The sequence below is a fragment of the Monocercomonoides exilis genome, assembly GCF_001643675.1.
Source record: "Monocercomonoides exilis strain PA203 chromosome Unknown scaffold7-2047599, whole genome shotgun sequence".
NCBI classification, from domain to species: Eukaryota; Preaxostyla; order Oxymonadida; family Polymastigidae; genus Monocercomonoides; species Monocercomonoides exilis.
The window spans coordinates 1,454,472-2,000,945 of NW_027150552.1; the positions used below are offsets into that span (position 1 = coordinate 1,454,472).

The 546,474-nt window shown below is 37.5% G+C and overlaps 135 protein-coding genes across 135 annotated transcripts in view; 64 read left to right on the forward strand and 71 right to left on the reverse strand.

Moving 5' to 3' along the window:
• Positions 1-1,098: 1,098 nt before the first annotated feature.
• On the reverse strand, positions 1,099-6,111 carry MONOS_63 (uncharacterized protein; the record flags this gene model as incomplete). Its single annotated transcript, XM_067876522.1, has 1 exon — positions 1,099-6,111. The coding sequence occupies one exon, from the start codon at positions 6,109-6,111 to the stop codon at positions 1,099-1,101; it is 5,013 nt and encodes a 1,670-aa protein (XP_067733508.1).
• A 1,550-nt stretch (positions 6,112-7,661) lies between these two features.
• On the forward strand, positions 7,662-11,100 carry MONOS_64 (uncharacterized protein; the record flags this gene model as incomplete). Its single annotated transcript, XM_067876630.1, has 1 exon — positions 7,662-11,100. One exon carries the CDS (start codon positions 7,662-7,664, stop codon positions 10,974-10,976), a length of 3,315 nt encoding a protein of 1,104 aa, XP_067733509.1. The 3' UTR covers positions 10,977-11,100.
• Positions 11,082-12,032, reverse strand: MONOS_65 (putative ubiquitin-conjugating enzyme E2-18 kDa). Its single transcript, XM_067876738.1, has 5 exons — positions 11,873-12,032; positions 11,678-11,816; positions 11,565-11,628; positions 11,455-11,510; positions 11,082-11,403 (listed from the first exon to the last, which is right to left on the reverse strand). The coding sequence occupies exons 1-5, from the start codon at positions 11,989-11,991 to the stop codon at positions 11,314-11,316; spliced, it is 468 nt and encodes a 155-aa protein (XP_067733510.1). The 5' UTR covers positions 11,992-12,032; the 3' UTR covers positions 11,082-11,313.
• Positions 12,033-12,329: 297 nt separating this feature from the next.
• Positions 12,330-15,619, reverse strand: MONOS_66 (putative Oxysterol-binding protein). The gene is made up of 8 exons (XM_067876839.1): positions 15,518-15,619; positions 15,389-15,469; positions 15,243-15,321; positions 14,659-15,184; positions 14,249-14,422; positions 13,909-14,006; positions 13,027-13,643; positions 12,330-12,819 (listed from the first exon to the last, which is right to left on the reverse strand). The coding sequence occupies exons 1-8, from the start codon at positions 15,597-15,599 to the stop codon at positions 12,593-12,595; spliced, it is 1,884 nt and encodes a 627-aa protein (XP_067733511.1). The 5' UTR covers positions 15,600-15,619; the 3' UTR covers positions 12,330-12,592.
• A 977-nt stretch (positions 15,620-16,596) lies between these two features.
• MONOS_67 (uncharacterized protein) lies at positions 16,597-17,299 on the reverse strand (the record flags this gene model as incomplete). Its single annotated transcript, XM_067876949.1, has 2 exons — positions 16,597-16,971; positions 17,024-17,299. 2 exons carry the CDS (start codon positions 17,297-17,299, stop codon positions 16,597-16,599), a joined length of 651 nt encoding a protein of 216 aa, XP_067733512.1.
• A 3,136-nt stretch (positions 17,300-20,435) lies between these two features.
• MONOS_68 (putative cathepsin B8 cysteine protease) lies at positions 20,436-21,485 on the forward strand. The gene has a single exon (XM_067877062.1). It carries the CDS (start codon positions 20,457-20,459, stop codon positions 21,303-21,305), a length of 849 nt encoding a protein of 282 aa, XP_067733513.1. The 5' UTR covers positions 20,436-20,456; the 3' UTR covers positions 21,306-21,485.
• Positions 21,399-24,165, reverse strand: MONOS_69 (uncharacterized protein; the record flags this gene model as incomplete). The annotated part of the gene is made up of 1 exon (XM_067877174.1): positions 21,399-24,165. The coding sequence occupies one exon, from the start codon at positions 24,163-24,165 to the stop codon at positions 21,550-21,552; it is 2,616 nt and encodes an 871-aa protein (XP_067733514.1). The 3' UTR covers positions 21,399-21,549.
• Positions 24,166-24,884: 719 nt separating this feature from the next.
• MONOS_70 (Tre-2/Bub2/Cdc16 (TBC) F family protein E) lies at positions 24,885-29,676 on the forward strand. The gene is made up of 2 exons (XM_067877290.1): positions 24,885-24,998; positions 25,069-29,676. Exons 1-2 carry the CDS (start codon positions 24,937-24,939, stop codon positions 29,393-29,395), a joined length of 4,389 nt encoding a protein of 1,462 aa, XP_067733515.1. The 5' UTR covers positions 24,885-24,936; the 3' UTR covers positions 29,396-29,676.
• Positions 29,677-29,727: 51 nt separating this feature from the next.
• MONOS_71 (hydroxymethylglutaryl-CoA synthase) lies at positions 29,728-31,903 on the reverse strand (the record flags this gene model as incomplete). The annotated part of the gene is made up of 5 exons (XM_067877399.1): positions 29,728-30,883; positions 31,017-31,202; positions 31,331-31,518; positions 31,604-31,682; positions 31,745-31,903. The coding sequence occupies 5 exons, from the start codon at positions 31,901-31,903 to the stop codon at positions 30,071-30,073; spliced, it is 1,425 nt and encodes a 474-aa protein (XP_067733516.1). The 3' UTR covers positions 29,728-30,070.
• Positions 31,904-33,018: 1,115 nt separating this feature from the next.
• MONOS_72 (uncharacterized protein) lies at positions 33,019-35,071 on the forward strand (the record flags this gene model as incomplete). Its single annotated transcript, XM_067877510.1, has 5 exons — positions 33,019-33,291; positions 33,348-33,407; positions 33,456-33,515; positions 33,582-34,368; positions 34,593-35,071. Exons 1-5 carry the CDS (start codon positions 33,256-33,258, stop codon positions 35,069-35,071), a joined length of 1,422 nt encoding a protein of 473 aa, XP_067733517.1. The 5' UTR covers positions 33,019-33,255.
• Positions 35,072-35,662: 591 nt separating this feature from the next.
• MONOS_73 (putative protein kinase 2) lies at positions 35,663-43,306 on the reverse strand (the record flags this gene model as incomplete). Its single annotated transcript, XM_067877612.1, has 7 exons — positions 35,663-40,720; positions 40,924-41,881; positions 42,129-42,474; positions 42,555-42,657; positions 42,723-42,846; positions 42,915-43,219; positions 43,288-43,306. The coding sequence occupies 7 exons, from the start codon at positions 43,304-43,306 to the stop codon at positions 36,222-36,224; spliced, it is 6,354 nt and encodes a 2,117-aa protein (XP_067733518.1). The 3' UTR covers positions 35,663-36,221.
• Positions 43,307-43,356: 50 nt separating this feature from the next.
• On the reverse strand, positions 43,357-45,859 carry MONOS_74 (putative leucine-zipper-like transcription regulator 1; the record flags this gene model as incomplete). The annotated part of the gene is made up of 8 exons (XM_067877719.1): positions 43,357-43,708; positions 43,834-44,371; positions 44,563-44,856; positions 44,976-45,122; positions 45,187-45,257; positions 45,315-45,396; positions 45,458-45,610; positions 45,679-45,859. 8 exons carry the CDS (start codon positions 45,857-45,859, stop codon positions 43,480-43,482), a joined length of 1,695 nt encoding a protein of 564 aa, XP_067733519.1. The 3' UTR covers positions 43,357-43,479.
• A 105-nt stretch (positions 45,860-45,964) lies between these two features.
• MONOS_75 (putative multifunctional methyltransferase subunit TRM112) lies at positions 45,965-46,940 on the reverse strand. The gene is made up of 4 exons (XM_067877830.1): positions 46,830-46,940; positions 46,651-46,758; positions 46,391-46,592; positions 45,965-46,335 (listed from the first exon to the last, which is right to left on the reverse strand). Exons 1-4 carry the CDS (start codon positions 46,899-46,901, stop codon positions 46,232-46,234), a joined length of 486 nt encoding a protein of 161 aa, XP_067733520.1. The 5' UTR covers positions 46,902-46,940; the 3' UTR covers positions 45,965-46,231.
• Positions 46,941-46,966: 26 nt separating this feature from the next.
• On the forward strand, positions 46,967-47,949 carry MONOS_18567 (putative tRNA intron endonuclease, catalytic C-terminal domain). The gene has a single exon (XM_067871598.1). The coding sequence runs from the start codon at positions 46,993-46,995 to the stop codon at positions 47,863-47,865; it is 873 nt and encodes a 290-aa protein (XP_067733521.1). The 5' UTR covers positions 46,967-46,992; the 3' UTR covers positions 47,866-47,949.
• Positions 47,949-50,426, reverse strand: MONOS_76 (putative Ubiquitin fusion degradation protein 1 A (Ufd1A)). The gene is made up of 5 exons (XM_067877938.1): positions 50,377-50,426; positions 50,141-50,294; positions 49,930-50,087; positions 49,746-49,876; positions 47,949-49,676 (listed from the first exon to the last, which is right to left on the reverse strand). Exons 1-5 carry the CDS (start codon positions 50,377-50,379, stop codon positions 48,119-48,121), a joined length of 2,004 nt encoding a protein of 667 aa, XP_067733522.1. The 5' UTR covers positions 50,380-50,426; the 3' UTR covers positions 47,949-48,118.
• Positions 50,427-50,574: 148 nt separating this feature from the next.
• Positions 50,575-52,354, reverse strand: MONOS_77 (putative Serine/threonine-protein phosphatase PP2A-2 catalytic subunit). The gene is made up of 7 exons (XM_067878045.1): positions 52,198-52,354; positions 51,937-52,089; positions 51,623-51,887; positions 51,517-51,552; positions 51,355-51,422; positions 51,122-51,243; positions 50,575-50,941 (listed from the first exon to the last, which is right to left on the reverse strand). Exons 1-7 carry the CDS (start codon positions 52,345-52,347, stop codon positions 50,812-50,814), a joined length of 924 nt encoding a protein of 307 aa, XP_067733523.1. The 5' UTR covers positions 52,348-52,354; the 3' UTR covers positions 50,575-50,811.
• Positions 52,355-53,201: 847 nt separating this feature from the next.
• Positions 53,202-53,420, reverse strand: MONOS_78 (uncharacterized protein; the record flags this gene model as incomplete). Its single annotated transcript, XM_067878152.1, has 1 exon — positions 53,202-53,420. The coding sequence occupies one exon, from the start codon at positions 53,418-53,420 to the stop codon at positions 53,202-53,204; it is 219 nt and encodes a 72-aa protein (XP_067733524.1).
• Positions 53,421-54,377: 957 nt separating this feature from the next.
• MONOS_79 (uncharacterized protein) lies at positions 54,378-60,782 on the forward strand (the record flags this gene model as incomplete). Its single annotated transcript, XM_067878262.1, has 1 exon — positions 54,378-60,782. The coding sequence occupies one exon, from the start codon at positions 54,378-54,380 to the stop codon at positions 60,780-60,782; it is 6,405 nt and encodes a 2,134-aa protein (XP_067733525.1).
• A 5,333-nt stretch (positions 60,783-66,115) lies between these two features.
• Positions 66,116-69,570, reverse strand: MONOS_4108 (Stromal Membrane Associated Protein A). The gene is made up of 4 exons (XM_067874154.1): positions 69,388-69,570; positions 69,167-69,300; positions 69,014-69,099; positions 66,116-68,947 (listed from the first exon to the last, which is right to left on the reverse strand). The coding sequence occupies exons 1-4, from the start codon at positions 69,488-69,490 to the stop codon at positions 66,562-66,564; spliced, it is 2,709 nt and encodes a 902-aa protein (XP_067733526.1). The 5' UTR covers positions 69,491-69,570; the 3' UTR covers positions 66,116-66,561.
• Positions 69,571-69,576: 6 nt separating this feature from the next.
• Positions 69,577-71,908, reverse strand: MONOS_4107 (uncharacterized protein). Its single transcript, XM_067874153.1, has 2 exons — positions 71,801-71,908; positions 69,577-71,748 (listed from the first exon to the last, which is right to left on the reverse strand). Exons 1-2 carry the CDS (start codon positions 71,863-71,865, stop codon positions 69,645-69,647), a joined length of 2,169 nt encoding a protein of 722 aa, XP_067733527.1. The 5' UTR covers positions 71,866-71,908; the 3' UTR covers positions 69,577-69,644.
• Positions 71,909-72,068: 160 nt separating this feature from the next.
• MONOS_4106 (splicing factor 3B subunit 2) lies at positions 72,069-73,511 on the reverse strand. Its single transcript, XM_067874152.1, has 3 exons — positions 73,473-73,511; positions 72,546-73,407; positions 72,069-72,319 (listed from the first exon to the last, which is right to left on the reverse strand). Coding segments are annotated over exons 1-3 (1,035 nt in total). The 5' UTR covers positions 73,475-73,511; the 3' UTR covers positions 72,069-72,148.
• An 86-nt stretch (positions 73,512-73,597) lies between these two features.
• Positions 73,598-77,606, reverse strand: MONOS_17104 (uncharacterized protein; the record flags this gene model as incomplete). The annotated part of the gene is made up of 1 exon (XM_067869992.1): positions 73,598-77,606. The coding sequence occupies one exon, from the start codon at positions 77,604-77,606 to the stop codon at positions 73,755-73,757; it is 3,852 nt and encodes a 1,283-aa protein (XP_067733529.1). The 3' UTR covers positions 73,598-73,754.
• Positions 77,607-79,408: 1,802 nt separating this feature from the next.
• MONOS_4105 (uncharacterized protein) lies at positions 79,409-82,366 on the forward strand. The gene is made up of 8 exons (XM_067874151.1): positions 79,409-79,627; positions 79,671-79,871; positions 79,924-79,954; positions 80,004-80,107; positions 80,155-80,742; positions 80,930-81,055; positions 81,224-81,343; positions 81,702-82,366. The coding sequence occupies exons 1-8, from the start codon at positions 79,430-79,432 to the stop codon at positions 82,362-82,364; spliced, it is 2,031 nt and encodes a 676-aa protein (XP_067733530.1). The 5' UTR covers positions 79,409-79,429; the 3' UTR covers positions 82,365-82,366.
• A 65-nt stretch (positions 82,367-82,431) lies between these two features.
• On the forward strand, positions 82,432-83,047 carry MONOS_18568 (uncharacterized protein). Its single transcript, XM_067871599.1, has 3 exons — positions 82,432-82,504; positions 82,575-82,711; positions 82,759-83,047. The coding sequence occupies exons 1-3, from the start codon at positions 82,441-82,443 to the stop codon at positions 82,873-82,875; spliced, it is 318 nt and encodes a 105-aa protein (XP_067733531.1). The 5' UTR covers positions 82,432-82,440; the 3' UTR covers positions 82,876-83,047.
• Positions 83,048-85,855: 2,808 nt separating this feature from the next.
• MONOS_4104 (uncharacterized protein) lies at positions 85,856-86,569 on the reverse strand (the record flags this gene model as incomplete). Its single annotated transcript, XM_067874150.1, has 3 exons — positions 85,856-86,043; positions 86,087-86,427; positions 86,490-86,569. 3 exons carry the CDS (start codon positions 86,567-86,569, stop codon positions 85,856-85,858), a joined length of 609 nt encoding a protein of 202 aa, XP_067733532.1.
• Positions 86,570-89,474: 2,905 nt separating this feature from the next.
• Positions 89,475-101,921, reverse strand: MONOS_4103 (uncharacterized protein; the record flags this gene model as incomplete). Its single annotated transcript, XM_067874149.1, has 1 exon — positions 89,475-101,921. The coding sequence occupies one exon, from the start codon at positions 101,919-101,921 to the stop codon at positions 89,475-89,477; it is 12,447 nt and encodes a 4,148-aa protein (XP_067733533.1).
• An 860-nt stretch (positions 101,922-102,781) lies between these two features.
• Positions 102,782-107,414, reverse strand: MONOS_4102 (uncharacterized protein; the record flags this gene model as incomplete). The annotated part of the gene is made up of 6 exons (XM_067874148.1): positions 102,782-105,922; positions 106,050-106,556; positions 106,686-106,879; positions 106,947-107,151; positions 107,207-107,333; positions 107,377-107,414. The coding sequence occupies 6 exons, from the start codon at positions 107,412-107,414 to the stop codon at positions 102,893-102,895; spliced, it is 4,101 nt and encodes a 1,366-aa protein (XP_067733534.1). The 3' UTR covers positions 102,782-102,892.
• A 1,154-nt stretch (positions 107,415-108,568) lies between these two features.
• Positions 108,569-111,850, reverse strand: MONOS_4101 (putative splicing factor, arginine/serine-rich 4/5/6; the record flags this gene model as incomplete). The annotated part of the gene is made up of 3 exons (XM_067874147.1): positions 108,569-111,184; positions 111,239-111,377; positions 111,430-111,850. The coding sequence occupies 3 exons, from the start codon at positions 111,848-111,850 to the stop codon at positions 109,393-109,395; spliced, it is 2,352 nt and encodes a 783-aa protein (XP_067733535.1). The 3' UTR covers positions 108,569-109,392.
• A 5,290-nt stretch (positions 111,851-117,140) lies between these two features.
• On the reverse strand, positions 117,141-122,309 carry MONOS_4100 (uncharacterized protein; the record flags this gene model as incomplete). The annotated part of the gene is made up of 1 exon (XM_067874146.1): positions 117,141-122,309. The coding sequence occupies one exon, from the start codon at positions 122,307-122,309 to the stop codon at positions 117,141-117,143; it is 5,169 nt and encodes a 1,722-aa protein (XP_067733536.1).
• A 46-nt stretch (positions 122,310-122,355) lies between these two features.
• On the forward strand, positions 122,356-123,267 carry MONOS_4099 (uncharacterized protein; the record flags this gene model as incomplete). Its single annotated transcript, XM_067874143.1, has 1 exon — positions 122,356-123,267. One exon carries the CDS (start codon positions 122,356-122,358, stop codon positions 123,265-123,267), a length of 912 nt encoding a protein of 303 aa, XP_067733537.1.
• A 60-nt stretch (positions 123,268-123,327) lies between these two features.
• Positions 123,328-123,852, forward strand: MONOS_4098 (uncharacterized protein; the record flags this gene model as incomplete). Its single annotated transcript, XM_067874142.1, has 1 exon — positions 123,328-123,852. The coding sequence occupies one exon, from the start codon at positions 123,328-123,330 to the stop codon at positions 123,850-123,852; it is 525 nt and encodes a 174-aa protein (XP_067733538.1).
• A 463-nt stretch (positions 123,853-124,315) lies between these two features.
• MONOS_4097 (uncharacterized protein) lies at positions 124,316-124,981 on the reverse strand (the record flags this gene model as incomplete). The annotated part of the gene is made up of 1 exon (XM_067874141.1): positions 124,316-124,981. One exon carries the CDS (start codon positions 124,979-124,981, stop codon positions 124,316-124,318), a length of 666 nt encoding a protein of 221 aa, XP_067733539.1.
• Positions 124,982-125,793: 812 nt separating this feature from the next.
• Positions 125,794-131,551, forward strand: MONOS_4096 (putative casein kinase I delta; the record flags this gene model as incomplete). The annotated part of the gene is made up of 2 exons (XM_067874140.1): positions 125,794-126,101; positions 126,157-131,551. The coding sequence occupies 2 exons, from the start codon at positions 125,794-125,796 to the stop codon at positions 131,549-131,551; spliced, it is 5,703 nt and encodes a 1,900-aa protein (XP_067733540.1).
• Positions 131,552-132,215: 664 nt separating this feature from the next.
• Positions 132,216-134,274, reverse strand: MONOS_4095 (uncharacterized protein). The gene is made up of 6 exons (XM_067874139.1): positions 134,149-134,274; positions 133,491-134,080; positions 133,390-133,427; positions 133,267-133,332; positions 133,182-133,203; positions 132,216-133,080 (listed from the first exon to the last, which is right to left on the reverse strand). The coding sequence occupies exons 1-6, from the start codon at positions 134,203-134,205 to the stop codon at positions 132,780-132,782; spliced, it is 1,074 nt and encodes a 357-aa protein (XP_067733541.1). The 5' UTR covers positions 134,206-134,274; the 3' UTR covers positions 132,216-132,779.
• Positions 134,275-134,414: 140 nt separating this feature from the next.
• On the reverse strand, positions 134,415-136,601 carry MONOS_4094 (chaperonin containing TCP1, group II (cytosolic)). The gene is made up of 7 exons (XM_067874138.1): positions 136,526-136,601; positions 136,381-136,433; positions 136,217-136,280; positions 135,808-136,165; positions 135,579-135,744; positions 135,235-135,491; positions 134,415-135,112 (listed from the first exon to the last, which is right to left on the reverse strand). The coding sequence occupies exons 1-7, from the start codon at positions 136,574-136,576 to the stop codon at positions 134,505-134,507; spliced, it is 1,557 nt and encodes a 518-aa protein (XP_067733542.1). The 5' UTR covers positions 136,577-136,601; the 3' UTR covers positions 134,415-134,504.
• Positions 136,602-136,692: 91 nt separating this feature from the next.
• MONOS_4093 (dynein light chain) lies at positions 136,693-137,981 on the reverse strand. Its single transcript, XM_067874137.1, has 8 exons — positions 137,900-137,981; positions 137,686-137,795; positions 137,566-137,621; positions 137,401-137,516; positions 137,257-137,340; positions 137,136-137,199; positions 137,027-137,080; positions 136,693-136,951 (listed from the first exon to the last, which is right to left on the reverse strand). The coding sequence occupies exons 1-8, from the start codon at positions 137,939-137,941 to the stop codon at positions 136,854-136,856; spliced, it is 624 nt and encodes a 207-aa protein (XP_067733543.1). The 5' UTR covers positions 137,942-137,981; the 3' UTR covers positions 136,693-136,853.
• Positions 137,982-138,163: 182 nt separating this feature from the next.
• Positions 138,164-145,084, forward strand: MONOS_4092 (uncharacterized protein; the record flags this gene model as incomplete). Its single annotated transcript, XM_067874136.1, has 5 exons — positions 138,164-138,238; positions 138,303-139,200; positions 139,368-139,519; positions 139,825-141,631; positions 141,859-145,084. 5 exons carry the CDS (start codon positions 138,164-138,166, stop codon positions 144,987-144,989), a joined length of 6,063 nt encoding a protein of 2,020 aa, XP_067733544.1. The 3' UTR covers positions 144,990-145,084.
• Positions 145,085-145,103: 19 nt separating this feature from the next.
• Positions 145,104-148,064, forward strand: MONOS_4091 (uncharacterized protein). Its single transcript, XM_067874135.1, has 5 exons — positions 145,104-145,221; positions 145,270-145,481; positions 145,536-145,608; positions 145,682-145,873; positions 146,002-148,064. The coding sequence occupies exons 1-5, from the start codon at positions 145,124-145,126 to the stop codon at positions 147,620-147,622; spliced, it is 2,196 nt and encodes a 731-aa protein (XP_067733545.1). The 5' UTR covers positions 145,104-145,123; the 3' UTR covers positions 147,623-148,064.
• A 573-nt stretch (positions 148,065-148,637) lies between these two features.
• Positions 148,638-150,527, forward strand: MONOS_4090 (putative protein phosphatase; the record flags this gene model as incomplete). The annotated part of the gene is made up of 2 exons (XM_067874134.1): positions 148,638-148,664; positions 148,758-150,527. 2 exons carry the CDS (start codon positions 148,638-148,640, stop codon positions 150,381-150,383), a joined length of 1,653 nt encoding a protein of 550 aa, XP_067733546.1. The 3' UTR covers positions 150,384-150,527.
• A 66-nt stretch (positions 150,528-150,593) lies between these two features.
• Positions 150,594-152,614, forward strand: MONOS_4089 (Alanine aminotransferase 1). Its single transcript, XM_067874131.1, has one exon. It carries the CDS (start codon positions 150,609-150,611, stop codon positions 152,145-152,147), a length of 1,539 nt encoding a protein of 512 aa, XP_067733547.1. The 5' UTR covers positions 150,594-150,608; the 3' UTR covers positions 152,148-152,614.
• Positions 152,615-156,441: 3,827 nt separating this feature from the next.
• On the forward strand, positions 156,442-156,765 carry MONOS_4088 (uncharacterized protein; the record flags this gene model as incomplete). Its single annotated transcript, XM_067874130.1, has 1 exon — positions 156,442-156,765. The coding sequence occupies one exon, from the start codon at positions 156,442-156,444 to the stop codon at positions 156,763-156,765; it is 324 nt and encodes a 107-aa protein (XP_067733548.1).
• A 591-nt stretch (positions 156,766-157,356) lies between these two features.
• On the forward strand, positions 157,357-157,890 carry MONOS_17105 (uncharacterized protein; the record flags this gene model as incomplete). The annotated part of the gene is made up of 2 exons (XM_067869993.1): positions 157,357-157,448; positions 157,533-157,890. The coding sequence occupies 2 exons, from the start codon at positions 157,357-157,359 to the stop codon at positions 157,888-157,890; spliced, it is 450 nt and encodes a 149-aa protein (XP_067733549.1).
• A 2,312-nt stretch (positions 157,891-160,202) lies between these two features.
• Positions 160,203-160,761, reverse strand: MONOS_4087 (uncharacterized protein; the record flags this gene model as incomplete). Its single annotated transcript, XM_067874129.1, has 2 exons — positions 160,203-160,572; positions 160,757-160,761. The coding sequence occupies 2 exons, from the start codon at positions 160,759-160,761 to the stop codon at positions 160,203-160,205; spliced, it is 375 nt and encodes a 124-aa protein (XP_067733550.1).
• A 123-nt stretch (positions 160,762-160,884) lies between these two features.
• MONOS_4086 (uncharacterized protein) lies at positions 160,885-162,630 on the forward strand (the record flags this gene model as incomplete). Its single annotated transcript, XM_067874128.1, has 1 exon — positions 160,885-162,630. One exon carries the CDS (start codon positions 160,885-160,887, stop codon positions 162,628-162,630), a length of 1,746 nt encoding a protein of 581 aa, XP_067733551.1.
• A 65-nt stretch (positions 162,631-162,695) lies between these two features.
• MONOS_4085 (putative cathepsin B7 cysteine protease) lies at positions 162,696-163,731 on the reverse strand. Its single transcript, XM_067874127.1, has one exon. The coding sequence runs from the start codon at positions 163,709-163,711 to the stop codon at positions 162,863-162,865; it is 849 nt and encodes a 282-aa protein (XP_067733552.1). The 5' UTR covers positions 163,712-163,731; the 3' UTR covers positions 162,696-162,862.
• Positions 163,732-167,374: 3,643 nt separating this feature from the next.
• On the reverse strand, positions 167,375-169,423 carry MONOS_4084 (putative lipid transport family protein). The gene has a single exon (XM_067874126.1). It carries the CDS (start codon positions 169,400-169,402, stop codon positions 167,732-167,734), a length of 1,671 nt encoding a protein of 556 aa, XP_067733553.1. The 5' UTR covers positions 169,403-169,423; the 3' UTR covers positions 167,375-167,731.
• A 74-nt stretch (positions 169,424-169,497) lies between these two features.
• Positions 169,498-170,837, reverse strand: MONOS_4083 (putative 3-oxo-5-alpha-steroid 4-dehydrogenase 1; the record flags this gene model as incomplete). The annotated part of the gene is made up of 6 exons (XM_067874125.1): positions 169,498-169,837; positions 169,938-170,065; positions 170,119-170,287; positions 170,361-170,472; positions 170,536-170,694; positions 170,746-170,837. 6 exons carry the CDS (start codon positions 170,835-170,837, stop codon positions 169,724-169,726), a joined length of 774 nt encoding a protein of 257 aa, XP_067733554.1. The 3' UTR covers positions 169,498-169,723.
• A 36-nt stretch (positions 170,838-170,873) lies between these two features.
• MONOS_4082 (putative ribosome biogenesis protein BOP1) lies at positions 170,874-173,800 on the reverse strand (the record flags this gene model as incomplete). The annotated part of the gene is made up of 8 exons (XM_067874124.1): positions 170,874-171,410; positions 171,666-171,758; positions 171,923-172,183; positions 172,423-172,668; positions 172,815-173,071; positions 173,156-173,267; positions 173,341-173,587; positions 173,663-173,800. 8 exons carry the CDS (start codon positions 173,798-173,800, stop codon positions 170,974-170,976), a joined length of 1,791 nt encoding a protein of 596 aa, XP_067733555.1. The 3' UTR covers positions 170,874-170,973.
• Positions 173,801-175,018: 1,218 nt separating this feature from the next.
• On the reverse strand, positions 175,019-175,237 carry MONOS_4081 (uncharacterized protein; the record flags this gene model as incomplete). The annotated part of the gene is made up of 1 exon (XM_067874123.1): positions 175,019-175,237. The coding sequence occupies one exon, from the start codon at positions 175,235-175,237 to the stop codon at positions 175,019-175,021; it is 219 nt and encodes a 72-aa protein (XP_067733556.1).
• A 759-nt stretch (positions 175,238-175,996) lies between these two features.
• MONOS_4080 (uncharacterized protein) lies at positions 175,997-183,420 on the forward strand (the record flags this gene model as incomplete). The annotated part of the gene is made up of 3 exons (XM_067874122.1): positions 175,997-176,022; positions 176,098-177,110; positions 177,264-183,420. The coding sequence occupies 3 exons, from the start codon at positions 175,997-175,999 to the stop codon at positions 182,600-182,602; spliced, it is 6,378 nt and encodes a 2,125-aa protein (XP_067733557.1). The 3' UTR covers positions 182,603-183,420.
• Positions 183,421-186,213: 2,793 nt separating this feature from the next.
• MONOS_4079 (uncharacterized protein) lies at positions 186,214-186,822 on the reverse strand (the record flags this gene model as incomplete). Its single annotated transcript, XM_067874121.1, has 1 exon — positions 186,214-186,822. One exon carries the CDS (start codon positions 186,820-186,822, stop codon positions 186,214-186,216), a length of 609 nt encoding a protein of 202 aa, XP_067733558.1.
• Positions 186,823-186,870: 48 nt separating this feature from the next.
• On the reverse strand, positions 186,871-187,308 carry MONOS_4078 (uncharacterized protein; the record flags this gene model as incomplete). Its single annotated transcript, XM_067874120.1, has 1 exon — positions 186,871-187,308. One exon carries the CDS (start codon positions 187,306-187,308, stop codon positions 186,871-186,873), a length of 438 nt encoding a protein of 145 aa, XP_067733559.1.
• A 7,321-nt stretch (positions 187,309-194,629) lies between these two features.
• Positions 194,630-195,154, reverse strand: MONOS_4077 (uncharacterized protein; the record flags this gene model as incomplete). The annotated part of the gene is made up of 1 exon (XM_067874119.1): positions 194,630-195,154. The coding sequence occupies one exon, from the start codon at positions 195,152-195,154 to the stop codon at positions 194,630-194,632; it is 525 nt and encodes a 174-aa protein (XP_067733560.1).
• A 1,927-nt stretch (positions 195,155-197,081) lies between these two features.
• MONOS_17106 (uncharacterized protein) lies at positions 197,082-197,502 on the forward strand (the record flags this gene model as incomplete). Its single annotated transcript, XM_067869994.1, has 2 exons — positions 197,082-197,112; positions 197,333-197,502. 2 exons carry the CDS (start codon positions 197,082-197,084, stop codon positions 197,500-197,502), a joined length of 201 nt encoding a protein of 66 aa, XP_067733561.1.
• A 451-nt stretch (positions 197,503-197,953) lies between these two features.
• Positions 197,954-198,353, forward strand: MONOS_4076 (uncharacterized protein; the record flags this gene model as incomplete). Its single annotated transcript, XM_067874118.1, has 2 exons — positions 197,954-197,958; positions 198,056-198,353. The coding sequence occupies 2 exons, from the start codon at positions 197,954-197,956 to the stop codon at positions 198,351-198,353; spliced, it is 303 nt and encodes a 100-aa protein (XP_067733562.1).
• A 739-nt stretch (positions 198,354-199,092) lies between these two features.
• Positions 199,093-199,776, forward strand: MONOS_4075 (uncharacterized protein; the record flags this gene model as incomplete). The annotated part of the gene is made up of 1 exon (XM_067874117.1): positions 199,093-199,776. One exon carries the CDS (start codon positions 199,093-199,095, stop codon positions 199,774-199,776), a length of 684 nt encoding a protein of 227 aa, XP_067733563.1.
• A 3,886-nt stretch (positions 199,777-203,662) lies between these two features.
• Positions 203,663-204,632, forward strand: MONOS_4074 (uncharacterized protein; the record flags this gene model as incomplete). Its single annotated transcript, XM_067874116.1, has 2 exons — positions 203,663-203,818; positions 203,874-204,632. The coding sequence occupies 2 exons, from the start codon at positions 203,663-203,665 to the stop codon at positions 204,630-204,632; spliced, it is 915 nt and encodes a 304-aa protein (XP_067733564.1).
• Positions 204,633-204,928: 296 nt separating this feature from the next.
• On the reverse strand, positions 204,929-205,216 carry MONOS_4073 (uncharacterized protein; the record flags this gene model as incomplete). Its single annotated transcript, XM_067874115.1, has 1 exon — positions 204,929-205,216. The coding sequence occupies one exon, from the start codon at positions 205,214-205,216 to the stop codon at positions 204,929-204,931; it is 288 nt and encodes a 95-aa protein (XP_067733565.1).
• A 1,899-nt stretch (positions 205,217-207,115) lies between these two features.
• Positions 207,116-207,760, forward strand: MONOS_4072 (uncharacterized protein; the record flags this gene model as incomplete). The annotated part of the gene is made up of 1 exon (XM_067874114.1): positions 207,116-207,760. The coding sequence occupies one exon, from the start codon at positions 207,116-207,118 to the stop codon at positions 207,758-207,760; it is 645 nt and encodes a 214-aa protein (XP_067733566.1).
• Positions 207,761-208,805: 1,045 nt separating this feature from the next.
• Positions 208,806-209,717, reverse strand: MONOS_4071 (uncharacterized protein; the record flags this gene model as incomplete). The annotated part of the gene is made up of 2 exons (XM_067874113.1): positions 208,806-209,058; positions 209,125-209,717. 2 exons carry the CDS (start codon positions 209,715-209,717, stop codon positions 208,806-208,808), a joined length of 846 nt encoding a protein of 281 aa, XP_067733567.1.
• Positions 209,718-209,772: 55 nt separating this feature from the next.
• MONOS_4070 (uncharacterized protein) lies at positions 209,773-214,893 on the forward strand (the record flags this gene model as incomplete). The annotated part of the gene is made up of 1 exon (XM_067874112.1): positions 209,773-214,893. The coding sequence occupies one exon, from the start codon at positions 209,773-209,775 to the stop codon at positions 214,891-214,893; it is 5,121 nt and encodes a 1,706-aa protein (XP_067733568.1).
• Positions 214,894-218,114: 3,221 nt separating this feature from the next.
• On the forward strand, positions 218,115-218,828 carry MONOS_4069 (uncharacterized protein; the record flags this gene model as incomplete). Its single annotated transcript, XM_067874110.1, has 1 exon — positions 218,115-218,828. One exon carries the CDS (start codon positions 218,115-218,117, stop codon positions 218,826-218,828), a length of 714 nt encoding a protein of 237 aa, XP_067733569.1.
• An 11,036-nt stretch (positions 218,829-229,864) lies between these two features.
• On the reverse strand, positions 229,865-230,152 carry MONOS_4068 (uncharacterized protein; the record flags this gene model as incomplete). Its single annotated transcript, XM_067874109.1, has 1 exon — positions 229,865-230,152. The coding sequence occupies one exon, from the start codon at positions 230,150-230,152 to the stop codon at positions 229,865-229,867; it is 288 nt and encodes a 95-aa protein (XP_067733570.1).
• A 309-nt stretch (positions 230,153-230,461) lies between these two features.
• Positions 230,462-230,689, reverse strand: MONOS_4067 (uncharacterized protein; the record flags this gene model as incomplete). Its single annotated transcript, XM_067874108.1, has 1 exon — positions 230,462-230,689. The coding sequence occupies one exon, from the start codon at positions 230,687-230,689 to the stop codon at positions 230,462-230,464; it is 228 nt and encodes a 75-aa protein (XP_067733571.1).
• Positions 230,690-230,976: 287 nt separating this feature from the next.
• On the reverse strand, positions 230,977-232,010 carry MONOS_4066 (uncharacterized protein; the record flags this gene model as incomplete). Its single annotated transcript, XM_067874107.1, has 2 exons — positions 230,977-231,363; positions 231,990-232,010. The coding sequence occupies 2 exons, from the start codon at positions 232,008-232,010 to the stop codon at positions 230,977-230,979; spliced, it is 408 nt and encodes a 135-aa protein (XP_067733572.1).
• Positions 232,011-235,301: 3,291 nt separating this feature from the next.
• MONOS_17107 (uncharacterized protein) lies at positions 235,302-235,670 on the forward strand (the record flags this gene model as incomplete). The annotated part of the gene is made up of 1 exon (XM_067869995.1): positions 235,302-235,670. The coding sequence occupies one exon, from the start codon at positions 235,302-235,304 to the stop codon at positions 235,668-235,670; it is 369 nt and encodes a 122-aa protein (XP_067733573.1).
• A 1,534-nt stretch (positions 235,671-237,204) lies between these two features.
• On the forward strand, positions 237,205-237,825 carry MONOS_1765 (uncharacterized protein; the record flags this gene model as incomplete). Its single annotated transcript, XM_067870589.1, has 1 exon — positions 237,205-237,825. One exon carries the CDS (start codon positions 237,205-237,207, stop codon positions 237,823-237,825), a length of 621 nt encoding a protein of 206 aa, XP_067733574.1.
• A 4,043-nt stretch (positions 237,826-241,868) lies between these two features.
• MONOS_4064 (uncharacterized protein) lies at positions 241,869-262,344 on the forward strand (the record flags this gene model as incomplete). Its single annotated transcript, XM_067874106.1, has 5 exons — positions 241,869-242,006; positions 242,105-248,020; positions 248,289-261,784; positions 261,906-261,986; positions 262,091-262,344. The coding sequence occupies 5 exons, from the start codon at positions 241,869-241,871 to the stop codon at positions 262,128-262,130; spliced, it is 19,671 nt and encodes a 6,556-aa protein (XP_067733575.1). The 3' UTR covers positions 262,131-262,344.
• A 25-nt stretch (positions 262,345-262,369) lies between these two features.
• MONOS_4063 (Rab21a) lies at positions 262,370-263,988 on the forward strand. The gene is made up of 6 exons (XM_067874105.1): positions 262,370-262,415; positions 262,572-262,708; positions 262,796-262,856; positions 262,922-263,087; positions 263,147-263,235; positions 263,379-263,988. Exons 1-6 carry the CDS (start codon positions 262,385-262,387, stop codon positions 263,489-263,491), a joined length of 597 nt encoding a protein of 198 aa, XP_067733576.1. The 5' UTR covers positions 262,370-262,384; the 3' UTR covers positions 263,492-263,988.
• Positions 263,989-264,233: 245 nt separating this feature from the next.
• On the reverse strand, positions 264,234-265,685 carry MONOS_4062 (Rab32A5). Its single transcript, XM_067874104.1, has 4 exons — positions 265,632-265,685; positions 265,372-265,569; positions 265,155-265,313; positions 264,234-265,098 (listed from the first exon to the last, which is right to left on the reverse strand). The coding sequence occupies exons 1-4, from the start codon at positions 265,674-265,676 to the stop codon at positions 264,727-264,729; spliced, it is 774 nt and encodes a 257-aa protein (XP_067733577.1). The 5' UTR covers positions 265,677-265,685; the 3' UTR covers positions 264,234-264,726.
• Positions 265,686-265,842: 157 nt separating this feature from the next.
• Positions 265,843-266,997, reverse strand: MONOS_4061 (uncharacterized protein). Its single transcript, XM_067874103.1, has 4 exons — positions 266,882-266,997; positions 266,779-266,820; positions 266,418-266,712; positions 265,843-266,324 (listed from the first exon to the last, which is right to left on the reverse strand). The coding sequence occupies exons 1-4, from the start codon at positions 266,975-266,977 to the stop codon at positions 266,053-266,055; spliced, it is 705 nt and encodes a 234-aa protein (XP_067733578.1). The 5' UTR covers positions 266,978-266,997; the 3' UTR covers positions 265,843-266,052.
• Positions 266,998-267,061: 64 nt separating this feature from the next.
• MONOS_4060 (putative Nucleoplasmin-like domain) lies at positions 267,062-267,982 on the forward strand (the record flags this gene model as incomplete). Its single annotated transcript, XM_067874102.1, has 2 exons — positions 267,062-267,068; positions 267,187-267,982. 2 exons carry the CDS (start codon positions 267,062-267,064, stop codon positions 267,609-267,611), a joined length of 432 nt encoding a protein of 143 aa, XP_067733579.1. The 3' UTR covers positions 267,612-267,982.
• A 361-nt stretch (positions 267,983-268,343) lies between these two features.
• MONOS_4059 (uncharacterized protein) lies at positions 268,344-269,967 on the forward strand (the record flags this gene model as incomplete). Its single annotated transcript, XM_067874100.1, has 1 exon — positions 268,344-269,967. The coding sequence occupies one exon, from the start codon at positions 268,344-268,346 to the stop codon at positions 269,790-269,792; it is 1,449 nt and encodes a 482-aa protein (XP_067733580.1). The 3' UTR covers positions 269,793-269,967.
• A 214-nt stretch (positions 269,968-270,181) lies between these two features.
• On the forward strand, positions 270,182-274,313 carry MONOS_4058 (putative metal transporter CNNM2). Its single transcript, XM_067874099.1, has 5 exons — positions 270,182-270,377; positions 270,434-270,547; positions 270,636-270,671; positions 270,758-271,191; positions 271,352-274,313. The coding sequence occupies exons 1-5, from the start codon at positions 270,221-270,223 to the stop codon at positions 273,707-273,709; spliced, it is 3,099 nt and encodes a 1,032-aa protein (XP_067733581.1). The 5' UTR covers positions 270,182-270,220; the 3' UTR covers positions 273,710-274,313.
• A 134-nt stretch (positions 274,314-274,447) lies between these two features.
• MONOS_4057 (uncharacterized protein) lies at positions 274,448-276,905 on the forward strand. The gene has a single exon (XM_067874098.1). The coding sequence runs from the start codon at positions 274,609-274,611 to the stop codon at positions 276,157-276,159; it is 1,551 nt and encodes a 516-aa protein (XP_067733582.1). The 5' UTR covers positions 274,448-274,608; the 3' UTR covers positions 276,160-276,905.
• Positions 276,906-279,268: 2,363 nt separating this feature from the next.
• MONOS_4056 (putative DDE superfamily endonuclease) lies at positions 279,269-279,913 on the reverse strand (the record flags this gene model as incomplete). Its single annotated transcript, XM_067874097.1, has 1 exon — positions 279,269-279,913. One exon carries the CDS (start codon positions 279,911-279,913, stop codon positions 279,269-279,271), a length of 645 nt encoding a protein of 214 aa, XP_067733583.1.
• Positions 279,914-282,884: 2,971 nt separating this feature from the next.
• On the reverse strand, positions 282,885-290,737 carry MONOS_4055 (uncharacterized protein; the record flags this gene model as incomplete). The annotated part of the gene is made up of 2 exons (XM_067874096.1): positions 282,885-289,442; positions 290,096-290,737. The coding sequence occupies 2 exons, from the start codon at positions 290,735-290,737 to the stop codon at positions 282,885-282,887; spliced, it is 7,200 nt and encodes a 2,399-aa protein (XP_067733584.1).
• Positions 290,738-292,034: 1,297 nt separating this feature from the next.
• On the reverse strand, positions 292,035-292,664 carry MONOS_4054 (putative Uncharacterized transposase-like protein; the record flags this gene model as incomplete). Its single annotated transcript, XM_067874095.1, has 1 exon — positions 292,035-292,664. One exon carries the CDS (start codon positions 292,662-292,664, stop codon positions 292,035-292,037), a length of 630 nt encoding a protein of 209 aa, XP_067733585.1.
• A 4,172-nt stretch (positions 292,665-296,836) lies between these two features.
• MONOS_17108 (uncharacterized protein) lies at positions 296,837-298,182 on the reverse strand. The gene is made up of 2 exons (XM_067869996.1): positions 297,912-298,182; positions 296,837-297,849 (listed from the first exon to the last, which is right to left on the reverse strand). Exons 1-2 carry the CDS (start codon positions 298,098-298,100, stop codon positions 297,466-297,468), a joined length of 573 nt encoding a protein of 190 aa, XP_067733586.1. The 5' UTR covers positions 298,101-298,182; the 3' UTR covers positions 296,837-297,465.
• A 4,047-nt stretch (positions 298,183-302,229) lies between these two features.
• MONOS_4053 (villin) lies at positions 302,230-305,656 on the forward strand. Its single transcript, XM_067874094.1, has 2 exons — positions 302,230-302,430; positions 302,491-305,656. The coding sequence occupies exons 1-2, from the start codon at positions 302,275-302,277 to the stop codon at positions 304,924-304,926; spliced, it is 2,592 nt and encodes an 863-aa protein (XP_067733587.1). The 5' UTR covers positions 302,230-302,274; the 3' UTR covers positions 304,927-305,656.
• A 1,778-nt stretch (positions 305,657-307,434) lies between these two features.
• MONOS_4052 (uncharacterized protein) lies at positions 307,435-312,057 on the forward strand. The gene has a single exon (XM_067874093.1). It carries the CDS (start codon positions 307,440-307,442, stop codon positions 311,553-311,555), a length of 4,116 nt encoding a protein of 1,371 aa, XP_067733588.1. The 5' UTR covers positions 307,435-307,439; the 3' UTR covers positions 311,556-312,057.
• MONOS_4051 (putative 60S ribosomal protein L35-3) lies at positions 311,794-313,059 on the reverse strand. The gene is made up of 5 exons (XM_067874092.1): positions 312,967-313,059; positions 312,761-312,896; positions 312,609-312,691; positions 312,502-312,539; positions 311,794-312,436 (listed from the first exon to the last, which is right to left on the reverse strand). The coding sequence occupies exons 1-5, from the start codon at positions 312,968-312,970 to the stop codon at positions 312,329-312,331; spliced, it is 369 nt and encodes a 122-aa protein (XP_067733589.1). The 5' UTR covers positions 312,971-313,059; the 3' UTR covers positions 311,794-312,328.
• A 139-nt stretch (positions 313,060-313,198) lies between these two features.
• MONOS_4050 (putative Rpp14/Pop5 family) lies at positions 313,199-313,623 on the forward strand (the record flags this gene model as incomplete). Its single annotated transcript, XM_067874091.1, has 2 exons — positions 313,199-313,355; positions 313,409-313,623. 2 exons carry the CDS (start codon positions 313,199-313,201, stop codon positions 313,621-313,623), a joined length of 372 nt encoding a protein of 123 aa, XP_067733590.1.
• MONOS_4048 (putative BRCA1-associated protein) lies at positions 313,556-316,889 on the reverse strand. Its single transcript, XM_067874089.1, has 10 exons — positions 316,771-316,889; positions 316,593-316,688; positions 316,297-316,513; positions 316,126-316,234; positions 315,439-316,061; positions 314,793-315,267; positions 314,462-314,623; positions 314,214-314,327; positions 313,943-314,006; positions 313,556-313,843 (listed from the first exon to the last, which is right to left on the reverse strand). Exons 1-10 carry the CDS (start codon positions 316,847-316,849, stop codon positions 313,785-313,787), a joined length of 1,998 nt encoding a protein of 665 aa, XP_067733591.1. The 5' UTR covers positions 316,850-316,889; the 3' UTR covers positions 313,556-313,784.
• Positions 316,890-318,143: 1,254 nt separating this feature from the next.
• On the forward strand, positions 318,144-319,149 carry MONOS_17109 (uncharacterized protein; the record flags this gene model as incomplete). The annotated part of the gene is made up of 2 exons (XM_067869997.1): positions 318,144-318,146; positions 318,208-319,149. 2 exons carry the CDS (start codon positions 318,144-318,146, stop codon positions 319,147-319,149), a joined length of 945 nt encoding a protein of 314 aa, XP_067733592.1.
• Positions 319,150-328,217: 9,068 nt separating this feature from the next.
• MONOS_16298 (uncharacterized protein) lies at positions 328,218-329,973 on the forward strand (the record flags this gene model as incomplete). Its single annotated transcript, XM_067869212.1, has 4 exons — positions 328,218-328,410; positions 328,592-328,887; positions 329,047-329,480; positions 329,565-329,973. The coding sequence occupies 4 exons, from the start codon at positions 328,218-328,220 to the stop codon at positions 329,971-329,973; spliced, it is 1,332 nt and encodes a 443-aa protein (XP_067733593.1).
• A 4,568-nt stretch (positions 329,974-334,541) lies between these two features.
• Positions 334,542-335,169, forward strand: MONOS_15971 (uncharacterized protein; the record flags this gene model as incomplete). Its single annotated transcript, XM_067868875.1, has 2 exons — positions 334,542-334,550; positions 334,750-335,169. The coding sequence occupies 2 exons, from the start codon at positions 334,542-334,544 to the stop codon at positions 335,167-335,169; spliced, it is 429 nt and encodes a 142-aa protein (XP_067733594.1).
• A 507-nt stretch (positions 335,170-335,676) lies between these two features.
• Positions 335,677-336,516, forward strand: MONOS_15970 (uncharacterized protein; the record flags this gene model as incomplete). Its single annotated transcript, XM_067868874.1, has 1 exon — positions 335,677-336,516. The coding sequence occupies one exon, from the start codon at positions 335,677-335,679 to the stop codon at positions 336,514-336,516; it is 840 nt and encodes a 279-aa protein (XP_067733595.1).
• A 144-nt stretch (positions 336,517-336,660) lies between these two features.
• Positions 336,661-336,990, forward strand: MONOS_15969 (uncharacterized protein; the record flags this gene model as incomplete). The annotated part of the gene is made up of 1 exon (XM_067868873.1): positions 336,661-336,990. One exon carries the CDS (start codon positions 336,661-336,663, stop codon positions 336,988-336,990), a length of 330 nt encoding a protein of 109 aa, XP_067733596.1.
• A 1,734-nt stretch (positions 336,991-338,724) lies between these two features.
• MONOS_15968 (putative transposase) lies at positions 338,725-339,852 on the forward strand (the record flags this gene model as incomplete). Its single annotated transcript, XM_067868872.1, has 1 exon — positions 338,725-339,852. One exon carries the CDS (start codon positions 338,725-338,727, stop codon positions 339,850-339,852), a length of 1,128 nt encoding a protein of 375 aa, XP_067733597.1.
• Positions 339,853-344,350: 4,498 nt separating this feature from the next.
• On the reverse strand, positions 344,351-349,522 carry MONOS_2008 (uncharacterized protein; the record flags this gene model as incomplete). Its single annotated transcript, XM_067871897.1, has 2 exons — positions 344,351-344,569; positions 345,548-349,522. 2 exons carry the CDS (start codon positions 349,520-349,522, stop codon positions 344,351-344,353), a joined length of 4,194 nt encoding a protein of 1,397 aa, XP_067733598.1.
• Positions 349,523-349,616: 94 nt separating this feature from the next.
• On the forward strand, positions 349,617-350,687 carry MONOS_2009 (uncharacterized protein; the record flags this gene model as incomplete). Its single annotated transcript, XM_067871898.1, has 1 exon — positions 349,617-350,687. The coding sequence occupies one exon, from the start codon at positions 349,617-349,619 to the stop codon at positions 350,685-350,687; it is 1,071 nt and encodes a 356-aa protein (XP_067733599.1).
• Positions 350,688-351,465: 778 nt separating this feature from the next.
• Positions 351,466-352,101, reverse strand: MONOS_2010 (uncharacterized protein; the record flags this gene model as incomplete). Its single annotated transcript, XM_067871900.1, has 1 exon — positions 351,466-352,101. The coding sequence occupies one exon, from the start codon at positions 352,099-352,101 to the stop codon at positions 351,466-351,468; it is 636 nt and encodes a 211-aa protein (XP_067733600.1).
• Positions 352,102-353,678: 1,577 nt separating this feature from the next.
• Positions 353,679-354,265, forward strand: MONOS_17110 (uncharacterized protein; the record flags this gene model as incomplete). Its single annotated transcript, XM_067869999.1, has 2 exons — positions 353,679-353,688; positions 354,000-354,265. The coding sequence occupies 2 exons, from the start codon at positions 353,679-353,681 to the stop codon at positions 354,263-354,265; spliced, it is 276 nt and encodes a 91-aa protein (XP_067733601.1).
• Positions 354,266-354,579: 314 nt separating this feature from the next.
• Positions 354,580-355,863, reverse strand: MONOS_2011 (uncharacterized protein; the record flags this gene model as incomplete). Its single annotated transcript, XM_067871901.1, has 2 exons — positions 355,394-355,863; positions 354,580-355,338 (listed from the first exon to the last, which is right to left on the reverse strand). The coding sequence occupies exons 1-2, from the start codon at positions 355,817-355,819 to the stop codon at positions 354,580-354,582; spliced, it is 1,185 nt and encodes a 394-aa protein (XP_067733602.1). The 5' UTR covers positions 355,820-355,863.
• Positions 355,864-358,597: 2,734 nt separating this feature from the next.
• MONOS_2012 (uncharacterized protein) lies at positions 358,598-360,236 on the reverse strand (the record flags this gene model as incomplete). Its single annotated transcript, XM_067871902.1, has 4 exons — positions 360,162-360,236; positions 359,987-360,014; positions 359,430-359,923; positions 358,598-359,365 (listed from the first exon to the last, which is right to left on the reverse strand). Exons 3-4 carry the CDS (start codon positions 359,841-359,843, stop codon positions 358,598-358,600), a joined length of 1,182 nt encoding a protein of 393 aa, XP_067733603.1. The 5' UTR covers positions 359,844-359,923; positions 359,987-360,014; positions 360,162-360,236.
• A 1,738-nt stretch (positions 360,237-361,974) lies between these two features.
• MONOS_2013 (putative DDE superfamily endonuclease) lies at positions 361,975-362,721 on the reverse strand (the record flags this gene model as incomplete). The annotated part of the gene is made up of 1 exon (XM_067871903.1): positions 361,975-362,721. One exon carries the CDS (start codon positions 362,719-362,721, stop codon positions 361,975-361,977), a length of 747 nt encoding a protein of 248 aa, XP_067733604.1.
• Positions 362,722-365,827: 3,106 nt separating this feature from the next.
• On the forward strand, positions 365,828-372,037 carry MONOS_2014 (uncharacterized protein; the record flags this gene model as incomplete). The annotated part of the gene is made up of 1 exon (XM_067871904.1): positions 365,828-372,037. The coding sequence occupies one exon, from the start codon at positions 365,828-365,830 to the stop codon at positions 372,035-372,037; it is 6,210 nt and encodes a 2,069-aa protein (XP_067733605.1).
• Positions 372,038-372,073: 36 nt separating this feature from the next.
• MONOS_2015 (uncharacterized protein) lies at positions 372,074-377,599 on the forward strand (the record flags this gene model as incomplete). Its single annotated transcript, XM_067871905.1, has 1 exon — positions 372,074-377,599. One exon carries the CDS (start codon positions 372,074-372,076, stop codon positions 376,769-376,771), a length of 4,698 nt encoding a protein of 1,565 aa, XP_067733606.1. The 3' UTR covers positions 376,772-377,599.
• A 3,904-nt stretch (positions 377,600-381,503) lies between these two features.
• MONOS_2016p1 (putative heterogeneous nuclear ribonucleoprotein R) lies at positions 381,504-385,438 on the forward strand (the record flags this gene model as incomplete). Its single annotated transcript, XM_067871906.1, has 5 exons — positions 381,504-381,599; positions 381,663-381,774; positions 381,835-381,931; positions 382,009-382,120; positions 382,202-385,438. 5 exons carry the CDS (start codon positions 381,504-381,506, stop codon positions 385,436-385,438), a joined length of 3,654 nt encoding a protein of 1,217 aa, XP_067733607.1.
• An 809-nt stretch (positions 385,439-386,247) lies between these two features.
• On the forward strand, positions 386,248-390,222 carry MONOS_2016p2 (uncharacterized protein; the record flags this gene model as incomplete). Its single annotated transcript, XM_067871907.1, has 1 exon — positions 386,248-390,222. The coding sequence occupies one exon, from the start codon at positions 386,248-386,250 to the stop codon at positions 390,220-390,222; it is 3,975 nt and encodes a 1,324-aa protein (XP_067733608.1).
• Positions 390,223-391,438: 1,216 nt separating this feature from the next.
• Positions 391,439-395,054, reverse strand: MONOS_2017 (uncharacterized protein). The gene is made up of 12 exons (XM_067871908.1): positions 394,969-395,054; positions 394,805-394,898; positions 394,663-394,751; positions 394,482-394,610; positions 393,317-394,424; positions 393,087-393,205; positions 392,808-392,821; positions 392,683-392,717; positions 392,493-392,564; positions 392,291-392,321; positions 391,912-392,098; positions 391,439-391,798 (listed from the first exon to the last, which is right to left on the reverse strand). The coding sequence occupies exons 1-12, from the start codon at positions 395,023-395,025 to the stop codon at positions 391,691-391,693; spliced, it is 2,043 nt and encodes a 680-aa protein (XP_067733609.1). The 5' UTR covers positions 395,026-395,054; the 3' UTR covers positions 391,439-391,690.
• A 498-nt stretch (positions 395,055-395,552) lies between these two features.
• Positions 395,553-399,629, forward strand: MONOS_2018 (uncharacterized protein; the record flags this gene model as incomplete). The annotated part of the gene is made up of 1 exon (XM_067871909.1): positions 395,553-399,629. One exon carries the CDS (start codon positions 395,553-395,555, stop codon positions 399,627-399,629), a length of 4,077 nt encoding a protein of 1,358 aa, XP_067733610.1.
• A 1,855-nt stretch (positions 399,630-401,484) lies between these two features.
• MONOS_2019 (uncharacterized protein) lies at positions 401,485-403,565 on the forward strand (the record flags this gene model as incomplete). The annotated part of the gene is made up of 1 exon (XM_067871910.1): positions 401,485-403,565. One exon carries the CDS (start codon positions 401,485-401,487, stop codon positions 403,465-403,467), a length of 1,983 nt encoding a protein of 660 aa, XP_067733611.1. The 3' UTR covers positions 403,468-403,565.
• Positions 403,566-403,671: 106 nt separating this feature from the next.
• MONOS_2020 (putative dead box ATP-dependent RNA helicase) lies at positions 403,672-406,937 on the reverse strand (the record flags this gene model as incomplete). The annotated part of the gene is made up of 1 exon (XM_067871912.1): positions 403,672-406,937. One exon carries the CDS (start codon positions 406,935-406,937, stop codon positions 404,295-404,297), a length of 2,643 nt encoding a protein of 880 aa, XP_067733612.1. The 3' UTR covers positions 403,672-404,294.
• Positions 406,938-407,386: 449 nt separating this feature from the next.
• Positions 407,387-414,483, forward strand: MONOS_2021 (putative Pyrophosphatase PpaX; the record flags this gene model as incomplete). Its single annotated transcript, XM_067871913.1, has 14 exons — positions 407,387-407,395; positions 407,537-407,578; positions 407,619-407,625; positions 408,165-408,536; positions 408,760-408,843; positions 408,888-408,976; positions 409,020-409,166; positions 409,260-409,379; positions 409,448-409,590; positions 409,657-409,811; positions 410,300-410,527; positions 410,694-410,866; positions 410,954-411,189; positions 411,370-414,483. The coding sequence occupies 14 exons, from the start codon at positions 407,387-407,389 to the stop codon at positions 413,867-413,869; spliced, it is 4,305 nt and encodes a 1,434-aa protein (XP_067733613.1). The 3' UTR covers positions 413,870-414,483.
• Positions 414,484-417,649: 3,166 nt separating this feature from the next.
• On the reverse strand, positions 417,650-418,808 carry MONOS_2022 (uncharacterized protein; the record flags this gene model as incomplete). Its single annotated transcript, XM_067871914.1, has 2 exons — positions 417,650-418,300; positions 418,419-418,808. The coding sequence occupies 2 exons, from the start codon at positions 418,806-418,808 to the stop codon at positions 417,650-417,652; spliced, it is 1,041 nt and encodes a 346-aa protein (XP_067733614.1).
• A 3,866-nt stretch (positions 418,809-422,674) lies between these two features.
• MONOS_2023 (uncharacterized protein) lies at positions 422,675-433,675 on the reverse strand (the record flags this gene model as incomplete). Its single annotated transcript, XM_067871915.1, has 1 exon — positions 422,675-433,675. One exon carries the CDS (start codon positions 433,673-433,675, stop codon positions 422,675-422,677), a length of 11,001 nt encoding a protein of 3,666 aa, XP_067733615.1.
• Positions 433,676-435,679: 2,004 nt separating this feature from the next.
• MONOS_2024 (putative Ubiquitin fusion degradation protein UFD1) lies at positions 435,680-438,251 on the forward strand (the record flags this gene model as incomplete). Its single annotated transcript, XM_067871916.1, has 1 exon — positions 435,680-438,251. One exon carries the CDS (start codon positions 435,680-435,682, stop codon positions 437,789-437,791), a length of 2,112 nt encoding a protein of 703 aa, XP_067733616.1. The 3' UTR covers positions 437,792-438,251.
• Positions 438,252-438,485: 234 nt separating this feature from the next.
• MONOS_2025 (uncharacterized protein) lies at positions 438,486-439,109 on the reverse strand (the record flags this gene model as incomplete). Its single annotated transcript, XM_067871917.1, has 4 exons — positions 438,486-438,622; positions 438,679-438,775; positions 438,866-438,982; positions 439,065-439,109. The coding sequence occupies 4 exons, from the start codon at positions 439,107-439,109 to the stop codon at positions 438,486-438,488; spliced, it is 396 nt and encodes a 131-aa protein (XP_067733617.1).
• Positions 439,110-439,832: 723 nt separating this feature from the next.
• MONOS_17111 (uncharacterized protein) lies at positions 439,833-440,727 on the reverse strand. Its single transcript, XM_067870000.1, has 3 exons — positions 440,668-440,727; positions 440,285-440,586; positions 439,833-440,196 (listed from the first exon to the last, which is right to left on the reverse strand). The coding sequence occupies exons 1-3, from the start codon at positions 440,698-440,700 to the stop codon at positions 440,004-440,006; spliced, it is 528 nt and encodes a 175-aa protein (XP_067733618.1). The 5' UTR covers positions 440,701-440,727; the 3' UTR covers positions 439,833-440,003.
• A 535-nt stretch (positions 440,728-441,262) lies between these two features.
• Positions 441,263-442,248, reverse strand: MONOS_2026 (putative zinc finger, AN1-type domain 6). Its single transcript, XM_067871918.1, has one exon. The coding sequence runs from the start codon at positions 442,108-442,110 to the stop codon at positions 441,505-441,507; it is 606 nt and encodes a 201-aa protein (XP_067733619.1). The 5' UTR covers positions 442,111-442,248; the 3' UTR covers positions 441,263-441,504.
• Positions 442,249-442,294: 46 nt separating this feature from the next.
• Positions 442,295-444,411, forward strand: MONOS_2027 (putative cell cycle control protein). The gene is made up of 8 exons (XM_067871919.1): positions 442,295-442,350; positions 442,413-442,546; positions 442,625-442,820; positions 442,882-443,036; positions 443,119-443,308; positions 443,618-443,698; positions 443,894-444,018; positions 444,147-444,411. Exons 1-8 carry the CDS (start codon positions 442,314-442,316, stop codon positions 444,168-444,170), a joined length of 942 nt encoding a protein of 313 aa, XP_067733620.1. The 5' UTR covers positions 442,295-442,313; the 3' UTR covers positions 444,171-444,411.
• MONOS_2028 (putative cytosolic heat shock 70 protein) lies at positions 444,405-446,636 on the reverse strand. The gene has a single exon (XM_067871920.1). It carries the CDS (start codon positions 446,588-446,590, stop codon positions 444,575-444,577), a length of 2,016 nt encoding a protein of 671 aa, XP_067733621.1. The 5' UTR covers positions 446,591-446,636; the 3' UTR covers positions 444,405-444,574.
• Positions 446,637-446,729: 93 nt separating this feature from the next.
• On the reverse strand, positions 446,730-450,219 carry MONOS_16758 (uncharacterized protein; the record flags this gene model as incomplete). Its single annotated transcript, XM_067869630.1, has 2 exons — positions 446,730-450,034; positions 450,180-450,219. 2 exons carry the CDS (start codon positions 450,217-450,219, stop codon positions 446,859-446,861), a joined length of 3,216 nt encoding a protein of 1,071 aa, XP_067733622.1. The 3' UTR covers positions 446,730-446,858.
• A 102-nt stretch (positions 450,220-450,321) lies between these two features.
• On the reverse strand, positions 450,322-452,936 carry MONOS_2029 (TOP3A,topoisomerase III alpha; the record flags this gene model as incomplete). The annotated part of the gene is made up of 1 exon (XM_067871921.1): positions 450,322-452,936. Exon 1 carries the CDS (start codon positions 452,920-452,922, stop codon positions 450,322-450,324), a length of 2,601 nt encoding a protein of 866 aa, XP_067733623.1. The 5' UTR covers positions 452,923-452,936.
• Positions 452,937-453,089: 153 nt separating this feature from the next.
• On the reverse strand, positions 453,090-456,685 carry MONOS_2030 (uncharacterized protein; the record flags this gene model as incomplete). The annotated part of the gene is made up of 3 exons (XM_067871923.1): positions 453,090-454,520; positions 454,641-456,200; positions 456,269-456,685. 3 exons carry the CDS (start codon positions 456,683-456,685, stop codon positions 453,090-453,092), a joined length of 3,408 nt encoding a protein of 1,135 aa, XP_067733624.1.
• A 219-nt stretch (positions 456,686-456,904) lies between these two features.
• MONOS_2031 (putative Tubulin-tyrosine ligase family) lies at positions 456,905-466,072 on the reverse strand (the record flags this gene model as incomplete). Its single annotated transcript, XM_067871924.1, has 3 exons — positions 456,905-465,601; positions 465,657-465,845; positions 465,917-466,072. The coding sequence occupies 3 exons, from the start codon at positions 466,070-466,072 to the stop codon at positions 456,905-456,907; spliced, it is 9,042 nt and encodes a 3,013-aa protein (XP_067733625.1).
• Positions 466,073-466,145: 73 nt separating this feature from the next.
• Positions 466,146-467,970, forward strand: MONOS_2032 (uncharacterized protein). The gene has a single exon (XM_067871925.1). It carries the CDS (start codon positions 466,187-466,189, stop codon positions 467,477-467,479), a length of 1,293 nt encoding a protein of 430 aa, XP_067733626.1. The 5' UTR covers positions 466,146-466,186; the 3' UTR covers positions 467,480-467,970.
• A 1,527-nt stretch (positions 467,971-469,497) lies between these two features.
• MONOS_2033 (uncharacterized protein) lies at positions 469,498-474,121 on the reverse strand (the record flags this gene model as incomplete). Its single annotated transcript, XM_067871926.1, has 1 exon — positions 469,498-474,121. One exon carries the CDS (start codon positions 474,119-474,121, stop codon positions 469,640-469,642), a length of 4,482 nt encoding a protein of 1,493 aa, XP_067733627.1. The 3' UTR covers positions 469,498-469,639.
• Positions 474,122-474,728: 607 nt separating this feature from the next.
• Positions 474,729-476,478, forward strand: MONOS_2034 (putative transmembrane protein). The gene is made up of 5 exons (XM_067871927.1): positions 474,729-474,959; positions 475,034-475,065; positions 475,144-475,416; positions 475,473-475,551; positions 475,663-476,478. The coding sequence occupies exons 1-5, from the start codon at positions 474,750-474,752 to the stop codon at positions 475,684-475,686; spliced, it is 618 nt and encodes a 205-aa protein (XP_067733628.1). The 5' UTR covers positions 474,729-474,749; the 3' UTR covers positions 475,687-476,478.
• A 616-nt stretch (positions 476,479-477,094) lies between these two features.
• MONOS_2035 (putative ubiquitin domain-containing protein) lies at positions 477,095-504,005 on the forward strand (the record flags this gene model as incomplete). Its single annotated transcript, XM_067871928.1, has 3 exons — positions 477,095-477,246; positions 477,307-492,094; positions 492,413-504,005. 3 exons carry the CDS (start codon positions 477,095-477,097, stop codon positions 503,636-503,638), a joined length of 26,166 nt encoding a protein of 8,721 aa, XP_067733629.1. The 3' UTR covers positions 503,639-504,005.
• A 2,925-nt stretch (positions 504,006-506,930) lies between these two features.
• MONOS_2036 (uncharacterized protein) lies at positions 506,931-508,439 on the reverse strand (the record flags this gene model as incomplete). The annotated part of the gene is made up of 1 exon (XM_067871929.1): positions 506,931-508,439. One exon carries the CDS (start codon positions 508,437-508,439, stop codon positions 506,931-506,933), a length of 1,509 nt encoding a protein of 502 aa, XP_067733630.1.
• A 718-nt stretch (positions 508,440-509,157) lies between these two features.
• MONOS_2037 (uncharacterized protein) lies at positions 509,158-516,715 on the forward strand. The gene has a single exon (XM_067871930.1). It carries the CDS (start codon positions 509,170-509,172, stop codon positions 516,073-516,075), a length of 6,906 nt encoding a protein of 2,301 aa, XP_067733631.1. The 5' UTR covers positions 509,158-509,169; the 3' UTR covers positions 516,076-516,715.
• Positions 516,716-517,288: 573 nt separating this feature from the next.
• Positions 517,289-524,656, forward strand: MONOS_2038 (putative ATP-dependent DNA helicase PIF1; the record flags this gene model as incomplete). The annotated part of the gene is made up of 2 exons (XM_067871931.1): positions 517,289-517,334; positions 517,417-524,656. The coding sequence occupies 2 exons, from the start codon at positions 517,289-517,291 to the stop codon at positions 524,571-524,573; spliced, it is 7,203 nt and encodes a 2,400-aa protein (XP_067733632.1). The 3' UTR covers positions 524,574-524,656.
• A 614-nt stretch (positions 524,657-525,270) lies between these two features.
• MONOS_2039 (Rab4) lies at positions 525,271-526,435 on the reverse strand (the record flags this gene model as incomplete). The annotated part of the gene is made up of 6 exons (XM_067871932.1): positions 525,271-525,428; positions 525,555-525,650; positions 525,737-525,799; positions 525,880-526,065; positions 526,203-526,307; positions 526,384-526,435. The coding sequence occupies 6 exons, from the start codon at positions 526,433-526,435 to the stop codon at positions 525,271-525,273; spliced, it is 660 nt and encodes a 219-aa protein (XP_067733633.1).
• Positions 526,436-526,571: 136 nt separating this feature from the next.
• On the forward strand, positions 526,572-528,291 carry MONOS_18569 (uncharacterized protein). Its single transcript, XM_067871600.1, has one exon. It carries the CDS (start codon positions 526,589-526,591, stop codon positions 527,885-527,887), a length of 1,299 nt encoding a protein of 432 aa, XP_067733634.1. The 5' UTR covers positions 526,572-526,588; the 3' UTR covers positions 527,888-528,291.
• A 2,369-nt stretch (positions 528,292-530,660) lies between these two features.
• Positions 530,661-531,353, forward strand: MONOS_2040 (uncharacterized protein; the record flags this gene model as incomplete). The annotated part of the gene is made up of 2 exons (XM_067871934.1): positions 530,661-530,664; positions 530,779-531,353. The coding sequence occupies 2 exons, from the start codon at positions 530,661-530,663 to the stop codon at positions 530,985-530,987; spliced, it is 213 nt and encodes a 70-aa protein (XP_067733635.1). The 3' UTR covers positions 530,988-531,353.
• A 75-nt stretch (positions 531,354-531,428) lies between these two features.
• On the reverse strand, positions 531,429-532,764 carry MONOS_17112 (uncharacterized protein). Its single transcript, XM_067870001.1, has 3 exons — positions 532,482-532,764; positions 532,099-532,420; positions 531,429-532,038 (listed from the first exon to the last, which is right to left on the reverse strand). Exons 1-2 carry the CDS (start codon positions 532,558-532,560, stop codon positions 532,116-532,118), a joined length of 384 nt encoding a protein of 127 aa, XP_067733636.1. The 5' UTR covers positions 532,561-532,764; the 3' UTR covers positions 531,429-532,038; positions 532,099-532,115.
• A 151-nt stretch (positions 532,765-532,915) lies between these two features.
• On the forward strand, positions 532,916-537,817 carry MONOS_17113 (uncharacterized protein). Its single transcript, XM_067870002.1, has one exon. The coding sequence runs from the start codon at positions 532,954-532,956 to the stop codon at positions 536,767-536,769; it is 3,816 nt and encodes a 1,271-aa protein (XP_067733637.1). The 5' UTR covers positions 532,916-532,953; the 3' UTR covers positions 536,770-537,817.
• Positions 537,818-539,171: 1,354 nt separating this feature from the next.
• On the reverse strand, positions 539,172-540,410 carry MONOS_16129 (uncharacterized protein; the record flags this gene model as incomplete). The annotated part of the gene is made up of 3 exons (XM_067869043.1): positions 539,172-539,400; positions 539,445-539,641; positions 539,742-540,410. 3 exons carry the CDS (start codon positions 540,408-540,410, stop codon positions 539,172-539,174), a joined length of 1,095 nt encoding a protein of 364 aa, XP_067733638.1.
• Positions 540,411-540,970: 560 nt separating this feature from the next.
• MONOS_16130 (uncharacterized protein) lies at positions 540,971-541,222 on the reverse strand (the record flags this gene model as incomplete). The annotated part of the gene is made up of 1 exon (XM_067869045.1): positions 540,971-541,222. One exon carries the CDS (start codon positions 541,220-541,222, stop codon positions 540,971-540,973), a length of 252 nt encoding a protein of 83 aa, XP_067733639.1.
• Positions 541,223-541,399: 177 nt separating this feature from the next.
• MONOS_16131 (uncharacterized protein) lies at positions 541,400-542,591 on the forward strand (the record flags this gene model as incomplete). The annotated part of the gene is made up of 2 exons (XM_067869046.1): positions 541,400-541,555; positions 541,686-542,591. The coding sequence occupies 2 exons, from the start codon at positions 541,400-541,402 to the stop codon at positions 541,854-541,856; spliced, it is 327 nt and encodes a 108-aa protein (XP_067733640.1). The 3' UTR covers positions 541,857-542,591.
• A 1,179-nt stretch (positions 542,592-543,770) lies between these two features.
• MONOS_16132 (uncharacterized protein) lies at positions 543,771-545,578 on the forward strand. The gene is made up of 4 exons (XM_067869047.1): positions 543,771-543,852; positions 543,967-544,016; positions 544,084-544,580; positions 544,644-545,578. Exons 3-4 carry the CDS (start codon positions 544,143-544,145, stop codon positions 545,409-545,411), a joined length of 1,206 nt encoding a protein of 401 aa, XP_067733641.1. The 5' UTR covers positions 543,771-543,852; positions 543,967-544,016; positions 544,084-544,142; the 3' UTR covers positions 545,412-545,578.
• A 789-nt stretch (positions 545,579-546,367) lies between these two features.
• MONOS_16064 (uncharacterized protein) overlaps positions 546,368-546,474 on the reverse strand; it is a gene marked incomplete at its 5' end in the record, with an annotated part of 6,029 nt that continues 5,922 nt past the window's right edge. Inside the window, one exon of the mRNA XM_067868973.1 lies at positions 546,368-546,474. This exon is cut by the window's right edge and continues 5,922 nt beyond it.

The following is a 546,474-nucleotide window of genomic DNA, read 5'->3' on the forward strand; positions in this document are numbered from 1 at the left end:
GGATTCTGAATAGCAATACAATTCACAGAATCCAATTCACATCTCTTATCTGGATTCAAATAAGAAAAGCGTTGACAATATTTCACATTGACTTTTTTCTGTGAAACATTAAAAAAGGAGCATTCGCTGATTGTGATGGAAGTCAAGGGTGACAGTTGAACAAACGATGTTGATCCTTGAACAAAAGATGAGAATTCTGAATTGTGAACTTCTGCATCAACTTCATCAATTCGGTCCATGCTTTTGGATGGAACTTCAACAAGGCTTGGTGCTGTATTAACGTTCTGTGATAAATGAAGCGAAATATTCCAAAACAGAAGCGAACCACATTCCCCAAAAAACAATCCACGCTTTTCGTCTTTTGAATGATCTAAGAAGCATGAAGACATTTGAAGCGAAGAGTTGGACTTTGAAGAAATCAAATGACATCCCTCTTTCTGCTGAAGTACAAGTTGGTGTATGTAAATTGAAGTATTTATTATATGGAACTCTGATTGGATTTCACAATTGAAGTCGTTCTTCGTCACAATATTTTTCGCAATGTAAAACGAGTGTTTTTCCAAATAAAATTCTCTGACTTTAACATCCGCTTTAAAATTACAGCCATGCACGAATTCTTTTGAAGAGTGTAAAAAATGACGTTCATCTTTGAATTTTTCTTGTGGCATTTGTGCAGTCACAAAAGGAATATTAGAAGATAAAAAAATAACATAAAAGAAAACTGGCATTCAGTTTAATCGATAAAAAAGAAAGAACTGAAAAATTAATTTTGACCCAACATAAATTAATGATGAAAACGGAATAATTACCCAATTTAATATGAACTTATAGATTTCGAAAAAAATGCAAAAACATTAATTTTTATAAGACAAATAGATGAGAAAATCTCACGCAACCTTCGAAAATCTTTTCACAATTCCAAGATCATTTTGAACAACAATGGAAAATCCTGAAAATGACTCATTTAACTCACGTGAAGATACATCTGTGATGGCTTTGATTGAGAAGGATAATGAAGAAAATATTAGTTAAAAATTTAAATATAAATGAATAAAAAGCGATTCGGAAAACAAAAATTAAAATTTTCATAATTATAAATTATTTCCAAACCTTTTTCAGCCTTCGAACAACTGGCTGAGTCTGATTGATTTTCAAAGCTGGATTGTCTTGTTCACTTACTCTAACCACATGCTCTGCATCACTAGCTTTTGAATTCAAGAACGATCGCGATAATTCCTTTTCTTCGCGGACTTCACTCGATAAATTTGCATATTCCTGTTTTGTTGATGAGCTTTCAATTTGATGATGTGCACTTATTCCTGAAGACTGCAGTGAACTCATCATCCGATTTTTCCGCTGAGGTAAATTTTCTGTCAATGACGAAGAATCACCTGCGTTTGTCTTCTTCTTTTTCGCCTTCTTTTTCCGCTGTGCTGGACGATGCTGTATGCTCAGTGTAGATGCCAGAAGCGAAGTAAAGTTACTTTCCATCGGATTTAACTCCTCTGGAATTGCTTCTCCGCCTTCTTCTTTTGTCTCTGCATCCACAGCCCCTGCTCCAGTCCCAGTCCCAGTCCCAGCTACAACCTCAGTTTTATCGTCTTCTGTTCTTTTTTCCTCGCTTTTCGCTGCTTCTTCTTGTTTTCTATCAGATTCGCTCTTTTGCAGCAGCCAGTGGCGATACGGTGTTGGATGAGTGTTCAACAGAGCTGCAGAATTTGACTGACTGCTCAAACTGCCCTGTAACATCACATTTTGCGTTGAGTCTCCGTCTTTCCCTTTCTTCTTGAGAATCGTCGGCGTAAATGTGCACTCACGCATTTCACGTTCCTGCAGCTTTCTCTGCGCAATTTGTGCTTTTTGCTCGTTCTGCCGCTGCAATTCAGCTCCCATGCGATACAAGCGCTCGTGAAATGCTGATATTTTTAATGAAGAAGAAGAAGAGGAAGAAGTCGATGATGTTGATGATGATAGCGATGATTGCAAAGGAGCAGATAATGCTGATGAAGATGAGGAAGAAGAAGAAGAAGCCCTGAAAGAAGAGGTTGGCGTTGAAAGTGGAGCAGATGTTGTTCTGTGTGGAGTTCGTAATGATCGCTCTGTTGGTGATTTCAAATGCTTTCTGTCTTTTCGCTGTGAAAGAGCAGAAGCATCTCTCTTTTGCCTTCTTTCTGTCTTTGGAGAAAGTTTGTCATGCGAAAGAGCGCTTTTATCAGAATATGAGCTTGTTGTCGCTGCTAAGTCAGATGAAGAAGCAGAACCAGAAGAAGAAGCAGATGCAGATGCAGAAGCAGAGAGCGATCTGTGCTGCTCGATCTTCTTCTGCCTCATCTGGTTTCTCTTCACCGTCTGCTGGAACTTCTTCAGTCTTTCTTCCGCGCTGACTGCCGATGCGCCAAACAAAGTCGCCCCGAACGCCTCAGAAGGCTGAAGCGGCGACGTCAGCAGCGCTTTTGTCTCCAGCGGGTTGCGCTCGAACATCGGCGGGATGCGGTCCCAGTTGCTTTCGCGCTCTTTCCTCTTCTTCTCTTCCGCCTTCGCTTGCTGCAGCAGCTCGTCGATGCTCTGGGGCTTGTCTTGTTTTTGGTAGCCCAGCGTTCTTTTGAAGGGGGATTTGGGTGTGGATTCTTTGGTTGATGCGAGAGTGTCTCCAAGTGAAGAAGAAGAAGAGGAGGAGGAGGAAGATGAAGCCGAGAAAGCGGAGGAAGAAGAAGAAGATGCTGAAAGTGAAGCAGACTGCTCCAGCTCATTTTCTTTTTCCTTTTCCTTTTCCTTTTCCTTTTCATTTTCATTTTCCTCTGCATTTTCCTCTGAACCTTCTTTTCCGCTTGTCAAATCACTCGTTTTCGCTTCATCTGCCAAAGCAGCATTCACTTTGTGTCTTCTTGGCCGCATCGCATTTCGCACTTTCTTCTTCAATTTCTCTTTTTCTTCCTCCAACTTCCTTTTTTTCTCCTCCTCTGTCTTTGTCAGAAACTGATGATACAATCTGTTCCCTGCGAATTTCCCGCTGCCTCCTTCAGACCCTGCCCCGTCTGCCCTCCGCCTCTCTTTCATCATCTTCTCGCTTTTCTCGTCTACTTTGGGCTTCGCCTGCTCCGCCAGCTTTTTCATTTCCTGCTCTTTCTCTTTCTTCTGCGCCTCGTTCGCTCTGACCCACGCCTCGTACAGTCGTTTTCCGGCTTCTTCGGATGAGAAATTCCCTTCTTTTGCCTCCTTTTCGATTGCTTTCTTTGTCTTCTTCGTCTCCAGCTGCGGCTGAAACATCTTCTTCCGCTCTTTCTCTTCTTTCTTTTGTTCTTCTTTCGCTCTCTCTTTCTCCTCTTTCATCTTCTGCAGCCACAGCTCATACATCTTCTCTGGTTTTCTGTCAAGTTTCTTCGACTCTGGGTTTATTTGCGGCTTGTTTGTATACAATTTTTTCTCATTCTCTTCCAGCTCTTTTCGTTTGGCTTCTATCTCCTGCTGCAGCTTCTTCTGATAGTCGTTTGTCTTCTGAATGATGCTCGGCGAGTTCTGTGAGATTTTCATGCTTTTCGCATTCAGTGCGGGTTTTGCACTTTGCTTCAATCTGTTTTGCTCTTCTACTTCTTTCTTCCTCCTCAGCTCGTCGATTTGCTCCTTTTTGCGCTCGGCATCGTGGAAAAGGTTCTCAAACGTCGCTTTTTGGCTGCCGTGGCGGAAGAAGACGGTGGAGCTGAACAAAGAACTGGAGAATGGTGAAGAGGATGTAGATGACAATGAAGAAGAAGATGATGATGATGATGAAGGAGAAGAAAGAGCTGCAGATGTTGTTGTGTTGTTAAGATGGCTCCTTCGTGGCGGCGACTGCTCAGCCGCCAGCTTGCGCGCATATGGCGATATGGTTGGCTGGAAAGGCGGTGTAAAATGCTGAAGTGGAAGCGAAGTGAAGCGATACGCTCGGCCAGACGAGGAAATCGAAGAGGAAAGATTGGATGCGCCTTGAGAATGAGTTGATTGCGAAGATGTGTTTGTGAATTCGTTCTGTGTTTTGCTTTGATCCACTGAAGGATCTGCGACTCCATTTTCTTCATCTTCATATGCTTCTTCAACCTCTTCTTCCTCTTCTTCCTCTTCTTCTTCCTCCTCCTCTTCCTCTTCAGACATACTTGTATTTTTTGATCCATCTTGAATTTTCCCATCTATTTGCTGTCTTTGTGCTATTTTGCCATCAAAATCTGCTTCAGAATCACTAAAATGCTGAGAGTCGTCAGCAGGAGGAGTCAAAAGAGGCTCGAAGTTGCTTTCAGAAGGAGAAGATGGAGTGTGAATTGGTGTCTGAGAAGGCAGAGAGGATGTGGAAGGAGAATCAGAGCGACTTGGCAGTGAGTCAGATCCAGAAGATGAAGTTGATTGTGAGAAAGGTTGTGAATTGTCTGGATGATTAGAAGAAGAAGAAGAGGTTTCTGGTGAATTGTTTGGATGAAGTGCAGGAGGTGGTGGAAGCTGAAGGCGAGAAAGAAACAGCGGCAAAGCATCGCTTTGCAGAGGAGGTGGGGTGGAGCGGTTTTGCAACGGCGAAGTGGAAGAGGGAGAAAATGATGAAGTGTCTGCAGGAGAATGAGGGAGCGGCGGAAGTGGAGAAGAAGCAGAAGAAGTGGTGGCAGAAACAGAAGCAGAAGCAGAAGCGGATGAAGTGTAGAAGTGAGAGGGAGGCGATGGAGGAGATAGATCTATCCCCATAAGAGGAGAGAGCATAGAGAAGAACAGCGATCCGTTTGAAGTGTTTGACTTAGTGCCAGCTGAAGCAGCTGGGCTCGAAGGAAGAGAAAATTGTGAATGAGGCGAATTGGAAGCGCGTGATATTGGCGGAGGAGGAGTGGGCAGGGAAGACGGAGTGGCTGATCCTGCCTTCTCAGCCGATGATGAGAAAGAGGCAGAGGAAGATGCAGGTGGTGGAACAGATGGGACGGAAGGTGTTGGCGAAGGGAGATTAGAGCCGGAGTCTGAGGAAGGATAAGGAGGACTGTTGTACGGAGAAAAAGTGAGTGAGGGCGGAGAGACAGGAATCGGAGGGAGCCCAGCAAATGGAGAAGGAGGCGACGTTGGCTCTGATGAAATGGCGATGGAGCCTTCCTCTTCCTCTTCCTCTTCTTCTTCTTCTTCTTCTTCTTCTTCGTATTCCTCTTCGTATTCTGATTCGGACATATCTCCGTTTTCTCCTTCGTTTGGCAAACTCTGCAATCCATCTTTATTATAAGGCTGTTGTGAAAGATCGTGTGAATAAGCTTCATCAACTTCTGTGTTATTGTCACTTTTTCTTGGATTTTCTTGCCCGTTTTCTTCTGCTCCTTTCTCATCTGTTTCTTCCTCTTCCTCCTCCTCCTCTTCTTCCTCCTCTTCCTCAACTTCTTCTTCTTCGATTTCTTCTTCTTCGTTCGCATTATCCTCAACAAAGTTGTTTCTCTGGGCATTCGTTTTGTTTTCTTCATTCAATGAGCTGAAAGCTGTTGTCTTTGATGGAATAAGATCTTCGTCAAATCTGGTTCTTTCATTTCCGGTACTTTGGTTGTTATCTTTATTAAGGATTCCATCTTCTTCTTCCTCTTCCTCTTCCTCCTCTTCTTCTTCCTCTTCCTCTTCCCCTTCTGCGTATTCATTATTTCCATCTTCAACTGCATTGCTGCTGCCTTGTTTCCCTTCAGAAGCATTTTCAGATCTTCTCGATTTTTCTCTATTTCTGTCATCTTCATTATCTTCTTTTGCTGGTGATAAAAGTGCATCACCTGCGAAGCTTTCCGCTGCAGCTGTGAAATTTTTGCTTGAATCTCTTTCGTTTTCTGATTGATTCACTTCTTTCTTGTTGTTTTCATCCTTTTCGTTTTCAGTTTCTTCCTCTTCTTCTGTTTCTGTTTCCTCTTCCCATTCTTCACTTGTCTCATTTTCATTTCCCTTTTCAGATAAAGAAGGTTTGCTTTCATCATTTTTTATTGCATCTATTTCTTCCTTGCTCATTTGGAGATAGTTTAGCAAAGCATTAGCCTTTGATGATATGTCAGCCTCCGAAGAAGTTGAAAGCTCAGTCAAACATGATGTCAATGGTTTCAATCGTTGGGGATCGATTTTTGTTTGGCACACAGCAATTAACATACTTAAAGTTCCATTTTTATACATTACGCTTATTGATGGATTTGTCAAAATATCAGGTAAGTTCGAAAAGTATGGAGTTGACAGAAAAGTATCCACAAATAGTGGATATTGCTGAAATAATGTTATCAATGACGAAAACGAAGAAAAGGAAATATCAGTAGAATTGCTCTAGTAAATATATCAAAAATTACGCAATTTTTATTCAAAAAAATTTGTGAAAACAAAAAAGTTTATACTTTCGCATATTTCAAAAGTAAACTAACGACTACAAATGCAGATTGCTCTAATTTCCCTGTTTTAGCTCGAAATGAAAGAAATGTTAGAATGCCAATGCATGCTTCCTGAACAATAAAAAAATTAGTTGCGAAGAAAATCAAAAATGAAATCACACAGAAAGGTCACTTGGCTGCGTTTCTTTAAACACATTTAAAACTACAACTAGTTCCTCCTTTTCTAAAATGACTTTTTCATGTTCTGATTCTATGTGAACGAAAAACAATTTGATATGAGCGTTTTTATAAAAAATGAAATAATTGCTTGCCAAACTTTTTGTGACCAACAAAAACAGTTGCTGAGCTGCATCATAACGCTCTTGCATCGATCCTTGTTGGATTTGTTTAACTAGAATAGATGCATCCTGCATTGTGGCCAAATTTTATTCGAATGAAATGAAAATACATAAATAATGGATACAATTTTTTTTAAATGTGCGAATGGGGTGCTGTTCTTCCCATGATAATAATGAGATTATTGTGAAAACAGTCGAAAGCGAAGTGGCTATTGATTCAACAAAAAAATCTTCTCGTTTCAGGAATCATCAGCGAAAAGTTCGAATTTTACAAATTTTGTCATTTTTCCGCCAAAAAATAAAGCTAAACTTTGATTCTGAAATGAAAACGCAACAACTCAAATCTTTGATACTTTTTCGCACAAATATAAGCGTGAACAATCAATTGCTATTTTTTAAAGGAATTCTTTTGCGAAATAACTTTTCACTGTCAGTGTGGAGCATAAGTCCATCGGATGAAATACTGCTTGTCAAGAAAAAGCAATCGCTGATAACTATATTTGTAAATGTTGGTGCTTCTCAACGATTTTTCATCAGAGTCAGCGGAAACACCACAATACTAGAATTGAAACAATTTATTGAGGAAACATATCATTATTCAGTAAATGAGCAAGAGCTTACTTTTAATGGATGTGCCCTTTTTAATCATACTACATTATCAAGTGCAAACGTTGTTGATGGAGCAGAACTTGAATTATTTATCTGTGCTTATCGATCTCCTCGATGGTTCGAGCTTCTTCCCCAAAATTTTATACCATGGCAAAACAAGACTCTCTGCTTTACAATTGGGGAAAAATTATCACTCGTCAAAATACCTTTCAATCCATTCTATCCTTTGGAAATATGCCTTGTGCACATCTGTTCTTTGGCTGGTATTGAACTACCGAACTGTCGTATCTTCTTCAATAAAAAGCAACTTCACCTCGAAAAGCTGCTCAAAGACTACAACATTCAAGAAAATTCGATCATTGCTGTTGAAGAGATGGACGATAGCGAAGAAATCGATATGTTCTCGGTTGTTGTACAGATCCCTTCTATTAGAGAGCGCTGCCATCTTGCTTTTCCTGGTGTTAGAAACCCTACGCTGTTAGCTATTCGGGCATCGCTGGAGCGCGAAATTGAGCAGCCGCTGACAGAATACTGCTTCCAGTACGATCAGAGTGTGCTTCTGGACGAGTCAAAAGGGGTGGAGGAGTTTGATATTGAGAACGGGGATGTTATTCTGATGGTGGAGCGGTGTGTGGGCGATGTGATTGTGACTGTGAGCATCCCGTTCAACTTAGTCAGTTGCGAGGATCGGATGGCGCTGCTGGCGGGGCAAGGAGAGAATGCAGTGCAGATTGAGCAGGAAGCTGGTGATGTTTGTGCAAAGAGCAGAAAGGAGGAAGTGAATGACTTGGAATTGCATGCACAAATTGAACTGGGTGGGACGAGGGTGAATGCCAATGAATTTGAAAATGGAAATGAATGTGATGAAAATTTAGGTCTTGAAAGAAAAACAGGCGAAAGGGAAGGAGACGAAGAAGATGGAGAAGATCACAAATCAAAAGAAAGCATCGAAAGAGCTGACGACAAATCAACCGAGCAAGAAATCTCTCAGTTTCAGACGACCACTCAACTCTCTTCCCACTTTTCTCAGCGCTCCACTCCGTATTTCCTTCATATTGGCTTCTCAACCAGTGCCACTCCTATTCATTCACGTACGCCTTCCACAAGAACTGCAAACAATCACTCGATCACTCCACAGCTCAGCATTGCTTCTGTTTCTGGTTATCCTTCTTCTGCTTTTGCTTCTTCTGCCTCTTCCTCTTCTTCCATCACTCCTTCATCATCAATCGCAGAAGGGTCCATTTCATTGACACCTTATCTTCAGCCTTCGTTGTGTGCATCACCTCACCGCCCGTCTTTCATTACGCCCATCCACTTCACATCATCCACACAGCAACGTCAGCAACATCTGCAACATTTGCAGCCAATAAACTCTCCACTTCATTCAAACACTATGTCATCTCCTCTTTTCTCACCATTTCACCCTTCTCCTTCTTCTTCTCCTTTTCCTTCGTTTAGCTGCATCTCTTCGTACGAAATCGAAGCATCTCCCCAACTTCCTTACTTCCATCGTGTTACCCTGCCTTCTCCTGAAGAATCACCATTCAGTTCGCCAAAGCCATTGCTGGATAAAACACAAAACTGGAACAGAACAAAGGGATCTCCGCAGCGCCGCAAAGCCAACAAAAGCGCCTCTGAAAACGACGCCATTTTTGGAGGAGAAGACGGCCAAGCGCAATTCATTCTGAAGCCTTCGATAAAGACAGTGTGCTCCTCTGTGTGCGCCTGCTTCAACGTCGGCCTGACGAGAGAGAAGACGTTCAGCGACCTCCTCCGCTTTGTCCGAGCAGCGTTTCTCAGCAAACAGTGTGCCTGTTCGCCTTTTCTGGTGTATCACAACGGGAAACGGGTGTGTTTGAGTGCAGCTGTCTGTGAGTGTGTGGAGGATTTTGACCAGATTGACTTTGTGAATGCGGATTCGGACGATATTGTTGATCCAGAAATTGCGCTTTCCACGAAGAAGGGCAATGGATTTGATGAGGATAAGAATGAAGAAGAAGAAGATGATGATGAAGAGGAAGAGGAAGAAGAAGAAAGGAATTCGAGAAAAAAAGTTGAAATCGCAGAGTTGAATGAAGGGCAAAGGTTAGCAGGAAATACAATAAGAAATTCAAATCAAACTGTGCTGGCAAACAGAAAGAAGAAAAGCAGTGAACTGAAAAGATTGGAAATGAAATTCAAAAACAGAGCGAAACAGTTCAAAACGACTGATGAAACCATCATTGAAGTGTTTGTGGACCAAAATCGGTCTTTTCTTGTTCCTGTGAAAGGAAGCGATACTTTTGCAACTTTGTTGTCCTCAGCAAATCCTTCCCATCCTTTGTCAAGTAATCTTGCTGCTACCGATCCTTCTTCTGTGTCTATCATTTCTGTTCCATTCACAAACCCAGTTGATTCTTCTGATAAGTCTGTTCAAAGAAAGAGCTGCATTTCAAACATCACAAATACACCAAGTGTAAGAGATCTGAAGGAAAGCATAGCTCTATTGGTTGGAATAGAGACAAATAGCTTTGATGTTCTGGGGTTTGATTCATCATCGTCATCTTCATCTTTGGAAGAGCAGACATATTTGCTATTGGAAGACTCATTTCTGCTTTCAGACATTTTCGAGAACTTTTTTTATGCTGATTGTCTGTCTGCTCTTTCGAGAACATCACAATTATCATCTCAATCAAACACATCACAAACGCCAAATAGTTTACAACAGACTTCATCTTCTCAATCAAGTCACAGTTTGTCTTTATCATCAACTTCTTTCTCAACCTCATCATCATCATCTTCTTCTTCTTCTTCTTCTTCTTCAAATCCATCCAAAAAATTCGAAGATTTACAATTTTCATTTCCTCGAGTTCTTTTGACGCTCCACCGAGACAAAGAGGCCAAGCGTTGTGTGACTGTTGAGCTTCCTTTGTGGATCCAACGACGCACTTGTTCAATCGACCTATCAAATTCTCTAGTAGAAGTGGAATCAGATGGAGAGATGCACATTCTTCTTAGTGGAGATTCGTGTGAGTTATCATCTTCTGCTCAATTTTTGCATGGGTCATCAACTCTATCGTCTTCAACTTCTTCTTCTTCTTCTTCTTCTTCTTCGTTGGATTCTGTTGACTCTCCTTCTCGTAAAGTTCGTTCTCATCACGGTTTTGTTGATCCGCTTCAGACGCCTGTTCGGCAGACTGTTTCGTCTGAACAGAACAAACTTTCTGTTGAGCACGATGAGCTTTTGAATGATCAGGCAGACAGGAAACAGCATGTTACAATTAGCGACTCAGAGGAAAATGCAAAGGACATCACGGAAACTGAAGAAAATGTTGCTAATTCAGAAAATATTGGAGAAGCAGAAAGTGAGAATGATACAAATTCCCCTGGGAACGTATCTTCAGATTCTGATCTTTTGAACTCCAGAGAGGAAAATCTGCTCCAAGCTCAGCCGCAAAACAATTCAAGAGTTGTTCTTTCTCTCTCTCCTTTTGCTTCGCCAGCTGTCATTATGGAAGTTGTGCACAAACTATTCCCTTCACTGCAGTCCACTCTTCTCTCTGTTGTTGGTGCGCCAGGCAAAAAAGAGATTGTAAGCGAGAAGATGCGTAACCCAACAAGACAATCGGAAAGGAAAAGAAGATCAATGATATGGCAATATAACGAATTTGAAGACATGGCAGTGTTAAGAATTGCGAAAGCCAGTTGATCATTTATATGATTTTTTAATAAAAAAGTTGTTCTATAAATATGTTTAATATTTGTTTGTTTTATCTTAACCTTTTTTTTTTAGATATTTTTTTATAATCATTTATGAACACATTCTTGTTTTTTATTGTTCTTTTTAAAATTGTAAAACGAAATGCTTAAATTTGTAATTAAAAAATGATGTCGTGAAGCAAGACACACAAAAGTCAACGCAAAGCTAAGAAAGTTTCAAACAAAAGTAGTAAGCAGATTTTTGCGAAAATTTGAATGTTGAACAAAAAATAATGAATTTCTGAAAGCATAACAACAATCAAAACAAAAAAAGCCAAAATGCAAAATCAAGATTCAAAGACTTCGTCAAATACCCAGGAAGAATATCGAGGATCACCAGAATACATTACATAACTTGAATCATTAAATGGACGTCCCTGTTTTTAATTTAAAAATGTTTAAACGTTCTGAAAAAAAGAATTATTAACCTTGTTTTTTGCTGATGAAAGCATTGTTAAAATTGATAAACATGTTGAAAATACAGCTACAATTAAAGAGAAAAGATTATAATAACAATTTTTGAAAAAGCAAATCAAACTCATTGATGGTTTCCAATAAGAATATAAAACTGATAAACAAATATGCCCATTCGAATATACGTGCTGTTTTCGTATTAAAATTTTAAAGAATTTAATAATAAGATATGCAAACTGGATGCATAGGCACTTCTGGGGGAACAAAAGTGACTTTTGGATTTTCATATGGATATTGAAGAGGAAACCAAAAGCGAAGTCTAAAATTTTCTCCATCGAATATGGAACCCGGTGGTCCGAAAATTCTCACATCAAATCTTTGGGGAAAATACAAACTCAGTTTATTCAACTTGATTAAAAGAAAACAACAAACTGCTGAAGAGATGAAGGCTCCGAAATGGGCTGAATGAAAGGTGATGGCTCTTCAAAAAGATGCTGTATATCTTTCATAATACGCTTTTTTGTTGCATCGCTGTACCCCAAAAGAGTCATATGAAACGATACACAACAAATATTCAATAAATATTTCTTATGGTTTATTTGAAATTCATAATATATTATGGTTATTTATCTTTGGATATTTGTGTTTTCAGAAAAATAGTCTCTAATTCAAATTGTCGAATTTTAATTCAATAGCATATTTGTTTATGTTTATTTATTAATTTTATTTTTATTAACTTGAAGAAAATAAGGTGAGAGTTATGTTTTGGAAAAATTATTATTATTATTTGATAAATCTGCTTTCATTTTGACGGTTATTCAATTTCATAAGTTCCCTTTTTTGAAAATCAAAAGTGTTTCCAAAATGCTTTCACTTACACATGAAAAAATTATTTTTTGTTTGAGCTTTGTTCTAAAAGACATTGTAAATATTGAAAAGAAACTGTTGTGAAAAAGAAAGAATTATCGATATTGACAAAGAGATAACAAGATTACAAAGATATATGTTTTTTTCTTTGCAATAACAAAAGAAAATATTCTTAATTGTATGCATTTTTTTTTAAACATAAATGATCATAACAATTATTTAATTTATTTTCTTTTTATCCATTTGCATCCAACAATTGTAAACGTAAGAAAACTTTCAAAGTTATTACGCTTTTGGTGCTTCCTCCTTCTTTTTGTCGTCCCATTGGTTGTCCCCCACAGACGGAGGAGGAGCAGGAGCAGAAGGGGTGCCGGCAACAGCTTCAGGAGAAGAAGAAGGAGAAGAAGAAGAAGAAGGCAAAGCTTCTGATGTTATTGTGGGTGTTGATGGAGTCATCGACATTGCTGGCCATGGCGAGGGAAGAGTAGAGGGAAGAGCTGGGAAATCAGTAACTGATTGAAAGGAATAATAGAAGAAGAATAAAAATGTTTAAAGAACCGGATTTTATATAATTAATTGAAAGGGAATTAAGGTTAATAAGAGTAAAGTCAATTAAATTTTCAAAAATAATAACAAAACAAATAACACCCAAAAAAATGCAAAGAAAAAAGAAAATTTTTATTTTAATATTTCTCTCCCCCCCCCCCCCCATATCACACCCCAGACATCCACGTCTTTTCCCTTTTCTGTGTGTTTCCCCTTCGAAGGAGGCAACAGCAGCTCTCGCGCGTCAGGGCAGTTGAACGGCGTGATTTCTGGCCATTCTTCCCTCGGAATCTGCTGCGGCACCGTCAGCCCTTTCTTCTTCATTGCCCCCTTCTTCTCGCCTTCCCCTTCTTTCTTGTCTCCTGCTTCTTCTTCTCCCCCTTCTTTCTCCAGCTCCTCCAGAATCTCCGCCTGCGCCTCGTCAAACTCCTTCCCGCTCTCTTCGGCCTCATCCGATTTTTTCTCTCCTGCGTCTTTCTTCCCTTTCTTCTCTGCTTCTTTTCCCTCCTCCTCCTCATCATCCGTCGCTTCCCCCTTTTTCCCTTTCTTCTTCCTCAACTCCTCCCTTCTCTTTATCCTCACCAGCTCTTCATCTCCATCGTCTGGCGCATAGTTGAACTTCCACCTTTGCGTCCTTCTGTCCAAATGGAAGAACCGCTGCCGCCACCCAACGCCGTCTGCCAGCCGTTCTGCTGCCAACTTCCGCTGCCTCTCTTCAATCTCGTGCTTCGCTTCAGAGGCGCCTTCTGTGTTGCGCTGGCGAAGCTCCTTTGTGACGTTGCTCCACACCCTTGGAATTGGAATGAGAAGAAAGAAGATGGAGGGAGAATGTTGGGGTGGATTTTTTTTTTTTTAATTTATGTTTTGTTTTATTTTTTGTGGAAGTTGTAAGAGATTGTGAAAGAAAAAGAGAAAGATAACAGAAATAAGTGAAATAAATGCGAAATTAAAAAAAAAAAGTGTGTACATTATATTTGTTTCAACATGAAAATCACATTTAATAAAGACAACATTTATTCTCAAAAAAAAAAATATGAGCTTTTATTTCTGCATACCTTCTGCTTTCATATGGCTGTTGCATCTGTTCAGGGGCAACGTATCTCTTTGTTTCCTTTGCAGTTGCTTTGTCCCACAAAAGGAATGGTTTTCCATCCTGTGAAAATGAAACAATGAAGATGGAAGAAAAAAGGCAATAATTAAAAATAAAATGTATTTAATAGAGTCAAAATCAATAAATATTATCGAATTCTTTCTTTCTTTTTTTTTTTTTTTTTCATTCAATGACTCACTTTGAAAAATTATTTATAATGTTTTTTTCTATTTCACCTCCTATCTCTCTTCTTTTTTTTCTTTAAAAAAAAAAAAGTAATTCCTTCACACTTTTCTTAAACATACCCCTAATTTTGCTGGTTTTCGCTGGTCAGTCGCATAAAGGTTCTTTGTCCAATCTCCATTAAATGTGATGATTGCCGGATTCTTCTTCTTCTTCTTCTTTGAATCTTCGCCTTCGGATGTATTCAGTTCTGTTATCTCTCCTTCAACTTGATTGTATTTTCGATAAAACATGCTCTGATAACAATTTGGTTTCAAAAAAAAGAAAAGAAAGAAAGAAAGAAAAAGAAAAAGAAAAAAAATAATAAACAGAATAAAGAAAAGAGCATTAATACAATTCATAAAAAAATAAATATACAAAATAAAAATTCAAACAAAGAATATTTTTAAAAATGCATAATCAAAATAAAAGAATATCCATTAAATTATGTATATAAATATAAATAAGCAATGTTGCAACAAATGTGCGATACCTTTTCTCTAAAATTCATTCTTGAAAACAGCTTCAAATCTTCGCATTTACATGTCAATTCACCACAAATCTCAACTGCCAACTTTCCAACAATAATTCCCCTTCCATAAACAGCAGGAAGGGTAATGGAATAATCTTCGAATAATTGCTCATTTGAAGATGAAGATGATGAAGATGCTTCATCTTTTTTCTTTGTTTTTTCAACTTTTAGATGAGCATCTCCTTCAAGTAAGCATACAACAGAATTCCCCAAGAATTTTGTTTTAGTATACAAATTTGCATCTAAATGCCATTTTTGAACTTTGTTTTCAAATCTAAAGGCAGTAATTGGCGGATGATGGCTCACTTGTTCAGCAATATACCATGTTTTCGATCCGTCTTCAGGATGAATCCAAAAGCAACGGAAAACTTCTCCGAGTGTTGGATTGTATGGTTTTTTAACTCCACGGCTTTGTGGGTACCAACCTGCAAATAGCCATGAACTTATCCCTGCCATTTTTTCAACTGGATCATCTTTTTTGAGTGCGCTAAGCATCATAAATATAATAAAACATTAATCTTTCTTTTTTAAAAGAACGACAAAACTCTGAAAGAAGATGCGAATGTATCATAAAATCAGTAAATCTTTCAGTTATAGAGCGGGGCTCCAGTACAAAAGTGGGAACTGTCAAAAAAACAAATTTTGTGAATAATTCACCGATAAAATAATATTCAAACATAAAAGCGCATACGTGAAACTCTTGACAAATCCATTCCGAACTTTAATTGACTTATCATAGCAAGAATAATGCTTCTTGGTTTTTCATCCAAAACTTAAAAAAATGAAATTCAATGTTTCAAATGCACAAAATTATATCAACCTTCTTCTTGGTCTTCAACAAACTCAATTTGAGATTCTGATACTTCGTTTTCCGCTTGTTTTTGTTCAACAACTTCAGACATGATTTTTCAAAAGCAAAAAATAAGGGTTGCGAAATTTTTTTCACAATCAAATTCAATATTTCAAATGATTATCAAATTTCAAAATGTTCAAATAAACAACTTGTTTATTTGTTCAAGCAATTTGAAATACATCAATTCAATGATAATTTTTTACCAAATTTTTCTTCATCTGAAATATTTCATTTGTCAATGTTTTTTTATCAGTAACTTTTAATAAATAAATTTTCTAACAAATTGCGAATATCATCTCCTAATTATTGAAAAATATTCAAGTATCGAATAATTGATAAATTTTTAATGAAAAATAACAAATATTTTTTTATGTCTGAAATGGTGTCATTTTCTTTTTCCATAATCATTTTTTTCCTTCTTGAAACGTTCTTTTCTCACTATTTCCAAACATAGACGTCGCATGCCATCTGACGTGAACATTTTTGGAGTGATGTGACGTGACAGAGAAAAATATTAATTCCTTTGTTTTTTCAATTATTCTTTTGGAAGAAATAAAAATTCTAAAAAAATTTATTGATATTCAATTAATATTTATGAAATTTGATTGAAATGGTCAACATTATTATATTTATATATTTAATGTTCATTTTCAATTATCTCAATGAGCAATGGGTTGTGTCGTGATTTTTTTTTTTTTTTTTTTTGGAGTATTAATACTGCGTATATTATGTCACTGTTTGTCACTGATGTTATTAAAGTCAAATAGTCATTTTAAAAAGAGGTTGTGTTTTTTCATTAAAAAGTGTTTTAAAAAGAAGTTTTCAATTTCACAAAGTCACACAATTATTGTTTGTAAATAATTTTTTAATTTTTATTTATTTTTTTTATTTTTATTTCTTATATATTTGAATTATAAGAGATGGTTTTTCACAAAAATGTGCAGTAACCTGACAAGATGCTTATGAAAACATAAACAGTTGTTGGAGTTTGGCGTCTGAGCGTCAGAAGCGAATGGCTGTTCAGTGGAAGGTGGTGTTCACATTTTCTACGGCTTGGAGCCGGACAGAGCGGCTGGCATGCAGTGCGCTTGAAGTGCTGGCGGAGCATCTGGACAACGAGGAGGAGAAGGCGTGTCATGTGCAAGGTGTCCTCTAATACTTGCAGATGTGAACTGCATTCTGGGAAAGCGGATGAAGATGATATTCGTGGTTGATGAATGTGTGGCGAAGGGGTAGTTCAAAGCCAGAGCGAGATGGATGTGATCCAAAGAAGATGGCGTGTGTGGATGTGTAGAAAGCGGGTGCAACCTGTGTGCAATTTCTTCCCGTGTTGAGCAGTAAGATAGATCAGTGGGGAGAAGATGCTGCTCGAGTTCGAATGGAGGGAGCTGCGCTGTGCTGTTAAAACTTCCTGACACCTGCTGGTGGAAAAAATTGCGGAGAGCGGATTATGAAACACCGTTATGATCATACAAGGCAGATTTCCGAGCGGCAGGGAAACAGGACGATCTGGCAGGAAGTGATTGAGAAGAGCTGAGCAGAAGAGGAGGTGGTGGAGCGGGAGGTGTATTTGAGAAATGAACTTGCTGTTGGAGAATAGGCTGCAGAAAAACGTGAAGAAGGGATGACAGGGGAGGAGAAAGAGGAAGGATGTGAGTTCAATGAGACATCAGCGATTGTACCGAAATGAAAGGGGTAAGGGGTAGGCAGGAGGAAGAATCTGCATGATAGGTGTCGGTGGACAATCATGCTGAATATTTGGATAAGTGCTACGGTGCTGGTTACTGTTTGGTGCTGTGTATGGCAGCGGCTTCTTGTGGAGTCAGGAGAAAACGTGCCAGGACAGAACAGAGAGATATAGGAGTCGGCGTTTCAGTAGATGTGGCCGTATGTGGCAGAGGGGGCAAAGGTTGAAGTTCTGCTGAGTGCACTGCTGTAGGACAAGGTGGCAACAGTGACAGAGCGGAAGAGCAACGCGGAGAGTGAAGGCATTGAAGGTAGAGATGGATAAGAAAGTGGTGAGGAAGCATAGGAGATTCACGATGGCTATGAAAGAAAAGAGGAAGGAGGAAGAGAAGGAGAGGAATTTCATCAAAGCAATGTGATTGAAGGAAGGGATGGAGGAAATGAAAAGAGAAGGGATGAAATGACAGAAGAGGGGAAAGAAAGAAAAGGAAAGAGAATGGGAGGAGAGCGTGGAATGGAAATGGGAATAAGAATGGAAGTGAGAACAAAGATGAGGGAGGGCTGTTAGGAAATTCGCTTCATGTGTGATTATTTTTACACATTCAGTCGGGGACGGAAACTCGAGCCAGGGAGGAAAACCGAGCCACTTTGATTAAAATCTTCAAATAAAGTTTTTTTTGATTATTATGAAGAAGACAAAGCCGTCTTTGGCCGGGCTGTAAGCCACAAATAAAATGCGCTCAACTGAAGACGACACAATCAATGCGCTTTAGGCCCAATACCTTTTGGACTATTCGGAGAGAGAAATTGAGGAGTACAAATTAATTTCACGTGGATAATTTCTTGGAGCAATAAAAGCGAGAGACGAATGAAAAAAAATAAGAAAATGTGGAAGACCGACTTTTTTTCCCATTACAGAAGAGGAAGATTTTGAACAACAAATATTGTCAGAGGTGCTTTAAAGAAAAAATCCTACAAAAAAATTTATCGAGCAAATGGTTTCAATTCATTGTTTTATATTTTTATTTTACTAATTTTTAAATTTTGGCCATCGAATTTCTGTTGAAAAAGCGAAAAGATGATGAAGATATAAAAAAAGTGGACAATCATTGAACCGACAGATTTTTTACCAGACATCCAAAAATAGAACTGGTATAGCCGAAAGCTTCACCAATTGGACATGTTGTGCACACATGCAAAATAGTTTTGAATCCATTTTAAAATTGTTATGATTTGTTCAAACAGCAAAAAGACATCTGCCACAATTAATTTTCAACATCGACGAAACATCAACATCTTTTTTTTAAACACAGCAAGATTACGTAGCATCATCTTCTTCTTCTTATTCATCTTTTATTCTTGAGCCATCCCTTCCATCTTCAACAACCATTTTATTTATGACAAGTGCGGATGGCTGCAGATATATTACTCCAGTGCTGATCCCATTGAAAACAATTCCCAACGAATATGTGACAAAATATTTTCCTTCAGGCATTTTCATTGAAAAATTGTGCATTTTTCATTGATTTTTTGAGATCAAAAAACACGTTGAAAATATATTCATTTTTTGACATTCGTGAAATATTGAAAACCTTTATGTTTTGATTTCAACGATACCTATTTACGAATCTGAAAATATAATTTATTTTGAAATTTGAGAAAGCGAAACAAAGTTATGAGTGAAGCAATTTTTCAATGCCTTGTGCATAAAAAACTGGAAAGTCCATATTTTCCCCCATATAGACTTGAAACAACCTCACATGAGGTTTTTAATTCCAACTGCAAATAAACATCTCACATCAAATCTATTTCTGGAATTATTTAAAAAATATTTTCTAACGGAAATATTGAAAAAAAATAATCAGATTGAAGAAGCATTTCGACATGCAACTCTCATAATGGAAGGAGGAGTTGGCCATTTTCAGGAGGATATAAAGAAAGAATGCAGAGACAGTTTAATTGACTTTATAAAACTTCCATCTTATACATCCCACATCCTCCAACCTAACGATCAATTCATTTTTGCTAATAAAAAGTGTGTTTTTATTTTAAATCAAAGGATTGCGGCATGGTAACTTCAGCATCTGCGAGAAGAGAAGCCTTTGTGAAAGTTCTGAAAAATGGCATACCTGCAGCGAGCTATCCAGAGAAGATATTAGCATCCAGGAGAGAAAGCGGAATGTGGCCAGTGAATAAATAAGGCATACTTAGACACCTTCCAGATTCTCCTCCGGAATGGGCAAAATCCGAAATTGAGTCAAAAAAAGCTTCAGAAAGTGCGTCCTATGGAGCAGTTCACAGAGCTTCTGATGGTCTTGAAAACCTTTTGAAATTAACAACTTTTAATCTTTTTAATTCAACTCAATCTTTCTTCATCATTCTTTTCTTTTTATTCAACTGAATACAGTCGAAACCGGATATAATCACGTTGAATATAATCACATTCGTATATTGTCACATTTTTCGATGCACCGACATTTTTTGCTTGGTTTTCATTCATTTTTCATCGCATATAATCACAGGTCTGAAAATATTTAATCACATTTTTTATTATTATGTGTGATTTTTTCTCTGAAAAATGGATTTTTTTATCAAAAATATCATTTTTGCGCTTTTTCAAAAATGAGCTCAAATAAGTCAAAATAATGTGTATTTGTGACAAAAATTGTTCAAGCAAGTGACAGAAGTATATTTGTGTAAAATTTCCAAAAATAAAATAATCGACACAAAATTCATTATTTCAATAGTTAATTTAAATTTTTTTCTGTGAAAAGCATCATCGTGTATACTCACAATCGGATACAATCACAAAAAGTTGTGGAAAAACAGATGTTATAATGTCCGATTTGGACTGGATGATTCTTTCAGTGTTTTGTTCAACATAATTTTTCTATTTTTTTCACAGAGAAAAAAATTATTTCATCTCTTTTTTTGCATGTAATGCAAGACTCGTTATTATGTGATAATTTAACAAGTTTGGAAAATACAGTAGTTTTTTTTAAAATAAAAATTTGCAGTCTCCAAGTTCTTTTTTCTGGAGTGCAGAATGAAACACTTGTAATATAAGCATTTCGGTTAACCTCTTTGACTCGTCAACAATTTATCAATATTTCCGATAAGCCATCCTCTTTATTATTTTCGAAATCTGAATCAAAATGAGACCATCATTAATATTCACCTGTTATATATATTGGGTGATTAAGATCAATCTTTTTTCGAAATGCTTTATTTTCTAATTGCATCAGTGTTGGCTGAGTCAGTGGTTGATATTGTCAACAACGACCCCTCATCGACTTGGGTTGCTACCGAATATCCACGTGAAATTTTGACGCTTGCGAAGATGACAGCAATGATTTCTCAAATTGGTAACGGATTTGAGGGAGAATGGACCTTTGCCGAAAACGAAAATGCACCAGCTTCCTTTGACTGCAGACAAAAATGGCCAGGCAAAGCAGAGCCAGTTCGAAATCAAGCGTCATGTGGATCTTGCTGGGCTCATGCTGCATCAGAGACCATGGGCTTCAGAATGGGAATTCGAGGATGCTACAAAGGTGTAATGTCTCCTCAGGATCTTGTGTCATGCGAATCAAATAACATGGGGTGCGAAGGTGGATATGCCGATCGAGTTTGGAATTGGATTCAGAAGAAAGGAATCACAACCGAACAATGCCTTCCATATGTTTCTGGCTCAGGACGTGTCCCAACATGCCCATCAAAATGCAAAAATGGATCAAATATTGTGCGCTCATTTGTTTCGTCGTGGGGATCATTCAACTCAAAAACCGTGATGGACGAAGTTGCAAATAATGGACCAGTTTATGCATGCTTTGAAGTGTTTGAAGACTTTTTAAACTACAAGAGTGGAATTTACCAACACAAAACAGGAAAATCCAAAGGATGGCATCATGTTATGTTGATGGGATGGGGAACAGAAAATGGAGTGCCATACTGGCTCCTTCAGAACTCATGGGGATCAGGATGGGGAGAAAAGGGCTTCTTCAGAATTAGAAGAGGAACAAACGATTGCCACATTGATGAAATATTTTATTCTGGACTTCCAAAATGCTAAGATGTTTTAATGATTGTTCAGAAACATATTTATAAATCTGAATTATTTCCTTTTTTGTTTGAAATTGTTGTTCCATATATGGAGAGTGTTACATTTTTATTTATTTTTTATTTTATTTTTTTTTATTCGTCACATTTAGAGAAAAAAAAAAAATAATAAGAATAAATGGAGTTGTAATGATTGCTTTTTTCACTTTTCAGCATTTTTTGCCAATAAAAAATTAATATAACAAGAAACAAACAATTTAATTCGAGCAAATGACATTTTGCTTTTGGTTTAATGCTTTCTCAGTGAATTTTTCTGAGTTAAACTTTCCAGAAAGCTGCAGTTGTTCGCTTTGCGAAGATGCAGCGGAGCAATCTGCTGATAGAGAAGAAGGTGAGCAAGTCTTCAAAGGAGACTCGCTCGCTTGGGCTCGAGGGCCAATTACTGAGATATCTTCATCAACATTGTCATTATTCCCGGATTTGCTCTGGTCCTTCAAGTCACTTGCACCATTTTCTTCATTCTGCTCCAAAATCACCTCCATTTCATCTTCTCCATCTGCCTCACGTGAACTATGGGCATCTTCCCCTTCGTCATCTTCTTCCTCTTTCTCACCGCATTGCTGCATTTGATGCATCTGTTGTTGGTCGCTGGATTTCTCTTCTCTGTTCATTCCTTCAATCCACTTTGCGTTTTGCTGCTCCACTGCTTGCAAGCACGCTCCTTCCATCGAAGTGAAGTATCTTGTCTTCTTCTGCTCGACCCTGCCCTGCCTGCTTTCTGTGCTGTTCCCTCCAAAGCTGTCTTCATTCACCACCTCGTCCTCTTCCAGCAGCATCGAGGGAGTGATGCGAGGACGTGACAGCGTCGGAGCAAGATGAGGAAATCTGGGCCTCTGCAGAAGCGGATTCTGGTTGGACACAGTCTCGAAGAGCGTGGCAGCAGATATGGACTGAGGGAATATCATCGAAGAAATTGAAGAAGAAGAAGAAGAAGAAGAAGAAGAAGAAGAAGAAGAAGAAGAAGAAGAAGGGGAAGAAGAAGAAGAAGAGGAAGAAGAAGATAGCTTCGAATCGAAAGATTCAATATCAGAATTTTGTTTGCTGATTGAAGGCAGATCGGGATTGCTCAGCAGTCGAGCTGTGTCGCTGTCTTCTTGCTCTGAAGAGTTGCTGCTGCTGAAAGACGGAGCTGGCTCAGACGAAGAAGATGCAGCCGAGCCAGAAAAAGAGCTAAAGAGCAAATCCGATGTTGGAAATGCATCACATTTCTCATCCTGTTTGCCTTCATGCGACTCGCTCCATGATTCGTTTTTGCTTGTTCTGCAATCTGTTTGCTGACTATCTGTGGCTGCTGTGTCCGAAGATGTGGGAGAAACAGACTGGAGAATCTCCTGCAGCTTGTGATCTTCTTCCACAGAAAGAGGTGATAACGCGATTCGTCTGTGGCTGAGTGACTGCCCAAGCATTCCAGCAGACTCCACAATGGCAGATGAGAAAGACGTTTCAAGAGCAGAATTGGTGTCTGCCTGCGAAGAGGAGCACAACGAGACTGAAGGGCAACGCATGTGCATTGACGAGCAAGTCGAAGATGCAGATACAGATGCAGATGCTGAGGAGGACACAGAAGAAGAAGAAGATGATGATGATGAAGAAGATGAAGTCATGCAACCTTTTGCTTTTTCGTTTTTGTTTGAAAGACCTGATCTTTCAGGCACTCTTGCTGACTTCACCAGCTTCTTGATGCTCTCCACCAGTGCTTTCTCGTCCACCTCCAATGAAGAGATCACTTTGCCGCTTGCTGCAAGTTCCTCTGGATCTGCACTAACTGCAGCCACTGCTTCGTGTGCAGGCACCTTCCCAAACGAGAACACACTCGTGTCGACCATCCACAGAAGCAGAAGCGATGCAAACAGAAGAAGCAGAAGAACCAGCAGAAACAGAGAAGAAAATGCCAGCGAAGGCGGGCGCAGAGCAGTCGCCACAGAAAACACAGAAAATGCTAAATTAGATGAGGCACGAGCGAACTGCAGATATGCCATAGGCGAATAGTGGCATGTCTCTAATGCGAGCCAGAACATGTTCACATCAATGCCACTCAGACTGAAACCGTAGCACGCATGTGTCAAACAGAATAATATGATTTTGACAACAGGCAATGCAGATGAAGAAGAAGGAGAAGCAAATATTTCCAAGTTTGGAGAAAGAGGCACGTCAGAAGATGTCGATGTGAGAGAGATAATTGAAGTGATACCCAAAGTTGCAGTAGACAAAACTAAATAACCCAAAATTGTTGCTGTGTTTATGAAAAGCGATGTTCGCTTCGAAAACTTGTCAACGAACATCCCAAATAGATATGAGCCCAAAATCGACAGAAGCCCACCAAGTGCAAACCCAATTCCGCTCCACACTTTTCCTTCATCTGGAGACAGCTGTTTTGTAAGAATGTTGACGAGGAATGAGTTCATGCATCGGCACAAGCTCAAAAACAGTACAACACTGTACGAAGATTTCACTTTTGCGATCTTCCAGATCTCGGTGAAATACAACTTTGCACTCATCTTTGGCTTGTTAGACGATTTTGTTGAGACAACCAGCATTAGCGCACATCCGATAATCCCAAAGATAGAAAAAACAGTAACAACAACAATGCTTGAGCATCCAACAGCAAATAGAACTGAGCCAAGCATATTTCCGAAAGGAGCGCTTATGTAGAAAATTGAGTAAAACAACCCTGTCATTTTGCCTCTTGTTTCCGGTTTCGTTGCTGTTTGCATATGACTACTCCATCCAAACCAAAGCATTTGATTTGATATTGCATTTAACGCTACTCCAAAAAATAAAAGTACAAGGGAAGTGGCTGTTGTTTCTTCCATTCCCCTCAAAATAATTAAAACAACCAAAACAAGCACAACAAAAAATAAACTTAAAAAAGACGCTAATCTTAAAGCCACAGAAACACCAATTAGTTGCTGAACCAGAGGAGAAACGAGAGAATAAAGACACAACATTATTCCTTGAAAAGTGTAAATCATTGAAGAATATTTCGGAAAAAGAGATGCCATATTGTTCATTGAAGTTTGTGAAGCTACACTCAAACAGCAAAATGCTAACCCAAGAATAATAATTGAAGTTGTTTCTTTTTGAAGCCAACTTTCCTTTTTCATTGACTCAGCTTGCATTGTAGGTGACTCATGATATTGAGTTTCATCATCTTGAGTCTGCATTTAAATTTAAAATTCACAAAAAGATAAGAAGAATCAGAAAGTGGATTCTTTTAATATGCTCAAAAACTTACGAAGTCAAAATTTATCTGCGAATACAAATGTTGTAGCACAAGTAATTACAAATTGCAAATAAAAAGAAAAGTTTACAGCTTGCATGAAATTAGAAATGCTATTTATATTGCTCTAAAAAATTATCATTTCCCACAAGCGTCCATTTCTTTCTAGCAAATTCAAAAACGTTAATTGTGATAAAAAATTATGCAACAAAACATATTTGTGAAACAATATCGAAAGTATTTTTTTAAATGTTTTTGAAAGAGCAAACAAAATTAAAAACGATAATTAAACAAAAGTAACCTTTATTAATACTTCAAATAACTATTTATTGATTTTTTCTGTGTTCTGTGGTTTATCAATTTCATGAGCATGAACTGCGAGCAGAAAAATATTAAAAGCGAGAAAAATTTATCTGAAATTGCACAGTTATACCATCTTTTATTTGATATTCTTGAAATGTATTTTTAACTTTTGTTTTTGTTTGATACTTTGTAGATACGAATTTGAAGTACTATTTGGTGAACTTGGAGTTCAATGCGGTGAAAAGGCAAGACAAAGAGCAGTTAACTGTGGGCTGAAAGATTGTTTAATTAGGAGCATTTGTTGGAGATTTTTCTTTGGAGCTCTTAGTGGAGAACCAACAGAAGAATGGATTCATCAATTAAATCATTCAAGAAAGCATTATGAAGAATTAAAGCAAAAACTTATTGTTGATCCCCACAAAAGCAATGTTAGTGATCTTGAACACGATAATCCTTTAAGTACCGACGTAGATTCCGCGTGGGGCAAATTTTTTGTAAATAAAAAATACGAAGAACAACTTTCATTGGATTTAACACGTTTATTTCCTGAAGTTCCATTCTTTCATCATCGAGAAGTGATTGAGACAATGAGAACAGTTTTACTGGTTTGGGTTCGCTCTCATCCTGAATTGAAATATATGCAAGGGATGCATGAGATCCTTGGAGGGTTGTACTATGTGTTTGCCCAAAGCAACTGCCGAAGCGAACATCCATTGTCCGAAGCAGAGCTTCTTGCGAGATATCCCTTATCACAAACAGAATCATCGCCAAATACCCAAGCAAAGAGCCCAACGCATATGTACCAACAAAACGAACCAATAGCATTCCGAAGAGGAAGGATAGCTCCAGTTGTGTTGATTGATGCCATCACCGATCCACATTATCTGGAGCACGACCTGTACACCTGTTTCACACTGCTAATTCCCCGACTCAGTCGATGGTACTTTGAGCGGTGGATGCAGCCTGATGTACTGGCACAGAAAGCGAAAGAAAAAGAACTGGCTGAAGCTTCAAAAGCTGGATCTTCTCCAATTCTAGCCCCATCTACTGAAGCTCAGGTGAATGCTGGCCAATCCCCAGTACCTTCGACAAGCCCTGCTCACTCAACCACTTCATCTGTTGCTGCCTCTCCGATATCTTCTTCTGTAATGCAAATATCCAAATCTCCATCTCCCTCACCATCCCCTTCAGCTGCATACACTCATCATTCTGAAAGCAGGCAGTCACCATACACTTCCTCTTCATCCCCTTCGTCTTCCTCCTCTTCTTCTTATTCTCCTCATTCATCCTCACTCCCACAGACCGAGCCGATGCTTGCCTCGTCCTCGCGTGAGGTGATGCGTCTGCTGTCGCTGAAGGACCCTCTGCTGTTCTCCCACCTGAGCAGCCTGGGTGTGGAGCCGCATCTCTTCCTGATGCAGTGGATGCGCCTGCTGTTCCTGCGCGAGTTCGGCCTCGACGACGGACTGCGGCTATGGGACGCGTTGTTTGCGTGCGGCGACTCGCTGCGGCTGATGGAGTGGGTGGCGGTGTCGATGATGCGCTCCATCCGCGGCCAGCTGATGGCGATGGACGACCAGCTGAAGATGTTCCGCGTGCTGAAGGCGTTCCCGCCGGCTGTCGACGTCGACGCCTACGTGCTCGACGGGTACAGGCTCTGCTTCCCGACACGCCCAATGCCCCCGTTCATTTCAATCAGGCAGGAAGAGGCAAAGCCCAAAGAAATGCCAGTTGCATCCCCTTCTCATTTTGCACCAGGCTCTGCCAATTCGTCTGAGGCTTCTCTTGCTGTTCAGATGGGGAGGCGCGATGTGATTGGAGCTGGCGTCGACGAGTCGGTTTTGAAAGAGCTGTCAGTTGGCGGCGGGTGGGGCAGTGTCACTCCCGCGCCTTTCCCTTCGCCGTCGGAGGTGACTTGCTTCACAGAACCTACAACCAACCAGCATCAGCACCCGACAATCAAAACACACCCGCCCATTGTGACGTCTGACGATTACAGGAGACTTGGAGGAGCTTCTCGCTTGCCATATTCTCCTTCGCCTGCTCGCTCACAGTTTCCACAGCAAGCACACCAAAATCCAACTGTTATTGCACCCTCACCACCAACCACTGCTCCACCAACATATTCACCTTCTGCACCAAGCAAGATCGAATCGTTTATCCCTCGTCGTGTCGTCGATGCACCCGCTGGATCTGCGCCTCCTCCAAATACTGCTGCTTCTCATCCACCTCAAATGCATCCACAGGCAATGCCTCCTCCTTATTCACATAACTCCTCTTTTCTCCGATCACCGCAGCCTCCTTTCAATGGCCAGGCTCCCACACAGATGCAATCCAAGCCTCGTCCTATGAATGGAGCTCCGCCAAACATCAGCGGCCAGTTTCAGCGGACAAAGCGCTCTCCTTTCCCCACACGAACCATCTCAGCTTCAACGCTGTCTCAGATGGCTCCGTCCACCATGCTGACTTCTCTTTCCTCTCCGTCTGCATCTCCTGTTGTGCACATGCAGGAGAAGATGACGATGCTCAAACCGGAAACGCTGCCGTTTGAGTCGTCATCATCTTCGCCTGCTGACGATCCATTCTCAAACAACTCTGCCGTTTCTGTGGCGTTTGAAGAGGTGCAAAGGTTGTCTGTTTTGAATGGAGTTGATTTAAAGATACCTACTTTTTGTGCGTTGGAGCGGCAGATTGTGAGGGAGGAGGAAGAAAGAGAGAAATTAAGCCAAAGAGTGATGATGGTGAAGCGAATGTTGATGGGATTGCTGGCAATGTCAGGCGTAGAAAACCAAGGTGAATCTTATGATGAACGTGAAGAAAGTCATGAGAATGAAGAAGAGAATGAAAAAGGAAGCAGAAAAGAAAAGAAAAGAGGAGAAAGAACGAAAGAGAGTTCGAATGAAGCGAAAGCGAAAGCGAAAGAGAGAATGAAAGAATGTGTGGTGCAGCTTCAGAGTGTGGAGGATGTGCTGATGAAGCGGAGCAGGCGGATGATACGTCCGCCTTCATTTGACTTGGTGTGGGATGAAAACGAGGATGACGAAGGAGTCAGCGGAGATAATGAAAAGAATGAGAGAGAAATAAAGAATGTGAATGAATTATCTTTGGAAGCTGAAGAGAAGAAAGAGCAAGCATTGAAGGAAAGCGTAGAAGAAGGGAGCTCTGAAAAGAATGAAGGAGAAGAAGTTAAAAAAGAGGAAGGTGAGGAAACATCTGACAAAAAAGATAGTTGCGAAGATTCTGCAATAAATGCCACAGATCACGTCGTATCAACAAGCATTGACAATAAAACTGCAATTTCCACAAAGCCACCATCATCTAAAACAGAAGACAGTTCCGAAGCTCAAAACATTGCGTCGTCAATCAAGCAGAGTCTTCTAAAGGCGTCTCGGAGGAGATGGAGGGCTGCCTGTTGTGAGCTTCCAGTGCATCTTCAGGTGATCCGCAGACACAAGCGGATGCTCCGAAGACAGCAGAAGAAGCAGCAGAAAGAAGAGGCGAATATTGGAAGATATGAAAGAATGAGTGGTTCAAACGATAGAGAAAGCATCGATTTCTGGGAAGCGATCAAGCGGAAGGAGCTGGACAACGAAAAGAAGAAGGAGAGGATCAGGAAAATTGTGGCGCAGGCAGCCGAGCGAGTGCAGATTCTGAAGCAGAAAGAGCTTGAAAGAGAGAAAAACGGTAAAGAAATGGAGAGTGAGAGAGAATCCTTTGATGAGCAGAAGGAAAGAGAAGCGATTGAAGCAAAGTTGTTTCCGAAGGTGGAAGAGCAAGAAACAACAAGAATGACATCGACCTCTCTTTATTCTGTTGTCAGTGTGCCTTCAAAACAAGCAAGTGCTTCGGAAACATCGAGCTCTCAAACACTGGATGATGTTCATTCACATTTATCTTTGAATTCATCATCATCATCAACAACATCTTCTTCTTCTGGAAGAATTGCCTCGTTCTTTGAATGTGTTGCTGGAGGAATTGAAAAAGAGAAAGAAGAGAGGGAAAAGTCTCCGACCATTTTCGATGTGATTCTTACAAGCAGAAACAAAAGCTATGAAGCGGACGAAGACATTTCAGATGAGAGCAAAGATGAGGATGAAGACGAGGAAGAGGAGGAGCTCAAATCCAAAAATATGGAAAAATCTAAAGGAAACAAAGAAGGAGAAAAGCTTGGAGAAGCAGATCCTTCAGGAAACAATGCTGATTTAAACGCAGAAAAAGACAAACAAACAGCTCCATCATCGCAGCCAACACTGAAAAACAAAAGCCAAAGCGAAGAAGATTACAGCAGCGCCATTCTGGCACACCCTAAAAAGGCTGTTGTTCTATCTTCTCCGCTTCAGCTGTTGGAGTCTGCGATGGAAGAAGACGATCTCAAACACAACACAATCAGTCCTGTGCTGGAGGAAAAGGCACCAGAAGTGTTGAAAGACACAAAGACGTCAGCTTCTGAAGACGAAGAACTATTTCAAAACGATGACAATGATTTTGCTCTTCTTCTTGAGGGAAACAAAACTTCTTGAAATTCTGAAATCTAATGCTGTTCATCTCTGTTGGTATCTCTTTTTGCTAAGATTTGTTGATCGATGAATTTTAGTATTTCTCTATATCTTTTTTATTTAAGTATTCATCGTGTTATACAAAGGTGCAGCTTTTGGTTGTTTGAATAAGATTTTTTGTTTCGGTTTTTTCGTTTCAACCCATTTCACCTTTTTGTAACTTTTCACTTCTTTTCTTGCATTTCATTTGGATTGAGTGTTTCTCCAACGCCTTCAATCAAAAAATATGAAGGGAGTCCTACTGCTTTCTTATAAATGTTTTATCCAGTTTTCATTGGATTTGCCAGGGCCCATTGTTCAAATTGCTTTCTTGTTTCAAAACAGTGCTTCTTTAAAAAGAGTGTTAAATTATAAAAATTCGCTAATACAACAAAATGAGAGGGGCATGAAAGAGAGGAGGTAAATGAACAAAAAGCAGATGTGGTGAATCGCTCATGAAAAGATGAAGACTTTTAAAAAATATGAAAACAAAACATAAATTAAAATGTAAGACAAAACAATTATAAATAAAATCATTCTTATTTCCAACTCAAGACATTCTAAATTTATCACTTTCACTTTGCAAATTCATTCATTCACTAAAAATGAATTTTTGTTCTATTCTCTTTGGATTGTTTTTTTTATTTCTTCAATAAACAATTATTCAGATCCATCGTATTCTTCGTAGATTCGTCTTCTGTCATCAGTGATTTCCTTCAAATAAAACACCCCCTTTGAAAAGTATTTGTTCCAATTTGGTTCAAAACAGACGTTTGCCACATTCGCATCTTGCGAAGTTGTGCTCCACCCAGCTTTGTTGTAATACTTCTCACGTGAAGCCACAGCTGCTTTGAAGTCTGCAAGCTCCATCTCTTTCCTGTTTGCCAGAAGTTCATCGATGTGCGCCATTGACTGCAATAAAGAGTGAATAGTAAATGAATGGTTGCATTCTGGAAATGAATCAATATAATATGAGAGGGAAGGAGTTGATGGTTGAACAGAAGAAGAAGAAGATGATGATGAAGGCAAGTCTGTATTCACTGAACAATGTGAAGCAGATTCTGAAGTTGAGATCGACGGCTTCCCAGACAATCCAGCCTTCTCATTTACACGAATTGTCCACAGGGCGCTGACAAAGCCAGAGCCATATGAATAGCAGAGAACCCTCTTCATCATCCTCTTTTCAAGCTCAAGTTCCTTTTCATCATCATCGCTTGTTCTGCTTTCCTTTGAAGCATCTTCTCTCAGCTTTGTCAGAGAATTCTCAATCTCCATCTGTTTGTGCAGAAGCGAGGCAAGTGCAAAGAATACTGATGCAGTGTATGAATTTCCTGTCTTTTTCGGAAGAAACGCAGATGGCATCACTTTCTCTTCGAATTCTGCGTCTTTCCGTTTCAGCACAGCTCTTGAAGCAACTTTGTATTCGTTGCTTTTTAATGTGTCGCTGAGACTCATTCCATCGCAGCAGGAAAACTGAGGAATATGAAATGTGACAAAATGATTCAGAAAATAAAAAGAATAAGCAAAGCAAAGAATAGTCATTTGCAGTTAAACAAAAAATATCATTTAAACATTTTCAATTGAGATAAATCAAAGAGATTCATACTTCATCCCATTTGAGCTCTTTGCTGAAAGGCATTCCAGAATCAATCGAGTGCCCAGATTGTGTCTGAAGCTGTATTTGAGAGTGCCTCTCCAAGAAAAGCAACCTTGAATAAGCTTTCTTCACCATCCCATGATACGGACTATGGAATAAGAAATGACTGAATTGAGACAAGCTAAAAGGTGGTGGCTAAGAATAGTATTAAAGTTAGATCAAATTAAATTTATGAGTTTGAAGCATGCACAAAATGAAAGAAATACAAAGAAAATATATTTTTTAACTCAAATTGATTAAGAATTTCTGTAAGTGCATCACACCTCTTTTTCACCTATTTTCTTGCAATGCATTCTCAATTCTTGAGTCTTCTGCTGCATGTTCTCGAAGCACAGGTCCAAGCCACGAAGATAACAGTTTAGAGAAAGAGGACCATTCACAACAGGATATTCATGAGAAGAGTCCGGCTTCCAAAAATCAAATTCGTCATCACATGCAAATGATCTTAATCCTTATATAAAATGAAATACCATCAAAAAAATTCAGTTTTTTTGTTTATTTGCAATCGTTTTCTCAAAATATTCCAAACAGCACACTCTCAATAACAAGTGGAGCATTCGGAGTGATTAGCATCGCCGCAGCTCCTGCTCCTCCAGTTGGCTGCGCGGATTCAGACTATTTTGCAATGTTTCAAAGTGAGTTACATTCACATATTCAAAAAGAGAAAAGTTGCATACTGGTCCTCCATACAAAGCAACATCTGTTGCCACTGCAATTGCATAGCCTCCGTGAATTGTAACATGGTCAACAGCGTTAAAAAGTGTTTCTGTTCCTCCGAAGCATGCGTTTGTTGAGTCCAGACCTCTGATATTCGGATTTCCATCAAATAATCTCATCAAAAAAGTTTTTATTGATTTCGAATGATCCACTCCCTGAAATTTTCTTATTAATAAATGCTCCAAAAGAAACTTCATACGCTTTCTGTGCCCACTCCTAAATAATTGATTGCTTTCGGATCCACTTTTGTCTTTTGCAGGAGTCGTTTTGTAACAGTTAATGCAAAAGACACTGCATCTTCTTTTTCATCTGATTTTTGCAACGTTACAAAGGACAAAATGTTTTATTGTTATGGTATTTAATAACAAAAATCAATTGCATGAATCAAGAGAAATTTTATTATTACTTCAAAAAACCTGTAAAGCACATTCGTTCTTGACCTAAACCTTTTGTAAACTTGCCCTTATCTTCGGGCATTATTTCAAATTTCTGCATATCAATACATCGCTGGGGAAAATATAATTCTAGTGCAGAAATTCCAACATTTGGAAAGAATGAATTATCAATCATTTTTTGTTGGGATGGATCAATCAAAATATCACTTAAAGTATTCTCTTCGAATAATCACTTACAGAGAAAAAACATGGTCTCAAGAAGAGTCTATCAAAAATATTGCAAATGAACAACATTTGACTTCTGAATGATTTTTTTGAAATCAAATATTTGTGCAAACAATTATTTATTGCTTCTGAGAACAAAACTGAAATTTTCAAAATTGTTGTAAATTGCATGTTAAGAAATGGATATGCAAAAAAATTCAATGCATACCCTTTTTATGAAAAAAAATTAAGCAAGGAAACAACAACAACAACATCAACAAAAAAAAAAAAAAAAAAAAAAAAAAACCACATATTGAAATGCCAGGAATATTCTCAATCCGTTTCGCAACGAAGAAAAATTATTCGTGGCTTTGATAATGTGTTCAAAAAAGTTATCTTTATTGATCAAAGTAATTATTTGAGTAATTTGATTTTTTTTTGTTTTAAAAATAGAAGGTTTGAAAGGCATTTATTTAATGATTTGAAAGAATTTTTTATTCTTTTATTTTTGTAGTGTTTCTGAATGCTTGTTGGACCCCAAGCTCCTAAATTATCAAAAACATTGAGTATTATATTTTTCGTCCTCATTGGCATTGTTGGAGCCGTTGGACTGTTTTTATTTATTGCCCCTCTTGTGGTCATTATATCTACTCATGATGGAAACTTCATGTTTATCCTTCTTTTGATAGTTGGTGTTGTGTTGTGTCTATTTTGTGCATTGGGTGTATTGTCCATTGTAACAGATTTTGATATATTTCCGAGAATTGTTTGCGTCATTCGCTTCTAACAGTTTAACTAAATTTGCGCTTTGATAGTTTTTCTTTGGTTCACTTATAGCTGCTCTTGTTCTTTTTATCCTATCCACAATCTTCATGTCTGACACTGGCCTTGTAAAATCTATTGTGGATGTTTGCATATGCCTGCAATTACCTTTGCTTTCTAATCATTTGCATCACATTTTTAGGCTTCAAAAAGACAATTTGCTTGCCCCGATGCAAACCCAAAAATCTGTTCTTTCTTGGATGTATGTGGTAATTTTAAATTTGTAATTTGTTTTATTTTTCTGAATTAGCTCGTCGGAGATTTTCTCATAGGGGTTGGGATTGTTGGGTTCGTCTGCAGTTTTATATTCGTATGCTAATAATTTTAAACAAATTTTGAAACTTTCGTTTCATTTGCAAATTCGATTTTTTTAAAGTTAATAACAACAGCAATCGAATTTAAATTGCTTGGGATGAGGCGCGTTGCGACGTCTTCCGTTTTTGTTGGCTCATTTGTATTACTTGTTATTGGGGTTCTGATATTCATTTTGTCAATAGTTCTGATGGGTGCGAAGTTCAAAGCTGTCTCAGCGATTTTGGTGATTATCAGCATTGCTGGGGTTGCAGTGTTTGTTGTGGGGCTGTTCGGTTTATATGGTGTCTACAAAAAGACGATCAAGAAGATCATGTTTTTGCTGGGGATTATTTGGTGTGCTGTTGGGGGTGTGATGCTGATAGTCGGGATCATCGGGTTTGTGATGACCGATACTGCCTCTCGCGTCGTGTCTGATGCCTCCATCAAGCAAATCTGTGGGATCAAAGTGACGCGCCCGGAGAACAAGAGTGCCGAGTTCAGCGAGATGGACCAGACGAAGGCCGATTTGTGCTGCCGATTTTTGTCGCTCAACATGACCGAGGATTTGCGGTGCCTGCCGAGCGAGACACCAGAAAGCGTGTACAACATGTTCAAGACGGTTGTGTCGGGGCTGGTGTTTCCAGTGTGCACGATCGCGTTCTACGTGTCGCTGTTCATCCTGTGGATGGGCTTCTGTGCGTTTGTGATGATGGCGAAAGGGAACGAGTGGCGGATCCAGGACATGCAGGAGGCGATGATGAAGAAGGGAGGGCTTTTGACAGACGAAGACCTGAAGAAGCTGGGCAAGTCGAGAAAGGAGATGCTGGCATACATGCCAACAAGAGGAGGGAAGAGCCTGTATTGCTTTGGTGTGTTGATGTTCAAGTATAGTTTTTTTAAGTTTTGGGAAAAAAATATTCATTTTTTTCAGTTTTCGTATGTTATTGTTAAAAATTTAATACATTCAATAACCAACTTTTTTTACTTTTAACAATTAATTCCTCATTACTTTAATTATTCTTTTATTTGGTATTTCATTCATTCATTCTTTCTTTTTATAAACAAATTATATCATTTCTCCACTTATAAACAGATCATCTTGCTCGTATTGATCCAAAAGCAGAGATTGCACCGCGGCAAAAGTCACCCAGTGCTATTGAGAAGCCTCTTCCAGGACTGAAAAAGAAGCGAAAGAAGAACAAGGACGAAGACAACGATGATGATGACAACGACAATGAAGAAGGAGAGGACAATGAAAATGACGAAGAGAAAGAGGAGGGTGATGATGATGATGATGAGGATGATGGAGATGAATCGAAAGAGAAGAAAGAGAAGAAAGGGAAAAAGGAAAAGAAGGAGAAAAAGGATGAAAAAGATGAGAGTAAAGAAGGCAAAGACAATGAAGCAAATGCAGAAAGTTCATCTTCCAGTGATCAATCTTCATCCTCTTCATCATCATCTTCTTCTTCTTCTTCTTCGGTTGATAATCCATTGGGAGAGAATGCAGAAGAGGAAGAGGACAAAGAACCCAATCCAGCTGCATTTGGAATAGCCGCAATGACATACTTTTAACATTACTGCTGAAAAAAGGAAAAAATGAAGAAAAGAAAAGAAAAGAAACCTTTTCTACTCATTTCCTCTTCATCATCCTCTTCTTCTTCATTGACTTACTCATTTGCATTTTCTGTGAAGATTTTCTAAGAAATAAATTGTTCTTATAAACTTCTATCAACCTTTATTCTGTATTGAGAAACACTTCACTCTGCACTCTTCCTGTTTGCTGCTCTTTTTGAAAAAAACGAAAAAGTTATTTTGAAATTTATTTGTGCCTTTTTTGAATTGGTTGTAATTTGATCTGTTTCTATTTTGTTATAATTCCATCTTTGGTTTGAGCAATTTTTTTTTTTTAAATTCTGTTTTGCTTTGCTTTGCTTTATTTTTTGTTTATGTTTGTATTGATTTTTGAATTTCATTCACGTCAAAATGAATTCAGGGAGATATATTCACATTAACATTTCTCATTGAAGGAATACATAATAAGTGAGTAAATAAATAAATCAACAAATAAAGGATGATAAAAACCTTTACAGAAGATGTGCATCAAAAACAAGGTTCCAATGTCAGATGGAAAAACACGAAATAAAAAAACAAATAATAAATATACAGTTCAGTTCTTCACATATTTGCTTTTAAAACCCATCAATAAACTCAAAGTGCATAGAGCAAAAAATCTCAGTTTTTTTTTGATAATTTTTGTTTATTTATTCATTTTGCAAAAACAAAAACAATAACAACATCAACAATAACAATTTTACGATCTCTCCAAATCTGTTTCCTCAACATGACAACGTTTAAAATAAAATGAAAAATAAAATAAAATAAAATAAATAAATAAATAAAACTTAACAAAACCAAAGAAAATAACAGACAAATCAAACATATTACGGACTCGCAAAAACTCATAAATAAAAACAAACCACTCAGATCCGATCAAAAAGATGAATGATAATCTCTTTAAAATAACAATTTTACTGTACATATTAACATTTTTCAAATTGTTCTCTTGAAAAATAAAATAAAATAAAATAAGAAAAAAAAACATAAGAATTTAAAAGAAAAAAAGTGGAAGAAACAAAAGGAAAACACTAAATGAAATGTAACTAACTGCAAAAACTAGTGCAATTATCTTTCTCTTTCTCCTTGTCATTCTCTCTTCTTCCGTCTAATAAAACGATGCCTGTGTTGGATTCGGGTTGTATCCATCAGCAGGAGGAGGCTGGCGAGTATAAGGTGTTTGCATTGAAGAGCCAGCAGTAGCTGAAGCAGAAGCAGCATTAGCAGCAGCATAGCCCGGATATTGCACAGCCTGTGGAGTGGCAGCAGAAGGCAGAGGCTGCTGCTGGTAAGGCGAGCGGAACGAGGCACCTGGCTGCTGGAATGGCATGCCCTGTGCAGCTGGTGCCATGCGAGGTGGATAAATCTGCGCCTGTGGAAGTTGCGGGTGTTGTTGTGGTGGTGGCATTTGTGATTGCATTTGTGGTTGTTGAGGATTCATCGGATACCCTCCTCCAATCCCTCCTCCACAACCTCCTCCTCTCCCATCCATCTGCTGCATGCCTTGCATCGGGGGATAAGGTTGCTGTCCGCCTGGAACAGGAGCAGCTCCTTGTGCATAAGGCGCAGGAATGCCAGGGGCAGCACGGAACGGCATCTGCTTCGGCATCGTCTGCATCATCTTCGGCTGTGGCTGGAGTGAATTGTATTGCAAAGGCTGTTGTTGTGATTGTGGTTGTTGTTGGAGTTGTTGTGGCTGCTGATGAACTGTCTGCCTCATCGGCATCAGATCTGGACGAGGAGAAGAGATAGGAGTTGAAACAGAGGCAGAACCAGAGCCAGAGCCAGCAACAGAACCAGGTGGAGAAGAAGCTGAAGCAGATGAAGAAGAAGCAGAAGCAGAGCCAGGAGCCCCACGATAACCAGCCAGCGGCTGTGTCGAAGCCAGCGCCACGGGCTGCACATACGACTGGAAGCACGGCGGCTGGTAGGGCTGTGCCATTGACAGCGATCTCCCTCTCTGCGATGCTCCGTCTGTGTTTTCCTGCTGAGTGCTCTGCGGAATGAGCGAATTGGCTCGAGACAGAAGCTGTGAGGCAGCTGCTCCCGCTGCTTCAATAGCGCCGATGACTCCGCCGGAGCTTCTGGGTGCAGGTGAGGTGGAAGAGAATGAAGGGGAAGGGGATGGCTGGGTCTGTGTTGGATGTATTGGTTGCGTTGGTTGTATTGGTTGCATAGATTGCATTTGTTGCATTTGTTGCATAGGAAGTTGTGCATATGGAGGATATTGTTGCATTTGTGGGTTATGTGGCTGCATTTGAGGTTGCATCTGAGGTCGCATACCAGTCATAGCTCCAGCACCAACACCTGTGCCTGTTCCAGAGCCGCTGCCAACAGCAGCAGCAGAAGCATTTGGAATATTCGATACAACACCAGGGCGGTTGATGTATCCATTGTTGAGTGAAGGCATCGACTGAGAGAGCGGTTGCTGGCCAATGGGACGATAGCCAGCAGGGTTTTGGTGCAAGGAGTGGTACATCTGAGGGCCCTGGCCGTATGTGAAGCTGTTTTGGCGGGCAAGCTGCTGAGACTGGGCAGACGCAGGCATTGTGGGCATATTTGACATGTTTTGCAAATTTGACATGTTTTGAATATTTGGCATGTTGGGGTTATTACAGGAAGAATAAGAAGAAGAAGAGGAGGAGGAGGAAGAAGGAGGAATATGAGGAATATGATGAGGAGGTGGAGATGGAGAAGAAGAGGAAGAAGGATATGAATGCTGAGCCATCTGCTGCTGGAAGGAAATGGGTTGCTGCTGTTGATATTGAACAGGACGGGAAGAAGATGGATAATCAGCAGAGGCAGAGATGAAAGCAGCAGCAGAAGAAGAATTGGAAGAAGAAGAAGAAGAAGAAGAAGCAGAAGGGCAAGAAGCAGACAAAGACGGAAGGATTGCCTTGATCTGAGGGCGATGCTGGGCATAATGTTCAGCATAAGCCGAAAACGGCACTTTGTCGCCGCACACGTCGCATTCAATTGTCTCTTCGGTTGCTTCTTCAATGACGACGCCTTCTTCAGTCACCTGAGGGATGGAATTGGGAATTTGGTCTGTTGGAGAAGAAATATTAGAAGAAGAAGAAGAAGAAGAAGAAGAAGAAGAAGAAGAAGAAGAAGAAGAAGAAGAAGAAGAAGAAGTTGAAGGAGGTGACAAAGAAGGAGAAGAGGAAGAGGAAGAGAAAGAAGAAGGTGATGATGACGATGACGATGATGATGGCGATGATGTATTAGCCAATGGATCTGATCCTTCATCTGTGGTTTCGAAGTTCATCTGTCCAGATGGAGACAAGATATTTCTGTGGATTGAACTTTGAGAAGAGGAAAGAGAAGAAGCAGATGAAGTAGAAGGAGAACAAGAAGGAGAAGAAGGAGAACAAGAAGAAGAAGGAGATGGAGAAGAAGAAGATGATGATGAGGAAGGAGGAGAAGAAGAAGAATCAACATTAACAGCATTATTAGAATGTGAAGTGTTCATCTTTCCTTCTTCTGAGTGACTGTCTGCTTGTTCAACAGAACCCAAATGGTCTGTTGATGTTTCAGTGAAGACAGAAGCAGGAATTTGGAGTGCGTTTGAAGAGAGAAGAGAAGAAGAAGAAGAGGAGGAGGAGGAGGAGGAAGATAAAGAAGTAGAAGAAGAAGATGTTGATGATGATGAATTGGTTATTGGATTTGAGGGTGGAGGAGAGAAAGATACAACAGAAGAAGAAGAAGAAGAAGAAGAAGAAGAAGAAGATGATGATGATGATGAAGACGTAGTTATTCCGCCAGCAACAACTGGCGAGCCATCAAAAGAAGGAGCAGGGAGACTGCAGGAGGGGGGAGAAGGGGCTGGAGAGAAGAGGATTCTCAAGTCGTGTGAATAAACAGAATCTTGTGAGTTAAACAGCTCCTGCAGAGCATTGGCAGTTGAGGTTGAAGAAGAAGAAGGGGAAAGAGAAGGGGAAAGAGAAGAAGAAGGAGAAAGAGAAGGAGAAAGAGAATGAGAAGAAGAAAGAGAAGAAGAAACGGATGCGTTGTCAACAGACCCCACAGAGGAAGAAAGCTGAGAAGAGGCAGAGAGAGAAAGAGAATTGGGGTGATGAGGGGTGGGAGGGTTGGAGGAAGGCGAAAGAGGGGTGGAAGGTGTGACGAGGTTGCATTTGGAGTCGTAGAAGGGAGGGGTGAGAGGAGGGGTGAGAGAAGAAGAGGAAGAAGAGGAAGAAGAGGAAGGAGAAGAAGAGGAAGAAGGAGAGGAAGAAGAAAAAATTTCATAACTAGAAGCTTTAGTTCCTTCTTGTTCATTTTCATTATTATTATTACTATTAACAGCTTCTTCTTCTTCATCATCATCCAACAGCAGACCCGGGACAAACTTCCTCAGCTCAGGGCGGTGGGTGACGTAATGCTCAGCATAGCTGGTGAATGGAATGCTGTCACCACAAATATCACACTCAATTGTCTCTTCGCCTTCGGAGCTGCTGTTGGAAGAGGTGGAGGAAGAAATGGAAGAAGAAGGAGAAGAAGAAGGGAGAGAAAGAGGAGGTGTGATAGGGCGTTGAGAAGGGGATAGTGAATTGAATGAAGAAGAAGAAGAAGAAGAAGAAGGTGATGATGATGAATTCGATGAAAGAGGTTGAAGATGAATGGTTGGATTGGGAATAGGTTGCTGTTGTTGAACTGGGTTTGTGAATGCATTTGTGTCTGAGGGAGGTTTATTTACTGAAGAAGAAGAGGAAGAGGAGGAATTAGAAGAATAAGGATAACCAGAAGAAGAAGAAGAAGAAGAAGAAGAAGAAGAAGAAGAAGAAGAAGAAGAATGATTCGCACAATTATAATTACTATTACTGTTCCCACTGTATCTTGCATTCTCTTCCTCTGCCTCCACGTTGTATGGGTCAGAGCCAGGCGGCGGAACAACAAGCGACTGGTTGAGTGAACGTATCATCATCGTCTGCATCAGAAGCATCTTTCGCTCTTCTCTGCTTTCGGATTCGGTCTTTTGGGGAGGTTTTGGTTTGCTTTGATCTTTGTTTTGTTCTTTGTCTTTATCTTTGTAATTTTCTTTGTATATTCCTTTTTCTCTTTCTCTTTCTTTCTCTCTTTCTTCTTCTATTTTTTCGTTTTGTCGTATTTGCTCCTGCAAATATCGTGCAACTTCACTGGCTTTCTCCTCCTTCTCCTTCTCCTTCTCCTTCTCCTTCTCTTTCTCTTTCTCTTTCTCTTTCTCTTTTTCTTTCTCTTTCTCTCTCTCCTTCTCCTTCTCTTTCTCCATCTTCTTCATTTCCTCTCTTTTCTGCTCACTTTGTTCTATTTCTGCTGATTCAATATCGATTTCTTCGACTGACATAAATCCAAACATTTCTTGCGCTTCGCGGCACACTATTGGCTTATTGGCTGGTTGTTCTGTTATTTCTTTATCTTTTTTATTTAATGAAGAAGAAGAGGAGGAGAAAGAAGAAGAAGAAGATGATGATGATGAAGTGGAAGAGGAGGAGGAAGAAGAAGAAGAAGGTGTAGCATTCTTTCTATTAGCCATCTCTATTGAAGGTGGTGGAATGGGCTTTTTCATTTGTTTTGTTTGTGTTTGACTCTGTGGTTGTGCCTGTGAATGAGCCTGTGTTTGATTAGAAGCTGAAAATTGATACAGAAATAAAAATAAGAACAGAAATGTTAAATCAAAATAACAAATAATAATTATTATTATGAATAAAATAAGAATAAACATATAAATAAATTCATAAAAAAGAGATAAATTAAACACAAAACAAACAATGAATGAATAAATAAATAAATAAATAAATAAATAAAAACAAAAATAATATCCAATTTCATACCATTTCCCTTCTTTCCACACACAGGCTTCTGAATCAGATCTTCGTCTGGAATGAATGTCGGCACAATCACAAACTCTGATGTCTGCTCTAATGGATTGATTTCTTCTTTCTCTGCTTCTGCTCTTGCTGCTATTGATGGAACAGCAGAATGACTGAAGCTTGGGAACATTATGTTCGATGATGATGGAGATGATTGAGAAGAAAGAGAAGAGGATGAAGGAGAAGAAGAGAAAGAAGAAGAAGGAGAAGATGATGACGACGGAAATGGCACAACTGGAGCACGATTAACAGCCGCATTCACCGCTGGCTGCATCATTCCTCCGTTCGGCAGGCGGTTGACTGGATGTGAAGGAGGAGCAGCATTTGGGGCAGAGATGCCTCTCATTGCCATTCTGGCAGGCTCTTTGGGGTTTGGATAAGAGCCATGTGGAGGTTGTGGGTAAGCAGAGCGGTTGGGGAGGAAGCGTTGGTTGGATTGTGATAATGAAGAAGGAGAGGAAGAAGAAGGAGAGGAAGAAGAAGGAGAGGAAGAAGAAAATGATGATGATGGTATAGATGCAGAAGGTCCAGAGATCGAAGCATTGTATGATGAAGAAGCCAATGAAGAAGCCAAAGAAGAAGAAGGAGCATGAGGCATTGATGGCTGAGGTGCTGCTTGGCTGTAGGACATCATCGGAGGCAGGTTGATTGCTGGCCTGGCTTCTGCTGACCGAGACTCATTCAATCTGCTGGTTGAGGTTACTTTTGAGGTATCAGAGGAAGAAGAGGCAGAAGAAGAAGAAGAACTAATCTTCCCAGACTCACGAGCAAGCTCTTCTTCTTCCTCTTGTGAGGCGAAAGTATATGGCATTGGAATGATGTGTGTGACTTTCTGGACACCAGGTGTGTCTTTGTTAAGCTCTTCAGCTATCAGTGGGTGATAGAGGAGATCTAAGGCAGAGGGGCGGTCGGTGGGTTCCTGAAAAAAAAAAAAAAAAAAAAAAAAAAAAAAAGAAAAAAAGAGAGAGAGAAAGAGAGAAAAGGAGGAAGAGGGAAGGAAGGAGGGTTTTGTGGGTGATAATTGCGAGTGCGTGAATGAATATATATATGCGATGAAAAATATGGATCGAAAAATATAAATTATAATTCATATTTTTTAATATTTGAACAGAACATTAAACAAAAAATTTCAAAAAAAGAAAAAAAAAATATAATGAAATTCACACCAAGCTCAGCATCGAGATCACCATGTGTCTCACTTCTGGCCTGACGGTGCGGGGAAATGGCAGCTTCAGCATCACCTGCAGCGCCAGGCGCCTTCTAAGCGATCTCTTCCGCCTTCTCTGTACAGTGCTTGATCCCAATGTGGAACCAAGTGTGCAGCCAAGCTCGCTATCATCTCCCGCTCCCCCGTCTGGCAGGTCGCTGTTGGCTTCTTCTTTCTCCTTCATCATCATCATCGCAAAGTGCTGGCGTGCTATTTGGCCGACGCCCTGGGGAAAGGGACGCTGAAGTGTGAGCATCTCGTATGCGATGACTCCCAGTGAGAAAATATCGACCTTGTTTGTATATCTTGAAGGAAAATAAGAGTGTGGAATAAATAAAAAAAATAAAGCATTTCTTGGATTGAAAATAAAAGTTGTGAAGTAAACTCTTCTTTCAGAAAAATTTCTGGGCTTGCATATAAACGTGTACCAACTGTTGTTTTTGTAAGATTTTGTTTCAATCCTAATTGTTTGGAAGTTCCAAAATCCGCTAAATAGAACAAAATAAAACCAAAAATTAGATGATAATTTTCGAAAATTCAAAAAGAAGCAAACTTATTTTAATTTGTTTTTCGTTATAAAACAAAATGTTTTCTGGCTTTAAATCTCGATGCATCAGGCCAACAGAATGCAATCCAGCTACCCCATGTATCATTTGCGCTAAAAAATGTAAAGTTTCCTGTTTTTTCGTTTTTCAACAAATGTTATAAAAAGAAACTTAAAATAATATTTTCCAGTTATTCAAACTGATTCTGAATATGGCTTCCGCAACCTATCTTGACGATCGAGTAATGCGTGACGAAGATCACCACCAGGGCAGTATTCGAGAATTAAGTAAAGTTCTTTTTTTGTTAGAATTTTGTTAATAACATTTACGACAAATGGTGTATTAAATGATTTGTTGAGGATTGCAAGTTCGGCTTCCTGATCATTTCTTAACTTTCCATCTTTCAAAATCATCTTTTTCCAACAGAAAACTTCTCCTGTCTTTTTATGCTTGATTGAAATAACTTCACCAAAAGAACCTCTTCCCAAGACTTTAAGCTGTTGGTCTATAAGAACATTACGTAACAAAAGTGAATGTATATAATAAATTCATAAATAAATTTATAGAGCATACAATCTTTCACGGAAGACATGTTCTCAAATAAAATCTAATATTTAAAATATATTAAGGGCAAATAAAATATTTTTTTTTAAAAAAACAAACATCATTTTTCTAAAATGAAACTAAAAGCTTTCAGACTTACCAAAAGAAGAATAAACACATAGATAACAAGAAGATGAAATGTATAAAATGAAAATTTAACTTTTACAGAAGTCCACCCATCTGTATAGTTTCATCCAGAAGTGCCTTAACATCTGCATCCCGACCTCCAAGCACCTTCCACACAGAATCCAACCCAGTCTCGTCTTTTTCCTCTTCTGTAGCAACAAGACGCCCGAGAACAACAGAATAATGGAGCAGCGCATCTGCCGGAAAATGAGGAAGAATGGAAAGCGAAAACGGCAGCAACGCAACAAAATAGTGGATTGATTTTCTGAAAGTGAAAGTTTAATAAATGTGATTCAAATATTTTGAATAACAACAAGAAAAATAAATAAATAAGTTAATAAACAAATTAACAAATCGCAAATCCAAAATTATTATCAATCTATTCCAAACCTCTCCAGCTGTATCAGCCCGAACTTCTTCGCCACCACCATCGCTTCTCCCAAGTTCTTCAGCTTCGTCAAATCCAAGTTGCTCATCACACGAGCACATATCGTCTTCACACGGATGGAACCACACTCTTCTGCAAAGGCAATCAGAGAGACTGCATCTTCGGCTGTTAAGTTGTCTGTGGGGAGTGTGTCTGTGTTGATGTATGTGACAAGCGCCTCAATGGCTGTGTTGGAGAGGGGAAGTGGCTTTCCAACAGGATTGGAGGAGGAAGGAGAGGAAGAGGAAGAGGAAGAAGAGGAGGAAGAAGATGATGGAAGAGGTTCTGGTGGTTCCTCTGGCGAAGAAGAAGAAGAGGAAGAAGAAGAAGACGAAATGTCAGCAGAAGAAGAAAGAGGAGAAAGATAAGTCAGAAGAGGAGGGAAACGGCCCTTTATGATGGCTCTGTTGACTGGAAATGCCTTTGAACCAGAAGAAACCTGAGCATCACAGCAGCGCTGGAGGGCTCTTTGGATGTCTTCAGCAAGGGTGGATGGAGGAGCTGTGATAGAATATTCAGTTGATATCATTTCAATAAAGAAAGAAAGACATTCATGTGGACACGAAACAGAATAAAGATTAATTTAGGATAATGAGGAATTCGTGGGAAATAAATTGCATAAAATGAATACAAAATTAGAATGAATTAACATCTTATTTGGAAAAAAAAAGAATAATAAAAGAAAAGCACACAAATGATGTATCGCGTCAAGTCATTCAGAGGAGTGTTTCCGTCGTGTCCTCCAAAGATAAACATGTCCCCCTGATATGCCACTGCCCTGTGCTGAATACGAGCCGTGATGGGCGTTCCTTTGATCTTCTCCTCTGCCCACGAATGCAGCGAGAACGAGTAGAAGCACACATCATTCATCTTCCCGCCGGCATTCCCACCAAACACATACATGTTCCCGCCTTGCACCACTGCGCTGTGCCGGTAGCGCGGCTTCGTTGCCTTCAGAATCTTCACTTCTGTCCATTCGTGGTTTCCTGTTTGATGCATTTTTTTTTAATATTTTTATAAAAATATTAATATTAATAATAACAATAATAGTATTAATAATAAAATAGTGTTAAAATTTATCGATCATAAAAATAAATGCACTAACTTAAATTGAATTCCCAAAGATCTCCAAATACTGAATCGCCAAGCCCTCCGAAAACAAACATGGAATGCCGATATCCAACAGCTGTATGCTCATCACGAGGAGGTGGTATGGCTCCGGGAATTTGCACTTGAACCCACTGATTTTTTTCTGTAAATTAATTTTTGGTTTTAGAATTTCTTAAAATTTAAAGAGAATTCAAAAGTAATCAAACCAAAATCCAAGTACCACGTCTCGTTCAAACGATTTTTTCCATCTTCTCCTCCAAATATATACATGCGAGTTCTTAAATATTTGAATTGTATTTACTGGTTCAAAACAAAACAAAACAAAATCTCAAACCCGTAAACAAGAGCAGTGTGACGACGTCTGGCCGAAGGACTTTTTTGCTCTTCTGTTACAATTACTCTCCATGTATGATGTTCTGTTGAATAAGTCAATTTATGTTTTATCAGAATTAGAAAAATTGAATTATTGAAACATACCAAAAGAAAATGCATAAAGATCTGAATAAACAACATTTTGTTGTCCGCTTCCTCCAAAGATAATCATTTCATCTCCATATACAACTGCGCTGTGGCAACTTCGACACGCGGGCGAAGATCCAAGTATTGGCACACGAAGCCATGATTGTGTTTCTATAAAACGTATTAGAATCCAAACAGATATCAATGCAAAATATTCCAAAAGTAAATTTATTGCATACCAAAATCAAATTTGAATATTTCACTAGAAAAGTCATTTCCAAGGTCACCGCCAAAAAGATAAAGATGATGATCATAAACAACAATAGACGAATCTGCAAGGCCTGGAGGCACATCTCCGCGTGGAGGAAGTGTATGAAATGTTTTTGTCTCACTAGTAGTATCTCGAACACGTCCAGACATTTTTTATGAGTAAAAAAAAGTGTTGTAAGATCTAACCCTTCACAAAATGATTGATTATATCGATTCACGATTAACTTTCAAATGATATCCTTGGTTCTCAAAAAATAAGAAGCTATTAATTAAGTGATCTTTTGAAAATGAAGTGCGCGCTATTGATTTAGGCTTATTAATTAAAGATTGTGAAATGATTTTCTTTATTCCTTTTATTTTTCTCATAAAATCGCTCAACTTCAAAAGAAAATATTTCTTGAACCATCATACAATAACAAAGATTGTAATCTTTTAACAACAAACTTTTTTTTCAAATATTTATTCTTTTTGCATTCAAAATAAATGATATTTAATATTATTTTCCATTTGATATCCAATAAATTAATCCATTTTTTTCTCATCATTATCACTTTCTTTTGATTCGCCTTCTTCCTCATCCGCTTCTTCTTTGTCAACTTTCATTCTCTTTGAGCTGTGCTTTATTTCTGCAAAGCATCAATAGTTTTGGAATATATAACAAAGAATAAAATTTTTATATACCTTCTTCATCCATTGGGCGAAGGATCATATTTGGAATAGATCCTCTGATTGGATAGGATCTTGCACATCTTGGGCATATCATTTCACCTTCTTCAATAACAATGCAACACACTGCATAATAAAGTGCTTTGAGAAATTCTTTGTTAGTATGTGGTTCTTTTGGGACTTCAGGAGGTAATACTGGAGAATCTTTAGGAGCAACCTGATGTTTGAAAATAAGTAAAAAGATGAATGAAGAGGATTAGCATTAATAAAAAGACCTCTCGATAAGCAGTAAGAAGAGTTGGATAGTCTATTCTGTCTATCATCCTCACTATAAACGCTTCATCAAACTTTGAATCTTCAACTGAAACCTTTGTTGCAGCAAGCTATAATGCAGGACATTTTATAAACGAAAAAAATACACAAATAAAATAGAAAAAGAAATATGCATGTAAACTGTAAGCGAAGGAGGTTCCTTTTTGCATCTAGGATCGACACATGTTAAAATATTGTGTGTGATAAGCTTCATTATAAAAATAAAAACTGACGAAAGATAAATGAAAATAGGATCAATTATTTAATATTATATGCAGATCAATGAAACAAAAAAGAAAGGTTGAATGACTGTTATCTTAATAAATAAGGATGAACTATACGCATCGCTAAATATTAGAAATTTAGTAGGTTATTTTGGAAAGGTAGTGCAACTTTTCGATGATTTGCCAATGGCGGAAACTCGTTCTTCAAAAAAAATTATTCTTCCTTCAGAAATAAACCCCAAAGATCCGTCTATGTTTTTAAAATTGATGCCAGAAGAAGTTTTATATTTATTAGATGAGAAAAAAATGGTGAAAGTTTTTCAGATGTTTGATAAGTTAACAGTACTTCAATTAAGGCAACTTGTCGATTCTTCAAATCATACAGAGGAAGATTCTTCTTCTATGTCACCTCAAGCATTTTTTTCAATATTCGCTTCTTTAAATATTCGATTTATTTGCAGATACTTTGGATTTCTTTCATTAATAAAGAAAGGATGGATTATTCAAGATGGATTACAATATGGATCGGACTTTGCGTTATACAAAGCTGCTCCAATGGTCGTGCATTCTTCGTATCTTGTGTTTATAAATGAATATCAAAATTCCTCCTTTACAGATGCATTTACTGATTTATCATCGTCTTCTTCAATTTCATGTTCAACTTCACCTGCACCATCGTTATTACAAAGTAATTCATTAAGTTCTTCTCTTTCGTTTCGGTCACTTATTGGATTTTCTCGGGTTGCATCATCAGTAAACAAGGATTTAATCATTTTGTCCGTCTTTTATCACACGCCACTTGTTTCATCTTCATCACCTTCAAGTTCTGAATCTGCTGAGTCATCATTTCTTTCATCAACATCTTTTCAACACCTTAAAGAAAAAGTGAAGATTGATTGCCAAACATATTGCACCAGAGTTGAGAGGTGGATTCCTCAAGAAACCCGAAAGTGATATGAGCATTCTAAACTTAAGTCATTTATGATTTCTTTTTATTTGAAAAATTAATCAATATGGAGCTCACATTATAATTTAAAAAAATATGAATGTGATAAATTGTAATATATTTAACATTGATTTTAATTGAAAGATATTATGCCAAATTGAGAGTGAAATAACGCATTGCGAAAAATATCAATGAAAATTCAAATAAAATGAGAAAGCCAAATAAGTCAAGTGAAAAAAAAAAAACTTGCTTACAACTATTCTATGACCGTTTTGAACGACTTCTGGTTTGTTTCAGAACATGGCCCCCTCCAAGCGATGCCCAGAAATCGTCTGAATTCGATGATGACGATGAAGAAGAAGAGGAGGAAGAAGAAGAAGAAGGAGATGGAGACGATGAAGACGATGGGGTGCTGGACTGTGCCCATGACGGAGTGCTGGATGGCGAAGGCGACTGCTTCGGCGTGGCAGACGAATGAGGTGGTGGTGTTTGCTCCCAAGGAGGAAGCGAAGAGGAAGGCGTGGAAGAAGACGAAGCAGAAGCAGAAGAAGAAGAAGAAGAAGAAGAAGAAGACGATGTCTTTTTGGCAGTACCAAAAATGACAACACCTGTCGGGGGCTCCAGCTTGTCCTCAGGCGTCGTTGATTTTGGCGGCTGTGGCTGGGGTGACTGTTGCTTGCTTGGTGCAGGCGATGGCTTTGACTTATGTGCGGCGGGGGCAAACATTGAAGAAGTAGAAGAAGGAGAAGGAGAAGATGATGATGTTGAAGTTCTACTTCTGGCAGATGGCTTTGATGCCACGTGAGACGCCGAAGAAAATGCAGACGTGCTAAACGGAGTCTTCGAAGCTGAGGAAGAGGAAGGGGAAGAAGAAGTTGAATGAGGATGAGAAGAAGAAGAAGAAGAAGCAGGCGAAGTGATCTTTGTAGTGCTTGTAGGCTTTTGGGGCTTTGAATCGTCGTTCAGTCTGTGTGGGGCAGACTGGATGATTGTGTGTCCTGTCTCGTCTTTCATAATCACCTGGTCGCCGATCTTTGAGATGGGTGTTGTGCCGTCTGAAGAAGAGGAAGAGGAGGAAGAGGAGGAAGAGGAGGAAGAAGAAGCATCAAAAGAAGGAGTGCTTGATGATGAGGGATGGTCATCTCCGTGAGAATGCGCTTTGGATTTTTCAGCTTCCTTTGAAGGATCAGAATTCATAAAGCGGTCGATTTCTTCTGAGCTGAGGACAACTTTCCGCCCGCTCAGAGTTTGATACGTCGGTGCAGACTGCGAACTCGAAGATGAAGAGATCGAAAATGGAGCCTTCGAAGAAGAAGAAGACGATGAGGAGGAGGAGGAGGAGGAAGAAGAAGAAGAAGCAGGTGCAGCAGGCTCGCCGCTCAGGAATGCAGCGACCTCAGCTGCGTCCACTTTCCTCTTCTTCCCAGACAGCGTCTCGAACGTCACAGAGCCGACAACTGGCGGTGGAGAGATGTAAGACCCGCTCGGCGACGGAGACGGGGTGCGCCGCTGGGAAGACGAGCTGCCTGCACTCGGCGCAGGTGGAGGAGACCGCGAAGGGCGGCTGCCGGAGCCCATCGAATATCCGCGGATCGACTCGTGTTCCGGAGGAGGGCTCAGCCTTCGCGATTCGGAGCTCTTTTGAGGGGCTGACGAAGGCAACTCAGCAAATTCTACTTGCAGATCGGCTTCAATGCAGCATATTGCTGAAGACGGCTTCACTTCCACAACGTCTAAGTCGTACGGTTTTTTATTATAGAGAATGCGTATTGTGGATCCAGCCGTAAGCGCAGTGAAAGATCGTAAAGAATATTCCAGTCTTCACATTTATAACAATTATTTAAAAACATCTGAACTTGTAATATCAAAAAAAATTAATATAGCATACACAGCTTTTGGATTTGTGATATCATAAAATGTTCTTGAACGAGGTTGAAACTTGACATATTTCCCAGAAGGCAATCTACATCCTTTAACCTCGATTTTCTGCCCTTCGGCAAGCCCAAGTGATTCCATCATCTTTTTTCAGATAAAAAGTTAAACCAATGATATTAAATGTAAATGTAGCATACCCAAAAAGGCATGTATATTTGATTTTGGCGCGCTGAAAACTCATGAACGCCAGCATGGATTTTTAGTCCAGTAATTCTATTTGTAAGCTCAAACATCAATGGCTTTCTTGGGTCAAGGAGATCCGCTAATTGTTCTAAAACAATTGCTGGTAAAAATACTATTATTTTCAATTTATGTAATAAGCTGCAGCAATATGTTAAAAACAGAAACCTTTTCCCGTTTGTTCCATATCTTGTTTGTCAACCAACGCATAGCAATGTGCAGTATACGTTGCAGAAAAATCTGTTACGCTTCGAAGAGCTGGACGGCGTCCAGCTGCCATCATTCCACTTGCTCCCAGAAGTTGATGAAATAATCCAAAACTCTGTTTTTGTGCAAAATGAAAAATGCAATCATAAAAACATGTAAATGTTCAATTAATAAAACAAAAATTCTGTACATCAAACCATGTTCTTCTTGGATAATTAATCCGAAATGAAAAAAATAAAACAAATTTGGGTGGTCCTTTAATCATTAATAACTTACTAGTTTGAGTTAATTGCTAAAAAACTTTTCTGCTTCACCCGAGAATATAAGATCAGTTTGATAAGCATCGTAGCATCAAATAAAACAAAAATCAAGGATCTTGCTTTCAAAAAATAAACTTAAAAAAAATGTTGTAATTATTAATTCGATTAAAAGCAGGAAAAGGTCTTTAGGACTGGAAAAATGAAAAGTGTGAAGTGAAAAATCAAAATGTTTCCTCAGATTTGAAGTTTTTATATCATATAAAATTAAGTTTCGAGAAGAAGTTGAAAGCATTTCAAAGAAAAGATGAACAGTACAAGCATTATTGACTTGTAGAGATTGAAACACATCTTAAATTAATTGGAGTATTTTTTTTAGAGGAAGTAATCAGGAGTTGCTTTCTTTGCGGGAACTCCACGAGAAGCTTGCGGTGCAGCATCAAATATCTTAAATGACCGTGCAAGAGACTCGTCAAACTCAAGTATGGCAGCGATATTGCCACACCTTAATATGACATATATGAAATAAAATAATGAATAATAAATGTCGTTGATGAAAATATTATTATTATTGTTGTTGTTGTTTTATAATACAAAGGGAAATTGAGAATATTAAATTTTCAAATGATTTTAAACACATAAATGAATAATAACATTTTTTTAAATGAAAGAAAAAAAGACAAACCGATAGCAATAATTTGGAGCCGACCATACAGTCACAAGCGTGTCTCTGAACATATATTTAAATCCCTCCATCACCAATTGATGTGCCCTACAGATTAGCTCCACTTTATTTGTTGAATTGAACTGGAAAAGAATTGAAGCACAATTAGGGGAAAAAAAATGCAATTTTATAACAAATATTTCAAAAGTCGATAATTTTTTAAAAAAATCAATAGATAGGATAAGATAACAAACTTGATCAACAACATTCGCTCCAAACAAAAATCCAGCTCCACGAGGCGATAGACCCCATCCATCAATTTCTAAATAAATAAAATATTTCAAATGAATATTTATTGTCATTTTGTTTATTTATTACGGTTAAATTCGTTCAATAAAAGCGTTCTCAAAACAAACCATCTGGATCCGACCAAAGCAAATCACACATGCTCCCTTTAAAACGACAATTATGAAAGATATAAAATCAATACAAAAATTAGCAAAACAAAAAAAGTATTCAAACCATCATGAGGAACTTCTAATTTTCTATCAATAACACGTATTTGATCAAGAGTTGTTAACGATGGACTTAGCCCTCCATGAACGCAGAAAATACGATCATCAACAAGGGCAGACAAAGAGAGATAATCAAATATCTCTGTGCAATATCTCCAAACATTTACAGATCCATATTTTCGAAGGCATTCATCGTAAAATCCATACACCTGCGTGATCTGCCTAGATTCGTGATTGCCTCGAATTAAAGTGATTCGTTCTGGATAGCGAACCTATTATATTTCAATGAAAATAATTATTAATGAGAAAATGATAAAATACCTTCAATGCAAGCAGCAGGAGAAACGTTTCCACTGAGAAAAATCCTCTGTCGACGAAATCTCCCATGAACAAATAGTTTGTGTCTGGACATTCACCACCAACAATGAACAATTCTTTAAGATCATAAAATTGTCCGTGTATGTCTCCACAAACCTTATTTAAAATAAAATAATAAAAAGAAGTTTCATAAAATCGTGATAATGAAAGTAAAATATATTTTTAGTTTTATAATATCATCAAAAACAAAACATTATCTCACACTGTAACTGGAGCATCAACTTTCTGAACATTAGATTCTTCTATCAAAATTTCTCGAGCTTTTGCGCATAGTGATTTGACTTCGGCTTCACTAAGATACTCGCATCGTTTTAATCGCTCAATTTGAGAATCAAGTTCAGATATTGATTCCATTTATGAAATATAGTTATCACTGATCATGACAATTCTTAAAAACCTTCTGACTGTTGTATTCATGTGATTCAAGTTTATAAATGCAGAAAATAATGAGACAAAAAGAAAATATGATTATCTGTGTTTTCAAAAATTTTTAAGATACATTCAAATAAACATATTAAATATATAAGATAATTATTAATTTGAAAATTGTTCAAAATAAAAATTGAAAGTTAAAAAAAATAACGCGTATTGAGAAGGTGAGCATTTTGATTTAAGAATTATAAAAATACACTAAAGTGGTTGGCTTGGCTCACAAAAAATGTATTTTATATTAATACAGTGTTTGTTTACAGAAATCAAAATTAATGACAAAAAACTTCAAAAACAAATAACAATCATTTTATTGCAATTCAAAGTGAAGATAAAACGCGTAAAAAATAAAAGCTCAATTAATTGATTTTTGTTTTGAAACACGCATTTATATAATAAAGGGCGCAGGAATTTTTTATTTTGAGTTTTTCTTTGCATCCACGTCCATGGTGAGACGCTCCACCAGCGCAAAAGCTGCGTTCAATATTGCTGCATTGCTGTTGCTTTGTGTAAGATGCCTTAATGTTGAAGGTAACGTCAATGCACAAATTCTGCAAAAAAGGAGCGAGGAGATCCGGAACAGCATGTTGAGCAATGCACACGAAAATGCCAAACGTAACAACAATTTTTCTATTCAGAGGGAAACGATTGGGAGCGCAGCTGACAATTGCATCTGCTGTGTTCAAACAAGTCTCAAAATCATCAACAGCTCGTTGTGTGTGAGCCATCTCACCATGGCGCCTCTCCGTGAATGCACACTCCTCACTTCTCACCACCACTCATCCACCACCATTCGCTCCACCACCTGCCAGATCCACTCCCGCCACAACCACAAACACCACCCACTTTTCCTCTCTGCCCACAGCTACCTCGCCCTCACAAACTTCTCTCTCCAAATCCCTCAGCCAGCATTCCTCTCCTTCCCCCTCTTCTCCTTCCCTCCAAATTCCCTCTCTTCCGCTCACTCCCCAATCCCCTCCTTTTTCTCCATCTCCCATTCTTCCTTCTCCTCATTCATCTCCCTCATTCAGCCCTTCCTTTTTTCTCCTTCTTCCATTTCTCCTTCTTCTTCCCTTATTCATCTCCATCTCTCACACACACTCTTCACCAACATCACCGCTGCACCACAATCCACACACACCATTCCTGCCATTCACACACACTCACACAACTCATTCACCGCAACAACCACCACAAACTCAAACACAAACACCCATGCGAACACCCACATAATTCCCTCCTTTTCTCTTCATTTTTCCCTCTCCGTCCACTCATCCATCTTCCTCCACACTCACAACCCCATCGATGGTGCCATTCTCCCCAACCTCAACAGCCCCTCCACTTCTCTCTCTGCCTTCAACTCCTCTTTTCTTCACCAAACACGTTCTTCACCAAATGATCTTATAAAGTGTAATGGATCCGAAGCTCAAAAATTAAAACTAGAAAGAAACTCCTCATTCAATCTGAATAGCTATCTCTTTGAATGGTGTGAATGGGAAAATACAACTGGTGGGTCAAATCATGGAGGTGCACTTTATGTTGTTTGTTCAAATGCTAATCTCACAATTACTTCTTGTTCATTTTCAAAATGCGCAAGCAATGACCATGGTGGAGCGTTATATAGTGAATGGTTGTTAAATGTCAATATCGCAAAATCCAATTTCACAAATTGTTCTGCGGCTCGTGGAGGAGCCGCTTATATCGGGTATCCTCAATCAAATTCTGTTCGTGCATTCTCAGAAAACAGAGTGGAAAGTTGCAAAATAACAAGCAGTATTGGAACCGGTTGGTTTTTTGGACTAAATTATAATCCAACAACTGTTCAATTTCAGTTTTCCAAAAGCAAGTGCATTTCAAATTCTGGTGGAGATTCTGCTGGATCTTTAACACTCAATAATCCTCCTTCTTCGAAGCCAATTCAGTTTTCAATCGTTGAGAATCAGTTTATCAATAACATGTTGAATGCTTCTTCTTCATTTGGAGGTGCTGCCATTTACTGTTATGCAACTTATTCCTGGATGAATGGAATTAAATTCATCACGTTCTGCTTCTTCGATGGCAATACTGCCACAAATGGAAGAGGGAATGATGTGTTCTTCAACGGAAGTGATATCACCCAATCTCCTTTTGAAAATTGTGGCTCAACAACTCCATCAAAAAGAGTATGGAATGCTGGAACAGCTGATAACGCCAATTTCAATGGCTGGCTCCCATTTGTAATGCCAAATAAAATAGTTGCCAACAGCGGATCAGATATTGATGCCTGCGGCGAAGCAAATAAGCCATGTGCTACCATTGAGTATGCCCTCTATGGATTTGGTTTTTTCAAAGAAGCTTCACTTATCCTCCTCCACTCCACATTCACTCCAACTCAGACACTCACTTTCAATGCCCCAAATACAATAATCACCGGAAATGGTACAACTGCCCCCACCATCGCCTCCAGTGGCATTCCCCAACCAACTTCTTCATCCTCTCCCTCATCATCGACATCTTCTTCACCAGATCCATCTGCCTCGTCTGCCCTCTTCCAACAGACCCAGGGCTCCCTCACAGTCTCTGCCCTCGCCATCGCCCACAACTCCACAAACACTATCACCCCCATCCTCTTCCACCTCTCCGATAACTCCCCTTCCCTCAACCTCAACACAACCACCATCACCGGAACAACCTCCATAACAATAAAAACTCCCCTCTTCTTCCTCACTGCTGGCTCCCTCGCCCTCAACCACACAGCAATCACCAGTCTCACCCTCAGCAGCCAGAGCATCTTCCACCTCACCTCCCTCACAAATCCCCTCACCATCAACTCCTCCAACATCACCCACATCACCTCCACAGCCACTCCAGCCAGCTGTGTCCTCTCCTCTGCCACCTCCCCTGCCCTCTCCCTCTCCCTCACCAACTGCACCATGACCAACATCAACTCAGAACAGTTGAACCAACAGACTGCCACCGATGGCGGGTGCATCTCATTCGCCTCATCTGCCTCTGACAATACGTTTTCAGTGAGCAACACCATCTTCTCCAGCTGCTGTGTGAGCGAGGATACAAATTCTGGAGGAAGAGGCGGTGCTCTCATGATCGAGTTCAATGAAGGCTCACAATTGTCAGAATCCTCCTTTTCCGTTACAAATGTGATGTTTTCAGGCAACAAGGCGAGTGTCGGAAGAGATATGTATTTTGTGTGCGAATCATTTGTCGCTTCTGTGAAAGAGCCCTTGTTCGCCTTCATGAAAAGCATCACGCAGAAAGACAACTCGATTGTTGGACATGACAGAACAGAGGAATTCGGAGATTGGGATGTGGACTTGTTCATATTTCTGGACGGATATAAAGCTGACAAGGTGTTTATCGATGGAACATCTGGGATCGAGGTATTGTATTGTGGGATTGAAAAGGTGCCATGCAAGAGTGTGGACTATGGGGCAGGGCATCTGAAGAGAGCACAGAACATAATAGAAGAAATTGTTGTGTGTTCGAAATCGACAGTAGCTGGATGTTTGGATGTGGGAAGAGTGCTTATAAAAGCAAAAACTGAGACAATTGTGGAGATTGAATGCCAAAGAGAAGCGAGTGGGTCCGAAGAATCCATTCTGAAGACAGAATCACTGACAGAAATGGAGTTCATTGGGATTGTTGTTCCATCGAATTTTGAGAGGACAATCACATCAGTGATCGGATCAAGCACTCAAAATGGGGAGTTGCACATGAAGAACTGCATGATGAGTGTGGTTGGAGGGAAGGAAAACACAATTGAATTTTCCTTGATCAAATCGACAGGGAAGATGGTTGAACTGGAGTTTGTGACGATTTCAGAAGTGAAATCATCTGTCTCGCTGTTTTCATTTTCACTTTTCTCATCAAATGTGAATGAAGGAGAAAGTGAAGAAAAATGCAAAGTGAAACTGTTGAATTGTTCAATGGAAGGATGCAGTTTTGCAGAGCGTTCATTTGGTGAATCTCCATTGATGATATCTTCTTCTGTTTTGTTTGAAAACAGCAACTTTTCAAATATTGAGAACACGGGCAGTGGAGAAGGAGGTGTTGCAAGAGTCACATTAATAAATGACGAAGTTTTGGTTATTAAATCAACAAATGCGTCATCTTGTTCGCTTTCATCGAACAATGGAAAAGGAGGGTTTTTGTATTTGGATTGCCAAAATTGTTTGGAAGAAAAGCCTTTTCTTTTGGAAACAGCTTCGTTTATGAACAACAAAGCTTCCATTGGAAAAAACGTGTTCATTTTGGGAAAGGATTTGAATAGTTCTGTGACAAATAATTCATTCAAATTTGATTATTCCTCAATGATAAATGACAGCAATTTGTTTGTTGGAGGCGATAGCTTTCATTCAAACAAAGATTTATTCATGTTCCTCGTTCCATACAGCTCGTTTGAGATATTTATCTCATCGAGTGGATTTGATGTTGCAAGATGTGGAAGTGAAGAAGAGCCATGCAAAACGGTGTGGAAAGGGATGGAAAACATGGAAAAGGGAACTGGAAATAAAACTATTCAGGTTGAAGGATCAACTGTTATTCGAGATTCATTCAGTATGTCCAATTATCAGATCAAAAAGAGTGTGAAGATGGGAGAAGAGAATGTGAAAGCAACTTTGAATTTTGAAAAGGCAATTGGAAGCCAACCGGAATATTTCATGGTAAATGATATTCATCTTGAATTGACAAATATCCAACTGAAACTGTCAACTGGATTTGACAATTCAGCCAAAACAATGATTTCAAACAGAAAAGGTGAGTTGACAATTACTGGATGTTCATTCCATTCAGAAGCGGGAGTGAACAATGGGTTCAATTGCGTATTTGTGGATGCAGTTGGAGGAACTGTAGATGTGAATGATTTGACGATGGAATCATGCAATGTTGGAAACAGCATTTTTGCCATTCACGATGCTGGAGTTTCAGTCCATTTGGTGAATGTTCGAGTGAAATCGTTGAATGAAAGCGGAGGTTGCTTTTTGTCAATCAAGAAATCCGAACCAGGATTGAAGACAAATGAAGGAGAAAATGAAGAATGTGAAAATATTGAGATTGACAATTCATCATTTTCAGGAGTGAAGAGAAGCGATAATGGAGCAAGCATTTTGGAGTCAAAGAGCGATAAAAAGATTTGTTTGGTTGTGAATTCGAGCAACATCACAGAAGACAAAGCAGAAATAAGTGAAAAAGGAGGGGCGATCTTTTTCACATTGGGTGCATCTGGCTCAATGAAGATGGTTTACTCAACAATCAGCCATTGCAGCTGCAACGACAGCACGGGAAGAGGTGGAGGGGTGTTTTTGGCAACAAAGGAAAGAGGAGAATTGTATTTTTCATTTGTGGGGATGAAGTTCAGTGCAAACACAGCAAGTGTGGGGAATGATATTTTCATTGAGTGTTTCAACATCACATCTCAGATCAATGAAATGCAATTTCGGTTTGATCTTCGAGAGAATCATTATTCGCGAATTAATGCAATATATGGAAGAGATTCATGCGATTATTCAAGCGACACTGATCTTATTGATTTTGTGACAATTCATCAGGGTGACACGATCATTGTGAGCAGTGTGAATGGATCGAATGAGAGGCAATGTGGAGCAAGCACACTTCCATGTTATTCAGTTGATTATGGGTTGATGCATCTAACTTCAGATTTCATGAGTGTTATGATTGTTGTTGAAGAGAGTGTGATTGGTGATGAGATTAATCTGAAGGAGATGAGTTTGAGTTCGAAGAGCAGAGAAAATTGTGAAGTTGAAGTGAAATCAGGAATGACAAGAACAAGAGAGGCATTGGTGATGACAACAGGAACAGTTTCATTGGTGAGAGTGAACTTTGTGTTTGATTCAAATTTTGCTTCCACACATGATTCACTGATCTCACCAGAGGGAGGGATTCTTGAAGTGATGAATTGCTTGTTCACAACAAAACAATTGATAGAAGGAGTTAATGCAGAATTTACAAATATTCAATTCCACATAATAAAAATGGCAAAAGGAGAATTACAACTTGATGGATGCTCAATATCAAATCTTATTCTTCAAAAATCTTCAATATATCTATCATCATCACTTCCATCAGTGATTTATTTGTTTGAGATATTCAATTCAACAATTAAAACTTCTCTGATTGATATTAATGAATGCGGGCAATTAACAATCAAGGATTTCAACACAGAAAATATCACAGTTGAAGGAAATGGAGAATCACTGATATCTTGCTTGTCAATGAAAAAGACGATGCAATTGACAAATTGCACAATAGGCGGAGTCGGTTCAAAGACCAAAAAAGGGAAATTGATGAAATTGGAGAATTGTTTGGATGTGAAAACGGATAGTTGCATTTTTGATGGAAGTTTAAAGGAAAGAAATGAGAAGCAGTTGAATATTGAAGAAGAGAAGTGCAGATGGGATGGATCTCTTGTTGATGTTGTGAAGAGTTCTGTTTTGATGAAAGACATAACAATATCGAATTCACCAGAAGGTGGAATAACAATGAGTGGAGGGGAAATGACTGTTAATGAGGGAAGATTTGAGAACAATAATCCATCCATTGAAGGATATCCATCACTGAGAAGGAATATCATCTGTTCAGACTCAGGAACATTGAATGTGATGAGTTTGAAAGGAGGAGATGGATGGAAGGATAATACTTCTTTTTGGATGTTGAATGAAGGATGCAGTTTTGAAGGGATAGCTTCAGAAAGGGATTCATCATTTTTCATTCCTGTATTAGAGAGTGTGGAAGCAAAAGAAGAAACAGATAGAATGAAACTGACATTCAAAGGGATGCTTCTTATTCCATGTAATCTGTCATTCGCAGTTGTGAAGAGGAAAGGAGAAGAGAAAGAGATTGAACATTATGATTTTGATTCAAATGGGTTTTTATCCGAAAGAGAAGTTGAAGGGAGTGTGGCAAAAGATCTCATCAGCAGTTGTGGAAATGAAATAGAGGTGAGTGTTTCTATTTTGTTTGGAAACTCAAATTCTCCATCATCAACCAATTCATTCATTTTGAAGAATGCGAGCATCACTCAGCCAAAAGGAGATGAAAGAATAACTGAAAGTGGGAACGAAGAAAAATCATCATGGGCATTGATTGTGATTGTGATATTTGCAATAATGTTTTTGATTGTTCTGATTGTATCAATTATCTTCATTGTTCGATGGAGGAAGGTGAAGAATGAAGCAGAAGATCTGAGAGAGATTGTGAATGACAACATCAGAAAAGATCCGAAAGCGTTTGAGATGGTGACAATGGAGATGTCTCCTGAGGAGCAGTGGATGAGAGCAGAGAGGGAAGGAGAGAAGAAGAACGAAGAAAGGATCAAGAAGAGGGTCTATGATTCGAATATGGAACATTCAGAGTCATCGGAGCATCTTCTATCTGAGAGTGGATCGACAGAATATATTTTGGGAAGAGATTCAGACAAGATCCCTGATTGGGTGTTGGAGAAGGTTGATGAGAAAGAAGGAGATGATGCTTCAAGAAAGAGATCGCCTTCACCTTCCATTTCATCAACTTGTTCAACTGATTCAGATTCAACTTTTGTTCGTGGAGAAGATCTGTGCCCGACCACCTCATCGATGTCGAATCTGGTGGATGCAATGGCCTGCTCATCGCCTCATGAGAAACTGATTGTGGATCTGCGAGATTCTCTGTTCATGTTGTTGCACGGAAGGAACGAGAAGAAGGAGATGGCGATAGGCACATTGACTGAGAGAGAGCACACAGCTGCACAGGTGTTGTTTTGGGTGGCGAATGGGGCTCTCCATTCATTTGATGAGATGGAAAACCCACTTCAGACATTATCCAGTTTGAGTCCCCACATTGTATTGTTCTCTGAGCACATGGTCATCTGCATTGTCATGCATTCAGACTTCTTGTCTGATGATGATTCGGATTCTTCTTCCATCTCATCTTCAACCATTGCGACATCTGCAAGTGATGATGAAAGTGACTCATTGCCCTCATCTGCGTTTGAGGACGAGGATGACAATTTCAAAAAAGAGTGTCTGAGATGGAAGGCGCCTGAGCTGCTGATGAACAAGAAGAGGGAAGCAACGAAGGAGTCGGTGGCATTCTCGATTGGGATGATGCTGTGGGAGTGCCTGACGCTTCATGTTCCGTTTGGGGAGTATGAGGCAGAAATTGCTGGACAGAAGATTGTGAATGGGGAGCGTCCGAATATTGGGGTTGTTGAGTGCGAGTGGGGAAGAGAGTTTGTGAAGAAGTGTGTGCTGGGGGATTTGACAGAGAGGCCGACGCTGACAGATGTGAAGCGGTGGCTGATTGGGCACTTTCCAGAAGAAGCAATAATTGTGACAGCAACAGATGCAATATTCACCGAAGACTGAATGGGGGCAGTGGATGAAGAAGGATGCGCATGAGGGAATGAAAATTAGATGAGCACGCGAATGCTTTGAACCATGTATTGGAACAGTCAAGAGTTGCAGAAAGCAGTGTTGAAAAGAAGCTGTCACTGTGCATGGAGAAGGGGAAGAGGAAAGAAAATGAAAGGCTGCTGGCTATAAAAAAAAAGAAAAGCATTGCACCACCACAAACACATCAATTTTGATTTTATTTTGGTTGTTGTTGTTGTAATTCACATTTTTGTTTGTATTTTTGTCACCTGTCTGAAATCTGGAAGCCATTTCGAGTTTTCACATCGCCTCTTCATTTTGTTGATGCTTTTGTGATGCTGAGGGTTTCGAATGCCGATCAATCATGAGGAGTTTTCTTGCTAATGAGATGTTCTTTTGATGATTATATTGGCTGTTTGAATCCTTTTGTCACTTTTTGCATCGATATTTGTGATCTCACTTGTCTTTTTGTTTGTTTGATTGATTGTTTCTTCACTATTTTTGCGTTTAATATTTTGTCACATAACAACTGTGTTTTGAGATATGCTTCTTCAAATGTTTTGACAAATTATTTCTCTCGCTCACTTTTTCTTTTCTGAATGGTTGAATTGTTCATATTTTTTTGTTGTTTGTTTTGTTATATTTATATTTTTATTTGTATTTCTGATTTTTATGTGAGTAACTCATTTGTTGTTGTGCCTCACACATTGATTTTTCACAACACTTTTTATAGTCAGCAATGGCCGCTTCATTTTCAGAAGGAAAAGCGATCATTGAAGCAGATAAAACACGACGAACGTGCTTTTTCAATGCTTGAAGAGGGTTCTTCTTTTTTTTTTTCTATCTGAGCATCTCGGATGATTGTTGTCAAAAGAAAAAATAAAGATGAAATGTTTAAATATCTTTTCAATATGGGAACCATCGTTGTGTTTCGAAATAATTCAATTGTCAATAACTTTATGGAATCAACTGGCTCTCTCTTTTGTTCACAAGCATTTTAATTTGAAATTTTTTCATTTTTCATTGACTTTGAAATCATCTTTTTTAATCATTTTATTCGAATCAAAAATTCTTTCTTTTATTAATTTTCTTTCAATGCTTTCAACAATCTCTCAAACATCATCATGTTAGAATTATTCTCATTTGTTTTGAAAAATAAATCTCTCATTCATAGAAATAATAAACTATTTTGGTATTTTATCTATTCATTAGAAATGAAAATTAGTAATTGTCAAACATTATTCTCCTCAAAAAACATCCTCATTTCAAAAAAGATTCATATTTTTTATGTTTTTTTTATTGATTGTTGAACTTTGATTTCTCAAAATAAGCTGCTGATGGAAGCAAAGCACAATGCAACATCAGCTGTTCAACTCCTTCTTTTTCCTTTGTTTAAAGAAAATTAGAGGACGAAGAAGGACAAAACAAAGATAGCTGTAACTTTTCTCGAAAAAATAGAAACTGAAGAACAACTTTAACCAGAAAAATTATGAAAAGGAAGATTCGACAGTTGGGAAAAAAAATGGAAATGTCAAAACTTGAATAAATCGCATCGAACATAAATTACATCGGTCGCAATAACATAATACTGTTCGCGAATAGTTACTAATTATTTCATTCATTTTTCGTCACACAATAACGTTGGAAGTGAATGGTGTAATTGCATTTTTTCGCATTTGTGGTTCTTTTTTTATTTAAAAAAAATCAACATTTTGAACAGAGATCTCTTCTTTTTCATTTTTTCATAAATATTCAGAAATTCTTTTTAAATATTTTCATTGCAATGATTGTAGATTTCAATTTTGAGAAACGAGTATATCAAAGAATTATGCAAAATTTTCAATATAAACTCCATAACTTTTTATTAATTAATCGCTTATCATATTGACTGTGTGAATCAAATCCCACCATCTTTGTAATCAGATGAAACACAATTTTTATTTCAATTCACCAAATGATAAAGCAGACTAAACTGTTTTCAATCGCGTCAAGTTCCTTTCAATTTCATCAGAATATATCCGATTGTGATAATGAGCGATATCACTTTGTTCATTGAAAAAAAGTAATTGATTAGACAAATAATATCTGGTTACACAGAGTTAATGTCAAACTATCAAGCTTTTTTTTGTGCAAAGAATTAAATTCTTGTTTCACTTATTATATCAATAAACCTTCTCAGATTTGTTTATAAAGTGCAATAACATATTTTTTAACATGTACAGTCATCGCAAAAAATACCGGACAAGATCGATTGAACTATAACTGCATGAGGAATAATTCCGACAAATTTCATCAAAATATATCTTATCAATGCAAACTCAATTGATAAACGAGACTTTCAAAATGACTTCATTTGTGCTCAGAGAAAAAATTATTTTTGAAATCTCGGCAAAACTCAAAAACTGCTTTCTCCAAGATTTCAAAAATAATTTTTTTCTGAGCACAAATGAAGCCATTTTGAGAGTTTTGTATATCAAATGAGTTTTCATTGATGAGATATATTTTGAGGGAAATTGTCAGTGTTATTCCTCTTGCAGTTATTGTTAAATCGATCTTGTCCTGTATTTTGTGCGATGTCCGGTATTTTATGCGATAACTGTATTAATTATTCAAAAACATTAAGTTTAGTGACCTCATGCGTATCTCAAAAAATGAACCCATTTTGTTGGTAATTTTTGTTAGCAATCAAATATTCGATATAGGAATGCGTTTTCATTATTTGATAAACATCATGAAAAACAAAATGAAACTAATGTTTAATTTTCGATTACAGTCGAAACCGGATATAATCACGTCGAATATTATCACATTCGCCTATAGTCACATTTTTCGATGCACCGACATTTTTGGCCAATTTTTCATTCATTTTCCATCGCATAAAATCACAGGGCTGAAATTATATTATCACATTTTTTATCGTAATGGGTGATTTTTTCATAGAAAAATTGATTTTTTGATCAAAAATAACAATTTTTCGCTTTTTCAAAAATGTTCTCAAATAAGTCAAAATAATGTGTATTTGTGATAAAAATTGTTCAAGCAAGTGAAAAAAGTGTATTTGTGTAGAATTTCCAAAAAGAAAAAAATCGTCCCAAAATTAATTAATTAACAAATTAATTTTTATTTTTTTCTGTGAAAAGCATTATCGTGTATAATCACAATCGGATATAGTCACAAAAAGTTGTAAAAAAACCGATGTGATTATATCCGGTTAAGACTGTATTGGAAAAATTGGTCTTTGAAAAATTATTTCCTATTTCAAGTTTGAACGGTTTTTTTTTTCATTTCGATTTTTTCCTCTTTTTTCCAACAACTCATCATATCGAAAAGTTTTTAATGTTTAAACCAGATATTAAAAAGATTCATATATCATTTTTTGAAATATGGGTGGTCATCAACAAAAATTTTACTTTTTTTTGTATTCATTCAATTTCAGTATGTGAAAACCCAAAGAAACAATTCAATAACAATATGTGAGTGAAAATTTTCATAATCACAACTATTTATGAGGTGATAATTATCAATTCCAAAAACTTTATGACATTGACATGTTCTTTTTCATTCAAAAGAAAAATGAAAATCAATTGTTTTATTTGCCATTTATTGAGATGAGTTTTTGAAATTATTTAACGTGAAATTTGTGAAAACTTTTAATGCACATCAAAATTTGCTTTTTCAATTTTTTGAAAAGATATATTAATTGGTATTATTTTGAATTTTTTATTTGAAAACAATCACACAGATCCATCCTTCATTATTTTGTGATTTTTCTTTCTTTCTCAACAACAATGCATGCGTGTGATTATTTAAAATAATAAGAATTTTTTTCGGAGTGTTGATTTTTCAATAGTTTTATTTATATGGAGTAGAATTATTCATTCGAAAGAAAAAAGCATGACAAATTTTTGAAATAACGAAGCAAAAGATTGAAATCACTAAAAAAATCATGAAAGAAAAAAGTTTTGACATTTCAGTGCTTCAAATCAATATTCAAAGTTAATTCTCGAACAGAAAATTTTAAATGAAATTATATGGTTTCAAAAACAATGGCCCATATTCATTTATTTTAATTGCAAAACAAAAATATTCTCAAAAAAATATGGGTGATTATTTTTGAAATTATATCAATCTTCGGTGAAGAAAATTTTCTAACGTTGTTTGCATATGGGAGGAGGTTCAGAATTTCAATACGAAAAATTCACAGTTGTTTTATTAATAAATGTCTCAGCGGAAATAAAGTTGAAGATGCCTTTATTGAACCTTTTTTCTTTTCTGTGATCACTTATTGGCATTCAAGTGAATTTTTTGAACCAAAAATAATGAATGATAAAAAATGAATTCAATAATACTCTCCCATATTTATTTCATAAATAAAATGGTTGTTTAAAAAAATGATAAGAGGCTCTTGAAAATGTTACGATGACATTATGTGGCTGATCCTTTTTGAAATCACACTTTCGTTCGAGTTTTGATCAAAATTATAATCTCAATGGGATTTGTGACAAAATGAACTTTAAACTGAAAAAACATTTTGTAAATGATATGGGACAAAAACTTTTTCCCTATGAATTTTCATTAAAATGTCTTGCACTTTTGATAAAATTAATGTGAACAAAATACATGAGAAAATTGGGTTCGTTTATTGAAATGCATATGAGATCACAAAACTTCAGGTTATTATATCAATGATGTTTGCTTTCGGATACAAAAATCAAATTTCTTTTGACATCTGTGGTTGTTTGCTAAAGAAATGAGAGAAACAATAATCTATTTCTTCGTGCAAAAAAAAACTTGAAAACCCGACTTTTCCCCCAAATTAAAAAGCAAAACTAACACTTCAATACAAATCCCATTGAGATTAAAACTTTAATAAAAACTCGAACGAAAGAATGATTTCAAAAAGGATCAGCCATGTTATCTATTCTTGGAAAAATCCAAAATTATAAAGTGTTACGCTCACATGTTAATTAGAATATTTCTCTTTCACAATCTTTTTCATCGAAACAGTTCTTCATCTTTTTTGTTTTTCAATTATTATTTTCTTTGAAAAAATTACAAAACGATGTTGTTATTTTTGTGATTTCAAATATGAAAATGTTTTGAAGAATTTTTTTTTATTTGTTGAAAAGCATATATTTAAACATTTTGGGAAAAGATTGTTTTTTGGAATCAATGCTATTTTGAAGCATAATATATTTGATATTGAATTTGAATACTTTTTGATTTTTACGTGTCAAAAACAAATCTCTCGGAATTATAAAAGAATTTTGCTAAGGACCTGCCATTCATTTTTATTGAAAATTCTGTTATAACAGAAAAATTTAACATTTTTCTTAGCATCACTCACACAATTTTATGTATGTTGATTGATGTGCTATCAGAAATAAATTAATTTCCAAATTAAAAAGAACTGCCAAAAAAAAAAAAAAAAATACACAGTGAAAAAAACAGATTATTATAAGTTGAAAGCAATGGGAAAAATAAAATCAATAATTCTAACATGCATAATTAATGATATTAATAAAAAAAGATGATTTAAGTTAAAGAAAGGAATCAAAGTTAAGAGTGAGTGATATTGCAATTCATCCATAAAACAACTCGTTTCTATCAACGAGTTTACAAAAAGTGAAAGAACAAAGTCGCAAATAATTCTTTTTCTTAAAAAAGATTATAAAACCATTAAAAAAAAAAGTGCTAAAAATTGAAAATAAATAAAATCAAATAAAATCAAATAAAATATAAGAAACAATGCCACAGCAGCAGAGTGCGTATATTAAGAGAAGAGAGAAAGAATTTCCTCACGAGGCGACGAAGACGGAAGAACATCAGAAAGGCGAGATGGAATCGGAGGAATTGAAGTCTGGGACGATGGAGAGAGAAGAAAAGAAGAAGAAGAAGAGGAGGAGGAAGTAGATGAAGATGACGAAGAAGAGGAAGAGGAAGAGGAGGAATGAGAAGCATGATGATTATGCGAAGAACGAGACGAGTGAGAAGAGCGGGAAGAGTGTCTGGAATGATGAGAATCTCTCACAGGAGTTTGAGTAGCAGAGGCAAAAGGAAGAGGCGGAGGAGGGGAAGAAGAAGAAGAAGAAGAAGAAGAATTGTCAAGGGATGTTGACAACACAGCAAAGGAAACAGGAGCAGGAGTTGAGTCAGAATGGATGCTTGGTGACTTGCTTGGATCATCAGAAAAAGAGAAGGAAGAAGAGGAAGAGGAAGAAGAAGATGATGATAGTGCAAATGGAGCAGGGTTCAGCGAAAGAGAGGTGGCAGAAGCGACAGAAGGAGAATGAGAAGGAGACATCGAAAGAGAAGGAGAAGGCGACGGAGAAGGAGAATTACTGCCAAAAGGGAAGGAATACACCGAGGAGGCGCGCGTGTGGACGAAGCCAGCGTCTATCAAAGGCGAATCCTCGTCGGAAGAGCTGTGTTCTGAGTGGTCTGAATGCTCTGAACTCGATCTGTGCTTCTTGCTCTTCTTCTTTCTGTCTTTGTCTTTGTCTTTCTCTCTATCTTTATCTCTTTCTCGATCTCTCTCTTTCTCTTTCTTTCTCTGCCTCTCTTTTTCCTTTTCTCTCTCTCTTCGTCTTCTACTTCGCTCTTCCAGCAGCTGTTCGTCAGGAGCTTGCGGATTGACAGACAAAACAGCTCCGCTTTCTCTCTCTTTCTTTCGATCTCTGTCTCTGTCTCTGTCTCTTTCTTTGTCTTTATCCTTCTCCTTTTCTTTTTCTCTTTCTCTTTCTCTCTTCTCGCTTTCCGCTGTTTTATCCCTGTCCTGTTCTCTTGACGCCTTTCTCACCTTCACATCGTCTTTCCCTCTTTTTGTGCTTCCCTTTGCGCCTCTTCTGCTTCCTTCATCAGTCAACGAATCATCTCCTGTCTCATCCTCACTCACATGGCGTATGCCATCTTCATAGTCATCCACATCATCATCATCGTCATCGTCATCACTACCTCCAGATTCATAAGCTCTATTTCTTATACTTCCTTTCCTTCCCCCATTGCCCTCTGTATCAAACCTCACTTTTCTCACTCTATCCTTGTCTCTCTCCGAATCTCCTATATTCAAGCTGTTCCGGGAGCTGTGGTGGCTTCTTCCTCCTCCTCCTCTGCTGCCTTCCTCTTTCCCTCTCTTCTGCATCGGATGCGGTATTGCAGTCACAGCAGGAGACGACGTGGAAGAAGGAGGCGCCGAAAACAGCTCATCCACAAACGACGCTATTAGCTCAGGCGAAGGAGAGGGTGATGCAAGCGGAGTAGCAACAGATGATAATGAAGAAGAAGAAGTCGATGAAGATGATGAAAACGATGAGGTGGATGTTGACTGCAATAATCTAGGAGATGGCTGAGGAGATGAAGCAGGCGAAGAATGGGGAGACTGATGGGAGGAGGTTACAACAGGCGTGTGGGAAGAGCGCACAGGTGTCTGTGTGGAGGAATAAACAATCAGCCCTGATGAACTCCCAGGGAATGCAGAAGCAGATGATGATGATGATAAGCCCTCTGAATGTGCATCTGGTGTGCTTGAGATGAGAGAGGCAGACGAGGAAGGCGTCAAAAGTGCTCGTGAACCAGACTTTGGTGTCGTTGAGGCTGGCGGCGATGGTGAAGACCTGGCGCACGGGAAATCTGCATCAAAGCTGATGAGAGGAGGAGATTCGGATCTCCGTGACTTTTCGCTTTTTCTCCGCTTCTTGTCTTCTTTCTCTTCTTTCTCACGCCTGTCTTTGTCTTTGTCTTCTCTTGATCGCTTCTCTTCTCGTTCGCGCTGTCTTCGGGCTTCCCGTTCCTTCTCCTTTCGCCTTCTCCGTTCTCTCCATTGCTCTTCTTCGTCTGTTTCGCTCGAAGACACACTGGCATCTCTTTTCTGTTTGGGCTTTTCCCTTTCAGAGCTTGTTTTGCTTGTCGAACTGTCTGAACTGTCATCTTTTCTATCTCTATCTTTTTTCGAATCTTCCTTTCTTTTTTTGCGTTCTAATTCTTTTTCTTCGCATTTCAGTGGTAAACGTTCAAGAGGAGGATCAGTAGATATCAAAGGTTTCAAATAAGGCATAACAGGCAAAAGTGGCAATAAAGAATCATAACATTTAGGAAAAGGAATGTCTCTTCTGACCCAAACACGATCCACGTATTTATGACGAATAAATTCCGTAAGTTTTCTTTAATAATTTCAAAAAATAATTATTATTATTAAAATTAAATCAATTATAAAATGTCAAATAAACCCTGTTTCTTTTGGGCGTACAAAAGGACGAGGAAGAGTTGCTTCCCAGATAGAGTTAGCTCTGTCATTTCCCATGTTCAACATGAACTTTGAAATAAAGAATTAATATAAATTTTTTTCAAAAAATAAATATAAGGATTGCTCAAAATCAAACATCGACTTGCTCTTGACTCCATTGATCCATTTTTGATGATTTAACTTTAGAGTACATTGTTCCTAATCCTCTATGAATCCCTGAGCAGTTGATGCATATAAAAATTCCCAAGTTTGTTGATGTCCACTCGGCACCTGATCCAAATAAAATACGGATAAATTATTGCACATTCAAATGAAAAAAGTCTTTTATGGGGAAAGCAAAAATAACAAAGAATTAACCTCTGGATAGGCAATCAGCACAAAATTGATTTGGAGGTCTTTGCCTTTCTTCTTGAAGAATGGCGATAAGTTGTTCATTTGTCTTCCTTTTTGGTTTACTCATAGTTTATTTATTTAAGATAAAGACTTTGAAATTTTAATGAAATCGTCGTTGGAGTTAGATCTTAACGAAAAAGATAGAATAATGGGGTATATCCAATTAAAGATTTTGTTTGATAAATAAATGTGATATGGAAAAAACAAAGTATTGTAATTTTCTATTTATCCTTTTGTTGTTTTCCCTTTTGTTTGTTTTGTTTCTTTTTATCTTTTTGAGATTTGTTTTTTTGTTGCTTTTTCTTATTACTTTCATTGGAAACAGCTGAATGTGAAGATGACTGCGCAGATGCCGTAGCTTGCTTTTCTTTCTGCTTGTTCTTAGAATTTGGAAGCGAAGGGAAATCCGTCAAAGGAACCGACCCTGGATGAATCAGATGAGCAGCATGCGGCTGCTGCAGGGAAATGGCAGAGTGTGCAGGGTGAGGAGAAGTAGAAGAAGAGAGTGAATGAGAAGACAAAGGTGATATCTGCTGTTGTGGTGAATTAACCGAACGCGAATGAAGCAGCTGCGCAGGCTCCTTCAGCGGCGCCCCCGACAGAATGGGGGCAGTCTGCGCCGTCTGGAAGAGCTCGCCGGAAGACTCAAAGAAAGCCATCTGCGGCGTCGGAAGCATCGCTGCCTGTGTGTTTGTCTTTGCAAGAGCAGCAAGGGCAGGCCCAGTGGGATGAGAAAGATACGCCTGCGAGCCCAGCGGCTGCAGCGGAGGCTGGTGGGCATACGGCACAGCGGCTGGCAGAAGGCCCTGGGACTCGGGCGAAGGAAGAAGCGCTGCAGATGATGAAAGACTACCACCTCCACCACCACCAATAGCAGCAGCAGCAGCAGATGAAGAAGACGAGTAAGTTGCCTTTGCCTTGCCGCTCTGGACAGCACTTTGGTTTTGGGCTTGATGCAGTTGAAATGAAGGAAGAAGCGGCGCGGAGCTGTTTGGAGGGGCAGCTGTGTTTGACAGGCGCGAGGCGAATGGAGCGGGTGTCGGGAGCAGAGGAGAGGCTCCCGGTGAAGGAGGGATCGACAGGACGACAGGCTTTGCAGGCATCGGGCAGGCAGCAGAGAGGTTTCCGCCTGTAGGGGAGACGTGCTCAGGCTGCTGCGAGATGAGCACAGGGGCGCGTGCAAAGGAAGAAGGAGATGGCTGGTTATCGGCATGATTTGGGGCAGAGGATGTGCCGGAATGTGGGGAAAGAGGCGCCGATGGCTCAGAGTTTGTGTAGGATGGTGACTGTGTTTGCGGCTGAAGTAACGAAGATACTGAAGGTGTATGAGTGGATGAAGAAGTTGATGAATCTTGTGGTGTAAAGGATTTAGTGGAGATTTCAGTAACGGATTCAATTCCTTCTGCGCATTCAGATGAGACGCCTGTTTGAATGTGCTCTGGAGAAATTGCATCAGAATGAGGAGAACATTTTTCATTTGCGCTTGTTTGTGAATTGATAAAGTTGCTGCTTTGCATTTCTTGATTTTTGAGTAATTCAGAATCTTTTGGCATTTCTTCACCGCAAACTTCTTTTGAGAGATCTTGCTCTATCTTTTTTGTATCTTTCTTATTCCGCTTGTAAAATGGAACAGGTGTAGCTTTCGGCTTAGAACCCGGATGAGAAGCTTCAAAAATCAAATAGCTTGTAGATTTTTCAGGGAGTTTTTTGATTTGTGAATTTGAAGAACTTTCTTTTTTCTCCTTTTTTGAATGAGAGCCATGAGATCGATGTGGAATATTTGCAATATTCATTTTTGGAACGAATATTCTATCAACAAGTTTCAGTGTTGTGGAAGAGACCTCATTTGATGTTTCTTCTTTCTTCTCAATCGTTTCAACATCTTTTTCTTTCTTCTCTTCAATCGATTGCTGTTTTGTTTCTGAAGATTTAACCGGTAAGTCTTTATTTGAATTTTCTTTAGTTTTATTCGAATCTGTTTGGCGATTTCGCTCATTTAATGAATGGGATGGTTTTGTTTCTTCTGATGATTTCTGAGGCACAGAATCGGTGACTTTTGCGGATTTTGCTTCTTTATGCTTTGATTTCGATTTTGAATTAGAAATCTTTACATTGAGTTTCGGTACGAATACAGATGAATTTATGTTTAATTGTTGAGAGCTTGTTTTTGAAGACTCACTGTGAGTTGACGATTTTGAAGAGGATGACGATTCATGATGATGCTTCTTTGGTGCCTGTATTCCTTGTTGCGCATCAAACCATTCTTGTGCATTTTTAGGCGGTCTGGATGGCTGTTGCTGTTGATATAACCCTGCCATTGATGAACTAAAAATATCGAAAGGATGCAAAATAAATTTTTTATAATAGCTTGTCAAACGTTGGTGGCATTAACATCTCTTCGAATGCCCCGAATGGAAACAGAACTGGCGGGTAAAACGCCATCAAACCCCCGTAAACAAATGTAATTCAATTTGCTATTAGAAATAACGGTTCAAAGGATCATGGTTATCTTTCTTATCAAATAATCATTTTTCCCATTTGATTATTATTACAACTTACTGAACAAAAATGAATGAATGCCCATGAAATTAATTGCTTTTATCAGAATCTTTTTTATCGATTCTTACAAATATTAAAATTTACAGTTTCTTTGGTAATTAATGATATTAAAACATAACTTGAAAAATAAAAACTTAGAAATGGATTATGAAATGAATTGAGAAGATTAAATGGATTCCATGATTTCTTCTTCCATTTCCTCATCTTCACCTTCTTCCTCTTCTTCCTCTTCGTCTTCTTCATCCTCTTCAAATGATCCCCAATGTTTTCTAAGTTCCTGCTTTTCTTCCTCTTCCTCTTCGATATCATAAGGATTTCCATAAATAGGATGGCCGTCCTAAGATTCAAAATTTCATAATGATAATTGTCAAAATATGAATTAATTATTTAAAATATGCGTTTATTACCCTCACAAGAAAATACAAACGTAAAAATAAACTTTTGAAAAAAGAATATCTTTTCAGGCTGACAATGATGGACAACTTTTTCCACACAACAAACATATTATCATCCTCTTTTAATTTATCAGTCTCACTCATGTTTAATGTCATATAGACACACACCTCATCAGTTGGAGGAGTACCCCATCCACCTGGTTGCATTCCGTACTGAGCACCAAGCCTGGCAGGGATCGGAGCATTCACCCCAGGCACTTTCAAATTGGGATAGGACGGAGGTGGGCCATAACGCTGCATATTATAGAGCCACGGTGGGGGCATTCCTGGTCCCATTCCAAGCGCTTGTTTAAGTTCTGCTGACATCACTCCTGGCTTGTATTTTGACGCATTGATCTGATTTTCTTTTCCTTCATAATAAATATCTCCGTGAATTGTAAGATGTTCTGGCTTTGTTTGATACACAAAAAATGCATCATGGAGCATCTTCCAGTCCATTGAAACCTTTCCCATTTTTGGTCTAACTTTCTCACGCTGCTTTTGCTTTCGAGATTTTTTTGCTTCTGCTTCAGCAAGTGCATCTCTCATCTTACTAACTCCAGTTGCCTCAATATAGTCAGGCAAGCGATATAAAGATTTTTCTATTCCAACTTTATTTGCTAGATACTTTCGCTTTTGTATCCAATGGCGCGGAACAGGAACAGTATTCCGATATGATTTAAGATGAACGAGAAGCAACGCTTCATTTGAATTAGCATCATGAAGTTCAACAACCTCTGGATGCTTAACTTGTTGTTTTAATTGAGCAATAGTCATTCTATTTAAAAGTTTTCGTTTTTTCTTTGAAAGAACAGTCCGTTCCAACTCTTCTTCCTCTTCAGTTTTAACTTCTCCAAAATCTTTTTCTGCATCGTTTTGCTCTTCGGAAATAGTCTCCATCTCGCTTTTTGGTCTTATTGCATTGAATTTTGAAAAGATCTCTGCAAATTCTGGATCAACTGATATTTCGTTTTGTTTATCATCAATATCCCTGCGTAAAAAATACATACAAAAAATTTATTTATTAAATAAGAAACTTTAATGTCAAATTCAAACATAGTTCGAAGATAAACAAAAACAAATTAAAAAGTAAGTAATGAAGGGTTTTTGATCGAATAATTTCTTTTTTTACCTATCTTTTCATATATCAAATAAAAATGCATAAACAAATGAACTTAAAGCAATTGATAAAATGCATTTGTTCTTTGATTAATGTTTAACATAAATAAAATCATATCACATGAAAAAAAAAGTTTTAAGAAAGGCGAATCATTTTAAAATTTCAAATTTGCTCACAAAATCTTTTAACTTCAATTTCAGTTAATTCAAGCCTTGTTTTCACCTTTTCCCCTGACCGAGTGGAAGTTGTGAAGGAGCAGCTTTAAAGAGAATGTTTTCTAAAAGTTTCTCTCTTTTGGCATTTCTGTCTCTATTTGCTTGAAAAAGTGAGCTTTTTGAAGATTGCGATGGGGCCCTCTTCAATTTGCCTTGCTCTTTTTGCTGTTTCATCGTCCTTTGCATTTTCAATTCATCTAATTTGGCCTTCCTAATCTTTCTTTCCTCTTCTTCTTTCGACTTCTTCTCCTTCATTCTGAGTGTCTCTATCTTCTTTGATAGCCTTTCGCTCTTCTCTTTCAAAAGCAGCTGTTTCATCTGCAGCCACCGAAACTGCGCAACACCCGCAGCAAACGCGCGCCGGCAGTCGAACGGGCAGAACGGGCAGAGGAACGAGAGAAGGGGAGTTGTTTGAATGCAATACTCGGCTAAAAGGATGAGAGAGCCAGGAATAATCGACTCAGAGCCAGAAGAAGGCGGACAGGCAGGGCGAGAAGAGAACGATGTGATTGAACGGGAAGAGGAAGCTGGCTGTTTTGTGGTTGTTTGGAAGGGCTTGACAGAAGAGCGAAGCTGAGAATACGAAGTTGAGCTGAGCGGTCTTTTTGAAATGGAGGTTGTTAATCCAAGAGGAGGTGGAATGAAAGAACGTGATAACAAATTCGACGATGGAAAAGAAGAAGAAAACGAAGAAGAAGAAGAAGAAGAAAATGATGATGAAGAAGATGTTACAGAATAATTTGGCATCTCGTTCTGCTTCACGCAGTTGTTTAAGAAACCATCGCGCTGCTGACGAGGAAGAGAGAAGAGCTCAGACAATGAAATGACCGGATATCCTTCATTGGGGAAAGAAGAGGCAGAGCTGTGAAGTGAATCAGTCAGTCCTCCAGGGGGAGTTTGAGTGAATGTGACATATGAATGAGAAGAAGAAGGAGAGGATGAAGGAGTTGTTAGTGACGATAACGATGATGGCTGTGAAACAGAAGAGGAAGAGGAAGAGGAGGAAGAAGAAGAGGAAGAAGGTGCTTGTGATGATGTTGGTGGCTGAAGAAGCTGGCGAAGTGGGGTTGCCCCGTCTGAAGTGAGAGACGGAGGAAGATGCGCCAAAATGAAGTCGCTTCTCTGCATCTCGTCGTCCGACTCAGCAAATTCGTCTTTCTCATCAGCAGAAACAGAAGTTCCCTTTGTTTGCTGCGTCGTCCTCAGCTGCTGCTGTTGTTGTTGTTGTGGTGTGCTTGTTCTCTGAAACTGCCTCCGCTCTGCTTCTCTCTGCCTCCTCATCCTTCTCGCCAGCTGCTCCTCTTTCTCTTTCTCTTTGGCCTTTTCTGTCGCACATGCAACACAGAAGGGCGAATGGGTAACGGAAACCTGAGAAAGGCGAAGTGAGGTTAAAAGAGGAGAAGAGTGAGATGGCTGCTGAAGCTGCTGAGTGTTTGACGAGCGAAGTGGAGAAGAGAAGAAGGAAGAAGAGAACAGCATGGGCGAGGCAGTCAGGTTCGACGGAGAAGAAGGAGAAGAAGGAGAAGAAGGCGGTGAAATGGAGAAGGAAAGAGAAGAGGAGACAGATGAATACACAGATGGCCTGACTGTTTGGCGGGTGTTGATTGGAGAGTCGAAGCACACAGACGGAAGAGCAGGTGGTGTTGGAGAGATGAAAGGGTCAGAAGGCGGCTGGTGAATGTGGAAAGGAGAAGGAAATGGCTCATAACTCAGCTGGGAGTATGTTTTGCCACTGAAAGATTGCCCAAAGTCGCTGTGCTTATAGCGAGGCGAGCCTATGGAATGAGGTGGCTGTGGAAGTTCTTCAGATTCTGTAAACTGATCTCCGCCCTTTTTGAGATTTTCTTCACTGTTGGACAATTGATGCTCATCTAAAAATGACTTTTCTGAAGCATTTTCTGTTTCTGCACCTTTTCTTTCATTGCGCTGCATTTGAGGCGCCTCCAACGAATTTTGAAGTAAATTTTGGTTTTTTGAATGATTTTCTTGCGCCATCTGATCAGAAGAAGATTGCTGTCTCTTTTCTGTTTGAGCAGAATCACCAGCATTCTCCTTATCTCCTTCTGCTTTTGCGCTTTCTGCTGCATTCTTCTTCTTCGCAATTCCAGTCACCATTTCCCTTGCTGTGTTAACTTTGCTCTCATTGTTTGAGCCTCTGCCAGTTCGCAGAGTTTCAATGCCTTCCAAAAGAGCCTTCCACTCTTCATCTGGCTCTTCTTCGCTGCTCAATTCTTCTTCGTCTTCATCTTTTTCTTTCTCCTTTCTTTCTCCTTCACTTCCTTCCTTATTTTTCTGTTGAGAAAAGCTTTGTTCGTTTTGAGCTTCGCATTTTTCCAATTTATCTTCAATTTTTCCTCCTTGTGCCTCTTTTTCTGGTATATCCACAATTTTTTCATGTGGAATTGCTTTCAAATGAAGTGGTGATACACTTGCTGGTAAAGGTGAATGGTGAACTTCATGTTGAACATTAACTGTAGAATTTGGCTGTTCTGTTTGTTTTTTCAATGAAAATGAATCATCTTCGCCTTCAAATTCTTCATCTGCAAAACTGCTAACGTCGCTCCAGTCCATATAATCCTCGTCGTCTTCTTCTTCCTTTTCTTCTTTATCGTTGATATCATCTTTTGAGAATTTCTGATCATTTTCACAATTTTTATCCAAAGTTGACCTTCTTTGAAAGCCACCTTTTCTATCAAACCCATTCGCATTTTGTTCTCCCTTGCTTTTTCCTGTCCCGTCTTCATTCCCTTCCACCAACTTCCTCCTCTTCTTCTCAACTTCCCTCATCTCACACAATTTTTCTTCTTTGCCCTGGCACAGCACCTCCTCTTCTGCCACAAACTGAGCTATGCTTGGAAGGATCTGCTGCAGCACCGCCAGCGTCGAAAGCGCAGACAGCGCCAGACTGTCTGTCGCATCCAGCCGGGGAGACGGCGGAGTGTGTGGAGGAGAGCCGATCGAGTACGAGCCATCGGCAAGTGAAGGCATTTCGAGAGAATGCGGAGAAAGCGTTTCTGTGAGTGTGTCAGCGAATGCAGTGTTTGAGATGTCATTGTCGTTTATTTGGTTGATTGAAGGGTCAGATGCAATGGGCGTTGAAGAGGAACGATTTGAAGGCATCTTTTGAGGTTGATTGCTTGAAGAAGACTCATTTTCCATTCCAAGTGCTGTTATTTGAGCTATTCCACTCATCGTTTTGTCCGATTGCTCCAGAGAAGGAGTAACAGAACGGAGTCGTGCAAGTTCGGTGGATGAGAATTCTGTGACAGCATTCGCCCAATCATTGCTCTGACCTTCTCTGTTTCTGCTGCTGCTTCTGTTTGTCTCATTCATTTTTGCTGATCGCAGCTGTTGTTGCTCTTTTCTCGTCATACCACGTTGAGTGCTCCTATTTCTTGATGCTGATCCATAAAGCAGAGACGGAGTATTTCCTGTTGGTGGTGTTGGATTCCGTCGATCTGCGTATGATTCTCTCATTTTGGTTTTCTGATTTTTATTTTCTTGAATCGCTTTCTTCGCATCTGGAGAAATGCCGCGAATGAAACGTTCTTTAGCCTCCGCATTCCATTGGCGGATTTTCTCATTCTTTTGAGCAATGAGCGATTCAGTGCTTTTGTAGTACAAAGGCACAGAGCTCCGTTCGAATAAAGTTTCACTTGTGATTTTTAGTGATGGTGATTTGGATCTCAAAGTTGACGAGCGTATAGTTCGATAATCAGGAGGCTTTTTCGTATCTTTATTTGCTGGAGAATAAGGATTTTTTATGAGAGTTTTAAGTTGATGTATTATTCCCATCCAAGTTTTCATTGGATAGTTATTCAATTCTATTAGAGATGGAGTGAAAGTTCTGATCATGACAAAAACTTTGTAAGCTTTATCCCATAAGTCTCTCGTTATTTCTATAGCTTTAAAACTCGATAAGTTTGATAATCTTTCTTCAATAGATTGCAAAGGCGAAAAAAAGGGGCAACCATCAAATGATACAGAAGAAAGTTTTACATTAAATGAAAGCGAGCGTATTGTTGATTCCAACGAAATAGGATTCCACTAAAGTGCAAAAGAGTTACAGTTAATAAGTTGAATAAATCACTTTTAAAAATAATACATCCAAACCGAAGCGTCCAACGTTTCAAGCAAAGATAACGGAGCAAGAGGTTCTAATGCAGAAATTTTATTTTTCGCACATAAAAGCGCTTGTAGTCTTGTGCATGCAGATAAAGGTTTCAGAGACTTTCAAAAAGATAAACGCGTTAATTGGAAAAATAAATGTCAAGCAAACAGAAATATAATTCTCAGAAATATCCAAAATTTCAAGTCCAGGGCATTGTGAACCAATCGCAGATACATCATTCAATTCACAGCAATTAACATTTAATACCGATAAGTTTTCTGGGAGCCATCCAAGAGAAACTACAAATAAAAAAGAGTAAAATACAAAAATCAATAAGCAAGACACACCTAAAGTTTGTTGAGACAGCGATACATTTAATAATTGTGTTTCTTGATCTTTTTGTCTTGTTGGGCATTTTTCTGTCTCGTTAATACCCTGAGAAAACATTTGAAAAAACTACCCTTATTTAATTTTTTCAATATCAACCCAACATATTCCTTAAAGAGAGATATTTTATTTTTTGCACCGTTTTCGAAAACATAGGTTGAATTTCAATAAATACTATATGTCTCAAAGCGATAAATCTTCAATAAATGCAGAAACAACACAAAACTCTGTTGTACAGCGCGTTACACTTCACAACCCTTCTCCGACAGCTTCTTTTGAGGGGAAATGCCTAAATGATGTCAAAAGACAAATAAATGTTGACGGAAAAGAAATTAATGATGAAAAAGATGAAGATGAAGATGAAGATGAGGGGAATCAGCAATTTCCATGCTGCGTTTATGCACTTTTTTTTTCACTAATCATTTCATTATTTCTTCTACCTCTGATTTGGAGGCACCTTCCATTTACAAAAGTGCATGTACAATTGTTTAATGATGGTAAAGCAGTTGAAAGAGTCTTGTCAAAAGTTTGATTTCAATTTTTTTAATATCTTTTTTGTGAAATTTCAATTTTTCAGAAATATAATTGCTATTTTTGGATAGACAAAACGAGTGCAAGAATAATGAGTAAACGTCTGCGTTAATTTTTATTGTTTTCTATTCATAATTGTTGGTTTACGTTTATATTCAGTTCCGGACTTTTTACAAAAGTTTATGACCCAACCAGGGGACGAACTCATAAAAGAAACAATTGATTTGTGCAACTCAAAACAACCTCCATCTGTTCCAGAAGAACCTTCTTCGAGAAATACCAAACTCGGTAGGTTTGCAGATGATATAGAAAATCGCATTCATGAGAAAGAAGAAGAGAATTTTCAAAAAGAAAAGAAAAACTACGAAAAACTGAAATTGGCTAATCAAAATTGGGAAAGAAACAAAGAAGAAGCTTGCCACATTCTACACGAAATGTACAAGGATTCACAAGCTTTTTCTGATTTCCAGAAGAAGCAACTTTCTTCAGTGGATCCGCCATTTAAAAACGTCAAAATTTTTTAATGTTAAATTATAATTGTTTGTATGATTTTACTTTAAAGGTCTTGTTTGAACATTTTCTTCAAATTTTTTGTTATATTTTCAGATCTCATTTCACATTCTTTTATATTTTGTTTTTTATTTTGAGGATGGCTTTTCCTTTCTATTCCTCGGAAAGCGAAAGATCATCTCTAAGATTTTCTGCGTTTCTATCTCAACATTCTGCGGACGAAACTCGTCATACAGATGAAGATTCTGCTGATTCTTTAAGAAGAAAAAATCGAGAAAACTATCTTGGCCTTCGTCGATATGAAGAAGATAGCTTTTCTGAAACAACAATGATTGATGTATAATAATTTGTTTTGAAAAGATTTATTAACTTATGTGAAGAAAAATTCATTAGTTCAAATTATTCAAAAACTATCAAATTCTGAAGAAGAAATGAGAGAATCTCTAAAACAATTATGCTCCATTGTTTCTACAATGTGTCCAAAGCCAATTCTTAATTCAACAATAAAACTTATGCTTTCCCTAAATCTTCTGGAGCCACTTCAACAATTTTTGAAGCCTACTACCCATACAGATCTTATTGTGTGTTATTTTCACTTAAGCACCAATTTAATCACTATTTATGTCTATCAAGATATTATCATTGCAACTAATCCATAATATTCGTATGATTTATAATTTCATTAAGAATCTTCAAAATTTTGACCAAATTAGTTGCATGTGAAATTTTGAAATTCACAAAGGAAATACTTTATTCTTCGTGCCTGTCATTTTTTCCTGCATTGTTTCAAAGCTCAGTCCCCAAAATTATTGAATTAGTGTGATTTATGAAATTTTCTGTTTTTAGAAATCATTTCTTTTTGAGACATGCAAATGCGTGCATTTTCTTTCTATTTTTTCAACAGATTTCAGAGACTACTGCGTGCAATTTGATCTTGTTGCTCCTGTAATTTCCATCATACAGACATCAAGTCAAGAACTCTTCTTCCCTTCAGCAAGCCAATCATTGATTCCTCAATCATCATCTGTGCTTTGTGCAGGATTGATGGCATTTGAAGGGCTTTCGTCAGTGAGATGGAGAGGCAGAGGAAGTCAATCAGCAGTAGCAACTGCAGCCACTGCTTCTGACAATCCTTCACCAAATGAAGAAGAAATTGATTTGTCATCTTCTCAGCCTTCGCTGAGCGGAATGATGGAAATTGAGCCAGAAGCGTCTTCTTCTTCTGCTCCTCAGCCTTCTACTTCTTCTTCCGAGCCTTCAACCAGCAATGTGAATGAAACATCAGAAGAGCCACATGCAGAGGCAGGCAGTGCTGCAATCAAAGCTGACAAGCTGCTGAACGATTCGATGCCAATGATTCTCTGCCTCACAAGCAGCTCTGATGAAAACATTGTTGTTCACTCTACGGCAGCTGTGTATAAACTCACTTATGACAATTCTGATGCTATCAAAGTGTGAAATTTGCGGGGAATTGAAAAAAAAAAAATTAATTAACAAGGAAACAAAAGAAAGAAGAAGAAAATCAGAAAACTATTTCATTTTCTTTTCTTTTCTTTTCTTTTCTTTCTTTCTTTCTTTCTTTACGATTTATTATTGTTGCAATTCTGTTGATTCTTTTTTGTTTGATAATTCCAATCAGACGTTTTTGGAATGGGAAAATATAAATTCCTTTGCGACGTTGCTCGGAAGCGAGAATCCTCTTATTCAATGGAACACTCTCAGAACACTTGGAAATTGTCTTCAATATTCTGAAACTAATTTAGACGTATGCTGACTTTCTCAAAATGCATATTTTTGATTTTCATTTATTTATTCTTTATTTATTTCTCTATTTTCGTATTGATCTCGCTTTATTATGAATTAAAATAAAATAAAATAAAATAATAATGAATGAAATTTCATTTATAAAAATCATATTGAAAAATTTCTTTAGGCAATTTGGAGATTAAACATTGTTCATTTTCTGAGTCATTTGATTCTGCAGCCCAATCCCCGATTGAGAAAAGAAGCACTTTGGATTTCAGTTACGATTATTCAGTGCGAGCGGAAATATGTTTGCATTTTTCTTGTCTTATATTTTGTTTTGTTTTGTTTTGTTTTGTTTTGTTCCATTGTCAAAACAAATGTTTTATATTTGATCCTTTTATTTTGCTATCTTTCTTTTCAACTTAAATTTTCAAATTTGCATTTTTCTTTTCAAATGATATATTTCCTCCTTTGTTGTTACTCATCTTTTTTTTTTCTTTTATTTTATTTTAATTCACATATTGCATGTGTCTGCTTATATATTTATATTTATATTTATATTTATATTTATATTTATATTTATATTTATATTTATATTTATATTTATATTTATATTTATAAATATGTATATTAAAATACTAAATTAATAAATATTAATATTTTAGATTGCTTCACTTTTCAACAACTCTGTAATCTCATCCATGCTTTCGGTGCTTCCTTCATCGCAGAACGAAAGCCAGAAGGAGATTCTGCTTGCAATTGAGTCCATTGTTAAGACATCCACACTGTGCTTTGTGCGTTTGGTGGAACTTAACTTGGTCGAAGCGCTTGTTCGGTTACTTCCGAATTCGCCAAATCCAATTATTTATTTCATATTAAAAATTTTTAATATGCTTCTTTCTTCTGGGCAGTTCTACAAAGAGTTTATTGTTCAAGAATTTAAATGCAATTTTCGATTTGTCCTTGATACTGCTGCTCAGCTTGGCTTTCTTCATTTTCCTGCAGAAATTCAAGATTCAGACAATTCAAACGATCAATTAAATCAGTTGCTTGCAGTGATTACTTCTTTTATACACTCCCTCCAACCTTCACCTTCTCCGTCAATCAGATCAGCAAATATTGTGGTTCTTCGTATTTGTGCATTAAGAGGAGATGCTTATTTGGGAATTCTTGTTAATCATGAAAATAACAAAATTAGAACAATTGCAGAGGGAATAATGGAAAATTGGTTTAACAACCAAGAGTCATTTGATGAGATGAATGAAAGAAATTTACCAATAACTGTTAACTTTTCTTTTTTAATTGAAAAAAAGCTTTCTGAAGAATAAAATTAATTTCTTTATAAATTCTGTTATATTTTACAAATATTTTTGAAAATTTACTAACTTATATCTCAAGATCAATATGAAGATTTTTGTGACTCTTTTGCCAAACAAGGAAACAGTTGAACACGAATGCGATCCAAATGGTATGTTACATATATTATTTATATAAGTAACTGATATAAACTACTCATATTATTAAAACATACCAAACAGACACTGTTCGTGACTTAAAATGTGCAATTGTTGCGAAACATTTCACTTTATACAAGGCAGAAAATCCAGACTGTGATGAAAATTCACTTCTTATGTTTTTTAAAGATGGAGTTTCTTTTGGGCAGCTTCGGCCAGATGTTTGCAATTGACAGATTTTTATTTATTTGATTATTGTATTCAATAGGAGGTAATTGGAAGTTGTGGAGTTGTTGAAGGTGATACAGTGGTTTTTGACTTCGAAGACTCTTCTATTGAGCTTGAGTTAAAACAACAGAAAGATGAGCGACCTCCAACTGATTAATCTTTTTTTCATCGGCATTTTTTGCGAATATTGTGTTTTTTGTCTTCATAATTATAGAAATAATTTATTGATTATTTTAAAATAATTCTTTTCGTGTTATTTTTAAGTTGCAATATGGAAAAACCATTTCATGGGATATACATTCAACAATAGCATAACTCATCAAATCCATATTTTTATGTAATTGTCTTTTTGCATAATCTTCGCAATACACATTTTTTTTAGTTGTTGCATATGAGTAGGAATTTTATGCTTTGTGAATTTTGTTCCAAGCGATATTCACAAGATTTTTTTCAAATTTTTTCCGTTTTCCAGATTTTTTTCGCACGAGAACGAATGATATATAATGATATGATAGTAGATAAAAATTTTTTTACATAAAATTGATTTTTTTCCCCCATAAATGCAACATTTTTTTTACTCGTATCATTAGATACAATGCAGATTGAATCAAATAATTCAAATTGAAAAAATAATTTATAATTTTGGGGGTCATTTAAAATAACCCCTGTTTATTTGAATTGACTTGCTCATTTTTTTTATTTTCATCCTATTTAGAATTAAATGTTCAAAACATGAAAATAGATAACATTAAATTATTAACATAAAAGATTAATATAAAATACAAAAGTTTTTTATGATTCTCTTTTTGCAAAAATTTTGATCTTTCAATAATCAACTTCGAAAAAATATACAGATATTGCATAAAATACCGGACATCGCACAAAATACCGGACAAGATCCATTTCACAATAACTGCAAGAGTAATAATTCTGATAATTTTCCTCAAAACACAGCTTGTCAATACAAACTCACATGACATACAAGACTTTCAGGACAGCTTCGCTTGAGCTCGGAAAAAATATATATTGAAATCTCGGAGAAAAAGAATTTTGAGTTTCTCCGAGAATTATAAAATAATTTTTTCCGAGCTCAAGCGAAGCTGTCCTGAAAGTCTTGTATGTCATGTGAGTTTGTATTGACAAGCTGTGTTTTGAGGAAAATTATCAGAATTATTACTCTTGCAGTTATTGTGAAATGGATCTTGTCCGGTATTTTGTGCGATGTCCGGTATTTTATGCGATATCTGTAATAATTCGATAATTCGTTTGAAATGCTATTCAAACTAATGTTATCAAATACATGAGTTATATAACGCGAGTAAGTATGGTTTTAACAATTAAAAATTCATTTTTTCCAATATACAAATCATAAATGCTTCTGAAAACTTTTGGTTTATTTCTTCACAATTGCAAACAATTTCTTTAAAAATGAAGCACCAACAACAGCTTTTGTGCCATTTTGATCAGTTCTCATTGGATAATAACTGCTTTTTTCGTTTTTAGCAACAGCAATTTTAAAACAATATTGTTTTTCATTTTTCGCCTTATTGTTGAACAACATTATGAAATATGTCTAAATTTTTTTTAAAAGTTCCGTTTGTTTCATTTTCAAATAAAATTAAATTTTCATATTTCGATCAAATTTCTGTTCCCACTTACCTAATTTTGCTGTAATGAAAACAAAATCTTGACAAGATATTGTTTTCATGACACCGAAATTATGTAAGTGGGAACAGAAATTTGATCGAAATATGAAAATTTAATTTTATTTGAAAATGAAACAAACGGAACTTTTCAAAAAAATTTAGACATATAAACAAGAAAAATATTAAACACTGAATGAAAAATGTGTATATGGTTCTTTTTCAAAATTTCGTTTTTTTATAAAGAACATTTTGTATTATTTAAAAAAAATATTTTTCTATATTTATCTTCTTATAAAACCGATCACACATTCTGTTTTTTATGCTTTCAATACTTGAAACCTTTGGCTTTTATCTGTTTTAATTTTTATCCCTCTTCATCCAAATGATAACTCACAAACTCAATTTCTATATCAATTGTGATTGACATTTATTCTCTTGCATCCCCATCAACGGCTTTCACTCCAGCAAACTCAAAGTCCCATCAACGAATCAATCATCTCTCTCCTCAGCAGATCCGACAAATCCCTCTTTGTCTTCAACACCTCTTTCTTCCAACAAACGCTTTCTTTATCAAATGCTTCCATGATACACGAAGGATCAGAAAATAACAGAGAAAATTCAGGATGATTTTCTTCATTCGGACTGAACAGCAACAAATTTGAATGGTGCATATAGAAAAATACAAATAACGGAAATGATTGGTGTGGAGCGCTAAAAATTATTTTGCGAAAATGCCAATCTCACAATCACGTCTTGTTCATTTTACAATTACTCGACTTGTAATCATGGAGGAGAATTATTTTGCAGATATTTATAAAATTTCAACATCGAAAAATCCAATTTCACAAATAGTTCTGCTTTGAATGGAGGGGCAGCACACATGTTCTATCCGCAATCCAGTTCTGTTTGGGTATTATTTGAAAACAGAGTGGAAAGTTGTTAAATTACAAATTGGTGCGGAACTGGTTGGTATTTCAGACTCGAAAACATGCCATCAAATGCTCAATTCCTGCTCACCAAATGCAAGTGTATCGCAAATTCTGGTGGAGACTCTTCGGGTTCTTAAACGTTCAACTGGCCTCCAAGCAACAAACCAGAATATTTTTTGGTAAATGATTGTCAGTTTATAAATAATAAATTGACATCGTCTTCTTCTTATGGAGGTTCTGCTATGTTTTTCAGAGAAACATATTCTTGGATGAGTTGAACAAAATTAATCTCCTTTTGCTGCTATGATTGTAAAATCGCAACAAATGGCAAAGGCAATGATGTATTTTTCATTGACAATGCAATCACCCAATCTCCATTCGAGAATTGTGGTTCAACAACTCCAACACAAAGGGTATGGAATAATGGAACTGCAGAAAACTCAATGTACAATAGCTGGCTCCCACTTGTAATACCAAACAAAATTGTTGCCAACAGCGGATCAGATGTCGATGCATGTGGAAAAACACAGCAAAACCCATGCGCCACCATTGAGTATGCCCTCTATGGATTTGGTTTTTTCAAAGAAGCTTCACTTATCCTCCTCCACTCCACATTCACTCCCACAAAGACTCTCACATTCCGTGCCCCAAATACAAAAATCACTGGAAATGGCACAACTGCCACCATCATCGCTTCCAGTGGTATTCCCCAACCAACTTCTTCATCCTCTCCCTCATCATCGACATCTTCTTCACCAGATACATCTGCCTTGTCTGCTCTCTTCCAACAAACTCAGGGCTCCCTCACAGTCTCTGCTTTCGCCATCGCACACAACTCCACAAATCAAATCACCCCCATCCTCTTCCACCTCTCCGATAACTCCCCTTCCCTCAACCTCAACACAACCACCATCACCGGAACAACCTCCATGACAATAAAAGCACACCTCTTCTTCCTCACTGCTGGCTCCCTCTCCCTCAACCACACAGCAATCACCAGTCTCGCCCTCAACGGCCAAAGTATCTTCCACCTCACCTCCCTCACAAATCCCCTCACCCTCAACTCCTCCAACATCACCGACATCACCTCCACTGCCACCCCCACCAGCTGTGTCCTCTCCTCTGCCACTTCCCCTTCCCTCTCCCTCTCCCTCGCCAACTGCACCATCACCAACATCAACTCAGCTCCACAAAACCAACAGACTGCCACCAATGGCGGGTGTATCTCATTCGCATCATCTGCCTCCGCCAACACATTTTCGGTGAGTGAATCCATCTTTTCCACCTGCTCTGTGAGCGAAAGTGAAACGAGTGCTTTAGAAATTGAAGAGCTGATAAATATAAAGAAAGAAAAATTCAATGGAAAAAGAAGCAAAGGAGAAAGGAAGAAAAAGTTCTTCTTTGAAAGGAAGTTGGCATTAGAGATTTTACGAGTATGTAATATGAAAATGAAGAGAGAAATGATAACGAAAATCAATAAAATGCGTGAAGTGATGAGAAAGAAAGAGGCTTAATTAAGGAAAAAGAGAAAGATCATTTTGAAATCATGAGATTTCGACAAAAAAAGAATGATCGAAAACATGAAAGGAAATAAGGAAAAATGAAAAAGGAAAAGGAAATATACCTACGATTCTGCAACTACAACATCCAAGTGCAATGTTTATTGTGATTATGGATTCTGCATTATGAAACACGAACACGTAACAAATTTATTTTTCAGAATTTACAGAATATCATAGTTTTCTTTTTAATATTTAAGCAAAAACTCTTAAAATTATCTTCGAAGAGAATCATTCTTCACACAAAACTCAAAACAAACAACAATTTAACTTTATCTGCAAATTATAAATTTAACATTTATTTAATTAAAGCGTGTAAACAAGCTTCCATAGAATTATCAAGGTTTGGTCAATAAGACTGTCAAAAAAGGTTTGATTATTCTTTTATTTCCACTTTATTGTTGTTAATGTTATTTAATTGTTTTTTTTTTCCTTTCCCACAATAATTATTAATTTGAATGATCTTTTCTAATTTGAATTAGGATGATGATTTTATATTTTTGCCCTTTTATTTGAATGAAGTGACCTTAATTCAAATTGACGTAGGTTTATCTATAAAACCTCAATTTATTCAATTTTCCCAACTTAATCTGCATTGTATCTATTCTATGCTGTGTAAACCTTCATATGTTCAACTTTTTAATGGGACTTTTTTTCTTTATTGGCACTTTCTTTGTTTTTGCATGCCAATCATTTAAAAAAAGCTAGATGGACCTCAACACTCGGATGTGTATGTTCATATAACAAATACATAAAATTACGGGTTTATTTTTTAATTTTCTTTTATTTTTCGTAGAGATATTGCATTTTTTTATTTATTTTGAAGTGACTTTTTTCGGCCGAAGAAGCATTTCACAAATTTTTGAAATTCATTTTTAAAAACAACTGGCATTATCCTTTTTATATTCAAAATCTTAAGTTTAACAACTTGTTTTTTCTTTATTTTTTCACATTTCATTTTTTTATCAACATGCGAACACAAATTTGAAAATTTCTTTGTTATTTAAATGAAGAGTTAAAAATAAAAATGTGATATGAAAAATGCACACTCTTATGAAGAAGTGTGAAAAATGTTGAACATTAATATTTTCTATTTTCATCAAACTCATCAAAATGGAATAAGTTTGATCTCAGATCATTCAATGTTGTGACCATTCACCTTTTCAAGATAATAAGAAAATTTCAATGTTCAACCTTTTTCACACTTCTTTATTAAATCGTGTATTTTTCATATCATATTTTTGTTTTTAACGCTTCATTTAAATAACAAAGAAATTTTCAAAATTGTGTTCGCATGTTGATAAAAAATTGAAATGTGAAAAAATCTAGAAAAAACATGTTGTTAAACTTAAGATTTTGAATATAAAAAGGATAATGCCAGTTGTTTTTAAAAATGAATTTCAAAAATTTGTGAAATGCTTCTTCGGCCGAAAAAAGTCACTTCAAAATAAATAAAAAAATGCAATATCTCTACGAAAAATAAAAGAAAATTAAAAAATAAACCCGTAATTTTATGTATTTGTTATATGAACATACACATCCGAGTGTTGAGGTCCATCTAGCTTTTTTTAAATGATTGGCATGCAAAAACAAAGAAAGTGCCAATAAAGAAAAAAAGTCCCATTAAAAAGTTGAACATATTTGAACTGTATTTTTTCTTTCAATTTCAGCATTTGGATCCAATTTTTTTTTCCCCGTTTCAAAACACTTTCAAATGCCCAAAAAATAATAAGCATCAAAATAAAGGCAGTTTTCATTTTGAATTTTGAATTTGAATAAGAAAAACAATGATTCAAGGGTTTCAGGTTTTGTTCAAATCAATGACACCTTTTGAAAGAAAACTCTAATGCATATCATTCCTTAAGTTTTCATTCAAGGTGATATTTGATTCCATATTCTTTTTCAACAAGTTATAAAAACAATTCAATAATTCATGCAAGAGCTTTATTCTTTGGAAGCAAATTTTGTTCTAACTGAACATTTTTGCAACAATATTTCACTCCGTAATTGCTTTTGTTTCGTGAAATGACAATGATAGCAATAAAATATTAATCCATGCAAATTAAAAAGATCCTAGAACATAACATCTATTTCTTAATCTCAATATTTGTGTGCTCTCCAAAACAGTCCCAAAATAAAAGAGGTGTTCAATAATTCTCCACGAAAGTTGTTTCTGAACAAAACCAAAAAATTGAATGGAAAAAAGATATGGAAAGAAGTGCATTTTAAAGGAAACTCATCGCACGACACATCAAACACAAAAACACAAAAATAGATCTGTGCTCAAGGACTCCACACAAATTCCTCTTCTTGTTGTTTACCACAGCTTTGTGATAGCTCATAAATCTCCTCTCAAAAATAAAAACAAAAGATAAATAAAAAAACCTAATTCTTAAATACTAATGATGCGACGATGTTCAATTTGAAACAAAAGTCTGGCTTCAAATTACCCTGTGACCTGCTGGCCAAATCCGTGAGAAAATGATTGCCTCAAGGCAACTTACAGATTAACCAACAAATCACTATTCTCAATCCATTCATCCGTACCATCCTGCGCCAAGTATCCTCCATCTCTTTGGTGTTCTAATCCTGATTTTGGTTTCTCAACAACCACTGCCTCCTTTAAGTGCAGCTTTCCCCACTTTTGCTGAAACTTGCTCTCGAATTGTTTGCCTTGCTGTCATCCTCCTGCTCCTCATCAATTATCGCGTCTGACATCGTGAGTGTGACCTCATTCTTCGAGAAGAACTTGATCAGCTCCTTTTTCACATCGCAAAGCGTTATTCGGTCTCTTCCATGCTGCAGCAAAGCTGCTGCCACCAGCCCTGCCTGCCTGCTCCCCGATATCACACCCATGTTTGGCCTCTCTCCATTCGCAATCTTCTGCCCTGCTGCATCTCCCTCATACTCTTCAAATGGAATTTTCAGAGATAGGCACTCCCACAGCATCATCCCAACTGAAAACACCACTGACTCCTTTGTTGCACTCATCTTCTTATTCATCTGCAGTTCTGGCGCCTTCCACCTCAGACACTCTTTTCTGTAGTATCCATCTTCCTCAAATGCAGATGAGGGTGGTGGGGAATCCTTCCCATTTCTATTCGACGACGAGCAAGCAGACGAAGATGTGATGATGGTGGATGACGATATGGAGGAGGAGGAGGATGAATCATCAGAAAAGCAGTCCGAGTGGAGAGCGATGGCGATTTCCATATGTTCAGAGAACAGGATGATATGAGGGCTCAGATTCGCCAGAGAAGGAAGATAATATTTATCATCCTCAAACGAGTGGAGTGCTCCATGCACCACCCAGAACAGCAGATGTGCCCCTGTCACTTCCCGCTCCATCAGTGACCCAATCGCCATCTCCTTCTTCTCGTTCTTTCCATGAAGCAGCATGAACAGCGAATCCCTCAGATCCACAATCAGTTTCACGTATGGAGACGAACAGCTCATTGCATCCACCAAGTTTGACATCGAAGAGGTGGTCGGGCACAGATCCTCCCCTCGAACAAATGTGGATTCTGTGTCTGACGTATCTGTTGTTGAAGTGGATGAAATAGAAGGTGATGGCGATCTCTTTTGAATCTCTTCCTCCCACTCCTTCTCATCCACTTCCTCCAATACCCATTCTGGAATCTTGTCTGAATCTCTCCCAAGGATGTATTCTGTCGAGCCACTCTCAGATAACAAATGCTCCGATGACTCTGAATGCTCCATATTCGTCTCATACACCCTCTTCTTTATCCTCTCTTCATTCTTCTTCTCTGCCTCCTTCTCTGCTCTTCTCCACTGCTCTTCTGGTGACATTTCCATCGTCACCATTTCAAATGCCTTCGGATCTTTTCTGATGTTATCATTCACAATCTCTTTGTATTTCTTTGCTTCTTCTTTTGACTTTCTCCAACGCACAGCCAGAATAATAGATATAATAAGAACGACTAAAAACAAAACAGCAAAAATGGCAATAGCAATTAAAGCCCACGATGAAGCAGCTTCAATTCCTTCTTTAACAAGGTTTCCATTTCCCCCCATCTGTCCTGTTCTATTCTTCAGAACAAACTGAGTGGTACAGTGCTGTGCTCCCTTCTCTCCAAACGCAATCGTCACTGTTACTTCTGCTTCATTTGGCACTGACACGATTGCAGATGATGATATTGATCCCCTCACTTCCTTCTCTGAGACAAAGTCAGCATCTGAAAATTCATGCCGCTCAACAGCTTCAGCATCCCCAATCCATGTGCTCACTTTGAACGATAACTCGCATGGAATCAGAACACTTCCCAAAAACCGAAGCTCCACAACACTTCCCTTCTCCTTGCTCTTGACTTCCTCTAAAACCGGAATAAACAGAGTTGAACTCCTCTCAGATACTATTCCTTCAACTCTGCATCCTTCATTCAGAAACCAAAGAGAACTATTGTCCTTCATTCCATCTCCTCCCTTCAAACTCTCGATGTTCACCAACCCTTCACCTGAGCAGATGATGTTTCGCCTGACAGATGGAAACTTCACAACGCCTGGATTGTTGTTCAAAAACTCTCCCCTTTCAATTCTCACATCACCTCCAGAAACGGACATTCCTCCATCTTTCGCATTTTTGATAGTTGTGAAAGACATGACAACAGATGAATCCTCAAAATGGACAACTGATCCATTCCACTCACACATTTCTTTTCCCGATGCATTCAATTCAGACTCTCTTTCTCCCTCATCTCCACTGAATGTGCACGACTCCAGCTCCACAGCATTGCTTCTTTCACTTCGCAGCATCTTCCCTTTCTGCTCTCTTGACACACATTTGGCAAACGATATGTTCTGCATGCGCAGACTCCCCAAACAATTCGCAAATAACACTTCTCCCATTCCAGCTGTCATTGTGATATTTTCAATCGAACACACAGAAAACACACATTCACATTTATTCCTTGCATCTTCACTTTCTTTCATTTCATTTTCTCCCTCAAAAGCAAATAATGCCCCACCATCACACATAACATCTCGGCACTCGCTCTTTTCGATTGCCACCATCTCACAATCCTTTGCTGTTATCAACCCCAATGAGCATTCGAGCGAAGTCATCACTAATGATGTGCAGCTCAGCCTCGATTTCTGCTCACATGTAATCATTGGAGACGATGATGAAACATGGCTCAATGTTGCATTCTCCAACTCCAGATAACCCCCTGAGGAAACATACAGCAGCGTTGCATTCATCAAAAACGCATTCTTGTGCTCATTTACCGTTCCGCTGAATGTGCACTTCGTCATTTCTGTTTTCCCTTGGCCACACTCAACAAAGCGGAAATGATTCCTCAGAGACTCCGAATCCACAACAAAAGATATCCCCCGAAAAACAACAGATTCGATGCACAACACCACACACGGACGAGTACTCTCCAAATGTGTGTTCAGCCGAAGATATGCTGCTTTGGTTGTTCTCGATCTTATTGACGCGTCTGTCACATCCAGCTCACCCTTGATGAGCCCTTCCCCAATCACAACAATCTGACTTTCAAAATCGTGTGTGAGGTGGCTAACAGCAAATCCAAGCGATGCACACGGAAGCATCTGCGAGCCACAGTTCCTGCTGTCTTCGCTGGCCACTTCTCTGTCTGAGGTTGTGAATATCGTGTCATTCTGATATATCACAATGAATTCAATCAGGTTCACCGGCTCTCCGCACAGCTCTGTTCGGTCGATCCCATATATCGCATTCAGCCTGTTGTACTTCGATTCCCGCAGATCAAACAGGAACTGTGTCTCGTTGATCTGCTCCTTGATGCTGTAGCACTCCACAAACAGATCTCTTCCGATGTGTGCAATGTTCGAGTCAAACACAATGCTCTTGAACATCATGTCCAGGTCTCCTGCAAACACTGCCCCAACATACGCCCCTCCTCCCCATCCACTTTGAGCCGAGCAGCTGCTCAGTGTGATCGATGTGTCTCTCACATGCAGATATCCTCCTGAGACCATGTGAAAATAGATTGCCCCTCCCTTCGGCGAATTGCTGCTCATGCACATCTCAAACACACTCGCATTAACATCCAATGCTGTTGCACTGCTGCTCATCCCAAGATCAAAAACACATCCATTTCCACCATTATTCGTGATGTTCTTGAATTCGCTTTTGACCAGAGTGATGGCCGATCTTCCATTCCTTTTCTGCACCTCTCCCACTTGTTTGTCTCGTGTCCCAATGATGCTTCCATCTCTCATTTCAACCATCTCTGCTTTGAATCCCTCCATCACACATTCCACATCCACTGCCACTTCAAACAGATACTTTCCAATCGATGAGCTCACCACAGACAGTCTTTTCACAATCACACTTCCTCTCATCACAACTGCAAATGAAATCCCGCTGACTTGGGATGCTGGCACTTTCATGCTGACTCCACAATCAACCATCTCCAGTTCCTCTCCCTCGCTCACAATCACTCCCCCTCTTTCATTCACAAATCCATCTCTCACCACAAATGTGATCCACTCAAACCTCAGTTTCCTTGTGTTTCGCATGCACACATCCACACCCTCATCTCCAGAGCACTCGATGATCAGGCTTGCCGTTGATTGCTCCTCGTTTTCAGCACCAGCTGATTTCACCTCGAAGCCTGACAGAATCCCATCCTCCTCATATCTGCACTCTCCAGACACCACAATCGTTTTCTCATTAGCCTCAGTCAACAAATGCTCAATGCCATATCTCCAGCTCTGACACGGATCTTCGGCACTTCCACACCGCAACAAGTCATATCCTCCTGCTCCCACATGCACTGTGCTGCTTCTGAACTCCACCAGAAACCGAATCAGTGATGTTTCCCCGTGGACTGAATCCGCTCCCATCAGATCGTTATCATCACTTTCCATCTCGCTCAATGAGAGATTGAATGTCTCTGTTGTCACTGTGGTGTTCAGATCCTGGCATCCAACAAACAGATGCTTTCCAATTGCTGCGAGATTTGACAAAAAGAATGTGCCGTTCAACGATATGCACTTGGGCTCTGTCGCTTCACTCCCATCAACAAACATCGCTCCTCCTTTCCCATTCCCTGCCTTGCACTCGCATCCTTCCATCCTGCACCCATCCACTTTTGCACAGTCACTGCTTCCCAGTCTGATGCACATCAGCCCTCCTTCCTTCCCCGTTCTCGATTTCGCTTTTGTGAGTGTGCAGTTTTCTGCTCTCAGCGAGCCTTGAACTGCAAAGGGTGCATGCGAATGCTCTGTCAGTGAGGTGAAAGAACAGTTTTCAACGATAAACCTGCCTCCCATCACTTTCACAATTCCATAATCCGTCAACATTCCACTGCTTTCGCTGATCGAGCAGTGGTTCATCATCAGTTCTGCACTTGTTGAAGAGGAAACAATGATCGCCTGGATTGCAGATATCATTGAAGAGGGTATCTGGAAATTAATCAAGCGAAATTCAGATGCTTTTGAATTCACAAACACACCATCAAACACTCCGTTCTGCAATTCACCTGAAACACGAAGCTCGCATTCTTCTCCTTCAGACAGCGAGGCAACCACAAACGATGACACATCATATCCTCGGTCGATCTCAACCACATTCTGGATGTGCAGCTCCCTCTTCTCTGCTCCCTCCAACGTGTTGCTGTACCCGCTCCAAAAAGAATGGCACGGATATGCTTCCTCACCACAGCCCACCATATCGAATCCTTCACTCGACACAACAACAGTTGAAAGATGTGCCTGAACCAGAAACAGCCTCAGATCCACTGGATCCTCAAACCTGGATACGTCCACTCCCTTCACATCAACAGTGCTCTCATCGCTCCCACTTGTCAACTCAATGCAGAATCTGTCTGAGAGGATGGATGAATTCAGCTCAACACATTCCACAAACATGTCTTTCCCTACAAATGCATTGTTTTCTTTGAATCCAACACCTCTGAACAGGTAGTTGTTGGCATATCCTTCACTCATTGCAACAAACAGGCATCCTCCATATCCTCCTCCAACATCACTCACCCAGCTGCTCATCTGTACGTTTTCTATCCTCAGCTCATTTTCCTCACTCATTTCGCACAACCCAAAACTCCCATTCTTCGTGCTCGCTCCGCACCCTTCAACCACACATCCATCACTCATTGTCAATCCAGATCCCTTGTTCACAGTGACAATACGCCCATTAATCGCATTCACTGCGCTCACATTCACTGCTTTGAACTTCCACTTCGCATGACCTCCACTCACAAACAAGCTCGCCTCTCCTGACGAGATTTGCGAGATTGATGTGTTTCGGCATGAAAACTCTCCTCCCTCACAAAACACAATTCCCCAGCTGCCTCCAAATCCCAATCCAGCAAACTTCACAGAACTCAGCTCAACTGATCCACCGCTCTCTTGCACAACCCACCTTCCAACTTCCTCTCTTCCCTCTCCTTCTTCTCCAAACAAACAATTCACAACTGCACATCTTCCTTGGATGATCAACAAAACCGAACTCAATGAATTCAAGGCTTGCAAAGCAGAAGCTGAAACAACAGAATTGGAAGTTGTTTCTGTTTCTGAAGTCAGCTTGAAATGCAGTCCTCGCAGAGAAAGCACAACTTCTGCATCAGAAACACACAGCTGACCACCTGGCTTAATCTCCAGCTCAGGCTTCGTGTTGTTCGTTCCATCAACTGTGAGTGTCTTGTTCGCATCAATAACCCCTTCCAGAAATGTGTTTCCTGCCAAACGGATTGTTGTGTGCAATTCAATAACAAACTTGAATGCATATTCCACATCTCTGCACGGCATTTCCTCGTGCCCACATCCATTGTTGTTCTGGAACAACCCATTCACAAAAACAATCTCTTCTCCTGCTGGAAACAGCATCACCAATATCGATGAACTGATGACTGCTCCTGAAGTGTCATCATACACCCAGAACCGTTCTTTCTCGTCAGATTCTTTAACTGTCTCTTCCCACAGCTCCAGACGCAGCATCTTTCGTGGCTGGGGGCACACAACATACACATCTTTCCCGATTTCTGCCCTGTTGTCCACAAACTCGTTCTGCTTCATGCTGTACTCCACGCTCACAGCACAAAACTTCAGATACAACCCTCCTCCAAAGCTCTCTTCTCCAGACACCCCATTCCCTTCAAAACAGTTGTCTTCAACATTCAGTGTTCCTCCCGCTTTCACCTCCACGCATCCGCACCCTCCTCTCCCGTTGTTTTCCAAACAGCTCACGTTGTTGAATGTGTTCCCCACTATTTCACATTTCTCTCCTTCTCCCACTTCCCCAACAAATGCTCCTCCATCCCCCGCTTGCCTGCTGATATTCCACACATTCACACACCTCATTTCAACTGCCCCACACTCCACAAATCTGATCATTGCGCAATCAGAAAGAGTTGACATATTCATCCAAGTGTTGCTCACTTTGAATGATGAGCACCTTCCTCCACTCAACACCCCTTCAGACCCAATAGCTGACACATTCTCCAGATTCGCTTCACTCAGCTCCATTTTTGAACCGATGCCGCTTGCTTCCACCAACCCATGACCATCCACACAAACTCCTTTCACAGAAAAGCCCTTCATTGTCAGCTCTCCCCCTTGCACACTCACAAACGAATAGTTCATCTCTCCTGATTCGCTCTTCACAGAGCACTCCTTCAGCTTCAAAGAACATTCTGTGCACTTCAGAAAACATTTTCTGTGAGATGCAAACGACTGCGGCACACAGAACCAAATACACTCAAAACTCGTGTTTTTCTTTGTCTCAATCATGCTGTCTGAGTCTCCTTCCCCACTCTCAATCACTGCTCGATCCCTTTCATCTCCCTGCACCTTTATCGTCATTTCTTGTGCATCAAGCACCAGAGGATTATCGAACACAAAATCTCGAAGAAGCACAATCTCAACATTTGCATCACCAGCTCGCCGTGTGGCTGCATATTTTATTCCCTCACACGGATAATCTTCGAACCCACACAACCGGTAGTTGCATCCCTTCTTCCCCACATACACTCCTCCGATGCTTTGACGGAAAAATACCGCCAGTGGAATCAGCATCTCATTTTCTCCATTTTCCATCCCCATCATATCTTCCAGAATCGGCCTCTCTTCAACAGCCTTCGGAAAGTCAAAATTCAGCGAGTTGACATTCACCACATCTGACAGATTCCCACACATCACAAACATGTTGTTTCCTCCATTTTCTGCCTCGTTCGCATTCTCTTCCTTTCCAAACTGCACATCTTTCAATGCAAAATCCCTCCCTCCATCAATGCATTTCACAACCATCCCTCCACCCACTCCACTCAATAATTCTGATGCATCAGACACGTCACCATTCAGCGCCCTGCATTTTTCTGCAAGTCTTTCTTCACCACTTCCTCCAATTCGAAGAACTGCTGTTCTTGACAGCTCCACAAAACATCCTCCCCCGCTCCCTCCATGAACAGAACAGTTTTCCCAGCGAACTCCATTCAGCACAAGCTCCATCCCATCATCCAACTTCCCAAACAGCCCACATCCACTCACTCCACTTCTCGTCAAGTTGCAGAACGAGCAGTTTCTCATATGCATGCTCTTCCCCATATTGTCGAACAACAATGTCTTGCAAAAATCATCTGCAGCCCCTTCCTCCACAACGGTTGTGTTCTCCACATTCAAGGCTCCTCTCGATGAATATGATATCGTTCCTTCTGATGTTCCTGATCCCTTCACATTCGTCATTGTGCACCCCACGATCTCACAGACACCTTCCTCTGATATCCACACTGCTGAACCAGAATTGAACGTGATATCTCTCATGCTCACACCCCACAAAGTGAGAGTTCCGCCTGTGCACATAAACAACGAGTATGCTGCTGAAAGCGACAACCGAATACTCAAACTGCACGAATCCACCCTCAAACTCCCTTCTCGTGTGAACATCAAAGACAGTCTTCCATCCAGCCCAGAAGGCACAACAATCTTCACCCCTTTGATCAAGCATGTGCTGCTTGTCTCAATCATTCCATCTTGCTTTTTATCTGCATTCTCTCGAACGTCTATCTGCGAGTTGACTGTTGTTCCGTTGAATTCAAATGCGCCTTGAGACAGATTCGCCTCAGAACTCAGTGAAACAGCACTCGTGATCGTTGAGCTCAACCCGTCGGTGTTTGCCCATCGCGTTATGACAAAGTCTATCGTGGCACAGCCATATCCTTCGTATCCACATCGGTCAAAGTCCTTTTTGTTATCTCCCCCAACAATCACTGGAAGAGGTGCTCCCCTCAGATACAAAACCAAGGGGATGGCATATGTGTCGTCTCCTCCTTCATATCCCACAAGCTCATCTTCATTCGTGGTGTCTCTGCAGAACTCAAAAGTGGAATTCGTCACTGATGTTGTGAAGTTCGGTGCTCTCAAAAACACATTGTGACCATGTAAATCTGCATGGCATTCAGCAAACTCCAGAGCCTTCAGCACAAAATCCACTCCACTGTTCTTCACCTCAGCAAATATTCCGCCGCCTAACCCCCCACTCCCAGATGAGTACCGTGCTTCGCTCTTGCTCACCTGCACCAGCGAGCTCTTTCCAACATGAACAATTCCACCGCTCTCCATCGATAGCCACATCGCTCCGCCGTTGCCTTTTGTGCATTTCCCACTCACATTTCCGCCTTCCACATCCACCTCACACCCGGCTCCCACAATTCCATGAATAAAACACCCATCTCCTGTTTCAACTTCCAATCCACTCGTGTTTGTCTCATTCACAAGAACACTTTTGGCTCTGAAAGCAACAATCGCTGGCTGTGTGCTTCCACGTTCACTCTCAAATCTGCTTGTGCTAATTTTTGCAATCGATCCGTTGCTGATCTCAATCAGTCCATGCTCCCCTGTGCAAACAACATCTGTGAAAACTGCTTGAATCATCGATATTTCAGAATTTGAGCCATCACAAGCCAGAAATGGCTGAGCCGAGAAACTCAGTTTCACCACTCCAACATTGCTCAGAAGCGTCTTGCCATCCTTCACACAAACAAAACAGAACGGGATGATCTGCTCATTTGAACATCCTTTCACAGAAGAAGATGTGATTTCCAATGAGCTTCCCTCTCCTTCTTCAACAACAAACACACTTGTCTGCTGCTGCTTCAGGCTCTGCTCCAGAACAAACGCCACCAAGGTGATCTTCACACTGCTCCGAATCTCCACCATCTCATACAGGCGGCTATCGTTTCCAACCATCTTCACCTCCGACTTCCCTTCCACTCCGCTCATGATATACCCTTTTTGTCTATCCAGCCTGAAACACTCTCCCCATGTGTAGCTTTTGTTGAACTGTATCGAGTTGCTGCTGCTTTCTTGCCCAAACCCATAATCCAGCGAACGGCACGGATACTTCACAAATCCACAAGCACTCACATCAAATCCTCCATCCCCAACACTCACTCTCGCTTCTCGTTGTTGAAGATAGAATACAAGTGGGATTGCAATGTTCGGAGTTGCTCCATCTTCGCCTTCGATGTCTTTCTCCCCAAAGTAGTTTGGATAGAATGGAAGATGCTCCTGAATCACACTTGTCTTCAGGCTTGGCGATGCAATGAACAGATGGCTACCCCAGGTGGCGATGTTCCCCTCAAACTGCGGATTCACAATCTCAAAGTCATCCTCTGCATTCTCCAGCTGCAAAAATATCCCTCCTCCTTTGCTCTTTCCCGCACTTCCATCCGGATCAATGCATTGTGCAACACAGTTCATCACTTTCATCACTTTGTTTCCTGAGCTGACGTGTAAGTGGCTTCCTCCTGCTGTTTTCACCCACAGCGCTCCACCGTTTCCATTCATGCATTTGCACTCGCTGATCGTGGTATTCCACAAATCACATGTCTCCCCACTCTGAAGTGTTCTCTCAATAACTGCCCCATTTCCTTCCATTCGATGAATCCTTGTGATGCTTCCGTTTCTCACATCAACGTTTCCTTCCTTCTCCCAAGCAAACAGGCTGCACGTCCCCAAGCACACACCCTCAATGGAACAGCCTTCAAGAATTATCTCTCCCATTTCTGCAACAAAAAACGGCTTGGCAAACGAAGCATCCATTGAATCTGCACAGATTGAACACACCTTCAGATCAATCAGCCCATAAAACCCTTCAACAATGAACAACGACCCATCACGAGATTTCCCTGAAGCATGAACAATCGTCCACCTGTCCAGCTCCAGACTTCCACTTCCAACACTGAATAGACACCCACTTCCAACATTCGATGACACTGTGACATCTGTCACTGCATTGTCTTTTTCAAATTGGATTTCAAGCCCAAATACACTGATATTGCTCTCCACTAATTCTGAACTGCACACCACAATCCCTGTATGTTTGTGGCTCACCCACTGTGTCAAAGCAAATCCAATGGTCTTGCATCTGTTGATGCTTGCTCCACATCCCAAGATATCATTTCCACCAGTTGAATCTATTTGAAGAGGATTGTATATTTCTGGAACATCTGGTAGCCACCCTTGCTTTAGTTCTCCACAATATACCCTACCTGTTGACTCTGATGTCGAATAGGAACAAACAATCCATTCTTTTGCTGCTCTTTCTGTACCATTGCCTTCAATGTAAATGTCATGCCCTTTCTTGTTGAATGAAGTGTTATTCATGAAAAAACAAAACAAAAATGAACATATTGTGTTTCCAATCGTTACAATGTTTACTGCTCCTGCATATGCTGTGCAAGCTTTTGATTCTTTTAACAAGCAATTAGCAAAATGATTTTTCACTCCATTATAAATGTGCAAACAACCGCTCCTTGAATCTGCTCTATTCTTTTCAAATGCACAGTCAATTACATCCAATTTTGAGTGTTTCTCAACGTTTAAGGCTCCACAAATGGAAGAAGAGTTGCAATTTCTAAAATCGCATTTTTTCAAAAATGGATTTGCCATATTAATAATCGAGAATGCTCCACCATGAGGCTCTTTTGGAGGACAATTGCACCAGCAGCTTTCAAAAGTTGTGTTGATAGTGATAATATTTCCCGAGCCAGCACAATAAACAGCTCCTCCTCGTGGGTATGCCTCGCCAGTGTAAGTGATTGAGCAATTCTCAAACAAACAACCCACGAGAGTCAGTGATGCGCTTCCTTTAATACAAATCGCACTTCCGTTGCGTATGGATGATATGCAATTAATGAATGAGCAGCTCTCATATTCAATCATTCCGTTGTCGAATGTGTCGAGAGAACTCGAGAATGTCTTGTCTCTAATCGGATCATGCGATTTCTCGAATGATGTGTTCGTTGCACAAAACTCAATCATGCTCTTTGCTTTTTCAACATTATTGCAAAACACATTGTCGCATTCATTTATTTCGCAATTTGAAATGAAGGACTTCTGAAAGCACACATTTTCTTTACTGACGCCTGTTTCTTTGTGTGCTACATATGAAGTGATGTTGAAAAATGCAACATTGTCAATTGCGGTAAACAGCATTGTTGATGATCCCAGCACAGATAAAAAAGGCATCATCGTCATTGAAGAAAACAACGAATCTTCCAAAAACACTTTTTCTCTCATATTCAGGTGGTTCACATTGCCATTCCAAGTGACAAATGAAGTCACTTCTGTGTTTTCGTATTTCATTAGCAGTGTGATGTTTCGGATTTTAATATCGCATTCATTCATTCGAAAAAGTGTATTGAATGATCTTCTTTCAAAAACAGCCTTTGAATCTTCAATTTGGAGCGACGAATCCGAAGCAGATACACAGAAAGCATGCTTCTCACCCCTGAAGAGCATTAACCTTCTTTCTCGAAGCGTTGAATTTTCCACTCTGAAATGCGTTGATATTGAGGTTTGTTCGAATAATGCATTTCTTTTCTCAAATAAGTCAGGAAAAGCGATGCTTCTTCGAATATTTTCCTCACAAATGTTTTCTTTAAGTAAAATCGAAATTTTATTGGAACGAACATTGCTGATGTCGCTGATATCTTCTTTTTCAATAATCATATCTTTGTTGTTCAATCCCATCTTGATTTGAAGTGAAAACGATGTTACCAATATGAAAAGTGTCAATTGGATAAGTGGCATCCTTCTGCGAAACATTAAAGCTTGTCCAACTTGAAAAACAGAGAAAAGAATATTCAATAAATTTAACTATTAAAATAAGGGTCATCTGGAATTTTTATTGATCTTGATTTTATTTTTGATAAAAAAAAAAAAAATAAATAAATAGAACTTTATTATTTCATGAAGAAAAGTGATGAATAATAGTCGCTGTGCATTTTTCAATGTCATTGACTTCTTTTTAAAAAAAGAGAGTGATTTTAGGCGAGGAGAAAAAAAACTTCCAGTTCAAAATGCTTTTTAATGTTTCAATGTTCGCAATAAAAATAAGAAATAAGAACATTTGGTATATTTTGACGAGAAATTTTTGTTTAATTCTGAAAAAAAAATTGGAAACCCATTTTTGAAGCTTTTTTTTATAAAAATAAAACCCAAACAAGTGATTTGGCTTCGTTTTTTAATAAATATTATGCCCTTATTCATTTGTTATCAATGCATTTATACCAATTACGTCTCAAAAACCTATAAGAAATTATGACAGATAAAATTTATTGGGTTTTTAATAAATTTTTATGAAAAGACGTTATTCTCCGCTTAATTATGAGTTTCAAAAGAATATTTCTATTGAACATATTCGTTGGTATTCAAATGGTCCAGTTTATTTTTTGACAAAATTCTTTTTTTGTGTTTTTTATTTGAAATGTGCATTTTGTTCCCATTCACCTATTTCAATGGGAAAATAAAAAATAAAGAAAAAATTATCATCAACAAAAAGAAAACAAACAATGTTGTTTTTCATAAAGTTATTTTCAATGATTGAACAAATTTTTGAAGAGGAAATAGATCACTCTTTTGAGCCTGGTTTAATTTACGATTTGATGAAATCACAAAGATTGCACAAAAGAAAGTTCGATAATTAGTATTTAAACTGTTCCTTTAATATTTTTTGAATTGTTTTCAAAGTCAATTGAAATAAAAACATGCAAATGATGTGAATAATTGAAGTGACTTTACTTGAAAAGAGGAAGCAAATCTTCCTGTCTTTCTTCATCGAGCATGTTCCACATTTTTGCTAAGTATTCAGCAGGGAAGCATTTTGTAAGCGATCGAAGAAACTCTTGCAGCTTTTCATCTGCTTCTTTTGAAACAAGAGGAGATGAAACGATCTGAACGAGCACTGAAAGCAAGCGCCGGAGCTCTTGTGCAACCAAATCGTCTGCCCTATCAACCGGACTTCCGTCTCTAAGAACCGCCAAGCAACGCTGAGCAACATCAGGCGTCTTTCCAAACACAGCAGTGTCGCTTGCTTGGAGCATCCGCAAAAGCTGGTCGTGGCACCACACAGCTTCATCGACATCGGTGCTGAGAGGAAGGCATTCGTACCACAGGCGCTTCAGCTGGAAGACTTGCGCTGCATCAAGAACAGAGCTCTGCTGACGCATGAAATACTGCAGAACGCGCATCAATACAGCAACCGCATTGTCATAAGCCTCCAGCTGGCTTTCTTCCATGGAGTTAACATTCACCTTTATCCAATGCTTGGCATACTCCAAGGCCTGTTGCAGCACAGGTGCAGACGATGCATTGTTCGCATCTGCAATCCGTCCTAATGCGGTCAAAGCTGCAATACGTGTGTCCGTTTCCTCGACTGCGATTGAGTGGGACGGGTCTGCGTAGTAGAGGAAGTACGGCGCGAATGTTGATATCGATTCCTGTCCCTTATTACCCCCATCCTTAATGCATGCAGTCATCATATACAATGCAAGTGCCCTATCAGCATCATCGTTGAATGGAAGTGGGTTCTCTGGTGTTGGTGTAGCTGCCATCTCAGTGATGATTGGCAGCAAAAGAAGAAACCCGTCACAGAACGCATCGCCATATGTGCGGAAGAGCAAAGTGACGAAGGACAAAACAGAGCCAGACATGCTATTTGTGGACTCGTATTCATCAACATCATCCAGCTCATCCACTCCAACAACATCATCTGCATCGTCTTGAGTTCCTGCTTCTGCATGTTCCACAACTCCAAGGCTTTTCATAAGAAGCTTCTTGTGATAGCGTATCCGAAGAAGCAGCTCCTTCATTCCTTTCGTCAATCCAAGCACATCCAAATGTCCGCTAGCACTTTGTGGAAGCGGAAGAGCTGCCCATGGCGAAGGCGACGGAGGAGCTCCAGCCATCTGAGCCCAAGGCGACATGCATTTGCTCCACTCCGGAGCAGGAGTGGGCGTAAGAAGAGGGGAGACGCTCTCCAGCGCAAAGATTAAGCTGGAAGCAACACTTGTCCTAACCGCAGCCGACATGGAAACTGATGGAAGCTCTCGTGAAGAAGCTACGGGCCCTGAGGCACTTCCTGCAGAAACTTCTGGAGGTGATCGGAGCGAGTCTATCAGCAAAGGCATTGCGCAGTTAGCAAATCGAGTGAACAGAGCAACTGGATGGCAGCCATCAGGAATTGGAGGCAGAGGTGGAAGAGGTGGGAGAGCGCTATCAGCAGCTGTTTGCGGATGACTTTGTGGGTACAACGGATGAAACACATCTTCCGCTGGATTCGCACGCGGAGACACGCAAATGATGCAGTTGGAGACGAGAGATGCAGCAGAATCGATTGAAATAGAGAGAAGTGCTGTTCTTGCCTCTTCCATCACACTCAGCCCAGTTGTAATGCACGGCTCAACATACGGAGCGAAATAGGGACCGACCGAGCGCGCAATGATGGACAATCGCAGCAGAGCATTTTCCCTATCGCTCAGTGCGTTCTCGGCCTCTCCACGCATCTCCACAAGAGAGTCCTGCATGGAAGTTGATTTCCCCTCCATTTGGTCTCCAGGAGTCGAATCACTCGGAGCCCCGATGCTTGTGGCAGTGCTGGCTATCATGTCGATGTCAGCCTCAGTCAGAGCAGCCTTCTTTTGCGCATCTTTCAGGAGAAGCGGCACAGTCAGCGGCAGAAGAGGAGCAAAGCGTCCTCCGAGAAGCGTGGGAAGGCGCGTCCACACAGACTGGATTGAATCCAAACGCTGGTCACTTGAGAAAGCCTTTGATGCTGTTTGAGAATCTGCCGGTGAGGAAGAGGAAGAAGGAGATGAAAGCGCATTGAACATCTTCAGCACTGCTCCTGTGAACTGGGCGATCCATCTTGCAGCTATGGTCTTGCCACAAGAGACGAGGAGAGCAGAGACGCAGTCCACCACAACTCCCTGGTATGTAATGAGATCCTCAGAGTCAGTGGGCAGCACATCCTTCTCCACAACAACCATCATTGCCTGGATCATCTGGTTGACCTGCTCTGCCTGTTGTGCACTCCACTGCTCCAGCAGCTCTTCAGCTGCATCGGCCACTTCAACCAGCGAGCGGACAGCTTCTATGCGCTCTTTTGCCATCTGAGACATACCGACTGAGTACAGAATAGGAATGACAAGAGGCAGCAGTGGCTTCAGATGCGACTTGGGAATGTTTGCTGCTGCCACAGCCAGCAGACGCAATGCAGACATCCTAATTGAAGGAATGGTATTCAGCACAGAGTGTTGCATGATGGACAGCACAGCAGAGACGGCTCGAATGACAAAGGGCTTTTTCTTCACGAATCGCTGAACCGGTGCAGAGAAAAGCGAGTTAAAGAGCTCGAGAATAGCCAGGCCAATTCGAGGATACGCAGCAGCCAGGCCATTCGAAGGAATAACAACAGCGTTAGATGCATCTGCAGATGAAGAAGCAGTTGCAGCAGATGAAGTTTGTGATAGTCCACTTGAAGGTGTCAAAGAAGACGAGGAAGAAGGCGAGGATGTAGCACACAGAACAGCCAGAGTTTCGTCCAAAACTGAGCCAATCTCTTGTTTTGTCAGTTCATCCTTCACTCCTTCCAGTGACGTGGCTATTGCTCTTATTGCCATGTATTGCTCCTTTGGCTGAGCTGAATGCAACGCGGGCTGAAAAACTGCTGGAAAGAAAGGACGGAAATACTGCTCGGCTCTAAATGTTCCGGATATGTCGCTAAAAACCTGCAGCCCCAACGATATTGTATCATCAGGATCCTCATTCTGAAAATAGATGGATTCAAATAAGATGAATTTAAAAAAAAGGAAAAAATGAAAAATGAAAAAAAAGTTAATTTGAATATGAATGATTTATTTTTTGTGTTTTAGGTTCAGATAAATTTTCGCAAACATCTTCGTCTTCCATCCATTGTTTGTCTTCAGCCAGCCGAGCATTCACCAGCAGACGCCATCCGATTGCAACAACCGCCGCAAGCTCCTTCGATCCGCCGAGTCTGATCTTAAACGGCCTTATGAGCGACACCAAGAAGGTTGTGGTGATTGACCGTAGCTCTTTCAAGTTCTCACGGACAGACGCAGGAAGCACCTTCATTTCGCACCCTGGCGTCGCTGCCGCCTGGTCAGACTCTTCGATTGCGTTGCTTGAAACGGTAATAAATCCACCGAGCTTTTCGAGCCAGGAAGAAAGTGTGGCTCTGAAAAAATTGGGAACTTTGTCGGCCAAATCAATTAGCAGCTGCTGTGTTTCAATTGCACCAGAATAATCGCCTTCTGCAAGCAGACTTTCCAGACGCACAAGAACCACAGGGGCCAATTCGCTAATGTGTTTAAGTGTCTTTTTGTCTTGCTTTACTAAAAACAAAAGAACAGTAATTGCACGGATTGCATATCTGTTCATCTATTCAAAAAATGGGAAAAAAACATAGAAATTAAAGATTTTTTGGAGGAAAGAAATATTAGGTGAAAAGTACAAAAGCAATATTGTAATATGTTATATGTTATATGAATTTTAAAAATAAAATCAAACTTTTTTGCTTTGGGTGTCCGTTAAAGCATTTCTGAAGATCTCATATAACTGTGGAATATATTGCAAGAAATGCTTTCCATTAAAATCAATAATTTCCGAAAAAATTAAAATTGCCCCTTCGCGTATTCTTAGTTCGGGGCTCGTTGCCCATTCTCCCAGCGCTTTTACCGTGGCTGTTTTTTCTGATTCACCAACTAAATAAAAAGTCCATTCAAAAATGAAAATCAAAAAAGAAAATTCATTCAAAATCAAATGCACAACCATCAAGCAATAAAGAAAGAAAGTTGGAATAGCAATGAGTTATATGTATGGACACGACTGGATTGAAAGACAGATTGAGAAAAGCAGAGTTTAAAGCAGAATGAAGTGCATTTCGGGTTTGCAGAGAAATTTTGTTGAAAATAGAAAATTTAGGATTTCGTGCAGCCAATTGCCTCCTGAGTTGAGACAAAATAAATTTAACAACCTATATTAATTACATAATAAATGTTTTTCATCATTTCAAAAATAATAAGGCAAACATAGTCTGGTTGTGAAGGTTCAAGAAGTGAAAGCATATACTGAACAAATAGATCTGGATTTGTTGAGGATAGATTCTCCAAAGATGCCGAAGCAGGCTTCCGAAGAGAATCATTTGGAGATAAATTGCTTAAAAGGTATTAAAATGAGAATTAACAAAATCCATTCAAACTTTTCAACAAGAACTCTGCACTGCTCCTTTATTTCCATTTCAAACTTTTCAAAATGGAAAGAAAGAACGTTTCTTTTTATGATCTTTAAAATTATAATTTTTTCTTTAAATGGATTTTTATTTTTGTGATTAGTTCAAGTTTTATTTTTTTGTTCAACAATTATAGTTGTATTGTCTAATTTTTTATAAGAAAGTCAAATTCTGATAAATCAAAATAGAACTGAAAAGCAAAAAAGTGATAAGCTTTTATTTATCATTTTTAAACTGAAAATTATATCAACAAAAATTAGAATCAGAGCGTGAAACACAATTGAGTGAGCAAAACTTAACTTAAACTTCATATTTTTAAACGAAAACAAAAATATTATCTGACAACGTTGATGTGAAAGTTATGAAATGAAGGAATTGTCACGTTTTTGCAAAATATCATCTATCAAAGTTTTTCTTTCATATTTTCATCTTCAATAATAATTAAATCGAATTTAAAAAATCCTTGAAAACTTTCAAAATTATCTGCTATAGTCTTGTAATGTTTTTTTCAAAATATTAGTTTCATTGCATTGAATGCAATCTATTTATTCAGCCACTTCATGAATGTGATCAAAAAGTCGTTACCCATTAGCCTAACAAAAAAAATGAAGTAAAATCCACCATTTTACAATAATAAACAAAGTCGAAATGCTAGGAAGTGACAAGATTTAAATTTCTCTCCATAAGTTGATGAATCTTATGATTATTTCCATGATTTCTAGCAATTCCAACATGAAAAAATAATTGTCAATATAAAATCCAAGTTTAACTAAAGGAAGTGTTAAATGCAAGCTACGTTGATTCCATAACACATCCACCAAGAGATCCAACAAATCTGTAACAAAAAAGAAGTGCCATACAATAAATATCCAAGAAATTTTATCAACCGTCATGAAATACAAACCACTTTCATTTTAATTGCTAAATGCTTTCATAAACATCTCTCAACATTCAACTTCCACACCATAAATCTGAGCAAATGAATATCCAAAATCACCTTTCCTGAATTAGAACACTCCAAAAAAATGAGTTAGCTTTATCAATAACTTGTTTCGAAATCGTGAAACCATGAAACGTACAAGCAATTGTGTTTGAGGTATTAAGCTATTTCCAATAACAGCAATATTTCGAAATAGCGAGAAAAATGTTGAACTTCAAACAACAACATTTATTTTTATTAGCATTGCAAAACAATTCTTAGTGCATTGAGAAAATAAATTTGAATTCAGATTGATAAATGATCTACTGTCAAAATGTAAATGTATTCTGATTAATTTTTGGTATAAATTTATGAATATCTTTCCCAACATATAAAAGAAGCTTTTTCTTTCAATTCATATTGTGAGTGTGCAGGATAAATGAAAACAAAGAAGACACAGAAAATGACAAATAAAATATACGGAAGAACTACTATCCACCTCCAATCCAACAATTGCTCCGAAATTTTAAAAAAAAAAATTATCTATACGTTCCAAATAAGAGTAGGAGGAAGTTCGTTAAATTTTTCTCAAAAAGGAGTGACTTGCTTGTTTCCGATGATTTATTTGATTGTCTGATACCAAGAAAGAATAGGAAACAAGTTGAAAAATATGCAAACACAGAATGAAGCAATTCCGCCAACTATTCGAGTTAGAAAGTATCCTAATATCATTCAAAACTGCTGAATTGCCAAAAATAAAATGTACTCTTTCAAGAAAGAATGATTCCCAAATATGTCAGATGCCAGTTAAATGTATGATTGTGAAAGGTACTGCAAATCATCAAATGATCCAAACTATCGTCGTTTATAACTCTTACCCAGGGAAACTGAATCGATAGCATCTGAATCAAATGTGCAATCAATTAAAACGCAATGAAGAAAAAAAAGAGCTAAGCACCTGTTCAGTGATCCGACAAATAAATAAAATATCATTCTCCATCAAAATTAAAAAATACAGCTCCACCAGCACCCATTCACAAAAGGGGGGAAAAAAACTGAAAACAAAGTTATGCACGATTTGATTGAGGAGGCGTTGCCTTTGCCTGTTGAGTTGCTTGATTAATAAGCGCTTGTTGTGTAAGTTGTTGAGCCTGCTGCTGTGTCTGTTGTGTCTGCGATGCCTGCTGAACCTGTTGTGCCTGTTGTGCCTGTTGTGTTTGCTGTGCTTGTTGAGTTTGCTGTGTCTGTTGCTGTAACTGTTGTTGCTGTTGAAGCTGCTGCTGTGTGGTCAGCAGAGATAAAACCTGTTGAAGAATAGCAGCATTCAGCGTTTGCCCAAGTGGAAGCGCCGTGGCTGCACTAAGTTGCGGCGCTTGTAGCTGCTGGAGTGCGTGATGCTGTTGTAACTGCTGCAGTTGCTGTTGAGCCTGCAGCTGAGGCAAAAGCTGTGCTGCTTGGAGCAGAGTCGACGGGATTTGTGCAACACCTTGAGGAGTCATTATAAGCAACGGATTCGATCCAACAGAAGGCGCAACTGATCCAGGCACTTGTGTTGCTTGTGGAATTTGAAGCTGGAGTTGAGGTTGTGCAGCAACGCCTCCTGATTGTTGGGCTGGCGGCTGGCCAGCGATAGGAACTTGCACCGCTGCAGCTGCCTGTGTCTGTGGTTGTGTTTGTGAAGAGTTAGAAGTGTTAGAAGTGTTTGGCTGAGCAGGATAAGATTCGGATGGCGATGCTGTCTGCGCCAGAGACTGAGATGGAGAAGGGGAAAGCAGTGGCGTTTGAGGTGAGGTGCTGTGCTGGCGAAAATACGGTGAGTGTGAAGACGTGCGTCCAGCTGATGGTGAGCGGGAGTAATATCGCTGACGCATCATCGAGCTCGAGTTTCCAACATGAACAGAATGTGTGCGCGAAGGAGATGGTGAGTGAGAAGCTGCTCTGGAACTAGCTCGCCGCTGCGAATTATAAGGAGACCGCGACCTGTGATAATAGTGTTTGGATCCTTCTTTCCATGAGCTACCGTCGCGGTGCCTGTCCATGCTTCGTCTACTGGCATATTGATCACGTCTTTCTGTACTGTGCCCTTCTCTTCTTGAAGGCTGCTCATACCAGTGCGGACTATGTGACCTCCCGGTACTGCGCCCACGCGCAGCGTTCCGGTGAAGGTTGCCACTTCTTTCCCCGTTCCGGTTCCTACTTCTGCTTCTGTTTCTGCTTCGGGATCTGCTCCTGCTCAGATAGCGATGATAGCTGTGGCTTTGAATCGAAGCATGATTTGTGCTGTGTGTGTAACTTCTGCCTCTGGAGCGACTGCGTGTTCTGCTTCCAGCCCGGCTTCTTACCTGGCTCCTGCTCCTGCCTCGGCTATAACCGTATCTTCGGCTTCTGCTACGCGTTCTGCTTCTGCCGTGTGAATGATGATCCGAATGATAGTGAGAATGATCTGAAGAATGAGAATTTGAAGGATAAGAATTTGAAATAGAAGATGAGGATTTATAAGATGCGTGACTGGATGACTTTGAAGATGTGGCACTATGAGGATTTTGAGAATTGTTTGAAGGTTTTGCTGCTCGTGAAGTTCGTGATGAATCGTATTGACTTGAATAGGCATAATCAACTGTTATCTGATTTCCATAAAACATTGACTCGTTCAAGTCCTGCTTCGTGTGTATAGCATCTTCTAGTTTATAAAATGTTACGTTACAATACGTGTCCCGCATGTCTACACTCACAATTGGTCCAAATTTTGTGAACAATCTCCTCAAAGCACTTGAACTAGTATGAACAGGATCATATCCAACAACAAATAATGTTCTTGACGGAGGCGGTGGAGGGCGTTTCAGTATGTCCATTAATCGCCTATGGCAATTGTTTTCAAATTAATAAAAAATCAAATGCGTTTGATTGTTAAACCTTTTGTATTGATTTTCTCCTTTTGCTCTTTGAACGTAAATACCATCACAATCGGGAACAATCTTCTTTCCATTCATTTCAGCAATTGCTTTTTCATGATCCCCTTTAAAAATAACAAATGCATATCCACGTTTCTTTTCTGAAAAAAATACAATTTGAGTACAAATTGAAATGAACAAAGAAAAGCACACCGACTTTTAAAATTTTTCCATATGGTTCAAAGGCCTTGACAATATCGCTCGTTCGAATTTTCTGTGAAATATTTGCAACGTGAAGTGAAACTGAAGCATCCAGATCACTCAATAAAAGTTTTTGTTCGATGGTGCCTGGAAACACCATGTTTTGCTGAATAGAAGGAACAGTTGCTTCTTTCATTGTTCCTTGCCATGTTCCTTGCGTCTGTGCTCTGGGCTCCTCACTTGTTTGGTCGCTCCAACTGTCTTCGTCGGATTTAATTTCAGTATCCCAGGGAGCATCGTCGGAAAAAGATCCAACAGGAGGAGCTAATTCCTTATTATCTAAATCAAATTTTTCAGATTCTTCTGTTGGTTCATTTGGAACAATTGAAGTTTCTTGCGTTGGCGTGGAAGATCTTGAATGAGACTGTTCCATTTATATATAATGGTCTGCAAAAAATTTAAAAATGAATTGAAAAATAACAACAAAGATAATTATTTCTCTCTCTTAAGATTTAAGCTGAATAATAATGAAAAGAAAAAATGGATAGAAATTCATTATTTATTGTTTTCAAAATTCAATGATATTTAGAAAAAAATGAATTCAATTAATTCATAACTTCATTTCTCAGTTCATTAAATTTATTTTGCGAATATACACCAAAAATTATTCAAAATGAGAATTTTTGCAATCGAATTAATAATTTTGCAAACGAATTGAAAAATATTTCATTCAAGATAATAATTTTTCATTCATATTAATAATTTTTGCGTTCGAAATGAAAAAATTTCAAACGAAATAAAAATTATTGAATTCAAAATGAAAATATCTTATGTTTTCATATGAATAAAAATTTAATGATATTATAAAAATTTTAATCAGAAAATTAAAAATTTCAAAAAAATTTCTTACGAGCAAGAAAATAATGACTGCACAATATTATTTCCGATTCAAAAGCGAAAAACTGATTTTCACAAAATTTCGTGAGAGTGCGAAAAATTTTTTGTTAGGTTTTCAACAATTTTTAATTCGAATGCAAAAATTATTATTTCGTTTGAAAATTTTATTTATTTGTTTGCAAATTTTCCATTTTGAACGCAAAAGTTCTCATTTTGAATAATTTTTGGTGTATAGTTAGTGTTAATAATGGTGGACACTTTCAATAACTGTGGACAGTGGCTTTATCTCAACCACCGTTGACAGTTGCTTTTTGACAATTAACTCAATTATTCCCTCAATGAATATGAACTTATATATCTTTCAAAAATGAATCTTTCTTTATTCCTGGGAGCAAGTTGTAACAATACAGTACGTCTCATAAGTTCATATTCAATGAGGGAATAATTGGGTTAATTGTCAAAATACAACTATCAACGGTTGTTGAGATAATTCAACTGTCCACAGTTATTGAAAGTGTCCACCATTATTAACACTAACTATATATTTTTAATGGAAAAACTTTTAAATAAAACACTTTTTGATATTTTGAGATTATATGTAATAAAGATTTTTAGAGATAGACCGGTGATATGCTGAGCATCAGAAAGTCAATAAAAGCGTCGCATCCCTTCTGATGTGAACATTTTCATAGTGAACATGACGTGACTGAAAAAATTAAAATATTAAATAAAGAAAAATATATTTAAAATAAAATAATAAAAAATAAAAAAATAAAATAAAATAAAAATAAAAATAAAAATAAAATGTTATAAAATAAATTATTAAATAAGTGTCTGAATATATATATATATATAATAATAAATTAAACATAACTCTTAATTAATATTTTCAATTAATTTTGTACATGCACAAAATACGACCGGTAACAAAAGTGATATATGTCACATCTATAATAATAACATTTCATGAACGTGAATTTTTTCATCCGATTGTTTGCGGAAACAGTTAAAAATGTTATTTTCAATTTTGGTGAAATTCAAAAATCCTGTTACAATTTGATTGAAACAAATGTGTTTTTTTGAGGGTTTTTATTTGTTCGCTTTTGAGATAAGTGTTTATGTTATAGTTTTATCCAAAATCAGCTTGTTGGGGTTGAATACAGTTGCATAAATTTCTTTATAATAGAAATTCAAACATTATTTGACGCTGAACAAAAAAAAATGCTCTATTCAAATTATGAACAAGTCGAATTTATTATATTCAAAGCATGTTTAAGTGATTCTTGTCGAATTTCAATTATCAATCTGTTCATTGAGAATATTGTTGAATATATCTAATGCCATTTTTTTAATTTACACCACTTTTTGAGGGAAATGATAATTTGATTAACCAAAAAATAAAAGTTTTTCGCACGAAAGAATAATAAAATTTCTTAATGAAACAGTGAACAATAACGTTTTAATCATCCACATAGATTCTTATTAACGGTCGTATATTGTTCAATTACTCGTAATTATTATTATTATTATTATTATATCAAAAACAATTTGGGAAGTTCTTTTTTTTAATTGGTATGTGAAAATGAGAATAGAATATTTTTCTACAAAAAATCATTTCAACTGAACAAAGTTCTCCATCATGGAGACAAATACTTTCATTTGACTATATTGTCAAAACAGGATTTTATCACTTAAATATAACCACATTTGTCAATAATCAAATTTGACCATGTAAAAACATTTTTAACGCATATTTATTCATTTTTCAATCATATACAATCACAGTGCAAAATATATCAAATTGCATGATATTTTATTTGGTGAAGTTATTTCATTGAAAAATCAAGATATTAAATAAAAAATTCAATTTTTGGTTTTTCGAAATTATTTTTTGATGAGTGTAAATAATGTGTATTTATAACAAAAAATTGATTTCGCAAGAAAAAATTGTGAATTTTTGAAGAATTTTCAAAAACGGAATAATAAACATAACATGATCTCAAAAGGATGCAATTACATAGAGTTTTGCACAACTTTTTGTGGCTATGTCCAATTGGGATTATTATCGATGTGACATTACACAGAAAAAAATAAAAATTTTATAAAAAAATTAATTTTGGGTCGATTTTTTTATTTTTGGATATTCTACGCAAATACACTTTTTTCACTTGCTTGAACAATTTTGATCATGAAAACACATGGGTGATTATTTTTAAAATCATAACTTTTTTCGGGGTGGAGATTTTTCAAACGTTGTTTGTCATTGGGAAGAGACATTGTGTTTGAATTGTTGAATTATCATAATTGTTATCAAAACAATTCTTTAAGCTGAAAGAAAAATGAAGATATCTTTTATAAGCCTTTTCACTTTTCAGTATTCTTTTGTTGATATTCAAGGGTTATTTTCAATCCGAATTTTTTGTAAGAAAAATTACGATATCAAAAATAATCACCCACAATATTTTGACTTATTTAAGCACATTTTTGAAAAAGTGAAAATTTTAATTATTGATCAAAAAAAAAAAAAAAAAAAAAAAAAAAAAAAAAAAAAAAAAAACGATTTTTCATTGAAAAATGAACCCATTATAATTTCAAATGTGATTATTTTTATTACGCACTGTGATTATATGCGATGAAAAATGAATGAAAAATAAGCAAAAAATGTTCTAACACACAAAAAGGTTACCAAAAGAGAATGTGATAATATTCAACGTGCTTGTTTCCGGTTTTGACTGAATTAATTAATTCACATATTTATTTAAGTTAGTGTTTTAAATGGTGGACACTTTCAAAAACAGTGGACAGTGGCATTTTCTTATCAACCGTTGATAGTTGCATTTTGATTAAAAGCCCGACTATTTCATCATTGAATATGAACTTATATGAATTGTTTCAATCACCCATCCAACACAATAAAATATTATAAAAAATGTGTTTTTCTTTATTCTTAGGAGCATGTTGTTTCATTTTTGTTTGGCTTATAAGTTTGAATTCATTGGGGGAATAATAAGGCAAATTGTCAAAAAACAACGATCATCGATTGTTGAGATAAATCCACTGTCAACGGTTATTGGAAGTGTCCACAATTATAAACACCAATTATATAAATTTTCAATTTGAAGCGACATCGCATAGAATCAAAATCGGCTTTTGTCACAAAAAGTTGTGCAAAACTCGATGTGATCATATCCGATTTGGACTGTATCTTCACAAAAGAATATTCACTGTTGGAGATTCAAGTTTGACCATTTCAAAGATTAAGTTCTCATGAATAGAAGAAACACAACAAAATATAGATTCTCTCAAAGAACAAGAGATTTATTTTAATAAACAAATAAAGAAAATATGAAACATGATGGAATTGGAGAGATTGTTGAAAGCATTGAAAGAAAATCAAAGAAAGAGAGAATGCTTGATGAACATCATATGCTGAAAGATGATGATTTCAAAATCAATGAAAAATGAAAAAAGTCCAAACCAAAATGTTTGTGAACAAAAGAGAGAGCCAGTTGATTCCATAAAGTTATTGACAATTGAATAATTTCGAAACACAACGATGGTTTCCATGAAGATAAGAAATTCAGGTACAATCCCCATATGTGGACATAACCCTAAATAGTTATTTTTTGGGTTATTGTTGTCTTTTTAAAAACCCTAAAAACCAAAATAAACCTAATGAAACAGTTTTATATAAACATGAACAAATATTCTTGTTGTTCAGTTGCACTTGTATCAACTCAAACCTAAGATATTTACATTTTAAAGATCACAAAATTGAAAAACATCGAAAAATACTTTTCAAAGAAATTTGAAGGGCTATTTACAATATATTAAGCAGTTCACTAACAAATTTTTAATTCAAAATTATTTTGATTTTCATAGAAAAAAATATTTATTAAGGGTTATGTCCACCTATTGGGAAAGCACCGAAATTCAAATAAATCAACTTATTTTTTTTCTATCAACAACAATCATCCGAGATGTTCAGATAGGAAAAAAAAAGTTGAACCCTCTTTAAGCATTGAAAAATCACGTTCGTCGTGTTTTATCTGCTTCAATGATCGCTTTTCCTTCTGAAAATGAAGCGGCCATTGCTGACTATAAAAAGTGTTGTGAAAAATCAATGTGTGAGGCACAACAACAAATGAGTTACACACATAATAACCAGTAATACAAACAAAAATATTCAAAAACAAGCAAACAAAAAAATATGAACAATTCAACAATTCGAAAAGAAAAAGTGAGTGAAAGAAATTATTTGTCAAAACATTTGAAGAAGCATATCTCAAAACACAGTTGTTATGTGACAAAATATTAAACGCAAAAACAGTGAAGAAACAAAGCAAAACAAAAAACAAAGTGAAATTACAAATATCGATGCAAAAAGTGATAAAAGGATTCAAGCAGCCAATATAATCATCAAAAGAACATCTCATTAGCAAGAACACTCCTCATGATTGATCAGCATTCGAAACCCTCAGCATCACAAAAGCATCAACAAAATGAAGAGGCGATGTGAAAACTCGAAATGGCTTCCAGACTTCAGACAGGTGACAAAAATACAAACAGAAGTGTGAATTACAACAACAACAGCCAAAATAAAATCAAAATTAATGTGTTTGTGGTGGTGTAATGTTTTTCTTTTTTTTATAGCCAGCGGTCTTTCATTTTCTTTCCTCTCCCCTTCTCCATGCACAGTGACAGCTTCTTTTCAACACTGCTTTCTGCAACACCATATTGTTCCAATAGATGGTTCAAAGCATTCGCATGCTCATCTGAATTTCATCCCCTCATGCACACTCTTCTTCATCATGCACTGCCCCCATTCAGTCTTCGGTGAATATTGCATCTGTTGCTGTCACAATTATTGCTTCTTCTGGAAAGTGCCCAATCAGCCACCGCTTCACATCTGTCAGCGTTGGCCTCTCTGTCAAATCCCCCAGCACGCACTTCTTCACAAACTCTCTTCCCCACTCGCACTCAACCACCCCAATATTCGGACGCTCCCCATCCACAATCTTCTGTCCAGCAATTTCTGCCTCATATTCCCCAAACGGAACATGAAGCGTTAGGCATTCCCACAGCATCATCCCAATCGAGAATGCCACCGACTCCTTCGTTGCTTCCCTCTTCTTGTTCATCAGCAGCTCAGGCGCCTTCCATCTCAAACACTCTTTTTTGAAATTGTCATCTTCATCCTCAAAGGCTGATGAAGGCAAAGAATCATCATCTTCGTCATTGTCACTGGCAGATGTGACAACTGTTGATGATGAGATGGATGATGAGTCTGAATCATCGTCAGACGAGAAATCAGAGTGCATCACAATGCAGATCACCATGTGTTCTGAAAACAGCACAATGTGTGGGCTCAGATTGGAAAGAGATTGAAGAGGGTTTTCCATTTCATCAAATGAGTGAAGAGCACCATTTGCCACCCAAAACAACACTTGCGCAGCTGTGTGCTCTCTCTCAGTCAATGTGCCTATCGCCATCTCCTTCTTCTCGTTCCTTCCATGAAGCAGCATGAACAGAGAATCTCGCAGATCCACAATCAATTTCTCATGAGGTGATGAACAGGCCATTGCATCCACCAGATTCGACATTGAAGAGGTGGTTGGGCACAGATCTTCTCCACGAACAAAAGTTGAATCTGAATCAGTTGAACAAGTTGATGAAATGGAAGGTGAAGGCGATCTCTTTCTTGTCTCTTCTTCCTCAACCTTCTCCAACACCCAATCAGGGATCTTGTCTGATTCTCTCCCCAATATATATTCAGTTGATCCGCTTTCAGCCAGCAAATACTCTTCAGACTCTGAATGAACCATCTCTTTTCCATTTATTCTTTTCTTTATGTTTTCTTCGTTCTTTTTCTCTGCCTCCTTCTCTGCTCTCCTCCACTGCGCCTCTGGCGACATTTCCATCGTCACCATCTCAATCAGCTTTGGATCCTTTTTGACTGTGTCGTTCACAATCTCTCTCAGATCTTTATTCTCATTCTTTGCTTTCCTCCATCGAACAATGAATATTATTGAAACAATCAGAACAATCAATAAAATCACAATCAATGTTACAATCACAATCAATGCCCATGATGATTTTCCTTCTTTTCCATTTTCAACTATTCTTTCATCTCCTTTTGGTGGAGTGATGCTCTTATTCTTCAGAATGAATGGCTGTGTTGATGAAGGAGATTCTGCATTCCCAAATAAAACATGCACACTCACCTCAATATCATTTCCACAACTCCTGATGAGATCTTTTGCCACACTCCCTTCAACTTCTCTTTCTGATAAGAATACATTTGAATCAAAATCATGCTTTTCAATCTCTTTCTCATCTCCCTTCCTCTTCACAACTGCGAATGACAGATTGCAAGGAACAAGAAGCATCCCTTTGGATGTCAGTTTCATTCTATCTGTCTCTTCTTTTGCTTCCACACTCTCTAATACAGGAATGAAAAATGATGAATCCCTTTCTGAAACAATCCCTTCAAAACTGCATCCTTCATTCAACATCCAAAGTGAAGTATTTCTTTCCCATCCATCTCCTCCTTTCAAACTTATCACATTCAATGTCCCTGAGTCTGAACAGATGATATTCCTTCTCAATGATGGATATCCTTCAATGGATGGATTATTGTTCTCAAATCTTCCATCATTAACAGTCATTTCCCCTCCACTCATTGTTATTCCACCTTCTGGTGAATTCGATATTGTTATGTCTTTCATCAAAACAGAACTCTTCACAACATCAACAAGAGATCCATCCCATCTGCACATCTCTTCTCCTGTATTTAAATATTCCTCATTTCTTTCCTTTGAATTCCCATCGAAAATGCAACTGTCCATTTTCACATCTGTGCAATTCTCCAATTTCATCAATTTTCCTTTTGCTTCGTTTGAATTTACTCCACTTATTGTGCAATTTGTCAACTGCATCGTCTTTTTCATTGATAAGCAAGATATCAATGATTCTTCATTTCCTTCAACTGAAATATTATCTGTCTTGAAATCTTCAATTGTTAATTGTCCACATTCATTAATATCTATCAGAGAAGTTTTAATTGATGAATTGCAAATCGTTAATGAATCAATCACCGATGGAAGTTGTGATGAAAGAGATAATGCAGATTCATGAAGAATAAGATTTGATATTGAGCATCCATCAAGTTGCAATTCTCCTTTTTCCATATTAATAATGTAAAATGGAACACTCGCAAAAGCTTCATTTCCTTCTTCGTTAGATTGTTTTGAGGTGAATGAGCAATTTATTATCTCAAGAATTCCTCCCTCTGGAGAGATCAGTGATTCATGTGAAGAGATGAAATTTGAATCAAACACAAAATTCACTCTCACCAATGAGACTGTTCCTGTTGTTGTCATCAATGCCTCTCTTGTTCTTGTCATTCCTGATTTCACTTCAGCTTCACAATTTTCTCTGCTCTTCGAACTCAGGCTCATCTCCTTCAGATTTATCTCCCCATCAATCGTACTCTTTTCAACAACGAACATTTGACTTATGAAATCTGAAGTAAGATGCATCAGCCCATAATCAACTGAATAACATGGAAGTGTGCTTGCTCCACATTGCCTCTCATTCGATCCATTCACACTGCTCACAATGATCGTGTCACCCTGATGAATTGTCACAAAATCAATAAGATCAGTGTCGCTTGAATAATCGCATGAATCTCTTCCATATATTGCATTAATTCGCGAATAATGATTCTCTCGAAGATCAAACCGAAATTGCATTTCATTGATCTGAGATGTGATGTTGAAACACTCAATGAAAATATCATTTCCCACTCTTGCTGTGTTTGCACTGAACTTCATTCCCACAAATGTGAAATCCAATTTTCCTCTTTCCTTTGTTGCCAAATAAACTCCTCCTCCTTTTCCATTGGTACAGCTGCATTGACTGACTTCGGACTTAATCATCTTCATTGATCCAGATGCACCCAATGTGAAGAATATTGCACCTCCTTTTTCACTTGTTTCTGCTTTGCCTTCTGTGATGTTACTCGAATTCACAATCAAACAAATCTTTTTCTCACTCTTTGATTCCAAAATGCTTGCTCCATTATCATTTCTCTTCACTCCTGAAAATGATGATTGGTCAATCTCAATATTTACGTATTCTTCACCTCCTTCATTAATCTTCAATCCTGGTTCAGGTTTCTTGATTGACAAAATACATCCTTTGCTTTCATTCAACGATTTCACTCGAACATTCATCAAATGACAAGAAACTCCAATATCATTAAAAACAAAAACACTGTTTCCAACATTGCACGATTCAATCGACAAATCATTCACTTCCATTGTTCCTCTAATTGCATCCACAAATACACAATCAAATCCATTGTTCACTTCTGCCTCTGAATGGAATGAACATCCAGTAATTGTCAACTCACCTTTTCTGTTTGAAATAATTGTTTTGGCTGAGTTGTCAAATCCAGTTGACAGTTTCAGTTGGATATTTGTCAATTCAAGATGAATATCATTTACCATGAAATATTCCGGTTGGCTTCCAATTGCCTTTTCAAAATTCAAAGTTGCTTTCACATTCTCTTCTCCCATCTTCACACTCTTTTTGATCAAATAATCGGAAACATTGAATGAATCTCGAATAATAGTTGATCCTTCAATCTGAATTGTTTTCTTTCCAATTTTCTTTTCCATGTTTTCCATCCCTTTCCACATTGTTTTGCACGGCTCTTCCTCACTTCCACATCTTGCAACATCAAATCCACTCGATGAGATAAAAATCTCAAACGAGCTGTATGGAACGAGGAACATGAACAGATCTTTGTTTGAATGAAACTCATCACTTCCAACAAACAAATTACCATCTTTTATCATGGACAAGTAATTGAAGTGGAATGAATCATTTGTTACAGAACTGTTGAAATCCTTTCCCAAAATGAACATATTCTTTCCAATGGACGCTTTGTTGTTTGCAAGCGAAACGTCTTCCAAAAGAAAAGGATTTTCTTCCAAACAATTTTGACAGTTCAAATACAAGAATCCTCCTTTTCCATTGCCTGATGAAAGCGAACAAGATGATGCATTTGTCGATTTAACAACCAAAACTTCGTCATTTATTAATGTGACTCTTGCAACACCTCCTTCTTCACTGCCCTTGTTCTCAATATTTGAAAAGTTGCTGCTTTCAAACAAAACAGAAGAAGATATCATCAATGGAGATTCACCATATGAGGAACACTCAAAGATGCATCCTTCCATTGAACAATTCAACAGTTTCACTTTGTATTTTTCTTCACTTTCTCCTTCATTAACATTTGATGAGAAAAGTGAAAATGAAAACAACGAGTCAGACGATTTCACTTCTGAAATCGTGACAGAGTCCAGTTCAACCATCTTCCCTGTCGATTTGATCAAGGAAAATTCAATTGTGTTTTCCTTCCCTCCAACCACACTCATCATGCAGTTCTTCATGTGCAACTCCCCATTTTGAGTGCTTGATTCGATCACTGCTGAGATTGCCCTCTCAAAATTCGATGGAACAACAATCCCGATGGACTCCATTTCTGTCAGTGATTCTGTCTTCAGAATGGATTCTTCGGACCCACACGCTTCTCTTTGGCATTCGATTCTTATCATTTCCTCCTCTTTTGCTTTTATATGCACCCCTCCCACATCCAAACATCCAGTTACTGTCGATTTCGAACACACAACAATTTCTTCTTTTATGTTCTGTGCTCTCTTCAGATGCCCTGCCCCATAGTCCACACTCTTGCATGGCACCTTTTCAATCCCACAATACAATACCTCCATCCCAGATGTTCCATCGATAAACACCTTGTCAGCTTTATATCCGTCCAGAAATATGAACAAGTCCACATCCCAATCTCCGAATGCATCTGTTCTGTCATGTCCAACAATCGAGTTGTCTTTCTGAGTGATGTTTCCCATGAAGGCGAACAAAGGCTCTTTCACAGAAGCGACAAGGGATTCGCACACAAAATACATATCTCTTCCGACACTCGCCTTGTTGCCTGAAAACACGATATTAGTGATGGAAAAGGAGGATTCAGATACTTCTGAATCATCCTTGAACTCGATCATGAGAGCACCGCCTCTTCCTCCAGAACTTGTATCCTCGCTCACAGAGCAGCTGGAGAAATTTGTGTCACTCACTGAAAAGGAGTTGGCAGGGGTCAACGATGAGAATGAGATGCATCCGCCATCTGTGGCTGTCTGTTGGTTCAGCTGTGATGAGTTGATGTTGGTGATGGTGCAGTTGGCGAGGGAGAGGGAGAGGGAAGGGGAAGTGGCAGAGGAGAGGACACAGCTGGTGGGGGTGGATGTGGAGGTGATGTCGGTGATGTTGGAGGAGTTGATGGTGAGGGGAGCGGTGAGGGAGGTGAGGTGGAAGATGCTTTGGCTGTTGAGGGCGAGACTGGTGATTGCTGTGTGGTTGAGGGCGAGGGAGCCAGCAGTGAGGAAGAAGAGGGGGGTCGTGATTGATGATGAAGATGAGGTTGTTCCGATGACGGTGGTTGTGTTGAGGTTGAGGGAAGGGGAGTTTTCGGAGAGGTGGAAGAGGATGGGGGTGATAGTGTTTGTGGAGTTGTGGGAGATGGAGAGGGCAGAGACTGTGAGGAAGCCCTGGGTCTGTTGGAAGAGGGCAGAAGAGGCAAATGGATCTGGTGAAGAAGGGGTTGATGATGAAAATGATGAAAATGAAGAAAACGATGAAAACGATGATGTTGATTGTGATGACTGTGAATGTGAGTTTGATGGCTGGGGAATGCCACTGGAGGCGATGATGGTGGCAGTTGTGCCATTTCCAGTGATTTTTGTATTTGGGGCACGGAATGTGAGAGTCTTTGTGGGAGTGAAAGTGGAGAGGAGAAGAGAGAGGGAGGCATCGCTGAAGGGAGCAATGCATCCGAGAGCATACTCCACGGTGGCGCATGAGCTTTGATGTGTTTTGCCGCAGGCATCGACATCACTTCCGCTGTTGCCAACGATTTTGTTCTGGTCGATGATTGGAAGCCAGCTGTTGAAATTGGCGTTATCAGCTGTTTCACAATTCCAGACTCTTTTTGTTAAAGTTGTTGACCCGCAACACTCGAACGGAGATTGGGTGATGCTGTTTCCGCTGAAGAAAACATCATTTCCTCTTCCATTTGTTGCGGAGTTGCCATCGAAAAAGCAAAAAGTGATGAATTTTGTTCCACTCATCCAGGGAAATGTTACTTCAGTAAAAATTCCAGCCCCTCCACGTGTAGAAGACGTACCTGTCAATTTATTGTTTATGAGCTGGCAATCTTCAACCAAAAATTGTTTTGGTTTGTCGCTTGGAGGATATGCAAATGTTAAAGCTCCAACCGAATCACCACCAGAATTTGCGATGCACTTGCATTTTGTAAACAAGAACTTACCACTTGAAGATAAGGTTCCAATTGCCAAATACCAACCGATCCCACACCAATTTGTTATTTTGCAGCTTTCAACTCTGTTTTCTGAAGATATCCAAACTGAATTTGATAATGGAACACCAAGATAAACAGCTCCTCCATGCATTGCCTGGCATTTTGTAAAATTAGATTTTGTGATACTCATATAAAACAATTTTTGAACATACAATGCTCCACCATATCCATTTGTTGAACAATTGTTGAATGAGCATAATTTGGTTGTAAGATTTGCATTATTGCAAACAACAGAAAGAGCACCTCCATCATTTGACCCACCAGTTGTATTTTCCCATTCGCACCATTCAAAGATATAGCTATTCAAATCAGTAAAAGACAATCTACCAGGTTTCGCTCTTTGGGTTTCGGATCCGTTATATTTTACAAGATCATTTGGTGAAGAGCGTGTTTGGTGGAGGAAAGATGTGTTTATTGCAGAAAGAGATGTGAATGGGCTGTTAAGGGAAGGTAGGATAGCTCCATCGATGGGGTTGTGGGTGTGGAGGAAGATGGTTGAATGGACGGAGAGGGAAAAATGAAGAGAAAAGGAGGGAATTATGTGGGTGTTTCTGTGCGTGTTCGTGTTCGTGTTCGTGTTTGTGTTTGTGGTGGTTGTTGTGGTGAATGAGTTGTGTGAGTGTGTGTGAATGGCAGGAATGATGTGTGTGGATTGTGGTGCAGTGGTGATGTTGGTGAAGAATGTGTGTGAGAGATGGAGATGAATAAGGGAAGAAGAAGGAGTAATGGAAGAAGGAGAAAAAATGAAGGGTTGAATGAGGGAGATGAAAGAGGAGAAAGAAGAATGGGAGATGGAGAAGGAGGCGGGGATTGGGGAGTGAGTGGAAGAGAGGGAATTTGGAGGGATGGAGAAGAGGGGGAAGGAGAGGAATGCTGGTTGAGGGATTTGGAGAGAGAAGTTGGTGAGGGCGAGGGAGGCATGGGCAGAGAGGAAAAGTGGGTGGTGTTTGTGATTGTGGTGGGGGTGGATTTGACAGGTGGTTGAGCTGATGGTGGTGGAGCTGATGGTGGTGGATGAGTGGTGGTGAGAAGTGAGGAGTGTGCATCCACAGAGAGGCGCCATGGTGAGATGGCTCGCACACAACGAGCTGTTGATGATTTTGAGACTTGTTTGAACACAGCAGATGCAATTGTCAGCTGCGCTCCCAATCGTTTCCCTCTGAATAGTAAAATTGTTGTTATGCTCGACATTTTCACGTGCATTGCTCAACATGCTGTTCCGGATCTCCTCGCTCCTTTTTTGCAAAATTTGTTCATTGGCATTACCCTCAGCATTAAGGCATCTTACACAAAGCAACAGAAATGCAGCAATATTGAATGCAGCTTTTGCGCTGGTGGAGCGCCTCACCATGGATGTGGATGCAAACAAAAACTCAAAATGAAAAATTCCTGCGCCCTTTATTATATAATTGCCTTTTTTTCTATTTATCGAACATTTAAGATAACTGTAGCAAAATTGTGGAATAACAAATAGAAACTCATATCAGTGATTGTGATTGAACATGTTTTTCTCTACCTTCAAATTTTTCTTTTTTTAAATTTGGAAATGTTTTATTTTATTATAAACTATTTATTTTTCGAATTTAGCACTATCGTTTGAATTATTAAATCACAATGTGATATGAGAACAAACGATTTTTTGATTGGAATTCTTGATTGGATTTTGAAATTTATTTGTTGTTTCAAAAATTCTTTCAGAAAAAAATATATTTGTTCAGAACCTTTTCATCTTTTGTATCTCCTTAACTCTTTCATAATTATTAAAACATGAGATTGAAACTTGAAGAATAAGCCTTTGCGACAATGAAATTTTTGACGAATCGTGTCTGTCGAAAGGAAAAACATGTGTTGAGTGTTATATATATATGAATGTTCAATAAAATTACATATGTGAAAATTTTCATTTTTTGACGTTAACATAAATAATTATAGTTTTTGATCAATATATTTTTCCTGTTTGTTTTTAATAAATTGGATTTAAGTTATAAATATATTTCATGCATCAATAATCTAAAATGACAAACACACACGGAGTAATACATAATAGATTCAAAATAGATACTAGTAGATATCTTGGAAAAGGAAGTTTTGGATGGATTTATCGGGCTTTTGACATGCAAAGAAATTTCAATGTTGCAGTTAAATTTGAAAAACGAAGATCATCTCATAGTTTGCTGGAATCTGAACTTCATCTTCTCGCCCATCTTCAAGGTGGTGTTGGATTTCCTTCTGTCTACTATTTTGGAGAGCATGGAGATTATCATGTTTTGGTTATGGATTTGCTCGGAGCAAATCTTGACGTCTTATTTAATAGGCTTGAAAGGTTAGCTATATCTTTTGTATTTATTGAAAAAAACTTTAATTTTATTTTTTGGAAGATTGTTTTCACCACGAACAGTGTTTCTTTTGGGAATTCAAATGATTCTGCGACTACAATACCTTCACGAAAAAAATTTTATCCACAGAGATATCAAACCAGAAAATTTTGTTGTCGGAACAGGAATCAAGAGGAATATCGTTTATTTAATTGACTATGGATTATCAAAAAGATACTATGACCCCAAAACTTATTCTCATATCCCTTTTCGCACTGGAAAGGATTTAACAGGGACTCCTCGCTATGCTCCAATTAATGCACATCTTGGGGTTGAACTGAGTAGAAAGGATGATTTAGAGTCACTATTTTATGTATTGATATATTTTGCACGGGGATCGCTTCCATGGCAAGGAGTGACAGCAAAAACTGCAGCGCAAAAGTATGCACAGATTGGCCATTATAAAATGAGTTGCCCAGTCGAATTGCTATGCCATAAGCTTCCTGTTGAATTGGCAACGTGCTTGAGTTATGTGCGAGGTCTGTCATTCACAGCCACGCCTGATTATTCGTATCTGTTGGATATGATGTACCGAGGACTTTCATACATCGACAGTGCGTCCTTTCCGTTGCCTGTGCCACATCTGAGGCTGAATGCCCTCTGGGAGCGTGCGCTGAACTTCGGAGAAGCCACTCAAGCTGCATTTGCGCCTGACGACGAAGAGGAAGAACTGAGAACAGACAAAAACAGGAGGAGCCAAGAAGCAAAAGAGCAGACAGAAGAAGGCCACCAGAACATGGACAGATCGGCGCAGGTGAACAATCCAGAGGCGAATGAAAGAGGAGAGAAGAAAGGAGACTGGGCAGAGAAGGAGTGGAAGTACGACAAAGAGCAAACAGAGAAGAAGAAAGCGAACGAAGGCTCTGATCAGCCAACGTCACCACTAGTGTTTGATGCGCTGATGGCTGAGTGGGATCGCCAGCACGGAGAAGACCAGCGGAAGGGGACAGACAGCAGACAGCGGTTGGGCGAAAGCATTCCTCGAGGGATTGACAGATACAAGGAGAAGGAGAAGGAGAAGGAGAGGGAAAGGGAAAGAGAGAGGGAAAGAGAGAAGGAGAGGGAAAAGCACAGAGGAAGCGAGAGGAGGTGGGAGAGAGAGAAGTACCCCAGCGAAGACGAAGACTTTGAAAGCGAAGATGAGACAGAGAGTTCAGAAGCAGGAGAATGGCCAGGGGAAGAGATGGGAGAAGGAAGAGGAAGAGGAAGAGGAGGAAGAGGAGGAGGAGGAGGCGTTGATGCGAAGAGAGGAGAGAGGAAGAAAGCAACATTGCTGGGAGAGCACAGCATCGACAGCAGCAGAGACGTTGGATTCCCTGACAGCAATGCGAACACCGAAAGTGTCACAGGCAGCGGCATCTGCTTCATTGGGAGGAGAGAAGGACAGCGGAAGAAGCAGACAGGACACGGGAACAGTGGAAACATTGGGAACATGGGAAATCAGGGGAACCAGAGCAATCAAGGGAGCCAAGGGCACGGGAAGAAAGCGAAGGGAGAAGGTGAGGCGAACCAAGGGGCAGGAGAAGGGAGCCTTTCGCTCGGGTTTCTGGACACAGCGAGCGACGGGTACGGACAGCGGGGCATGTCGTCGATGCTGGTGATGGGCGGCGAAAGCACACGCGGCGGAATCTTCCCCACAAACGGCGAGTCTCCTTCCTTTATCAACGGCGCCCCTGCTTCCAGCGCTGCCTCGTCGCTGCTGCCGTCTTCGCCCATGCTCGGCACAGACAGCGTCGGCAGCCGCGGAGAAGGAGGAAGGCTTTTCTCGTCGCAACGGATGAAGTCTGCTGCTAATGCTGTGCATCGTGCCACTTCTTCTCTTGTCCCTCCGCAGTTCAAGAGCCTCTTCGCCACCCCGTCTGCCTCTGCCTCCTCATCCCCCTCTTCCTCTTCTGGCTCTGCTTTGCCTTCTTCTTCTGTTGCTGTCTCGTCAGCCTTGCCTGCCTCGTCTGCTTTGCTCACTCCCCTTGGAAGCCCAGCTGTCTCTCAGAAGAACACGCCATACTCCACGCGCCGTGCATCTTCTTCAATGCGGTGCCCGAAGAGAGAGGCAAAGGCACAGGAGCGACTACTGGAGAGAGAAAGAGAAGAGAAGGCAGGAGTCATTCTTGGTGTGAAGTCCCCCTGTTCTCCTATGCATGTGCGTGCGCTGTCTGCTTTTGGAGCACCAGAGGTGAGATTCGGCACAGCCATGTTTGACGACATCCACTCACCTCTTTCAGCTGTCTCGTCGCCTTCCTCTTCCCCTTCCTCTCCAATCGTCTCTGCTGGCACCGGAAGCGCCCCTCTCTCGAAATACGTTCTTGGCGCTCTTTCTTCTCATTTCAATACTTCATCATCATCATCATCTTCTTCTTCTTCTTCCTCTTCCTCTTCCTCCTCTTCCTTCTACAACCAAGGCCTAACTTCACCCCCACTCGATCGCCTCTCCCAGACTGCTCCTCCTTCTGCTGCCCAGTCGTCTATGGCTCCGCTCAATCTCTCATTCGCCCAGCCGCATTGCTCCATCCCTTACTCTTCTATCCCTCTCTCTTCTGCTCCTCACTCAATCTCCAAAAACGTGTCGGGTTTTTCTCCAGCTGTCTTCTCAATGGCGTCTTCCTCTCTCTCTTCGTCGCTGATTAATCCTCTCTTGCCTTCAAATAATCCTTCTTCATCTTCTTCCTCCTCTTCCTCTTCTTCTTCTTCCTCTTCCTCTTCAGCTTCAACTGCTTCTGCTTCAACTTCTCCTTCTGTCTCCCCCAAAATGCCCAGAAACAAACAAAACAGCCAAAACACATCAAAATCACAAGTTGTAAGTGGACTGCAGACATCTTCGCCTTCTTCACTGCATTCCTCTCCTCCAAGAATCTTTTCTCCTGTTCACACAAACATCCCTTCTTCTTCTTATCCCTCTTCTTCTTCCTTTTCCTCCTCTTCTCCTTCTTCAAATGTAACTTCTTCTTCTCAAATGATTTTATCATCATCTTCATCTTCTTCTTCTTCTGCCAATTCTCAACTGCCAAAATCCAAACAGCAACAAACAAAACAGACACCTTCACCAAAACCCAAACGCAATCCAAACAACTTGCCTTCTTTAACATCATCACCTTCTTCTTCATCATCCTCTTCATCCTCCTCATCCTCATCCTCTTCACCTTCATCATCATCATCTTCTTCTTCTTCCTCTTCCTCTTCTTCCTCAAATCAATATTCCAAAGAGAAAATCCCGCAACTTCCATTCAACGAGTTTTCCAAGCAGAAGCTGTGTGGTGTTGTGAATTCTTCTTCTTCTTCTGATTCTCTTCTTCTCTCTCCAAAACAGACATCTTCTCCGCCTTCTGAGAAATCTCTCATTGCAACTGCAACTTCTTCCTCCTCTTCCTCCTCTTCATCTCATCCTATTCATCCTCTTCTCTTTTCTGCCCCTTCTTCTCCCACTCAACCGCTCTCTCCTCGCGAATCGATTCCAAACAACAACTCAAAAATGTCATCATCATCATCATCTTCTTCTTCTTCTTCTTCTCCCTTTTTTTCTTCTTCTTCCTCTTCTTCCACTCAACATTTCGATTCTCCCCTTTCCTTCACAGCACCTCTTTCACACATCAACATCAATCTTCCTCATTCTTCTCATCCTTCTTCTTCTTTCTCTCACACAGCACCTTCCATCAATTGCTTACCCACCTCACTCAACACTTCATCATCATCATCTTCTTCTTCTTCTTCCTCCTCTTCCTCCTCCTCTTCTCCATCATCATCATCTTCTTCTTCTTCCTCTTCATCTTCCTCTTCATCCTCTCCTTCCTCCTCCAATGATCTCTTCCTTCCTTCTCGTCCTCACTCATCGATGGCGGGCACACAGCGCAGAAACCATCAAAAACGCCCTCTTTCTCCCTCTCTTCAACACAACCCCTCACATGCTGTTGAAAGCAATAACTCATTTTCTTCCTCTCCTCTTTTGTTTTCTTCTTCTTCTTCTTCTTCTTCTTCTTCTGCCTCTTCTTCTTCCAATTCATCCAATTCTTCCAATTCCAATTCTTCTTCTACTTTAACCTCTTCTTCTTCTTCTCTTTCTCCTCTTGAAGCACCAAACTATATCCACTCATCACAACCACCCAATATGCATCCATCTTCTTCCTCTTCCTCTTCTGCTTTCTCTCTTTTTGCTGCCCCTTCTTCTCGTCCTTCTTCTTCACTTGGGCAGCTGAGAAGCAGCAAAATCATCACACAAAACGAGAAAACACAGCAATCTGCTTCAAATGCTCCTAATTCATCATCATCATCATCTTCTTCTTCTTCTTCTTCTTCTTCCACAAATGTTGATTCACCATCATCTTCTTCTCCTTCCCCATTCATATCCCCTTCCCCCGTCACCCTCACAACCTCCTCCACTCTCTTCCACCCGCCAACACCTTCTTCTTTTGCTCCTCTGAACAGCACCTCTCCTTCTCTCACTTCTCTCTCCACACTCTCCACCCTCTCCCCTACTCCTTACTCTCGCCCTTCCACTTATGCATACCCTGGTGCATCCAGATCGTCTCGATTGGCTCTTCACCCTGCTTCTAATGCTTCTTCTTCTTCTTCTTCCTCTTCTTCTTCCTCCTCCTCTCCTTTCTCTCCTTCCTTATCCAACCGCTCTTCTCTGAACTTCCGCTCAAACATGCGCCGTTCTCTTGCCTCTTCTCATTTCTCTCTCGCTCAAACAGCTTCTGCTCCTTCCTCCCGCCCGACTTCTCCTGTCCACACCTCCATCGTCTCATTCAACCCGCCTTCTTCTTCTTCTTCTTCTTCTTCTTCCTCCTCCTCCTCCTCCTCTGCTTCTTCTGCAATTGAAGGGCATCTTCATCCACTCTCTCCAAGTATGCAAGGGAGAGAGACATTTGGAGGAGGATCATCGCCTTTGTTTATTGCTTCTTCTTCATCTTCTTCTTCTTCTTCTTCTTCTTCCAATCAACCTCACTCTCATTTTTCCTCTTCTGCTGCTCCTTCCCTCACAACTCCAATTTCTTCTCTATCATCTTCCTCTTCTTCCTCTTCCTCTTCCTCTTCTTCCTCTTCCTCTTCCTCTTCTTCCTCTCCTTCTTCTTCTTCTTCTCGTCCCATCCACACCCGCTCTGTCTCTCTCTCCAATCCTCCTCATCTTCTCCACCGCCTCTTCAACACCCGCGTCGCACCTATCACATTTCAGTCAGATAGCAATGCGCCTTCTTCTTTCTCTCCTTTCTCTTCTTCTTTGGCCTTCCACAGCATTTCTGCTTCTTCTTCTTCTTCTTCTTCTTCCTCCTCCTCCTCTTCCTCCTCCTCTTCTTCTTCTGTTTTTGCTGCTCCTTCTTCTTCTCTTTCTTCTTCTCTTCCTCCTCCTCGCAGCAGCTCGCAGATGCGGCCTTCGTCGCCTTCTGCCACTTCCACGTCTTCATAAATGTGTTTGTGAGGACTTTTGATGTATTTTTGATGAATTAAATGAAACAATGAAACGATATATTAATTAAATAATAATAGAATAGAATAGAATAAAATAAAATAAAATAAAATAAAATAAAAACAATGATAATTAATTATTTTTTCTAATCTTTTCTTTTCTTTGCTAAATAAAGAAAAGCTTTTCTTTTCTATTTTGAAGAGTAACTTCTTTTTTTGTTTGATTAAAAATTGATTATTTTTTTCTTCATTTGCAATTGCTTTGCTTATGTCATCGCTTATGAGCATTGCATTCAATTTTTTTTGTGTGTGTGTCATTTTTCTCACATTTCTTTCTCTTTCTTTCTTTCTTTCCTGTTTTTTTTTTTTTTTTTTTTTTTTTTTTTTTAACGTTGCTTATTTTATCTTTTTTTATATTTCATCTGATATATTTTGTTACTCTCTTTCCAACTATTTATGCAAAGTTTATTTATCTTACACAGTTCTTTATAATTTGACATATAAATTATGTTACTCCTTTTTTTAAACATCTTTTATAGAAGATAGGCAGTTTATTGCTATTTTTATTTATTTTTGTTTTTTTGTTTCTTTATTTCGAAGACTTTTGAAGTCAGCTTTTTTCTATCTCTTTGATGGCAATATGTTTCATACCATGATTAAACATATTTATTGTTATTTTTTTGAACTTATTTCAAATCAATTGTCTTATTCTTTGATTTAGAATAATTATGCTGACAATTGCGAAAACTGTAAAAAGAAGGCTTTTTGGTTTGCAAAAAATGAGGAAGGATGAGAAGCAATCGAAATGCAAGTTACCGAAATTCAAAAGGTAAAACGTAATTAAATGGAATGAATCAAAAACTTAAAAAAGAAAAGAAAAGAAAAGAAAAGAAAAATTTCTTTGGAGTTTAACAAAAACAGCACGTCTACAGTTATTTTCATTTCACAAAAAATGAAATACGAAAAAGCAATTTTTTTGAAAGAGAATTTCGCTAAACAACTTTTAAACGCAAAACTTCAAAAAAGTTCAAACGAAAAAAGAATAAGAGATAAATACGAATCGCTCTTTGAATTTGATTGAATATTTCACACAGAATTTCTCAAGTCCAAAACGATTTCCAACATTCAACACAGCAAAAGAACATAAAAGAAAATGACAGCCCACTTCACTTTATCATTCATCGTTCATTTTCGCTTGTTAAAAAATAAAGTTCTTTCTTTCTTCTTTTTTATTCTTTCATTTTTTCATTCATTCCCCATCGAATCACTTCCTCATCATGATCAGCTTCATTTGTCATGTGTGTTAACGGGCAAAGTGAGAATGATGCTTTCTCATCAGCATACCCAAATGAAGCACCAAATCTGATTTCATCTGCTAAAAACTCTATTGAAAATGGCTGTTTCACATCATCAATAAAGAAATGTGCAATGTGAGGTGTGACATTCATGTTCACTTCGACAGAAATTGTTTTGTGATCTTCCCATCTATCAGCATCACCTATTCGAACACCATCTCCATACACCCATCCACTTTTTTTTTTAAAAAAAAAAAAATATTTATTAATTTAAATCAATACAAAAATAAACGAATTATTTGAAAATAATACATGAAAATACAAAACAAAACAAACAATCCGTAGTATCCAATTGTGCCTAATTAGAGAAAGAAAAACAATAACAAATAATTCACAAATGTAAAAAAGCAATGAAAAATACCTTTTTCGCATCCAATGCACTGCCCAGATTTTAACAGTGGAATTGTATTATCATGCATTCCAAAATCTATTTGAGATAATCAACGATATAAATGAAAAGATGAAAAGACCAATTAACACATACAAAAATATCCGCCTTTTGTGCAAATAATGATAACTTCACTAAAAAAAATAATGAATGTTTGAATTATACAAATTAATCTTCTGTTAAAAGCGAAACAATACCATTTCCAAATTCCACTCTTTACAGATTGGGACAAATAAATGCTGTCGTAGCAACCAGAAGTCTTGTGCACAGCTTCCTTTTTGCATATTTCCCAAATTTTCTCAGACATTGGAAACACTATCAAATGCTGTTGCTCAATGCTAGACTCTTCCGAACTTGATGCCTTTTCCAAACTATTTTGTTCTCTTTCGCAAGCTCTTTTGAGAAGCAAATGAAGGCGAGCTGCTTCGGCAGCAATATCATCAGATTCAGAATTTGTAAGAAGCTGAATGACTTCTAGCAATTCAGATGAATTTGGAAGATGCGCAACAGATTTTATTAGTGAAGCAATAAACTTAAGAATAAGAAGCAAAGATGACTCAGGCAAAGCAGACGATGAGGAACTTTCTGAAATAGATGGAGCAGAGGAGGAAGTTTGTTGTTCTTGTGTTTTTAAAAGAATTGGTAAAAGATTAATGAATGATGTTGTTGAAAAAACTTGAGCCGCATTTGTCGAAGTATTCATCAAAAAAATTGCTTCTGGTAAAACTTCTTGAATTTTAAATGATGAATCATTCAATTTTTCTTTTATAATTTTTATTTTTTCACTCTGAATTGTTAAATAAAAGAAAAAACATTGCTAATGAGCAAAATATATCAATAATGCAAGTTTTTAACAATTTTTTTATCTGCATCAATATCTACAGATAGTATATTCTGTTCTTTTTCTGTCATTTTGGAAAAGTTGCACGCTTTTGGGAAAAAGATTAAAAGTTTCCCATGTTTTCTTTCATTTTCGAAAATTGTAAAGGGTTCATTTTCAAATAATTGTTCATTAGATGGTAATTATTAAATAATTTATTGTTACAAAGAAGAGCTCATTTTTCAAACTTTACACTCCCGATAAAAACTTTTATAGTTCAGAAAAAAATAGTATTAGAAAATAAATTGGTGAATGTTTATTTGAAAGTTGCTATTTAATTCAACTTCATTTTTAAAAACAAAGTGAAAAAAAATAAAGAAATGAAGTGAACTTAAACAGCACCAGGCTTTCCTGCCGCGAGTACATCATCAACAAGAAGTAATTGAGTTGCAATAACAGAAGCTGATAAAACAATCTGTCTCTTGACACACAGGTTATCTAAGATTTCATTAGCTGCTGCATCAATAGGCTGACCTGTCAAAATATCAACACCATATGCTTTCTTCTCTTCTCTCCATTTCTTTTGCAGTCCAACAACTGATTCAAGAGCATCAAATCCACTGTTCTGTGAAATAAGTTTTGGAATAACAAGCAATGCATCTGCCAACACCTGCATTCCCGCAGCTTGTTTTCCGCTCTCTTCTTTAGCTGCCTTTCCGACTTCTTCACTGGCAGCTGCCTCAAACGCACCAGCACCTGGAACAACACATCCATCGACCAAAGCGTTCTTGGCTGCTCTGAGACCATCTCTCAGGGCATCCTTCAGCTGGGCGATGACATGAGGAGTGGAGCCTTTCACAAGAATGGTGCATGAATGAGGATCTTTGCATCCTTCAACAAATGTGTATTTATCTTCTCCCAATGTCTGCTCATAGACATGCTCAGCCCATCCAAGAACAGATTCGTCCATGTCATCAACAGAGTTGACAGACACACCACCTGAACATCGCCATTTCCCATCACATTTTTCAAAAAACATTGAATTAATGCAAACAAATGAACATAACAATTTTTTATGAAAAAAGGATTAATATTTGCAACAAAAAATAAGTTTGACAAACCGCATGCAAGAGCCAAACGTTCCATGTTTCTCTTTTTCGCTCTTCTAAGGCCCACAATGTTCTCTTTTGCGAGTGCATCAAGAGAAATTGGATCAATACCCTTTTGGTTGATTACAATGAATGATTGTCCGGCTGTGCAGACTTTCTTCTTCAACTCAATGATCTTTCTCACATTGTCATCAGTCACTGCACGCTCTGCTTTGACAAGTTGTTCTCTCTGCTCTGGTGTGGAATATGTGTTGGTTGAGTTAATTTCACTGCGGCACGAAAAGGCAACAATAGACATTAATTGTTAATATCAATAACAATAAAAATTCTAAACGAGCAAGAAAATGAATTTAAACCTTTTTTCGTATTCCAATGAAACGTTGCAAATGAGAATAAAGCAGTGCTCGCACTCTCTTGGCATGTCTGGATGACGTGCTCCGTGATCAAGAACCAGACCTCTCACCAAAGATGTCTCAGCAGCCAATTTGTGTTGCATGTGCATAATTTCAACCATATGCAGATCTGGGAAGGGAAAAAAAAGATAAATAAACTTTTAGTGAAGTTAAAATGTAATAAGTTTCACACTTAATTCTTCATTTGGTCTTTTGATGATATTAATTGCTTCAGTTGTAATTTCAGACATTTTTTCTGCAAGTTGTGGAGGAACTTTTGTCATAAATGAAGATTTAACAACACCACTCAACATTTTTCCTTCCTTATCCAATGGAATTTTGATGTCATCAAGTGTCTTAACAGCAATTTCACATCCTTTTCTTATACCATCAACAAGAACACGTGGATGAGTTCCTTCAAGAAGTGATCGTTCTGCACATTTCAAGATTTCAGCATTAAGCAAGCAAACAGATGATGTTCCGTCTCCATATTCATCATCAATAGCTGCAGCGGATCTGGAAATAAGTTGTGCAGTTGGAAGTTGAATTTGCTGAATAAACAATGTCGATATAAAAGCATTTCAAAAGAAAATAATATATACCATTTCACTGAGAAGTGTTGCTCCGTCCTTTGTTATCTTAATTGATCCTGCTCCGCTTACAAGCCTGAAAATTTAAAGAAAAAAATGATAAAAAAGGTGTTTATTACACCATTTACAAAAACAGAAACAATAATTGTCACGATGAAAAGATAACAATATCATACATTTTCATTGTGCCTGTTGGGCCAACATTTGATCTAAGAACTTCTTGAAGTCCCTGCACAAAGATTTAAGAATTAGATAAATATTCAAGGAAATAGCACGTTTGATCGTTAACAAAATTTATTAAAAGCACTAATATCCTCAAACTTTAGCTTGAGTAATGTTCCATGCAAGTGCTTTGTTGATAGAATGAGCCATTTTGTAAAAATTAAATTTTGATTCCAAATTAAGTATAATGAAACACGCAATAATTTCAATTGAAATTGAGTATTTCTTTCATTTTGATTTTTGATTGAAAAATTGAATAAACAAAATAAGAGATATTATGCATTCTTCAGAATAAAAGGAAGAAAATGAAATGAGATGAGTAAAAGTGAAATAAATAATCAACATTTTTAATCAAAGTTATTTATTTCAATAACCAACAAATTTCTTGTATACACAAATAACTCTTCTTAATTTTGTGATGACGTGTTCACTGAGTTGATGAAGGACGTCCAGGGCCAGGAGTTGAAGTTGATTCAGGAGCATCGTCCTTTGCAGATTCATCTGAAGAAGCTCCAATTAAAGCACCTTAAAAAAATAAATCAAATTTCAAAAATTGTAAAAAATAAAACTTCAATTATTTTCGAAAAAAACAATGTAAACCATCTAATTTTTTAACGCCAGGCAATCTCTTTAATAAATCATCCTTGTATGTAGCTAAAAGAAAATAGGTTTTAAAAAAAGTTGAAATAGTTTAAACAAGAAAAAATACCTGGAGAACTGGTTTCAATAGGATTTCCAATAAATGAAACATCATTAAGTTCAGGAAGTTCAGCCTATTTAATTAATTACATTAATGAAATCTCAAATTATAAAATGAAAAAAGTTCAAACCAATTTGTCAATTTCTCCCCAACTTGTAATGTTATTATGACTCATATAAAGGCATTGAAGACGTTTGCAACACAGAACGCCAGCCTAATATTTATAATTAAATAAAAAGATAATCATCATTTATTTACTAAAGCATTTCCATACCACTTTGTCAATTGAATTGTAAGAAATCCAAAGAGAACGAAGAGTATTTGCAACAGGCTCAAGTCCCTCGATTTTTTTGATGAGATTCCTTCCTAGGGACAAAAGCTCCAATTTTTCTGTAAAATAGATAATAAAAGATGATATACGAGTTGAATATTCACACACCCAGTCCTCCAAGGTTAGAAATACGATCAATACGATTAGTAGAAAGGGAAAGAACTCTGTAAAGAACAAAGACATTTATCAGTCCATCAGCATTATTAATACAAAAAAATTAAAATATACTTTACATTGCGCAATGTTGAAAGTGCATTATCCATTTTTTCAATAGGAGGAATTTGATAATAAAGTTTAACTTCTTCCGATTCAGCAGCTGATTGTTGATGCTTCTCTTCCTAATAATTTTTAAAGCACCGTTTATAAATTAAAGAAATGCAAAAACAAAAAAGTGAAAAATTCATTTAAAAAATAACTTATTATTATTAAAAAAGTATCGTACCCATGCTTTGATGGCCGAAGCGATTGTTGTTGGTTTGCTCATGGAATAAAGTTTTTTTCAACCTCCAAATCTGATCAAAAAATGACCATAAACACATAAAAAGGATCTAACCACAATAAGACGATGCAAACATTGTTTGAGCTCTTGCCAGTTGTATCGTTTAAGTCGGCCGATACAGTCGCATCTAAATGGCGTATGATACAATGTGCAGCCCAAGGAGGCATAAAAGGAAACGAATTTTTTGCTTTCTTTTTATCAACGCAAATGCTCGTTATTCGAAATGCAAAAACTTCGAGAACAGCTTCATTCAGGACTTATCAAACGCAAAAAGGATTTGTGGTTTGAATGATTTTTGCGATTTTTTATGAAATTTATATATTGCATTGCTTTTGAATTTTTGAAGAATTTTGAACCAATTGATAAAGAAATACAAAATAAAACGTCAGCTGACTTCATACAAAATTCTCATTTGGGAATGGCTCAATTACAAAAAACAAGAAAGCATTATGAGTCCATACTTCACCTTGCAGAGCCACCTATTTGCCCAGATGGCACAAAACCACCTCCATCTTACATAGTTGCAATGTGCTTTTCACCTGATGCACGATTTCTTCTCACAGTGTCAAGTTCGGGAGGAATTACTATTTTTCCGATGTCCTTGTTTTTTTCTGAAGAAAAGCTTGCTGAAATGCACTCATCTTCAGATCCGTTTTTTAACAATTCTAGTATTGATCCTGTAACAGGCCAACCAATGTCGCATACGAAACCTATAACGATCAATGTTTTGCAAGAACCAGGACTTCCGAATTTGCATATACGGCAAGCTGTTTGGTGGCAATCCAGAAAAGAAGTGCCATTTGCAGTTATAATATCGGAAGAAGGTGCGCTGTATTTTGTGAACTTGAAACGTGGCGAGAAAGTGCGCGTTGACTTTTCCGTGCCTTTGGTTAGGTGCTGCGTTGCAACTGTCTCTAAAAGCGGATGCACAGTTGCAGTGGTTGCGCGGAAGGGGCAAGGGATGTGCTATGTGATGATGGAGGATGGCGATGGGAATCTGCTATTTTCAAAGGAAATCCAGCCACAGCCGAATCAGATGTCGAATGTGGAGCAGCTCTCGTTTCTCTGCCCAATCACATCACCGTATGTGAACGGGATAGGCATTTATGTTCCTCAGCAGTCTCTGTTCACAATCACTGAGGGAAGCGACATGAACGAGAAGAAGTTCAGTTTGCCAGACCCTGGGCACAACATCACACACATCCTTCCGTCTGACCGCTTTCTCTTCTGCGTGAAAACAACTCGTATGCTTTTTGAGTTTTTTGACATTACAGAAATTTTATGATTCCCTTTTATTATTATTATTACAATTGTTACTTGCTTATTATTTTATTTATTTATTTATTTTTCTACCTCCTTTCATTTTTCAATTTTTTTTTTCATTTTCTTTCTCATTCCATTCCCTCTTCAGCCTGCACCCGCTGTTCCCATGTGATGATCATCTCCTCCAACTTGGCCAGCTACTCACGTGAATTGTCTAAATCTCCTGTGTCAATTGCTCTTGATGACCCAAGCGATGTTCACAGGGCAATTCTGCAGTCATTTGTGCTCGATCAGGATGAGGTTAACATTTCTTTTTCACACACACACGTATATTTAATTATTTTGTCAACTGTTTTATGTTTATTTGGTTCTTTGTGTTCTTTGCGATTGAATTCATTTTTTTTTTATTCTTTCAATTCTTTGTTAATATTTCTCTCTCTTTCTCTCTCTTTCTCTCTCTTTCTCTCTCTCTTTCTCTCTCTTTATCTCTCTTAATCTCTCTTTCTCTCTCTCTTTCTCTCTCTTTATCTCTCTTAATCTCTCTTTCTCTCTCTCTTTCTCTTTCTCCTTCTTTCATCCAATCTTCATCCCAATTATATCTTCAGCAAGTCCTTCAGCTCTTCCCTGAGTTCAATGACGAAGTCATCACAACCACTCTTTCTGACCTCAAAAACCGCGAAAGAGCGAACATTGCCTATGGAGTTGCCGGAAAGAGCGGGCAGAGGGGGAAATATCCAACAAATATGAAAACGAAAGGAGAAAAAGGAGGAGGAGTGAAAGGAAGAGGGATGAATAGAAACATGCAGCAGACACCGCACAGAGTGCCTTTAATTTCAAATCCTGTTTTTCCTCCTTCTTCATCATCGTCATCTATTTCTTCTTCTATGAATGATCATAGAATCATTTCAACTTCTTCTTCTTCTTCTTCTTCCACCTCTTCTCGTTCTGCCTCTCCTTCTTCTTCTCCTTCTTCTTCCATTCGCCCCTTGTCCACTCCACCTCAATCATCTCACTCAACAGAAGACAATTCATCATCATCATCATCATCAAACACTTCTTCTTCTTCAACCTCTTCTTCTTCTTCTGACTCAATCATTTCTCCTTCCTCCCCTTCCTCCTCCTCCTCTTCCTCTTCTTCTTCCTCTGCCTTTTCCTCTCCCACCACCTCTGCCATGCAAAGCACCTACTTCTCCACTGCCCAGGGCTCTGCCATCGGCGCCCTTAAATTCCTCCCAAACACATCCAGCCTCGCCCCTTCCCCCGAAGAAGGGATCGAAGACATGGATCTGCCTCCTTCTCGGCCCCCGGGTTATTCTTACTCTCCTCCAAGAAGCGTTATTTTGCCTTCTTCTTCTACTTCTTCTTCTTCTTCCTCGTTTTCTTCTTCTTCTTCTTCTTCTTCTTCTTCTTCTTCTTCTCTTCCTTCTTCTCAGACACAAACAATACATCGTCCATCTGCTTCTTCCATCCTCAGCCCACCTCACGCTCATTCACCTTCACATTCACCTTCTCAATCATCAATATCAATGCTGTCATCATCTTCTTCTTCTTCCTTTTCCTCTTCCTCCTCCCCCCCCTCTTCTTCTTCTTCTTCTTCTTCTTCTTCTTCTTCTCAATCCAAACATCTTCATTCATCTTCAATTTCTTCCGTTCGACAACAACAGCAGCAACAACAGTTTTCTGTCCAGTCTGTGCCAAGAGACAAACATCTTCGCGCTGACTCCTCAAAAGCAGCATCTGACAGCAAATCCCTCTCTTCTTCTTCTATCAGAGGCATTTCACACTCTCATTCTCATACGCCTTCCTCTTCCTCTTTTTCTTCTTTCTCCTCTTTCCCGGCTTCTCCTTCCTCTTCTCGTTCTTCTCCTTCTCTCAGACATTCGCAATACCCTTCCTCTTCTCTTGCAGATGGACTTGTTTCTATCAGCTCCCCAACATATCTTTCATCATCCTCATCTTCTTCTCTCTCTTCCTCTCTCTCCTCTTCCCTCTCCTCTTCCTCTTCCTCTTCCTCTCTCTCAGCCGATGGCGAGTCCTCCTTCAACCCGGAGCTCCTCTTTGCCTCGTGCTACCCGCCTGTTGAGGGCTTCTACATTCTCACTGCCACCACTCTCTACCACGTGCGCCTCTGCTCAGACCCTTCCCGCCTCCTCATCTCCCTCCTCACCTCTTCTCCTCCCCGCATCACCCCAGCTGCCAGGCTGTCTGTTGCCTGCTCACTCAACTTTGAGCTGGCGGCTTCGTTTGCGGCAAATGTGCTGTTTTGCAGTGGAGCGTTTGACGGGGCATTCAGACTGTGGGTGGAAGGAGCAAGAAAATCCCCCCTCTTTCTCGTGCAGAAGATGATCCGGGCTGGCTATTATAACGAGGCCATTGAGACGATTGACTCGATTTGCCCGAATGAGGCGATTTGTATGTGGGATTGGATGGTTTTTTTTGTTTGTGGGGAAGAATGGAAGAGAGAATTTTTGTATTTGTTGGACTTGCTTTTTTATTTTTTTATTCTAATTATTGTGTTTTTAATCAAATTGTGACTGTTAATTGCTTTTTATTCATTGCCATTTATTTATTATTATTTTTTCTATCATTCTTTTTTTTATTATTATTCCTTTTTCTCTCTTTATTTATCATTCCCTCAGCCCTCAACGACCGCTTCCGCTTGGCTGAGCAGTCGATGATGCTTCGTCTCTACCGCCACTGCATCGATCCATCGCCTCACACACTCACTCGCATCACACGGCAGCTCCATGTGCTTCTTTCTCTTGCTGACATCCTCTTTCCTCATCAGAATCCTCTTGCTTCGTTTTCTTCTTCTTCTTCTTCTAGTTCTAATTCTCGCAATTCACTCATTCCCATTTCATCTTCACAATCACAATCGCAATCATCATCTTCTTCTTCTTCTTCTTCTTCTTCTTTTGACTCCACCAATTCCACCAGACACATCAGCCAAACACACATCCCCCGCATCCTCCGCCTCATCATCCACCTCCGTCTCCTTCACCCTCTCCTCCAATGCGCTGCCCCTCATCGCTACCTCCTCTCTGCTGTGTTGTATCTCCTCTCTTCTCTTCTCCCCTCAGACATTCCAGTCGAAGCAGCACGTTGCTGCGTCTCTCTGGGTGCTGATCTGTTTTCTCCCCCGCTTTCTCTCCTTCCGCTTGCCACGAGGGCTTCTTTGATTCAGAGTGTGCCTTCTCTTTCAACAGCCAGAATGGTCGAGACAGCACTCCTGCTTCCTCATTTGAGGAGCAGTGTGTTGGCAGACTTTGCACAGATGGTGGAGCAGAGGCTGGCATCAGCACCAAAGCTGGTGAGGAATGGAGATGTTGTGCAGCTGATGAAAGGGGCAGGAAGTGGAAGAGGAGGAGAGGAGGATGAGGATGAGGATGAAGATGATTTGTATGGTGATTATGATGATGATGATGATGATGATGATGGCTACAATGTGAACAGACGAGGTGCACGTGGAAGAAGAGATGACGAGTCAAACACAGACAGCTACATGAGTGAAATGAGCAACAGCGATGACGATTATGATGATAGCGATGATGATGATTATGAGAATGATTATGCAGATGATTGGTTGAATGAAAGCGAAAGCGCAGACGAAAACGAACGAACGAACACTGAAAATAGCACATTCGCATGGCCCAATTATTCATCGTCATTGCCAACTTCTTCTTCCTCTTCTTCTTTTTCCTCTGGAGCTTTGTCGTTATCTGCCGATCATCCAACAGCCATTCCTTCGATTAGTGGCAGCGATCCTGACTCTTTCTCTCTCTCATCTCTTCCTCCTCCTGCTTTAGACGTGGAGCAGTGTGTTGGTCTTTTGGAGTTGTCTCTGCTGGCAAAGTGCATTCTCTGCAGCCGCTCGCCCCGCAACACCCCTGCCCGCTCCATCCACGCTGCCACACTCCAAGCAGCGCTTTCCTCAGCTGTGCCTGTTGTGCACACATCCACCGTGTTGAGATGGTTGATTGATTGGGGTTGCTTTGAATCAGCAGCATATCTGGCTGTCCTCAGAGGTGATGTGCAGCTGGCGTGTGAGTGCATTTTGAGAGAGGGGAAGGCGAGGTTTGACGCAGGGGAGCCACAGAGCTACCAGAAGAGTGGAGGGTTGGCAGATAGAAAAGGAGGAAGTGATATTGGAGTGAATTTCAATAGGGAAAATACAAACACAACAACAATCGCATCATCATCACCATCATCATCAACTGATGCAAATTTGAGATCTCAATTAATGACTGACGAAGCTAATTCACATTCTCCTCTGTTTCTGCACTCTGTTGCTTTGTTTGTGGCATCTAATGCTCTGCCAATTGTGGTAACAGCCCATCCTGTTTCCATGCAGCGCGCACTGATGGAGCAGATCCTGCTGTTCTTTTCAGTTTATCGTCTTCCCCCAACTCCGCTCGATGAGTTTATTTCTTCCCATCTTTCCTCGTTCCTGCTGTGTCTCCTTTCTCTCCTTGCTGCCCCTCCACCGGGCATCCCTCTTCCGTTCTCTCCTTTTCTTTATGCTCTTATCATTTCTGCTGTGTGTGATGTTGAAGCACGCAGCAGCGATCTGGCAGACATGGTGGAGATTGCACTGGAAATGGATGGACCAGCCAGAAACGCCACTGAATTTGGCGATTGGCCTTGGAAGCAGAAAAGACTTGATGGATTTGAGAGAAGAAAAGAGGCAGATAGTGGTAGTTTGGGTGATGGGCAAAAGTTGAATGCTGGATGGGGGAGTGATTATGAAAGAGGAAGACAAACAAATGAAGCTATATCCAAAGCAGCAGCAGCAAGCAGAAAAACAGAGGAAGAGGCAGAAGAAGCAGAAAGAGAGAAGGAGAGAGAGATTGAGTGGTGGCTCAAAGAAGAAAAGATCAGAAGACAGCGACTGCAAAGATTGGACAGCAGAAGATTTGAGGATCGGTTAATTGTTCTGATGAAGCTGGACTCTTCAGAAAGACATCAATTTGAAGAAAGAGGAAGAGGAGGAAGAGAAGAAAATGAGGATACAGAGAGGTTTGGAATGAGAGAAGGAGGAGAAAGAGGCCGAGGCACTGAGCAGGACGAAGAGAGCTATGAAGCAGACGTAGGTGCATCTACAAGAGAAGGGCAGAAATTGACAAAGCAGAGGAGGAAAGGAGTTGTGTGTCATTTGGGCTTTGACGATGGGTTTGGTGGGAAAGGGAAAGGGAGAGCGATGGTTGGGAAGGAGAAGGGCAGCGGAGACGGACCGCAGCTGCGCGACGGCAGCGGCGAAGAGGCGTTTGGGCAGGTGGCAGACTTTGGGCCGAGCACAGATGCATTCAACTGCGATGCTGACACACAGACAAGAGCATCGAGAGTGTGGGATGTTATCGGATTCAACATCACCCGCGATGCTGATCCGCCTTCGTTTGTACCTCTTCCTTCGCATCTGCTCTCTCCGCGCCAGTCCGCTTCAGTGTCATCACGCATTGCGAATCCGTTGATGCAGTTTCTTTCGACTGATAATAGTTCAAATACAGCGAATTTGCATAATTTGAGTGGAAATTCTTCTTCTACTGCTGCTGCTCAAAGTAAAAAGGATGCAACTCAGACTTTTGCTTTATTTACGTGTGGACATCAGTATCCTTCTTATGTTTTCCATAAAATGGTTGCGCAATTTGTCTCCCAAATGAACTCTTCTCAAACATCAACTCCATTAACAGCAGCTCTTGTTAATCAACTCTACAAACACCAGGCATTCAGATTACCTTGTCCTGCATGCTTATTGAAGCAAATAAGCAGATGAACATATATGTTCAATGATTTTCTATCATTTTTATTGAATATTTTAGATTATTTCTGTTTTATAATTTACTTTTAAGAATAAAATAAAAAATTTTTAATCAAATTGTGGGCCTATTTTTAGTTTTTTTGTGGCAAATGACGGCTTATTTTTTGGCTGTTGTTTTCCTTCAAAGTGTATGGAGTTATACATATTGGGGGGAGACTTATCCTATTGAGTCGTTAACATTAACAGGGTTTGTTCTATAATTTAAAACTTTTTTCTTAAACTTACTGTAAATTAGTGAACATGCTTATTATAGTTCACCTGGGATTTCTGGGATGCTGTATTGGAATTTTCGTGATTATGTCAGATGCACATATGATGAGTGGTGGTGTACTCCGTCGAAATATGCACTTGCATATTTCGTTTCGGGAAGCGAAAGCTATATGTTAAATATTTCACTTCAAGAGAATGTATCTACTCAATCAAGTTTTACTGGGCTTCGCTGGATTTGTGTGAACATGTTTTTTTTTTTTAATACGTTCTCAAAAATTCTTTTTTTCTCAGTTGGATGGAGAGAAGATTTTCTTTATGTTGACCTTATTTGTTCAGCAACAACAACTCAAACATTTGTTAAAACGTATGTATTTTGTATTTTTTGCTCTTCTGATATGTATATATACATATATTTATTCAAAATTTCACCACAAAAGAGTTACTTCATCTTCAACTAACTGGATGGTAACATTTCGCACTCCTTGTGCTTGCCCAAATTCTTCTGTAAATGAAACGACAGTCATAAAGAGGAATGACTACACTTTATTTCTTTCATTAGGGTTGGGACTTGGAATTCCCGTTGTGGTAATAATTGTGATATTATTGGTATTTTTCTGCTACAAAAAACGGTATAAACAATCTTTTTTAAATAAATTCTTATCTCTATTTTCTTGTCTGAACATATTAATATCCTTTTATTCACAATGTGAAATTCAAATGATATTGAAATTATTCAAAATTTTTAAAAATTTAATAGCAAAACTCATAACACCGTCCATATTCCGTATCAGCAGACTGATGCGAACATTTCAGAGATCCGAAATGGCTCACGGCGAGGCACGACGATGATGCCCAACGGTAGAGACAGCAATGCTTCTGGCCAGCTGCTGAGCGGGGGAAGCAGAGGAGGAGGAAGAGGAGGAGGCAGAGGAGGTGGAGGAGGCATCTGGAGCGAGCTTGAGGAGGAAGAAGACGGCGAGGGAGGCAATTCTGGCGAGTGCGAGGTGATTCCGACGTTCACCTATCTGCGCGACCCGAAGAAGGACAAGCAGCCGAGTGGGGCAGGCGAAGGCAGCGAGATCCGCTCTGTGCAGACGTCGCTGGGGAAAGTGAGGTATGTTACGCTCTCTTCACCAGAGGAGACGCAACTTTCTTCTCCTTCTTCCTCTCCTTCTACCACTCCTTCTTCTTTTTCTCCTTCTTCTTCTCCTTCTCCAAATAAAGTGTCTGTCACACCTTCTGCATCAGCTTCCCGCCAGCAAGCTTCTAACGCTGCTGATAATTCTATTGCTTCTTCTCATTCTCTTTCTCCTTCCTCTTCCTCTTCCTCTTCCATTCAAATCAATTCAGTCAATTCTTCCAACCGTCAGCTCGAACAATCAACTGGTGGATTTCTTCCTCCTCCGCCGCCGCCGCCTTCTTCTCTGTTGGCATCGACTCATCGCTCTGCTGGCTTTGTTTCTGTGCCTGTCTCATCCAGACAGACAATTAGTGCTTCTTCTTCTTCTCCTTCTTCTTCTTCTCATTCCTCTCTTTCTTCTTCTTCTGTTTCATCATCATCTTCTACTACTGCTGCTACCACTACCATTACTTCTTTCCCTTCTTCTTCTGCACTGCCTCCACCAGCAACTGAGCACAAGCCATTGTATTATCTGAAGTCTAACCAACAATACCAACAATATCAACAGAATCAATACAATCTGAGTCAAAATCAAAATCTGAATCAGAATCCGAATCCGAATCAAAATCAGATCCAAATGCAGACAGCAAATGCACATCAGCCACAATTTTCACTTGTTGACCGTCGAATGCTACCTTCTGTCCAACAATATTATCTCTCTGCAAGTTCTGCTTCTCCCACCTTCTTTGGCAGAGCCAGTGGCAGCAGCAGCAGCAATGGAAGCAGTGGAAGTGGCAGTGGTACACGCCTTCAAGATAAGGGGATGGCAAATTCTTATTCTTATGCTCCTTATCCTTCATCATCTTCATTATCATCATCTTCTTCTTCTTCCTCTTCTTCTTCTTCTTCTTCTTCAGATAATTGTCAAACACCTTCCACTTCTCCAATTAATCAGATGGCGTTGCCTTCTCTTGCCTCTACTCCTCTCTCGCTGCCTGCTGCTCCTTCGAGCAATTTGGGAATATCACAAGCTTCTTCCTCCTTCTCTTCTTCTTCTCTTTCTTCCTCTTCTTCTTCTTTGGCCAATTCACAGATGAGTAAATCCTTCATATTTACCAAACCCCCTTCTGCTTCTTCTTCCTCTTCTTTATCAACGGACTCATCTTTTTTGAATCAATCCCAGCATCAAACACCAGAACAAGCTGTTGAAACAACAGAAACTGAAACAGTTGCAGATTCTGTTTCTGAGCAGGAATAAATAAACGTGAATTTTTTGAGGTTATATAACTATTATCCCGTGACGATTGATGCGGGGGTTGATTGTTCAATATTTCTATAATATTGTTATCGGAAATTTTGAACAATTTCCTCCTTCTGGAATCAAAGAATTACATATCTATTATTAACTTTTTGAATATTATATCTTATTGCTGCTTTATTTTGAGGACTTTGATTGCATTTATGTTATCTGTACATGCTTTCATTAAATTTTAGTTTTATGTTACAAAACATTTAGAGTTATGTTCTTTAGCTATGCGTAAGAGCGGTTTTTAACCACAAGTGATTTGATCTTTTATAACCATTAGTTTTTTGAGATTTTGTATTTTTTTGAAAAAGCATTCTAATTCTTTTTAAATATAGCTTTATGTCTTTGGAAATTTATCAAAAATGTCGAATACCTAGAGAATACTTTGCTGATATGCCATCATCCAATGACACAAACTTCATTATCGCCCAGCTGCTTTCAATGTTCACAAATACAACAGCTAAATATGTCAATATCCCAGAAAATTTAATAAAAGGTTTTTGTAATGCGAAAATATAGAATTTTCAAACAATAAAATTTCAAATTTCATTTTTTAAGCATTAATTTTTGAAGCAAGATCTGTTTTTTTAAAAGAACCAACTGTCTTGGAATTGGATGCGCCAATTCAGATTTGTGGTGATATTCATGGTCAATTTTATGATCTTTTGAGATTGTTTGAAGTGGGGGATTTTCCTCCAAACGTTTCGTATCTTTTTCTTGGGGGTTTGAGAATTTAATATTCAGTTAATTTATGAGATTCTTTGATATTTTTTTTTCAGATTATGTTGATCGTGGCGATTTTTCTCTTGAATGCATTATGCTTCTACTCTGCTATAAAGTTCGTTATCCAGACAAAATTTATCTTTTGAGAGGAAATCATGAATGTGCGAGTATTAATCAACTATATGGATTTTTTGATGAATGTTTTTCCAGATACTCTGAAAATCTATGGAGAATGTTTAATGAAATGTTTCAATGCCTTCCACTTTGCGCTGTATGCCTTAATTTTTTGTTTTTCGTCTTTTTAATTCAACAATTAATTTTTTTATTAATCTTTGAACTTTAATATCTTTCAATTCTTCTTTAGATAATTGACAATCTAATATTTTGTACACACGGAGGCCTATCTCCGCAGTTAGAGACTCTAAATCAAATAAAAGCAATTACTCGTCCCGTATGCGTTCCCTCAAGAGGACTCATTTGCGACTTGCTTTGGGCAGATCCAGACAAAGACGTGAAAAAATGGGGTATAAACGATAGAGGAGCTTCTGTAACATTTGGTTCAGAGGCAATTGATGCGTTTTTACAGCGAAATGACTTCGATCTTATTGTGCGGGCGCATCAGGTGGTTGCGAACGGCTTTGAGCTGATGTTTGACGAGAAGCTGGTGACGCTGTTTTCAGCGCCGAATTACTGCAACGACTTCCAAAACAGCGGGGCCATCCTGTCTATCAACAAGCAGCACAATGTGGCGTTTAGTGTGATCCGCCCGCGGCAGACGCCGATCATAGTGGACGAGTCGAGCTGCATCCGGCGCTATCCGGCGGGGGCGACAAACAAGTGGGTGGTGGCTGTGATGTCGGGGAAGACAAAGCCACTGGAACTGATGCTCGGAATGGCATTAGCACAGGAAAAGCAGAGCACACAGCAAAGTGCCACTCCGCCGCCTACTGCGTCAGAGAAGGAGAAGCACTGGGAAGGCACAAGCGAGGCGGTGAAGCGGTTTTATATGGACCAGATGGATGGGGCACAGACAGAAGATAATACGGAACAGGAACAGCAATCTCAGCAGCAACTTCAACAGCAGCAGGCAGAATCAAGTTCTTCCACTTCATCTTCATCCGTTTCATCATCATCATCATCACCATCATCATCAACAACAACAACAGCTCCGATTGATGCACCATCATCTTCCATATCAACTCCTGTTCAGCCTCAGCGCCAGCTTCAGCAACCGTCTGGAATAAGACCCAACCCTTCTCTTGTCCACCAGTCGCGCTCAGCACCACGCCCTGTTTCAACTCCGTCTTCACTCACACCACGCAGACTACCAAACTCTCTTCAGAAGACAACTCCGCTTCAGCATCGGCACACACAGAAAGGATTCACTTCATTGGCCTCGCCTTCCCTTCCTTCCTCCTTCACATCCTCTGCTCCTTCTCCCTTGAAGCGCTCTCCCTCTTTGTCTCGCAGTGAGATGCTGCAGGGCCATCGGTCCACTTCTCCGTCTGCCACGCAGCCTCTCCAGTCTCCTCGTGTGCTGTGCCACTCGCCCGGGAAGCCGCGTCCTGAAGTGCGCCGCCAGCTCCACACGCAGACAGCTGTCGGGTCCGCGATGGCGGCTGCTCCGGGGCAGCATTTCCAGCGCCCTGCTTCAGCTCCTTCGTCATACACATTCAACACTTCATCGTCAATGAGCCGGCTGGCTGCACTTTCCTCTTCGAATGCGTCTGTTGTGCCTCCATATCCTTACTCTTCGACGACTTCTACTGCGTTTCCTTATCCCTCTTCTTATTATGCAGCTTCCTCACACACTCCGCAGACTGTTAGTCAGTGCTCATTTCATCCTTCGGCCTCTTTTTCTGTTCCTTCACAGACTTCATCTTCATCTATTTTTTCATATTCAACTCAGAATTCTTCATTCTCTTCTTTTGATAGCTCAATACAATCTCGACTTGAGAATTTGGCAACTGAAAGAGCACAACCGTCGTGAAATTATGTTCTAATAATTTATCTGATGTCATGTTTGATTTTTGCAATTAACAAATTTTTCATTTCAAATTTTTTTAATGAGGGGAAAATATTTTTCGTTTCTTAACCTCTTTTTCGAGCTTTTTAAAGATAGTAGTTGGTTGAATTTTAATTATCTATTGAAAGCTCTTTTCAATTTTTTTTTTTTGAGACTTGATCAATTGCCCCATTTAAAACAAATAATTGAATGTGTGCAACAAAGGCGGAAGAATATAAACCTGTGCTCACAAAGGAAACAATAAATCCACTTGTCTTGGAGGCGAAGTATGCGGTTAGAGGAAGAATTCCATCCAGGGCAGATGAGATCCAATCTGAAATTGACTCAGGAGAAAAATCAAAATGGCCATTTGAAAAAGTTATTTATTGCAATATCGGAAATCCTCAGCAGTTAGAACAAGAGCCATTGACATTCTACCGCCAAGTGTGCGCACTTGTGGTTTACCCCAAACTTTTAAAGGATCCCCACGTTGGAGAAATATTTCCTGTTGATGTTCGAGAAAGAGCTCAATACATTATCGATCACACACCCGGAGGCATCGGGGCTTATTCAAAGAGTCAGGGTTTAGAATTTGTAAGAAAAGATGTTGCTGATTTCATTGGAAAAAGAGACGGATTTCCTTGCAGTGCAAGATCAATTTTTCTAACTCAGGGAGCTTCACCTGGGATTCAAACTATTATGAACGTTTTCATACGTAAGCCGACTGATGGATGTCTCGTTCCAACCCCTCAGTATCCTCTTTATTCCGGAAGCCTCGCGTTATATGGTGGAAGAAGAGTTCCATATTTTCTTGACGAAAAAACTGGATGGTCGCTTTCAGTCGCAGAAATGAAAAGGTCTCTTGATTCTGCAAAAGAATTTGGAATTGAAACTCGTGCAATTGTTGTAATAAACCCTGGCAATCCAACTGGAGCTTGCCTAACGGAACAGAATATATTGGATATTCTTCGTTTTGCTCGCAGAGAACACCTCATCGTAATGGCCGATGAAGTTTATCAAAAGAATATTTACAGAAAAGAAGAAAAACCGTTTATTTCTTTCAGACAAGTTCTCCTGAAGAATGAAGCAGAGCTCAAAGGATTGGAATTGGTTTCTTTTAATTCGATTTCAAAGGGTTTCATGGGAGAATGCGGAATTAGAGGAGGGTATTTCCAAATGGAAAATGTTGACGAAGAAGTGCAACAAGAATTGGTGAAGTTGGCTTCACTTTCTCTTTGCCCAAATCTTATGGGACAAGTTATTGTTGATTTGATGGTAAAACCTCCAGCTGAATCTGAGCCAAGTTATGAACTCTATCAAAAAGAATCGGGAGACATTTTACGTTCATTAGCGAATAGGGCCAGACGTTTGAGCGAAATGTTGGACAATCTTCCATGCTGTTCTTGCCAGACTATAGAATCTTCTTTGTACGCATTCCCTCAAATCTTTCTGCCACCCAAATTTATTGAAGAGGCCCAGCAAAAGGGAATCGATCCAGATGAATATTATTGCTTATCTCTTATTGAAAAGCAGGGATTGTGCATTGTTCCAGGAAGCGGATTTGAGCAAGAGAAAGGAACGCATCATGCAAGAATCACAATTCTTCCTCCAGAAAATCAATTTGATGCAATAATTAGTAAGTTTGCACTGCACCATGAACAGATGTTAAAAGAATATGCAACTCCTGAATGGATTGATACCATTGAAAAAGAAAAAAAGAGAGTGAAAGAAGAATTCACAAAGAAATAAATCGTATTCACAACGATTTTAAAATGTTGCTTTATAATGGAGCGTTAGAAATATTATTTTTGATACATGTGCGTGATGTATTTTATTAGTTCAGAGTGAAATGTTATTCTGTTATGTTTCATTTTACAACTGTTTTTAGAAATAATAACCAATATACGTTGAATGAGATTTTTAAGATCATTTTCTTAATAATGTTAATCCACTACAAATGCTCATATTAATAATGTGAGAATTTTTATTGATCTTCATTTCAAAATCTTTTTATAAATATGGTGATTCAAATGATATAATTTGATTTTGGAAGGTTCAGCGAATTTTTTTATCTATTAGATAGAGATAATATTTCTAATTTTTAAATTATAGTCTCGTATATATTTTGATGTTTTATTAACAAAAATCTTGTAAATGTCATCTTTTTATTGCGACTTTATTCTTCATTGATTCAAAAACAATTCGAAATGAAAAAACAAAATGTGACGCAAAATAAACAAACAAACAAACAAAGAAACAAACAAACAAATAATAATAATTATAATAATAATAGGGTGCATATTTTATCTTGACCTCAAAAATTTATCTCAACCTTTTTTTTGAAACTTTCTGAAGCTTTTTTCGAGCTTAGCAATGGTTTGAAACAAAAACAAAATAAATAGACTGGCATTAGTCGATTTGATCGACACCCTAAAATAATCAAAATTTCGGATTTCTTTTTGATAGAAATAACAAATTAGTAATAATAAATGTGTTTAAAGGCATTTGAGTTATGACATTAGGGTTTGAAGTGGGAAAAGGAGTTAAATAAAAAACTGTTCAGTGAATGCATTCCTTATCTTTTTCATCAATATGATCGCTATCAGAAGATCTGTCAGATGATATTTCTTCTGTTGCTGTTAAAGAAGAATCATCATCTCCGTCAGATTCTGTGGATTCTTCATCGCTAAATTCGATCGGAGTTCCCATTTTTTTTATTTTCCACTTCTTTGCAAAAAAACATGACCTCCGCAAATTCAGGAAATTCCATTGATTTTCTTTTTGTTGATACAAATTCTGCAATTATTTCGTCTTTATATCTATTTTGAATTCCACACGAAGGGAGAAATTTCCGAAATTCACTCCAAACAGCTTCAATGGTATTTGAACACACGCCCTTTTCAGTTTTATATCTGTATTTATGGCATACGGTGTGATGATCGAATCCCAATGATTTCAATGATGCATAAGCCTTCCATTCGTCGGAGTTGATTGAAGAACCTGGGGTAACGTTTGTCATTATTAAGGGTAATTATTGCTCTTTTTTTCTGTTCTTAACTCTTATGATGATGAAATTTCCAAGATCTTCTCCAGTTTTTCTTTTTTCGACCATGCCAAAAAGCCAAATTTGCTTTTTTCTTCTTCCACGGTGATATTTTCTTCGTCTGAGCAGCATTTCATCAATTTCGACGATCTGTCCATCTTTTCCTAGCTGTTCAAAATTTTGACACGGGTTTGAAACTCGTACTTGTCGTGATAAATTCATGTAATATGAAACTGTGTCTTTATTTGCATTAAGCAACATACAAATATGATAATTTTTTAATCGAATGAATATGAAGAGCAGCAAAAGTGATAATATCGAAATTCCCAATTTGGAATTTTTCATATGCGTATCTGCGAACACTGTTTTTCTTGATTTGCAATTCGGACACCTAAAAATTCTATCTTGAACAGAATCCTTTGTGAAATACATTATTGATCCGCACTTCTCGCACTCCTTCTTTTTGTCCGATAAAATTTGTAATCTAAACCAATCCCAGCAAATTTCTTCGTTATGAAACATTGAAAAATAAGATGAGATCTCCTTCTTTTCCTCCATTTAACAATTGTTTTTAATGATCATTATCCCTTTTATTAAAAAATTTTCTGTTTATTTTTGATAATAAAAATAGAAATAGATCCCAGATTTTCACGTTGTGACATTGTTCATATTAATAATAGATTTCATTTGATGCAAAAATTATACTGACTTATCGATTTTTTAGGGTGTCGATCTAATCGACTATTACCAATAGACTTTCTGATATATTTATTTTTCAGAATTCTGTTGAAAAAAATTATGAAATCTTTATGTTCTAAAAAATATTCAAAATTTTTATTATTTTTGGACCCAGATCAAAGACTTGCTGGCTTTGAAGCTATTATTTCTTAATGAACGTTTAAAGCCACAGCATCACAATTCCGCATTCCTATATTATTGTTTTTACTTGTTTTTGACTTTTTCAATTTAATTTTTGACCTTTTTTTCTCATATCACTGTTTTTGCTTAAAACACGATTTTTTTAATAAACAAGTGTTTGCGTCAAATTTTATTAAAAAGAAAAAAATATTCAAAATCTTATTTATTGTTTATTTGTATTAAGTTTTGAAACGAAAAGGAACTTTTCAAGAATTTGAACTGAAAAGCATGTATATATCATTTTTTTGTGTTTCAAATTACCAAACACTCACAAATAAATTATCGTTTTAACACACAAGAATCGTTTTATTTTGATAATGTTTATGAATCATTTCAATGTATTTCAAAACAAATTCATATGTTTCTTTAAAACCGTGTTTTTAGAAAAAATGTGTGAAATGAGTAAAAGTGTTAAAAAAAACAAGTTGAGAAAGTTCAAAACTAGTTTAACTTATAAAAAATGAACGATGTATTATGATATGGGTATTTTTTTTGAAAAGTCACAAAATATTAATTGATCTGAAAATCAGATCATTAATGATCAGAAAATGTTGATCATTCCGTTCCCATCATATATTGTCCTTTATTTCAATTTGTAGCTTATTTGACTAATAATAATGTATTAAGTTTCAATATGATTCATTTCATATAAACTTTTAGTTTAATTGTTGTATGTGTATAAGTGCATATTCTTTTAGTCATTATTCATGATGAACAATCAAATGCAATTATTTTCAACCATTTCATTTCATACGTTTTTATATATGTCTTATTTTATTGTTTATTAACTAACTCCTTTTTCACATTATTCAATTTCCAACAAAGGAATGATTAAACATATCTTTTCTTGTAATTCTTATTCATATTTATGATTTTGAAGAATACAACACTAAAAAGCTTTAAATGCACGAATTCATTCAAAGTTGTGCGAATAGAACGTATATACATGTTAAAAAATGCTTCAAACAATCTTTCAATTGAAAGGTTCTTGTATTATTAATTTCAAAATCACTCTTATTTTTCATCTTTCAGTTTAAATGATGTTTCAGACGCTTTGAAATTAACAGCATCAAAAGTTTCAGAATCAAAAGCGTACAACATAAAAAGTTAAATTAAAAATATTGTGGAAGAGGCGGTTGGTGTGAACATGTGGGAAATGCAATTGTTGCAGATAAGGAACGTTGTTGTGTGAAGGGCTGTGCTGCTTAGGGTGTTGTGCATCCCTCCGATGCTGCAATATCGGTGATGTTTTCAGTTCTGCTGGTGGCGCAGCTTCCGTCGCTTGACGCATCGGTTGGCACGAAGTCATTGAACAAGATGATCTTTGTGGCAATAGATGCGAATGCGTTCCCGTCGATCTACTATCTGTTTGAAATATCGCTGCAGATGTGGTGACAGCCGCAGTCGAGGTGTGTAGTGGTGAAGTGGGGAAGATTGTGGAGAAGGTGCTGGACGCTGCGAGGCTGAGGATGAAGGATGTCGTTCTATTAAAGCAGCGATTACACTGACGGTGCTGGGGGATCGAGAAGAGGAAGAGGTTATTGTGGATAAAGAGGAATATAAACAAAAAGGGTGTGGTGCTCATATTTGTTATACCAGGAGGAAGGCTGACGAGTCGTGCGCTGATCCTTAAGGGTGAGATAAGTAAACGACATGTGTGCTTAGCGGATACGCGGTTTGTGACTGTGCTGGACGAGCCTAACATGCAGCTGTTTGGAAGCAAGGCAGCGATATGTGTTCACACACAGAAATATGGCGGAAGCACAACTCAGAAGAGGTAACCGGCATTGGAGACGCGCGATATTCTTGTGCCACATACGAAATGGGGCAGTGAAGAAATGAAGCAGGTCGCTGTGGAAGACTTGGCTATTGTGTTTTGAATACTTGTTGAAGGGTACAAGCACAAAAAAGAGGATTGCGAGTTTGACCGTATGATCTTCATCAACCGGAAGGAGTTGTTGTATCATGCGAACACACACATCCAGTCGCACACTAATATGTTATGCTGTGAAGTTGCATCTTCCGTTGGGAGGTCTACGCTTCACTCTGTTAAGAAGACGTTGAAAACTGCAGAGGGAATTGATGCGACGTAGCAGAGAACAAAAGGAGCAAGCAGGCAACTTTAAGGAGACTCTAAATAACTGCCCAGCTATAATGCGTGAACATGTGTCTGGGAGTGTGTTTGCGGGGGTGTTTGATGCAGAGACGAAGCTTATGGGACTGGTAGAGGAGAAGCAGGCAGAGTGGCAAGCTGCAAAAGTGGCAGTGTCGTTCTATGAATCGGTCAAGAGATTGATCCCGTTGCAAGAATACATCCTGCGAAGGCAGATGTCAGCAGAGCAGCTGGTGAACACACTGTATGCACAGCCAGCATTGATGCATAGTGTTGTTACGCAGGAGACTTGAAGAAGAAGGAAAAAGTATTTGAAGGAAACGCAATTAATGGAGGAGCAGTAAGCGGATCGATGATGACAGACATGATGGTAAGGAAGAGGAAGAAGATGATGATGAAGGGAGCGATGGAAGGGAGAATGGAAGGAGCGCAAAATTAAAGGAGAAGTGTTTCAGACTGGAAGAACATCGACTTTTTGAAGGAGACGACGATAGTTGCGTTGAAAAAGCACCATGGAAAGAGAAGAGGAGATGTGTGTGGTTATTCCGACTGAGGTGATTGCAGGGAAGAAGTTGAGCACAGTGATTGGGGAAACGACAGACGATGAGCATGTGGTGGCGAAGGTAATGAAGGTGGATCTGAGTCTATATCGTGAGAGAATAAAAACTGAGAGAGAAGGAGAAGAGGAAGAGGTGAAAATAAATTCATCATCAACATCATCAAAATGTGTAAGTTCCAATTCTAATGGGAACATGTCTGTTGAAGTTTCATTGAAGAAAGCATATCTTTCACAGCATGTCGCAAGGAAGAAGATAAACGATCTGCAGATATCAACATATGAAAGTTACAGTAGTTTCAGATGAAGAATTCATCTGCTGAAGTGTATGATGAAGGCGAAGGCAAAGAAGAATGATGGAGATGAGGCAAAAGTGAGGGCATTTCATTCGTTGAGTGATGCACTTGATGTGCCGTACAAGTTAGTTGATGTTGAAGAAAATGAAGACAATTAAGAAGGAGAAGGGAAGAAGATGAAATTTAGAGAGCTTTGTGATCGAAACAGCGGATTTGTGTGTGAGGAGACGATTGTTCTGCTGTTCAAAAAGGCTCAAAAATTCTTTGCAAAAGCGAATCGGTCGTGTTTGGTTAACAAAAAGGAAAAAAAGGTGATTAACCACTATTTGCTTGATTCAGAAGATTTGGAGCTGTTTGAGGAATATGTAGAGCTCACTTTATTTGCTCGACTGAATTCAGTGAAGCATATTTTTGCGTTCGTGCGGATAGTGGAGTTGAAACAGAAGTCGAAGATAAGTGAAGAAGGAGAAGGAGAAGGAGGAGAAGGAAGAGAAGGAGAATTCACAGTGGAAGAGAAGAAGGTTCAGATGGAGGAGCTTATGACAACAGCACAAGCAATGAGTTGATGTAGATTTTTACATGTTGTTTAACAGATCGCATCATATTTCTGATGCAGAAGCTGTCTGTTCTGCCCCCCTGTCCAGTGACATTCCAGTCGAAGTTCTTCATTTCTCCGCTTTTACCAGCGGACTTGCTGAAGCAAAAATGAATAAAGCAAACGAGCTGGAAAAGAGAAACGAAAAAATTGTGGAGAAAAAAGGCAGCGTAGATGAGGCGACGGAGCAGAAGAGGATGGTAAGAGAAGGAGAAGGCGATGAGAGAAGATGTGGATTTTCCGCTTATGAAGAAGTATTGTTGCATTTTGGGTCTTGAAAGAAGGAAGAGAATGTGACAGATTTGTGGTTAATGGGGCAGTTGTGTCGTGGGAAAGTTATGATTCGAGCATTACGTGCTTTTTAAAATGTGTTTGCGGGTGAGTGGGGAGATGCTGATGATGCTGTTGGAGGAAATTCAATAATAATTTCTGCAGCTAGTTTCTGCATTTCAGTTAACGTTGAACCTTCTTCAACTAGGCACTAAGACTATGAATAAAAATCATCTATTTCCGCTTCGCTTCAGAACGGCCTTTTCGTGCGTAAACATTCGCTCTTTTAATTCGTTGCATTTGGCTTCTGTAATGTTTTTGGCTTCTTCTGGTCTTGAACACAACTTTTCCTCGCCAAGTCAGTCGGAAGGTGTGAAGAGAAAATGACTCTCTCATCAGCCATCTGTTTCATCGAGTAATTCTTCACTTGTGCTTGAACTCTTTCTTCCGTTGTAATAGAAAGGAATGAAGTTGATCTTTCAATTCCATGAAAGGCTCGAACAAAAACATTCAGCGATTCTTTGTTCGTTGATAATTACAAAAATTACAATAAAGACGAGATCATTTTTGCACTGTTCACATTTTCCATTTGCGATATCTCATTCTGAACATTGATCAGCTCTGTGGTGAACGCTCTTTCTGATGATTGCTAACTTCCAGAAGTAATGTTCAGTCTGCTTATCTGCATCTCTCCTGTTCCACTTATCTCAACATTCTTGAATCACGATTATTTGAATGGATTGGATCATGCACAAAGGGCAAGGTTATTTACGGTCAATATTCCCGCTGATACAAAAAAAAGAGACAACCCATATGTTTCTAATTCAATTTGGGCTGTTGTACTCAAATGGCTTTGGCCATTTATTGAGAAAATATTAAAATTGCAGTCTGCGCTTTTTGTTTCTGAAATCGTACCTGTGAGTATCTCTATATCAGAAACATATTCTGGAATCAGCTGAGTGTGAAAGCAGATGATCATGTTGCTGGATGGCTTTCATCCCGTACGCACACATATATATCAATAACAATAGATTATGTTTCGTTCAAAGAAAAATAAATCTGATTTTTCCGAAATTATTTCGAAGCCATTCACTTTTATCAACAATTTTTGAATAATTTGTTCTGATTCTATTTCCAATTTGCCTTGCTAAATAGCAGATGAAATCAATGTTGTTTGATGTCTAATTATGGAGGGAAATATCATGGCCCCCTGAAATGCATGTTATATTACGAAAGAACAGTAAAAATTAATAAATGTTCTGAAATAATAATTATAATAATTAAAAATTCAGACAGAACCTTCTCTTCTTATCGAACAACAACTCCATAATAAAAAATATGAAATTAAAACTTGATCCTATCATAATCAATACAATTTCTCTTCTCGAGATAAAGATGAACACAATAACTATTCAATTGATTGTCTGAATAATCAAACAGATTAATAAATTTAAAAACTTAAAATATTTATCACACTATAAATGTGTTGCAAAAGAAGTAGAGTTTTGAAAAACAACAAATGCAATTTCAATTGAAAATCAAATTTTAAACTGATCAAAAATAAAATAAAATGTTTTTTTGTCATAAATCGGATATTTTTTTATAAAACAATTGTTCTTGGGTTAACAGACATAAATGAAAGATATTGTTTTTTGCTGATCAATAATGGAAACGGAGTGTCACACAATTAACAACCATGGGTCAAATATCTGATCAATGGTGACTTTTCAAAAAAAAATACACATATGATAGCTAAAAACTTCCGATAAAAAATATTTGCTGGAAAAGCAGCAAGTCAATGATCAAAACATAAAATTATTAAAATCCTCGATCTTTTTGAAAAACATGAAATATAGAAAAAAATAATCAGAAGAAGAAAATTAAAACATTAAAAACGTTTCTGGCTATTTTTTATTTCAAACAGGCTTGTGCATAGCTGAAAGCATGGGAAAAAAGAAAAGGGTCGTGATAAAGAAAAAAGGTCAAGATAAAATCATAACCCTATAAAAATAATCAAGAAGTTTTGTTTCCCTCAAGAAGAAGAGCAAAGTCATTGTCATCGTTTTGAAATAGTTCTTCGTCAGCAGAAGCTGACGTCTTTGTGTCTTTTAACACTTCTGGTGCTTTTTCCTCCAGCACAGGACTGTTTGTGTTGTGTTTGAGATCGTCTTCTTCCATTGCAGACTCCAACAGCTGAAGCGGAGAAGATAGAACAACAGCCTTTTTGGGGTGTGCTAGAATGGCATTGCTGAAATCTTCTTCGCTTTGGCTTTTGCTCTTCGGTGTAGGCAGTGAAAATGAAGCTGTTTGCTTGTCTTTTTCTGCATTCAAATCTGAATTGTTTCCTGAAGAATCTGTTTCTCTAGGCTTTTTTCCTTCTCTGCTAACTTCGGAATTTTTTCAAAATTTTGAATTTGAGCTCCTCCTCTTCCTCGTCTTCATCCTCATCTTTGCTCTCATCGATTATTAATTAGTCTTATTAGCATCTTTCATTCCCCTTAGCAAAATACTTAAAAAAAAAAAGAAAAGAAAAGAAATTATTTACCTGAATGTGCCATTTATCAAACCTCATTCTCTAAACTTGGAAATATTTGCTTCTCCTTCTTCTTCATCTGCATTGCCTGTTGTCAAAATCATATTATTCTGTTTGACACATGCGTGCTACGGTTTCAGTCTGAGTGGCATTGATGTGAACATGTTCTGGCTCGCATTAGAGACATGCCACTATTCGCCTATGGCATATCTGCAGTTCGCTCGTGCCTCATCTAATTTAGCATTTTCTGTGTTTTCTGTGGCGACTGCTCTGCGCCCGCCTTCGCTGGCATTTTCTTCTCTGTTTCTGCTGGTTCTTCTGCTTCTTCTGTTTGCATCGCTTCTGCTTCTGTGGATGGTCGACACGAGTGTGTTCTCGTTTGGGAAGGTGCCTGCACACGAAGCAGTGGCTGCAGTTAGTGCAGATCCAGAGGAACTTGCAGCAAGCGGCAAAGTGATCTCTTCATTGGAGGTGGACGAGAAAGCACTGGTGGAGAGCATCAAGAAGCTGGTGAAGTCAGCAAGAGTGCCTGAAAGATCAGGTCTTTCAAATAAAAACGAAAAAGCAAAAGGTTGCATGACTTCTTCTTCATCATCATCATCTTCTTCTTCTGTGTCCTCCTCAGCATCTGCATCTGTATCTGCATCTTCGACTTGCTCGTCAATGCACATGCGTTGCCCTTCAGTCTCGTTGTGCTCCTCTTCGCAGGCAGGCACCAATTCTGCTCTTGAAACGTCTTTCTCATCTGCCATTGTGGAGTCTGCTGGAACGCTTGGGCAGTCACTCAGCCACAGACGAATCGCGTTATCACCTCTTTCTGTGGAAGAAGATCACAAGCTGCAGGAGATTCTCCAGTCTGTTTCTCCGACATCTTCAGACACAGCAGCCACAGATAGTCAGCAGACAGATTCCAGAACAAGCAAAGACGAATCAAGGAGCGAGTCGCATGAAGGCAAACAGGATGAGAAATGTGATGCATTTCCAACATCGGATTTGCTCTGTGACTCTTTTTCTGGCTCAGCCGCATCTTCTTCTTCGTCTGAGCCAGCTCCGTCTTTCAGCAGCAGCAACTCTTCAGAGCAAGAAGACAGCGACACAGCTCGATTGCTGAGCAATCCCGATCTGCCTTCAATCAGCAAACCAAATTCAGATCTTGGGTCTTTCAATTCGAATCTGTCTTCCTCCTCCTCTTCCTCATCTATTTCTTCCATGATATTCCCTCAGTCCATCTCTGCTGCCACGCTCTTCGAGACTGTGTCCAACCAGAATCCGCTTCTGCAGCGGCCCAGATTTCCTCATCTTGCTCCGACGCTGTCTCGTCCTCGCATCACTCCCTCGATGCTGCTGGAAGAGGACGAGGTGGTGAATGAAGACAGCTTTGGAGGGGACAGCATAGAAAGAAGGAAGGGCAGGGTCGAGCAGAAGAAGACAAGATACTTCACTTCGATGGAAGGAGCATGTTTGCAAGCAGTGGAGCAGCAAAACGCAAAGTGGATTGAAGGAATGAACAGAGAAGAGAAATCCAGCGACCAACAACAGATGCAGCAATGCGATGAGAAAGGGAAAGAAGATGACGAAGGAGAAGATGACCATAGTTCATGTGTGGCAGATGGAAAAGATGAAATGGAGGTGATTTTGGAGCAGAATGAAGAAAATGGAGCAATTGACTTGAAGGACCAGAGCAAATCCGGGAATAATGACAATGTTGATGAAGATATCTCAGTAATTGGCCCTCGAGCCCAAGCGAGCGAGTCTCCTTTGAAGATTTGCTCACCTTCTTCTCTATCAGCAGATTGCTCCGCTGCATCTTCGCAAAGCGAACAACTGCAGCTTTCTGGAAAGTTTAACTCCGAAAAATTCACTGAGAAAGCATTAAACCAAAAGCAAAATGTCATTTGCTCGAATTAAATTGTTTGTTTCATGTTATATTAATTTTTAATTTGCAAAAAATGCTGAAAAATGAAAAAAGAAAATCATCACAACTCCATTTATTCTCATTATTTTTATCTCTAAATGTGACAAATAAAAAAAATAATAAATAAAATAAAAAGCTCATGAGAGTCGGAACTATACAAAAATCTAAGAATAAATCTTGGATCAAATAATTACCGAAAAACAATTTCAAAAAATTGAAAAGTATTTAGCATTTTGGAAGTCCAGAATAAAATATTTCATCAATGTGGCAATCGTTTGTTCCTCTTCTAATTCTGAAGAAGCCCTTCTCCCCCCATCCTGATCCCCATGAGTTCTGAAGAAGCCAGTATGGCACTCCATTTTCTGTTCCCCATCCCATCAACATAACATGATGCCATCCTTGAGATCTTCCTGTTTTGTGTTGGTAAACGCCACTTCTATAGTTATAAAAATCTTCAAACACTTCAAAGCATGCATAAACTGGTCCATTATTTGCAACTTCGTCCATCACGGTTTTTGAGTTGAATGATCCCCATGACGAAACAAATGAGCGCACAATATTTGATCCATTTTTGCATTTTGATGGGCATGTTGGGACACGTCCTGAGCCAGAAACATATGGAATGCATTGTTCGGTCGTTATTCCTTTCTTCTGAATCCAATTCCAAACTCGATCAGCATATCCTCCATTGCAGCCCATATTGTTTGATTCACATGACACAAGATCCTGAGGAGACATTACACCTTTGGAGCACCTTCGTATTCCCATTCTGAAGCCCATCGTCTCTGATGCTGCATGAGCCCAGCAAGATCCACACGAACCCTGATTTCGAACTGGCTCTGCTTTGCCTGGCCATTTTTGTCTGCAGTCAAAGGAAGCTGGCGCATTTTCGTTTTCGGCAAAGGTCCATTCTCCCTCAAATCCGTTACCAATTTGAGAAATCATTGCTCTCATCTTCGCAGGCGTCAAAATTTCACGTGGATATTCGGTAGCAACCCAAGTCGATGAGGGGTCGTTGTTGACGATATCAACCACTGACTCAGCCAACACTGATGCAATTAGAAAATAAAGCATTTCGAAAGAATATTGATCTTAATCACCCAATATATATAACAGATGAATATTAATGATGGTCTCATTTTGATTCAGATTTCGAAAATAATAAAGAGGATGGCTTATCGGAAATATTGATAAATTGTTGACGAGTTAAAGATGTCAACTGAAAGACTCATTTAAAAACTGTTTCTTGCTGCACTCAATCAAATAGAACGTGAAGAGAAAAAATTTTTTATTTAAAAAAAACAATAGAACATTCCAAGCTCATTATATTATCACATGATAATGAGTTCAACATTATGTTCAAAAAAAGGATAAAATATTTTTCACACAGTGAAAAAAATTGAAAAAATTGTGTTAAACAAAATACTCCATTTATTATTCAAATTTGGTAAAACTTATTATTCGAAATTGGTCAACTAATAATTCAAAATTAATAAACTTTTTATTCGAAATTGGTAAACTTCTTATTCGAAATTAATAAAATTGAGTATATTCTGAAAAAAAATTTTTTGAATTAAGTCTTCCATTGATTGAGTGTCGAAAAGTGATTAAAATATCGTATTCAGTCAATATTCGAAATATAGATGAGAATTTGAACCAAGATTTTTATTATTTGTGAATAAACATGAAATTTTCTGATTTTTCAGAAAAGAAATCATCATCATGGAAATATGTTAATTTTTGAGTTATTTCACCTCACATCGATAAATAATGCATTATTCAACCAAGAAAAGGAGTTTGCATCAATATTAGTTTATTCAGATAAACAATAAAAAACAAATAAAGAATTCAGAAAGTGCATTCGTGGATTTATTCAGTTCTGAAAAACATTTGCATTCAGTTTGTATCATTGATGCAAACTCCTTTTCTTGGTTGAATAATGCATTATTTATCGATGTGAGGTGAAATAACTCAAAAATTAACATATTTCTATGATGATGATTTCTTTTCTGAAAAATCAGAAAATTTCATGTTTATTCACAAATAATAAAAATCTTGGTTCAAATTCTCATCTATATTTCGAATATTGACTGAATACGATATTTTAATCACTTTTCGACACTCAATCAATGGAAGACTTAATTCAAAAAATTTTTTTTCAGAATATACTCAATTTTATTAATTTCGAATAAGAAGTTTACCAATTTCGAATAATAAGTTAATTAAATTTGAATAATAAATAGTGTCCTGAATGAATATTATTTCGTTCCATTTGTTTTCTTAAATGAAAATTTTCATTCAATAATTTCATTTTGTGACATGTACGTTTTTTTATTTATATTGATAAATTAGTTAGTAACTTCAAAATAATTAATATTTTGGATAAAAGAAAATAGCTTTGATTAATTATTTAGGCAAACAAACAAAAAGATAAGCTGAAAAAGGGAATTTTCATTGAGAAAAAAGAATCAAGCAAATGGAAAGAAGAAGTTGAAGATAAATAAAACTGGGAAATTTGAACAAAGAGAAATATTTCTTTAACATTTATTATTCTCTGGATTTAGTACTCGGATATTAACAATCGAGATTTTAAGGGTATGGGTAATTCTTTTTGATTTCATATTTTTTCTATCAAAATTAACGAATAGATAATTTTTCACAAATACTTCGAAATCAATCAGATATTTTTATCAAAATCATTTATGAACTTCTCTGTCTTTCTTTAACAACATATAATAAAAAGGACAATAATTAGAAAGCAAGTGAAGCTTTTTTGATTATTATTTTTTAAATAATTGTGAATTAGAAAAATAAACATATATTGAAAAAATATATGATTTCAGAAATAATCACCCATATAAGCTGAAGAAGGGAAGAGTTGTGAGAAGAAGAAGAAGCAAAATGAGAAAGAAAAAGTATCTTTTCAAATGATTTGTGCGAATTGGAACAGAATTATCAGAGAAAAGTTAGATGGAGAGGAAAGAAAATTCGGTATAAGTGTATCATCTGGGAGTTATCAAAATAAGAACAAACTTCATTTAAACATCTTTCAAACCGTTGTTTTGATAAAATATCAGCAAGATAGTTGTCGGAAACTCGTTTTTTTGACAAAACAGTAAGTGATGAATAAAGTTCATTTTCAAATAATTTTGGGTAATCAAATTTTTTATTTTTTTATTTTATTTTATTATTTTTTTTTTGTGGCTGTTCACATTTTTGATATTACAAGAACGAATGAGCCTGACGATCAATTCCACGTTGAAGATGCAACATGAAGGTATTTTTTCATGACCATTTTGGGTGGAAGAATTATGTGGTGCATCAAGTTAAAAAGATTTGTGAAGGTTTTGAAGAAGGAGAAGTTCAATAAATGCTGGCACTGTTCAAAATATGGAAGAAAAAATAAGTTTTCGATGGAACTGACTTCTTTCAAAATTTGATAATATCAAATTTTTTTTGAAAAGTTCCTTTTGTTTTATTTTCAAATAAAATAATAATTTCATTTTTCAATCAAATTTCAGTTCTCTCTCATGAAACTTCACAAAAATAACAATAATAACATTTTAAAGATTTTATTTTCATTACAGGAAAATTTGGTGAGTGGGGACAGAAATTTGATTGAAAAATGAAATTTTTATTTTATTTGAAAATTAAACTAAAAGAACTTTTCTTAAAAAATGAAGACTTATGATCAGGGAAAACAAAGAGGATTCTTTTGTGGTGTGAAAAGGGAATTTCGATAAAGCGCATTTCAAGATTTTTAGGAATTGACAGAAAGACAATTGGATTTTGCAGGAGTGTGGTCGGGGTTGTGTGCATGAATGTGTAGAATGAGAACCAAGTCCAAATAGAAGGGGAAGGAAAGACAGTTGAGATTTATGAGGCTGTTTGGAGAAGGAGAAAATTCAAGAGGGGAAGGAGAAAAGAACAGATTTGGATTTTTGGAGGTGAAGAGAGATTGAAAGGCGGAGGAACTGGTCCAAGATTCGTGATTATTGCACCCAAATACAGAAAAGAGACTTTTCTTCCAAACAAAATGGAAAGAATACACACTGGAACAACAAGCATATCTGACGAGTGGAAATCCTATTCCACTTTGAATCCTCACAATTGCGCGCACAAAACAATCTGCCACAAACGGCATTATGAAGATTAAGAAAGTGGAGCCTGTACCAATACAATTGAGGGATTGTGTGGTACTCTCAGAAAGTCTTTTCCCCACAATGGAGAAAGGAAATCACTGACACCTGATCATTTGGAAATGCAAATTGTGAAATCATCGAAAGATTATGAATTATCTGATATTTTGATGCACATTTCTAATTATAAACCTGTGGAACACCATGTGCCTGAACCAGAATCTGATACAAAAGATGAAGATACTGATACTTCTGGCATTGATGATGTTTTTCATGAAGAATCGAGTGACGAAAAATTGTCAGGATTTACTTCAGAGGAAGAAATAACCTCTGACTTTAAACATTTATTTTTTTAAATTTCTTATTTTTGTTCTTTTTATTTTTTTCGAAAAAACGTTTCCGACGCTCAACAAAACACAATATAATCATAAATTACGTCATTGATCCATAAAAAAGTTGTTTTTACCCAAAATGAAACCTACCATATCATACCCATATACCTATTTTTTGACTATAGTTAGATATTTTCCAAATAATTTCATGAAAAAAAGTTTCAATGTGAATATTATTTGCCAAACAAAAATTTTTTCACTAAAAATTAAATTCTTAAAAAAAATATTTTTTTTTTTATTTTGGTAACTGCAAACGAAATACAAAAGCAGAGAACTCATGTGCTTGTTCAAAAAATCAAAAAATTCACTTCATTTTTAAACGTGATATTAAAACTTCAATTAATTCTACAGCCAACATATACACAAAATTAAAAAAATATATAAAAAAGGAACAAATTATCACATTGTTATATTAATCTTTACGGTTATATTTGGTTGAAAATAAAATTGAAGCAAGAGAAAATTGAAGTACAGTCAAACAAAAAATAAAAAGAAAAAATTATTTCCGTCCACGACAGAAACTTCAAAAGTGCACAGTAATCTTGCTTCTATTAATTTATCAATTAAAATTGATACGAGACATCAAAAATCTTGATGTCAATTGGCTTGTATTGCCATTGCCAGAAGACGTATTCTCTATCAAGTCCCCATTTGCATCCCTTTGTGCAGGTTCTGAAAGCAACATGCCCAACAAAACGAGCAGAAAACGGTCCAGTGTGAGAATTTGCGTACATTCCCACTTTGCATTGACCCGCTGAGATGTAAGCAGTTGGATCAAGTTTCTCATCAATGTTCGCCTCTAATCGTAATCCTCCCTTTGCAATAAGAATTTCTGTTCCAACTTCAGCAAATGCAGAGACACGTGCATATGGCTCAAAGGCAATAGATGCAAACCATGTCTGGGCACACAACTCGTATGGTACGTTCGCATCGAACTGAACACGCACACCAACGCTGAATTTGATTGGCACAACTGATACGTGCACAACATATTTGTAAGAAAATTCCTTGTCCAGATCAGCAACGTGAATACTCTTACGGATGCATGGCATGTCTGGGAATGGCTTTTTGTAAACAGAGTATGAGAACACTTGGACCTCAAGTGCATTTCTTTGTGCAGCTCCATTAACATAACCATACTCAACATAAGCGCTAGCTAATTCCAGCTTTGAGTTCAAAATCCAAAGGTCGAGGTTTGCATATGCGCCAACAAGAAAGTTGCGTGTCTCTGAGTGGCATCCTGGATTTGTTCCAGCGACAACGCTTCCTCCAACATTAATTCCAATGGACGTGTTGCCCAACCAGTAATTAAGAGCATATTTCTTGCAGAATTCAACACCATAGGGGCAATCTTCTGGAGGTGTAGGCTTCACATGTGCGAGTGCTTCAAATTGAGATGTGTACAAAGAATCAGAGAGGATATCCACCTCAACGTACTCTGATTCGTCAACTGCAGTTATGGGAACACCTCTTCTTGAGGAAACCAATTTCAAATTTGTTTTACCATCAGAAAACACAGCCAAATTTCCTGCTTCATCAGCATCTGCATCAACATTCTTCTTTGAAAATGTAACAGACATAAGTTGTGTAATTTCGTTAATAATACCGTAAGAGATAACAGTTGTATCGTGTCCATCAAGGCTTATTTTATCCTTGTTGATATTTGGATCGCGGAATGAAATAAAATCTTGCTCGGTGTAAGAGCTTGTAACGACACTTGAGGCACCGGAAAACTCAACATCAACATGAACGTAATGTTTGCCATCCATGTCAACAACAGTTTGAAGTTGTGCATTCTCATTTTGTGGCATTGTTGTTTGAAGAGCTGAAATAATTGCAACTTTAAGATCTACAATATCAGTTGTGTCATCTTTATGCGCTTTCACATTACTAACAACTCCGGTTTCCGAGAGCGAAAAAAGAAGGGGTCGAGAAAATACCTTGTCAAGTTCTCCTGATCTTGATTTTACTTCTACACGCTTTCCATTTTCATTATCGAAAACCTTAACATTTTTCGCAGTCATGCTCATAGAAAACGAATTACTCACGACATTTGTGCATAAAATTGTCAGTTGCGCTTCAACGGCAAAGCCTTGAAACTTTTCTTCGCCTGCAACATTCTGTGCAGTCATTGCAACATCCGAATTAAAGTTATAAACGTATGATGCTCCTTTTTGATATGACAATGTGGAGCAAGATACAAGCGATAAAACATTTAGAATGAAAAATAACATTTTTTCAGTAAAGATTAAGATGATCAACCCATTTATTTTGCAACTTCAGAAAAACTCACTTAAGGGTATTCTTCAATATTGATTTACAAGAGAGTAATAATAGAATAAGCTATTATTAAAACAAAATATTGCAATACTTTCAAATGTAATATTCATGCACAGGAAATCAAAATATTGTAATAACACTTGTAATAAAGCTAAAGAGAACAAAAAAATTGAATGAAAGAAAGAAAAAGAAAAAAAAAAAAAAATGAACGAAAGAAGAACAAAAATTCATCACTTTACGCTCACATTTTAAATTGTTGTACAATCAACAATTTTCTAAACAATGAAAGGAATTAAAGCCTTTCTATTTGGTGGATATTTGGAGCCAAATTTTTGCTTATACCATTTGTGATGTGAAATTGCCCGAGGTGCTAAATTCGCTCCGGTCCACTGGCAAATAAAAGTAAGATCAATAATAAAAGGGTAAAAAAATCAAATTAAGTTTACAAACAGAAGTCTGTGAATAAATGAAAGAAAAAGTTGAACAAACAATAAAGAAGACTAATGATGCTGGATAAAATCCCGTTGATACAGCAAATCCAAACCACTCCAATATTTCACAAAAGTAATTAGGAGAGGACACATATTCAAATAAAAATCCGTGGGGAATATAATAATCTGTTTTATCAAGAAAGAAACATCAAGAAATGAATCATAAAACTTTTGCAGACTGTTATCTCCAGGTTTTCTAAGATGAAGCAAAATTTCATCGCTTCTTACATTTCCAAAAAAGCCGGTAAAAAATATTAATGCTCCGATATATGTGTGAGCTCGTAAGAAAACGCTGTTATCAAATCTTTCACGATCAACGAAACACATTCCAAACCACACGAGATAGCACTAAGCAATTGAGTTGTAAAAAAATGCATAAAAAATTATAACAATAGATGTTAATGTGAAATTAGATCCAAACATTGACAAATTGAAACGTCGAAGCCATTAATGCAATGATAAGTGGCATATTTTTATTTGATGACTGTTTCCGAAGTTGCATAATGAAAACTCTGTTAATGTAATGAATCATCCTATAAATTTTCAAATAGATATTTTTTTTTTCACAAAATAACATGTAAGATGAATTCACAAACCATAGAAGAAGATAAAACAAGATTGGTAATGATGGAGATGAAAGCGCAACAAAAGTCAAAGGAAGAATAACTCCTGGAAGTTCCATCACTAAAAATGCATATTTACCCGACATCCATGGACCCCAAACTCGAGACTTTTGATTTGCATGCCTTCCGTAACTGAAAAAATAATTAATTATGTTCAATGGACAATAGACCAAAATTGCAAACGGAGCAGTTATGAAAAACAGCACAAAAAATACGATGATTCCAACAAATATCCATATAAACAATGTTGGAATATAAATGGAATATAAATCCATAAGAATTCAAAAGAAAATATTTATTTTTGGGTGTGAATTTTTTTTCCTTTTCAGATTATTACATTTGCCCGCTTTTCATTAATAAAAATTAAAATGAAATGAAATTTAAAAAAATGAAGTGAATGAGATTGCATTGTTAGATGAAAAGGCGAATTACGCCATCATCAAATCCTCCAAATACCCATGGCTGAGTTGGATGGAAAATGCAGCACTTTGCAGCCGGAACAATCAATTCCTCTGAATCTCCTCCATCTTTCTTTTCCTCCTCTTCATCTTCATCATCACTGTCATCTGAGCTCGAGTTGTGAATGATCCGCCTTTTGGGTCCATTCAATATCTTCACAGGAACAATCACTGGAGAGCCCTCGGGATCGTCTTCAGGCACGCTTCCATGGACGATCTGAATGGAGCCTTTCATTGTGGAAGCAGCAAACAGAGGGAAAGAGCGGTGGAAGCAGACGTGGTAGAAAGGCGTGGCTGCAGACGAAAGAGTTCGATACGGCAGCATCGTCTCTGCATTCAGATCGAACCAAGAAATTCTTCCTTCGCCAGAGCAGACAACAAGATGGTCCCCTGTTCAGTTTGAAAGCGTTAACGGACAAATACCATGGAATAATGACATTTGAGAGAATAATTGTTTGCAAATCAATAATAATAAAAGCAAAAATAAAATAAAATAAAATAAAATAAAATAAAATTAAATAAAAAAAAAAAGGATTATTTCAAAGAAGAGACAAAAAATTCGAAATTAGTTTCATATTCACAAAAACATAAGTTTATTTAAAATTGCATTTATTTATTTAAACTAATTCATTTAATCTGTCAAACCTGAAGGATGAATCGCCATTGAAGTGATTAATTGCATTGAGCCACGCAGTTTTCTGACAGATTGTCCCTTGTCGAGTGAATACACCTCCACATCTGTGAAAATTGATTAAAGATAATCAAGTGTGAAGAATTATTATGATCAGTTAAAAAATTATATTTGATAAACATTGAATATGATAACATATTTATGTATATAAGATTTATTAGATAAACATTAGTTTGCGAACAAACAAAATAAACAAGCAAAGAACACAAACGTTTTTCAAACGCCACAAAGAACTGAGGTTTCGTCGGGTGGAACAGACCGCATTTTGCCTGGCGTTTCTTGTTGGAAGGCTTGACAGTCTGCCTGCCGGTGATGTTGTGGATGAGCAGGACAGACGAAGAGTTGTCAGACATCACAGCAGACAGAAACACTCCCCCGGCGTGCCAGTTCAGATGCGTCACAAGCTTTGAGTGCTCGATCGTCATCAGAATACCCTCATGCTCAGGAAACGGGGCAGCAAGTGACCAGGCGACTGTGGCAAAGCGAAAAAGAAAGAAAGAAAGAAAAGAAAAGAAAAGTTTGTATAAAAAGACGAATAAAATAATGAACAAAACAAATGATGAAAAAAAAAAAATAAAATAAAACGTTTTGAAATACCAAAAAATTGATTCAAAAGAAATAGAGTATAAAATGCAATTATGTTATATATATATGCATGTGTAAGCTTTAATAACAACAGCAAAACAAATCATCTTGAAATTATCAGAATACCTTTTTTAGTCATGGCAGATGCCGGAATTGTCTTCCTCGGATTCACAAAGTTGACAGCAGCCTGTGCATCTGCCTGATTCAAGGCAGGCGAGTATATGCAAAGCGTATTTCCCGACGCCACCGCCAGGACAGGCTTGTCTCGCGACGGGTTCCATGCGATGTAGCTGATTTTGTGTGGAAGCTGCAGCGAACGAACACAACGCCCTGTTGTCACGTCCCACACACGCACACACCCATCAGCAGAGCCTAAGGGCAATTGCATTTGCACGGCAAGGCAAAACAAGGTATATATATATATTTATAATCAATTCCATGATTAAAAAAAATAATTTATTAGGAAATTCAATTGTAATTTTTGTTGTCAAAAGAGAAAATAAGAGTGTTATTCAAACCTGATGCTAGGTATTGTCCAGTGAATCTGTCTGTATCAAGAGCAGTAACAGCAGACGCGTGGCCCTTCCATTCAGTAGAAAGAATCTGAGGAAATGGAAGAAGATCCATTGGATCTGGCAAGCTTGGAAGAAGAGAATCAGGATCAACTTTCACTCGGCGATGCTTCATTCTGGGAAATAGAAATAGGTCCAAATACCTTTGATATTGATCCCTAAACGTCGATGCATATGGCGTGACAGCTCTGAAAGTCTCAAATCTTATGAATATTTTGATTTCAAAGCATTTAAAAAGAATTCCCAATGAAAAATGAATATTATAAATTGAAGAAATTCATTCACACTTTTGAGGAATATAATCAAGTTTCCTATCTTCTGGATGAGATTCCTCCCATCTTTTTCGCTCATTCTCAGTAAATAAATATTCTTCTGGAGGATTATAGGATTCGCTGTGATCTGATTTTAAAAAATTTTGAAAACGACAAATATCAAGATGAAAATAATAATAATTATAATAATCTTCGCAAACGAGGTAACAAATGCATAGGAGCAGGTATTTTTTTCGATTTACTTCTCCATCTTTTGGGATCATTATCAAATCGCCAAAGATCTTTAATCTCTTCTTTTTGCTTTGGCTTTTCTTTAAAAGCACCAATGCGAAGTTTATGAACAAATTCATTAATTTTTCGAAATTCCGTTTTCGAAGGAATGAATGATGATTTTGGACGTAACCTGTTAGAAACAGGATGAATACTATCATATTCAAATGAAACATCCTAAAAATAAAAATGAAATTCAAATATTATTCATCGTAAATAATCAATATATATTAAATATATCAAAGAGCATACAATTGGATCATCTGAATGAAGACTTGGAAAACGTCCTGATTCAATTCTTAATAAAACTTGTAATTCTTCGTCAGTCAATTGAATTTCTTCTCCTGTTTCATCATCTCTAATTGTCCTTCTCACAGCCGGATCGGCCATTTTTTGTAACAATGTTTTGTACTCATTTTGCATTGATGATGAGTTGTTTCAATTTTCTTTTATGATCCAATTATATAATTGAAAATAGTGCTTTTCACAAATCTCTCATCAAAAACATTCAAATTCGAAAAAACAATATCTCAATTTATGAAATAATAACAAAATACTTAAATTTGAATTTTTTTTTGGGGAATAAAACAAGTATTAATTATTAAAGAAGATAATTGTATTTGTCACGTCATGCAAAAATTTGTCAAAGTTGTTTTCATTTTTCATTGGAGCTGTTTTGCATGGATATGAGTTTATGGAATCAAATATGTCCAAATAAAGTTCCTCAAACTCAAAAATGATGAACAAAAAATTGGAAAAAAATTCTGAACTGATATTATTCATTTATCATTTCTCATCATTGACAATCGCTTATTTTGAATAACAATTTATTTTTCATCAAATATGTGAAACAATTATTGAAAACGCTATATTTTTCTGCAAATATACCATTTTCTTTTCATACGAAAAATTTATTTTTTTGATTCATATATGATTAATTCCTTGTAAACAACTGTTAAAGATCAACATCAATTCATCAATAACTTTCATATATAATTTTCATTTGTTTTCTTTATTTTTTCAAGATTTTCAAATCTTTCTAAATTTTATTCATTAAATTTTGAGTTTATTAAAAAATTAAAACCCCAGTAAAAGATAAAAGAAAAAAGAATAAGCTGAAAGAACAAATTGCAATCATAATAGTCACTTTCTATTTATATTCCTTTATCAAAAAGAAACATTTTCATATATTTTAGAAATCAGAAAAAAACTGAGGATAATCTAATAAAGGGCGCAGGAATTTTTTATTTTGAGTTTTTGTTTGCATCCACATCCATGGTGAGACGCTCCACCAGCGCAAAAGCTGCGTTCAATATTGCTGCATTGCTGTTACTTTGTGTAATATGCCTTAATGCTGAGGGTAATGCCAATGCACAAATTCTGCAAAAAATGAACGAGGAGATCCGGAACTGCATGTTGAGCAATGCACACGAAAATGCCAAACGTATCAACAATTTTACTATTCAGAGGGAAACGATTGGGAGCGCAGCTGACAATTGCATCTGCTGTGTTCAAACAAGTCTCAAAATCATCAACAGCTCGTTGTGTGCGAGCCATCTCACCATGGCGCCTCTCTGTGGATGCACGCTCCTCACTTCTCACCACCGCTCATCCACCACCATCCGCTCCACCACCTGCCAGATCCACCCCCACCACAATCACAAACACCACCCACTTTTCCTCTCTGCCCATGCCTCCCTTGCCCTCACCAACTTCTCTCTCCAAATCCTTCAACCAGCATTCTTCTCCTTCCCCCTCTTCTCCATTCCTCCAAATTCCCTCTCTTCCACTCACTCCCCAATCCCCACCTCTTTCTCTATCTCCCATTCTTCCTTCTCCTCATTCATCTCCCTCATTCAGCCCTTCATTTTTTCTCCTTCTTCCATTTCTCCTTCTTCTTCCCTTATTCATCTCCATCTCTCACACACACTCTTCACCAACATCACCACTGCACCACAATCCACACACATCATTCCTGCCAATCACACACACTCACACAACTCATTCACCACCACCACAAACACCACCACCACAAACACAGACACAAACACAAACACACGCATTATTCCCTCTTTTTTGCATCATTCTTCTATCTCCGTCCACTCAACCATCTTCCTCCACATTCACAACCCCATCGATGGTGCCATCCTCCCCTACCTCAATAGCCCATCCACATCTCTCTCTGCCTTCAACACATCTTTCCTCCACCTAACTCGATCTTCACCAAATGATCCTGTTGAACATATTGGAACTGAATCTCAAAGAGTGAAACTAGGAAGAGAGAGTATTTATGATCTGAACAGCTATCACTTTGAATGGTGCATATGGGAAAATTCAAGCAGTGGATCAAGTCATGGCGGAGCACTTTATATTAATTGCGTGAATGCAAATCTCACAATAACTTCTTGTTCGTTCAACAATTGTTCAGTTACGGGTGAATATTCTGGTGGAGCGTTATGTTGTGATTATTTGTTGAAAATTGATATCTCAAAATCCAATTTCACAAATTGTTCAGCTGCACAAGGAGGAGCTGTTTATGTTGGCTGGCCACAATCCAGTTCTGTTTGGATTATATCAAAAAATAGAATGGATAATTGCTCAATAACAAATTGGTGTGGAACTGGTTGGAATATCGTGCTTGACAATATGACATCAAATGGTCAATTCCTGTTTTCGAAATGTGTTAGTATTGCAAATACCGGTGGTGATGCGGCTGGCGCAGTCACCTTTCATTACCCTCCACCAGTAATACCTCTTCAATATTTACTCCAAGAGTGCCAGTTCATCAACAATAAATTGATTGCTTCATTGACTTATGGAGGTGCTGGCATTCATTGCACCACAACATATGATTGGATGAATGAAGTCATATTCATCGCATTCTGTTTCTTCGATGGCAACACAGCAACAGATGGCAGAGGAAACGATGTGTTTTTCAATGGCAGCATCACCAAGTCCCCATTCAATCAGTGTGGATCAACAACAGAATCAAATAGAGTGTGGAATGCTGGAACTGCCGATAACGTTGAATACAACAATTGGCTCCCTCTCATAACAACTTATAAAATCGTATCAAATAATGGAACAAACACCGATCTCTGCGGAATTACACAACTCAATCCATGCGCCACAATAGAATTTGCTCTTTGTCGCGTGACAGATACACAAGATGCCTCCCTCACACTCCTCAGCTCAACATTTGTCCCCAATCAAACGCTCACCTTCAGCGCAGCTGACACAAAAATCACAGGAAATGGAACAACTGCCACAACCATCGCTTCCAGTGGCATTCCTCAGCCAACTTCTTCATCCTCTCCCTCATCATCGACATCTTCTTCACCAGATCCATCTTCCGCTTCTGCCCTTTTCCAACAAACTCAGGGCTCACTCACAGTCTCTGCCCTCGCCATCTCCCACAACTCCTCAAATCCCATCACCCCCATCCTCTTCCACCTCTCTGAAAACTCCCCTTACCTCATCCTCAACACAACCACCATCACTGGAACAACCTCATCTTCATCATCAATCACCACACCCCTATTCTTCCTCACAGCTGGCTCCCTCGCCCTCAACCACACAGCAATCACCAGCCTCACCCTCAACAGCCAAAGCATCTTCCACCTCACCTCCCTCACAGCTCCCCTCACCCTCAACTCCTCCAACATCACCGACATCACCTCCACAGCCTCCCCCACCAGCTGTGTCCTCTCCTCTGCCACCTCCCCTGCCCTCTCCATCTCCCTCGCCAACTGCACCATCACCAACATCAACTCAGCTCCACAACACCAACAGATTGCCACCGATGGCGGGTGCATCTCATTCGCCTCATCTGCCTCTGCCAACTCGTTTTCAGTGAGTGACACAAATTTCTCCACCTGCTCTGTGAGCGAGGATACAAGTTCTGGAGGAAGAGGCGGTGCTCTCATGATCGAGTTCAAGGATGATTCAGAAGTGTCAGAATCCTCCTTTTCCATGGCAAATGTGGTGTTTTCAGCCAACAAGGCCAGTGTCGGAAGAGATATGTATTTTGTGTGCGAATCATTTGTCGCTTCTGTGAAAGGGCCCTTGTTCGCCTTCATGAAAAGCATCACTCAGAAAGACAACTCGATTGTTGGGCACGATAGAACAGAGGCATTCCGTGATTGGGATGTCGATTTATTCATATTTATAGATGGTTTTTTTGATGATACAATATATGTGGATGGAACATCTGGAGTGGAGAAGGCGTATTGTGGGATTGAAAAGGTGCCATGCAAGAGTGTGGGCTATGGGGCAGGGCATCTGAAGAGAACACAGAATAAAAAGCAGGAAATTATTTTATGTGCAAACTCGTCTGTGGCAGGGTGCGTGGATGTGGGAAGAGTGCTTATAAAAGCAAAAGAGAAGGAAATGATAAGAATCGAATGCCAAAGAGAACTGAGTGGGTCTGAAGAATGCATTCTGAAGACAGAATCACTGACAGAAATAGAGTTCATTGGGATTGTTGTTCCATCGAATTTTGAGAGGACAATAGCATCAGTGATCGAATCAAGCACTCAAAATGGGGAGTTGCACATGAAGAACTGCATGATGAGTGTGGTTGGAGGGAAGGAAAACACAATTGAATTTTCCTTGATCAAATCGACAGGGAAGATGGTTGAACTGGAGTTTGTGACGATTTCAGAAGTGAAATCATCTGTCTCGCTGTTTTCATTTTCACATTCCTCAGGAAATGTGAATGAAGGAGATACTGAACAAAAATACAAAGCGAAGCTGTTGAATTGTTCAATGGAAGGATGCAGTTTGGCAGAGCATTCATATGGTGAATCTCCATTGATGATATCTTCTTCTGTTTTGCTTGAAAACAGCAACTTTTCAAATATCGAGAACAAGGGCAGTGGAGAAGGAGGTGTTGCAAAAGTGACTTTGCAAAGGAATGAAGAATTGGTTATTAAATCAACAAATGCATCATCTTGCTCACTTTCATCAGGCAATGGAAAAGGAGGATTCTTGTATTTGAACTGTCAAAATTGTTTGAGTGAAAAGCCATTTCTTTTTGAAAACGTTTCATTTGCAAACAACAAAGCAGCCATTGGAAAGAATATGTTCATTTTGGGAAAGGATTTCAACAGTTCTGTGACAAATGACTCATTCAACTTCGGTTATTCCTCAATGAAAGGCGATAACAATTTGTTTGTTGGAAGTGATGATTTTCATTCAAACAAAGATTTATTCATGTTTCTGATTCCATACAGCTCAATTGAGATATTTATCTCATCGAGTGGATTTGATGTTGCGAGATGTGGAAGTGAAGAAGAACCATGCTTCACAATGTGGAAAGGGATGGAAAATATGGAAAAGGAGGTTGGAAAGAAAACAATTCAGGTTGAAGGATCGACAATTATTCGAAATTCATTCAATGTTTCCAATTATCAGATCAAAAAAAGTGTAAAGATGGGAGAAGAAGATACAAAAGCAATATTGAATTTTGAAAAGGTAGTTGGAAATCAATTGGAATATTTCATGGAAAACGATGTTCGTCTTGAATTTTTCAACATCCAACTTCAACTAACATCTGGATTTGACAACTCAGCCAAAACGATTATTTCAAACAGAGGTGGAGAATTAGTGATACGCGAATGTTCATTCCATTCAGAGGCAGGAGTGAACAATGGATTTGATTGTGTGTTTGTGGATGTGATTGGAGGAAGTGTGAACGTGAATGATTTGTCGATGGAATCATGCAATGTTGGAGAAAACATTTTTGTTATTAACAGCGCTGGAGTTTCTTGTCATTTTGTGAATGTTCGAGTGGAATCATTGAATGAAAGTGGTGGATGTCTTCTTCTGATCAAAGGATCTGAATTAACAACAAAGATAAATGAAGTGAGTGAGGAAATGAGTCTCAACATTGATAATTCGTCATTTTCAGGAGTGAAGAGAAGTGACAATGGATCAAGCATTTTGGAGTCAAAAAATGAGAAAAAAATAGATTTGGTTGTGAATGAGAGCAACATCACAGAAGACAAAGCAGAAACAAGTGAAAAAGGAGGGGCAATATTCTTCACATTGGGTGCATCTGGATCAATGAAGATGATTGACTCAACAATCAGTCAATGCAGCTGCACAAATGGGAAAGGAGGAGGAGTGTATTTGGCAACAAAAGAAAGAGGAGATTTGAATTTCACATTTGTGGGGATGAAGTTCAGTGCAAACACAGCAAAAGTGGGTAATGATATTTTCATTGAATGTTTCAACATCACATCTCAGATCAATGAACGACAATTTCAGTTTGATCTTCGAGAGAATCATTATTCGCGAATTAATGCAATATATGGAAGAGATGAAAGTGATTATCAGAGCGACACCGATCTGATTGATTTTGTGACGATTCATCAGGGTGACACGATCATTGTGAGCAGCGTGAATGGATCGAATGAGAGACAGTGTGGAACAAACACACTTCCTTGTTTCTCAGTTGATTATGGACTGATGCATCTGACTTCAGATTTCATAAGTCAAATGTTCATTCTTGAGGAGAGCGTGATTGATGAGGAGATTAATTTGGAGGAGGTGAGCCTGAGTTCGAAGAGCAGAGGCTTGTGTGAAGTTGAAGTTGAAACAGTGATTGAAAGAACAAGAGAGGCATTGATATCAACAGCTGGAACAGCCTCAATGCTGAGAGTTGGCTTTGTGTTTGATTCGAATTTCGCTTCCACACATGAATCACTGATATCACCAGAGGGAGGGATTCTGGAAATTATGAATTGTTCGTTCACAGAAAAACAATTGATAGAAGGAGTTAATGCAGAATTTGCAAACATTCCATTTCACATTATTAATATGGAAAAAGGAGAATTACAACTTGATGGATGCGCGATATCAAATCTTATTCTTCATGAATCTGCATTATCTCTTTCATCGCAACTTCCATCAGTTATTGATACATTAACGTTTTGCAGTTCAACAATAAAAACTTCTCTGATAGATATTGATGAATGTGGACAATTAACAATCAAGGATTTCAATGCAGAAAATATATCAGTTAAAGGAAAAGAAGAATCATTGATATCTTGCCTGTCAATGAAAAAGACGATGCAGTTAGCAAATTGCACAATGGACGGAGTAAGTTCAAAGACCACAAAAGGGAAATTGATGAAAGTGGAGGATTGCACAGATGTGAAAATGTACAGTTGCATTTTTGATGGAAGTTTAAAGGAAATAAATGAAATGAATTCAAATACAGAAGAAGAGAAGTGCAGATGGGAAGGATCTCTTGTGGATGTTGTGAAGAGTTATGTGATGATGAAAGATTCAACAATCTCGAATTCACCTGATGGTGGAGTCGCAATGAGTGGAGGAAATATGATAATTGAGAAAGGAGAGTTCATTGGCAACAATCCATCCATTGAAGGATATCCATCATTGAGAAGAAACATCATCTGTTTAGATTCAGGAACATTGAATGTGATGAGTTTGAAAGGAGGAGATGGATTGAAGGATAATACTTCTCTTTGGATGTTGAATGAAGGGTGCAGTTTTGAAGGGATTGCTTCAGAAAGAGATTCATCATTTTTTATTCCTGTATTAGAGAGTGTTGAGGCAAAAGAAGAAACAGATAGAATGAAACTGACATTCAAAGGAATGCTTCTTGTTCCATGCAATTTGTCATTCGCAGTTGTGAAGAGAAAAGGAGAAGAGAATGAGATTGAAAAATACATGTTTGATGAAAATGGATTCTTATCAGAAAGGGAAGTTGAAGGAAGTGTGGGAAAAGATCTCATCAGAAGTTGTGAAGACGAAATTGAAGTGAGCGTGTGCATTTTGTTTGGAAACTCAAATTCTCCATCTTCGACAAACTCATTTATTTTGAAAAATGCGAGTATCACTCCACCAAAAGGAGATGAAAGAAATGTTGAAAGTGGGAAAGAAGAAAAATCATCATGGGCATTGGTTGTGATTGTGATATTTGCAATAATGTTTCTGATTGTTCTGATTGTATCAATTATATTCATTGTTCGGTGGAGGAAGGCGAAGAATGATGCAGAAGATCTGAGAGAGATCGTGAACGATAACATCAGAAAAGATCCGAAGGCATTTGAGATGGTGACGATGGAGATGTCACCAGAGGCGCAGTGGAGAAGAGCAGAAAGGGAGGCAGAGAAGAAGAACGAAGAAAACATGAAGAAAAGAATAATTGGAAAAGAGATGGTTCATTCAGAGTCTGAAGAGTATTTGCTGGCTGAAAGTGGATCAACTGAATATATATTGGGGAGAGATTCAGATAAGATTCCTGATTGGGCATTGGAGAAGGTTGATGAGAAAGAAGAAGAGGAAGAAACAAGAAAGAGATCGCCTTCACCTTCCATTTCATCAACTTGTTCAACTGATTCGGATTCAACATTTGTTCGATCGGAGAGTCTGTGTCCAACCACTTCGTCCATGTCAAATCTGGTGGATGCAATGGCATGCTCATCTCCTCATGAGAAGCTGATTGTGGATCTGCGAGATTCGCTGTTCATGCTGCTTCATGGGAGGAATGAGAAGAAGGAGATGGCGATAGGCACATTGACTGAGAGAGAGCACACAGCTGCACAGGTGTTGTTCTGGGTGGCAAATGTGGCACTCCATTCATTTGATGAAATGGAAAATCCTCTTTCTTCCCTCACAAATTTGAGTCCTCACATTGTTCTGTTTTCGGAGCACATGGTGATCTGCATTGTGATGCATTCAGATTTGCTTTCATCTGATGATTCTGATTCATCATCCATCTCATCAACAACATTTGTGACATCTGCAAGTGATGATGAAAGTGACTCATTGCCATCATCAGCGTTTGAGGATGAAGACGACAGTTTCAAAAAAGAGTGTCTGAGGTGGAAGGCACCAGAGCTGCTGATGAACAAGAAGAGGGAAGCAACGAAGGAGTCGGTGGCATTCTCGATTGGGATGATGCTGTGGGAGTGCCTGACGCTTCATGTTCCGTTTGGGGAATATGAGGCAGAAATTGCTGGACAGAAGATTGTGAATGGGGAGCGTCCGAACATTGGGGTGGTTGAGTGCGAGTGGGGAAGAGAGTTTGTGAAGAAGTGTGTGCTGGGGGATTTGACAGAGAGACCTTCGCTGACAGATGTGAAGCGGTGGCTGATTGGACACTTTCCAGAAGAGGCAATAATTGTGACAGCAACAGATGCAATATTCACCGAAGACTGAATGGGGGCAGTGCATGATGAAGAAGAGTGTGCATGAGGGGATGAAATTCAGATGAGCATGCGAATGCTTTGAACCATCTATTGGAACAATATGGTGTTGCAGAAAGCATTGTTGAAAAGAAACTGTCACTGTGCATGGGGAAGGGGAGAGGAAAGAAAATGAAAGACCGCTGGCTATAAAAAAGAAAAGCATTACACCACCACAAGCACGTCAATTTTGATTTTATTTAAGTTATTGTTGTTGTAATTCACACTTTTGTTTGTGTTTTTGTCACCTGTCTGAAGCCTGGAAGCCATTTCGAGTTTTCACATCGCCTCTTCATTTTGTTGATGCTTTTGTGATGCTGAGGGTTTCGAATGCCGATCAATCATGAGGAGTCTTCTTGCTAATGAGATGTTCTTTTGATGATTATATTGGCTGTTTGAATCCTTTTGTCACTTTTTGCATCGATATTTGCGATTTCACTTATCTTTTTGTTTGCTTGATTGATTGCTTCTTTCTTTCTTCACTGTTTTTGCGTTTAATATTTTGTCACATAACAACTGTGTTTTGAGATATGCTTCTTCAAATGTTTTGACAAATTATTTCTCTCGCTCACTTTTTCTTTTTCGAATGGTTGAATTGTTCGTGTTTTTTTGTTGATTGTTTTGTTATATTTATATATTTATCAATTTTTCTGATTTTAATGTGTGTAACTCATTTGTTGATGTGCCTCACACATTGATTTTTCACAACACTTTTTATAGTCAGCAATGGCCGCTTCATTTTCAGAAGGAAAAGCGATCATTGAAGCAGATAAAACACGACGAACGTGCTTTTTCAATGCTTGAAGAGGGTTCTACTTTTTTTTCTATCTGAACATCTCGGATGATTGTTGTTGAAAGAAAAAAATTAAGATGAAATGTTTGAATATCTTTTCAATGCGGAAACCATCGTTGTGTTTTGAAATAATTCAATTATCAATAACTTTATGGAATCAACTGGGTCTCTCTTTTGTTCACAAGCATTTTAATTTTAAATTTTTTCATTTTTCATTGACTTTGAAATCATCTTTTTTAATCATTTTTTACGCATCATAAATTCTTTCTTTCTTTTATTTTCTTTCAATGCTTTCAACAATCTTGCCAATTCCATCATGCTTCATATTTTCTTCATTTGTTTTGTGGAATTAATCTCTCGTTCAAAGAAATATTCTATTTTTTTTGAATTTTTATCGATTCATAAGAAACGAATATTTGTAATTGTCAAACTTCATTCTCCTCAAAAAACATCCTCATTTTTAAAAAGATTCATATTTTTATAAAAACGCTGTGAGACAGGTTTGCTCCGAGATAATGAGTATTTTTCACGATTTGTGGGTGGTTTAAGTGAGAACTTCGCCCTCCCAGATATGACGAGGAAAAAGTGCGAGATGAAAATATTGACAAAAACATTTGAACTATTAAAAAGTGTTTTATGCATTGTCAGCTTCACTTCGCCACCGACTTCGCCTTTTTGCCTTGGTCGCGAAGACCAGACGGCAGGGGACATTGCCCCTCGGAGCTCTCTCCTGCAGGCCGTGCAGGGATCCGGTGAGGCGAATATAATCAAGGAGTAGAAAGAAAAACCACTCTCGCTTCCGAGAGGCGTGGAAAAGAAAACTGCTTGTGCAGCGCTCTGCCTCCCGCTCTTTTGCTGCATCAGCAGGTTAACATCAATCATCACACACTGCATAATTAATAATTAATTCTTCTCTGAAAAAAAAACAAAAATAATCTTGTAAAGGAGAAGGATCATTCTTGAACTTTTTATTCGTTTCCATGTTTCTCCAAAAAGGTTCTCGGTGCACATGAATATCTTCGGGCTGTTGATCTTTTTCCATCTCCTCTGCTTTCTCGCCCTTTATCCCGTCATCTTCCTAATCTGTTTCTCTCTCTTCCGCACACAGCCGCTCTGAGTCTCTCCATCCGCGTTCGTATTATTTCGAAGCAAATCCTGTCTCACTGCGTTCTATCAATTCGCAATAAAGCGAATCTATGAACTCAAGGAGCAGGTTTGCTCCTCGATAATGAGTCTTGAAAGCACTTTTCCATATATATTTATTTTGATTGAGTTGAATTTTATTTATTTATTTGTTATGATCTTAAACCCTTCTGCCTAGCACATCGACGTGCGGAGGATGAGTTGAGAGCGTGCGGGTGAAGTATGCGGCACCTGGCTCTACTCCTTTTCTTTCTCTGCGTGCTTCTGAGACATTCATTTCCGGGAACTCGATTCTGATAAGTTCTTTATCATTTGTCCTGAACGACTCACTCCACGCTTCCTTCTGTCTATGAACATCTTACTCTGTGGTGCTGTGTGTTTGCTTCCAGTCAGCTCGCAAGCGCTGCTGGGTATTATGAAGTGTGTTTTCCAACGCTAGTGTGGTCGGGATTAGGAGTTCAATGACAAAGCAATTTCTCCTTGCTTTCTCTCTTCTCAAAGCTTAAAGTCTCATTTCTTTGACCGCTTTCTCTTTTCTCATATCTTCTTCTCACCCAGCTTCCGATATATTTTCAGTGCATTCTTTCATTAACGATTCCGCTTGATCGATTCTCATATTATTCCTTTCTCTACACATATCCAACTTTTCTTCTTCTCCACGAGGGGGTTCTTGGACGTCGATCGTCAATAGAAATCCATTTCATATCTTGAACAGGTTAAATATTTTCAAATTTTGGACCACTCTTGATCCTTGCGCCACTGTTGTGTAGGAATTGCTCGCTTTCCAAAACGAACCTTCTCATCTTGTTTTGTGTTTTATAACTTTATATCTAATCGAGAACACGTTCAAAGTATCGTTTTTTTCAAACTCTCTTTGAATAGCATCTAACTCTTCTTTTATTCTCTGCATACTTGCAGGCAGACCTTCTCTAATACAAACCACACATGTTCATCCTTTAAAGTTTGTCCTTGCAGAATTAAACCAACGTTGGAGTGTTTCTTCTGTATTGATGAGTGCATTTTAATGTTTGTAAATATCGATTTTAATAGTCTTCCTTAATGATATCATTATCTGCACTTCTATTAATACCGTTTCTTCTTTCAATATAGAACACTCCCTTCTTTATCTCTCCAGCTCAGCTGGCTCTAAAGTTGCAAAAATAATAGTGAGGATAAGGGCTCTCCTCTGGAGTGCTGGTGGGTCTGTTGAGTTATATGTGGTTTCTTCTCATTTTGTTGTAGTTGAAAAATCCCACATTGATGTATATTGCTTGCCCCTTCTCAGCTTATCTCCATTCGTCTTAATCACTTCTGAAAAGGTTAATTAACTATTATTCTTTTCGTTCAGCTTTTTTGATCTCTCACCTAGAAATATTTGTTTTGGATAGAGTTTCAATAAATTCTTCCATAATCCATGAGGCATCTTTTGTTGTGAGGGTGTCAGGATCACCAGTGCTTTTCTTGTCCAAGAATTGTTAATCTTCGCAGCACTCTCCATGTGTTTCTTTCACTATTTTGGTTTCTCAGTATAGATGCTGCTATATCTCTTGCTCCAACGTATTTTCCCCATGCTTGAATGAGTTCTCTTCTTGAATATTCTCCTCTCCAGTCTTTAACTAATTATTTTTCATGGGGGTAACTTCTAATCATCATTTCTCATCTCTGAAAAGGTCAATCCTATTTTTCTCGATAACGGACTTGCACAATCTCGTTTTCTGGCATCTCTTTCTTTCTTTCTTTCTTTCTTTCTCTCTCTCTCTCTTTCTCTCAGAGAGTATTGTTTCCAAATACTTCCTCAGGGCGCGGGCACAATCTGTTCTGAAACAATATCTAGTGTTCTCGGTGCGATTGTCTGAAATATCTCTGCGACTTTCTCCCCCTTCAGTGCATAGTATGGATTTCTCGCCATCCGGCTGAGTGCATCTGCTTCCGTGTTCTGCTCTCCCGGGAGATGTTCCGTTTGTTTCGTAATGTCCAGGCTGTTCAGTTTCTTCTCCAATGATCTCAGTGTTGGAATGAGCGATGACGCTCCCCTTTTCTTCTGAATCGTCCATCTCGTGGAAATGTTGTCTGTCTTCAGACGAATATGATCTATCTTCTGTTGTTGCAGCCATGCTCCCTTTCTCTCTTGTGTCCTCAACACTGCTCTGGACTCCTTCTCGTTGATTGCTAGCATGCTCTCCTGGAGGGTCCAACTTCCGTGGACATATATCTTCTCTTCCATGTTCTCTGTCGGTATTGTTTGCACTGCGCCCCATCCCAGCTCTGACGCATCCGTTGTGAGTTCTGCTAGCCTTGCTCTTCTCCTAAGACTCCTTGGTCTGTTCTCCAGCGGGATTTTTCTCAAATGTGTGAATTCTCCCAACAACATTGGGTTGACTATCGCGATTCCCTTCCATCCTCATCGGGCTATTGCCTGCCTCAGTATGTATTGCATACGCTTCATCCACAAGCTCGCTGGTGGGTGTTGTAACCTCACAAAATTCAACCTCCCGAGGAGTACTGCTAAGTCTCTCGTCTTCCATCTCCTCCTCTTCTTTGTATATACTATCCAAGTTCGCACATCCTCCAACAGCAGCACTCTCTTCCTCTCTTGGAGCATCACTTCCATCTTCTCTGAATTCCACAGCCATCCCACAAACTCCACACTCATTCTTGGTTCCAAATTCAGTTTCTCTTCCGACAGTATCCAGCCCAGATTCCTCAGGAACTGGGCTATCTCCTGTGAGATCAATCCAATCCATCCCTGTCTTGGCGCATGAGGAGGATGTCGTCCAGGTTTATTACTAGCTTCACTTTCCAGTGTTCTCTGACGAACGAGGCTGCCCGTCTCATTATTTTTGTAAATATTCTGGGCACGTCCTTTGCTCCAAATGGCATCCCTACGAAAGCGTTGCATTGACTTTGAAAGCTGAAGTACAAATAGGGACTGAATTGCTCGTCCACTTTGACATGCTGATATGCCCTCGATATGTCCAGTGTTGTCATCCAGTCGTTCTCCTCCAGGAGTTCCACCACTGTCTCCTGGGAATCTATCTTGAAGTGTTTTCCCTGCACTTCCTCGTTTTGAGCTCTGCAATCCAGGATCTTTCTCCACTTTCCGTTCTTCTTTATCGCCATGAATGTCGGGTTGAACCACTTCACCTCCGACTTCTGTATGGTCTTCACCACTCCGTCCCTCAACTTCTCCTTATAAAGGTTTAAGCAATTGCTCCTTCGTGAGGATCTTCAATAGCTCTCTTCAACTTCCCACTCTGATAGTTCCTATTTGGGTTCTCGACCACAATCCTGGAAGCTTTCTTTATTCCTCTCTTGATTTCCTTCAAGCACATCATCTTATTCTTCGTTCTCATTTCGCGGAAATAAGCGGAGCCTTCCTCCATTTTCGTCACACTGTGCTGTGCGACTTCTTTCTATATCCTCATCTCGGAATTTTCTGTGGTCTCTTGTTCTATCTCATCCTCGCAATTTAACGCGGCTTTTTCTTCTTCGATTTTCTAACAATATCTCACGGTTTTTATATCTGCACCTATCTCTTGATTATGCGCTGTTTCTTGTTGCATTATCAATTCGTAATTTCTTTCCATTTCTTTCCCTATTCTAATCTCGCAGTAACCTCAGCTTTCTCTTCATTCAAACTCTTTTGATAGAAAGCGGTTTCTCTCTCCACAATAATCTCGTTTCATCTCACGGTTATCTCTTTTCTCTCTGTCTCGTTATCTTTCGCGGTTTCATATTTGTGATTATCTCCGTAAATAAACATAGAAACTTTTCTTATTATTAATCAATAATATTTCATCGTTTCTGTTTGTCATGCTGTTTCGTAACACAGCTTGTCTATATTTCCTTTGCTAAACATATATAATTTGTCGAGAATTCTCTTTATAACAATTTCGATTCTAAGTGAGGCTCTCTCTTCTCTCTCTACTCTCTCTCCTATCTTGGTTTCGCTGCAAAACGCGGCTCTCTCTTTTTTCTGTATTTCAATTTTTCAATGGAACTTGAATTTATATATGTATTTATTTTTGATTGCAGCGTGTTAACAAAATTTTGTATTTATGCAATTATCTTTTGGAAAGTCGCAGCTTCATAATTAGTAATTATTTTTCAACAGTAATAAAATTATCCTTGTTTAAAAACATCGCTGCAAAACGTGAATAGATCTTCACAAATATCCTTGTGAAATATATACGCATATGTTTTGTTGCTGCATTTATCCATATTTCGAGGAACTACACTATTCCTTTCCCTTATTTCCTTCTTTCAGTATTTTGAAGAATCTCTATTTATCCCTATCTCGTTGCAATCCACGGCTCTTTTTCAACTTCAGTCTGCATTAATATTTTTCTCTCTTTATTTCAATTAATTATATCTTTATTAAAAGGAGATTCTTTCTCAATTATAATCTCTCTATAATATATGGATATATCTTCTTTAATTCTTGAAATATCTTGCGATTACTAAATTTTCCAATATCTCGCTACATAAATGGCTCATTTTCCGAATAAATGAACAAAATATTTTGAAGTTTCATTTTCTTTGAAAATCTATTGAAACACATATCTTCATTTTGCAAAAATATCTCACAAATATCATAATATCAGTTTTCAATTTTGCATCTTCAATTCTTGTGTTGTCTTTTCACTATGCGCGGCTCTCTGTTCGTCTTTATCAGCTGTGCACTTCCTTCTATTCCCGATGATGTATTTCAAGCTCAAGTCCTGGTAAGTTCTACAATAATATTTTCATTTCTTTCCAGTTTCAGAATTCGATCTTAATCTTTTCCATCGCCGTCTCTGTATTTTTTTGTAACAGGCTGTTGTTTCTTAATCATTGCGGACAATAAAGATCTTCTTTGAATATAAGAATTGGTGAAGTTAGATCTTAAACCACCTATAAATCGTGAAAAATACTCATTATTGAGGAGCAAACCTGCTCCTTGCGTTTGTTGATTCGCTCTATTGCGAATTTAATGTTTTTTTTATTGATTGTTGAACTTTTATTTCTCAAAATGAGATGCCGATGGAAGCAAAGCAGTATGCAACATCACATATTCAACTCCTTCTTTTTTCTTTGTTTTTTTGAAAATCAGAGGACATAGAATGGTCAAAACAAAGAAAACTGTAACTTTTCTTGAAAAAAGAGAAAATGAAGAACAACTTTAAACTATGATAATTATGAAATGGAAGATTCGAAAGTTGAAAAAAAAAAACAAAATCATCGCTTATTTTTGAAAAAAAGGAAATGTTCCATTCAATTGGATGCTATGTGATTTTTGTGCCACATTGTTCGAATGACTGGGCAATGATATTTGTTTTCATTAACTTTCGAATCAATTCAAGATGAGCATTTGATAAAAATGAATCAGAAATATTAACCAGAAATAATAGTTTTCTTAAACATAGAATAAATACTTTATTCAAATTAACCTTTGTCAGATAATTTATTTCTTTTTCGATATTTTCTATCGAACATTATGAAAGAGTAAAATACATGTTTAAAGATATTTAATCTTCGTTTTATCTTGATCAAATTATTTCCATTTTTGTCCTTGCCAAATTTTTCACAAACTTGTTGAAAATCAAAAAAGAACAAAAAAAATGGAGGTGTGAAAATATTATTGTTTAATTTTTGTTCAAGAATTTGATCATAATTATCAGCAAGATATCCATTTAATCATTTGTTCTCGCAGCTCATCAACCATTTTCACAAAAATGTTGAAAAGAAAATTATATTTCTATTTTTGTGTGATAATTTTTGAAATCTTTAATTTTTCGAGGTGTTGATAGTAAAACTCAGGATATATAATAAGTTCTTATTATTTATATTTCTGCAAAGATTGGATAATAAAACATGATCCTATATAAAACGAACCAAAACGATTTGGTTGATTCAACGAACACACACACACACACACACACACACACACACACACACACACACACACACACACACACACACACACACAATTTTTTGTTTTTTATTATCGAATGTGATTAACTGATGATACGTATTTTCTTTTGCCGATTTATGAAACTTTTTTTCTTCAAATCTCAATCTCCACTATTTGATTTGAAATAGAGCGTGAAAAAAAGAAACGTGATACCCACTCACACAGAAATAATATCTGATTATGGCCAACAATCAGTCGTCGTTGAAATTCGAAAAATATTTACTGATCTATCTTTCTGTTTTCACCAACTGAATGGATTTGTCAGTTATGAATTTGGCTTGCTTCTTCATAATCTTTTATCCACAGCTGCAACTCATAGTGGAAAACCATAATCCATAGAATCCAATGAAAAGAAATCGTTTAATTATCGTTCAAAAACCGGGGAATCTTTCAAAAACGTGAATTTCAAGAAAAAGATAAATGCGATTTTTTCTTTATGAAGCATTTTCAATTATGTTTTTATTCCTCATTGAATATTGACTTCAATTTTCCATCAAAAAAAGATCATATTTCGTTTTTAGTTCAATTCTCATTGTTTTGAAAATCAATTTGAAACTTTGCTCATTTCTCAAAAAGAAATATAAAAAAATCAATACAAACAATTCTCTGAATGACTTTAATTGTTCGATGCATTCTTCACAATTGCTTTCCTTGTTGCACAAACAAAAAATCATAATTTATTCCAACTTTTTTTTCTATCATGATCTAATGACAAACTCTTTTTAATGACTATTAAAAAAAAGTTTTCACTGCATGAGTTTAAGTGGTGATATGCTTTTGTTGATATAGGTCAGTTTAAAACAATTTCTCAAAAAGCATGTGAACTGCGAAAAGATCGCATCAAAATGAGAAAAGTTACTATTGATTCTGGCACAATATCAAACAGATCTTGATATGGAGGAATTGTTGCAGAGAACCAGAAAAGGCCTGCGGAAGTGAACTGAAAACAGCCATGGATTACACCTAATCTATTTGAAAAAATTAATTACCATATATTTGCTCTTTATTTTAAAGGGGAAATAAATAGAGTGAAGAAAGTTAACATAATGGTTTCTGTGATTTATTATCAAAAGAATAAAACTATATTTTGAAAATTTCAGTTTTTGGAACATATCGAGCATTTTTGCACAACGAAGAAGTGATAATTCCATGTTTAACAGCAGCATATTATGCAATTCAGAAAAGTTCAATATTGAAGTCATCTGTTAAAAATTAATCGGACACTTCAAAAATTTCTTCCGAATCTTCTTATTCCGTTAGATAATTGTTTGATGAACTTTCACAGATTGTGAATGAGAAAGAAATTGTTGTATCAGGCATCTATTGCTTCGATGAAACTTCACTTCATTTGGGTGAGGATTCTTGCAAACTTGTGGTTTGTTAATAAAATAAATGACACCATTTTTTTCGTCTCTAAAAAAAACTTCTCACTCGATCTTGTGCTTGTTGACCTTCATGGATGACTCATATTTGTCATCTTTTCTCTTTTTTCTGCAAAAAATATGCATTTACAATATATTTTGAACTTTCTTTATTCATCATCATCAACATATTTTCTTCATCGTGCAAATTCATTACGTTAATCTTCTAAAAAATAATACAAAAAAACTGGCTTATTTCAATTGAAGAAAAAACGAAAATAGTGGGTATTAAATCATCATCATTTCAAAAGGATAACCAATCTTCTCACAGCAGTGAAGCAATGGATATTTTTGCCAAAAAGAAAAAATATCATCATTTAAAAAGTTTCTGAAAATTTTTCCACATATTTTCCGATTGAACGATAATTCAATTACTGTGCAGTTCAAGAAAAAAATAACAACAGCTTCAAAATCACAATTGATTGTTATTCTGACGCATTTCATTCCGTTGTCTTCGATATGTGTGATTATTTATCAAAACATATTTTTTCATTCATTATTTTCGATTGGAAAGTTTTCCTTGAATGTTTGGAAATGAACACGGAAAAGTGAACGGGCAAATTCAAGAGATCATCGTATTTATTTCTGCTTTCACATTTGAATTTAAAATTATCGCGATGAATTTAGCAATAGAATTCAAAACCTCTTCACAATAATCAACAACCTTGGAAAAATCAATACACCGAAAAGAGTTATGATTTCAAAAATAATCTCTTTTATTCTACGAGAAGATCTTTCTGCAGCTTCAACTCTTTCAAATATGAAACGTGCATTCAAACAAACAGGTTTTTTTCAGGTCAAAGCTGTACCGGTATTGGGAAGAAAAAGTGGTGAACGACAAAGAAACCAATCATTATGCGCGAAGAAAAACACAAAACAATAATATGGAAGATTTTTTCCAACGAAAAAGAAATGTGAACTTAAAGCAATAGCGATCATGAAAATTGATAATGAAAAAGGAAATACATTTGAGAATTGAAATGATTTGGAAAACCAAAAGTATTTTACAATCGTTTTTATGTAATTTTTAATAAAAAAGAAAATAAAACGTTAGTGAAATGATTTTTGGTGTTGGCACGTCTGAGCTTCTTATGCAATTTGCGATGATAGAAATTAACTTCATGATGAAATAATAGATAAAATTAAATTGAAACTTTTGGGTGGACGAATTTTTTGAAATTGTTTTTTATTGTTGAAAAAAATCAATTTTGAAAAATCACCCATAAATATTCCAATTTTTAATTAAAATAAATAAATAAAGATAATTTCTTATTAATAAATACATGCAATGATTTTAATTGTTATATTAACCTTTTGTATCAATAAATTTCTGAGAAATAAAACATTTTTCAAAAATTAAAATTAAAATCAAAAATTTTTGATCAATCCCACAATTAACTTTTTTATTTCTAAAAATTAAGTATAAGCTTTTTATTTTGATGCATAGGGCGCACACTTTCCAAAGTATTTCAATTTGAATATATAAATATTATATTTTTGTGTGCACTGATTGTTCTTTTAAATATTCTTCTTCTGTTAACAAATATTGATTGTTTGAATATGAAGCTGATAATTTTGCAATGTGAAACTTCATGAGTCCAACATTGGTGAAATCTGTTAAAGAATTATTGACAATTTAGAATTATATGTGCTATGTGATAATTATTATTGTTTAAAAAGAAAATCATTCATTTGCATTTCAAAAAAATCATATACTTCGTTTCTGTGAACGAAATAATCGCAGAAAAAAAGCTGAATGAAACGAAAAAGGAGGTGTGTTGTTGAAATCTTTATCAAGACACACTTCGAAGTCGTACGCATGTGGAAATTATTGATTGATGAGAAGTCGAAATGAAGATAATGAAATGGAAATAGAAAAGAAATTATAATGATGAAGAAGATTTGAATGAGGAAAAGAATCCAATTGGCGCAGATGATTGAAAAGATGATTTCATAAAGGAAACTTTAACATTTATAGTCGATGAATTTGATTATTTAAGGTAAAAGGTTAGAAAAAAATTAGAATAACTGATAACAAAAAGTGAAAGAAGAGATATAGGAAAATAAGTGTTGACTGATGTGTATATTGAGTTTCGATGTTGAAGTTGAAAAAGTTAACAAAGTGGAACATTATATTTTTTGTTGTTGATTTTTCTTCTATTATTTTGACTGTTTTTTCAAAAATTTAACATTTCAGAAGAATATTATTCAAATTTTTATTAGGGAAGTTATTTAAAAATTGGTACACATTTTTTTGCAACTCATTATTTATGAGAGCAATGTCTTGGAATTATTATATATTTTTGGCTTTCTTATTATAAAATATTCATTATTCCTTTGAAACGCTCATCATTTAAAAAGAATGATACAAGAATACTCGCTGATTGTCACTTGAAAATAAACAGTCATGCACTTTATTCTATCTCCCTCACTTACACATCCATCGATCACAAGCGCTTTAAGAAATAAACAAGAATCTTCGATTGTGCCTCCATCCATCAATTTCACTTTTTTTTTCTCCTTCTGTTCCATTTCTGTCAATGCTATCATTTTAACTTTTCATCGATTGGGACAAAAAGATCTCATCTCCACAATCCCAATTCATCATATCTACATTCTTCCCGATCCCCACTTCCCATTCAACACTCCTCCATTCCCATTCTCTCTCTGAATTGATTTGAATGTTCAGTTTCAGATTTTAGCATTAATCCCTTCTCCAATCTCAATCTCATTTCCATTCTCAAAACGAGATTCATTCATCGTCGTGTTTTTAATCTCAACATCTCCTCCATTTCTCAGCTCAAATAAGCTTCTTCCCACATTTTCTCTTGTCACATTCCTCACAATCACCTTATCAATCAATCCTCCAACCCCTACTCCATCAAAAGTCACCATCCCTAATTTGGTCATTGCAAAATCTCCAAATTCACATTTCACCAGCTCCACTCTCCCTCCTTTCCCACAAATCAATCCCACTCCAATCTCTTGTAATTCTGCTCCAAATGAACATTTCTCAAATCTCAATGTGCTTGAACTGCACAGAAATACATACTCCTTTCTTGATTCGGCAAATGTTGATATCGAAAATGCCAATGACGAAAACGATATTGCTCGTTCGCTCTTTATCAAAAATACGTTTTCTCCTCCTTCGCAAATTCCAATTTTTGCCTTTGCAACATTTCCATAAATGTTCATTTTTTGAGCGCTGAGCGTCATTTTATCGAAAATAGAACTTTCATCAACAAGTTTCAGTGTTGCTGGCGATGTGTCAAACACACTTATTCCTTCATATATCAAAGTTGAGCACGGAAAGTCCAGATATCCGTGCTAATGATAGCCCATCCCTCCATTTTCCACATTTACAAACGCAACATTGTTTCTCTCGTCGATCAAACTGAATTTGACTTTTATTGATCAACGATGTGATATTGTAACATTCAATGAAAATATCATTCCCCACTCTTGCTGTATTAGCTCTAAACTTCATCCCCATAAATGTGAAATCCTATTTTCCTCTTTTCTTTATTGGCAAATATGCTCCTCATTTCCTATTGAAGCAGCTACAATGACTGATTTTTCTGTTAATCAACCCATTGATCCAGATGCTCCCAATATGAAGAATATTGTTCCTCCCTTTTCATTTGATATCATACTGTTTGCAACATACCTAATTGAAAATATTACAAATATATGACATAATTTGATTAAATGTAAAACATTCTCAAAAATTTCAGAAAAATTATTCTTTTAACGTTTTTCTATATTGTCAATAATTCTTTAACAGATTTCACCAATGTTGGACTCATGAAGTTTCACATTGCAAAATTATCAGCTTCATATTCAAACAATCAATATTTGTTAACAGAAGAAGAATATTTAAAAGAACAATCAGTGCACACAAAAATATAATATTTATATATTCAAATTGAAATACTTTGGAAAGTGTGCGCCCTATGCATCAAAATAAAAAGCTTATACTTAATTTTTAGAAATAAAAAAGTTAATTGTGGGATTGATCAAAAATTTTTGATTTTAATTTTAATTTTTGAAAAATGTTTTATTTCTCAGAAATTTATTGATACAAAAGGTTAATATAACAATTAAAATCATTGCATGTATTTATTAATAAGAAATTATCTTTATTTATTTATTTTAATTAAAAATTGGAATATTTATGGGTGATTTTTCAAAATTGATTTTTTTCAACAATAAAAAACAATTTCAAAAAATTCGTCCACCCAAAAGTTTCAATTAGGCCTTTGCGACAGACCGACATTTTTTTTCATGGCTCGACAAGTCGACCGACAAGACAGTTTGCTTGCACTATATTTTTTGATAAGCGAAAAAACAACAAATCAAGATTAAGTTTTTCCATTTTAATTCAATTAATTTTCATTTTTTAATATATTTTATTTTCAAAGATTCCAACTTACAAATATTTAAATAATTGATATTTAAAAATTTCTATGGGAAATCGACAGATCTTTTTCAAGATCAGTCAATCGACACAGATCAGCCGTTCGAAAGATCAGTCAGTCGAAAAGATCTATCTGTCGAATAGATATTCTTTTCTGAGAACTTTTCTTTTTATTCAGAAATTGACTTTCATAACAATTTTGTTAAAAATATAATTTATTGCAAGAAAAAATTAAAGTTTTTTAAAGAAATTGAGTGTTTATCTGTTTGATATAATTTATTTGCAGTCCAAAGCCACACTTTTGCAAAGTACTTCATCAGCCTTCATATTTTATCGTTATCAACGTTATTATTAATCAAAGTTTTTTTGAGAGCATTCCATAATAATAACAAATTTTAAGTTATGAAAACAAACTCAGATTTGTGGAAATAGCAAGTTAGCACATGAAAAAGGTTTGACAAAAATCATTGTTCTAATTATTGTATTCGATAAATAAAGATAGATATTTGACAGAATCGTTATTTCCACTAATGAAGATTTTTCATTATTAGTGAAGATTTGCACATAATAATTCAAATTACACAACGGAAAGGATCACATTCAAATGGAAATGGAAATAAGCTGTGAAAATTTGGAGATATTTGGAATTCAACTTTGAGACTGGAAATTAGAAAAAGAAATAACAAACTATTTTGAAGAAGAAAGCTGAATTAACATTGAAAACAAATGGTAAAAATGAAGAATAACAATTTGTTAGGTAATTATTTGTTTTTTTATGCTCTTTTAACTGTTCATTTATTTTCTCTGCTTCCACCTCTTTCAATCTCTTTAACTTCGCCTTTTTACAACATCTCCTCTTTCCCTCTTTCCAATCCAACTTCTTCTCCTTCATCTTCTCTTTCCTCTTCTTCTCTTCCTTCTTCTTCTCCTTCTATCCATTTTCCTTCTCCTTTTTCTCTCTCCTTAATCACCTCAAGCACATCCTAGAAAGTCACTTTATTCAGCCCAAATTCTTGTCTTTATGGCAGCAGTTACAACATTAAGTGCTTCATCATATTCAAAACTAACTCCGAAACATGCAATTGCTTCATCAACAGCAGCAACAGCAACAGCAGAAATTCCAGCTGAAGCTTTAACCTCCTCCTGAAACTTCCTTGTCAAGCAATATTTCTCCTGCGATGAGCCTGCAATCTCATCCTTCTGTTATTTCTTTCAATCAGATGCTTTCTCCATCAATGTCATCTGCTTCACATTCACAATATGAACAACAAATAATGCACAAACATATTTTCATTCCATTGTCGACTCGCAGAAAGACTTTGCCACAAAGCGAAGAAAATTTACAAAGAACAGAACAAAATTCTTTTATTTTTTATTCTCAGACGCATCTACAGTTAAACAATAGACAATAGCATCAACAGCAACTGACAGCAAATAAGATGCAACACGACAAAATATGCTCGTTTTTCCTCAGACGACTTCTCCTCAAAACAGCAGCATATCTACATCACAAGCTTTTTCTGCTTCTTCATCTTCGCCTTTTCCAGCTTCATCGTCCGTCAATGCTATTTCAAATGTTGTTTCATTTTTTTCTTTTTATGATGTACTCATCTCTTTGCAAACGTCTTCGATTTCACCTTCAGCTGCACCAGTTAACGTAGATTCGACGCATCTTTGGATACCGGACACGATTGGCATAGGGCGGAAAGTTGTGTCGAAGCGGCTGCGGGACCTGTAGCAGTGGGCGATCCAGAATGTGCTCGAAAGAATGAGGAGGAAGCGGGAGAGCTGGAACTGGCAGCACATCAACCAAAAGCGAAGGAGCGACATGTTGCGATATTTGAAAAAGAAGGCGCGGTATTTGCGGTTGATGGAGCAGGAGGCATCAGACAAGGAAATGAGAGACAGAGTGAAAAAATCCTTTGCAGAGATCAGAGGTGTCTTGATGAGCAAGCACTTCAGAAGGAACAAGAGGACTTAAGAGAGAATGAGGAATAATTTTCCGGAGGAAGGTGCAAAAGATAATGCTTTGTTTTCGAGACTGATTGAAGAAGACGACAATAAGAAGAAAAAAGGAAAACAGAAGCGAAAGAAGCACAATCAGATGACTCGAAAGATGCTCTTGACGAAAAAAATCGACAGATTGTTGCAGCCCGTGGCATGGAGAGTGAACGAAGGAGTTCGGATGGGAGAGAGAGAAAGGGAGATTCAGATGAGGCGAGATAAAGAACAATAGAAGTGGAGAGATAAAGCAATGGAAGCGAAGCGGAAGCAGCTGAAGATTAAAGAGCGATGGCAACAGAGATGATTGGAGCTGGAAAATGAAGAGAAAGGAAACATTACTGTTGGGAAGATTCTGAGAGACGAGCCAAAGAGAATGGAAGATCAAGAATGGCCAAAGCGGAAGGAGGAGAAAAAGATACTCTATGAAAATCGAAAACAGGAAGAAGCCGAGTTGAACCGAATCCAATCAAAACAGAAAGCGGGAAAATCACAAAAATTGGAAGACGAGAAATTTGCGGGAATTTGCGATAAGCTGAAGAAAGAGTTGAATGCGGCTGCTGAATGAGAAGCAGCTGGATGCTCTGAAAACGATAGAAGATTTTGAGGTGGTGTTCGAGTTTGTTGATGTTCAATCCTTTTAGGTGCTTGTGGACGCGCAGAAGATACGGAAGGCGAAATGCAGAGGGAAAAGGAGAGAGAAGGAGATAGAAAATGAGAGAGAAGGAGATAGAAAATGAGAGAGAGAGGGAAAGAAAGAGAAAAAGAAAGAGAAAGAGAACCAACATTAAAAAAGGAGGAAGAAAAAGATCGTTCAGAAAGTGCAAATGATTCATCTTCTAAGAATGAATCTTCTGATGCTCCATCTGTGCTTCTATCTCCTTCTGCTTCTCAGTCAACACTTAATCGAATAGCAGCTCCTTCTGCAACACGTGATGTTCCTATTCTTGATCCCATCACAGACAACACTCAACAAACAGCAAATGCACAAGGCAACCAGCCAATGAGATCGATTTCCCCATCGCCTGCAACTGCGCCTCATCGCTCTACATCGATTCCTCCTTCGTTTTTTCCTCCTCAATTTCCTGTGTCTATTTCTCCATCTTCTCAGGTTTCTCTTGCATCAAATTCTGCTATTTTTGCACAAAACTGTATGCAATTGTCATTCCCGTCTTCATCACTCACGCCATTTGCTTCTCTTTCTCCTTTTTCTTCTTCTTCAATTGCTCCTCAAATATTCGACAAAGCTCTCTCTGGAGCAACATCTTCGATAAGTCCATCTTCATCATCATCATCATCAAATCATCATTTGCCTCAACAACGGCAACAACAGCACCTTCAACAAACAGCTGTGTTCCAGTCCCTTCCTTCTGATTTTCAGCCTGATCTTTCTGCTGAAAAATCTTCTGAGTTTGATTGAAGCCAGCTGACGGTAATAAATGCAGAAAGGTCAATCATGTTCATCTTTGAATGGCTCATCCCTTCTTTTTCTGTTGTTGCAAACGACAGCGCTGATAGAGTCTATGGGAAGGGGTGGATGAAGAATAGCAGGAAGATGCTCAGCGCTGGTTACAACTCTTCTTTTTCTTCTTCTTTTTCTTCACATTAAAGAAAAACAATTTTTATCATAATTTGTTTCACCTCATCATAATTAAATTGCATTTGACAGACACGAATTCAATTTTATTGAAGGCAACTGGCAACAGGCATCTGTCAATTGGAAGCGTCAATTATGGGTCATTAAAAGATGCACAAATAATGAAACAGACAGTTGAAAATGAAAACAAGCGGCATAACTTCAATTTTCGTTATTTAATATTTTTCTATAATCAAAACAGAAACAGAATATTTTCAAAAATCTAACTTCTGTTTTCGCAATTCAATTTTTTAATTTTTTTGTTTGATTGCAATATTTTCATTTTTTCTTTTCATCTTCCAAAGTGAAAAAAATAAATTTTGTTTTCAATAATTCTCTTTTTGGCTTTTTCCTTTCATGATTGAAGTTACAAATATTTTTTTTTCCATAACAATTATTAAACAATTTTTCGTTCATTCAAAAATATATTTTTATCAAATTTTCATTTCAGAAAGAAATTCAGATACAAGCTGAATATTTCAGAAAAATTTATTCATAAAAAAAAAAAAAAAAAAAAAAAAAAAAAAAAAAAAAAAAAAAAAAAAAAAAAACCTCCTCGACATTGGTTTTGCTTTTCGACCGACATGGATCGCTAAATTTTTCCTTGTCGCAAAGGCCTAGATTGAATATTGAATAGAAATATTTTTTGTGAATATTTTGAATTATTGAAAAGTATTCAATCCTTTTCGAAGCATAATTTTTAAAAAATAATTGGTTTAAACAACAATAATAAATAAATAAATGAATAAATTAAAATAACTGACGGACACTGACTGACTTAATCTCACATTTTCCATTATGATACAGATGTTTAGAGTTAAGTATTTTTTTTTTTTTTTTATTTGCTTTTTGCTTTTTGCTTTTTTTTTAAATTTGATGTCTTTTCATAAATGATTTTTGGTAAACATACTGAACAAAAAATAATCTAAATATTATCATCGCTCAATTTGAATAGTTGAAAGGGGGGAAAAAATATGAAGTTTCCATCATAGTGAGACAAAAGAAATTAGAAACATGTTGACAAACATTCATCTTTATTAAAACACTGATCGATAACATATGGAAAAGTCTGTCGGAAAAAAGTGTGATTTTTTGAAAACCCAAAATTAAAATTTTTTGAATTTACAAATAATTCAAGAAATTCATCAAAAATCACCCGCATATGTTCCAATTCCATTTGTGCAACTATTTGCAGATGTCTGCCATTCCGCCTTCATTCACGTGCTCATCAAAAAAGAATAAAAGCAAACATCTTTTGAAAGGCCACTTATCTTTCCATTCATTCACTCTCATATTTCCAATCGCAAATAAAACCATTCATTTGATCCTCTGCCGCGCAGAAATAATTGTCTCGTAAAATATCACTCCAATTGCTGTTCTTCTGTTTTTGTGTCTGAGTGTCAACTGCTTTGGAACAACCTCTCTCTCCAAAGAGGCCTTTGCGTGTGCAAATCGCTTTGTTGAGAGAAACAGTTGGCTCACGTGACAATCTGATCTCATTCTTCTCTGATGCAAAAAATACTTCTGCTTTTCAGTCTTTCCCCAATTTAAAACAAAAAATCCCAATTTTTCCTTTTTCTTCTCCTTTCTCCCCTTCACTTCCTTTCTGTCAAATTGCATGTTCATTCATCTTCATCAATTATATCCTGCCTCTCTTCTTTCTCCTCTTTTTCCCTCTCCTCCCTGTGCTCCGCTTCCCTCTTTCCCCCTTTCTTTTGGGCAACTTTTCGCCTACAACACAAATTCCTCTCCTTATTTCAGAGACCTTTCACTCTGCACTCAATTCTGCCACCCCGCAAGAAGGACAATGCTTGTCATGACAGCTTCCATCAGATGCTTCTGCCAAACGATTTTGGAAATGACAAAGAGGAACGATGAATCACACGAAAAGTCTGATGCATTCTGAATGCGAATCCTCAGAAAGCACATCTGCTCTGGTGAAGACACCGCTTCTGTCAAACATTCCGAACATCAGAAACGAGCAAATGACTTTTTGCCAAAAAGCTCATTTTTGGCATAAACCAGGTTAAAAGGCATCCAAAGAAGATGGAAGAATTCGATGCTTCGCTTTTGAATGCAACACAAACAGGCAAAGTCACAAAATTTCTGGTTCTTTTGACAAGAATTTCAGTGCTTTTCTTCTGCCTCTCCCTTTCGTAGCAAAGCTGGACTCATTGAAAGATCTTCCTTTCAAAAAACTATTCAACCATCTGTTTTGTCTTTCAATAGTTTCCATTTGTAATTGTCTGTAACTTACAAGCTCATCCAGTTTTCTTGTCCTCCCAAATAGCTTGTCAGCACAAAATTAAATAAGTGGAAGACAATTTATCAGCTCTCAGGCACAGAATAGCATCTGAAGTTGAGAATCCATCTTGAGATCGTTTGTTGAGCCAGACGAAAATGCACACTCTTCAAACGCAGCAGGATGGTTATCATTTTTCAAAATCTTTTCAAACCCCAAATCTCCAATGATGGTCAGCATGACTGTTTCCAATATTTTTCTGCTCAAAATTTCACTCAACTTGCTTCATCAGTTGTCCAACAGATAATTGCATTCCTTTTCGATAAAATGCAGGTTTCCCGATGATCACTGAAACTAAATCCTACGCATCGCTTTCAAGGCGTGCTGTCTGTGAGTTGCATTTCACATGAAATGAGCAAGCTATCCAATCGAATCTTTCAGACACATTTCGTTCACATTTTTGGATGTTAATCATTCCAATTCTGCATTTGAAAAGGCTCAGCAGGTGTTTCCAAACATTTTTTGTAACATGCGACAGCAAATTTAATTTTTTGACAAAATTATTATTCAATTCCATTTTCGCAAACAGCAAATGCAAATAGCCCCAAGCTGTTCCTTTTGCAAAAAGATATATTCCCTTTCGTCTGTGCAACAACTCGCATTTTTGCATCTGTTCCACAGCCGCTAAACAGTTCGAACCTTTTCTGTTCGCGATAATCACAAAACAAGAATCATTCACATTTTAAAAAATTATAGGTTGATAACCCTTATTTATATATCCGAAATACAGAATATTTTTTATTCTTGAATTCGCTTGTTTTGAGGCAATAGAAAAAGATGGAAAAGGAAGAAGTATTCAATGCTTATTTGCTAGATATTACAACGGGAGTTATAGTATTTTTTTGATTTGAACATTCCTTGAATTACACGAAAATAAATTTGTTTGCTTTTTTTATTTTTATTTTGCGATTGCACAGACGCATTCAAGGGAGCAAATATTTCTGGGTGTGCCAGATCTTTGAGCAGACGAATGGACGATTAATTTATTTTGATAATTTATTTTTTGAAAATTTAAACTTTCCAGAAGATCTGTCGCAACTGACAAATTGCACTGATTCAGAGCAAAAAGCGAAAATTGAGGAAATTGTTGGAATAGTTATGAAGATGAGCACACTTGAACTGAGCTCCATTTTAAAGACAGAAAATTTCGATAAAATAAACAAAATGCTCGATGAAAAGAAACTGTCGTTGGAGAATGCTGTTGTGTTGCTGAAGTGCATAGGATATTGCAAAGAGGTGGCAAATATATGGAGTCATTGCTTTAATGAATCTCCATTGAACGAAAGATTTGAGGGGATAATAATTGAATAACAGAAAAAAGAAGAAAAGAAAGAAAAGCTTTTGATCGATCTTTGCGAATGTTATTTAATGTTGCATAATTGTATAGGAATCACGTCAAAAGAAATTGTTTTAATTAGCGTGCCTTACCTTCTGAAGGTTGCATTGAACAAGGAGAAAAGCGAAGAAACGCGAAAAGAGGTGGAAATGGCTTTGCTGGCTTTGAGAAACATAGACAAATTTACAGTGTGGAATTGTTTCTTCTTTGTTTATTTGTTGTCATTTTCTTATTTACTGTCAGTATTTGAAGGAAAAACTGTACTTGAGCGAGATTAAAGAAATTATCCAATATCATCAGGAACAACGGAATCTAACTCGCCTTGCCTATCAGTCTGCTTGGCAATTTTTGATGTACCGATTTCTCAGCGACGAACTCTTCAAAAGAGTCATTGAGAATGAACTGCATTTTGGAAGAGAGGTAATAAGAGAATTGGAAGAGCTAAATGCACTTGTGGATTGGAAGAGAAAAGATAAAGAAGAAAAAACAAAGGAAGAGATATTGATAAAGAGATGGCTGAAAGTGCTTTATAAATGCCGTTGCTATTTCTACATGATGCTGAAAGAAGAGTTTGTTAAGCTATTGGAATTGGTTACAAGGCTATACTGGGAAACAAAAGATTGCGATTATTCAATGCGAAAGTTGTGCATTACTCTTTTGAAATTTCTAACTGACGAAAATATAACATCAGATTCTGTTGTTTCGGAAAGCGGAGTTGTTGACATTGCCTTGGGGGAGCTGCAGGAGCCAACGTTGGACCATGGCATAATTGAGATCTGTCTCAGAATATTATCAATCCTTTCAGTGAGATTGAACAAATGGACAGATAAAGAATTAGCGAAGGCAGAATGGAAGAAGATCCAAATTGGAATGTTTGAAAAGATGGAAGAAGAAGGATACGAAGATTATATAACGAGCTTTCACGAAACACTTTCTTTATTAAGCACGCGAATCTGGTTAAGAATATATGAAAAATCATTTGATTATTATATAAACATATAAAAGGCATTTGCAAAACTGTCTTGGAATTGCCAAAAGAAGCAGCAGCAGCAGCAGAAGAAGAAGAAGATATTCAGTTCAGAAATAACATCCGCAGAAGGACTTTACATGAATGCTCAGCAAAACAACTCATTTTGCATCCATTTTGTCTTGTTTCTTTTCTTTTTCTCCTCTCCACTGTCACAACCTCGTTGATGCTGATCATCAACAAATTCTTCTTTCTCATCTGCCAATGAGGCTGCACTTCTCACTGCCAACCTGCAAAACTCATTGCATTCTGAAGAGACTTCCATTCCTTTTCACACTTCGCCCAACACCTCATCAATATTCGCACACTCATCTCTTTTGATTTCAACAATTGCATTCACATGAGCTTCTTCTTCTTCTTCTTCTTCCTCTTCTTCCTCTTCTTCTTGTTCTTCTTCTTCTTCTCCTCCTCCTCCTCCTTCCTCGTCATCATCATCATCATCATCATCATCGTTGTCTTCTTCTTCTTCTTCGTCTTCGTCTTCTTCGTCTTCGTCTTCAAATTCTTCTTCTTCCTCCTCCTCCTCCTCTTCTTCTTCCTCCTCCTCATGTTTTGCCATGTTTTTGTTTTTGGTTGTATTTTCGATCTCATTTTTTCCCTTCTCTGGAAGATGGAGCAAGCGAAAATTGAGCGAATTCAATGAAAAAGCATTCTTTTTGAGCATTTTCCGAAAAGTTGCCATTTTTGGAAGCATCTTTTGGAATTCATTTGTGGCCTTTGCCAGAAGTGAGGAGACTGAAGCAAAGGAAGAAAAGGAATAAGCTTCATCTGTTTCTTGGAGAAGGCAAGAAAGAATGTCAATAATTCATTTGTCCAACAGAAAAGAGTTGAAGATTCCACTTTCAGAAATGCATCTCACACTGACTCTTCTTCATTGAATTTCTGATTGGCAATTCATCCGCCTGATTTGAAGGAGCAATAGTTTTGTTGCGGAAAACAACAGAAATACTCCTAATTTAACAGCCATTTGAATAAAAGAGCAGAAAGCAGATATTTGATGGTATTTGTATCTTCACAATCTTCTTCTTCAATCAAATCATCTCTCAAATAGCGTTTTTTTTTTCAAATTCTTCTGCAATTCATTCATCAATCGGCTCTGCTGCTGACTTCATATTCTCCATCTGCTTCACAGAGAATTCATCTTCTTCCACAAAATATTCCTCTGTTTTCAATCACTTCTCAACACATCAGCCATCTCATATGAGAATCTCTATTTTATCGTTTTTTCTTCATTCCTTCATTCCTTCCAACTTCCATTAATATTATCATCATCATCAAAGGAAGAACAAAAATTACAATCAGGAATTGTTGCTTCATCTTCGTTTGAAAAGAACAGTTTTGTGAACTTCCAACGCAAAAAACGAATTTGTGTTATTTGAGGAATGTTTTACTGTTGAAGAATAAAAAAGAGGCAAATGAAACCTTTTGGACAGAAAATGCAAGACAGTTCTGAGAATGTGATTTCTTCGTCTTCTTCATCACTTGTGAAGCCTTCTTTTCTCTTGCTCACTCAGAATGGGCTGTGGATATCAAGTACTTGATGACTATTTGAGGAGGCACATTGGAAGGAGAAAAAGAAGGAGAGAAAGAAGGAGAAAGAGCGATGGAAAGAGAAAGTGGGCATTTTTGGCTGAGAAGCTGCAACAGACAAGCCAATGGCTAAAAGAAAGCATCATTTTCTTTTTAACCATATTCAACTCAAAATCATCTTTCCCTTTAAAGTGTTTTGATTTTTCTTTTGAAGTTCAATGAAATCAGATGGAATTTCGGAAAGCAAGGGAAGAAGCCGGAGGAACGCAAAACTGCTCAAAAGATCGGAAATAAGACTGAAACAGACGATAATTGAGCAGGCAAAAATTGATTTTGTTCATGAATCTTTTAAGGGGATAAGTCATTTGTGGAAGACTTTTCAAAAAGAAAAAAAAAAATAGAAATCAAAATATTTAGCTTATTTTTATAGCATTGCGATATTTCTTTTCCTGATGTTTGTGCCTTTTTGAAAATATCATGCAGGGCTATCATTTAGAATATTCAATTTAATTTTTTTATTTTTTCTAGATTTTCAAAACTTACTAAATTTCATTCATTTATTTTTGAGATTACTAAAAAAACAAAAAATCCCAGTAAAAGATAAAATATAAAAGAAAAAGCTGAAAGAACAAATTGCAATCATAATAATCACTTTCTATTTTATATTCCTTTATCAAAATAGATAATTGCAATGATTTTTGAAATAAGATAAAAACTGAGGATAATCTAATAAAGGGTGCAGGAATTTTTCATTTTGAGTTTTTGTTTGCATCCACATCCATGGTGAGACGCTCCACCAGCGCAAAAGCTGCACTTTATATTGTTGCATTGCTGTTGCTTTGTGTAAGATGCCTTAATGCTGAGGGTAATGCCAATGAACAAATTCTGCAAAAAAGGAGCGAGGAGATCCGGAACAGCATGTTGAGCAATGCACATGAAAATGTCGAGCGTAACAATAATTTTACTATTCATAGGGAAACGATTGGAAATGCAGTTTGCAATTGTATCTGCTGTGTTCAAACAAGTCTCAAAATCATCAACAGCTCGTTGTGTGCGAGCCATCTCACCATGGCGCCTCTCTGTGGATGCACACTCCTCACTTCTCGCCACCACTCATCCACCACCATCCGCTCCACCACCTGCCAGATCCACCTCCACCACAATCACAAACACCACCCGCTTTTCCTCTCTGCCCATAGCTCCCTCGCCCTCACAAACTTCTCTCTCCAAAACCCTCAACCAGCATTCCTCTCCTTCCCCCTCTTCTCCATTCCTCCAAATTCCCTCTCTTCCACTCACTCCCCAATCCCCACCTCTTTCTCCATCTCCCATTCTTCCTTCTCCTCCTTCATCTCCCTCATTCAACCCTTCCTTTTTTCCCCTTCTTCCATTTCTCCTTCTTCTTCCCTTATTCATCTCCATCTCTCAAACACACTCTTCACCAACATCACCACTGCACCACAATCCACACACACCATTCCTGCCATTCACACACACTCACACAACTCATTCACCACAACCACAAACACCACCACCACCACAAGCACAGACACAAACACAAACACCAACATAATGCCCTCTTTTTTCCTTCATTCCTCTATCTCCGTCCACTCATCCATCTTCCTCCACACTCACAACCCTATTGATGGCGCCATTCTCCCTTCTCTCAATAACCCATCTACATCTCTCTCTGCCTTCAACACCTCATTCCTCTGCCAAACGCGATCTTCACCAAATGAAGCTAAGGTGTATATCGGAACGGAATCTCAAAGAAAAGAATTAAGAAAATTGTCCTTTACTGATTTGAATAGCTATCAATTTGAATGGTGCGAATGGAATAATTCATCTGGTGGGAATGAATATGGAGGCGCACTTAAAGTTAACTGCACAAATGCTAGCCTCACAATCACTTCATGCTCATTCAATAATTGCTCGACAAATGAATATGGTGGAGCAATACGTTGTGATTACCTGCTGAAAATTGACATTATAAAATCCAATTTCACCAGTTGCACCGCTCTGCATGGAGGAGCAACTTGCATAGCTTGGCCCCAATCCAGTTCTGTTTATTCATTCTCAGAAAACAAAGTGGAAAATTGTTCAATAACAGATTGGTGCGGAACTGGTTGGTATTTTGCTCTATATAATAATCAGATAAATTTTCAATTCTTGTTCACCAAATGTAAGTGCATTTCAAATTCTGGTGGTGATGCAACAGGTTCTCTAACATTTCATTGGCCTCCGAATAACAAGCCTAACCAGTTTTCAATCATTGAATGTCAGTTCATCCATAACAAATTAACTTCTTCTTCCACTTATGGTGGAGCAGGAATAGACTTTGATGGAACTTATTCTTGGATGAATGGAATAAAATTCATCACTTTTTGCTTTTTCGATGGCAACTCCGCAACAAATGGAAGAGGAAATGATGTTTTCTTCAGCGGAAACAGCATCACCCAATCTCCGTTCGAGTGTTGCGGGTCAACAACTTTAACAAAAAGAGTCTGGAATTGTGAAACAGCTGATAACGCCAATTTCAACAGCTGGCTTCCAATCATCGACCAGAACAAAATCGTTGGCAACAGCGGAAGTGATTTCGATGCATGTGGCAAAACACATCAAAGCCCATGTGCCACGGTGGAGTATGCTCTCGGATGCATTGCTCCCTTCAGTGATGCCACCCTCTCTCTTCTCGTCTCCACTTTCACTCCCTCAAAGACTCTCACATTCCGTGCACCAAATACAATAATCACCGGAAATGGAACAGACGCCACAACCATCGCCTCCAGTGGAATTCCACAACCAACTTCTTCTTTCTCATCATCATCATCAATATATTCTTCTTCACCCGATCCATCTGCCTCGTCTGCCCTTTTCCAACAGACTCAGGGCTCCCTCACAGTTTCTGCCCTCGCCATTACCCACAACTCCACAAACCAAATCACCCCCATCCTCTTCCACCTTTCCAATGACTCCCCTTCACTCAACCTCAACACAACCACCATCACCGGAACAACCTCATCTTCATCACCAATCACCACACCCCTCTTCTTCCTCACTGCTGGCTCCCTCGCCCTCAACCACACAGCAATCACCAGTCTCGCCCTTAACAGCCAAAGCATCTTCCACCTCACTTCCCTCACCGCTCCCCTCACCCTCAACTCCTCCAACATCGCCGATATCACCTCCACAGCTTCTCCCACCAGCTGTGTCCTCTCCTCTGCCACCTCCCCTGCCCTCTCCCTCTCCCTCACCAACTGCACCTTGACCAACATCAACTCAGCTCCGCTAAACCAACAGATTGCCACCGATGGCGGGTGCATCTCATTCGCCTCATCTGCCCCTGCCAACTCGTTTTCGGTGAGTGACACCACCTTCTCCACCTGCTGTGTGAGTGAGAATACAAGTTCTGGAGGAAGAGGCGGTGCTCTCATGATCGAGTACAAGGATGATTCAGAAGTGTCAGAATCCTCCTTTTCCATCACCAATATCGTGTTTTCAACCAACAAGGCCAGCGTCGGAAGAGACATGTATTTTGTGTGTGAATCCCTTGTCGCTTCTGTGAAAGAGCCCATGTTCGCCTTCATGACAAGCATCACTCAGAAAGACAACTCGGCTGTTGGACATGACAGAACAGAAGCATTCGGTGATTGGGATGTCGATTTATTCATATTTCTGGACGGATATAAAGCTGACAAGGTGTTTATCGATGGAACATCTGGGATGGAGGTATTGTATTGTGGGATTGAAAAGGTGCCATGCAAGAGTGTGGACTATGGGGCAGGGCATCTGAAGAGAGCACAGAATAAAAAGCAGGAAATTATTTTATGTGCAAACTCGTCTGTGGCAGGGTGCGTGGATGTGGGAAGAGTGCTTATAAAAGCAAAAGAGGAGGAAATGATAAGAATCGAATGCCAAAGAGAAGCGAGTGGGTCTGAAGAATCCATTCTGAAGTCAGAATCACTGACAGAAATGGAGTTCATTGGGATTGTTGTTCCATCGAATTTTGAGAGGACAATCACATCAGTGATTGAATCAAGCACTCAAAATGGGGAGTTGCACATGAAGAACTGCATGATGAGTGTGGTTGGAGGGAAGGAAAACACAATTGAATTTTCCTTGATCAAATCAACAGGGAAGATGGTTGAACTGGAGTTTGTGACGATTACAGAAGTGAAATCATCTGTCTCGTTGTTTTCATTTTCACTTTTCTCATCAAACGTGAATGAAGGAGAAAATGAAGAAAAATACAAAGCGAAGCTGTTGAATTGTTCAATGGAAGGATGCATCTTTGAGCGTTCATTTGGTGAATCTCCATTGATGATATCTTCTTCTGCTTTGTTTGAAAACAGCAACTTTTCAAATATTGAGAACAAGGGCAGTGGAGAAGGAGGTGTTGCAAAAGTGACTTTGCAAAGGAATGAAGAATTGGTAGTTAAATCAACAAATGCATCATCTTGTTCGCTTTCATCAGGCAATGGAAAAGGTGGATTCTTGTATTTGAACTGTCAAAATTGTTTGAGTGAAAAACCATTTCTTTTGGAAACAGCTACATTTAAGAACAACAAAGCAGCCATTGGAAAGAATATGTTCATTTTGGGAAAGGATTTCAACAGTTCTGTGACAAATGACACATTCAAATTTGATTATTCCTCAATGATAAATGACGGCAATTTGTTTGTCGGAAGTGATGAGTTTCATTCAAACAAAGATTTATTCATGTTTCTGATTCCATACAGTTCATTTGAGATATTTATCTCATCGAATGGATTTGATGCTGCAAGATGTGGAAGTGAGGAAGAACCATGCTTCACAATGTGGAAAGGGATGGAAAACATGGAAAAGAAAATTGGAAAGAAAACAATTCAGATTGAAGGATCAACTGTTATTCAAGATTCATTCAATGTTTCCAATTATGAGATTAAAAAGAGTGTGAAGATGGGAGAAGAGAATGTGAAAGCAGAATTGAATTTTGAAAAGGCAATTGGAAGTCAACTGGAATATTTCATGGTAAATGTTATTCATCTTGAATTGACAAATATCCAACTGAAACTGTCAACTGGATTTGACAACTCAGCCAAAACGATTATTTCAAACAGAAAAGGTGAGTTGACAATTACTGGATGTTCATTCCATTCAGAGGCAGAAGTGAACAATGGATTTGATTGTGTGTTTGTGGATGTGATTGGAGGCAGTGTGGAAGTGAATGATTTGTCGATTGGATCATGCAATGTTGGAGAAAACATTTTTGTTATTAACAGCGCTGGAGTTTCTTGTCATTTTGTGAATGTTCGAGTGGAATCATTGAATGAAAGCAGAGGATGTCTTCTTCTGATCAAAGGATCTGAATCAACAACAAAGATAAATGAAGGGGGTGAGGAAATGAATCTCAAAATTGATAATTCATCATTTTCAGGAGTGAAGAGAAGCGATAATGGATCAAGCATTTTGGAGTCAAAAAATGAGAAAAAAATAGATTTGGTTGTGAATGAGAGCAACATCACAGAAGACAAAGCAGAAACAAGTGAAAAAGGAGGGGCAATATTCTTCACATTGGGTGCATCTGGATCAATGAAGATGATTGAGTCCGAAGTCAGACAATGCAGTTGCACAAATGGGAAAGGAGGAGGAGTGTATTTGACAACAAAGGAGAGAGGGGAATTGAATTTTTCATTTATGGGAATGAAATTCAGTGCAAACACAGCAAAAGTGGGGAATGACATTTTCATTGAATGCTTCAACATCTCATCCCAGATCAACGAAAACCAATTTCAGTTTGATCTTCGAGAGAATCATTATTCGCGAATAAACGCGATATATGGAAAGGATTCATGTGATTATCAGAGCGACACTGATCTGATTGATTTTGTGACGATTCATCAGGGTGACACGATCATTGTGAGCAGTGTGAATGGATCGAATGAGAGACAATGTGGAACAAACACACTTCCGTGTTATTCGATTGATTATGGACTGATACATATGACCTCAGATTTCATGAGTGTAATGATTGTTGTTGAAAAGAGTACGATTGATGGAGAGATTAATCTGGAGGAGATGAGTTTAAGTTCGAAGAGCAGAAATTTGTGTGAAGTTGAAGTTGAAACAGAGATTGAAAGAACAAGAGAGGCTTTGGTGGCAACAGATGGAACAGTTTCATTGTTGAGAATAGGATTTGTATTTGATTCAAATTTCGCTTCCACACATGAATCACTGATATCACCAGAGGGAGGGATTCTTGAGATAATGAATTGTTCATTCACTGCAAAACAATTGATAGAAGAAGTTAACGTAGCTTTTGCAAACATTCAATTTTATATAATTAAAATGGAAAAAGGAGAATTGCAACTTATAGAATGTTCAATATCAAATCTCATTCTTCAAGAATCTGCATTATATCTTTCGTCACAACTTCCATCGGTGATTGATTCATTAACGATTTTAAATTCAACAATAAAAACTTCTCTGATTGATATAAATGAATGTGAACGATTGAATATGGAGAAGTTTCATACAGAAAACATCACAGTTGAAGGAAATGAAGAATCATTGATATCTTGCTTATCAATAAAAAAGACAATTCAATTGGCAAATTGCACAATGAATGGAGTTAGTTCAAACACCACAAAAGGAAAATTGATGAAATTGGAGGATTGCACAGATGTGAAAATAGACAGCTGCATTTTCGATGGGAGTTCAAATGAAAGAAATGAGCAATATTTGAATAGAGAAGTTGAGATGTGCAGATGGGATGGATCTCTTGTGGATATTGTGAAGAGTTCTGTAATGATGAAAGATACAACAATCTCGAATTCACCTGAAGGTGGAGTCACAATGAGTGGGGGAAATGCGATAATTGAGAAAGGAGAATTAATAAACAATAATCCATCGATTGAAGGATATTCATCGTTGAGAAGAAATATCATCTGTTCCGATTCAGGAATATTGAATGTGATGAGTTTGAAAGGAGGAGATGGATTGAAGGATAACTCCTCACTTTGGATGTTGAATGAAGGGTGCAGTTTTGAAGGGATTGTTCCAGAAAGGGATTCATCATTCTATATTCCTGTGTTAGAGAGTGTTGAGGCAAAAGAAGATACAGACAGAATGAAGTTGACATTCAAAGGATTACTTCTTATTCTATGCAATCTGTCATTCGCAGTTGTGAAGAGAAAAGGAGAAGAGAAAGATGTTGAAAAGCATGATTTTGATTCAAATGGATTCTTATCAGAAAGAGAAGTTGAAGGGAGTGTGGTAAAAGATCTCATCAGCAGTTGTGGAGACGAAATCGAAGTGAGCGTGCATATTTTGTTTGGAAACTCAAATTCTCCATCTTCGACAAACTCATTTATTTTGAAAAATGCGAGTATCACTCCACCAAAAGGAGATGAAAGAAATGTTGAAAGTGGGAAAGAAGAAAAATCATCATGGGCATTGGTTGTGATTGTGATATTTGCAATAATGTTTCTGATTGTTCTGATTGTATCAATTATATTCATTGTTCGGTGGAGGAAGGCGAAGAATGATGCAGAAGATCTGAGAGAGATCGTGAACGATAACATCAGAAAAGATCCGAAGGCATTTGAGATGGTGACGATGGAGATGTCACCAGAGGCGCAGTGGAGAAGAGCAGAAAGGGAGGCAGAGAAAAAGAACGAAGAAAACATAAAGAAAAGAATAAATGGAAAAGAGATGGTTCATTCAGAGTCTGAAGAGTATTTGCTGGCTGAAAGCGGATCAACTGAATATATATTGGGGAGAGATTCAGATAAGATTCCTGATTGGGCATTGGAGAAGGTTGATGAGAAAGAAGAAGAAGATATTTCGAGAAAGAGAACTTCATCACCTTCCATTTCTTCAACATGTTCAACTGATTCAGATTCCACTTTTGTTCGAGGGGAGGATCTGTGCCCGACCACCTCGTCGATGTCGAATCTGGTGGATGCGATTGCCTGTTCATCGCCTCATGAGAAATTGATTGTGGATCTGCGAGATTCTCTGTTCATGTTGTTGCACGGAAGGAACGAGAAGAAAGAGATGGCGATAGGCACATTGACTGAGAGAGAGCACACAGCTGCGCAGGTGTTGTTCTGGGTAGCGAATGGGGCTCTCCATTCATTTGATGAAATGGAAAATCCTCTTCAGTCATTGTCCAGTCTGAGTCCGCACATTGTGTTGTTCTCTGAGCATATGGTGATCTGCATTGTGATGCATTCAGATTTGCTTTCATCTGATGATTCTGATTCATCATCCATCTCTTCATCGACTGTTGTGACATCTGCAAGTGATAATGATAATGATGAAAGTGACTCGTTGCCATCATCTGCGTTTGAGGACGAGGATGACAATTTCAAAAAAGAGTGTCTGAGATGGAAGGCGCCTGAGCTGCTGATGAACAAGAAGAGGGAAGCAACGAAGGAGTCGGTGGCATTCTCGATTGGGATGATGCTGTGGGAGTGCCTGACGCTTCATATTCCGTTTGGGGAATATGAGGCAGAAATTGCTGGACAAAAGATTGTGAATGGGGAGCGTCCGAATGTTGGGGTGGTTGAGTGCGAGTGGGGAAGAGAGTTTGTGAAGAAGTGTGTACTGGGGGATTTGACAGAGAGGCCGACGCTGACAGATGTGAAGCGGTGGCTGGTTGGGCACTTTCCAGAAGAAGCAATAATTGTGACAGCGACAGATGCAATATTCACCGAAGACTGAATGGGAGCAGTGGACGAAGAAGAAAGTTCACGAGGGGATGAAAATTAGATGAGCATGCGAATGCTTTGAATCATCTATTGGAACAGTCAAGAGTTGCAAAAAGCAGTGTTGAAAAGAAACTGTCACTGTGCATGGGGAAGGGGAGAAAAAAGAAAATGAAAGGCTGCTGGCTATAAAAAAGAAAAGCGTCGCACCTCCACAAACACATCAATTTTGATTTTATTTTGGTTGTTGTTGTTGTTGTAATTCACATTTTTGTTTGTATTTTTGTCACCCGTCTGAAGCCTGGAAGCCATTTCGAGTTTTCACATCGCCTCTTCATTTTGTCGATGCTTTTGCGATGCTGAGGGTTTCGAATGCCGATCAATCATGAGGAGTCTTTTTGCTAATGAGATGTTCTTTTGATGATCAGATTGGCTGTTTGAATCCTTTTGTCACTTTTTGCATCGATATTTGTGATCTCACTTGTCTCTTTTTGTTTTGTTTATTTGTTTCTTCACTGTTTCAGTGTTTAATATTTTGAAACATAACAACTGTGTTTTGAGATATGCTTCTTTAAATGTTTTGACAAATAATTTCTTTCACTCACTTTTTCTTTTTCGAATGGTTGAATTGTTCGTGTTTTTTTGTTTGCTTGTTTTTTAATATTTTTATTTGTATTTCTGATTTTTATGTGTGTAACTCTCTTGTTGATGTGCCTCACACATTGGTTTTTCACAACACTTTTTATAGTCAGCAATGGCCGCTTCATTTTCAGAAGGAAAAGCGATCATTGAAGCAGATAAAACACGACGAACGTGCTTTTTCAATGCTTGAAGAGGGTGCTTCTTTTTTTTTTCAATATGAATATCTCGGATGATTGTTGTTGGAAGATCAAAATAAAGTTGATTTGTTTGAATATCTTTTCTATATGGAAACCATCTTTGCGCTTTGAAATAATTCAATTGTCAATAACTTTTTGGAATCAACTGGCTCTCTTTTGTTCACAAGCATTTTAATTTGAAATTTTTTCATATTCCATTGATTTTGAAATCATCTTTTTTAATCATTTTATACACATCATAAATTCTTTCTTTCATTGATTTTCTTTCAATGCTTTCAAAAAACTCTCCAACGTCATCATGTTTGTGTTTTTTTCATTTGTTTTGTCAAATAAATCTCTCATTCAAAGAAATAAGAAATAATATTTGGTATTTTATCTATTCATTAAAAACGAATATTAGTAATTGTCAAACTTCATTCTCCTCAAAAAAAAAACATCCTCGTTTTAAAAAAGATTCATATTTTTTATGTTTTTTTATTGATTGTTGAACTTCTATTACTCAAAATGAGCTGCTGAGGAAGCAAAGCGGAATGAAATATTTTCAAAACATTCAAAAATCCATCTATGCTCAATAAGAAGCAGAGAATGAAGAAGGACCCTTCAAAAAATGAATCAGCTTTCTATGCTTTAAGTGAAAATGCTGATCAACAATTTGATTGCATGATATAAGTTATAAAAGATTCAAAGGACTTTTTTCTATAATATTAGTATTCACTTAACACATGATTCAAAATAATAATGTTTTTTATATTGAATTAAATTTGAAAAACAATTACGATGTAGTTATTTTGTATTGTCCAGAATTTTTTCCTCCTTTCATTTCCTTTATATTTTGATATTTCCTGGTCGTTGTTGAAATATTCAAATTTTCTCTTCTTTCATCTGAAGCTGAATTTATAATCATTTATCTTGACTATTTGAATTGTTTTTGCCAATTTATGAATAATTCTCGATTTATTTTATATCAATATTAATTCAAAAATATGCAATGGGAACAAAACGCAATCATTTCCTTCATTTTTTTAGAAATTTCAATTTGATCGAGAAATAATTTTATTTAATGGAAAAAGAAACATTTTTCAATACATAACTTCCATTACTGGAAAAATTGACAAGAAGGAATAGAAATGTTTCTAAATGCAAAATCCATCATTCAACCTGAAAATATATCAAAAACAAAATTAAAAAAAATTGTTGCAGACATGTGCAAAGGCAATCAGCATCTTTGATAGTTCAACTTCCCAAAATAATAGTTAGGGAAAAAACCCGCACAAAATACGAAACCTGTGCACATGGCCTCATAATTATTAAATAACTTTACACATCACCAATATTCATTTTTTTCTGCTCAATTTGAACTTTATTAAGTATATTTTCAGTTTTTTTCAAAAAATAATATAATTAAAGGTTTTCTGAACCATAACATTTATCTTAAAAAGCAATGGCATCACCTTGTAGAATTTTTTTCCAGTCTTTTAAGGAAAAATTAGAATCGAAAACAAATGCTGCAAAATACATAAATAGAAAGGATTACTTCAAAAACTTAAGGGCTAAAAAAATGACAAAGCGTGGATTGGAAAAAAGAAAAAACGGAAGGCCTTCATATCTTTCTGAAGAAGAAGAAGAAGAGCTTGTTTTAATGATTGTTAGTTGGAGCGACATTACAACTCAACGAACATTCCAAACAATTCCTTTATTGGTTTGTTATTATTTGTTTAATTTATTTTTTTGATAAATAATAAATGTCAAGGCTTATAGAATAAGAATGAAAAGGAAATCAGAAACAGTTGAGTTTGTTGAAATGCCGAGTGTGAAGTGGGCAAGAAATTTCGTCAATCGACACAAACAACTGAAAACAATAAACCCAATAAATTTGGATATTGCCCGATTGAGGGCTTCAACTGAAACGAATGTCAAAACGTTTTTAACAAATCTTCGTCGATTAATGTTCATAAGAAAATATCATCCATCGCTTATTTTGCAACTTGACGAAACAAGTTGCCAAACAGACCAAAAAACCAAACATAAAAAAGTAGTATCAAAAATGTGTACATTCCTTCCAATGTTGGAAGTCCCTCCATTGAGACATCTGACACTTTTGTTCATCGTCTCTGCAGATGGGGGTCATCTTCCCATTCATCTCATACTCACTCCGAAGTTTGAAAAAGAAATAAACAAACAATGGTATGATGACAATTTTGTACTACACACAACAAAAAAAGGATGGATGACATCAGAATTGTTTGAGGAAATTATATTGAACAATGAAATGGAATACATCACAAAACAACGAAGAAAAATCGAAAAAATAAACAATTATCTTCATTCACATCAATCTTCAACTTCAACAATTCATTTGAAACAAGTTAAACCAAAAAGAAATTCAAACTCAATTAACATGACATTCAACTCAAATATCACGTGTGCAACAAAAGATAAAAAATATTACTCAATTAATTTTGATTCATTATCAATAAATGCATCAAATAATTCTTCACATCTTCCTCCACCCTCATCCTCATCCTCATCCTCACTCCCACCCTCAGCCTCAGCCTCATCGTCCTCACTCCCACCCTCAGCTTCATCATCCTCACTCCCACCCTCAGCTTCATCATCCTCACTCCCACCTTCAGCTTCATCATCCTCACTCCCACCTTCAGCTTCATCATCCTCACTCCCACCCTCAGCTTCATCATCCTCACTCCCACTCTCAGCCTCATCCTCATCCTCATCATACTTACCTTCAGATTCATCGATCTCTCACTTCAGTAATGTTGTTGGTATCTATTCTCTGGATAATAATGAAGAAGAAGAGTGTGAATATGAATTAGTGCAATTTGATGAAAATGGATTCATTACAACAAAGGAAGAATTTGAAGAAGATTGGAACAACGGGATATCTTCAACTGAATCCCAAAGACTTTTCACTCAAACGAATGTTAACGGTGGTAATGAGTGGTGGTTACGTGCAGGATACCTTAATGTGAGTTCTAATCAACAATGTGTCGAAGAAATTTCAGACAAAGAAAAGAAAAGATTAAATAGTGAAAATCAAAAAGATCAACATACAATGATTTCGTATGTTTCAAGACTTCCCGCTCTCCTTATTTAGGATGGACATTCATCTCGGCGCAACAGACATCTTTGGGAAAAGCTATCGGAGGAAGGTGTGGACGTAGTTGTTCTTCCATCTCACACATCGCATCTACTGCAACCTTTGGACCTTGGCCCTAACGGAGTTTTAAAAAAAGAATTAAAACACGTTTACAAAGAACCATCGATTAAAAACCTTCAAACAGACTTTTTAACGTTTGTCAAATCCATTGCTGATTGCACTTATCCAGCTTTGGCGCCAAGAACAATTCGACACGGGTTTTTTGAAGCTGGAATCACTTCATCAAATATTGATCATGTCCTATCAAAAACAATAAAGGAACTTCCCCCAAACATTAAACCAACAAAAAAAAACAAACCGATGGTCGATTTCTGGAAAATGTGTGACTTCCCACAATGTTCTGGAAGAATGGAAGCAATTTGATGAGGAAAAGCTTTTGAACGAGTCATTCAGCAGAGCGACTGGAAGAAAAATGATAGCAAAGCAAAATAAAAAAGTTCCAGATAAAAAGAATGAAACAAAAATTGAAGAAATTAAACAGACCTCTCATTTTTCTCATGAAGGAAATATTGATTGTACAACAGAAATTTGTAATTCCACACAATCTGACAGTGAGGACGAAGAAACAGATTCACAAGATGGTGAGGATTATGTAATCACCATTCCATTATTCAACAATGAAAATAATGGAGATGAAAATTTGAACGAAGATGAGGAAATAAAGAAGATTGACGAAAAATTATTCATTGAAGAAAGTTCTGAAAGTTCTGATAATTATGCGACATTAAGGAAAAAAAAGGAAAGGAAAACCAAAGAAATCAGGCAATTTAAAAAAAGAAGTTGGAAAAAAAAACATTTCTGCGACAGTGAATATGATGAAAAAAATGAAACAACAAACACCGAAGCCACAGATGAGTCTTGTGATAACGTGAAGATTTATTGCACTCGTTCGATTATTGAAATGAAGAAAAAAAGTGAAGATTTTGAATACAGTTTTTCAGAGGAAACTGAAAACGACTTATAGTTCTGTCAATTGGTGTAATTCATATCCGTAATCATTCATATGATATGATTTGAACTCAGCTCCCACATTTGAAAGCTTATTTATCCTCCTTGATTTTGCTATTGTTGGAATTGAAAATGCTCTTCTTTCATTTTGATCAACTGGAAATGAACGTTTAATGAATCAAATGAATCAGAAGGTTCTGGAGCAGAACGTTCATCTTAAAGAATATCAATTGTTTTTTCGCTTGTGTACGGAACCTCACCAGAGTCCCAAACAGAAGTTCCTTACAGAATTGGCTCTTTGAAATATTGCAATCGAATAACACATCCTTTCCAGCACATTACATTCATTTCTCCTTTTATCGCCTTGCAAGTCAGTGAATTTTCGGAAATAATAAAGTCAATAATCGTCGCATCTGCATTGTTCACATTCAGTCCACAGCACGAGTTTAATTTGATTGTGCACCTATTAATCGTTGTTGATTCTCCAAAACTGAAATTGTGCCTGCCATATATCTACAAACAAATTCAGCATCTTCTCCTTTACACTCATCTGTGAAAACTCCTCCTGTGTTTGTCTTGATTTCGCATAACTCCATTGAGGTTTTTGCTTCAGATAACTTCATCAGCTGTGCATGAATATCAACTGATTGCATTTTGCAAACTCAACTCTTCCCATTGTCACTGTCCCATCTATTGTTTGAATCAGCGGATTCGTGGATTTTTTCTTCCATCTCCTTTGATCATCTGGTTTTTCATGACAAGGTCTCCATTCCCACTGAGCAGCACCATCGAACATGTTGCGCTCGGGGCACTTTCATTAAATGAGTCCAGCTCTAACTTCCCTGTTGAAATGTTGAAAAAAATACACATCAGGAGCCATTTCCGGAATAACTTATGCTGCTTCAACAAGCTTGTCCAATTTTCCATCTTTCAATATAGTTTTTGCACCAACATTAATTCCCGTATCCGACACTATTCCAAAAAGAGAAGCTGATCCTATAACTATCACGGAAATCGTTGTTTCTCAAGACTTTTGATCCATACTATTCTTTATTGATTGGCAACCCATTAAGCTCAATTCGCAATCGGCCATATCCTCGCCTCTGCACGAAACACGAAATTCCATATCGTAGCTGCAAATCGCACTCCATCCATTTTGATCAAAAGAAACAGATTTCTTTACAACATTCACACAGATTCCATCTGGTGTATTGCTTTGGCTACGACATTCAAAAAACAACTCATTCTCCAGCTGATAATCATCAATATTTTTTGCATCGTGAGCTTTTCCGCAACTGAGGAGCAATAATCAAATGTTGCATTCTTGTTTTCTTCTTTGATAATATCATCACTCTCTTCACATAGAAAATAAAGAACTCCTCCGTCTCCATTTTAAGCGTTAAACTGTACAAAAGACATTTCAAATGAAAGCATTTCGTCTTTTCGAATTTTAAATAAACCTCCTACATCCTACTCTTCAACACATTTTGAAAATGGACATTGAAAAACAATATGCTAGAATTTGCTATTGCCATCATTTGTAATTCGTGAATTGGCAGATGAAAGAACTGAAGAATGCGTAGAAAATTTGGTTGGATAGCATTCATTTCATTCGTTTTCCTAATAATTTCTTTATCTATTCACTCTTCCGAGTGTTTCAAAATTGCATTCAGAAATCACAAACAGCTTGTTATTTTCTTAAATTTTTATCCTCCACCTAAATTACTGGAAGAACAATTTGAAATACGACTTGATTAAACAAATAATGTTCACGCTGCTAAAATAGAAACAGCTCCTGCATCCTTGTGCGATGCACATCCAGAAAAACAACAATTCTAAAAATGTGATGTGACTCATTATCTTTGCAAGTAACGACTGCACCATTGTCATCATTAGCAAAACAAAATAGCCACTTGCAATTCAGAAAAATAACTTCGGTTTCTTTAGAGGGCAATGTAATTCGCTGTGAAATGTTTCATCTGTTAATTGCTTATTCTGTTTGCGTTTCAACATCCCTCATTTGCAGTTCAGAAATGTGTTGTTTTCAGCCACATACAGCCCTACGCATAATGCGCCAAAATGAGGCACCACACTCCCATCAACTGGATCATCTTTTCTCTCTAACTGGAACCACTCATTGATATTTCTTGGCAGAAATAGTTATGCTCTTCTTTTCCATCACTTTCTTCCTTTCCAACCGAAAAATTGTGGCATTTGCACACACAAACGCTCAGTGAAGATATTGCACAAGATTAGATGAAAAAACACGTCGAAACGAACAATAATTTTTCAGAACCACAACAAATTACAGTTGTGTCCATCTAACACATCATGAGTGTGCTGCAAAATATTCCCGCTGATTCTTGTGTGGAAACAAAAATAAAATCCACTCGCATAACCACATTTCTCGGGGCAAAAAGAGACATGAGTTCGTTTTTCCAATCAACCAAATGCTGAACTGTATTTTGGATATCTTTTCTTCTTCATCACAACAATCATTATTCTATTTCACGATTATATCAAAAGGTTATTGTATAAATTTAATAAAAGAAATCATTTGAAAAATAGTTAAACATTATTGAAATTTTTATTTAAATAATAAAAACAAACTTAAAAATAATTGTTCACAAAACAAAACATAGACATTTAATGGTTAAGGTTATTTGCAGTGTTCCAAACGTAATGTTTCTAATCAAGAAGTTTATTTTTGAGTTAAACTTTTTGAAATATTCATTATGGTTCAAATAACCATTAATTGTATTCATATATTTTCTCATTTTTTGGATTTGTGTTTTTATTAAAAAAAGAAGAAAATTACATTAAATAACGAGGATATTGGTTTGTATATAATAATTCTTGTTTGTTGCAAATAACATTAATGAATTTTTAAAAGAATTAATTCAGGATCTTCATGATTTCAATTCAGCGATTGTTCCGTTTCGATTTCATGTTTGTTTTTCGTTATTTTTCATTTTATCAAGTTTGTATTATATAGAGATCTTAAAACGATGAAAATCTTTTTTTATATCCACTTCAGTTGGCTTTTTTTCATTTCATAACGAAATATTTGAATTAATGTTTTTCATCTATTAAATGCAACATATTTTTTTTATCGAATTGAATCACGAGAAAATGATTATGATTATAATCATTTTTCTTTTCAAAAAATGAAATCTTTGGAACGGTTTTTAAAAGATTGATCGAAAATTCCATAAATGAGTAAATATAAATAAAAATGGTGAAAATCACCTTAATGCATATTGTTATAGGAAAAAAGAGCACTTTTCTGTGCATCCATATTAACAAATCCTTTTTTTAAACTCATGAGCGCGAGTTTTTTCCCAGATAAGGGTTTTTTCCCCAACTATAAACATGAACCAATAAATAAACAATTTCAAACTATTCTGGTTTTTTAAAATTGAATTAAGCATCATTTGACCAAGACTTTTTTCAACATGAATATGATGCTGCTTCACTAAATGGGTGATAATGTTTGTGATCTAGTTTTTCCATTAAATACTTTTTGATCAAAATTTTACCTTTAATATGAAAAAAAAAACACTGAAGAATGAAAAGGCTTTTTTCATGACATAACAATTTTTATGTGAGCAAAAACATTTGTTTTTCATGCAATTGAGATAAATTTTCAAATCGAATGCAATATCACTTCCCAAAGGAAAACAGTTTTTTATGCAATAAACAACCCAAAAAAAGTTATGATTTCTTATATAATCATCTATATGTGTAGAGTCACATATTTACCTCTGACACTTTTTTACCCCCACCCATTTTTCTTGTGGAGCTGGCTACGACTTAATTCAAGCCTGTAGCCAACAAAAAATAACTAGAAACGTTTATTTTAATGTATTTCACTTATGCAGAAAAAATATTTTTATGAAATTTTTTTCACTTAGAGATCTCGGTATTTTTTAATTTTATTTTTTGATCATTGAATGATGGTCTTTCCATGAATATAACATTCTTGAAGTTTTAAGCTACATTAACATTTCACCTCATATCCTTTTTATTGTTTTTATAACTTTTCACATTTCACAAGCTTCTTTTTCATCTGTTTTCTCATTTCATCGACTATTCGAAAAATGCAATTTTTGATTGTATAATAGACAATTTTTTAATTTTATAAGCTGTTTCTTATTTTTAACTCAATATATTATTGCAAGCTCACAAAATATTTTGCTGAAAAATGTTACTGGCTGAAAAAATCAAAATTACCGAAATTGATGTTTTTCATTTTTCTATTTAATATAAATTTTGTGAAACTTTTATGTCTATCAACATAATTGACATTCCAACGTATTTAAAGGATAATCTGAAAATTTCTAACAAAAATTCATCATTCTTTAAAAATTCTTCATTTTTTCGAAAAGTCGATGAAATGAGAAAACAGATGAAAAAGAAGCTTGTGAAATGTGAAAAGTTATAAAAACAATAAAAAGGATATGAGGTGAAATGTTAATGTAGCTTAAAACTTCAAGAATGTTATATTCATGGAAAGACCATCATTCAATGATCAAAAAATAAAATTAAAAAATACCGAGATCTCTAAGTGAAAAAAATTTCATAAAAATATTTTTTCTGCATAAGTGAAATACATTAAAATAAACGTTTCTAGTTATTTTTTGTTGGCTACAGGCTTGAATTAAGTCGTAGCCAGCTCCACAAGAAAAATGGGTGGGGGTAAAAAAGGGTCAGAGGCAAAAGTGAAACCCTATTTTTTTTTGAAAAGAAACAAATGTGTAATTTTCAAATAAATCAAAAATTTCATATTTTGCAAAAAATTATATTAAAATACGCCAAACTTTTAAAATAAAGAATACATTTCTGGATAATGTTGTTTCATTCATTCTGAAGAAGATTCGTAAGTTTAAACAGAAATTTGAGTTAAATGTGAAATTTAATGATTTATAAGAAAATCAAACATTTGCGAATTTTCAAAAAGAATAACACATATATGTTATTCATGTTTTAAGTTATATTTATTTAATTTTCAAATGAATATATTAAGCCTGTCTGACCTGACAAATTTTTTTTTGGGTCAGTGACAAATTGACGGACGAATCATTTTGACGTGTCATTTCCCATATCATATTCTGAAACATTTCCCTTTCAATTAAAAAAAACAAAATGGAATGTTTTATGAAATACATACAATGATTAAATGAATTAAAAATTTTTTGACAAATTTTGATCATATTTGTCACAAAGTGTCAGTTGCGGAAATATAATTGATAATTATATATTAATCAACTTTCTTTTCCGTCTCAATGGCTGTTGATCGTTCGTTGCTAATAAAAGAACTTCCCATAGAACTCCAAAAATCTCTGAAAGACGTTTTTATCGTATGCAAAAATTGTTATCATGGAATTCTTCAAGTTATTATCTAATTATTTAATTATCTCTAGAGAAGTGCATTTGAAAAGAAAATGGACGAGTTGGATAAAGCGAATTGTGGACTTGTTCGATTGGAATTAGTCTCAACAAATGAGGACGTTCAATGTTTGAATGATTCGTTTTTGTTAAAAAAATAATTAAGATTTATCATTTCTTTTATCGATAAAATTGTCTCATTGCAGCAGGCTTCAAACATCCAAACAGACCAGAAGAAATAATGTCCCAATTACATTTCAAAATTTTCAATGGTATCTTATGGATTTGCTATTACAATGTGAAATCAGATTTTAAAACAAAAGCAGATGGACACAGAATGTTTTTGTGCACCAACGAAAAGAAAGGATATGCCTGCGGATGTTCAGGGAAAGACACTTCTACTGCAGTCAAACAACATAAATGCACATTGTTGTCTCCCACATAGGATTTTTCGATGACAAAAAAACAAAATGTTACGCAACCAACAGTGTCTGCAAGTTGTGTCTGTACAAAATTAATTGGAGATATTGAACCAATGACGGATTTATTTTTAAATTTGGTTTCCAGATGTAACATATCGTTTTTATCAGCTGCATCGTCAGAATTCAACACATTTGTTAAACATTTGATTCAAACAGCCCAGGCAAATCCAACTGCTGAGCCCACAGAAATATTTCCATATTTATCAAAGTGGAGAATAAAAAAACTTATCAGCGAAAAGAAAATTGCAGCAATTCGTGAAAGATCAAAACTGATAAAGGACAAATGCGTTTCTCTCATGATCGATGGAGGGATAATTGCAAATAAAAAGTGCACCATTATTTCATACGTTATTCATGCAGAAAAATCAACTCCTGGATTTTGGAGCCTTCAACCAGCATGTAATTCTTCTGATGATTACAAAAATCTCGCTGAAAGGTGCATTTCGGAGATTGCAAAATACGGAGGTGAAGTCAGAAGCATTTGCAGTGATGGTTTGGCAGCTCAAAAAAAAGCGTTTCAAGATTTATCACACGATTCTGATAAAGAAATCGATTTATTGAACTTTTATGTCAAACCTTTTCATGTTTATTGTTTTAATCGTTTAATTAACTTGACAATCACACATTGTTTTCAAGAAGTCCCATTTCTAAAATCAATCAAGGATAATATTTTAGAGTTCTCAAAATTATCAAGGAGCTCACTTATGCAACAGATGTTACCTACAAAATGCCCAACATTCACACTTACGAGATGGTTGTGCTTGACAGATATTTGCTCATTCATAAGGAAAAATAGAGAAATTATATTGGAATCGAAGCTGATGGACAGCCAGAGCATCATTGATGTCATAATAGCAGAAATTTTGTTATTCCCTCTAAAACAGTTGCATTTGTTTTTTGAAGATGACAACAGCAAGCTGGGAAATGCTTTCCCAAAAATTCTTGAGGCAATGTCATTTTACAAAAACTTTCTTGAATTAAGCTCATTTCGTTACGATCATTGGCATAATGCAATTGCTAACATTTGGATATATTTATTCAACTACACTTTGGAAGGCGAAAGAGGGGATCTAATTGCTCTCGCTTATGCATTAACACCATAAGGAAAAAATAAACTTATCAGCGATGACTTTTGTTGTATGTTTTTTCATTCAGAAGACAAGAAAAAAGACAGTTTGCACAAAAGTTCAAACATACTTTCAATTGTTTATTTTTTTTTCTCAATATTTTTCATTTTTCTAATATTTTTTTCTTGCAACTGTTTTCTCGATCGAGCATCATCATCATCTGTTCCCTCATCATCACAGAAAAAGGAAACATCCATTGGAAGGTGCTTTTCAAAAGAAAAAGAATCAACAGCTTTTCCTTTATCTGTGAGCAGATTTCAAAAGGCATTATCAATGATTTTGAGAAGCGAATCATCAACTGAGCATGTGCATTCGAGTTCAAACAAACAACAGATTGAAGAAGAACAAGATTATATGGCATCATCATCGAAGCATATTCATATAGAAATTGAAGATTTATTATCAATCGTTTCACAATATGAAAAAAAAGAAGTTCGTTTTTCACATGTACAAGAAGAAGGTATTTTCACTGATAATGAAAATGCAGCAGATTATTTTGGACTCATGGAGGCAGAGGAGCAATCAGAAAATGACGAATTTGATGAAATATTAAATGACGAAGTTTCAATCTTTATTGAAACAAGAATTTCTCTCATATCTTCTCAAGAAACACTCAGTGATGAATCAGATAATCATGCAATAGGCGACTTCAACAAAGATGTTTTCCGTGAAGACGAAGATGATGTGATTTTTGCAGGTTCAAACAAAAAAATTCAAGTCGTTTACGAAATTTCAAAGGATAAGGAGGATGAAGAAGTCGATTCAATGAAGATTTCAATTTTATCTAATTGGTATTTCAGAATAGTTAAATCATTAAAAAAATTTATCAATAATTCATTAAAGAAGTTAACTGAGGAAACAAGAGAAAAATTCGCATCGTTATTTAAAACTCACACACTTACTGCAACATCAGTTTGTGTCCTTGAGAGTTTACCGGTATATTACAGTCATATTGCATCGCTTGGTGAAGCGGAAACAGTTTATGCCAACATTTGTTTTTGCATTGCAACATCTCCTTGCAGCGAATCCGCCTGTGAACGACTTTTTTCAAGATTAAAGCGAATCGTCGGTGATCATAGACATTCGCTTTCCTTTGATTCGTTAAATTCGTTGCTTCTAATGTGAATAACATTTACAAATCATTCTTTATGAAATCAAATAATCATCGTTTGTTATTTTTTCACCTCATTCAAGTGATTGAGTTATTTTTCATATCATTTCATTACAATCAAAAATAGAATTCCTAAAATAACATCTTTTATTTTTGAAATACTAGAACATCTTATTTGACATGAGAATAATTCAGTAGTATGTGATTATGTGAAAAAAAAAACGATGAGATGAAAAAAAAAATCAGTCTTATCAAATGATCTTGATTCATGTTTATTATAAACGAATTATGAAATATCATTTAATAACGAATGGTATTCTAAAGCTGTAAAATTAAACTATTGTGCAAAGAAAGACATTGAAAAAAGAATAGATGGGAAATGCAACAACATGAGAAGCAATGGAGATTGCGGCAAAGGCGCTTTTGGTTGCAATGTTGAAGAAAAGGATGTGACTCTGTTTCCTGAAGCAATTGCGCTGAAGGTATTGGAGGAGCGAGAAGAGGCAGAGAAAGAAGAAAGGTGAATGATGAAAAATGTGTCTATCCGACAGAATTCATGTAGTTTACGGAAAGAATCAAACTGAATATGGTGTAACTGCAATAAGAAAAGCTGCACTGGTTGCAGAGGTGCGTGGCTGGCTGGGCTGAGGTTTGTAAAAGAGGAAGCATATATAGAAAAAGCATTAGGATTGCAGCAAAGAGCAGAAATTGAATTGTGATGTACTTCGTAAGAAAAAAGAATTCAACAAAATAATTCAAGTGCATAAGACAGTTGCACAAAAGCGATAGACAAGTATTTGAGAATAATAGTTGATGAAATCACAGAAGTGTTAAGAAAATGTGTGAAAATTTTGAAGATGGAGATGAATGTTTGATGATCTGAGAGGATCAAGTGAGAGAGGATAGAGAAAATGAGAAAGCTTTGGAAATGAAAAAAAGGAAAAAGATATGGGAAGTGCCTGTAGATGGTTGTGAAAAAGAAAAAGAGAAGATGAGAGTTACATATAAGGAGGACACGTCTGCTTTGTGTAAGAGTGGTGCTGAAGCTGACAAAGTGCAAACTTTCACTTTGAGTCAAGATACAGAAAAAAGGATGGCTTTGAGGATTAAGAAGAAGAAGAAGGTGACAATGAAGCAAAAGAAGAAGAAGAGGAGGAGGAAGAAGAAGAGGAAGAAGAAGAGGAAGAAGAAGAAGAGGAAGATGAAGAAGAAGAAATGAGTCATAATGTTCATTCTCAACCACTTATTTTCACGCCTTCGGAACACTCATTGGAATAATCTCTCAAAATGAACAGACTTTCTGAAATGACCGATAAGGTTTCGCAGATGCATTGATCACCATTTTCACAGCATTTTGCCATTTTCTCTGAGCAATCACATCTGACAAGTCTGATCTGTTGTCTGACAAAAAGGATGGGCTGGCTGTCTTCACTCGTCATTCTTCTGTTTGTCTCCCCTCCTCCAAACCCGTCAGAAGCGTTTCCGTATCAGGTTCCCCATCAAACACACTCCCAAACGCATGTACTCATGTTATCAATGCACAATTGGTCAGAATTTTCTTCACATTGCCTGCTTCCGCTTTTTCTCTTCTCTGCTAGTCGAGTCAATTTCCCACTCCGTTGTTGACTTCACCTTCACCGAACCATCTGTGCTCCTTCACGACCGACACTACCAATTCACAGCACAGCTTCCGAAGATGAAACGGGATATGTGTGTTCGCATGACTTATCAGCTCCTTCCGACCTATTCAGATGTAGTAATCAAGTTGCACTTCTCTGTTTTTCCTCGATACTTTCGACAACCGTGCAGAACTTATCACACAAGTTTCTTTTATTGCCTTCTTTATATTTACACCATTCCTTATCTCATGCGGAACAAAGATCTTTAAACACTTTCGAGCCAAATGCCTCTTCGGTGTTATTCTTCCACTGTATCTCTGCCCGTCCACAACACCGCTTCCTGGCTTCTTGTCTGCAGCATGTTCTCCTCCTCCTCCTCTTTTTCTCCTCCTCCTCCTCCTTTTTCTCCTTCTCCTTCTTCTTCTCCTTCTCCTTCTCCTTCTCCTTCTCCTTCTCCTTCTCCTTCTCCTTCTCCTTCTCCTTCTTCCTCTTCCTCTTCCTCTTCCTCTTCCTTCTCCAAATCAATGGAACTACACTCCCTCCCTGACTCCTCAATAATTGCCAAATCATTCTTCAATATTTGCATCTGTTCCTCATTTTATCTCACCCCTTCTGCACTTTCATCTGAAGTTATGCTCATAGACCCATCTGCTGCTTCTTCTTCTGCTCTTGATATCTCCTGTTGGATGCAATTGGTTGGCAAAGAACTGCACACTTCAGGTTTCATTGGATACTGTTTGTCTGAATCCGCCTCAGCTTCTGCCTTCACAAACCTCAGCCTACTCAGCCCAAGCGTCTCCACAACCAACGGAGCCATCGTTTCTCCCAGCTTCCCCTGGTTCTCTTTAATTCTTTCCACAAGCTCTCTGTGCGCTATCGGATACCCGCCTTTCTTCTAATTTCCATCACCTCCCTCTCTACCTCCATCTTCTTCTTCATCTTCTCCCTTTTCTTCTCCCTCTTTGCCTCCCTTTTCTCCTTCCTCTCCTTCTTCCCGCTCCTCCAGCACAGCCAGCGCAATCGCTGCTGGAAATAGGACCACATCCTTTATCCTCAGCCCCGCAGCCTGTAGTCCCTTCTCCGTAATCTCCCCCGCTTCACACAATGCAACCCCTCGCCTCATCACTTCATCTTTCAACTTCTCCAAATATTTTAACTGCGGCGATCGACATATATGTAGCAGCAACGGGTCAAGCAGATCGTTGATCGACTGGAACGCATCACATCAGCTGCCGCAAAGATCCGATTGCTCCCCGACTTCGTGTCCACCGACTCTGCAAGAAACGGAAGCGGTGCCACCAGTGGAACCGAAAGCATTGCAAAAAGTGCAACAATCCAGGCGCAAGCAACATTACCATTCAGCACCACCCACCGAGCCACAACATACCCCTCGAAGAGTCTGTTGCTCCCTCAGTAACGAATATCTGTGATTTCCATACACCCCAGCCGCCTCTCGATATCATCCATCGCTCCTACCGACATGTATGACGCAGCCACAGCCGACGCATCCGAAGGGTCAATCGCAGGCGCTGATGAAGATGATGGCTGCTCATTCTCTGAAGATTTCTTATCTTCGCTTCTCCGCCTCCGGAATGGCGAAGTTGATCGGTGTGCTGCTCCTGTTGAAGAAGACGAAGAAGACAAAGGCGCTGAGCGAAGAGACGACTGCTGCGCTGCCCTGGAAAAAAGAATCTTTTTGAAATAGGCTTTCGTGTCGTGCAACAGCTCCAATGGATCCACAAACACAACATCCACATTCGGATCAGAAAGATCAACCAGCTGTGAAAGCTCTCCCTTCTAGAGCGATGGGAAAAGGATAAAAAAAGGTTTCTAAAAAAGTTGAGTTGAAATGAGAAGAAGAAGAAGTTATGCTGATGATGACTGAATAATCGTTCTGGTTTTGCATCAAATGAATTAAATGAGGAATATGTGAAAAGATCAATTCAGAAATGGAAAATGCTGCAGTTGCTGTCATCTGCTCATTCTGTTGGATTAAGGCAAAAATCCCACAGAAGCCATGAGGCATCAGACAGATTCCGCAAAATGTTTGTCATTCCTTCCTCAAAAGATGAAGTTAATTTAGCTCCAACACCAGACGATAAATATCTTCTCTGGCTTGGTGTAAATTTTCTTGTTGTCTTCATTTCCCTTTCTCTCATAAAACACATTTTCATCTTCACAATAAAAATTTCTTGCTCTAACAATAATCTACGTTTCTTCTTCATTTTTCTCTTTATCTCTCACGCCGATGCAGAATGCGAAGAAATACAATTTGATGAAGTAAATTTTGATGTGAAGCAGAAGAAATTGTTTGATATGTTGTTTATATGTTTGAATGAGAAGAAAAAGAAGATCAAAAAAGAAAATGAAAAGTTGAAAGTTATTTCAGATTGATTTATGATTTGATTCAAAACATGAGATACCTTTCCAAAAGAATTTGACATAAAAGAACATTTTATATAAGAAATTATATGTTATTATTTATTTATAATAAAACGAATAACTGCTCTATATTAGCTGCTTTTTGTTTTTCTTTCAATTTCAATAAGGAGAGTTTCATATAATTTCACCAGTTTGATAATTACTGACAAAATTTCTCAAATTCAAGAAAGTTCAATCTATTTATCATTCAATATAGGAATGCATTTAATGAGAAGTCTCCAATTAAAAAAATCAAAATGTAAAAGCTAACCGATATCATGAAAACAATGAAATAAAAACAAATTCTCAGTTTGCCCAAAATGGCTAGAAGTCAACTGTTAAAAATAGTGAAAAAGGTAAAAAAAGTTATAATGAATATGATATAATACCAATTTTGAATTAATACCACAGTATAAGCGTAAAAAAATCTTCTTTGTATTTTTTCACTTTATATTATGGAAACATAATGATCCTTTTTTTTTTTTTTTTTTTTTTTTTTTTTTTTAGTGACGGACGAGGCAAAAAGTGATTTGTCAAGTCAGACAGCCTTAGAATATATATAAATATATGGGTGATTTTTTTTGATATCATAAAAAATTCCGACGTTTGATCATAAATTTTTCTCATTAAGGGATGTGATGATAAAGATAAATTCTATTCGAAATTGAATAAAAATATAGTTTAATATATAATTTTTATTTATTATTTGTTGATTTTATATTGTTTCCAATTGATTTTATTTCAAATTTTGAAAAAAATAAAATTTTTTCAAAAAATATCAAAATTTCAATAAACAGTTCAAAATACAAGTTCAATCTTTAATATAACATTACCACAATGATTATCTTTATTTTAATAATCAATATCTTTTTTTTAAAATTAAATTAATGATGTTATTAAAAAAGAATAGAATAAGTGAAGTCGAAATCGACAAATAATAAATGAAATCAATCAAATTCCTCAGTTTCAGAAACCAATTCACCAATTGTCCTTTCAGGAAGTCTTTTCTCTCTCTAATGCTTCGATTTCAGTTCTTTTTTAAAAAAAAATGAGGTTTTTGTTTGTTTTATAAATCCAACTGCTTCAAAAGAAATTAACATCTCTAATTTCCTTCTCAATCCCTCTGTCCTGTGGACTTTCTATGAATTCTCTCTCCCAACTCGGTGGTCACCATGCATAACGAGATATCCAGCTTTCATTCATTTTCATTCTTTTCCACCTCCTGCCCTGAAAGAAACACAAAAACATCAACAGATAAATGTTCATATAAAGAAAAATAAATAAAGACCAAACTGCTCTTCGACTGTTTTTCGCCAAACAGCTTCATTTCTACAGCCATCATCATTCCAAAAATAAATCAATCTCTTCATTTCAGTCTCAGAACTGTCAAATTGCAAGGAACACATCTCCACAAAATACATCGTGTATCTCGCTGGAGGGTCTTCTCAGCCCGTACACATTGTGGTGGATGTGCAGAGGTGTTTTTTCTTTTCGGACAAGATCATCTCCTTTAATAATATTCTCAAACACCAAAAGAAATATTTGAGGTTTATCTCATCAACACATGGCGCATGAGGGATATGGGGTAGAGAAGAGATGGAAGAGGATTTTTTTGTGGAAGAGGATGGGAGTTGAGTATGTTTTTGAATGCTAATGTTTCAAGAGGGGTTTTGAAAGGAAGAAATTCTGAGACAAAAAGATGGGGAAGAGCAGGTGGAGATTTGTTGAGGAAAATGTAGTAAATATATAGAGAAGTGGTTGAGGATGATGAGGAAGGTGATTATTGTTGATGGGAGATATGGATTTTGAAAAGAAGGAAAGGGGGGTAAAAGCTTGAAAGAAGAGGACAATTGCGAAATGTTAGATCGGAAGAGGGGTAATTTTTGAGAGGAGAAGAATGTTTTATGGAAGAGATGGGGAAAGATGAAGAAAAGGAGGGGATCGATATTTTCTGATGATTTTGGGGGTTGAATGGAAGAAGGGAAAGGAAAGGAAAAGAAATTGAGTGATATTAACATTTTCTATTTTTGAGGGGAAATGAGAGGAAATCGCAAAAGGAAAGTCACTTGACTTTGGAGAAATACAGCAAGATTGATCTCCACAATCTGTTCGTAACACATTTTGTGATTGAATTTTTTCAAACAAATGTGAAGTTTATACAGCAAGCGAGACGTTTTGGTCTACCAACGACTTCATACAAATTATTCTCAACATCGTAAATATCGTTCGACTGATTTCACAATTCTCAACCCTTTTTTCTTTTTCCTCTTCTACTTCTTTCTCTTCTTTTTATAATCCTCCTTCATTCAATCAACCATCTTCCTCATTTCTCGGTTTGCAAACACAAAATTCGCCTTCTCACAATTCACTTGCTTATTCAGCTACAAGCACGCCTGTTATGAATCGCATAGCCAAAAATACACAAAATCTACTTTAGTCAAATATTGCTTCTTCTTCTTCTTCTTCTTCTCCACCTCCTCCTTCGCCTTCGTCTTCGTGTTTTTCTTGACCTTCTTCACATTTTTTGCCATTAACCTCATCAGATGTTTTGTAAATTTCTATTTTTCGTACAAAAAGGCCAGAATCATTTTCTGTTTGTGGAAAGAATTGAAAGATGATAACTCAAAAGCTGCTAAAGATTCGGGGATATCCGATTTCTTTGATAAGCTTGAATCTGCCTGTTAAAAATATTGTGATTTCAATTAACTGCTCCTTCAAAGTTTTCAAATCAAACACAATATATTGTTCAATCAATGAAATCATTTGAAAACATGTCAGCATCTTCTTCGAAAATACTTAAAGATAATAAATGGATTTCTCTGTAACTGCATGCATTCACCTTCCTCCTCTTTTTCAATGATATTTCCTCTCACTTCGAATTGGATCATTCCATCTTCCTTGGAATGAATATGAGCTATTCAATCAGTAGCCAGATAATTCGCCCTGATAAATATTTCATTCAGTTTGCCTTCTCTCAACAGTATCATCATATATATCAAAGCCTTCTGTTAGATTGCAGTTTGCGCATCTGAACTTCTCTTCTCTTCTTCAACAGCACATCCCGATCTGCTTCAGCGTTTCGAACGACATCCGTGCTCTTGCTGTTCAGAATGAGGCGAATGGGCATCGCACGTAAAATGGAAGTGGAAGGGGGAAGGAGCTGCCAGATACGTCGAACTCATGCTCTATCTTTGTGATACTACCAAGGAACTAAGAGAGGACAGCGTGTTCCAAAGGAAGAAGAAAAGAAAGAAAACTACAAAAGTTAGTTGAGCGCGGAGCAGAGCAAATGAAATCAACGGGAAGAGTCAAAGATGAAGATGAAAACAAACCAGAAATTTGAGTTTTGCACGTTACAAGTTGACGCTTTCGACACAAGGCTTGCACAGGCAGCGACAGAAAGGAGGAGGAGGGACAGAGGAAAAGAAGAAGGAGGTAATGAAAATGATGATGAACAGTACCAGACATTTTACTCATTTGACAGCACATTCTCATCTGCTCAGCTGCACACTCAAAACATCACAGCCTCCTCAACATTTGCAACTCCTCCTTATTATCCCTTGCAACATACTCAGTTGTCTGCCCCTTCTGTTCTTGTTGGAACTTCTCCAGAGCCACTCGCTCATTCATCTCCAGCTACATACTCCTTTTCTCTTGCACAGAAATCTCTTGACATAACTTAACCCAAGCTCTGTATCTTCCTCTCTTTGTTCTTCTATTTCCTTCTTCTCACTACCATAACATGTGCGATTCTTGGGAAAAGCAGATTGGGCAATGAAGGCATGTTTGTGAGCAACAGAGTGTCAGCGACGAGGGATGTGTTTGAGCCACAGAGCATCCTTCTGAACAATGCAGCGTATGTGACAAGCCAGAGGATTCGGGTGGGTGGGGAGAAGGAAGACAATGGAGAGGAGATGGATTTGGCAGAGACATTCGAAAGGCCTAGAATGAATGTTTTTCAATCGAGAAATTGAAAGGAGCTGAAACGAAGAATAAGCCCGTTACAACACTATCAACGTTTTGTTTTGATTTTCTTCTTGAAATCAAAAAACGGAAAAGGACTCAGCAGTAAATAATCGAAACAGCATTAACTTTGCCAGCATTTTCATTTGCCAACCATCATCTTTATTCACTTCTTCTTCTCTTTCTTTTTCTTCTTCTTCTTCTTCTTCTTCTTCTTCTTCTTCTTCTTCTTCTTCTTCTTCTTCTTCTTCTTCTTCTTCTTCTTCTTCTTCTTCTTCTTCTTCTTCTTCTTCTTCTTCAACATCGACATCAAAAGCAGCAACAGTTAAATTCTTCGAGAAAGAAAAAATAAAAAACTTGTCATCTTCATCTTTTTCTTCATCCGAACAGTCAGAAGTGAATTCTTCACAAGAAAGAGCCGAAAAAGCAGAAATCGAAGAAATCATAGTAGACTTCAAAAGAAAACATGCACCGCGTCTGCCTCTTCCTGTGATCCTTCCCCCATAAGAAGCAACTCTTCAGAATTCGTCTTATGTGCCTCAAAGACAAAGACTGAGAAAAAGCAATCAAAATTCAACATAAACCTTTTTGACTCGTTCAATTGCTGGCATTGGCACAGGAACAGGCACATCTCCTTCTTCAATGCAAAACGAATCTTTTCTTTCTCTTCCTCAATCATCTCCTTCACCCTCTCCTTCATCTTTATCTTCCTCATCTTCTCCAGCAGAAACTGACCTCTCTCTCCATCCAAAACCACCCCATCGCTCTGAGTTTGCAATGGCTCTCCGCATAAGAGCAATACACACTCTCCTCCTCCGATGCTATATCAACCGTTGTGCACAAGTTGAAGCAGCCCCAAAGTCATTGCCCTCTTCACTATTTTCTTCTTCCTCGTTGCGTTGATTTTTTCGCAACTTATTCCTGACATAAGAAGAGCAGCAGATGAAGAGGATGATGCAACAGCAGAAAAAGAAGGAAAATACAATATTTTGTTCCATAGCCGGATATATTTGATGTGCTTACACTGTTTGCATAATTTCGGATGGTGGAGCGTTATGCGAAGAATCTGGAGAAAAGGAAGAAGTTGAAGGCGATGAAGATAACGCGAAAGATGAGGATAAAGAAGTGATATTGGAGGATTTAATGAACAACCCCAAAGAAGTTGCTTCAAAAGCAAAGACAAAAAAAAAGCAGAAAAGAATACAAACACCAAAGAATCAATAAGAAACGGCCGAAAAGACGAAATACATTCCAATGAGCCAAAACAGATCCACTTTCATCCAAGCGCAGCAACAGAACACAACAACAATTCCATCTCCAACACCATCACATTCTCCAAAGCTTAAACAATATTCTTCAGAAAGATGCGCCTTTGGAACGATACACTTCAAGCGAGGGAAGCGAATGGACGGAGGATGGAGAGGAGTTGGAGGGAGAGCATTGATTGTGGACAGTCAAGAGATGGAGATGGGAAGAGGAGCTGTTGGTGCATCAACAATACAGCTATCACCTGCTGTTGGAGGAGGTGGAGCGGGAGGAGGAGGAGGAGTGGTGATATTGGGCGTGATGGGGATGAAGAATTTCAACAGAGAAGTGACAAGGGCGATGCAAGATGAGCTTCAGAACGAGAAAGGGAAAGTGGACGATGAAGAAGCAAAGATCATGTTCAGTTCATTGGAATCTGATGATCAGAGAGATAAACTGCTTCCGCTGATGAAAAAGCAGGAGATACAGAAGAAGATGAATGAGAAAGAAAAGCGGGAGAGCAGAAAAATGGAGAAAGAAGAAAAAGACAAGAATCTGTTTAGCAGCATCCAAGGAATACTACAACCACACCTTGAGACAGGCACGCCGACCAACCAGAAGGAGAATTAAATGGCAAGTGAGGCGCAGCAAGAGGCGAAAGAAAGCCAAACGCCATTTTTAACAAGAGAGCGGAAATTGGACTGCATATTGAATAACCTTGCTAATTCTGACTTTGAAGCTTTGAGCGATGAACTGGATGTGTCTTGCTGCTATGTTCGCATTAAAAGCGAGGAAAATGGGCAATTTGTGTGGAAGATGATGAAAGTGCCTGTGTATGCAGCAGTCGACTCGAGGCAGACAAGAACGCAGCTGGATCTGATGAGTGCGCTGAAGAGCGTTCTAAAGCAAACCTGTGCGGAACTGCGAGGAGGAAATAGAAGAAACACACAGAAAGGGAAGGAAAGGAGCAGGGAAAGGATCACCTCTGCTGTTTCAGAAGGAGAAAGGGATTAGAACATTCAATCAGAGCAGTGTTCCTGGACGAAGAGATGCTCTGTCGTTCTCAAAGTTGGTGTCTTTCTTCATGTCGCAGAATTCAATGGCGATGGATCTGATGCAGAAATACCCTACACTCAATTTTGTTGCGCCTTTTGATTCAGCTGCTGATTTTGCTGCAAATACAAATATTGCTCTTCATCCTCTTTCTCATTGTACTTCATCACTTGTCAATTCGTCCTTGTTTATGAACATCCAACAACAATCTTTTCCTTCTCTCAGAACATCTCAATCTCCTTCCCTCTTTTCTCAAGCTGTACATCCATCTTCTGCTAATTCTGCTTCTCCTGGCTCTCTTTCTCTTCTCTCACTTCCTGCTCTTTCTTCGTCTACTTCTTTCTCATTCAACTATTATCGAATTCAGCGCTGGACACCATCTATCGTTGTTATTAAGAAAGATACACAGAAAAATTTATTCAAAGAATGAATGTCAGCTGATATTATATGTCAACGGAAATTATTTTATATTAAGCAAAGAAAAGCATGCACGTCATCAACAAGAAAATGACTCTGACTTTTTCATTTGGATGCTGAAGCATTTGCAGTGAAAACAGAAAGAGCTTTGAAACAATTCTTTTATGAAATGGATGGGTTCCAAAATAGCCTTCGGCAGATTTCACAACTACAAAATCACAACAAATTATTGAAAATGAAATGAGGAAGAAAATCAATTTTGAAGAAAAGGCTTATTTAAAGAGAATTTATAAAAGGCGGTTAAGTGAATCGGATACAAGCATGTTGAAATATGTATGCTGAGGAAATAAATGTTTTTGAAGAACTTTCTGATATGACCGAAGAAATGAGAACAATAATTACTGTTTTTCAACGAACGTAATTTTCATTGGATGAAGAAGCTAAATCAAATGGAAAATGACGAAAAAATAATAAAACCTGTGCTGATTTTGGGCTACATGAAAGACAAGTGATGATATTTTCTTCAGTTGAAAAAGCTATGAAAGTTCAAGGATTTAACAATGATATAGAAACTATCATAATTTTCACAACTATTTCTTCTTCTAATTTTGAACAAAGTTAATTAATTCCAGTAATTTTTGTGTCAACTGCATTGAAAGTGAATGTTTGAGTGGGAGCAAATGTTGAGGCGAGAAGAGTGAGAGAGGCGTCTTGGAGGAGGGAAATGAAGCCGTTGAGGGCATACTCGATGGTGGCACATGGGATCTGTTGGGGTCTGCCACATGCATCAGCATCAATTCCATTGTTTGCAACAATTTTAATCAGAGAAATGTGAGGGAACAAGCTTTTGAATTTGGCTTAACCCAATATTCCACTTTATCTGTTTATGTTTGATGAATCTGATGAATCGAATAAAATGAACGGAGATTTGTTGGCTATACAAAGGTGAGGAAAAAAAAAGAAAAATAATAATTAATGTCAAATTTGTCTAAATAATTTTGTTTTCTTTTCTTCTTTTCTGTTCTTCTTTTCTGTTCTTCTTTTCTGTTCTTCTTTTCAATTTTTTCTTTTCAATGTTTTGTTTTTCCAGTTTAGAAATATCTATTTTCCTTTTAAAGATTGATTTTTCAATTATTTTTTTGAAACTTGATCATAAAAATCCTTTTTAATCAAAAACATTAAAGAGGTATGTATTTTTTAACATTAATAAATAAAACAAATATATATAACAGAAATAAAAGCTAAAGACTTGAAAAAATACATTTATTTTTTATGATCAATAAATACCACTATAGATTTTATTTTTTTGATTTTTTTTATTTTTTTTTTTATGATGTCACAAAAAATCACCCATATATATATAATTTATATCAATTTTTTGTTCATGCTCATGAAACTTTACTGAAATAAAAGAAATTTCTCGACATTGCTATTTCACACTAACTTATATAGATTCGTGAATAGGAATTGAAATTTGATCATTAAATGAAAATACGAATTTTAAAAAGAATATAACATTCGTGATTTTTTATTTATTTATTTATTTATTTTATTTTATTTTATTTTATTTTTTTTTTTTTTGCAAGAATAACACTAATCACTATTTTTGATAAAAAACAAAGAACTGCAATAAAATTTCTATATCTTTTATTTAGTGCTAGAGTCTTAATAAAGAAAATCAATCAACAAAAAGAAAAAGTTAAGGAGACATTATTTGTGTTTCTTTGACCGTATTTCTGTTCAAAAAAATGAACACAATTAACGTAAATGCATAAGCATATGAAACATAATGCAACACTTCATGCTGTTTCATAAATTGATTTTGCACATTAATCTGACTTATTGTGAACAAATAAAATGAAGAAAATTAGTTCAAATTTTTTATTAAATAAATATCGCAAGGAACATTATTATTTTATTCAATGATTACAAATATCGCATTAAATACCGGACATCGCACAAAATACCGGACAAGATCGATCTCACAACAACTGCAAGTGGAATAATTCTGAATATTTTCCTCAAAATATATCTCAATGATACAAACTCAATTGATAAACGAGACTTTCAAAACTTCCTCGTTTGTGCTCATAAAAAAATTAATGATTGAAATCTCAGAGATACTCAAAATTCCATTTCTCCGAAATTTCAAATAATTATTTATTCTGAAAACAAAAAAGGCTATTATAAAAGTCTTGAATATTAAATGAGTTTGTATTGACAAGCTGTGTTTTGAGGAAAATTATCAGAATTATTACTCTTGCAGTTATTGTGAAATGGATCTTGTTCGGTATTTTATGCGATATCTGTGCTATTTTCAAATTTGAAAATTATAAACTTAGCAAAAAAACCGAGAAAGATTGATAAAGTTTAGAAAGATTCGATATTTTTATTGCTTTGCAAAAAAGCTTGAAAGTCCGAGTATTTCTCCAAATTACTAAAATGATTGTTTATCATGAAATTACAAATCATTTTGAACGATCTCCAATCATGTTTCATTCGTTTTTTCACGTTTTTCAAGATATTCATTCCTTGATTAAATGCATGAAATAATAAATAGAGAATTCATAAATAATAACATTTTCAAATAAACAATTGTAAGGAAAATTGAACTTTTAGAATTGTTTTCTCTTGAACATTTTTTGATATTATGGTTAGATCCAAAAAATTGATCATTTTTTTATCATTCCACCCTGAAGCGCAATAAATTAATGGCTCAGGGGTAAGCATTATTATTATTATTTACTCATTTGTTTATTTTTTATTTCTGATTTTTATTATTTTATTGTAGACACCACAAAGGCGATTTATTTTTTAATGAAATCAACTTACCTCTGGAAATATCTGAAATATTATTTTCATTTTTGACAAATCCATTTGAATCTCAAACTTTTGAAAATATGTTTTCTTTTTTAACGAACTTTGAAGAAATTTATGAAAGCGAAAAATCATCAGAAAGAAAATTAATGCTGTCTTTGCTTCTTAATTCGTTATGCGAAGGAACAATATGTCAGAGATTTGGATTATTTAAACTTTGGGAATTGGGCCGACTCATTACAAGCGTTGAATTTATTTTAAATGAAAAGTGCTTCAAAACTGAAATCAGCGGAAGTCCTTCAATCGTTGGAGGGAGTTTGCTTTTTTATCTTTAAGAATTCGAATTTGAAATATTCGTCCTTTATTTGATTTTTTTAGCTTCATATATGCTATTAACTCAGACTCCTCCGTCTCCCAGAGTTACTCCGAAACTTATGTCACCAAAAATACCTTATCGTTCGCTAAGCTCGACATCTACCACTGTAAATGGGGTAAGCGGAGCACAAGCATCAGAGAATGATACTGTTTGAAATTATAAATATTTTTATACTTTTTTAAGTACTGATCAATAACATTTTAATTGATTTTACTCATTTTTGATTTACTTTTTGGGGAAAAAAAGAATTCACAAGATTATCGGATATTTGAAAACATTTCAAAAGAAATTGATGCTATTTCTACTCCTACAATGTCAGCTGCACATCTTTTATGCGTTCTGAGAGCTGCTCTTGTTGTATTGCCGCATCACATGATCCATTCGGCTTCTGCTGCTAATCTTTCAACATTCTCCAACATGCACACACCAACAACGTCTGCCTCCCACAAATCTGCTGCATCTCTCTTCTCTTCTCCCGTGCATCACTCATACTCTCTCACTTCCGGTGCTTCATCTACAACTGCTACATCTTCACCAGCAGCATCCCACTTTCTTGCAAGGAGCATTTATGACACGCCTCCTCCTCCACAGCTGCCTCAGCCAGCATCAACAACAGCAGGCTCCCTCTCAAATTACGCATCTCAGCTTCCATCTGCTCTTGTTCCCTCTTCTTCTTCTTCTTCTTCTTCTACTTCTTCCAATCTTATTTTTTCCATGGTGCCACTGACGCATCTCCGTCGCCTATCGCCTTCCACCCTTACTCTTCTGAGGAAGATGCTTCTCGATTCGTATGGCCTGCTTTTCCAATCGCTGGTGAAGAGGAAGGATTTTATGAAGAACACCATTGCGCTGCTGACTTTGGTTGTTTTGAGGGAGAAAGAATGGGCGAGAACAGAAAAGAAGGCAAAGGAAGCAAAAGAAGAAAAAAAGATAAAGAAGATCAAAAAGGCAAAACAAGCAAAACAGACACAATCAGATCAAATGAAGGAAAGCGAAGGAGCTGACAAGCAGATGAATGAAGGATCTTCTGATGCTGCAGTGAATGGAGAACACGCAATCACTGACAAAGAAGCAGAATCTGAGTCTCAATTCGATTATGAAGTGCTCACAAGCTTCATAATAGGAGAAATGACGAAGGATGTTTCAGGGCTCAAGCAGAAAATTGCGAAGGAAGACGAGCTGATGATGAAAGAGCAGCGATGTGAGGAAGCGACTGCCACAACAAAGCTGAAGGGAGACGACGAGTCAACATTTGGGGCAGGCACAGCGAGTCCAGCAGCATCTGCAGCTCTTCCTCCTCTGCCTTCTTCCTCCTCTTCTTCTTCATCAGGAGCAGTCACTGCAGATATCTTGTTCCGGTTTCCTCCTTCCTTTTTGAAGATGACGATGGCTCGATTGGCACTGGACTCTGAAGAGACGACTCCCAAAAAAGCAGAAAATAAATGCTCCATCAAAGCCAAAGACGAAAGAGAAGCAAATATTGAGAAGGGGATTAATGTTGTGCAGACTTCTAATTCATCGAATTGCGTATTACAACCATCATCATCATCATCATCTTCTTCTTCTTTATCTTCCTCATCGTTTCCCCTTCCATTCACCCTCCTTTCCTTCCTTCTTCGCCACATCCGCCTTCTCCCCTCCCGCCCCTTCTTCTACTTCCTCCTCAGCCTCTCAGCCACTCCTTCCTTCCTTCCTCCTCTCTTTGCTGCCTGGTACGACAACTACCCTCAAATATCTGTCCCTCCTTCGATTTCTCTCTCGCTCTCTATCCCTTCTGGAGCATCCATCACAACAACTACCACAGCCACCACCACATCAGCTTCTTCTTCTCCTCCTCCTTCTTCTGTCCCATCTGCTCCTGCTCCTGCTGCTCCTTCAACAATGTCTTCTTACTCATCTTCTTCTTCTTCTTCCTCTTCTTTTGATTCCTCCTCCTCCACCCCTGCCAACACCCTCCTCAGCTCCTCCAAGTCTCTTTCTGCTCTTCAGTCTCTCAGCACCACCACTTCTGTCTCAATGACCTCTTCTTCCACTCCCTTCGTCTTCGATTTGACAGGCCTTGTCGAGTTTCCTGATGCTCCTGCTGCTCTACTCATCCGCCGCTGCCTTCCTTTCTCCTCTTCCTCTCTCTCTGGCCTCGGCGATTGCACTCACACACAGCAGAAACTGCCTCTTCTGATTGATTCTTCTTCTTCTTCCTCCTCTCCTTCTTCTCCTTCTGATGTGCTCATTAGGCAACCTTCTCTCCCCACAAACTGGCGCTATCCGCCTTCCATGCTCATCCGCACCCTCTTCTCCTCTCTCTCTTTCTCCTTCACTCTCTTTGTCAAACCTTCCTTGTCTTTCCTCTTGTCTTACTTGGCAACGATTGGATTGAGCAAAAACCCGAGTTTTTCGACGCCTCGTTTGGAGCTGAAGAAAAGGCTGGAGTTGCACAGGGCATCGACAGAGTGGCAGAGGTGGCTGCAGGAACAGCATGAAATGAGAGAGGAGGAGGAGAGGAGAAGGAGAAAGAAGAAGAAGATGATGAAAGCTAAGGGAGGGAAGAAAGAGAAAGAAGGAGATGAAGATGAAGCAAAAGTTAAATCGAATGCATATCCAATGTCTTCTTCTTCTCTCATGAAGTCAGTGAGTGAAGGCACAACAGCATTGCCAGAGACACTTTCTGCTAATGCTGCCACAACCTCACCAAAACTCCCTCTTTCATCAGATTTATCTTCTTCATCCACAACCATTTCAACCTCTTCTTCTTCTTCTTCTTCTTCCTCTTCCTCTTCATCTTCTTCTCTCCCCCCTCTCCCCCTCAGCCTCTCCTCCTTGTCCCCCTCCTCTCAGATCTCTCAGCCTTCCCTGATGTTGTATTCAGACTTCTACATTGCAGATTTCTTGAGTCTGCAGCCGAAGCTGGCGTGTATTGAGCAGATAATGACAGACACGACAGCGTCGATGTGTCTGAAGGAGAATGGGAATGTGCTGATTGCAGAGCTGAGGGAGGAGACGAGGAGGGCAGAGGAGGAGAGGAAGAAGAGGATCGCAGAGAAGAAGAAGGAGAGGAGGATGAGAAGAGAGAGAGAGAAGGAGAAAGAAAAAGAAAAGGAAAGAGAAAAGAAGATGGAAGAAGAAAAAAGCAAAGAGAATGAAGATGACAAAGAAGATGAGGCAGATGATAAAGAGAACAACATGTCACCTCCCACACTCATCACAGCATTCCACAAAGGCCAACAGAAATCAACAGCATCCACAACTTCTGCTAAACACACAAGTAACGATCAATCATTAACATCTACTTCTTCCATTTCTTCTTCTTCTTCTTCTCATTCCACCCCCATCCTCACACAAGCACAAACGCGTCTTCAGAAGCTTCTTCAGCAGCCTCAACAGCCCACCACTCTCTCTTCTCTCCTCTTTATGATCTCCTTCCACTCATATGCCCTGCCCCTCGTCCGCATCCTCCCCTCACAGCCGTATTTGCCTTCCTCTCTTTCTTCCTCTCTCCACCACAGCGTCTCCAACGTGTCTCGCCTGTCTCTTCTTCTCTCTCTCTCTCTGTCTCACCCAGACGATGCGATGGCATTGGGGAGAATGGTTATTGATTTGATATGCTCAAAGACACTCTCTTGCTCTCCGCTGGTGTATCTGCTGCCTTTCAGACCGAAGAAGTTCAGGCCTCTCTACTCGATACACGATGAGGAAGAGGAAGATGAGGAGGATGATGATGAGGAAGAGGGAGAGGAGGAAGGTGAAGAAGGTGAAGGAGTTAAAGATGACAAAGAAGGGAACGAGAATATTTCTTCTTCTTCTTCCTCCTCCTCTCCTCTCCCCACCTCCTCCATCGATGTGTCCACTCTCCCTCTCTTCTCTGATCTCCAATGGGATGCTGTGCCAAAGGTGCTTCAGACACGTCTGACAGGCTCTGATCAGATGGAGCAGACGCCACACAACGAGAAGATTCTGCAGTCGATTGAATCTCTTTTGTTTGCCACAGACACCTCTTTCTTCTCATCTGTGCTGAAGTATGCGGGGGAGATAGACAAAGCTGTGGAGAAGGAAGAGAGAGAGAAGGAGAGAGAAAGAATTAAAGGGAAAGGAAGAGAAGGAAAAGGAGAAGGAGGAGAAGGAGGAAGAGAAGAGAAGAGGAGAGAAGAATTTCCTTTGAGAAGGGCGCATTCGATGGTTGGACTGAGCAGGCATTTTCAGCCATTCACAGCACAAAACTGTGCTCCTCCTGCTCATTCACCATTGGGAAAGACACTCACAAAGGAAGAAGGAGAAGGAGAAGGAGAAGGAGAAGACGATGGGATGGATGAAGAGAAGGAGAAGGAGAAGAAAGAGAAAGAAGAGAAAGAAGAGAAAGAAGAGAAAGAAGAGAAAGAGAAAGGGCGAATGGAAGAAGATAGCGCTGTGCCATTGCAATTGAGCAATCTTGGATTTGATAGGATAACACCCACACTTCTATCAACAGCATCATCACCTGCTCCTTTACTCGCTTCTTCTTCTCGTTTATCTTCTTCTTCCTCTTCCTCTTCCTCTTCTTCCTCCTCCTCTTCTTCAACATCCACCCCTCCCACCTCCCCTCTCCGCAAGCACATTCAACTCACTCCCCAATCCCCCATCTTCACTCATGCTCCTCGTTCTCCTTCTTTCTCTCACATACCAATGGTCCCATTAACAGCCAATGCTTCTGCTATTTCTGCTAACTCTTCTTCTTCTTCTTCTGTCATATCTACTCAATCTGAAACAATCCCGTTCTATCCAACCGCCTCTTCTTCATTACTTTCTTCTTCTTCTTCTCCTTTATCTTCCTCCCTTTCCTCCTCCCCCTCTTCTTCTTCCTCCATCGCCCCCACGTTATCTGCCCCTGCCCTCTTCTCATTCTCTGCCTTGAAGGCGTCTGTCTCTTCTGGCGAGTCACTGCCAATGCCCTGGCCAGCAGACACAGCCTCGCCCACAGTGGTGGAAGAAGGGAGTCAGAACAAGAGAGAGGCGATGGAGGCTATAGAGGCAATTGGCGCGATTAGAGAAGGAGAAGAAAGAGAAAGAAGAGAAAGAGAAGGGAATAAAATGGAAGAAGAAGAAGAAGATAAAGGGAAAATGGCGGGAGAAGGAGGGAAAGGAAAATATGGGGCGAAAGGGAAGAAGTTGGAGATTCAGATAGGGATGGGAGAAAGAAGGATGTCGATGAGCGAACGAGATGCGGAATATATTTCTGCCTCTCCTCTTTCCCCTCACCTCTCATACGCTTCGCCTGCTAATCATAGAAACTTCTCTCGAGGTGACGATGCAATGTTATTTGGTTCTTCTTCTTCTTCCTCTTCTTCCTCCTCCTTTTCTTCTTCTGCTTCATTAGTAACTCTTTCCCCTGCTTTACATTCTCAGCCTTCTTCCCCGTTTTCCTCTTCTGCCAATTCTATTTCTTCTTCTCCTGTTTCATCTTCCCTCTCTTCTTTCTCCTTCTCTCCTCTTCTATCTTCCCCCAAAACAACTGGCATTGCACCTTCTCCAATCTTCACTCCCAGAAAGTTCTCTTATGACACACCCTCAGCTGTCCAAGCCCCTCCCACTCTATCTCTTTCATCATCATCATCATCTTCTTCTTCCTCCTCCTCCTCCTCTTCTTCTTCCTCTTCAAACAAGCCAACATTTGTATCAGAAGTGCGTTCTTTGAAGAACTTTGTCCGCTCTCTCATTCTGAGACGTATGCATTTCGAGCATCCCTTCACCATTCATATTCCACTGCACAGACTGTTAGCCTTTGTGACTGCGAAGTTTGTGATGCTGGCATCAAATAGAATGAGGAAAGGAGAAGAAGGAGAAGGAGAAGGAGAAAGAGAAGAAGGAAGAAATGGAAGTGAAATAAAAACTTCTTCTTCTCTTTCCTCTTCCTCTTCTTCTTCTTCTTTCACTGACTCACTTGATTCCCTCTTCCCTCCTTCTTTCTCTCGCTCTCTTTCTCCTTCCTCGCTCCTTCCTGCTCTCCTTTCCCCCACTGAAGCACTCCTCATTGTCCAGCAGCCCCTCACCATCCACCTCGCCTTTATTCAGCTTGCTTCTTCTTCTTCTGTCTGGAGAAGAAACGGCTTTTCGGTTGAACCGCTGGCTCATTTCTACTTTTTGCCTCCATTTTGGATGAGATTCTTGCTGCCGGATGTGTTTTTGATACAGGTGTGATTGGAAATTCTGTAAATTGTTATGACATTTATTTATTTATTTATTTATTTATTTATTTATTTATTTATTTATTTATTTATTTTGTCTATTAAATATCTGTGTGTATTGGACATATTAATTAATTTTGTTTCTTGTTTAAAAACAACATTACTAATATATTCTATTTTTATTTCTTTATTATTTTTATTTTTATTTTTTTTTTTTTTCCTTTTTCTTTTCCTCTCTCTTTCTCTCTTCCATTCCATTCCAATCAATCCAACAGATCTGTCTCTGCACAGCTGGCTGGACGCGCTTCTTGTCATTAGCTTTGACTCTCTTTGGCTTAGAATTCTTCTTCCTTCCCCCTTGGTATTGGAGAAGAGCTGTGGGATGTGAGAAAGCATTGCATTCATCATCATCATCATCATCATCATCTTCTTCTTCTTCTTCTTCTTCTTCCTCTTCCTCTTCTTCTTCTTCCTCTTCTTGTTCATGGTGTTCTTCTTCTTCACAAATAACACAGGTTAATTCCTCTTCCAATCAGAGTACAATGTACGTTGAGCCATCTCTTTCTGTGCCTCAGCCACTTTCATTCAATGAACAAGACAATCAGATGATTGATGACAACAAAGCTAATATTGTACAATCATCAACATCTTCTTCCTCTTCTTCCCCTTCTTCTTCAACCCCTTCGAATTCTTCTCTTTCTTCTTCTCTTTCTGTTCCTCCTCCTCCTCTCCCAGCAACCCTTGAGCGTGTTGGAATGATGTGGGGAATGAGCGACTCTGAAATGATTGCCTTCGCCTCTCACTTCCTCTCCTTCCTTCTCTCCCTCTCTGTCGACAGAACTTTCCCTCTTCACATCATTGAGCCTTCTTCTTCTTCTTCTACTATTTCTTCTTCTTCTTCTTCTTCCTCTTCTTCTCTTTCTTCTTCTCATTCTCTCCCCACTCCATCCCCTCCCCCCAGTTCTTCTCTCTTCATCGAGCAAACAAAGCCCTCCCGCACTGCCTTCTTCTCCCCCTCTCTCGAATCTCTTCGTCGCCACATCATCCTCTCCTTAGCTCTTTCTCCTCTCCCTCTCTCTCATTCTTCTCTGTGTGACTCACTCCCTGCTGCGTATTCCCACCATCCATCTTTCCTCTCTGTTCTGTCTGAGGTGTCTGTGGTTGTGCCTGGAAGAGCACAGCATCTGAAGCTGAATGAGTGCTGCTGGAAAGAGGTGGATGTGTTTATGCCCCGTGTCACCCCGCAGAAGAGAGAAGATTTGATCGCCAGCTGTGCGAAGCATGTGAGGAGGAGCGAGGTGAAGGAGTATGTTGCGGAGGAGGAGGAGAAGATGTTGAGTGTGTTGGATGAAGAAGAGGAAGATGATGATATTAATGCTGAGGATGATGAAAAAGAAAACAATGAAACCGAACAATTATCATCCTCTTCTTCTCATCCTTCTTCCCATCATCCTTCTTCTCATCCATCCATCTTCCCTCCTCTTCCAGGTGTACCCCACGTTCCAATTTCTGCTGCTCCCTTCAATTCTCTCAATGACATCGCAACTTCGCCAACATTTCTGGGCATTTTGTGGACTGTTCTTCATTTGTATCTTCATGTTGCTTCTTCTTCTTCCTCTTCCTCTTCCTCTTCTTCTTCTTCCTCAAATATCTTCTCATCCAATCCATCTGATTCATCTCCTTCATCCACCCATATCCTCATCCACCCTCCTCTTCTCGAAGGATACTCAAAAGAAGACTCCGATCTGCTCAATGCTTTGTATTCAGGTGCATCTGCTGCTCCTTCTCCTTCTTACTTCTCAAGCAGAGTACAAAAACTGTCTTCAAGTAATAATAATAACAATACTAATAATGGCTTTTCTACACCAAAAAGATCCGCCCTTTCATCTCCTTTGCTTTCAACACATCCTTCTATTGCTTCTGTCACTTCATCACCTGCAATCTCATCATCATCATCATCATCGTCATCATCATCTTCTTCTTCCTCTTCTTCAACATCTACTCCTCCCATCCCTCCACCACCTCAACCCACACTCTCACTCCAGCATTCCTTTAGCAGCACCCAACAAGACTCAGACAGCTCTATTGATTCAGATACCAATAGTAATAGCAATAACATTTCAAGCACACAGAAAAACAGCGAAAGCGAAGAAGAAGAAGAAGAAGACACCAATCAAAACACTCTTTCATCTTCTTCATTGCCTTCTTCTCCAGCCACTAACCCATCTTCTCCTTCCTTCTCTGAAACTTCTGCTTCTGAAGCCGACTTGCCTAGTTTTGTTCCTCCAATCCATTTCACATGCCAGTCACTCGAACTGATGCTGTTTGCAGCACTGAGGCTGCTTGACACAACTCTTTGCTTCAGCCCTCAGTGGAAATTACCTGAAACATTGGAGGAATTGAAGGAAAGGAAGGAAAGGAAGGATGGGAAGGATGGGAAGGAGAAAGAAGGAGAAAAGAGAAAAGAAAAGAAAGAAACAAAGTATAAACAGCCAGAACTTGTAGACGATTTCATTCATCCTCTGTCTCTTCCAGTGTGTTCTGCTTATAAATCAATGATATCATCATCATCATCATCATCATCATCATCAACTTCTTCCTCTTCCTCTTCCTCTTCTCCATCCTTCCTCTCCTCTCTCTTTGCTCGCATCTCTTGCCCATGCACAGCAGAAGTGGTTACACAGAGAAGAGCATCAGCCACACTGCATTTTGACTCAAACGGAATTAGCAGAGAAAACATTGATTTTGACATGAGCGAAAATGACATGAATTTGACTGAAGGAGGAATTGAGGGTGTAGCAAATGCAATGAAGAAGAAGGCAAGTGGAGGAGTAAGTGGTTCAGTGAGTGAGGTGGATAATAATTATGAAGGGAACAGAATGGAAGCAGAAGGAAGAGGAAACGAAAGAGAAGAAAAAGATGAGGAAGAAGAGAGAAAGAAGTTGCATGCTGCGACACAATTGAGCATTGCATCAATGTTGTATCAATTGTTCATCGCTCTGACATCTTCCTCTTCCTCTTCCTCTTCTTCTTCCTTCACTTCTCTTTCTCTTCTCATCCGCCTTCTTCTTTCTCGCATTCTCCATCGTCTGGCATTTGTGGTAGCAGTCTTCTATCACAAAGACGAAGCAGCTTTTGACTCATTTGTGGAGCAGTTAGGAATTAGACCAAAAGCAGAAAGAGTGAAAATACAAAAGATGAAGAGAGAGAAGGAGAGAGTGGAGAAGGAGAAGGAGAAGGAGAGAGAGAAAGAAATGGAAAGAGAAAGAGAAAGAGAAAGAGAAGAGCAAATGAAAGTAGATCTTCTCAAAGATGACAAAGGGAGAATGGAGATAGACACAGACAAGGAAGAAACAGCAGAAGCCAAAGAAATCAAAGAAATCAAAGAAAGCATAGCAAGCATAACAAACAAAGAAAGCAAAGAATGTCCTCATGAGCCAACGGGGTATGTGTGTGCGTTGTGTCACAAGGACATTCTGATGAATGAGTCAGCTGGATTTGTCTCGTTTGTGGAGCGGAACACGACATTGCAGGCAGTTTCGTCAGCAGCCGTCATCAACTTCCATGCAGAGCAGTTTTATGAGTTCAGAAGAGAAAGGAAGAGGATGAGGTTGGAGAGAAGAAGGAGGAGAAGAGAGAATGAGAAGCTTAAAACAAAAGAAGAGTTGGAAGCTGAGAAGAAGAAGAAAATGGCAGGTGAAATGGATGTTGAAGAGACAAATAAGACAGAAGATAAACAGAAAGAAGAGAATAAGAAAGAAACATCATCTGCAATGGAAGGGAAACACAAAGTGAGAAGGCAGAAGGGAATGAGAATGAGGGACTTTACAACACCCTGGTGGGGCAATAAAGGAATGGACAGCAAAGCATTGTTTGAAGAAGAAGAGGAGGAGAAGGAGAAACGGAAAGAGAAAGAAAGAGAAAGAAAGAGAGAGGAAAGAAGAAGAAGAGAAAGAAGAGAAAGAGAAAACAAAGCCAAAAAGACAGAAAAGGAAGCTAAACAGCCAATGCAGATGGATGTGGAAGAAGAGGGAACGAAAAAGGAATCCAACGAAGGCAGCCTTCCTAAGACATTGTCATTGACGCACTCTTCAGCTGCTTCGTTGAAATCAGTAAAATCTTCATCCTCGTTGTCTTCTTCCTCTTCTGCTTCTTCTGCTTCTTCTTCATCAGCTCATTCTCTTTCTTTGTTTGATCTTCCTGTTGTAGATCCAGAGGCCCATATGACAGAAGTGTTTGATGCAATGACGAAGAATGGGACATTGGAACTAGCTAAATATGGTGTGCTTCCAATTAAAGAGAAAAGAGGAGAGGAAGAAGAGAAGGAAGAGAAAGAGAAGGAAGAGAAGGAGAGAAGTGAAAGAAAAGATTCAGTTTCAAAGGAAAGATCAAAGAAGAAGCAGAAAAAAAGAGAACAAAGAAGCAAAGAGAGCCAAAGTCACAAAAGAAGCAACAGAAGAAGAGAAGGAAACACAAAAATAGCAAAAGAAAGCGCAACACAAAGAGAAAAAGCAGCAAATGTGCAGATTGGCCCAACTTCCATTTTGGAGAACTCGATTTCAGTGCAGATGGAGGTGAAGGACAACGAGAAGGCGAAACTGATGATGAACCGCTTCGATTCTTTCTTTGGCGGAAGAACAAGCTCTTCTCAGAACTTTGCTCAGACTCAGCCACAGCCTCAGCCTCAGCCATTGGCAGCTCAACAAACATCCAGTGCCTCTTCTTCTTCTCCTGCTACTTCTGCTTCCACTCAATCTCCAAAGATATCAGACTCATCTGAGCAAAATGTCAATACAAGCTATCCATCGCAAGAACAGTCTCTCTTCAAAGAAGTGCGCCCAATGCAGTCTTCTTCTGCTTCATCTTCTCTTTCACACGCAGACACCTCATCTGATGCTTATTCATCTCGCCAGCAAAACTCCATTGGAGATGAAACAGGTGCTGCACATTCGCCTCTGGTTGTTGTGGATGCTGCGTGTGTCACACGCCACTCGTACATCTCGTCAAAGGCAACACTCTACGACACCTCCAGAAATGCAGCAGACGCATCATCATCAACATCTTCTTCTTCTTCTTCATTCACTGTTGATGACAGCGTCTCCACTCCTCAAAAACACGGAAGGATATCCCGCGTCCATTCACATGCACATTCCAACGATCTCAACCAGTCAGCACTTCAGCCACAACACCCGATGCACCACCCATCACGCTCTGTCTCTGAGCAGCCCCGTCTCACTGTCATCGAATGCCCCAAGCCAAAACACAGACTCATCCCGTCTTCTCCCTCTCTTTCTGGCTCTTTCCCTTCAAATTCGTCTCTTTCGCCCACTTCTCCTTCACTCCGCAAGCACAAAGAGAAGAGCAAATCGCCTTCACCTGAATTTGCCTCTTTTCCAACTTCACCTTCTTCTCATCTGTCGTCTCCAATGTCTTCGCCCAACTCTTCTCCTTCTCTTTCGCCTCATCCACATCGCTTTTCCACCCCGCCAGGTACATCCCACTTCGAAAGAGTGGACAGCGGGGAAGGCAGAGGCAGAGGGCGAAGAGAAGGAGAAAGAGAAGGAGAAGGAGGAGAAGAAAAGAGAGTGCGCATTCGGAACAGAAGGAGCAGTGCAGACAACGTGTTTGATGTGTCAAGAGGAGAGGTGGATGGACAGGCGTCAGATTCAGGTGATCTGAACGAGTATTACAACGAAGGACTCAATGCAGATGGAGGAAAGATGGATGCATCAGCAGCAGCAGCAGACAGAAAGAGGGATGAGAGCAGCGAAAGTGAGTTCAGTCGGCGCTTTTATGCAGAAGATGGAGATGAAGACGATGAGCAGGAGGTGAGCGAATGGACAACACAAATGGAAGATAACCCGGATGATGACGATGATAGCGAGAAAGATGAAGACTTGTTGGAGTCGGAGGAAGAGATAGGGTTCAATGAAGGAGCAGTTAAAGGGCACCAGGATGATTTGGGATTGGGAGGAGATGATGGAGATGAGGTGGATGTGAAGGGAACAGGACAAGCACTATTGAATGAGCTGTTGATGGATGCAACAGCGGCAGAGAAGGAGGAGGAAGAGCTGGAGGCAGAGGAAGACGAGAGAGAGAGGCAGATGTTCTCAGAGACAGACAGGGACGAAGACGAGGAAGAGGACGAGTTTGACGACGAGATTATGAGAATTCCGTTTGAAGGAGTTGAATTTGATGACAAAGAGGGGATGAAGAAGCAGAGGATGGAGATACTTGGCGATGGAGAAGAGTATTTTGGATCTGAAGTGGAAGATAATGAAGCTCTGTCTGAATACGATGAGAATCAGCAGTCTGAAGCATTTGAGCATTCGCAAAGGCATTCGGAAGATATGGAAGGAGAAGAAGAAGGAGAAAGAGAAAGAGAAAGAGATGAAGACGAGAAATACTCAGAATTTAGCAGCAGTTCAAAAGGTGATGAGATGTCGTCGATTGCTCATCATCGCAAAAATATAAGAAGAAGAAGAACACTTAGAAATCAACGAGCTAAACAGAGGAGGCACAGGAAGTTTGGAATCACAAGTGATTCTGATGAGCCTATGGATGTTGAATCAGATAGCAGAGCTTCGATTTCATTCAACACACCATCTTCTATTTCAGATGGAAACAAAATGAGAGAATTGTCTTCAACAGATTCACATTCACGTTCTTCTTCATCTTCTTTCTTCTCAACAAGTGAATATGATTCTTCTTTTGAATCTAGTTTTGATGAAGAAAATGATGAAGAAAGCGCACAAACAGAATTCGAAACGGAAGGAGAAGGAATGGAAGAGGAATCAGAGGAGAAAGAAGATCAACCAGAAGATTATTCAACCTCTTCTTATTCACTTGACTCAGAAGAAATGCAACTTGAACACTTTTCTCGTAGACGTCATAATCATCACAATCATCATCAACATTCAGGCAAAAGACATCATAAAGGAAAGATGTATGGAAGAAGAGATTCTGCTTGGGAGCATCGCAACAAGAAGAGGAGAATGAGAAGGAGAAATTACGAGAGGCAACAAGAAGAAGAAGAAGGAGAAGACGATAATGAAGAGTTTGTGGATGAACTAGGAGGAATAGCTGGGAAGAAGAGAGTGAGGTTGTCTGAAGAAGACACAGGAGCAGATGTGATGAATGAGAAAGTGGCTGAAAAAGAAAGAAGGAGAAGCATAAGAAGGAGAAGAGAAAGAAAGTGTTATTCTCCTGCTTCTTGGCCTCTTTCATTGCCACTTCCAGTGACTCTTGTTGAGAAGCAAGCTATTTCTGAGGGGAGAATGGAAGAAGATCTGCCATCAGACAAGAGCAAAGAGTCAGACAAGACAAAGAGCAATAACAGTCTTATGCGAAAGCGCTCACACGATGTTGCTCTTCCACTTCGAGTCCCACTCTTCTCAGCACCCGAAGGAGAAGTGAAGCCACAAGGCCTGTTTGAACTTCAGAGCAAAAACTATCTTCGTAAAAAGATGCATTTAAAGAAGCAGCAGAAGAAGATGGAAAAGAAAAGCAAGATGCTCAGACTCAAACATCACAATCAGCATCATCATCACCACCACCACGAAAGAGAAGAAAGCGCCAATTTGAATGAAGAAGACAGCAACAGCGACACATCCAGTTCTCATTCAGAATCTCCATTTAGCAGCAACATGCTGAGTGATTCGTGTGTATCCTGTTCCAACGTCTCTCTTCTTTCTCACTCTTCTTCTTCTTCTCTCTCTTCTTCCTCTCGCTCACCTTCCTCTCAACACACAAATTCGCATCAGCATCAGCACCAGCACCAACACGCCCTACACTTTAAAACTCGCTCGAAGACGACTGATTTGTGGGGAAATAGCAGACACCGCAGCAGACTGTTCATCAACAACCCTTCTGCTGACAGCGCTTACTGTGCCACGCCCACTTTCCCGTTTCTCACTCACAAGCAGCTTGAAGAGCTGAATGGAAGTCCGTTTTTGGAGTATGAGAGGAAGAAGGCGATTGGAAGAATGGGAAAATGCTGTGGCAGATGTCATAATCATAACAATGAGAATGATAATGGCAATAATAATGAAGAGTTGGATGGAATGAAAGAAATGGATGTTTCAGATAATAATGATGAGAAACTTGCAAATGTTGATACGCCTGATGAAGCTGGAGATGAACCGGTTGATTTATATCTATCTCGTTCTGGAAATTTAACCCATTATCCACACAAACAAAACAATGACCGCTCAAATCGTCATCATCGTAAACAACATCAGCATCATCATTGCTGCCGTCACCACGACCACAGCCACGCCTTCAGCACTTCATCTGTCTCTTCATCCTTCAATCTCTATCAACACATCTACCACTCCTACTGCAGGCAGCAAGAGCACCACCGCCACACCCACCGCAGCATGCATCTTCAGGAGACCTTCTTTGTGCAGACATGTGGGCACGCCATGCACAGCGACTGCCAAAAGCATCTTTTGCAGCAGCTTGCCCAGCAGAAGAGCGCAGAGGCAGAGGAGAGAAGGAGACAGCTGGAGATTCAGCAGATCCAGGAGCAGATGTTCCTACCACGTGCAGACGAAGGAATAGGGGCTGAGGAAGGGCTGGCTGTGGAAGACCTGCTGATGGGGCAGTCAGCACAGCAGCAGCAGAGCAGGATGTTGCAGATGCAGCAAATGAGTCTGCCAAACCAGAGCGAGCAGTTTTCACAAGGAGAATACAACTTTAATGGAAGTATTGCTAACAACAATGAAGAGGATGCGGCTGTGGGAATGCAAAATAACAATATTCTGTCGAAGATTGATGCAATGAAAGAGCAGCCACTCAACAAAAACGCAGAAGCCAATCCTTCGCAGTTTATGTGCCCTATTTGCGAGCAGCAGGCGAATCTGCTGCTTCCGTTACTGTGTGCAGGTTGTTTGACTCAAGATGAAATCGAAGAAGAAGAAGAGGAGGAGGAAGAGGAAGAAAAAGACTCTGATAATGAAGAGGAATTGAAAGAAAAGGAGAAAGATGATTCAATGAAAATGGATGCAAAAACAGCCAAATTTGCACAAAGAGGAGGGTTGAAGAGGAAAAACACAAAGTCATCTATTTCCTCTCAAGACGATGCTGATCACGAATCTGAATACAGTTTTGGATCAGCCAAGAGTAAAAACGATGAAAACAGCCTCAACAACAACGAAAGCATTGATGAGAATGAGAATGACGATGATGAAGCAGAAGAAGAGCAGACAGCCATCGTCATCCGTCCAAAATTTGTCTCACAGCAGCTTTCCCTTCGTTCTCTTCCTCGTATTTCTCGCTTCCACATTTCCTCTCTCCGTTTTTCGCTGCTTCCTGATCTGTTCAACCTGGGCGATGCTCTTCTGGCACAGCAGCTGGTCTCCTTTGTGCAGCCAGCAGAGCTCATCCGCCTCTTCAGCCATGTCACACCAGCAGCCATCCTCCTTCAGCTGCTCTCTCCACGCAGACACGCTGTGCCTGCTCTGCTGAAGAGACTGGTGTCATCGTTGGTGGATGAAGAAGAAGAGGAGGAAAGAAGGAGACAGATGGAAGATGAGTTTGACGATGTGGAAGGAGAGGAAGAAAATGGAGGGATGGAGTTGAGGAGAAGAAGGAGAAGAAGGAGAAGATCATTTGAGGACTTTGGCGATTATGAAGGAGATGACATAAATTACATGGGGATGCAGTATGGATACACAACAGCAGACAATCGGATGGAGATTGAAGGAGTTGAGTCGATGGATGAGCCATCTCCTCCTCCTTCTCCGTCTGCCCATTCTCCACCAACAATCCCTCCATCTCTTCTGCCTAACATCATGTTCCAGTCGCCACTCACTCCACAGAACATCACGCAGCCAATGGATGGTGCGATGGATGTGGAAGTGAATGTCAATGTGAATGAGCCTATGAATGGAAAGAATGAGACAGAAATACCACTTCCTTTGGAGGAGCAAGCACAGACGCAAGAGGAGATTAGAGAAAGAGAAGAAGAGAAGAAGAGAGAGGAAGCAAATGCGAAAAGAAAGCAGGAAAAGGAGATGCAAATAAAGAAGATCCTTCAACAATTAGAAGCATTGAACGAAGACTTGAAGCGAAAGCAAAACCTGTCAGTCTCCGAAGCGATGGAATTGCTGACAAAACTTGAGAATTCTCTTCTGTCTCAGCTTTCTGAAGGCACATCCTTCATCCATACACTCACTCCAGCCGCTGCCCGTTCGCATCTCCACTCTCTTCTTGTCATTCTCGGGTCAATTCGGAGTGCCTCGCTTTATCTTTCTCCTTCGCTCAGGAAGATGAGCTATGACAACACAGCTCTTCTGGCGCTGCTCCACACACTCGCATCGATTGAGTGGGGGTTGCGTCCTCTTCCACTTCCACTCTCACAGAAGATAAGAGATATCGTGAAGAAGCACAAGAAACTGTGGAAAGCAAACAATGGAATAGAGAAAGAGGAGAAAAAGAGAGAAGAAACAAACGATAAAGGGAAAGAAATGACAGAAGAAGAAAACAAGGTAGTGGAAACAGCATGCGAAGAAAACAAAGGAAAGCCATCTACCTCGCCATTCTCCACGCTCACAACACGTCATTCGCTCTCAGATACAATCAGAAGCGAAAGCGATGACCTCTTCTCACTCTCTCCGTCTCCACCTGCACTCAGCCCTCAGATTGCACCTTATCAACCACATCCACTCAGACTGAGCTATCCTCCTTCTGCCAGTCAGCGTCCTTCTTCGCAGGCACAACTTCAATTACAATCGCAAACATTCTCTCCGTTCTCTCTCTCTGCTGCATCTGCCTACCAGCATCAGTATCAATATCAATATCAGCAGCCCTCTCATCCCACCTCTTCCTATCTGATTCTCTCTCCTCCTGCGCACACCTCCTCTCATGCTGTCCAGTTCGTCCTGTCGCCTTCGCCTTCTTCTTCTTCTTCTCCTTCTCATTCGCCAATCAGCTTTGATTCCCCAAAAACTGTTCTCTCAGCCACTTCAACACTTTCTCTCTCTCAGTCTCCTGTTGGCGATTCTGCCCCTGCTGCTTCATTGACAAGCATGGCACCTGCCTCTGATTTGTCTCTGAACAACATTCCTCTTTCTTCCACTTCCACTTCCACTTCACCATCATCTTCACCTTCTCTTTCTCCCTCTCCTCTTCCCTTCCATCCGATTTCACTGCCTGCCCCCCGCACAGCTGTCGAGTTCTGGTCTTTGCTCCACATTCCTCCGATGGCCACGTATCGCTTCTGCCTCAGCCGCAATCAGTCAACAGCATTGTCTGCACTGTTCCATTCGTGTGTGGCTATTCAGATGCTGCGAGAGAGCGAAGAGGATGTGGAAGAAGAGCTGTGGAGAAAAGAGAAGGAGGCAAAGAATGCAAAAGTGAGTGAAGGAGCAATGGATGTTGAGCCAGACATTAAAGAAGGAGCAGTTGTAACAGAAAAAGAAGAAAGAGAAGAAGAAGAAGAAGATGTGTTTGTGAGAGAAAGAGAGATTGTTCTAAATGAGCTTATGTCGATGCGCCTGATGAGCAAAGCAGCTGATCTGGTGAATCTTCTGGTGAAACAGATAAAACAGCCTGTTATGTCTGAAACTGAAACTGAATGTGAAGCAGGAGAAAAAATGAATGAGGCAAAAGATAATGATGTCAATAATGCTGATCAATCATTTAGTCTTTTGTCGTTTGCAGATGAAGTGTTGGAGAAGGAGGAAGAAACAATTAGTGGATTAGACATAAGCAAAGCATCATCAGCAGCAGCAGCAGCAAAAGAGGAAGAAGAGCAATCAACAACAAAAATGGATATTGTACAGGAATCTCAACCAGTGCCCGTTGCTCCATTGAAGAACAACCTGGCCAAAAGAGGTGTTCAAATGCTTTGCTCGTTTGTGGGCAGCGACTTGACTCATCTTCTTCTTCAGCTTCTTTTGCTTTCAACTTCGCCTTCTTTCTCTTTTGAATCGAATGAAAGTAACACAAAATTGAGTTCAAACTCAAATTCTGTTGAATGTTCAATAAATAATACTGAGGCTGTTCATTTGAATATTCCAACAGCTACTTCTTCTTCTGTTCCTTCTCCAATATCAACACCTCATCCATCCTCTATTTCTTCTTCCATTCCTTCTTCTCCTTCAAATAACTCATCATCATTACCATCATCCTCCTCCTCTTCTTCTTCTCATCCTCTTTCTCTCTTCTCATTTTTGGGCTCTCCATTTTCACATTCTCGTGCTGCTGCTTCTGCCGAGTGGCAATGTCGCCCTGTCACTCGTCATTCATTCTCTAAATGTGTATTGCTTGTTCTATCAGCTCTGCCTTCTTATCCTTCTAATTCTTCTCTTTCTCTGAGCAATTCACACAGTTCTGTCAAAACAGGCAATGTTGTGTCTGAACTGTCCCCTTGGTTTGAGAAGAAGAATGTGGATGCTCTCAAAATGGCTTTTCTCCGAAGAGCACTCCTGCTGTTTACTGCTCTTTTCCCATCTTCTTCCTCTTCCTCTTCTTCTCTTTCCTCCTCCTCTTCTTCCTCTTCGTCTTCATATGCAGCAGCTGATAGGTTCCTGTATGCTTTGACTCTTCCTCTCTTCGATGCCTCCCACACGATGTCTGTGCCTGCTGTGTTGAATGTCATGTCATACTTCAATTCTCACTCGCCAACTGTCGGAAAACTTGCTCCTTCTTCTCTTTCTCTCTCTTCCACGCTGCCAGCTAACCATCCTTTCTCATTGACTCAGCCAAATAACAATACAAATGCGTCAGCTACTCTTTCTGCTGCTTCTCCTTCGCAGCTGACATCACAGGCTGTTAATATACATTCAGCTATTTCTCATTCTTCTTCTGACAATTCTTCATCACCTTTCACTCGCCTGTCAACTGCTCATCAAGTCGGAGGAAGCATACCAACTTCTGTTGCCTCTTCCACTTTGGCTCCTTCTCCGCCTCTTCCTTCGCTTTCTGACGATTTGTATGCATTTGGTGCTGATTTGAACACTTTGAGTGTGTTTCCTGCGCCTTCCATTGAACAAATGGAGCTGTTCTTTGAGATATTTGCATGGGGAAGCTCAAAAAGAAAGAGAACAGTGAAAACACAGAAGAAGGATGTAAGTAAAGAAGAAGAAGTGGAAGAAGAGAAGGAGAATGAAAGGAAAGCGAATTGTAATAACACATTGATTTCTTATCTCTCTAATTCATCTGCAACTTCTGCAAAGGCCGCCTCCATTCGTCTCCTCTCCTCCTCCTTCTTCATTCTCCCTCCTCATCTCCTACCTCCTCATCTCCTCACTCTCCCTCTCAACTATTCTGATCTTCTTCCTTTCCTTCAGACTGCCAAGTGCCCAAGCTGCCGCCAGGTTCCGCAGAGGATGGGGTTGTGTCTGCTGTGTGGGAGGATCTTGTGCATGGGAGGGTATTGCTGTGCGAAGGAGGTGGTGGCGAAGACACAGGACGTGGGGAAGAAGCTGTGGGAGGACGAGGAGGAGGAGAGGAGGAGGAAGAGAAGAAGAGAAGGGAAAGAAGGAGAAGGAAGAGGAGAAGGAGAAAGAGAGGGATCTGCAAGTCAAATGGATGATGAATATGAGGATGGAATGTATGGAGATGATGGTGCAGATGAAGGAGATGAGGGAGATAAACAGAAGAGGAGGCAAAGAAATGGCTTCTCAGAAGTTCTGTTGAGAGATGGATTGATGTCAGAAGAGGTGGAGCATGCAATGTCGTGCTGCGGAGTCGTGTTTCCGATTCAGTCGACGTTCGCTGCTGCTATCAAGTGCCATCATGCTCAGGACATCAAAGCAGAAAAATTGTATGTTATCAATTTATTTATTTATTTATTTATTTATTTTCTGAATGTTTTTAATATTTTTAATTTATTCATTTATTATTATTTCTTTTTCAAACCATAAAAATTAACTGTGTATTTTCAGATATCCGCTGTATCTTGACGTATTCGGAAATGAGCATTTCGGCAATCCCAAAGGTGATTCTCTTTATTTGTCATTGGAAAAGTTTGCAATTTCTAATTTTTAATTACCAAATTCATAATTCAATTTATTTTTTTTAAATTTATTTTAATTTTGAAATTTTTAAAATATAAATCTTGGATAATTAGTTATAGCAATCTCCTTCCTACACTATGTCATCACATTTAGTATCAAAAAAATATACTTGTTCAAAGAATTTTTTTTTTTTTGACTTGATTATAACTGCTATTCAATTAAATATTTAGTTATTTTATAAATCTTCATTTGATTGCTTTTTTTGTCAATTTTTGTTATTCATACTTTTATTTTACACTAATTTCTCTTTTCACTGTTGGCAATTAGAATTTTGATGAACATGGAAAAAAAAATGATATAAATAAACTTAATTATCAGTTGTTTGATCTTTCATAAAGATTGGATCTATGGCGTACAGGGTTGTTTTCCTTGGCGAGGGTATTCTTCTCATAATATTATAAAAATGCTCTTAATATTGTTATTATTTTTTAATGTGACTTCATTTTTTATTTTATCTTTTAATGCTTTTTCGCGTGATCTTTTAACAATCTTTGATGCTTAAATGTGAATTTTCAAATAACATTCGAACAAAAGGGAGAGTCGGAAAAACATCTCTCATCATGAAATATGTTAAAAATGTTTTCACAGAAAAGCAAGAATCAACGACCGAAGCACAGAACTTTGAACAAAGAGTGAAAGTTGATGACTCTTTCGTCCCACTTGACATTTGGGTATATTTTAGAAATTTATATATATTTAGTCGCATTTTCCATTTTTTATTTGTTTTTTTGAATGTATTTTATCTTTGACTTCTGTAGGATACTGCTGGACAAGAAAGATATCATTCACTTGGACCAATTTACTATCGCGAAGCAAAAGGTTAAATATTTCTTGATTTTTAATTAACTTTCATTAAACATTTTTATGAATTTTTGCTTTTTTAGGTGCTATTCTTGTGTATGACATTACTGATATTGACTCATTTGTGAAAGTGAAAAAGTGGGTGAAAGAACTTCACGCAATGGTTGGAACAAATATAGCAATAGCTATCTGTGGCAATAAAATTGATAGAGAACGAGAAAAAGTTGTTGATCTATCAGAAGCAGAAGCGTTTGTGAAAATTAAATTAATTATTTATTTTCGAACATTACAAATTATAAAATTTAAAGATATGCTGCAAGCGTTGGCGCAACGCATTTCACAACATCAGCAAAAACTGGAAAGGGTGTTCAGGAAGCATTTACCTATGTTGCAAGAGGTTTATTTATTTATTTATTTTTTTATAAAGGATATCAATTTATTTATATTTTGTTCTTGCGGTCAAATATTTTTAATTTCTTGGTGTTTTAAATTTCATAAACATGATTTCGTTAAACCAAATTTTATTCGTTGCTATCTCAGAAATCAAGAAAAGAGACAAAACAGGAAGAAATTTCTCAGCTGGTTCTGGAACAGGGCTGAAGGTTGGCACAAGAGACGAGCCAAAGCCTTCTGGTTCTGGATGCCCTTGTTAAGATATTTGTTAAATTCAAAACAATCGTTTACTTCAAATAAAATAAAATAAAATAAACCTAAAATTTCTGCATTTATTTAACGAGTGTTTTGGGGGAGTTTTATGTTTTGAAATGTTGCATTCGAGTCAGTTTTTGCGTTTGGGTTATATTGATGTATATATTTCTTTATTCATCAATTGTTTTTTTGTTTAGCAACTCTTCTTTTTTTATTCTTGGCTATTCATCTTGACATATCCCTATTTTTTCACCAGCGTTTTATCTTTGACTGGAGATGCAAAATACTGTTTCTTTGGTTTTTGTTAAAGTAATTGTTTTTGCTTCTCTTTCTTTCAAAAACAAAGAATCAATTCTTTTTTTATCTCGTTGACTTGTCATTTTCCAGCTATTTTCTTCCTCTGCAGTGTTCTAACATATCATCATCGTTCATTTCAATTTTTTCTTCGTTAAAGCGCGCTCTTACGAAATTCCTTGAATAAATCTATGAGGTGATAAACAAATTGGTTAAAATAAAACAAATAAATGGCAATTGTTCCTCATAAGAAAGAAGAATATTCTTTAAACGTTGAAGAAGCTATTGATTAATCCTTTCAAAATTGTCCAGGGTTGAGCATGTATTTCCTAATTTGTCTGAAAATTCTGAAAAAATATAATGAACTGATGAAAATCGATTTCTGGAGAAAATATTTGAATCAGCAATGCTCTGCCAGTTTTTTTGTCTATTAGCAAATGAATAAGTTTGTAATAAGCAAAATCAATCTTCATTGTTAATTAACAGAGGAATCTGAAGTTATAAAATGTCTTTCATATCTCTAAAAAACACTCTAACTTTTGAGAAGCTGAAAATGCTTCAGACACGCATATAAAGATAATTAACATTACTCAGAAAAGTGAAAAAAAAAACAATGAATATACAAATACAATAGCAAAAGAACTCTTGAGAAATCGCAAATATGCACAAACAAGTGTTTTTTTCATTCAGAAAAAACAAATAAATAAAACTAAAAGTTTCAATATTAGCCTTGCAATAAACAATAGAATATAAACAGATCTCTTTATACCCAACTAATTTTGAGAAAATCTAACTTTTAAAAAAAATAAATAACAAATAAAAATAAAAATAAAAAAATAAAATATAGTTTGTTATAAAATGCGCGCTCACATTGCTGAAAATGAAAACGAATTAGTGAACAATTCACGTTTGACTTTGAAAACTGAAAAACAAGTTTGCTTCCGTTTTAGCAGGTTTTATCATCAGAAGATTCTTTGTCTGTCTTTTCTTGCTCATTAGCATCATCTGAATCACTTTCGTCGTCTGAAGAATCACTGTCTGACGTTGATTGGTCATCAATATCACTTAAATCACTCTCTTCGTCTGAAGATTCATTGTCTGATGTCGCTTTGTCATCTGCATCCCCTGAATTACTTTCTTCATCTGGATTATCTCGAACTTGTGCTTCGGTCTCGAAAATGCTTTTTACAAGATAGTTCACAGCTTCTTCTACATTAATATTATCTTTTGCAGAAGTTTCAAACCACTTCACGAATCCATAATCCTTGCAATACTGATCAAGCTGAGACGGATCAATTGCATTTTTATCCAGATCAGTCTTAAAAAAGCAAATTTTAATTGTAAAATAAAATCCATATACGGATATATTCATACCTTGTTTGCAAGCAAAATAAATGGAATTGGAGTTTCTTTTGACTTTTTAAAATGCACTTCGGAATCAATTTCATTCTTCCACTTTGTCACCGAATCCAATGTATCCGGACGAGATGAATCAAACACCGCAAATGCTCCCGAAGTAAATTTAAAGTACATCTGCAAAAGATTCAAATTTTAGTGTATAAAAAACCATAAAGGACAAAAATTTGCAAACACTCGTATTGCTTTCGTATCTATCTTGTTCAGCAATATCCCAAAGTTGAAGATATACAACTTTATCTGGACTGATTTGCATTACTTTATTAGAAAAATTTACTGCGTCAGTAGCATTGTATTCAGGAGTAAATTCGTTGTGAACAAGTCTATTGATCAAATTTGTTTTTCCCACGCCATGGTCTCCAACAACAAGCACCTATATTCATTTTTAAAAAAAACATATAAATATGAAAGATGAAAAATAGAATGAAAGCAGACTTTGTGAAGAAATTTTACAACTTTTCCACTTTCTTCCATTGACATTTTGATCCTTGACCTATTATTTTTTTTGTCTTCCAGAAAAAACATTAAACTTTTCACTCATATGGAAATTTTTTGAGCACCATAAGAATGAATAAAATGAATATTAACTATTCTTCGATTAATTTTCAACTAATATTTGTGACTTCTTCAAAAATGATAAATATTATTATTTGACAATTTGTTTTAATCATTGAAAATCAGAAAATCTAACTGTAAGATAAAGTTTTTAATTCAAACATAAAGCAAATTTGATGTAAAAAAATAACATCAACGTTTTAAAAATTTTTACGAATTTTATTTATAAATTTTGAAGAATTACATAAATTAAAATGATGATTTTTGTTCCAATATCAATTTTTGATGTCAAATATAATCTTTAAAGTTCTTCTGTTTTACCAGAAGGATCAGCCTTAAACGTCTCTTTGATTTGTTTCTTTGATTGTTCCACTCCTTTTTTCAATTCATTTTTAATTTCATTTGATTCTTCTCCAGCTTTGTCTCCTTGAGAGTTTAATGGTGAAGCACTCAAAGCACCTAATTGTTTTAGGCAATTATTCACGTACTGAGCAACCAAAAAGTCGGGGCTTGTGGTTTTTGTTGTGATGCCAAGTGTTTCCAATGGGGTCACATGCATCGTAGAAGCAAGATCTTCACAATTTTTTTCATTAAGTTTATGTTTCGAAAGATAAAATAAATATTTTTTATAAAGCGTAAAAATGAGTAATGAACAGCATTGCATACGAGTAAAAGCCCTTTCATTTCCGGAACCACCTGCCATGTTGAAGAAGAAAAATTTTGTTCTGAGATGATCAATCTTCGCAGTTTGCGCCCAATGAATCACCGGACAAGCAGTTCCATACCACCAAACAGGTGCTCCGACCATAACTGCATCATATGAAGTTAAATCTTGATTTAATTCCTTCACATGCATTGAATCTTTTCCTCTAAAGCTGTTCCAATATAATCCGAGAGATTGCTTCCATCCTAGTGGAATGCTTTCAACATGAAGTTGTTGAACGGTTAAATTTAATTTGTTCTTGGAAGAGGAAAAACAAATAGCGAAAAATGATTTATGACTAAGAAAAGATGATAAATATTATACATTGGAGCTTTCTCTGATTTGATTTGCAATAGATTCAGCAAGCTACAAAACGGAGAAAATATAGAAATATCTTTGCATCATAAGGATTTTTTGGAATTCATACAATCTTTGTTGTGTTTGTATATGAAAAATAAGTGAGAAGAACATTTTTTTGTTCTTCACAAAAATATTGGCTAATCAAGAAAAGAAATGCGATCATTTGTCACGAAATTTCAAAATGGGAAAGATTTTGAAATACAAATAATTATGATGATCAACTTAAAAATAAGTTGAAGCCTCATGAATGAGTCGTTTGATTTGTTTTTGTTTTGTTTCAAAAATATTTTATTCTTTTGATATCTAACATGTTTTAAATTTGTTTCATATCCTTTGGATTGATTATATAATACAAATAATAATTTTTCAAAGTCTTTGGAGTGATTATTCAGTCAAATTCAAGATATAAATTAACTGTTCCAACATTTTCATGCTTGCATATAACTTCAGTATGCGTTGTGAAGTGCTTAGAAAGTCCAACAACTTTATATTACGAAAGAATACTTGGACCAACTGTTGAACGCATCGTTCTTTGTGAACTGCAGAAAGGGAAGAACTCTCAACATGTACTTAATTTGGAATTTAAATCTCGAGAAACAGTCCAGTTTTCTTCGGAAGGAGATTCAGACATATCAGTAACAGGATATTGGACATCTCATAATGATCCTTTGTCAATGACTTTATTTCCAAACCCTTTCAACGAAAGTTTGGATGGCACAGAACTTGGACTTGATCTTGATGATGATGAAGATGAAGAAGATGATGATTTTAAAAATTTATTTTTGGTTGACGAATGATTTTTGAATAATGCATTGAGGATTTGTTGCTTCATGATTCTGATTGAGTCGATTTTCAATGCTCTTTGAATAGAAATTGTCCATATTTACATGGAATGATGAAATTAGGCAAAGCAATTCTCAAATGTTTTTAGTATTTTACATTTGCGAAATGATTTGATAATGTTCTGCTTTGAAAGAAAATTTTGTACAAAGTTTTTTTAAATAGCATTCTCATAATTTATGAACGAATGTTTTGAGATTGCTTGTTTTGACTGAAATATTTTGAGCTTTGATTTCGTTGAGAATAATAGATTTTTTTGAACCGTAATTTTTTATATTAATTGTTTATTTTGAACTATTCTCTGCAAAAAAACGCAAAGTCGATTTTACAACTGTTTTTGTATAAGTATTCAAGGATAAAGATTAATTAACGTGTGCAATTTTTTAATGATAACTGTGAAATTATAGATTTCATCGGATGTTTATCAAATTTAAACAAATTCGGTTTGTACGATTGGGGAATTATATGTCAAATTATCTCTACAAAACTGTGCATACATTGTTGTTTCCTGAATTTTTTCTGCTTTGATAATCGAAGTGTCATAAGTTTGAAAAAATAGGCTGTTTAAGAACTTCGTTTAATTTAATTGTGTTCACCAAAATCTTTATTTCATTGTGAAAAAGCTTAAAATACCAGATTCATTCAAAATAGAAAAATAGAAATCTGAATATTTTGTGCAATGCACCAAAATGTGTGATTTGAATGTAAATGATATTTGTTTAAATTTGCCTCGGTCAGAAATGGACAAAAGAATTGATAAATTAGAAAACATTAAAAAAGAAGAAGACTTTCTGAAGGACATTGATGAATACGAGAACGACGACTGCAACGATGATGATGATGATGATGACGAAGAACATGAAAAAGATGAAGATAATCATTGTCGCGAAGACGAAAAAGAACCGGATGAATTAGATGAAGAAAAAGAAAAAGATGATGATAATGATAATGATAACTTAAACGAAGATGAAGTTGAAGAGGAAGAAATCAAAAATGAAAAAAAGGAAAAAAATTTAATTATGAAGACTTGCGAAAATCTAAAATTGGTTAAATATCCGATCGGTGATGATTCTGAGAAGCTGAAATGGTTGCGGAAAAGAAAAACAAAAGCTAACTACAAAAACAACAGTACAATAAACTATTCGCAATTATACAACTTACATTGCACAAAAAGAAAAAAACTTCTTTTATCTTCATCAAAGTCAGGTGAATGTTTTTCTCCTTTTTGCAAATTTCCTCTTACAGCGCGCAAGCACTCATTTGGATCATATGCTTGCTCATCATCCAGTTCTATTTCCTCAAAGTTTGCAAATAAAGATGAGAATTTCAAAGAAAGGACAGCCAACAAATTTTTTCCGTTTCTTGAAGAGAAACATCCAAAGCTTACAATTAAGATGCCAAAAGAGATCGAAGATCAGCAGAGATGGATGAAATGGTCTCAGCCACTTACAAGTTGTGCAGCCGACAAGGGAAAATTGTGCTCTTTGACAACAAATTGGAAGACTTTTCAGAAAATGGATATTTCACACAAAGATTGTGAATTTACTGAACAAGAAAGTCTTTTCTCCTCAATGAAAAATTCAAAAAAACAGCAACTTCCCACTGAACCGGTTGAACTTTTGCATCATTCATCTTCTTTGAGCAACCCTTCAAAACGACTTTCTTCTCGCTTGCATTCATCCAACAAGCCAAATCAAAGCCATTCTTCTCAAAGACCTGTTCTTTCCACAAATGAAACTTCAGATAGCTCTGCTTCTCCGTTGAGCCCTTTCTCGTTTTCTCCTTTTGCATCGCCGTTTGCACAAACAAAATGTAAACCAGCTCAAAAACCACAAATAAATTCTCTTGACACACCAACAAAAGAACAAACGTTTTTAAGGCATCATTTTAAGAGCAACGCCATTCTTGAAATCACAAAGCATGACAACTTGGATAACATATTAACTTCTCCATCTGATAGCAAAGAACACATTTCTTATGACTCATATATTTCTCTTGAAGAAAAGTATTCTTCATCTTTTGGAGTGGATCACTTCCAATCAAGCGAAGAAAAGATATTTACCGACAATTTTGAAGATGAGCAAAAGTCTGATGATTTTGACTTCATCGTAGATGCAGAAGAAAACCAAGAAGAATGAAAATTTTATGTGATTGTATATTATTGTTTTATTTCTACTCTTTCATTGATGAATTCAACTTTTTGAAAGCTTGTAAGTTCGCCCAATTATTCCCAGATTCCATTGGAGAAGTCGAGTTTAATTATCCTTTTTTACGCTTCATACTTATTGCAATATGAAAATTAAATTTAATAAATATGTGCGTATTAAAATGTTTGACACTATTTCCTTTTTTTTCAATTTTATAAAAGTTTATTATTTGAGAGGGGAAAAAAAACTGATGGAACTATTATCTTTTAATAATTTGCATATGCATATATGATTTCATAAAAAATGAGGGTGAAACTTAATGCATGAACTTTTTCGTTTTGTTTTTGATTAATTTGAATCAAGAATACAAATTTGGGATTAAATTGATCAACTTCACAAAAAAAATCCCAAAAGGGTGAATGAGATTAAATGCGGTTGCAATATTTGTTGGATTTGTATTCCCTCGTTTCTTCAAATTTAATCGAGCACAAAGTTCAGAATCACAGCCAGTTTACGTATTGGTTTTGAAAATCTTAGCTATTGCTGTTTTATTGTGTTTCTCCGCAATGTTTTCAGGTTTGGGCATCAAAAAATTGTTTTTGTGTTTTATGTTTTTTTGAAATCATCTTTAGGGTTGAATCTTGGATTACTTGCACTTGATAAATTAAACTTACAGATTTTGATTGATCTTGGAAATGAAAAAGAGCGAAAACAAGCAGCAAAAATTATGCGAATCAGAAAAAGCGGTAATAATTTATTTTTTATTAAGACAATTTTTGTAGGTTGAAATTATTTCTTTTTGTTTTTTGCATTTCTTTTTTTGATTGAATCAAGGTAATATTCTTTTATGTACACTGCTTTTAGGAAATGGTTTGCAGATTTGACCTTTGAAGTTTATGTTTTTATATTTATTTCATTTATGTTTTTCTTGAAAATTTTTGTTTTTTTATTCATAGTGATGGTTAACACTGGTGTATCACTTTTAATGGAACAGGTTGGAGGAGGAACCATTGCATTCGTTCTTTCAACGGTTTTAACAGTGACGTTTGGAGAAATTCTTCCTCAGGCCATATGCACGAGATACGGACTTCAGATTGGTGCTGCGCTTTGGTGGTTAGTATATGCAATTATGATACTTCTGTCAATCATCGTGGTTCCTGTGGGAAAGCTACTGGACTGCATTCTCGGGGTGGAGATTGGAAATACGTACAACAAAACTCAATTGAAAAAATTGATTGAATTGCATGCCTCCGATGAAAAGATTCGGTCGTTGTATCAGGAAGACAGGATTGAAAACTCAGACTTCATTTTGGTGTCAAACTCATTTGATTTTTCAAAGAAAGCAGCGTGTGAGGTTATGACGCCCATGAAAGATGTGTTTATGCTGGAGGTTTGATGAGCAATAGCCAAATGATAGAATGAAAGAACAAGGATTAAGAAACTTAGTCAAATACATTTCGAATTCTTCGAATAATAATTTAATATATGTTTTACGTTGCACAGACTCCTTCATCGTATTTTTCTATTTTTATCTTTTTTTTCTGTTTTAGTCTTCTGAGTATCTGAAGTCTGATACAATTGAGCGTATTGTAAGTGACGGCCACAGCAGGATTCCCGTCTTTGAGCACACAGAAGACTCCATCCTCGGCTTTGTGGCTGCAAAAGAGGTGCTTCTGCTGGCAGGAGAAGTGAGTGCGAAAAGCGAAAGTGGCAAGACAGACATCAGAGTGAAAGATGCGTATGAGTCCTTTGGGCAGATGATGGCATATGTGCATTCAGAGATGCGGCTGCCGGATGTGATGAATGCGATGAAGAAAGGGAAGAACACGATGGCTGTTGTGTATCGTGTGAATGACTCAGGAGAAGGAGACCCGTTCTACGAGAACATCGGCATCATCACCAGAGAAGACGTGGTGAGTGAGATTGTGGGCGAGGAATGGGGCGAGTTGTGCATCACTGCGCCAAGCCAGGCAGACAAAGAGAAAGCGACCAGCAGCAAGAATCAAGCCAACAGTGAAAGTTGCGAGGGAAAGAGAAGCAGAACAGCGTCTGTGGAGATGGAAGGTGAAGAGAGAAATGTGGGAGAAGAAAACCAGGAAGCGAATGCTTGCAACAAGCTGGCAGCAGAAGTTGAGATGGAAGAGCTCAACAGCTTGGAAGAGATGAACGATGTGAATGAAGTGAGTGATGAAGGAGATTCTGTTCAGACAAATAAAATGAACAAAATTAAAAAAGAGGATAAAATGAGCAACCAAAGTGCGATTTCTGAGTCAAAAAGAATGCAAAAGCAGATGGAGAATGAGCAAAAAGAACAGGAAAAAAGTGCAAGCTCTAGTTCAGAATGCATGACCACTGAAAAGAGGAGAGAGCGAAGGATCATTTGTAGAGACGAGCCAATAACAACTGAGATGAATGTGGATATTGTGCCATATATTTCAAGCAGCCATTCTGCCATCCACTCATCCTCTCATTCTGCTGTGTCTCCATTGCATCCATCGCATATGTCTCATTCATCACCCTTGGGAAGAAGCAGTCCTTCTTCTCTTTATAGCACCCAGTCTCCTCCTCTCTCTTGTTCTCCTTCGTGTTCCTCGCTCGGTGCAGCAACAAGAAGGAAGCGTTTCAGAATGCAAAATTGGACATTGTGCGACGAGTTTGTAAAAGCAAACAGGAAGAAGATTGAAATGTTTCTGCTTGCAAATCTACCAATAGGAGAAGGGAAGGAAGAAGATGAGGAGATTAAAGAGGAGAAAGAGAAGGAAAAAGAGAGAAGGGAATGGGCAGAACGAACTGTGAAGGAGCTTTTGGATAAATCTCACGGATATGAAGTGCATGGATGGTATTCAAGTGCTTCGAAGCATGCCTCTCCTATGCTCCCCCTCTCTATTTCCTTATCTTCATCTTCAGCGTCGTCTTCATCGTCTTCATCGTCCTCAAATTCAACAAGCTCAACCAGTTCAGCCAGCTCTGAATGGACAAGAACTCATCACCAGCCACACGGCACTGTCTCTTCTTTGTCTTCTGTCTCTTCCACTCATCCTCTTCTGTCAACACCTTCCTCACCATACCCTTGTGACACTCTGTCTTCAATGTCTTCTGTGTCTTCTCTGCCATCGTCACCTGGATTTGCCTTTGCGCCATCACATGAGCTTGTTATGTCTTCTTCTGGAACTGTTGCAGCATCTTCTGTGCAAATGGGGCAAAGCAGAACAAGCGGAAAGGAAAGCAATGAGAATGCTGATAAACACCTGGAAAGAGGGAATGGAAGAAATGATTTGCATAGTCATTCGTCTTTGAGTGCGCCTGCAGTGTGTCGTGTGTGTGTGCAGCATGAAAGCGAGCCAGATCTGATTGTGGTGCTGTCTGGAAGAGTGGAAGTGGTGAGAGAAGAAGAAGAAGAAGAATACGATGAAGATGATGATTATGATGATCAAGAGAAAGATAGGAGTGATACAAAAAGAAGTGAAACAGAGAACATTCATAATAATGATTCTGATGACATTGGAAAAACAAAAGAGAGCGAAAAGAAGAAGAACGAACCGAAGAGAAAGAAAGTGGTTCTGAGCGATGTTGGGATGCCATGGACGATTCTGAACAGAGAATGCTTCTTCCGACGGGAGCAAATCAAACCCAATTTTGTTGAGCCAGAAGAAGTCGGAACCGAAAAAATGGAAATTTGCCGAAGCAGCGGCAGTTATTCGTCGTTGTCTCCGTCTCTTTTCTTCCCTTCGTATGAGTCGAGTGTTGTGTTTGAGAAAGCACAGCTTCCTTTGGATGAAGTGCCGTATTCAGCGACTGTGGTGGAAGGAGAGGCAAAGGTGCTGGTGGTGCCACACAGTGTGATGCAGATGGTGATGAATGGAGGAATCAGTGAGGCAGATGGCATATGTGGGGGGATTTCTATCTAAAGTTGTTGTTGTGTGAAGAAAGAAGGAGGGAAATTTTTTCAGTTGGAACGAGGGTATTTGTGCTTTGTATTAATGGGAATTTGTTTTAGTAAACAATTTGCTTTTTGATTTATTGATTAAATTTAAAATTTTTGTTTATTATTTTTATTCTTAAAAAAGAAATAAAAAAAAATGATTTGTCTTTGCTTATCCTATTCTTCATTATATGTTTCATTTTGAAATTACAACCTTTTTTTTTATTTCTCAATTTGTATTTGAATGTTAGAGATATAAGTGTTGAGCTGTTAGTTTAATATTGCTTATAATTTTGGATTTTATACATGGCATTTGCACTTGCTGGCTTAATAAGTCATGCTTATATATGTGATGAATGCTTGCAATTACTTTTTGTTCTCATTGGACATTAATATTTTATTCTGTGAAAAGAACAGTTTTCTTCATTTCATACATTTATGTTTTCTTGTGCGCTTGATGTGTCCTCGTTTATGACAATTATTTTACAATTCCAATTGTTTTTTATGTTTTTTTGCTTTTTATTTTGCACTTTTTGATAAAAGAAATAATATCAGCAGTGCTTATAACGAAAGATAAATAATCTCCTTTTATTTTATTTATACGCACCAATACTAAGTTACAAGATTATATTGCACAACAATCTTCGCAGATATTTGAAAATGATTGAAAGAAAGTTTCCAATGGAGCGAAAATAAAATATTTTTTACTTGTTTAAGAAGTTTTTTTTTTTTTTTTTTTTTTTTTTTTTTTTTTTTGAAAAAACGTCCAATCTTTTATTTGTTCGATCAAATGGAAGTTGCTTTTCAAATACCGTTTGCTTCGTAATTATAATTCTTCGCGTTAATCATATTTTTCTTTATTATTTTGCAAATGAGTTTTCATTGATGCTATTATGGTTGCAAAAATATTCTTTTATCTTTTTATCCATGGAAAACAAAGGTTTTGAAAGCGTTAATGTAGCTCTTTCGAGTGAAGATCATCCAGTGCTAAAGGAAGATTTGCTGAAAGAGAAAGGAATAAACGAGGAGGATTTGACATTTTTAGCTTCAAAAGGGAATGTTTGTGTAGAAAGCATAATGACGAAGCTGGGCCCAAAAGAATTTGTTTGGGGAGCAGACTGGAACAAAGTGACATTTGATAAAGAACCATTTGTACTCCCCGGATACGAAGCTTTTGCGATGAAACAACCAAGTTTTCGAAGGTCATTGCCGTCTGTGCCTTTATCGCGGTCTTTACGTCCAGCCATGCATCTAAGCACACCAACTGCACAAGGAATCAGAAGGTCTACTGGGTTCAAAAGCCCCAGAAAAATTATTGAGACCGATTCTGGAGCAAACACAGCACCATCTATTGGACAGTCACCTACAAGCCCTTTGCAGGAAAAGCTGTACTATCCAGCCATCAAATGTGAATCGTTAACGAATCTCCTTGGAGTGCAGCCAAACTTTTTACCTCTTCCAACAGAACCTGGTGAATCTCCAATTAATGAACTAAAAGTTCCGAAGCTTCCTCCGTTCACTTTCCCCTTATTTCCAACGTTTTCTTTGAACACATCGGAATTGGAAAAGCAAACTGCACAACAAACCGTTGACTCCAAGAAAATGTCTATGCCAAGGCTGGCAAATCGTTTTTCTCAGAAAACAGTATCGACTACCATGAAAACTGGAACGGGAAGAAGTTCAGCGTTTTCGTTCCCAGCTGCAACTAATCCTTATTCTCAGTTTTCTGCGCTGATAAAAAGAGCGGAAACTTTGAACAAAGCTCATGCCTCGTCAGAAGAAAAGAAAAAGGAAGAAAAAAGTGAAAATGAGACGAACTGTGGAGAAACAAAAGCTGAAGAGAAAGGAAGAAAGGAGAAGAAAGATGAAAAAGAGTCAAAAGGGGGTTTTTCTTCTTCGAGTACAACAAACGAGGCCCGACTTGCTGAACTTAACGGCTTGTGCGAGAAATGGAAGAAAGTGACAGTGGAGCTGCTGGAGCTGCTGTTGCCTCAAGCAGAGGAGCATTACAAACAGATGAAAGTGCTGAAGGCAGAAAGGGAGCGAAACGAAGAGGAAGGATTTGGGTTCGGATTCGGATTCAGTTTTGGATTAGATGACTTTGATAAAAAGGAGAGCTCGCACGGAAGGATATGGAAAGACAATGGAAAAAGGAGATCATTCATAAGTTGCAGCGAGAAAATCAGAGAGGAAGTAGGAGAAAAGGAAGAAGGCGAAGGAAGCAATTACGAAGAAGACGAAAATGAGAGATTTTTTGAAGGTGAAGAAGGCGGACTTGAAGAAACAAATGCGGAGAAAGGGGAAGGGAAAGAAACTGGAAAAGAAGGAACGAAAGAGGAGGATGACGCGCCGTTTTCGATGGGAATGTTTCTTGCGCAACTTAACATCGAACCAAGTCTTGTTGGCTATTCTGAAGCTTTGGATGCTTTCACTTGAAAGTTTGCATGAATTTTTTTTATTAATGCTGGCAATATGTGATGATTGATCTGTTGTTTATTTGATAGCTTTTAGTGATTTCGTCCAGTCGATTGGAGGACTGTGAATTTTGTTTTTTGAAGCTGTCTTTCTTTGGGAGATGCATCAACTGCGCTTAAAGATAGCACGGGAAAAGAAACGAATGACTCAATTTAACGAATTCGGAATATCCTTTTTTGCTTATTGGCAATTATTCTATTTTGAATTGCTGATAACATTTTTGGCTTATTCAAAAGAGAGTATCCGAGGCTTTGTGAAAAGGTAATTTTCCCCCCGGTTTCTGTTCCTTTTTTTGTTGCTTCGAGTTTATTTTTTTCTACTTTTAACATTTATTTGCGACATTTCGGTGATAATGGGAACATATTTGTGCAAAATCAACTTTAACAAACTCTTCAACTGTTTATAATTCCAAAGCAGAAGTGTTTACATCAAAATTTTTATTTCCGAATGATTATGTCTTTTTGTTTGTTTAATATCAGTTAATTCAATACTCGCAAAGAATTCATATTAGCATCTGTTTCTTTTCTTTTTTTTTTTTTTTTAATTCATGCATTTTTTAAAAACACATTTTATTAATATTTTTATCTATTTGAATGAATAATGATTGCATTTTTTATTAAAAAAAAAAATAAAAATTGATAGGGCAATGATTGCTTTCAAATGAGAAATTGAAAAGGCTTGATAATAATTTTTATTATCTTTTTTCCCAAGAAAATAAATTTGCTCATGGGAAAGTTTATATTTCACACTTTTCTCTCTTGATAATTGCATCAATGCAAATATTTCTCTTCAAAATCGGATTTATTGCATATAACTATTAAACTTCCTTGCAATATAAAGAAATTATGACTTATGGGAGCAAGGGATAGTTTCCAATCTTATCTCGATGTTATTTTTTATTGCTGCTGAAGCTGTTAGCCTCTTACTGATCAATTTCTTCTCTTTTGCAGACAATGAAAAATCACAAAATATCGATATATTTGAACTGTGTTAAGACAACAGCACAATCAGCTCAGCAATTATCCTTTTCAACAGCTCCACCACAGTGAAAAATGCCTTCTTTGTCAATATGTTGTGGAATAAACCTGCTGCCCTCTGCATCAAATCGATATGTTGCCTTCAAAATACTCATTTACTCTGTTCGGCGAATGCTTCACCATTGCTTGCAAAAAGAAGCATGATAAAGCTGTGTCATTTGTCAATATCCGCATGTTTAACCTGCTCTGCTACCAATAGTATCATATCGTCTGATGATTCCAGTGAAATGGTGCTTAAAACAAGTATTGTAAAAAATGTTGTCATTCGCTCTGAAGGTGGCTTATTGCAAGCAGGAGAGACTTATAAAGAAACGCTGTGCAATACAATTGTTGAAAATGCTTCTTCAAAACCAGTTCAAAACTTCCAATATCACGAATACATCACTGCTCAGAGCATTGTTGAAAATAGCGTTTTTTCGGGATCAACGAACATTCTTGAATGAAAAATTGTGCATGGAACGCTTTTTTCGAGCCCATTTGACTCGAGAAACAACACATTCAGGAATAACGTAAGAGAAGATGATTCACTGACACGAATGAGCAGAGTAACCACGACAGATTCACAATCGTACGGTCAGTGTGAACGGGAAGATTGCAGTGCTTCATGTGGAGGTGCACTGTATGTTCACGACAACGAATTCGCAACCCTTTCAGTGCTGAATTCTTCGTTTTTGAGATGCAATACAACAACCTCGAAGGGTGGAGGTATTTTTGCAGACAAAATCGGAGAATGCACCATTAAGCACTATATTTTTGAAGGATGCTATTGTGGATATAAAAACGAAACAGGAGGAGGAGGAAGAATTGAAGCGACAAAAGCAACGATTCAATAATGGTTGAAGAATGTCTCTTCAAAGATAATTGTTCTCAAGATGATGGAGGAGGATTAGGAATTTGGAGCTGCAAAGTTCAGAAAACAAAAGAGTGTATTTTGAGCTGCAAATTCATCAACTGCAGCGGAAATTACACAGCTAGTTCGTGGCGTGGAGGAACGTTTCATTGGTTTCCCAAAGACAAAATTGTCATTCGAAACCGCTTTTTTCAAAATTGTTCTTCTAAGTTTATTGGTGGAGGAATAGGTATTTCAGTGACTTCAATAAACACAAACAAATTACTTTGGTTCTCTTTTTTTCACGAAAATAAGGCATCGCGTGGATGTGATATTGCACCATTCAATTGTCCAAATGGAAATCAGATTGGATATTGTTATTCAACAAGCACTGATAAATCAAGATGCAATATTGACGATGAGGATAAGCGCGAATGACTTCCAAAAACTGGAGGAAGAGTTGGGTATGTTGCAACAGAACAAGTTCTATCAAATCCCAGACACATTCTCTTGTGGGATTAACGAGTAATATCCATGCCAAACAATAAGTCATTGCTTGACATAGACAATTCCTGGACTTGTTGAAGATATAAAAGTGCAAGGTTGGAACGTGATAGAATCAAGAACTGTTGATGCTGAAGATGGAATATTGCACATTGGAGGAGTTAACGAAACAGGAGCCATCGTGACGATTGCATTCGAAAGAAAAGATCAATGCTTTTTGAACGTGAAAGATGGAACACTGGAATCGAGAGATATATGTGTAATATATGATCTTGTGCACAGAGAGAAACAATATTGCTGGATTGCAGAGATCAAAGAAATAGGAACACTAAAAATACAAAATATGGATTTGTCAATGAGCAGTGACAATTCTGAAATCGGATTAGGATCATCTTTTTATTGGCACTTTTTTCTTTATTGGCACCTTTATTTTTTGTAATGAAAAAAAGTTAAAAACACATCAAAAAAACACAAAACTCGAATCAATTACTTTTCTGACTTTTCTTTTTCCATTTTCACGTTCAAAGTGTTCAAATTCATCACTTGTTTCATATTCTTCACTCTTGATTTTTCTGAATGTCCTTTTCACTTTTTTCTCCAAAGGCAATTCTTCTTCTTCAATTTCCTTTTCTTTTTCTTCAATTTCTTTAATTTTCATCTTGTGCTTTTCATTATATTCATCCCATTCATCAAGAAGCTTTTATTTTGTGATTTCTTTTCCGAAGAGGTCGAAATATTGTGAATGAGAAGGAATGAAGTATTGAGAAGACTGAGGGAGTTTCATTAGCACAGATCCAGATCCATTGCTGAGGACTCCGCTGTTAACGAAGGCTTTTTTGATCACAGATGGTGTGAATGCTGTGTGAAGGGCTTGTGGCAACACATCTGCAACAGCTGTTCTTTTTGAAGATGAGGAGGTGGATGATGGAGAGCTGTAATTGTTTGACAGTTTTGTCTTCAATACTGCAAATGCTCCTCTGTCCAGCGGCTGCAATATGTGCGTGGTGTGTGGAACGAAGGTGAAGACATCAATTTCTGCGTCTTTGAACTGTCTCCATATAGTTGGATCTGCCCGCGATGAGTGTGAATCCAGGAGAAGAAGGCAACGATGAGTTTCTTTTAGAATTCGCTTTCTTCTGTCAATGATAGCTGGCAGCAGGACTGTTAAGGCGTATTTTTTGAATGCTGTTTTGTCCATCCAGCCGTTTGTGTTTGGCCAAATGTCAAGCGACGGCGTTAACAGTGTTGTCAGTTCTTTCGGAAGATTTGCACTCGGCCACAGCACGACAGACGGAAGAGAGAAACCATCAGCAGCGATTCCAGCAACGAGAGTGGCATTCGGCATCCTTTAGGCAGTTTTTTTGAATCCAGCTTGCTCATCTGCGGGATGAACAACAACATTGCGTGAAGAAGTTGTAATGCGAAGCGAAGATTCATCGATGTTGAAGATTAATTCTTCTGGATATTTGTTTTCATCGTGTAATGCTTGTAATTCGGTGTACAACGGCTTAAGGACTTTCTGACAAGATGCTGCTAGTCTGTTAATGTCAACTTGCTTTGGAAGCGATAACTTCAATTCCGGATGGCGCTTTATGAATGCGTGAACCGTCTTCAGAGTGACTGTCTTTTTCTTCTTTTCTTCTTTTTCTCCTTCATCTTCACTATCGTTAATTATATTTTCCATCTTAATACAAATTAATATACAATTCAAATATCAATTAAAAACCAGATCGCGCGCTTTTCGTAATGTGAGGTTTGTCCCAAATCGAGATTCTATAGTAACTTCTTCCAAGAATTGTTTTTTTTTTCACCGCTGATAATTGGCGGGTGCCCAACTTTTGCAATCGGCCTGCCGTTTTCAATAGCTTTTACAGAGTGCTCCAAAGATTTTTTGCTGATCCCCCCATATTTGACCCCATCGACCAGTCTGATAACATTGTCATTTACAATGTGTGCAATCCTTTCTAATCTTGAACTATATTTTCTGTAATGGAATGAAGACATTGCTTCCTTCAGCCGCTTCAGCTTTCTTTTTCACTAATAATTTCATATATATATTATGGGTAATGATCATTAATATATTTTTTTATTTATTAATTCTCATTAAAGAATTTTTAATAAATATTTAAATTTTTGAATGAATTAGAAATATTTACAAACCTTTGTGCAGTCCAATTTCTCATGAAAGCTCAATAGAAGGACTTGAACCCCCCCCCCCCCCCCCCATTTCCCCCCATGAAAAATTGGATTTCTTTCAAAATTGAAATATTAGATTATATCACATTTGAATATATACCAAAAATATATTTTAAAATATCATTTGTGGGTCAGATTAATATTTTTTTAAAAAAAAAGGGCCAATAAAGAAAAAAGTGCCTATAAAAAGATGACACTACTCAAAGACTCACCAGTTCAAGTGAATTGAGGAAGCTTGGAATTAATTTCTGTTTCGTGGAATGAGACAACTTGTCAGAAATCATTGATTGCTGTCTGTCCAACAAACATCATTACATCGATCTCTTTGGATTCTACTTTTTCCTTGAAAAAAAATTGAGTTTTGATGTAAAAGTATTGAAATGCTCTTTTATCTCTTAACAAACATATATTTATCATTTATTCAATTATTGTTCACATCAAATATACAAAACATAATACAATATTCTTTGTCTTATGTGTTTTGTTTCGCACGGTCATTTCAGGGATTTTTCTTGATTTTTAATAATTTTTATATTTCTTTTTTCATGAGAATGTTAGAATGATAGTTATATATTTTGAAGAAAATATTTGTTATAAATTATTTTTTTATTCATTAATTCTATAATTCTGAACAACATTATTTTCGTTTACCCAAAATATATTTTTTTAACATTAATTATTAAAAAAATCAATAAATTGAGGTTTGTAGTTAGATTTTTATAACGAGAAATGTAATATTTTTGCTCCTTATTTTTTCGCCATCTTTTCAGTTCGGAATTATTTGCTGTATTCAGGTTACTGCTGGAATTTCTGCAAGTTGCGTTTTTTCGAGCAAGCCACAAGATTGAAAGGATAACAAGAGTTTTGATATGAAATCATTCAGCAATTTTAAATGGAAATTCACCAATGTATTCCAGAGCACTTAATTATTCAGTGCAATTCACAGAAAGAAAGGAGGAAAAAGAAGAAGCTCACGCTCATGGGATAATGCAACATGTTGTTATAGTATGATCCGGAAGATGAATAAAGAAAAGGCAGAAAGAAAATTTATATGCATAATGTGGATCGACAGAAAAAGGAAAGAGAAAGATGGGCAAAGAAGAGAAAACGAAAGATAATGGAGAATTGTGCGAACACACAGAACGGGAACTTCTCTGAACAGCTGCACATAGATATCACAGTTATTATACACACTATTGTTTAGCTTTTTATGGAAAGGAACGAAGATGAGCATTAAGAAAAAGAGGGAGAGGAAAAAGCATCGAACGAATGCTGAAAGATTGCAGAAGCAGAAGCAGTATATGATGAAGGAAAAGACAAGGATGAACACGAAAAGGAAGAGGAAGAGGAAAGAAAGAGAAAGAGAAAGTTGGGGAAAAAATCTTTGAAAGAAGATTTTAATATTTCTGGCTTTTTTTTACTCAAAATAGAAAGGAGGTCATTAAAAACTGGATTTATTCGTTAACAAGAACTTACAGAAGTGCAAGATTGTATTTTAGTTATTTTTGAACGTGGAATTGGACGAAGGGCCCAGAAAGAAGATGAAGTGAAATAAAATTAGCAGCCCAATGTCCAACAACAAAACATATTTCCAAAAGAAAGGAATTTGAAAACATAACAGAAAAATGAAAAAAGAAATAGATGCGCAATGCAAGCAAAAGCGGATCATACAGGTGGCAACAACTGGTTTGCAGGCTCTTTTTCGTTTGCTCATGTTCGGAATCGCTTTTATTTTTTATTTTTTATTTTTCTATTCCAATTTTTCAAAGACTTCTATTTTATCTGACTTCCATACGTCATTAGAGTCATCTATTTATATGAAATATCATTTGCCTAGCGTTGATAGATGGTAGATTGCCTCTTTAAACCTGCTGTGGAAATTGTGGCCGAATTTTTCTTTGTGCCAAACGCGGATAGGAGAGAGACTACAGAACATTTTTCTGCAAGCCAGAAATACCGCCTTAGCTGTAATTGTTGCAAGAGATGAAAACGCTCCGAATAAAGCGATCGAAAGGTCAATATTTAGCCTTTGAACATCTTTTGCAAAGATAAACCGAAGAAAATGAGCTGGTCATTAACAAAATAATGAGGGCATCGCTTTTTAAGCGGCCTGTACAAGACTAAATCTGAGATTGCAAGACTTGCCATTCTTCTTCACTTGCTGCACTGCTTAAGGCTTGCTGGTTACTGGAAGGGCGGTTATTGTCAGAGGCTATCACTAAGTCAATAGCATCAGACATCGTGAGCACGGCAGTGCCGTCGGGAAAGCGCTGGATGAATTCTCTCTTTAAATTGGCAAGGGAAGGTCGATTGCTTTCTGTGCGCGACAAGCATTCTTTTGCGACGGTTGATAAAGATGAAGCGGCGAAAGCATCGATATAAGGTCTTTCTCCATTGACTATCTTCTGTCCTGCAACCTCTGCCTCATATTCTCCAAATGGGATCTGGAGTGTCAGACACTCCCACAGCATCATCCCAATCGAGAATGCCACCGACTCCTTCGTTGCTTCCCTCTTCTTGTTGATCAGCAGCTCAGGCGCCTTCCACCGCAAACACTCTTTTTTGAAGCTATCTTCATCCTCAAACGCTGATGAGGGCAGAGAGTCATTATCATCATTATCATCACTGGCAGATGTGACAACAGTTGACGATGAAATGGATGACGAGTCTGAATCATCATCTGACAATAAGTCTGAATGCATCACAATACAAATGACCATGTGCTCCGAGAACAACACAATGTGCGGACTGAGATTGGCAAGAGAAGAAAGAGGATTTTTCATCTCGTCAAATGAGTGGAGCGCTCCATTCGCAACCCAGAACAGGATTTGGGCAGCTGTTTGCTCTCTTTCCTTCAAGGAACCAATCGCCATCTCCTTTGTCTTGTTTCTCCCATGAAGCAGCATGAACAGCGAATCTCTCAGATCCACAATCAGCTTCTCGTGAGGCGACGAACAGGCCATTGCATCCACCAAGTTTGACATGGATGAGGTTGTCGGGCACAAATCCTCCCCTCGAACAAAAGTCGAATCTGAATCAGTTGAACATGTTGAGGAAACTGATGGTGACGGAGTTCTTTTTCTTGTTTCTTCCTCTTCTTCTTTCTCATCAACCTTCTCTAATGCCCAATCAGGAATTTTATCTGAATCTCTCCCCAATATATATTCAGTTGATCCACTCTCAGATAATAAATGCTCTGATGACTCTGAATGTTCCATATTCGTATCATATATTCTTTTCTTCATGTTTTCTTCGTTCTTCTTCTTTCCTTCCCTTTCTGCTCTTCTCCATTGTTCCTCAGGCGACATCTCCATCGTCACCATCTCAAATGCCTTCGGATCCTTCTTCACTGAATCATTCACAATCTCTCTCAGATCTTTATTCTCATTCTTTGCCTTTCTCCACCGAACAATGAATATAATTGATACAATTAGAACAATCAGAAACATTATTGCAAATATCACAATCACAATCAATGCCCATGATGATTTTTCTTCTTTTCCACTTTCAACATTTCTTTCATCTCCTTTTGGTGGAGTGATACTCGCATTTTTCAAAATAAATGAGTTTGTCGAAGATGGAGAATTTGAGTTTCCAAACAAAATATGCACGCTCACTTCTATTTCGTCTTCACAACTTTTGATGAGATCATTTCCCACACTCCCTTCAACTTCTCTTTCTGACAAAAATCCATTTGAATCAAAATCATGTTTTTCAATCTCTTTCTCTTCACCTTTCCTCTTCACAATTGAGAATGAGAGATTACAAGGGAGGAGAAGTGATCCTCTGAACACAAGATTCACTTTCTCTTCAGACTTCTCAGATGACACACTCACCACCTTCGGGATGAAAAAGGGAGATGCTCTTTCTCCTGCAATCCCTTCCAATGAACATCCTCCATCTAATACCCACAACGATGAATTATCTTTCACTCCATCACCCCCCTTCAAACTCACAACACTCAATTCTGAAGAGCCTTCACACAATATATTCCTTCTTGCTGATGGATAATTCTGAATTGATGGATTGTTGTTCATGAACTCTCCTTTCTCAATCTCCACGCTTCCACCAAACAATGAAAGCCCTCCTTTCTTCGAGTTGCTGATTGTGGTGTCTTTCATTGTCACATTGCTTGACTTCACATCCACAACTGATCCATTCCAACCACATAATGGATTATGTTCTTTGTCATTTTCTTCTTCATCTTCTTCCAAATCGTTATTCTTCTGATGGCTGACTGGCTCATCCATTGCTTTGCCATCAAACAAACACGAAACAACAGACACATCTGAACTATCTGAAACAGACAACTGGCTTCCTTTGTCAGTTGAAAGCAGACAATAAGAAAATGAGCAGTTGATTAGATTTACATTTGTCTTGCTCCTCTCAATTCTCACAACACTCTTATTGTTATTGTTGTTCTCATTTGATGAAATATTCTCAAAAACTGCAGTTGATATTCTGAGATTTCCCTTTTCTTCATCATCATTTCTTCCATTTCCATTCATGTTCAGCTCTTCCTTGTTCGTTGAGATCAGACAGCCATTGTTCATTGAGATGTTGGAACAGTTCATTTTTTCAATCGAGACAGTTGCATTCGATCCAATTGAAACAACATCAGCAGTCGATGTGAGAGATTCCAGAGTCATTTGGGAAAGCACAATTTCTGATTCATCTGAAAACAAAAACAAGGGTTTTGCAAAAGATAGCCTGCTGAATGATGTCTCACTCATCTTCAGAACTCCTCCCCAAACAGCCATCACATGTGAATCCAGCTCCAACGAAGCATCGGCTGCTGTGAATGTGCACTGAGACACTTCCAAGGATCCATATGATTCGGCGAATACTGCTGAGTGTGCTGCCTCAAACGAAGAGGCAAATGATATCAGGCAGTTGCGAACTGTGCAATCCTCCTCAAACAGAACCACACTCTGGGCATCTCCAGTGAGTGGAATGGTTGTGCTCAGCTGGATTGTTGCCTGCTGCTTTGTTGAAGGCAGGATGGACAACCCATGCACAGTTATTTCTGAGAGGAAGGTGGATGAGGCGTTGATGAAAATGATGTTAACAAGTCCTGGCTGGATGTGGTGAACAGCTGATGAGATGCTCTGGCAGGGGTTTGTTGGCAATCCACACTGGCGAGTGTCTGCCGAATCGAGACACACAAAGATCTGGGGTGCATACAAGAAGGTGATCAAGGGGATCAAGTCCACATCCTGCTCATCGGCATCACTCGCACAGATGGACTTGTTCAACTGGAGAGACTCCTGGGTGAAGTCGAGGGCAAAGAGTGTTTCGTTGATCTGCTGCTCGATCGACTGACAGTTGATGAATATATCCTTCCCCACCAGTGCATCATTCATTGTGAATCGGATCTCTGATATTTTCAGCGGGAGAAAAGATAGTTCATCAGGAGCTGGTGCTGGAGATGAGGGATCCACACAATCAAACATCATTCCGCCTCCCCTTCCATCCACAGTCGAGCACCTGCAGAGTGTGAATGAGCATTGCCTCACCTCCACCGATGACTCTTGGCTCTTCACACACATCATCAGTGCTCCTCCCCTTTCACTCGCCTCACTCACACACCGGCTGAATGTGCACTTCTCAACAACACTCTCCACAGGATCGAACACTCCGAGGCAAAGAATGGTTGCGCTGTCACCAGAGCATGTGTTGTTGGCAAATGAGGACGACTGGATTTGGAGAGAGCAACAAGGCTTATCTGACACTTCGTTATGAGCAGATGAATTCACAGACAGATGAGATGGTGTTCTTTCGAATGACACAAGAGAGCACGAAGATGTCGAGACATTCGAGACTGTCATGTTGGAAATGGCGATTGACTGAGAAGGAAGTGAAACAAGGAGAAATGGGTGAGTGGTTGAGAACGAGGACAATGTGCAATTGTCAATCAATAGACTTCCCTCTGAAACACTCAACAAAGTGAATGAGACAGATTCACTTGAACTTTGAGGTGTGAAAGAGCAGTGCTTCATTTGGAGAAGCGATGAGGAAGTTGAGGATCTGATGAATGTTCTGTGGTGGGCAAATGTTGTTGGGGTGTGGAAGGAGAGAACCTCAAGTGAAAGATGGATTGAAGAATGGATCATCCATTCTTCATTTCCAACAGGATCAACGCCCACACCAATCCCTGACTCATTGTCTTTCCCAATGAATTTCATTGGGATGTGTTCTGATTCAACAGAAGATGAAAGGGAAAGGGATGAGGTGAGTGAAGAAATATGAGACACTGAGATGGACAATCCATCTTCATCATCAGAAGCACTTCCATGGAGTGGAGTGAATTTGAGGGAGATGAGATGGGAGATAGATCTGCATGGAGCAACAGCATATCCACATCCACTGAAGTCTCCTCCTTCCTCCCCATCGACAAACCCATTCCCACTGAAGTTGCTCCACAGATACAACACAAGCGGAATCACAAATCCAACCCCTGTGCTGCTTCTCTCCCACCCACACAGCTCCTCCATCGATGACTTCTCCTTCTCACTCATCTCCCAGCAGAAATGCGCTGAATCTACAACCTCATCCAGAGAGCTCCCATTCACAAACACATTCTTCCCTTTCCAGGCACAACACCCCATAAACCTCATATCCAGGAGAACAAATTGAGTTGCCTCATCCTCCAATGACAGAAATATTCCTCCTCCCAAACCATCTTCTTTTCCTTCTTCTCTCTTTCCTGCACAGCACCCTTCAAACTTCGATGATCCATTCACGACCATTTCATCATTGCCTCTCAGACACACATGCAATCCTCCCCCTTTTGCTCTGTTCCCCTTTGCCCAGCATCCATTCAATGTGCAGTTGTCAATTATCAGTTGCTTCTTTTCTAGCACATGTATTCTTGGCTCATCTTCAATATAAAGACAAGCTCCATCTCCATTCTCTTTTGTGATTCCCTCAAAAACACACTCAACGCAATTGACAACAAAACTGCTCCCCTTCCCTTCAATCAACGAATGTGATGAAAACACCATTGCTCCTTTTGTCTCAAACATTTCCATCTTCAACTCCCCTCCAACTACACTCACAAAGTAGAATCCAATCTCACTCCCCGACTCAAATGTTGAATTCATTGATGAGCAGTTTGAAAGAGTGAGAGAGGAAGTGGAAGTGGAGAGTGTAATGAAAGAGTGGGCATCTGAGAGAGAAGAAGGAAGGGAGAAACAGATATTATATATTGAGCACTCGGTGGGGACACTCACCAGCCATTGATTGGAGAGCTCTGCTTGTGGTGCATGCACATCAACAACCATCCCCTTTTGCTCACATGAGATGTTCCAAGCTGGTCCATCCATCGTCATCTCCTCATCCAGTTCATATCCCTCTCCAACAACAATCTGCCTTTGTGATGAGCCAAATCTGATCTGAGCAGCATGCATTATCGTCTGACATGGGAAATTGTTGAATCCACAAAAATTCGAATCAAAAACCCAGTTCCCATCAGTTCCTCCAACATGTGCTGGAGGTTGGAATGATTCCAAAAATACATTCAAAGGAAATGAACCCATTTCACTCAGACTTCTATCAAAGCCCATCAACTCTTCATATCCCAGTCCATTCAGCGAAACATGAATCTTTTCCAAATTGATTGTCTCGCCATTCATATTGCGTCCATTCACATAGATATCTCTCCCTCCCTCTCTTGCCTCACAATCCACAAAACTCACTGATGAAATCACAAAGTCTTCTGCCTCATCTTCCAGCCAAAGAAACAATCCTCCTCCACACTTGCTGCATGAACACGAGTCGAGTGTGGTTAGAAACGAGGAGGATCCCATTCTGAATGTGCTGGTGGACGATGTCATGTCAATCCTGATCCCTCCTCCACTCCCACTCCTGCACTCACAGTTCACGATTGTCGTGTTCCACAGACAAAATGACTCTCCCTCACTGATTGTCTTTGACACCACTGCTCCATCTCCTTCTGTTTTGATCACATGTGAAAAGTTGGAATTGGCAACAAAACATTCATCACTGTTTGGAAGTGGAGAAGATGAAGACAGCAACAACAATGAAGCAGAAGAGGTTTCTTGAAAGAGACTGGCTTTGGACAATATGTTCTCGACAATGCAATCAGTCATTCGAAAGTTGGCTAAATTCACCTCAAACAAACTGTTCAAATATTCTTTTGAGGGATGACCTTCCTGATTCAATGGGGTGCTGATGACAAGCTCTTGAAGAAATAATTGAGAATTTGAGGAGCTCAGTCGGAACAATCTTGAACTTTCATGAGAGTCAAACACAATGCTCAAAGAAGACAGTTTGCATATCCCGTCATCCACATTCAGAAACACTTTGTCTGCTCCAACACGAACTGGACTCAGTTGAGTCAGATCCTTTCCTCTCCCTTGAATAGAAATTCTCTTTCCTTCCACAACAAAACCATTTAATTCAATCATCTCATAAGTTCCCTCAATCAGCATGACTCTGCTTTTTGTTAAGGTGTCTTCCAATGTGAATTTCAAGGAGCTGCAACCATCCTCAACAGTCAACCCACAGAGCGCATTGTTGTTTCCTCCATCTGGAATGACATATCTCACAAGAAATCCATTTGGCAACCAATCATTCTTTGGACCTAATGAGGAGCTCACACATCTGCTCTCTCCACTTGTCAATGAATAACATTCCACAAATGGTCTTTCTTTTATCTTTACATCAGTATCATAAAAATACGCATCGGATGCCTGTGAGGCAGAATTATTGAAGAAGAAACAATAGAAACAAAACTTTGTATTCAATTCAAGAGGACTAACATTAATCCACATTCCTCCTCCATTTGAATTCTTTGCAGAACAATTTTGAAAGATGCATTCACTCATAATGAAAAAAGTTGGAAGATAAGTCCTAATGAGTAATGCGCCTCCATAATCATTATTTGATGTGTCATTTTCACATGTGATATTCAATAAAAGAATTGGCGATCCATTTTCGAGAGAATTCAAATTGCATTCAGTTGAGATGGAAGGACTTTCTTCATTCAAGAAAATACAACCTCCAAATGCGTTTGTGAATCCGTTTTTCACTATCGTATGAACAATATCATAACATTGTGATTTATCGATACAGATTGAACCTCCATGAGTTCCTGCAATATTGTTATTTCTTTTTCCAAAGCAATAATCGAATGAACAGTTCCCTATTCTTGTGCTTAAAGAATCAAAAACGCAAATTGCTCCTCCCCATCTACCACAGGAACAATTCTGAAATTAAAAAAAAAAAAGAAAAGAGAAAAAGACAACAAAAAAATATTTAAATTCAATAACTTTTATATTTTGTGATTGATTTAAAAAACAAATCAAACCTTAAAAATGCAGCTCTTAACACTCAGTGTTGATGAAGGACCGTTGAAAAAAATGGCCCCTCCACTTGTGTGAAATCCTATATCGATTGCAGAATTATCTGTTGCGTGTTGATTGACAAATTCAGTATTTAGAAAGCTCCAATCCTCTTTGACCTCCACTCTTGAACTTGAATTCATTGTTCTGGCACAATGCATCACACTTGTGTTGAAAGCATGCAATGCATGATTGCTGTATCCAATTCCTCCATAAAACACATTTTCACTTCCACATAATTCACATCCAGAAATGATAAATGCTCCATTTCCTTTCTGAAGCTCTGTTGTTTCTGAACAAAATGGATCCTTCTTTTGAGTGGAAGAAATGTTTGAGAAGAAACATTTGGTGATGGATAAAGAAGATGAAGGCGAGGACTCAATAATCGGAGTATTTTCAAATACAAGATTGGATAATGTTGAGGATGATAATGTGATTGCTTCAAAATCATTCCCAATCCATTTCTTGCTGGCTGAATGCTCAGAAACCACTAACTGTGGCATTCGATTGACTTGACATTTTGTGTTCAAAGATATGTTGTTGAAGAATGTTCTTCCATGAGCAATTCTGAACAGACCACTTGCCTTCTCATCATTGCACAATATCATGCACCCGAATACTGCAACATTGGATAAAGTTCCAGCAACAACATTTGTTACTCCTCTTATTTGAAACTGTAACTTTGAAAATATTGTGGATGAATTCATCGATGAAAATGAAGTTCTCAAACAAGAAAACTCCAATATTCCATCATCTCGAAAATTAGTGGATCGATCTTCACTGTAGCCATTTTGTGAATTTTTCAATTTTGGATTGGATAATGAATATTCATCGTTTTTGGAGAATCCGAAAAGGGATGATTCATCATTCGTATTTCGCAAAGAATTGTATTCAAAAGCATTAACATTCAAGTTAAAACTCAGAGTTGAAATCAGATGAATGATTAACAGCATGCAGGAATAAATTTTTATTTTTCCTGCAACTTTAATTTTCTAAAATTTGGGTGTTGTTGATCATCCAAAAATTATAATGGTTTTGAAAAATGAAACTTTTATTTGCATGATTATTGCCAACTTTTGATTTGAAGATAACAACAAAACATGTTGACCTTGACGTACTCATGGATAGGTATTCATTTTTATTAAAGGAAAAAAATCTTCTTAATCTTTACAGCTTCCTTTTCAATTGCAATTGTTCATATGGTACAGAATTCTTGCATTTATGAAAAAATCAATGATTTGTTCCAAACTTTTTCTGCTATTGTATTATTATAATTCTGACATTTTCATTCAAAACAAAATATAATAATATTAAAAAGTCGAGAAAATATTTTGGAAGTGCTGTGTGGAATAAAATTTATAAAACAAAAAATACGTCCCATTTAGAAAATCAATATATTTTAATTTATATATTTGTTTTGGAGTGTTTTTATTTATCGAAAAAACTCTATTTATATTTTTACATTTTTTTTTTTTTTTTTTTTTTTTTTTTTTTTTGGGTGTGTGTGTGTGTGTGTTTCAATCAGGAAAATAATCATCCTTTGTTGGAGCTGTCAAGGAGTAAAGTTCATTCAAAGTTAATGAATGTTTTATTGAAGAGAAAAATGACCGCAAAGATGATGATGACAAAGATGATGAGCCAGTTTTTGTTGAAGAAAATGTTGACATCATCGTAGTCTCAATGGATGTCGGAGATGGAGAGGAGCATTTTGAGGTATATGGGTATGATATGGGAGTTTTCATTTTGGGTTTGAACAACTTTTTTATGAATCAACGACATAATTAATGATTGTGTTGTGCATTGTTGAGCGTCGGAAATGTTTTTTCGAAAAAAATAAAAAGAATAAAAAAAAGAAATTTGCAAAAAATAGAGGTACATAGTCAGAGGTTTTTTCCTCCTATGAAGCTAATCCTGACGATTCTTCGTCACCGATTCTTCATGAAAAATATCATCAATGCCAGGAATGTCAGTATCTTCGTCTTCTGTGTCAGGTTCTGGTTCAGGCGCTTGGGGTTCCACAGGTTTGTAATATGAAATGTGCATCAAAATATCAGAAAATTCATAATCTTTCGATGATTTCACCATTTGCATAGCCAAATGATCAGGAATCAGTGATTTCCTTACTCCATGAAGGGGAAAAGACTTTCTGAGAGTGCCCCAAAATCCCTCAATTGTATTGGTGCAGGCTCCACTTTCAGGATCCACAAAATGTCGTTTGTGACACACCGTTTTGTGTGTGTAATTGTGAAGATTCAAAGTGGAATAGGAATTCCACTCGTCAGACATGATTGTAGTTCCCGGGCGAATTCTTTCCAGTATGATTGGAAGCAAAGTTTCTATACGACGATTGGGCGCAATCATCACGAATCTTGGTCCAGCTCCTCCACCTTCCAATCTCTCTTCCCCACCAAAAATCCAAATCTGTTCTTTTCTCCTTCCTCTCTTGAATTTTCTCCTTCTCCGGACAGCCTCATCAATCTCTACTGTCTTTCCTTCCCCTCCTATTTGGACTTGGCTCTCATTCCACACATTCATGTACACAACTTTAACAACACTCCCCCAAAATCCAATTGTCTTTCTGTTTATTCCTATAAATCTTGAAATATGCTTTATGGAAATTCCCTCCTAATACAATAAAGGAATCCTCATTGTTTTCCCCAATCCAGTTTTATTTTGTGAAAAGAATGTTCCATCGAAAACTGATTTTTTGAAATACATTTGGAACAGTACCAATATTTATAGAACTTCTCCCTCTTCAGAACCTTCATAAATCTTTGGCACTTGAGACACTGCATAATTCTCCCACCAAAAATGTTCATGAAAAACCACCTCCATTTTGCATCTTCATCGTGGAATAGATAGTCAAGCTCATTCGTTTTTGTAATATCAAAAATGTGCTCAGCCATATAAAAAAAAATAATAATTTGATTTCCCAAAATTATGTGAAAATGACCTTATTTCATCAATTACTATTGTATCTGAAAACGAGTTTCCGACAACTGTCATGCATGTTTTTTATCATAATAATAGTTAACAAGATGTTCAAATGAAGTTTTTCACTCTTTTGAAAACTCCCATATAATACACTTATTCCCATTTTGAATATGAATCTTAATAAAAAACAGTTGTTTTGATTTAATGATCTTTATAAGTGCATTTTTGTTTTAATATCAATCAAAAAGAGATAAATTAATTAATAATCTGATAGATTTTTTTTTTATTTTTGATTAAAAAAATTGCATCACAAAAAATAAGAAATTTAAATATTCGTGTTTCCACAAACAATTGGAAAAAAAACTTTTGTGTTAAACAAGTTTTAAACATTGCTTCAACATATGGGGCAAAGAACGAATTTTCAAAATTTTGTTGTACTAGACACAAAAAATATTGTTTAACCTATTAATATTCACCAAATGGGTGATTATTTTCGATATCAAATTTTTTCTTTCAAATATTCAGGTTCAAAATTTTCCCTTGAATATCACTGAATGAGCACCGAAAAATGAAAAGGCTTATTGAATCCATTTTAATCTTTGATTCAGTAAAAACACTTGATGTTCAAAACAATTATCATGCTTTTTTTCTTTTGAAATAAAAATTTCTTTCGAAAAACTTTCAATCTTTTAAAATTCATCACCCTGAAAAAATATATGATTTCAAAAATAATCACCCAAATATTATTCAAAATCAAAAAACTTTCAACCAAAGTCGAAAAACTTTCAAACGAAATCAAAAATTTTCATTCGAAGTCGGAAAACTTTCATTCAAAGTCGAAAGTTTTCATTCGAAATCGAAAAAGTTTCATTCAAAGTCGAAAATTATTATTCAAAGTCGAAAAAGTTGCAAACGAAATCGAAAATTTTTCAATCGAAATCGAAAAACTTTCAAGCAAAGTCGAAAGTTCGAAAAACTTCAAATTTTCAAAAAGTTGACAAAAATCAAATAAAATCAAAAACCATTTTTATTGTTGACATATCGATGATATTTGTAATTATAATGATTTTTCATCTTTTTTCCGTCATATTTTTATTCTTCATTTTGTCCGATTGCAAATTTAAAAAAACATGAGATGAATTTTCACATATTTTTGTCTCATTTCAATTGAAAGCACACTTTTTCGCAGAAAATTCACCAAAGAAAATTTTTGTTTTCATAACCAATTTTGAAAAGAATGATGAATACAGTGTTGGCTCTCTTATTTCGTGTTTTCTCATTATCAAAAAAACTCATTTCATATTGAATGAAACAGATAATAAAAGTTTTGATTAGAATTTTATTTTTGAGTTTATTTTGATTTGAAATCATCAAAATTTGTTGAAAACAACAACACAAACGTTGCTGATAAAAAAACATAAACAGATAATTGATATTTTTCTTCTATTGATCTCTCTTTATTAAACGTTTATTTTATAGAAAATTTTCGATTTCGTTTGAAACTTTTTCAACTTTGAATGAAAGTTTTCCGACTTTGAATTTTTTTTTGTGTATCTTTTCAAAATAGATTTTCGTATTTGAAAACAAGTATCACTGATGTCATTACATAATGTGTGGTGATCTCGCATGTATTTCATAAAATGAACCGTTTTGTTGATTATTTTTGTTCACAAAAAGGTTATCGGAAGTGCAAATTTTTTATTAGAAAAATCCTGAAGTGCGATATTATTTTCCGTTTATTTAGTTTTTTGGGCTGAAATCTGAAGATAATGAATTTTGATTTTTAAAAAAAAATATTAAATATATAGGGTAGTCCTTTTTATTTTGTATAAAGATTTTCAAATGGGTTAATAAAAAATGAATTATAAAAAATTATTATGATATAACAGAGTTTTGCACTTTGATTGGAATGGACACTAAACAAATTTATGAAAAACTTCAACTTGCTTGCAGTTTGAAGTTTCAAGATATCCGAACAATCCGTTCATCAAATGTCAAAATTCCACGAAAGGAAGAAATCGACAAGGCATCATAACCGTGGAAAATTATGTTATGAAGATATAATTAAAATGATTCAACACGCTGTTGATGACAACCCACATATAAGCTGTCGAACTTTGGCGGAGTAATTTCACATTGGGAAAATAACAGTTTCAAAAAATTTCACACGAGAAATTTCATTATTAATCTGACAAAATCAGATGGGTTCCATATTCGCTAATTGAAGATCAAAAAAAAAAAAAAAAAAAAAAAAAAAAAAAAAAAAAAAAAAAAAAAAAAAAAAAAAAATGCGTGTGCAAATTAGCTTCCAGTTGCTAGAAAATTTGGTCAATATACAGAAAAGGAATTTCAAAGGATTAATCACTGGAGAAGAATCGTTTTTCTTCAAAAGATATAATTCGGATTACGAATGGAGAAAAGATAAATCTGAAACATTAACTGTTGCGATTTTCACGTTTTCAGATTAGGAAAACATGTTCATTATATTTAATTCGGTTCATGGGTTGTTTTTTCTCAACATTCTTCCAGAAAAAACAAAAATGAATGATGAATATTTTGTGAATTCTGTTATAAACCATACATGCCAGATACGTGACGAGAAGTCTTTTGTTTCACCAACGGATTTGTTCATTCATTTTTATAACGCTCGTCCTCACATAACTTCAGTTTCAAAGTATTTTGCAGAAGAAAATCATTAAATATTCTTTCGCATCCGCCAAATTCACCTGATATTGCACCATGTAATTTTTCTCTATTCGGATTCACAAAGCAAGCTTTGAAGGGAAAAAGAATTTCTAATTCAGATAAATTGGAAAAAGAAATTAATGAATTCTTCAATCTTTATAGTTCGAAATGATTATTCGAGTTTTAAATAGTTGGATAAAGCGATTTCAGTTTATCACAACACATAATGGAGATTATTTTTATGAATAATTATTCTTTTAAACATCAATTTTTATTCCGTTTTTAATTTTTTAAACAAAATATTTATGACCACACAATATGTGGCTGATCCTTTTTGAAATCACACTTTTGTTAGAGTTTCGATAAATATTTTTATCTTTATGGGATTTTTGATAAAAATTTGTTTTTGCGATAGCAACATCATAAACAACGTGTATTATCAGTTTTGTTCAATTAATCAAAATCCCATTGAGATTAAAATTTTGATCAAAAATAGAACGAAAGTATGATTTCAAAAAGAATCAGCCATGTATTTTTTTCTGAACAAACTTGAATGTTTTTAAATTTCAAAATGATATGTGTGATAGATTTTTCACGAACAAAAAAAGATAAAAATAAAAGAAAGAAAAGAAAAAGAAAAGAATCAAAAAAGAAAAGAAACAGTTGCCACAAGAATTAAAAACCGATCATCATTCTCTTTTGACATTTCCATGATCATGTGAATAATTGAACCATTTATTCATGCTTGCGCACTCCAGTAACATGACGTGTTGTTGATCGTTTATTCTGAAGATTTATGGTGATCTGTTCTTTCATTATTTTTGGGAAAATACATGCGATTTGGGACGAAAATTTAAGCTTTATGTATTTTGTTCCTCACCGTTCTTTCAAAGATTTTTTTGGATTTTTTATATTTCTATGTTTAATACTGCAAAATGATGTCAGAATTGAAATAATACGATTGTAGAAAATTTTTGGAACAAATCATTGAATTTTTCATAAATGGGACGTAATTTTTTGCTTTATGAATTTTGTTCCATTTTCCTCTTTCAAATATTTTTCTCAAATTTTGGATTTTTCTGTTATTATTTGCATAGTTTCGTTTGATTTATAATGAAATGAATGTATGAAAAGTTTGGAACAAATCTCAGTTTTTATCATAATTGCAAAAATTTTGTCCCAAATGCAAGAATTCTGTCCCATTTTTGATGTGCATCTTATGAATTTCAAAATAACTTCTCAAAATTTTGATAAAGTAAAAATAAAATAAATCATTCAAAATATTACAAAAAAACCTCAAAAATTTTTGTGTTCCAAAAATGACGCTTTGTACCTATTAAATACGAAAAAAAAATTCCTCTACGCGAGAAGGCTTCACAAAGTTCATTGTTTTATCTCTGAACGACATTTTGCAAAAACTGATAACTGAATCTTCATAACCTTCCTCCTCGAGTCTTCCAAATGTCATCCTTTTTGTTTCCAATTTTTCTTTTGTTAGCCAAATTGAATTATCTTCCTTCCAAACTTTCTTCCCTTTAAACGTCGCTGATAGATCTAAAAAGAAGATCATGCAACGTCTGAGCGTCCTGCTTTCATATGTCGATTGGAAAACTTCTATCAAAAAGTAATCAAGCAAACCGCTCTTAAGAATCTCATCAACATATTTAGAGTTTCCTATAATCATATCTGAAAATAGTCGAATCCACATATTGCGTGTTCAAACGTGGTTGGTCTTAGATGCTTCACAAAGCTTAACAATTGCAGTCATCAAGTTAAGATTTTTCCCTTCAACGAAAATTCTGCAATTATAAATATATCTATCAAGTGCTTTGTTCCATCCTTCTAAAATTTTCAGTTCATCTGTTTCTTTTTCCTTCTTCTTCCAATTCACACATTCTGTAAGTTCTTCCAGTTCTCTTGTTGCTTCTTCCACAAAATGAAGTTCATTCACAATCACGTCTTTCAGCTCTCTTTCAGTTACAGCTCTGTTTAACAGGAACAGCCAAGCAGATTGATACGCAAGTTGAGTAAGTTTGCGGTGCATTTGGTGGTATTGGATAATTCCTTTTATCTCATCCAGATATTGTTCTTTTCCAAAAGTCTATAAATAGAAATGGTCGAAAAATATATCATAAAATCGCATAAAAAATATATAATTCAAACTACATGGTAATCAATAAAGCTAATTACTTCTAAACTCATTTCCACCTGTTTCTTGAATTCATCACTTTCTTTTTTTCTTGAAGCAATTTCCAGAAGATAACTAAAAATTTTTGAAAGATATTCAATTGGAATATCTGAATGTAAATCATAAAGTATTATATAGCAACGGCAAAGTTGGATGATCATCATTTCATTCTTTCCTTCTTTTTTCTTCGTTTCATCAATAACAGTTTCCTCAATTTTTAAACGCAACGACGAAACAAAAAATTTGTCTTCCACGGCACCTGTCCGCAAATTGCAGTTGCCTATATGGTTTATCAATAAAATGGCATTTTCCCACGTTATTTTATTATCTTCAATCATTGAGGTAATGGTTTCAAAAAATTCGCCAGATAAAACTAATTCCTGTTCATTTCTATTCATTTTATCTAGCAATTCATTCAATGCATCAATTTTTCCCCTTTGCTCAGAATCCAAGTGATCCCCTAAATGAGAAAACATATCTTCAAAAAGGAACAAGAAACGTAACAAAATAAAAAGTGAAAAATATCAAGGGGGAAAAATGTCAGTGAGATTATCAAATATTTGTTAACCCGAAAACATGTCAGTTGTGGATTCCTGATGTACATCGTAAATTATCCTTGAATCATCCATATTCTTTTTTTTTTTGAAATATGTTTGCATAAGATAATTTTAAATTTGAATATTTGGAAAAAAAAGATAAAAATACCGCAACAACCTTCTGCATACTTGATAAATAATTTTAAGAATTTGAATAAGCTCAAAAAGTGATCAATAATAATGTTGATCATAATATAATATAAATATTTTATAAAATGAAATGGAACAAAATATTTGCATTAGACCTCATTTTGAATTATTATCTCATTTCTAAAAAGTTTGAAAAAAATATAAAAAGAAAAATAAATTTTCAAAAAAATCTCGAAAAATTGAAAAAGATTGAATCATTCACGATATAAAAAATGTTGGTATTCAATCACAAAAATTTCATTTAAATTAATGGAACTGATCAGATCATTCTTTTAGAAATATTTTTTTTCATGGAACAATCAACATTGCAAAACATTCTTTGTCATGTTGAAAAAAGAATTGCACTTCCAACACATATTGAAACAGTTTCTACATCAGAGAAAAAATCATTGATTGAAATATCGTTAGAATTGATTAAGGATCCTTTGAATGGATTTTTTCGTCTTACTGGATTTTCAAAAAATGAATTTGATATTCTTCTTCAACTTCTCGATCAAGAAATTACTCCGCGTCGAGGAAGAAAAAAATATATCAACAATTTCGAAGACCAACTATTTATTTTATTGAATTTTCTTCATCTCGATTCTACAAAAATGACAAGTTATGTTACAAAACCATATTACAATTCTCATTCCGCAGTGATCCATTTATTACATGACATTTGTTGCTCGGTAAAACAACCACTTTTGGACTTGCTGTTATCTTTTAGAAATGATCGTGTGAGAGAAATTCAGGATGTGGGATTAATTGTAGATTGCACTATTCTACCAATTAACCGACCAAGTGGAAAAATAGAAGACGGAATGAAGTTTTTCAGTGGAAAGCACCATTCATATTGTGTTAAAGTGGAAGTGGGAGTAAATCCCAAACTTGGAATTGCCAGTACTATCAGCGATATTTTTCCTGGAAGCACACATGATTATGTTGTGTTTCAACATCATTATCCAACATTTGAAAACAAATTGGGAAAAGCAAAACTGTTGGCAGACTCAGCTTGCATTGGAGCAAAAACATGGCTAGGTGCATACATTACGAAACCGTGTGGAACGCCGGAGTTATCCAAGCACAGGGTAATCATTGAGCGTTTTTTCGGAAGGTTAAAGACGGTCTTTGCTGTATTTCGACAGCATTGGCCATTAAGCATTGAAGTAGTTGGAGATTTTTTTATTGTTGCTGTTTGTTTAACAAATTTTCATATTTTACAGAATCCTTTAACAGCCTCAGATTTAGAAGCCAATAATATTTTTTTTGCTGAATTACAAATGGAATATTCACGAAAGCAGAAAGCAAAGAAAGAAGCAAATCAGAAGTATTTGGAGAAACAAAGAAATAGATTGAATTCATCATCATCGATAACATCATGTACTTCATTATTTCTTAATGACGATTTAGGTTTGTTTTTATTTTTTGACCCATATTGATGTTTAATTCTTTGAAAAAACAACATTTTCATCAACAATATACCATTATTAATTTATTTCAGAAGTTCTAATGGAAAGCTGTAACCCATACTCAAGTGCAACTACAAGTGAAAAAGATCAAGAAAAGAAAAAAAAGATGAAGGTTTGTGAACAAAAAGAAAGAAATAGAGAAGAAAATGAAGATCAAAGAAAAATTGAAAATGAAGACCGCGATCACGAAACCATAGACTACTCATCTTCATGGCATCTTCCCTTCCAATGGAAATCTGTATGTCTTCATAGAGTTTCATCGCCAACTAATTTTCCAATCACATTTTGCTCATCTCAATCTTCTTCAACACAACCTTCTTCTACTCAATTAACAGCAACACAACCTTCTTCTACTCAATTAACATCAGAATCTTCTTCAACTCAATTGTCTTCAACTTCACAATTGCATTCAAATTTGGAGTCTTCATCAATACACTCGCAACTTCCTTCTCTACCTCTGCAAAACTTGTATTTTCCTTCAAATCTCACTCTTCCTTCATCTTTATGCACATTTCCTCCTCAAAATTGTAACTTACAATCATCTTTGAATTCCACAGCTTCTTCTGGTTCAATTTCCACTCAAAGCAAAACTTCTTCATCTTAAAATAAAAAATCATTTATTTGAAAAAGAAATCAGAAAAAAGTAAATTGTTTTGATATTTTTGAATAGCAGATTAAGATTTAAAGAGAGTTTAATTATTATTTTTTATTCCTTTTGTTTTTGACACTATTATTTCCAAGTTGTTCTTTAGATATTGTTTGTTTCGCACGTCACTCACAAATAAAACAAAAGCTGTTGCTAAAATTCTTTAAACATTCTTTTTTTTTTATTTATCTTTATATTTTGTGTGATTGAAATGAAAAACATTTCTAATTAACAAAACTTTGACAACATAAAAAGGATTTCCAAAATTATGTTAAAAATAAGACAAAAAAAGTTATTTGGTGAAATTTGATATGAGAGGAAAATAAAAAAAGAAAAACAGATATAATTCATGTTAATGAAACATTTTAATATTCCATCCTCACCTTGCTTTTGAACAATTTAAAAAAGTTTCAAGAATCGAATCAAACAAACAGAAACAATAAAATACAAAAAGAAACATTTTAATATTGAACAAACAAACCTTTTATTTCATTTTTTTATAGTTTTATTTTGTTTGCAATCATTAATTCCTCAATTAAAAAAATAGCGATCACCAAAGCTTTGATCATAAAAATGCATTTAACGGCTGAAAAAAGAAAAGTATATTTCAAAAAAGATTGAGTCATTCGCGAAAAGAAAAATACATTCACATAAGAATAAACAATTCGCAAAAGAAAAACACATTCGAGTATAGGTCTATTTATGAAAAATGCAACTATTTGTTCCAAACTTATTTATCATCGAACTGAAATAAGTCTAACATTCCCATGCATAAATATGAAGAAATTAAAAAAAAATATTGAGAAATACGTTAGATAAAATATCGTGGAACAAAATTCATTAAGCAAGAAATTTCGTCCCAAATGAACAATTCAATCTGTTGCGAAATGGAGTGTTAAGAAAAAATCAAAAAATAATTATTAACAAATAAATCCGAAATAAAATATATGCAATTTGAATGTTAATGTATTTTTCCATTGAATATGTTTATTTATTCCAAAGACCGCTGTTCATTAAACATTCAAATATAATCCAAATGTTCGAGTGATATAATTATATTTTTGTATCCATTATAAATGTTTGAATATGTGAAATAAAAAAGAGAAACAAAAACTGGAGCATAACAAATTCTTTTGAAAGATATTCATAAAATATTTAGTTGGAAATTTTTGAGAAATAAAGCTTTATAAAATATCATCTGTTTATATGAATTAATTCTTAACTTTGAATAAAGTGACAAAAGTTATGTAGTGTCAATTTTTCAAATCAGAAAACATATAAATATTGAAATGCAACTGTTATTCAATGATATCATGAAAATCAAATGGATTGAATGAACATAAAATTCATAATATAATTTTTTATAAACGGTTATCACACCTTCACAATACATGATAGGTTTTTAAAAACATTCCCATATTTCACTTATTTTCTTTTTTTTGAACCATTATATACTATCAATCAAAAATCCGAAAAGTACTTGATCAAAATTCTTATGGCATCACCTTTGCACGTTACAAGCGCTGTTTTTGCAAATGCAGGTAGCAAACCTGGATTAGAAATTTGGCGTATAGAAAACATGGAGGCAGTTCCTTGGGATGTGGAACGTTATGGGCAATTTTATGATGGAGACAGTTACATTGTTTTGCAGGTATTTTAAATTTATTTTATTCTGTTATTCAAAAATAGTTTTATGATTTTGTTATTTTAGACACGTGAATTGAGAAGTGGAAAGTTGGGTTACGATATTTTTTATTGGTTAGGACTGAAATCTTCTCAGGATGAAACAGGCACAGCCGCATATAAAACGGTCGAATTGGGTGATTCATTGAATGGCTCTGCACCTCATCATAGGGAAGTGCAAGGACACGAGTCGGAACAATTTTTGTCTCTTTTCAGAGATGGATTTCAAATCATTGAAGGAGGCATTGATAGCGGATTCCGCCATGTGGAGCGCGATGGAATTGAACTGAGATTATTCCACGTGAAAGGAAAAAGAAACGTTAGAGTTTCGCGTGTTGATTTGAAAGCATCGTCAATGAACCATGGAGATGTATTTATTCTTGACTGTGGGAAAACATTATTTGTTTGGCTTGGTAATGGATGCGACAAAGCCGAAAAGGCAAAAGGTTTAGAGGTCGCCCAGAAGATTAGAAATGAAGAGAAGAAAGGAGACGCAACCATCGAAGTTTTGGATGATGGAGGAAATGACAAAGAAGAGATCGCAAAACCATTTTGGGATGCATTGGAGGGCTCTCCAAGCGAAGTTTTGAGCGCCGAAGAAGGTGGAAGCGACGCTGAATTCGAGAAGAATGCTACACAAGCAACAAAGCTTTATTGCATTGAAAATGATACACTCTCTCTTGTTGCTAGTTATCCAATAAAACGATCTATGCTTGAAACAGAAAAGATATATGTGATCAACACGTTTGATTCTGTGTTTGTGTGGGTTGGAAAGAAAGCTGCTGTACAAGCGAAAAAAGAGGCAATGATGAAAGTCCAAAATCATCTTAACGAGCTTGAGAAGCCAATGACTGTTGCAATCACTAGGGTTGTAGAAGGAGCAGAAATGCCATTATTCAAGGACAATTTTGCTCAATGGGACCCTCCACGCATGTTGGATCCTTCTCGTCAAGGTTATTCCGTTGGCAAAGTATCATCTGGCCTGAAGCAAGAGAAAGTTGTTTTGTCCGCTGAAAGAGCACAAAAGCTTCATGAGCCAACAATTAAAATGGACGAAGGATCAAAGCACGTCCGCGTTGGAAGAATTAACAACTTCCAGCTGGAAGACATTCCCGAAGATCGACATGGTGTATTCTTTGCTGGTGATTCATATGTTGTTGTGCTCCAATACAAACTTAACAGGGTTGACAGAGCTGTTGTATTTATGTGGCAAGGAAGAGATTCATCTACAGATGAAAAAGGAGCAAGTGCGTTTATCACAAAGGAAATTAGCGCTGATCTTCCAAAGCCTCAGCAAATTCGTATCACTCAAGGTCATGAAACTCCAGATTTTCTGGCTTTATTCAATGGAACATTTGTGGTGAGAGAAGGAGGTGTTCCAGCCGGATGGAACGCAGTTCAATCTAAGGTTGCAGCAGAAGGAGGAGTTATGGAGACTGAAGAGCAGGCGAGCGAAGTAGCACTGTTTCATGTGAAGGGATATTCAATCCATGACACGCGAGCATATCAGGAACCCACCGACTGCGGAAACTTGAATAGCGGAGATACATTCGTGTTGTTGACTCCAGCAAAGGAATATGTGTGGTACGGACGCAATTCAAATGAAGGAGAGAGACAATGCGGGAAAAACATTGCAATGAAGCTGAAAGGAGAAAGAGAAGTGGTTGAAATGGAAGAAGGAAACGAGCCCGAGGAGTTCTTTGCTGCTCTTGGCGGAAAGAAGGAATATGTTCAACAAGAGGAGGAAGAAGAAGAATTGCCAGAGCCACGTCTTTTCCACTGCTCCGATGCTATCGGTGTATTTCGTGCTGAGGAATTGTTCAACTTCTCGCAAGACGATCTTAATGGCGACGATGTGATGATTTTGGATGCATACGATACTATCTGGGTGTGGATCGGACATGGATGCAACAAGAACGAGATTGAGCAGTCAATGATTGTCGCAAAGGAGTATCTCGAAAGCAAGCCTGATGGAAGAGATACAAATATTCCAATTGTGCAAGTTAACGAGTTCGAAGAATCTCCTGCTTTCACCCAGCACTTCCCTGGATGGACCCAGAAAGAAGCTTCAACATTTGTCGATCCTTACCAAGCACGTCTGGAACGCTTGAAAGCTGAGAAAGAAGGAAAAGCACCTGTTGGACAAGGAGTGCTGAAACTTCCTCAACTTCGCTCAGTTGGTAACCGTATTAACACTGGAGCCTCGTCTTCTTCCGTTCCTTCATCTGCCCCACCGCCAAAGCCTGCCCCGAGTGTTCCTTCATCGACTGCCTCGCCAAAGCCTGCCTCAAGTGGCCCAGTTGAAATTCCAGATCCTTCATCTGTTGGTGATGATCCCACAAAGAGAGAAGCCAAACTCAGTGACGAAGAGTTTATGAACGTGTTCAAAATGACAAAGGCTGAGTTTTATGCTTTGCCAAAATGGAAGCAAACAAACAAAAAGAAGGAGACCGGATACTTCTAAAACGAACTAGCCTTTGATTGCCCTCGTATTAATACATGTTCATCAACAATTTTCTGCTTGTTCTGTTTCTTTTATTTATCTAATTCTTGGTATTTGTTGAGTTTTATTTTTTTGCATTTATCCGATGCTTTTTTTGATGAACGTAATTGTATCAAAATGTTTGACATTGTTGCGACAGTTCCAATGTTTATTGTGATTGAGTTGTTTAAAAATAGAATTATTAATTGATTCCATTTTATTCACATGAATTAACAGTTTAAATTTTTTATGTATAGAAAACATTACGACACCATTCCGTTTTCCTTTATTTATATTTAAAAATTGTTAAATGCTTTAAAACGAGAAATGAGAAGCATACGTTAATAGGATTAAGAATGAAATTCACTCAAAAATGAATTTCGCATCACATTACTCTTAAAGAATATGACGCATGTTTTTTGTCTTTCTGAAAAATGTTTTGGATTTGTTTTCGTTTGAGAATCAGTTTTCATTCAAATATCAGAAATTAATCTTTGGGGGGAAAAAAATTCAATCAACCATTGAAGTTAAAAAAATCAACAAACAACGAATAACTTATTATTGAAAATGAATAATGTCAAATAATAAATTAATTTTTGAAGAATAATTTTCTTATTCAAATACTTAAATATCTGTGAATATAAAAGATCATTCTTTATTTAACTTTAAAAATTATTTCTTTTCATTTTGATGGTTTTAATAAACAAATTTTTGAAGTTTTATTCATTTTTGTCTTCAAAATAAAACGAACATTTTCATAATTATGTGAAAGGTAATTTTTAATGAAATATTTTTTCCCTATCGAAATATTCAATTTTAAAATATATATTTCATAACTTTTAATGGACATTTAAAAGAAATGATATTATCTACAAAGAATAAAATATTAATCCATCACAAACATTTGCTTTTATAACGTTTGTAAACCAAAAAATTTGAAAATATTAATATTATTTTTATTGACAAAAGAAATTGAAATAATTTGCATTTCGAAAAAAATATTGATTTCAACAATAATCACCCAATTAATGTTTGAAATTCTATTAAAGGGTGATTGGTTTTGTAATTATTTCATTTTTTGGGAGTGTTGATGATTGAAAGGTTTTTCATCTTTTGTTTAAAAATTCGTATTCAAATGTTGAATGAGTCTCTTTTGCAACAAAAGATAAAAGTTTCATTTGAAAGAAAGATAAGGGTATCTGAAACTGAAGTTGTGACCTTTTTTGATGTTGATAGCAAATATTCGAACTTTAATTTTTGAAAGATTTAACTTATAATTTTAAAAATCACACAAATTTTGAGGGAAAAAAAATTAAATAAAAACAAAAAAATAACTGAAATTGTTGAGTGGCAGTGAATGAAAATGAAGTGAAGATATAAATATACAAGAGCTCTATTGTTTGATATGCGATAAATGGTGGATAAGTTGGAGATTTTTATTAAAAAATGGGTGATTCTTTTTGAAAAGTCGCAAATGTTTAATTTTCGAATAAATCAAAAATTTCATATCTCGATCAAATTTCGGTTCCCACTCATGCAACTTCTCCAAAGTGGAGGATATAATTTAACAATCCTATTTAACACATTCATGAAAAGTTGCATAAGTGGGAACCGAAATTTGATCAAGATATGAAATTTTTAATTTATTCGAAAATAAAACATTTGCGACTTTTCAAAAAGAATAACCCATGTTTTCATAAATAATCACCCATATGAAAATTTTAATAATTTGCCACGATCCAATGTCTGAGATATTTGAAAGGGGAAAATATCTATAAATTGCATTAATCCTTTTCAGCACACGTTCTTTCCATTTGAAACAAATTATCAAATCGAAATATTTGATTGAAAAAATATGTTTTCAAAAATGATCACACAATTGCTGTCTATTAATTTTATTTATAAAATGTTTTTTTGATACAGTTTGTGTAAAAAATACCGGACAAGATCGATATCTCAATAACAGCAAGAAGAAAATTTCTCTAAAATTTCCACAAAATATATCTCATCAATTCAAACTCACGTGACATACAAGACTTTCATGGCAGCTTCGCTTGAGCTCAGAAAAATTATTTTCAAAATCTATGAGTAGTGGGATTTTGAGTCTCTCCGAGATTTTGAAAATAATTTTCTCTGAGTACAAATGAAGCTATTTAGAAAGTCTTGTATGTCAAGTGAGTTTGTATCGATGAGATATATTTTGTGGAAATTTTACAGAATTTTTCTTCTTGCTGTTATTGAGATATCGATCTTGTCCGGTATTTTTTACACAAACTGTACATTTAATTGGTGATGGAAGTGAAGAACAATTTTACGTCACCTAGGGTTTGTTTGAAATACAGCAACAACACAAACAAATACAAAAACAAAAACAAAAAAAAAAAAAAAAAAAAAAAAAAAAATTCTACAACATCAGAAAATGAATAGAAAACTTGTTTCAAATTAAACTCTTTGAGATTCTGAACTTTTTGAAATGATATACCCATTCTTAATTTATGTCTGCGATTGAAGGAATTGTTCAACAAATTTTCAAGCAATGCAAACACGAATTGACAGATACAGAATATGAACGATTATTCCTTATTGCAAATAGTTCAGAGGATGATAGTACAACACTTTTTTATGTTATCTTAACTTATCTTTGGGGTGAGAATTCTTCATCAAGACTATTTGCAGTTAGAGCCTTAAATTACCTTATGAAAATCAATTCTACAATTCTTTATCTTTCAAGCTCAAACCTTCCTTCTATTATTGATCTCTCATCTGGGAAAAATCCTTTTTTTCCTTTGCCACAACCAATTGAACTTGCCGAACAGCTTCAAAAAGAATTTTCACAATATCTCGGTTCGTGGTCAGAACTTTACGGAGCATCTTATCCTTTATTTTCGCATTCGCTTAGATTTATGGCTTTACAAGGTGTGCAAATAATTCCGCCAAAAAAGCAAGCAGCTCTGAGAAAGAGAAAAGATTTAATAGAAAACTCGCAAAAAGTTCTTGAATTATACAATCTTTTTGAATTGCTTGAAAATATAGTCCCACAAATGAATCTTCATCTGCAGAACGCTCGCTCAATTCTGGAACAACTTGCTCCATCGAGTGTAGATCAATGGATTGGAAATTTGGAAGAAAAACTTGGTGGCATAAATAGCGAGTCATCAACAACACTTGATTCAGGAACAATTCGACCATTTGGGTTTGACATCGTATTCCAAGAATCTGACTTTGAAGATCACAGAAATCCCAAAGAAAATAAGAAGATCCTGGGGAATTTGCAAGTAAATGATCAAACACAAGAGCAATTCAAAGAATTACTTGTGCATCTCTCGAGATTGCAAAGTGTTTGCAGGACAAATGCTGATCTGCATCAAGAGACGCAGCGCAGACACCTGCCTCGCCGTCCTGGCACATCCCCAGCGAAATCCACTGGACAAGCAGCACGGATGCCTTATCCCCCTCGCAGGCCTTCTTCTTCTTCTTCTTCTTCTTCTGCTTCTGCTTCTTCTTCTCCTATTTCTGCTTCTGCTTCTTTTCATTATTCTCCTTCTCCCTCTCCTTCTCGCTCCCCTTCTTCATCAACTCCAGAAAAGACTCCTTCTCAGCTGCTCAGCTCTCTTTTCTCTTTCGGTGCAAGTCTTCTTCCGTCTGATTTAATCGAAAAATCCTTTTCTCGTGTTGAAATATGCATGTTTTCCCACATTTACGAGCGGACCAACATCAAAAGAGGGATAAAAGGCTGCAGGAGATGGAAGGCGCTGAATTTGGATTCTTTTCTCTTCGAAAAGCTTTTTGAGAGAATCAGCAAGAAGCTGAAGGAGAAATACAAAGACGAATTAAGTCAATCCACAGATAAAGAGAACCAGCCGTTTTTTGAAGAAAAAAAGGATAATTTTCCCTCTCCTGATGGCAAAGCAGCAGATGGAGCACAAGAATCTTCTGTGTCTTCGTCTGATACCAAAAATGAGCTGTCATTGAAGACGATAACAAGACTGTTTGAAAAGATGGCGTTGGAAATGTATGAGGAATGCTTGGGGATCACAAATGGTGCGAGGATTGTGGCAAATCAGGTAAAGATCCTTCATCTGGAAGAGGAGCTGATGAAAATGAATGAGAATGAAAAGAAAGACGTGAAGAATGAGAAGCAGAAGAAAAATGAGGCGAAAAACGAGGTGAAAGATATTTTGAATGCAGAGTCAGAGCCAAAAATGGCAGATGTGAAGATAAAAGACGAAATTGAAGACATTTCTGCATTCAGTTTCAGCACTCCAAAGCAATTGTCATCATCATCATCTTCTTCTTTATCACCAACCACCAATAATCAATTATCTACAAGCCCATCCTCATCCTCATCTTCCCCATCTTTCTCTTCCTCTCCCTCTCCCTCTTCCTCCTTTCCCCCCAAACATTCCCCAAACCCTCCTCAAAGTGTGTTTGGCTCTCTGCTCTCAGCCCAGCGTGCGAGCGGGACAAGCACCGAAGCGCGGGCAGAGCAGCTGAGAAAGAAAGACCCCACAAAAAACGCAGAATATTCTGTTTTTGACATCGCCAAGGGAAATGCGCCGTTGGATGTGATGAATGCGACTGTCTATTCGGCAACAGCTGCAACGAGCAGCGGGCTGAGTGCGAGTGAGCTGAATCTGGGGGAGATTTTGGGGGGTGGAAGAGGAAGAGGAAGAGGAAGAGGAAGAGGAACAGAAATAGGAACAGACAAAGATAGAGGAAGGGGAAGTGGAAGTGGAAGAGAGATGAGAAATGGGCAAACCCCTCTTTCAACCCCCGTTCGTCCTGGTTCAAAGAATTCTTCTTCTCTTTCTCCTTCTTCATCCAAGCCATCCATCCAAGCAAAACCGCCTGTTCCGCAGGAGCTTGTTGAGCTACACCGCAAAATTGCACCAGTTTTGTCGTTTTTTGAGTCAGATTTTGATCCGATTGTGGCGAAAGAAGATCCAAAGAAAGTGAAGGCGATGTCGAACATGGGAATACAGCGGCTGCACAGATTCTATGGATCGCTGGCGGAAGTGGACTATGAGGAGGAAAGAGAAGGAGAAGGAGAAGGAGGAGAAGGAGGAGGGAAGAAGAAGAAGAAGTGGAAAGGAGCTATTGATGATGATGATGACGATGATGATGAAGAGGAGGAAGAGGAGGAAGAGGAAAATGCAGAAGGTGATGACGAAGGAGAAAGATGGAGAGAGACTGAAAGAAAGAAAGAAAGAGAAAACAAAAAGAGAGAAGGAATTGGAAGAGAGAGAAATTTGGAGTTGATGAATGAAAGAATAAAAGAAGGAGAAGGAAGAGAAGAAGGAGAAGGAGAAGAAGAAAGAAAATCATACAAATCGGGAGAAAAGCGAATGAAGCTGTCGAATGGGAAAGTGGTTGATCCGATGCATGTTCGATATGTTGTGTTAAAAGAAGGAGAAAAAGAAGCTCAGAAAATTGTCGAGGCGAAAGAGAAGGAAATCAAAGAGAAAATGGAAAGAGAAAGAAAACAGAAAGAAGAAGAAGAAGAAAAAGAAAGAGCCAAAATGAAAGAAGCAACAAACGTTGTAGTGATAAAAGAAGAAGGGGACAAAGTTATTCAGCCAAAGATGGAAGACTCGTCACTTCTGCTGCCAACAGCAACATTTCAGTCATCTGATCATCTTCCTCAGCCACCTTCTGTTATGCCTCAATCATCACTTCCACAAAGAAGAATACAACAAATAGAATTAAAACCAGAACCAGAACCAGAATCATCCAACTCCTCTGCTTCTTCCTCCTCCGCTCTCTCTTCAATTCTTCATTCAACTGAAGCAAACATGGCTAATAGCTCTTATTTGCATCTGTCTCCAAGCAATTCTTCCTCTTCGGCCTCTCTTTTTGACTCAGATGTGCCAGATGCTGTGCTTCCTCTGAATCAGCTGCCGTTTTTGACTCATTCAACAACAACATCATCATCAACAACATCATCATCATTGTTATCATCATCATCGTCATTTTCATCGTCATTTTCATTGCCATTGGCACAACCACAGACTCAATTGCAGTCATCTTTAGCTCCATTGCCTTTGCTGGGAAGCTATCCGCCTGCTTCTTCTTTGACATCTTCTTCTGCTTCTTCTTCTGTATTTCCATCTTCATTTCCTTCCATTTCATCATCATCATCTTCTTCTTCTTCATCCTCTCCCTTTTCTTCTTCTCCATTTTCATCTTCCTCTTCCTCTTCCTCTTCATTCAGTTTAATTCCCGATCAAATCTCCGACAATTCAATTAGCAGCTCTTTTGTGCCTGTTGTTCATCGTGTTGTTGACAACACCCCCAAAAAGGAACCAGACGATGCTCTTTTGACTGAAAACACAGCAACACAGCAGCCATTGGGAATAGCAGATTCTCAAATAACACAACCAGAAATGCAATTTATGGCTAAGTTCATGCAAAATGTTAAAGTCAATACAAAAACGAAAGCCAAAGCGAAAGCAAAGTCTAAAGCGAAGTCAACAGTTTATGGGCGTATCAGTCTTGCTATCAGGAAGCAAGAAATAGCAGCGCAAAAGAGAGAGAAAATTAATTGGAAGCTGCTTGATCCCGTTGATATTAGCGGGCAAGTTATTCCGACGGATCATAGAGGAATGATGTAAAGATTAAGATTGGATGGAGGCAGCGGAGGAGGAGAGGGAAGGAGGCGAGGAGTTAAAAAGAATTTGAACACAAAAAATTAAAAATTCATCCAAAAAAAAAGGAAAAAAAAAGGAAAAAATTGTTGATTGCAGTCCATTTTTAAGTTTTAGCTTTTTAAGTTTTCGTTTTCAATTTTTCATAAAAATGAATTTTAAGTTGAAAAGATAAAATTACAAACATGAAAATTCAAATTCCTTCAAAATAGTTTTAATTGAAATTTCTCTAACACATTTGTATTTTTCGAGAAAGTTGTTTGCCTTGAGGTTGTCCAAAAAAAGAAAAAGAAAAAAGAACCTGGAAATTAATTCAAAAAAAAATTTTTTTGTGAGATTTCGAAATTTTCAAAACATTTTACCCATTTTGAAGGGAAAATGATTTCGCTTTTAATCACATGTCATGAAAAGTCATTCAGTTTTTAAAGTGCATTATGCATTAATTGACAAATACGCTAGAATACATTCCTCATAATGTTTGTGAGATTTTTCAGTCGAAAATTTTACAAGATTTTTTGCAAAACGAAGTTCATTAATAATTTGATTCAAGAAAATTGTAAAAACGAACACTTCTTATATACCTTATCAATCAATTTATGTAAATTTTAATCTTAAATGTCTCAGAAAGTTTTAGATTATCAATTTTTATATTTACGATCAAATACAAAAGAAAGTTAGCACCATTATCTTTCCCTGCATAATGGAAGTGTCAAAAAGATTTAGTTAGCGAAATGATGGCTTTACTTTGCGCGAACAGCGAATTTAGCCTTGATCACAAGCTTGTTTTGTTGGCGTCTTGTTCTCTTTGTCAGTTGCTTAGCGGTCAATTGACGTCTAATGGCACGTGTCTGGAAAAAAGAAAGAACATTAATTTATAAAGCAAAAATCGAACGAATACGTTTGATTAGCAAACCTTCTTTGGGCGAAGATCATAAGGAATCAACTTCTTGTCTGAAATGAAAATAAAAAAATATTAAAGAAACAAATTACTCGCTAATCTGTAAAACACCAAAAAAATACCTTTCCAGAATTTGACCAATGAAGCTTTTTGCTTCTGGTTCATCACGGTCAAGATGCGGGCGATTGACTTTTTCACAACGCGACTAACAAAATTAAGTTGAATTAAAATTATGTTTGAGAGATTTTTATCACATAAATTTTAAAAAACATACATCTTCGACAAATTTTGTGGTGAAGAAGATGCAACTTTGGAAATGCGAAGTGTCAGAAGTTCCTTTTTCAAATCTTTCAGCTGAGTGAGAAGATCTTTCTTTGTAAGTTTTCTTAAAGCAGCTGCGTTTGTTGGTGCTATATATGGAATGTTTTAAGTGCAAACAAGTTAAAAAGTACCATTAGATCATTCAATAAAACAACAAACCCATCGACTTTCGACTAGAATGTGCTCAAAAGGGAATTATTATGATCATTCATGATCGATAAATTTTTTATTCGATAATTATGGAAACAAAAAAATCTCAAATAGGACAAATGAGAATTAATTTTTTACACAAAATTTGATTCCATAAATTTTTTAATGAATGTTTTTGTAATATTAAGAAATAGATACCATAGTTTTTTACAAAAAATTCAGAAATATTTTTTTTCATTTCATGGTTAGAATTAAGCGACGATATTTTTTGGTGAAAATACAATGGGAACAAAAGCCACAACGTGTAGATACAAAAGGAATAACAAACAGGATCCAAGAAGAAATTATCCGCCATTTTGGTGATTTAGGAAGTGGCTTTTCTTTGGGGCAAATATTCAGTTTGCAAAATTATTTTGCGTATTGTTTTTTAATTTGGGATGTTTTTATTTAGCTATTCGCTACTTAGATGCATCGAATATGTTTTTTATTCGAGTTGAACATGCAAATAAGAAGATAACAGAACAAGCACTATCGCTTGTCCATTCACTGTTCAAAACTCCTTGCACTCTCAATCCACTTATATGTAGTGGAACTGTTCGGAAATGTGAAGAAATGATTTTTAAGTCGGTAAGTGGAAATGATCAAAAGAAAAAGAACAAAAAATAATTTACTCAAGCAAAAACTTCTGAAACGCATAAGTTTTAAAAAGCTATAACGTATAATACACCTTCTAAAAAGGAAAAACAACGAAGAGCAATCAATCGAAAAGGTATCTTTTCGTTGTAATTTTTTTAAAAATTGATGAACTAATATTTTATTTTATAAGATCATCTCTTAGATTTTTTCTTTTTGGAATGTGAAGAGGATGATGGAACAGAAATTGTGGCTGATTTGTCGATTAAAAATAAATTACAAAAAGGAAGTAGATGAATATTATACCGAATTTTTGAATAGAATTTCTCTAAATAACAAAAAATGAGCATACCATCAGTTCCTTCCATCATTTTTGACTGCAATTCGAGATTGGATACCAAATCTTGAACTTGTGCCTGAACAAGAAAATGAAACATTTGTTTTCCCCCACCACAACACAAGAATACAACAAAATGATATTGAAAAGCAATAATATTTACATTTAAATTGCAGAAGATAAAAATTTTGAAAATAAAACAAAATAAAATAAAATGAGTGAAAAAATTTTCACAAAAAATACAACTTACAGTGCAAATAGCACCTTGAAATTCCTCCACACATACTTGTAAGTCATCCACTTCTCTTTGATGTTCTCTGTTTATTATGGCTATCTGAGCTGTCAAACTTGTAATGTGAGCTTTCTGTTGCTCAATCATCTTTTGCTGCGTGTGAGTTATCTGAGTAACAATTCAATTAGAAGAGTAAAAAATTCATAAAGAAGAGAAAAATTGAACATAATTTAAAAAAAAAATCATTTTTTTTAAGAAACAAAATTGAAATTAAAAGTTATTGCTAATTCATTATTTCATACTGCTTCCAAGGTTTTTCTCTCTTCTGTATGTTTATCTTTTATTTGCAACAAATCACTGATTCTCGATTCCAATTTCTTCTTTTCTTTTGCACTTACCTCGAGTTCAATGCTGAGGCGATGAATGTCTTCATCCCGACGGCTCAGTTCTCTCTTCAGAGCCATCTGAAATGGTTGATTTAGAGAATTGAAAATAGAAAGAGAGAAAGAAAAAAAGTTGATTTAAAGTCATCCAATTGATCACCAAATAGAAATATTAATTGAAAAAAAATAGTAAAGAAAAGAAAAGAAGGAAATTTCGTGATATTTACCATTTCCAATTCATTACACATACAATTTGAGCATCTTGCTTCTTTTTAGCCACTGCTGCTGCATTCTGTTCTCTGCTCGCCATCTGCTGCACTTCCCTTGTCATTGCATCGCTTCTTGCCAGTTTTTCTTCATAAAACCGCAGCTGCTCATCCAGCTGATTCAGCAGCAGCCTGCCGTATTCCTTCACAATCTCCTGGATCTTCTCTTCAAACATCTCCTCAGCACCGCACACACACCCAAATGACTCTCCCACATCGTGCAACGAGGCCCAATCATCTTCACTGCCACTGTCGTGCTCGCCTTCTTCTTCTTCTCTTCCGGCTCCTGTTCCTCCTCCTCCTCCCCCTCCTCCTCTTTTGCTTCCATCCTCTCCGCTTGACGATCCATGCTGTATCCTTCGGCGCATCGGCCTCCGCACGCTTATTCGCTTCTCGGTGCTTCGGTCAATCTCCACAAGTTTACCATCACTCTGGTTTTGCACAAGACGATGAACGTATCTGTAAGTAGTCAAGCATCATAAAAATGAAAAAAGAAAAAAAGAAAATAATATCAAATAAGTATTTTTTGAGAGCATTGAGATCATTTTCATTCATCAGTCAAGAAATACGAATAATTAAAAAAAAAGAAGTTAAAAATATTATCACTTGAAAATTCTCTTTTCCGCAAACCCTTCTTGTGTGTAGTCCCACACTCTCTGAGTCTCCAGTTCTAACGCATAGTTGTGCTGTGTCTCCTCAAAATGGCGTGCGGCGTGTCCTCTGTGGTATCTCCCGCACCCGATGTGCCCGCAGATCAGGCAGATCCACAGCGCCTCATGTGTTCCACAGACGGCGCATTCAGACTCAGGCGGCTGGGGACCCAGCGAATATCTGCAGACAGGGCAAGAACCCTGACTCCATTGAGAGAAGCATTGCATGTGGAAGGAGTGGTTACACATAATAGTAAGAATCCCGCATTCTCTGGCATCAAGGCGCTCCAAACAGACTGGACATGTTGGCATTTCTATTAGCGAGGGAGAAGGTGAAGGTGAAGGCTTTGCTGAATTGGGTGGAGAAGGTGATGGATGGACAGCTGGAGAAAGAGGTCGTCCTGATTGGCAAGAAGGAGAAGCAGATGAAATGGATGATGTGGTCAATGGAGAAGTAAATGAAGAAGAAGAAGATGATGATGAATAAGAAAGTGAGTGAAGTGAAGATCCAAACAAAGGATGAGGAGAACGAAAACGATTATATTCCATGTTGAAATCCACAACCTCTAGACTTGCAACAAAAACAATATGACAGTAAAAAGCCTATTAAAGCAGTTCCCAGTAAAAATATATAACATTAAAATTAAACGTTGATTAAAAGTGAAACCTCGAGTGCACTAAAAGGCCTTCCATTGTATTCTAAATACAAAGATTCTGCTGATTCACTACTATCCATCTTTATAATAGCCAAGTATTTGTCTCTATTTTTCGATTGTCTGATACAGTGCATTTTTAATAATCACACACAAAACTAAACATTATGAACCAATAACAATACCTAAATGTTCTCAGAAGTTCGATGTTGTCTTGATATGGCTCGAGAAAATGACATAAGGTAATAATCTGAATATGCGCTGGAATCGCAAGAATGCATAAAAGTCTTCCTTCTGTTGAATTACTCCTTACAGTTGCTCGTAGAGTTGAAAGATCAGAGAAAGTTCGTTGCTCACGAAAAAAACGAATTCTTCCCGGTATTATTGATGGCTGGCGAACGCCTATATTTCGATTATTTAATGCACAAAATCAAGAGAAGTTATACCATGAACTTGACCTTCAAATATAAAATGATAAAACCTGATTCAATAACTTTTGTTACAAGTCCGCTTTCGTCGGACTCATCGTCTTCCTCTTGAGAAGGGGATAATTTTTGTTTTTCAATTGGTGAAGAAGCTTTTGTCAAATTCCAAATTCATAAATTAAAAGAAAAGGAGCAAATAAAATATTTCTAAATGTTCTGAATTGACATTCAAACAAGGTGCAAATTGATTAGAAAATGTTAGTTGTTTAAAGATATTAGGGTCATTAGCTTCAAATGTAATGTGATAAGCCATTTTCAGCAAAATAAAAAATTAAATTAAAAAAGAAATTTATGTAGGTAATATTGATCATGATTATGTTTGGAAAGGATGGAAAATTAACCAATATAAAAAGTTTTCATTTCAGCTTGTTTTATACGTTCTTTTCGAATGCATAATGGTACAAAAATGCTTCTTAAAAATAATTTCACAATTGATAATAGAGACTAAATATTTTGCTTTATGAATTTTGTTCCATTCTGTTCAAACAAATGGGTGATTCTTTTTGAAAAGTCACAAATAGGCCTTTGCGACAACTCATTTTTTTAATTATTGTGTCGGTCGAATAAGTCTTTCGTTGTCGAATTGCTAAATTTCTCGATTATTATCCAAAAAGTGTGTAATCATCGTTTTTATTGCAAACTTTCTCAATTTATTGAATTCCTAACAACTAATTGGTGTTAATTTTTAATTCAAATAAAAAAAGAATAAAAAATAATCGAAAAAATCTATAATGCATTTGATCGAAAGACATTCGTTGGAGATCCGATTTGTTAGCTTTGCTTTGATGCACCAAATTAGAAAATTAGTTCAATTTCCTTGTAAGAAAAGTTTGATGCAAAATTTTGCACTCTTAACTTTGAATGTTTTCTTTTTTATTGTTAATTAATCTATGAAACGATATTGTTTGTTCATGTGCATTTATTTCATAATCTCTTGTTTCACAATTTTGATGTTATTGCTTGATATGCAATATCTGCATATAAGACATACATAAGAAAGCAATCAATAAAGAGATCCAAAAATATTTGTTTTTTAAAAAACACATTGTTCAGAACAAGTTTGAGGCAATTTTTCTTTTATCCAAGATAATTTTTATTAGATGATGATATTTTATTGTTCTTATTCTTTTTTTTCAACAAACAGAATTAGATAATATATAAAATCGTTAATTTCAACAATTGAATTGGTTATTAAAACAGCAGTCAATTGGAACCTTGCAATCGAACTTTTGACATTCAGAAGTTCAAATTGAAGATTACTTGTCAAATATTTGTTTTTTTAGATCGTTTTTTATTTTGTTTGTTCATTTTTGATGCTTCTTGTAACAAAGAAAAACAATATTCATAAAAATTTAATGATTTAATAAGCCCTTTGTCCGATAAGTTGCTTCTTCTTCTTCTTCTTCTTCTTCTTTTTCTTCTTCTTCTTTTTCTTTCATTATTTCTTTTTCTTTTTTCTTTTTTTTTTTTTTTTTTTTCTTTTCTTTTCTTTTCTTTTTGCAAAAATCACACACTTGAAACAAATGTTGGAGTTGTGAAATATAAAAATGGTAATTAACATTGATTGTATCTTTTATAAAAATGTTTTGAACTGGTTTAAAAATCTGATAGAGGAATTCAGAAGAACTTGAGGAGATTGTGAATGACACAGTCAAAAAGGATCCGAAGCTAATTGAGATGGTTACGATGGAAATGTCGCCAGAGGCGCAGTGTAGGAGAGCAGAGAAGGAGGCAGAGAAGAAGAATGAAGAAAACATGAAGAAAAGAATAAATGGAAAAGAGATGGTTCATTCAGAGTCTGAAGAGTATTTGCTGGCTGAAAGCGGATCAACTGAATATATATTAGGTAAGGACTCAGACAAAATCCCTCAATGGATGCTGGAGAAGGTTGATGAGAAAGAAGAAGAAGAGATTAGAAAGAGAACTCCATCACCATCCATTTCTTCAACATGTTCAACTGATTCAGATTCAACATTTGTTCGAGGGGAGGATCTGTGCCCAACCACCTCATCCATGTCGAATCTGGTGGATGCAATGGCCTGTTCATCGCCTCATGAGAAATTGATTGTGGATCTGAGGGATTCGCTGTTCATGCTGCTTCATGGGAGGAACGAGAAGAAGGAGATGGCGATAAGCACTCTGCAGGAGAGGGAACAGACAGCTGCACAGGTGTTGTTCTGGGTTGCAAATGGAGCTCTCCACTCGTTTGATGAAATGGAAAATCCTCTTCAGTCATTGTCCAGTCTGAGTCCTCACATTGTGTTGTTCTCAGAGCACATGATCATCTGTATTGTGATGCATTCGGACTTATTGTCAGATGATGACTCTGATCCATCATCCATTTCTTCATCAACTGTTGTTACATCAGCCAGTGTTGATGATAACAGCGACTCTTTGCCATCATCAGCCTTTGAGGACGAGGATGACAATTTCAAAAAAGAGTGTCTGAGGTGGAAGGCGCCTGAGCTGCTGATGAACAAGAAGAGGGAAGCAACGAAGGAATCTGTTGTCTTTTCGATTGGGATGATGCTGTGGGAATGCTTGACTCTTTAAATCCCGTTTGGGGAGTATGAGGCAGAGGTGGCAGGGCAGAAGATTGTGAATGGAGAGAGCCCAAGTGTTGAAGCCGTTGGTGAGAGCAGATTGAAGGGTTGTGTGATGTCAAGTTTTGCGACTTGCCCGACAGCGAGGCCAACACTCATCAATGCCAATAGAGTGTTTATTCAGCGTTTCCCAGCAGGCGCTGTGATGCTCACAGTTTCAGATGCAATTTGTGAAAGTGATGGAAGAAGAATGAAAGAGAAAGAAGTCAATTTTGAAAGAGGAGTGTAAAACTATTCGAGATGAATATATTTCATATTTTAGGCAGCAAAGAGTTTTGAACGGAGGAAATGAAAAAATTGAGAAGTTGAAACTTAAAAAAAGGAGGCAAAATAAATGAAAAACGCATATTATCTTATTAGAATCTTGTAAAGTGTAAACGAGAACTTTTTAGTGATGATTTTGTGATATTTCAGTTTTGAAATGCAATTTCAAATGAATTTATCTATCAATCAAAATTAAGATTGATTTATTCAGGATTGAAATGACATTTTAATCACAACTAACTTCTTATTTTTCAACGAATGGTTGTTGCCATCGATGAAAATCAAATTTAAAGTCACATAAAAAAGAGAATGAAGAAATAACTTGTTTAATTCGTTTTTTTCTTATTAACGATTTGAGGAAAATTGCAGCTTGTTTCCAAGAGTCAATATCTAAGAATATTTTATCGTTGTTTCAATTGACTTTCAGAATATTATCTTTTTGATAATTTAAGCTAAAATAATTATCAGTGTTTCAAAAACTGAAATATTAAAAAAAAACAAATTTATCAATTGTTTTGAATATATGTAATAAAATGAAATAATGAAAACTTTCAAAGAAGAAGCAAAGAATTCAGCATTTCCAATGAAAGTGAGTGTCTTCTATCCCCCACGATACGACGAAGCCTTGAAAATAGTCGCTCACAAGAAGTCTCGCTGCAGGGGAAAGTTATTAAAGCGAAACAAATGTTTGAAAAAATTGAGTGAAAATGATCAAGTTTACTAATTTCAGAGAATAAAACAAAACAATTATCAAGCACAACAGACTGATGACAGTCAAAAATAAAAGAAGAATACAAAGCTTCCACATGTTCCCTAACTTCCTTGTTTTGGTTAGAAAGAACATTTGACGCATATTGATGAAATCCACTTTTCATTCTTATGAACCAATCCATCTTTATTGTTTCGATAATGCTTCTAATTGTCATTTGTTTCTCATCCATATTTTTCAGTTTTCCAAATTCAATAAATTCACTTGAGCCAATAAATCGAAGATCATCGTCATTTTCAGAATTGTCTGAGGATTCGTCATCATCATTGATTTCAGCAACTTCGCTTCTTTCTTTGCTCCTTATTTCATTGGTTTCTTTTTCACTTTCTTTTCTTGTGAAATATTTATTGGTCTCTTTCTGCAAAGATAAAGACGAGTCAAAAGTGTCAGGAAATTCGTCTTCTTCCGAATCTCTTTCAGCTTGCGATAATCCAAAAATATCCAGATCTTCCTCATCAATTTCTTCTTGATCCATTGAAGAAAATTCATTGAATTTTAACGGAGAATTTTCTGATATTATTTTGAGTAACTGAATAATGTGCATGTCATCTGGATTCTCGCTATCCATTTTTGGAACAGTGATTGTTATATGAGAAGATGAATTGCTTTCCTTTTGAGACGATGAAGTTTGCTTTTTGTTTTCGCAAGGTTCAGGATTCAACGAACGAAGAGTGGAATAAAATGCGTCGATTGTGAAGGGGTTCGATTCATACGTCATTGAAGATGGAACATCGAACATTTTTTTTCGAAAAGATAAATCATTTCCAATGAACAAATCTTTCACAGTTTTTTGCTTTGAAGTTTCATTTGTAAATTCATTTTGCTTGTCTATTCTTTTCATCTTGCAGATTTTTCGATGATCAGTTTCCATTTCATTTTCAAAAGATATCGAGTTCAAACAAGAAGGAGAAGAAGATGATTGTTTTGATGGAATGGAAGGAAAAAAAGAAGTGGAAGGAGAGGAAGAGGGAGAGGAAGAGGAAGAAGATGATGAAGAAGAAATTGCAGTGGAGTAAAATGACGAAAATGAGGGTGAAATTGACTTAAATAAGTGTTCGCTACCCTGGGATTTTGATGAATCTGCTTCGTTCATAATATTCATATTAGAATGTTGTAATTCATTATTTGAATCAACGTGTTTGGAAATCGAACAAGTAGTTTCCACTGAAAAAGCCTGTTTATATCCTTCTTTTAACCTGCACAGTTCTGAGCAGAATGTTTCGGAAAATGATCCTGCTTGATAAAGATTTCTTCCTGTTGGTGTCAAAGAGAAGGCTAAAGAAATAATATTCCCTCGTTTTCCTGCCAAGAAATAATTAAATAAAAGAATTATAATTTGACATAAACCAGATCGCCAGTTTTCATCGGAAAATTCTGCCAGCTCCTGCATCCAAATGAACCGTGCAAATGCCTTCAATACCTCGGGGAAAATATCACCTAACTTAATTTCTTCCTTTTCAAAGAACAACTGAAGTTCTTTGAGAGGAAATAAAAGAAGTTCATTTTTGATCACATCATTAACAAAAATTAATTCCTTCAACTCAGAAAAACAATCATTATAATAATGTTTTCTAATGAAACAACAAATGTCATAAAGACAAAGCCATCTGGTTTCCACAAATGTGGGGCATTTCAGAATAGAAGGATTTCTTCGAGAAAGGACTTTCACTTGTTTGGAATATGTAATTAATGAATCTCTCAATTTTTGAAAAAATTCATTTTTTCTGTAAAAATGACTCACCACTAAATTTAACAGATGATTACAACAATACACAAATATTGGAGTCGTTCCTACGCATATCGATAAAGACGTTTTTGTAATATTTTCTTCACTCAAACTTTCAATTGCTTTCCGTTGAGGAAGCAAACCATCCGTGCAAAAGCATCGCACTTCTCCGTGAAGATCTCTGATTTCCGTTAAAATCTGTGTGATGAGCTTCAAATAGTCTGATGAAGTGCAGCAAGCTTCATTTATCCTCCAAAAAAATGGTTTTGCAAATTCTTTCAATGGGACTACTGTAATAACTGTATATTTTTTGATTGCAATAACTCCTCCATCAATCATCACTCCAACCATAGAGTTATAGATTATTTTTTTCCTTTCAGCAATTATTTTGTTCACTTCATCATGAATGATTGAAGAGAGTTTTCTGTGATTTAAACGTGGAAAAATGGACTCTGTTGACAAAGAAGGATTTTGTTGTGAGATCTGTATTAATGTTGAAATAAAAGTATTAAATTCCGATGAGTAAGCAGACAAGAAAGCTATATTACAATGACAGATCAGCTTCAAAAAAAGACTAATTAAAGAATCATATTGAAAATGATAAGGCACGATTTTCTTTGTTGCAAAATTTGTTTGATAGCTTGAAGAACATGGTGATTTTAAATATTGGACGATACAAGAATTATTCAACAGAGAACATTGATGATTGCATATCCTTTCGCTTCCTTTCCTTCCACATATCCCGCAATCAACTCCTTGCTTGCTGTTAGGACATAAATAGTATATGTGGCCATCCTTTTTTAACGAGCCATCATTTTTGACTGGAGTATATGCTATCCAAAGTTTGTTGTTGTTCACTTCAAAGTGAACTTTTCCAATTTCTTCACCTGTATTGTTGGGGTGTTTGTAATCTTTTTTTTAGAAAGAAAAAGATATGATGTAACTTTTGATCGTTATAAATTATATTCACACATGTTCCAAAATTAGTGGTTTTCGAATATTCCAACTTGACAAAAGAACGATTGCTTCTTTTCAACTCTTCAATTTTTTTCTCAATGCATCGCTCTTTGAAAAAAAAATCAAAACAATTCATTTTTGTTTAAATAAAACAATGTTTTCAAACCACTTCTTTTGTCTTAATACAATTTTGTAATTCAAGAGGTAAAAACTTAATGAAATCATAGTCATTTGAAACTTCCATGATATCAGCTTTCTGAAATAAAAGTTGATCTATTCGACAGATTGATCAGATTGACAGACTGATCTATATGACAGACTGATCATTTCGACCGACTGATCTTTGTCGAATAAAAATAAAAAATGTTTATTTATGAATTGTTAACATATTATTAATTACTTGAAAATACATGTGAATTATATCTATCTTATTTTGTTTGAATTGAAAATTAAAAAAAAAAATTCGAAAAAATGCAATAAACATTTGAATAAATTTTTTTGTTGGTCGACTTGTCGAACGCTTTCAAAAAATGTCGGTCTGTCGCAAAGGTCTAGTCACAAATGTCTTATTTTCAAATAAATCTGAAATTTCATATTTTCCTCAAATTTATGTTTCAGCTCACAAATCTCCTCAATAATGTTTGAAATAGCATTATCAAGTGATTGATTCCACATAAGTGAAGTTTGATATTTGTTAACAAAATATTTAACAAAATATGTGGGTGATTCTTTTTGAAAAGTCACAAATGTTTAATTTTCAAATAAATCAAAAGTTTCATATTTTCCTCAAATTTCTTTTTCCACTCACGAATCTTTTTTAGAATGCTAGAAATAGCATTATCCAGAAATAGATTCCATATTTGGTAAGTTTGGTGCATGTTAACAGAAATATGAGACATTTATAAAATTTTTGATTTATTTGAAAATTAAACATTTGTGACTTTTCAAAAAGAATCACCCAAATATTTTCCTCAATTTTGGAATTCTTCTGTATTTTTTTGACATGGAAATGAAAGACTTATAATGATAAGGTTGGAGAAAAAGTTTGGAACAAATCGTTGTTTTAAACCTGAGTGACGTACTGACTTTTGACGTGAAATTTTCGAATTCTGACGGACTTGGAAATTTTATCACGTCACTGAAAATTTTTCATTAATTCTTTCACAGTCTTTTGATAATGTTAATATTATTTTTATTCTTTTATTCTAACCTTCAAAAAATTAATAAATAGTATCTTTGAATTTTGTTTTTATTTTTGATCACACAAATAAAATATATTACACTGACGCATTAGTCATTTGAGGAATTTCAATTGTCATTGACGGTCACTGACGTCAGCTTCAGTCAATACGCAAATGGAAATACTGTCGAAAGATTATCAAAGTGAATTACCAGATGAGTTGGTTTCGAGCCTCAATAACCCTCTAATTGTTTGCTTTTCAAAAAATGCATTTGTTAAAATATATTATTTTGTATTTGATTCATTGCAGCAAGAAGCTTATGAAAAAATGAAAAAGAAAATGGAGAATGCGAAGTGCTCATTTGTTCAACTGCAAAAACGCATTAACTCAAAATATGGAACAGGTAAACGTTAAATTTGAAAATAATATTCAAGATTCATTTTTTGTTAATTTTTCCAAGTGTTCGTTCATCCAAAAAAGAAAAATGAATTTATATCAAAGCTCAAATTTGAACTGATGGAAGATATTTTATGGATTACTTATGAAATTACGGACGAAAATGGATATACAGGGAAAGATTGTCACAAGTATTTCCTTTGCCCTGTATCCAAGGATGGATATGCTTGCGGCATATCAGGAAGGAAGAATTATTCCATTGTTAAACATCACAAGTGCGATTTACTGAGTATTCGAGAATTTTTGAATTTCAAAAAACAGACAGATTTACCCATTACCAAAAGTTCTCAAGAGCACTCTATATCATTTGAACGAGATTGTTCACCCAAAGAATTAGAAAAGCAGTTTATATCGATGGTTGGAAGGTGCAATGCTTCTTTTTTGTCTTCATCCTCAAAGGAAGTTAATACATTCATATTCTCCTTAATTCGAGCCGGTCAAGCTAATCCTTCTATTTCACCTTTGTCAATTTTCCCATACTTAACACGAAGGAAAATTTCTCATTTGATCATCAATGAAAAAACTGACAAAGAGAAGGAAAAAAAGCAAAAAGTTTCAAACAAGGGAATAAGCGTAATGTTTGATGGAGCAACTGCTGCAAATAAAAAATTCATGGTGGTGAATGTTTCCATTTTGTCTTTGAATTCTTCTCCATTTTTTTGGGGTCTTTATGAATCGTGTGGAACAACGTCGGAGTTTTTTTTATTCATTCAACAATTAATCTCAGAGTTTCGATCATTCAATGCAGTCATCAGAAGTTTTTGCACTGATGGTTTTTCTTCACAGAAAAAGGCAATAACTCAATTCTCTGAATTCGAAGAAACTGGCTCAGGAAGTTCTGAAAGAAACAGATACTCATTTTTTCCAGTTCATATTCATTGCTGCAACCATCTAACAAATTTGGTCATCATTAATGCTTTTTCAATAATTCCATTTTTAATTTCTATCAAACAAAAGTTACAAGATTTTTCACAACGATCCCATTCTAAATCTGTAAGAACACTCTTGAAAAAGCGCATTCCTTCATTCGTCACAACAAGATGGATGAGCCTGTTCAATATTTCTTCTTTTATTAGGAAAAAATTCGATGTTGTTGTTAATCAAAAAATTTTGGATTATTCATGTGCGTTAGATATTATCAAAACTGAGTTGTTGCTTTTCCCTCTACAGAACCTTCATTTAATGTTTGAAAAAGACAGAACAAAGCTTTGTCAAGTGTTTCCTTATTTACTCGATTCATTTGATTATCTATTTCATATTTCAAAGCATCATTTGTTTCAAGATGCGAAATGGCGCAACGCTATCACAAACGTTATCATTTTGTTACATAATTTTTTTTTAACAGGAATTCGGGGGGAGTACGTGTCACTTTCTTATGCATTAACACCAGAAGGAATTCAATTGATAAGAAATCAGACATTTCCGAAAGCTCAACTTTCTTCATCTTTTTCGTTGAAGTGCACGATTCAACAATCCGACTCAAATGAAACAATTGTGTTTAATCAATCTCAATCTTTCCCTGTTTCAATTTTTCATCCTTGGCCTTTTCCATTTGATATTTCGGAAAAAACATATTTTGTGTCAAAAAGTTTAAATTCTTTCGATTCTTCAACTTCCTTCATGAATGAAGATACTCATGACATTTATGATCTTTCAATGCCAAAAAGAAAACAAGTTTGCTTCGACAAACAAAATTCATCAATTAAAAGCAATAGTTTGCAATCAATATTTCTTCATTTTTTTTAATTTTTTTTTTTTTTATTTTTTAATGATTTTTAGGTTCGGAAAATAAAAATGAGGAATTTATTGAGATCGAAAAACTAATAAAAGAAATTGAAGAAAAAGAAAAAGATGTTTTTACGAAAATTGGTGAACTGAAGGGTTTGGAAGACAGTGAAAGCGAAGAAAGCGAAGAATATGGACTTGTACAAGCAGAAAATGATGCGATTGATGATGTATATGATTGTTTATTTCGTAAGGAATTGGAAACAGAAGATTCTTCATTTATACTGGAAGATTTTGCGTCATCATCAACATCTCCTTCTTCTTCCATCTCACGGACTTTGAGATCTTCTTCTTCTTCTTCAGAACATTTTTCAGATATCGATACTGAATTGAGAAATGACTCCTTTCATTGTGCATGCAGCACAGCTGGAGAAGAGACGTTTCAAGATGAAGAAGAAGTACAGGAATTATTTTCGACATAGAAAATAGATTTATGTATAGAATTCAACGAAGAGAAAGAAAAAACTATATTGCAAGAAATCCAAAATTTGCTATACACAAACTGGTTTCCTCGACTTGACAGATCATTTACGAATTATGCTCGAAGCGTGCTTAAAGATTATGGAAACAATTCTATAACTGCTTGCAAGTTGTTCTTTGAAAATCAGATGAAATCGAAGCCGGAAGAAATGCTCGAAAAAGATCCAGAAATCTTTTACAATGTAATTGCTGAGTTTGGTAATCTCCAATCGTTGTATTCAGGCTTATGTTTGTCACTAATCCTATCTCCATGCAGCGAAGCTAGCTGCGAGAGAATTATTTCAAAAATCAAAAACATAATTGGAGATAAAAGAAGCTCGATAAGCTTACAAACTTTGGAAGCATTACTTCATATTTGACTTTAATCACTGTTTTGTATTTGTCTTTTAAAAATTTATTTCATTTCATTCTATTTTTCAAGTTATTCTTATTGAACAAGCAAAGCATATAAATCATATTCAAAAATACAACGCTTTCAACGTGGTAAAATGATCTTTAAGTTGCGAATGATTTCTCTTTATATGTTTTTAAAAAAATGGAAAATCATACAGACATATGTTTTTATCTTAATATAAAACGTTCATTCACTTTGTCCGATATCGCAAACTTGTGGTTTTATGTTCCTGTAATGAAGGACTTTGAAATTGAAATTTCATGAAAGATTGTTTCAAATGAACAATGCAAAATGAAAACAAAACAAAAAATATAGATGCACTTTCTCAGCATCATCAATTCTAACCTTTATTATTAAATGAATATTGATTTGTTTGAGTGTTAGCATTTAATCATTTCATTCGATTGATACAGCTTGTGGAATGAAGATTTCTTCACTAACCTTCATTCAAGAAGTTATTTATTGACTGATTCATTCCTTTATTCTTCTCTTCCTCTTCCAAAAGCCTTTCGATTGACTAATCATTCCTTCTTTAACTATTTCGACATTAGCAATTCTGCCTGGCCCGTCCAAAAAAACAACACAGCAACGCCATTCTGTGAAGAGAGCTCCACACGATCAAAACATTTTTTGGCCCTTTGAATCTAGCCAAATGCACTTACAGTTTCATGTTTTGGAGAAATCTCAAGAATCCTTCCCTCGACAGCTGTGTGGATAACACAGCTGGATCACTGAAAAGACGATTCTGCAGGAAAAGCTGTCATTTAACTATCTAAACCATATTTATGCCCACGAGCTCACACTATCAGCGGGGATATTCAACCTCCACGACGAAAAACTTATCATAGAGGCTGATATGCGCTTGCTGCAGAATCTGCTGCACCTGCCATTCTATTTGGATGCTGCTCCGCTGGGAAGCAAGACATTTTGGAGATCGTGTGCCAGACGCTGATTCCAACTGACGCATGTTGTGTTTGAGATCGGGCGAGGCACAGAGATAACTGCGATGCACTTTCTGGAGCAGATACCAATCTGCGAGGTGAATGCTCCGATGCAGTCGATTGTGCTGCGGAACGAAGGTGGGACGAGCATCGACAACAGACTGGAATTGTCTGATGTGAAGCGGCTGAATGCGTCTGCAACTTATTTCCCTCTGTTTGAGTGTTCTATCACGAGAGGGATTGTACCTGCTATGAAAAGTAGGCAATATATTGGTGCTTCCATCCACTGATACAAAGAAGCAACTTAATGAGGATTCAGATCATGTTGGAAATCAGATACAGCGCAATGAGTGAGATGAATGAGAATGTGGAGGAGGATCAGAGGGGAGAGGAAGTGATGGAACTTAAGGCATCACACACACAAAAACTGAGCTCCAAGCGCTGCTGGCAGGAGACGGTTTCATCGCGAAGGAAGGAGCAGAGCCACTTGTGGATGAGAAAAAGACAACAATTCCAGCTCCTCTTTCTCCGCTGCCTGGCCAGCTGTGCTTGTTGTCACATGAGCGAATTGGCTTTGGGAGTGTGGCGGGTGGGAGCATCGAGCGGAGGCTGGTGTGTCTGGTTTATCCGCGTGTGAGGAGACACCGTGCACTGCAGAAGAGGGCGTACGAGAAAAGAAAGAAGAGAGACATCCTGCATAACTGGAAAGAGATCCATCCGCTGATCAAGTTGCAGGTTTTGACGATTCTGCCGATCAAAGGAAAAATTGCAGAAGGATAGAAATGTGTGTGTGATGAACAACTTTATGTGATGCATTCTGTTATTTTGGTGAATTCACTTCTGTAACTTTCTCTTTCGATGAATTCGAAGTGGAATTCTTCAATTGAAAATCAGAATACTTCAACTTTATTTGCTGTGAATAATGAAGAAGCAAGTTCAAAAGTTATTCAGATCTTTTTGTATCAATGTTTCCCTTCAACATGTCGAACTTCTTTTATGAATGCTTCTTCTTCATCCTCTTTATCTAATGTTGTTGCTTCCAACATAAACTCAGGCAAAACTTATGATCACTCCGTCATCGCCTCACTCTCCACGCAGCACTCTCAACTGGGAAAAATCAAAGGGTTTCCTTCTTCTTCTTATCCTGTGCCTTCTCAATCTTCATCTTCCTCCTCACTGGCAATTGCCCCGCATCAACCAAGCATCCGCAAGCAGCCACCGAGAGTGAGCGTCATTGAGCGCATGACGAAATCAAGGGGCATTCAAATAGCCACACGACTTGAGCAGTTCCGCCCTGTCCTGGAAAAAGCGAGAAATGAAGAGAATTAGTTTCTGTTGGAGCTAACGAGGCAGCCTGTTGATCCACTTTCGGCTGCTGCTGCGTCAACACTGCAATCACGAACATTGGCCAGTGGCATTCCACTCAATGAAACCACGAAGCAGGCACTGGAGATAGCAGCGCAGACAAAAGAGGAACAGAAGATCAGGAATTTTCAGAAGGAGAAGGAGAGAAAAGCGTTTGGGATGTACAACCTCACTCCAACTTCGTCCGCCATGAAAGGAACTCCAAGAGAGGACAAAAGGAACTTGGATCCGCTGAGAGAGTCGCAAAGCAGCAGTGTTGGAGGAAGGAGAATGACTTTTGCAGAAGAAGTGAGCGGAGTGAATGTGTCTCTTCCTCCCTTGTTGAATCCGTCTTCTGGCTCTTCTTCTGGTTCTTGTTCAGTTTCAGTTCCATTGTCTTCTCAACAGGGAATAGTGCGACAGTGGTTTATGCAATCACAGGAGATTCAGGGAATTCAATGGTTTATTTCAACTTGAGAAATGAATAAGAAATACTACGTATTTCGTCTGCATCCTTTGGGGATGCAAGAGTCAAATGAAGGTGAAGAGTGCATGAAGGGCGGATGCCATCGAAGAAGGAGAAGTTTTGTCTGTTGGATGGGCTGCAGAATTTGGATGGAAACGATTTGGACAGAGGGATGAGGGGAATGCTGGGCGAAGGAGACGAAGATTGTGAATGGAACGACGGTTTCAGAGAGCCATATCAGTAGATATTTTTGAGAATGTTGTTCAAAAATAGCTCGACTATCCGATTTTCGGAGCTGTATAAAGCTTCTCTTCTTTAAAAAGTGTTTCTGTTTCAGCCACCTCTCAGTGCAAACAGTAATGGAGCTATTTCTTCTGTTTCTGCTTCATTGTCATCTTCAGTTATCACTTCTTTATCCTCATCTTGCTCCGCTGTTGCATGCATTTCTGGTTCGTTATTCTCTTCTCGTCCTTCTTTTCTCCTTTTTCATTAAATATTTATCATCACAAAAATTTCTTCAATTCTTTTGACCACATTTCCTTTCAAAATATTTTATTAGATCAAGAACTTTGTTTTCTTTCACTTTATTCAACAATCTTTCTTATTTTTCATTTTCTATTCATCTTTTTCTCATTTTGATTTGTTATGTTTTCCTTCATCAACATATTTCCTTGTTTCCTTTTCATTTCATTCATGATCTCTGATTTCAACTCAGAATGTGAAGAAATCCAATCAGATGATGTGTGAGGATAATGAAGAAGAAGTTGTGTGAAATGTTGTTGATGTATTTGAAGAAGAAGAAGAAGAAGATAATGAATGGATTGAATGAGATGATTAATTGTTGAAAATTGAGAAGATGAGTGTCAATGAATATCAACAGCGAAATTCAATCGAATTTTCTTCTTCAGGGTTTTGTCTTCTTCTGCAGAGGAGAAACATCTGAATCTTTTTCACTTTCAGCTCAATCATCCCTCCTCTCCAACAATAAATACAAAGCACGCGTCAATCTCTTTTTCGTTCCATCTCTTCTTCTTTAACTTGCCCCCTTTCACAAGAAATCTTCTTTCCTCAAAAAAATTTTTTCGCCAATGCCCAATTCCAGCCATCTTCGATTTATCTTTAATTTCATCAATCTTCATTTCATTTTTCTTCCTTGCTTTTCTTCTTCTTCTTCAAAGCCATCCATTCCTTCGCTCTTTCAGCATTCTTAAAAAAAAATAATAATAATTACTTCAAATATATAACGACAGCAAACCTTCTAAACATATTTTAAAGTCAATAACTCTATGTTATCCTATTGGCAACTGTTTCCCTCCAATAAAAATTCATAATTCCTTCTGTTTTCAAGTGTTTCATCATCTGATTCTCCAATCATCCTTTCCATCAGTTGTTTCTCCATCAAGTGAATCGATTTCTTGCTCTTCTGAAAAATGTGAAAAACTTGCATTCAGCTCAAATTCCATCTTTCTTAGTGAAAAAAAGATTGTTTTTCGTCAGAAAATTTCATCTCCAATTCCCTTCCAAGTCCCTTCATCCTGAACACTTTCCTTATGAATTCGCTGTCCGATCTTGGTAGTCAGACTGAATAACAAGAAATAGTGCTTTAATTCATTTTCGATCATTTCTATCTGCTGCTCTGAAATCAATGCAAAAGCTGTCAATAAATAAACATTCATATTTTGTAAAACAAATAAATAACAAACCTTCTTCTCTATTTAAAACGAAAAATCCTTCTTCAGCGTTTTTTGAGTCCACAAAATTTTTGTTTATCCAAAGGAATACTGCTTGTTTGAAATGCGTAGCTCTATTTCTTCAATAGATAAAAAATTAGAACAAAAAGAGAAATAGAAATCATTTCAAATCTTAAAGTTTCTATCTCAAACTTAAATAGAAAAATTGCATTTCATGACTATTGAAAATGGTATTATTTCTTTTTCGTAAACAACAAAAATAAAAATTTAAGCAAACATGTCAATATCCATTTCTTTTTCATATTGAAGTTCAATATATTAAGAATATATGGGTCAAGCAATTTATCAAAAAATAACAAACAAATCATAAATTTTCCAAACAATTGTAATGTCCAATCGCTGATCTTTGATTTTTGAAAATTTTGCAAAAATAATTATGGAACAAATAAAAAAATCAAAAAATAGAAAAAAAATAAAAATATTATAAATAATATTTTTGAATGAATGTTTTTTTAGAAATTTTTTGCATTGGACACCAAATAACAAACGAATTTGAAATTTTTAAATACTGACGTGAAAAAACTCCAGTGACGGACGTGAAGGGAAAATCTTCTTCACGTCACTTAGGTTTACGTTGTTTCTTTCATAAATGCAAAAAATTTTTCTCATATGGGTGATTCTTTTTGAAAAGTCACATATGTTTAATTTTCAAATAAATCAAAAATTTCGTATTATGATCAAATTTTTGTTTTAGCTCACAAGTCTCCTCAATAATGTTTGAAATAACATTATCAAGAAATAGATTCCATTTAAGTGAAGTTTGATATTCGTTAACAAAATATTTAGCAAAATATGTTATTTTTAATTTATATGAAAATTTAACATTTGTGACTTTTCAAAAAGAATCACCCATATGGGTGATTTTTTTTTGATTTCATAAAAAATTCCGAAGTTTGATCATAAACTTATTTCATTAAGGGTGGGGTGATTAGAGAATTTTCAATTGAAATCACATGCAAATAAAGTTTAATATATCATTTTTAAATTTTATTAGTTGTTTTTAATTCATTTCAAATTGTTTTTATCACAGATTTTCAAAAAAACATAAAAAATGATTCGAAAAAATCAAAGCTTCTTTGAACAGTACAAAACTAGTGTATTCTGGTTTAAAAAACATGATCGCAATAATAACGATAACGTAATAAAATAATCTCATTTCCAAATATATGTTAAACAATGTTTTTGAAAAAGAATAGAATGAGATGAGTTGAAATCAATACATATTTAAGCAAATCAATCTATTTTAACAGTTGATTCACCTTCGTTCTCTTCCCTTTCAACTGTTTCGTATCTTTCTTTTCTGAAAAAAGAAAATTTTTTGTTTCATGTTCATTCCACTCTCATCATCCAAAAACTGCTTTTTCCAAAAATAAGACATCCCATTTCCTTCCCAATCCCTTCACCCTGAGCACTTTCCATATGAATTCGCTCTCCCAACTCGGTGGTCATCCTGCATAATGAGATATCCGCTTTCATTCATTTTCATTCATTTCCGCCTCCTGCCCTGAAAGAAACACAAAAACAGTCAACAGGTTAATATTCATATAAAGAAAAATAAATAAATACCAGACTGCCCTTCGGCTGTTTTTTGCCAAACACACTCATCTCCACAGCCATCATCATTCCAAAAACTCAATCTCTTCATTTCAGCCTCAGAATGGTCAAATTGCAGCATGGAATGCATCTCCATAAAACACATCGTGTATCCCACTGGAGGGGCTTTTCAGCCCGTACACATTGTGGTGGATGTCAGAGGTGTTTTTCTGTTTTTGGCATGATCATCTCCTTTAATAATATTCTCAACCATCCAAAGAAGTATTTGAGGTTTATCTCACCAACACATGGCACATGAGGGATGTGGGGCAGAGAAGAAATGGAAGAATTTTTTTTGTGGCAGGGAGTAGAAGTTGGGTGTTTTTTTGGAATGTTAATATTTCGAGAGGGGTTTTTGAATGAAAGAAATTCTGAGACAAGGGGGTGGCGAAGAGGAAGTGGAGATTTTGAGCAGATAATATAGTAAATATATAGAGAGGTGGCTGAGGATGGTGAGGAAGATATTTGAGACAAATTGGAGAAATGGAATTTGAAAAAAAGGAAAAGAGGGCAAAAGCGGGACAGAAGATGAATATTCTGAAGTGTTAGATCGGAAGTGGAGTATTTTTAATGAGAGGAGAAGATTTTATGGAAGAAAATGGGAAAGATGAAGAAAAGGAGGGGATTGATATTGTCTGATGATTTTGAGGGTTGAATGGAAGAGGTTAAATGGAAGAGGAAGGAAATTGAAAAAAATCAACATTTTCAATTTTTGAAGAGAAAGGAGATGAAATTGCAAAAAGAAAGTGAGTTAATTTGAAGAAATCAAGCTTTGTTGATTAATTACAGAATATCAGCCAAAATATTTGCAATTTGGATTATTGTTTCCTTGTGAAGTTAACTTGTTTTATATAGCATTGCATCAATCGCCAACATCACATGAAACATATCAACTTCTTCACTAAATTTATTGGAATATAAATGGATTGCTCAATCACCATAAAAATTTATTTTCATCATCATCTCATCTTCTTCACCTTATTTCTCATCTTCCTCATCATTTCCTTCTTCCTCACCTTCTCCAAATTCTTTGATTTCTTCTTCTTCTTCTTCTTCTCCTTTTCCTTCTTCTTCTTCTTCAAAAACAGCAGCAGTCAAATTCTACAAGAAAGAAAACGTAAATAACGATACATCTTCATCTTCCTCTTCATTCGAACAGTCAGAAGTGAATTCATCACAAGAAGGAGCCGAAAAAGCAGAAATTGACGAAATCATCGAAGACTTCAAAAGAAAACATGCGCCGCGTCTACCTCTTCCTGTGATTCTTCCTCCACAAGAAGCAACTCTTCAGAATTCGTCTTATGTGCCTCGAAAAAAAGACTGAGAAAAAGCAATCAAAATTCAACACATACCTTTTTTACTCATTCAATTGCTGACATTGGCACAGGCACAGGCACATCTCCTTCTTCATTACCCAATGAATCTTTACTTTCTCTTCATCAGCCATTTCCTTCTCCCTCTCCTTCATCTTCTTCTTCCTCATCTTCTCCAGCAGTAACTGACCTTTCTCTCCATCCCAAACCACCTCATCGTTCTGAAATTGCAACGGTTCGCCGCATAAGAGCAATGCATCCTCTCCTCCTCCGACGCTATCTCAACCGCTGTGCACAAGTAGCTGCTGCTTCTGGTGCTTCACGTTCTTCTTCTTCTTCCTCTTTCTCCTCCTCTTCTTCTTCCTCATTGCTTCGTTCTTCAAGAAACAGATTTCTGACAGGCGAAGAGCAGCAGACGAGGAGGATGAGGCTGCAGTTCGGAAGAAGAAGGAAAAGACAATACCTTGTTCTCCCTTCAGATGTGTTTGAGGCGCTGCCGCTGTGTGCAGAGTTTCGGATAATGGAGCGATATGCGAAGTATCTGGAATAGAGGAAAAGAGAAAGAAAGAATGAAGCAAGGAACAAGAAAAGAAAGGATAAAAAGGACAAGAGAAATGATTAAGATGAGGAAGGTGTTGATATCTGCAAATGATAAAGATTAAAATGATGAAGAAAAAGAAAAATAAGTTTGATCAGATGAAAACAAGAGTTTATCATTGGTTAGAAGAAATTCTTTGAAGGAACCGAAGAAAAATGAAGAAACTAAATGCCTTTCCTACAGCTCCATCTTCAACCATGAAGATAGGAGAAGAATGATGAGGCACAAACAAAAAGAAAAACAGAGGTTGATGCGAAGGTGTTACTAGGCGCTTGAGCTTCAGCGTGATTCTGTTGTGAATGAGGTGCTTTTGATGGTCAGACCAAACCTTCTGCTTTCTCCAGCTCCGATTGACGATCAATTAAAAGACCAGGAATTAATGTGAGTGCTTCAAAAATGAGGGTGATGGCGAAAAGGATGAGAAAGAAGAGAAAGAATGGAATAATTCTTTGAATGAAAATGGAAACAAGGAAGAAGTTGAAGGAGATGAAGATGATGGAAAAGATGAGGAAAAGAAGTGATTTTGATGGATTCAATGAACAACGACGAAAACGAAGAAGTGATATTGGAGGAATCAATGAACAATCCCAAAGAAGCTGCTTCAAAAGCAAAGAAAATAAAACGGAAGCAGAAAAGAATTCAAACACCAAAGAATCAATAAAGAACGGCAGAAAAGACGAAATACATTCAAATGAGCCAAAACCCGAGCCTCTTTCATCACAAGCACAACAAAAACAGCAGCAACAGAACACAACAACAATTCCATCTCCAACACCATCACCTTCTCCACAGCCGAAACAATATACTTCAGGAAGAGGCGCCTTTGGAACGATCCACTTTACACGAGGGAAGCGAATGGACGGCGGATGGAGAGGAGTCGGAGGGAGAGCGTTGATTGTGTACAGCCAAGAGATGGAGATGGGAAGAGGAGCTGTTGGTGCACCTACAACTCCGCTGTCACCTGCCGTTGGAGGAGGAGGAATTGGAATTGGAGGAGGAGGGGCGACGTTGGGTGTGATGGGGATAAAAGATTTGAACAAAGAAGTGACAAGGGCGATGCAAGATGAGTTTCAGAATGAGAAAGGGAAAGTGGACGATGAAGAGGCGAAAATCACGTTCAATTCATTGGAATCAGATGATCAGAGAGAAAAACTGCTTTGTCTGATGAAACTGCAGGAGACACAGAAGAAGAAGGAGAAAGAAGAGAAAGAGAGGAGGCTGAAGAAGAAAGAAGAGAGAGAGCTCAGGAAAATGGAGAAAACGACGAAGAAGATAGAGGAAAAAGACAACAATCTATAAAGCAGCATCCAAGAAATACTACAATCACACCTTGGGACAGGCACACAGATCAACCAGAAAGAGAACAAAATGGCAAGCGATGCGTAACAAGAGGTGAAAGAAAGTCAAACACCAATTTTGACAAGAGAGCGGAAATTGGACTGCATGCTGAATGATTTAGCCAATTCTGACTTAGAAGATTTGGACAATGAACTGGATGTGCCTTGCCGCTATGTGCGTATTAAAAGCGAAAAAAAAAACAGGCAATTTGTGTGGAAGATGCGAAAAGTGCCTGTGTATGCAGCAGTCGACGCGAGGCAGACGAGAACAAGACTGGATCTGATGAGTGCGCTGAAGATCGTTTTAAAGCAAAGATGGGCGGAACTGCGAAGAGGAAGCATAAGTGACACTCAGGAAAGGAAGGAAAGGAGCAGGAAAAGGATAACCGCTGCTGTTTTAGAAGGAGAAAGGGATAAGAACATTCAATCAGAATAGCGTGCCTGGAAGAAGAGATACGTTGTCGAAACTTTTTTCGTCGCTGTCGTTCTAAAAATTGATGTCTTTCTCCACTTCTCGAATTCAATGGCGATGGATCTGATGCAGAAATGCCCTGCCCTCAATTTTTTTTGCGCCTACTGATTCAGCTGCTTATTTTTCTTCAAACACAAACATTTTTCTTCATCCTCTTTCTCACTGCTCTTCTTCACATGTCAATTCTTCATTGTTAGTAAACACCCAACAGCAATCTTCTCCTTTCAGAACATTTTTAATCTCCTTCACTGCAATCCCACGCTTAACTCACATCTTCCGATTTTTCTGTTATTCCTGGCTCACTTTCTCCGCTATCTGTAATTGCGTCAACTTTGCCTCCTCTTTCATTCAACTCCCCTCGAATTAAGCATCAAGGTACCGTCTTTCTTTCCCATTCAGAAGGATAAATCATAATAAATTCAAACATAGAATGCCAACTGAAATCCTGAGACAACTGAAATGATTCTGCATTAAACCAAGAATAGCCGATCATCGGGTGCACAATCCAAGAAGATAGAATCTGACTTTTTTCATTTTGAGATGAAAGAATTTCAGAAAACAGAAATAAAAAGGTAGGAAAAGATTTTTTTGAGCAAACAGTTGCGTGGATGGTTTTTGAGAGATTTCACAATATGATACACTTTTGATGAGTCATTGAAGATGAAACAAAGAGAGAAAGCGGTTTTATTGGAAAATTCAAATTTGAAGGATAATTCTATGAAGAAGTGGTATCTTCAGCTGAAAAAAAGGTGAAGCGAAAATAACAAAAGAAATGGATATTAAGGAATGCTTGTTGATATAATTGAAAAAATGCATTTTGGAAAGAAGAATAAAGAAATCAATAAATATTTTTCATATCAAGTTATTTTTGTTTCAACCTCACAGAATAAGAGAGTCTACGTTGGAGTGAAAGTGGAGTGGAGGAGGGTGAGGTTAGCTTCTTTGAAAAAACCAAACCCATCGAGGGCACACTCAATTGTCAAGCATGGAGAATGCTGAGGAATGCCACAGGCATCAGCATCAGTTCCATTGCTGGAAACGATTTTGTTCTGGGCTATAAGAGGGAGACAGCTGTTAAACTTCGCTTTATCCGATGGTTCACGATTTCGTGAAACGTTTGATGAAGCAATTGAACCGAATTAAAAGAATGGAGATTTGTTGGCTGTGCTAAGGCGAAGAAAAAAAAGAAAAATAACTATTAATAATAAATTGGTTTCAATAATTATGTTTTCTTTTTTCATTTTTGTTCTTTTTTAAATGTTTTCTATGCAATATTTTGTTTTTCCAGTTTTGAAATATCTGTTAACCTTTAAAAGATAGATTTTTCAATTTTTTTACTCTTTTTAAAATGAACTTGATCAACAAATCTTTTTCACAAAAAACATAAAAAAGGTATGCTTTTTTCATATTAATAAATAAAACAAATATATATAACAGCCTTAAAAGCAATATATTTGTCAAAAATCAATTTAATTTTTTGATCAAAGAATACCATTATAGATTTTATTTTTTCGATTTTTGATCTTATTTTATGATACAGTCTGTCCGTAATTAATGTTGATCTGTCCAAAAATAATGTTGATCAAACCTTCAATTGTGTTCAATTTTTAAAACCTTAATATCTGATAATAACAGTGATTAAATATATCTATGAGCAATATTTATTTATTGGATGCTCGAACAACACAAAAAAAATTTATGATCACTCAAAATGTCCCAACTGTCGAAGAATATAGTGTCAGGCCAGTCATAATGCCCTTCGCTCATCCCCTGGAAGACAGAATTCACGATGTTATTCGAATGAGAGCAGAATTGAAGAAAAAAGAAACCGAAGCACATAAAAACGAACAAATACAGAAAGCTAATGATTCTGAAACGTTTATCAACAAAAAACCCTACACTCCAGCCACATTGGAAAAAAGAAGAAAGCTTACGGATTTGTTTCGTGTTCATGGTCACACAAAAACAGAATCGTGGTATGCCAAAGAATGCTTGCTTACAACAATTACAACTGCAAGGTATTTATCAAAGTTGCAGGTTGGTGTGGACATTACACAACCGTTTATAAAAAGAGGAAAAAAAAGAATAGTCGATAATGAAACTTTGAACAAGATAGTAAGAGAAAAAATGAAACTTAACCCGCTAACAACTTTGAGAAAAGTTGCACACGAAATGACAAATGCAGGCCATTCTATTGGGAAATCATCGGTTCATAAAATTTTGACAGAAAGAAACAGCGATACACACAAGTTTCCGTTGTTTTCTTTTAAAAGAATTACTGTGCGACCGTCAGCTGGAAATTCAGAAGAAAATAAACTCCAAAGAATACACTTCGTGGAGAAGCTTTTCCAATATCAGCGGGACGGTGCTATTCCTTTTTTTATTGACGAGACTTCTTGGAACATAAGCTGCATTAGAAAGTACGGATGGTCGGAAAAGGGGGATAAAGTGCTTGTTCCTCCTCCTCCTTTGTTTCAATCTATCACTGCTATTACTTCAATCTCAATGAACGGAATGGAATACACAGAAGTGGTTCGAGGAACAATAAACCACGATCTATTTGAAGCGTATTTGAAAAGATTCTTGCTATCCATAAAATCATTTGAATCTTCAGTTATTGTCATGGACAATGCGTCGATTCATCATGTGAATACTGATGATATTATTTATCAGTCTGGACACAAAGTTCTGTTTAATGCTGCTTACTCCCCTGATCTAAATCCAATCGAAAACATTTTTGGAATCTGGAAAGCCAAAGTTGAAGAAAACTCGTTGAAATGGGAAGATGAGTCTCATTTTATATCAACAATGCTTCAAACTTTTTAGAAAATTTCAGCACGCGAAGTTAGAAAAACAATCATGCATGTGGAAAACGATGTGTGGCCTTTGGTATTGGAAAAAAAGGATTTGTAATGTTTTTCTAACAATCTTTGACTTTTTTCATTTCAACCAGTTTAAACATTTTCTATATTCACTAATAAAATAAAAGAAAAATTAATAATCATGAATATTCTTTGTTTTGTTTTAAAGTTAAAAAAATCGATTGAATTAAAAATGAAAATGATAAAAAAGTTTATATGTTTCATATTTCTCTATTTATAAATCGAAATAAAGTCAGACATATTCCAATGATAAAATATACAAACAATAATTGTGAATGTGAATATTCTCTAAAAAATAAAGTAATTCTTGAATAAAAATCATGAATGCAAAATATACACCCTCATTGCAAATTTCCTTATGTAGATAAATAAAGTTGAACATAAAATATTTGATTCCGAACCTTCAAGTCAATGTTGATGCAAAAGGATGGTTAAAATAAAATAGATGAAAGCTCATTCCACTCTTAGGAAGTTTGAAACAAAACATAATTTCAATTTGATAATTTCCTGTTCATAAAAACTGAAGGTTATTGAAAGATAAAGAAACAAAAAATAGAAACACAATCTAACATTAATCACAAAGGAACAATCAAAATGAAACGCAAACGTGAATGCAACGTGTGTATTTTCATTTATTGTATCTCAATTGTCAATCATTTTAAAGAAACAATTAAAAAGAAACCAGTTTGTGAACACTTCTTCTTTTGTTTTCATCCTCTATTAATAATGGCTCTGCAATAATTTTTTAACTTTACGGTTTGATCAACATTATTTTTGGACAGATCAACATTAATTACGGACAGACTGTATCAAAAAAAATCACCCATATGTTGTTGTGATGAAGTTATATATAATGATTGTTTCATTCTCTTTTGTAATAATATCAAACTTTTTCAACAAATAATGCTGAATGAAGGTGGATATTTTTTTCACTCCTTCAACATCAAAGTTTTTTTGTGAACATCTTTTTTTTTTTTGATTTTTGATTGGGAACATAAATTTTTGACTCTCCAGAGCACTTTTAGAAAAAAAAAATACACTCGAAATCGGATGAAATTACATCGGTTTTTGCATAGCTTTTAATGACTACATCCGATTGTGATAATATTCGATGTGACATTTCGCTGGAAAAAAAAATGAAAATAAATTTTAGAAATAATTAATTTTTGTTCAATTTTCATATTTTTGGTAATTCTTCACAAATACACTTTATTTTAATTGTTTCAAAAAATTTTTATCGAAATGCACATTAATTAGACTTATTTAAACACTTTTTTGAAAAATCGAAAAATAGAAAATTTTTATCAAAAATTCGATTTTTCATCGAAAAAAGCACTCATAATAATATAAAATGTTATTAAACAATTTAAGCTCTGTGATTATATGCGATGGGAAATGAATGAAAAAATGAAAAAATGTCGGTGCATGGAAAAATGTGACTTTTAATGAACGTGATTGTTTTTGATTTGATTATATCCGGTTTTGACTGTACATAAAAATAGTTATTTATCATCTTATAGATCAACAGCAATCTGAATAGGGTCAGTAATTTATCATATCCCCACTTTTTTTATCGGGACCTAAATTTTCTGGCTCTCCAGAGCACTTTTAGAAAAAATGAAATAACAGGAAACCTTCTTAACGCTTTTATTTATTATTCCTGAAAATATATTTTCATTTTTTAATTTTTGTGAAATGATCTGTTATTTTTAGTTTTATTTTATAGATCAATGACTTGCTCGTGTTTTCACTAGCTTTTTGTTTCAAGAGATTTAAGTATTGTTTGTTATAAACTTCACTTTTTAATGTTTTTGGTTATTTTTTGATATTTAACGCAACTTTTTATTATCATTATTTCCATTTCACAAAATATCAATGAATTGGATGTTTAATCTGAACAAGAAATAGTTGTGTAATAATTTCAAAGTCAATTGAAATTGAAAAGAGTTATTAAACAGTTATTTATGCTTTCGATTCTTTATCATTTCAATTATTTTCAAAAATTCGTTTTTATGTGTTTTCGTTGCATTTTATTAAAGTTACAGAATTGAACATCAATTATTGAGAAAAGCTTATAGTTTTTTTTCAATTATTGTCAATTGACTTTGAAATTATTACACAACTATTTCTTGTTCAGATTAAACATCCAATTCATTGATATTTTGTGAAATGGAAATAATGATAATAAAAAGTTGCGTTAAATATCAAAAAATAACCAAAAACATTAAAAAGTGAAGTTTATAACAAACAATACTTAAATCTCTTGAAACAAAAAGCTAGTGAAAACACGAGCAAGTCATTGATCTATAAAATAAAACTAAAAATAACAGATCATTTCACAAAAATTAAAAAATGAAAATATATTTTCAGGAATAATAAATAAAAGCGTTAAGAAGGTTTCCTGTTATTTCATTTTTTCTAAAAGTGCTCTGGAGAGCCAGAAAATTTAGGTCCCGATAAAAAAAGTGGGGATATGATAAATTACTCACCATGTATTCACAAAAACAAAAACAATTATGTTCTGTAGAAATGTTTGGAGAAGTAAACGTCTAGAAAACAACAATAATACGGTTTAGTATTTATCGAGTTTCTTTTCAATACAATAATCATTTAACATCGAGTTTTTTGAAAAATTCCTTCAACATGGGACAAAATATTTGATTTCAGACATTTTCATTGAAAAATTATGCATCTTCGATGAACTTTTTGTGATCAAAAAATTTGGAAAAAATGGGTCTCTATTTTGAAATACGTGAGATATCACAACACATTTTGTTATTACATCAATGGTGTTTGTTTACAGTAATGAAAATCAAAATTATTTTGAATCTGATAATGTTTAATAAAGTTATAAGTGAAATAATTTTTTTATGCTTTGTGCATAAAAAGCTTTAAAGTCCGTATTTTCCCCCACATCATCTTTTTTTCAACTTTTGAATTTTAAACAACTTTCATCATGCAGTCCAATTGTAGTCCTTCATTTTCACTTTCTTTAAAACATACATGTTTGTGCATAAATTTGTTTTTTCTCCTCATTCCTCGGTTTCTCTTTAAACATAAATTTGAAAAAAAGTTTAACAGCAGTCATTGCATCATACTTTTCTTTCATCAACAGCTCATTCTTCATTTTCCAAAAAAATAATTATCAATCAAAAATGACAAAAAATCTTTTTTTTCATAATTGACACATTCACTGAAGGATGATCATGTTTGACAATTCTGAAGATTCATTTCTCATTAACAGAAGCAATACAACAAAACATAGATTATCTCAAAGAACATGAGATTAATTCCACAAAACAAATGAAGAAAATATGAAACATGATGGAATTGGAGAGATTGTTGAAAGCATTGAAAGAAAATGAAAGAAAGAGAAAATGCTTGATGAACATCAAATACTGAAAGATGATATAGAAGTCAATGACAAATGTGAATGATGAAGGAAAAAATGCTTGTAAACAAAAGAAAGAGCCAGTTGATTCCATAAAGTTATTGACAATTGAATTATTTCAAAACGCAACGATGGTTTCCATGATGATAAGAAATTCAAATAAATCAACTGTATTTTTTTCTTCCAACAACAATCATCCAAGATGTTCAGATAGAAAAAAAAAGCTACACCCTCTTTAAGAATTGAAAAATCACGTTCATCGTGTTTTATCTGCTTCAATGATCGCTTTTCATTCTGAAAATAAAACGGCCATTGCTGACTATATAAAGTGTTGTGAAAAATTAATGTGTGAGGTACATCAACAAATGAGTTGCACACATAAAAATCAGAAATACAAATAAAAATATTAAAAAACAAGCAAACAAAAAAACACGAACAACTCAACCGCTCAGAAAAGAAAAAGTGAGTGAAAGAAATAATTTGTCAAAACATTTGAAGAAGCATATCTCAAAACACAGTTGTTATGTGACAAAATATTAAACGCAAAAACAGTGAAGAAACAATCAAACAAAAAAAGATAAGTGAAATCACAAATATCGATGCAAAAAGTGACAAAAGGATTCAAGCAGCCAACCTGATCATCAAAAGAACATCTCATTAGCAAGAAGACTCCTCAAGATTGATCAGCATTTGAAACCGTCAGCATCACAAAAGCATCAACAAAATGAAGAGGCGATGTGAAAACTCGAAATGGCTTCCAGGCTTCAGACAGGTGACAAAAATACAAACAAAAATGTGAATTACAACAACAACAACAAAAATAAAATCAAAATTGATGTGTTTGTGGTGGTGTAATGTTTTTCTTTTCTTTTTTTTTATAGCCAGCGGTCTTTCATTTTCTTTTTTCTCCCCTTCTCCATGCACGGTGACAGTTTCTTTTCAACACTGCTTTCTGCAACACCATATTGTTCCAATAGATGGTTCAATGCATCCGCATGCTCATCTGAATTTCATCCCTTCATGCACATTCTTCTTCATCCATTGCCCTCATTCAGTCCTCTGTGAATATTGCATCTGTTGCTGTCACGATTATTGCTTCTTCTGGAAAGTGCCCAATCAGCCACCGCTTCACATCTGTCAGCGAAGGCCTCTCTGTCAAATCCCCCAGCACACACTTCTTCACAAACTCTCTTCCCCACTCGCACTCAACCACCCCAATATTCGGACGCTCCCCATTCACAATCTTCTGTCCAGCAATTTCTGCCTCATACTCCCCAAACGGGATTTGAAGAGTCAAGCATTCCCACAGCATCATCCCAATCGAAAAGACAACAGATTCCTTCGTTGCTTCCCTCTTCTTGTTCATCAGCAGCTCAGGCGCCTTCCACCTCAGACACTCTTTTTTGAAATTGTCATCCTCGTCCTCAAAGGCTGATGATGGCAAAGAGTCGCTGTTATCATCAACACTGGCTGATGTAACAACAGTTGATGAAGAAATGGATGATGGATCAGAGTCATCATCTGACAATAAGTCCGAATGCATCACAATACAGATGATCATGTGCTCTGAGAACAACACAATGTGAGGACTCAGACTGGACAATGACTGAAGAGGATTTTCCATTTCATCAAACGAGTGGAGAGCTCCATTTGCAACCCAGAACAACACCTGTGCAGCTGTCTGTTCCCTCTCCTGCAGAGTGCTTATCGCCATCTCCTTCTTCTCGTTCCTCCCATGAAGCAGCATGAACAGCGAATCCCTCAGATCCACAATCAATTTCTCATGAGGCGATGAACAGGCCATTGCATCCACCAGATTCGACATGGATGAGGTGGTTGGGCACAGATCCTCCCCTCGAACAAATGTTGAATCTGAATCAGTTGAACATGTTGAAGAAATGGATGGTGATGGAGTTCTCTTTCTAATCTCTTCTTCTTCTTTCTCATCAACCTTCTCCAGCATCCATTGAGGGATTTTGTCTGAGTCCTTACCTAATATATATTCAGTTGATCCGCTTTCAGCCAGCAAATACTCTTCAGACTCTGAATGAACCATCTCTTTTCCATTTATTCTTTTCTTCATGTTTTCTTCATTCTTCTTCTCTGCCTCCTTCTCTGCTCTCCTACACTGCGCCTCTGGCGACATTTCCATCGTAACCATCTCAATTAGCTTCGGATCCTTTTTGACTGTGTCATTCACAATCTCCTCAAGTTCTTCTGTTCTTTCCTTTTGTCTCCTCCACCGAACAATGAATATAATTGATACAATCAGAACAATCAAAAACAAAGCAGTCAACACAACAACAATTATTGGCCATATCAATCTTTCTTTCTTTCCTCCTTCAACAATCCTTTCATCTCCTTTTGGTGGAGTGATGCTCTTATTCTTCAAAATGAATGGCTGAGTTAAGGAAGGAGCTTCTGCATTCCCAAACAAAATTTGCACGCTCACTTCAATTTCGTCTCCACAACTGCCGATGAGATCTTTTGCCACACTTCCTTCAACTTCTCTTTCTGATAAAAACCCATTTGAATCAAAATCATATTTTTCAATCTCTTTCTCTTCTCCCTTCTTCTTCACAACTGAGAACGACAAATTGCATGGAACAAGAAGCATTCCTTTGAATGTCAGTTTCATTCTATCTGCCTCTTCTTTTGTTTCCACACTCTCCAGAACAGGGATGAAAAATGATGAATCCCTTTCCGAAACAATCCCTTCAAAACTGCACCCTTCATTCAACATCCAAAGTGATGTATTTCTCTCCAATCCATCTCCTCCTTTTAAACTCATCACATTTAATGCTCCCGAATCAGAGCAGATGATATTTCTTCTCAGCGATGGATATCCTTCAATGGATGGATTATTGTTCATAAACTCTCCTTTCTCAATTATCACATTTCCTCCTCTCATTGTGACTCCACCTTCTGATGAATTTAAAATTATTGTGTCTTTCATCAAAACAGAACTCTTCACAACATCAATAAGAGATCCTTCCAATCTGCACTTCTTTTCTTCTTCTGCATTCAAATATTGTTCATTTCTTTTATTTGAACTCCCATCAAAAACGCAACTGTCCATTTTCACATCTGTGCAATTCTCTAATTTCATCAATTTTCCTTTTGCTTTGTTTGAACTGACTCCACTTATTGTGATATTTGCTAATTGCACTGTCTTTTTCATTGACAGGCATGATATCAGTGAATCTTCATTTCCTTCAACTGTGATATTATCTGTGTTGAAATTCTTGGTTGTTAATTGTCCACATTCATTAATATCTATCAGAGAAGTTTTAATTGTAGAATTTAAAATCGTTAATGAATCAATAACTGATTGAAGTGATGATGAAAGATGCAATGCAGATTCATGAAGAATAAGATTTGATATTGTGCATCCATCAAGTTGCAATTCTCCTTTTCCCATATAACTTATGTGAAATGGAATGTTTGCAAATTCAGCATTAACTCCATCTATCAGTTGTTTTGAACTGAATGAACAATTCATTATTTCCAGAATCCCTCCCTCTGGAGATATCAGTGATTCATGTGCGGAAGCGAAATTCGAATCAAACACAAAACTCAATCTCAACAATGAGACTGTTCCCCCTGTTGTTATCAAAGTCTCTCTTGTTCTTTCAATCCCTGTTTCCACTTCAACTTTGCACATCTCTCTGTTCTTCGAACTCAGACTCAACTCCTCCAGTTCTATCTCTTCCCCAATCACACTCTCTTCAACAACAATCATAACACTCATGAAATCTGAAGTCAGATGTATCAGTCCATAATCAACTGAATCACATGGAAGCGTGTTTGTTCCACATTGTCTCTCATTCGATCCATTCACACTGCTCACAATAATTGTGTCACTCTGATGAATTGTCACAAAATCAATAAGATCAGTGTCGCTTGGATAATCACTTTCATCTCTTCCATATATCGCATTTATTCGTGAATAACGATTCTCTCGAAGATCAAACTGAAATTGCATTTCATTGATCTGCGATGAGATGTTGAAGCACTCAATGAAAATGTCGTTCCCGGCTCTTGCTGTGTTTGCACTGAACTTCATCCCCACAAATGTGAAATCAAGAAGCCCTGTTTCCTTTGTTGCCAAATACACTCCTCCTCCTTTTCCTGAACTAATGCTGCAGCTGCAATGGCTGATTGTTGAGTCAATCATCTTCATTGATCCAGATGCACCCAATGTGAAGAATATGGCTCCTCCTTTTTCGCTAGATTCTGCTTTTCCTTCTGTGATGTTGCTCTCATTCACAACCAAACAAATCTTATTCTCACTTTTTGACTCCAGAATGCTTGCTCCATTGCCACTTCTCTTCACTCCTGAAAATGATGAATTATCAATATTGAGATTCATTTCTTCACCCACTTCATTTATCTTTGTTGTTGATTCAGATCCTTTGATCAGAAGAAGACATCCTCCACTTTCATTCAACGAATCCATACGAACATCCACCAAATGGACTGAAACTCCAGCATCATGAATGACAAATATACTGTTTCCAACATTGCATGATTCCATCGACAAATCGCTCACTTCCACATTGCCTCCAATCGCATCCACAAATACACAATCAAATCCATTATTCATTCCTGCTTCTGAATGGAATGCGCATCCAGTTATCACCAAATCTCCTCTGTTGGAAATAATTGTTTTGGCTGAATAGTCAAATCCAGATGCAAGTTGAAGTTGGATATTTGTCAATTCAAGATGATCATCATTTCCCATGAAATATTCCAGTTGACTTCCAATTGACTTTTCAAAATTCAAAATCGATTTCATATCCTCTTCTCCCATTGAAGAAGCTTTTTTGATCTGGTAATTGGACAGGTCATATGAATCTTGAATAATAGTCGATCCTTCTATCTGAATTGTTTTATTTCCATCATCCTTTTTCATGTTTTCCATCCCTTTCCATATCGTGAAGCATGGTTCTTCCTCACTTCCACATCTTGCAACATCAAATCCTTCAGATGAGATAAATATCTCAAATGAGCTGTATGGAATCAGGAACATGAATAAATCTTTGTTTGAATGATAGTAATCACTTCCAACAAACAAAGTACCATCTTTTATCATGGACAAGTAATTGAAGTGGAATGAATCATTTGTCACAGAACTGTTGAAATCCTTTCCCAAAATGAACATATTCTTTCCAATGGCCGCTTTGTTGTTTGCAAACGAAACGTTTTCAAAAAGGAATGGTGTATTATCCAAACAATCTTCGCAGTCCAAATACAGGAATCCTCCTTTTCCGTTGATCGTTGAAAGTGAACAAGATGATGCATTTGCTGATTTAATGACCAAATCTTCGTCATTTTTTAATGTCACTTTTGCAACGCCTCCTTCTCCACTGCCAGCATTTTCAATCCTCGAAAAGTTGCTGCTTTCAAACAAAACAGAAGAAGATATCATCAATGGAGATTCACCATATGAATGCTCAAAAATGCACCCTTCCATTGAACAATTCAACAGCTTCGCTTTGTATTTTTGTTCAGTATCTCCTTCATTCACATTTGATGAGAAAAGTGAAAATGAAAACAACGAGACAGACGATTTCACTTCTGAAATCGTAACAGAATCCAGTTCAACCATCTTCCCTGTCGATTTGATCAAAGAAAATTCAATTGTGTTTTCCTTCTCTCCAACCACACTCATCATGCAGTTCTTCATGTGCAACTCCCCATTTTGAGTGCTTGATTCGATCACTGATGTGATTTTCCTCTCAAAACTCGATGGAACAACAATCCCGATGAACTCCATTTCTGTCAGCGATTCTGACTTCAGAATGCATTCTTCAGACCCACTCACTTCTCTTTGGCATTCGATTCTTATCATTTCCTCCTCTTTTGCTTTTATAAGCACTCTTCCCACATCCAAACATCCAGCTACTGTCGATTTCGAACACACAACAATTTCTTCTTTTATGTTCTGTGTTCTCTTCAGATGCCCTGCCCCGTAGTCCACACTCTTGCATGGCACCTTTTCAATCCCACAATACAATACCTCCATCCCAGATGTTCCATCGATAAACACCTTGTCAGCTTTGTATCCATCGAGAAATATAAACAAATCGACATTCCAGTTGCCAAATACCTCTGTTCTGTCATGTCCAACAATCGAGTTGTCTTTCTGAGTGATGTTTCCCACGAAGGCAAAGGAAGAGTCGTTCACAGAAGCGACAAGCGACTCACATACGAAATACATATCTCTTCCGACACTGGCCTTGTTGCCTGAAAACGCGATATTGGTGATGGAAAAGGTTGTGGATGACACTTGTGACCCTTGGTTGAACTCGATCATGAGAGCACCGCCTCTTCCTCCAGAACTTGTATCCTCGCTCACACAGCAGGTGGAGAAGGTTGTGTTCCTCACAGAAAATGTGTTGGCAGTGGAAGATGAGGTGAATGAGATACACCCGCCATTGGTGGCAGTCTGTTGGTTTTGTGGAGCTGAGTCGATGTTGATGATGGTGCAGTTGGTGAGGGAGAGGGAGAGGGCAGGGGAGGTGGAAGAGGAGAGGACACAGCTGGTGGGGGTGGCTGTGGAGGTGATGCCGGTGATGTTGGAGGAGTTGAGGGTGAGTGGAGCTGTGAGGGAGGTGAGGTGGAAGATGCTTTGGCTGTTGAGGGAGAGTTGGGTGATTGCTGTGTGGTTGAGGGCGAGGGAGCCAGCAGTGAGGAAGAAGAGGGGGGTTGTGATTGATGATGAAGATGAGGTTGTTCCGGTGATGGTGGTTGTGTTGAGGTTGAGTGAAGGGGAGTTTTTGGAGAGGTGGAAGAGGATGGGGGTGATTTGGTTTGTGGAGTTGTGGGCGATGGCGAGGGCAGAGACTGTGAGGGAGCCCTGGGTCTGTTGGAAGAGGGCAGAAGTGGAAGATGTATCAGTGGATGATGAAGGAGAGGAAAAAGAAGTTGGTTGGGGAATTCCACTGGAGGCGATGATGGTAGCAGTTGTGGCATTTCCTGTGATTTTTGTATTTGGTGCACGGAATGTGAGAGTCTTTGTGGGAGTGAATGTGGAGAAGAGAAGAGAGAGGGAGGCATCGCTGAAGGGAGCAATGCACCTGAGAGCATACTCCACTGTGGCACATGGGCTTTGCTGTGTTTTGCCGCAGGCATCGACATCACTTCCACTGTTGCCAACGATTTTGTTCTGGTCGATGATTGGAAGCCAGCTGTTGTACATTGAGTTTTCTGCAGTTCCTGCGTTCCAGACTCTTTTCGTTGGGGTTGTTGAGCCACAATTCTCGAATGGAGATTGGATGATGCTGTTTCCATTGAAGAACACATCATTTCCTCTTCCATTTGTTGCGGTGTTGCCATCGAAGAAGCAGAAAGTGATGAATTTTATTCCATTCATCCAGGAATAAGAAGGTTCAAAACAAATTGCTGCACCTCCGAATGTGGAGGAATTTGATGTCAATTTATTATTTATGAACTGGCAATCATTTATCGAAAACTTATTTGGCTTATAATTCGGAGGATTTTTCAATGTTAAAGAACCAGCTGAATCTCCTCCAGAATTTGCAATGCACCTGCATTTGGAAAACAAGAATTTGCAAGTTGAGTTCATATGACCAATCGCAATATACCAGCCAGTTCCATAAAAATCTGTAATTGAACAATTTTCCACTCTGTTTTCTGAAAATAAATAAGCAGAATTTATTTGCGGCCAGCCAACATAAGCAGCTCCTCCATGAGCCGCAGAACAATTTGTTATATTGGATTTTTTAATGTTAACATTTAACGGATATATGCAAAATAATGCTCCTCCTTCCCCATTAGTCGAGCAGTTGTTGAATGAGCAAGAAGTTATTGTGAGATTTGCATTTGTGCAATTAATATAAAGTGCACCTCCATGACTTGATCCACCAGTTGTATCATCCCATTCGCACCATTCAAAGATATAGCTATTCAAATTAGTAAAAGACAATCGACTTAATTTCTCTCTGTGAGTTTCATTTCCAATATGTTCAACAGGATCATTTGGTGCAGATCGAGTTTGGTGGAGGAAAGATGTGTTGAAAGCAGAAAGAGAAGTGAATGGGTTGTTAAGGTTGGGGAGAATGTCTCCATCAATGGGGTTGTGAATGTGGAGGAAGACGGTTGAATGGATGGAGATAGAGGAATGATAGGAAAAAGAGGGAATTATGTGGGTGTTCGCGTGGGTGTTTGTGTTTGTGGTGCTTGTGGTGGTGGTGAATGAGTTGTGCGAGTGTGTGTGATTGGCAGGAATGATGTGTGTGGATTGTGGTGCAGTGGTGATGTTCGTGAAGAGTGTGTGTGAGAGATGGAGATGAATAAGGGAAGAAGAAGGAGTAATGGAAGAAGAAGAAAAAAGGAAGGGCTGAATGAGGGAGATGAAAGAGGAGAAGGAAGAATAAGAGATGGAGAAGGAGGCGGGGATTGGGGAGTGAGTGGAAGAGAGGGAATTTGGAGGGACGGAGAAGAGGGGGAAGGAGAGGAATGCTGGTTGAGGGATTTGGAAAGAGAAGTTTGTGAGGGCGAGGGAGCTGTGGGCAGAGAGGAAAAGCGGGTGGTGTTTGTGATTGTGGTGGGGGTGGATTTGGCAGGTGGTGGAGCGGATGGTGGTGGATGAGTGGTGGTGAGAAGTGAGGAGCGTGCATCCGCAGAGAGGCGCCATGGTGAGATGGCTCGCACACAACGAGCTGTTGATGATTTCGAGACTTGTTTGAACACAGCAGATGCAATTGTCAGCTGCGCTCCAATTCGTTTCCCTCTGAATAGTAAAATTATTGTTACACTTGACATTTTCGTGTGCATTGCTCGACATGCTGTTCCGGATCTCCTCGCTCATTTTTTGCAGAATTTGTGCATTGGCGTTACCCTCAGCATTAAGGCATCTTACACAAAGCAACAGAAATGCAACAATATTGAACGCAGCTTTTGCGCTGGTGAAGCGTCTCACCATGGATGTGGATGCAAACAAAAACTCAAAATGAAAAATTCCTGCGCCCTTTATTAGATTATCTTCAGTTTTATTACGATTTCAAAAATCATCGAAAATATGTATTTTGATAAAGGAATATAAATAGAAAGTGATCATTATGATTGCAATTTGTTCTTTCAACATTTTCTTTTTTCTTTTATCTTTTACTGGGATTTTTTGTTTTCTAATAAATTAAAAATTAACTTTAGAAAAAAAAAAGTTTTGAAAATCTTGAAAAAATAAAGAAAATAAATTGAATATTTTAAACGATAGCACTGCATGATATTTTCAAAAAGGCACAAACATCAAGAAAAGAAATTCCGAAATGTTATAAAAAATAAACTAAATATTTTGTTTTCTATTTTTTCTTTTTGAAAAATCTTCCACAAATGACTTGTCCCCTCAAAGATTCATGAACAAAATCAATTTTCGCCTGCTCAATTATCGTCTGTTTCAGTCTTATTTCCGATCTTTTGAGCAGTTTAGCGTTCCTCCAGCTTCTTCCCTTGCTTTCCGAAATTCCATTTGATTTCATTGAACTTCAAAAGAGAAATCAAAACACTTTAAAGGGAAAGATGATTTTATGAAATGAATATGATTGAAAAGAAAATGATGCTTTCTTTTGGCCATTGGCTTGTCTGTTACAGCCTCTCAGCCAAAAATGCCCACTTTCTCTTTCCATCGCTCTTTCTCCTTCTTTCTCTCCTTCTTTTTCTCCTTCCAATGTGCCTCCTTAAATAATCATCAAGTATTTGATATCCACAGCCCATTCTGAGCGAGCAAGAGAAAAGAAGGCTTCACAAGTGATGAAGAAGACGGAGAAATCACATTCTCAAAACCGTCTTGCATTTTCTGTCCAAAAGGTTTCATTTGCCTCTTTTTTATTCTTCAACAGTTAAACATTCCTCAAATAACACAAATTCGTTTGTTGCGTTGGAAGTTCACAAAACTGTTCTTTTCAAACGAAGATGAAGCAACAATTCCTGATTGTAATTTTTGTTCTTCCTTTGATGATGATGATAATAATATTAATGGAAGTTGGAAGGAATGAAGGAATGAAGAAAAAAATAATAAAATAGAGATTCTCATATGAGATGGCTGATGTGTTGAGAAGTGATTGAAAACAGAGGAATATTTTGAGGAAGATGATGAATTCTCTGTGAAGCAGACGGAGAATATGATGTCATTAGCATAGCCGATTGATGAATGAATTGCAGAAGAATTAGAAAAAAAAACGCTATTTGAGATGATTCGATTGAAGAAGAAGATTGTGAAGATACAAACACCATCAAATATCTGCTTTCTGCTCTTTTATTCAAATAGCTGTCAAATAAATTGTATTCCTGTTGTTTTCTTCAACAAAACTATTGCTCCTTCAAATCATGCTGATGAATTGCCAATCAGAAATTCAATGAAGAAGAGTCAGTGTGAGATGCATTTCTGAAAGTGGAATCTTCAACTTTTTTCTGTTGGACAAATGAATTATTGACATTCTTTCTTGTCTTCTCCAAGAAACAGATGAAGCTGATTCCTTTTCTTCCCTTGCTTCAGTCTCCTCACTTCTGGCAAAGGCCACAAATGAATTCCAAAAGATGCTTCCAAAAATGGCAACTTTTCGAAAAATGCTCAAAAAGAATACGTTTTCATTGAATTCGCTCAATTCTCGCTTGTTCCATCTTCCAGAGAAGGGAAAAAATGAGATAGAAAATACAACCAAAAACAAAAACATGAGCAAAATATGACGAGGAGGAGGAGGAAGAAGAATTTGAAGACGAAGACGAAAAAGATGAAGAAGAAAAAGAAGACGAAGAAGACGAAGAAGACGAAGAAGACGAAGAAGACGAAGAAGACGACGACGACGAAGAAGAAGAAGAAGAGGAGGAGGAGGAGGAAGAAGAAGAAGAAGAAGAAGAAGAAGAAGAAGATCATGTGAATGCAATTGTTGAAATCAAAAGAGATGAGCGTGCGAATATTGATGAGGTGTTGGGCGAAGTGTGAAAAGGAATGGAAGTCTCTTCAGAATGCAATGAGTTTTGCAGGTTGGCAGTGAGAAGTGCAGTCTCATTGGCAGATGAGAAAAAAGTATTTGTTGATGATCAGCATCAACGAGGTTGCGACAGTGGAGAGGAGAAAAAGAAAAGAAACAAGACAAAATGGATACAAAATGAGTTGTTTTGCTGAGCATTCATGCAAAGTCCTTCTGCAGATGTTGTTTCTGAACTGAATCTCTTCTTCTTCTTCTTCTTCTTCTTCTTCTGCTGCTGCTGCTGCTTCTGCTTTTGGCAATTCCGAGACAGTTTTGCAAATGCCAATTAAATGTTTATATAATAATCAAATGATTTTTTAAATATTCTTCGCCAGACTCGCGAGCTTATTAAAGAAAGTGTTTCGTGAAAGCTCGTTATATAATCTTCGTATCCTTCTTCTTCCATCTTTTCAAACATTCCAATTTGGATCTTCTTCCATTCTGCCTTCGCTAATTCTTTATCTGTCCATTTGTTCAATCTTAATGAAAAGGTTGATAATATTCCGAGACAGAACACAATTATGTCATGGTCCAACGTTGGCTCCTGCAGCTCCTCCAAGACAATGCCAACAACTCCGCTTTCCGAAACAACAGAATCTGATATTATATTTTCGTCAGTCAGTAATTCCAAAAGAGAAACGCACAACTTGCGCATTGAATAATCGCAATCTTTTGTTTCCCTGTATAGCCTTGTAACCAATTCCAATAGCTCAACAAACTCTTCTTTCAGCATCATGTAGAAATAGCAACGGCATTTATAAAGCACTTTCAGCCATCTCTTTATCAATATCTCTTCATTTGTTTTTTCTTCTTTATCTTTTCTCTTCCAATCCACAAGTGCATTTAGCTCTTCCAATTCTCTTATTACCTCTCTTCCAAAATGCAGTTCATTCTCAATGACTCTTTTGAAGAGTTCGTCTCCGAGCGATCGGCACATCAAAAATTGCCAAGCAGATTGATAGGCAATTCGAGTTAGATTCCGTTGTTCCTGATGATATTGGATAATTTCTTTAATCTCGCTCAAGAACAGTTTTTCCATCAAATACTGACAGTAAATTAGAAAATGACAACAAATAAACAAAGAAGAAACAATTCCACACTGTAAATTTGTCTATGTTTCTCAAAGCCAGCAAAGCCATTTCCACCTCTTTTCGCGTTTCCTCGCTTTTCTCCTTGTTCAATGCAACCTTCAGAAGGCAAGGCACGCTAATTGAAACAATTTCTTTTGACGTGATTCCTATACAATTATGCAACATTAAATAACATTCGCAAAGATCGATCAAAAGCTTTTCGTTCTTTTCTTCTTTTTTCTGTTCTTCTATTATTTTCCCCGCAAATCTTTCGTTCAATGAAGATTCATTAAAGCAATGACTCCATATATTTGCCACCTCTTTGCAATATCCTATGCACTTCAGCAACACAACAGCATTCTCCAACGACAGTTTCTTTTCATCGAGCATTTTGTTTATTTTATCGAAATTTTCTTTCTTTAAAATGGAGCTCAGTTCAAGTGTGCTCATCTTCATAACTATCCCAACAATTTCCTCAATTTTCGCTTTTTGCTCTGAATCAGTGCAATTTGTTAGTTGCAACAGATCTTCTGGAAAGTTTAAATTTTCAAAAAAAAAATTATCAAAATAAATTAATCGTCCATTCCTCTGCTCAAAGATCTGGCACACCCAGAAATATTTGCTCCCTTGAATGCGTCTGTGCAATCGCAAAATAAAAATAAAAAAAACAAACACATTCATTTTCGTGTAATTCAAGGAATGTTCAAATCAAAAAAATACTATAACTCCCGTTGTCATATATAATAAATAAGCATTGAACACTTCTTCCTTTTCCATCTTTTTCTATTGCCTCAAAGCAAGCGAATTCAAGAACAAAAAATATTCAGTATTTCGGATATATAAATAAGGGTTATCAACCTATAATTTTTTAAAATGTGAATGATTCTTGTTTTGTGATTATCGCGAACAGAAAAGGTTCGGACTGTTAAGTGGCTGTGGAACAGATGCAAAAATGCGAGTTGTTGCACAGACGAAAGGGAATATATCTTTTTGCAAAAGGAACAGCTTGGGGCTATTTGCATTTGTTGTTTGTGAAACTGGAATTGAATAATAATTTTGCAAAAAAATTAAATTTGCTGTCGCATGTTACAAAAAATGTTTGGAAACGCCTGCTGCGCCTTTAAAAATGCAGAATTGGAATGATTAACATCCAAAAATGTGAACGAAATGTGTCTGAAAGATTCGATTGGATAGCTTGCTCATTTCATATGAAATGCAACTCACAGACAGCACGCCTTGAAAGCGATGCGTAGGATTTAGTTTCAGTGATCATCGGGAAACCTGCATTTTATCGAAAAGGAATGCAATTATCTGTTGGACAACTGATGAAGCAAGGCGAGTGAAATTTTGAGCAGAAAAATATTGGAAGCAGTCATGCTGGCCATCATTGGAGATTTGAGGTTTGAAAAGATTTTGAAAAATGATAACCATCCTGCTGCGTTTGAAGAGAGTGCATTTTCGTCTGGTTCAACAAACTATCTCAAGATGGATTCTCAACTTCAGAAGCTATTCTGTGCCTGAGAGCTGATAAATTGTCTTCCACTTATTTTATTTTGTGCTGACAAGCTATTTGGGAGAACAAGAAAACTGGATGAGTTGGTAAGTTACAGACGATTACAAATGGAAACTATTGAAAGACAAAATAGATGGTTGAATAGTTTTTTGAAAAGGAAGATATTTTAATGAGTCCAGCTTTGCTATGAAAGGGAGAAGCAGAAGAAAAGAACTGAAATTCTTCTCGAAAGAGCCAGAAATTTTGTGATTTTGCCTGTTTGTGTTGCATTCAAAAGCGAAGCATTGAATTCTTCCATCTTCTTTGGATGCCTTTTCACCTGGTTTATGCCTAAAATGAGCTTTTTGGCAAAAAGTCATTTGTCGTTTCTGATGTTCGGAATGTTTGACAGAAGCAGTGTCTTCACCAGAGCGGATGTGCTTTCTGAGGATTTGCATTCAGAATGCATCAGACTTTTCGTGTGATTCATTGTTCCTCTTTGTCATTTCCAAAATCGTTTGGCAGAAGCATCCGATGGAAGCTGTTATGACAAGCATTGCCCTTCTTGCGGGGTGGCAGAATTGAGTGCAGTGTGAAAGGTCCCTGAAATAAGGAGAGGAATTTGTGTTGTAGGCGAAGACTTGCCCAAAAGAAAGGGGGAAAGAGGGAAGCGGAGCACAGGGAGGAGAGGGAAAAAGAGGAGAAAGAAGAGAGGCAGGATATAATTGATGAAGATGAATGGACATGCGATTTGACAGAAAGAAAGTGAAGGGGAGAAAGGAGAAGAAAAAGGAAAAATAGGGATTTTTTGTTTTTAATTGGGGAAAGACTGAAAAGCAGAAGTATTTTTTGCATCAGAGAAGAATGAGATCAGATTGTCATGTGAGCCAACTGTTTCTCTCAACAAGGCGATTTGCACACGCAAAGGCCTCTTTGGAGAGACAGGTTGTTCCAAAGCAATTGACACTCAGACACAAAAACAGAAGAACAGCAATTGGAGTGATATTTTACGAGACAGTTATTTCTGCGCGGCCAAGGATCAAATAAAGGGTAATATTTGCGATTGGAACTATGAGAGTGGATGAATGGAAAGGCAAGTGGCCTTTCAAAAAATGTTTGTTTTTATTTTTTTGATGAGCATGTGAATTCAGCTAAACGTTATTTTCCTTGTTTTTCTGTAAAAATTATTCAAATCTTCATTTTCAAACATAAATGATTTCATTCCAACAAACTTCATTGTTATACACTTTTCAATCAGTAATTTCGAATGAATTTTAATTTTGTTGATTTGCATATAAATTTTAACAATCAATTTCAGTTCTTGCAAAAATTATCAAAGTTCTTCATTTGACAATAATAATAATAATGGACTGTCCAAAATAAACTTTCTCATGAGTATGCTCAACGCATCATTATAAAACCTATGAAAATGAATGGAACATGTAATGATTATTCAATCAAAAAAACATTTATCCTTCTGGATATGAAGGTGATCAACTTATTTTACGCTTGTATGCAAATTGCACAAGAATGTCATTTCTTGTTTCTTTCATTTTTTATTGTAGAATTTGTTTTGAAATCGTTGCAACATAAAAAAATTAAATTAGGAATTGTTTATCTTTGCAATTCCATTTCAAAAATAAAAATCCAAAAAAAAAAAAAAGAAAGAAAGAAAAAAAGAAAAAGAAAAAAGAAAAAAAAGAAAAAGAAAAAGAAAAAGAAAAGAAAAGAGCATCATTTCTTCAAATATTCACAAAATAATCAGAAATATTCAACGATAGTCCATGATAATATCGTCTGAAAAGAAAATTAAATATTTCATAAAAGCTTATGATGATATCTTCGTATCCTTCTTCTTCCATTTTTTCAAAAGCCTTTCTTATTGTTGCTTTTCTTTTCACTTCTTCCATTTCATCTTTCTTCTTTTCTTTCAATTTCCTCAATAAATCGAGTAAAAAGTGAAAGACATTTAATGAGAGTCTATCGTCCAATGTTGGCTGCTTAATTTCCTCCAAAACGTCATCAACAGCTCCTCCTTTCATCAACTCTTCAACTGCTTCAAATCTGTTTGTCGTTCTTTTAAACAACACAAGGCATTGCTCACTAATTACTCTGTAATTATCCCTTGATGCTCTGAACAACCTTGTTATGCTACCAATCAGCCAAACAAATTCTGCATTCCACAATTTGAAATAGGTAAAATTTTGTTCCAAGGTTCCCAGCCATCTCAGTATAATTAGCTCTTTTTTTTTATCTTTTCTTCTTTCTTCTTTCTCCTCTTCTTTTCTCTTCCAATCCACATTTCCTCTGAGCTCTTCCAGCTCTCTTACTGCCTCTCTTCCAAAACGCAGCTCATTCACAATCACTTCATCCAAGCTGTCATCATTGAAGAATCTGCTCATTAAAAATTTCCAGGCAGTCTGATAGTCAAGTCGAGCGAGGTTTCGATGTTCCTGGTGATATTCAATGATCTCTTTGATTTCCTTAAAATACAGTTCTCTTTTCATTTCCTTAGCAAAAAAGGAGCATAAAACAATTCAATCTCGTCAAAAAGGATAAAAGAAGTGTTCAAACAATATATTCGTTAATGTTGCTCAGCGCCAGCAAAGCCATTTCCACTTCTGTTTGAACTTCCTCGCTTTCATCTTTGGCAGATGCAACTTTCAGGAGGCAAGGCACGCATATCAAAATCAACTCCAAAGAAGCCCACTTGCTCAACAAAAGATAGCTTTCACAAAGATCAACAAGCAAACTTTCTTCATTTTCTTCATTTTTCTTTTCTTCATCAGCAATCATCTGTTTGAATCTTCTGCTCAGTGAAGATATTTCAAAGCATGGATTCCACACATTTTTCAGCATTTTGCAATATCCCATATGCTTTTGAAACAGAATGGTATTGTTCATCGACAATTTCTTTTCATCAATCATTTTGAGTATTTTGTTGAATATTTCTTCGTTGATAATGGATTTAAATTCTTCTTTATTCATTCCATCAATCTATTCATTCATTTCTTCAATTTTCTGCTTCTGTTCAGCTTCATTGCAATGTTCAAGTTCACTAAACAATTCTGTGAATAGAAAATAGTTTAATCAGAATAAGCCAGAATTCAAATGCTACAATGAATACAAACTTGTGAACTTTTTCGTTCTGTCTGTCTCCTATATACAGATTTTTTTTTATAAAAAAATTGAATGAAGAAAGCAATGCCATTTTGATATTCACAATGAAAGTTCAAAAGATTGGACAGTAGAATCAGATGAAAAATAAAAACTCATAAAAGATGAAAGAAACATATGCATTCAAACTGTTTCATCTTCCGCGAACATTTTCGACTTGTAATTTCAAAGAAAAAGAACGCTTTGTTCTTTCTCTTTGTTGTTATGGATGTTTTGATCAAAGTTTTTTTCAAAAGGAATATTGATTAACAAAGTGAGAGTTCAATTAATGAACATTTCCCAAATAATTAGAAGAATTATTTCCAATGATGGCAGCTGGAATTGGAGGAAATGTAATTATACGAAAATTCCATCTTTCGAATCACTGAGATTCATTGTCCAAGGAAATATAACGATTTTTGTTTTGAATGGAAATATATGAATGAATGCATTTTATATTGTTCTATTGATTGCAAAGATATTTTCATCCGTATCCTCTCCAGAGCGCAGGAATATGAGTTATTGTTGAAATGGATAATCTCAGCTTTGAAGGGCGTAATGATGAGAACAGTGCTGATAATTGTATAGTAATTAGATAATATGATAATATGTGCAAGAGCCATGCTTTCCATAATTTTTATTCGAGCGAGAAATGAAAACAAACAGATTATTCTTTTTTGAATATTGATAAAAGAGGACTGAATACAGTGAAAAATGGAGAACAGTCATGGTAATGTTGCAATAAAGGAATGTAATGTAGGAGAACTGATTGGGGAGCTTTTGGACAACGAGAGAAACTGACAATATGAAAAGCAAGATATTTTACTGAAATGAAGAAGAGGGAAGAGGAAAAGAAACGAAAGAAGTGTGTCTTTTGTTGAGATTTCTACGCAATTGATAATTCCTTATTTTGGTTCTATTTTTGGATTGAAAAACTTGTTGTGCTTTTTTTCATCATTATAAAGATCTTTCGGGCAGCAAAGAATAATTACTATGAAATTTGCAATCAGTTCATTTATTCCATCCGACCTGCTGCGAGAAACAGTGCTGTGGTAATTAAAGACTTGTTGAATGAAGGAGCTTGATGTTGTCATTCATGAAACGGATCGATTCAAAGCGACAATTTCATCAGCCGAAGGCTATTTAAGATTTTTCGAAAATGCTTGTGAAAAATCGAAGAGCACGAACAGAAAAGCAAACGATAATGCAATACAAAAAGAGATTAAAAGAAAAATTTTTGACAAAATGGAAGAAGAAGAATATAAAGACAGTCAAACAAGCTTTCTGGATGTGTTTCTTTGCGTGAATTAGAATTATTAAAAGATAATTTTTGAAGATTATTTCGATAACTTTGATGGTTTTCGAAACATTTGCATTTCAGATACATATAAAGACATGGACAAAACCCGGGAAAGGGACAAAACCCGGGAATGTCCAATCAATTGAAAAGTTTTTCAACAATTGACTCCGCTTCCTGATTTCTTTTTTTTTTTAATTAACAAAAATAAATATTTATTTGAAAAAAAATGTTCATACGATGTTTTTTTAATATTTTTTTCTTAATTACAAATGAAATGAGCTTTCAAAATCACTATCGAAAAGAAACATTGGCTGATATGAGACCATACGAAAATAATCAAACAAAATGAAAAAAATTCTATCATCAAGTTGCGAAACAAAATTGTTTGAAAAGAAAAGTCGCTTTCAGCTGAAATAAAATAGTTTTCCCCATTTTGTTTCAGACACTTGTTTTCTTTTTCGTTTTTCTCCTGAAAACAAAGAAGATTCATCCATTTCTTCTTCACAAGTTTGTTCCGATATCTTGCATTTTGTTTTCCCATCGCATTTATCCTCTTTTGCTTTCCTCTCTGACATTTGCTTTTGCATACTGCCTTTCACGGTTCTGGATTCGCTTTTTTCTTTTTCTCAGAATTATAAAATAAGAATAAATTAGATAATCATTTCATTCAAATTTAATGAAATTTCTCAAACCTTCTTCACTTGGTTCGTTCTCCTGAACAAAATCATCACTTGTTAAAACTTTCATGTTAAAGACTCCATTTGAAGCACGGGCCGATGAACTAAAAGTAGATATTTTTGTAATTGAAGACTGATTGGGCAGTCGGTCTAAAACAACTGACGGATCAAATGGCTCAATCCCGCAAGCGTTGAACGATTTTTTTATAGTTCTAGGTTCCAACGCAGCACTCACAGCATCTGCCAATGCTGGCACAAGAGCTTTTCTATATGACGATATTACGCTTTCGGTTGGAGGCTGAAAAGATGAATACAGTCTTTTTTTGAATTGGGCAAACACATAGCGATCAAGCGGTTGTGTCAAGTGTGTGGTGTGCGAAGGAAGAATAATAATTTCGATTGAATGTTCACGACACCATGTGATAACAGGCCAGCAAAGCCTCGATGAATGCCCATCCATTATAATAAGCGCCGATGCTTCCGATCCATGCAGTTCAATTCTTTTTTTGTTAACAGCGGGTAAAATGTTTTTCATCATGATTTCTTCAAAGTCATTTTTTGTCATCCACCCGCTTCCGTTGGCCACTATTGCAAGTCGATGATATTTTAATAATGCAAGATCTTTTGGTACAGTTTTTGAGGGCCAAATCATCACTGGATTAATAGAAGATCCATGTGCAAAAACTCCGAAAACCAAAGTTGCGTTGGGCTGATGTTGTTGGGAGTGCAACATTGGATCTTCTTGATCTGATCGTTTGATTACGAAATCGTTATCAGAATGTCACAAACTGACTCCTGTTTCGTCTATATTCAATATCAGATCGGCGCAAATTTTGTTCGTTCTTATTGTGTTCCCCAGCAATGAAAACCACGCTGAAATGTTTTCAGTTGAAGATGCTAGCAACCTTTTCACATCAATGGATTTTGGTTTTACCATTTGCAAGGCATTGCTTCTTTTTATGAACCGTCTTGCCCATTTTTCATTTATTTCTGCCAATTTGCTGTTGTCATCCTTGTTTCGGTTTTTTCTTTGCAAGACGTGTTCAGCCTGAAAATACAACATCAAAAAAGTTAATTCATATTTTTAAACAAAAACCAAACTATTTTAATGATGTCTTTGAATGTTATTTTATTCATTGAAAGTAAAAGAGATTTGGCACAATCTTTTATTTCTTCTTGTTCATCTTTGTTGAACAAATTCGGTCTGCCATTGTGTTGGGTATCTCTTCCCTGATTTAAAAAAGAGATATGTCGATATAGAGCTGAAGAAGAAACTAAGCCAGATGAAATAATTCTTTTGTGTGTAATCTCTTTTCTTGAAAGAAAAAAATTAATTTTTTTCAACTTTTGAATTTAATCTTCTGAATTCTGCGGTGGCTAAAACCTTTGAAAGTTCTGAAGACGAAGAAAAGGAAGACATATTGAAAAAAAAAAGCAAACATTATGGCTTTGCGATCCATTTATTTAATTGAATTTGATCAATGATTTCATCATTTTAAAAAAAGTTAAATATGGCACAATAGAAGAACAAAAGGAAGATGTTTGATTTTTTCAATATCAAATTCTTCAACTCACTTTTTCTTTTTTGAGTTTTTCATTAGACATTCCCGGGTTTTGTCCCTTTCCCGGGTTTTGTCCATTTCTTTATGAATATGCGATTTCCACGTCATCTGCACGTGAACACTGTATTTTCTCTCATTTATTTTTATTTAGGAAAACAGATTTTCTCTTTCAAAAATATTTTTTGTCCGAAGCGCCAATTTAACAAATAAATAATAAAGGAAAGAAAGAAAAAGAAAAAGATAAAGAATAAAAAGATTAATATTTTTTCACAAAGCATAGGCCAAGTTTCAAAAAACAAAAACAAAATAAAGAAAGAAATTATTAGAAGGAAAGAAACACACCTTCCATCACCACTCTTTTTTTTAAAAAAGTTATCCACTTTATAACTTTGATTATAGAAATAATTTCAGAGCAAACGCTGACCTTAAATAAGTTAATTGAAAAAATAACAAGATATCATATTTTTCTTTTTGGTATTTGGAACATTGACTGACCAGAAGGAAATTTCCTAAGTGCGATATAACCAAACAAATATTGAAGCTGAAGGATAATTTTGTGTTTATTCATAACAATTGTTTTGAAATTTCTCTTTTTGTTAATGATGGAATATAATGTTAATTAAAACAACTATTTTTCACTCCATTTTTTATAATGACGATGATCCATCGATTTTTTATTTCATTCACATTTGATAATAAGATCAACAAAATAATTTTTTTCGAGGACCCTTATTTAAAATTTTCTAATTGTTGAATTTTTATTTCTTTGTTTTTCAGAGAAGGACAAGCTTTTATGTTCCGCACAATGATGCCACTTATCCAACTGACACTTGTTGTGTGGGTGGCATCGTTTTCACTTCAAATCAAGATGGGATTGAACAACAAAGATATGATTATTAAAAAAGATGATATCAGTGACATCAGCAATGTCTCTTCCAATAAAATTTCGATTTTACATAAAGAAAACATTTGCGAGGGGGACATACGAAGATGCATCGCTTTTCCTGACTTATTTGAGAAAAGAAATGCATTGTTCGACCAAACATCAATATCAACGCATTTCAGAGTGAAAAATTCAACACTTCGAGAAAGAAGGTTAATGTTCTTCAGGGAAGAGAAGCATGCTTTCTGTGTATCCGCTTCAGATTCGTTGCTCCGAATTGAAGATATAAAGGCAGTTTTTGAAAGAGGATCATTCAATACCCTTTTTCGAATGAATGAAGGCGATATTAAAATCCGAAATATCACACTACTGACGAAATACGAAAACACAGAAGTGACTTCATTAGTCACTTGGAATGGCAATGTGAATCACATGAATGTGAGAGAAAAAGTGTTTTTGGAAGATTCATTGTTTTCTTCAATGATGATGATGCCTTTTTTATCTCTGCTTGGATCATCAACAATGCTGTGCACGACCATTGATAATGTTGCATTTTTCAACATCACTTCATGCATCGCACACAAAGAGACAGGCATCAGGAAAGAAAATGTGTTCCTTCAGAAGTCCTTCATTTCAAATTGCGAAATAAATGAATGCGACAATGTGTTTTGCAATAATGTTGAAAAAGCAAAGAGCATGATTGAGTTTTGTGCAACGAACACATCATTCGAGAAATCACATGATCCGATAAGAGACAAAACATTCTCCAGTTCTCTGGACACATTCGACAACGGAATGATTGAATATGAAAGCTGCTCATTCATTAATTGCACATCCTCCATACGCAATGGAAGTGCGATTTGTATTAAAGGAAGTGCATCACTGACTCTCGTGAGTTGTTTGTTTGAGAATTGCTCAATCACTTACAGTGGAGATGAATACCCACGAGGAGGAGCTGTTTATTGTACTGGTTCAGGAAATAGTGTTACCATCAACACGACTTTTGAAAGGTGTTGGTGCAATTGTCCTTCACGATGTCCTTATGGTGGTGCAATATCAATTTTTCAAAAAAACCCATTTCTGAAAAAATGTGTTTTTCACAATTGCAACTCATCTCACGGAGGGGGTGCGTTGAATGTTGAGAAACACACAAAATTGGATTAATTGGTTGTGAATTTGAAAAAAACACTGCGATATTGAGATCTGGTTCAATTCATGTGAATGCTGGAACATCTACAAACTATGAGAATTGCCTATTTAAAGATTCAAAAGTGAACGAAGGGAGTGCAGGAACAATTACCAATGCAGTAAATGAAAAAACAATTTGCCTATTTTTGTTTTGCTTATTCGCGAACAACACTTCATTTAATAGTGAAGGGCATGATATATGCATTATGGGCAATGGAACAGAACGGGTGTTGCAAGAATGGATTGTTTACTCCTATTCGACATCGGAGTCAGCAGGGCGGGTGTATTGTGGAGAACTAAAGCAAGGATGGCTGCCAGATGTTCCAGAAATACAAAATCCTCTTCAAATAGATTTAACTGGTGGAAAGGATGTAATGGGATGTGGGACAAGCAACAGTAGATCCAAGACCATTGGCTTTGCTTTGACACAGTGGGTGAGCTACAAACATTCAGCGATTGTGGTGTGCAGTTCAGAATTAGTGGAGAGCAATATCAGCGTATTTGGGCTTGAAATCCAATTTGAAAAGGACAATGCAGTGACAGATGTGACAGTGTCATCGAATGTTGGAAGCGGGTGTCTATTCAGCGTTGGAAGCGGGAGTCTGGTGCTGGACAGGTGGACGATTGTTCATGATTCAGAGAAATCTCGAGATGGGTCTCTGTTCATTGTTGAAGGGTTTTATGGGCTGATTGATCTGAAGGTGTGTTCAATCCGTGCAGATTCAATGGATGCTTCGTTTGCCAAACCGCTTTTTGTTGCAGAAATGGGAGAGATAATTCTTGAAGGCTGTTCCATTGAGGGTGTGTGCTTGGGGACGTGCAGTCTGTTTGCCTTGGAGAAGGAAGGAAACATTGATGTGAGAAACGGAAGCATCACAAGGATTCATCGAATGGAAGGAAATGGAGCAATTGTTGAGAAGATACTTCAGAGTGGGGAGACATGTGATTTGTGGAACACCACGATAAGCGAGTGCAAATGCATGAATGGAAATGGTGGAGCGCTGTGGGTGAAAACAACAGAAGGAAGCCACTTGCACATCAGCTCAGGAAACAAAGCGATGAAAGTGATGAATTGTGTGGCACAATGCAATGAGCCGGATGGAAGTGCGGGAAAGAGCAAAGGAGGAGGGATATATTTGCAGTTGGAGAATGCAGATGATGACTTTGAGATTGTGAATCCGCAGTTTGAGGGGAATAGTGCCACCTGGGGAAACCATCTGTTCATTGCATCGCCAAGCCTGAAGATAAGCGTGATTCAGCAGCGCCTGCCATTCTATCCAAACTTTTTTGGGGAGAAAGATATCGAAGGCGAAGATGGAGCAACTCCGAACATTGCAATCCCACTTGTGTTCTATCTTCTTCCACAAGAAGCGAGAGTGAGTGTTGGGGATGGGGGATTTGATGTGAGTGCTTGTGGATTTGTGAAGTATCCGTGCCGTTCGCTGGATTATGGGTTTGGGCAAGAAAGCAGCAGCAACTCGATACTGTTCAACAAAAGCTACATATGGGGAGAGTGTTTCAGGCTGGATAGACAAAAAGGGTATATCATGAGCGGGGTGGAAGGGAAGTCGGAGGTGAAGATGGTTGGAAACGAAAGCCGCCTGTATGAGATGGTGGAGATTCGGAGCAGTGTGAAGATCACCTTGGTGGCGTTTGTTCTGGAGCAGAGTCTGAAGCAGCAGCAGACAAGTGTGTTTATTGTTGAAGAAGGAGTAGAAAGCTCATTGGAAATCATATCTTCTTCAGTGAAAGGAAGTTCGAATGAGCAGACCATCCCGTTCTGTTTTGTTTGTGTGAAGAATGGCAGGACGCTTCTGAGCAATGTTGGAGTGGAGAAACTGAGCTTCTCGGCTCAGCCATTTCTGGCTTGTGATGGCTCAAATGCTGAGATATCGATGATTCAAGCAGTTTTCATGGATGTTGTTTGGACAGGGGAGCATGGACTGATTGAGATCAGCAACGGATCGATTGCAAAAATAAGCACAAGCAGATTTGAGAGTGAACATGGAAGCACACAGCCAGCGATTGTTGCTTATAGAGCCAAAAGTGTTCTTGTGAATGAGACGAACACGAGTGGATTGGAAGTGGAAACGGGAGATGGGTGTTTTATTCGTGGAATTGTGGGAGCAGGATGTGAGGCGAATGTGGAAGGCGGAAATGTGAGTGGGAAATGCACAAAAGGAAATGGTGGAGCAATTTGGCTGATGATAGAGAGCGGAGGAATTGTTCATGTTGGAAAGAGCTCGCTGGTGCAAGTGAGCAAGAGCGAAGCACGTTACTCATCTGGGAGTGGGGGGTTAGGTGGAGGAATTTTCGCTGAGGTGAAGAACAGCGGAGTGGATTTTGTGCTGCAGGCTCTGGAGTTTGCTGAATGCCATGCAGATTTGCATGGCCACAGTGTGTTTTTGAGAGCACCGAACTTCACAATATCAGTAACGAATATAACCTTTGAGTTCTGCAGAGACACCACGAATGAAGATGAGCTTGTGGGATATGAAGGAGGAGACGACACATATGCCATCCCTTTGGTTTTGTATTTGAGGGGAGCACCGCTTCCAGTGATTGTCGGGGGAGATAACAAAAAGGACTTTGACCGATGTGGATACGAAGGACATGGCTGTGCAACAATGGACTTTGTCATATCGCGATGGGCAAGCACTGATGGGTTGAGAGCAGCGATCGCGAGTGCTGTTCCACTGAGTTCTGAGGCGAATCTGTCTCAAGGAACATTTGAGTTCAACGGAACATCAGTCAACTCGCAGATAGATGTTCGAGAGAATGCAGATAAAAAGCAAGATGGAATGATTGAGACAAGCAGCGCGTGTGTGATCAAAGGGGTGAAGATTGTTGTGCCTTCTGGGCTGGGCGGAAGACTGTCTCTGATGTTCACACGAGAAGGGAGTCTGAGGGTGGATTCATGCAGTTTAGGTATTCGGTTGTCGCTTTCAGTGGCATACTCATTGTTTATGTGCACAGGCGGAACACTCACTTTGTGGGGTGTAGTCATGAGAGATATCACATTCAATTCTGGTTCAGCAGTGTGGATGTCAGAGGAAGGTGGCTGTGAGATCGTGGAGTGCACAATGACGAATGTGAAGGGATCAGGAACATCAGAAGGAACGGTATCATATTCATCGAGAGGAGTCTTGAATGTGGAGAACACAACAATGGTAGAAGAAGGGGTTGCAGATGACACTTGCAAGACACTGTTGTTCGACAATATGGGGAAAGACATGCATATGAGAAACTGCTCGTTCTGCAACTTGACGAGAAGTTGGGTGAGTGGATGTGGGCTGTCTGGGAAGTTGGATGAAGGGATGGAGCTGGTGCTGAATGGAGTTCGCTGGGAAAACTGCTCTGTTCATGGAGGGAGCGGGGGAGGATGTTTTCTGGAGCTATCAAAAACAGCAGTTCTGCGAATTGGAGGAAGTGGCGATGAAAGACTTGCAGAAAAATGCAGGGCGCTGAATGGTGATGCATCAGATGCATCAGATGCATCAGATTCATTGAGTGGAGTTGGTGGAGGGATGGTTGTGAAATGTGTTGATGGAGGGAGGAATTTTGCATTGAAAGATGTGCAGTTTGGAAAGGAAGAGAATGCGAACGAGGCAGAAAATGGAGGAAACAACATGTTTGTGATGTGTGGGAATCTGTCAGATGTGGTGAATGTCAACTCGCTGAATTTTGACTTTCCGAAGGCTGTTGAAGAGAGGCCGATCCTGGAAGATATGATGGGGATGGAAAATGGAGAGAATGAGAAGCTGATTCCACTGGTGGTATTTTTCCGTCAAAGCATCGGAGGTGTGTATGTGGGGAAGAAGGGATGCAACTACCGGTTGTGTGGGTTCGAAGATTATCCGTGTGAGGGAATAGAATATGCAGCCACACGGCGAGCGAGTGATGCAAATGTTGAGATTGTGCTTCTTCGAGATTTTGTGTTTGATAACACTCTGGTGCTTGACGCACAAGAAATGATGATAAAGGTGCAGGGAGATGAAAGGGATCGAGCAGTGATTGAGAATGGAGAGGGAGACTCAGACAGCATGATTGAGACAAAGAAAAACACGAGTTTTGAGTGCATTTGGTTCTGTGTGCCTCAATCGTTTGCATCTCACAGAATAAGTTTTCTGAAGTGCACAGAATGTTCTTTGAAGCTGAAGGAGTGCTCTGTGAAGAGCGAATCAGGAGAGATGAACTATTCGTTTGTGAGTGTGCAAGGGGGAGAGCTGACAATGGAGGGATTTTCTGTGAAAGGGGTTTGTGTGGATGGTCATGGATTGGTGGAAGCAAGTGGTGTTGGTTCAAAAATGGAGCTGAGCGAAGCGAATCTGGAGAATGTGTCAGCTGTTGGGTTTGAAGGGGTGTTGAGCGGAAGAAGGTGCTCATCACTCAAAGTGAGCAACACTTGGATGAATATGTCAACTCTTTCTGATTGCACAATGATCAGATTTGTGGAGTGTGAAGCCGTTGAAATGAGGGGTGTGAATGTGTGGAATATCAGCAGGCAAGCAGGGGATGGAGGAGCATTTGTTGGGGAAGTGGGAGAAGGAGGGAAATGTGAAATAGTGGGGAGCACATTCAACAACGTGAGTTGTTTGGAGCACAACGGGAGAGGAGGGTGCGGATATGCAGAGGTGAAAGCAGGAGGAACACTGAATGTTGAAGACAACTGTTTTGAAGGGAATGGAGTGTCGGGAGAAGAGAGCTTTGGAGGAGGATTGTATCTGAAGTTTTGTGCTGTGAGCGTGGAGTACAGCATGAAGCAGAACGAGTTTGTGGACAACAGGGCAGGAATCGGGAAAGATGTTTATGTTGTGTGCCCTCAGCCGCGAAAGATGCTGCGTCTGGAGCTGTGGGAAGAGACAGTTAAGGAGTCTGATGAGAGAGAACGGTTCTGGGTGTATGATGACACTTCAGGAGCAGTTATCAGTTCATCGATATTGGTGATGCTGTTTCCAGCAGGAGAAGAGATTGTTTTTGTGAATGGGTTGTTCCAGAACAACAACGGATGTGGGCACGAGGAAATGCCGTGCAGAGATGTGGAATATGCATTCAAGTTTGTGATTGAATTGCACACAACAATCCGCTTGGCAGGAAACACGTTTCTGGAAGGGGTTATTGATGCGAACAAGACACTCACAGTTGATGGAACGAACAACACGAAGCCTGAGCAGGAGATTAAGCCAGGTGGTCAGCTGTGTGTTTCTGATGCAGAAGTTGTGCTTTCTCTGCGAGGACTGCATTTCAAGATGATTTCAGAAACAGAAACAATTTCCAATTCTGTTGTTTCAGCTTCTGCTTTGCAAGCCTTGAATTCAGTGAGTTCGGTTCTGATGGTCAGCCAAGGAAGATGTGCAGTTGTGAATTGTTTGTTTGGAGAAGAAGGAGAGGGAAGAGAGGAAGTTGAAAGGTGGATTGTGCAAGAGAATGGTGGATCAGTTGAGCTGAGTTCTGTGAAGTTTGCTGGATTGGGATTTGGAGGCAGCTGGGGAATGGTGTTTTGCGAGGGAGGAGAGTTCACATGCCGAAACACATCAATCTCACAAATCTCAGCAGGAGAGGCGAGCTTGTTTGTGAGTGGAGATCATGCGAAGTGGAAGTTCAAAGCAGTGAATGTGAGTGCGGTGAATGCGATTAATGGGCGTATTGTCACTCTGAACAAGGGATCTGGATTGACAATGAGTGATGGATGTGTGGTTGAAGGGTGCGGAGCGAGCACGAAGAATGGGAGTTTTGGGTTGTGCGAAATGAGTGAGGAAAATGAGCTGAGGATCGAAAACGTGCAGATGAGCAGCTGGGTGAGTGATGTTGGAAGAGGATATGGAGGATGCCTGTTTGTTGCAATGAGTGAAGGATATGCCAACAACTACCTGTTCAGAGGTGTTGGCTTCAAGGAAAACAATGCATTTGCGGGGAAAGACATGTTTGTGGAGTGTGTTGAGCTGAACTCATCCATCCTCTCGGACAGATTCCGCATCGAGTTGACAAGTGGGAGCGATGAGAGCACTGTTGATGTGAAGGGGGTGGACACATCCAGATTTGAAGATCCAGTGGATCTGAGTCTGTTTCTGGTTCAGGCACACCTTGCGACTGTTGTTGTGTCGAGTGAAGGATACGATATGGTTGGTTGTGGTGAGGAAGCACATCCGTGCCATTCGTTTAGGCGCGGGTACAGCAACACATTGGAGGGAGCAGAGAAGAGGGAGCTGCACATCCAGAATGTGGCTGAAGTCGACCGAGGATATGATGTGTCATCGTTTGTGATTGACTCGCTGCTTGAAGGAGAGGAATGCAAGCTTCGTGTTTCAGGTGAATTGCAGAACGGAGCGTTGGATGGTGTGTTTGTGAATTCAAAAGCAGCAGAATTTCGCTCGATTGATTTCCAGATACCCTCTTCAATGATATCTACAATCTAGGCGATCTTTGTGTCATCTTCAACAAGTGCCGAACTGATGATGATCCACTGCTCGATCAGCGAAAGCAGTGGAATGTTGACAGATTATGGAATTGTGAAAGTGATGGGAGGGAGGCTTATCATTGAAAACTGTTCTTTCACCTCACTGACAGAGCATTCGCATGCACCCTTTGCAGTTCAAGGCTCGCTGAGAGCAGAAAACTGCACACTCACAAAAGCGAAATCGAGAACAGGGAGGGAAGGAGGGCTGATGTGCATCAGACTGGGAAGCAGTGACTGTGCAAAAGTGGATGGGTGCAGGATGGAAGGATGCGAGTGCAAGGCAGAGAATGGGAAAGGAGGAGCGATGTTTGTTGATGGGAGTGAAGCGACAGAGCCCAAGTGCATTTCATTGAACGGCACATTCTTTTTGTCAAATCTCGCAGCAATTGGAAAGCATCTGTATTTTGGATGCCGGGATCTGAACACCACAGTGACAACAGAGACATTCAATCTCTCATTGAGCGAGATGGAAAGTGATGATAACGATCTGATGGGAGCAGATCCAATCCACGGGGAAACATCACTGTTTCGGTTTCTGGTGGAGTTCAGAAGCAGCACAGTGCATGTGGGAGCAGGAGGATATGACTTGTTGCGGTGTGGAAGCGCCGAGGATCCGTGCAAGAACTGGAGATATGGCATTGCGCATTTGTTGACTGAGACAAATGAGAAAACGATTGTTGTGTCTGGAGAGTGCAGATATGAGGAGGATGGGATTCTGTCAGACTTCGAGGTGAAATCAGCTGGTGCTGAAAACGAGGAGCAATCAATGGCAAGCCTGATCATCGAGTGCTCTGGAGAGGAGGGCGTGGATGTGTGCATGCGAAACACAAGGAAACTGAGGTTTGAGTGGATCTCATTTGTTGTGAGAGAGGGGTTTGTGAATGAAAGAGGGGGAGTGATTGTGAGCGAGGGAGAGGAACTGCAGATGACTGATAGTGGAGTCAGCACGATAGTGTCAGCATCCCAAGTCAGCGGGATTTCATTTGCAGTGGCGATGAGAGGAAGTGTGATTGTGAAAAGACTGTCTGTGGTGAGCTCATCGATTGGAAAGTGTCTGTTTGAAGTGGCAGTGGATGTGGGATGCGTGATAGAGGGATTCAAAGCAGAGATGGTTGAAATGAGAGATGGAAGCATCATTGGGACACGAGACAAACAAGCGGGAGAGATGCAGATAGGGAATGGAAGATCGACCATCACTGTGGTGAAAAGCGAATTCAAGAACATCACGAACAATGGTGGAAATGGATGTGTTTTTGATCTTGGGGAGAGCAGCAGTGCAACAGCACTGGGTGTTAATGCGAGTGTGTTTGAGATGTGCATGAGCAGCAATTCGCCGAAGGGAGGGGCAATCCATTTTTGCATGGGCTCAGGAGGATATCTGCATGTGAGAGGCACATCGATCACGCTGAGCAGCTGCTCGGCTCAGAGCGGATGGGGAGGAGGGGTGTATGTTGCGGCAGTCTTTGCAGGAGACCTGGACATGATGTTCAAGAGTATTGTGTTTGGCTCGAACATTGCACACATCGGAAGAGATCTGTTTGTGGAGTGCTACAACATCAAGGAGCAGATCAACGAGACGCAGTTCCTGTTTGATCTGCGGGAATCGAAGTACAACAGGCTGAATGCGATATATGGGATCGACCGAACAGAGCTGTGCGGAGAGCCGGTGAACCTGATTGAGTTCATTGTGATATATCAGAATGACACGATATTCACAACCTCAGACAGAGAAGTGGCCAGCGAAGACAGCAGGAACTGTGGCTCGCAGATGCTTCCGTGTGCATCGCTTGGATTTGCTGCCAGCCACCTCACACACGATTTTGAAAGTCAGATTGTTGTGATTGGGGAAGGGCTCATCAAGGGTGAGCTGGATGTGACAGACGCGTCAATAAGATCGAGAACAACCACAGCAGCATATCTTCGGCTGAACACACATTTGGAGAGTACTCGTCCGTGTGTGGTGTTGTGCACCGAATCAGTTGTTTTTCGGGGGATATCTTTTGTTGTGGATCCGGAGTTTCTGAAGAATCATTTCCGCTTTGTTGAGTGTGGCCAAGGGAAAACAGAAATGACGAAGTGCACATTCAGCGGAACAGCAAATGAGCACAAGAATGCACTTGCGATGAATGCAACGCTGTTGTATGTTTCCTCAGGGGGTTATCTGGAGTTGGAGAATGCAACATTGAGCCATGTAACATCATCGTCTCCAATGATTACATGCGAGCAGAAATCGAAACTGAGTTGCACATCATTGGTGATGGCTTCGCTCGAATGCTCAATGGGGTTGATAACAGCAAAGAATTGTGAGATGATTGCAATCGAAAAGAGCGAATGTCGAGATGTTGTGTGTGATGGTGGGGCATTATTTGCTTTGGAGGGAGAAAATGACAGAAAAGAAAGTGAAGATGCAAGGAATAAATGCGAGTGTGCATTTTCTGTGTGTTCAATTGAAAACATCACAATGACAGCTGGAATGGGAGCAGTGTTATTTGCGAATTGTTTAGGGAGTCTGCGAATGCAGAACATATCGTTCGCCAAATGTGCATCAAGAGAGCAGAAAGGGAAGATGTTGCGAAGTGAAAGAAGCAATGCTGTGGAGTTGGAGTCGTGCACATTCAGCGGAGATGAGGCAGAAAGAGAGTCTGAATTGAATGCATCGGGAAAAGAAATGTGTGAGTGGAATGGATCAGTTGTCCATTTTGAGGATTCATCTGTTGTTGTTAAAGACACAGCAATCAAAAATGCGAAAGATGGAGGAATGTCAATTTCTGGAGGAGACGTGAGAATTGAAAGGGGAGAGTTTTTGAACAACAATCCAGACATTGTGAAGTTTCCATCTGTCAGGAGAAATATCATCTGCTCGGATGCAGGGTTGGTGAACATTGAGAGTTTGAAGGGAGGAGATGGAATGAAGGACAATAGTTCTCTTTGGTTTCTGAACGAAGGATGCAGAGTTGAAGGAATAGTATCTGAGAGGAGTTCAACTCTGTTTATTCCGGTTTTAGAGGAAGTGAAGAGCGAGGAGAAGGGAAGTGTTGTGGAGCTTCGGTTTTTGGGGAGTGTTCTGATTCCATGCGAGTTGTCGTTCAAAGTGAGCACATGGATTGGAGATGCTGAAGCTGTTGAGCGGCATGAATTTTCAGAAGCTGACTTTGTTTCAGAGAAGGAAGTGAGGGGATCAATATCATCATCTGCAATCGTGTCGGTGCCAAATGAGGCAGAAGTTTCGGTTGCGATTGTGTTTGGAGGGAAGGAAGCACAGCATTGCACCACTCTGTTTGTTCTGAAGAATAGAACAGAAGAACAGACGAGCAATAATGATTATTTAGCAAAAGGAAAAACTGAAAATCATTTTTCTTGGATCACTGTAATGTTGATGGTGATTTTGTTTCTTGTTTTTATTGTTGCAGTCGCATTTATCGTCAGATGGAAGAAAGCAAAGAACAGAACAAAAGAACTGGAAGAGATTGTGAATGACACAGTGAGAAAGGATCCGAAAGCATTTGAGATGGTGACGATGGAGATTTCATCAGAAGATCAGTGGAGAAGAGCAGAAAGGGAGGCAGAGAAGAAGAATGAAGAAAGGATCAAGAAGAGGGTGTATGAGACGAATATGGAGCATTCAGAGTCATCGGAGCATTTATTATCTGAGAGCGGATCAACTGAATACATCCTTGGGAGAGACTCAGACAAGATTCCCAGTTGGATGTTGGAAAAAGATGAAGAAGAAGAGATAAGGAAGAGAACACCTTCGCCATCTATTTCATCCACTTCAACGACTGATTCAGATTCGACTTTTGTTCGAGGGGAGGATTTGTGCCCGACCACTTCATCCATGTCAAACTTGGTGGATGCAATGAGCTGTTCGTCTCCGTACGTGAAACTGATTGTGGACTTGAGGGATTCACTGTTCATGCTGCTTCATGGTAGGAACGAGAAGAAGGAGATGGCGATTGGGACACTGATGGAGCGGGAAGTGACAGGGGCGCATCTGCTGTTCTGGGTGGTGCATGGAGCGCTCCACTCGTTTGAGGATGATAAATATTATCTTCCTTCTCTGGCGAATCTGAGCCCTCACATTATCCTGTTTTCTGAACACATGGAAATCGCCATCGCTCTCCACTCGGACTTCTCTTCTGATGATTCTGATTCCTCCTCCACTTCCATATCGTCTTCCACCATCATCACATCTTCGTCTGCTTGCTCGTCGTCGAATAGAAATGGGAAGGATTCCCCACCACCCTCATCTGCGTTTGAGGAAGATGGATACTACAGAAAAGAGTGTTTGAGGTGGAAGGCGCCAGAGCTGCAGATGAACAAGAAGATGAGTGCAACAAAAGAGTCGGTGGCATTCTCAATTGGGATGATGCTGTGGGAGTGTCTATCCCTGAAAATTCCATTTGAAGAGTATGAGGGAGATGCGGCAGGGCAGAAGATTGCGAATGGAGAGCGGCCAAATATGGGTGTGATATCGGGGAGCAGGCAGGCAGGGCTGGTGGCAGCAGCTTTGCTGCAGCATGGAAGAGACAGAATAACGCTTTGCGATGTGAAGAAGGAGCTGATCAAGTTCTTCTCGAAGAATGAGGTCACACTCACGATGTCAGATGCGATAATTGATGAGGAGCAGGAGGATGACAGCAAGGCAAACAATTCGACAGCAAGTTTCAGCAAAAGTGGGGAAAGCAGCGCTTAAAGGAGGCAGTAGTTGTTGAGATACCAAAATTAGGTTCATAACACCAAAAAAACAGTAAACTTTTGGTGCAGGATGGAACGGATGAATGGATTGAGAAGAGTGATTTGTTGGTGAATCTGTGAGTTGCCTTGAGGCAATCATTTTCTCACAGATTAGTCCAACAGGTCACAGGGTAATTTGGAAGCCAGACTTTTGTTGCTGATAAAGCATCGTCGCATCATTAGTATTTAAGAATTATATTTTTTTAATTTTTCTTTTGTTTTTATTTTTGTGAGGAGATTTATAAGCTATCACAAAGCTGTGGTGAACAACAAAAAGAGGAATTTGCGTGGAGTTCTTGAGCACAGATCTATTTTTGCGTTTTTGTGTTTGATGTGTCGTGCGATGAGTTTCCTTTAAAATACACTTTTTTCCATATCTTCTTTCCATTCATTTTTTCGTTTTGTTCAGAAACTGCTTTTATGGAGAATAATTGAGCACCTCTTTTATTTTGGGACTGTTTTGGAGAGCACACAAATCTTGAGATTAAGAAATAAATGTTATGTTTTGGGATTTTCATAATTTGCGTGGATAAATGTTTTATTGCTATCATTGTCATTTCACGAAACAAAAGCAATTACTGAGTGAAATGTTATTGCAAAAATGTTCAGTTAGGATATAATTTGCTTCCTTGAAATTAAGCCGTCACATGAATTATTGAATTGTTTTAATAACTTGTTGAAAAAGAAAATGGAATCAAATGTCATGTTGAATGAAAACTTCAGGAATGATATATATTAGAGTTCTGTTTTTAAAGGTGTCATTGATTTGAACAAAGCCTGAAACCCTTGAAACATTGTTTTTCTTATTCAAATTCAAGATTCAAAACGAAAATTGCCTTTGTTTTGATACTTATTATTTTTTGGGCATTTGAAAGTGTTTTGAAACAGGTGTATTATTTTTTTCAATGTTTCACAACGATGAAAAAAGAACGTGTTTTAAAATGAGATTCAAAACAAAGCATGGCTGAAAATTAGAAAAAAATCAAGTTGATTTTCTTTTATAAATAATATTTCATCTCGCATTAGAAAAGAAAAATTATGAAAGAAAATATTTCCTCATATCATATTCATTCTTATATTTCCACAAAGATACTGATCATCTGACTCTTGCACTCTTATGGATTCTTCAGAATTCATTGGAAGACATTTATTTGCCACAGATGAATCTGATGGATGATGCCCACATGTTTCAGATGACATTCTTTGAATTCTTGGACAAGGAGATCCACAAACAGGATATGGGTCATTCTTTTATAAAAAGTCGCTAATGGTTTGTTTTGGGGTTTAATAAAATTGAACATTTTTTGACCTATTTTTTCTTTAAATAATGTATACTGTATAACTTATAGAATTTGAATTCACAAACCTATTTGATACGAGAAAAAGTGCATGCTGTAGAAATCTGATTGATAAAAAACAAAAAACGATCAAATGGGGGGAAAATACGGTCTTTCAAGCTTTTTTTGCACAAGGCATTAAAAAATTACTTCACTCATAACATATTTTCACTTACTCAGATTTTGAAACTAATTTGTTTTTCATATCCTAAAACATGCATCGTTGAAATCAAAACATAAAGTTTTCCAACATTTCACAAATGTCAAAAAATGGACCTATTTTGGTTGTGTTTTTTGATCAAAAAAAGTCAAAGAAAAGTGCATATTTTTTCAATGAAAAAACCTGAAGCAAAATATCTTGTCCCACATAAGGAACATTTTTATTAAATCATTAAATTAAACATTTGCGACTTCTCAAAAAGAATGATCCTAATGAACAGTTCGAATAATTGATTTTCAGCGAGAAGAAACAGAAGAATCAAAAGGAACAAATTGTGATCTTTCTGTGCAATTCTTGAAATGCGTTATTTTTTGAACAGTTCCTAAAGAAAATTCAATAAGTGATAAAAGAAATCACATGTGGGTGATTATTCTTGTAATCAAACATTTTTTTGTGAAGTGTGAAATTTTCTAATTAACAGTTATTCGCAAAAGATTTTTTTAAAAGGATGACGTGCTTTTTAATCATTATCTTTCACATGCTTGTTTTCGCAGAAAGACAGAGAAGTTCATTTCTGATTTCAATATAAGCATTTGATTGATTTCGAAGAATCTTTGCAATATTATCAATACGAAATTTTTGAAAGAAAAAACATGAAATCAAAAAGAATGGCACATCAAATTTTTTTTAGCACTGTGATTATTAACTACAGTGAACCAATGAAAAAAGTCCTAAAATGTTCTTGCACACAAAAATATGACAGTAGCCAATGTTGATAATATCCAATAGATTATGAACGGCTTTGACTGTAATCGTTTTTCTCTTTTTCTTTTTCTTTCTTTTAATTTTTATTTTTATTTTTATTTTAATTTTATTTTATTTTATTTTATTTTATTTTATTTTATTTTATTTTTTTATTTTTATTTTTTATTTTTTATTTTTTATTTTTTATTTTTTATTTTTATTTATTTTTTTTTATGTTCAAGTGGGTGAGATATGATTACATCAAATATTATTTATTGTGAGTTGTATTTTTAAATGTGATCTGCAATTTTCAAAAAATATCACTACGAAATGATAAATGAATAACAAAAATCACAAAACCAATGAAATCAATGACAGAAAGGCAAACATATGTTTATGCCAAGATTACACTTTTTATGTGATTTCATTTACAAGACAAAATCACATGAATTATGAAATACCTAAATTTTGGATTTGAAAAATTTTTAACTCAATATATGGGTAATTATTTTAGAAAAGTCGCAAATGTTTGATTTTCAAGTGAAACAAAAATTTCATATCTTGATCAAATTTCTGTTCCCTCTCATGTAACTTCACAGGAATGTGTTAAACAGCATTGTCAAATTATATCCTCCGCTTTGATGAAGTTGCATGAGCGGGAACCGAAATTTGATCAAGATATGAAATTTTAAATTTATTTGAAAATTAAACATTTGCGACTTTTCAAAAATAATTACCCAATAATTAATATATATTAATTATAAAACAAATTTGGTTAACTTATTATTCGAAATTGTTGAACTTATTATTCGAAATTGGTAAACTTCTAATTCAAAATTAATAAAATTCAGAATTTTTTATTAAAAAAATTTTTTGATATAATATGATCACTGGCTGACTGTCAGAAAGTGATTCAAATGTTTTGTTTTTTCATTATTCTTAAAAAGGATGAAAATTGAACCCCGATTTTTATTATTCGTGAATAAACATGAGAATTTATGATTTTTCAGAAAAAAATCATGATCCATGAAATGGGATAATTTTTCAAATGAATAAACCTCACATTGTTAATTCATACATTTTTCAATCAAAATATGGTTTTTTTAATTTAAATACAGTTTGCGCAAAAAATACCGGACAAGATCGATTTCTCAATAACCACTCAAAGAGAAAATCTGATAATATTCCTCAAAAGATATCTTAACAATACAAACTCATTTGGCATATCAGACTTTCATTTCCGTGCAGACTGAATATTTAAAAAATAATTTTTAAAATCTCGGAGAAACACATAATCAAATTTCTCCGAGATTTTAAAAATTATTTTTTAAATATTCAGTCTGCACGGAAATGAAAGTCTGATATGCCAAATGAGTTTGTATTTTGCGATGTCCGGTATTTTTTGCGCAAACTGTACATTCAGAAGATCAACAAAAACAAATTAAGAATTCTGAAAGTGCATACATGGATTAATTCTCAAATAAAGAATTCTTGCTCCCAGATTGTAAAATTGATGCAAATAACTTTTCTTTATTGAAAAATGTATGAATTAACAATGTGAGGTTTATTCATTTGAAAAATTATCCCATTTCATGGATCATGATTTTTTTCTGAAAAATCATAAATTCTCATGTTTATTCACGAATAATAAAAATCGGGGTTCAATTTTCATCCTTTTTAAGAATAATGAAAAAACAAAACATTTGAATCACTTTCTGACAGTCAGCCAGTGATCATATTATATCAAAAAATTTTTTTAATAAAAAATTCTGAATTTTATTAATTTTGAATTAGAAGTTTACCAATTTCGAATAATAAATGGTGTATCACCCAAAACAACAAATGTTAATCACTCCAACAATATCAAACAAAGAAAGAAAATTTGCACCAATAATTGCAATAAAAATGGAAATAATCGTTCATTTGCTTAAATTCATTGAAAACTTGAAGAATGAGAGTCAATTTCTCATCTAACAATATTGACAATAAGTTAAAAACACAAAAAATCAACTACAGCTTTCTTGTGAATAATTATCCAAGTAAATTTTCTTTTCAATTCCATTTTACTAATTATATTTCGAATTTTGAGGAGTTTCATAAACATTGGAAACATATGAAAAATCTTCGATTTTTTATTTGTAATTTCTCTTGTGTTTGCAAAGATATTTTAACTTTATCAATTCAAAAGCTTTATCAAAATTTCAAGTCGAAATTTCAAATACTATTCTTCCTTTTTATTCTTTTTCTTTTTCAATTTAACAATAAAATCTTCTTTTCTTTCAGCGAAATGTAATAACATTATTGTATATTTGTTATTTCTCCTCTTATGTAATATAAATCTCTTTTTATTAACTGACGATACAATATTCGAATGTGAGACAGAATTCATACACCAATAATCCCATAATGGATTACATTTCTCATTTCTTCATTGTAAAGTTCACTTTGAAATGAGCCAATTTAAGAATTTCGCTCTTCAACACATGATACTTCGAAGTGGGAATGGAAACAATCCGCAGGAGACAACTTTATTTGGAGTTCATTTGGTTTCTCGAGATAATATTTTTTTTCTCATTTTTTTTAATGATGACATTCTTTTTAATCTACAGTCTCCAGTCCCTCCTGGTGTAACTGAAGATGAGCTGCGAAGAGCATACGATGTTTATGGAAAAATAGTTGAACTTTCATTGATTAGAAAGAAAAGCAACTTGGATCAGCCAGGTTTGTGAAGTTTTGTTTTAAATGAATATCTAATCATGTGGCAATAATTCCACCACATAGGATATGCATTTCTTCGTTACGAATCATTAGATTCTACGTACAAAGCACTCGATGATCCAAATCCTCCTTTTGTATTGAATTCTGTGACGGGCAAGAGGTATCCATTTTTTTAATTGAATTATATCACTTCGCTAAATAAATGCAAATATTTGTATCGTCCATTTGCGTAAATAGGATTCAATTGAAAGCTGCATTTGCTGATTCAAAGAATTGCGTTTTTGTTGTAAATTTGCCTTTAAATATGAATGAACATCAAGTTAAAGAGACGTTAGAAAAGTTATCTTGCGTATGGAAATTTGCTTTTTATTTTTCGATTATTTCTTTGATTTATTTGTTTCTTTGTTTGTTATTGCTTTTTGAATTGCAGATTCCAATCTTCCAGTTTGTGTTGGGCACTGGGACTGAAGGAGAATCAAAAGGATATGGATGGGCAACGTATTCATCCCACTCGATTGCTGTTAATGCAATGAATAAGCTGAGCGGATCGATCATAGAAGGCTCAACAATTTCAGTTTCTTTTGCAAAGCGTCGAGGATTTGACCCGCGTCTCCTTGAAGGAGTGACATCTCTGTTTGTGAAAGGGTTATCTGTAGAGACAACAAGGGAAAACTTAACCAAAGCTGTGACAGCGCTTTTGCCAGCCACAGCGTCGCGGTGCCTCAAATCCGTATCCATCCCAAAGGACACTGCGACCGGCCGTTTGATGGGGCATGCATACATCCACTTCAAGTGCAAAGAATCGGCAGAGGTTGGGCTGAAGGTGTTTGAAGGGATGGAGGTGGATGGGAGGGTGCTGCATGTGGAATGGGCTCTGCCACATGACATGAGGAAAGGTCCAAAAGGAAAGGATGCCGGCGAAGCGAAAGAGAAGAAGATAGAAGATGAATCGAAAATGTGTCCGCACCAAAAGGCTAAAGAGAAACTATCCTCGGCAGCTGCACAGTCAGGCACTTCTTCAGACATAATTAGCCAAGGGCATGTCTATCAGCCGAGGACGCTTGCCGGCACTCAGAATCTGACATCGCCCTCGTCTTCGTTGTATTCTGGTTCAACTGCAAAATTCCCTTCATCCAACACTTCTTCTTCGTCGTCTTCATTTCCCCCTTTCACAAGCAATTCTCCGAGTTCGGCAGCAGGCGCTCCTCCTTCCTTTGTCCCCGCTGCCTCCCGTGGACTTTCCACAGCGCCTGCACAGCAAACACAGCCACCAGGCTCATCTGCGCAGAAGCAGATTCTCTCGCCTTTCTTGCCAGATGCAGCCAGACTGAAAAACAAGATTCCGCCGGCATACGCTCCTCAGCCACACGACACTGGACAGCTGTGGAAGACGCCCCAACAACAATATCAACAGCAGCAGCAGCAACAACAACAACAACAGACTCAGCCACCGCCCTATCAATACCCTGGAAGGGGTTATCCGATTGCTCCACAGCAGTCAATACAGCCCGTTCCTCCACATCTGTCAAACATGTCAAACATGTCAAATATGCCAAGCCTGCCTCGACTGCCCCATCTGTCAAATATGCCCAATCCTCTTCATCAATATGACTACTTCTTCGGCCAGCAGCCGCCCAACTCGTCGAATGCCCTCAACACACAAGCCATGCCACTCAGCGCCCCTTTCCCTGAAATATCTGACTTGTCTCGTCCGCCTTCTTCCCTCTCTTCTCAGACACGCCCGCCACAAATACTCCACTCTGCCCAGCAGCATCTGCAGCACCCACAACACCCCCAGCACCCCCAGCACCCTCAGCACCCTCAGCTGTACCCTGCTCCTCTGCCACAATTCCAACAGAAATTCCCTCAGCCTCCTCTTCATCCATATCCTCCCCAATCTGTTCCATTAGCACCAGTTTCCTCTGCTTCAACTTCAACTTCTTCTTCTTCTTCTTCCTCTTCTTCTTCTTCCTCTTCCTCTTCGTCTGTTGCTGCTGCTGCCTCTTCTCCTTCTGTATTTGTTCCGTCCTATCCATATCAGCCACCTCTTCCCACCTCACTCTCCAACGCTGCCTCTCTTTCCAAGCCCTTTCTGCCAGCTGTGCCTGCATTTCAACCAAACATTCTCTCCTCTTTTTCTCCACTCACTCAAGCATCTACTGTCTCTTCTGCTTCTTCTGCTTCTTCTGTCTCTTCTGCTTCTACTGCTTCTTCTATCTCTTCTTCTTCCTCTTCTGCCAATTCATTGCCATTCCCTCCCTTCTCAGTGAAGATGCTGAACACTGGCCTTGTTTCTCAAATGAGCTATCCAGTCTCCCTCTCTTCCTCATCTGCCTCTTCTTCCACCTCTTCCTCCTCTTCCACCACTCTCCCTCCGCAAAGCCAGCTCTCCTATCCAGGCACCCCAAACACCCAGCTGGCAGACTCACTTCCTGTCTCTCCCACTTCGACTGTCTCCATCCCCCTCGCCACCCTCCCGTCTCTCCCCTTCCCGACTGAGCTGCACATCCTCTCTGCCCCCACCCCCACCTCATCCACGCCCAGGTCACAGGAGCATTCTTCGCTTTCTCCTGCACACACAGAAAAGCCGATGTCTGCTGCAGTGACACTCGCCAGCACACTTTCCTCTGAATCTCAATCTTCTCTTCATGCAATGCAGCCTGACTTGTACCAGCCGAAGATGATGTCTGTCTCCCCATTCGCCCCTTTCCTGCAGCTTCCGAGTCTTCTGCCTTCTTCCACAGACACCCAGCACTCTTTGCACGGAATATACAACCCCTCCCTCTGCCAGTCGCCTTCACAGGGCAGCCCCTTTTTAGCCTCGCAGGTTTCTGTCTCTTCTGCCCTCAGCAGCAGAAGCGGCTCTGATCTGTCTTCTGCTGCTGTTCCCAAACAGCTGCCGTCTCTGTTTTCTCCAGCTGCAACTGCTTCTTTGCCTCAGCTTGTGTCTTCTTCGCCTCCTTCTTCTGCTTCTTCTTCTAATTCATCTTCATCAGCTTCTTCTTCTTCTTCTTCTTCTTCTTTCTCTTCTTACTCTTCCTCCTCGATTACAACTACTAATACTAATATTAATACTTATATTGATGCTAATTCTTCCTCTTTACCTCAATCGTCTTTGCCTTCATCCTCTTCCACTGCACTTTTTGCTTCGCCTCCATCATCATCATCATCTTCTTCTTTTTCTTCAACAAACACACAAGAATTCAACAAAAATGGAGAAGCAGCCAAAACAGAAGCAAAAGATGTTTCATCAGAAAGAGCAGTTTCAACAGTCTCTTCTGCAGCAGCCATGCAATCATCATCATCAACACCAACACCAGCATCATCACACACATCTAACCACACTCACTCACATTCTCCTTCTTCATCCTCCTCCTCCTCTTCCTCCTCCTCCTCCTCCTCCTCCTCCTCTTCCTCCTCCTCCTCCTCCTCCTCTCCTCCTCTTCCTCCTCCTCCTCTTCCTCCACCAAGCAGTTTCTGTCAGTCTCTGAACACGACTTGTCTTCAATCATTCCAGAGACCTTTCAATTGGTCGACAACCCCACTCACAGAAGAACACACTCATCCAACTTCCGCCTCGAATATTTCTCTGCTAAAAGGCAGGAAACGATTAGAGATGAAGAAATGGCAGAGAAAGGAGGAATGGAAGAGGAAGGACGGAATATGAGCAAGAACAAGAACAAGAACAAGGAGAAAGAGAAAGAGAAAGAGAAAGAGAAAGAGAAAGAGAAAGAAGGAGATGAGGTGTCGAATGGAGAAGAAGAAGAAGAAGAAGAAGAAGAGAAAAAGGCAGGAGAAAAAGAAGATTTTACAGAAGGAAGCAAAGCTGATGTCAAACACAGCCATTTCAGTGGAGAGGAAGGGATTCAGCTGACATCGACACTTTCACTGCCAATTGCTTCTGTTTCATCTGATTCGTATTCTTCATCAGCTGCGTCAAAAGACGGCATTGCAGCACGCGTTTCTTCAGCAACAACAACGCTAACCTCTTCTTCGTTCTCTTCCTCTTTTCCTTCTCCTTCCTCCTCCTCCTCCTCTTCTTCTTCTTCCCCCATCCATTCGTATCCACACACGTGGTCGTTGGACAGCCATCGCCCACACAAACACAGAATAAACGACAAAAGCAGCCACAGCACACTTTCGGAGTCTCTTTCAGAAAACGAACAATTCGGAAAGGGGAAGAAGAAGAGAAGAGGAAGAGGAGAAGGAAGAGGAAGAGGAGAAGAGGGAGAAGAGGGAGAAGAGGGAGAAGGAGAGGAAGAGGAAGACGAAGAAGAGCTGAGCAATTCATCTGGCCCTGCTTGTTTGAGAACACCGCCTGTGACACCGATTTCTGTAGAGTTTGATGTGAACGAAGAGTTTGAGAATGAGAAGGAAGAGAAGGAAAGGCAAGAAGAAGAAGAAGAAGAAGAAGAAGAAGAAGAAGAAGAGAGAAGAAACGAGAAGAAGGAAGAAAGTGGAAGAGAAGTGGACAAAATGAATGAGGCAGGTGTGATTGCGAAAGAAGATGTGTCTGAAGAGACAGAGACAGGCAGCAATCAGAGCAAAAGCAGCAGAAGTGGAAGAAGAAGAAGAAGAAGCAATAGCAATAGCAGTGAGAGTGGAAATGAGAGTGAAAGCATTTCAAACGGAAAAGTGAGCAAGCGAGGCAAAAACGGGATATCTGATTTATCTCCAAATGGAAGCTTGTCAGACACTTACTCGTTCTCTTCGCATGGCTCAGCGAAGAAGCACAACAAGAAGAAGAGGCAGACGCTGACAGACAACAAGGAGACAGATGGAATGAGAGAAGAAGATGATCAGAATAAGAATAATAACATTAGCAATATCAAAGAAGGATGTGATGATGACAATGATAACAATGAAGATGAAGATGAAGAAGATGAAGTACACAATGTAACCAAGCCAAAAAACACTCTGAGCAGTTCTTCTTCTCAGTCAACGCTCAGCAGCTCCACCCCACCTGACTCGCACAAGACGACAAGCAGCTCTTCATTTGGAGGGGCAGACTCCGCTGGCAAGGGCATCTCATCAGCCTGCTCTGAAATTAGCTCCTTTTCCCCCTCAGAACACACAGAACACACAGAACATTCAGACCCATCTGCTTCATCGACAAAGCACTCCATGTTGAGTGGGTTGACTGACACGTATCAGCTGTCAGCATCACTGGACTCGTTTCAGAGCAGAACGATTGCAACAGCTATTTTGGAGGAGGAGGAGGAAGAAGAAGAAGAGGGAGGGGGAGAAATGAATGAGAGCAGAAGAGATGGCAGGAAGAATGAGGTGTCTGAACAAAAGCAGCAGCATATGCAGCATTTTCAGATGAATGCAAATGAATTGAGCTCAAAAGAGTCGCACACAAATGAGTATCCGCTTTATGTCAAGTCTCCTGTTGGATCGATGTCTGAAAGATATGCTCAGCCCCGCCCCATCCTCAGCTCCCACAGCTCATTTGCCTCTGAATATGCACAGGGCATTGGGATGAAGAGCAATAATAATAATAATAATAACACAAATACATCAGACACGCATGACAATAACAGCACTCTTTCATCATTCAGCAATGAAGATAACAACAACAGCCAGAATGAACGTCACAATCGAATGAACAATGCAAATCTTATGTTGCCATCATCATCATCATCATCATCTTCTTCTTCTTCTCCTCCTCTTTCTCTTTCCTTCTCACAAGATATGCTGTCTGCCCACACATTTGCGGATGACTCTAAAGACGTGTCTTATCTGCTTGGTTCTATTAGTGACAGAGCAAGCAACAGAAAGGACACACGAAGGAGGAACAGCAGCATTTCAGGGACTTATGATGTCAGTGGGGAGAGGAGGGGAGGGATAAAAGAGGAGGAAGAGGAAGAGGAAGAAGAGGAAAGAGAGATGGATGAGAACAGGTACAAAGAAACGTCTTCTGCTGACAGATCAGCAATTCTGAAGATGACATATGCAAAATCATCATCATCATCTTCTTCTTCTTCTTCGTCTTCGTCTTCTCCTCCTTCGTTTTATTCAACACCTTCATCAAACAGAGCAAACCCCCACAATGCCATGAAGATCAATCCGAATGCTTCTTCTTCATATTCCTTTTCATCATCATCATCATCTTCTTCTTCTTCTTCGTATCCTTCCTCTTTACTTGATATCTCTTCATCATCCGTTTCCTCCTCTTTAGCCTCTTCTGCTCTTTCTGACTCAATTTTGTCGATGTCTGCCAGCTCTTCTCTTTCCATGCGCACATCAACACCTTCCCTTTCTTCCTCTCCTCCTTTTCCTGAAATGATCCCATCAACTATGTCTTCGCCAATTAAATCTTCTTCTTCTTCTTCTTCTTCTTCTTCCTCCTCCTCCTCATCTTCTTCTTCTTCCTTCCATTTCCCTTCTCATCTCTCACAGCAGCCATTTCCTGCTCCTCGCTCGCCTGTCAATTCACACACAGAAACACCCAAATGGAGAGTGCATCAGAACAACGAAGACATCTCCACTTTTCTTTCAGGCCCTTCTGCCTCTTCTTCTCCTCCGCTGTATCCATTGAGCTCTTCTTATTCTCCTTCCTCTTCCTCTGCTTCCTCCTCCTCCTCCTCTTCTTCTTCTTTCTCTTCTTCTTCCTCCTCCTCATTCTCTTCCACTTCAACCACTTCATCCACCTCTCCCGCGCTTTCATCTCCAAATCACTCACACATCTCTTCCTCATTCAACAGCTCTGTCTCTTCTGAAAGCGAAAGCTCCTCTTCTGAATTCGTCCGGTACACTTCAGCTGCCTCCCTCCACTCCGCCAAATCTCTCACATCCCTCGATGCTTCTCCTCCTTATGCTCCTTCTTCTTCCTCTTCTTCTTCCTCCTCCTCTTCCTCCTCCTCTGACTTATTCCTCCCCATATCTCAGATGTATGTCGATGAGTCCCTCATCGCACCTGTTCCTTTCTATTTGATGGCGCCCAATGCTCTTTCCTCTGCCTCTCAGCAGCCGTTCAGCTCGGCCTTCCCTTCTGCTGCCTCCTCAGCCAACCTGCCCCTTCAGTCTGCTTCGTATCTCTCTCATTCAAGTCTCCAGGTGTTTGATTCTCCGTTCAACACAGCCACGCCAAAGGGGGCAACAGGAAGAGGAGGGTATTTGAAAGCGCGCTCTGAAGTGCTCAGCCCGTCTGTGTTTAACAAAAGAGGCAGAGAAGACAGAATGAGCATGCAGAACCAGACAAACACTCGATCAATGGCACAAATGCAGTCTCAGTCTCAGTCAAAATCTCAATCAAAATCTCAATCAAAATCACAGATGCAGCAGCTGAAGGAAGACTCAGACGCATCTGCAGTCACCTCTGGCTCTTCTCTCTCCTCCTTCATCAACACCCCCTCCACGTCCATCTCCTCCTTCCTGCAGCGTGTGCATTCTCCGTCTTCGACTGCCTCTTCCTCTTTCTCCTCTCGAAAGGGATATTCGCTCACCCCTCTTGCCTCCTCCACCCCGTCCACGCACTCACCTGAGCATGTCCAGTGGGAGTTTCTGACCACACAGGCACAAGACGCAGACAACGACACCGCCTCTTTCCCGCCTTCTCCTTCGTCTCTTTCCTTCCCTCCATCTCCACCGACTCCTTCTTCCATGTGCTCTTCTTCCTCTTTTGCCCTTTCCTCCCTCCCTACTCTCCCTTCATCGGTTGACTTGTCGCTCTCACAACCTGAACAGTCTTTGCGCTCTTCTTCTCAGATGTTTCCTTCTTTGCCTTCTGTTACTTCTTCTTCTTCACCTTCTTCTTCTTCTTCTTCTTCTTCTGTTTCTGTTTCTGTTTCTGCCCCATCTGTGTCTGTACAAGCCCCATCTGTCACTCATTTCCCTCCTCTTCCCCCTCTTCACACACACAACACACCAATCATCCAGAATACCCCAATCATTCCTAGCACCCCAATCTCTTCAATCTCTTCAATCTCTTCAAACACATTAAACGCCTTGAACACACAGGAAGATTCAGTTAAAACGAGAGAAGCGGATAGCAATGCTGTGGAAGAGCTGCATTCACAGCATCGTCACAGACACACCCACACTCATTCTCCTCATCAGTCTCTGCACCGCCAGCCACATCAGCACAGACACAACGACAATTCCATTGGCCACACGTTGTCTTCGATGTCTGCTTCAAACACAGGAGCATCTTTCAATTGCAATTCTCTTGACAGTCAGAATGTTGCTGCTTCTGCTGCTTCGAATGCAGCATCGTCGTCCTTCTCATCTTTCCCATTGGCTTCGAGTGATTTTTGCTCCACTCCTCAGAAACGTCAGCACGAGACAGGACATCCGTCTCCTCCTGTTCTCAAACGCATCCATCCACAAATGGAGATGAACAAGCACAGTTCGATGGAGACTTTGCCTTCTGCGCCTTATTTTGAGCACTTTTCGTCACCTGGACAGCAGGTTAATTCACCAGAAAGGAGAAATGACATAACCAAATAAAAAGATGATTCTGTGGTTGTTAAAATGAAATTCTTTACATTTTCTTTCTTTTCTTTCTTTTCTTCCTTTTCTTCCTTTTCATTTCTTTCTTATCTGATCTTATCTTATCTTTATCTTGCAATCACTATTATGTTATAAATTTTTCAGTTGTATTCCATTTTCTGTTATTGCGTTATTGATCATATTTCTTTCACATAGAAGATGCTGCCTTTGCTGTTCTCATACACCGTCACTATCACTTCTGTGCGTTCATTCACTATTATATTGATAATGAAACAACTTTTGTTTGAATCAATCCCATCTTTTCTTTTTGTCATCCAGCTTCTGATTATCATTTTTATTATTTGGAAGTAGTTAGATTTTCTTTCTGAATGCTTTTTTTTCAGATTAGCACAAAATTTTGAGTTGTTTTATTTTTGTTGTTCTTCTCATTAGAATGTTGAATTGTTGTTTGAGCGGTTAAAAAGGCAAAAGTGCTGCTTCAATTTGGCTGAACAAGAAAGCACATTTGGCAAACAGTGTTGATAACATCTTTGTATTTTTTTTTTGTTTTCTTTTGTTTTCTTTTTATTTAAGTTGTGTTCAATTTATTCTTATGCTTCAATTTCCATTTTATTTTATTTATATTTATATTTTTATTTCAACCTTATAAATGTGTTCGTTGGATCCTTTTTTACGAGGCTCTTGCTTGTGTCTAACAACACTGGAATGGCATGGTTTATTTCAGGCTCTCACTATATTGGACGTCTTATTTTCATTGATTATTTTCCTGGATCTCGATGCTAATTTTATGTTAACTGTATGCGTCTTCATTTATTCCTGCCAGTTTGTGTACAAATATTGTTGGCTTCACTATTTAATGGAATTGATAAAGAATGGAATTAGCGCTCGAGTCGTCACTATTATGTCAAGCGTTGTTTCGCATCCAGCAAGAATGTCTCAAGTTATTGTTCGTTATCTTTATATTTTTTTTAAAAAAAAACGTTTTTTGTTATGAAAAAATTAAATATAAATAGTTTAATTAGTTTGTACTTTTCTTGTTTTTATTTCAGTATTTATTCTTATTTTTTCAATTATTTTTATCAATTTTTGTTGCCCACATCACGTTTATTTATTGCAAAGTGCATCGTCACCTAAGCAATTGCGTGGGCAATCTTGTTTAGCTGTGAAATTTTGTCTATTCACTAAATATTAAACATGAGCAATGAAGCCAGACTTGCATATACAAACAAAGTTTCTTCAAAATAACAAAAGCCAAATAGTCAAATCATCTTGGAAATGCTTTTCAAAAATAATTTGATCAAAAATGTTAACGAAAAATTCATGAGGTATTTTTCAAGAAATGCGTTCTGAGAACGAATACATATTTATTCAAAAAGACGGTTCCCTCTTTTAGTTCTCCTCCACTTTAACTTTCATCTGTCTTCGTTTGCAATTATGAAGAGCAGCCTTGCAAATGCTCATTCGATTAATTCAAGAAAGAAATGGATGCCATTTGCGTTTCAGTGGCTTGTGGAACGAACACTTTCTGAAACTTGAGAAATTCGACACTCGAAGTGGAAGAATACATCATCACCTGCACAGAGAATAATAAAATGTGGACGAAATTTATGTTCAATGAACACATTAAACAAAAAGAAAGTTAAATAATTCACATTAGAAATTTCACAATCAACAATCTTCGCAAACGATGAATTGAACTTCAGCTGGAACATCGCTTATGTAAAGCAAGGGAACTTGTGCTCCGTTCTTGAAAAAGTCAACTCTGCCTGGAATGGTCGACAAGTTCAGCTCCATCATAATTTCATCGCCGCTTCCCCAGAAGAAACCTGCATCGCGCTTCGAGTGGCATGCTCCGTGTGTTCCTTGATAGCCGCTGAGGTTGCATTTTAAAATGAATAGAAATTTTAAGATTGAAAATTTTTAATATGTTAGAAGATATACAAATGAAACAATTATGAAAAATAAAAAAGAATAAATGCAAAAACAGAATATTATTCAAAATTGTGAATTAAGTAAAAAGTGAAATAAAATCTTTTATGAATTAAATAAATGAGCAATTGCAAACCAGGTCTTGCTAACACATAAGCTCATTCCCTCTGCGCAGGCAAGTTTGATGCAAAAGAACATCATCCCACAAGAACGAATGAGTGTGATTGAAATTCGTGTGAATTTGCGGTTAAACACAAAAACAGAGGAAGAATATCAAATAAATAAATAAATAAATAAATACGCCGAATTGAATGGAATGCAAAATCAGCTAGACACACTTCCTCCATAATAGCCAGCATGATTTGAGTTATTCTCAACCAAAGATGCGCTTAAAGGATAGACGCCAAAAGCTGTAAAAGGAAAAAGAAAGACAGATTATCATGATGAAAAGTAAATTACGTAAATTTGAAATGAATAATTTCAAATTTATTTCGAAAAAAGTCAAAAAAAATTTTCCGAAAAGCAAACTGATGCAATTTTGAATTGACTTAATTCGAAACGATCTTGATACATATGAAACAGCAAAGATAAAGAAAAAGAAAAAGAAAAGAAAAATGAATTAAAAAATGGAAATTTGAAATAAAAATAAATACATTTGATAAATTCCCTATTGCAAGATAAGTCCAAATTGATTGAAAGGATTACGGAAGGTTGAAGAAAGCCATTAATAAAATGAAAAAAAATCATCAATGCGTATTCCATAAGAAAAAATGTTAAAAAATGAAATTTTAAAAGAGTTAAATCAAAATTTACAGGAAAAAAAATAGCAAAAATTTCTTATAAAATGACAGTCAATCATAAAAATGTCGTTCATTTCCATTGAAAAAATAACAGCATCAAAAGAATAAAAGAGTTCAAATTTCTCAGCAAACATCCTTCATCACATAAGGCACAAGGATTGATTTGGCACTTGAGCCGCCGGCCAAAGAAAGAACAGATCCTTCAATTTTGTACGCTCCTTGTGTCAATGCCCTGAAATTGGTTGCACTCACTTGAAAACATGAATAGAAACGCAAAGGTCAATGATAATTTTTTAAATATCATTTTAATTAGGAATTAAGAAATATTAAAATGTTAAATGAAATAAGAATATCCTTCACACTTTCGATGTCTTCGGCTGCTGCTCCCTTCCCTTCCTTCAGACTCTCAAGATTCCCAAGAAGCTTTTCCAGCTTGCCTTTCTTTTCTTCCACTTCCTTTTTCATGTTTTCATATGCAGCACGTGAAGCATCCCTTTCTCTCACAGCTGCCTCTCTCAACCTTCGCGCTTCGACCATTTCTTTGCGAATGCGCTCTTTCTCTCTCCTTTCTTTTTCTTCCTCGTCTCTCCCTTTTATCACAGCATCTTTTTGCCACAAAACGAATGAATGTGTTTCTTTGACAGTTGAAAATACAACACTTGAAGTTTGCATTCCTGGTATATATGAAGAAGAAGAAGAAGAAGAAGAAAATGATGATGGTGATGGCGATGGTGATGTGCTGCTTGATGAAAATGATGGATCTGATGGGCCTGTCAGCATCGATGAATAAAAGCCATCTTTTGACATACTTGCAGATTTGCATATTCTCCCTATTGTTTTCAAAGCAAGAGTAGCTGCATCAGAAACTCCACTATCGGGGCTGCATTCCTCGATCATATAAAGCGCTTCTAGGAATTCGTCGGTAATCCACGATATTTCGCCGCTGTGAATCAAAGCAGTCATAATGCGAAGCATTGTAACTGTGTAAATAGACAGCTCTTCTGTTGACACATTTTCGGAAGAGGCAAAGGCAAATGCGGAAAATGAAGATGAAGCAATTGATGAAACAACATTTTGAGAAGATAATGACGAAGATGAAGATGAAGAAGAAGAAGAAGATGATGATGATGACGATGAAGATGATGATGAAGAGGAAGATGGATGATCAGATGAAGATGAACTTGTTGATTTTGTTGAAGATGTTGGAGCTTTCGAAATGGTCCATGAAAGAGCTCCAGTTGCGCTCTCTTTTATTTTTTTGCCTTCTAATCCAGAATTTGTCGCGAAGTTTGGAGATCTGAAGTGACGCTTTTCTGCTCTTTCAGCAATCAACTCTCGATATGTCAAAATACTTGCCACTCCTTTTTCCAAAAACTCTGAGGACGCAATTGTTTGCCCAAGGTCTTTTTTCCATATTAAAATTTTTCCTAAAGCTTCGATTCCAACTGAATTTATGACACTGTCCTTTGACTTCAAAAAAAAAGAAAATGTACGTAATTGCTCAAAACAGATAAACAAATCTCAAACGCATGACAAAGACAATAATCCAGCTGTAAGAGAGTCTGTTGCCCATTCCTTTGCAAGTCCTCGTTTTTCCGTCATCATTGCGTGAATACTTAAAAGGCTTATCAAAAATAAAGATAGTTCCTTGATTTCCTGTTCAGAAAGAGGAAATTCATTGAAAATAAATAAAAAGAAAGATGGATACAAAAGTTTCGCAATTTGTTTCTTCTTCTAAAAATGTTACTAATATATTAACTAATCCGCATTCTAGCATTAATCTCCCATTTTGAAGGTCTTTAAAAAATTTCAAATTAAGATTTGAGGAAAAAATAGTAAAATCTTCTAACTATGTATTAAAGCTGTTAAAAGTTCAATCAATGCATATTTGCGTTTTTCTTTATCGAGTTTCATTTCAATTTTCAATTCTTCAATTTCATTTGCCTAAGTAATTTCAAGAAATATTTAATGTTTATTTTTTTTTAACACTTCATTCTAATAAATATTATAACACCTGCATTAGCCACCCTCTCGTAGACCATGGTTTTAAAGATTGAGTTTTGACCCCCATGAAAAGAATGCGATTCTATTTTGTTTGAAATAAAAGTATGTCATAATTGATCCTTATGAAATATCCAAAACAAAAACAACATTTCAAACATAACATTTTGTACTAAAAATGTTTTTTTTTTTTTTTTTTTTTTTTTTTTGTAATCCACATTTATATAATTTTTTTAAAATGATATTTATGCAAAATCTTTGAATATATGAAAAAAACAAACATTTGTTCCATATGTTTTCAACTATCTTTCCTTCACAAGGAAAACATTTTTTTTGAGAAAATATTAGAAATAATTATCTATTGAGTAAAATGTTTGAAAAGATTTTTGGAAACAAAATTTTTAATAAAATTTTTTCCGATTTTCATTAATTTTGTTTTTTAAAAATGAAAACACTGTTGAAATAACTTATTCGATGGAGATAATTTTTGTTCGTATAAACATAATTTATATTTTTATTAATAAATGCATAAAACAATTGATATAATTTGTTTGATACTATTATTTCAACGGATCAAACACATATATAATTATAAAAATGAGTATTTCAATCATTGCTTTGATTTGCACTTTTTCAAATTTTTGCGCTTTTGATGCAAACAGCATCAACTGCCCTTATTTAAAAAGTGATTTTATAGCAAAAGAAGCAGAATTTGTAACAATTTTTGTTTCTGAAAAAGGAGACGACAACATTCAAGATTGCGGAACTGAAGCAGAGCCATGCAAAACCATTGGAAAAGGAATAGAGCAACTTGGGAAAAATGCTGAAGCTAAAACGCTAAAGATTATTGATTCTGCATCGACACCCTATGGTTTTTTGTTTTCAGAGGATTTCAGCCTGACGATAACGACAAATTCCCAACAAGCAGTCAGAAGAACGATGACATTTGACTTGAATGAGCTGGCTGGAAAAGGAAAATTCCATTTGACAAACGAAAAGATTTTGAAGCTGGAACATATTACCTTCAATCTTCTTCCGTTGAAAAATTTAGAGGGGCCGAAGGAAACCGACGAATCAACAGCAATTATTCTCTCAAAAGGAGTAAGTGGAGACCTGACAATACATGATTGTGGTACTTATATTGAGAAATGGACGGATGACTACGCTCCGTTTTCGGTGCTTATGATTACTGAAGGAAAAGTCACAATCGATGAATTTGACTTCATATCTTCAAAATATTACTATCTATCTAATGCGATTATTCTCCACATTTCCGAAGGCGTTAACGTGCAAAAGCTGAAAGGATTTAACATCAACAATGTGAAATTGAACAAAGATTGCGCACTTGAACTTCCATCTTCATATACTTTAGAAGGAAGCAATCTATGGTCAGTTGAGCGGAAAAGTGGAGATGCTGCATTGATAAACTCAAAAAGCGGAGCAGATCAAAAAGTAGCAATTACAATTTCCAAATGCTTTCCCTCTTCTTCAGAATCTCAAAAATCGTCGAAAGGGGGATGCTTTTATTTTGAAATGCTCCATCCTGAAAGTGTTCTAAACATTTTGAACACAAAATTCAGATTTGGAAAAGCTATGAGAGGTGGAGGTGTGATGATTGGTGCAACAAAAGGAAAAGTGAAACTGGAGAATGTACAATTTGAAGAATGCGAGGCAATCGAAGATGGCGGAGGGCTTCTGATACTTGACTTGACTCATATGGCAGAATTTGAATGCATAAACGTAACATTTGAAGAATGCAAATCAGCGGATGGAGGAGGAGTTAAAGTTATTTTAGAAGAGGAAGGGATCAAAGGAGATACTATTTTTTTCAAGAACTGTTTCTTCAGCAAAAATGAAGCGGAAGGCAGAGGAAATGATGCAACGATCAGATGCAATGGAGATTCAGAATTGATTGAAACACCTTTTGATGCTTCTTCCTTCAGCATGACAGAGAAGAATCGAGTGTGCGTGATAAAAAATGACGGCTCCACTGTCATTCATGATGATTGGCTGCGAGTTGGTTATCTGAACATCAACACAGACGCAGAAAACGGAGTTGACAGCGCAGAATGCGGACAGCCAGGAAAAACTGCATGTAAAACGATAAAGCAAGCAATAGAGAATTGCCTTCCAGGAAGGTCGTTCAAAGTCTATACTACAGATGAATGCAATAAATACGATACAGAGCCAATAACAGTTGAATGGCGGAACGTTGAAATTACTAACATGAACGATTATGCTATTTCAATAACAACTGTGCTCGATGAAATGAAAGTTCAGCAGGGCGAGGGGATGTTCAACGTGAAACAGGGAGGATATTTAGAACTTTATAAAGCAAAAGTCGAAGTGGATACAACACGAAAAAGCGGGAGGGACAATGGACTGTTTGTAGGCGATGGAGAAGATGCCGGATTCTGCATTTATCGAGTTAACGTAACTGCAAAGGATCCCAAACAAGCTCTGAACTGTGTTTTGATTGAATGCAAGATTGGTGACTTCGAAATTCGAGAAACGATTTTCGAGCACTTCACATCCGCCTTCGCATTGATGCTTGCAGATAATTCAAAAAAGGTTGATCTGATTAGGGTTGTATTCGACTCGATAACTACCACGAGCAAGACTCAATCTGTTGTCACGATTTTGAGTGGGTGCCTTTTTGTCTATGGGGACCACTTGACATTTTCAAATTGCAACTCAATTGAACACAAGATTGGCGGAGCGCTACATTTGGAGTTTGGAAAAGGTAAATATTACAGTTCATTTTACGATCTGAGATTCATTAACTGCTCATGCAAGAGTCCACAAACGGCAACAGGTGAGATGAATTCAAAGTTTAATGAAGAATCAAAAGGCGGAGCGATGTATATTCGCGCAATTGATGAGGCAACAGATAAACTGAAACTTCGATTGAATAACATAACATTCACGAACTGTAGCGCCGACAAAGGCGAAAATATTTTCTTATCTTTTCCAGTTGGACTGGAGCAGATAGACGAAGAGATCTTTGAATTTGAGATGGAAGGGATTTATGGAAAGCAGAATTATGTTCTTCTTGAGGAAAGAAAAGACGGAGAAAACAACATTGTTGATCTTTTGAGTGACGAAAAATATAAAATACCTTATCATTCAAAAAACATATATGTCGGAGGAGAAGCATCCAGCAAAGCGAAGACATGCGGAAGAGCAGAAGAGCCATGCGATCTGATCAGCACTGGAATTCATCATGGAATGCAAAATGGCTATTTGACAATGCTCATCATTGATAGAGTTTATGTCGATGAGCCGTTATTATTAGATCAATTTGTGACGCTTTCATCAGCACCAAAAGTTTTCTCTTCTTCTCTGTCAACAACAGCACCAAATCGGGGGACACTCCGTGTTGGCTCCAACATCAAAGCGAGAGAATCTAAAGCTGTTTTTGAGATGAATAATGATCTAATCTATTTCAACCACATTGACATCGAATATCCTGATGCTGTTGAAGGAGATGCACTTGATATTGTTTATTGCTCTTATGATTTGGAAATTAATGATGTTGTGTTTAGGCCATGGTACACGGGCTTAAAAGGAGAAAATGTTCTTGGCGGAGAAGGAAAGCCTTTACCATACACGCTGATTACTTATGTGGAAGGAGTTTGCGAGATTACCCAGTTGAATGTTCAAGGAAGAAATGGAAATATTACAGGAAAGAGCAAGCACAGCAACAGTCAAATTCAAAACTATAGATACTTTGAGAAAATGGATGAAATGGAATCAAATTCCGGAACAGAGTTCAAAATCAACGAGAACGATGATCCGTTGTGTTCATGGGACTCTGGGCTTATTTCTGTTCGAAGATCTTTCCTCATAAGCATAGTTGACAGCTCGTTTTATGATATCAGTGAAGGTGCAATTCTATCGAACTCAAGTGGAATGGACATTAGGAATATCAGCTTTGCGAATAATCATCCGATTGGAGAGAATTGGGAGAAGTATCCTTCGATGAGGCACAACATTAGAATTTTCTTAAAATCAAAGTATACTTGGCCTCACATTCATTCCTTGGCTCCTGGAAGCGATGGACTTGATGGAAAGCCGTTTGGAATGGTTACCGAAAAAGAGCCAAGTGGAACAGTTGTTGAGAACATGGATTCATATTTCTTTTCACCCGTTTTGAAGAATGTTACGCTGAAAAGAGAAGAAGAAGCTGGCCAAAAGAATGAACTTCAGAGTGAAAATGAAATTGAGAAAGAAATTGAAGCAATTGTTCGTGGAAGTTATTTGTTTCCTTGTGGGCTGACGTTTGAAGCATCCAAAAAAAAGAAAGGAGAAGAAATGAAATGGACAAATTGCCCTGTTTCAGAATATACAAATGAGACCGAAATGAGAGTGAAGATTCCTCAGTCTATATTTGATGTGGACGAGTACACATCAGTGGTATGCCGCTTGACTTATTCAAATGGAGTTATTAATGGAGAAAATAAGCACTCAGCAAGTGTCATTTTGGCGAAGCGGAAAAAAAATGATCCACACGAAAACAACCCAACGAAACCAACGAAAACACATCTTGTTGCAATCATTGCCTCCACAAGTGCTTTTGCAGTTGTTGCTGTTGTGGTTGTGATTGTTACTGTTGCGTGTGTTGTAAGAAGCAAAAAACGAAACCAATATAAAACAATCAAAGATGCCAAATAGCCTAGTTGATTGTGGCACAATTTATCAAATTAGTATTTTTGATTTTCAAAAATAATATTTGGTAAAATAGTTATAGCACGATATGTAGTCATTGATTGCTTATTATTTTTATTTTTATTTTTGAACTGCTTTGATGAGATGTCTTTGAGACTAACTGTAATTTGCTTTTAAAGAGCTGGCAACATTCTTTTTATATTCAGCCAATTAGTTGTATAATGGTTTTTTTTTTCACTTTTTTCTGCGTTGCAGAGAATTAGAGTAATTTTAATGATGCAAATTTATTGTTTTTTTTTAACTTCTTTTTTATTTTTTTATTGTTTTTTAATTTTTAATAGTGGAGTGATTCATTGTTGGAATTATTTATGTGCAAGAAATTTTCTTGAAAGATTTGCATTATCAATTTTTCCATCCGAACGAGCATTAATGCAAGCTCATTTTTTTGAATCACATTTAATTTTCATATTTCAAATTTCTGGGATAAAATTTATAGTTATTTGTATGCTTTTATTTACGAATTTTTTTAGGAATCTCCTGATTCAGCAATAAGATTCCCTTTCAATTTTATTATTCAATGTTTTTGTGAGTTGCGTCACGCGCTTCACTTTTTAAGAGTTCATAAAAGTAGTGTAGCTGAATATTTATTTCCACAACTGTTTATTTTTTTGCAAACTTGTGATATTTCGCATGACAAAGCATTTAAAAAGCATCCAATGGTATTGAATTATAAAATAATTCCTATACAGAACATTGAAGTGTGTGAAACATGAATATATCCGTGCTGTTTGAATCATGATTTGATGAAAGACAAAAACAAAAAACTTGTCATAGGTTCATCAATATTTTATAGAGAGATAAAATCAAACAATGATTCAATCTGTAAAATAAATAAAAGCTTGAAAAAACAATATCGTTTTTTTATAACTTTGCTATTTTGTTAATGAAAACATTTAGGTGAATAAGTTGTTAACAAAATTTTCTACCATTATTATTTTTTTAATGTTTTTATGAATAAGTTTATTTTTATTGTTGTGTGTTTTTCTTTAATTCATAATTATTCATTTTATATACTAAAATTTAACTAAACGGAAAACTGAATATTAATACATTTTTATTTGAATTTCTGCTTTTGCTGAAAAGACTTTTATAATCGCAACTGGCTTATGATTGAATCATGGTCATTATCAGATATTTCTAAAGAACAAAGTTTGAACATCTTCAAAAGTGTTTTATGAATAATCGTATTTATCCTTAATTTTTTCTCTGAAAAGTAGAAACATTTTTTGTTCAAAACTTGCATCCTAAATATAAAGGAAATGAACGAAATGCAACCGATGCTGCAAATTCAAAAATATCTTCTGTACCATTTTCAATGAAAAGCGAAAAATATTTAGATTCCAGAAACAGTAGAAATTTTTCATTTCCGAAAAGCTTAAAGACATGCTCTTCTGGATCAAAACGCTGCTTCAATTCATTCGATAGCAATGAAAAACAAAATGTAGAAACATTAAAATTAAAAGAAGATAAAGTATACGAAAATGATCCTTCTTTCAATAAGGCAACTGATCAACTATTAAAAAATATCAGCCATGAGCTAATTGAAGCAAATTCTCAATCAATTGAATCGACAGAAACTACTTTTGAGCATCATCATTCGTCTCCATCATATGCAACTCATTTATTGCACACATCCAATAATTTTGAGGCTGAATCCGACGATTCAATATCTTCTTCAAATGATAAACCAACGTTACAGCACGCTTTATTGCATTGGCGGCCTCACGTCCAGCAGTTAAGCCATCTGAGCCAAGACGTTAATGTTATTGTTGAAGGAAAAGGCGTGTCAAAGTTTGCTCGAATGATGAAGCTGGGGCTGTTGCAGAGGTGGATGAATGAGGATAGAAAAATTTTGAATCACGAAGTGCTTGAAACACAAAGTGTTAAGCTTCAGTCTTCACCTTTACCATCATTTGAAAGCTACCAACCATTTTCGACAAATCAACCGACAAACAAGCTTCTACCATCATCTTCTATTATTCTTCAGCGCAATGGCATGGCAAATCAATCCGAAAGTGATGAAATAGAGATTGATTATGAAAAGACAAGCGAACATATCGAAAAAAGCGAAAACCCAAAAATATCGACAATTGATGGAGCAAAAACAAACGTATCAGAAAGAAATGTGATGACCAGAAGAAAAAGGCAGCTTGTGAAGAAGCAGATTCACGAAGCAAAGAAGTACAAAAGAGCATTTGGCGAATGGATTAGGAAGGATTGGATAACAAATGAGGAGGAGGCACACATGTGGGACATTGCGGAAGCAAAATTAAAAATTGCCAATAACAATACATTGGTGGATGATTATAAAAAAACAAAAACAGAATCTTTGAATGAAACTGTTCAGATAAAGAGCGGGAAATGCGATGATGCAAAGGAAGAAGGCTGCGAAAAAGCTGATGAAAATTTCACAGAAAAGCAGCACAACAACAGGCAAACATTGGAAGAGCTGAAGAACCAGCTGAAAGAAGAGATTTTGGCAATAGCTGCACTCACAACAGCAACAAAATCAGATCAATCAACATCTTTTCATTCTGATGAGTTTAATTCTGGCTCAAGTGCTCCATCGTCACTTGGCGATGCAAAGGCAAAGCTGGCTGAGCTGAAAGAGCAGATCTCAAAGAAAGAAAGAAAACTCGCACAGAAGGCCGTTTCGTGTGGGCTGAGTGACATTGAGCGCTTTTCGTGGCTGAAGGACAAGACGAAAGTGCCAGACAGCCGAGCGTATGCTTCCGAGTCGAGCTTTCTGACGTATTTTCTGAGCGACAACAAAGTCGACCCTCGCTTCTGGTCTCCTCCTGTGCCGAGGCCGGCTGTTGGCTGTCTGTTTGATTCAGACAAAGAAGAAGCAAGCGAAGAATGCGAGGAAAACACGACGGAAGACGAAGGAGGTGAAGAGGAAGAGCCAACTTGCCAGTTGTTTGATGGAACCCAGAACATCCCTTCTTTTCCATTTCCTTTTCTTATTGATGAAGAAAAAGACGATTTTCAAACGAAACAATTACAAACTTCAAATTCGACAACATCTGAAAATATGAAATCCACTTATATTTTGAAGCAACCTCCTGATATTTCTTTTGATCCACTTTCAATTTCTGTTTCATCTTTGAAGCAAACAAGCCATTCATCGTTGATGAATGACTCTTTCCGTCCAACAGCTTCAACAGTTATATTGAACGGAAAGAATTTCACGAGCAACAGTTCGTTGCTATACAGATGCAGCGAATACGAACAATTCAGAGAAGAAAAGCCATGCTATGTTGAATTTAATTCTACATTCAAAGCGAAAAATGAAGAAGAAAAAACGAACCTTCTCATTTCTTCCTGTTTACCAAAGAATTCTTCACAAAAAGGAGCAAGCGCAGGCAATTCCGTCTCTTCACTCGAATTGGCGCTATCAAGCTTCACACAAACAGGGCAATTGTCCTTTCCGCCCTCATTGCAATCATCATCTTCTTCTTCTTCGTTTGCATCGAACACCTCTGTTGTATGTGATCTTCCTCCTTCCCTCATTCCGATTGATTTCTCCGAGATGCTGCCACGTTTCACCGATCCCACGACAAATGTTCGCCGAATAAAAAGAATGCGGCAGAGAAAAATTAATCCGATGCTATTTGTTCAGCAGTCTTCCCTTCCATTTTTGGAGGTCAAAGAAACTCCTCCTCTGATTCTTCCATTCTTCTGCTATTTGAACATCTTGATTTGTCAAAGACGCAGATGGGATTCAATGCATTACAGGAAGGCAGAAGCTCAGAGAAGAAGAAACGAAATGCTAAAGTTATAAATATGAATGTCTTTTGAATTAGAAGTTTTGGAAGAGAATCTTTCAGTTTTTGTTGTAATTTTTAGTTTAACTTAATAATCTGCTTCTGAAATGGAGAATCAATGCAATACTTGATAAAAACACATTTATTCAATTATTTTTCTTTCAATTTTTGCCAACACGCAATATTCAATGAAAGCAAAAAAATAAATATCAGAAAAAAAGTCATGAACAAAATATGTGTTTTGCAAATTAGAAAGTGATGAAATGAAGAAAAGTCAAAATTAAAATCGCTAAATTTTCATCCCTAAAAGTGTGTAAAAGTTAAGACAAACAGATGTGAGGAAAAAGGCTATAAAGAAACAAAATGTACGAACAAATTAGAAAATTTAGTGCTTAAGGTCAAAATATTTTTTTTTGAAGTGTATAGAAATGTTGCGCATCAGATATTTTTTGTGTTAATGTTCAGCTCTTCTGCTTTCAGCTCACAAATGCCAGGAGAAAATATTGTTCATGCTTTTCTCTAACGCAATTTTACTCATTTCGTTCTGACATTTTCACTCTTTCTTCCTCTTGTCTATCTTCAAACATACAAAAAGAAAAATAAAAATTACTCATTTATTGTAACTTCAAATAACACTTATAAAACTCCAATCCTTTTGAATCATTGGTGGAGGACATTATAATAGTGATGATTCGAATTCTTTATCATGTTAATTTTTTTCTTTATAATTTTCTTTAATTTCATAAGTTATAATTCATTTTTCTTATAAAATCCTCTTCATTCCACTCTTTCCTTTCATTTCATCACATTTCACCCACACTGTCAATAATTCCTTCCTTTTTTTTTACAAGATATCTGCCCAATTGAAGTCCATATTCGTGTCTCCATCGTCCACATCGCTCCACGAAGGCGCCGGATGTGCCGGATCGCTCTCTGCGCCTGCCGAAGACGACTTGCCTTCTGCACTCTCCTCAGGCGTGTCCTGCACCCACGACGGCCCCGACCACCCAGACGCCTTCTGCTCGTCCTCTCTCTTGCGCATCTCTCTGCTCTCTCCACTCGGCTGGCTCGAGCTCTGATACTTTGGATACTCCTCGCGCCTGTCTCCGTATCCTCCGTCTCTTCTTCCTTTCCATCCTCCTCCTCCTCCTCCTCCTCCACTCCCTCCTCCGCCATACCCTCCGCTCTGCCTGTCTCTCCACCCGCCTCCGCTGCTGCCTCTGTCTCCTCCCCTGCTCCATCCGCCGCCTCCCTCTCGTCTCATGTCTCTGCCTCTGCCAAATGATGGTGAGCCAGACATCGGAAACGAGGGTGTAGAAGCACTCGTGTAGACAGCTGGAGATGGAACAGGAGTCGGAGATTGGGACGAGTATGATGAAGATGTGTAGGACGATGAAAGATGAGAAGGAGAGGTGGAAGATGAGTCTCTTGACATTTTGATGTCATCTCCTTCTTCATCAACAATCACTGAAGTCGGCGATGGCTTATATGGAACAAGTCTGTTTGTCAGCACTTCTCTTTCGGGTCCCCCGCTTCTCCTTTCCCACTCACCGCCTGCGCTTCCGTGGCTTCCATATCCACCAGACCCGCTTCCTCTGTCGCTCGGCCCTCCTGCTCCGCTTCTCATCAGCCCGCCACTCCGCCCGCTGTGAGTGTATGAAACAGACGCAAAGCCACTGTCATCTCTGCTTCCGCGTTCTCCATATCCACCGCTGCTACTGCTCCCGTACCCGCCATAGCCTCCCCCACCACCTCCTCCTCTTCCCCTTCGGAAATCTCTTCCTCCAAATCCTGATCCCCATTTCCCTCCTCCGCCGCCTCCTCTTCTGGCTCCCATTTCGTAGAAGAACTCAGGAATTTCTTGATTTGCCTCGTTCAACTTCCGGATCAGTTGTGGAATCATGTCGCCATCCTGCGGCCTGATAAATGTGATTGATGTTCCTGGGTTCCCCACTCTCCCTGTTCTTCCTATGCGATGGACGTATCTTTCGATATCACGAGGCATCGTGTAGTTGATGACTGTCCGCACAAACGGGATGTCGAGTCCTCGCGCAGCCACGTCTGTCGCCACGAGGATGTTGGCAAGCCCCTTTCGGAAAGTAAACAGCGCATTCTCTCTTTCTTCTTGCGTTCTGTCTCCGTGGATGGATGTCGCCTGAAATCCTTCGTAATTCAGCTGGTGCTCAAGCTTGTTAGCTTCTGCTTTTGTCTCAGTGAAAACAAGAACCAAGTTCAGTTCTTTATCTCCACCAGAACTGGGTTTACTGATTGAAGAAGTTGAGCTCCTTGGTGTTGATGAACTGTGCAAGCTGGATGTCGTTCCAAGAATATCTTGCAAAAGAAGAACCAATTGGGTGTATGCAACATCGTCGATTCCACGCCCCATATCGACGATTTTCTCAAATTTCTGTGTGATATCTTGAGTTGTCGTTCCCACTTTCCCAACAACAACAAAAAGATAATCAGAAAGGAAATCTGCAGACATGCGCTGTATTTCAACTGGAAATGTCGCAGAAAACATTAAAGTTTGCCTTCTTCCGGTTTCTGGCATTTCATGCTTATAAACAATCTCCCGGATCTGAGGTGCAAAACCCATATCAAGCATTGTATCAGCCTCATCCAAGCAAAATATTTCGATTCGGCGAAGTGAAATAATCCGTTTTTGAAGAAGATCTGTCAATCTTCCTGGAGTTGCAACAATTAGATCCGAGCCATGCCTCCTAATAGCAGAGACTTGCTCTTTCATATTTCGCCCTCCATAAGCTAATGATACAATCACATTCGTACAATGAGAAAATTTGAGCGCTTCTTCAAAAATCTGGATTGACAATTCTCTTGTAGGTGCCAAAATTAATGCAAGAGGATGTACAATAAGCTGTCCTCCAACATAAGATTTTCCACCAAAATTCTTAGCTTTTACAAGTTTTGCCAAAATTGGCAGCAAAAAGGCGGCCGTCTTCCCCGAACCAGTTTGAGCACATGCCATCAAATCACGGTTTTCTAAGATGATAGGTATTGCATGTTTCTGAATTGGTGTTGGCTTTTGATACTGGGCAAGCCGAATATTTCTATTAATTGCTTGGCCAAAGTCTAATTCAACAAAATTGTTGAACGGCTCAACAAAGTTTTTCCCGCTAACTTCAACGTCAATTTTATCGTAATCATCAAAGTGAATTCCTGATTTTGTTGAATTTGCGAACATTTTTTTTTCTCTTTCTTTTTGTTCTTCTGTCAAAACAAATTCACTATCGCCACCATAACCCACTCTTGAAGAATAACTATCGCTCGATGGTAGAGGTGCGGAATCGCTTCTAGAAGGGTGAAGTGTCCTTGACTGAAATGAATGAGAAGTCGAAATGCCAGAAGTGCGAAATGAACCGCCAGACTGATTCTGCGCTGCCTGTTCCTGGCGTCTTCGATGAGGAGGAACATATTTTTCTTCTGAAGGTTTAACTTCAGTTTTGTTATCCGTATTTATTTCAGACATCAAAGTCTAAAAATTGGTTATAACCATATTATTGTTTATGAAACCCAAAGCTCGCATATCAAGATCTATATGATCTTTGAAAAAATCAATATTTTATTTGTTTCTTTTAATCAATATATTAGAACAGTAAATCGCATCTAATCGTTGCAGTATTCTATTTTGATAGGCTGTTCTCGATATAAGCATGAATTGAAAGTGGAAAAGGCAAAAATAATAAATTTTTTATTATTCACGTGCTTCATTTTGCAAAAAACATCATCAAAGATACTTCGTGATTTTTATATATTTCTCTCTATTTTGTATATCCAGTGTTTTGTAGTTTCATCGTTTGTTTATTTTATTATCCTCCCAAATCATCGAACAATATCATAATTGATTTTTTATTTGGAAATTTGCTTCCGTTTATAAAGCATAATTTTAATATTATGCTGTGGAAGGTGATATGTTCCATGAAGGAAGTATTTTAAAACTTCAAGTGAACTATTTTCTGTTCAATTCTAAAAGAAAAATCAAATATGTATTTTTCAATTGAAAAGCAAGTTAAATTGAATATTTTGATAAGAATGTGAGAAATAATGCAATTAAAGAATAATTTTAAGGAAGCCCTCGTTGAAGCTGTTCGTTTTATTCGTTTTGTTTCTGTTTTCAAAATCTTGTTTAACTTTCAAGGATAATTTATAGTTGAGAAGTTTGAAAATTATCTGATTTCTTTTTTAACCATTTCACTTTTCTTACATGATAATTTGCTCATTTTTTCCACCACTCTTTTATTCTCAATTTCAAAAACATTTTTCACTTGTTATATTTGTAGCATTTATTTTTCTAGCCAAGATTGAAGTATTTTTGAGAAAATTGTTCAATGTAATTTAAAAAATGATTAAATATTCTTTTGTGAGTTATTTATCTTTTCAATTCTTATCTTTCTTCACATTTTTGTACTGATGAAAGCAGGAAAGAAATAATCCTGAACATGCATTCAAATCATTCTTTGCCATTATCATGATTAACATTCTTAATTTTCGAATCATTCATCTTTCAATTATTTATTTACGTAATATCTGTTTTTTAAAAAAATACTTCAATTTAAAGATTTATTATTTACCTTGATCAAAGAATGTTATCAGATTTTTTCCTGCTCAATTTAAAATAAATGCCTGCTAAAAATTGGAACTTTTATAATTTGTATTGATATATTTTCAATTAACATGAATTCTCAAATGAATCAAGAAAATGAACACAGAGACTCAACTGGACAAACTGATTTTTCCTCTGTTCCTGTTTCATCTATTGCCTTGTCTAATTCACCTCTACCTCACAATGCACAACCTGTGCAAGATCATCAAGAAGGAATGCTTAAACAAACAGGAGAGCATATGAAAACATTTTTTGTTGAAGGAGCACATTCAACAAAAGCGGCTGCAGAAGTTATCGGGGAAAAAATAGCATCATTTGCAGGCTCTGCTACAAATAAAACTAAGGATGCATTGTCTTCACTTGCTGGCTCCATTAAATCAGGTGTTAAAACGCTTTCTGATAAAATGACACAAAAGCACGATATGAATGAATCAGTAAAAGATGCTCAAGTGCCTTCGGGAATAGGTCATAATCAATAATTCTTATTTTCTGAAAATGATATTTATATATTGTATTTTATGTTATTTAAAGACATTTTTACAAAATATTGCATTTATGAATAATTTCTTTTTAGACAATAAAAATTGACTATTTTGCGAGTAGAATTTTCATTGAGTTTTGTGCATATTTTTTATTACTAAAACATCAAAAAAACGATTAACGGATACATAATTTTAATTTATTAAAGAAATAATCTATATGGAGAAGGAAACACATCTCTATTATGATGTAGCTTTGTTTGACATGGATGGAACATTATCTGACTCTCAAGGTATTTCGCTATTTTGTTTGTAATCTTATTTTTGGTGACTGTAGCACTTATTGTTGAATGTTGTCAGCTTACACTTGATCACTTTGGAAAATCAAAAACAAGAGAACAAATTAGAGTAATGAATCATTTTTTAGTTTTTAATTGTTTAGATTTATTGAGATTATTTGCCTGTTAAGGATGGATTAAAATCATTATCACTTAGAGGGGAATTATCAAATCTAATGGACAAAGAACTTGATGATCAAGAATATAGAACTGTTTCTAAATTTTATATAAACACTCAGTCTAGCATTAGAAAAGATTACTTGAAATCTTTTGATGGGGTTTGAATTAAGATGCAAATTTTAATTTCGAATTACTTTAATAATTTTTGGAAAATAAAAATCTTTTTTCAAAATGCCTATCTTGTCACAAAGGCTCTAGACATGCTGAAAATTTTGACAACCAAAGGGGTAAAAATTGGAGTTGTTTCAAATCGGATGGAAAAGTCATTGAGAGATGACTGCGACTTTCTTGGACTATTTCCTTATGTCGAAGTTTGCAGAAAGTATAAATACTTGAAACAACATTTTCCACATAATTTTATTGTTGCATGTAAATATAGGCGATATTTCCTCCTGATGTTGTCGGAGCATCAAAACCTGCTCCAGATGGTATTATTGCAGCGATGAAATATTTTCATGTGACAGATCCCAAAAGAGTTTTATTTGTAGGGGATGCTGACGCAGATGTACTTGCTGCAGAAAGGTTTTTTAGATTTCTTAGAGCAATGCTTTGAATCTTTAAATAATTATATATAATTTTTTTTTTTAGAGCAAAGTGCGATAGCTGCGTTGTTCCTTATGCTCAAAAGCGTGATTCAATGATTCATATTCCTACTTACTGGCTGAATTCACTTGAAGAAATACCTCTTTTGTGCGTCAATGGTCCTGATGCAATCCTCAATAAAAGCAAACCACTTTCTTCATGTTTATGTCATGTTAATAAACAAATTACAAATAAAGATGAAGCAAGTGTTGAATCACATTCATCACAAATTCCAAAAATTGAAGAAAAAATATGAAAACAAAACCATGAGAATCGAAACTCTCATATGTACTTCCATTTTCGGTATCTCATTCTCGAATATGGCCCATCATTATTTATTATTGAATAAAAAATCAATTTGTTTGTATTCAATAAAGATTTTTTAAATATGAAAAATCAGAATTATTTTTCACTTTATTTTGTTACAGCAATATTCGATCCATTTAACGTATGGATGGAAGAAAAAGAAACGTATTTACAATTAGAAAAAGTCATCTTCCAGCCTTGGACTCTTCACGTCAATCAACTCCAAGACAGACTTTCTTGACAGAATTTCCATCACAAAGTTCAATTGAAAATTTTTTAACGATTGGTTTTGGATTATTCTTTTTTAAGCTGTACTTTAAAGATAATTGCTATTTTGTTTCAGATATCCGCAAAATTGGTGTTAATCAGGTTAAAAAATTAACAATGAACGTTAATGAAATGGTTTCTGAAATACTAAAAGCTTTATCAGATTTCAAAATTGATGATAAAGCACTTGAGGATGGACAAAGAGCTGATGAAATGATACGCATTTTAGATGAATGGGACTCGTCCCAGGAAGAATACGAAATAAAATTTGAATCTTTAATGAAAGATATTAATGATATAAAAGGTTATTTTTTTCTTATTTCCCATCCTCATATCTTTTCATTAACACTTTCAATTCATTTTTTTTTTTTTTTTTTTTTTTTTTTTTTTTTTTTTTTTTTTTTTCGTTGTTGTTGTTGTTGTTGTTGTTGGCTTGATTTTCATCCTCCAATGATTCTTTTATTTTTAAGCTGGACAAATTCAAAAAGTTCAACAAGAAACGAAGATGCGAACATCAGACAAAAAAATTCTTTATGGTAGACAAAGAGGAACAAATTCTTCTCATAACAACCATTCCCTTATATTTCAGCCAAAAAGCAAAGCAACTCGATTGGAACAAGCAATCGAAAGATATCGGCAGAAGGTATTTTTAGCGTTTTTATTGAAAAAGAATTAGAAACGAGCTTAATTTAATGTTTATTATTCCATTTTTAAATCAATACAATTGAAGCACTTCGAACAAATGAAGAAAAAAGAGACTGATGATGAAGAAGACGATGATTCCGAACGCGACGAACTCGTATCCATCGTTAAAAGATCAGAAAGCCGCCAAGGCGAACGCAAGAGACTACGCGAAACGCTTAGACCAGCTTCTCCAATTAGAAGTTTGAGAGGGAAAGAGGATGAAACTAAAAAGGACGATGCAGAGGAAACGCATCTGCTCCGCACAAGCCAAACGTTGAAAACGTTTGAATCAATCAACATAAATCAATTTGCACATACTTTTATTTTTATTTATTTATTTATTTATTCTTTCTCTGTTAATTGACTTTATTTCATTTATTTTTTTTTTAACATTTTTAACGAATAATTCATATATAATTTTTTTTGTTAATATATTTGCTTCAAAACTGTGATTTTTGTCAGCCGTTCATTTTCTCCATCGGATGAGCATTCAGATTTCGTTTCAGAAGATGATGTTCATAAAGCAATCCAGAAAACCCCAAGTTCAATCTTTTCTTCTCATTCTGGCTTCCCTCCTCGTTCTGCTTCTTCTCTAAGCTTTTCTTCTTCTTCTTTTCAGCGTCCTGTTTCGTCTTCCTTCACTTCTCCAACATTCTGTCAAAGTTTCACTGAATTCTCTCCAAACACTCCGTCTTCCAATACTTTCTATCCATCTACCACACACAATAAAAAATCGAGGCTTATGCAAACAAGCGCAGCAAGATCGTCTTTTGATATGAATTATTCGCTTCGTTCATCGCCTTTTATGTTTTCTCGTTCCTCTGTCAATTATCAGAGACGAGTTAATCCTCTTTCCCTTTCAGCACAAGCAACAGCACAATGGAGGCATATGGTGGAGCACGAAGTTAAGAAAAGGCAAGAAATGATGGAGAAGGAAAGGGAAAGGGAAAGGGAAAGAGCAGAAAGAGAGAGAATGATTGAAAGAAGAGCAGCGACAGAGCACAGAAAGAAAAGGATCGTTATTTCAGTTCCAAGAAATGTTCGTTGCAAAAAGTGGAGCAATTCAAGAAAAGGAGTAAATATTAAAAGAAATTCAGAAGTTAATTATGAAAAAAGTGAAGAAAGCCAAACAGAATCGGGAGATGCTTGTATGATTTCAAGATATGATGAAATCGACGAAAAAGGAGAAGATTTAGGAGTGCAAGCTTTTATGACAGAGCTGCCCGAGTCTCGTAACTCTGATAGTTTGCTATGCAATTCTGGGTTTTCTTCACCAGATGTTGAAGATCGCTATGCTCATTCAAAAGCACAATCACCTTTGTTTGAAGATTCAACAACAGGGCATGACAGTCAATTCACAGAAAAATCATCCAGTGCAAACTGGATTGTTCTGGAAGTCGACTCCTCTTTCAGACGATGGAGCATGCTAGTTCAGCATCGCTGGGCTGTTGTCATTTCTTCTGTTTCGAGATTGTTCTGCTTGGCTGACGCAGTCAATGAAGACAGGGCACGCCGTAATTTGAGAGATTTGCGTCAAGCAGCACATCTTGAAAGAGAGCAGACGAAGGAGAAAGAAGAAAGGCTTAAGCGAAGGAAGGCAATGACACGTGCTTGGATGGTGCTGTCAAGGGCGATAGGACGTTATGTGAGCTCTTTCCGAGCGAAACAGCGCTTGTGTGCATTGGAGATGATTTCTAGTGTGCTGAAAGATGTTGAGCGCAATAGAAAGCTCACTCGGGTGATCAAAGAATATCGGGCACGAGTGAAACGGGCACAGATGGTTGCAAAGAGGTTTTTGGAGTGCCAGCACGCTCGAATGGAGGTTGCACTAATGATGTGGAACGAAGAAGAAGAGGTGATTCTGAAGGGTCGGCCAAGGAGAATTGTCAGCGCTGATCTGTATCCAGTAAGAAAAACGAGGATTTCTTCTTCTTTAATGCAAAGCTTTAATGACAGAAGGCTTGAAAAATTTTCATCTGAATCATCATATGAAGGAATAGATGAATATGGTTTTCAACTTTCAACGAGCCTAATGAACCAAAAAGGTTATGGCGGTAAAAGGAAGAAGGAGAGAGATGTTATAATTGAGCTTCTTAATACTAAAACTATATTTGGGGGTCTTGTTGGAACGCTCAACGCTAAAGAAAAAAGAAAAAAGGGGAAAGAGGAAAATGATAGAATAGCTTTTACGTCGAAAAGAAACGTACAACATGCATCGAGGGGTCATTTATACATCAGCTCAAAAGATTTATCGAGAGGATATTCACAGAAGAGTCTCAAAACATCTCCATCCCTTTCACGCTTTGGATTATCTCCATCGAAGTTATTTGGTTCCACCTCTCTCAATTATCAAAAATCCACCAAAAAATTGGATAGTGATTTAATTGGAGACGAAAGACGTAAGTTTGTCATCCAAGAAAAGCTTTCTGAACTTCGTCATCAGCACATGTCCAACTTTGATTCATTGTTTAAGCAGAAGCAAAAGCTGGAGCAAAAGCCGAACGATAGACCGACTTCAACAGGAAAAAGTTGCAATAGCTCAGATAAAATTTCTTTAAAAGATGCAATTAATGTTCAATTAATATCTTCAGCATCATCTGTTGATGAAATTGAAAGTTACATAAATGATGCTCCTTCTCAGAATACTATTGAATCAACCAAGCCACTTCATTCTCGTTCAAATTCTATAAATGTACATAAAGTTCAAAGAACTGATTCAAATTTTTGTTTCATTTGCTTTCCTCCTTTCTTATTTTTTCGTGCTTTTAAGGCCACCCTTCCATCTCTCATTACGTCCACCTACCAGCAAGCAACTGGAAGATCGGCAATCTTATCGCATATGCACAATTTAAATGTGAATTATCAGCAACCTTCAATGCCACAGGTGTTAAATGAGCAGGAACAAAAAAATGAAGATTTAACAAAATATGAGGATGAAGAAAAGGGAACATCGAAAGATTAGACTTTTATCATCGGAAATGGAAGAGCGTAGAATGTTATTGATCAAAAAGAAAAGAAATATAACAATTATATTTTAATTTTTTTCAGGGTAGGAATACATGTGAAAAAAAGTCAAAGGATTCTGCAGATGTAATAAAAGTTTTATTCTAAATTCATGAACTTGGTTATTGTTATGAATGCCACTAACCACTGTTCTGGAGCTTTCCTTTTTTGAAAATTTTCTGAAATATGTCATTTACAAGTATTCGTTTCTTGAAACAACAGTTGTCAGATTTCTATACTGTATTTTATGTGATGGCTTTTGTTGATTTTTTGTTGATTTTTTCGAGAGCCTTCGATATATATATTTTTTGATGAAACTTTTTCTTTTTGAAATTGTTTTTGTTTTTGTTTGCACTTTGCAGTAAAGTGCGCAGTGACATTCTGCATTTGAATTAGCATTTTTACATGTTAAATACAATTGATATCTTTCTTGTTTTTCGTTTGGTAAATTATTCATGTATATTTTCACTTTTGTTTGTTTCATGATTCCTTTTCCATTTCCCTTTCATTTTTTTTTCAAGTTTCTTTATAAAATTTTCTTATAACGATTAAAATAACATATATCTATCTAAATTCTGTTTTGACTCACAAAATTTCTAAAGAGTGGAAATAATTGCGAAGAAAAACTATTTTCTAACTGGGTGATTTTTTTTGATATCATAAAAAAAGATCAAAAATCGAAAAAATAAAATCTATTGTGGTATTTGATGATCAAAGAGTTTTTAGATCAATTTCAAGTATATAACTTCTATTTCTGTAATATATATTTGTTTTATTGTTATAGTAAAAAAACATACCTTTTTAATGTTTTTGTTAAAAAGATTTTTTTTGATCAAGTAAAATAAAAATTAACCTAAAATAAATAAAGTTAAACCAACAAAACTCATCAAAAAGACAAAAAAATATTCTTAACTTGCTCAAAAAAGCTAATAAAAGGGAAAAAATATTTAAAGAACTTTTAAATATGCAACAAATTTGTGAATTTTTATTTTTCCGTAGAAAAAGAAATGAGCTTTCCATTAATCAAGATGAAACCTCATTGAAAAATTCCCGAATCTGCCGAACAGCACGACGGATTCAGCAAACGAAGATTATGCTATTTAGGAAACTGTAGTTTTAAAAATAATGACTCAATTACAAAACTTCTCTTTTTATTCTTTATGCAAATTCAGTTAAAGCTTACTTCTAAATACACCATATCGTTTCCTTTCATTTCTCCTCGACATTTTTAAATTCTTCCTTCGTTAACTTCGTGCTTTTCCTAAGTTCCTGCTCTTGTTGCTTTGTGAAGAAATCAACATTGAATTCGCCTGAGCCATCATTTGTTTTTTGTTTATGCCATTTCTTTCCCTCTTTCATCATCATCTTCCTCTTTCTCTTGATCATCCTTTTCTTTCGTTTTTGCTTCCACTTCCTTTAACTCTCTCTCCATCATCGCTCTCATCTCTTCCTATGGCAACTGTATCTTTTGCTTCACAAGCAACTCACTTTGATGATCAAAATTGATATCCTTCCACTCAACTTCCAAACCTTCTATCTTCTCTTTCTCTTCCTTCGGCTCTCGGCATCAGCAGCAATTAAACAATGGCATGCCCTGTTCTTCCCTTCCTTGTGGAGTTTGGCTCATCCTTAACACTTTATCCTTTCCCTTCTGAACCCTCTGCTCTCTCCCATGCTCACTCTCAGAGTCGTTTGGAAGCGCTTCATCGAAGCTTTCTGAGAAATCTATTAGTTCTTTTTAATTTGTTGTTTTGTGAGCGCTGAATATGAGCAAGAGTTTAGATTGTGGAATAAGTTGCAGCTTGGGAGAAGAAGAAGAGGAAGGGAATGAAGGAGAAGGAGCAAATGGTTGAGGAATTGATTATTCCCTCTTTCAAATACGTTTCTGGAAGAAGAAAATCATTCTTGTTGTTGAGGAGCGAACTCAGTGACTCAGATATGGCAGTTCTTCTCTTCTCATTGGACCATGTTACACTGTGGCTGTTTTGCGCTGCATTCTACTGAGGTGGAGAAGCTGTGTGCGTTCTTCAGTCAGTTTGTGGAGCATGTCATGGTGGGATCAGCGTAGCATAGAATTAGAACCGAGGCAATCAATGGAATCTGCAGAAAAGGTGAGCACAGGAAAGAACGCAGTCGAGACAAAGTGGGCGAATGACCTTGTGTGCGAGGAGAAGACGGACATGAACACCAATCTTCTTCTTCTTTATCTCTTTAGAAACACTCTCCTTTTCTTCATCCTCATCACCATCATCTTCCTCCGTATCTTCTCCTGTTCCTCTTTTTCCCAACAGGTGCATACAGATTAAGCAAAGCGCCAGCAGTTATTATTTTCGCTATTTCATTGGCCGTTGGTGAAGCCAGTAGTCCAACAAGATTCGACACAACACCCCAGCTCAGCAAACGACGCTATAGCTCTTCCTTCGTGACTGTTTGTTCGTTGTTCGCTTCTTTATCCTTCTCGTTTCTCATCTCCTTCGCATCCCCATGCATCACCCTTCCCTCATATCCCCTCCGTGGTCTTCCATCATATCCTCCATCTCATTTTCCCTCACCATCTCCTTCTTCATCCGGCCCTTTTCCTTCTACAAGCGCCTCGATGATTTCGACGCGTTGTTCCGCACAATCGCCTGTTGTGAGTGCATCAGCTCGACTGGCTTTTTTAACAGAGCCTTGTCGAGCGAGCTGGCAAACAGCTTGAACGACTTGGTGGTCAACGAGAAAAGAATGGAAGAAGCCTTGTCGATGTATTCAGCGCAACGCGAGTGCAGCAGGCGGTGGATGGACTAAAAAATGCCTTGGCGCAGGAACACAGAGTGGAACACAGCACCGTTGGTGATGAACTTGTTTATCACACGAAGAGAAGAAGAGACAAGAAGGTACCAACGGAAACTGAATGTGAATATATATGCGTATTTGTGAATAATGATTACGAATGAGTGAAAAAGAGTGTGTAAAAAGGAAGAAGAAAAAGAATTCGAAAAGAAAGAAAGAAAATAATGTGAATGAAATTTCAATTAATAGTTTCTGGCAAACACCATGAAACTGATCAATTGCTTTGCAACAGCGTCATTCAGCAAATAATATTTATTGCTTTGCAAGACAACTGAAAAATCATAGATATTATTCCACCATCATAACTATTCATCATTTGAGGGTGAACAAAAAATTTAAATAAAGATAAATATTTGAAAAGCAGAATACAGATTAACAAAAATAAATGAAACAATTAATGAAATATATTCTATTTTTCAGAATAATTCATATTTTCCATACAATTCTGGTTCCCCATGTGAGTCATTGCGTTTAGTCCCCTCAGCCTGCGGATGTCGTCGAAGCCGCAGACCATTAACTGCACAACAGGAAACGCACAGCCCAGCGAATGTGGAACTTCTATCGAAAAAAAAGCACTACAAACAACACTGGCACACAGCTCAATCACATTCCACCGCTTTTCTTTGAACGAACGCCATAAGCTGTGCTTGATGGATGGCAGGTTGGTTGGGGAAAGAGAAAAGGAAGAAGAAGAAGAAGAAGAAGAAGGTGATGGCGATGATGGTGATGAAATAAGAAATGAAGAAGAAGTGAATAAAGATGATTTGCATGCAGATGTAAACGTTGAGAAAGTGATTGCGTTCGATAATATGCTGCTGAATCCTTCTTGGATTTTTGATTTCTGGCTGATAAGCCGAGCAAAGCGTGGTTTCAATCGATACGGGCTTATTCTTCCTTTTATCCCATTCTATTTTTTCTGAGCCTTTCTGATGTCTTTGTCAAATCCATCTTCTTCTTCTTCTTCTTCTTCTTCTTCCTCTTCTTCCTCTTCATTTTTCTCATTATCTATGCATTTATCTGTTAGACACAATGATCCCCTTTCATCTTTATCACTCACAAACTCATTTGCACTCCTCTTCTCATCCTTCTTCTCTCCCTTTCCTTCTTTCCCCTCCTTCTCACCACACACCCGAACACCCTGGCTAGCCACATACGCTGCATTGTTCAGAAGGATGCTCTGTGGCTCAAACACATCCCTCGTCGCTGATACGCTGCTGCTTGCAAACACACCTGCATTGCCCAATCTGCTCTTCCCAAGAATCGCACGAGGGATCGGCACAGTCACAAGCGGAGGCAGCGAGAAGGATGAAATAGAAGAAGAAGAAGAAGGAGAAGAAGGAGTGGAAGAAGACATGTTTGATAAAGAGGCAGAGCTTGGGCTAGTCATGTCGAAGGTCTTCTGCGTGAGTGAAGAGGAGTCTGTGGCAGGAGATGAAGGAGTGAGTGGCTTTGGAGGAGTTCCAACAAGAACAGAAGGGGCAGACAATTGCGTGTGTGGCAAGGGAGAAAAAGGAGGAGAAGCAAATGTTGAGGAGGCTGTGATGTTTTGAGTGTGCAGCTGGGCAGATGAGAGCGTGCTGCCGAACGAGTAAAATGTTTGCTACTGTTCATCATCTTCATCATCACCTCCTTCTTCTTCTCTTCCCCTTCCCCTTCCTTTCACTTGATGCTCACACCAGCCTTGTGTCGAAAGCTTCAATTTGCGATATGCAAAACTCGTCTATCTCCTTCGTCTTCGCCTTTGGCTCTTCCTGCTGTCTCCCTTTCCTCTGCTCGGAGCTCAATTTGCTTCTGAAATCCACCTTCTTTGCCTCTTCCATTTGAACTTGAACTTCTCTCTCTTCGCTTCTTGGTGGTGTCATAAAGCGAGCAGATGAATGCAATGTCCCTTGAAGCTCCTTCCCTCTTCCACTGCTATTTCTCATTCGATGCCCATTCGCCTCATTCACCCTGTTCAGCACAGCCGGAGCGTGGAATTTGTACGAAGTGCTGAAGCAGAGCGGAATGTACTGCTGCAAAAAAGGAAAACTGTTCAGATGTCGATTCAGCGAAGCTGCAGAATGCATTAATAACGAATATGATGATGTTGAGAAAATAGAAACAGAATGATTCAATTTTTTGTTCAATTTTGTGGCTCTGCCAAATGACTCTTACTAACGAATCAAAATGTTGATGATCTGATCCGGCTGCATGTGATAGTGATCAACAAAGAAGATGTTAAAGAAGTTGAGAGGATGAAAAGATGCGGAAGAAGAAGAAGGCGAGGTGATTGAGAGATGTGAAATCAGTCGAACGATATTTCCGAAGAAAAATATGAGTTCAGTGTGATGTTTTCTCAAAATGCATTTTCGTATAAAGCAAGTTGACTTCACAAGAAGGCAATTATTCAAATTACAAATATTTTAGCAATCAATTTCCAATTAATCTATAAAGAAGGATTTCTTCAAGTCAATTCACTAACTTTTTGCGATTTTTTCTCCTTTCCCCTCAAAATATAAAATGAAGATATTTCTCAATTTCTTTTCTTTTCTATTTTTCCTCTTCCTTTCAGCTCACAAAATCATCAGAAAATATCAATCCCTTCCTTTTCTTCACATTTCTCTATCTCTTCCAAAAAAATCTTCTCCTCTCATAAAAAATACCCCTCTTCCATTTGAACATTTCAGAATATTCTTCTTCCTTCCCGCTTTTGACCTCTTTTCCTTTTTTTCAAAATCCATTTCTCCAATCAACAATAAGCCCTCTTTCATCATCCTCAGCCACTTCTCTACATATTTTCTACATTATCTTCTCCAAATCTCCATTTGCTCTTCTCCATCCCTCTGTCTCAAAATTTCTTCCATTCCAAACCCACTTTCGAAACATCAACATTCCAAAAAACCACTCAACTCCCACACTCTCCCACAAAAATTAAACTTCCATCTCTTCTCTCCCCCATATCCCTCATGTGTCTGGTGTTTATGAGATAAACACAAAATACTGTTTGGATATTTCAGAATAATTTTTTAAGGGGTAGATCATGACATAAATAGAAAAAGTCATCTGGACATCAATCGCACTGCGGGTTGGTTGAGAAGACACTCCCAATGAGATACACGATGTATTTTGTGGAGATGCATTCCATGCTGTATTTGACCATTCTGGTGCCGAAATGAAGAGATTGATTTATTTTGAATGATGATGGCTGTGGAAATGAGTGTGCTTGGCAAAAAACAGACGAGGGGTAATTTGTTCTTTATTTCTTTTTCTTTATATGAACATTAACCTGCCGACTGTTTTTGTGTTGTTTTCAGGGCAGCAGGCGTAAATGAATGAAAGCTTATGAAAGCGGGATATCTCGTTGAATAAGGTGGAAATGGAGTTGGGAGAGCGAATTCACATGGAAAGTGTGAAAAATAAAGAAATTCTCATAAATATTAAAGATGTTAATTTTTAAAGAAATACAGGAAGCCTTGAATTGAGAAAGATGGAACTGAACGGAAAGCAAAATTTTTTCAAATTTCAGAATAGAAGAAAATCAATATATCCGAGAGAGAGATATGAATTTTGGAAAGGATGCTTGGCGAATCAGTTGCTAAAACTGTTGAAAATTTATTGTTTTTAACAAGTGTTTTAAGATCTTCAAAATCAGTTTTAAAATTTCATTGAAATAACATTATTTTTCATATATTTGCATAAAAAATTGATTCGTTGAGACAGAAAATAATCATTATCATGTTTAAAAACCAGTAAAGTTATGTTTTGTTCTGTTTATTGAATTTTCGATATTTTTTTAATGCATTTTTTAATTCTTTAACGAATTTGTAATAAAAACAATTTGAAATGAATAAAAATCAAAAAATAAGCAATAACAACTATATACAAAGCAATATTTTTGCATGATCATCACTTTTATTTTTCTTTTTGAAGCAACCCTTAATGAAAAAATTTTTTGATCAAACGTCGAAATTTTTTATGATATCAAAAAAAATCACCCAACTATTTTCTCATTCTTAAGATATCAAAAGAGTATTCAATGCGTTTTACTCAAAATATGCTATTTTAATTATAATTTATTGAATTTTCTTTATAAACTATTTCAATATAATGACACATGGCTGATCCTTTTTGAAATCATCCTTTTGTTCGAGTTTTGATCAAAATTTTTTTCTCAATGGGATTTTTGTGAAAATTATATTTTTACAATAACAACATCATGAACGGAATGTAATTTCTGTTTAAGCTCATTTTTTCAAAATCCCATTGAGATAAAAAATTTTGATCAAAACTTGAACAAAAGTGTGATTTAAAAAAGGAACGGCTATATTTTTTTTTATTGTACAAAAAGATCACAATTTATTCCTTTTGATTCTTCTGTTTCTTCTCGCTGAAAATCAATTATTCGAACTGTTCATAAAGGGTATTATTTTTGAGAAGTCGCAAATGTTAAATAAAAGGATTTAGTAAAAATGTTCCTTATTTGATCGTTTTTTAATTTTTTATCAATCAGATTCCTCCATCATGCACTTTTTCTCGTATCAAATAGGTTTGTGAATTCAAATTCTATAAGTTATACAGTTTGCATTATTTAAAGAAAAAATAGGTCAAAAAATGTTCAATTTTTTTCAACACAAATATTAACCATTTGCGACTTTTCAAAAAGAATAGCCCATATCATGTTTGTGGATTTCCTTGTTCAAGAATTCAAAGGATGTCATTTGAAACAAGTGGGCATCATCTTTCAGATTCATCAGTGGTTAATAAATGTCTTCCAATGAAATCTAAAGAACACATATGAGCGCAAAAGTCAGATGATCAGTATCTTTGTGGAAATATTGGAATGAAAATGATGAGAGGAGATTTTTCCTTTCATAATTTTTCTTTTATAATGCGAGATGAAATATTATTTATAAAAGAAAATCAACTTGATTTTTCTAATTTAAAGCCAAACTTTGTTTCGAATCTTATTTTAAAACTCTTTCTTTTATCATCAGTTGTGAAACATTGAAATAAATAATACACCGGTTTCAAAACACTATCAAATGCCCAAAAAATAATAAGAATCAAAATAAATGCAGTTTTTTTTTAAATTTTGAATTAGAATAAGAAAAACAATGCTTCAAGGGTTTCAGGTTTTGTTCAAATCAATGACACCTATTCGAAGCAATCAATACAAATACATATCATTCCTGAAGTTTTCATTCAAGGTGATATTTGATTCCATTTTCTTTTTCAACAAGTGATAAAAACAATTCTATAATTCATGTGACAGCTAAATTTCAAGGAAGCAAATTTTATACTAACTGAACATTTTTGCAATAACATTTCACTTAGTAATTGCTTTTGTTTCGTGAAATGACAACGATAACAACAAAACATTTATCCATGCAAATTAAAAAGATCCCAGAACATAACATTTATTTCTTAATCTCAATATTTGTTTGCTCTCCAAAACAGTCCCAAAATAAAAGAGGTGCTCAATTATTCTCCACGAAAGTTGTTTCTGAGCAAAACCAAAAAATTGAATGGAAAAAAGATATGGAAATAAGTGCATTTTAAAGGAAACTCATCGCACGACACATTAAACACAAAAATACCAAAAAAGATCTGTGCTCAAGGACTCCACACAAATTCCTCTTCTTGCTGTTTACCACAGCTTTGTAACAGCTCATAAATCTCCTCACAAAAATAAAAACAAAAGATAAATAAAAAAACCTAATTCTTAAATACTAATGATGCGACGATGTTCAATTTGAAATAAAAGTCTGGCTTCCAAATTACCCTGTGACCTGTTGGACTAATCTGTGAGAAAATGATTGCCTCAAGGCAACTCACAGATTCACCAACAAATCACTATTCTCAATCCATTCATCCTCACCATCCTGCACCAAGTATCCTCCATCTCTTTGGTGTTCTAATCCTGATTTTGGTATCTCAACAACCACTGCCTCCTTTAAGTGCAGCTTTCCCCACTTTTGCTGAAACTTGCTCTCGAATTGTTTGCCTTGCTGTCATCCTCCTGCTCCTCATCAATTATCGCGTCTGACATCGTGAGTGTGACCTCATTCTTCGAGAAGAACTTGATCAGCTCCTTCTTCACATCGCAAAGCGTTATTCGGTCTCTTCCATGCTGCAGCAAAGCTGCTGCCACCAGCCCTGCCTGCCTGCTCCCCGATATCACACCCATGTTTGGCCGCTCTCCATTCGCAATCTTCTGCCCTGCTGCATCTCCCTCATACTCTTCAAATGGAATTTTCAGAGATAGACACTCCCACAGCATCATCCCAACTGAAAACACCACCGACTCCTTTGTCGCACTCATCTTCTTGTTCATCTGCAGCTCTGGCGCCTTCCACCTCAGACACTCTTTTCTGTAGTATCCATCTTCCTCAAACGCAGATGAGGGTGGTGGGGAATCCTTCCCATTTCTATTCGACGACGAGCAAGCAGACGAAGATGTGATGATGGTGGAAGACGATATGGAAGTGGAGGAGGAATCAGAATCATCAGAAAAGCAGTCTGAGTGGAGAGCGATGGCGATTTCCATATGTTCAGAGAACAGGATGATATGAGGGCTCAGATTCGCCAGAGAAGGAAGATAATATTTATCATCCTCAAACGAGTGGAGCGCTCCATGCACCACCCAGAACAACAAATGCGCCCCTGTCACTTCCCGCTCCACCAGCGTCCCAATAGCCATCTCCTTCTTCTCGTTCTTTCCATGAAGCAGCATGAACAGCGAATCCCTCAGATCCACAATCAGTTTCACGTATGGAGACGAACAGCTCATTGCATCCACCAGATTCGACATGGATGAGGTGGTCGGGCACAGATCCTCCCCTCGAACAAAAGTCGAATCTGTATCTGAAGTGTCTGATGTTGAAGTGGATGAAATTGAAGGTGATGGTGATCTCTTTTGAATCTCTTCCTCCCACTCCTTCTCATCCACTTCCTCCAATACCCATTGAGGGATCTTGTCTGAATCTCTTCCAAGAATATATTCAGTCGATCCACTCTCAGACAGAAGATGCTCAGATGACTCTGAATGTCCCAAGCTTTTCTCATACACCCTCTTCTTTATCCTCTCTTCATTCTTTTTCTCTGCCTCCCTTTCAGCTCTTCTCCACTGATCTTCTGGTGACATCTCCATCGTCACCATCTCAAATGCTTTTGGATCCTTCCTCACTGTATCATTCACAATCTCTTCCAGTTCTTTTGTTCTGTTCTTTGCTTTCTTCCATCTGACGATAAATGCGACTGCAACAATTAAAACAAGAAACAAAATCACCATCAACATTACAGTGATCCACGAAAAATGATTTTCAGTTTTTCCTTTTGCAAGATAATCATTATTGTTCGTCTGTTCTTCTGTTCTATTCTTCAGAACAAACAGAGTGGTACGATGCTGCTCTCCCTTCCCTCCAAACACAATCGCAACCGAAACTTCTGCATCATTTGGCGCTGATGCAATTGTTGATGATGATATTGATCCCCTCACTTCCTTCTCTGAGACAAAGTCAGCTTCCGAAAACTCATGTCGCTCAACAGCTTCAGCATCTCCAATCCATGTGCTCACTTTGAACGACAACTCGCATGGAATCAGAACACTCCCCAAAAACCGAAGCTCCATAACACTTCCCTTCTCCTCGCTCTTTACTTCCTCTAAAACCGGAATAAACAGAGTTGAACTCCTCTCAGATGCTATTCCTTCAACTCTGCATCCTTCATTCAGAAACCAAAGAGAACTATTGTCCTTCATTCCATCTCCTCCCTTCAAACTCTCGATGTTCACCAACCCTTCACCTGAGCAGATGATGTTTCGCCTGACAGATGGAAACTTCACAATGTCTGGATTGTTGTTCAAAAACTCTCCCCTTTCAATCCTCATATCTCCTCCAGAAACGGACATTCCTCCATCTTTCGCATTTTTGATAGTTGTGAAAGACATGACAACAGATGAATCCTCAAAATGGACAACTGATCCATTCCACTCACACATTTCTTTTCCCGATGCATTCAATTCAGACTCTCTTTCTCCCTCATCTCCACTGAATGTGCACGACTCCAACTCCACAGCATTGCTTCTTTCACTTCGCAGCATCTTCCCTTTCTGCTCTCTTGATACACATTTGGCAAACGATATGTTTTGCATGCGCAGACCCCCCAAACAATTCGCAAATAACACTTCTCCCATTCCAGCTGTCATTGTGATGTTTTCAATCGAACACACAGAAAACGCACATTCACATTTATTCCTTTCATCTTCACTTTCTTTTCTATAACTATCTCCTTCAAAAGCAAATAATGCCCCACCATTGCACACAACATCTTGGCACTCGCTCTTTTCGATTGCCACCATCTCACAATCCTTTGCTGTTATCAACCCCAAAGAGCATTCAAGCGAAACCATCACCAATGAGGTGCAGCTCAGCTTCGATTTCTGTTCGCACACAATCATTGGAGACGATGATGAAACATGGCTCAATGTTACATTCTCCAATTCCAGATAACCCCCTGATGAAACATAAAGCAAAGTTGCATTCATCGCAAATGCATTATTGCGCTCATATGCTGTTCCGCTGAATGTGCACTTCGTCATTTCTGTTTTCCCTTGACCACACTCAACAAAGCGGAAATGATTCTTCAGAGACTCCGGATCCACAACAAAAGATATCCCCCGAAAAACAACTGATTCGGTGCACAACACCACACACGGACGAGTTCTCTCCAAATGTGTGTTCAGCCGAAGATATGCTGCTGTGGTTGTTCTCGATCTTATTGACGCGTCTGTCACATCCAGCTCTCCCTTGATGAGCCCTTCCCCAATCACAACAATCTGGCTTTCAAAATCGTGTGTGAGGTGGCTGACGGCAAATCCAAGCGATGCACACGGAAGCATCTGCGAGCCACAGTTCCTGCTGTCTTCGCTGGCCACTTCTCTGTCTGAGGTTGTGAATATCGTGTCATTCTGATATATCACAATGAATTCAATCAGGTTCACCGGCTCTCCGCACAGCTCTGTTCGGTCGATCCCATATATCGCATTCAGCCTGTTGTACTTCGATTCCCGCAGATCAAACAGGAACTGTGTCTCGTTGATCTGCTCCTTGATGCTGTAGCACTCCACAAACAGATCTCTTCCGATGTGTGCAATGTTCGAGCCAAACACAATGCTCTTGAACATCATGTCCAGGTCTCCTGCAAACACTGCCCCAACATACACCCCTCCTCCCCATCCGCTCTGAGCCGAGCAGCTGCTCAGTGTGATCGATGTGTCTCTCACATGCAGATATCCTCCTGAGCCCATGCAAAAATGGATTGCCCCTCCCTTCGGCGAATTGCTGCTCATGCACATCTTAAACACACTTGCATTAACATCCAATGCTGTTGCACTGCTGCTCTCCCCAAGATCAAAAACGCATCCATTTTCCCCGTTGTTCGTAATGTTCTTGAATTCGCTTTTCACAACAGTGATGGCCGATCTTCCATTCCCAATCTGCATCTTTCCCACTTGTTTGCCTCGTGTCCCAATGATGCTTCCATCTCTCATTTCGACCATCTCTGCTTTGAATCCCTCTATCACACATCCCACATCCACTGCCACTTCAAACAGACACTTTCCAATCGATGAGCTCACCACAGACAGTCTTTTCACAATCACACTTCCTCTCCTCACCACTGCATATGAAATCCCGCTGACTTGAGATGCTGACACTTTCATGCTGACTCCACAATCAATCATCTCCAGTTCCTCTCCCTCGCTCACAATCACTCCCCCTCTTTCATTCGCAAATCCCTCTCTCACCACAAATGAAATCCACTCAAACCTCAGTTTCCTTGTGTTTCGCATGCACACATCCACACCCTCCTCTCCAGAGCACTCGATGATCAGGCTTGCTGTTGATTGCTCCTCGTTTTCAGCACCAGCTGATTTCACCTCGAAGTCTGACAGAATCCCATCCTCCTCATATCTGCACTCTCCAGACACCACAATCGTTTTCTCATTTGTCTCAGTCAACAAATGCTCAATTCCATATCTCCAGCTCTGACACGGATCATTGGCACTTCCACACCGCAACAAGTCATATCCTCCTGCTCCCACATGCACTGTGCTGCTTCTGAATTCCACCAGAAACCGAAGCAGCGATGTTTCCCCGTGGATTGGATCTGCTCCCATCAGATCGTTATCATCACTTTCCATCTCGCTCAATGAGAAATTGAATGTCTCTGTTGTCACTGTGGTGTTCAGATCCCGGCATCCAACATACAGATGCTTTCCGATTGCTGCGAGGTTTGACAAAAAGAATGTGCCGTTCAATGAAATGCACTTGGGCTCTGTCGCTTCACTCCCATCAACAAACATTGCTCCTCCTTTCCCACTCTCTGCCTTGCATTCGCATCCTTCCATCCTGCACCCATCCACTTTTGCACAGTCTCTGCTTCCCAGTCTGATGCACATCAGCCCTCCTTCCTTCCCTGTTCTCGATTTCGCTTTTGTGAGTGTGCAGTTTTCTGCTCTCAGCGAGCCTTGAACTGCAAAGGGTGCATGCGAATGCTCTGTCAGTGAGGTGAAAGAACAGTTTTCAATGATAAGCCTGCCTCCCATCACTTTCACAATTCCATAATCTGTCAACATTCCACTGCTTTCGCTGATCGAGCAGTGGGTTATCATCAGTTCTGCACTTGTTGAAGATGACACAAAGATCGCCTGGATTGCAGATATCATTGAAGAGGGTATCTGGAAATTAATCGAGCGAAATTCAGCTGCTTTTGAATTCACAAACACACCATCCAACGCTCCGTTCTGCAATTCACCTGAAACATGAAGCTCGCATTCTTCTCCTTCAGACGGAGAGGCAATCACAAACGATGACACATCATATCCTCGGTCGACCTCAGCCACATTCTGGATGCGCAGCTCCCTCTTCTCTGCTCCCTCCAATGTGTTGCTGTACCCGCACCAAAACGAATGGCATGGATATGCTTCCTCACCACAGCCTACCATATCGTATCCTTCACTCGACACAACAACAATTGCAAGGTGTGCCTGAATCAGAAACAGCCTCAGATCCACTGGATCTTCAAATCTGGATGTGTCCACTCCCTTCACATCAACAGTGCTCTCATCGCTCCCACTTGTCAACTCGATGCAGAATCTGTCTGAGAGGATGGATGAATTCAGCTCAACACATTCAACAAACATGTCTTTCCCCACAAGCGCATCATTTTCTTTGAGAACAATATCTCTGAACAGGTAGTTGTTGGCATATCCTTCACTCATTGCAACAAACAGGCATCCTCCATATCCTCTTCCAACATCACTCACCCAGCTGCTCATCTGCACGTTTTCTATCCTCAGCTCATTTTCCTCACTCATTTCGCACAACCCAAAACTCCCATTCTTCGTGCTCGCTCCGCACCCTTCAACCACACATTCATCACTCATTGTCAATACAGATCCCTTGTTCAGAGTGATGATGCGCCCATTAATCGCATTCACCGAGCTCACATTCACTGCTTTGAACTTCCACTTCGCATAATCTCCACTCACAAACAAGCTCGCCTCTCCTGCCGAGATTTGTGAGATTGATGTGTTTCGACACGAAAACTCTCCTCCCTCGCAAAACACAATTCCCCAGCTGCCCCCAAATCCCAATCCAGCAAACTTCACAGAACTCAGCTCAACTGATCCACCGCTCTCTTGCACAATCCACCTTCCAACTTCCTCTCTTCCCTCTCCTTCTTCTCCAAACAAACAATTCACAACTGCACATCTTCCTTGGCTGATCATCAGAACCGAACTCAATGAATTCATTGCTGACAAAGCAGAAGCTGAAACAGCATATGTTGAGGCTTTTGCTGTTTCTGAAGTTAGCTTGAAATGCAGTCCTCGCAGAGAAAGCACAACTTCTGCATCGGAAACACACAGTTGACCACCTGGCTTAATCTCCAGCTCAGGCTTCGTGTTGTTCGCTCCATCAACGGTGAGTGTCTTGTTCGCATCAATAACCCCTTCCAGAAACGTGTTTCCTGCCAAACGGATTGTTGTGTGCAATTCAATCACAAACTTGAATGCATATTCCACATCTCTGCACGGCATTTCCTCGTGCCCACATCCATTGTTGTTCTGGAACAACCCATTCACAAAAACAATCTCTTCTCCTGCTGGAAACAGCATCACCAATATCGATGAACTGATGACTGCTCCTGATGTGTCATCAAACACCCAGAACCGTTCTCTCTCGTCAGACTCCTTAACTGTCTCTTCCCACAACTCCAGACGCAGCACCTTTCGAGGCTGGGGGCACACAACATACACATCTTTCCCTATTCCTGCCCTGTTGTCCACAAACTCGTTCTGCTTCATGCTGTACTCCACACTCGCAGCACAAAACTTCAGATACAATCCTCCTCCAAAGCTCTCTTCTCCCAACACTCCATTCCCTTCAAAACAGTTGTCTTCAACATTCAGTGTTCCTCCTGCTTTCACCTCCACACATCCGCACCCTCCTCTCCCGTTGTGCTCCAAACAGCTCACGTTGTTGAATGTGCTCCCCACTATTTCACATTTCCCTCCTTCTCCCACTACTCCAACAAATGCTCCTCCATCCCCTGCTTGCCTGCTGATATTCCACACATTCACACCCCTCATTTCAACTGCTCCACACTCCACAAATCTGATCATTGCGCAATCAGAAAGAGTTGTCATATTCATCCAAGTGTTGCTCACTTTGAATGATGAGCACCTTCTTCCACTCAACACCCCTTCAACACCAACAGCTGACACATTCTCCAGATTCGCTTCACTCAGCTCCATTTTTGAACCAACACCGCTTGCCTCCACCAACCCATGACCATCCACACAAACTCCTTTCACAGAAAAGCCCTCCATTGTCAGCTCTCCCCCTTGCACACTCACAAACGAATAGTTCATCTCCCCTGATTCGCTCTTCACAGAGCACTCCTTCAGCTTCAAAGAACATTCTGTGCACTTCAGAAAACATTTTCTGTGAGATGCAAACGACTGCGGCACACAGAACCAAATGCACTCAAAACTCGTGTTTTTCTTTGTCTCAATCATGCTGTCTGAGTCTCCCTCTCCATTCTCAATCACTTCTCGATCCCTTTCATCTCCCTGCACCTTTATCGTCATTTCTTGTGCATCAAGCACCAGAGGATTATCGAACACAAAATCTCGAAGAAGCACAATCTCAACATTTGCATCACTCGCTCGCCGTGTGGCTGCATATTTTATTCCCTCACACGGATAATCTTCGAATCCACACAACCGGTGGTTGCATCCCTTCTTCCCCACATACACTCCTCCGATGCTTTGACGGAAAAATACCACCAGTGGAATCAGCTTCTCATTTTCTCCATTTTCCATCCCCATCATATCTTCCAGAATCGGCCTCTCTTCAACAGCCTTTGGAAAGTCAAAATTCAGCGAGTTGACATTCACCACATCTGACAGATTCCCACACATCACAAACATATTGTTTCCTCCATTTTCTGCCTCGTTCGCATTCTCTTCCTTTCCAAACTGCACATCTTTCAATGCAAAATCCCTCCCTCCATCAATGCATTTCACAACCATCCCTCCACCCACTCCACTCAATGAATCTGATGCATCAGATGCATCACCATTCAGCGCCCTGCATTTTTCTGCAAGTATTTCATCGCCACTTCCTCCAATTCGAAGAACTGCTGTTTTTGACAGCTCCACAAAACATCCTCCCCCGCTCCCTCCATGAACAGAGCAGTTTTCCCAGCGAACTCCATTCAGCACCAGCTCCATCCCTTCATCCAACTTCCCAGACAGCCCACATCCACTCACCCAACTTCTCGTCAAGTTGCAGAACGAGCAGTTTCTCATATGCATGCTCTTCCCCATGTTGTCGAACAACAATGTTTTGCAAGAATCATCTGCAACCCCTTCCTCCACAACTGTTGTGTTCTCCACATTCATGGCTCCTCTCGATGAATATGATATCGTTCCTTCTGATGTTCCTGATCCCTTCATATTCGTCATTGTGCACCCCACGATCTCACAGGCGCCTTCCTCTGATATCCACACTGCTGAACCAGAATTGAACGTGATGTCTCTCATGCTCACGCCCCACAAAGTGAGAGTTCCGCCTGTGCACATAAACAGTGAGTATGCTGCTGAAAGCGACAACCGAATACTCAAACTGCACGAATCCACCCTCAGACTCCATTCTCGTGTGAACAACAAAGACAGTCTTCCGCCCAACCAAGAAGGCACAACAATCTTCACCCCTTTGATCAAGCATGTGCTGCTTGTCTCAATCATTCCATCTTGCTTTTTATCTGCATTCTCTCGAACGTCTATCTGCGAGTTGACTGAGGTTCCGTTGAACTCAAATGCGCCTTGAGACAGATTCGCCTCAGAACTCAGTGAAACAGCACTCGCGATCGCTGAGCTCAACCCGTCAGTGCTTGCCCATCGCGTTAAGACAAAGTCAATCGTGGCACAGCCATATCCTTCGTATCCACATCGGTCAAAGTCCTTTTTGTTATCTCCTCCAACAATCACTGGAAGAGGTGCTCCTCTCAGATACAAAACCAAAGGGATGGCATATGTGTCGTCTCCTCCTTCATATCCCACAAGCTCATCTTCATTCATGGTGTTTCTGCAGAACTCAAAGGTTATATTCGTCACAGATGTTGTGAAGTTCGGTGCTCTCAAAAACACATTGTGGCCATGCAAATCTGCATGGCATTCAGCAAACTCCAGAGCCTTCAGCACAAAATCCACTCCGCTGTTCTTCGCCTCAGCGAAAATTCCTCCACCTAACCCCCCACTCCCAGATGAGGAACGAGCTTCGCTCTTGCTCACCAGCACCAGCGAGCTCTTTCCAACATGAACAATTCCACCGCTCTCCATCGATAGCCACATCGCTCCACCATTTCCTTTTGTGCATTTCCCACTCACATTTCCGCCTTCCACATTCACCTCACACCTTGCTCCCACAATTCCATGAATAAAACACCCATCTCCAGTTTTCATTTCCAATCCGCTTGTGTTTGTTTCATTCACAAGAACATTTTTGGCTCTGAAAGCAACAATCACTGGCTGTGTGCTTCCACGTTCGCTCTCAAATCTGCTTGTACTTATTTTTGCAATCGATCCGTTGCTGGTCTCAATCAGTCCATGCTCCCCTGTGCAAACAACATCTGTGAAAACTGCTTGAATCATCGATATCTCAGCATTTGAGCCATCACAAGCCAGAAATGGCTGAGCTGAGAAACTCAGTTTTTCCACTCCAACATTGCTCAGAAGCGTCTTGCCATTCTTCACACTAACAAAACAGTATGGGATGGTCTGCTCATTTGAACATCCTTTCACAGAAGAAGATGTGATTTCCAATGAGCTTCCCTCTCCTTTTTCAACAACAAACACACTCGTCTGCTGCTGCTTCAGACTCTGCTCCAGAACAAACGCCACCAAGGTGATCTTCACACTGCTCCGAATCTCCACCATCTCATACAGGCGGCTTTCGTTTCCAACCATCTTCACCTCCGACTTCCCTTCCACTCCGCTCATGATATACCCTTTTTGTCTATCCAGCCTGAAACACTCTCCCCATGTGTAGCTTTTGTTGAACAGTATCGAGTTGCTGCTGCTTTCTTGCCCAAACCCATAATCCAGCGAACGGCACGGATACTTCACAAATCCACAAGCACTCACATCAAATCCTCCATCCCCAACACTCACTCTCGCTTCTCGTTGTTGAAGATAGAACACAAGTGGGATAGCTATGTTCAGAGTTGCTCCATCTTCGCCTTCGATGTCTTTCTCCCCAAAGAAGTCTGGATAGAATGGCAGACGCTCCTGAATCACACTTGTCTTCAGGCTTGGTGATGCAATGAACAGATGGCTTCCCCAGGTGGCACTATTCCACTCAAACTGCGGATTCACAATCTCAAAGTCATCCTCTGCATTCTCCAGCTGCAAATATATCCCTCCTCCTTTGCTCTTTCCCGCACTTCCATCCGGCTCATTGAATTGTGCAACACAGTTCATCACTTTCATCACTTTGTTTCCTGAGCTGACGTTCAAGTGGCTTCCTCCTGTTGTTTTCACCCACAGCGCTCCACCGTTTCCATTCATGCATTTGCACTCGCTTATCGTGGTGTTCCACAAATCACACTTCTCTCCGCTCTGTAGTATCTTCTCAACAATTGCCCCATTTCCTTCCATTCGATGAATCCTTGTGATGCTTCCGTTTCTCACATCAATGTTTCCTTCCCTCTCCCAGGCAAACAGGCTGCTCGACTCCAAGCACACGCCCTCAATGGAACAGCCTTCAAGAACTATCTCTCCCATTTCTGCGACAAAAAACGGCTTGGCAAACGAAGCATCCATGGAATCTGCACGGATTGAACACACCTTCAGATCAATCAGCCCATAATACCCTTCAACAATGAACAGCGACCCATCACGAGAGTTCCCTGAAGCATGAACAATCGTCCACCTGTCCAGCTCCAGACTCCCGCTTCCAACACTGAATAGACACCCACTTCCAACATTCGATGACACAGTCACATCTGTCACTGCATCGTCTTTTTCAAATTGGATTTCAAGCCCAAATACACTGATATTGCTCTCCACTAATTTTGAGCTGCACACCACAATCGCTTTATGTTTGTGGCTCACCCACTGTGTCAAAGCAAAGCCAATGGTCTTGCATCTACTGTTGCTTGCTCCACATCCCGAGATATCCTTTCCATCCGTTGAATCAATGTGAAGAGGATTGTGTATTTCTGGAACATCTGGCAGCCACCCTTGCTTTAGTTCTCCACAATACACCCGCCCTGCAGACTCTGATGTCGAATAGGAACAAACAATCCATTCTTTTGTCACTTGCTCTGTGAAATTTCCTTCAATATGAATGTCATGCCCTTTCTTGTTGAACGAAGTGTTATTCATAAAAAAGCAAAACAAAAATAGGCAAATTGTTTTTTCATTAATTTCATTGGTAATTGTTCCTGCACTCCCTTCGTTCACTTTTGAATTTTCAAATAGGCAATTCTCAAAATTTGAAAATGTTCCAGCATTCACATGAATTGAACCAGATCTCAATATCGCAGTGTTTTTTTCAAATTCACAACCAATTACATCCAATTTTGTGTGTTTCTCAACATTCAACGCACCTCCTCCATGAGACGAGTTGCAATTGTGAAAAACACATTTTTTCAGATATGGATTTTTTTGAAAAATTGCCATTGCACCACCGTAAGGAGATCGTGAAGGACAATTGCACCAACACCTTTCAAACGTCGTGTTGATAGTGACACTATTTCCAGAACCATAACAATAAACAGCTCCTCCTCGTGGGTATTCATCTCCACTGTAAGTGATTGAGCAATTCTCAAACAAACAATCCACGAGAGTCAGTGATGCGCTTCCTTTAATACAAATCGCACTTCCATTGCGCAAGGAGGATGTGCAATTTATGAATGAGCAACTCTCATATTCAATTATTCCGTTGTCGAATGTGTCGAGAGAACTCGAGAATGTCTTGTTTCTTATCGGATCATGCGATTTCTCGAATGATATGTTCCTTGCACAAAACTCAATCATGCTCTTTGCTTTTTCAACATTATTGCAAAACACATTGTCGCATTCATTTATTTCGCAATTTGAAATGAAGGACTTCTGAAAGCACACATTTTCTTTCCTGACTCCTGTCTCTTTGTGTGCGATGCATGAAGTGATGTTGAAAAATGCAACATTATCAATTGCAGTAAACAGCATTGTTGATGATCCCAGTGCAGATAAAAAAGGCATCATCATCATTGAAGAAAACAATGAATCCTCCAAAAACACTTTTTCTCTCATATTCAGGTGGTTCACATTGTCATTCCAAGTGACAAATGAAGTCACTTCTGTGTTTTCGTATTTCATTAGCAGTGTGATATTTCTGATTTTGATATCGCCTTCATTCATTCGAAAAAGGGTATTGAATGATCCTCTTTCAAAAACAGCCTTTGTATCTTCTATTTGGAGAAACGAATCTGAAGCAGATACACAGAAAGCATGCTTCTCGCCCCTGAAGAACATTAACCTTCTTTCTCGAAGTGTTGAATTTTCCACTCTGAAATGCGTTGATATTGAGGTTTGGTCGAATAATGCATTTCTTTTCTCAAATAAGTCGGGAAAAGCGATGCTTCTTCGAATATTCCCCTCACAAATGTTTTCTTTAGGAAAAATAAAATCATGATTGGAAGAGGCATCATTGATGACGCTGATATCTTCTTTTTCAATAATCATATCTTTGTTGTTCAATCCCATCTTTATTTGAAGTGAAAACGATGTTGCCCATATTAAAAGTGTCAGTTGGATAAGTGGCATCATTGTGCGGAACATTAAAGCTTGTCCAATTCTGTAAAATTAAGAAATAAAAATTAAACAATGAGAAAATTTTTATTAAGGGTCCTCTAAAAAAATTATTTTGTTGATCTTATTATTAAATGTCAATAAATGAAAAATATAAAGAACTTAATGATTTATTGAGGAAATGTGACGAATGAAGTTTCTGGGCATTTTTCTATGTCATTGATCCTTTTGAAAATGAATTACAAACTTTTCACTCAGATATATATATTTCACTTTGCATTTTTGGTTTTTTTTTTTCAGTAATTATTCAATCCATAAATGTACATAAGGGTGTCAGATTTTTTGTGATATGATTTCGAAAAATGTTCGGACATTTCTTGATATATTTCAGAAAAAAAAATTATCATTCCTTCATATTTGATGTAAAAAAAAAATAAAATGATCTTTTTTCAAAGAAAAATTGTCAATTTCAAGAAAAATGATGATTGTACTGTGCTTTTGTCATTCATTTTCATTTTTAATGAAAAATTGAAAAATCTTGAAAAATAACATAACAAAAATGATCTTTTCGACCAATATTTTATTATGAATAATATGTCTCCAAAAGAACCTGAATTACTGCAAATAAAAGCTGCTGAAGGTGAACAACTTAGCGTTATTGGATCTACAAATAAATTTTATTTGCCAGACACTTTGGCTCACAAGTTATTTACAAATGATTCTAATGAAAACAGTGTTTTGTTATTTGAAGTTTCAGTAACCGAGGGAAAAGGGCGCGTATTTCTTGGAATTCAGGGTTTTACTCCACTGACAATGGGGATTGTACCACCTTGGGTGCTTAACGTTTTAAAAGCAGAGTCTGGAGTATATGTCACCCTTCGTCGAATAAAGTCAATTCCAGCTTGCACTTCAATAAAACTAAAACCGCTTGAATCTCGCTATTTCGAAGAAATTATAGACGAAGGTTTTGCATTGCAAAATGCATTATCTGGAAACTATAGTGCTGTTGAGGCAGGAAATATTATTGAATTAAGTTTTGGGCTTCGAAATTACAGAGTACAGGTTGCAAAAACCGAGCCTTCAAACGTTGTTTCACTTTTGGATTGCGATCCTGTTTGCACTATTGATGAGGAATTTAAGGAGATTCTTCACGCTCCTTTGGAACTTGATGTACCAAAAAATTCGGATGTGAAGGCTGGAGAGTACACATTCTTCCGATTACAGACACCTGAATCAAAGAAGATTCGCATAGAAATTTCAACGTCTATAGGAAGCACATGCTTGTTTGCATCTCGATTGGATAAATTTCCAAAGAGAGAAAGATTTATGTGGTCAACCATCTTGATTGACAATGAAGAAATTGTTGTATCTCCAAAGTCAGAATCGTTGCTATCTATGAAGAGGAAGGCTGATTCACTATTTAAATTAAACAAAGAAAATGAAGGAGGAGGAGAAACTCAGAAAGATGAAGAAAAGAAAGCTGAAGAAATTGTAGATTTGTATATTAGTGTATACGGTTACAAAGAAGACTCAGAATTTACATTGCGAGCAACAGAAACGGATGAAGAAGACCCAGTTGAGCTGGAAAGAAAAGAGAAAATGAAAGCGGAAGAAGAATCAGAATCAGATTACAATGACAATGAGAGCGATGATGATGATGAATCAAAGGAAGAAGAAGAAGAAGAAAATGCTTGTGAAAATGAAAAGAAAAAGGATGAATCGGAAGTTGTTGAAGAAGTGATCGAGTACGTTGTAGAAGCGGAGGAAGGGGAGGAAGGAGGAGAAGAAGTGGAGTATGTCTATGAGTATGAAGAAGAAGAAAAGGAAGATGAACAAATTGCAAAAAAAGCAAAGGAATTTGTTGTATACAACCCTCCTTCGCCTCCGCCTGGTCAAAGGAGCCTATTTCCAGATGATTCTTCTCAACAAACTTCCTCTTCATCCAAGCTATCCTCCTCCTCCTCCTCCTCCTCCTCCTCTTGTTCTTCTTCTTCTTCTTCTTCTTCTTCTTCTTCTTCTTCTTCTTCACCTTCGTTAGATCAATGTCCGAATTGTCATGTTCGTCTTTCTCCCTTGCAATTATTGAGCCATGTTCGATATTGTAGAAAAACAACAGCTATTTGTCCTGTGTGCAAGAAGCGATTGAAGCCTGAGCAACTCAACAAGCATGTGGATATGCTCCACACAAAAGTGAAATGCTTATGTGGCATCGAAATGTATCCGCCTTCGATACCACGCCACACAGCGCTGTCCTGTTCAGAGCGTCCGGCTGTGTGTGACATCTGCCAGCTGACTTTCACCCATCGCTTACTATCTTCACACCAGCTGCGATGCTTTGAAACGAACTACGCCTGCAGAATGTGTGGATTGCGTGTTTTGGGGAGGAACATGAAGAGCCACATCAGAAATGTGCATGTTTTGGGCTTGGTAGAAGGAAGAGGGCGTGGAAAATGCATCGGAGGAAAATTTGGTGCTTCTTCTGTTGGATCGCAATCTTATTCTTCGAAGCAGAAAGAAAAACACAATACAAAGCCACTCGGATCGCTTATGTGTCAGACACAAAGAAATACTGTTGAAGAAGAAGATCTGAGGCGTGCAATTGAGGCATCAGCATTGGTGTGCCCGTATTGTAGCCGAGGCGGATGGGCAAACTTTGAAGAGTTACAAATTCACATGGTGACATCTCACGTTGAACAGATTTCTTGAACATTTATCGAGAAATTTTTTGCTTTTTGATCAAATTTTAATTTAATTTAAAATAAAATACTATGCTTCAATTCATTGCTGAATGATAATTTCTTTATTACATTGTTATTTAATCCTTATATGACTTATTCCTTCAACTTTGCATTTTTCTCAAAATACTTGGGCATTTGTGGTGATTTATCTTCCTTTCGTTTTTTTTTTTTTTTTTAAGTTTGTAATTACAAAATTTTTCAAATTGGCTGTTTTCGTTTTTTATTAACTTTTTTCTTAGATTATTTTAATTTTCATTTTCTTTCATTCTTTAATATTTATTTGATTGTTTGATTCATCATTGCCTTTTATTTTTTGATTTGCTTCCAAAGCCTTCGCATTTTAAATGAAAAAAAAAAGCACTTTTTGAATTTTCTAACTCATATTACACATGTATATATATCAACCCAAATTTATTTGATTCTAAAAAGTTGTATAATCTCTCTCTTTCACTTAAAAGCTGTTAGCGTTGAAATGAAGCTGTTTGAAAAACAATAATTGAGAAATTTGAAAGTTAACCATATAAAACAATGTTGTTGTATGAGCCTCAATCTTCTTCACGCATTCAAGAAAATGTAATTAACATATGAGGCTATCATTCAAATCTACTATGTTCCGATAAAAAAATTTTTAAATAATCTACAGTAGCAATCACATTTCAAAATCATTCACCATATTGCCCTGGAAGTAAAGTCATTCGATATAATCCTTCTGGCTTGGCTAATTTCTCGTTGCTTTCTTCTTCAGAAAAAATAGCCTCGTTTAAAAGATTTGCCTCTTTCTTTTTCCCTTTACTTAACACTAAAAAAGCATTGAAAAATGTATTTTTGTGATGAAATATATAAAAAGATTCAAACTTTGTTGCTTAATTCCTAAACTTGCAAAATCCAAAAAATCATTGACGTCTTTCCCTTCTATTCTCAACTGTATGCATTCGCTTATTATTTTTTCGCACTTTATTTTAAATTAGAATAAAAAAAACAAAATTTATTGTAAAAGATAACCAGATTAAGATTTCAAGGTTTCATAAATTTTGTGTTGCACCTTTTCACATATAGCAGAAGAAAGCTCGTGTAAGCATTGCTCCAGTTTTCCAGTTCTACATTCTTCAATGGTATGTTTTTGAATGGTCTTATACTCATCAATCATATTTTCATGAAGCTTGAATCCGAGTGTTCACATAAAATAAATAAAATATAATTAATAACATTATTTTAATTTTAAATATATTGTTTTTAAATACAATTTTTAAAATATTATTATCCAACATCTCAGAGTCATCTGGCATGCTAGATGATTTGATTGAATTAGTAACTGAAGACTTATTTTCATTTTGTATATATTCCATCAGCGACGATGTTTCATTACACGATCCTGCATTTGAAAATTGAATTGAAAAATCAATTGAAGGAAGAGACATTTTTATTATGCTAATGATCAATTTTAAAAAATTCTTTGTTATCCTTCTTTTTTTGCAACAGTTGGAAAAACATATGAAATAAAGTTCACAAATTATTATCTTTTAACATGTTCTATTTGTTAAATTCTGTTCATTCAATCAATTATATCTTTTAAAAATTTAGTCAAAAAATGTTTTGAATACAAAAATTTTGTTTTTAAATTGCTTCATGCAAAACTTGCATTATTAACATATTATTTATCGAGTGTTTATTTTCATCTTTATCTTATGCAAATTATTATTTGCGAAGTTCGAAACATATTAAATCAAATGTTCTAATTCTCTGTATTTTCAAAATACTGATATATTTTTTTAATTGTGTTTCGATAATACAAATTGAATATTTGAAGATAAAAACTTTTTTTTTATGTTCTATTTTAGCCTATTGTTTTTGGAACACAAAAGGTTTTTCTTTTTTCTTTAATAAAAAATAATAATATTTTTGAATCGAAAAACAGTAAAGATTGATTTATTACTTTGCATTTCAGGATAGTCTGCCCATAGAATTTTAAATAATATTATGATGGTTAATAATAATAAATTTTAATTGTATTTCCTCCTTTTAAACAAGTTGAAAACATAAATTTAAAATTAAAACGTAAAATTTCAAAATATAAAAAACATAAACATCTAATAACAAACAAAATAAAATTGCAAAATGAGATGATTCAAAAAAACTTTTGAAGAGCTCGTCTTGACCAAATTAATCAAGATTATTTTATTTTATTTAATGCGATGTTTACGACGTGACATGAGGCTTGTATCAGAGTAAAGAGATACAGGCTTATAAGGAGTTGATTCTTTAAACTGCAGCAAAGAACTAATGCTGAAGATACTGAAGATTATCAGATAAATGGCAGATGGAAGAACTTCAAAAACAGTTGCTTTTGCAAACCAAACCCAATGTAGAGTTGAACTGAAAATCGAGAAAAATAACAAGAAAAATGAAAATTTTTCAAAATTAACAAAATTAAGTTTAGCTCAAAATCATGAAAATTTCAAACCAGTCATCATTTAAGCTGCAATATTCTGTGGCAGATAATAATTTCTCGCTTATTGGAGACATGTTATAAAATGATAGTATTGAAAAAACAAGATGAACAAAGTTGATTGCAACAAGGAAGAATGTGAGAAAAGTTAGCAGCGATAGTTTCCATTTTGCCACAGACATAAATGCAGGACTTGCTGCGACTTTTGAAAATCCAACACCGCTCATGATCATTGATAAAATTATAGCAGAGTAAGTACAAGCTTCACTAAGCTCGAGCATGCGATCAAAAATGCCTGTCTCTTCATCGTGAGTAGCCTTATTCAAATCATGTTCAATTATTTCAAATAAATAGATAAATATTCATAAAGAAAAATAAAAATAAAAGCAATTTCATACAGTATCAATAATACAGGCACATAGCGAGAGCATAAAAAATAATCCAAAGAAGCTAAACACAAATGTTGAATAAAATGTTCGTTTTGCTTGAGTTTTGAACAAAGGAATAGAGTAACTTTTACTCAGCCAAAGAATGAAAAATTGCCAAGGTAATCCAGAAAAATAAGGTGGAAGCGCAGTACATAAAAATGAATATGCAAATGATGTGTAGGGAAAAGGAACAAGGAACAAAAAACTTCGAATTAAGAAATACAGCGTCAAAACAATTAGAGTTAGCTTTTTGGAAATATTGTCCTTCCAATGCGATACCCGAATTTGCATAAATGTTTCATAAGCACAAAATAGTAAACTGAGAAAAAAAAAGCAAAATAGAAGGAGGATGGGAAGAGAGTCATTTCCAAAAATAACTAAAAATAAAAATTAATCAAGGACATCGTTAAATAGCACAAACCAGGACACGTGGCTGTAATTGTAGGTTGAGCTCTCACCATTTCTATGGATTAAATAAGCTTATTTACAACGTTTTCCCAATAATACAATATTATTATGTTTTATATTTTATTATGTTTTAACTTAAATTTCCCATTTAATTTTAAAGACAATTATTTCGAGATTTATTGAAATGAAACAACAAAAGAAAATATAAAACCGAACTTCACAATAAAAACAATATTTTGAAAAAATAGAGGTTTCACATTTTTAAACGTCAAATCATTCTCTCAATCGAAGATAAATAGAAAAAGACAAAATTCAACATAACTTGAAATTAAGAAACCACTTTTCAGTTTCACGAAAGAAAGCTTCATAATTCTACAAAAGAAAAACTATCACACGACTTCAAAGCTTCTGAACCTTTTCAACTTCGAGTTTTGGATTGTCTTTGCATATGGAAGTGTCTGCTGAATGCTTCCAATCAAATGTACAGCAATGCGCTTCTGGAAAACGATGAGCAGAGCAAAATTTTTTTCCGCACTGACACTCAAATGAAATTAATCCAATCTTTTTATGACAAAATCCACATTTTGCATTTTGAAGGAGAACAAATGAAGATTGATTTTCAGGACTTGTAATGGAATCTGTAGATGCCTCGGTTCCAGGAGAAGTTGCTGATGGAGTCATAAGTGTTGAAGGAGTTGATTGCTGCTTTTGTACAGCGAGCGTTGTTGATGAAATGGGTGTTTTGGCAGGAACAGAAGGTGAAAGAGGGTTGCTTGAAGTGGCAACTGGAGGAAATGTTGTTGGGGAAGCGTTTATACTTGAAGGATGATCATTTTTTTGAATATTTTCTGTTAAATGCGCTGAACTACATTGCTGTTGGCACTGCAAATATTCTCGATAACACTTGCTGCACAATCCACGTGTAGCTGGATTACCAAAAAAGCCACATCCTGCGGAGCACAACGAAGGTTCTTTCCGCGATGGTGTTTGAGAAGCGTTTGACATCGAAAAGTCTTGTCTGGAATTATGAAACAGGTTCGCAAAAAGATTGAAGATAAAGAAAGGGCTAAAGTCTTTCGTTTTCAATTAGAAAAAAGCAGCAAGAATGAGTCATTTTTGCATATCGATGCAAATTTCCGAAAATGGAGAAATATCAAATTGAAAAAACGGAAAAAAATAAAAATGGTTATTTGATGATCACCTAAGTGATGAACAGGCCAGGACTGGTTGCATCGAAGCCAAAGAGTTTTGACATTTTTTTATTTACGCATAAATTTTTTAAAGATAACTTTGCAAATCTCTTCCAGACTGGAGTATTTTCCAACAAAAAATGAGGAATTTCAAGCCTCAAATGAGGCCATTTCACCTTGTTATTGTATATGGAATTCTTTTTGTAGTCTCATTGTTTATAACGTTATATGGATTTATAACATATTCAATGGTTTTTATTTTTCTTCTTCTTTTTTAGCAAGGAAAGATATTTATATTTTTTTTTCTTTTTCTTTTTTTTTTTTCAAAGGGATTTGAATTCAAAAAAGAGTACAACGCACAGAATGGACAAATAGAATTTAATGTTGAACTGCAGCATTCAATTTCGGAACCAGTATTTTTATATTATGGATTAACATCATTTCATACAAACCATCGCCGCTTTCTTGCTTCAAGGGATGAAAAGCAGTTGGCAGGAAAGGACATTTCCGAAGACGCACTAAAAGGTTCTCAACTACTCGATATTCTTTTTAAAAAAAATTTAACTGTGTTTTTACTTTTTGAAAGATTGCGATCCTCGAATTTCTGATGGAATTGGAATTCATGAGAAATATCCTTGTGGGCTTGTTGCCGAAGCAATTTTTAATGACACATTTTCCATATACAGTAATTCATCTTTGATTAAACCAAGCACTGCTAACATTTATCCATCTTATGAAACAGTATGTTTATTTTAATAATTATTATTTGTTTGAGACCGTTATATTAATTTATTATTTTCAATTAATTTTTTAAAAAATGAAGAAATTGTTTCGATGCCCAAATGACGACTGTAGCTCACAGAGAGTTAATGTGACAGATCCTCATTTTATTAATTGGATGAGACCACAGCCGTTTGCGAACTTCAGAAAATTGGAAGGAGTTTTCGTTGATGGAATGCCTCAAGGGGTTTACACTGTTAAAATAAACGAAAACATACAAGGCGGACAGCAATGTTTGGTGTTTTTTTCTATTCAGTTTATTGCATCTAATCTCTCTATCCTATCTATATGTCTTTCTCTCTTTCTCTCCTTCTATCTCTCTCTTTCTCTCTTTCTATCTCTCTATCACTCTATCCATCAACCTATCTCTATATATCTCTATCTCTATCTCTCAAATGAACAACTACACTATCAAATCCTGATATATATTCATATTCTATCTTCTTGTTTATTTGAAATTTTTCTCAATAATTTTGAAATGAAAACAAATTTTCACCCTTCTCTTCGCTCACATTCGTTCACTTCTCAAATAATAACGAAAGCGTATCAGCCAAGTCTGAAGGGATCAAAGTATTTTGTTTTAAGCACCAGACAATGGATGGGGAAGCGTTCACTTTTCATTCGTATGCTAATTTATTCAAAACATTTTTAAAATTGCTCTTTTTATGTTTCGTATTTTTCATTTAATGCTTTTCAACAATTTTATCTTTGATTTTTGCTTTGACTTGTCTGTTGAAAATTCATTTTTTTCGATGAAACTTGGACGAAAATGAATGTTTTATTCATTATGCAATCACTCAACGCAACGAAAATCACAGCAATATTTGCACTATGCATTTCAGTCATGTGCATCATTGTTTCAATATTTTATATGTGTGTGTCTCGATACGATCAGCACCTGAAGGAAGATTATTTGCAGAGGCATTCAATGAAGATAGTACAGGTTTGACAGCATAATTCTATTCAAAGCATTCAAAATAGATAAATAATTTGTTGAATATTCTCATTCTCACTTTTTGAAACTCATTCGCTTCAACTTATTGCATTCATCTGCCTTTTTGGATTCTGAAGAGCTCAGATAAACGACAATATTAGCTGATGAAACTTTCATTCCACAATCCCGATGACACTTCACAGAATCACATCTCAGAGGATATAAGCTGAAGCCAATTCACAAATTCATTTCAAACATTTGTGTTTATCTCATCACTTTGCAGTTAGGCAAATTGAACATTTTTTTTGTTTAACTTTTCGTTTAATCATTTATTTATTATTAATACATTTTATTTTGCAAAGTCTTGCGATTTAAAAAATGAATATAAAAGAGACCAAAAGATATTTGTTGATATTTTCATGTTTTAAAAGTCGAATGTTTGAAATAAAAAAATGACAAGAATAGAAATAAAATTAAAAATGAAAAGGTTTGTGCTTATGACGACTGAATTTGAAAAATAACAATTATTAAAATAAACTTATTGCGAAAAAAAATATTTGACATTCTAATCCACTTCATCAACATTTGAAGCTGCATGATATGAAGGAGGAGGTGGCTGTTCATAAGAATTAGAAGACGATGATGGCTCAGAAGAAGAACTTTGGCCAGCAGAAGGATCTTCAGGCTTGCCTTCTGGATGCTCTGCCTGGAATTTCTTGTCGTAGTATGCAATCAAAAGTGGATGTGCCACTTTCTCGATCTCCTTGTAGCGTCCATCAATAACCTCTGCATCGACCTTCTTTATTTCATCGCTGTCGATCCACTCCAATGCAGCATCTGCCATTTGGTTGATTGTTTGCTTATCACTTTCTTCCATCTTGTCGCCTGCCTCTTCCATTGTTGATTTAAGAGAATAGCAAAATGTTTCCAGAGAGTTGCGCGCTTCAACACGATGTTTGATCTTTTCATCCTCAACCTTCATCTTTTCTGCCATGTCAACCATTTGCTGAATTTCGTTTTGTGAAAGTCTTCCTCTTTCATTCTTAATGGTGATATGTGACTTCAGACCTGAAGAGCCAGACAACGCTGTCTCCTCAGCAGAAACCTGCAACACACCATTTTGATCCACATCAAACGTCACTTTAATACGCGGAGCACGGCTTTTGGCTGGTGGAATGCCTTGAAGCTTGAAAGAGCCCAAGAAGTTGTTCTCTCGAACAACAGCTCGCTCTCCTTCGTACACTTTAACTGTAACCATCTCTTGGTTATCCTCGGATGTTGTGAACATCATTTCCTTTGAGCAAGGAATTGTGGTGTTTCTCTTAATCAGCACTGTCATCACACCTCCTGATGACTCCACACCAAGAGAAAGTGGAACCACATCCAACAACAGCAAGTCTGCTCCTTTTGCTCCTGCTGTGCCTTTCAGAATAGCTGCCTGAACAGCTGCACCATATGCAACAGCTTCATCTGGATTAATCGAAGATGAAGGAGGCTTTCCGAAATAGTCAGTCAACATCTTTTGAACATAAGGAATTCTGGTTGACCCTCCAACAAGAATGACTGTATCAATATCAGCCTTTGAGTATCCACTATCTGCAAGTGCACGTTCCAACGGTTCTTTGCATTTATGAAATTCGTATTCAGCCAAATTTTCAAAGCGTGCACGAGTGATGGTCGTTGAAAAATCGATACCATCAATAAGTGCATCAACTTCGATTGTTGCTGTTGTGCTTGATGACAAAGTTCTTTTTGCACGTTCGCATGTGGTTCTTAAACGACGAATAGCTCTTGCGTTTGCTTCAACATTGATACCTCTGTGTTGCCTGTTAAACTCACTAACGCAATATTTCACAAGGATGTTGTCAAGATCTTCACCTCCAAGATGAGTGTTTCCTGCAGTTGACTTCACTGTAAACATTCCACCATCGAGCAATAACACTGAAACATCAAAGGTCCCACCACCATAATCGAAAATAAGTATTTTTTGTTCTTTATCATTTTGCTTGTCCAATCCGTATGCGATTGCTGCAGCAGTTGGCTCATTAATAATTCTAATAACATCGAGGTTTGCAATGGTTCCTGCGTCCTTTGTTGCAGAACGTTGTCCATCATTAAAATAAGCTGGCACCGTAATAACTGCTTGCTCAATTTTCTCTCCAAGAAATGCTTCGGCTGTTTGCTTCATTTTTGTCAGAACCATTGAGCTGATTTGTTCGGGAGAAAACTGAACAACTTCTCCTTTATACGTAACTTCAATAAATGGCTTATCTCCTTCCTTTTGAACAACTTTGAATGGCCAAAGTTTCATATCAAATTGAACTTCTTGATCTGAAAACTTTTTCCCAATCATACGCTTTGCATCAAAAACAGTATTGGTGGGATTCATAGCAACTTGGCTTTTTGCAGCGTCTCCCAACAATCTTTCAGAGTCAGTGAAAGCCACATACGAAGGTGTAATTCTGTTTCCTTGATCATTTGCAATAATATCGACAACACCATCGCGCATGACTGCCACACAAGATTTTGTTGTTCCTAAATCAATTCCAACTGCATATTTTGATACAGGCTTGTCTGCCATTTGTATTTTGATTCCGATCTAAAAACTTGATCAAATATGTACCCATAGCAGCATAAACAATATATATAATTTAAAAAAGAAAACGAAAGTTGTTACTGCAGAAAAATAAAAAGAAACTTCATGAAATAATCATAATGGTAATAATTATAAAATATCATACATTAAAACAGGTGATGACGTGCTCAAAAATTGAAATGATTGATAAGTTTTGGATTTATATTTTCTTTAAAACAAAAATCAGACAGAATTGCTCTTATGAAGCACTTACTCATATAATATAATTCATCTCTTTTTCTTCTTTTTTCATATTTTCAATTCTTCTTTGAATGTCTTCAATCTGCCCATCAATGTCGTCGAAAGATGTTTCAAAAGCAGCATTATCTGAAAGAGGAAGACGAGGCAAATCTTTCAGTGGAAGAGAAGCAGTTGTTGAAGAAGGCAACTTGGCATTTTTAGCAGACGATGAATAGAGTGAAGACAAAGAAGAAGAAGAAGAAGAAGATGATGATGATGATGATGATGAAGCTGGAAGAGAGCGAGCAGGAAGCGGAGAGGAAGACAGCTGGCTGTTTGAACGAGGTGACATTCTCCACATATCATCATTTGAAGAAGAAGAAGAGGAAGAAGAGGAAGAAGAAGAAGAAGAAGATGATGATGATGATGAATATGAGGTTAATGAGGGTGATTGAGATGATGTTTGAGAAGACTTCAGACGCATTTTTTCGAGTGTGGAGCGAACAATCGAAGAAGCAGAAGAGAGAGAACGATATGTGATTGGTGTGGTGTTTGATGGATGAGCAGAGGAAGAGGAGGAAGAAGAGGAAGAAGAAGAAGAAATGTTTGAAGTGGAAGGTGATGAAGAAGGAGAAGATGGAGAAGAAGATGGCTGAAATGAATAACGCTGTGCAGACGATGCAGAAATGGAAGAGCGGAGGAATGAGGCAGAAGATGGGGTGTCTGATACCAGCGAAGAAGAAGAAGAATTTGTTGGGAGAGAAGAATTCAGAGCATATTTTTCCTTCTTTTGCACGTCGCCCTTCGGTTTGTCCAGCAAAGCAGAAAAAATCCCAGTCAGTGGCCGTCTTCCAACAGCTCTTTCTTTCTCTTTCTCTTTCTCTTTTGTTCCGGCTGCCTTCTTCTCTCGTATCTCCTTCAGCCACATGTCCATCTTCTCCTTCTTTTCTGCCCTGATTTGCTCTCTCTCTCTCTTCTCCTTGTTTGCCACACGATTCTCATTCAGACGCTTCCATCCTCTTTTGAGCAGCGCCTTCTCTCTTAACAGCTCAGCTGCCTTGTGCTGCTGCAGCTCTTTCACTCTTCTCTCTGTCTGCACTGCCTCATGCCACTCCTTCCACCTCAGCCACGCCCCTCTCAGAATATGCATCCTGCTGTGCTCCTCTGCTTTCTCCTTCTCTTTCGCACACAGCTCCAAATACTCTCCTCTCCACGCATCCAAACAGAGGCCCATCAAATGCTGCGAGTGGAAGGCAGCTGCGATGTCGTTCTCGCGCTGCTCCCACTCCTCTCTCTCTCTCTTCAGCACAGCCACTCCTTCCCTCATTCTGCCAAATATCCTTTTCTGCAGTGATATTATGTAATGTTCATTGCTTTTGCCTTCTGCTGCTCTGAGACTGGCAATCATCTTCTTCAGCGGTACAATCCCATTCCACTTCACCAAAGAAGACAGATAATGTCTGTTTGCTATTCTTTCCTGCTCTGCCCAGTATTCCCTCTCTTTCTTCCGCTCTTCCTCTTTCCGCTGCTTCCACAGCCTCAGCTGCTTGTTCGTCTCCAATCGGGCGATTCTGAACAGCTCCTCCTCCTTTTTGACTGCCTCTTCTGCCTCTCTCATCTTCTCCTCTCTTCTTCGTGCTGCCTCTCTCTGCCTCTCCTCCCTCGCTTTTATTCGCTCCTTCGCTTCCATCTCGTGGCGCTCCATGAGTGACATTCGCGATGGAGAAGAAGGCCGAGCGGGGGAATTCGGACGCAGCTGGCGTGAAGGCGATTTGACAGCAGCAGATGCGCTTATTTTGAAGACAGCAGAAGAAGCTAACTTGGAATTTTGCGCTTTTGAAGGGGTTGCTTCTGCTTCTTTCTCTTTTCCTGCCATTGACTTTTCAGAAAGTGTTGATTCTTTTCCAATATTCTCCTCATTCTCCTCTTTTTCCTTGTTTGCTTTTGCTTTTTCTCCCTCGTTTTTGCTTGCAATTTCAGCTTCGCTCTTCATTTGCTCTTCGGATGCTTCACTTTCTTGCTGTTGCGTCTTCTTCGTCTCGAGCTTCGCAACAAGTGCCCCAATTTTGCTCAGTCTTTCTTCATGTTCCTTCTTCACTTTGTTGTTCTTTTTCTCATCTTGCCATTTCACCTTCCACAAATTAAACGCCCTTTTCAATGTCCAATGACACCGAAACGCCTTCAGTGCTGGCGCCATCTTCTCCTCGAGTTCCCTCTCTTGTTTCTCTCTCAGCTGCTCTTCTCTTCTCTCCTGCTCTTCTCTGAGACTCACAATCATCAGATAGCGCTTCCTCCACCCAATCCATCCTCTCTCCGTCAGCCGCTGCTGAATGAGCGCTGCAATCATCCGGCGCTCTCTGATCTGCTTCTCCACCCACAAGCGCCACATCGTCCAGCTGCGCGTCAGCTTCGAAAGATTACGCTGTCGTTCCATCCTTTCCATTGATGCTTCTATTTCTGCAGCACGAATGGCTGCTTTTTGCGCCATTTTCTGCTGCTGAAGAATCATTTCTTGTCTTTCCCTTTCTTCTCTCTCTTTCTTTTCTCTTTCTTCTTTGGCTTTTTGTGCTTTTTCTCGTGCAGCTCTAACAATTTCTTCCTTCTTTTTCTGTTCTTCTTCTTTTATTCGTTTCATTTCCTTTCTTAATGCTTCTTCCTCTTCTTGATGTTTTTGCCTCATTTCTTCGTCTCTTTCTCGCTTTTTTTTCTCTTCCATTTCTCTTAAAGCCATTTCTTGTCTTCGCTTTTGCTGTAATTTAAGTCTGGCTATCCGCTTTTCTTCGACAAGTTGATGTCTAATTTCCATCGCTCGAAGTGGATCTTGAAACAAAGGAAGAAGCGGGCGTACACTTTCAGTTGTACTATCCAATGTTAAATTATTGACTTCGCTATTATCAGAAGAGTTTTTTGACATTTGTCCTGATATTACTGCAGAAATGACACCATCTCTAATTTCTTCAAACTCTGTTTGTTTTCGTTCTGGCTCACGAATTTTAGGAGTTCTTTGAGTAGAAAATGCTCTTTTACTTTGTTGAGCAATTTTTGGTTGAGTGGTTTTTCTCGAATTAGAACTTGGTCTCGTTTTTCGAGGAAGAGATGGAGAAAAAGGAGTTATCTTTGAGATATGAGGAGGGGATACATCACGCTCAAACGAAATTGAGTCGGTGGAAATAGTGACTTTACTCAGTAATCCTTTTATAAATGATTCCGCTGTTTTTATTCAGTTAAATTTTCAATTTTCATATAAATATGTCAAAGGAAATAAAGTATTTTTTTATTTGTTTATAATATTGAATTAATTACATGAAAAAATAAGAAAATTTGTACACGATATTCGATTATGCAACAATCAAACCTTCATGTGCGGTGGATGATTCAAATTTCGATGGATCCATTACCCCCTTTATTAAACATTTTTTTAATAATTTAAAAACAAAAATCTTTAATATGAAGTGTGTGAAGTGAGTGAAATGAAGCTGTAATTATTTGAAAAATTATTATTTGTGTTGTGAAGGTATAGATAAAGAGGAATAACCTCCAACGGGATGATATGCAAGAGGGCATTGAGGATGCAGGCAAGTAAAGCATGGTGTTGTGGTTGTAGTCATAGAAGAAGAGGTATCTTTGCGCATATCATCGGGCATTGTTCCGCCGTTGAAGCAAGAAACACACACATTGTAGCCACGTGGCCTGGACGAGTAAGAAGACGAAGATGCAGAAGAAGAAGAAGAGGCAGTTGAGGAGGAACTTTCAGGAGTGACTGTAAGAACAGGATATTGGCAGATTAAGCAATAAGAAGGAGGCCGTTTGAGTGTGATTGAGCCAGTTTTCGGAAGAGGAAATGATGTCTGGCATTTCTCACAGATAGCCCCACGAATGGTGTATGTCTGTGAAGGTGTTGAGGAGGAAGAAGGAGAAGTTGAAGAAGAGGAAGAAGAAGAAGATGATGATGATGATGAAGAGGATGAAGAAGAAGGCAGAGTGACTGAGCACAGCTTCATCCACTCTCCACACCTGGGGCAGTTACACAGCTGTGGATCAATCACTTCTGCATCGCCTGAGAGAAGACGTGATGTCCCACCCATCGAACGTGATGGTGCTGATGCATCTGACATTGTTCGTGCAATTTGTGAGATGTGCAGACTTTGGTCAGCATTTTCGATGTCTCCTTCTCTCTGCATGTGATGCCCTGTCCGCTTCAGCTCATCGCCATCAGTCCCCTTGAACAGATCAAAGCCATCCTGCAGATATTCTCCAATGGAAAATCGGAGGCTGGAGAGACGCGAGTTCATCTTGTCGAAGGCATTCTTCATCGTCGCCAGGCAGTCAGCAAGAACAGCATCCTTTGTGCGTGAACCAATGCTTATCCGCTTCAGATCTGCTTCCATCTGCGCCCGAAGATATGGACGAAACAGAGGCAGTCCAATCGAGTCATATGCATCCACAAGCGCTAGACCAAGCGGGGTTGGCTTGAAAGTATTGGTTTTCACATCCTTTTCTGCAAACCGACGCTGCTGCACAACATCAATGTGCTGCGCAATTGTTGCATCTGTACCGATTCCTGTTTTGTCCATGATACTAATCAGCTCCGTTTCTGTCAGCAGCGGCGGTGCTGTTGTTTCTCCTTCTGCCAACTCCAGCAGACTTGGCTCAACCACGCTGCCTTCGTTGAAGAGAGGGATCTTCTTTCCACTCCACTTGTCGTATGTGTACACTTCGAGATAGTTCCGCTCTAAAATCATGAGTCCCTTTGCAACAAACCTCTCAGCCCCAACAGATGCATGCACCACAGTTTCAGCACCAAGTGCGTCTTCAGAGCAACAAGCAAGAAAATGCCTGCAAACATAATCGTAAACTTTCCTTTCCTCTTCGTTCATTTCTCCCCTTCCACCTCCATCATCATCGCCACGTCCGCCTCCAGCAACTTTTGTTGGATGAATGGGCGGATGGGACTTATCATCATGCTGTCCTCTTCGTGGCTGTCTGTATTTCCCTTTCTCGAGCAATCCTCGTGCGTATTCCCCCAACTGTGGATGATCTCCCATCATCTGGACAAGACGCCTGGTCTCTCTATCATCTCCAAAGGAATCCGTTTCTGTACGTGGATACGAAATATACCCATTGTTGTACAAATGCTCAGCTACTGTCATCGTCTGCTGAGCAGACATTCTGAACAAAGATGCTGTTTGCTTCTGGAGAGTAACAGTGGTCAAGGGAAGTGGCTTCCACCTTCGTTTTTCTCGTTTTATTATTTTTGTAATTATTGCAGGACCGCTTTCACAACACACCTCAAATATGGCGCCAGCTATCAATCTGTCGTAAATTCGCTTCCTTTCCCAATTAAATTCAGCAATGTCTTCTCCCTCTTTTATCTGCATTTTGATGTACCAAAACGTTTCGGGTTGAAATTGAACATGCCTCCAATATCTTTCAACAATAAAACCAAGTGTTGGAAATTGACAAGGCCCATAAGATATAATCTGCTTATTGAGCTCAGGGAAATTTCGCTGAAGATATAAAGTTTGCATCCTTGTAAATGCAGAACCGATTCGAAGATCGATTTCAGATCTGACATCAACAGCTATTGAATCCAGTTCTCTAGGGACATCTAATCTTTGTATTGCTTGCTGAATTTCGCGTGCAGTTACACTTGAAAAGCGTGCCCTTGATATTTCCATTGCTGGATTGACTTTCTTGCAGATTCCAATGACTTCATAAGAAATATTTTCACCTTCGCGATCACAATCAAGCCATAACAATAGCCATCTTGCATTTTTTGCTTCGTCTTCAAGCTGTTTTTTGATTGGCATAAGATTGTTTGCTCCTAATTTTTTTTCAATTCGAATATCAAACAAATCTCGAGGAAGGCAAGTAGACCACTTTGAGTACGGTGGTATAAATTCATGTGTTAGTAAGTGCCCGACGACAGAAGTTACAACCAAATCAACATTTTGTCCTCTGATTTGGCAGCGTACATCATGTATTGCAGTTCCTGAACCTCTCCGTGGACGCGTTCGAAAATTACCACCCTGAGACAGTGCTTGAGCTATCGCAAGAGCAACCGATGGCTTCTCAGCAACTGCAAGGGCTTTAACCATCTTTGAGAAAAAAATAAGGGGAAGGATCTTTCTTTTTTATTGAATGGTCATGAATATGAAGAATATAAATTACCGATAAAAAATAGATACAATGAGCTGAATTTCATTATAAGTACGAACAAAATGTGAAAAAAAAAGCAATCAAAAATTCGATATTATTTTTGCAATCACTTACCAAAAACATTCTGAAGATTTTCCTCAATCCATTGCTCAAAGCGCGTATAAAACTCATTGTCATTAATTTTGTCCGATTGAAATGCAAAATATGGCTGGGCAATCTCCACTTTGTCTTTGCTGAAGGGAGAAGGATCGCATATAACACGTGCAACGATAAGCTTAGTTTCCGATGAAGGAGCGACAGGTTCGATGTGAAAAGTGAGAGTGAAGATGGAAGGGATGGACGAGTGCGGCGGAGTAGACAGAGTGAGCGGGGGATGGCAGCTGACTGAGACAGACGGCTCTGTCTCGTCAATTTCGAAGGAGTCTTTTGTTGAGTAGCGCTTTGTTCCATTTGAGAGGTTGTCGTCATTCTCTTCTTCTTCATTGAAGAAGCGAATGGGAAACAAGCAAGAAATGAAGGACGGCTCAGGATGGGCAACGATCTTCTTCTTCTTTCCTTTCCCTTCCTCTTCATAAACCTCATTTTTGGCCATGTCATCTGCGTCAAAATGTCTCTTCTCGCCGCTCACGAAAAATGACATGTTCAATTCGGGATGCTCTTTTTTGAACTTTTCTGTGAATTTATTCGCAGTTTTTCTGGCAATCTTCTTCATTTTGTTGTTGGTTTTCCAGATGCGATGCACAACATCTGCGCCATCTGAATTTTGCGGTGCTGTCTTGTTCTTTTCTTCAGTTTGTGTGTACACAACGCCTTTGTCTGTCTGATTTGCTGTCATATTTGCAGGATTCACTCCTTCAAACGCCACATCTGCTGAAAGAGACGTTACAGAAGCGAAAAATCTTTGTTGTGCTCCGACAATTGTTGCATACAGCGGATAGAGCGAAGACATGGAGCTGCTCTGTGCAACAGCAAGAGTGTTGAAGAAATATGGGGATGTTGTGGATGTCACACCAGAAGCAGACGAATGCGAAGGAAGTGTCGGATCAAGGAGAGAAAGAGGAAGCACGTGAAAGTGCAGAAGGATGGCAGAGGACAGAATCTGAGCCATCGGCTCGTTTAACGAGGGAAACGGCTCAATTGACAAGAATTGGTCGATAAACCAGGCGCACAGCATTGACGGTGTAAACTGTGCTTTGCCAATTGTGCTGCTGCTATTCGTCCACCACCACGAATCGATTTCATCAATATACTGAACTGTCTTCTCAAGCAGCTGGCTAACAAGGTCTGAGATAGAATTCTTCTCAGGATCTGCATGCAACTCTGCGAAGACAGCAACACGACTTTTGGCCAACTTGCTCTTTTCCTCTTTTCGTTCATTGGCACATTTCATGATAAACGCCTGCGATGCATTCTGCGTCTTAATCACATCGACGCATGTTGTCTTTGAGGAGCTGTCTGTTTTGTTCTGTGAAAGTTCCGAAAATGCCTCTTCTTCGTCCAAAACAGGAAGCAGTCTGTCGTTCCGTCGTGTCTTCCACTTCCCACGCTCCATCGACGTCAAAAAGGAGACATTGTAATTTGGATTATACACAAAGTGGAATGGTGCTGTATTTGTGATAGTTTGATGCAAAGTTAGCACAAATTGATCTGAGAGTACCTTCTTAATTCCGTCAGATGAATTTGGATAAGATGACTCTTGTTCATTCTGTTCCTCTGCCAAGAGATTCACAACATCAACAATCGCATTGAAATAGTCAATGATGATCAGCATCGCTTTGTCTGGATGAGTAATCAGTGCTGGCTTGTTCCCTCGTTCCATTGCTGATTTCTGGTGCGTATCAAGTTCAACTCTTTCAAACAGCACTTCAATGTTCTCTTCAGTCAGCGCATTTAAATCTCCTCTTGTGAGCTGCTTGTCTGCTTCTGCATCATTCTTCTTCTCAAATATCTCTTTTGATATCTGAGATGCACTCGACACAAACCCTTGCTCTTCGTCTTCTTCATTTTGTGTTTCTTTTTGTGTCTTTTTCTCTGTTCTCTGTTGTGAAGCCTCTGAATGTTTGAATTCTTCTTTCAGCTGGCTTGCGGCTGCTTTGAGCTGCTGCTCATCCATTTTCTCTTTCAGCTCAGTCACTTTCTTCTGAAGCCTGTCTTTGCGCCCATTCTTAAATTCTGATCTTTGCGTTGTCATGTTCTGCATTATATTCATCTCATTCTCCATCACTTCCTCCAAAACAGTCACTCCTTTCATCATTTCTCTTTGTCTGGCTTTTGACGAAGTCTCACTTGCATCTCCCTCAGCAGTATTCCCTGTGCTGCTTCCTGCTAACAGACTGGAAGGAATTCCTGTGTACTGCTGGAAGATAAATGGCTGCTTTTCGCGGGTGACAGAAGAAATGTGCAGGAGAGAGCGGATGATTCGCTCGTGTTGGTGTCCATCGACTGGAAGGATGATGCCATGTGCCACAGCCAAATTCACTGCGAGATGGGCAATCAGATACTCCTGCTGCTGGAACACTGATGAAAGAGAAGTACGAGCGGACACATCTTTCAATAGATTTGAAGAAGATGCTTTGAACAGAGAATCAATTGCCTCGTCATTTGTAACATTTACAAACTCTCCGTTGTGAGAGTTCACCCAACTGCTCATATTTTTGACAGAACTCTTTATGATTTCTGCGTTTGCTGGCTGCGTCCCTTCTGGAATAATTTTCTCTGCAATGAGTTTCCAGTTGTCTGGTGTTGGTATTGGGCAGTGTGGCAGCAATGATGGATTCATAATACCTGTTTTGTTGATCTCTTTTCTCAATTCAAATTCGTTTGAGATGATTCGATCAGTCATTCTGCTGTAGTCTTCTTTTGTTTTCAACGAATATGGAAGCGGCATGTAAATTGATGTCAATGGCTGCGAAACAAAAGGAAGGTTCTTTAAAACCGAGTTCTGATAATTGTGATTCGTCTGATAAATCTTTCTGAAGTCAGTCAGAAAACTGGAAAGCTTATTTGTTTTGAGCAAAGGATTTTTTGATGGAATTTCTCTTATGGAATCTTGTGAAAGTGGGCGAATTTTTTCAAATTTCCTCAAAACAAATGAATCATTCAGAGAATTAAAGTATTCGTCAATTTCATTGTGGATGTTTTTTCTTGTTTCAATTTGACTCTTAAGATATGCTGTTATTTGCTGAAATTGTGGATCATTTGTTAATTGATTGCTCAGCTGCATTTATGTAACAAACATAAATTTCCAGAAATAATAAATTTGATATCAATTAATTCAATTCAAACCTTCTGAGAAAGCTCATATGCTTTTGACATGTCATTTAGCTGAATTGCAGCTTGCATTTTAGCCATGATAGATCGAGCTGAATTTGGTTCTAACTGAGATAAGTGCTCAGAAATCCAATACATTCGAAAAGCTTGTTCGCCTTCTGCTGCAGCTGTAAATTCTTCAAATGTGTTGTTTGCCTCTGACGTTTCTTGAATTCTTGGAATGGTTGCTCTTTGCTTTGGAGAATGTTTCTTTGATGAATTCCATATTCCACTTACGACTAAATATGTTGTCAAAGCAGACAAAATCACAATTGTAATGATTGCTTGCTTTGATATCTTTGACTTTTTTTTCTGTCTGTGCGCAATTTTTGATCTTATATCAGTTTTTTTTGGGTGAAGTTTGTTACTGCTCTGTTTTGACTTTGGAGGCATTGTAAAGAAATAAATAAGGGTAACAAAAACTTCTAAATATATACGAATTCAAAAAGGAAGCTCATACTGCAATTAAAAGCAATCACATTATCACACAAAAACTTTTATGAATATCCAAAAAGTTTGTAAAATAAAAAGCAAAAAAATAAAAAAAAAAATAATTTTTTTGAAAATTGAAAAAATAAATTAGAAATTACTCAAAGCATTGACTGAATATCACTAAGAACGAGGCTCGCTGCTTGAACGCTGTTTTCTCGAAGAAGCAAAAGAACGAGCTTGAAGCTTTGCAGAAAAGCCCTGACGATGCAACAAATACCTTGGGGAATTGTGCTGAGTCAACTTACTTCGAGATGCAGAAGAAGACTTTGATAGAAGATTTCTGTGAGGAGAGGCAGAAAGAGAAGGATGGGCTGTTTTCTGCTTCTGTTGTTCGTAGAGTGAATAAGAAGGCAACTGGGAAGAGATGGCAGGGGCAGGAACAGAAGCAGTGTCCCCTGTGTGTGCAAAGGGAGGGTTAACTACATACGAAGGATGTGAAGTGGATGGATGAATTGGATTGGAAGGAAGAGGAAGAGAAGGAGGAAGAGAAGAAGGAAGAGAGAGAGAAGGGTGTGTGGGTGTCTGGTGAAGTGGCTGTTGAGAGGGCTGAGGGGAAGAGAAGAAAGGCTGCTGCTCATAGACAGAGGGAGTAAAGGGGAGAGGGTGTGAGGAGGAAGAGGAGGAGGAGGAAGAAGAGGAAGAAGAGATATCTGAAGAAGAAGAAGAAGAAATAGAAGAAATAGAAGGCAGCGAATATGCTCTGTGAATGGAGTGAGGAGAAACCTGTACATTGCAATTGACATTGTCATTTCCGAAGACAGAAGGAAGATCAGAGCAGCTGGTGGGTGTTTCAGATGAAGAAGATGATGATAATGAAGAGGAGGAGGAAGAGGAATAAGAAGAAGAGGAGGAAGAAAGAGAAGAAGAAGAAGAAGTTGAAGGTATTGTACTATCAGCTGATTGAGGAGGCTGCTGTGTCAGAAGAGGAAGAGTGGTGTCTGCCATCTTGTTGAGGTGGCGTGTGCGAGGGAGAGCATAAACATTCTGAATGGAAGGGAAGGAGGAATTAGACATACTGTTGCTGTTGATTGGCTGTGCTGTTGATGATGCTGATGATGATGATGACAGAGAAAGAGAATCTAAATGTGATGCTTCTATTGTTGAATGGTTGATTGGAGAGAGGGATGTAGAAGTAGCATCAGAGGAAGAAGAGGAAGAGAGAGATATTTGCTGGTGATCAATTGAAGAGGAAGGGGAGGAAGACAAAGAAGAATGATGAGGAGATTGTGTATCTGTAGAAGAAGAAGATGTTGAAGTCCCTTGTGGCTGAACTGAATCCATTCCCTGTGAATTCTGCTGAGTACAATTCATCTGCTCATTAGAAGAAGCAGAAGAAGAAGAAGAAGAAGAAGAAGAAGAGCTTGTCTGTGACACAAAGATTGGCATCTGCTGTGTTGGCACCACTTGTCTTCTATGCATCTCGCTCTGCACATTCGGCAGTGTTGCTGAAAGAGAAGTAATTCCTCTTCTTCTTCTGTTCTGTCTGCGCTGCTTCATCTCGTCAAACTGCAAAACCGGCCGGCGCAGCCCGAACGAGAAGCGCGGGGCTACAATTTCTGGTCTCTTCAGCGGAGAAGAGGAATTTGTGTGGTTGATTCTTCTCTGTTGATACTGCTGCTGTTGCATGAAGGAGGATCTGCCTTGTGTTGTGTAGTGTATCAGAGAGGGAACATACGTCTTCTGCTCATCTTCTCCTTCTCCAAATGGACGAGAATGTGTGGCTCCTTTTGGGGTGCTTTGTGCTTCGAATCTATTTTGATTGGCACTCTCAAATTGAACTTTGTTGTCTGTCTGTTCTGTTTTGCTATCACCTCCATCATTTGTGAAAGTGCTGGTTGTTTTGTTCTCATTCAATTCACTTCCACCTCCTTTTCCTCCTCCTCTTTCTCTCTCCTCCATCACAACATCCATCTTCCCTTCTCCTTGTCTCCCTTCTCTCAAACACTCATCCCTCTCTCTTGCTTTGCTCCTTTCTCTCTCTCCACCCAAACCAGCATCCCTCTCCTGCTGCCTTCCTCTGCTCTGCTGTTGAATCACTCCTTCTTTCTCCACTGGCATTTCAGGTGTGCTTGGCTCATACAGCGTCTGCAGCCTCTCTCCTTTCACCAGCTGCGTCTGCCCTGCATACGAAGGGGCAAAAGAAGCAGCAGGCGAATAAGAAGGAGAATAAGAAGGAGAATAGCCAGGTGTATAAGAAGGTGTATAAGAAGAAGGAGATGCATTGAGCGAGGCTGTTGGAGAAGACAAAGGAGAAGGCGTGGGCGAAGGCGTTGGGGAGGTCACCACAGACGGAGAGGACTCAACTGGCGATGAGGGATAACCAGCCAGTGTAAGAATCGCCTCCAGCGCTGCTTCATCTGCCAGCGTCTCTGACCGCAGCGGCGTCAGCCTCTGTGATGCGACATACCCCAGCCTCTCCTCCTCCTTCTTCTGCCTCTCCTTCTCCTTCCTCTTCTCCCTCCGCTCTGTCCACACCTGCACCCCCCGCAGCTCTTCCTGCACAGATGGCTCAGGAAACTTCTCATCGGGTGTGTTGGAGAACACCTCATTCAACGCCCTCAGCACAGCCTCATTGAACAAATAGAGACTTTCTCTGCTGACATCGCTGGTGAGTGAATCAGATGCCATTTCAGATGAATTTGCTGTGTTTATTGTGTTTATTCCTTCGTGTGAATGATAGCTAATAGAATTGGATGCACTCACAATGGCTGTGCTGTTATCATTTCTTTCTTCAGATTGAGCAGCATGGATTGCAGACAGCGCAGATGTTGATGGAAGAAGAGGGATGAAGAAGGACTTTGTGTAATCTGGAAGAAGGAGCACAGAAATATCATGGGCAGAGTTGATGAGGGAGGAAAGAGTGTTCTTCAGAGACAGATGAGGAGATGAATACGATGCAATTGAGTCTTCTTTGTCTTTCTCTTTGTTTGTTTCATCTTCTTTGATTATGTTTGTGTTTGTATTTGTATTTGTGTCAATGTGAATATTTTCTTTGCCTGAAGACATTTCACAGCGCTTGCTGTACGCAAACACAGCGCGAGAGAATGCGTTGATGTCCGAAGGAACACACAGCCTGTCTGAAAGGAGGAAGAGCGATGGATAAGTTGAGAGGGCAGCAGATGTGTTCAGATAATACGAGGCCTTTGAAGTAGAGACACGAGATGCAGAAGACAGGAAAGAGGATGTCTGAGTGGGTATAAGCACATCTTCGGAGGATGTGGTTGATAAATCACTGGATTCGGAATTTTCGTCATCTTCATTGCTTTCTCTTTCAATGTTATGTTTGCTAGTTCTATTTGAATGATCTGAGTGATTCTCCTTCTGTTTGTGAGAAATAGAATTTGATTGTCCTTGTACTTGTGTTTGTGTTTCTGTTACTTCACCCGTCATATCTGAACATTCTTCACTTGAATTTTTCCCTCTCCTGTGCGAATGAGACAGACAAGCAGAAGAAAGAAGCATTTCGTCTGACTCATTAAAGGAGAAGAAAGAGGAGTCGCTGTCCCATTGACTCGAAAATGTGTCTTTGGATTCTTCATCTGCTGTGTTCCCTGCTGATGTTACTGATGATGCTGATGCAATTGATGCTGATGATGATGATGTGACTGTTGTTGTATTGGCTGGCTCCTCTTCCATTCGACCATCGCATTTACACCCACTCTCTTCACTTCCCTCAAATTGATGATGCTTCTGCTGCTGTTTCGCACGTAATTTTTCCCTCTTCTTCTCTTTCCTCTCTTTCCTCTCCTTCTTCCTCTTCATCCTCTCCTCCATCTCTCTCTCAGCATCCTCCGCAGCCATCCTCAGAAACGCTGCATTAGACAGCCTGGTGGAAGTTGGGTGGTGTCCCGTTGAGGGAGAAGTGAGTGGATGAGTGAAGAGCACAAGAGAAAGAGGGTCATCAAGCATTGCTCGTTGGAAGCGTTCATCACCTGGCCGCACAACAGACGAGACAGTCCAAAAGGGAATGTCTTCTTTTGCTTTCCTTTCAGAGGGGAGATGGCTGTGGGTATGCTGATGATTGTGGTTGTGATGATGATGATGATGATGATGAGTGTGTTGCTTCTGTTGTTGTTGCTGCTGCTGCTGGACATTGGAATAGATGGAGATCTCACCAGGAAGCAGAGAAGAAGGCGAAGACGAAGATGAAGAAGATGAAGAGGATGAAGAAGATACCTCTTCATCCTGCTGCTCTGTCGACTTGTTCTCTTCATTCATTCGCAGATATTCATCGCCTGACAGACGAGACACAACAAGAATGAGTCTGTTCTCTATCTCTCTTATCTTCGCATCTCGCCACTCTCTCCGCTGCCGCTGCTGCCTCTTTGCACGTTGGAACCTCTTTCGCATCTTCTCTGAACAGATGGACGGAATAATCGCTGTGTTCTCTATTGGTTTTGATAAGTGTTGAATGGAAGAAGAAGAAGATGATGATGATGATGATGATTGAGAATGAGTATGAGTGTGAGTAATATCAGTTGCTTTGCTTATCATATGCTTTCCATTTGTGTCCATCCACTCCTTCACTCTTGCCCTGTGCTTCTCTTCCCTCTGCTGGCTGTACTTTGCCCACTCGTCTTCGCGCACATCGCAGCCGACAGGGAGGAAGATGGAGCCAGAGGAAGAGAGGCGGAGGAGAGGGTCATCATGATGAGGGATGCAGCACACAGGGCAGATGGGGACAACACCGCTGGTGCTGAGGCCGATGGGGAGAGGGGGGAGAGAGGATGGATGGGAAGAGGAGGAGGAAGAGGAAGAAGAAGAGGAGTTGATGTCTGAAGATGAATGAAGAGGAATAGCTGATGCAGAAGAGTGTGCAACTGGCGCAAATAAAGAAGGTTTTGTGTTGTTTGAAGAAGCATTTGAAGAGTTTTGCATTTCATGAATGCTTGTTGCTTGTTCTGACATCACGTTTTGTATTGTTGTTGAATTAGTTGTTGTTGTTCCATCAGATGCAGCTGACACATTTGCCTTCTGCTGCTCCTCTTCAACATCCATCTGCTCAGACGATGTGTCCTGCTCTGTATTTGACTGTGCCTCTCTTCTCCTCTTCCTCCGCCTTCTGCTTCTTCTGCTCTTCGCATTCGCCTCCTCCTCCCTCAGCAGCCGTCTCTTCTCTTTCTTCCTCCTCTTCTCCTCCATCCGCCTTTTGTGCTTCCGAATCGCTTTTTCTTCTCTCTTCTCTCTCGCAGCAACTGCAGCAGGGCTTCCACAGGTGCAGAAGAAGCGCAGCCTCAGCCACTCCCACAGAAGAAGATCTTCGTGTGAGGGTGAATTCATCAGAGGAAGAAGAGAAGAAGGAGATGGAAGAGATGGTGGTTGATCAATGTGCATAGCACATTCTTGTGTGTTCTCTTCTTCTATGTCCATATCATACTCATTCTTTTCCTTCTTCTTCTCTCCTTCTCCTTCTCCTTTTCTTCCTTCTCCTTCTCTTCCTTCTCCTTCTCTTCTTCTTCTTCTTCCATACAGTTCTGCAGCCATTTCAGTCATCTGGCAGAGTGTGTCGCTCTGCATGTCCATGTTCTGAGGGCATCCATACAATGGCACGTTGAATGGCGTTGGGAATATCCTCATCCATCCGCCTCGTCTGGCATGCTCTTCTTCACACTGGATGAGGGTGATGCGGTCAGAGTCACTCAGAGAAGAGATGAAGCTGTCAGCAGAGCGCAGAGGAGGGGCAAAGGGAGATGGGGAGAGGTGGAGGAAGGAAGAGGAAGAAACTGATGAATTTGTAAATGTTGGTGAAGACGTTGTTGTTGAGGTGGGTGATTGTGAATGGGGTGATGGTTGAGATGAAAGAGGATGTATTGAAGGCAGAGAAGGAACATTGAAAGAAGAAGAAGAAGATGGAAAAGAAGAGGAAATGTTTGATTGTTGTGCATCTGCTGCATTGAGAATAGGTGAATTTGCAGGAGATGTTTGGAATGAGCTGTTGTATCCATCTTTGTTTGTTCCCCTTTTGACAGCATAAATTTTGTTCTGCGAGAAAATTGGCAGGCCAGACGCTGTTTTGTTAGCCATTTCAGCATTCTTCTCGTCACCCAAATTATTCTGGCTCACATCCTCTTTCATTTCAACATCTTCTTCCTTTCTTCCCTTCTTTCCTTCCAGTGAATGATTCAATGTTGCAAACTCGAATGGTTCTGAAATGCTGTTCAGTTGTGTTCTGTCTGCCGTCACCACCGTCGTTTTGACAGCCTTCGCACTCAGCTGCACCAGAGTCGATGGCTGACACATAGGCACATTCGAAAAGGGAGATTCACACCCAAACTGATCATCCCCGAAATCAATGTCTTCTGAAACAGGATCATCATCATCGTCATCTCCTCCTCCTCCTCCGCCGCTTTTGCCTTGTCCTGCTGACTTCTTCTTCTTTTTCTTCTTCTTCTTCCCTGCTTGCAGCATGCTCCTCTGCATCAGTATATTCTTCATGTCTGCTTCTCCATTCTCATTCGCCTCAATCTGCCCTGTCAGAATGTGATCAAACTGGTCTACTCTAATTCCTCCTTCTCTTCCTTCTTCCTTTCCTTTCTCCTTCTCCTTCTCATTTTTCCCTTCTCCTCCTTCTCCCTCTCCCTCTCCCTCTCCCTCTCCATCATTGCCTTCCTTCGTCTTCATCGTCATTGTCAGTGCAAGCGCATCTCCCTCCGCAGAACTTGGTGTAAACCCGACCAAATTGAACAAGTCAACCAGCATCGTCTTCTTCACTCTGTTGTCCAACAACGACGACGACTGTAGCGAGGGCGATGTGTTCACCTCAATCACCCACGGCCTCAGTGTGTCGTCCAACAGGATGTCCACTCCATACAGCTCAAATCCCATGCGGGGGAAGCAGTGAAGCAGAGAGGATGTGACAGAGAGGCTTCTGAGTGCAGACAGTATGGCTTTGATGAGGGCGTCGAAGATGCGATGCATCAGACACACCACATCCACGTTGAGGACGAGGCGCAGGTAGAGCAGAAGCTGAGTGAAGGTCCATTTGGTGCCGTCGCCGTCGCTGTCTCCGATCTCGACGATGTCTGGCGAGAGGAGAGAAGAAGGCAGGAAGTGGGAGGAGTTGGCGAGGGAGTCGTTGCTTTGGATCTGGCAGGTGTGGATAGGCTGTTTGGAGGAGGAGGAGGTGGTGGTGGTGGTGGTGGATGAAGAGGATGAGGAAGAAGAGGGAGAAGAAGAGGATGAAGTAGAAGATGATGAGGAAGAAGTTGAAATTGTTGATGAAGGCGAAGAAGAAGATGACGATGACGATGTTCTGGATGAATGTGTTGAGTTTGTACTTGCAGATGATGTTGGTGACTGTGAATGAGGTGATGAAAGTTGCTCTTCAGGGAAGCTTTCGCCTTGCAGCCACTGAAACGTCAGTCTTCTCCTTCTCTTCTCCTTCTCCACTTCTTCCTCCATCTCCTTCTCTGTCAGCAGCCTCTTCAGCTTCATCGAGTAGAACACACACTTTGCAGGGATCATCCATTCGTTCCCTTTCTTCTGCCACTCGTCTCTTCTCTTCTTGTTGATAGAGAAGTTGGTCAGATGGCTGTACTGCCCTTCGTCTTCATTCAAACGAGGTGACATCAAAGGCGATGAAGACGCAGGAGGAGAAGGCGAAGGAGAGAAAGGAGATGCTCCCCAGCTGCTGGGTGTGGCAGCAGAGGAAGAAGGGGGAAATGAAGATGAATTTGTAACACCAGAAGTGTTTGGAGCACCAGCGGTATATGAAGGGCTATTGTTGCATGGATCAGAAGGAGTAGGTGAGGAGACTGTTGAGGGGGCATCTATTCCTGTCCATGGATTGGATGCAAAGCGCACCATGCCCTCGCGATAGAAGTAGATGCGGAGAGGAGAGACGCCTGTGACAGCAACATACAAGCGAAGATCCACTTTGTATCCGTTGATTAGAAGAGGGTTGGGGATGTACTGCTGCACAACAGTGCGTTTAGTGAAGAATGTGGGGAGAGGCGAAGGAGAGGAAGAGCCTGCCGTGGGAGATGACAAGGACGCAGGGGAAGAAAACGAAGGGAGAGCAGAAGAGGCATTTGACGCAAAAGCTGGGGAAGAAGTCGAATTGTCATTGGATGGATACAAAGTGTCTAGTGATGTAGTGTGGCGAGGCTTAGCGCGCAAGGGGTCTGTGAGCGACTGGGGTGAATAAGGGTATTCGGAAGATATCCGAGTGTACTCTTCGGCTGTCCGGCGGACAAGCGCGATGGAGTTTGTGACAAGGCGGATTCCGTTGCCTCGCGCAGAGGCAACAGGCTTGGCGATGTATAGAAGCGGAAAATTCTGATCCAAAATCTGAGAAGAAGAAGGCAAAGAAGATGGAGAAGGTTTGGTAGAAGAGGCTGACGAATGAAAAGACGAGAGTTGAGTGCTTCCAGAATTCAAATCTGGCTGTTTGCGCATGTTCATTTGACTTGTTGCTGAATGAGCAGATGACAATGCAGGCATCAGAGATTCTTGCTTCGATAAGCAAAACGGAAGAGGTGAAAACGGAAGAAATTTTGCGTTTTGCGTTTGCTTTTTCGCATTTGTTGATGACAGTATTTTCTTCAATATGTTTCGTGAATTAATCCCTTCTATTTTCATTTGCTCAACGATGCTTGACTGAAATGAAGGATGTGATGGTTGTATCATTTCGAGAAAAGAAGGATACTTTCGAAGATATGGCATATACAATGCAGATTGAAAATGTAACATTCTTGAAGCAATATGTTGATGAAACAGTTTCACATCTTGCGGGAAGAGAAATGAAAGAGGATGGAACGCGTAATGTTCAGCACCGCGTGTTAGCAACATTCGATGAAGATTAATGGCAAATTTATCCTTTAAAAAAAGTATATCATAAAAGATAAATGGTCTATGTAAATAAATAGCAAACTTTTCTTCCCAATTCAAATGATGAAGGATAATGGCTAATTCGTTGAAAATGATGCATTTGAAGATAGTCTTTGAGTTTTTTTGGCGTTCCCCACATGCATATCCAACTTCCACCTTGATTCTCGCGAGTAAGGGTAAAGCCTGCATTGTCAAATATTTTTCGAAGGAGAATAGATGATGGAGAAGTTAACTAAGAAAATAAAATTTTTAAAATTTCATAAAAGTTTTTAAAAATAATTATGATAATTAATATGTAAAAACCTTCATGCATGGTGTGAACTCAAAAGGTATATCAGTTGTAGTCTTCAGAATTCTGTTTTTTCCGAATAAAATTAAAGGTGGTGATTCTGGAAACAAAGGACAATAAATTTGTGCTTTTGGCTTTTGAATAAAAGCTTCCTGCATATGCATTTCCATTTTCAATGAAATCTATTATGCAGGATCACAAATTTTGTCCAAATAACAGCGAAAGTTAATTTCGATCATACCCAATATTAACAGCATTAAATAATTCAAAATTCATTTTTTTGAATGAGCGATAACGAAAAGAAAAAGGCACACCACAAAAAATTAAAAATTAATAAAATAAAGAATGATGATGATAGAAGCACTGACAGTGATGATGATGGAAGTGATCTTGCAGATTTTATTGTGAATGATGAAGATGAAGATTCTCAAATTAGAGGTGATCCATCACTTAACCCAGCAAAGCTTTGGACTTCTAGAGGAAGAAGATCTCATTCCCCTTCGAGAAAGCGCACATCACGTTCAAGATCTCCTTCAGGCGTTCAATATCACGATTATAGTAGTAGCGAATCTTCGTGCTGTGAATCATACTATTCAAGTGATGGTGTATATGAACCAAGATCATATGATGAAGAGTCTAGCTCGGAAGAAGATTTGAGTGATCTTGGTCCGGATAAGCTTCTTCCTCCTTTGCCTGGAACAAAGCCAAGAAAAAAGAACCGTCTGGTTTTAAAAAAGGATGGAAAATTACATCATAGAAAGCATGGAAATCATCAAACTCAATATCATACGGATGGAAGGCCAATTTGTTGGTATGATGAAAAATGCTTTCGAACAAATCCGAAGCATTACTTAGAATTTGCACACCCAAAAAAGGAAGAGGCTTTACTTCAAGAAAGCATAAATTCTCAACCACATTCTCCAGCAATACCAGATGATCTTCAAGATTTCACTACAGAAAAGAATAATGAAAAAATCAAGGACTTCAGAGAAACAAAGGTGAACTATGAAAAGCCCACAAAATTAAATGAAGAAACTACAATAAAAGAAAGAAAGGAGAATAAAGTGAAGACAGACTTCAAACATAACGAAATGAAAATATACAAAACAGAAAAAGAATCGAAAGTCGAAAAGGAAATTCATGATGATGGCAAGGAAGAGAAAGCTCGATATGAGCCAAAAGAAGAAACTCGTTATGATAATGGAAAAAGTGATAATCAAAGCAAAACAACAGAAGAAGATGGAAGTTCACGTTCAGGGTCTTTGACTAGTTTTCATTCTTCATTTCTTCACGACACAAAGTTTGGAGCGGTTGTGCAAGCTGAGTCGAGTTCAGCTTTTAATGATTCCCAAAGCGGTGAAGATGAAATGATGTTTGCAGCTGTGAAAAAACAAAAACAAGAAAGTAAGAACACTTCAGTTGAATCAGGAGATAAAGAAGAAAATATCCAAGCAACTGCAAATATTCCACACGAAGGAAATGAAGCGCAAAGTGAACCGACTTCTTCATTGAACAAAGAGTTACCAATACCAAGTGAAAAACCTGTTGAATATCAGCCTTCCTTTTTGGATTGCTAAATTGTTTTTTGTTTAGTTTTGTTTGCAATTTCTTTTAAATGGTTGTAATCTGTAATAATTGTTTAAAATAAATATTAATTTTTTTGTGAATTTATATCTTTAAATAATATTATTGCGAATGAATTACAAAAGCTTGAAAAAAGATTGAAACAAGAAAAAGAAAAGAAAAGAAAAGGTTTTCAATCAAAAATATGACGTGAAAGCTATAATTATTTTTTGTATAATTATAAAGTGCTTTATTGTGTTGTACTGAGTTTTTTATCAATCATTATTATTGAATTTTGAATATTTTTTTCCACTTTTGTTAAATTCCTTTTTTGCACTGAGTCCAAATTATGAATTGAATATCTCAAATAAAAATAAAAACCCTAAACAAAAAGTTGGAAATAACTTGTTTGATACATGAATTTTGTTCCACACAATTATTTCAAGTATTTTTCTAAATTTGTTATTATTTTTCTCAATAATTTCAAAACTTATAATTTCTCAAACAGTTTCCAATGAATTTTTTTTTTTTTTTTTTTTTTTTGAGAGATAAAGATAGAGAGAGACAAATGAAAAACCTAAGATTCAAAACAAACTTTATTTTCTTTGCTTTTTCAAATAGAAATTCAATTGTGTCATAACAAATCTGTCTCTTCTTTCACTTATTGTGTTAGCATCCGTCTATCTGTCAATGATGTTGAAAATCAAAAAAATAAAAAAATAAAAAAAACATGACTAATTTCGAGAATAAATACTGACTTTCAAGGTTCTTTTGTTAAATGTCATGAAAATTGTTTCACTCATAATATTATAAATTTTACTTGGATTTCAAAATGAATTTATTTTATTCATCAGTCAACAGGCATCATTGATATCACAACATATTGTTTTGTGATGTTATTTGAATTTGAAAAAATAATCACATTTATCTTATATTTTTTGATCACAAAAAGTTGATCTGATTTGTATTTATTTTCAGAGAGAAAGTAAATATTGTCATTTTTTGTCTTATTTCCAAAAAAATTTACAGGTTTTTAGAAGAAAAATGAAAGTTGAAAAAAAGAAAATTCAACATAGTTTGTGTTAATAACTGTGGGCACTTTCTATAACTGTGGACAGTGGCATTATTTCAACAACCATTGATAGTTGCATTTCGACAATTAACACAATTATTCCTTCAAAGAATATGAACGAATGTGATTTATTTCAATCGCACATCCAATACAATGAAATCATATATAAATCATTTTTTCTTTTCGGAGAAATCCGGAGTAATGAGATTCTCCAAGTTTATCCGAAAATAGAAAATGTTATTTTCAATATTACTGGAAGCTCGTTGATTCATTGACATACGTGTTATAAGTTTGTATTCAATGAGGGAATAATTGGGATTATAGTCAAAATGAAACTATCAACAGTTGTTGAGATAATGCCACTGTCCACAGTTATTGAAAGTGTCCACCATTATAAACACTAACTATTTTGGAGATGTTTGTTTTGAATTATCAAATGGGTGATTCTTTTTGATTTCATATTTCTTATATCAAAATTTCCGAATCAACAGTTTTTCGAAAATACTTGAAAAACAAGTTTTTGTTGTTGAAAAATCAGAAATGAACTTTTCTATTCTTCCACGACAACTTGCATCAGAAAGACAATAATTTGATAGAATGTGAAGCTTTTTTGAAAATTCAATACAAATAAACAATGAATGAGAAAATTACGCACACTCCGAAAAAGAAATTTTTTTTTTATAATTGCAGTGGTTTTTTGATGTTTCATATAGATCATTTGCAACATTTGATAAAGATAAAGTTGACAACTTTGGTTTAAAATGAAAATTGATTCAAAATTTATTGCTGTTATCTTGAGTATCAAAAATATTTTTTAATTCTCTAAAAATATGACAACTTCATTCAAACATTAATTTCCTCATCAGTTATTATTTTATTTAACTAATTTTTTTCGTTGCTTCCATATGCTTCATAAATCAATTTCATCGAAGTTTATGAAATTAAAAAGAATGTGTCATTGGCAGAAATCATATTAATGCAAATATTAATTTTAAACATAATTCTCGTAAAAAACAAAATTGTTCTTAAAAATATTTTTAGTTATCTTTCTATTTGGGGTTGAGTAATAAATCTTTAATTTTCATTTCTTTTTCTCATCACTTTATTTTTCATTTAAATCTCTTTCACATAAAACAGAAAGCATAGCCTTTACAGCGTTTTCCACCCGATCTTTGTGAATGAATGCATTTTTCTCATTAGTTTTAGCGTTCTCCTCATTGTTTTCTTCCCTTTTTATTCGTTCTTCCCAACACATCCCCTTTACAATTGCAGATGAAAGAAGGGAAACAGGATTAGTAGACAAAGAAAAGATAGATTCGCAAAGCTGCTGATGAAGATCATACAATGAATGCTGAGGTGTTGAAGAATGATGCTTCAATGTGGAAATTGATGCATCCACAATTAAAGACGGAGATTTCTCAGAGACACAAGTTATTGACGAATCACAAGCTGCAATGCTTGCACTTTCATGCTCCTCTGTTATTATTTGTTCTTCAGCAGATTTCGCTATATCTGAATCAGAAACTGAATCAAAATGTGATTGAGGTTGAGAAGAGGAAAGAGAAAAGGCTGATCCAGAACATTGATTTGTAGAAAGCATTTTTTGACAGTCTTGATTTTTGGAGTTTAATCCAACGCTTAAATTGGATGAAGGAATAATAGACGAAAAGCTAAGAGAACTAAAAGAGCTCATCTTTCTTTTTGATGAATTAGCAATCGAAGGAAAAGAAGGAGGAGGTGGAGGAGGTGGCAAATGATAATTGAGATATTGGTTTTGACTTTCATTTTGCGTATTTGAAGGCAAATTTGTTTTGTCGGATATTTTTGTATTGACTGGTGAAGAGTATGTTTCTTTTTTAAGATCAATTGTTTTTGGTAAGTGACGTTCTTCCTCGACTTGAGTAGTTTGTGTTTCAACTCTTAATTTTTCTAAATTGCCCTTTTCATGCAATTTCTTTTGCGAAATAGGAAGCTTCTTTCCTTTCATAACTTTCTTCAAACGACTTTCAACTCTCTTTTCGTTTTTCTGTATTCTTTTTTCAACTGCTTTCTGTTTTTTCGCTCTTTCAATCAGAAATCTTTTCTTTTCGCTCTTTTGATAATCTTCCAGTTCTTTTTGCTGTTGAGCTAATGCTGATTGTGCAGCCATTGCATTCAATTCCCTTTTAATTCGCTGATTTAACATCGGCTGTGAATAGAGGCTGCGACGATGCTGACATTCCAACACTTTTCCCAGTAGATCTATTAGCTTATCTTTCTTATTTTCTTTTTCTTCTTCCTCTTTCTTTTTTTGCTGTTTTCTGATAAACTGCCTCTGCTTTCTTTTTCTTATCACATCACCTTTCCAACTTTTCTTTTGCTGCTCCAAAGGATTTTGAAGTTGTGAACTTTTCTTTCTCTTTGAATGAGACCGAGCTTTACTCTTTAAATTGAATCTGCCTTTCTCCCTATCAATTTGTCTGCTTCTTGGCGCTTTCCTTCCGCTTCCATAATCATCGTCAACAGAGTCATCATCATTGACTGGATATTCTATATCATCTGATTCTGCTGGAATTGCTTTTGATAAATGTGAATGTGGCCGGTGTTGCTTGCTATTTTCTCTGCTGAACTCCGGATCCGAATCCATTTCATTTCCACCTTCGGACAAATCTTCAGAAAATATCGTTGGATAGTCTGCTTTTTGCCTTTCCTGAAGCGAGGGATCCTTTTCATTGCGCTTTTTTCTGATGTTTTTGATTTTCTGTGCCAATTGCGTTGAAGATAATACATTTTGCGAAAAATCAGATGAAAAAGGAGAGGAGGAAGAAGAAGGGGACAAAGAAAAATCCAAAAATCCCTCGAGATTATCCAATAATTTTTCAGAATCACCAGAAGATTGACGATTTTTTCTCGATTGAAGTGGCTGTGAATCACTTTTTGATGAAATACGAGAGAAAGTTGAATGTGGATTCTGAGACAAACGTGAGTCCTGTGTGATTCGAGAAGGAAACGAAGACGAAGTTGAAGGGCTGTTTGTCGGAGCAGATGAATGCGATGACAAAGACTGAGATGTTTGAGCTGTTTGTGTTGATAGATGAACATCTGATGTCGAAGAATCAGGCAATGAAGCTTTTTTAATCCCATCAACATCTGACTTATCTAAAGAAGATTTATTTAAACTGTCACCTCTTTTCTCAACAAAATGACGTTTATGTCGATGATTTTGTTCACCTTGCTTTTTGCGATGTTCGCCTTTTTGAGTATTCTTATGATTTTCCAAAGATTCTCCGGGTGTATCCGAATTGCTTGAAGAATGTGAATGAGGCTGATCAGAAAGTTTGCTAATCAAAGGAGCAAGAAAGGACATAACTGTGTCAATATCTTCATCAGTAAAGTTTGCTTGCTGAGAATTTTCTTTGACTGGAGAAGATGAACCAGAAAGTTCTTGTTTCTCATTTTTCCGCTTAACTGGACTGGAATTATTTTTTCTGGCTTTCTTTTTCTGTTGTTGAATTTCATCAACAACATCATCTTCTTCTTTGTTTTCTTTTTCTTCACTCTGCTTCTTTTTTTTGCTTTTTGAGTTTTCTTTTTTCTGCTTTGGAACGATATCATTTTGAAATGATTGTGAAGTGCCTTTGCTTCTATCTGTTTCAACAGAAGCAGAAGGTGAAAATGGAGTCTGTGAAATTGCAGAATGATGATGATGATGAGGTGGTGGTGGAGGTGGAGGCGGAGGCGGAGGGGGTAATACCAGTGTTGATGAAGATGGAATTTGATATGATTGAAAAGATGAAGTGAACGTGAATTCATTTTCAGATGGATGTTCTTTTGAATCTTCAGTTGGTGGAGGAGTTGTTGGTGATGTGTGCTTTCTTCCTGAATTATAACTTTTTTTGCTTCCTGGAATTTGAGCTGAATAAAAATCATTTTGTTGGAATGTTTGAGAAGGACGTGTCTTTGGCATAGAATGAGTATAACCCATTGATGGCTGAGAAGAATTTTCACTGTTACTCGATTTTGTCGAAGAAACTTTAGAAAATGGCGACGGCTTATAAACATTCAGTTGCGAATGGCAAGCTGCCGAAGGCGTTGATTTTTGCGGCAATAACGGAAAAGGAAGTGAAGTTCCAGTGGGTGCATTTGCTGCTTTTTGATGCTTTTTAAGATATTTGTTTGTTGGCGATGAAATAAGCGACTGTTCAGCTGGAAGAGAAGGAGTTGCTTGAGGCATCAGATAAACTTGAATGGATTGGGGATCAGAATACGAAGCAGAAGGAGGAAGAAGAGAAGAAGGATTATCCATCACAACAGTCGATGTGTAAGAAGAAGACGACGACGAAGATGAATTGGAAGAAGGCGTTTCAATCATCGATTCTGATGCAGAGTTCAACGTTGATTGAGACGATGACGTTTCCTCCTCTGCGATTGTGTCAAAAGGAACACGGGCATTTGAGATGGAACGCTTTTTAAAATCGCTTGTTGGCTCTCTTATTCCTTCAACAACAAAATGTGGTTGAACTGTTGATGCAAAGTCTTCTTGAGTACGACTCTGAACCTGAGGAAACGAATTTTGCTCGATCATGCTTGGAGGCTGAGAAATATTTAATGTACCAGAAGAGAAAATTGGGCGCTGAGGAAAAGAAGAAGAAGGAAAAGGGCTTGACATGCGATGAAATGGGCTAGAATGTGGATTGGCTTGCACATTTGGTAATTCATGAGGGGTTTTTGAATTTTGTGAAGTGTCAACAGGCGGATAGACAAAGATAGGTGTTGTTTGTTCACGCGAAGATGGAGCGAGTTTGATACTGTCTTTTGTTGATGAAATGAAAGGTGAAGCAGAAGAATGAGAATGAGAAGAAGTTAATGCTGCAGTTGTTGTTGGAGAATGATTTAGGTGAGAAGAAGTTGGCGAAGAAGAAGTTGTATGGTTTGCTGCTCCATCAAAATAAACATTGTCTTTTCGCATATGTCTGTTGTGCGTGCTTCCAGCAGTTGACAGCGAGCTTACATTTGTAAGTTCACTCTGATCTTCAAATGAACTTGACAAAGAAGAAGATGCTGATGCGTCGAACGATGAGTATTCTGGAGAAGATGAAGAAACAATAGATGTCTCTGATCTCATCGATTCTCTGTAACTTGGTGTGAATCTTGCCGATTTTAGCTCTTGCTTTTGCTCATGCTGTAATTGCGCTTGCGGAGCATTAGAAAGAACATTCATTGAATTTCCGCGAAAAGCAGGTGTCTGCGTCGCATCTGAAGGATGAGGCGTCATTGCAGAATGAGGAGGTGTAGGGAATGATCGAAACTTGGATATAGCTGAAGATGTCAGAGGAATTGGCTTTCCAGCAGGTGTTGATTGATCTATAGACGAAAACGATGCTAAAGAAATTCGCTTCATAAATGAAGATGCCATATCAGTCATGTTAGAAGAATCTGTTGAGCTGTCTGTATAAGATGAAGTTGAAGAATAAGATGAAGGAGAAAACGTTGAAAAAAATGAATTTGTCATGTCCGCAGAACTGTCATTCGAATATGATAATGCTGGAGATGCAATGCTATGATTTCTTACAGCTTCCAATACGCTATCATCAATATATGACATACTCACAGTTGGATGTTCTGGAGTTTTAATTTCCAGTGTTGTTTGATTTTTTTTTTCAGATACAGGATTAAGTTGTATTCTAACTCGTTGCTGCTTTGGGGGAAAATTATTCAAATGTTGAGCCTTGAGAATTGGCTGCGAAGGGTTTTGTATTTTTTGCTCACCTTCTTCCTGTGAATCAACAATTCCTTTCTTTAAAGGCAACGCAACAAATGTTGAATTCCCTGATATATCAAGTTGATCCAACAACATAGAAGTCATTGAAACGTCATTCCCATGAGAGGTGCTTTTTTGAACTTGATCATGTTGGATTTTTGATGTCTCTATTTCACTATCAACCGTCATGTCTTTTGAATCAATATCAATATCATTTAATGTTATGTTTTCTGAAGAAAACGTTCTCATTAAATCACTCAAGTTCATTGGCTTTGGAGTCGAATGCGTTAATGTTGTATCTTCAAAAAAACTGGGAAATTCTTGATCGCTAATTAATGAATCCATCTCATTTTAAAATATATAACAGAGTATAAGTTGTAACGTTACAGTATGTGATATTTATTTTGAAAAATATAAAAATTTCAAAAATAATTGAATTTATAAATATAAAATGGCATGAACTGATCATTTAATGGTAGACGTTGTTCTCGATTCGGTGAACGAGCCTCCTACCGTCGATGATTGCATTAATCTCGAGGATCCAGAAAGAGATTTATATCCGTTTTCAGTTGTTTGGACTGTTATACCTTTTCTAACGTGGCTATGCCCGATAGTTGGACATGTCGGTATATGTGACAGCCAAGGAAGAGTCTGGGACTTTCAAAAATCAAAAACAATTATAGTTTGCGAGATAGTTTTAAATGAATATGATTTTATTTTTCTTCTGAATGTCTTTGTAATATTATTTTTTCAAAGATTGATCGAATGAAATATCATCGTCCAATCAAGTACGCATTAATATTATATTAATTTCTAATTCAAAGCTTTTTTCGCTTTCATTTTATCTTATTTTTATTTAAAATTAGAGTATGGAGATTTTTTAGGGCCACTGGAACAGATGTTGCATCTCAACAAGGGAGAGCTCATCTCCTTCTTTCAAATAGAAGAATTCCAGAACAATGGGACAGAATAATTGTTGATGGTTCTAACTTATACACTCAATATACATACCATTGGAAAAATCGAAATTCATATCATCACGTTGCAGAATGCTTGAACAGAGTAGACCCGAATAGTTCTGTTCATTACAGAACTTCAACAATAATTTGGAGACTGCTCAAAGAAGGAAAATTTGTAAGGTATATTTTTTTTGATTCAAAATGAAAAATCTTATAAGGTTGACTTTTTATACAAGGAAAAGTTCCATTTTAGTTGTTTATCTTCCATTAATTATACTTCTGCTGCTTCTTATCATCATAATTTTGCTTGTGGTCGTATGGCAAGTTTAATTTTTTGGATAAAATTTCCAAATTTATTTATTTATCATCTTTATTCTGATATTCTATTGCTTATTTTTGAATCAAAAAAATCGAAAATTGCTAAAGACATTGGCTACAAGGAAGCATTAATATTCACATAAACATTAATGTTTTCATAACATTCTTATCTTTCGAGTGACACTGTTCAAGGCCTCAGTGCTCGATCATTTCACATTCAGCTGCTTTAAATCGGACAATAGAATCTCACCTTTTTTGTCCTTTTCTGCTAAATTGATTCTTCTTCTGCTTAACACTCACCACACACATTCCAACACCTATAAGCATATTCACACTCACATTCACACTCACTCACACACACTCATACACTAAGAGAGTAATTACCCGAACTCTTTGAGAGTTTTTTTTGAAAATGTTTTGATTTTTGTTCAGCTGAGCTGCGATCGTCAAGCTGCTTTTCGAGGTTTGTATGCTTTTCTTTTTATTTCCATTTTTTGTAAAATTCTCAAACTCAAAAAATGTTAGTTTGAAATAGTGAATTTCTTTTCGTAACTTTTCTGGTTATTTCTGTTACAATTATCTCGACATCCGACTTTTCAATCCGATTTTTTTAGAAAGTTCAGCTGCTTTTTGTTTCGACATATCGAAGTGAACTTTTGTTCAATGAAGGTTAACACTTTTTTTTGTTGTGTTTAGGCCGTCAGCCTGGACAGTTAGAAAGAGAATAGGAGTTTTGGATATATAGTTCGCATGCGAAAAGTCTTATTTATCATTATCTGAAAAATATTAATTCTTTTTTATTTTTTATTATGATCAAATATTTTTTATGAAATATTCGATTAATATAACATTTGTTTTATAAGCGGAATTATATTTCATGTTATTTGCATTTGTTTGAAACATGCGAATTCTTTAAATAGAAAATTATGTTTTTTCTCCGATTATTTCAAAGATTTTTGTTTCACAGAGTATTTTTTGAATTGAAATGAAAAACATATTTTGGTATTTGAAATCCAACGCACATTTTTATATGCATGCATGTGCATGTGTCAACAAATGAATGTTTGTAGTGATGAAGACTTCATCCATCGATTTTTGTCCCACCATAAAATTAACAAATCCAAATTTGTAATAAAGTCGAAATCTTTGATTAATAACGTTTTACGTGTGTTTTATAGCTAATTATTTAAATTACTAATCAAATTCGACTCTAATGAAGGTTATTGCAAGATTTTTAAGTCCATAAAAGGGTGTAACATTATTGAACTTTGTCAGGGCGCATAAATGTCATATCAACCAATATTTGATTCATTTTATTTACGTTTGCATACATTTATATTCTATGATGTTTATGTTTGTTCGTTTCAAAGTATATCAAGAACAAGTGTTTGATTCTGCCATCATTACAAACACCATAAAATCTCTCTGCGCTCCAAGTACAAGTTTAAGAGGTTTTTTAATTCTGTAAATTAACGCTGCCAAGCTGTTTAAAAATAATGATTTTTATTTGCAAACGTTTCCTGCCATTTTAACATATGACATGTCAGAATCTGAATTCAGAACAAGAGTGATCTCTTTATCTGCTTGCTGTGCTGTTCTTCATTCTGCAAGCCAATCATTAGTCACCCAACCTGTCTATCAAGAAGTGTTTAAGACCATATCTCATATTTTTAAGCAAATAAATCAACAACGGTTTGGAAATTTCAATACCTTGTTTGAAATATTCATTTATTTTTTGAATAAAACACATAGCAACTTCTCAAAAGAGACATGGGCATCCATCTGCGATAGTTTATTTTCCATTGTTAACTTTCTTGTGAAGGCATCTTCAATTGTAAATGATATTGAAGAACTGTGTAACGCATTTGGATCCATTTTCGATCCTTCGTTTTCTGATTCTGGGCAGATATTTGAGCTTTTGGACGGAAAACGATTACAAATTATAGCAAAACTACGAACGCACTTGAAGAAAGAAGAAAGTGGAGACTTACATTTTAGCTATCCAATATTTGCTCTTTCTGCTGCAGTAAACTTTCGAGTTTTTGATGTTTTATGGCGCTTAATTAAGAAGGAATTGCAGATATTACCAGCTAAATCAACAGAATCTGATGAAAAAGAAGGGAAGAATAAAACAACCGAGTTAAATAACAAATCAAGACTTAACTCTTCTTCTCAATTTCAAACAACAACTTCATCATCTTCAGCTCTGGAGAATGGTAATTTCAATGCTAAAGGGCAGGCTTCGCAGCAGGCACGTGCCTTTCCAAGTGTTCCACCTTCTCTTCGAAACATCCAACAGCTTCTTCATCTGTTTGTGATGGCAGCGCACCACTTCACGCCTCGTTCGCTCGGATCCTTCTCAACAATGCTTCAGAGCATCATTGCATTTGTAGACAGCGCTCACACAGACTCAATAAAAGATGCAAATTCTCAAATAACATCATTTGAGGACTCAAAGCACGAATCCTATGTGAGATCTGAAAGCGACTTTCATGAGCATGCAAAAGAAGTTGCTGATCTTGTGCCATTCGCAAAGTTTTTAACTGCGATGACTTGGAAGACTACACCTTTGCATACTCGAAGGCAACTTCTCCAATCAGAACAATTTCGTCCAACTTCATCAAAAGAAACGTCCAACTCTTCAATTTCAATAAGTGCATTACCTTCTCGTCCGTCTCCACTTTATCCCTCTGAATTTGTCAGCTTGCCAAACAAACTGAACTTTTCACGGCCACTCAATTTGGACGAACTGCCTCCTTCGCACGTTTCCACGCTCTTCACCATTTTGAGCTATGTGGAGGCGATTTCTCTTTCGCTGGCTTCAAATTCACCAGCCCATTCGCTGATTGTCGCATATCAGATGGAAATACGAATGCTTTGGCTATCTTCTCTTCTGCTCCGCACTCGCTCGCTCTCAAAGCGAATGGAAGGAGCAGAAAGAGCGGTAAATGCGCTGTGCAATGAAGAAAGCAGCTTAATAAAGAACAGAGGAAGTTACTCACTGCCAATTTTGGAGATTATGAAAGTTATTTCAGAAATGTTGACAAAAGAAGATATCGAAAAAAGAGAAGCAGAGAAAGAAAACGAGCAGAAGAAAGAAGAAAAAGAAAAAGGCAAAACAAAACCATCAAAGAAAGGCTTTTTTGAGATATTTGCATCAGCAAAAGCGACTGTGTTGCCGGCAAAAGAGTCACCTTTGAGAAATCAAATGACAGCTTTGACATCTTCCAAATCAAATTCCTCGCTGTCAACACAAGTTTCATCTTTTCAAACAGAAGAATCTTCTGCTTCAGATGCAGAAATTGGTTCCCAGCAAGCATTTGGCCCCGAGTCTTCATCGTCTCTATCAACTACAAGCAACCAACAAGACTTCTTTATTCGGCAACAAACGATTCATCTCCCGCAGAATCGTGTTTCGTGTGTCCGATGCATTTCTGTTTTGCCACCTTCGCTTCTCTTTTCACTTATCCACTCGCTTTCTCTGCTGCAGCTGCTGTTTCATCCGTCGTGCTTGCATCTCGAAGTGGTGAAGAGAAGTTTGAAGTTTCCGTTAGCGTTGGCTCAGATAAAAGAAATTGGAGAAGAAGAAGAAGAAGAAATTGATGATGATGAAACATTTGAAGAATGCTGTGAAGAAAGATTTGTTGGAAATTTCAATCAAAATGAACCGAACATCTTCAATAAATCTGAGAACGAGTTTTTGAAGAGAGAGAATTTGAGGCCATTGGTTGGATACAAATGGAGGAAGAAAATCGAGGAAAATGAAATTAAGCAACTGAGAAAATTAAAAGAAAGACAAAGGAAAGAGAATAAAGAAAAAGGAGAAGAAAAGGAAGGATTAACTGTCTCTTTATCAAAATCAGATGAAACTGTCAACGATGAGAATTACAAGACCTTTTGGAGTCGCGTTTTGAAAAGCAAAAGAAAGAAATGGATTTTGCTGAGTTTAAATAGAATAAGAGAAGAAGCAAGGAGAAAACATCCAAATTCAAATTTGGCAAACGAAAGAAAGTTGGAAAAGCGACTGCAAGAAGAGTGTTTTGGAGAAGTCAGAGAAGAAAGTGAATTTGTTTCGAAGAATCAAATTGAATCTGTGGAAAAGAGTGTTTCAAAAGAAAATCGATGTTTATCAGAAAGCCAAGAGAAAGAACGAAATTGGATGATACTTCCTTCTTTAAGTGATACGACCACATCTCTTCGGCCACCTCCTTCGTATGATTCACCTCTTCCAAGTTCTCATTCAAAGCCTGGTTTTAGCAGTTCTTCAATAACAAGTTATCGTTCAGTGAAAATGCATCGAAGTCTTGGTGCATCATCTCTTCGCTTGCTGTGGGATTCGAGTCGAAGTGGCAACGGAGTGAAAGAAAGCGAAAGCGATGATTGGCTGAAGGAGATGATTAGAATGAAGACAGCTGCAAAATGGATGAAAGAGCTTGGAAGAGAAATTGAAAGAGAGAAGAGAGAAAGAAGAGAAGAATATGAAGGGAAAATTCATGGCAATTCTTTGTTGGCTAACACAATTCTTTCTTCAAACTCCTTTTTTTCGATGAGCAGATGTACAAATTTGCCTTTTTTTGTGTATTCTTCACCATCCATTTTGCCTTTTGTGCATTCAATCCATCCAACATTTGCGAGTGAAGAAGTGAAAAGAGACGAAACAACTGATTTGATAAGGAAGCTTCTTTATGATTTACTTGAAATTTGCTCAGATGAAGATCTGATGATTTTGTTTGATGTTGTTTTGATGCACATATTTCGGAATGCCGTTGTCATCATTCATCAAACAAGCAGGGAAAAGAAAGAAGGTAGAGATAGTAAAGGAAATAATGAAGATGATGCGAATGAGGAAAAGGATGTTATGAAATCAAAATTATTTGATTTGAGAGAGCAGACTGATGCTGAAGTTCATAACAGTTCAACAAATGCGAATCCTGCTTCAACAATGGCAACTACTTTTACTCCATCACGTAATGATAACATTGTGGTTGCAGTTGACAAATGGGATGATTTTGATGAATTGGATCAATATTCATTTGTTCTCCCTCTGCTTTTCGCAGATGTTGAGTCTATTGAATATTTGTATGCAATTATCAAAACAGCTGTCAACAGATTGTTCTGTAAAACAAGCAGTACAAACATGAACGAAAGTAAAAAGAAGAATGAAAAAATAAACATATCATTGGATTTACCAGCTTCATCATCAACTTCCACTTCAAATTCGTTCACAACTACAAACACAACCATTTCCTCATCGTTACCATCCTCACAATCTTTGCCTTCTTTGTCTCAGAGTTTACCAAGATCTCAATCATCTCATTTCACCCAGTATTTTCCTCCTCTTTCTCTAACTTCGCCCGACTTCTGTACCCTTTTCAACAAATTATCGGAGTCGCATCAGATGCTTCTCACAATCATAACCGAAGGAATAAATTTCTTTTTTTCTTTATTTCTCGATCCTTTTCATGCTTCGTCATTTTCTGATTTGACAGCGCTACCCCATTCCACTTTTTCGTCCCCATACGTTGCATACTCAAAGCATGACGGAATTTTCTTCTTCCTCAACAGCCACAACTGCAGTTCTAATGTTTATCATTTTATTTTTACACATCTTATCGAACTGCTTTCTTATTTTAATGAACTTACACCCGTGCAATTAGCAATTGACCCATCGACGAAGACAAAAAACAGCGCAAGACATTCTTCACACACTGCAATTGGGAGTGATAAGGCAGACACTGAAGGCGCTAAATCAGCCCATTCATCTTCTTCATTTCTTTCATCTTCGTCATTTGGTGATTCTGCCTTACAACAAAGTGCATTGACGTCCCCACATCATTCTCATTCCCATTCGCACGCCCACTCACACTTATCCTCATCATCTTCTGCAACAAATTTGCTTTTTACTTCTTCGGATTCTTCAGATGCCACTGTTTATGTGGACCCTCTCCTCATTCGCAATCAGCTTGTTCCTTTTCATGTGTTATGCTCACTGCTTCTATACTGCCATTCAATTCCTCAGATACTCAAACTCATTTTTTCGGTGTATTTGTGCAATTCTGATACGACAAACTTGCCTTCGTTGCAGTTCAAAAGTCTTCCAAATCTTTTGTCATATTTTGAATCAGATCTTCACCTCAGCAGCAAATTCATCTCGTTCATCAGAATTTTTCATGATCGCTTCATTAAAAAGTACTCAGAAATATTCAAAGAACAAAACGCTTCTTCCAAAATTGAGTTTTCACCGGAAACAGAGATTTCTTCACAACGTGCTTTTCATCAAACTCCTCATTTGTTATATCTTCTTTCTGATCAGCTCACATATTCTATTTCGCACAATTCCTTGACAGAATGCATGTCATCTTTGTTTCTCCTTTTCAATGACATGGTCCACTTTACAACTGTCACAATAACATTACCATTTCTGCTAGATCTATTTTCGTTGTGTTTCACCAATGCACTCTCAATCTTTGAGCAGAAGCTTGCCATTTGCCTTCTTTTGTTTATTGTGACATATGCGAACGCTCAAAACAGCTCTTCTTCGACTAATTCATCTATTTTGCCAATAGACTCAACAATTACAACCGATATAAAATCTGCAGACCCAGCCAACGAACATTTATCTACAAATCGACGGAAATTCAGAAAGATTGCAAAACTTATTCTGTCCGAAGAAGAGCAGATAAAAACAAAGGCATCATCTTTCTCTTTGCCAACTCCAACTTCTTCAAACGAACCAAATCGAAATTCGCAAGGAGCATTTGAAAAAATGTTTGAACAAATCAATTCTCTTCTTCCTCCGTTCACTTCATCGTACGCCTCTTTTGATAAATCCTCATCTTTTATTCAGGATCTTTCATTTTTTTTCTCTCCAACCCCTCTTCACGTACTGCCTCTGTTCTTTCGTTCTCTTCTCCTTCAATTCAATTTATTATCACCATCTCGAAGGTACAACTTGCAAGAAACGAATCTTCTGAGCTCTCCGTGGCAGGATTCTTTCAACATTTTGCAAGCAGATTCATTGCCAAAATTTTTCGACAACTCAACAGAAAAGAAGGATTCACAATCAGAGTCGTGCTCTTTTAATTCCAATTCTTCTCTCTATTATTCTGTTCAAGCACTTCCTGTTGACGTATTTCTTCTTCTTCGCAGCCTTTTCGATGCTGTTAGACATATGCGCTTTGAAAAACAGATGGAAAAGCAGAAGATGATTTCTCAATTTAAGGAAAAAGTGAAAGAAATTGAAAAGAAAATTGAACACATTCAGCGAAAGCGAAGAAGGAAGACATCAGACATCCTCCAACAAACAAAAGACCCAATTGGACCTTCTCTCAATCAGCAAACGAACGAAATGATGTACATTCAAGTGGGAAAAATTGAGAAAGATTGCGACACACAACTTTGTGTTGAAGAAGCAAAACTTGTAGCGGAAAAGGAGACATTTGTCAAGGAACTGAAAAAACTACGAAGAGAAATTTGCTTTTTACAAGAAGTTGAAGAAGATGGAAAAGACTTTTTATGGAATGTGGCATTATTAAGTCCGATACCGAAAAAGCAGCAGCCTTCTTTTCCTTCATCTTCTCCATATTCTTCTTCATCATCTTCATTTCCCAAAGCATCACATTCTCTTCATTCGCTTTCGCACTCAGCTATTCTTTCTTTTCTCGAGCCATCTTCTTTTCCTTGTGCTTCTCAACTTGCGCGCCTTTCATCTCTTCTAACTTCAATTTTATTTGATTCTCGTTCAGACTTGACATCTATTGCCTGCGTGGCTGATGGAATAGCGACACCTGAGGAGCAGCTCAAAGACTATTGTTACTCCTCTTTGCAGTCTCTTTCTGATTATTTGTCTGCAGCATCGCTGTTTGGAGAGAATTATTTCGAGGATGCTACAGAAAATAACGAGGAGTTATTCGCCCAAAACATAATTCATTCGTCAGGAACAGCTTTCGAAGTGATACAGCAACAAACTCCAAAAGACATATCGCAGTTTGCTTTGAAATCCCCAACACCTTCAACTCCAACATCTGTTTGTTCGTTGTCTCCAATTGACACTTGCATATCTCCTTCTCCTCAATCTCTTGAAACACAACTGCACATATTCTTATCTGCAAATAACAAATTTACGTATGCTTTTGAAAGCGTTGCAAATCAATTTATTTCATCAGTCGTGAAGGAATTGCTACCACTTGCAGAAACAATGGACAAGCAAAAGAAGAAAGTTACCTCTTTTGGTAATCAAGAAGAGACTTATAAGCAAATATATACAAACCAAAGAGGAGACGAATCTGGCATTTCACGCTTGATTACAGAGGAAATGAAAACACGTGCAGAAAATGCTCTTTTGCTTCTTTTAGATTGGATACAAATGTTTAACACATCGATTCATCCATCGCAAAGGCATCATTCAAATATGCCTCTCAGTTCAGCTTATCAGCAGGTGATTGATACGTCTAAACTTCAAGAGAATTCCAGTTCCTTGTCTTTGTTCAACACAAGCGATAGATGCGGTCCATTGAAGCAGTGCTTGGTCGTTGTTGATGTGACTGTTACATGTTCTTCTTTTGGAAGACATTCATATCCCGAGCCTTCTTTTCTTCATTCTCCTTATTCTCAATCACATTTTAGCGAGGTTAGTTCATTAAACTATTCTTCCTTTCATCACTCAATAAATACCTCATCTTCCTACCTTTTCCCACCTTCTTCATCAACAGTTGCAACGTCTCCTTCCCCTTCATCGCTTTCTTTGTCTTCCTCTGCTTCATCAATACGCCGAAGAAGGAGCTCCAGAGATTCATCGCCAAATCAAAGGCATAGACACGCAAAATTACTACGTCTTCAGCCAAAATCATCATCTGGCTCTTGGAGTAAACATTCTTCTCAAGCTAACTCTTCAATTCAATCGAATTTGAAATATACCTCTTCATCTTCTTCCTATTCTTCTTCGAGATCATCCAGACGCTCGTCTATCAGCTCACAGTCCCACATTCAGAAAATTGATATTCGACGAGAAATCCAATTACGGTTCATGTGCGACGAGACAGCTGATGTCCAAACGCTGAGATTAGCAATCCTTCGAAAGCTGAATATGCTTTCTTCATTTTCTTCCTGTTATCATTCCACCTATTCTATCCCTTCCTCCACAAATTCTTCGATTTCTGAGTTTAAAGAAGATCCACATAATTCAAAGAATACACATAAAGGCTTGGACTTAAAGCAGTTTATTCCAATGCCTGTTCTTTTCCCCGTTTCATTTGGTGCTGAAAACTTTGCTGCATTGTCTGACTCGACTTATCCACCTTCAGAGCATTCTTCTTCATCAAATTCACTGACCTATCTTCAACCTCTCCCATCGACCAAATTTGTGTCACTTAGCTTGAACCAAAATGAGTTGCAACACACAAATACGCCATTGATTTCACTTGCCCAGAACTCAAACATTATTAATCGTTCAACTTTATCAACAGGATCAACTCCAACTGCTAATCCATCATTTTCTCAGAATCAAGAATCTGTGAGTTCTACTGTCCCCACTATCAACTTAACATGCTGTATCCACCAACAGATCCAGTTGACACCTTATTCGTCTCAATCTCTTCTTGCATCGATCTCGGCTCCAACTTCTTCTTCACAGAAAACTCCAAAAACTTCTTCAATCCTTTATGTCACTCCTTTTGTAAACTTTAATAAAGAAGATGGTGATTATGCTTCTCTTTATCCATTCTCGACATTACCTTCCAGCTGCTATCCAACAGAAACCCTTATAAAGGAACATTTTATACCAAAATTTTCAAAAACGAAAACTTTCGCATGCGATCATTTGAATTTATCAACAATATCAGACGAATCATTAAATTCCATTTCATCGCACAACGTTGAACAATTTGAAACGGCAGAAGACATGTCTGTTCAGGAGTTGCTTTTGTCAATGATAGATATCTGTCCTTCTATTTCAAGCGCCATCTCTCGAATTCTGTCTCTTCTGCCAGTTCATCCTGAAATCATCAGAACTCTGTCGATGAGCAAATCATTACCAAAAAAGCAGACAATTTACACAGAAAAAGATGTGAACTCTGATGATTCTTACCAAAAAACCTATTCTGAAAGTGAAAACAACGAGAGCAATTCAATCAATACACCTGACAAATCATGTGAAGAAATTAAAGATCAAGAGCATGTCATCTCAATTCCAGTTCATTCCAAAAACAATTCACATATCATTCACAGTTGGACCCAGATCTTTGATTTATCTTGCCCACAGCAAATGCTATATTCTCTTCGTGCTCTTCATCAGATATTGGAGCAATCAAAACGAACTGTTTCGAATAAACATGATGTAGTTGGCTTTGATTCTTCATTGCCAGAAAGGAAACAGGTGCACATCCATTCGGGAAATGTTTACCAAGAAAATGAGAAAAATAGACAGATTACTACTATTTTAAGGACAACAAACGATAAGGTCAAAGAACAAAAATTCGAAGAATCAACAACTTTTGACGAATGGAGATATCGTTTCATTATTTCTGGTGGGCTATCTTCACTTCTTCTTATTCTTCTTCAGTTCGATTTCTCATCGCCATCATATCCCATCACGATAAAGTCATCGCTTTTACATTCTCTAACACGTATCATTAGATTTTTCTTGAATTCTCTTCTTTCTTCTTCAACATCCATTGATTCCACGTTATTGAGAAGTATTTTTGATTGCGTGCTGGGACAGATTTTCAAAAGTTTATCTGGATCTGATACATGGGATGAAAACAACAGAAAGTATATTTTGGTTATGATTGTTTTTAAGCTGTTATGCATTTGCGAATTGTTTTCGGTAACTCCATGGAAATCTAAGGAAGAAATAAATGCGACCGATGATATTATTAACGACCGTGCAATAGAAAAGGAATTTTCAACTGGTCTGAAGAAATTAGTTGGTGAAACTTGTGACCAGTCTTGTTTTTCAGATGTTGTTGATGTACTAAATAACTCTTTCACTGAACCTTCTCAGCCTTTCTTGACATCCTTATTTGAAGAGCTTCATTCCTGTCAGACTGGAGTCGATTGCTTTGATAAAATCAATCAAAAGATGACATTTCTGAGGAAGACCGATGGACTTCTTTTAATGTTTCACAGACATTGGCAATATCCCATTGCTAACTTAGAAAGACATCATAATAAATATTCAGAGGAAATTGGAGAAGATGGAATTTCTGGTGTTGTTAAATGCTTTTCAATCATTAAGCTGATATTTCGAATTATGAACCTTTACGATGATGCAGTAACCGAACTTGAAGAGAATCATCAAGAAAAAGACACAGACACACATCCTTTGCAACTTGTAGCTATGCCGTTAACATTTACAGTTTTCGCATCTCCGCTATTTATGCCTTTCTACATTTCTCTTCTTCTTTGCCCTTCTTCTTCGTCTATACGTCATTCTTGGGGAATTCTAATTCAAAGCGTTATCTCTGGATTTTCTCACAATCAACGCATTGATAATGATCATCTATTGCACATTCTTTCTCAATATCTCTTTTATCCACTTTTTTCTGCCGATTTATTTTATGATGCTGATCACTTGGCAGATTATTTCAAACTGTCTAATCAACTTATTGATCATATTGATTCGATAACATTTAATATGTTCAACTCGCAAACATTATGTAAAATTACACAAAATGAAGGAAAGCAGGCTATTGCGAACAACAATCGTAGCTATGTTGATGTTTCAGATATTTTGCTTATTCTTGTGTTTATTGTTCAACATCGTAGAACTCTGGAGAGTTTTTCTGTATCTTATGAAAATGTTTCTTCAGAATTAGAAAATGACTCTCATCCTTTGCAAAAATTTGCGATATCCGATTTGTTTATGATCCACAATTCGAATCTGAGTAAAGAACAGGCTGCTAATAACACTTCATTCAGAGATTTAGAAGATGAAAAGAGAATGATCTTTGATAAATCATCACATATTTCACATATTAGATCAGATGAAGTTCTCTGCTATTTGATGAAAGCCATTATTCATTGCATGAAAGTGCTCAACGATGCACAGAAAGTTTCATCTTATAACAGATTATGCATGTCATTATCTTCTTCAATTGAATCATCAACTTTGAATGAAGACGAAATCCAATCAAATTCGCAGCTCGAGAAATGCTCCACAGTAGATATTTCTTCTCAACAAAGAGATCCATTACCTTACTATCGTTGGATGTTTTCAGATATTCAGCAGATTATTGGAGATCCTTTATCTTTCAACTTTGTTCAACATATTTTCTGTCATATGCTTTCTTCAGTCGATACAAGTGCGAATGAATCGTTTCCAGGAAATTCATTGCACAAGCATTCATCTGGAGGAAACAATAGTTCTCACATTGAAGAAATTTCAAAAGCTGCCCAAACATCATGTGCATCATTCGCAAATGGTGATACTTCTATTATTGCAATTAATAAAGGAAATCAACTGTTTAAATGTTATTCAGAACCTCAATGCATACAAGAATCAACTCGTAATTTAGCTTTTTATCTTCTTTTCTTTTTATGCAAAGGATGCAAACAAAATGTTCTTCTCTTAATTCCGTTCACATGCGCTGTTTTAATGAAAAATTGGAGAGATTGCTCAAAAGATAGGTTAAACATCTGGGATAAAATTGTGATTGAGTTTCATCCTTATCTTGGTGAAAAGATGAAGACTTTTCACTTTTCTATTTCTTCGGAGGAAGAAACTGAACGTTCATCAACAGGAAATAACAGAAAAGCTATTGCACAATGTTACGGAGAACAAAATTTTTACAAACAAGCATTAAACTTTTATTTTAATAGAAAGCACTTGCAGTCTTCTGGAAAACAAAAAGAATCTTTATTAACAGCATTTAATTACATCTTTTACAAAAAATTACAAGCAATCTTACCAATGGAAAGTCATATTTCCGATGAAGATGAAAAATCTCAGGTGGCGTTGTCATCAAACAAACAAATGGAAGATGATCTTCAACCATACTCCTCGGATTCATATGAGTGTTTGTTTTCACCTTTCTCAGTCTGCATTCCACCATCAGTTTCTTCATTTTACTTCGACATTAAACCACCGTCTCAAAATTCACTTTATTTGACTACACCAATTCCATTTTCATCAAAACGATTTGAGGGAAATTATTCTGAATGGATAGTTAATTCACTTTATTCAAACGATTCATTTTGTGCACTGAATTCAAAAGAGTTAACAATTACATCAAAACAAAGTGCCAGTCCATCAGCTTCGACAATCACACACATTAGCGCAAAACAGAAAAACCATTCAAACGAAGTTCAGATGTCTATTGAAATGAGCCTGCTTGGAACTGGAACTCAAACAATAACAACAATTTCGCCAAATTCTACTTCGACACAATCTTCCTTTTCTTCTTCATCTTCAACTGCGCTTCAATCAAACAAACAAGAGCAAATTTCAATAAAACATGTTTGCGGATGTTCTGGGCTGAAGAACCTTGGAGCTTCATGCTTTGCAAATGCTTGTCTGCAACAACTGTTTATGTATTACCCATTTCGGTATTCTTTGTTTGTTCTGGCATTTGATGTGAACAAGGTTTCAAAAAGAGAAGAATATCTACACCAAGAAGACGATGGGTATCTTGATGAAGCGAGTCCTTTGATGCAGTCTGAATTTTCTAATTCTTCAAATAACAGTTTAACAGAATCTTTTCCGCATCCGAATATATTTTTACCTTTGTCAAAGATCCCTCCGTTTCTTGTTAGATTCATAAGTTTGTTTGCTTCGCTTCAAGAAACTCTTCGCCCTTCAATCGATCCAGTTAACTTTTTGTGTGAGCCTTATTTTCCTTCTTCCATGGTCAATGTTCATACTCAAATGGATGCAGAACAATTTTTCTCAATACTTTTGAATAGAACTAACGAAGTTTTGAGAGAGTGGAAAAATGAAAAAGAAAAGAAAAGTATAGTTGAATCAGATGCACAAGATTCATTCAACAACCAACAAAATAAGCCCAAAAACGATTATACATCAGAAATCAAAACTGATAACAATTATTTGAAAGAGAGCCCTGAAAAGAATAATTCAAAGCAACAAACATTCATTGAGCAGTATTTCGGCACTGAAATTATAAGTGAAATTGAATGCGAGAGGGGACACACATCAACAAATAAGGAGATATCCTACATGATCCCTGTTGATGTCAAAGGTTTTGATGCGTTATCACAATCTATTATGACTGCCGCAATCGGTGAAACTATGGATGGAGACAACCTGTATTATTGCAGTCAATGTGGAGCTAAAGTTCGAGCAGTGAAGCGTTGCCTGTTCGGTAATTTACCGAACATGGTTATTTTTCACCTAAAACGATTCGCATTTGATGTGACTTCAATGACAAGGCAAAAAGTTAATGATAGATTCACATTTCCCGTTGATGAACAGCTACTCGACATGGAAATGTGTGTTCAAGATAGCCCGTTGAGACAGAAGATAAAAGAAAAAGATTTATCCGAAGAAGAACTGAGTCAAAGAATTGATTCTTTTGTTAAGGATAAAATACATCAAGAATGCAACGATTTAAATAAAAGAGATCATTATGTTACTTCTGATTCAACTTCATCATATTCATCCCTTCCAATTACTTCAGAGCAACAGTCACAATTTTCCAAAACTCAAAAACCATCAGAATATTGCTATCGTCTTGTGGGAGCAGTTTTGCATTATGGAACAGTTGAGCAAGGACATTATATCTCCATTGCCAAGGAACGCAAGCCACCGTATCGATGGATTACATTCAACGACTCAGTTGTTGAAGCAAATGAAAAGTTTAGCTTTGAAGCAGCATTTGGAGGAAGCAAATCTTCTGATGGGTTGGATGAAAAAATGAAAAAAAACAGCAACACCTCTTCAGAAAATAACAGTTCTGCGTACTTACTTTTTTACGAGCGAATATCCACAAAAGGAGTTAAAAACGATAGAAAATGCAGACTAAATGTTTTGAAAGAGATACTATCTAAAGAAGATGAAAATAGCAAGAATCAAAACAAAAGCATCAAGAATCATAATGTTGATTCGAAGAATGATTTGACAATTGGCGATCGCGACATTGCTACAAATACGACTATTTTTAGCAAACGTCTGGCTCTTAGCGATAATCAGTTTTTCTTCAGTTTTGATTTTCATAATGCTTGTCTCGACTCAACTCTACAGCAAGAATTAGTCCATCCATTTCTTATGAAATCGATTAAAATGGATAATTCAAATTTCATTCGTCATCAAATTGTGTTCAGCAATGCTTTTAATGCAACTGTTCCATTCTTACTCAATGAAATGGCAAGCTTCATTAGAATTAATCATAACCAAAGAAAGATTTCTTTTTATGATGAGCCAAAACATTCAAACAACGAGAATGCATATTTTTCTTCAAAGACAAAAGGAATTATTTCAGATATATCAACATTTGTGAAAGACAACGAACCTACTTTCAACATCGAAGATAATTGCAGTTCACTAATAAAGTTAAATGAGGCAAAGAAAAATAACGTGGCACAAAATTTCATTATATCATCTTTGCTCCAATCTGCCTTTGAAATACATCCATTGATTGCTCATAAATTGATAAATATTACTCGCAATGTTGTGCCAACGTTGAATCCAATTACTAATTCAACAGAATTTTCGTTATCTCTAACTTCAATTAAAGAGTCGAACAACAATCCGACCCAAACCGATATTCCATCTGGATCTTCTGTCAGTACTGAAAATTATAGCAATTTCACGATGAATGCAGAGAATGTTGCATCAATGTGTTTAATTTTTCTTCATTTTCTTCTTGATAATTACGTTCATTCTCCGTTCCATCCCCATTTTGCAAGCTGGATGCGTAATTTGCAGTTGGTTGCAGAGGAAAATTACATCTTTTCTTATCTTGTCATACTCACGTTTGTTACACAAATGATTGGTGAGCATATCGAAGTGAAACATGCAAGAAAGAGAAGAATCAGCAGAGCTGGAAGACAAAGAAATCAAGATGACAAAGAAAGGCGCGAATCTTCTTTTAACGAAGGAAAAGAAGAAGACGATTATGAATATGATTTTGATGAATCATACATCAAATCTGATTATTCATTGAATACAGCAATAATTGACTCTCTTAAACAATCATCCTCCGAAAGTGCTAAAAAGACTCCGTTGCCTAGTTCTTCATCAATAAATACGTTTGCGTTTGATCAAGCACCAAACGCAACAGATTTTTCATTCTTTCAAAATCAAATCAAAACTCCTTGGCTGAAAGCAATGTATTTTGGTTGTCCTGATTTTTGTGCAGTTTTACAAACTTCTCATATGATATTTACAGCAATGCAAACGTTGTTTGTATTTGGAGTTTGGGAAGAAATGGAACTCAGATGGAAAAAATCTCATTCTTTTGAGAAAGAAACGAACCAAAAACATGATCAACAGAAAGGCGATCATAAGATTGAACTTAAAGATGACGAAGAATTGGAGATTGGATCTGAGCCTTTTCCTTCTCGTGAAAATGCGAAAGATTCCTCACATGTATTAAATGATCATTTTACAACAGAAACAGATTCAATCCTTCCTCCGTTTCCGATGCATCCTCTCCCTCCTCTTTCAACGGTGTTTTTATTCTGTTCACCAACTCTAAATCTCTTATCCTCATTCTTGTACACTATTATTTCCTTATTATTCAATAATCATGCTCGCTTAACATCATTCATTTTTCTCTTTGCAATTCTGAGAGATTTTGCATCTCTTGGCTCATTTGCATCGCTTCTTCTACTTTCATTACATTATCCTGCGACCATTGCAAGATTTGTTACAGGAAATAATTGTTTTTCATCTGTCTTTTTACAGCATCGTCAAAGGAATAATTTTGCCGTGAAAGTTGATCAGTCAAATAAAGATTCTTTCGCACAAAAGAAGAATATAACTTGTTTTGATGAAGATGTTTTTGGATTGATGCCTAGTCACTTTACAGAACAAGAATTATTAATGATCAATGAGAGAATATATGATAAAGACATCGAAAAAGATGAATGGCTTCAATGGATAAAAAAATATGTCGATGAACTCAATTTTAGACTTCAGCAGAAAAAGAATCAACACATAGCAAGCGACAACCATGAAGCAAACTGTTCAACAGAAAGACTGATATCAAAGAAATCAAAACTTCCATTTTCTCCTTCGTCCGTGATTTCATCAAGCTCATCTGGAGAAAGAAATTCAGTTGCCTCAAAGACTCCTTCAGATGTTAAATCTTCATTTCTCCTTCGGGCTACATCAACGGATCATTCCCCAAATGTAACTTCTTCGCAGTATCATATGGATTCTAATTATTCTTCAACTACTTCAGGGATTGCTGAAAAGAAGAAAGTGATTGCAAGTACAACCACTTCTGAATATCTTAATCCATTTCCACTGTCATTTCTGTTTTCTCATGATGACGCGATTCAGCTGTCTTCTTCGTATTATTCAAAAGAAAACGAAAAAGTCACAGAAGGAAAAACAGCAGCAGATTTGTTGTTAATGAGCGAACTGAATATTATCAATTCTTCATTGTGTTCAAATTGCATTCCAACAACATCTTCTTCTCTCTCAAATCTTCAGCTCGTAGCGTATAACAGAGCTCCAACAGTTAGCATTGCATTTGAACTTGCCTGCTGGAAAATGATGATAGAATCTGTTTTTGTCGTGTTGTATTTGACGAGTCAAGGTGTTCTGTTTCATGTGATAAAAGAAAGAAAACAAAGAAATGCCTTTTCTTTATATGAAACGAAATCAACTTTTCAAACAAATCAGCAGCAACGCAAAGCTAATTCATTAGCTTCAGCTTGTGAAAATGAGATTAAAAGTGATTATTCTTTGAACGAACAGGATTGCTCCATGATTGATAAAATGAATACAATATTGGCACAATTAAGAATATTAAAGCTTCTGCAAAACGAATTTCAGATCAGTAATGAAGAGGCATCAACGATCTTTGAATGGTACAACGCTGGAAGTTGTGCTGATAGATCTTCTGCGGCTGAGTCTTTACACTATCTCGAATCAAAATTATCTGATTATCACGATTCCAATTCGAGAAGTGAACAAGAAGGCAATAATCTTGATTCATTTCTTTTCCCTCCACCAACAGCACCCTTTCAGAATGATCAATCACATTCTGCAAGATGCACAATACTATTTCATTTAATGCTGAAAAATAATGTCTCCAGTTTTGAATCATCTACGTCTCCGTCCTCATCAATATCATGTCAGAGTTCAACTCCTTTATTGAACAACAAAGTTTCATCGCAAATTCAGAAAAGTACAACTGATCTTCAAAGTAAGCATGACTTCACAATGGATTTAACATCAGAAACTTGTTCCACCAATATTCCTTCAGTTTCAGAATGCTTGTTCAATGGAATTAAAATTGTAATCACCAACCAACAATTTTTGATGGCAAGCATTCTTTATGGACAATCCGAGACAATTGTAGCTTCTTCTTTAAAAATGTATTCCGAAATGGATCTGTTGGAGCTCAATTTTTCAAATGATAATTCTTCAAACTCTTTTTATAATTCATTAGAACAAAGACAAACATCCGATGATCCATCAATGAAAAAAGATTCTCAACAAGCGTTAACATCATTTTTCCCTGAGGCTAGTGCATCGTCAAAGCTTAATGGAAACAAAAGCATTGCTACTGATAGAAAGACAACTCCAACTGACTTGAAAAGCAATTACTCTCAAGATGAATTTAATGATAAAGGATCTTTTTCTGTTTTCTTAGATAAGAATGATCCCCCATCTTCCATTGAGACTGTTCTGAATTATATTCTGCTCCAGATAGATGCTGAAGGAACTCAAGAAAAGAAGCAAGAACCAACTCAAACAGCGAGCACAACGCTTGCAGTTGTTCCTGATGAGCAGTTATCATCAATTGATCAGGTAAAACAAGCAACAATTTTGTCAAATAACGCTGAAGTGTCGTCTTTTTCTTTAACTGAACCTTCTGCAAATATCGCAACATCATTTGAGCATTCAGTAGATTCTATCCAAACAGCATCTCCTCCTCAACAATCTCAGCACTCTGACTCTACTATTTTGTTACTGCTATTCTTTTGGAAGTTAGTCCTCCTTTCTTTGCAAACGAGCGATTTAACTGAAAAAAGAGAATGGCTATGTGAATGTTTGCAGCTTTCGAGAAATTGCTCGTCAAAGGAACACTTATCTGGGCGTTCAGAAACACTTTCGAACAATCAAACTGTCATCTCTGTTGCCGAATGCCTTTCTCTGTCTTCAAGTTACTTTGCGCCATCTCCAGTTTTACAAGGGCAATTGGAACACATTCTGCAAACTCTTTTCCCAGTTTTTTCGCATTCCTCCCTTCGACAACCACATTATTTGTCCCTCTCTGATTGGATGGTAACAATCATATTTCGATATGTTTGCTTTATTTCGAGTGAAAAGTTTGGTACAACTACAACTTTGGCTATGATTCATTCCTTATCGTCTGCAATATCGGCTTGCTCTCCTTTGAGGCGTTATGTCGCAACGGAATGCAGCAGCGAAATTGTTGATATTCTTCTGGGAGCAAACGACTGGAGAATACGCGAATCTGCTGGAAGACTGATACGAATGCTTGTGGTGGATGAACCATTTGGATGGAATCAAACGAAAATGTTCAGAAATAGCTATTTTTCTTGGTTAAAAGAATACATAAGAATAGAGAACGAAAATGCTTACGAAGATAACAAGAAAAATGAAAGAAAAGGTGCTTTATTAAATGAAAACGAATCTGTGAAGACAGCTTCACAATCTTTAAATGCAAGTTCTAATGAATCTACGAGTGATTTGAACATATCTGAGTATATGAATGATTGTGCCTTTAGCAGTGAGTCGATTGACAGCGATCTTTCCATTAAAAAACAAAATATCACTTTTCGTTCAATTGTTGATACTTCTCTGTGTGTTGATCCAATGTTTGTTGCTTGCCATTTGATTCAACTTTGTCAGCAACAAAACGAATGCTTGCGCTGGCGTTTACAAAATAAAACTTTTGATTCTCTTCCATGTGTCCCTTGTAATGATGCAAAGAGTGCGTTGGAAAATAGAACAAGTGTCGAAAACGAGAATTTATTAAGTTTAAGCAGTTCGGTTCGTTCATTTATACCTTATGTTTCTTTATCAACTTTGCTTGAGTCGTTAGCTGATGAAGCAAGCAGCGCCCCTTCGACTTCTAGTAGTAGATCATCATTTTATCAACGTCCTCCATTTACTAAAGATCAGATGGCAAAAGCTGAGAAAGGGTGGACGTGTGAAATAGCTAATTTTCCGATTGGAATTGTGCCAATACAGACAGAACTGTTTCTTGCCCATTCTGAATCTAACTGCATAAAAAGTGTTGTGGATGATGAATTTCCAAAGAGTTGTGATTTGGAGTCCAAAAGCTATGACATTGAAACATCAAAAACAGATTTGGTGAATTCTTTACCAAGTTTGTCTGCTCCATTTGAACATATTGATTATATCACTTTTGGGTTTTGCCCTTCTTCAAACTCAAGAAAATTATCTTCAACTTCTCGCTCTCGTATCATGCCTATATGGATTTCCAATGTATTTTTGCTTCTAAATACGAGCTTTGAAATTGCACGAGGAAATTGTGGCAATTCTTCTCCTATTCTAAATGTGTCGAATGGAGATTATTTGAGTCCTGATTCACTTGTTCCAGACACAGCATTTGTTTCGGGTCTTGTTAGAGATTTATATCTTCAGTCATCCCAAAGAAAGAAAATTGACAATCAATATTCAAACAATGAAATTCGATGTCATTTGGGAAACATGGAAGCAGAGTATTGCATTCCACATTCTATGGATGTGTCACTTCCTTCTCCTCCTCCCTGTGTCACTCCTTCCCTTTTATGGCTGTACCATCATATGCAGCATACGAGCACCAAATCAAAAGAGCTGAAATGCGATAAATTTGAGTGTGACTCATTGTTTGATACTGACGATACCTTCCAAGTGAAAAGCATAACACAATTTAGCCCACAAACACATTCAAATCTTTGTGTTAATAAGGGTGATTGGTCTTCAACAAATTCTCTAATTCATATTGACAAAGAAGCTCATCACAACATTCTTTCATTGATTATTTCAGCAGCCCCGGCTGCAGTTTCTCTGCTTAACGCGCATAATTCTCATCATCAATATCGCTCTAAAGAAATAAAGTCAATTGTGTCAACAGGAAAAAAGCTTAGTCAAGCTGAAGGAACATTAACATCTCCAATTCAGCGCAATAACGGAGAGAGCAAAGCTGAAGGGTCTTCTGCCTTTCTTCCTCCTTTGCATTCTCCATCAATATCATCCTCCTCTGATTCGACATCTTCATTGCTTCTTTCTTCACTTTTTACTCCTCCATCTGTTTCATATGAAATGAAAAATGCACATAAAGCTGAAACTTTGTTTGGCATAATCTCGTTTCTATTATTTGATGAAAGTGATGTAAAAATATTATTTTCTACCAATTTTATCTCGACAATCACAGAATTCATTTTGAAGTCTCAGGAACAGTCAGTGAGAAAAGATTATAATTTCGGTGTTCTTGCAGGGTTCAAGCTCCTTCAGAGAATACTAGAAAAAGCGAATGTTGCTTCCGTTCCAAGAGGAAAATTGGATGTTTTGATGAAAGCTGAAAATATAATCTCTGTTGAAGATGAATTCCTTCAGATCATTCGAAAACAAGATGATATTAGCATTCATTCAAACTATAATGTGGAAATGAAAATGATGAAGAGACTTCTTCAAAGATTGAATTCTTCTCTGGAGATTCTCAGTCATACAATATCTTATTCTAACGTGTTTTTGACATCAATGAACAAACAAATACCTCAATTTTTTGCAACTTATCCACAGTTGACTTCGCTTCTTTTCAGTTTTGTGGTGTCTCACTGGCCATCTCGTAATCATTTTACAACACATATTTCTTTTTCATCGTCAATTTCGTTCAATTCCCCATATGCAGCTTATCCATATCCTCCTTCCTCACTGCAACAGCCTCCTCCTGTTTCTCCATTTGTTATCAAAGCACAAAAAAAGCACCATCATTTGTTTTCTGTTACTAAGCCATCTGGTAAAGCATCGTTGCCTCAGTCTGCCAATCCGTCATCTTCATCAGCTTCACTTTCTTATTTATTGCATCCACAACGGCTTGTGTTAGCTTCAGGCGAAGAGAATTCTGCTTCAACAAGTGAAAAGGACAATTCAAACCAACCAACTCCTTCATCTTTGCAAAAAGAAATTCAAGTGCAGTCCTTAAATACGCATTCCAATACAGACTTATTTGGTCATCTTTCTCCTTCTTCTATTTCTGAAGCTGTTCCATTTCCCACATTTTTCAGCGATGAAATGATGTCGCAGACAGTAAATTTTGTAACGACACTTTCTTTGACATTTTATCGTTCTCATTTAAACAACAGCCTTTTATCTGTTCTTGATACGTTTCTAACGTCTCATTGGTTTTATTGGACTTGCGACAGATGCTTTACCAGATTCGTACCAATGACAACAGCATCGGCCACCCCTTCGAATCTGCCAAATTACTCTCTCTTCTTTTGGCCTCGTACAACTGCTGCACTAATCCGTTTTGCTGTTTCACTTACTCAATTAAAAATGACAAATGAAGGCAAACATTCCATTCAATCTGATTCCACTGCGATCCCACCAAAACAGACTTCTGGTCCTTCGTTTACTGTTAATTCAGCATCATATGTTGTTCGGCGGCGTCTTATGGTTATTCTTCTTGAGAGGCTCACTGTGTGGCAACCACATATTATCATTATTTTGCTTTCGTTGTGCCTTGTGGTACAGCCGCGCAATAGATATGAAGAGAGTGTCCTGTGGACGGGAGATTTAGAAACCCCACTTTTTTCACAAAAGGAAAAGAAGAAGGAACGCAAAAGAAAATCAAAGAAAGAAAAGAAAGAGGAAGAAGAAGATGATGATAATGAAGATGATGACGATTCAAATGATACTTCAAAAGAGCCCGCTGAGTCAGTTCAAGACTTGCATGCTGAAAGTGAAGGCTCTGGAAAGCAAAACGAATTCGACGATAACAGTTGTATAAGTCATTTGTATATGAAAGAAGAAGTTCTCCCAACAACTCGGTTTTTTTGGATGGGTGTTTCAGACGAAGAGCTGTCATTACTTTTACCACCAAGACTCTTCAGATGGTTGATGATAGTTTTGGGGAAGAAAGTGAAGAGGTTGGAGCTCTCCGAAGAATTTTTGAAGGAAAAAGATCAGAAACGAATCGCTGAAAAAGAGGAAGAAAAAGGAAAGAAGAAAGAAGAAAATGAAAGTGAACTTGAAAGCTTTAAAGACAAATCGAAAATAATCGGAAAAACAAACCAAGATGTGAGTGAAACTTTTAAAAACGATGAATCAAAATACACTGAAGTTGATAAATTGCAGCAGAAAATATATATTCAGCAGAAAAAAGGGGAAAATAAGCTTCTTTTCCAAATGCAAAACAATTCTCCATTTCCCATTCCATCAATCCTTGACTCCTATCATCTAAGCTTTGACTTTTCTCACTTTCAGGCATTTGTGGATATGAAGTTTTCATCTTCTTCTTTTACTCCACGTTCAATATTTTTGCCGTTTAGAGCAAAGAATTCAAGTGAGCCATCAGATTCCGATAGTGCTGCTGGTGATTGTCAAACTTCAGCTCTTTTTTCATCAACTGTTCCTTCATCTCTCCCAATTAGTCGAACGTTTCCTTCGAGTTTTGCATCACTTTGCTATATTCCTTCTCACCCAGATTCAGTGTTCACGCTTATTCCATCTATAATTGCAGCAATCGTTGCGAATGTGACATGCAAAACTTCATTCTGGGGAAATGAGTCTCGTGTGATTAAAGATTGGTTTGAATACGGGGATGCTAAAGAAAGAGAAATAAAAAAGAAAATTTCGCAAACATCAGATAATTTCGATGCAAAGAATAAAGAAATCTCAAATGAAGAAACAAAGAAGAAAAGCTTGGAAGATAAAGAAATACACATGAAAAAGGAAGAACCTATAAATTTCCAAAAAGTCGATAAAGAAAAGGTGAATGCTGCGCCAATTGTGTCAAAGCAAAAAAGAAGTACTTTTTCATCAATTCTTCCTTCCCCTCTTCGTTTATTTAAATATCCTTCAAAAAATACATCTTCTCCATTGATTTCGTCGACTTCATCGCCTGCTTTAGATTCATCGGCGAATATTGCTTCTTCGGGCTTGGTTTCAATCGATAATTCTTCAAAACTGTTACCTTCCTTACCAAGCGCAGAATGCAAGACAGATGCAGTTGTTAATGTTAAAGATTTAACAAAGCAAACATCAGAAATGGAAGCCAAACAACAGAAAAAAAAGAAAAAGAATGGAAAAGGTGCGTCTCATAAAAAGAGCGAAGCATATTTAAATCCGTCATATGCAAATGCATCAAACTCTTTGCTTTTGCCAATCAGTGACAAATCTTTGTGCTCGCAGTTCACTTCTGCTGAATGGGTGCCAATTAAAGGGTCACGTTTAACAACTTCAAATAGCATAGACTTTTCAATTTTGCTTCACTTGACACTTCCATGCTATCCATATTCGATTAGAACATATGCATTATCTTCGCTTTCAGCTCTTCTTCCTCTTTGGGACGGTGGAGAATGTGTTGTTGTGGACAGTCTTCTTGCTTCTTTCGAAAATGGCGGAATTCGAATGAAGAGATTTAATGATTCAGCTTCAATGAAAAGCGATGTGCTGAACGACGAAATGTATTCAGGCTTTTCCTTGAGTGAGTTGTTGGAAAAAGCGTCTTTGTTCCCAACATATTTTAACAAGATTTCATCAAACAGTGCATTAGAAAATGGAAAAGATAGCTATTCATCTCTGATTTCTAGAATGCTAAACAGAAAGAATTGGGGCATTTCAGAATTAGATTCATTTGCGGATCAACCTTACTACGAAACAACTACACAGCCTAATTATTTGTTTGCACAAACCAAACTCTTTCAATTTGAAATGAAGATGCAGCAGGAATATGATAAAGTGAAAAAAACAAAGAAAGACAAAAACAAAGAAAAAGAGAGAGAAAGGAAAGAGAATGATAAAGAAATTGATTCCTTAATTGGACATTTCCGATTGGGAGAATGTGGTTTGGCGGAAACTGATACAACAACGCTTAATCCTATTATTTCGTTGGATAGAACAATAATTCCTGTATTTATTCGAAGAAAGAGCAAGCCATTTTCACCGAAATCATTATCATCTTGGAGCGCTGTTCAAGATATTCTAAGCAAGGACGATGAAAACAATTCAGCATTCATTTCTATATCCCGTTTTCCGTATTTATTAACAGGAATACCAATGGCAACATTTATTCTTCCATCAGAAGTGGAATGCGAAACGGAAAGAGTGAATAATACGCTGTCAAATATTTACTCTTTTGCTTTATCACAAAAAATTGAGAAGGATGTTGAAAATAAGAACAACTTGGAAGGAGGCGAATTTTTATGTATTGATGAATGTTTGCCTTGTCTTTCATGCAATGCAGAAAATAAAGCTATTCTTTCAAAAGATCAACAGATTAATTCTAATCTCAGTTTGCAGAATACAAAAAAGAGGAAGATATTAAAATCGGAAGTTACTCGAGATCCTGCGATGCTGACGCAGATGGAAAAATTCTGTTCTGCTGTCAACAATCTTGTTAGGCATTGCTCACATATAATTTTTTCCAGTTCTTCATCGACGGAATTTTCTCCAATTTTGAAAGATTACTCGAAAAGGAGATTTGAAGACGATTTTAGCGAAATATTTACGTATTCTTCATCTGGAAGCAGAAAAGCAACAACACAAGTTATTTCATCTCTCTCTTCATCTTCTTCATCTTCTTCAGATGAAAGTGCATTTTCTTCTCTTCTTCCTTCAATTGAGTTAGAAACATGTAAAAAAACCTCAACTCACAAAATGGATGATCTTGGCAATAAAGATCAGCTTGTTTTGCCATCCTTGTTTGAACTTAAACAAATCGACCAAGATTCTTCGTCGGAAATATCAATTCCTTTGGAAATTGACCCAGAAGATTACCCGCTGTCATTGTCTCCTCCTTCTTTTTCATCTTCTCATTCTTTATCATCGGACGTATGCTTGATCTCGAGCAAAATCCGTTTGATTGACAATTCTTCTTCTTTGTCTATTCCTCTTCCACTTTATGCAATCAATCGCTTACTAGAGCACATACTTCTTCTTACATATCTTTCATCTTATTCAAGATTTCTTTGCCAATGTGAAAAGAGTGGCGAACTCAGAAAGGGAAGCAAATACAGCTCCTTTATATTTCCATCGGAGATAAGTGATGCATTCTTATTTTTGTATGTATTTATCCCTCGAAAAAAGGTTTTGCTACAGATGACTCCGTCTCTTCAATATCTTCAACCGTTTGTCCTCGAAATGAGCTGTGCGTTTTTGTCAAAGTGGCACGAGTCGTATGTGTTTTTGACGGAGCAGGAAACAAAGGCAATGAAAAGAAGAGAACATGAGCTGATGGAGCAGGAGAATGAACTTATTGGGCATGGACTTGTGAGTCGCTCTGAATCAATGTTTGTTCCATTCTTTGCAAATCAAACTGTTTTGCTTGAAAAACAGCGTATCAGTGAAGTTCCAATGAACGATTCAATGTACTTGCCAGCACCATCATCTTCTTTTATCGCCTCTTCTGTCTCATCTTCATATTTATCATACTCTGCTTATTACACTTCCTCTTCGTATTCTTATTCATCTTCAAGATCTTCCTCACCAACTATTACAACGTTATCTCCTCCTTCATCTCCTTATTCAACATCTTCTTTATCGAAACCATTGCTTCCGAAGCTGCTTCCTTCAGACTTGGGAGCACTTCCTGCGTATCTGTTTTTTGGAACTTTCTTTGGAGATTGCATTTTAAACTCAAATAAGAACAAATTCATAAAAGGATTCGAAAAATCTGGAGCAAAAGAGAAAGAGAAGGAAAAGAATAGAAAAGAGATGCTAAGTCGTGGTCGTATTGCTTTGTTAGGTTTACTTAGTGAAAGTATTGAATGGCCAAATTGTGCGGAGCAAAAAGAAATGAAAGAAAAGGACAATCGTTTGCGAAAAGATTTGATTGGAATAAACGAAAAATTATCATTGATTGAGAAATACAAATTGAAACTTCCGAAAATTGAAGATGATAAATGTCAACAAAACGTAATCGTGCAGAATGAAGAATATTTAGAACTTTTCAAAATTTTGAGCAGTGATTCACAGCAAAGAACAAGTTACGAAGAGATATCTTTCAAAAAAAATGATGAATTAAAGGAAAGTGATTCAATTATTGAACAACTTGAACGCAAAGAAGCTAAACTTACTTCTGAAAAAGAGAGCATTCTTTGGGATATGGTGGAAATGCACATAACTACTCGTCGCGCATCTTGGCCTTCGTTACTCAGGTTCTTCTTTTTATGGACGTTGCGTCGCTTAATAGCGCTACTTGATATGGCCATTGATCTTGGAGTGCAAATGAAGTCAAACTTGGACGAAAATGGAGATGCAGAATATTTAGCAGATGAAGAATTAAGAAGGAAAAAGTGTAAGGAAACGGAAGATATTATTTCTGACGAATGTTCAAGTATTCCGAAGGATGTGAATTTAGACTCGAAAAGCGATATAGAGTGTTCGTCGGATTCAAGCAGCGTGGAATCCGATTCTATTAGCAGTGATTTTGCATGTGTCATTGAAGATAAAAAGAAAAAGAAAGATGGAAAGAAGAAGAAAAAGAAGAAGAAGAACGATAATTTTGCGAGTAATGAAGAGTGGAACGAAATTTGGGAGGGACTAGAGAAACATTTCAATGTTATTCGGGCATTCGAACTTTCAGATACAATGTTTGTTGAACAATTTGGCTCAATGAGTTCACAATTGCTTGGGAAAATGAAGCAGATACTTCCGTTTGTAAAAAGAAAGAAAGATGCTCTTGTATTCAATTCTTCAATAGAATTGGTTAAAAAAGCTCGTAGACGTTGGAAAGAAAAGAACGCTCATCATTTATAACGATAATTGTTCCAATGTTTACTCAATTTTTTTTAATTTTTTTTCGGTTTATATTGTTATTATTTAAAAAGTTCCTTAAACTTGTCCACTTATATTTCGAATTGTTGTTAAAACAGTTTTAATAACAATTTGAAAAAAATTAAAGAACATTTTTAAAATGTTTTATGATGTGTGAATGAAACAAACTTGTTTTTATTTTTAATCATAATTTTGATAAAATTCATTTTGTTTTAAGTTTATATGTTTAAAATTGAATTTTTTTTCAAAGGGAGAATCATCATTTTTTCTTATTTTCTGTTTACGCATTATAGGCAAATGATTGATGATTGTAACAGTTGAATTAATTTGAAATAAGACTGAATACTTGTGATTGTGGTTTGTGTTATTGTGAAAAGGTTAAAAATCAAGCGAGTGTACTTTTCATTCTGTTTTTAATATAAAATGGTTTGATTTCCAATTTCGATTCGATACAACTTCGACAAGTTCAAGTTGCGCAACGGATCATGAAAAAATAATCAACAAAATACAAGTTTTGAAATTTTAGGTGAAAGAGAAACAGTAATGTGACCCTAACTTCGTTATCTTCAATGACAGATTGCTGACTCTTCAGATTTTCAAAATCCAAGTGTTTTATTTCATTTTTTCATATTTTGATTTGATAAGGACTAATTCTCAATTTCACAAAGTTCTTCAAAACCAAAATTGTGATGAAAATTATTGATAAATCGTTCCCAATGGAAAGTGTCGTCATTTATAATTATTCAGTCGTTATTCTTATGAACAACGAAAAGACGTGGGTAGGATTCTTTCATATATGAAAAATTTAATGACTTGTTCCAAACTTTTTCTGCAATCGTTTGATTATAATTCTAATATTATCGTGCAATATGAAATATAAAAAAATCGTAAAAAATCTTTGATATAATTGTGTGGAACAATATTCATGAAACAAAAAATTTTGTTCCATTAATTTTCAGGAACCCAAAATATATTATGAACTCATTCAAATGCAAAGAATTAAAATTTTTGAGGTTTGTAGTTTGATTTTTATAACGAGAAATGTAATATTTTTGCTTCTTATTTTTTCGCCATCTTTTCAGTTCAGAATTATTTGCTGTATTCAGGTAACTGTTGGAATTTCTGCATGTTGCGTTTTTTCGAGCAAACCACAAGATTGAAAGGAATAACAAGAGTTTTGATATGAAATCATTCAGCAATTTTAAATGGAAATTCACCAATGCATTACAGAGTACTTAATTGTTCAGCGCAATTCACAGAAAGAAAGGAGGAAAAAGAAGAAGCTTACACTCATGGGATAATGCAACAGGTTTCTGTGATATGATCCGGAAGATGAATAAGGAAAAGGCAGAAAGAAATTTTAGATGCATAATGTGGATCGACAGAAAAAGGAAAGAGAAAGATGGGCAAAGAAGAGAAAACGAAAGATAATGGAGAATTGGGACGAACTCACAGAACGGGTACTTCTCTGAACGGCTGCACATAGATACCACACTTATTATACACACTATTGTTTAGCTTTGTACGGGAAGGAACGAAGATGAGCATTAAGAAAAAGAGGAGGAGGAAAAGGCATCGAACGAATGCTGAAAGATTGCAGAAGTAGAAGTAGTATCTGATGAAAGAAACGATAAGGATGAACACGAAAGGGAAGAGGAAGAGGAAAGAAAAAGGAGGGAAAGTTGGGGAAAAAATCTTTGAAAGGAGATTTAAATATTTCTGGCATTTTTTTACTCGAAACAGAAAGGAGATCATTAAAAACTGGATTTATGAGTAAACAAGCACATGTGAATATATAGGATTATATATTAATTTATTTTTGAACGTGGAATTGGACGAAGGGCCCAGAAAGCAGATGAAGTGAAACAAAGTTAGCAGCCCTATGGTATTGCACAGCGTTTCTTTGCAAGTCTCTCCCAATTGTAATAAGCCATCTTCAGAGCGAATAACAACATTTCTTACAATATTAGATTCCAGTGAAATGGTGCTTAAAACATCAGACGATATGATACTATTGGAAGCAGAACAGGTTAAACATGCGGATATTGACAAATAACACAGCTTTATCATGCTTCTTTTTGCAAGCAATGGTGAAGCATTCGCGGAACAGAGCAAATGAGTATTTTGAAGGCAACGTATCGATTTGATGCAGCGGATAGCAGGTTTATTCCACAGCATATTGACGAAGAAGGCATTATTCACTGTGGTGGAGCTGTTGAGAAGGAGAATTGCTGAGCTGATTGTGCTGTTGTCTGAACACAGTTCAAATATATCGATATTTTGTGATTTTTCATTGTCTGCAAAAGCGAAGAAATTGATCGGTGAGAGGCTAACAGCTTCAGCAGCAATAAAAAATAACATCGAGATAAGATTGGAAACAATCCCTTGCTCCCATAAGTCATAATTTCTTTATATTGCAAGGAAGTTTAATAATGATATGCAATAAATCCGATTTTGAAGAGAAACATTTGCATCGATGCAATTATCAAGAGAGAAAAGTGTGAAATGATAACTTTCCCATGAGCAAATTTATTTTCTTGGGAAAAAAGATAAAAAAAAAAAATTATTATCAAGCCTTTTCAATTTCTCATTTGGAAGCAATCATTGCCCTATCAATTTTTCTTTTTTTTAAAAAAAAAAATGCAATCATTATTCATTCAAATAGATAAAAATGTAAATAAAATGTGTTTTTAAAATCCATAAAATTTAAAAAAAAAAACAGATGCTAATATGAATTCTTTGCGAATATTGAATGAACTGATATTAAACAAACAAAAAAACACAATCATTCGGAAATAAAAATTTTGATGTAAACACTTCTGCTATGGAATTATAAACAGTTGAAGAGTTTGCTAAAGTTGATTTTACACAAATTTGTTCCCATTATCACCGAAATATCGCAAATAAATGTTAAAAGCAGAAAAAAATAAACTTGAAGCAACAAAAAAAGGAACAGAAACCGGGGGGAAAATTACCTTTTCACAAAGTCTCAGGTATTCTCTTTTGAATAAGTCAAAAATGTTATCAGCAATTCAAAATGAAAAAATTGCCAATAGGCAAAAAAGGATTTTCCGAATTCGTTAAATTGAGTCATTCGTTTCTTTCCCCGTGCTATCTTTAAGCGCAGTTGATGCATCTCCCAAAGAAAGACAGCTTCAAAAAACAAAATTCACAGTCCTCCAATCGACTGGGCGAAATCACAAAAAGCTATCAAATAAACAACAGATCAATCATCACATATTGCTAACATTAATAAAAAAATTCATGCAAACTTTCAAGTGAAAGCATCCAAAACTTCAGAATAGCCAACAAGACTTGGTTCGATGTTAAGTTGCGCAAGAAACATCCCCATCGAAAACGGCGCGTCATCCTCCTCTTTCGTTCCTTCTTTTCCAGTTTCTTTCCCTTCCCCTTCCTCCGCATTTGCTTCTTCAAGTCCGCCTTCTTCTCCTTCAAAAAATCTGTCATTTTCGTCTTCTTCGTAATTGCTTCCTTCGCCTTCTTCCTTTCCTCCTGCTTCCTCTCTGATTTTCTCGCTGCAACTTATGAATGATCTCCTTTTTCCATTGTCTTTCCATGTCTTTCCGTGTGAGCTCTCCTTTTTATCAAAATCGTCGAATCCAAACCCGAATCCGAATCCGAACCCAAATCCTTCTTCTTCGTTCCGCTCTCTTTCTGCCTTCAGCACTTTCATCTGTTTGTAATGCTCCTCTGCTTGAGGCAACAGCAGCTCCAGCAGCTCCACTGTCACTTTCTTCCATTTCTCGCACAAGCCGTTAAGTTCAGCAAGTCGGGCCTCGTTTGTTGTACTCGAAGAAGAAAATCCCCCTTTTGACTCTTTGTCATCTTTCTTCTCATTTCTTCCTTTCTCTTCAGCTTTTGTTTCTCCACAGTTCGTCTCATTTTCACTTTTTTCTTCCTTTTTCTTTTCTTCTGACGAGGCATGAGCTTTGTTCAAAGTTTCCGCTCTCTTTATCAGCGCAGAAAACTGAGAATAAGGATTAGTTGCAGCTGGGGACGAAAACGCTGAACTTCTTCCTATTCCAGTTTTCATGGTAGTCGATACTGTTTTCTGAGAAAAACGATTTGTCAGCCTTGGCATAGATGTTTTCTTGGAGTCAACGGTTTGTTGTGCAGTTTGCTTTTCCAATTCCGATATGTTCAAAGAAAACGTTGGAAATAAGGGGAAAGTGAACGGAGGAAGCTTCGGAACTTTTAGTTCATTAATTGGAGATTCATCAGGTTCTGTTGGAAGAGGTAAAAAGTTTGGGGGCACTCCAAGGAGATTCGTTAACAATTCACATTTGATGGCTGGATAGGACAGCTTTTCCTGCAAAGGGCTTGTAGGCGACTGTCCAATAGATGATGCTGTGTTTGCTCCAGAATCAGTCTCAATAATTTTTCTGGGGCTTTTGAACCCAGTGGACCTTCTGATTCCTTGTGCATTTGGTGTGCTTAGATGCATGGTTGGACGTAAAGACCGCGATAAAGGCACAGACGTCAACGACTTTCGAAAACTTGGTTGTTTCATCGCAAAAGCTTCGTACCCAGGGAGTACAAATGGTTCTTTATCAAATGTCACTTTGTTCCAGTCTGCTCCCCAAACAAATTCTTTTGGACCCAGCTTCGTCATTATGCTTTCCACACAAACATCTCCTTTTGAAGCTAAAAATGTCAAATCCTCCTCGCTTATCCCTTTCTCTTTCAGCAAAGCTTCCTTTAGCACCGGATGATCTTCACTCGAAAGAGCTACATTAACGCTTTCAAAACCTTTGTTTTCCATTTTAGAAACAAATAAAAATTGGAGAACAAATCCCATAATATAAAAAAGAACTATTCATGCAATTGGAAAGTTTGTTTCCAATGTGAAACAAAAATATAAAAATAGAATTTATAAAATTAATGTATTCAAAAAAAATTGATTTTTGTCAATCAGAGTTTGTGCTGAGTATTTGTCTTTTATGATAGAAATATTTCATGAATAAAATAAAACAAACTATGTATGTCTTTTGCTTTATTCACTCAAAACAGTGCAAAATAATTCAATAGGTGTCTATGTTTTGGTTTGAAAATCATATTTGAAAGGTGTTTTCATGTGCACGTTTTTTTCTGTTTTTTTTTTTTTTTTCACACAAAACTTTCTGTTCAATAATTTCGATTGAATATTAACAAATGAACACTGAAAAATGAAAAGGCTTATTAAAAACATCTTCATCTTTATTCATTCGAATACATTTGTTTTTAAAAAAAGGTTTTGATGAAATTTTCAAAAAAAAATACAAAATCTTTACACAATGACAAAAACGTTTAAAAATCAACACACCAAAAAAAAAAAAAACATATTAAAAAAAATATTATCAAGTATATTTGACGGTTTTTCTTCAACAAACCTCATGATTCAAGACACTGTGTTTAATGTTCTCAGATTATTATTGTCAATAAAAAAATTTAATTTGTTGTTGTTTCGTTTCAAGATATTGTGATTTGGATTCCGAATTCCCATATTTTCTTTCATGAAAAAATCAAAACAGTTTCATGCGTTATTCAAAAATATCTGGCTAATATTTTTTGCTGCTATTTGCATTCCATTAGATCTAGAGATCCATACTGTGGGAAATGTTACTTCATTCAAACAAAAAACAGAAATATTAACTTGGATAAGTTTGCTTAATTCGAGCTTTTGCGCAGAGAATCTGGTTTTTATAAATAATGGCATTCAGAATAGTATAAAATCTCAAGGCAATGAACATATAGAATTGCGCAATTGCGAGATTACAGGGCAGAGAATTGGATGGAAATATTTTGCAAGAACAGACGGCAATGTCCGATGCTTCAATTTCTCTCTTACACAAGAATCCACAAACCCCCGACAAAGATTTTTATTATTTCAATTTATTGGAAATTGCGGAGCTATAGATATCAGAAAAGGGGTGTTTGAAGGGATAAATCAAGAATATAACTCACCTTTTTTGTTTTCTGGCCAATTAGCATCGGGGCGCATAATCTGTTCGCAATTCAGCAACATCACAACAAATCAAAAGCAAATAACAGGAGAGAAAAACGCACACACATATACTGGACCAGAATGCAAAAGTAATTCGATTTTATCATTTGAACTTTCGAACAATTTATTTAATAATTCTCAATATGAGTATAGCGCGTTTGCTTATAATCTGTGCATTACGAAAAATAATTTTGATTGCTTCAACTGTACTTCGAATGGAGCAAAGATGGGTTCTGGATTTTACCATTTAGAGGGTTCTTGTGGCTGTGAAATCAGAAATCCTTGTTTAAAGGGAAGATTTTGGGCTTTTACATTCTCTAATGTGAGTATGCGGGATATGGGAGTTGGCTTGATAACATGGCATGGAAGAAGCGGAAGCTTGCTTTGCATTTCCGACTGTCAATTTTCGGGATGCAATTCAAGAGATTGCGGAGCGTGCTTGCGCGCAGACAATGTACCAATGCTGGAGATAAGCAACGTTTCATTTGTAAACATCACGACAGATCGGCCATTTGAAGGAAGAGGAGGAGCTGTATTTGCGACTGGAAAGGAGTTAAGTGTGACTGTGAACCAATGTGTATTTTCAGAATGCTTCAGCTGGGGAAGCATGCGGGGTGGAGCAGCTGAATTCGATGTATCTTTTGGAGAGACAAAACTTGTCGAGTGCCAATTTTTAAAATGTCACGTGAATGCTTCACTCAACAATGATGGGAACATTACAGAGAAGAAAAAACTTGAATTTTTCGGCGGAGGAGGTGGAGCGTTTTTTGAGTGTTTTGAAAACGTTTGGGAAATTTACATATTTGCTTGTTATTTTGCCAATTGCACAAGTTCACTGAGAGGTGGTGCGTTATATTTTGATAAGGAAGATAACGGAATCGGGCAAGTTACCATCAGCAGCTCAACTTTTATAGGATGCACCTCACTGTTTCATCACGGAGACGACATATTTTGGGGTCCAGGTTCCAAGCGGGGATTAAAAGTGGTGAATTGCATGTCTCAGACAACCAAAGGCAAGGCCAGGAGGGTTGATGTGTGGTATCCGTTTGAGAAAGGTTGGGCTTCTCTTGTTGATGAAATTGCATATGTGAGTGCATCAGGTGCAGATTCAGCTGACTGCGGTGGGAGCGAAGTGACATCGTGCCTTACACTTTCGTATGTTCTTTCTACACTGCTTTCTTCAACAAACGTGAGCCGAGTGATACTTGTCGGAGAAAGGCAGGAAAAACAGAGAAGCAAAATTACCCTTTCTCAGGAGATAAAGATAGGAAGCATTAACAGCAAGACGATACAGCCAATGAACGTCAGTGTGGAACCGTGGGGGGGATTTGATGTGATCAATTGCACACTGAGTGTGGAAAACGTGGAGTTTGATATCATTGACCTTGAAGGGGACCTGTTTTTCGTGAAAGAATCGAATGGAAAACTTTTTTTAACAAATATTACGACGCGATATTCAGGAGGATTTGGACCTTTTGTGTATGTGTTTGTACGGTTTTTTGGATGCACTTTGAACATGGATTCATGTGTAATTAATATGTACAGTCTATCAAACGAGCCGATTATCATAGATGAAACTTTGCCTTCATCGCTGTCAACAAGGAGTGTGACAATGAATAATGTAATTGTTGCAAATATCAGCACAAGCAAAGTTAACAAGGCAGTGATAAACATTCCAACTTTCACTCAACTGGAATTGAGCAACTGCTCCTTTAACAAATTGCCATCTATGAATTGTACCACAGGCGGTGCAATGCGAATTGATATTGCTGCATCAGGAGAAACAAACATAGTTGATTCGAACTTCTCTCAATGCTCTGTCACTTCCAATTCACTTGTAACACAGGGAGGCGGAATATTCATGAAGTACAATTCAAATGGAATTGTTAAGCTGAAGGGATTGAAATTCATGAATAATAACGCAACTGTGGGAAAGGATATATTTGTGGAATGTTCATCTCTTGAGGATATACTGGTAGATGATGCATTTGGATTTGCATTGGATTTAGCAATTGATGAAAGAACAAACAGTCTATTTGGGAAGGACTCGACCGCTCACACAAGCGACACAGACCTATACGATCTTCTTCCGCCCTTTGAAGAGGTACACATTTCAAGCAATGGGACAAACTTTCTGATGTGCGGCACAGACGTTCATCCGTGTCTCACGGTTGAATACGGATTCGGGCATGTGGAATGGAGCTTTCCTTCGGGAAGTGGAGGAGTCGGTGCGCTGATGTTTGGAATGTATGGAGTTAATTCTAAAAACAAAGTTTTGGAAGTAAATGGAAGGGAGATGGCAATGGAAGGAATGGGAAGGGATTCCAGCATGGTTTCGTTTAGTTCAGATTCTATCGAACCAGGGATAATTATTAGCAATAGCACACTGGAGATAATGGACGTGGAATTTGTAATAAAAGAAGGAATCACCAATCTGATAGAAGTGTATTCAGGTACTGAGCTGATTATAACTGGATTCTCTGCGTTAACTACAACTACAGGTGTAGAATGTGAATGCACGATCTTTATGAGTGGAGGACTGGTGAGTCTGAGCAGTTCGTTGTTTCGCAGCATCTTTTCACACAAGTCAGTGCTTTTTATTAGCGAGCAAATGAATGGAGACCCATTTCAAGTGGAGATATCCGATGTGCTATTTGGTTCTTGCAACAGCACAACAATGGCAGGTGGAGTTTTCGTTCCTGGAAGTTTTGAAGGAGAGATAATAATGAATAGCACCAACCTTTCGCGTATTTTGTGTTCGAATGGAACAAAAGGCGGAGCTGTTTTTGTGAATGTGACAGGCGGTACCTCAGTAAAGTTTACAAATTGTAACTTTTCGGAAAATGCACTTCCATCAACAATCGCTTATGGAGGTGGCTTGTATATGAGCATAATGAATGAATCAGGATGGGCTCTGGAAGATCCGGAATTTGACTTAAATCAGGCAATGTATGGAGCTCAATTGTTTCTGTTTTGTAGATCATTACGCCGTGTTGTAAATGAAACATCTGTTCGATTTGTAGTTGATAACAATTCAACACTTCAGATAAGTGACATGATGGGAATGGATTTATCAGGGCTTCCAGATCCGATCGATTTGAGAGAAGTACTAAACCCAATTGTGCCAAACCGCTGTGAGACGTATCTGTCGTGGGATATGGGAAAAGACGCAAGTACATGCGGAGACGCTGCAGCACCATGCCGTACTCTGCACTTTACAACGAGAGTATTATTGTCTTCGTGCGCTCCAGCAAGAGTTGTTATGGCAGGACGTAGCGTACTTGAGTCTGCAGCTGTACTTACAAACATGAGCATGCAAAGTGTTTCAGACGAACACTCCATTGTTTCTATCTGGAAGGATGAACACGCGTTCGCCTCTGATACAGCCATTGCATTTGATGGAGAGTGCAGCGTAGAGCAAGTGGCTTTTCAGCTTCCAGTCAACATCTCTTCGACAACAAAAAATATGTTATATTCGAGGAGTGGTGCATTTGAATTAAGTAACTGCACATTTACGCTTGAAGGACAAGACGTTATAGATTACTGTATAATAGGTGTTGCTCTAGGATCATTCTGTATTCAAAAGTGCGTAATATCCGAAATGATACTTGGTGACAACTTTTTAAGAATATACTCAGGCATATCAGAATCAAGAGTGTTTAGCTGTAACTTCACAGACATTGTGACAGAGAATGTTTCATTGATTACATATTCAACATTGGGAGCATCTAGCTGGAAGTCAACTTCAACATCAACTGAAGGTTTCACTCAAGGAATTCATACAAATAAAGAAATTCCTTCGATTTCTCTTCGTTTCGGTAGAAATGCAGCTGATAAAGTAATGTTAATAAACGACACTACATTTACAAACATCAGTCAGCATTCAGCCTCCAGTGCGGTTGTTGATTTAGCAGAAATAAGTTACAGCTCGGTTGACATCGAGCTTTGCAATTTTACGGATTGCGATTCGCTTTCGTCGCAACATGGAGGAGCGCTGTTTGCAACTGTCAACAGCGTGGCAGCAATCACAATGAAAATGGCTCATATACGATTAAGTTATTGCACTACATCAGAAGTTGATGGGAAAGGAGGAGGGTTGCATTTAATCTTCGAACATTTCAGCGGACAAAATATGATGGGGAATTCAGACGTGGAATTTTCAGGGTTTTATTTCGATGGAAACAAGGCTTGCTATGGAAAAGATCTGTATGTTGAAGCAAACAATCCAGAAAGCGTGATGCCACATATAGTAGTGACGCTTCTTGAACAGTACGACTACAACGATACAAACTGGTGTGTTTTTAACACTTCTTCAGCTCAATACATCGATGAATACACGCCTTTGTTGGTATTCAGAGTAAGTAAGGCTGTGGCAGATGCGGCAGGAGCAGACACTAAAGCTTGTGGAAAGGAAAATAATCCGTGCTGCACACTGAAGCATGCGCTGAACAGACTGAAACCTGCAGAAGACGAACCTCCGGCGAGTGAGGGGCAGTTCTACAAGACGGAGTTGACGGTGGATCTGACATCTGATATGAATCTATCAGAGAGCGTTCAATTGACCTCCACAAAGATAGACGGAATTAATGCGGGAAGCGGAGGAATCGTGTTTTTGACGGGTGCTGGTGTGGGTGCCGAGTGGATTATGTGTGCAGTTGTTGCAGAGTTCTCAAAGCTGAAGTTTTCTTTTGAGGCTGATGCAGACTTTGAGACGAAAACGTTTATTGCGTTTGAAGGAGGAAGGCCGAAAAGCTGCCTGACGCTTCGTTCGTGTGAAGTGGTTGGGCGACCATCGGCTGCTGATGGAGCAATGTTTATGGGAGGAGCGCTGGTTCGAGCAATGTCTGGAGCGCTGGTGGTGGAAGGATGCACTTTCAATTCCCTTCGGACAAAAAACACTCTGTTTGATTGTACTGGCGCTAATGTTGTATCAGTAAAGTCCTCTTCGTTTCGTTCACTGGCTGTTAAGCTGCCTGTTTTTCGGGGAGGTATTGGAGGTTCATCTGTGTCGCTGGCTGAATGCAATTTCAGAAATGTGAGTGTTGTGCATGACGAAGGAAGCGCAAGTGCTGTGCCGCTTGTTGCTGAGATTGCAGATGCAAGGAACTTCAGTATGCAGTCTGTGACCTGCTCTGAATGCAAAGTTGAAGCTAATGAAGGAACGTATGCTGCATTTTCTGCTTCACATTTTTTATTGGAAAACTGTGAATTTAATGAAAAAGTCTCTTCGTCTTCAAATGCAAAGAAAGTTTCATCTTCTTCAACGTTATTAACATCTTCATTTTTGTTTACTCAATTGCTTAATGAAGACCAGTGGTTCATTCCAGAACAAGTGTGCACTTGGAACGGCTCGATGATTTGTGCAAGATCTGGCGAAGGAACACTCAAAAACACAACATTTTCAAACTCGCCATATGGAGCACTGTCCGTAAGGGAGAGCAACGTTAATCTTCAGGAGATGAATTTTTCTTTGAACAAACCGAAGGAATTTGGAACGAACACAGCTGCCAGGCGGAATGTTCTGTGCCATTCGTCAGCAATTCATCTGGACACCACTGCCGAGTGGGAGAGGAGCAGCGATGGACAGCGTGAGGGTCAGCCGCGCTTTATCTCGATGTGGTTTTGGGAGGACAACTGCACCACGCAGGCTGGAGAAAGTCTCGATTCGTGCAATCTTTTCCAGCCGTTTCTGCAGTCTGTAAAGTCGAACATTTCAGAAAAGAAGATGAATCTTTCCTTCAACGGGACAGACTTCTTTCCGTGCCAGTTGGGATTCAAGGTGAGCATTGTGCGAAATGGAAACATCTGGAAAGAAGAAACATTCGAAATGGATACAATTCATAACGAGACAAGTGCCAATGGATCATTTGACCTTTCGTTTTTGGAGCAATCATATACTTCTGATGAAATTAAACTGAGTTTAACGTCTACAGCAAATGACAATGGCATTTGCGGCAGCAGCAAAATTGGAACCACGCAAATGCTGAGCATTGGGAAGGGATTCGGCAATGACCCATCAGACGAGGATGGGAATAAGGAGTCTCCTGAAGGTGATGCAGAAGCAATGAAAAGGAAAGCGACTGCTGTGACAGTTGTCTGCTTTGCACTGACTGGAATGTTTCTGGTTTTGTCTGTTTTGCTGACGCTGTATCTGCTTCGGATGGCAAACAGCACAAAAAAGATGGCACAACAACTTCAAGAGAAAAGTGGTCCGAAGAAAAAGAAAAAGAAAAAGAAGAAAAGAATAACAATAAGCAGCGATGGGGAAAAAGAAAAAGAAAAAGGAGCAATTTTAAAATACGAGGAGCTTCGAAATGAGGATAGCAGAATGCTTCCTTCAGCTTCTTCTTCAGTTTCGTCTTCTTTGAAATACACAATGACTTCATCGCCTTACGACACACAGCATTTTACTTGAACTGCACAATGTTGAAGTCAAATGTTTATGTATTTGAATATGTATTTGAATATGCATTCACCAAATTTGTCTTCTGTTTTGAACTCCTCTTCTCTGTGTTACTGAAAATTTAAGTGAACATTTCATTTCCAACAGCAAGATTATTATAAACCATAAACAGTTTAAATAAAATTATTACAGAAAAATCTCATTTTATTCTTGCTTTTTACAATTAATAAACATCAATATTAGCATTTCACCCATTTCATTTATGTATTTTTTATAATAATTTCAATCTTATTTTTTCACAAGTTAGCTATTAATATTTTCTTTAATCAATCATTATTTATTTATTTATTATCGTTTTAAATATTATATCTTCACATTTATTTCAGCCGAATAAGAAACAACTCGACTATTCATATTCTGTTTGTGATAGAAACAATTTCATAATATTTTTTGTTTTTAATGAATTATTATGTATTAGCACTTCTTTAGTTTGTTTTTATTATTGATTTTGTTTTCATTTATGAAAACTTTCTCCTTTAATTGCTTAAAATATCATGTCATTGAAATTTGTTTCAACAAATAGGTGTCATTTAAATATTACTCAAACTTTTAAGTATTGTTATCACATTAACAAACATGCTTTCAATCATTTATAGAGAGTTTTTTTTTATAAAGTTATTTTTAAATGTTTAATTTCGAAAAATTATTCTTTTTAATCAGATGAAATCATTTGAATTTGAAATTGCGAATATTACCGTGATTTATTTATTGATTTTCAATAAAAATAAAAACAAAAATTAATATTATTAAAGAAAAAAGAAGATTACAGTTCATTTTGGAAAAAAATGCATGAAGAAAATATTTCAGTTGATAAATTCAACGGACTCATTTCTGTGCGAAATATTTAAAAGAAACAATGAATTGCTTTTCTTTTCATTTTTTATGTGAATAATTAAACCATGTTTCATTTTGTTAGTTTTTTTTTCTATCAATATAAATTTTGATTTTCACATTTCTATTTGAAATTCACAAAATTTGAGAAGAAAATAACATCCTTTCAATATTTGTAAGTCTTAACTGGAAATTATTTGAACTTTGTCTTAACCATTTGAAACATTTAAAATTTATTAATAATAATGATCAAAATACCACAACAATTAAATTGTTCATAAATTTTTGAGTATTCTGAGCTCATTCAATTAATATTGCGTGAAATTTTTCTGTTATGCAAAAGAGTCCTCAAAGGTCAAATGGAATTAGGACTCTTCATGGTTATTTATCTGTTATTTTAATGTTTATTAGATAATAATGACTATTTTTTATTTTAAATTTGTTTAAAATATGATGCATCAGGAACACGTGTGACTTTCCCACACGGAATTTCTTTTATTATCGATTCTCCAACTGAAACAGAAATACAAGATTATTCAAAGAAAAATTCGAAAGAAACAATTAAAAAAACTAAAGCTGGAAAAATAAGCGAACGAGATCCCTGGAGTTCGCGCCCTAGAATCCCAACAGCTCTAAAGGTGACGGCAGTTGTTGCGAGTGAAATTGTAGACACTTCTTCAAAAAGAAAAAAGAAAAAATCAAAACTTAATGATGATAATTTGCCTTCAAATAGCTCGGGAGAAATTATTGATTTAACCAAACAAAAAGGCAAACCTTTTAAACGTGATAAACATGCAATAATTCAAGAGTATGAATACTTTCCCCCTGAGCAACGGAAATTTTCTGATAAATCTCCATTGGAAAAAGAAGTTGTTGTTTGCGAAGAGGAAAGTCTGTTTGATGAAATTTCTGAAGATGTTAATTCTCAAAATGAATTATCTTCACATCAAACTTCCTCATCATCTGATATCGTTTCATCTAAATCAAGCAAGAAAAATGATCATGCAAAAGAAAAGCACAAGAAAGAAAAAAAAAGTAAAAAGTCAACACATAAAGGATATACACTTTGGTACAGTGATAATAACACAGAATTGAATGATTCAACTTCAAAAATTCTGAAAAAAGAAGATTCAGACAAAAATGAAGCTTCACATTCCGCTGGGACAATTCAGAAAATAAAAAAGAAAGAAAGAGATGATGCTACGAAATCAACTGCGACATCAAAATCTTCTTCTTCAAATTCTTCACACTCTTTAAACCCTTCAAACTCTTCAAATTCTTCAAACTCTTCGAATTCTTCCACAGTTCCTCATTCTTTAACCTCATCCGCTTCTTTTCCATTAAATCATTCGTCATCAACTGCTCACCAGGTTCCAACGAACACTCAATCATTTCGACAAAATTCTCTCAAAACCACTCAATCCAATTCTTCTTCTGCCCCATCTGCATCTTCATCATCCTCTGCAGCAAATAACACAACAAATCGCAAACATTCGCTTTCTTCGTCATCAAATCCATCTCACTTTGCTTCTTCTTCAGCTTCAACAGCATCATCAGCGTCATCAGCGTCATCAACAGCATTAACAGCTCCTTCAATTCAATCAAATGCCTCAGCTCCATCAGCTTCATCTCAACCACAGCATTCATTTCCCAAGCAAACATCATCATCGACTTTGCCATCAACAACTGCTTCTGCTTATCCTTCTTCATCTCATCCAAACTATTCAACAGCAGCACCTTCTTCAGCATCTTCATTGCCGCCATCTTCACATATCACATCAACTGCTCCTGCTTATTCAACTTCTTCTCCTCTATCTTCTCCTCTATCTTCTCCTTTGTCTTCCCCTCGCTTTTCTCCTTCTCCCCCTCTTCCTGCTCAGAAAGGCATTCCACCTGTTGGCTGCTCCTCTCCATACGCCCAGCCTTCATATCCACTCCCTTCCGCTCCACAGCCTCCCTTTTATCCTCCTCCTCTGCCTCAGCCTTCATTCATTCCCCCTTCTTATCCACAGCCTCCTTATCCCCCTTCTTTTCCCCCTTCTTTTCCTCTGCCTTTCCAACAGAATTCTTATCAACAGGCTCCTTTCAATCAACCTCCCTATCCTCAACGAGCTTATCCACCTCCATCTTTCCCTTCTTCCTCTCCTCCTCCTCTTCCTCTTCCTCCTTCTGCTTATGCTTCTCCTGTCTCATTTCCTTCTAATTCACCTCCACCTTATCAGCCTCCAACATATCCACAAATTTCTCTTTCTCCTCCTTCTCTTTCTCCTCCTCGTCAGCCTGTTTCAAATTCTCCTCCTTCTTCCTCAAAGCCATCTGCTCTGCCAAGCTCTTTCCCACAATCCAACTCTTTTCTCTTTTCTTCTTCTTCTTCTGAACCAATTCTGAAAAGACCTCCAATCGCTCCAAAGAAAGGTGTTGTGGCTTCTTCTCAGCAAAACTCTTCTTTTGGATTGGAAAGCTCACAAAACAGTTCTTCTTCTTCTTCTTCTTCCTCTTCTTCTTCTAATACTACTATTAATTCTTCTTCTGTTTCAAAGAAAGCAAACAATGTGACAGTCTCAAAAGGCATTTCAAATACTTCATCATCATCTTCTTCTTCTGCTTCTGCTTCTTCTTCCTCTTCTGCTTCTTCTTCTTCCTCTTCTTCTCAGAGACATTCGATGCAGATCACAACAACACAGGCATCGCTGCCTGACTACACGCTCTCGCTGATCCCTCCTCCTCTGCTTGCAGAAGGCGAAAATCCACTCACTGCTTTTAATTCTCCTTCATCATCTTCTTCATCATCTTCTTCATCTTTCTCTTCTTCTCCCTCATCATCATCATCATCATCTGTGAATAAAAAAGCGATAAATTTTCCAGACTCATCTTTTCTGTCACTTGATGAAGATGACACGTGGAATGAAAGTTTTCTGAGAAATCAGCCAGAAAACACTGCAAAACAGACAAAAACACCTCAAGTCAATCAAAATTCACATTCTTCTTCCTCCACCACCTCTTCTTCCTCTTCTTCCTCTTCTTCTGAGCCATCTGACAATCAGCAGAATATTCAAAAGAATGGTGAATCTGAGCATTTGAACAAGAAACATGTCAAAGAAGTGTTTCATTCGAGTCTTTATCACAATGCATCATCGCCATCATCATCATCTTCTTCTTCTTCTTCTTCGTCTCATTCTTCTTCTTCTGCTTCTCCTCCTCATTCTTCTTCTCATTCCCTTTCTCCTCCTCGCTCTCATTCTTCCACTTCTCACTCTTCTTCTTCTTCTTCTTCTCATTCTCGTTCTCATTCTCATTCCCACTCTAATTCCCACTCTAATTCACATTCTCATTCCTCTTCTCATTCCTCCTCTTCTTCTGCTACTGCTACTGACACAAACACAGCAAATACACACACATCAACATCTGCTCATCATTCAGAAAAGAATTCTCCTCCATCTCATCAAAAACATCAAAATGACACTCATCCATCAAAATCATCATCATCATCAGTATCATCATCATCATCATCTTCTTCTTCTTCTTCTTCTTCTTCTTCTTCTTCTTCTCCTCCTCCTCCTCCTCCTCCTCCTCCTCCTCCTCCTCCTCCTTCTCCTCCTTCTCCTTCTTCTTCTTCTTCCTCTTCAAAACGTCTCCAATCCACTCCAATTAAAGAGTGCAAGTCAACATCCAATAAAAATGATCATCAAAAAGAACAAGACATGCAATTGAATTCTTTGGATTTGCCAAATTTTCTCAAGTTTTCAACAGAAAAACAAGCCACCGAAACAGAAAAGAAAACATCAAAAAATGTTCTTTCAAAAACTTCATCAGCAAAATCCTCTTCTTCAACTCCTTCTCGTTCATTTCATTCTTCTTCTCCTTCTTCTCCTTCCACACCTTCCACACCTTCCACACCTTCTTCTGAATCTCTTCCTCTTCCTCCTGTTTCATCACCCGCTGTTGAGTCGCTTTCATTTCGATCTGAAGAAGAAAGCGCTTTTGATCTTTCTTCATCAAATCTGAAACAAACACAATCATCTTCATCATCATCATCTTCTTCTTCTTCTTCTTCTCCAACTTCTGAAAGAGAGAAGAAGCAAAATGAACAATCTCAGTCAACTCTCCCTAATTCTTCTTCTTCTTCTTCCTTCTCTTCTTCTTCTTCTCGCCATTCACACAAACCACATCCGTCTGCCATTCAAACTCGTCCTCCGCCTGGCAAAGTTTCCTCTCCATTTGGACTTTCGAAGCCGTCCAACCCAAATCTCATTCCCATTTCGCCTCAGACTTCTCCTTTTGCCACTTCATCTGACACTTCAGCTGCTGCTTCCAAGCAATCTTTCCCTTCAAATCTCAATCTTTCCTCTCCTTTGTCATCATCATCTTCTTCTTCTTCTTCCTCTTCTTCTTCTTCTTCTCTTTCTGTTTCTCCATCCAATTCATTTAGTGTCACAGCTCTTTTTCGCAGTCTTGTTTCGCTTGTCAAAAAAGGCGAGTCTGTCTTTCTGACAGGCCCAGCTGGAAGTGGAAAGACGACAATTCTGAAGCGACTTCTGAAAATGTTTGAAGAAGACGACGAGAAAAGATGGAGGAAAACACACGAAGATGGAGGAGTCAATGAAGAATGGGGCGAATTCTCTCTAAAAACAGGGAAAAAGACTTCTTCAAAGAAAAGCTCAGAAGACAAAAAATATGCAAAAACAAGCAAAGGATTAAAGCCCTTTCCTTCTTCTTCTTCTTCTTCTGGTGCTAATCCATTTGCAATGCCGTCTTCATTTTCCTCTTCTCTTTCTTCTTCTCCTTCTTATTCGACATATCGCCCAGGTTCTTCTTTGTCCTCTTCCTTTGCTGCATCTTCTGCCTCCCGCACATTCATCACTGCGATGACAGGAGCTGCTGCTGTTGAGCTGAAAGGAGGGATGACTCTGCACAGCTTTGCGGGGATTGGGCTGGGTGTGGGCACAAAAGAGGAGCTGGCGAGGAAGATTATGCAGCTGGACACAGACGCCATGCAGAGGGCAAGAGAGAGGTGGAGAATGTGCGAGAGGCTGGTGGTGGACGAGGTGAGCATGTTGGATGCTGCTCTGTTTGAGAAGCTGGAGTGGGTGGCGCGGATGGTCCGAAGAGACGAGCGGCCGTTTGGCGGCATTCAGCTCATTTTGTGTGGCGACTTCTGTCAGCTGCCGCCGGTGCAGAGGCAGCCTTCGACAGAGGAAGAGGTGGAGGCATACCAGGCGATGTTGAGGGAGAAGGAGAGGGAGGAGAGGGAGATGAAGGAGATGGGCGAGCGATTTGGCGGAAGAGGAAGAATGAGAGGCGCTGGAATGCAGCTGAAAACGCTTTCTTCACAGAGAGATTGCTTTGTCGAGGCATTTAGTGGGTTTTCTGGAGCAAGGAATGTGTTTGCTGCTGGCTCTTTCTCTTCCTCTCCTTCTTTGTCGCCACCCCTTTCTCCTTCTCCACCTCCCTCTGCTCTGCCTGCCCCGCGTTTCCTGTTTGAAGCGAGCTGTTTCGACACAGCTGTTCCGAATGTGGTTGTGCTGCAGTCGATTTTCCGGCAGAGTGATCAAGTTCTGATTGAGCTGCTGAAACAGGTGCGGATCGGAAGGGTGTCTCCTTTCGGGTGTGCTGTGCTGGACTATCTGAAGAGGCCTCTCGACATCAGCACGAGCGGAAACTTCGCCAGCAAAAAAGAGGAAGACAGCATTCTTCCTTCGTCCGACTCTAAACCTCAGCCGGTTCTTCTTCCGACGCAGCTGTTTTCGCGCAATGTGGATGTGAATGCGATTAACCAGCTGCATCTCAGCCAGCTCAAAGGCGACCCCATCTTGTATCATGCAAAAGATTGTGGGTCTGCAGAATTTCTCCCGTTTCTCCGGCATTCAGTTGTGGTTGATACTGTTGTGGAGCTGAAGATAGGGGCGCAGGTGATGCTGCTGAAGAACATGCCTGAAGTTGGCCTGGTGAATGGCTCGAGGGGAATTGTGGTGGACTTTGTGGCAGTGAAGAAGAAGAAGAAGGGCAAGAAGGAGAAGAGGAGGATGCACAGACTGGAAGAAGTGGGGAGGAAGAGGAGGATGATTGATGGAGACGAGGAAGACAGCAGTTTGGAGGAGGAGAACGTGTCTGAGCGAAGGAGAAGGCACATGTTTGGAGACGAGCACGAGATCGAGTTTGGGATGCAAAATGCACTGGTGGGCAGGAAAGACTGGAAAAAGAGGAAAAATGACTCGGACAGCTCAGATGGGAATGAATATGACGATTCGAGCGACAGCGAAGACGAAGACGAAGACGAAGAAAGGGGAAACAACGGGATTGTGGGCTTCTTTGGATTTGGAGATGATTCAAGTGATTCAAGCAGCAGCAGTGTGAGTTCGAAGAAGAAGAAGAAGAAGAAGAAGAAGAAGAAGAAGATAGAAAAGGAAAAGAAGAAAAATAAAAAGAAGAAGGAGAAAGAGAAAGAGAAAGAGAAAGAGAAAGAGACAACAGGAAAAAAATCGAAGGAAAAAACAAAAAATGATGAAGAAACGCACTCAACAAAGAAATCTCAAAAGATTAAAGAAGAGATAGAAGAAAAGATAAAAGAAGAGATAGAAGAAAAGAAGAAAAAGAAAAAGAAGAAAGAAGAAAAGAAGATTAAACATGAGACCGAGTCATTGCTATCTTCTGCAGAAGATGCCAAATCAATTGCGACAGATTTGAAAGAACGAAAGTCTGTTTCTTTGTCTTCTGAGCAAAAAATAGACGATGTGACTGCCATTCCAGGAGTGTTCAAAACAGAAGAAGACGAAGCAAAAGAGGAGGAGATAGAGAAAGAAGAAGAAGACGACGAAGAAGAGGGCAGCGACAGCGAAATAGAGTCTGTTGAAATTACAGTCACAGGAAGAGATCCAAACGACAGGCTTTATCCAGTTGTGAGGTTCTTCACAGCAAAGCCCCAGTCAAACAGCTCTTCTTCACCCTCCGATGCGTCTGCCTCTCCGCCATATTTTGACCTTCTCTTGAGGGAGTCTGTTTGGAACTACGAGCGGGTGAACCCCTCGACGCAGGAGACGGAGGTGGTGGCAAAGCGGATCCAGCTGCCGTTGAAGCTGGCGTGGGCGTCGACGATGCACAAGTCGCAGGGGATGAGCATCGACTGGCTGGAAGTGTCGCTCTGCGACTGCTTTGCAGAGGGGCAGGCGTATGTGGCGCTGAGCAGGGCGCGGAGGTTGGAAGGGCTGCGGGTGGTGGAGTGGAAGAAAGACGCCATCAGAGCCAACAGCAAAGTGGTTGAGTGGTACCGAAGGCAGAAGTGTCTGATGAGGATTAAGGAAAAAGAGAAGGAGAGGGAGAGGGAGAAGGAAAAAGGTGGAAAGCATTCTTCGGTTTCTTGTGCTGCTCCTTCGTTTCATTCGTCCAGAGCATCAGGCTCGTTGGAGCGAGAGATTAATGAAATGATGCCTGCTGTTGTTGAGGAAGAGGAGGAAGAGTACAGAAGAGGCGACATGATTTTGGAGAGCTTTCTAAAGAGAATACAGAAAGAGGGCAAGTTTCCTGAGAAAATTTCAGAGGCTAAAAGGCAAAAATGGAATTCTTTTGAGGATCCTGCAAATGGAATTAGCAAAAGAAAACCAAAACAAAGCAAAAGAGGATGAAGCGAAAATGTGATCTCTTATGTATTTATTGATTGAATTTTCTCATTTCACATAAAGATATCAAAATAAAAAAGTTTGAAAAGGAGAAATGGAAAAAAAAAGTTTGATTTGATTTGTTTTGTTTGACAAAGGGGGGGATAAATATGAATGAAACAAAAAAATAACTAATTCTGTTTTCTTTTTCTTTTTCCTTTTCTTTTTTCTTTCTTTCTTTTTCCTTGAAATGATAAAGCCTAACAAATGGAGTATCAAACGCTTGTGCATCCAAAATGAACTGTTGGGATGAAAAGGCTCGGAATTCTTATAAAATTAAAAACGAAATAAAAACTGTCAACATTTTATTAGAAATATTTCCCCAAAAAATTTTTTTCTATCTAAAAATTGATAATGTGTTTTTTTTTTTTTTTTTTTTTTTTTTTTTTTTTTTTTTTTTTTTTTTAAGGCAAAATCCAAAAAAACAACTCTTTTTTCCAAATATATAAATATAAATTAGCAATTTCGAAAAAAAATGCTTTCAAAAGACATAATGAACAAATAAGGAAAACACAAAAGATACAAAACAAGAAGTGAAACAAAAAAATTTAGCTGTGACGTGAAGACATGTGTAATGAGGAGGAGAAGGAAAGCTCCTTATCTCAGAGCTTTCTGGTTGTCAAAGAAAAGAATCGCTCAAGTTTGTCTCGCCTGAATTTCGTTCTCAACATCCTTCACACAGCCCGCCATTCCTCGATGGCTTTGGGTCGTGAAGGGTTATCGGGACAGTGTCATCAGGAGGCAGCTCTTCCATGTCGTGTGCGGACAGAAAAGAGGGCTGAACAGATATTCCACTTCCATATGTCTCCGGTCGAATAACATCTTCAACAATCACAATAGACAAAGTCATAAATTTGGGAACAAATAGTTGAATTTCCAATTCAGTTGTTTTTGTTATTTATCCCCAAAATCACATTTAGTGTAAGTCGAAATACAAAATTTCCAAACCTTCTTCAATTTTTGTCAAAATAGATCTTGCGCATTTCAAAAACGCCTCGTCCACTTTGTCTCCCGTTAGCGCGCTTGTCTCTAGAAAAGGTATTTCTTGAGAAGAAATATCAAAAAATAAAAAGTTGTAACAAGAAACAAATTTTGATTTCCAGAAAAATATTTTTTTGATAAAAACAAACCATTCTCTTGAGCGAAGCGTGCTCCTTCCAAAAAAGGAACATCTCGATCATCTTCCATGTCAACTGTCATTTAAGGAAAATCAATGAAAAACATAAATTTCAATTCAAAATTTTTTCAAATTGAAGAATCAGTAAATGCAAACCTTTATTTCCAAGAATAATACAGCATGCTTGAGGATGAACTCTTTGCCTAGCATCGGCTATCCAATGAGTAATGCTATTGAATGAATCACGGTTTGTGATGTCATAGACTAAAATTACTCCAACAGCATCGCGATAGTACGACTGTGTCAATGTTCGAAACCTTTCACTTCCAGCAGTATCCCACGCTAAAATTAATTAAAATTATTAAATAATGAAAAATAATTTAACCCTACACAAAAACGAGTATTTGAATATGTATGTGTATATAAAGAAAGCAATTTTTTAAAAAAAATGCTAACTTGGATTTTTATCATTCTATCACCCAATTCCACAATTGTTGTTCCAAATTCCACTCCTACGGTATGTGTTGTATCATCGTAAAACTTGTCTTCAATAAAACGTCTCAAAAGACAAGATTTTCCAGTTCCTTTTGTTTCATTAAATCGTGCAAAATAAAAAAGGAAAAATAATAAAATCGAATTAAAAAACGTAAATTACAAAACCTGCGTCTCCAATAATTATAAATTTAAAGCCAATATCATATTCTCCTTCCATCGAAAGTCACTTTTTGTAATCTAAAAATTTTAATAGGGAACACACGATCATTCATTTAACTATTAATTTGTTCAGTTCATTTTTCGAATCTTATATTTATTGTTGATTAATATTTATCAAGAATTATTATCCCATTATAACGCATATAAATGCATGAAACAACTAAAAATCGATGAAATCAATCAGCAGAACAATGAAAAAAGACCCTTTTTTGAGCAGTTAGCTCAGCTTGCATCTGAGGCTTCTTTCTTACTGATCGATTCTTTTTTTGCACCATTTGGAAAACCTCAACATTTTATACCGATTAATCTTGTTCTTTATCGTTTAATACCGTTTTTCATTGTGACTGTGATTTGCCTCACAGTATTTGAAGTGCTTTTGTATCTTCGATTGACTGTTTGCAACATTTCTTACGCTGCTGTTTTTGTACCAATTTGGATTCAAGCTTTTCTCTGGCTAATTTCGTCTTCTTTTCTTGTTCGTGATGGAGATCAACCTCCTCCTGCGTATGTCGAAACTGTTAGTTCAACTGGGATAGGCAATAACCTTCCCAAAGGAGAACAAACAAGATCAAGCAAATTGTTCTGGAATGTTCGAGCTAAAATTATTGTGTCTGGGATGTCGGTTCTAATTTTTATTGCTGTGCACTTAACATTGCTATTACTGTTCAATAGGTTATACGTTCAATTCGATAGAGAAAACGATCCATATCATGACTTCAGAGAAAAAATAGAAGATAACTTGACACAAGTTTCTGCTGTTCTCGCACCAGTTATTGTATTTTTGGCTTTATTAATTGTATTTATTGTTGGATGGCATGTTGTTCAAGCTGTTGGATTGCATTTTGGTTCTTCGCAAAGAAAATCAAATTTTCCTCGAAGATCATTTGGGGCTTTACTATTCTTTGTGGTTCTGGTATTGCTTGCTTTGATTTTTTGTGCGTTGCTTTCGTCAAAAATTGACAACAACGGGACAGCTTCTTGGTGGGTTGTATTTTCTCCTTTGTTTTGCTTAGATACTGTAATTGTATCAATTGCTCTTGGTAATGTTCTTGTTGTTTGGAAAAGGTCAAAATTGATGGATGAAAAAGAAAAGGATACAGGTAACCTTCGTTATCAATCGATGCTATATCGGAAGAACACTCATTTTTTGCCAGCGAAACATTCAACTCAAACAGCTACATATGCTTCCTCCTTGAAAGCGAATGAAATGCCAAATGAAGAACATTTCAAGCAACCGGTTTTTACACTTATCACATCGATCGTTGTACTCTTCTGCACAATCTGGCTTTCAGTTTCTCATATCAACATTTGCCTTGTTCTTACACTCCCTCATCAACAGCTAATTTCTATTTTCATCCCGCTATGGTTTGCATCGTTTTCTATACTTTCAAGAGCAATCATAAAAAAGATTTGGGACATATTAATGAAGAGGACACAACTTAGAAATTGATTTGCAGAAGAACCCAAATAATGCAAAAGAATAATAATTGATAAATTTTGAAAGAAAGGAATCGTCTGTGGATAGTTGTTAATTTGATTGTTTACGTAGGAAATGAATGCAAAATTGTTAGTTTTAATTTTCTAAAATTGGATGCAATGGAGTTTTTTTACATATTTAAAAATTACTTTAAATATTAAAACTTTTTTTATCAAACACATATTTATGTCAACATTTCTAAGAATGCTGCTTTATTAATTATTCGAAGCAAATGAATCATTCAGAATTATATTTTTAAAAAGCAAATTTGGATTGTGCATGTTGAATCTATTTTCTTAATAATTCTTATTCATTTGGAGGAAAATATGAAAATTTAAACTTTTTTTGTACAACACATTGAAAAATTGCTTCACTAATAACTTTATTTCGCTTTCTCATTTTTTTAAATAAATTTTATTTTCATATCCTGAAACAGGCATCATCGAAATCAAAACAAAAAGAAATGTGACATTTCACGAATGTCAAAAAATGAACTCATTTTTATTGTGTTTTTTGATCTCAAAAAGTCAATGAAAAGTGCATAACTTTTCAATGAAAATGCCTGAAGAGAAATATTTTGCCCCATTTGAAAATTTTATTTGTATTTATACTAGTTAAAACATGAAAAGGCAGTTCTTATTTTTTTTCCTCCTTCCTTCATTCATTCTTTCCTTCCTTTTTTTATCAATAAATATCCATCTCCTGGAATGACAATCCACTTTCCTTTTCCAAAAATACACTAAAACGCCTCCCTCCGTCTTATGTTCCAAAATGCAATATAAGGCAAAATCGCGTTATATCGGATGAGCAAATTCTAGTTTTTTTGCCTCTTTCATCCTTAAATATGTGTTAAATTCATTTTCAAATTGTTGTAAAGGAGCGGAAAACAATTTTTAAATAATAATAAATATGCATAACCTTCGATCATGACATTCTTTTTGATCTGTCTCAAAAACTTAATGAAATAATTCAAATTGAATCTTTTTGTTTCATTAATTTGTTCAGAATTATGAAACTTGAAATAAATCACACTGAAATCAATTCTCCTTAAATCCAGAAAAAATATTCAGTTACAGTGATAGCAGTTTTCACTGGTTATTCGACAACAAAATAATATCAAATTTTAAAAAATGCTTTCTGTGCAACGAAGATATGTATTTTAATGCATATGGGTGATTATTTTTGAAATCATATTATTTCAGACAAAAATTTTGGTTCTGAAAATGATCTTGAATATTATCAGATGAACATTGAAAAGTGAAAAGGCTTTTTGAATTCATTTTAGTTGTTGATTCCGATAGACAATTTGTATTTAAAAACAATTATCATGCTTTTTCACTTTTGAATAAAAATATTCTTTTATAAAACTAACAATCTTTGAAAACCGACACACCGAAAAAAGTTATGATTTCAAAAATAATCACACATATTCAACATGTAGATTTTCCTATCACTGTAGAAAATTCAAATCCAATAATACAATAATAATTAATACTCCATAAAATCACACAAAAGCTAAAAATAGAACTCATATTACAAACTATTTTTTTATTTCACTTAGGCCTGTAGCAGCTTCAGGCCAGATCTCTTGCAGGTCTTGGCGAAAAAATCAGGGGTGAAATTTTTGCAATTTAACGACAAGCTTGTTATTTGGAATTCTACTCAAAAAAAGAAAAATTAGGAGGTGTTGGAAAGGTTGTCGAATTGGATGAGTGTTTGTTGCGGAAAAAGAAGAATCATAGGTGCAGATTTCAAAAGCAGGTTTGAATATTTGGAATCTATGAAAAAAATCCTTTGGAAAATAAAGCATTTATAATTCCAGTGAAAAAAAGGATTAAAAAACGCTGCTAAATATTATCACAAAACCTGTTGAGTCTGGGACAATGAAATATTCAGATTGTACTAAAGCTTACTCAAAGTTGCCTGAGTTTGGTTTTGCGCACGAAACATTTGATCATTGCAAGGAATTAAATAATTAAATAACAACTGTTACACAAATACCATTGAAGCTGTCTGGAGTATGCAAAGAAGGTATTTGCAGCCAAATTAAACAAGCCTGTGTCACATTGAAGATTTAATTGCTTCATTGATATTGCAAAAAAATAGAAAAAGTTTCAATACAGAAGTTTTTTAAAATTGTTTTTGAATATAATTCAGAGAGATATGAGAAAACATACGATAAAGGATACGAAAAAAGTGAAGTTGAAACTGAAACATCAACGAGCAGCATTTCATCTGTTGGAACAGATGATACAAATGACACAGTATTAACAATTAAGAAAAAACGGAAGATGAAAAAGAAAAAGCTTCCAGCTAGGAAGAATCCGACACATTTTAATTCTTCAAACTTTAATTTGTTTGTCTAAAAATTTTTATTTCAAAGCTCATTGAAAAAATAAGAAAACATATAATTTCATTATTTAATTTTGGGTTTGATCAAAAAGGATGACATGATCGGAAGTTATGCCGAATTAAGACTTATGCATTTCTATTCCCAATTATATCCTAGAATTGTCAGGATGATTGTTGATGAAAATAAGAAAAAGGATGAAAAAGATGAAAAGCTCTTGGTTGATCTTTGTGAATGTTATTCGCTGCTCTCTAATGGTCTTGTTTCAACAGATATTGTTTCAATCTGTGTGCCTGTCCTTTTGAAAGTTGGATTGAACAAAAAGGAAAAGGAAGAATCGCAAAAAGAAGTTGAAATGGCTTTGCTTGTTTCGAGAAACATTGATGGCTCTTATGAATGGGTATTTTTATTTCGTTTTACAAGATTATGTAGTTTTCTTCTTCTTCTTCTTTCTTTTTTTCTTATTTTCTATCGAATAACTTATCGAAATAATTATATTTGAATATGATCGTAGAAATTATACGCTATCATCAGGAACATCACAATCTTTCACGACTCACCTATCAGTGTACTTGGGAGTTTTTGACTTTCCGACTTTGGGTTGACTATGGCTTGAATGGAAAGGTTGTGAATAAGCTCCATTTTGTGAGAGAAGCAACCAGAGAATTGGAAGATCTGTCAAAGAGTGTGGATTGGAAGAAAAAAGAAAAAAGAGGAAAATAAGCGAAAGAAGTGATAGTGATCTGGAGATGGATTGATATTGTTGATAATTACTTGACCTGGTCCACATTGTGGAACGAAGAACTTGCTGGACTTATCAGCAGCATTGTGAAGTTATATCGAGCTTCAAGAGATAATTACAAAGAAATAAACAATCATTGTATTTGTTTATTGAGAAGAGCATCGGAAAATAGAAATGTGAAAATTGAAGACTTGTTGAAGGAAGGTATTGTCGATCTTTGTTCTGAAGAAATGAAACAATCAACTTTGGAAGATGGGATTGTTTGGGATTGTTTGTATTTCTTTATGGATATTTCAAGAAGATTGAAAGAAAGAAGAGATAATAACATGGAAGAAGAGAAAAGAAAAGAATTGAAAAGAAAGATATTCGAAAAGATGGAAGAAGAATGATACGAAGATACCATCACCAGCTTTCGTAAATTGTTTTATTATTTTTTTCATGCATTCTTCTAAATTGAATGAGATGTGAAAAAACAAAAGAATCAAAAAACCATCACATTTTCAATCAACAAGTCATGCTTCAAAACATCTTTCGCAATTGCTGTGCGTTCATCGTGCCCAATTTCTTCAAACACAAAATTCTCTCAATTCAAAACTTACCGCAAGTTCTGCCATCAAAACAGAATAAGCATTCTTTCAATCTCATTTGAATTAAAAAAAGAACCGCAACCCCGAAAAGCTGCAATTCGAATGACATTTCACAACAATGGTTGGCTTCCTGCGAAACGAGTGATGCAATCTGGCTTCCCCAAGCAGCTCCACAACATTCAACATCCCTCAAGCCATCCGCTCAGCAAACTGCTTGAATTCAACTTCATCAAAATTGTCAATTGAAAAAGAAGCTCCAAGCATTCCACAAGCTTTCAATATTCATGATATTCATTCCGCTTTTCCCCTTTCCACTCCACCCATATCGATTGCTCTTCCAACTCTCTCGTGTCTGACTGTCAGCAAGCTGTACCAAATACCTAAGTTCTTGAAGGCTTTTTATGGTTTCTGCAACCTCCTTTATTCCACTTCTTTTTCAATTATCCTGATAAAAACAAAGAAAAATTTTAAAATCAAAAATTCAAAAAAAATAAAAAGTTCACACAGTGATTCCTTCTTCTTTCAAACTGCTTTTTCAAGCCAATCTTCTTCCCAAACCTGCCTCAAATCGAGCTTCAACAAGATAATTCCTTTCAGCATCTCAGCAAAAAAAAATGCTCCTGCAGCAACAGGACTATAAAAGGATTTTTCCCAACGACCAGCAACTCTTTCAGCAGCAGCCACAGAACCACCACAAACAATTGAGAATAATCCATTCAAGCCCTTCTCTTCCATTCCGCCCGCCACTTCCAACCATCTTCTGCTCCGGGCTTTGTCACTCTCAAAAATGGCCATATAAGCAAAAACAAAAATTTCAATAACGTCCTCTGAAAAATAAAATAATCCAAATAAAAAAAATATGTCAAACCCAAACAACTCAAAACACACCTTCTGAAAGCTCCCGAGAACGAAACAACACATCCCTCAAGCTCCACTGGTACAGGCAAGCAGCGACATTCCAAAACATTCCACACAATAATCCATCGAAAAAGATGACATAAAAATTTCAATTTTCCGTTTGTTCCCATGTGAGCATCGCATGTTCAAAAAAATCTCCCTCTTCCAATCAGCAATAAAATACACTCCGTTTGCATTCCTGCCCGAAAACATCTTGCACACATGCAGCATCAGTCCCCCAGACGATAAAACATTTCTGGAAAAAATTATTTATGGAACATAATTTTTCCGAGTTTTTCCTTTGCTCCTTCGGCCACTGTATTGGCATGCCTCGATGCATTTTCGTACTGAAACAGTGTTCATATTATTCCATTATTTTTGAACCTTAATGTGTTCCATTCAAAATACGTCGTATGCGTGAATTGATCATATTATTTTTTAAAAGAGCAATAAATCGGTTTTGATGACAGGAATTATTTCAGCGATATTTGTTGCATTTTCTGTTTTGTTGCAAGCAAGTTGTGAAGAGAAAACAGCAACAATAGTATTTGTGAAGAGTGAAGGGGAAGGAGATGGAACTGCATTTGATAAACCCAAGAATTCTTTATCAGGAGCGTATGATTTGCTAACTGACGAAAGTGAAGATGGGCTCACAATAAAAGTTATCAAAGCAAATGATGAAAACAATGCTCTTAAAGCTGAAGCAATGACACTTGATAAAACGTCTGGAATCACGATTGAAGGTATTACAGATGCAGAAGGAACAAATGGGAAAGTTGAAATTGACTGCACAGTAACAGCTGAAAGCGATTTATTTACATGCGAGAAAGAAGTTTCGTTTAAATATTTGATATTCAAATTCCCAGCAACATTTACACAAGTTGAAGGTGAATTGAAAGCAAATACAGATGGAACAGCTTTGATTCACGCTGTTGCAGGAGCAGAAAATGAAGAAGGATCAGGATCAGAAAATGAAGCAGGATCAGGATCAGAATCATTAACAATATCTAACTGCGACTTTGTACGACCAGAAGCGGGAGACATTGGAATTCATCTTGTGAAAGTGAGTGCAGGATCATTGACGATAGATACTGTTGAGTGCACTTCGGAAAAAGAAGTGAATTTTTCAGCAACACCATTTTTGATTGAAGGAGCAGTAACGAGTGTTTCATTGAAATCATTGAATTTAAAGAAGATCACATCAAAAGAAAGTCCCGTTGTGAAAATTGTTGGAAAAGATGAAGCAGCTGTTTCTGTGAAATTGGACAGCTGCACATTTACAGAATGTGTTTCAAACGATGCTACAGAAACAACTTCAAGTGGAGCATTGCATGTGAAGAGCAAACATGCAGGAAGCACATTTTCAGTTGAAGATAACGGAAAAACAAAATTCGATGGTTGCGCATGTGCAAAGGGGAAATCAGGAGCAATATATCTGGAAATGACTGCAATAACAGAAGCAACTCAATTATCGTGGCCAACAACAGGAACCAACTTGGAATTCACTGGGTGCAAGGTTTCAGAAGAAGATGCAACTTCGAATACTGAAAAGAACACAGCATTATATTTGAATGTGCCAGTAAAAATTCATAGAGACATAGCAAAAGAAATGAAGAAAAGTTTTGCATCTGGATACAAGAAAAATGAAAATAAAGGCATTGTTGTTGCAAAAGGAACCGACGATAGCTCTGAAGTTGATTTCACAGAAGTGTATTTTGATCCGATTACAGACGCATATGTAAGTGCAAAAGAAGACGATGATAACAAAGATGGATTGAGCTATGCAACACCAAAGAAAAAACTGGATTCAGCATACAAATTGTTTGGAGAGGGTGTTGGAGAAGAAAACTTCAAAGTCAACATCATCAAAACGGATGCTGCATACAAAGCTGAAGCTATAACACTTGATAAATTATCATTGCTTACGATTGTGGGTGTTCAAAAAACTGACGAAGCAAATGGAGAAGCCGAAGTGATTGAGACAGAAGTGGAGATTGATTGTGACGCAAAATCAAATAAAGATCTGTTCACTTGCAAGAAGAAAGTTGAGTTCAGGAGTCTTGTCTTCAACTTCCCATCGACATTGGAAGGAGAACAAGCGAAGAATGATGGCCCAGAAGTGACAGGACCATTTGCATTGATAGCTACAGACGGTGAAGATGCAGAATTGAGCATTGTGAAATGCAGATTTGTTCGGCCAACACCAACTGATAAACTTGGGATGCTTTCAAACGCAGATGAAGAAACAGTTGGTATCCATCTTGTGAAAGTTAGCGCGGGAACATTGACTGTGAACGAAGTTGAGTGCAGTGATGAAACGAATACCGCAAAGTTTACTGTAATTCCATTTCTGGTTGAAGCAGCAACAGTTTCATTGAAGTCATTGAATTTAAAGAAGATTACATCGACCACAAGTGCTGTGGTGAAAATTGTTGGAAAAGATGAAGCAGCTATTTCAGTGAAAGTTGATGGATGCACATTTACAGAATGCTCTTCAAGTGATGAAACAGCAACAAGTGGAGCACTTTATGTTGAGAGCGAAAATGCTGAAAGTTCATTTGAGATTGGAAATACAGGTGCAACAACATTTACTAAATGCACGTGTGCAAATGGAAAATCGGGAGGAATCTATTTGAAGATGACGGAAATTGGCGATGCTTCCAAATTGAAATGGCCAACGACAGGGACCAACTTGGCATTTACTGAATGCACGGCAGGAGAAGCCGATCCAACTTCGAATTCAATCAGGAAAACGGGATTGTATCTGGATGTGAAAACTGAATTTCATAAAAACATTGCAGATGAAATGAAGAAAAGCTTTGCAGCCGATTACACACTTGAAGATAATCGATGGTTTGTAACAGCTAATGACAGTGAGGGCAAAGATGTTGACTTCACGTTAAAATATTTTGATCAACCGAAAGAAGTATTTGTGAAGAGTGAAGGGGCAGGAGAAGGAGTGAAAAAAGAAGCACCGATTGGCAGTTTGAAAGAAGCGTATGATTTGCTTTCTGACACAAATGAAGGTGGACTTTCCATTAAAGTCATCAATGGCGATGGCGAAACCTCTGCTCTGAAACCCGAAGCAATGACACTTGATAAAACATCGGGAATCACGATTGAGGGAATTACAGAGGCAGAAGGAGCAAACGAGAAAGCAAAAATTGACTGCACAGTAACAGCTGAAAACGATTTATTTACATGCGAGAAAACGGTGGCATTCAAGAATTTGATTTTTGACTTCTCAGCAACAATTACGCAAGATGAAGGTGAATTGAAAGCCAATGCAGATGGATTAGCGCTTATTCATGCTGATGCAGAGTCAACATCGCTTTCAATATTGAACTGTGACTTTGTACGACCTACAACAGGAGATATTGTTGGAATCCATCTTGTGAAAGTGAGTGCAGGCTCACTGAAGATGACAGGAGCTAAATGTATTGATGATGAGAAAACAGTTTTGTTCAAAGCAATTCCGTTTTTGGTTGAAGGAGCAAAGGAAGTTGTGATTGAGGATGTGGAAGTGAAGAAGGTGGAAGTGGAAGAAGGTGCAGCGATGAGCATCAAGAATGGAATAAAAGGAGAAGGAAAAGAGAACAAAAAGAATGAAGGGACAGAAGAGATAAAAGGGACAGTTGTGGTTGTTGAAGGGGTGAAGATGGAAGAGGTGAAGTCGAAGAGTGGAAAGACGGCAGGGGTGGAGATAGCGTTGGGAGAGGAGAATTCGAAGGTGAAGATGGGAAGGGAAAAGGCATGCACATTCAAGGAGTGCAAGGCAGAAAACGGGAAGTCGGGTGCGATATATATTGAAATGAAGCATGTGAGTGGGAATCTTGAGCTTCCAGGAGAGAACAAACTGGAGATTGACGGGACGAACAGCGGGAAAGGGAATTCAGGAGCATCGTTGTGCATTGTGGCAGCAGATTTTGATGCGTTCAGCAAGCAGGATAATGCATTTGAGTTTGCAAAGAACTACGACGAAAGGGAAGCAGGGTGGGTTGTTGGAGCAGCAGATGAGAATGCTGAGCCAGAGGATGTGTATGAGAAGTATCTGAAGGAGAAGAAGGATCCAGAGCCAGAGCCTGAACCAGGGAAGAAAGATGAACGGAAGGCAAACGCAGGAGTGATTGCTGTGGCGGTTGTGGTGCCGATTGTGTTTGTTATAGCAGTGGTTGTGATAGTGATCGTGGTGATGGTGGTTGTAAAGAAGAGAAGATCGAAGTACAACTCGGATGGTGTTGGTAAAGACAAGGAACAAGAGATGAGTAACAATGTGTAAGAGAGATGGCATCAGAGAAGTGGAGAAGAGGAGAAGGGAAGAAAGGGAGAATGGAGGAGAGGAGTAATATTCTTAAATTTTAATTGATATTTTCATTTTTGTATTTTTTGCATTTTTGTATTTTTTCATTTTTGTGTTTTTGTATTTTTTCATTTTTGTGTTTTTGTGTTTTTGCATTTTGCATTTTGCATTTTGCATAATTAGCCATTCACAATATTGTTGCTGACGGTGAAATGAAATACATATGCGTATGTATATATGTGTTTAAATTGTATATGCACACTATTCACGTATCTTATCATTCATCACTCACTGTTCACTGTTCACTGTTCCACTATTCACCATTCATCGCTCATCATTCATCACTCACCATTCACTATTTACAAAAAAGCCTTGGGATGAGTTCGAGGGTGGAGGAGAAGAAGGGGAAGAGGAGAGAAAGGCTTTTGACATTTGATATTTGTGATGGTTAAAGATTATTAGACGTTTTATTGTATTTTTTGATTTGTCTATTTTGATGGTCAATTTAACTCGACTTTTCCAATGATGATTTTATTTTTGTAGTTACAAGTTGGTTTAGTCGTTGTTTATATTAATTTTTTAATTTATATTTTAATTTATATTTTAATTTATATTTTAATTTATATTTTAATTTATATTTTAATTTATATTTTAATTTATATTTTAATTTATATTTTAATTTATATTTTAATTTATATTTTAATTTATATTTTAATTTATATTTTAATTAATATTTTAATTAATATTTTTGTTCATTTGTTAATTTATTCCGTTGTTTTTTTTGATTTTCGCTATTCGCTTTTGCCTTGTTCAGGCGAAAGCGCTTTCCATTCAGCAGGAAAGCCGCAAAGTCCTTCCTCTGCTGGATTGGATATATTTCCCCTTTTTTTTTTCATTTTTCATTTATTTGACTGGCACATCAGTCAAAGTGAAATGACTTGGATGCTTTGTTTTGCATCTCACTTTGTTTGGAGCACAGGAAAGTGTGCCGATGAACAAGAATAAAAACATGAAAAACAAAACAAATCTTTTTTTTTATTTTTTTATTTCAAAGATGGGCTCATCCCACAAGTTTGATGCTGCAAAAGCAGCTTCTTCAGGAAAAAAAAAAAGAAAGAAAGAAAATAACAAGAAAGCAGCTGAAATGAGGCGGAGGAAGGAAGGGAAGACAAGATGGATTCTGAGTGATGCTCTCGTTGAAACAGAGCTTCCCTCTGCTCCCCACCTCGCTCTCCTTGTTGCAAACAAAGAACCCTGTTGATTGCTCATCCAACGTTTGCTTCATTCCTCTTTCCTCTTCTTCGCTTTTCTACGAAATCGTGTCAGCTGCTCCAACATCAGTTTCCTTCCTGAAATAACATCTTCTAATTATTCTACTCCATCTTGTTTCTTCCTCCCCCTCCTTTTCGTTCCTTGTTCTCATGTCATCACTCTTGTTCTTCCTCCAACTCCTTTTCATGTCTCACTTGTTGCCTCTTTTTCTCTGTCTTCTTCATTTTCTTCTCCTGTTTGTTTGAATCTTCTGATGCTTCCTCCAAAATTCACTTTGATCAAACCTTTACGATCCAAATAAATCTTCATCACTTATTCCTTCCTCTCCGATATCTGTCCTCATGCAATATGCCAAATATCCAGTAGCTGTCTCCAGAAAGATTCCCTCAACAGCGCACAAAATCGAGAAATTCAGCTGTAAGAGCTTACTAACGAACGGCACATCAACCCTGATACTGCCCAGAAAAAAAAAATGGCAAAATTCCATACGGATCATAGGATGTGGCAGCACATCGCCAATTTGTTCCCACTTTGACGGATTCTGTCGATATTCCTTTTTTCTCTCCTTGCTTCACAGCTCCACAGATTCCCAGTTCCTAAGATCAATATTGCTCTGTGCTTTTTTATCTGCTTCCGCAATCCTTTTAAAAGCTGCTCAACGCACTGTTTTCATCAAGAAGTCACAAATTATATTATCCGAGCTATCGCCCCACAAGCACTCATTGAACACACTGCATTCCATTGCCACTATCTCCTTTTCGCTTTTGACTTTCAACACCATCCTCGCTCCTTTCAGCTGCTTATGCTCCATGTATTCACATCTCTTTCTTTTTCATTCGTATATTTGCCATATAATAAATATAATATGAATTCTATAAATTGATATTTTAATAGAAAAATAAAATTAACGTAGAATAACAATAAAATTTCAAAAAATACACATATTAATCGAAAAAGAAAGAAAGAAAAACAGATAGATAATGAAGCAAACTTGAAGCTGCACAAACGGAATCTTTCAGAGTAACTGCTGCGCCAACGCGAGACCGATCATTAAGATCATCCTTTGCCAAATCTCTATTCTCTTTCTTTCTCTTCAGCTTTTCTTAAGCCTACCCCCAATTCCAGCCAGCCTCCCTAGCGCCGTCCCTCTTGCCACAGCCCCGTTCTCTCCATACACCCGCTTTTCCATCCTTTTCTTCTCTTCCCAGCTCAGCGCAGAAACAAACGCTCAGTGCAGCATCTTCACTGCCACCGTCTCCAGCGCTCGTGCAGCTGTTCGCTCCACAATCCCAGCGATGAGATGTCCTGCCGGCTGGAACAGCACATCTCACTTCCCATCTTAGTCAAACGTGATGTTGTGCTACCGGCAGTTCGAAAAGAACTGCCCGTGCGGCACACGCTTCAGCTCTGGATAGTAGAACGGCTGCTCTTTCACAAAGATGTGTATCGATGATGGAGAGATATCTGCACAGGCATGTGCAGAGACACCATTCCAATCAGATGCCGGCTGAGGAGGCACTCTCTGCACACCTACCACCTGGCGCTGCGAGGCTGATCTGTGAACTCCGCTCGAAGAGCCCTGAGGCCAAGCAGATGCAGAATGCACAGAATCAGAGGACGGAGCGTGCACATGCAAAGCAGCAGTGCCGGCGCTGCGCGGAAGGAGGTAGTTTCCAGACTATCTCGATGCCCCCCTGCAGGAGATACAACATCCACCGGAAAGCCGACGGCGCTGCCAGCGGATCCACCGAAAAATCCACTGCACACATCCGCAGCGACTCCCACTCGTCCACAAACACACAATACGAAACACCAAACACACCAATCATCCATTTCCCTTGGTACACTTGCCCGATCGCATACGTCGCATCCCGCAGAGCTATCAGCGGCGCACTTTCCTGCAGCACAACTGCCCCAATCGCAACAAGCTCATCCATCGTCTCTCTCTGCCTGTCCGAGTTCAAATGCAACAACGCCCAATCCCATGCCATACACCCACCCCCGCCCATACCCCCTTCTCTGCTCTTCTTTCTCCTCCCAAACAGCCTCTCCACAATAAACGTGATGCTCATCGTCATGTCCGGCTGTATCATCCCTTCCACAACCGGCTTCCACACAATCCGCTCCCGCTCGGCACACAGCTCCACCAGCGCCCCAGTCACCGTCATCGTCACCAGATAGTCCCGCCAGCTCCCACACGCACTCTCGTCAACCAGCGTCACACACTCCGGGTGCGCAGGAACACTCAGCAGCGATTCCACATCCAGAATCTGTCCCTCTTCTTCTTCCTCTCCTTCTTCCTTCTCCAAGTCAATGGAACCACCCTCTCTCCCTGACTCCTCATTCATCCCCAAATTATTTTTCGACATTTACACCTGTTCGTCATCTTTCCCCACATTTTCTTCTCTTCCATCTGAAGCTATTCACAAAGAACTATTACCTGCTGCTTCTTCTTCTGCTCTCCTGAAATCTCCTACTGAATGCCATCGTCTGGTGAAGTTCAAAACACTTCACTTTCTGTAAATTACTGTTTGTCTGCCTCAGCTTCTGCCCCCACCTTCGCAAACCTCAGCCCACTCAGCCCAAGCGCCTCCTCAACCAGCAGCGCCATCGCTTTTTCCAGCTTCCCCTGACTCTCTTTGATTTTCTCCACAAACTCTCTGTGTGCTGTCGGATAGCCGTCTTTCTCCTCATTCCCATCTCCTTCCTCTCTCCCTCCATCTTCTTCTCCCTTTTCTTCTCCCTTTTCTTTTCCCTCATTGCCTCCCCTTTCTCCTTCCTCTGCCTCTTCTCTCCCCTACAACCCAGCCAGCGCAATTGCTGCTGGCGACAGAACCACATCCTCTATCCTCTATCCTCCATCCTCAGCCTCGCCGCCTCCAGCACCTTCTCCACAATCTCCCCGACTTTACACACTGCAACCCCTCTCCACATCGCTTCGTTCTCCAGCTTCACCACCACACTCCTCGACTGCGGCGATCGCCATATCTGCAGCAACGGGCCAAACAGATCGCAGATCGACGGGAACGCATTCACATCCTCCTCCGCAAAGATCCGCTTGCTCCACGACTTCGTGTTCACCGACGCTGCGAGCGACGGAAGCTCTCAAACAGTAGAACTGAAAGGAACACACAAAATTCCACGTCTCTCGCAACAACATTCCACCTCAGCGACTGAGAGGACATAAGCATCAACAGAGACATGACATGAACAGTTCATTCACCACAGCTGCCTCAGGCACCATAATTTGCAGAGATCTCTCAATGAAGTCCATCGCTTCTGGATGTACGTGAGTCCGCCACCACAGAGGCAACCGAATTGTCGATTGCAGGTGCCGATGACGATGGCGATGACTGCTCATCTCCTGCTGCCTTCTTCTCTTCGCTTTTTCGACTCCGGAATGGTGAAGAATACAAAGAATGCAAAAAATGCTGAGAGAAGAGACGACTTCTGCACTTCGATGGCAATAAGACTGTTTTTCAGATTGGACTTTGTATCCGACAACAGCTACTCTGGTGTCACAAACTCAACATCTGCATTCGGATCAGAAAGGCCAATCAGTCATTAAAGTTCTCCATTTCTGAGCTACTTAAACAGATGGAACTGGGCTTTATTTATGTTAGGATTTAAAACAAGAAGAAGAAGAAGAGGAAGAGGAGGAGGAGGAGGAAGAAGAAGAAGAAGAAGAAGAAGAAGAAGAAGAAGAAGAAGAAGAAGAAGAAGAAGTAGAAGAAGTAGAAGAAGAAGAAAGAGAAGAAGAAGAGGAAGAAGAAGAAGAAGAAGAAGAAAAATAAGAAGAGGAAGAAGAAGAAGATGATGATATTGAAGCATATGTTTATCGATTTGAATGAAGTGAAAAAATGGCTTTTTTCCAATAAACTCTTTTATCCAAAAAAATTTCTCAGTTTTTCTCCCTCTTTCCCAGCTCGTCCCCACCATTATCTCAGATCCTCTCTCCCTCCCTCTCCCTTTCTCTTTGTTCCATTCATTTCAACCATTTCCATTCATTCAGCATCCCATTCTCCTCTTTTCTTCAATTCAAGAATTCCACATTGCCCATCTCATCATCAAATTTGTCTTTCCTCTTCCAAATGAGCAATCACACATTCAGCATTCAACAACTCATCCATTTTGTGTGCTCTTGAGCAGAATTCTGTTGCATTCTATTTGTTGTGGCGCAATTGTTTGTTGGCTCATCAAAACTCATTCAAAACTCGGTTCAGTTGATGAAACATCTGCAACATTTGCATACATTCAGATGAAATGAATGAAGCTGTTTCTTTGAAGAAATAAATAACATCATTGAAGATGTTTGCGTGTGGTTTGATCAAGTGAAAACTTGTGTATTGGATGAAGTGCATCAATTGCTTAAGTTGATAAGAAATATGGAAGAAGAAGATGTTTGCAACAAATGAAATGAAATGAGCCAGATGAACTCTTCAGAGGAAGGTGAATGGCAAAGGCGAGGAAGAAGTCTCATTGTGAACAAATAGTTTTGCATTTGACCACGCTGCATATCGAAAAAGCAACGAGTGAAAGAACTAAAGATGACGAAGAAGAAAAAGTTGGCTTTCTTTCCAGATGGTGGGTAAAAAGAGGGAGAGTTGGATTTCTGTGTGAATGAAAATATGAAGCACTTATTTATCATAAAAAACGCCCAATCCAATCAATCAAATTGAAGAAAAAAGGAAAATGAGGAACTTAACCAAACATCAAAGCACGTTTATTGAATCCAAAATAACAACAAAAAATTGGCAAACTCGTTCCTTGTTGCAATATGAGAATTTGATGGCCATTCAAACAACAAATTCTCAAATACGAAAAAGGCCTTCTTTCCATCAGTCAAATCAAAAAAAATCTCGTCAATGAAGAAATCGAAGGAGAAGGAGAAGAAACAAAGCAATCTACAAAAATGCAACTTGAAATGAATTGTCTCCTTGGAATGAAGTTCAACATCAAAAATGCCGTTTGTTGGAATGAGAAAAAAAGATGAAAAATAAAAATAAGTAAAGCATAGATTTAAAAAAATTCTTCAAAAGAACACACATGCACTTTCTGTTACAAAAACAGAAGATTGTCCAATCACTGATGCTGCCATTCTCCTTTTCCATTGTTTCCCTGTGCTCCTTTCTCCATCATCCTTTTCCCCACATAAATATCCAACTTTTGATGTTGTAGTTAACTTTCCTCATCAAAAACATATCTCCGAATTCTATTCTTTCCAATAACTGTCCAATTGTTGTCATTCCATTTCGCTCTCATCAAAATGCTTTGAAATTGAATTTATTTTCATCCCCTCTCCCAACTGAATACAAAAAATTTGCAATTCTCATTTGCTGATTGTCTCTCTGCATCCGGCACCCTTCTGATATTCTCCTCAGAAAAACAAAAGAATAGCAATTTATTTTATTTTATCAGATTCTTGCACTCTGAAAAGATGGTTTATAAAAGTATCTTCTAAACAAACAGGAACAATAAAAAACGCACACATGCAAATATTTTGATTTTTAAAAAACAGTTGAATTTCCTTCAATGATGCTTTTCATAAAAATCATCTCGCTCAATTCCATCATCGATGCCTTGAAGTCGCTGTCTCGTGCAACCTCTCAAAATAATATCGCCCATTCCGCAGAAAATACTTGTTCACCGTCTCTCATTTTAACAATGAATATTATTGTTCTTATAAATCTGATGATCCGAATATCCATTACTGCAAACAAGAAAAAAGATTTATCGTATTTTCTTTCTTTCTTTGTAACGCCTTGTCAAATTATACCAAAAACAAGAATAGTATAACAACTTGAATTTTCATGGTTGTTTTGAGTTAATATTTTGCACCATTTTCTTCTATCCAATGATATTTGAATTCAATGCAAATAACGTATTTTCGTTGTTTTCTGTAAGCAATGCATTTTCAAAATTGCAGAGGATATCTGTCAGAACAAAGTTCAATGGTTTGCAATCATTATCGCATTTGAATTGTTGCTTATTGTATTTCTTTCTTTCTTTCTTTTTTAAAAGAATTGTTTTCTGAGCTGGAGTATTGCAATGAAGATGAACAGAGACAGAAAATCGGAGAAATGAATGAAATGATTGATGAAATGGATAAAGAAGAATTTAAATCAGTTTTCACAAAAGAACTGATCAATAAAATACTCAATATGATTGAAGAAAGGAAAATATGTTTGGGAAATACAATTTTTTTGCTGAAACATGCTGGATATTGTGCTGCGCTGAAAAATGAATGGAGTCGATGTTTTGAAGAATCTTCGTTGAACGAAAGATTTGAAGCGATGATTATTGAAGAAGAAAAGAAAAAAGAAGAAAAGAATGAAAAGCTTCTTGTTGACCTTTGTGAATGTTATGCTTTGCTGGGTGAGAATGACATTTTTAGTGAAGTTCTTTCAATCATTGTGCCTTGCCTTCTGAAGGTTGCCTCAAAGAAAGAGGGAAACGAGGAGACTCAAAAAGAAGTGGAAATGGCTTTGCCGGCTTTAAGTAATGTTAACGCATATTATGTATGTTCACTTCCATTTCCTTTTTGACGTTATAGAATTGTATTTTGCCCCTTTTTTGCAAAGGAAATGAAAAGAGATCTGTATCTGAACGAAATCAAAGAGACTATGAAATATCACCAGGAACATCGGAATCTAACTCAATTGTCATATCAATCGGCTTGGCAGTTTTTATACAACAGAAATTTCTTCTTCAATGAGCTGGAAAGCGTAATTGTGAATGAGCTGCATTGTGCGAGAGAAGCAGCAAGAGAATTGGAAGAGCTGTCAAGAAATGTGGATTGGAAGAAGAAAGGAGGAGAGAAAATGAACAAAGAAGAAACGAAAAAAGAGGTTATTTTGACAAGATGGATTGAAACATTCTCGATTTATTTTCGCGATTGCCGATTGAGGAATGAAGAATATATTTGCCTTTTAAGCAGAATTGTTCAGATATATCGAGCAGCAAAAGGGAATAATGGAGTAATTAGCATTCTCTGCATTCAGTCCTTGAGAACTGCATCAGATTATGGAGTTGTGAAAGTTGAAGACTTGTTGAAAAGCGGTGCTATTGATGCTGTTTTGGAGGAGTTGAACCGACCAACGTTGAATGAAGACATGACAAATGGATGCTTACAATTCTTCACGAATGTTTCGGAAAGATTGAACGAAAAGAATAAAGATGAAAAGGAAGAAGAGGAAAGAAAGGTAGCGAAAATGGAAATGTTTGAAAAGCTGGAAGAAGAAGGATTCGAAGATATCATTACAGGCTTTCATGAAACTTTCGAGTTTTTTCAAAGAAATTATGATTGTGGTTTGTCATTGAATGCTGAAGATTATTTTGTGAATGCTTAATAAAGCAAAACTTTATATTTTGTTTCTCAAAAGTTCAGATTTTCTTTTTTCATCATTTCACAAGAAAGAAAACAATTGAATTGCGTTTAAAGAGTCTATTTTTTCTTAACTTCAAAATGGAACAAAGCAACAAAAGAAAGAAAGAAAGAAAAAAGAAAAGAAATGAAGAAGAGATAAGAAGAAAGGGATGGGAGGGAAATAGAAAGTGAAAATGATGGAAAGGAAAAGAATGATTTTTTCAGCAACGGAGATTAGAAGTGCATGAAACAAACACACCATACCAAAATTGATGGATTGAATGAGAGAAGAGTGAACGATATGGATGGAATTCTATTTCTTGTAAAAGGAAATGAAAGAAGGATTTATTGGAAAGGGAAGGAATTTTTGTGAGAAAAGGCAAATGTTGATTAATTTGGATAAGAAAATGTTTGATTGAAGGGTATTTCGGAGAGAGCATCAGCAGATTCAAACAAACAGGAGAAGAAAATGAAGAAGACAGAGAAAAAGAGGCAACAAGTGAGACATGAAAAGGAGTTGGAGGAAGAACAAGAGTGATGACATGAGAACAAGGAACGAAAAGGAGGGGGAGGAAGAAACAAGATGGAGTAGAATAATTAGAAGATGTTATTTCAGGAAGGAAACTGATGTTGGAGCAGCTGACACGATTTCGTAGAAAAGCGAAGAAGAGGAAAGAGGAATGAAGCAAACGTTGGATGAGCAATCAACAGGGTTCTTTGTTTGCAACAAGGAGAGCGAGGTGGGGAGCAGAGGGAAGCTCTGTTTCAACGAGAGCATCACTCAGAATCCATCTTGTCTTCCCTTCCTTCCTCCGCCTCATTTCAGCTGCTTTCTTGTTATTTTCTTTCTTTCTTTTTTTTTTTCCTGAAGAAGCTGCTTTTGCAGCATCAAACTTGTGGGATGAGCCCATCTTTGAAATAAAAAAATAAAAAAAAAGATTTGTTTTGTTTTTCATGTTTTTATTCTTGTTCATCGGCACACTTTCCTGTGCTCCAAACAAAGTGAGATGCAAAACAAAGCATCCAAGTCATTTCACTTTGACTGA

What these genes read in the sequence shown, in the direction of transcription:
- MONOS_65 (XM_067876738.1), bottom strand. Translation starts at nt 11,991, where the DNA reads ATGACTCTTTTGGGGTACAGCGATGCAACAAAAAAGCGTATTATGAAA. An exon ending in CAGAAGTGCCTATGCATCCA is followed by an intron (nt 11,629 to 11,677) that starts GTTTGCATATCT and finishes ATACGAAAACAG; the next exon opens with CACGTATATTCGAATGGGCA. An exon ending in TTATTGGAAACCATCAATGA is followed by an intron (nt 11,511 to 11,564) that starts GTTTGATTTGCT and finishes CTTTAATTGTAG; the next exon opens with CTGTATTTTCAACATGTTTA.
- MONOS_66 (XM_067876839.1), bottom strand. Translation starts at nt 15,599, where the DNA reads ATGTCTGAAGTTGTTGAACAAAAACAAGCGGAAAACGAAGTATCAGAA. An exon ending in CATTCGCATCTTCTTTCAGA is followed by an intron (nt 15,185 to 15,242) that starts GTTTTGTCGTTC and finishes TATGATGCTTAG; the next exon opens with CGCACTCAAAAAAGATGATC. An exon ending in GAATGAATTTTAGAGAAAAG is followed by an intron (nt 14,423 to 14,658) that starts GTATCGCACATT and finishes AATTGTTATCAG; the next exon opens with AGCATGTTTTATCGAAAATA.
- MONOS_68 (XM_067877062.1), top strand. Translation starts at nt 20,457, where the DNA reads ATGCTTTATTTTCTAATTGCATCAGTGTTGGCTGAGTCAGTGGTTGAT.
- MONOS_70 (XM_067877290.1), top strand. Translation starts at nt 24,937, where the DNA reads ATGAGCATGAACTGCGAGCAGAAAAATATTAAAAGCGAGAAAAATTTA. An exon ending in AATTTATCTGAAATTGCACA is followed by an intron (nt 24,999 to 25,068) that starts GTTATACCATCT and finishes GATACTTTGTAG; the next exon opens with ATACGAATTTGAAGTACTAT.
- MONOS_75 (XM_067877830.1), bottom strand. Translation starts at nt 46,901, where the DNA reads ATGAAGCTTATCACACACAATATTTTAACATGTGTCGATCCTAGATGC. An exon ending in TTCTTACTGCTTATCGAGAG is followed by an intron (nt 46,593 to 46,650) that starts GTCTTTTTATTA and finishes TTCAAACATCAG; the next exon opens with GTTGCTCCTAAAGATTCTCC. An exon ending in TCGCCCAATGGATGAAGAAG is followed by an intron (nt 46,336 to 46,390) that starts GTATATAAAAAT and finishes GATGCTTTGCAG; the next exon opens with AAATAAAGCACAGCTCAAAG.
- MONOS_18567 (XM_067871598.1), top strand. Translation starts at nt 46,993, where the DNA reads ATGACTGTTATCTTAATAAATAAGGATGAACTATACGCATCGCTAAAT.
- MONOS_76 (XM_067877938.1), bottom strand. An exon ending in TATGGAACAAACGGGAAAAG is followed by an intron (nt 50,088 to 50,140) that starts GTTTCTGTTTTT and finishes TGAAAATAATAG; the next exon opens with TATTTTTACCAGCAATTGTT. An exon ending in AAATATACATGCCTTTTTGG is followed by an intron (nt 49,877 to 49,929) that starts GTATGCTACATT and finishes ATCTGAAAAAAG; the next exon opens with ATGATGGAATCACTTGGGCT.
- MONOS_77 (XM_067878045.1), bottom strand. Translation starts at nt 52,347, where the DNA reads ATGGAATCAATATCTGAACTTGATTCTCAAATTGAGCGATTAAAACGA. An exon ending in ATTAGAAGTTCCTCATGATG is followed by an intron (nt 51,553 to 51,622) that starts GTTTGAATACTT and finishes GTCGTTTTAAAG; the next exon opens with GGAGCATGTGTGATTTGCTT. An exon ending in GAGCGAATGTTGTTGATCAA is followed by an intron (nt 51,244 to 51,354) that starts GTTTGTTATCTT and finishes ATTCTTTTCCAG; the next exon opens with TTCAATTCAACAAATAAAGT.
- MONOS_4108 (XM_067874154.1), bottom strand. Translation starts at nt 69,490, where the DNA reads ATGAGTAAACCAAAAAGGAAGACAAATGAACAACTTATCGCCATTCTT. An exon ending in TGCTGATTGCCTATCCAGAG is followed by an intron (nt 69,301 to 69,387) that starts GTTAATTCTTTG and finishes TATTTGGATCAG; the next exon opens with GTGCCGAGTGGACATCAACA. An exon ending in GTACGCCCAAAAGAAACAGG is followed by an intron (nt 68,948 to 69,013) that starts GTTTATTTGACA and finishes AAATTATTAAAG; the next exon opens with AAAACTTACGGAATTTATTC.
- MONOS_4107 (XM_067874153.1), bottom strand. Translation starts at nt 71,865, where the DNA reads ATGGCGTTTTACCCGCCAGTTCTGTTTCCATTCGGGGCATTCGAAGAG. An exon ending in GAGATGTTAATGCCACCAAC is followed by an intron (nt 71,749 to 71,800) that starts GTTTGACAAGCT and finishes CGATATTTTTAG; the next exon opens with TTCATCAATGGCAGGGTTAT.
- MONOS_4106 (XM_067874152.1), bottom strand. An exon ending in GTACTCCTCCAACTGATGAG is followed by an intron (nt 72,320 to 72,545) that starts GTGTGTGTCTAT and finishes TTTGAATCTTAG; the next exon opens with GACGGCCATCCTATTTATGG.
- MONOS_4105 (XM_067874151.1), top strand. Translation starts at nt 79,430, where the DNA reads ATGGCTTTTCCTTTCTATTCCTCGGAAAGCGAAAGATCATCTCTAAGA. An exon ending in TCCCCAAAATTATTGAATTA is followed by an intron (nt 80,108 to 80,154) that starts GTGTGATTTATG and finishes TTTCTTTTTGAG; the next exon opens with ACATGCAAATGCGTGCATTT. An exon ending in TTCAGTGCGAGCGGAAATAT is followed by an intron (nt 81,344 to 81,701) that starts GTTTGCATTTTT and finishes TTAATATTTTAG; the next exon opens with ATTGCTTCACTTTTCAACAA.
- MONOS_18568 (XM_067871599.1), top strand. Translation starts at nt 82,441, where the DNA reads ATGAAGATTTTTGTGACTCTTTTGCCAAACAAGGAAACAGTTGAACAC. An exon ending in ACACGAATGCGATCCAAATG is followed by an intron (nt 82,505 to 82,574) that starts GTATGTTACATA and finishes CATACCAAACAG; the next exon opens with ACACTGTTCGTGACTTAAAA. An exon ending in TTGGGCAGCTTCGGCCAGAT is followed by an intron (nt 82,712 to 82,758) that starts GTTTGCAATTGA and finishes TGTATTCAATAG; the next exon opens with GAGGTAATTGGAAGTTGTGG.
- MONOS_4095 (XM_067874139.1), bottom strand. Translation starts at nt 134,205, where the DNA reads ATGACAGAAAAAGAACAGAATATACTATCTGTAGATATTGATGCAGAT. An exon ending in TTGATGCAGATAAAAAAATT is followed by an intron (nt 134,081 to 134,148) that starts GTTAAAAACTTG and finishes TTAACAATTCAG; the next exon opens with AGTGAAAAAATAAAAATTAT. An exon ending in CACAAAAGGCGGATATTTTT is followed by an intron (nt 133,333 to 133,389) that starts GTATGTGTTAAT and finishes TATCTCAAATAG; the next exon opens with ATTTTGGAATGCATGATAAT.
- MONOS_4094 (XM_067874138.1), bottom strand. Translation starts at nt 136,576, where the DNA reads ATGGCTCATTCTATCAACAAAGCACTTGCATGGAACATTACTCAAGCT. An exon ending in AAGACCAAATGAAGAATTAA is followed by an intron (nt 135,745 to 135,807) that starts GTGTGAAACTTA and finishes TTCCCTTCCCAG; the next exon opens with ATCTGCATATGGTTGAAATT. An exon ending in ACGTTTGGCTCTTGCATGCG is followed by an intron (nt 135,113 to 135,234) that starts GTTTGTCAAACT and finishes GGCGATGTTCAG; the next exon opens with GTGGTGTGTCTGTCAACTCT.
- MONOS_4093 (XM_067874137.1), bottom strand. Translation starts at nt 137,941, where the DNA reads ATGAGCAAACCAACAACAATCGCTTCGGCCATCAAAGCATGG. An exon ending in GGGGAGAAATTGACAAATTG is followed by an intron (nt 137,200 to 137,256) that starts GTTTGAACTTTT and finishes TTAATTAAATAG; the next exon opens with GCTGAACTTCCTGAACTTAA. An exon ending in TATTGAAACCAGTTCTCCAG is followed by an intron (nt 137,081 to 137,135) that starts GTATTTTTTCTT and finishes ATTTTCTTTTAG; the next exon opens with CTACATACAAGGATGATTTA.
- MONOS_4091 (XM_067874135.1), top strand. Translation starts at nt 145,124, where the DNA reads ATGACGGCTTATTTTTTGGCTGTTGTTTTCCTTCAAAGTGTATGGAGT. An exon ending in TACTGGGCTTCGCTGGATTT is followed by an intron (nt 145,482 to 145,535) that starts GTGTGAACATGT and finishes TTTTTTTCTCAG; the next exon opens with TTGGATGGAGAGAAGATTTT. An exon ending in ACTCAAACATTTGTTAAAAC is followed by an intron (nt 145,609 to 145,681) that starts GTATGTATTTTG and finishes TCACCACAAAAG; the next exon opens with AGTTACTTCATCTTCAACTA.
- MONOS_4089 (XM_067874131.1), top strand. Translation starts at nt 150,609, where the DNA reads ATGTGTGCAACAAAGGCGGAAGAATATAAACCTGTGCTCACAAAGGAA.
- MONOS_4085 (XM_067874127.1), bottom strand. Translation starts at nt 163,711, where the DNA reads ATGCTTTATTTTCTAATTGCATCAGTGTTGGCTGAGTCAGTGGTTGAT.
- MONOS_4084 (XM_067874126.1), bottom strand. Translation starts at nt 169,402, where the DNA reads ATGTTATTTTTCATTCTAAATGTTTTATCGCTTGTATCTTGCTCCACA.
- MONOS_4063 (XM_067874105.1), top strand. Translation starts at nt 262,385, where the DNA reads ATGGCGTACAGGGTTGTTTTCCTTGGCGAGG. An exon ending in GATCTATCAGAAGCAGAAGC is followed by an intron (nt 263,088 to 263,146) that starts GTTTGTGAAAAT and finishes TAAAATTTAAAG; the next exon opens with ATATGCTGCAAGCGTTGGCG. An exon ending in ATTTACCTATGTTGCAAGAG is followed by an intron (nt 263,236 to 263,378) that starts GTTTATTTATTT and finishes TTGCTATCTCAG; the next exon opens with AAATCAAGAAAAGAGACAAA.
- MONOS_4062 (XM_067874104.1), bottom strand. Translation starts at nt 265,676, where the DNA reads ATGTCAATGGAAGAAAGTGGAAAAGTTGTAAAATTTCTTCACAAA. An exon ending in GATACGAAAGCAATACGAGT is followed by an intron (nt 265,314 to 265,371) that starts GTTTGCAAATTT and finishes AATCTTTTGCAG; the next exon opens with ATGTACTTTAAATTTACTTC. An exon ending in TTATTTTGCTTGCAAACAAG is followed by an intron (nt 265,099 to 265,154) that starts GTATGAATATAT and finishes TGCTTTTTTAAG; the next exon opens with ACTGATCTGGATAAAAATGC.
- MONOS_4061 (XM_067874103.1), bottom strand. Translation starts at nt 266,977, where the DNA reads ATGATCGCATTTCTTTTCTTGATTAGCCAATATTTTTGTGAAGAACAA. An exon ending in ATACAAACACAACAAAGATT is followed by an intron (nt 266,821 to 266,881) that starts GTATGAATTCCA and finishes TCCGTTTTGTAG; the next exon opens with CTTGCTGAATCTATTGCAAA. An exon ending in AAATCAGAGAAAGCTCCAAT is followed by an intron (nt 266,713 to 266,778) that starts GTATAATATTTA and finishes TCCTCTTCCAAG; the next exon opens with AACAAATTAAATTTAACCGT.
- MONOS_4058 (XM_067874099.1), top strand. Translation starts at nt 270,221, where the DNA reads ATGAGATTAAATGCGGTTGCAATATTTGTTGGATTTGTATTCCCTCGT. An exon ending in TATGCGAATCAGAAAAAGCG is followed by an intron (nt 270,548 to 270,635) that starts GTAATAATTTAT and finishes GATTGAATCAAG; the next exon opens with GTAATATTCTTTTATGTACA. An exon ending in TACACTGCTTTTAGGAAATG is followed by an intron (nt 270,672 to 270,757) that starts GTTTGCAGATTT and finishes TTTTATTCATAG; the next exon opens with TGATGGTTAACACTGGTGTA.
- MONOS_4057 (XM_067874098.1), top strand. Translation starts at nt 274,609, where the DNA reads ATGCTATTATGGTTGCAAAAATATTCTTTTATCTTTTTATCCATGGAA.
- MONOS_17108 (XM_067869996.1), bottom strand. Translation starts at nt 298,100, where the DNA reads ATGATGATCATCCAACTTTGCCGTTGCTATATAATACTTTATGATTTA. An exon ending in GCTTTATTGATTACCATGTA is followed by an intron (nt 297,850 to 297,911) that starts GTTTGAATTATA and finishes TTCTATTTATAG; the next exon opens with ACTTTTGGAAAAGAACAATA.
- MONOS_4053 (XM_067874094.1), top strand. Translation starts at nt 302,275, where the DNA reads ATGGCATCACCTTTGCACGTTACAAGCGCTGTTTTTGCAAATGCAGGT. An exon ending in ACAGTTACATTGTTTTGCAG is followed by an intron (nt 302,431 to 302,490) that starts GTATTTTAAATT and finishes TTGTTATTTTAG; the next exon opens with ACACGTGAATTGAGAAGTGG.
- MONOS_4052 (XM_067874093.1), top strand. Translation starts at nt 307,440, where the DNA reads ATGTCTGCGATTGAAGGAATTGTTCAACAAATTTTCAAGCAATGCAAA.
- MONOS_4051 (XM_067874092.1), bottom strand. An exon ending in CCACAAAATTTGTCGAAGAT is followed by an intron (nt 312,692 to 312,760) that starts GTATGTTTTTTA and finishes TAATTTTGTTAG; the next exon opens with TCGCGTTGTGAAAAAGTCAA. An exon ending in ATTGGTCAAATTCTGGAAAG is followed by an intron (nt 312,540 to 312,608) that starts GTATTTTTTTGG and finishes TTTTCATTTCAG; the next exon opens with ACAAGAAGTTGATTCCTTAT.
- MONOS_4048 (XM_067874089.1), bottom strand. Translation starts at nt 316,849, where the DNA reads ATGGCTTATCACATTACATTTGAAGCTAATGACCCTAATATCTTTAAA. An exon ending in TTCTAATCAATTTGCACCTT is followed by an intron (nt 316,689 to 316,770) that starts GTTTGAATGTCA and finishes ATTTGACAAAAG; the next exon opens with CTTCTTCACCAATTGAAAAA. An exon ending in AATGATGGAAGGAACTGATG is followed by an intron (nt 313,844 to 313,942) that starts GTATGCTCATTT and finishes TCGACAAATCAG; the next exon opens with CCACAATTTCTGTTCCATCA.
- MONOS_2017 (XM_067871908.1), bottom strand. Translation starts at nt 395,025, where the DNA reads ATGGGGGTCAAAACTCAATCTTTAAAACCATGGTCTACGAGAGGGTGG. An exon ending in GTCAATTCAAAATTGCATCA is followed by an intron (nt 392,565 to 392,682) that starts GTTTGCTTTTCG and finishes TTCCTTTTACAG; the next exon opens with CTTTTGGCGTCTATCCTTTA. An exon ending in CAGCTGAAGTTCAATTCATC is followed by an intron (nt 391,799 to 391,911) that starts GTTTGCGAAGAT and finishes TTCTCTGTGCAG; the next exon opens with GTGATGATGTATTCTTCCAC.
- MONOS_17111 (XM_067870000.1), bottom strand. Translation starts at nt 440,700, where the DNA reads ATGCTCTCGCTATGTGCCTGTATTATTGATACT. An exon ending in GTGCCTGTATTATTGATACT is followed by an intron (nt 440,587 to 440,667) that starts GTATGAAATTGC and finishes GATTTGAATAAG; the next exon opens with GCTACTCACGATGAAGAGAC. An exon ending in TGCAGCTTAAATGATGACTG is followed by an intron (nt 440,197 to 440,284) that starts GTTTGAAATTTT and finishes CTCGATTTTCAG; the next exon opens with TTCAACTCTACATTGGGTTT.
- MONOS_2026 (XM_067871918.1), bottom strand. Translation starts at nt 442,110, where the DNA reads ATGTCAAACGCTTCTCAAACACCATCGCGGAAAGAACCTTCGTTGTGC.
- MONOS_2027 (XM_067871919.1), top strand. Translation starts at nt 442,314, where the DNA reads ATGAACAGGCCAGGACTGGTTGCATCGAAGCCAAAGA. An exon ending in GATTTATAACATATTCAATG is followed by an intron (nt 442,547 to 442,624) that starts GTTTTTATTTTT and finishes TTTTTTTCAAAG; the next exon opens with GGATTTGAATTCAAAAAAGA. An exon ending in GAAGCGTTCACTTTTCATTC is followed by an intron (nt 443,699 to 443,893) that starts GTATGCTAATTT and finishes CGAAAATCACAG; the next exon opens with CAATATTTGCACTATGCATT.
- MONOS_2028 (XM_067871920.1), bottom strand. Translation starts at nt 446,590, where the DNA reads ATGGCAGACAAGCCTGTATCAAAATATGCAGTTGGAATTGATTTAGGA.
- MONOS_2032 (XM_067871925.1), top strand. Translation starts at nt 466,187, where the DNA reads ATGAGCGATAACGAAAAGAAAAAGGCACACCACAAAAAATTAAAAATT.
- MONOS_2034 (XM_067871927.1), top strand. Translation starts at nt 474,750, where the DNA reads ATGGTAGACGTTGTTCTCGATTCGGTGAACGAGCCTCCTACCGTCGAT. An exon ending in AAATATCATCGTCCAATCAA is followed by an intron (nt 475,066 to 475,143) that starts GTACGCATTAAT and finishes ATTTAAAATTAG; the next exon opens with AGTATGGAGATTTTTTAGGG. An exon ending in AAAGAAGGAAAATTTGTAAG is followed by an intron (nt 475,417 to 475,472) that starts GTATATTTTTTT and finishes TTTTTATACAAG; the next exon opens with GAAAAGTTCCATTTTAGTTG.
- MONOS_2037 (XM_067871930.1), top strand. Translation starts at nt 509,170, where the DNA reads ATGAAAAAATCAAAACAGTTTCATGCGTTATTCAAAAATATCTGGCTA.
- MONOS_18569 (XM_067871600.1), top strand. Translation starts at nt 526,589, where the DNA reads ATGAAACAACTAAAAATCGATGAAATCAATCAGCAGAACAATGAAAAA.
- MONOS_17112 (XM_067870001.1), bottom strand. Translation starts at nt 532,560, where the DNA reads ATGTTTTGGAATGTCGCTGCTTGCCTGTACCAGTGGAGCTTGAGGGAT. An exon ending in TTCTCGGGAGCTTTCAGAAG is followed by an intron (nt 532,421 to 532,481) that starts GTGTGTTTTGAG and finishes TTTATTTTTCAG; the next exon opens with AGGACGTTATTGAAATTTTT.
- MONOS_17113 (XM_067870002.1), top strand. Translation starts at nt 532,954, where the DNA reads ATGACAGGAATTATTTCAGCGATATTTGTTGCATTTTCTGTTTTGTTG.
- MONOS_16132 (XM_067869047.1), top strand. Translation starts at nt 544,143, where the DNA reads ATGAATGAAATGATTGATGAAATGGATAAAGAAGAATTTAAATCAGTT. An exon ending in GTAATGTTAACGCATATTAT is followed by an intron (nt 544,581 to 544,643) that starts GTATGTTCACTT and finishes TTTTTTGCAAAG; the next exon opens with GAAATGAAAAGAGATCTGTA.